General features: G+C 42.6%; 2 protein-coding genes across 35 annotated transcripts; one reads left to right on the top strand and one right to left on the bottom strand.

The window, feature by feature from the left end:
- The first annotated feature begins 101,984 nt into the window (after window positions 1-101,984).
- Window positions 101,985-559,600, top strand: UNC5C (unc-5 netrin receptor C). The gene is made up of 17 exons (XM_084855645.1): window positions 101,985-102,903; window positions 371,280-371,501; window positions 396,255-396,398; window positions 429,371-429,474; window positions 462,617-462,797; window positions 466,099-466,266; window positions 476,275-476,439; window positions 500,718-500,774; window positions 504,412-504,603; window positions 516,494-516,838; window positions 518,882-518,969; window positions 525,293-525,461; window positions 530,841-531,074; window positions 543,286-543,435; window positions 544,585-544,749; window positions 556,468-556,646; window positions 557,903-559,600. The coding sequence occupies exons 1-17, from the start codon at window positions 102,780-102,782 to the stop codon at window positions 558,066-558,068; spliced, it is 2,853 nt and encodes a 950-aa protein (XP_084711771.1). The 5' UTR covers window positions 101,985-102,779; the 3' UTR covers window positions 558,069-559,600.
- LOC146343729 (uncharacterized) lies at window positions 253,280-479,847 on the bottom strand. Of its 34 annotated transcripts, none has more exons than XR_014791993.1 (6): window positions 479,739-479,847; window positions 446,687-446,937; window positions 432,657-432,700; window positions 398,588-398,639; window positions 332,356-332,456; window positions 253,280-255,246 (listed from the first exon to the last, which is right to left on the bottom strand). XR_014791993.1 is itself a non-coding variant. In XM_084855646.1 (6 exons), the coding sequence occupies exons 2-5, from the start codon at window positions 446,789-446,791 to the stop codon at window positions 293,046-293,048; spliced, it is 411 nt and encodes a 136-aa protein (XP_084711772.1). In that variant the 5' UTR covers window positions 446,792-446,937; window positions 479,739-479,847; the 3' UTR covers window positions 287,552-288,157; window positions 293,020-293,045. The 34 variants fall into 34 exon arrangements, 2 of the variants coding, with proteins under 2 accessions (XP_084711772.1, XP_084711773.1); XR_014791985.1 differs by lacking the exons at window positions 398,588-398,639; window positions 432,657-432,700 and adding exons at window positions 373,737-373,799; window positions 374,556-374,631; XR_014791998.1 differs by lacking the exons at window positions 332,356-332,456; window positions 398,588-398,639 and adding exons at window positions 373,737-373,799; window positions 374,556-374,631 and having other exon boundaries at window positions 255,124-255,246.
- Window positions 559,601-576,716: the final 17,116 nt, after the last annotated feature.

Here is a 576,716-nt window from a genome sequence, read left to right as displayed (position 1 = left end):
GTCCCTCCCCTCACTCTTGCCAGGAGCACACAGTGGCGTACGCTCTCCCCCACTCCTGTGGCTTGCACGTCCTTCCTGGCAGTGGCGAGTAGCACCTCGTACTGGTGCTCCCGCCCACCCTGTGTGGCAGCCACACGCTTACACCCCCTCACCACTGGCCATGGTGCATGGTGGCTTATGCTCTCCCCCAACCCCTGTAGCAGCAGCAATAGCCACAGTGTGTCCTCCCGTCTGAAGCCACCATGAGATGTTTTTTGAGATTTCAGTGGCGTACATTTTCTTACACCTTGTCATAAGCATTTGGTGAGCTGGTACCACAGACCTTAGCAACTGGTTGTTATTATTCCTATCACCCGTTGACTTTATCTACTTATTTCAAAGTATTAGAAGTTTAACTGGATTGCACAATAGGCTGCCAAATTGCAATCCTAAAACCCATTACTCAGGAGTAATCTTGCTGTTTTCAATTAGGCTACACTCAAATAATAGGATTTGGGGCACAATGTACACATTTATATGAACTGGTTCGCTATGTTTATATAAGTCTGCATGCTTTGTTTATATGCTTTACATTTATAATGTGTAGTAAAAGCCATATTCTTTGGCTAATAAATATTAGCGTACACTAAGCTTCAAGATATGCAAACGTGTTTGTGATCCAATTGTCTTTATTGCCCTTCTCAGAAAATTATAAACCTACTATCAAGACTTAATACCCCATCTAATCACATTTTAATTCATTTTAATTATATATGTACTCTAAACAGGTCTCAGTTCAGTGTTTCCACTCAGGGCAGCATTACAAAGCTTGGATAATTGGTATGATAATTTTAAATTTAAAAGGCAGTAAACATTTTCTAAGAGTATAATAAACCTTAAAAAAAACTTCTCACAGAAGATACTGGACTGTGAACAACTACAACTTAAGAATTCATTGTGTAGAATTTGTTTATGAGCAGCCCAATCCTAAAGGCATTTTACTCGGACATCCTATTAATTCCAATAGAGCTTACTCTTAATAAATGTACTTAGAACTGTAGGCAAATGGCCAGATCCCGCAAAGCAGAACAGTGTGTGGAAGCAGTCTTCCATGTGCATAGCTGATGCAAATACTTCTGGATGTCCATCCCTTTCTGGAGCCACTGTTTGTGACATTGTACTAGTGTTTCGTATCGAGAGCTTAATTCAGGGTGAAAAGCTTGAATGGAATTTGCAAGGATTTTTGTCAAGCAATATCTAAATAAAACCAGTTACAGGAGTTCTCTCTCTTTTTTTCTTGGCACAATTATATCCCACTTTTCTTCCAAGGAAATCAAGACAGTGTACGTGACTTTTCCCCATTTCTGAGTGGGAGTGGGACATAGGAACATAGAATGCTGCCTTATACACAGATTCAAACCCTTGGTCCATCTAGCCCAGTATTGTTGACACTGACTGGCAGTGGCTCTCCAGGGTTTCAGGCAGGATTTTTTCCTGCCCTACCTGGAGATGCCAGGAATCGAACCTGGGACCTTCATACAAAGCCTATGTTCTACCACTGAGCTACAGCCCCTCCCTTTAAACAATAACCCTGTGTTAGGGTGGACACTGAGCCCATAGAATCCCAGAGTAGTTCTGATTCGGAGGAAGAGCAGTCGCTCCTGGGAGAGGAGCGCGCCCCTTATTCCCAGGGCCCGCAGCTGACAGAGATTCCTCCCACCCACATTCCTAGATTAGAAAGCAGTCCAGGGAGTGACCCAGCACCGATAGCAGACTGGTTGGATGCGCGGCACAGACGCAGAGAGCGGCGCCAAATGGAGAGCGCGGAAAGGAGGCGTAGCGCCCGGTTGGCGCTCAAAGAACGGTTGCGCCCAGAGGATCCAAGGGAAAAGGGGAGGGATTCTCCCTATTCAGAATATTCAGGGGTCTGCCAGTAATTGCTTTTCAATTTCAATTTTCATTGCCCCAGTGAGAATCATGGCTGAGTGAGGATTCGAACCCAAGACTCCTCAGTTATAATCCAGCTACACTATACTGTCTCTCTCCTTGTTGTTTAGAGGGGAGGAATGAAAAAAATCAGCATTTGGCCTGAAGGGAAGCATGATAACCATGTGGTCTTCATTCAGCAACAAAACAACAACCTTGGGTGTGATGGGATGTATATGACGCAGAGTTATTCATCCTTTTAGCATCATCCACCTTCTTTGAACTGCTCTAGAGCAAGCAAGATGATGCTACTATTATTGTTGTTGTTGCATTTTCTACCCTGGAAAATGTCCATTTGTACAAATATGCACAAACATTACCTTCAACTCGCGTCAAAAAAATAATATACTGTTCCTTTCTCTTTCAAGGTCTATGAAGGTGCAATTGGAAGGTATGAAAGCAACCACTTGAGAAGAATGAGAGATTTATGTTCTTGAACTTTTTATTATTAAAGTCCTATCTAGTGAGACCATAATCTTCGGGCTGCTCAATATAGTACTGAAGCAGCAACTGATTGGTGGAATTATGGGAGCATTCAGCTTGATCTGTAGAGCTTTCTTCTCTGTATGTGCCATGTCTTCTTGGGTTTCCCTGCAGACTCGAACACCATCAGCTGTAGTGCAGCAGGTATTTTATGAAGCTGTCATGATGGGCAGAACTCCAAAGCTGGATACTGAGAGACAGTGTCAACCCCTCCCCTCCTCAGTATTGTTCACTCAGTGCTTCCTGTGATCCTGCTTTATGTAGCTTGAAAATAAAAGACATGGAGTTGGTGCATGTGAATCATCAGGCTTCTGTTGTCCATTCTTTTTCTACCAAAAGCAGATCCTTTCTTATGGTAAATAAGTGAGTTGACTCCTAGAGCTTTTCTACATGAGGCTATTAATCTGCTATATCTATTCTCGGTTTTGTCACATAATTGAGACACGAGTGCTACAAGAGGAGCATTTTCTTTCCTGCTTTTCCACTACATAACCTCTAAGTGACTGTGGCATCACACAAATACACAAGAGGAAATTGCAGTTTTGCTTTAACAATTAAATGCTGCATTTTTCCTGCTCTAAAAAAACTCACTGAAAGTGCTGATTAGACACAGAAATGAAACTGGAGGGTCACAACGTCATCTAAAATAGGGCAGTGCACTGCCTTGTTATGAAGCCTAAATAACAAGGTGAAGCGGGCTGATTTGGAGCAAAATCCTCATGATACAAGGTAGGTCAGAGCAGTACCGAGGCACTCCAGGGTGAATCCCCCCCCCCCATAAAGCTCTCCCTTTGCCCTGTATATTCGGATCTCTACTTAATGCCTGAGCAGGCCAGACAGGCTGCCTCCAAACTTCTGAACGCTCACACAGACGGGCATGAGGAGGAGGAAGAGGGAGAAGGCGAGTGGACATAGGGAGGGGGGGAGGCAGGAAGACAAGCGCAGGAGGAGGAGGGAGTGTGCTTTGGCTAATAGGAACTCTCAGCCAGAACTGACGCCAGCAGTCTCCAATCAGAGAGAGTGGTGGAGGAAGGAGGTATATATACTTTGGCAAAAGGCTGCATTCAGTTATTGCACGAGCTGTGTCTTTGGAAGCGAGGGCTGGTGTGTGTAGATGAACATGTGTGTGTGTCCACATGCATTCATAGGAGTTGTTCCTTCAGTTTATTCAATTTTGATCACCATTAAGCTTTCCTCAAAATTTAAATTAAAAGGAAACAGCTTGGTTGTACTGGGAATGTTCCCTTCCCTCGCTCCTTGATCATCCATCCCCTTTGGGATGGTGTCTTTTGCAGCACCTCCTTCAGCTGCCTTCTATTTCTTTCTACCTCTGACTTGCTTGTTATTTGTACTTGATTAGATTCATCTCTCCTTTCCATATTTTTTTCAAACTAACATAGCTTTTCCTCATTTGTTGCTGCTATGCTCTCCCCTCCTCTGCCATTCCTGTTTTTGTTTATCTCGATTTTGGACTCCAGAAAAGGCTGCATTTGTTGTTTAATGTCGACCCTCACTTCTGCTTTCTCCATTCTATTTTCCTTGTTGTTTTTGTCAGTCAACTCTGTCGCTTTTAGATTCTTACAAACCCAGTCTTATTTTGATTTTTAAAAGCAAACATTGACTTCTGGGCATCTTCCTCCTCCCCCTCCCACTTTTAAAGTCATATTCAAGCATTTAGTGTTTTTCTTTCTTTCTAAATTCTTAAAGAAAGGCATATTATAGCAGCCTATGTGTGTAGTATTTGTGTCCCCACACCCATGCTGAAGTGAACTGTCTGTGTCTTCTCTGTGCTGATCCTTCCAAAACAGAAATTAAAGAAGGGTTTTTTTTAATTATTATATATTATATTAATATATTATGTTATTATTTATTATATTATTATATTGCTCTTGGCTCTTATCTTATCACCGCCACAGTCATCCTGTATTTCTTGAAGTTATCCCGCCTTCCATAAAAGAACATGAAATATAAAACAATAAATTAAAGACACCCGTTATTTGCTTAGGTAGTTCTGCTTTTCTTTAGTTCTTCTGTGTGTGTGTGTGTGTGTGCGCGCGCACTAGGTTGTTGTTCCACCAACACTATACATCCAAATTTCAAGAGAGTGTTGAAAAACCACAAGAGACATAGTATTTATATTAATTACCTTCTTATTCCAATAACACTCCACTGTGCGGCAAAGTACAATATGAGGTATCTTCAGGGAGTTGGCAGGGGCAGAGGTGGGGAGAAGTTACAGCTCCTTGCTTTGGGAGTTTTCCTGGAAAAACTCAAATTTCACTTGTACCTAGCACACAAGCCAGTGGGCCAAACTGTGTGGCCTTTGGAGGGGTGCAATGCCCTCGAGGGGGGCTGGGAGGGGCCAAGGTGTCACATGCCTGCATGGAAACAGGGAGAAGTTACTAGGGATGTCAGAGAATTCCGCCACAGATCTCGGTGAGGCCGAATGCCAGTGCATTTGGCCCCCCGAACTCCATGGCGGAACGGCCTGCCACCCCCCCACCCCCCGCAGATCCCCCCCAGGATGAGACTTACCTGGGGCGGATGTTCCAGACAGTGGCGGCTCCAGCGGCGGCAGCAGCGGCTGGTCTTCCGACTGGCTGCCACCGCCGCCACCATTTGCAATCTGTTCCCCCCCCATTCGTGATAGGCTAAGTAAAGACTTACGTAGCCTATCACGTCTGGGTTAAAAAAAGAAAAAAAAACACGTACACAAATGGCGGTGGCTATAGCCGACGCCATTTGCGTTCCTTATTTTTGGCCGTCTTAGTCTACATAAATATTTACATAGACTAAGACGGCAAAATTAAGGGGAACACAAATAGCGTCCGCTATGCTATTTGCGTTCCCCCTTATTTCACCGTCTTAGTCTACGTAAATATTTACGTAGACTAAGACTCCAAAAATAAGGAACACAAATGGCGGCGGCTGTAGCCACCGCCATTTGCGTGTGCGTGTGTGTTTTAACCCAGACGTGATAGGCTACATAAGTCTTTACGTAGCCTATCACAGCTGACTACAGGGACGCAAACGGTGGCGGCTACGGCCGCCGCCATTTGTGTCCCTGCTAGCCAGCGGCCAGTTGTCCAGCTGCTGGTGGAGCCAGCTGGCGGCTCTGCGGAACCCCCGCAGAGCGGAGCTGGCCAGCCAGGATTCTGGGGGGAGGGACTTAGCGCCTCCCCCACCAGCGGAACCCGGCAGAGCCAGGTAAGCAGGGCTCCATACACCCCTAGAAGTTACAGCTCTTTGCTTTGGGAGTTTTCCTGGAAAAACTCAAATTTCACCTGCACCTAGCATACAAGCTGATGGGCCAAACTGCCTGAGCTTGAGGGGGAGGGTGATGCCCTGGAGTGGGGCTGTGAGAGGCTAAGGTGTCATGTGCATGTGTGGAAACAGGGAGAAGTTACAGCTCTTTGCTGTGAGAGTTTCTGTGGAAAACATCAGATTTTAACTCATCTAGCACAAAAAACACTGGGCCAAACTGTGTGAAATTTGGCAAGTGGCATCCTCTCCAGGGGGGAGAAGAGGTCCCCAAATCTCATGCATGTATCATCAAAAGTAAAAAGGTTATGACCATTTATGTTTTCCCATGCAAGGCAATGGGGAAACGCCAAAAACGGGCGATCCAAATTTCCAAATCTTGCTTTGGATTTGGATCCGAGTCGGAGGGAGGGAGTCCGAATTGGTCCAAGGCAGATAGGGGTCACTTCTGAGGATCCAAAGCAGCATCCAAAGCAGATTGGGGGGGGGGGTCTGTGCACAGTCCTAAAGAACCTGTAAAGAACTGTGAGTACAGAATGACGAGCGCACAATAAATGCCTCATGTAGAAAAGCCCTTAGAGTATCTGCAGTTTTGCCTACAGCTTAAAGCAACCATCACTAACTGGGTGTTCTCCAGATGTTTTGGACTACAGCTCCTATAAGCCCCAACCAGCCTGACCAATGGTCAGGGATGATGGAAGCTGTAGTTCAAAGCATCTGGAAAGCAGCAGGGACTGTATCCAATGGTAGTCTAACTTAAGTCCCATTCATTTCAATGGGTCTGTTCTAAGTAGGACTAACACTGGATACAACCCCAATGTTAGTCCTACTTGGGGAAGGCTGTTATGGTGGGTGAATCAAGGAACCATTCACCACTAACAGGAAGAGCTGTCGTGGATGTAAAGAAAGTGGCCACCTCAAGCAAATTTGGGGGAAGGCCATAGGTCAGTGGAGGAGCACAATGCTTTGCATAGAAAATGCTTAATCCCTTCACCTCCTTACTGCAGATGGATTCTGGAAATATTCCCCTCCACACTGTTTATAATAAAAGTATCACTACATTTTTTAAGCCACCAATGTACCTGAGACTTTAAGTCAATTTGGAATTATTCTTTTCAGACATATTAACATGAACTAACCAATGTAATTGAGTGCAGACCACTCCCAACCTCCAAATTAAGGGAGAGATATCTAGAATACTTGTGAAATTGACCAAAATGAGTCAATAAGGGCACAATCCTATGCATGTTTAGACAGAGAAAAGGCCTACAACTCCCAGCATGCCCCAGCCTGGCTGGGGCAGGCTGGGACTTGTAGGCCTTTTCTCTGTCTAAACATGCATAGGATTGCAACCTAAAAGTGTTTAGATAATCTTGACACTGATTATTGAAACAGACAGGGAAAAGTCAATTCAAACCAATAGTGGCCTATTTCCCTAAATTTAGAGCTCTTTTATGTTCATATTTAAATTAGGATTATGTACAATATAGAGCCTCAAAGCCTCTAAACTTTGCTCTTGCTCATTTGAGGCAGTGACAGAATATACGTACATTTTAAGTGTAGACAGCACTTCTGTATTTAAAGGCTGACGTTAGCGATTGTATTAATTCACAACAGTTCCATAAATCTTTCTGTGATTGATAAATCAATCATACTTAATACCATTAAGCTTTCTTAATGCAAGAAATACAGAATGTTTATAAGAGGGGAGGAAAAATAGAAATGCTGGTATTGGCAAAACCACAAGCACAGCAGAGGAAGAAAGAAGAAACACCCGGAAAGTAGGTCATGTAGCACATGCTAGGATTGGTTTTCATTTTGTATGATAACGATTTGTCGAGAACATCAAATGGTTCTAGTCTGCTCAATCATCCAATCTGGGGTTACACTAGCAAAATGGAGATATGTCCAGAGTTGCAAGGAGCAGACATGACAGGCTCTATGGTCCTTTGGACAGTGGCCTGGACTTGCTGTGGCTGCATCCTTTAGCTAGGCATTCTTAACTTGAGCTAGACATGAAGCAAATAGAAGATTTTCCTCTGCTGGGTTCATATTTTACCCCAGGCCTGGCCAATCCAGAGGCTTCATAGTACCTACCAATCACAGGAGCTGATGTTGCACACTCCTAGGCCTGAAGAGGACTCTGAGGCCTGAATGCACACAGTCCATGATAGCTCACTAGGCAGTGTCCCAGCCTCAGAGCTGAGGTTGTGGGCTTGTGCTGGATATTGTGGGGGGTTGAAGTTGCTCTGTTGTCATGGTAGACCACTATCTGGAGAAGTTTGGGCTTACAGCACCAGTCCCCCCATTAAGGAAACCCATTAGTCCGCAGTCCTGCTGGGGGTGGAGTAGTCTGCTGGTAGACCCAGTAAGATAGCCACCTCCAGGTGCCTTATGATGGGTTCCTGAATGCAATGGGGGAACTTCTAGTAGCCAGAGCCAGTGATCCTGTTAAGCCTCTAGTCACACTATGGAATGGTGAGACATGACAGGCTGTTGACATGTTTGCTCTGGAACGGTCTCTCCGGTTCTCTGGTGACTCTGGGCAATGAAATGGGCTGGGAGATGGCTAGAGCATAAGTGGCATAAGACTCATTGTGAGGCTGACCAAACGTGTGTGAGAGCGCATAATTGCACCTATTACATGGCAGTAAGGGCAGCAAAGAAAGCCTACCATGCTACCTCCATTGCAACATCGAGTAGCCATCCAGCAGAGCTTTTCTGGCTGGTTCAGGGCTTGTTGTTATCTTCCCCAGCAAATCCTATGTTAAAGCCCTCGAGGGCCTGCTGTGATAATTTTGCGAGGCACTTTGAGGATAAAGTAACTTTGCATCATGCTGACTTGAATGCTGCTTGTGGTATAGTATCTGGTGAGATGTCTGATGCACCATCTGGCTCAGCTATATTGGGTCAGTTTCAGTTTTTTAAGCCTGAGAAAGTAGACAGGATGCTTGTAGCTGTCCAGCCTATGACTGGCCCTCTCGACCCTTGCCCATTTCAGTCTAGGTTCAGGCCTGGTCTGGGGACAGAACAGGCTTTGGTCACCCTGATGGATGCAAGGCAACCAAAGGAAAGAGATAGAGGGAGTGCAACTCTGTTGATCCTGCTTGATCTCTCAGCAGCTTTTGATACCATCGACCATGGTATTTTGGGGGATCATCTCCATGTTTGGGAAATGGAGGAACTGTGCTACAGTGCCCTGCTCCTACTTGCAGGGACAGTTCCAGAAAGTAGCATTGGGGAACTGTGCCTCAGCTCCCTGGCAATTATGTTTCACAATGCCACAGGGTACCATCTTGTGCGCCATGCTATTTGATATCTAAATGAAGCCACTGGGGGGGGGGGGTGTCACCAGTCTGCTGATGACACCCAGCTCTATTTCTCTGTAGCATCTGACTCAGGAGAGGATGTGCATGGTCTGAACCAGTGCCTGGATGCAGTGATGGGTTTGATGAGGGCCAACAAACCAAGCCTGAATCCTGACAAGACAGAGACTGTATGGATGGATAGATAGAGGAATTGAGGAGTTTGCTTGTTCTAGTAGGGTTGCACTCCCCCAGAAAGAACCGGTACTAGTTTGGGGGTGTTCCTGGATTCATAAGAGACTCACGTGGCTTTGGTGGCGAGGACTGCCTGTTACCAACTCAGGTTGGCATATCAGCTATGCCCTTTTCTGGACAGGGATAGTCTGACCACTGTAGTTCATGCATTAGTAACCTCACATTAAGATGACTGTAATGTGCTTTATGTGAGGCTGCTTTCGTGCTTGGTCCAGAAGCTGTAGCTGGTGCAGAATGCAGCAGCCAGGATGCTGAGTGGAGTGCCTGGCTGTGCACATATTACACGGGTGTTGAAGCAGCTGCACTGGCTACCTATTAGCTACTGCACCAAGTACAAGAACTTGCTGTTAGCATATAAAGCCCTGAACAGCTTGAGACCAAGTTGCCTGGTGGATCGCCGTCCCCAATACAGTCCTGCGTGAGCACAACCATTGGAGGAGGTCTACCAAGATCTGCAGATTGCTATCTCGCAGCAACCAGGGAGCGGGCCTTCTCCATGCCAGTGCCCACTTTATGAAATGCTCTCCTCCTGATATTGGGCAAGCACCACCTGTATCATGCTCTAGGCACCAATTAAAGACTCATTTCTTTACCCAGGCCTTCTCAGAGTGAATGTGCTGCCCCATCTGTTTGTAATTACTGTGTTGTTTTGATTAATTTCAATGTTTTTATTTAATGTTTTAGCAGTTGTTATGTGTCTTGATTGCATTTTATTGTATATTATAATGTGTTTTGTGAACTGCTTAGAGATACTTTTAAATATGTTCAGTGGTATATAAATCTATTAAATAATAATAATAACAACAACAATGCCACACATCTCTTGCCCAGAAGGCCACAAAGACTCTGAGCTGCCCCTGAGCTGGGCTGTCACCATCTGTGCAGCAGTGGGTAAGCGCTGGGCATGGAAAGGTGACCAGGTTAGGATGGATATTCAGGAGGTTGCAATGCAAGTAAGACAGGAGGTAGGAGAAAAAGGAGAGGAGCAATGAGGAGCTGTCTATTGAGGGGCAGGGCTCCGAGACTGTTTGCACGTGTCTGAAACCATTTTTGCATTTAAAATATAAAACTTTTATCTGTTTGCACTGATACATTTCATTAACCTTGGTGGCCTCTGGCAATTTCACAGTCAACCTTAATACTATTCATATAGATTTTGCATCTTAAAAATCCAGGCTGCATTGGAACTTAAGGGGGAGGAATCATTTGCTGATTTCAATAAAGTGTAGATTAAGGCCTTAATTGAAAGAATTTAAATATGGGGGAAGAGCTCACTAATGCCTCTGTCTCGGGATTTCTATCAGACATTTTCCTGCATGTCTTGCTGTCAAGCAGCTGTTGCTACAGAAATGGCATTTACCTTCTGTCATCCTGGACTAAAATTTAAGAGGAAGCCTATGGATAAAAGGCCTTCTGTTGTTGCAGTTTATCCTATCTAATTAGCCTCAGGGTCATATGTGTATCACAAAATATTGTCAGCAAGAAGAGTTACATTTATGGATCATCAGAAATAGAAATTACCAGAAACAATAACCACAATCCAAAGAACAGTGTCACCAACTCCACTTCTGTCTTTAAAAAAAAATCAAATCAACACTGTTACTAACCCTGCCTAGAACCAATCTGCATGATTTGCCAAGTACAAAGCAGAAGAGGACAGAGCTTTGCCCAGTGAGTCTACAACAGAGGAAGAGCAGGGAACTGGAGGCAGGGGAAAACAACAGAAAAGTATGAATTTTAGACATGACTCCAGCATTGAGGGGCCAAAGTGCCATCAAGTGGGCTTCCTCCTGCATCGGTGGCTCTTGGTGGACTAATCTGGTGTGGTGGACAGCAGAGGGCAGCCCCAGTGCTCTGAGCTATGCTGGTCAGCTGGGTCTAGACAACTTTTTAATCTCCCACAATGCCCCCCATTGTTGTTTGGGGGCATTATGGGAAATTAATATGGCACCTAGACCAAGCTGCTTGGTGCTGATGCTCTGAGGAGTGCCAGGCAAGAAAAAAAACCACAGGGGCCCTACGGCTGTAGTATATTGAATATATTCTTAAGGGGCATGTAATGGAACAGTCCTGTTTCTCCTCTGATACTTGCCTGGTGTGATTTACTCCAATTGGGTGTGGCGGCTCACATTTGTTCCAACTCTGTGCATTTATTTGAGTGAGTGAATGGATGGATGCATGTGCTACTCTGCCTTGTTGAACGATAGTTATGTTTCCATGTGTTGTTCCTAAGAAAAAGGAAACTGTTTATCACACTACCTTTCTCTGCTGAGCGCTGACCTGAGAGTAGAGCCTTTTGAGGCATGGAAGCCCAAGTAAGTGCTCCACCAGCAGAAGCCACAGGGCAAAGAGGAAAAATTATAAGGGTAGACCCTACCAGGGTGCTGAGCCCTGGGAAGTGGCATAGCGGGTGCTGAGGCCGCCACAGTTAGTTTATTTCAGTTATTGATGGCTATTCTGCCTTGCAGTCTTGATTTTCAAGGAGGCTATGAGGACTCAATTCTTTGATGAGCTTCTGCCAGGCTTTAAAAACCTGGCTGCTCAGACAGGCATTTGGGGTGGGTTAGGGTTTTTTAGAGCAGTGTTGTTTTGTTATTCTGTTTTGTTCAGTTGATTATGTAAATTTGTTGTATTTCGTGTTGTTATTAGTATTGTACACCGCCTAGAGTGGCCGGGTAGCTGACCAATTGTTGTTGTTTATTCGGTCAGTCGCTTCCGACTCTTCGTGACTTCATGGACCAGCCCACGCCAGAGCTTCCTGTCGGCCGTCTCCACCCCCAGCTCCCCCAAGGTCGAGTCCATCACCTCCAGAATATCATCTATCCATCTTGCCCTTGGTCGGCCCCTCTTCCTTTGGCCTTCCACTTTCCGTAGCATCAGCATCTTCTCCAGGGTATCCTGTCTTCTCATGATGTGGCCAAAGTACTTCAGTTTTGCCTTTATATCATTCCCTCAAGTGAGCAGTCTGGCTTTATTTCCTGGAGTATGGACTGGTTTGATCTTCTTGCAGTCCAAGGCACTCTCAGAATTTTCCTCCAGCACCACAGTTCAAAAACATCTATCTTCCTTTGCTCAGCCTTCCTTATGGTCCAGCTCTCGCAGCCATAGGTTACTACGGGGAATACCATTGCTTTAACTATGCAGACCTTTGTTGTCAGTGTGATGTCTCTGCTCTTCACTATTTTATCAAGATTTGTCATTGCTGTCCTCCCAAGAAGTAAACGTCTTCTGATTTCCTGGCTGCAGTCGGCGTCTGCAGTAATCTTTGCGCCTAGAAAGACAAAGTCTGTTGCTGCCTCCACGTTTTCTCCCTCTATTTGCCAGTTATCAATCAAGCTGGTTGCCATAATCTTGGGGGGGGGGGTTAGGTTTAACTGCAACCCAGCTTTTGCACTTTCTTCTTTCACCTTCGTCATGGGGTTCCTCAGCTCCTCCTCGCTTTCAGCCATCAAAGTGGTATCATCTGCATATCTGAGATTGTTAATGTTTCTTCCAGCGATTTTAACTCTGGCCCTGGCTTCATCAAGCCCAGCACGTCACATGATGTGTTCTGCGTACAGGTTGAATAGGTAGGGTGAAAGTATACAACCCTGCCGTACTCCTTTCCCAATCTTAAACCAGTCCGTTGATCCGTGGTCTGTTCTTACCGTTGCTACTTGGTCATTATACAGATTCCTCAGGAGGTAGACAAGATGACTTGGTATCCCCATACCACCAAGAATTTGCCACAATTTGTTATGATCCACACAGTCCAAGGCTTTAGAATAGTCAATAAAACAGAAATAGAAGTTTTTCTGAAACTCCCTGGCTTTCTCCATTATCCAGCAGATATTGGCAATTTGGTCTCTAGTTCCTCTGCCTTTTCTAAACCCAGCTTGTACATCTGGCAATTCTTGTTCCATGAATTGCTGAAGTCTACTTTGCAAGATCTTGAGCATTACCTTACTGGCATGTGAAATAAGTGCCACTGTTCAATAGTTTGAAAATTCTTTGGTGCTTCCCTTTTTTGGTATGGGGATATAGGTTGATTTTTTCCAAACTGTTGGCCATTCTTGTGTTTTCCAAATTTGCTGGCATATGGCATGCATCACCTTGACAGCATCATCTTGCAAGTTTTTAAACAGTTCAGCTGGGATACCATCATCTCCTGCTGCCTCATTATTAGCAATGCTTCTTAAGGCCCATTCAACCTCACTCTTCAGGATGTCTGGCTCTAGCTCACTGACCACACCATCAAATCTTTCCCCGATATTATTATCCTTCCTATACAGATCTTCCATATATTCTTGCCACCTTTTCTTGATCTCTTCTGCTTCTGTTAGGTCCTTGCCATCTTTGTTTTTCATCATACTCATTTTTGCCTGGAATTTACCTCCGCTGTTTCTAATTTTCTGGAAGAGGTCTCTTGTCCTTCCTATTCTATTATCTTCTTCCACTTCTGCGCATTGCTTGTTTAAAAATAATTCCTTATCTCTTCTGGCTAACCTCTGGAAATGTTCATTTAATTGGGCATATCTCCCCCGATCACTGTTGCCTTTTGCTTTCCTTCTTTCTTGGGCTGCTTCCAGTGTCTCAGCAGACAGCCAACTTGCCTTCTTGGTTTTCTTTGGGACGTTTTTTGTTGCCACCTCCTGAACAATGTTGCGAACTTCTGTCCATAGTTCTTCCGGGACCCTATCTAGTAAATCTAGTCCCTTAAATCTATTCTTCACCTCCACTGCATATTCATGAGGAATATTAGTGAGCTCATATCTGACTGATCTGGGGGTCTTCCCTATTCTCTTTAGTCTGATTCTAAATTGTGCAATAAGAAGTTCGTGATCTGAACTACAATCAGCTCCAGGTCTTATTTTTACCAACATAGATGTCCTCCACCTTTGGCTACAAAGGATGTAGTCAATCTGATTTCCGTGTCGACCATCTGGTGAAGTCCATGTATAAAGTCGTCTCTTAGGTTGTTGGAAGAGAGTGTTTGTTGGAAGAGAGTGTTTGACCAGATGGGCAGCTAATAAATCAAATCAAATAAATAAATAAATAAATAAATAAATAAATAGCTAGCTAGCTAGCTAGCTAGCACTGGAAGGCTCGATAGGAAAGGTAGGTTTTGAGGAGGGATTTGAAAAGAATGAGAGGAGTGGGATCACAGAGTCAGTGACCTGATTTGCATGATTTCAGCCATGGTGGCTTCAGTAACCCACCATGGTTTGCCGCACAAGCTGGATGCCCCTGGGCGCCCATTCCATAACCCAACCCATGGTCATAGGTTATTGTCTCATCCAAACCCTGCAAGAGTGGGTTGTTAGCATGGTTAACAAACCACCCACAATCCTAAAACAGCCCATGGTTTCTAGGTGGTTTGTTAACTGTGCCAACAAGCCACCCTCACCAGGTTCAGATGACACGACAACCTACAAGTGGGGATAGGGATATGGAATGGGCACTCAGCACATACCACAAACCAGGTGGCTTACTTGTGCAAACCCACCCATTCAGGGAGGCATAAAGGGAAATGAGAGAAAAGGTAGAATCATTTGAGGAATTAGAAGCCCCTCGGACAAATGAGGGTGTGATGCTGGAGGAACAAAGGCACCATATACACGTTGCATAGGAATGTCCTTTTGAAACTCGGGGGAATTTTTAAAAACACTTTACAATATGGCACTTGGGGGGAAGGGGAGAGGCTGTTATTGAAAGAGAAAAGTTTTAGAAGTCTCTCTGGGCATGTCCAAGTCATTGTAGAATAAGTCATTCTCATTCCTACTTGCATGTTATCCAGAGTGCTGCATTCCAGACTTTCTGTTTCAGGAATGAAACTTTAAACTGAGCCTAGGATGCCATTTTAGTTTCAACAGCACTACACAACAGATGTGTAAACATCTGCATGCCCAACAGCAGCTGAAGCAGTGCTGAAGGACCTGTCTGCCTGTCCCACTTACTAACATCAAACTGAAGTCTTCAGTGCAAGTTCTGAAACTTGGCTGACTCACAGATTGAGCTCTAAACCATTCCTTCAGTCTCAGTGCCCCAAAAGGTGGTTGTCCATCACAGCCACAAACACTCTTTTAATTGGAAATTAGCATGGGGAAAAACAAACTTCTCACAGTAACATCTTGAAAGGTCTTATCAAATTTCAAGAAGCCATTTGTACATCAATTCCAAATGAAACAAATCTGAGGAAGCAGAATATATTTAATAAGAACTGAGTTGTTCTTTTATGACCATCATGGAGGTATAGTTTAGGTCAGATTTATGGAACTGGTCCATTCTCTTCTAAGGTTGCAAGATGTTGCAGGCTTTTTAATCCAGGTATGTTCTCCATTACTGTTCTGGGAAAATTCACCTACTGGAATATGTTATAATGACTAGTTCATGGATATCTATGGGATGTAAGAACATGTCATTTCCTGCATGTGAAAAAGTGATCTGTGAACTTCTGAGAAAGTGGAAAGGTGTCTCTCTATGGTATAGGGTGGATGTTAAAACATCTGATGTTAAAAGGATGCTAAGAAATAGCTAAAACATCTGCTACTTTACACTGAATTTTAATGGGAATAGAGGGCGAAAATTGTAATGAGTGAGAATTACAGAACAAGAATTGCTAATTGAGGTGCAGCTCACTTTATCCAGTCTATTGGGCCATCTCTCTGCTGCTGCTTCCATCAAGTGTGTCTGCAGACACAAGTTAAGCAAAGGGAAGAGCATAGAAGGGGATTTGTTCTGGAGCTGCTTGGAGTATGTATAAACACCCTCTGGGCATGGTGAAAGCTTTCAGCTGGACATGCTTGAGGAATGATGTAGGAAGCTGGCTTTCAGCCACCCTCTGATTAGCCTATACTGCGTCTGTAGGACAGGACTCCACTGTTCTGGATTCACTGGTGTCCAGCTCGCCCTGCTGCTTGGCATGAAGTGAAATAACCCATCATGTGTTGTAGTGTAGAGCATTCAGAGGTAAGAGTAGTCTCCCACTTCATGCTGTGTGAGTAGGAGACCAACCTTCTCCCAAATTCTTTGGCATGCACAGGTAACTTGGGAGAAGGGAGAGGTCAGTGGCCTAGGATTTGGATGCAGTCAACAGCAGCAGGAGAGAGTGACTGCTTGAGCATTTCCAAATGAACTGTAATGACCCCTCCCCTCTCCCAAGTCCTCTGCATATGCTAGATGATTTGGGGAAGAGGTGGGGGCAGCAGCAACCACAAGTAATGTTAGAGGTCTACAAAATTATACATGGTGTGGAGAATGTGGATAGGGAGACATTTTTCTCCCTCTCTCAAAATACTAGAACCTGGGGGTCATTCTATGAAGCTGGCTGGTGGGAGATTCAGGACAGATAAAAGGAAGGACTTCTTCCTGGGGACTGAATCTGGCCCTCCTGAAAGTCCAATCCAGCTCCCCGGGATTCACCAGATGGCCCCGGCCCCTTTCCCCAGCCACTGAGTATCTGAGGGTTTCACATCTTTTGTGCAGTTTTTTCCCCATTCTAAAATGTTGAAATGCCTTTCCTAAGGGTTATACACTGGCAGGAAACACTTTAAGCTAAAATCTTAAAAAATCTTTAAGCTAAAATCTGGCCAGCAAAGATGATGTCTGGAAGGCTTATCAGCTTAAATGGACATCAGTGGTATAAACTGGACGTCTATCTGGCGCCTTCCAGATGTGTTGCAACCACAACTCCCATCATCCCCAGCTAGGACAATGGGAGTTGTAGTCCAAACACATCTGGGGGTGCCAGATTGAGGAAGTCTGATATAATTTATAGTGAATACTATCTCAAAATAAAAAAGCTTTCTTTGTTTAGCATTAAGTTCTGCCGTTTGTGATTAATTCAGTTAATTCCAGAGTTCAGCATAACCAATTCATGGGTGTTGCAAAGTGCATCTTATATACCCAAGAGAGAGAAATGGGGAAGAGAGAAAGGGGGGGGGGAGTCGGAAGAGAGAGAGTTGAATGGTTGTGTGTGTGAGAGAGTGGGGGTGAGTGTAATCCAGTCCACTTTGCGCTCTGGCCCCACCCACCAGCAGCATGTGACCTCTGCCATATTTCCCTAGAGGGAGCACAGTCCTTGGAGGGGAGCAGACAGTTCTCTACTCCTGCAATTTTATGATGTATGTATGTATGATCAGACTAGACCAAGAGTTATCATTGCCATTTGAAAAGAATCCACTTTAAAAAAGCCATCTTGGCAGAATATTTTTCCTGAATTAGCAGTATTTAATTATGCTTGGGAAAGGGATATATATATATATATATATACTGTACACACACACACACACACACACACACCCCTAACATGGCAGGACTGGCTGAAAATAATTGCAACAATAAAAAAAAAGACTATATTGCTAAGAGTTTCTCAAGTTTGCATTTTAACTTCTTTCTTATTTAGTACCAGTGTCAATTTCACGCCTCCCCTCTCCAGCTTCTGCAGGTTTTTTCCCCCTTCGGAGGGCCAGCTCATTTGTCTTTGTAACGCTTCCATTCACTAGCATGGAACTGCTGCCGAGCACATAGCTCTTCTGTGAACACAGCCAATTAACTTCTCCCTTTTGTGTGAGAAAAGCCCCCCCCAAAAAACCTTTCTCTGTTCCTACAGTAGGGTTAGCCAAAGTACATATTAGCTGCTATAAATAAAAATGCTTTGAAAAACGTATAAACATGTGTCATCTGTGGGCTTAAGCAATGGAAAGCTAATTCCAAGCCATTTTGTAGCATTTTTTTCCTTTGTATTGCTTCTATTGTTGCAGAAAACACACAAAATGTAGCGATGTAATCATGAATCCAGAAAGCAGCCAGAGACATGACAGGGCTAAGAAAATTCAGCGACTGCCCATTCGGTCACCACTTCTCCTTACAGAAGTCCAGACTCCTACAAGGAGTTCAGACTGTGAGGACCATGCATTGCTTTTGCCAGTGCCTGTCAATCCGAGCTGGACCACCTTGGCATCAGGTCAAGAAAGGAGGCCATTCTTCCAAGGCAAAGAAAAAGCCACCATTCCTCTAACCAATGAGTGGCTATATGTGGTTGAAAAGCATTGATTTTGCATCTTCTTCTGCTTGAATAGAATTCCCTGCTTCCCAAAGGGTCAGCTCAAAGTTATAGAAACACATTCTTGGAAAGGAAGGCCTTCTAGCAGAGCTGAAATGGACCTGAGGTCAGTGAATCCAAGCCAATGAATTTTTAGGATGGCTTTTCATATATTAACTTCCATATATTAATTTCTGTACAGAATTTTGCATCCTCAGTATTTCAGTTCCCCCCCCACACACACACACACACACACACAATGTTTAGCTCTTAGGACTAGAAAAAAACCCTTTGCTATCATTTCTGGTTATCTCTCTGGAGCCTCTACATTGAGGGTAGGATGGAGAACTCATCCAGACTTCTAGTATTCAGGAGGTGGCCTTTGATGCCCTGCCCAGGATCTCATCTTCCTATGCATAGCTATGTAGAGCAGGAATGGGCAGATGGTAGATCTCAAGATGTTTTGGACTTCAACTCCCAGAAGATTTAGCCAATCTTCAGTTTGGCTAAATGCCAGTTGTGTTTGACCTTTTTAACCGGCTTTGTTCCAGGTCCCACTAAAGCAGCACTTGGGTTCAACCATTTCCTCCAGACCTTGGAAATTTGGACTTAGAATGAGTTGTACAAATTAAGTAATTGTATACAAATCTGCTTGCTTCCTTACTTGTTAGAATTTATTGTCATAGCAAGATCTGTAATTCTTTGGGATGACATCTGTGTTAACCTGGAGCAAAATTTGAATCAGAAGCTGATTTTATTTTATTTTTAGCAAAGTGTGCACAGTCTTTTTACACTGTAATCCTTCAAAATATTTGTTGTTGTTGTTCAGTCGTTCAGTCGTGTCCGACTCTTCGTGACCCCATGGACCATAGCACGCCAGGCCTTCCTGTCCTGCGCTCTCTCCCGGAGCATGCTCAAGTTCATATTCATTGCATCCGTGATGCTATCTAGCCATCTCATCCTCTGCCGTCCCCTTCTCCTTTTGCCTTCAGTCTTTCCCAGCATCAGGGTCTTTTCCAGGGAGTTTTCTCTTCGCATTAGGTGGCCAAAATATTTGAGCTTCAGCTTCAGTATCTGTCCTTCCAATGAGCACTCAGGGTTGATTTCCTTTAGGATGGACTGTTCATTTATTCATTTATTTGAAGTAATTTATCTTGCTTTTTCACGAAAAAGTCTCCCAGACTGGCTTATGAACACTTTTCATATCCCTGCCTCCATTATCTTGTCTTCTGTCATAGTAATCTCTCATACATCCATGGAAAAGTCACAGGACAAAAATATTCCTCTTTATCCTACTCCTAATTACCAAGGCACCAAAGCAAAAATCATTTATACAGTATTTTTAAAATACTTTAAGGTCCTGAACACCATAGGTCCTTAAACATTTATATTTCCTTCACCAATGATAATATATTATAGATCTTCTTAAACTATTCCTCAAAACAGTTAGTCTGGGGAGATGATTATGGAACTAACTCCAGTGTAAGTAAATGCCTGGGCATAATTTGATTGTTTCCTTCTTTGTGATTACATATCCTGAGCCAGTCAACATATTAGAATGAAAATTACATTTCAAAATGATAGACTTTTAGTTTGGTTCTCACCTTCACTTTGTGAATTAGTAGCTGACATAGTTGGCAATTTGTTAATTAATCATAACGTTGTCTTACATCAATTTATGAATATATTTTAGCCTGATTGTAAATAAGCTGAGCTAAATGCTCTTTTAGGTCTGATTCCAGTTCCCATTTATACCCCACCTCTCTCATCTGCCTTGTTGTTGTTTTTTTGCAAGAACATTCTACTAACTTACACTATACATGCTCTCTATGGACAACTGATTCTACCAGATTAATATTAAAAATTTACATGACATCACACCAGTATGGATATGCAGACATAAAATATATATGCTTCTTGTCAACTCTGAAGGGAGAATGTATGTAAAATGTGTTATGTGTGACTTTGACATTCACAGAATTAGACACCTGATCTTTTTCCTATCAGCAATCCACAGATTTTTACAGAGGGAAGTATTATATATCACTGTTTGAAATTTTAAGATAATTTTGTAATTTTGACCTTTTTTTACATGAAGACTTTATTGTGTGGCCATCATTCCCTACTCATAATTGTTATACAGGTTCTTTAGATGACACTGTGACCCTCCAGTTTCACTTCTGTGTCTAAAGAGCACTTTTGGTGAGGTTTTTTTTTGAGCAGGGAAAATGCTGCACTATTTGTGGAAGCCAAAGAAAATGCTTTTTACACTTGTGTAATTGCACTATTCCACTATACCACAGTGCGATCTATAGGTTTTTTTCCCAATTCAATCTTTATTTACAGTCAACAGACCATTAGTGCATCATTAGTGCAGAAATAGGAGGATACAAAATCTGTGCAAATACTAATCAATACATTTAAAAGAAAAAAATGGACTTCATGTGTGGTCTAGCGAAAATAGCCAGATTTAGCCATTTCCTCAGAAATTGACCTATCGGTGCCCTGATGTAGAATAATCAAAAGGAACTCAAGAGAGCAACAAGGGAAGAAATGTGCAATAGGATATATTAGGTCTTTTCTGCCCTCTTGATAATAACCACAGTGGAATAAGACATGCAAGATGGACTGCACCTCAACATTGTTACAGGGGCAGCATCTGTTATTCTTTGGAGTTTTGTTAAATCTGCCCTCTTATCGTTTGGAGGGGAAAACATTAAACCCTGCTAAGGATTGTGACCTAGGATTAGAGCTGTGCACAAATGACCTCTCAAAATTCTCCACTCTATTTGTGGGCAGAGAAATTGGGAGGAGAATTGCACTGAATTTCTCCAGTGAGAGGAGACATTCTCAATCAGTTTCTCACAGGTAGGGCTCACTACTGGCATAGTAGTCATAGCACAGCTTCTTTCTTTTTTCCCCTAAGGGTTTTGTTTTGTTTTGTTTTGTTTTGCATGGCCACGCAAGCAGCAACAGCAGCAAGTGTGTTGGCAGCCTGGCCCCCATTTTGCGTTCTTCACAATACCTCATACATAGCATTGTTCTATGGCATGGGGTGGGAGTCAAAATCCACCAAAATATGGGAAAGAAAATTTGGGGAAATTCTGCAAAGTGGCCTTTTATTTCTGGGGGGTGGGTAAGAAAAAGAAAAATCTCAAGACTTTTCTGAGAAAAATGTCCTCTGAGAATTGTTGGTTCAGCTCTAGTTGTTATTCTTTAGGGTTCAACACTTTCCCCAGGACTTTCCAAATGTTAAATTTTTAGGGGTGATTGTGGATACATCTTATCTCTATTGCAGGTGCAGAGAGATGATTGTATGTACAGTGAAAGGCAGGACACTCCTACACACTCCTCAGTCACGGCCTAAGAAAGGAAACACAACAACCCTGAATGCAACCCATGAGAATTTCTCTGAAGTGTCTTCTCCTTTAATTTCCTTTTCAAAAGCAATTTCTTTTCTATCAAATTGAACAAGAATGTTCAAAAATAATATGGGATAAATTTTAGGCACAGCCCTACCTGGGATTGCCACTAAACCTTGCCACCTAGAGGTTATGTCGTGGAAAAGCAGGAAAGGAAACATCCTTCATGTAGTGCTCAGATCTCAATTCTGCAAGGAAAACAAAAGCAGATACAGTGGATTAATAGCCTTGTGTAAAAAAGCCCTTAGAACAAAGTAATATGCCAGTACAAAAATACAAACAGACATGATGGGCAGTATCCAATACTGCCACTGCACTCCCACTCATTTTGTTTTATTTATTTCGTGTCCAGATCAAACTTTGCTCTTCCAAAATGTAGCCACCACCACAGCTTTGTCATTAGCTTGCTGTAGATCATCAACAGTACAAGACTCCAGCAATAATTGACACACCATCATATGCGCTGGGTCTTTGAACCAGCAAGACCCACTGTTAGCACAAGGGGAGTTAGCGCTTTGTTAAAACAACAATAACCTGGAAATGAGCAGACATGCTTATTTCCAGATCAGGTCAGGTCAGCGAAGCTCCCTTCTGCAAACTCCTCTGACAGAAGAGCTTATGGGATACTGCCCATAATTCCGACTAAAGGGATGATGATGATATATGACCCTGTGTGTGTCCTTCACTCTTAATAGGGCCTGTGTGTATTTTGCACTGAAATACACATGTCCAGGGATAAAATATAGCATGAAACATAGCTGTTAGTGGTCAGCTGAACAGGGGGTTGGTTGGTTTTCTCTGAAATTGATACAGTCAGGGCCAGAAATATTGGAACAAGGATAACTGTTTTGGCAGTTGGCCTCTGTACACCACCACATTGAAGTTGAAAGGAAACACACCCAGATGGGAGCGGAGTCAGGACTTTCAGCTGTAATTCAAGGGGTGTGACAAAAGTGGGGCACTAACCATTCAGGAAGGACAGCCATGGGATACACACACCCATCGTTGGTGGCTCATAAGTAATGGAACAAACCAACATCACTTCAAACTTAAGAGTCACCTTTAATACCTGGATGAAAATCCTTTGCAGTCAATGGCTGCCTGAAGTCTGGAACCCATGAACATGACCCAATGCTGAGTTTCCTCCCTCGACATGCTTTGCCAGGCCTTGACTGCAGCTGCCTTCAGCTGCTGCTTGTTTGTGGGTCTTTCTGCCTTCAGTCTTGTCTCAGTAAGTGAGAAGCATGCTCTATTGGGTTGAGATCAGGTGACTGACTTGGCCATTGAAGAACATCCCACTTCTTTGCCTGGAGAAACTCTTGGGTAGCTTTTGCTGTATGTTTTGGGTCATCATCCATCTGCAATATGAAGCGGCATCCCATCAGTTTGGCAGCATTTGGCTGAATCTGAGCAGAAAGTATAGCCCTATACACTTCAGAATTCATCCTGCTGCTTTTATCAGAAGTCAGGTCATCAATAAGCACCAGTGACCCAGTTCCATTGGAAGCCATACATGCCCATGCCATAACACTGCCTCCTCCACCATGTTTGACAGATGATGTGGTATGCTTTGGATTCTGAGCTGTTCCTTTCCTTCTCCATACTTTTCTATTCCCATCATTCTGGTACAAGTTAATCATGGCTTCATCAGTCCAAAGAATCTCATTCCAGAACTGGGCAGGCTTTTTTAGGTGTTTGCCGACAAAGACTAATCTGGCCTTTCTGTTCTTGAGCGTTACCAGTGGTTTGCACCTTGTTGTGAGGCCTCTGTATTTACATTCATAAAGCCGTCTCTTGACTGTAGATGTTGACAATGACATACCTACCTCCGCAAGAGCGTTCTTGACCTGGCTAGATGTTGTGAAAGGGTTCCTTTTCACCATGAGCAGAATTCTGTGGTCATCCACTTTAGTTGTCTTCCATGGTCTTCCAGGCCTTTTGCTGTTGCCGAGCTTGCCAATTAATTCCTTCCTTTTCAGAATGTTCCAAACTGTTGTACTGGCCACTCCCACTGTTTTTGCTATCTCTCTGATGGGTTTATTTTGTTTCCTCAGCCTAATGATGGCCTCCTTCATGGACACTTCTTTGGACCTCATGTTGGGAGTTCCAGTGAACAGCTACCAAATGCAAATATAACACTCAGAACCACCTCCAGGCCTTTTCTCTGCTTGATTGGTCAGGAAACAGGCCACACCTGGCCATGCAGCTGCTTGTCAGCCAATCATTCCATTACTTATGAGCCACCAATGATGGGGTTGTTTGTATGCCACAGGCTGTACTTCCTGAATAGTTAGTGCCCCACTTTTGTCAAACCCCTTGAATTGCAGCTGAAAGTCCTGACTTCGCTCCCATCTGGGTGTGTTTCCTTTCGACTTCAATGTGGTGGTGTACAGAGGCAAACTGCCAAAACAGTTATCCTTCTTCCAATATTTCTGGCCCTGACTGTATATTGGTTGCACAATTTATCTTAAGTTTAGAGATTCTTGAGGAATTCAAGATCCTTATAAATTGCGATGCAAACTGACATGATCCACACCTCCTGGAGAAATGTGCACATCAGAACATTTTTATCCTTCATATTTTGCACTTTTCCAAATTTTGCTATGCAGTTCTCTGCTCATAAAACATACCAAAATGCATATTTTATGATAAAATACATCCAGAAAAATTCCATATGTTTAGATAAAATATGTTTAAAATGTATATTTTGTGAGAAAATCAAATAAAAATATAGTGAAATTATTACTGCTATAATTTACTTAAAATGTAATGTAATTAATTATTTATAAATAATTTAAATGCATATGTATACAGATTTTTGTGCAGATCTTTGTAAAGCACATATTTGTGCAGAAATGGGATAGAAAGGAAGTATAGATGAACAACCTGCAAAACAGACAGGGCCCCCAAACAGGCAGAACTGGGGGGGTGATCTTTGGCAATTCTTCCTTCTCCTGCAGCTCTGTTTGCCCTCAAAAGTCTGCTCCGGGATTGGGGGACCCTCCAGAACAGTGTGAGAGGTGGCGCTGGCTGCTGCAAGGGAAGGGGAAATCAGTGAAAATTGATTTACCCCCTTCTTCCAGCAGAGGCCTCCACAGGTTGTGTTTGTGGAACGATCAGGATCCATCCCAATATACTGACTACCAAATTCAGGGAAAGCAGATCACCACCATTCAATGCTTGTAACTGTCCCGGCTTGTTAACTGATTGTCAGTAGTGTCATGACCCCAGAGTGCCATGAACTCTGAGGCTGATGATCCGGTGGTGTCAACAGAGGAAACTCCAGGTTGGAGTACCACTGCAGAACAGCCAGAGACCCCTGCTTATTTTAATACATATTTTAACAGTATCCTCAGTCAAAATAGTAATTTACATCCATATTTTGATATTTTAAACTGCCGAGAACTACATTGCAACATTCAGAGAAGAAAAAATCTGTTGGAAAGCCAAGTTCTGATCCACACATTAGTTCAAGAGATGTGGATAAGGACATAAATTAAAGAAATTATTGTAAATGATGCATGAGTTTATATAACATAAGTTATAAATTAAACAAATTATATATTGTGTGTTTTAACTTATTTGTTTTTATGTTACGTTTTAATACAATTTTGTTTTTATCTGTATTTTACTGTTCACCACCTTTTGTACCATTTTTTGGTGGAAAGGCAGGATATAGATTTAATAAATAAGAGTTCGATCCAGATTTATGCTGGATCAATTGCACTGATGGATGCGGCCTTCGCCATCCTCTCCTTCCCAGGGCAGCCTCTCCAGCTCCCTGAAAATGCTACACAGAGAGTCAGGAGACTGCTGAATGAGATGAACTATAGTGGGGGCGGAGATGGGGGATCCCAAAAACCAGGCCAAGGGACCTTCCAAAGCATAGCCCTTCCTCTCACCGAAGGTCTCTTCTTCTTGCAGAAGGCAGGTCCTGAATCCAACCCTAAATAATATTCCTAAATTATCATATAGGAATATGTGAATATTGAATTCCTCAAGCATCCCTACTGGCAGTAAAGAAGCTGAAGATCTACCAGGTAGAGCCAGCTTCTTTTTTCTTTTAAAGAGATTCATTCAGCACCGTTCCTCACACCCCTGTCTTCATGGCTTCACTGGAAAGATGATATTGTGTGCATGTGTGTGTTTTGTAGCAGCTGAGTGTCCATTAATAATTACTCTGGCTGACACAATGAGTGATTATTGCAAAGACAAAACCAAGCTCGTAGGTGGGAATGACAAGAGTGCAGGCCCTTGCCTTGACCTGCCAATTAAGAAAGAATAATTTCCAAGTCGCAGAACACAAGGACTAACATTAGTGAACAAAATGCTGGACACATTGACAGGTAACCACCACTTTGGGTGGGTGGGGGACACTCAAAAGGAATTATGATGCAGCCGCACACCCAGGACACTTAAAAGAACCATGATTCCTCCCACCTGTCTTGAGAAGGAGTCAGCCAAAAACCACTTGAAACCAAGGCTAATTGACACTGGGAGTGTATCCAAGCAGCATCAGCAGCCTGTTCTCTCTCTCTCTCTCTCTCTCTCTCTCTCCCTCTCTCTCTCCTTTCCATTTTGACAGGACTCTTCTTTTTCCTCTTGCTTGCAAGTGTTTCACAATGGAGCAATGGAACTTCTGAAGAACAAGCATGAATGTGGTGTAAAAAAAAAAGGATGGTTCTTGTCATGGATCAGCGTGTTTAGACAGAAAAAGGTCCTACAATGCTCAGCATGCCCCAGCCACCCACGCTGTCTAAATGTGCATCAGATTGCGCCCTTAGACAGATTAACATGGGTTAAAATTCCCACTCAGCCGTAATGCTGGGTTGCCCCTGAATCGCTCACTCTCTTCCTGTCTAAGCTACCTCACTGGATTGTTCTGAGGATACAAAGGAAAGGTCACCAGGAAAGTGAGCCCCTTGCAGGAAAGGCGGGATAAAAATGATCAAATAAAAGAAATAAAAAGCAGGTGATTGATTATACGGAAAGTGTCTATATCCCTGAGTCCTACCCTTAGCCAAATTGCAGTGGTGGCTGCCTCCGGCGGCAGCTGATGGGCAATGTGTGGGAGCAGTGGCAGCAGCCCCAAGCCATCTTGCCTAAGCCCCCCACCCATGACTGCTCCCCTCTTCTGTAAGACAAGGCAGTGTGAGGCCTGCCCTGTGCCACCCTTAAAGTAGCCTCCTGCCTTCCGGCATGGTGGAGGACACTTGCCTGCCACCAGCATGGCAGTAATATGCAACTCCCAGTTCAGTTGACTTGTATTGACTTGTATTGTATTCAGGCATTATTGTCTGAAAGACGAACTCTGCATATATACTGCACTGTATCTTTCAGACCAAGGAAATTAGGAATCCCTTTGTTGTGTTTCGGATATGACAGGGACTACTGATCATTTGTACATTTCTCCCTCCAGCCTTCTTTTCCTGTCCCCCACAACACACAGAGAGGAGAGATCTTTGTTAACCTTTTGCCCGTAGCAGTCAGATATCTCCCAATATCCTGGCCACCCTAGGATCCATGATACTATCTTCTCTTTAAAGCAAATGCCCTCTTCCACTGGACGTAGTGAAAGCAGAGACATCTTTTTAAAAAACAACTACAGTGCTGCTATTTAGCTCTATGCTTGCTTCTTTGCATTTTGCTGCTTCCCTGCACCGGGGGGGGGGGGGTGGGACTCCTACTGGTTCTCTTGTAGATCACAATACAATTGATGTAATATAGATACACTATAAATACAGTGCAGTGAAACTCTTCAGGTAGATTCACAGTGCAGTGAAATTCTTCAAGCAGATTCACACTGTGTGGCAATTTCTATCTTTAAAAAGTTCAAAGATGCTAAATGTTCTGATCTGGTAGCTTTCCTTCCCTCCTCTGTATGGTCGAAGAGCACAGTCTTCAAGCCCATTAAAATGAGTGGAAGCTACTGAACAAACAGCTCCCGTTCATTAGGATAGGACATTTGCAGATCTTCCTAGTGGATTGTGCACAAAAGGATTATATGAGTGTCAGGCCCAATATACATGATCATTCTGGTTTCATCCTCTCTTATTGTAATACCAAATGTGTACAGTGTGAATTAAAGTATAAAACACCAGTTGAAGCCTCTCTCTAAGGTGAGTTTGGGGTGTTAATTTACCAGCCTGCGGAGGTAATTCCCCATCAGTGTCAAATCTGTGTTTCTGTAATATATCTGGAAAAGTGGCTTCTTGTGGGCTGGCAGGGGGCTTGGGCGAGCAGGCAAGAGAGAAGGTGGGGAGCATCAGCAGCATCATAGGCCCTTTGGCACCACTGTGCCAAAGGCCCAGCCCTGCCACCAGCCCTGGTAGTGTGCATTGTATACACACATACACACACACACTTTATTCTTACAACCATCCTGTGAAGTAGGTTGGGTTTAGAGTGAGTGACCCTTCCAAAGTTCTCTGGTGAATGTCATGATTGAGTGAAGATTTCCTCCTGTGTCTCCCTCTGGTCCTATTCCAACACTTCAGCCATTACACCGCACTGAATATTCAGCACCTGTATATTGGAACATGGAGAAATTCTCTGCATGTGTAAATAAGATATCATATATCAAACACAACATAGACATAGTCATCTTACACCATCCCAAACACAACCGTTTCACTGGCCTCAGTCCATCCTTTCAGTTTTGAACTATCAAGTGATGGGATCTCAAGTAATATACATGCATTTGTAACTGGCCTATACAAAAAGTGATGAAACAGAATGAGGCTCAGGACTCGGGTCACTGATAAAAGAGGTTCATTGGGGATGCCAATACTAAGAGCTGATCATTTTGCTGTTCTTGGCTTAGATGCAGAGTAGCTCTTCCAGAAACGGAGGGGTTCTTCCCTTTCACAGAAAGACTGGTGATCCAGTGGAGCCTTCCAGTCACAGATGGAGGAGTGAGGGCCACTTTCTGCAATTCCTCTCCCCCCTGCAGCCTCCTGTTCCAGAGCCTGCTTTGAATGGTTATGGAGGCAGCCTCCTGTTGTTGAATAAATTGTTATAGCTCTTGTTGTTCTTTCTGTATCATGAGCCTCTTTCAGCACAATTGTCTGTGGAAGGGCAGAATAGAAATTAAACTATAATCTAATCATTGTGTGTGTCCCAATGCACATTTATGTGTTTGTGTGTGCGTGCGTGTGTGTGTGTGTGTGTGTGTAAATATACGAAAGATACACTAACAGAGTAATTTCAAAATATATTTAGTGCAGAGAGAGAGAGAGAGAGATTTCAACATGTATAAAGACTGAGAAAATAAAAAGTTACATAAGGACATGGCAGAATTAGGTTATTAATAAATGTTGATTTCACCATCTACACAAAGGGATGAAAAAATCCAGTGGTGCTATGATAAATTATATGTAAAACTCATTCTTTCAGCTCTGCCAGAGTATGGAATAAATACGAAGAATTTTAAAGAATTTTTTAAAAGTGCTTTGAGGTGTGATATGAGGTGACCACCTATCCAAGGCAGGGCAGGAGAAGCATGGAGGGGATTGTTCCCTCCATGTTCCTCCTGCCCTGCATTTTTGGCTAGCCACGGGATGGCAGAGCAGGGGAAGAGGCTGCTGGATGACACATTGGATGTGTTGTACTGCCATTTCCGCCCTTCCTGCCCTGGAAGGCCCCTTAAAACACCCTGTTTCGGCCGCTCCACACTCCTCTTGCGAGTGCGGAGCACAAGGCTTCTCCACGCTGCCTGAGAGGCAGTGCAGAAGGCGGGGGGAAGGTCAGTTCTCCAGGAACTGACCTCGGAGCATGGGCTCCAAGGACACTTCCCAGAAAACAAGATATCCTATGGCTGTCTAGCTGCTGTCTAGCAGCCATAGGATTGCCCCCTCCCATTAGAAGTTTATAATAATATATCTAAGTTTTTGAATATCAGTCTTATATTATAGGAAGTCATTCTTTTGTGTGTCACTGGTTCAGGAGAGAGGGGCACCTTGAGGCCTGTGCCATTCAAAACTTTTCACCAAAGAAGAGAAGATACCAGGATTAGACACAGAAATTTTAAGGTGCAATCCCATGCCCCCCCTCCATTTGTGTGGTATGGGGTTTTAATGACCCCAGCTCAGGAGTTGTTTCCATCCCTTTTGACTCCCTCACCCACTCCAGTCAACATCCAAGTTGGCTTCTAGATTCATGGCCCTCACATATGATGTCAGCTGTGTGTGATGAAGCCCACAGCCAGACCAGACCAGCTCTCACTGTGGTAAAGCCAGAGGGCAGTGGTCGCCACACCTCAGCAGTGCTTCTCAGTGTGACATCTCCTGAAAAATCAGGATCATATAGATTCTTTTGCTTTTTAAACAGGAAAATGATTACCAAGTGTATCTACTGAATTAATATTAATGACATCCAAAGACTTGAGCATGCACAGTGAGTATTTCACCTTTTTAAAAAATCCAACAGCCCTATGCTATACTACAGCCTGCTTTTTAAAGTCCTCTGCATTTCAAACATGGATTGCTACAGGTTTGTTCACAAGAGCCCTCTTCACACGTATAGCTAATATGCGAGCCAGTGTAGTATAGTGGTTAGAGTGTTGGACTGGGATGCTGGAGACCTGGGTTCTAGCCCCCACTCTGCCATGAAGCTCACTGGGTGACTTTGGGCCAGTCACTGACTCTCAGCCTTACCCACTCACAGGGTTATTGTGAGGATAAAATGGAGACGAGGACGGCCATGTAAGCTGCCTTGGGCTCCTTGCCAGAGGAAAAGAAGGTAGGATATAAATGTAATAATACATTAAATAAATAGAGGACAGGCCATCAGTCATGACTCCATGTCCATAATCTCCCAATCCAGCCCCAGCATCTGTGCACTGAGCAGATTGTGGGAAAAGAAGGGCTAAGAGCTGTATGTAGGTTGGCTCTCTGCTCCAGTGGGATTCCTACCAGCATTGAGAGCCAATGCACACAGCCATACATGTGGTCCCTCTTCCAGTGTTCTGTTCAACAGGCAGATCTCAAGAGCAGGAGGCATGCAAACACTGGGAGCAAATGGCATGGCACTATATAGAGGAGGGACTTTAGAAGTGCTGGCTACAGGTTTCTGAAGGCCCTTGAGGAACACACCCTCAAGGGCCCCTTCCTAGGTGATTCTACCTTCTTACTACCATTGCCACCAGCTGCTACTGCTCCTCATCCTCTTTTGCATCATTGTTACCATTCGCCTGCTTGACTGGCAGAGAACTAGTGACCGCGTAGGCCATGGCCTCTACTGCTCCTCCTTCTCACCAGCACCAGAGCAGGAGGCAGGTGAACAAGCAGGTTGCCATGGTGAAGAGGAGGAGCAACTCCAGGGGGCTCTTTTCAGTGGCCCCTTGCTGGAGTGTGGGCCCTCAGCAGGTGCCCAGCCATGCCCACCCTTGACGCTAGCCGTAGCTCTTAGGAATGCCTCTTATGTGGCATGGGAGGATCTGAAACACAAGCTGAAAGCTCTCATGAGTGCCTGGAATGAGGGAGTGGTTCTGTAGATCCTGTTAAAGAATAACAAATATTTTTCTTTAAAAAAGTAAGGTGGATAAAAGAAAAATCCACTTCTCTCACTGCCAGGGAGCTGGCCAGAGAATGACAGCAGCTGAACTTTCTGAGTAATGATCATTTCAAAATTGCAGTCAAGCTCTCTTCGAAGGAATCTGTAAACAATGATGGCCTGCTATAAATGAAATGCTGACATTTCAAGAGCCTTTGCTGAATCAGAGATTTACTATGAAGTCAGTTCCATGCATACACAAAATTCCTCCTCTACTCATCATCATGTCTTACATGGGTGTCAATTAACTTCCGTTGCAAGAGTTCACAGCAGCTGAGTTTCCTCTTATCAGGTGTAATTTCTGTATTTGGGAGTCCTCAAACAACCAAGTGACCAGCAGCAGCAAACAGGCCAGCAGCAGCACCTGTACTAGCATGGGCATCCCAGCCTCCCACAGCATAAGAGCATAAGAAGACCTGCCATGCTGGATCAGACCAAGGGTCCCTCTAGTTGAGCATTCTGTTCACACAGTGGCCAACCAGCTGCCCACAGGAGTGCAACAGCACTGTCCTGCGCATGTTCTCCAGCAACTGGTGTACAGAGGGCTAGTGCCTCTGATATGGGAGGTAGCATATAGCCATCAGGACTAGCAGCCATTGATAGCCTTCTCCTCCATGAAATTGATTGTCCAATCCCCCTTTAAAGCATTCCAAATTGGTGGCCATCACTACATCTTGTGGAAGTGAATTCCATAGTTTAACTATGGGCCGTTTGAAGTAGTACTTCCTTTTATCTGTCCTGAATCTCAGTATTATGGGGGGGGGGGATGTCTCTCTTTCCACATTCTCCACACCATCCACAATTTTGTACACCTCCATGATATCTTCCCTTACTTGCCTTTTTTCCAAGCTAAACCTTTTTCCAAGCATCCTTTATTTACTCTTATTTTTTAAAAAAAAAATATGTTATAGTCAAAGGAATATAACATGGCTACAGGTACTCATTTTCTTTTTCTACTTTGAAAATAAATTCTCCTTCTCTACTACAAAATGGTGCATGCTCCCAAGTAAACTTGCTTAGCATCAGGACAGCAGAAGTAAACTCCATTTTGTGGTCATGATGGTACTATGATTTCAATGAGCTTAAGATGAAAAACTGTATGTGCTCAGAGATTTGCTTTCTTTTTATCAGGGCTGCCAAGCCATTTTTCCCCTCTAACATATGAGGGATGTAGAAGCATTTGTAAAGCACTGAGTGGAAGTGAAATGTATGGAGAAGAGAAACGTTAGTTGCGTGCTTCACAATGGAAGGAATACAACTCAGTAGTCTAAATAGGGGTGGAGGGCTGAAAAACCATTAAGTCCAGGGTCTAAAATTACCTAGCCGCACCACTGGCTGTTAGTCCCAGTAGAAAGGACAGCAATGGAAATGAACATACAGGTGGCTCAAGACATCTTGCCTCATTCATCTGGATAGAGGCACATTAGCAGAGGAATACATGGGAGTTTTTACTCTACCTACTCTGTGAATAAACAGAACTTCAATCTCACAGGCTGTCAATTAGACATGCTTCACAAGCTTTCAATTCACATAATGTTGTTTTTTAAAATATATATATATATATATATATACACCCAGGATGAGTGGAAAGAGGTTTCAAACTACAGAGATGTAAAGTGCCTCCTCTATAATGTTAGTGTGTGGGGGAGTAAACACCCTGATTTCTTTTTCTTTTCTTTTTCTATGTTTGGAAAACTTGCAGTTCCTAAGTGGCTGCAACTTCTATTGTAGTTTCCACCCAGCTTTCCACTGCCAACTCTTCCTAGTTCAACTTGAAAACTAATACGCTTATCCCACTTGGCAAGGTGCAAAAGAAGGATCTTGCCACAGCATTTTATATCTCCTGAATGCGGCATTTTAAAAGGCTCAAGGAGCCAGTGGGAACATGAAAAGGCAGCCCCCTGTTCTGAATTCATATTAATGTAATAAATAAATGGCCCAGTTTTATGAGCCACTGCACCTGGAAACGGAGTGCGAGTGTTAGGATAGCAATTGACAACTGTCGCACCAGTGGAGTATCACAACCTTAGACCCATATGAAATCATCACCACCTCAGAGGTCTAGGTGCAGAAACACCCAAGGCTGGTCAAGTTATTTTGGCACCTGAGGCATAACATCCCAGAAGCATCTCTCCCTGGCAGTGAACATACAATAATAATAATGAATGAAGATCACATTTGCTCTCCTATCATGACACCCCAAATTAGCTGTTTGTGGCACCTGTCTCACTTGCCCTGAGGCAACCCATGAGCACTGCATCAGTGCAGCAGCATGGAGTGGCACAGTAGCCCAAAAATGGCTACCATCATTTCAGTGGAGGCTGTGCGGCTCCGATTTCAGTGGGGCTGTAAATCCACTTTGGGTTTTAGTCAGAACCAGCCAGAACTCTAAAGGAGCCATCCAAGGTGCTGAACCCATTTGGTGGATAGGGTTCAGCACTTTGGATAGCTCCTTCACAGTTCTGGTTGGTTCTGACTAAACCCCAGAATGGATTCACAGCCTCACCAAAATGAGAGCCACCAGCCTCCACTGCATCATTGTCAAATGTTGTGTAGGGCTGTATGAGAAATTCAGTTCAGTTTCTTTTTTATCTGAATTTACCCAGTTCACACCTCCCAGACCTGAACACCAGCTTCAGACAAAGTCCGTATAATGCAGTACGTGGAACAAAAAAAAATGTGTTCAAAAATGCATACTTGAAAAATGCATATGAAAAATGTGTAGTTATGAAAAATGTGCAGAAACACACTTTAATCAATGGGAGAAAAATGCATACATTAAAAAATATGCACAACTGATGCATACATTTGGGGAAACTTGCACAAAATACAAGAAAGAATTCGTGCACAAAGGGGGTGGGGGGGACCAAAGCCTTCAAACTGATATGGACTCTAGGTAGAACAGGCTTTGCAGTGTACTTCACAGAACCTTAATGAGCTTGGATTTTGGTGATTCCCACATCTCTACTTTGAGCAAACAGCCATGTCATGGAGCCAGGAAAAGAGAAGACTTGGCAGGCTTAAAACTGGACAGCAACCTAATAGCATTTTGCACACCCTAGAGCAAGCTACCATGGGCAAAATGTTATATGGCCCTTCAGCCCTTTACTCTGTTCTCCTGTCATCAGGAATTCAGGCAGTGGGCATGAGAGATGAGGTCTTTTTGAGTTGCACCATCTCCGTTATGGAATGCCCTCCAAAGCAGAGCTTGCTTCCCTCTACACCATTGCTGAGGAGCAGCTGTTCTATGGGCCTCAGTATTGAAAAGGAAACCTGTACAGCAGGGGTGCACAACCTCATGCTGGGGGCCAAATCTGGCCCTCCAGGGTTCCCTGGATGGCCATGCCACCTTCCCCCAGATGGTTACCCCATACCTCTTCTCCCCAACCCCCAATCATTCTGTGGTTTCCTGGCTTTTGTGTAGTTTCTTCCCCATTCTAAAAGTTTGAAATGCCTCTCATAAAGCTTAGTTACTGACAGTAAGAGCTCTAAGCTAAAATATGCTAGTATTGGGGTATTTTTGGCCCCATTCCTTTTGACTTTGGCCCTACCCACCACTGGAATGCACCCTCTGAGACCTTCACCGAGATGGAATTTGGCCCTTGGGCTGAAAGACGTTCTACACTCCTGCCGTAAAGTGTAAAGAGCTGCATCTCAGAGACAGCTGCAACTCAGCAAAGTAGGAAACACATTCTGTAGAAAGAGAGTGGGTTGGATCTCTTCTGCTAACAGAAGAGAACCTTCCATTTGCAGAAAGAACTGAGTTCAAGTCAAAGTTCCTACTGAAAGAAAAAGTTTCCACCAATTCCCCTTTCTCCCTATAGCCTCTCACACCACCTCCCACACTGTTCCAGACCGTTCCCCTGTCCCATGCAACAGCTTTTCAGGGGGCACAGGGAGCTGGAGAAAGAAGGCAGTATAAGTGAAAATCACCTGCCCCCTCTTCCTCCAGTGGGAGCATTCTGTGAGCAGACTTCCTCTCATGGAAGTACACAGATTGCCACTCACGGAATGCCACAAATTGGAAAACTCAAGAAAGGTGGTGTGGAAGGCACCAGATTTTACTTCTTTGAAGTTGCTTAATTGAGGGAAAGCACTATGTAATTATATAGAGCATGCATTCGAAATTAAAGTGGCAAAATTACAGGAAAGCGTTATTTTAGACTATATACTTCGGATACATGCAATGAACAAAACACATTTTTACACTGATGAGATTTTAATTAGACACATTTCCCATTAGCTAAGATTAAGAGTTAGATTTCATCTCTGCATTTTTTGAAACATGATAGGGTGATGAAAAGGAATGAGTGAAAAAGGACCATTAGCACAAGAAGTTTGACTGTGTCTAGGGATATGCTAAATAACATCTGAACAAAGGGGAAAAAGAGACTCCCCCTCCCCTTTGCTGATTTCTTTCGTGCTGATAAACCCAAACAAGAGACAGAGTGAGTGTTTATGTACCAAAGAGAGGTTTCTTTTAAATATTTATAGGGTGCAAACTCCTGAGGAATTTAGAGGCGGCTTTGTGAATTCATCACGAAGTTCCATTTTATGAAAATATTTGGTTACCACATTGAAGGATTTCCTGACCTACTCAGCTTCAGAGTGACTGGAATTAATGGGGAAAAATGTCTTTTGTTGAAGCACACTGGTGATTTTCCCCCTTAGTTTATTATCAATTTAAGGTAATAATGCAGCACCTGAGCCAGCATTATTCTTGCTCTTCGTTCAGGTGTGTTACTGTAAGAGGGAATGAAAAAGACAATATTAGAGAAGACCTTCTTAGAATGAGTGGCAACTTAAAATGCAATAATAATAATAAAAAAAATCTTTCTGCAAGATATTGGGATATTTCACCCAATATCTTACAAAAGGCAGATGTAGTGAGGGTTTAATACTCTATAGATCTGTGCATTAATTAATTAGCCAGATGATTAATCAAAACTCTTTTAATTGCTTGACACATGCCTATCATCTTTCAAACTTTTTCATGCATCTGACAAAGTAAGCTGTAGGCAGGAATGGTGAGTGGAATTCACCAAGCAATGCTCTTGTGCAATCTCCATTCATTTCAATGAGACCTTAGAAAGAAGTGTATTAGCAACAGAGTATCCCTTCATGAATAAGGTCTGACATGGACAACAGCATCAAGGATATGCAAGGTTGCCAGAAGAGAAGAGAAAATTCTCAGGTCCCTGGAAAAAAAACTTATTATGCACAACACATTTCGGAAAGGACTTTTCTTCCTCAGGGGCCACTTGTCTTTCTCCAAATATTTTTCATAGAAGCTTTCCAACACTTCCTCTATTTTAAAATGTTTGGAAACCTGCTGAGGGCTCACACCTTAGCAGGGGCCCATTCAAAAGAGCCACTTGGACTTGTTCTTCCACTTCACCACTGCAACCTGCTTGTTCATCTGTCAGTCAGGCCTAGACAATGCTAGTGGAGAGAAGGAGGAGCAGTAAACGCCATTACCTACTTGCTTACTGGCTCTTTCAAGCAAGGAAGTGGCAATGATGTCAAAAAGGAGGAGGAACCAAAGCAACAGTTCATAATGGTGGTGAAAAGATAGACTCAGAGAGGGAGGGGCCTCTTGCCCAAGGGTCCTCCAAAACCTGATTATACCAATTAAGCCTTTTTAAGCAGCCCCCCCCCCCTAAAAAAAAGAAAAAAAGAATGGGAAATCTTATCAGTCCTGCCTGGCTCTGATAAGCCAAGAGAGTTGCCAAATAAGTAACAAAGCTTGACTGCTCTGTACCTTATTAAGGCAGTATCCTTGTAGAATGATTATACAATGCATTCATGCTAAGCATCAGGCAAATCCTTTAGGTAACTATTAATAGTGAAGCAGGGTTGACATTAAGGGTAGGCATGATTGGGCACCTGCCAAGGGCCCACACTCTGACAGGGGCTCACTGACAAGAGCCCCCATGGAAGTGCTCTTTCTCTTCATCATTGCAATATGCTTGTTTACTTGCCTTTTGCCCTGGTCCAGACAACGGTGGTGGTGAGAAGGAGAAGCAGTAGATGCCACTTGTTCTCGGCCTGTCAAGCAAGCAAGTGGTAACAATAGTAAGAAAGAGGATGAGGAGCAATAGCAGCTGGTGACAGAGGCAGTGAAAAGGTAGAGTCACTGAGGGAAGGGGCCCATTGAGGGTGTCTTGCCCAAGGTCCCTGAAAAACCTGGAGCCAATACTGACAGACAACAGTTAACTCTGAAAACTATAACATTGATATTAGTTCTGAAGAAAAACCAAATTCATATGTTAACATAAATAATCAAATGAAACAACATATGACCTTAGGCATTAGACTGCAAAATGACTTTCTATCAATCACTGACCCATTTCTATCAGTAGACAGTGATCTAACTTCTGCCCACCCCTGAGTTATACTACGATGCCAGAGAAAGTCTGTGAATATTCTAACCATGTGGATTGGGTCAACTGCCTTTCCAACCCAATCAGGATTTACCCTCCTGGCATGGTGATGAATGAGGAAACCCACATCATTGGTTCTACATAGCTACACAGCTGATCCAAATATTCATCATGTCAAATCCCAGATAGCATAGGACTGCACCACTGGGAAGCAGCTACCTTGCCTCTAAGTGAGAATGCGATCCTATGCATGTTTAGACAGAAGAAAAGCCCTACAACCACCAGCTACTGGCTGGGACATGCTGTAGGGCTTTTTTCTGTCTGAACATGCATAGGATTGTGCCCAGAGTGTATGAAGAGGGCTATGTATTTCTTCAAAAGGGCCACACCAACAGAAGCAAATCCTCAAGTTCCCAAACTTGATACACTCAGATGTATGAGTACTACAAGACAGTAGTAGTGCATCTGAATCAAATGTATTTCTTTTGTTTGGCTTTTATTTATTTATTTATTCAGCATTTCATTTCCCATCTGCTTAATGTCAGTCCTACCCAACATACAATTAATGTTAAAGAATCCCATTAATCCAAATACACTCAATTTAAACAAGGAAAAAGCACACACAGTTACAAGAAACCCATAAAAAATGAACATATTCAAATGCATGCCCATATAAGAACATTTTACCCATGTTTCCTACATGGTTTTATCATAGATTTGATCAAGGTTACTTGCTGCTGCAAACCTTGGTATGTTCCTTGCATCTGTTCTTAATAAATGGATGAAGTAAACATTCCCACTGACCAAAATGTTCTTAAGTCAAACTTAGACATGTATACAAGGAAGGGGAAACAAACCAGATCTTAACTGCTATAATCACATTTCATTCCCCCTCCAATCACTATACCAAATACCCTCAAAGACCCATAGAGTCTCAGTGGCTGGTTTTGAAATTGCGCCACAACACAAGAGATAAACTGGAGGGGAAGACACAGGGGGGGTGGTCTTGGAGCCCAGCAGCAGATGGCCTCCTTCTAAATAAATCGCCCTTCTGCATGTGTGAGGTTATCCCCATGAGAGTTCATATCAAACTTGTCCCACAGCAGAAGCTGTGCAGACTATTTTACACACTGGTGCTTCAGAACTGTCATGCCCCCTCTGGAGGTCTCTTCTTTGGAGGATGACCTAGGGTTCCCCATGTCAAACATTGTGGAGGAGCTTCCTGTTCTGAGGGACCTTGAGGCAGATCAGGAGGATCCTGGGCTCTTGCCCTCAGGATACATATAGACCCCTCTCTGGCTCCAGAGGCAGATGTCAAGCAGCTACCTAGCCTGCAGGAATGCAGGCGCCTAAAGATGCAGGCTGTACCAGATGCAGAAGTGCATCTTAGAAATAAGGACTCCTTGTGATTAAAGTAGACCATTCCTCACAAGTAGACCATTCCTCAGCTGGCCCTGATGGCCTGCAGCTGTGCTTCAGGTGGGGCTTTGAAGGCTGAGGCTTAAAAGCCTTCAGTTGGGCTGTGCCCTGGCTCCTGCTTTGTATATGTTTCTTCTCTGGATCTCCCTGTGCTTGGACTGCCTACTGACCTTGCCTTAGGCTCTGACCCTGGCTAAATCCCTGGAGCTCTGTCCCTGTGCCACCATAAGCAGGACAAGAATTGGAGCCATTTCCTATCATGTTTGGGTGTGTGACCTATCCCTGCAGCCACAGGATGGGATGAAGGTGTGTCCTGGCAGAGTATAACTGCCTTGGGCAGGAGATGCTGAGGGTGGAGAGGAGACATGAGGTGTAGTGTAGGACAGAGCTATGTACACTGCATGAGTCTGTCCTGCATCCCTTAAGCTAGCCTGCTACCTTTGCATACAGTGGAGGATGCTGGCCTGTTCCTAGTGTTGACATAAAAGTCAACACTGGGGGGTACTGTGAGATTTAGTCCAACACATTTGGAAGGTAAAACTTTGAGGAAGACTGCTAGGCATGGATGGAAGGCTGCTGTGCACAGAAGGGGGCAGCATCTTGTTTTTACCTGGGGCAGCAAAATGTTTTGGCCCCAGCCCTTTGTGTATGTTCCCCTTCAAACATTACAAAAAGTGCCACCAGTCAAATACATAAGTGCCCACACACATTTAGCTGGCAGGGGTGCCTGAAACTGCAGTTCTTTCTTACAGCTGTATCTCCATTTAACACAGCCTTGTATTTCAGTACTAGCCTGTTAGCCATGGATGAGAAGGAGTTGCCTGCAGGCAAGTGCATAGAATGCCATGCAGGTAAGTGAGTGAGCTGGCAGAGAAGGGACAGAGTGCTCAGTCTCCCCACTGCGCCCAGCATAGATATGCAGCTAGCTGATGCAGGACTGCAGCTAGTGCAAAATTCTGTAGAATTTGTGTGGGCTTTACAATACTTGATTTCTTATACTAGTGGTAGTTGCTGTTATTATTATATAGCATAGGTCTAACTACGTCATTTTTAATATGTAGCATGCCACTAAAATTACGCTTCTTTATTTTTCAAAGGTAAACACAGGTGCCCACTCTGGATTTAAGACTGCAGAGTGTGGGGAGGGGAGGTCTAATTCTCCTCTCCCCTATCACGACTTCCTCAAAACTCAGCCCCCCACATGACAATTAGGGATATGGAGATATTTATTTTTTGCTGCCCTAACTGCTGTTCAGGAGGGCTGAGGGTTTTTGGGGGGGGGCGGGGTCATGACTAGGGAGGGAAGGATTGAATAGCAGCCCCAATCCAGATAGCCCACACTTACTATTGAGTAATAAAAAGGCACAGATCTAGCTGCATATTAAAAAGAAAATGTAGTTAGACTCTTAATTTTCTCTATAGAAGTTGACAGGTGCCAGTTTAATGTCCCCATTTATTCTGTCCCATAGAAGTCAATGGTCTGAGAGGTGGTCTCTTTAAACTAGAAGCTAAGCATGACCAAAGGACAAGTTAGTGTTTATGTATTTCAGGGATGGGGAAAGAATGGTCCTCCAGATGTTGGACTACAACTCCCATCATCCCTCACCATTGGCTATGCTGGCTAGTGCTGATGGGCATTGCAGTCTAAGTTGCCTACCCTAGGATATATGATGGAAGCCTCCAATTGTCAGCTTCTCATAATTATGAGTACACCTCCTCCTTCCAACTGAATAATTTCTTCTCTAGCAGAAGATAGTTGTGGAACCCTAGTGACATAGCAGTGTTTGCTTCATGTCTCAGAGAATTACTGAGATAATATATGGTTTCAACATTGCTAAAACAGCCACTGTGGTGTAGTGGTTAGAGTGTTTGACTGGGACTCGGGAGATCCAATTCTAGTCCCCACTCAGCCATGAAGCTAGGGATGTCAGATAATTCCGCCACGGATCCAGGTGAGGCCGAATGCAAGTGCATTCAGGGCCCTGAAATCTGTGGTGGAACAGCCTGCCACACCCTCATGGATCCCCCCCGGGATGAGACTTACCTGGGGTGGATGTTCCGGGTGGCAGCAGCGGCTGGTCTTCCAACCGGCTGCTGCAGCTGCCATTTGCAGTCTGGAGGGGGGTTTTGTGTTTTTTTTACAGGGACGTGATAGGATACATAAAGATTTACGTAGCCTATCATGGCTGGGTTAAAAAAAAAATGCGTACGCAAATGGCGGCGGCTATGGCCGCCGCCATTTGCATTCCTTAGTTTTCGCTGTCTTAGTCTACGTAAATATTTACGTAGACTATTACGGCGAAAATAAAGGGGAACGCAAATAGCGTAGCGGGAGCTATTTGCCTCCCTTTTTGATTTGCCGTCTTAGTCTACATAAATATTTATGTAGGCTAAAACGGCAAATCAAAAAGGGAGGCAAATAGCGCCCCCTACGCTATTTGCGTTCCCCTTTATTTTTGCCTTAATAATCTACGTAAATATTTACGTAGACAAAGAAGGAGAAAAATAAGGAACGCAAATGGCGGCGGCCGTAGCCTCCGCCATTTGCGTATGCGGTTTTTGTTGTTGTTTTTACCCAGAGCCCTCCATGGCTGTAAATCCGGCTGTGGACAGCTCTGGCCTGGGCTGGGCCTGGCTGGCTGCTCCACTGAGCCACCACGGAGCACAGCCAGCCATCGAGGATTCCGGGGGGGGAGGAACGGATCACATCCCCCCCGTCGAGGATTCCGGGGGGAGGGACGGAACGCCTCCCCCGCACCATGAACATAATCCGCGGAAAGGTAAGTGACTTTCGTACATCCCTACATGAAGCTCGCTGTGTGACTTTGGGACAGTCGCTGACTCTCAGCCTAACCTACCTCACAGGGTTGTTAGAATAAGATGAAGAGGACCATGTAAGTCAACTTGGCTTACATGCAAGAGAGAAAAGCGTGGGATATAAATGCAGTAATAATAAACTGAAAACTTCTACTTCAAACACACCAGCTTACTAGGGTAGAACTTGACTGAAGCAAGTCTAGTTATATCAAAAAAAAACTTGAGCATATTTGTGTGCGTGTGATTCATCTATATTAACATTCTTATTGTGAACAGAACATTTTTACTGATGAGGTTTTAATTAGCTACATTTTGGTATGAGCACTGAAGCATCAACACCACATGCCATCAACACACTGCCACACCTGTTGACATTTACATTCCAAGAAGTGCTATAAACAAGATGAAAGCTGGGGACAAAGAAGCGAAGAGTGCAAGAAAAATGAAGGTACCAGGAAAACAAGCACACCTTGCAAGAATAACTGTTTCGAGTGCAGTCCTACACTCGGTTACTAGACAGGGCTCCAGCCTCCAATGAAATCAGAGGGACATTCTGAGTTCCCTTGTGTGGGATCAGGCTACATGTCTGCTTAAATCAGGGATGCAGACCCCCAGGTGCAGAGGCCAAATCGAGTCCCACAAGGTTTCCCAGATGGCTATGCCCCCTTCCCCCAATAGTCTGGTGGCTTCCCAGATTCTGTGCAATTTCCCCCATTCCAAATGACTGACATGCCTCCCCTAAGGCAGCAAGAACATTAAGCTAAAAAGTGCTGGCATTTTGCCCCTGCCCCATTTGCCTTGGGATCCACCCACCACTGGAATGCAACCCTTTATTCATTCATTCTATTTATATGCCACCTAACAGCTGAAGTTCTCTGGGCAGTTCACAAAAATTAAAACCACAAGGTACAACATAAAACAATATAAAACATGAAAGCTTAAAACTGTCCTGCTCTAGACTGAGCCTTGGCTCTTTGCAAGCAAATACAGGGAGCAATGCAATAGGATAGTCAATCTGGCAAGCAAATGGTCAAAGCACACAGATTTCAGTCCAAGGAGGTTTAGGCTAAGGCAGGAGTGGTCAAAATCCAGGCAGAAGTCAGAACTCAGGCAGGCAACAAGGATCAGGCAACAGCAGGGGCCGATCTACATTGCGCCTGCCATTGCAATGAATTCGGTGTCCTGTCGGGTTAAGCGCTCTCACATTAAAAAGTGATTATCCATACTCACCCATTTTCCCCGTTGCGGTGCTTCATTGAATGTGCGAGCTCAGTTCACACTCGAGTCCAGTGCTGTTTTCCTGCTCTTAAAGACAGAGGCTCTCATTGGAGGATCAGAAACTCTTCCTGTTTCTGCTGATTCCACGCCCACCACACTCACAGCTCTCGATGGCCCCATGTCATCTTCCACTGGGGGGGGGGAGTCTTCACCTGGCACCAAAAAGGGTACAACATAGGGCTGGGTGAACCTCTCTAGGGAGCTCATTCCACAGCTGGGGTGGCACAGCAGAAAAGGCCCTCTTCCTGGTAGCCACCCACATCACTTCCTTTAGCAGGGGCTCCCAGAGAAGGACCCCTGAGGATGATCTTAGGGTCCAGGCAGGTTGAGAGAGCTTGAGAGCTTTTCCAAAATGGAATTCAGCTCCTGGGATGAAAAAGGTTCAACACTCCTATTTAAAATTAGAACACAAAATATATATTTGCTTACAAATTTCAAACTTCGAGTCTCAGACTAAATCAGAGTGAGATTCCCTAAGAGGATAACAGTATAATCCTATATATGTCTACTCAGAAGTAAGCCTCATTGAGTTTAATGGGACTTACAACAAAGTGTGTTAAGAATTAAAGCCTATGGCTGCAAACCTCTACACACTTACTTGGGAGTGAGTCACATTGAACTCAGTTGGGATTACTTTTGAGAAGATATGCATAGGATTGCAATGCTAGCCTCCTAAAACCAAAATCATGGCTTTTTTAAATAATCATCTTTTTTGCACAATACTTTCTATGTGCTAGGGCCAAACCAGGTGCATGCATATTTGTCTATAAAGTGTGAGTGGAGGGGTTCACTTATTAGATACTAAGGGTGCTAGACGGCCATACAGTTTTTTGGTTTTCAGGAACCGACCTTGGAGCCGGTGCTCCGAGGTCAGTTCCCAGAAAACCTCCTCCTTACCCCCTCCCCTGCCACTTTGTAGGCAGGATGGTTCATCCCCCACTCCATGCTTGGAAGAGCAGCACGGAGCAGGGGGAAAGGGGGTGTTCCTGGGGTGGAACGGAGAGGGAAGGGGATGGCAGCGGTGCTGGTATGGTGCTTCCTATATGTTTTATCCTACGTAAATATTTACATAGGCTTTTACGGTGAAAAAAAAAGAAACGCAAATAGCGCCCACTACGCTATTTGCGGTTCCCTTTTTTTTGCCGTAATTGCCTACGTAAATATTTACGTAGGCTAGAACTGTGAAAAACAGAGAATGCAAATGGCGGCCGCTGTAGCCGCCTCCATTTGTGTACACTGGTTTGTTTGTTTTTTCTTTGGGGTTAGCCATGATAGGCTACATAAATTCTTACATAGCCTATCACGGCTGCCTGGCTGGATACAAATGGCGGCCGCTACGGCGGCCGCCATTCGTGTCCGCAGCAGCCCATCTGCGGCTGGAAATCCAGCTGCGGATGGCCCTGGCCGGCTGCTCTGTGGCCGTCGAGGATCCCATGGGGAGGACCAGATTGCCTCCCCCCCCCTCGAGGATTCCAGGGGGAGTGGACGGAGTGCCTCCCCCCTTACCATGAAAGATTCCGCGAAAAGGCAAGTGAGTTCCGTACATCCCTAGGCTTACCCCTCCATGCTCTGCTGCTTGAAGACTTTTTCCCACCTTGGCTGTAATATCAGAAGTGAGCCTCTTGGGGAAAAACATCTTAAAGCAGTGCATCACACAGACATAAGGTGGGGGGGCAAATTTTACTGCAGTCCCTCCTGCATTTCATTTAGTATTTCTGCATTTTAATGCATTATTTTATAAGCACTCAGCATTGAAAATCCTAGATTCAGTGCCATATTCTTGAGCACTATAAGAAGCTGCAATGCTGGCATAAGCTAGGTGCTCTCTCATAATGCATAAAATGGTTCTCACCAAATAGTGTAACATTTAAAAAGTGTAATCCCTCATTCTGTAGTTACTTTGAGAAATTATTGTGTGGCGAGGAGGGGGTCTGCAATTGCCACCTAGGAAAAATGATGTTGAATATTATTTTGTATACCAGTTCTCTAAACTAGGACTACTATTGAAGCAATGTAAGCTACCTGCCCCCTTCATGGATCACTGCCTTGTTGTGGTGAAGGGGCTTGCATAACTCAGTGAAGCCATAAGCTATGCTGTGCAGGGCCACCCAAGACGGTCAAGTCATGGCAGAGAGTTCTGACAAAATGTCGTCCACTGGAGAAGAAAATGGCAACCCACTCCAGTATTCTTGCCAAGAAAACCCTATGGAATGTATATCACAAGACTAAAAGATATGATGCTGGAAGATGAGCCCCTCAGGTCGGAAGGTGTCCAATATACTACTGGGGAAGAGCACAGGGAATTTCCAAGTAGCTCCAGAAAGAGTGAAGCAGCTGGGTCAAAGCCGAAAGGACACTCAGCTGTGGATGTGTCTGGTGGTGAAAAGAAAATACGATGCTGTAAAGAACAATATTGTTTAGGAACCTGGAATGTAAGATCAATGACTCAAGGTAAGCTGCAGGTGGTCAAACATGAGATGGCAGGATTGAACATCTCGGGAATCAGTGAACTAAAATGGACAAGCATGGGCGAATTTACTTCAGGTGACCATCATATCTACTACTGTGGGCAAGAACACCTTAGAAGAAATGGAGTAGCACTCATAGTCAACAAAAGGGTGGGAAAAGCAGTACTGGGGTACAATCTCAAAAATGACAGAATAATCTCAGTACGAATCCAAGGCAAACCATTCAACATGACAGTAATTCAAGTCTATGCCCCAACCACTGAGGCCCAAGAAGCTGAGGTTGATCGGTTCTATGAAGACCTACAACACCTTCTAGAACTAACACCAAAAAAAGATGTCCTCTTCATCACAGGGGATTGGAATGCTAAAGTAGGAAGTCAAGAAATCACCGGGATAACAGGCAAGCATGGCCTTGGTGTACAAAATGAAGCAGGACAAAGGCTAATAGAGTTTTGCTAAGAGAACACGCTGATCATAGCAAACACTCTTTTCCAACAGCACAAGAGGCGACTCTACACATGGACATCACCAGATGGTCAATATCGAAATCAGATTGATTATGTCCTTTGCTCCCAAAGATGGAGAAGCTCTATATAGTCAGTCAAAACAAGACCTGGAGCTGACTGTGGCTAAGATCATGAGCTGCTTCTTGCAAAATTTCAGCTTAAATTGAAGAACGTCGGGAAAATCACTAAAGCATTCAGGTATGACCTCAATCATATCCCTTATGAATATACAGTGGAGGTGAGGAATAGATTTAAGGGATTAGACCTGATAGACAGAGTGCCTGAGGAACTATGGACAGAGGTCCGTAACATTGTTCAGGAGGCAGCAACTCAATCCATCTCAGAAAAAGAAAAAGAAATGCCAGAAAGCCAAGTGGCTGTCTGATGAGGCTTTACAACTAGCTGAGAAAAGAAGGGAAGCAAAAAGCAAGGGAGAAAGGGGAAGATATACCCAACTGAATACAGAGTTCCAGAGAATAGCAAGGAGAGACAAGGAGGCCTTCTAAAATGAACAATGCAAAGAAATAGAAGAAAACAATAGAATGGGAAAGACTAGAGATCTCTTCAAGAAAATCGGAGATCTCAAGGGAACATTTTGTGCAAAGATGGGCATGATAAAGGACAAAGAAGTAGGGATGGGGGAGAATTTCTCCCCAAAACTTCGGGAGGCCGAGTGCCAACGCATTCGGCCCTCCGAAGGTTGTTCGAGGAGAAATTCTCCGCCCCCCCCCCCCCGGGATGGGACTTACCTTTCACGAATGTCCCTCCCGGCGGTGGGTCCCGGCGGCAGTTTGGCAGGTCTTCGTCAGGGGCGGGGGCAGCAGCCGGTCTTTCGACCGGCTGCCACCGCCGCCATTACAAGAAAAGTAATAGCATTGCCCTTATTTTCACCGTAGTCTACGTAAATCTTTACGTAGACTACAGGGACCAAATAAGGAATGTGAATGGCGGCTCCCTATGGGGGCCGCAATTTGCGTACGCGCTTTTTTTTTTTCAAAGACACCCGTGATAGGCTACGTGATGATTAACGTAGCCTATCACTGCTGACTTTGCAGATCTAGCCATGATTGTTGTTGTTGTTCAGTCGTTCAGTCGTGTCCGACTCTTCGTGACCCCATGGACCATAGCACGCCAGGCCTTCCTGTCCTGCGCTCTTTCCCGGAGCGTGCTCAAGTTCATATTCATTGCATCCATGATGCTATCTAGCCATCTCATCCTCTGCTGTCCCCTTCTCCTTTGGCCTTCAGTCTTTCCCAGCATCAGGGTCTTTTCCAGGGAGTTTTCTCTTCGCATTAGGTGGCCAAAATATTGGAGCTTCAGCTTCATTATCTGTCCTTCCAATGAGCACTCAGGGTTGATTTCCTTTAGGATGGACTGATTTGACCTCCTTGCAGTCCAGGGGACTCGTAAGAGTCTTCTCCAGCACCACAGTTCGAAAGCATCAATTCTTCGGCGCTCAGCCTTCCTTATAGTCCAGCTCTCACGGCCATACATTACTACTGGGAAAACCATAGCTTTGATTAGACAGACCTTTGTCGGCAAGGTGATGTCTCTGCTTCTTACTATGCTGTCTAGGTTGGCCATAGCTTTCCTCCCAAGGAGCAAGCGTCTTTTAATTTCATGGCTACAGTCACCGTCTGCGGTGATCTTGGAGCCCAAGAAAGTAAAATCTGTCACTGCTTCCATTTCTTCCCCTTCTATATGCCAGGAAGTGATGGGGCCAGATGCCATGATCTTCGTTTTTTTAATGTTGAGTTTCAAACCAGCTTTTGCACTCTCCTCTTTCACCCTCAACAAGAGGCTCTTGAGATCCTCTTCGCTTTCTGCCATTAGGGTGGTATCGTCTGCATATCGGAGGTTGTTGATAATTCTCCCAGCAATCTTAATTCCGACCTCTGATTCATCCAACCCGGCATTTCTCATGATGTACTCTGCATATAAGTTAAATAAGCAGGGTGACAATATGCAGCCTTGTCGTACTCCTTTCCCAATTTTGAACCAATCGGTTGTTCCATGTCTGGTTCTTACTGTTGCTTCTTGACCCTCGTACAGGTTTCTCAGGAGACAGGTAAGGTGGTCTGGTACTCCCATCTCTTTCAGAATTTGCCACAGTTTGTTGTGATCCACACAATCAAAGGCTTTAGTGTAGTCAATGAAGCAGAAATAGATGTTTTTCTGGAATTCTCTTGCTTTCTCCATGATGCAGCGAATGTTGGCGATTTGATCTCTAGTTCCTCTGCCTCTTCTAAACCCAGCTTGTACTTCTGGTAGTTCTCGGTTCGCATACTGCTGAAGCCTAGCTTGTAGGATTTTGAGCATCACCTTGCTGGCATGTGAAATGAGGGCAATTGTGCGGTAGTTTGAACACTCTTTGGCGTTGCCCTTCTTTGGAATTGGAATGTAAACTGACCTTTTCCAGTCTTGTGGCCACTGTTGAGTGTTCCAGATTTGTTGGCATATTGAATGCAGCACTTTAACAGCATCATCTTTTAGGATTTTAAATAGCTCGGCTGGAATACTGTCATCTCCGCTAGCTTTGTTGTTACTAATGCTTCCTAAGGCCCACTTGACTTCACTCTCTAGGATGTCCGGCTCAAGTTCAGTGACCGCACTATCATGGCTATCAGGGACATTCAGATCTTTCCTGTATAGTTCTTCTGTGTATTCTTGCCACCTCTTCTTAATCTCATCTGCTTCTGTTAGGTCCCTGCCTTCTTTGTCCTTTATCATGCCCGTCTTTGCACAAAACATTCCCTTGAGATCTCCAATTTTCTTGAAGAGATCTCTAGTCTTTCCCATTCTGTTGTTTTCCTCGATTTCTTTGCATTGTTCATTTAAGAAGGCCTTCTTGTCTCTCCTTGCTATTCTCTGGAACTCTGCATTCAGTTGGGTATATCTTCCCCTTTCTCCCTTGCTTTTCGCTTCCCTTCTTTCGTGAGCTACTTGTAAAGCCTCATCAGACAGCCACTTTGCTTTCTTGCATTTCTTTTTCTTTGGGATGGATTTCGTTGCTGCCTCCTGAACAATGTTACGGACCTCCGTCCATAGTTCCTCAGGCACTCTGTCTATCAGGTCTAATCCCTGAAATCTGTTCCTCACCTCCACTGTATATTCATCAGGGATATGATTTAGGTCATACCTGAACGGTTTAGTGGTTTTCCCGACGTTCTTCAATTTAAGCCGAAATTTTGCAAGAAGCAGCTCATGATCTGAGCCACAGTCAGCTCCAGGTCTTATTTTTACTGACTGTATGGAGCTTCTCCATCTTTGGCTGCAAAGGACATAATCAATCTGATTTCGATATTGACCATCTGGTGATGTCCATGTGTAGAGTCGCCTCTTGTGCTGTTGGAAAAGAGTGTTTGCTATGATCAGCATGTTCTCTTGGCAAAACTCTATTAGCTTTTGTCCTGCTTCATTTTGTACACCAAGGCCATGCCTGCCTGTTATCCCGGTGATTTCTTGACTTCCTACTTTAGCATTCCAATCCCCTATGATGAAGAGGACAGGGGCGTTTTTGTTTTGTTTTTCTTTTGAAGTTCGCGGCCGGGGAGACGGGGCGCTTCTCCCCGGCCTGAATTTCGGCCGGGCGAGGAGGGAAGCCTCCCCCCCTGGCCTGAACTTCGGGGGGAGCAGCGAAGCGCCTCCCCCTCACCGCCAAGCAAGCTGCGAGACCAGGTAAGTGACTTTCATGCATCCCTACAAAGAAGGCAGGGACCTATCAGAAGCAGATGAGATTAAGAAGAGGTGGCAAGAATACACAGAAGAACTATACAGGAAAGATCTGAATGTCCCTGATAGCCATGATAGTGCGGTCACTGAACTTGAGCCCGACATCCTAGAGAGTGAAGTCAAGTGGGCCTTAGGAAGCATTAGTAACAACAAAGCTAGCGGAGATGACAGTATTCCAGCTGAGCTATTAAAATCCTAAAAGATAATGCTGTTAAAGTGCTGCACTCAATATGCCAACAAATTTGGAACACTCAACAGTGGCCACAAGACTGGAAAAGGTCAGTTTACATTCCAATTCCAAAGAAGGGCAATTCCAAAGCATGTTCAAACTACCATACAATTGCGCTCATTTCACATGCCAGCAAGGTGATGCTCAAAATCCTACAAGCTAGGCTTCAGCAGGATGTGAACCAAGAACTACCAGAAGTACAAGCTAGGTTTCAAAGAGGCAGAGGAACTAGAGAGCAAATCGCCAACATTCGCTGGATCATGGAGAAAGCAAGAGAATTCCAGAAAAATGTCTATTTCTGCCTCATTGACTATGCTAAAGCCTTTGATTGTGTGGATCACAACAAATTGTGGCAAATTCTTAAAGAGATGGGAGTACCAGACCACCTTACCTGTCTCCTGAGAAACCCGTACGAGGATCAAGAAGCAACAGTAAGAACCGGACATAGAACAACCAATTGGTTCAAAATTGGGAAAGGAGTAGGACAAGGCTGCGTATTGTTGCCCTGCTTATTTAACTTATATGCAGAGTACATCATGAGAAACGCTGGGTTGGATGAATCACAGGTCGGAATTAAGATTGCCGGGAGAATTATCAACAACCTCCGATATGCAGACGATACCACCCTAATGGCAGAAAGTGAAGAGGATCTAAAGAGCCTCTTGTTGAGGGTGAAAGAGGAGAGTGCAAAAGCTGGTTTGAAACTCAACATTAAAAAAACGAAGATCATGGCACTTGGCCCCATCACTTCCTGGCATATAGAAGGGGGAGAAATGGAAGCAGTGACAGATTTTACTTTCTTGGGCTCCAAGATCACCACAGACGGTGACTGTAGCCATGAAATTAAAAGGTGCTTGCTCCTTGGGAGGAAAGCTATGGCACACCTAGACAGCATAGTAAGAAGCAGAGACATCACCTTGCCGACAAAGGTCCATATAATCAAAGCTATAGTTTTCCCAGTAGTAATGTATGGCTGTGAGAGCTGGACTATAATTTATTTATTTATTTATTTATTTATTATTAAATTTATTAATCGCCCATCTGGCTGGTCACCCAGCCACTCTGGGCAATGTACAACATACAATAAAAACAGTTTAAAACAATACAATTCTACAATAAAAACATTTTCTAAAATACCCTAACCCACCCCAAATGCCTGCCTGAACAACAACGTTTTTAATGCACGACGGAAGCTCATTAAAGAAGGAAGGTTCTTAAGGAAGGTTAAGCGCTGAAGAATTGATGCTTTCGAACTGTGGTGCTGGACAAGACTCTTATGAGTCCCCTGGACTACAAGGAGGTCAAATCATTCAATCCTAAAGGAAAACAACCCTGAGTGCTCATTGGAAGGACAGATACTGAAGCTGAAGCTCAAATATTTTGGCCACCTAATGCGAAGAAAAAAGTCACTGGAAAAGACCCTGATGCTGGGAAAGATTGAAGGCAAAAGGAGAAGGGGATGGCAGAGGATGAGATGGCTAGATAGCATCACCGATGCAATGAATATGAACTTGAGCACACTCCAGGAGAGAACGGAGGACAGGAAGGCCTGGCATGCTATGGTCCATGGGCTCACGAAGAGTCGGACAAGTCTTAATGATTGAACAACAACAACAACACTACCTGCAATCTGTGATGGCCTGAAATGTGATCTCTGGGCTTTTTTGGCCACACCATGCTTATTGTTCTTTTGATGTCCCCTTCCTTTTTTGGACCAAAGACATGAAACTTGGTGAGGGAGAATGTCTGTTTCTCCGCTTGATTGGATCAAAGCATTGCTCAGCTAGTGTGTTCCGCCGCATTCCAACTTGAGTGTCCACCTGTACATTGTGGTGCCTGTTTCGGCTATGTAGCTGTGTGTGTAGATAGATAGATAGATAGATAGATAGATAGATAGATAGATAGATAGATAGATAGATAGATGGATGGATGGATGGATGGATGGAGCTTAATGTCACCATTGCTTCATCATGTTCTCTCCCCATCCCTCTCATGCAAGGTCTTACACTGCACAGTTACACCTATACAGTAGCACTTATCCTAACTTTCTATGGCAATGAAACATCCTGGACTTTTTCCCCCTATACCAGTGCACTGGTTTTTGCTGTTCACTGGCAATGGCTTTTGCATCAGATCCTATGTACATTTTGCCCCGAACAGCACTGGAACACTTGGGCTGCGTGGTTGCTTGCACAGGTAATAAATCCATATTTCAAGCTGGCCAAGATGTCGATCTTCAAACCAAATTGTACAGGTTGCAGATTAGATGCAAGAAAGCACCTAAAGAGTTCTGGCCTGGAAGAAGACCCAGTTCTTATGTTAGAGGAGTTGTGAGTCTCCCCTAACATAATATAACATCTATTGATCCATCCCACACAGAAATACATAGATGAAATAGATAGAGCAGGACCGTGTGGGAAGAGCTATGCTAAATCTGCCCCCTTGATCTAGCCACTGACACCACCATGGAACACCATAAAATGAAGTCATAGGTAACTGGCATTAACTCTGCATCCATGATGTAAGGATCAGATACTTTCTATGTGTTTAGCAAGGGCATAAGTACCTTGGGCTAGATTTTTTTTTTCCCCAAGTCATTGTACAGTGCAATTCTATAGATGTCTACTCAGAAGTAAGTTTATTAAAATTCAGTGGGACTTACTCCCAGGTAAGTAAGTATAGCAACCTGTCTCCCATTGCCTCTATGAGAGCTGTTCATAGTGAGGACCTTTTTAAATAGAATTTGGTGATAAAAGATTTGCTGCAAGAGCAGAATTCTTTTAAATCTAATAGGCTTGGTCATTTCAGATAAACGGGAAACATCCAAGGACAGCTGAAATGAGCACTTGACTCTTCCTTTCCCTCCCATAGTTGTTTGCCTTCGTGACAAAATCTCATTTACAGCAGAGGACATTTTAGCTCAAGAAGGGAAACAGATTCCAAAGTTGAGACACTCCTAGAATGGGATGGGTTAGCTCAGAAAATAGACCAGCCACAGCCAATACACTGAATGCCATGGGAAAAAGATGGACACTGCTATTTCTGAGTTATTGGGCAATTATAAAATGACTTCCAGACATCAGCTGAGATCATCTTCCTGGGCCCATTGTAACTTTATGATTCACTTATAATGTAAAAACAAACAAACAAAATATAATACACTACACAGCCCTGTATTCTGTTTGGGGTGTCACACACACACACACACACACACACACACACAGATTGTAAAAGGTTCTCGGAAATCTCCAGGAGTACAGAAAATGTGTTAGGATGACACAGGAGCGTTGTTGAAGGAACACAGCATATGCACTTTTTAATTCAAACAAATTCAATGCTGTTGAACAAAGAGTTTTTAATTTATGTCATATGCAAAGCAGAGAATATATTGTCACTATAATCATGGTGATATGGTTGGTATGATTACCCAGAGAGATGGAATTTTCATTAATCTACAGATCAGCTTCAAGGGTTTTTTATTCTATTTTTTTCCCCAAGAGTAAAATGTCATTGCTGTTCTGTTCACTGTTTAGTGGTGCTTTAGCTTCAGCAGTGGCTTTAGTTTCATGGGGTCTTGACATGGAGAAGCTCTTTGGCCCATTATGCAATTAAAGAATACAGGAACTAGAAGATTGTCATTTCCATTCTCCTGCCCTGGGGCAGTGTGATGAACAATTCACAAGCTCAGGAGTAGGCAACCTGGTGCCATCCAGACATTTTGGACTACAGCTCCCATAATCCTGACTATTGACCATGCTGGCTGGTTCTTATGGAAGTTGTAGTCCAAAGCATCTGGAAAGCATCAGGTTGCCTACCCCCAGCTTAGATTAACCCACACAATCCATATCACTATTTCCCACAAACAGAGGATGGACATATGTCTGAGGATCAGATGTAACCAGACATTCAGAAACTGGCTTCAAATTTCCAGCCTCTGTGGCCACTTTCACATGACCAAAAAGGAGGAAATGCATCACCAAAAAAGAGGGCAAAAGAGGACACTGATTTTCATAACATTTGCATATGCAAATTTATATCTAGGTGCAAATTTAGAAATAATTACTATAATTTAAGCAGAAATACAATACATCTGAACATAGTGGGGAAGACTGTGACCAGGCAAGCTGTGTGCCTGTTCAGTCTCCTTTCCAGGTAATAACCGTGGATGGGTACCTTCCAGGCTTGTGCTGCTCTTCCTCCTTTTGGTTCTTTGACTTTAAACCAGAATTAGACTGGGAAGCTCTTCAACATTATTATTATCATCATCATCATCTAGACTCCTTTCTCAAAAAAAGTATGATGGTGTCTTAAGACAACATTAAAATATACAAAACTTTGAACAGCTAAAATAATTATCCGCTAAAACAGAGTACACCTTCAAATAGAGGACCATCCTCTTCCAACTCTCCAAAACAGAGGACTGTCCTTTGTAAAGTAGGACAGCTGGCCACCCTGTTTCACATCAGGCATTTGTCAGGATATCAAAATGGCACCTTCCCAGACACTGCTACTATGAGCCCATAAGGAACCAGATGGGTGGCAGAGCCAAACAGGAGCATGGGTAGGCCCTGCCAGGATGCTTCAGTCCCAGCAGCTGCCTGAGGAAGCTGGATGCTGCTGCTGGTAATCTCGCATTGCCACACTCTAGCAATCTCGCATTGCCACACAATAGCATGACTAATGGAAGCTGAGCTGGTGGAAGTATGTAGATGAAAGGCTGGGGCTATGCAAATAGGAATGGTCTTATTTGTCAGTGTTGCCAAGGAAAAATATAAAAAATTGCAACACTTATCCCCTAGGAACTGTGGACACCAATAGCAAGGAGCATGTTTAGCCACATATATCTACTCCAATGTTATCTGCATAGCTCCATAGCTCCTTTCACCCCAGGTTCTGTTAGTCAAAGTAGAGTGTGGCACAGAGATTATTATTATTATTATTATTATTATTATTATTATTATTTATTGCATTTCTATCCCACCTTTTTTCCTCTTGTAGGGAACCCAAAGCAGCTTACATTATCCTCCTCCTCTCCATTTTATCCTCACAACAACCCTGTGAGGTGGGTTGGGCTGAGAGTCTGTGACTGGCCCAAAGTCTCCCAGTGAGCTTCCATGGCTGAGTGGGGACTAGAACCCAGATCTCCCAGCTTCTAGTCCAACACTCTTGCCACTACACCACGCTGGCTCTTAATATGCTGAACTGATTCTAAGAGAGAGGGGAGGGGAGAGGAGGGGTTGGATTTTATTTATTCATTCATTCATTCATTTATTTATTATGTTTCTTGATTGCCTTTCAGGGCAGAAGCCCTCCCAAGGAGGCTTACAGCAATAAAAATTATCCACTAAAACAGACGATACCTTCAAATAGAAGATTGTCCTCTGCCAGCTCTCCAAAACAGATTTAAGAAGACAGTTCCTAAATTTCTGGAGGTATCTACTTCCAAGAATACACTTTTACTTTCAGCTATATAAGTAGGCCCCCTTCATGGATCACTGCCTTGTTGTGGAGAAGGGGCTTGCGTAACTCAGTGAAGCCATAAGCTATGCTGGTCCACCCAAGATGGACAGGTCATGGTGGAGAGTTCTGACAAAATGTGGTCCACTGGAGAAGGAAATGGCAACCCACTCCAGTATTCTTGCCAAGAAAATCCCATGGAATGTTTCACAAGGCTAAAAGATATGATGCCGGAAGATGAGCCCCTCAGGTCAGAAGGTGTCCAATATACTACTGGGGAAGAGCAGAGGGAATTTCCAAGTAGCTCCAGAAAGAGTGAAGCGGCTGGGCCAAAGCTGAAAGGACACTCAGAGACACTCGATGATTCATTGCATCACCGATGCAATGAATATGAACTTGAGCACACTCCAGGAGAGAGCGCAGGACAGGAAGGCCTGGCGTGCTATGATCCATGGGGTCACGAAGAGTTGGACACGACTTAACGACTGAACAACAATATAAGTGGGCATCTGCCATTCACTCGTGAGCAGAAAAATAAACCACTGCACTTCAAATCAATATTGTGGAAGGAACAAAAGTCTTCCCACTACAAACAGTGGGTGGCTCAGTAGACCCCCATGGGGAATCGCTACTGAAATATACATGTCTTTCCTTATGCCTGCCCAAATCATTCTAAAACATTCTAATTTAAAATTCTGAGGCAAAATTTCATGTTCAAACCCACATTTCAAATTCAGAAATATTTATGTTTAAATTTTGAGGGCAGAATCCAATGGGGTTCGTACTCCCCTGCTGATTCTTTTCTATCCCACCAATTCCCTTCACCCAAGCAGTGACTCCCACCAATTCTGTTGCACAAGTGGGACCCACCACTTATACAAGGGAGATTGAGGCCTTCCTAGGGTCAGTCCCCAAACTAGCCGAAACTGTTGTTTCCAGAAAAAGCCAGATCAGCGAGCCTCCCTTCTGTGAGCTCCACCAACCTGCCTCCATCCAGAAACAAGTGTTTCCACTCATTTGGGGTATCCCCAGAAGCTCTAAGTCACAGCTGCACAAGCGGTGGGGGCCACTTGCACAACAGAATTGGTGGGGCATAACGGAATTGGTGGCAATGTAGGTGCCTGTTGGATTCTGCCCAGAATGTTGAAAATGGAAAACCTGGAGAATTTCTAATGTCGGTGAATATTTGTTTCAACTCTAATATTTAACATAAGATCAATTACTTTTCTGCAAGTACCACCATGTTTGCAACACATGCTACATTTCACTTTTAAGGTGGAACTTGCCTTATTTGTACAATGGATCCATTTGCATAAATTGGGGGGTGGATTCCTTACATTTAAAATACAGCATCAACTCACTTAAGATTTAATTGTACAGACATTACCTCTTTTAAATTCAGTTAAGGTCCAACAGCTCACAACATTATTACTGTCAAAATGTTAATATCAGAGATCTGGAAATGTAATAGCACAATGCAGTAAATGTCTTTTATCGGTATTGATTTTAGAGATGAGCCTGGCTCGAAAAATCGTATGCACCTTACGTATATCTCCAGTAGCCAACCTGTCTATGAGGTATTTAAAGCAATGGAGTAGCCTTGTGGTACGATATTATTCCCAAAGGTATAGCAGTGATATAGCTATATGGATTAATCACTATCTTTCAGTGGTGTGATGTCATTGCTAGGAGCTAGACGCTCAAAAGCTGTACTTCCAGGAATGAAGAAACACCTGATAATGCCAGCACACTGACAGTCAGGCAGCCTGTGTTCCACTTCCGAGCTCTCTGCTTAGAGAGAGTTTTGTTTCAGTTTGTTTTTGCTCAAGTAAATAAATAAATGACCAAAATTTGGAAATGGAAGGACCTTGAGATTTAAAAAATTCAGATGTGGGAGATGACCAAACTGACAGATTCATGCATCCAGGCAGAGAGCTTTGAGTGCTTAGCTCCTTAAAAGTCTGGGTTTTAATACTTGTACTGTTTATTAAGAGACAGCATTGAGGGGCCATAGGATGCAATGGATCTCCTCCTCTGAAGCCAGAGACAGAGATCCAACTGTAGAGAGCTTTGGCTATTGGGTGGTATAAAAATGTAAAAAATACATACATACATACATACATACATTCCACCAGTCCTGTGCCCAAGCTCCTCCCAGCTGCTGGAGAAAGTTCCGCCTCAGCTTCTTCTCACGAGATCAAGATTCCAACATCAGGAAGGGAGGAAAGGGGAGTGTCAGAGGTGGGAGGGGAGAGGTCATGGGTCCACCAGATCCAAAGACCTCTCACCCCCTGTCCCCACCCCCAGCAGAGAGAGCAAGTTAGATGGGCTGAGTGGTAAAGAAAGATGAAAGATGTTTCATCTAAAGAAACATGCTTTTAAGGAGGATGAGATTGGAGCCATCCGTCATTTGGCCTGGACACCCATAGAATTGCTCTCTAAACTATGTTAGTGCTGAATTAGGAAAGAATGTGAAATTTAAACAATTGTGCTGCAGGAGAAAGCAAAACAGACAGATTCATCCACCCCCGCTTACAGGTCAATGTTGACTGCTATCATCAGTATCAAATATTGCTCACACTGCTTTACTGCAACCTTTTTGGTCTCCATAGAAGACTTTACTATCAATAATTAAATTTGTCCCCTGCTTGGGCTTTCATCCTTCTGTCTCCCCTCCAAGACTGACATTTTGAGGTCCCTACCTGAATACCTCAGTTCTCCCATGAATCAAGTGATAACATCCATGTGATAACCAATACAAATGAAAGATCACAGGAGCATGTGAGGGTTTTGATCACCCTGGTATCTTGGTCATAAGGACATAAGAAGAGCTCTGCAGGATTGCAGCAAAAGTGTATTTAGTACAGGATCCTTCTACCACAGTGGCCAACCAGATGCCTATGACAATTCCACAAGGAAGACATGAAGGTGACAACTCTCTCTCACTGTTCCTCCTCAGCAACTGGTGCTCAGTCATACTGCCTCTAAACCTGGAGTTAGCATGTCATGAAGAAGGATCTAGAATAGCCTTCTCCCTGAGGTAAGAATATAAGAGCTTTGCTGAATCAAACCAATGGTCTATCTAGTCCAGCATTCTGTTCACACAATGGCCAACCAGTTGCCTGTGAGAAACCCACAAGTGGGTGCTAGTAGGTGTGGAGGGAGCTTTTTATATAGGAGACCATTCATCATTCCCCTTTACGGGAGCTGGTTGATGTCAAAGGGTGTGCCCCTTTCCCAAAGCCCTGCCCTTTCCCCAAAGCCATGTCCTGCTGTTATCAGTTGTCCAGCTCTGCACAACAGAAAGGCAGCCTGCAAGCCAGAGGTTCACTTAAGATTGATTGATTGATTGATTGACTGATTGATTTACAATATTTATATACCGCTCCACATCAGAAGATTTCAGAGCAGTGAACAACAAGGTAAAAGAATAAAACACCAGATTAAAAGAGTTAAAACACCAGATTAAAAGAGTTAGCCTTACCAGTCTGCCCTCGGGCCTGGTGCTGCTGCTGCTGAATGCCAGGTCGGCCCAAAATAAGACCTCCCTCATCCATGATTTGATTGTGGATGAGGGGGCTGACCTGGCATGTATTACTGAGACCTGGGTGGGGGAACTGGGAGGGGTCACTCTCTCCCAGCTGTGCCCTCCTGGGTACTCGGTGCAGCACCAACACCGACTTGAGGGTCGGGGAGGGGGGGTTGCCATGGTCTATAGGAATTCAATCTCCCTCTCCAGGCTTCCTGCTCATTCGAGTGCAGATCTTGAGTGTTTGTACCTTGTGTTGGGTACCCAGGACAGATTAGGGATTCTGTTGGTGTACCACCCACCCCGCTGCCCATCAGACTCCCTGCCTGAGCTGACGGAGGTGGTCTCGGACTTGGTGTTGAGGACCCCTAGGATGATGGTCCTGGGGGATCTCAACTTCCATGCCGAGGCCGCTGTATCCGGGGTGGCTCAGGACTTCATGGCCGCCATGACAACCATGGGGCTGTCCCAACATGTCATCGGCCCAACGCATATAAAAGGACACACGCTTGATCTGGTTTTCTCGACTGGGCATGTGGATGGTGATCTGAAAGTGGAGGAATTAACATCTGTCCCTTTGTCGTGGTCAGATCACTTCCTGCTGAGGTTTAGACTTCTGGCGGCCTTTCCCCTCCGCAAGGGTGGGGGACCTATTAAAATGGTCCGCCCCTGGAAATTAATGGATTCCAATGGATTCCAGAGGGCTCTGGGGGATTTTCCTGCTGGTATGGCTGGTGCTCCTGTCGAAGCCCAGGTCGCTCTGTGGAATGCAGAGATGACTCGGGCGGTTGACACGATTGCGCCCAAGCGCCCTCTCCCTCTGAGCAGAGCCCAGCCAGCTCCTTGGTACACACCTGAGCTGAGGGCAATGAAGCAAGAGGGGAGATGGCTAGAACGCAGGTGGAGGAAAACTTGTGCTGAGTCTGACCAAACACAGGTAAGAGCCCACTATCGAGCCTACTCTGTGGCGGTGAGGGTGGCAAAGAGGCAGTTCTTTTCCACCAGCATTGCATCTTCTCAGTGTCGTCCAGTGGAGCTTTTCCGAGTGGTTCACGGCCTGTTACATTCTGGGCCAGGGAGAGAGACGGTGGAACCCTCGGTAGCACGCTGTGACAAGTTTGCGCGGCACTTTGAGGATAAAGTCGCTCAGATTCGTCATGAATTGGACACCACCATTAATGCAGTTCCATTGGTAGAGGCGTTCAGAGCACCGTCTGGTCCAGTTTTATTGGATGAGTTTCAGTTACTGAGGCCTGAGGATGCGGACAAGGTGCTTGGCCAAGTCCGATCGACCACTTGTGTGCTTGACCCTTGCCCTTCATGGCTTATTAAATCAAACAAGGAGGGGTTGTCCGGCTGGGTCCAGGAGGTTGTAAATTCCTCCTTGAGAGAGGGAGTGGTGCCTGCTGCTTTAAAAGAGGCAGTAATTAGACCACTCCTGAAAAAGCCTAACCTGGACCCAGAGGATGTTAACAATTATAGGCCAGTGGCCAACATCCCCTTCCTGGCAAGGTGCTTGAGCGGGTGGTTGTAGGACAGCTCCAGGCACTCTTGAATGAAACGGATTATCTAGATCCATTTCAGTCGGGCTTCAGGCCTGGTTTTGGAACGGAAACTGCCTTGGTCGTCCTGTGGGATGACCTCTGCCGGGAGAGGGACAGGGGAGTGCGACCCTGTTGATTCTCCTGGACCTCTCAGCGGCTTTCGATACCATCGACCATGGTATCCTTCTGGATAGGTTGTCTGGGTTGGGAGTTGGAGGCACTGCACTACAGTGGTTCCGCTCCTACTTGGATGGCCGATTCCAGAAGGTGGTGCTGGGGGATTATTGCTCTGTGCCATGGCAATTGTGCCATGGGGTTCCACAGGGCTCTATTCTATCCCCCATGCTGTTTAACATCTACACGAAACCGCTGGGGGAGGTTATCCGGAGGTGTGGGCTGAGGTGCCATCAATATGCGGATGACACCCAGCTCTACCTCTCTTTCTCATCAAAACCAGGTGAGGCAGTGGCTGTTCTGAACCAGTGCCTGGGCATGGTAATGGACTGGATGAGGATCCGTAAACTGAAACTCAGTCCAGACAAGACGGAGGTACTGTTAGTGGGTGGTTCGTCTGCCCGGCTAGGTGATATTCAACCTGTTCTGGAGGGGGTTGCACTCCCCCTAAAGGATCAGGTTCGTAGTTTGGGGGTGCTCTTGGATCCAGAACTGTCACTTGAGGCACAGGTGAACTCAGTGGCACGGAGCACTTTTTATCAGCTTAGGCTGGTATACCAACTACGCCCTTATCTGGACAGAGATAGCCTAGCTACAGTTATCCATGCTCTGATAACTTCTCGTCTGGATTACTGCAATACGTTATACGTGGGGCTGCCTTTGAAAACAGTCCGGAAACTTCAGCTGGTCCAAAATAGGGCAGCAAGATTGTTAACAGGGACTGGCCTGCGAGCTCATATTATGCCAGTACTTTTCCAGCTGCACTGGCTGCCAGTCCATTTCCGGGCCCGATTCAAAGTGCTGGTGTTAACATTCAAAGCCCTTAATGGCTTGGGGCCAGGTTACCTGAAGGATCGCCTCCTCCCATATGTGCCTGCCCGGACCTTAAGATCAGCAGCAGCGGCCCTTCTCCGTGAGCCCCTGCCAAAGGAAGTGAGGCGGGTGGCTACTAGGAGGAGGGTTTTTTCTGTTGTGGCACCCCGGCTCTGGAATGAGCTCCCTAGTGAGGTTCGCCTGGCACCTACATTGTATTCCTTTCGGTGCCAGGTGAAGACCTTTTTATTTTCCCAGGCATTTTAGCATTTTAGCTTTCTAAATTTTTATCTTTGCTGTTTTAAATCTGTATTTTAAACTCCTGTACTGCTGCTAGGTTTTATTGTGGTTGTATTGTTATATTGTGGTTTTAATGTTCTATATATTTTAAATTGTTTTATTGTGTGTTGTTTGGTTTTAATTTTTGTGAACCGCCCAGAGAGCTTCGGCTATTGGGCGGTATAGAAATGAAATAAATAATAATAATAATAATAATTAAAACATTAAAAAAAAGACAAATCCCAATAAGGTTGAATTTAATAAACTGTAGCTGGTCAAGCAAGGAAGGCCTCTCTAAATAACATCTTCAGGAGACGCCAGAAAGAACACAATGCTGGTGCCTGCCTGACCTCCAAAGGCAAGGAATTCCACAGGAAGGGGGCTGCCACATTGAAGGCTCTCTTCCTGGTGGACTCCAGTGAGGCCATGGGTCCATGTAGAACCACCAGGAACATGCCCTCTGATGACCTCAGTGACTGGGCAGATTTCATGCTATCCTATATCCCTGCCCTACACATTGAAATGGTAGAATGGTACAACCTAGAGCTGATCAACTTGGATGGCAGTGAACACATGGAAGAGTGGCAAGTCACCCAGTATATTATCAAGTGACTTACACACATGTTTGGATCAGTTTCAATCACACTTCATACTCAAGACACCTAAAATGGAACTTCTCCAAGATTCCTTCTCAAATGTTGCTCTCCACATCCCCCTGATTTGTAGAATTGTCATCTTCATCCAGCCTGCTCCTGAAGCCTGTATCCTATTAAAATGTTTTTGCCAAATCCTGCCACTTCTCCTTCCACATATTTCCCCAAGTCTAGTCTTCTATTCCAGGGGTCCCTAATGCAGTGCCGTTTTTCCCCATTTGCAAGTGAATGGAGTGATTCCTCCATTCACTTGTATAGGAGGAAAAAAGCCCTCCTTGCTGAGAAATGACTGGAGGAAGAGCAAAGAGCACCCCCACAGACACACCAAATACCCTTGGGGCTCCCCCCCCCATTGATTTTTGGCAGGGGGGTTGCTCCCTATTCAATCCAATGAAGAACATGTCCAGGGCACTTTTTCAAAATGCCAAATGTGTCCCTGGGCCCAAAAAGGTTGGGGACCCCTGTACTATGCTACCAAACTCTTGATCATTTTCTGAGATTTTGAGGAAACTATCAATTGATGCTATGATCACTGATCAAAGTAAACTCAAATATCCAATTACACATCTAGGTCATGCTTTCAAAATAGGTTTAAAATAGTATCTAGTGATCTGGTGGATCATATTTTTCTCATAACAATCCAGAGGTGCTCTTCTCTAAGATGGCGTGCTTTCCTGTGCTTTTACCAAAACATTGTCCAAATGTTACTATATAGTTCCTACCGATTTGCAGCCCTCAAGGTCACTACACAGACCCATATTTTCTGTCATCTCATCTAGAATTCCTTTTATATTGGCTACGTTCCAGGCCTCTCAAACATCTTGCTTGGACAGGCTCATATCTTCTTATAAACACAGCATAATGGCTCTTATCAGTAGTATGAATCTTCATGTTTACTTGGTCTTCAAACAACTGTCATTTGCCAGAAGACAGAGAGAGCAAACATGGGGTTGAACATTGGCTCTCTAGGAAACTCATCCTAACCAATGTTGAAGAAAAATATTAGACTGGATTGACCATCAGCCAGCATATAACGGAGCATAATGAAAGTTAAAATGTCAAGTTCAGCTAGTATATCTAATTTGTTCTTTAAAGGCTCAATCCTATGTATGTTTAGATCGAAAAAAGTCCTACAACTCCCAGCATTCCCCAGCCAGCATGGGTGGCTGGGGAATGTTTGGAGTTGTAGGACTTTTTTCTGTCTAAACCTGCATAGGATTGCAACCTTAGAACCTGATATCTCAAATATTTAGCTAATGATAGCATGACATGCTCATGAGACTTTTTTTTTTTTTGCTCTTCACCAATAACAAATCTCACCCTCCAGCCATAGACCTTTTTCACAAGCATCTTCATTTTTAATCATCCTCAGTTTGAAGACAGGTTACTGTGCTCCCTGAAACTGACAAGAAAAAGAGATTGAGATATCACAAAGATGAACAGTTTGAAATCATCAGCTTTTTTAATGAAAAAATAATGAGGAGAACTTCTGCAAATAGACCAGCTAGTTGAGGCTCCACCCTTCTTTCACTGGCTGACTTTGAGTGCAAAGTAGAACAGTGCGTGCCTTGCGTCACTAGTGAACATGCCCTTACTTTGCAGTGAATACATATCTTTTGTGCAATAAGAGTGCATTACTTCTTTTTTCTCCCCAGTCTCAATGAAATCATGTGGGAATATCTTGGAATTCTCATCTGCTACATTTTTTCCATAATGCATCACAAACCAAGAATGAGATATTGCTGCTTTCCTACTAATGCCTTCACTCACTTACAAAGAATATATGTGCTATGTGCACATGATATTGGCTGGCGCAGCTTTCTTTCTCTCAGTGAGAAGGTGTGGTAGTTATGATTGTATTAACAGCTCTGCATTTTACCCACCCATTGCTCATCCCTATCACTTTGCCTCAGGCACACACCATATGCCATTGGTAGCGCCAGAGGGTTTGTTTGTTTTTTGCTTTGCACTGGCACCTTGGGAAAGGATGGAGAGATTCCTTTTCTTATATGTGCCTCACAAATATTTCAGGAGCAGGAATGCATAAGAAAATAAGAATTGCTCTGCTGAATCAGAGCAAACGGCTTCCTAACACATGGTCTCCCAAGAGTGGCTAGCCAGATGTTGTCTGTGCTTAGAAATACTGGTCCTTTTAAATATGAAAGTTCCATTTAGCTACTGAGGCTAATCATAGCCTTAATGAATTTTTCTAATTCTTTCTAAAAAGTGATCAAAGCCAACGGTTATCACTCTATTCTGTGGTAAATGTATTTCTTAAGTTAACTATGCATTGTGCAAAGCATTTCCTTTTGCCTGTCTTGAACCTGCTATCAATCAGTTTCCTAGTTCTAGTATTAACTGACATGGGAGAATTGATTACTTTCTTTATATACCTCTATCATGGCCCTGCTTAGTTCCGTCTGTATTGTACTGCACTTGTAGCAGCGGTTAGCTGAGCTGTTGTGAAGACTCCCACTCTCAGACGGTCCAATAGCTCAAGGAACAAAGATGTCAGAAGGTCAATAAAGATGGAGGAGATAGGGAGGCAAGGAGACAAGGAGGGACTCCTATAGTGACCTTATAATATTATTGTCAGGAGGAGCTGGATGTTTATGTGTGTAGTGGGACTGAAAATTTGTAGGAAGTCTGGCCAAGACACAAATTAGCTAATATGGTTGAAAAACAAAAGAGTTGAGGAACCCAGGGGTGCTGGAGAAATGGAAGGGCTTCTCAAAGCAGAACCAAAGCAAAACTTCATATGAGGTGGAGAAACAAAAGGAATGCACAGTACTGGCAGAAAGGAAGTTGGCAAGCAAGGAATGATTGGTGATCTATGGTACAGGTGCTAGACTGCAGTCTAGAATGCTGTTGCATAGAAGAGGACATTTTAGTTGTGGCTTCTACCATCACTGCAGCATTTTGATCTGATAACTCTAAAGGAGCCATGAGGATCCTGAAACAGGGGGAAGTGCAGGACAAGAGCTAAACCTGACCTACCAACTGTGAACTAACCATCCAGTTCCATTGCTGCAGGCTTCTACTTTTCTCTTTTCCAAAATCAAAAGTCCCAGCCTTGTAGAGAAGATGCTTCAGGTTCGTTGATCAAAAGTGGTGGCACTTCGTTCTACTGCTCATGAAGGAGTCGCTTACTTGCACTAGAGCTAGTTCAGCTGCAAACATAAGGCTGTTATTTGTCTTCTATTTGTGGCCTTTTGCATCCTTTCTGGTGAATACAGACTTGGAGTATTCAAAGGAGAAGGTCAAAAGTATGTGATCTTCTGCTAGATACTTACATTACAGTGAATGTAGCGGAATTTTGATAGAGCTCTATTCTATAACGTACTTAGCATACTGATTCATCCAGCCCTGCCTATCAGTCTGGCTTAAAACTTTGAAACACCACAACAATGTGATCCTTTATTTATATTTTTAAACCATTTGTAATATTGAGTGTAGTCAGAATAATAAAGGATATTAGAGCTGTGAAACTTCACGACTATATTTTAATATTAGATACTACTTTCAGAGAAACTAAGAAGCCTTTTTTCAAACTACTATAAAAGCGAAGATTCTAATCTGCCTGACATCTCATCAGCATCTTAAAGGCCCTAAGAATAGTTTTATTTTTGAAAATGTGACTATCTTTATGGAGGATAATGTAGAATATTAAGCTTTTATTAACAGATTACCATCAACTAATTTATGACTGCCTATGGTATGAAATGAACTAAGAAATTCAGTGTAAGCTACTTAATAATCCTTGAACATAGATTGTCTGAGACTTCTAATAATGGGAGATGTGTGCTATCAAAACCAAAGAACCATCCATTATACAGTCATTTATTTGATATTAGATTCTCGCATGTTTCTGAAAACTGAAACAATATAAAGCAAAATATAAACCTTGAATTAAAGACATTACAGTCTAGACAGATGCTGATAACCTTCAGTTCCCTAGAGCAAGAAATGAAAGATTCAAGACTGTTATGCTTACAGCAGATACCACATTGCTCATTTCCACCAAAATTTTGCAATATTTTTCATGCGTGAATAACTTATGTATGCTGTGAAGGATGAGACCAAGCTGCACTCCTAATGCACACTTACCTGGGAGATAGCTGCATTGACTGTAGCGGTCTTTATTTCTAAGTACACATGCATAGAATCAACTTGAACATAGCCTATCATCCAATGCATGCTTCATTTCAAGCAGCTCTCACTGAACTCAGTCTCCCAAGTAAATGTGTATAGCATTGGGTGGGAAAAGGTCTACAGTTCTGTAAAATGCTAAAATTGCCTATTAAAACTATAATAAAAATGCAGCATCAATAGTACACCCTTGTCTCAACTAGGAGGATACTGTGCATAGAATCCCACTTGATCAGGAACCATGTGCACAGACTTGATGCAGGTGTGGGAAAGAGCCATAGGTCAGTGGTAAAGCACAAATTTTGTGTGCATCTTCAGTAGGTCTTGCTCAGGAGGTCATGCTGCCTGAGACTGGAAATCCCACCTCCTCCTTCCAGTCATTTTTTTTTAATTGCCCCTAGATTATATCATTTAAGTTTTCAGATGGAATGACTCAGTATAGAAATCTAGGTATTTGTGAGAAGGGTTTTATCCTAGCCATCTCTGTTACAGGCTAGGTTTCTATGCTTAAGGATTTTACTTTTTCCCTCTGGAATAGTCAAACATGTGACTCCCCCCTGCAATCTGAAGTGATACAGTCCAGAAAGAGTTTTGCCATGTGATCAGCTTAGTGGGCCAGTTTAATCCAGAAACTACCCTGTTCTCCTCTTTAGCTTATGATTATGGTATACCTGCATTATTTATTCATTTCTTTGTTTCTTTGAAGCATTTTTGCCTTACTGTTCAGGCAAAACGCTTTGCAGATTGACTTACATAAGATCAATAAAAACAAAACAGCCCTGCTCACAGGCTTACAATCTAAAAGACAGATGATAAAAGGAAAAAGGGGGATTGGGAAGGAAGAGGAAAACAAGCAAGCTCAGGGACCAATTCTAAATCAGTGGAGATTGGTGGTTCCGATTTCAGAGGGGCTATGAATCTACTCTGGGTTTCAGTCAGAACAAACCAGAACTTCGAATGAGCTATCCAAGGTGCTGGACCTATTTTGAGGGTGTGGTTCAGCACCTTGGATAGCTGTTTTAGAGTCCTGGCTGGTTCTGACAGAAACCCAGAATAGCCCCACCGAAATCGGAGACACCAGCCTCCACTGTTATGTTACCAAATTCTTATAATGACCAGCTGGTATGGAAAGTGAATGTAGGAATCTCTCAGCATAATCTATGGAGGGGCCTTGTTCTCCATCTCATCCTATGCAGCTATTGCTAGGTGAGTGTTGATGGAGGGAGGAGGCCAATGGAGCTGGCTTCTTTGCACTGAGATAAGGACACAATGCCAGCCAGCATAACCAGTACTCCCCCGCAAGTGTTGGCCCGAATGTAAAGGGATGGTGCATAGCTCAGTGGTAGAGCACACACTTTGCATGCATAAGGTCCCAGGTTCAATCCCTGGCATCTCTGGGTAGGGCTAGGAAAGACCCCTGCCTGAAACTGTGGAGAGCTGCTGTAAGTCAGTGTTGACAATACTGAGTTAGAAGGGCCAATGGCCCAATTTGGTATAAGGCATCTTCCTATGTTCCTAGCTTTTAGTGACACACCAGGATGCTTCTGTAGCATTGGTGGGATGATGCTGTGGATAGTCCCAATGTGGACCATCCTAAAAGCCCATTTAGACTGCAGTCCTATACACCAAGCTTTCCCAACCTGGTGCCCTCCAGATGTTCTGGACTTCAACTCCCAGCAGCTCCAGTTAATGGTGAGGAATGCTGGGAGTTGTAGTCCAAAACATCTCAAGGACACTGGGTTGGGGAAGGCTGCTACACACACTTACCTGGAAGTAAGCCCTATTGAATTCGATGAGACTGATCTCCCAGTAGCCTTGCATAGAATAGCAGTGTTAGAGACGTTCCGATTTATGACTATGTGCATGTATTCTCTTGCCAGAAGTCAGCTTGGTGAGGGAGACAAAGCTGGAGAGCTCTGCCTCCCTTGACAGTTTAGATTTACAACAGGGTTTAAACCACTCTTCGCACTGCTCAAGTATGAGTCCTTTTATGTTTGAATAGTACCGGTGCTGGTTCCATTAATGGACATGTTACAATAATAGCAGAAGTGAGCAGAATGGATAGGAAAAGGAACACTTCGTTGCCATGTGCATTTCTGAGAAAAGATGTGCAACAGAGACACAGGGCATCTGTACAGATGGTCCAAAGATTCTGTCAAAATCTCCCAAGAGATCTAGTGATAGGAAATGGAGCACACTGGCCTCTTCGGAAGGCTTGGATTCAAAGATCATCTATTTTAGTGAAGAAATACTCAGAATCTGGAAAGGCCTTACCAGTTAGCAACAACAGGCACAGGTTAACTTGTGCACCGTCCTGGATAACAGCTTTCCATGTGCAGAGAGATTAATGGGAAGTCAAACAAGAGAGCCCCAACATGTATTCTGGATAGAGGACTGTAACATATGCCCACTCTGAATGCTTCCATAAGAGCAAGAGAGAAATCATTTCATATTTTCATAATCTCTGCAAACTAGAAAATTCTATAGGAAGATGCAGGGTGAGATTATATATTCCAGTTTCTGCCAGTTTCAGCTGCCATACATTTTTATTTTGAACTGCTTCAACAGTGGCCATCCTAAACAAATGATTGTCAATGTTATAAATAGACATAGGATTTATATGCAAATATGTATTCTCTCTTCCTGAGTAGGCTCTTAGCACATTGATTAAAGCATAATTTATATCAATGCAGCTCTGGATATGCACATTTTATAGTACACATAAACACATTTGAAGGGTTAGTGCATAAGAATGGCATTAATGCATAAAAACGCATTAGCTTCCATTCTGAAGGAAATATATATTAATTTTTCTCAAGGATTTCCAAAAGGGAAAAAAAAACTTGGCACATCATTATATCCTTCCCATCATGTGTATGTGATTCTACTGGTTATTGAAAGGGGGGAGTAGGACAGCACATATTAACATATCAGTTTGCATCCTCTGCTATATTTGATTCATAAACATATTAATAGCATGACCTAGATTACAAAATAGATTGGGTTGTCCTTACTGATAATATCGCTTTGTTAGGGAAGAATTTTTTTAGAAAATCTTGTTATATACTAATTTGTGTACATGGGAAATGGAACTCTCATAGCTAAACATTCCACTTGAATAATATTCATGGTATCTTGGGCTATGGAGCACTGGAGCACTATGGAGGGGGCTCACTAGCATTCTCGTCCCCTCAGCATCTGCTGCCTGCGGTGGCCACCTCACTTTGCCTAATGGAAGGGCCGGCCCTGTTGCTGCTACTGCTGCTGCTGTTGTTGTTGTTGTTAATTACATTTCTGTACTGCTCCATAGCTGAAGCTCTCTGGATTAAAAACCATTACAAATACATTATACAAAGTGTAAAACTATTTACATAAAAACATATTAACAGACAGAACACACAGAGACAACATATCTCTAAAAACAATTTTAAACTATCAACCATAAGGCAAATCCAGGACCTGATTAAAAACTCATCATATCCTGTCAAATGCCTCAGTGAAGAGAAAGATCTTGACCTGGCACCAAAAAGATAACAATGCTGGCACCAGGTGAGCTTTGTTGGGGAGATCATTCCATAATTGAGGGGCCACCACCAAGAAGGCCCTCTCTTTTGCTGCCACCTTCTGAGCTTCCCTCGAAAGTAAGTGTTCAGGTAAGATACAACTGCCAGTCCAGCTGGCTTCTGTGAAATGAGGGAAGAGGCACCACCTTGTCCTTTGCCCCTGACAACAAAATGTCTCAGGACAGTCCTGGCCTATAGACTATATATGTTCAAAAAACTTTCTGTGTGATATGGAAGGGTCTTAATATTTGGGGGCATATGCTGAGAGAGAGAAAGAGAAAGAAAACACATGCCCAGTTTTCACATTTTTCTAATAATCTATGTGTGCCCAATAACATATGTGTGCACCAAATTTCAGCTTTCTAGCAAGCTCATATTGGAGTGTCTTAACCATTTTGCAGAGCACTTCACATCTCCCATATTTTCTTTCTCGCACTTTCTCACAATGGACTATGTACAGAATTTCACCCTTCTCAAATGGGAGGCTCAAATGTCTGCTTTTCACTTTTTAAAATAAATAAATAATGATATCTTTGTTTATGTATGTGTTAAACATAAGCTTCCTAGGCTATGCTGAAATATCCCAACAATTCTGATAGCCCTGTAGCTGAGTCCGTTGGTCCCATTCATCTTTATGTCTACAACTGTGTGTATGTTCATTTTAGATGTCCAAAGAGTGAAACGTTTGACTTGTAACCGACTGCCACATCAAGCAGTGGTGTACATATGTGAATCAGCCATCAACAACTTAAAAAACACGCACACAAATAGAGTTGTCAAATTATCCAAAATCTCCTTAGAGACACATTTTTCAATACAAGCAGTTTGTGCATTTAGCAGGGCATTATGGTGTGATTAGATATCATGCCATCCTTCAGTGGAAATGTCAGTCCCAGCCATATACACTGAGCTCATGTGCTCCACCTTTTACAAGTAAACAAGGTGGAGATGTGTCCATTATATAGTCCTGAAGAGGAAGAACAAGCTGTGCTATTTATATAGATCATTCAGATATAATAAAAAATTCAAGCTGGAGTTTTAGAAATAGTGATTTAGAGTAAGATAGTTAACTAGAGCAGCCTTCCCCAACCTCGGGCCCTCCAGAGATATTGTAGTCCAACACTGGCCATGCTGCGTGAGGATGATGGGAGTTGAAATCCAATCCCACTGGAGGACACCAGATTGGGGAAGGCTGAACTACAGCAAATGTGATATTCATCAAAAGTCAAAATGCTTAGCTGTTGACAGTGGAGGGTGGTGGCTCTCATGTCAACGGGGCAGTGAATCCACTCTGCATTTTAGTCAGAACCAGTCAGAACTCTAAAGAAGCTATCCAAGGTGCTGAACCCACAGGTTCAGCTCCTTGGATAATTCCTTTAGAGTTCTGACTGGTACTAACTGAAACCCAGAGTGAGTTTACCGCCCTGCTGACATGAGAGCCACCGGCCTCCACTGGCTATTGAAAATCCAAAAGCTTTGGGGTTCATCACATGGAGCTTTTATCCTGCTATTGAGATGCCTCTCTCGCCAAAGTTTGTGGGCTCTTTAGATGACACCATTACCTTCCAGGATGTCTCCCGCCATTTCCTACAGCCTATCTCATGTTTTCCCCAAACACAATAAATGTAGCATTTTTTCCAGCCCATGGAACAGGAGCGCCATGATTGCCCCTTCAAATTCTCCAATAGTGGGAGAAGCTGCTCTGTCTGCCTGCTGTGGGCATTTGTTTTCAATTGCTGGGGGCGTGCACGGTCAGGGTGATGAAGGCATTGAGGATGGGAATGGAGCATGCAGGAGCAGATTTGACTGGCACAAGGGCAAGAATCGCCCACCAATTGCAATCTTGCCTCGGCTCAAGGCTTGCTGAGGAAGGACTTTTCTCAATTCCCAGGTGTGTCTGTCATGTAAATGCTTGAGCACATTTCTCAGTTGGAGGGAGAAGAGGGTAAGATGCCTCCCTGCAATGACGGGAGATGCATCTGATCCCCCAACAAGCTCAGAATCCTCTGTTGATTCAGAGCACCCCATTAAGTTCAATGGGGCTCACTCCCACATAAGTGTGCAGAGGGTTGCAGACTTGCAGCACAATCTTACATTTTATGTCTGCTCAGAAGTAAGTCAGAGGTTTCCTGGGGGGTGCGAGGAAAGAGTACAGCAGAAGTTAAGCTACGGAAACAAGAACACACCACACCCACACTCTGCTCCTTTGCACACATGCCAGGGCGGGAAGAAGACACTCCCTCAGTTCAAACCACGTGCCTGCTGTGTAAAGGAGCCCTTCCTAATCCTGCAAAGAAACCGAAAGCAGGAAGTTCTGGAAAGGATGTGGATTTTTGCTGAATGTAGAAACACCCTTTATCACAGCACAGCTGTAGGCTTTGGATAGGGGGCCAGTGGCAAGCTAGGGCCAGATCTTGGGCCAAAGTCCAGGGCTCCATAGCTTAGGGGGACTCCAAATGACCATCCAGAGAGTGGCAGAAGTTGAGGGCATTAGGACAGCAGAAGCAAACTCCATTTTATGCCTCTGCTCGTGATGGTACTTTGATTTGAGTTTAAAATGCAAAACTGCAAATGCTCAGAGTATTTTTTTAAAATGGGGTTGGAGGTTTTGTTGTTTTCATGGTTAGAATCTAACATATGAGGAATGCAAGCTCATTTTTAAAGCATGAAATGGCAGCTGGAGGTAGGACAAGAAATGTTACTTGTGTGCTGCTTCACAACTGTAGAAATACACATGGTTATCTAAAGGGGTTTCCCATAAGACCGTTATGTCCAGGGTCTATTTGTCTGGGATTCCCCTCTCTGGTGCTACCATAGTTACCAGGGGTCACTACCATAAAGGCCCTGTTTCTAGCTGATTCTGTCCCTACTTGGTGCAAGCACAGAGCAGGAAGCAAAGCAACTACCCAGCTGGACAGCCCTAAGTTGGTGCACTGCATGGGCTCAGACAGGGAGAGTTGGTCCTCTAATCATATGCATAATGATCTGGGAGGAAACCCACTGAACACAGAGGGACTTACTTCTGCATAACCGTGCATAGGGTTGAGCTACAGTTATCCAATTCCGCACACTTTGCTTAGCAAATGGAATATTCGTAGGGGCCAAATTTTCCAATTCCCCATAAGAGTGGGCTCTCATAAACAAAACTAAAAAAAAAAAAAAAGTTGAATAAATATTATGTCTGCTTTGGTTGTGAAGCAGCTGAGATAAAACTCCAAACTCAGAGGCGACCGCCTATCCAATGCAAGGCAGGAGAAGCACAGAAGGGATCATTCCCTCCACGCTTCTCCTGCCTTGCATTTGCTGCTAGACAGTCGATTTCAGCTGTCTATCCGTGGGAAGGTGGAGCAAGGGAGGATGCTGCCGGACAACAGATGTGTCGTACCAGCATTTCCACCCTCCCTGCCCCAGAACACCCCCCAGAACACCCCATTTTGGCTGCTCCACACTCCTCTTCAGAGCATGGAGCATGGGGCTGTTCCATGCTGCCTGCAAGGCAGTGCGGAAGTGGGGGGAGGTCGGTTCTCCAGGAAAACCAGATATCCTATGGCCATCTAGCCACTGACTAGCAGCCATAGGATTGTTCCCTTAGTGTGTGTCTTTTCCCTTAAACATGGCTCCTGTGCAGTTCTGCTGCAGTGTGCCCTGTACCCCGCATTAAATCCTGGGCATGCCTCTGTGACCTGGCTGTGAGCTGGCAGTGATGTGTTCAAGGGCTGGAGCCACACCTTTCCCCTCCCCTTCCCTCTTTTCCCCCCGTTCGCAGTAGGGGCTTTTGGACACAGGCTTTCTTTCCCAGTTAGCACTACTTTGCATTGTTTCTTCCTTTCACTATATCGCAGTAGTGCTATTTTCCCATTCATAATATGCAGCCTGTATTTCCCATTCAGAATAGCGTAGTAGTGCTCTTTCAGGCATTCACAATAGTCACTTTCCCCATTCATAGAGGCAAGTAAACAAGCATATCACAAAGATAAAGCAAAAGAGCAACTCCAAGAGGCTCTTGTCAGTAGGCCCCTGTTGGGGTGTGGGCCCTCAGCAGGTGCCCAATCATGCCTACCCTTGATGTTGGCCCTGCTTCAGTATTAATATTTGCCTAAAGGATTTGCCTCATGCTTAATATGAATGGACCGCATGCCCAAGTCCACAGTTAACTTCTAATGAAAAACAATGAATCAGAAACATCATTCTATGGGCCAAGCAAATGCTGGCCAACCCCAGCCTGCCACATGCCATATGTTTCAAAATGATCTTGCCAAGCTGCTTAGCCAGGAGCTTTACTTATCAGTGAGCTTGAAGGCCAAAAGCAACAGAAAGCTCCTAGTCAAAGACAGTTCTCTGTCTATATATGTGTGTAACTCTTCTGCCATTAGATGTTTTAGGCATCACACACATGAAAGAGACCTGGGCTCATATGCAGAATATCTGAAGGGAGCCCCTTGGCTCGAGTCCACAGCCTAGTGATTCTCTGTCCAAGTTTTAGCAGCTTTGCCCATTTTTTTTAATGCATCATGTAGAGTTAGTGGCAATCATAGTAGCAAGTGGGAAGCAGGGAATGAGATAATGTTTTTTGACTAGCCTTATCTCTGTTGAAAAGCTAACCAAATCTTATGAAGGTATTTCAAATGCCCCACTACAAAAGGAAACCATGTAGTTATGTTAAGATTGCATTTACAGTTAGCTCCATTTCATTTACATCATATAGTTAGGGGAGAAGCACAAAGGTCTCCTTCTCTCTAGCGTATTGTTTGCTTTTGTATTTCGTTGCTTTAATCTTTGTCTGTAATATTAAGTGGGATTTTGCCATTTTCTTCAACATGAGCAGGACTGCACCCTTTTTAAAATTTGCTTTTTCCCTTATGTGCTATTGCGTTGTTAATTTACTTTTTCTTTCTGAGTTTTTATTTTTATTTTTCAGTGACATCTTTTACGAGGCAGGGCTTTTGCCTTGTTTCCCCTTCCCCTCTTGCTGCAAAATGCATTACGAGTTTTATGAAATTCTAGAAGACCCAGTTATGATGACTGTGTATACCAGATGCTGCTAGGCTGTTTGGAAATGGTGCAGAAGTATTGTTGCACCTCTGAAAAAGCTGCAAAACCAAGAAGAATTCCCCTTCTTCTTGAGGTGGAGCAGCAAAGGGCACTCCGTCCTAAGTCAAGATGCATACAGGCTTGCAGTCGCGGGGGTCACACTAGGTCTTCAACCCGGCACTATTTTTGCAGACGGGTCCCAGCTGGCTCCCCTCCACTTTCCCAGTGGTGGCCCAGTGAGGGAGGGAGTGACTGCGTGTGCCGGCCCGTGGGCCTTGCTTTGGCTCCCCCCCTTCTTGGCTGGAGCCTCTCGAAAGGGAGAGGGAGGCGGGGGAGTGAGGAGGGGAGGTGGAGGTGGCACTGGCTGTGTTCAGCTGAGCTCATCCTGCGACTGCGACACGCTGGGCAGAGGCAGCTGCAGCTGCATGAGTGTGCCAAGCATGGCTTCTCTGCCCAAGCGGAGATCGTGACCTCCAGAGCCAGCTTCTGAGGGAGGCAGGAGAGTTGGGGGGGGGGCTGCAGTCTAGTTGGGGAGGACCCACTTGGCAGCAGCAGCAGCAGCAGGAGAGGTAAAAGTAAGCTAGGAAGTAGAAAGGAGGCTGAATTTCTCAGACTGGTGGGTGAGATCACTTTTGGGAGGAGGATGGTGTGTTTATGTGTGGAGCGCCTGGTGTAGCCCTTTTTGTATGGGCAGTGCAGCACCACCTCAAATAATAATTAAAAAAAACTCCCTACTGTGTAGAGCTATTGGGCAGAATGAAGTGGTAGACTGAGAGAAGTTGCTAGAATTTTTTTTGCTTGGCTTCTAAGCTGTGCTTTTACATATCTATTCAGAAGTAAGCCCCAGTGAGTCAATGGGAGTTATTCCCAGGTAAGTGTGCATATGATTGCAGCTTAAATGGCATGGTTTGCTAGCTTATTTGCAGATAAGCAAATAAAATGCAGATTTTATGCTGCTTATTTTTTGTAGTGTTTTTATAGTTTTTAATGCATTTGTTTTTATGTCCTGTTTCAATTAATATTTTGTTTTTAATCTCTATTTTATTATCAGCTTATTGAGCACCTTTTTTGGCAGAAAAATGGAATATAAATTAAATAATAAATAAACAATAAATAAACAACGGAGAAGAAATATTCAGGTGTTTTCCACTTTAGCAATCTGTGAACAAGTCAATTGAAAGGGGTCAACTGAAAGGGGCTTTTTCTGTCTGAATCTCTGACCCAGCCTCCATTCCTTCTATTTAAGGTATGATCCAATGCATGCTTAGACAGAAAAAAAAGTCCAACTTTCCCTGTGGTTTGACCACAGCAACTGGCCCCCAGAGGTATACTGCCTCTGCACATGGAGGTTCAACATCGCCATCATGGCCAATAGCTGCTGATGGGACCATCATACATGAATAAAAGCTGCCAATGAGAGCTGCCATGACACCATCTTTGTGTCACGGAATTCTGTATGTAAATTGTGCCCGACTGTTCGTTGTTTGCTTTTGCAAAGCACTTGCACTCATTGTATGATAAGAATATGGTGTACGGAGGAGAGGGTGAGATTTTGTTTTTCCTGTTAACTATCCTTGGTGCAAGCAGTGCTATTGGGAGGCAGGATAGTACCCCTGATCATCAGAGGCGGGAGCCTCTGATTGCCACCAGATCCTGCGGTCCAGCAGGAGGGGAGGTCTTTCCCCATCTTGCCCTGTTTGTGAGCTTCCCGGAGGCATGCGGCTGGCACTGCTGGAGACATGGTTCTGCATTATGACTTTACACATACCAGGGATGAGAAGTAAGATGAAGACTGCAATCCTACCCACACTTACATGGGAGTAAACCTGTTGAACTCAATAGGACTTCTAAGTAAGGCTGGTGGAGTTATTTTTGCTCCTGAGGCAGAAAATTCCACTAGCACTTCTCCCATTCTCTGGTCATAAAGATACAATGGGTTGGATGCAGATTTAGGCATTTGCAACTGGGCTGGCCCAAGCAGATTTCCCTGACCCCTCTCCCAAGGCAGCCCCTAAAATACTGCACAGAAAGTTGGAGGACCCTGCTGGATGAAGTAGGGTGTAAAGGAGGGAGAGGGGGGATCTCTGAAAATCAGGTGAGGCATGTTCCATAAGCATCCATTGTTTTTAAGAATATAAAAACATAAGAAGAGCCCTGCTGGATCAGGCCAAGGGTCCATCTAGTCCAGCATTCTGTTCACACAGTGGCCAACCAGCTGTTAACCAAGAACCCGCAAGCAGGACCTGAGTGCAACAGCACCCTCCCTTTTCAGAGATCCCCTCTCCCTTTCCCCCTCTGCCACAGCCTACCCTATTCAGCAAGCTTCCCAACCCTGCATGTAACCTTTCCTAATGCCTGAAGAGGCTGCCATGGGGAGAAGGGGGAGAGGAAGTCTGCTTCATTAGCGCAGTTGTACCTACCTAAATCTGGATCTGGTTTTATTTAATAATAACCTATTAAATAAAACCAACCATTTGCTGCCCTTTTATGACACCCAGAATCAGCTGCCTGAAACAGCTGCTTGCTAACTCTGTGTCTGACAAAAGTATTTACCTGTAGCTTAAGAAAAAACAGTTAACGATAACATGTACGTATATGTTTTTGTCCTTGGGTTTCTAGTTCATGAGATGATTTTGTTTTGTTGTTTTACAATGTGAGATGACACTAGTAAAAAGAAACTGTTCCAAGTCCAAAATGATGGAAATAAGCTGCCTTCCTCCACTTCTTGTGGGGAGTCACTTGGATAGCCTTCAAAAGAGATTAAATCAGTAAACCATTCCTGTCATGTAGGTCAGGGATGGGGAATGCAAGGTCTTCCAGATGTTGTTGGACTGCAGTTCCTATCTTTCCCCATTGGCTGTCCTGGCTAGGAATGGTTGGAGTTCCAATCCAAGAACAATGGAATCGCCACACCTTCTCCACCCCTGGTGTAGGTCAACATGTAGTTAGGAGGGATATGTCCACTCTCTGCCCTGCCGTCTTCCATAGAGAATACCAGTAATAGCCCCCCTTTAAAGGGCACTGTACTAAAGACGTGTTCCTTCCACATTTCACTGTGAAGATCCTATATAAACAACAGCAGTGTATATCAGAAGCTTGCAATCCGCTAGTCAAACTCTCTGGTATAAACAAACCAAACATTGTGCATTCCCCTAAATGATTCACGGCACATTTCTCCCACAAATACAAGCTATTTGGTCAGCACTTCCTGTTATCATCCTTAGCACCAAGCAGAGCAATGATGACTTCACATCCCACTATCCATTACTCAGGCCTTGCTCATCTTCTGCCTAGTACCTATTCTCTCTCTCTCTCTCTCTCTCTCTCTCTCTCTCTCACACACACACACACACACACACACACACCACACACACACTTCAAAGGTGGAAAGTGGTTTACAGGAGGCCCTAAGGAAATACCCTCTGTCAGATTGAGTCAAATTCTGCCTGGAGCCAACTGGCCCATCTGGCCTGTGCTCTTTGTGTCATTCTAGTTGACTTTATGCATATTAATTCACTTGAGGTCCTGAAACAGCAAAAGCTCACAAAATCTTCCAGACCTGATTGAGACAGACAATCTCCAGGAAACTGGACTTTGAGTCTCAATGGCCAGGCACTCACCTAGACTTCTGAGAGCTTCTTCATATGTTATATCTTCCTTACAAGGCTGCATTTGAGTGCAGAGCGTGGAGAACTGTTTACTTGTGTGTCCCATCATATAAACCAGGGATGCACAAGCTTTTCAGCCCCAAGGTCCACATGCGATGTTGGCTCAGGGGTCAGGTGCACACATATCTCAGCAATTTGTTGTTGTTGTTCAGTCGTTCAGTCGTGTCCGACTCTTCGTGACCCCATGGACCATAGCACGCCAGCCCTTCCTTTCCTGCGCTCTCTCCCGGAGCGTGCTCAAGTTCATACTCATTGCATCCGTGATGCTATCTAGCCATCTCATCCTCTGCCGTCCCCTTCTCCTTTGGCCTTCAGTCTTTCCCAGCATCAGGGTCTTTTCCAGGGAGTTTTCTCTTCGCATTAGGTGGCCAAAATATTTCAGCTTCAGCTTCAGTATCTGTCCTTCCAATGAGCACTCAGGGTTGATTTCCTTTAGGATGGACTGATTTGACCTCCTTGCAGTCCAGGGCACTCGTAAGAGTCTTCTCCAGCACCACAGTTCGAAAGCATCAATTCTTCGCCGCTCAGCCTTCCTTATAGTCCAGCTCTCACAGCCATACATTACTACTGGGAAAACCACAGCTTTGATTAGACGGACCTTTGTCGGCAAGGTGATGTCTCTGCTTCTTACTATGCTGTCTAGGTTGGCCATAGCTTTCCTCCCAAGGAGCAAGCGTCTTTTAATTTCATGGCTACAGTCACCGTCTGCGGTGATCTTGGAGCCCAAGAAAGTAAAATCTGTCACTGCTTCCATTTCTTCCCCTTCTATATGCCAGGAAGTGATGGGGCCAGATGCCATGATCTTAGTTTTTTTAATGTTGAGTTTCAAACCAGCTTTTGCACTCTCCTCTTTCACCCTCAACAAGAGGCTCTTTAGATCCTCTTCGTTTTCTGCCATTAGGGTGGTATCGTCTGCATATCGGAGGTTGTTGATAATTCTCCCAGCAATCTTAATTACGACCTCTGATTCATCCAACCCGGCATTTCTCATGATGTACTCTGCATATAAGTTAAATAAGCAGGGTGACAATATGCAGCCTTGTCGTACTCCTTCCCCAATTTTGAACCAATCGGTTGTTCCATGTCTGGTTCTTACTGTTGCTTCTTGACCCTCATACAGGTTTCTCAGGAGACAGGTAAGGTGGTCTGGTACTCCCATCACTTTAAGAATTTGCCACAGTTTGTTGTGATCCACACAATCAAAGGCTTTAGCGTAGTCAATGAAGCAGAAATAGACGTTTTTCTGGAATTCTCTTGCTTTCTCCATGATGCAGAGAATGTTGGCGATTTGATCTCTAGTTCCTCTGCCTCTTCTAAACCCAGCTTGTACTTCCGGTAGTTCTCGGTTCGCATACTGCTGAAGCCTAGCTTGTAGGATTTTGAGCATCACCTTGCTGGCATGTGAAATGAGCGCAATTGTGCGGTAGTTTGAACACTCTTTGGCGTTGCCCTTCTTTGGAATTGGAATGTAAACTGACCTTTTCCAGTCTTGTGGCCACTGTTGAGTGTTCCAGATTTGTTGGCATATTGAATGCAGCACTTTAACAGCATCATCTTTTAGGATTTTAAATAGCTCGGCTGGTATACTGTCATCTCCGCTAGCTTTGTTGTTACTAATGCTTCCTAAGGCCCACTTGACTTCACTCTCTAGGATGTCCGGCTCAAGTTCAGTGACCGTACTATCATGGCTATCAGGGACATTCAGATCTTTCCTGTATAGTTCTTCTGTCTTTCTTTCCACCTCTTCTTAATCTCATCTGCTTCTGTTAGGTCCCTGCCTTCTTTGTCCTTTATCATGCCCGTCTTTGCACAAAACGTTCCCTTGAGATCTCCAATTTTCTTGAAGAGATCTCTAGTCTTTCCCATTCTGTTGTTTTCCTCGATTTCTTTGCATTGTTCATTTAAGAAGGCCTTCTTGTCTCTCCTTGCTATTCTGTGGAACTCTGCATTCAGTTGGATATATCTTCCCCTTTCTCCCTTGCTTTTCGTTTCCCTTCTTTCGTGAGCTACTTGTAAAGCCTCATCAGACAGCCACTTTGCTTTCTTGCATTTCTTTTTCTTTGGGATGGATTGAGTTGCTGCCTCCTGAACAATGTTACGGACCTCCGTCCATAGTTCCTCAGGCACTCTGTCTATCAGGTCTAATCCCTGAAATCTATTCCTCACCTCCACTGTATATTCATCAGGGATATGATTTAGGTCATACCTGAACGGTTTAGTGGTTTTCCCGACGTCCTTCAATTTAAGCCGAAATTTTGCAAGAAGCAGCTCATGATCTGAGCCACAGTCAGCTCCAGGTCTTGTTTTTACTGACTGTATGGAGCTTCTCCATCTTTGGCTGCAAAGGACATAATCAATCTGATTTCGATATTGACCATCTGGTGACGTCCATGTGTAGAGTCGCCTCTTGTGCTGTTGGAAAAGAGTGTTTGCTATGATCAGCATGTTCTCTTGGCAAAACTCTATTAGCTTTTGTCCTGCTTCATTTTGTACACCAAGGCCATGCCTGCCTGTTATCCCGGTGATTTCTTGACTTCCTACTTTAGCATTCCAATCCCCTATGATGAAGAGGACATCTTTTTTTGGTGTTAGTTCTAGAAGGTGTTGTAGGTCTTCATAGAACCGATCAACCTCAGCTTCTTCGGCCTCAGTGGTTGGGGCATAGACTTGAATTACTGTGATGTTGAATGGTTTGCCTTGGATTCGTACTGAGATCATTCTATCATTTTTAAGATTGTACCCCAGTACTGCTTTTCCCACCCTTTTGTTGACTATGAGTGCTACTCCATTTCTTCTAAGGGATTCTTGGCCACAATAGTAGATATGATGGTCACCTGAATTAAATTCGCCCATGCCTGTCCATTTTAGTTCGCTGATTCCCAAGATGTCGATATTCAATCTTGCCATCTCATGTTTGACCACCTCCAGCTTACCTTGATTCATTGATCTGAAATTCCAGGTTCCTAAACAATATTGTTCTTTACAGCATCGGATTTTCTTTTCACCACCAGACACATCCACAGCTGAGTGTCCTTTCGGCTTTGGCCCAGCCGCTTCACTCTTTCTGGCGCTACTTGGAAATACCCTCTGCTCTTCCCCAGTAGCATATTGGACACCTTCCGACCTGAGGGGCTCATCTTCCGGCGTCATCTCTTTTAGCCTTGTGATACGTTCCATGGGGTTTTCTTGGCAAGAATACTGGAGTGGGTTGCCATTTCCTTCTCCAGTGGACCACATTTTGTCAGAACTCTCTGCCATGACCTGTCCGTCTTGGGTGGCCCTGCACGGCATAGCTTATGGCTTCACTGAGTTACGCAAGCCCCTTCGCCACAACAAGGCAGTGATCCATGAAGGGGATCTCAGCAATACTGGTACTGATTGCTCTGTCCTGGTGGTGCTAGCAGTGGCAAGGAAAGAGCGATCTGTATGAGGATCTTTGAGGGAGGGAGTGGAGAGTACAGGCAATGGGGAAATTGGAAAGGAGGAAATTGAGGGCAGGCAGGGCACCCATGGAGGCCATGAGTTGTGGACCCCTGATGTAAACAATCATGTACACATGAAAATCACAGGTCCATTTAGCTGTGTGTACATGTGGTTGGAAAGGTACATTTTTTCTACAGCCATGTAGGAAAGAGTTACGTATGAAATCACATTGGAAATCTACAACAAGTGTCTTAGGTGACATTTAGAGATGACAGGAGACATAGTCACACACACCCTCTGTGTTTCTGACTACATGTGATTATTCTCCATGGACCATCTATTCTTTTGGGCAAGTCATTGATTATTCACACTGAGGCGATGTATGCACACTGGACACTAGGTGTAAATGCTAGTGACATAACTCTTTTGACTCCCAAAAGGGATGCAAGTTCATATTTTTATCAGTATTATGAAGCATAAAAAATAATATGACTGAGGTCCCAGGGAATAGTCTGAAGGCACTTGAGACAGCCACCTTGTTGAAGCTTAAGCAGGTCTGTGTCTGGTCAGTGCTTGGAGGGGAGACCACTTGGGAACCACATGTAGCCACCTTGAGTTCCATAATGGAAGAAAGGTGGTGTATGAATGTAATAATAATAATAAAAATAAAATAAAATGTAGAAGTGTTAAATATCCCTAAATATTGAAGAAGAAAATAATATGACTGCAACAAACGCTCTTAATATACACCTTTTGTTTGATGAACACTATTTTTAATTATTATTTCAGGGTATTCCATTAATATATAATAATTATATGTGGAATAATTTTCCATATAATACATAATAATAAATCTGGGATTGTTTAGCTTAGAAAAAGTAAAGTAAGCAGAGACATGATAGAGGTGTACAAAATTCTGCATGATGTAGAGAATGTGGCTAGGGAGACATTTCTCTCCCGCTCTCTCTCTCTCTCTCTCTCTCTCAAAATACTAGAACCCAGTGTCATCCCATGAAGCTGATTGGTGGCAGATTCAGAACAGATAAAAAAGTACTTCTTCTCAAAGTGCATAGTTAAACTATGGAATTCACTTCCACAAGATGTAGTGATGGCCACCAATTTGGATGGCTTTAAAAGGGGGCTGGAGAAATTCATGAAGGATAAGGCTATCAGTGGCTACTAGTCCTGATGGCTATATGCTGCCTCCAGTATCAGGGTCAGGGACAGTATACCAATGTACACCAGTTGCTGAGGAACATGGGTGGGAGGGTCCTATTGCAGTCATGTCCTGCTTGTGGGTTTCCCACAGGCAGCTGGTTGGCCACTGTGTGAACAGAATGCTGGACTAGATGGACCCTTGGTCTGATCCAGCACAGCTCTTATGTTCTTAAGCAAGCAGGGTTGGATGACATAATAGTTACATCTTTACCAGAATCTAGTCTTCCTTTATGTCATTATACTCATTGTTATGAGTACTCCAGCTCAAAAAGATGTCTCCCAGTAGAGATGTCTCCCAGTAGAGGTACATATTAATATTGTACACATGCTAATGTGAAGTCATCAGTCTTTGTCTTCCTGCAGATTTTTGTTTTGTTTTGCTTGTACGCCTCTTCCTTCAAGATTCTGTTGCAAGGATATCACATACTCTGACCAATCAAAGGACAAGGTATTGTACCTTGGAAAATGTGATACTTGGAAAATGTGATACAGATAGCTACTGTGTGATCATTAGAAAGAATGTGATTGTTCACGTTTCATGGGAGCTGGATATTTGACCATGCCCCCAAGTGAAAACAGAGTTGTATAGTCCTGGGATAGAAGTGTATATCTTTAATAAGTGAGCATTTTAATCAGCCTTGACTAACCCCTTATAGCCTGTTCCTGTGCACAAGAATTCAGAAGTAAAACTTGTGCCCTCAAGGGCCATTTTTCTTCCCCAATAAAGAATAATCCTTAGTAATGTGTGGATGGATCAAGTATTCATAGTTGGTAGTCACAAGATGTGAATGGCAGAATACGAAGTCTTCCCTTTTTTAGCCCTCATTCCCAGGAAAGGTGTTCTTTGGAAAGCAGTCATTTGCACTGGCTTTCTTATATGTGCAACAAGATTGAAAATTACAATCTGTTCTGCACCTGTGTTTGGAGGTGGTAATGGGCTGGATGTGGGCCAATAAATTAAGACTTAAGCTAGACAAGATAGGGATGTTCCTGATTAGGAGACAGATGGACTCTGGAATAGGAATGTTACTTGTTTTAGATGGGATTGTACTCCTCTTGAAGGATTGGGTTCATGGTTTGGGTATGCTTCTGGACTCAGCTTTGCACCTGAATCTTTAGGTGGCAGCTGTAGCCATGAGTGACTTTGCCCAGTTTAGGCTGGTGTGCCAACTGCATCCAGACAAAGGCAGACCTGCCTGTGGTGACACCTGCCTTGGTTACCTAGACTGGATTTTTCCAATGCACTCTACATGGAGCTACCTTTGAAGAATCTTCAAAACCTGCAATTGGTCCAGAATGCATCCATGAGGATGCTGGTGCTGCTCAAGTGTGGGATCATATTGCACCTGTCCAGTAAGGACACCACTGGTTACCACTTTGTTTCTGAGCACAATGCAAAGTGTTGGATGGTGATGGCCTTTAAATCCTTACATGGCCTCCTCCCATGCTAACCTTCCCATCCCTTAGCATCTCTTTGGAGAAGTCCTTCACTATGTCCTGAATATGGTGGAATGAGAGAAAGGGGCTCTGTTAATGGGGATGAGAGAAAGGACCTTCTCTGTGGTGGCACCTAAACTGTGCAACTCCCTTTCTCAGGAGGCTTGGCTAGCCCCCTCTCCTGGATAGCAAAAACCTTCCCATCTGGGGAAGTGTTTATTTCATTATCCAATACCTCTGTTTTACCTGCTGCACCTGTTTCTATTTTTATTATATATTCTGCACTAGATAGATAGATAGATAGATAGATACAGTGGTTGGTTTTAATTGTTTTTAGCTGCCCCCAAGTGGGTGCATAGCTTCAGAAATGCAAGGTATACATTTTCATAAAAATAAAATAATAATGGGGGTTTTTTTGGGGGGGGGGATGTGTAAAGCAGCTGTTAGGATATGCTTACAAAACAGCCTCCACTCCAGTGACAACAGGACTGTGTTATGAAGTTTCAAAGACAGAGAAGAATTCATAAAGCACTTTTCTCAAGTTCCCAAAGCAGTTCACATGCATCAGGTTGTATCCAATGTTATTCCTGCTTAAAGTGGACCCATTGGAATGCTTGGGACTTAAGTTAGATGAACATTGGATACCACCCCATATATCAGTGAAACTTAACAATTGTTTAAAGTATGCTATTATTATTGTCCCTCCTTGGGGGCATCTAGTGAATATGTGGCTGCAGTGACACTTGAAGTACCAGTTCAAATCTTAACTATTCCTCCACACCAGCTGTCCTTTCTTGCAGCAGGGCACCTGTTCCATACCTACCGATACCTTCAAAAACAGCTGTATGAAATGCAACAGATAAAGAGACTTTTCCATGCTGTGTAAGGCAGCACACCACGTTGGATTTCTGGTTGTAAAGGACCTCTTAAAGGCACAGGAGCCCTTCCAGGGAGGAGGGGAGGAAGGAGCAGCAGCAGCAGCAGCTCTTTACAGCCTCTGCTGCTGCTGCCCTTCGGGTAAGTCTCTTCCCACGAGCCTCGTTCCCGGCAAATGCACGGTTCTCCTGCCCCTTTCCCATTCTGGCCGCAGTCTCCCGTCCCTGCGCTCTACTGTCATCCCTTGAAGCGCACCTCGGACAGGCTCGTCATCAGCCTGCGAGGGGGCGTCCATCAACCGAACCGACCCCCCTTCCTCCGGTGGACATGGCAGAGCCATTCCTATCGCGGAAGCCAATCCAGGTTTTGCGGATATCCTGCGGAGAGCAAAGCTCCGTTGGATTGGGGATGGACAAAGTGCCTTTGCCGGGCAAAATCTCGGCTCCTGTGTTCGGCCCAGGCTGGGTTGTTGGGGAGAGTGGCGGGAGGAGACACACGCGTGCCCGGACTCCCTTCCAGTCCTCACTGTCGTTCCACACACTCCGGCCTGTGCGCGGTGGAGGCTGGTGGCTCCGATGTCAGTGGGGCGCTGAATCCACTCTGGGTTTCACTCGGCGCCAGGCAGAACTCTCAAGGGGGTATCCAAGGCGCTGAGCCCGATCCCCACAATAGGTTCTGACTCGTTGTGACTGAGACCCAGAGTGGATTCACAGCCCCACTGGCATCGGAGCCACCAGCCTCTACTGCCTGTGCACAAGCCTCCGGGCAGAGGAGCCTCGTAGGGGTCTACACGGCATAGTCCGGTCTTCCGATCGCAGAGTCCGAGGCGGCGGCGGCGTCCTCAGTGCCAGGCACGAGCTCCTATCCTCTGGATTTGTGCTTTCTCGCTGCCGGATCGTGCTGGGCGAGGAAGGGCTGAACGTTTCTGAGCAAATCCACTTCCCATGGCAGGGTTGGAAGGAGCAGGGAATTTCAAGGGCGCGATCTGCTTCTCTTACCTCCACCCGTGCGCAGTTCTAAACGAACCTGATCCACAGATTTGGGAGTTTTACTAAAACGTTAGCCGTAAAGCTCGGGAACCCAGAATTCCGCCCACCCTAAAGCGCGCTCGCTCGCTCGCTCGCTCCTCCCGCCCCTTTCATTCTCCTAGTGCTTCATGGACAAAATAGGTTGCTGATATAAATATAGGCAGATATAGATAGCAACGCATGCCCTTTGAATTAAATGAAATTGAAGGGAACCGGCCCCTCTAGGTAGAAAGGGAAAAGGCACAACTCAGGTAAAACCACGCTGCTGAACCATTTTGGAGTGCAGAACACATACGCAAGTGTTTTGTTTTGTTTTGTTTTGTTAACTACGCCCCAGCAGGCAGATTGGAGAGTCTGTTCACTATCAGGTGACCACCGAGCATTTTAATTTTCTGACATTAATCTGATGCGTATGTGTATGTATATAAGCAGCATGGAAACATCATGCATATGAGAAAGGCATGTTTTGTGATCTAATAATTTCTTGATGTTTGTTCTCCGGGACATTCTTGCCTGTAACTATTCCCTCCGTTGCTTGCACTAGGGTCCGGTTCAGTGGAGGCCATTGGCTCCAATTTTGGTGGGGCTGTAATCCCATTCTGGGTTTTAGTCAGAACCAGCCAGAACTCTAAAGGAACTATCCAAGGTGCTGAACCTAATTTGGGGTTATGGTTCAGCACCTTGGATGGCTCCTTTAGAGTTCTGGCTGGTTCTGGCTGAAACCCAGAATGAATTTACAGCCCCACCTAAATCTGAGTCCCCAGCCTCAACTGGTCCAGTTTGATTTCAAGATTGTCACATAGGTAGTAGATGCACTTATTTCCACTTGGTGCCTTTAGCAGTCACATGAGAAATAATCAATATATACATAGTAACATGAAATGGGTTTCATTCCTTTTCCTCCCAATTTAATTTCCACCTAATGTAACTCCCAGTTGGCTAAATTCTAGAAAGAGAGATTCCCTTCGGGACCTCATATTTATGAGCCTGTCATATCAAGAGCTGGAAGAAGTAAAGTGTTTTGCCTTTATAGATTAAGAGCACAATCTTTTTCATGTCTATTCAGAACTAAGCCTCACTTGAATTGGACTTGCTTTCAAGCAAGTGTGCAGGGACTTTATTCTCTAATGGAACAACCCCTCCAACTACTAGGAAACACTACCCTATTTGGCATCAATTAACCTTTTAACACCATCTAAAATAATCTCAAGCTTTGTTAATATAAAAATGTTCCAGTACAGCCTTCCCAAATGTGGTGCCCTCCAGATGTTTTGGACTTTGACCCCCATCAGCTTCAGTCAGCATGGCCAATGGTCAGGAATGCTGGGAGTTGTAGTCCAATACTACAATAACAAATACATCTGGAGGGTGCTTCTGTTTCCCACCTACCAAGGAATCTGTGTGTTTCGCCTAAGGATGGTGATGGTTCTGAGGAACGGCTGGATTCTATATTTTCAAAAATAGGTGATCAAGCATTATTTTTTTGTTTCTTCATCCCAGCAGATCTTGAGAAACTGGTGCAACCCAAAGCTATTACAACAGGTGGTAGAGTCTAATTTGAATGTTTGCAGCTGCCTCCCACTTTCCATCATAAGACTGTGACTAAAGGCAGACTCCATGGCTTGAACATTAGCCACTCCCCACACTTGCTTTGCTTATCGTCTTGCCTGATGAAGAGTTCCGGAGAATTCACAAGCTTGCATGCTATTTTGTGACCTTGGAGTTGGCCCTAGTATGGATTTTGGCATTAGCCTCTGTAGGTTGCACAACTAGAACTATAAGAGGATGTGAGAGGATGTGTGTCCCTCTGCCACTGCCATAGTGCCAAGACTAGGCACCTGAAACTTGGCATGCATAATAAGAGGACCCTCAGGGTTATTTTGTCTTTAAAATGCATTGTTGTTGTTGTGTATTCATTCAGTTGCTTCCGACTCTTCGTGACTTCATGGACCAGCCCACGCCAGAGCTTCCTGTCGGCCGTTGCCACCCCCAGCTCCCCCAAGGTCGAGTCCGTCACCTCCAGAATATCATCCATCCACCTTGCCCTTGGTCGGCCCCTCTTCCTTTTGCCTCCTACTTTCCCTAGCATCAGCATCTTCTCCAGGGTCTCCTGTCTTCTCATTATGTGGCCAAAGTACTTCAGTTTTGCCTTTAATTCCTTTAAAATGCATTAGTTGATTTTAATTAATTTAAATGTGTCTGTGTAGTTGAAACCTGCAATAACAACTTTAACCACTAGAGGCAGACTTCCCTAACCAGCTCATAGCTTTACAGTCCACACAGTTTGAAGCTGGGGGAGATTAGAAGGCCAAGAGACCTACTAGATATAGATATACGCCTGCCCCATCCCCACTGCTGTGGGACAGCTCTCCTCAGGAGAATGGAGTGGGCAGGGCACGCCCTTAAGGGGCTATGGGATGCACCTGCCAAGGGCCATACCTTGGGTTGCCAGTGGGCTTGGCTTTACTCAGATGGGGAGGGCACAATGTGTCCAGCTCTCTGACAGCTGTATAGGTTTGCTTGGAGTCTTTACTGAATCAAACTAAGGGCCAAGGGACATAATCACATGCCTGCTCCCTCCCGCCTCAGAGACATGGAGTGGGAAGACCATGACAGGGGCCATTGCTAGGGGTGCCAACAGGCATAGCTTCACTAAGACAAAGTATCCAGCACCGACAACTGCATCAATTTGCTTGCAGCCTTCAGTGTATCCATGCTATTGCCACCTGTGCAAAGCCAGGTCCGCTTGCCAGTTATAAGCAACAACACAATTTATTTTATTTTTAATTTTATAAAACATTTACTTATTTTTGAATTCTCCAATAAGAAATGTTATCTGGGTGGATTAGAGACAGCTGAAAGAATAAAATACAATTTTAAAAATTAAAAGAATCATTTAAAATGCAATTCTCTGGTTTGCAAAATGCCCGATCTCGTCTGATCTCAGAAGCTAAGCAGGGTCAGCCCTGGTTAGTACTTGGATGGGAGACTGCCTGGGAATCAGGCTTCCTGCATTGAGCAGGGGGGTGAACTTGATGGTCTTGTAGGCCCCTTCCAACCCTATGATTCTATGGGCATATCCAGTGCTCTGCTGCTGTCACAATGGGAGGTAAAAGGTAGGTGACTTTTGCCTCCCTGTCCTCCTTTTTCCTGTTTCCCCCATTTTCCCCTAGATGAGCAGCTGAGCCTGTCTAGAGAAGTTACACTGCCAAGCATGGACTGGGGCTGGGGCTGGAGGCTGGTGAGACAGTAGGAAACATTGTATCCTAGTCTCTCCTCTCTCCTCCCCACCCACTGGAAGACCCCCTTTCAGACCTCTCTGGGGTTCTCTAAATCTGCCTTTGTGACCTCAGAATGCAGCCAGCATGGTTCTTTCCATGGCAGCTGCGAGGGGTAGAGGGGAGGGGGAGCAATTGGATTTGAGATTCCACCCTCCAAGGTCGTAGCAGTGTCTACAGCCTCAGAGGGGAGACTCCAAAGAATCCTATGGTCCCTTGGACGTTCCCCCAGGACCATAGGATTGCTGTCTCCAGAAGATTTTTATTCTAAAGAATCAAAACACATCATTTCTATACTACTGCACATGGAACAAAACTATGTATTGTGATTATGATCTTCTAATGTTGGATGTCTAAGAAGTCAAAAGCAGAGAAGTGTGGTGTGCTGCAGAAAGAGACAAAGAGCAACAGGTAGAGACAGAAATATATACGGCAAACATATTTCCCAATGTATGTGGCTTAAAAGAGCCCACCTAAGGACCCAAATAGATATTACAGGGATGTATAGCTGCCATTGACCCACATCACTCTCCATGCATTTCTCTGGCAATGTCTTCTGTGTGATGTCACTGCATTCAGCCTTTCACAGTCCTCCACTTCAGCTTTCCTGCTGCCATTTGCAGGGAGCAAGGAAATGCTGAACCTCTTGGAGCAACCTGGCACCCTCCAGATGTTTTGGACTGCAACTTCCATCAGCTCCAGACAGCATAGTCAATGGACAGGGATTATGAGAGTCGTCGTCCAAAACATCTGGAGTGCACCAGGTTGACTAGCCCTATTCTATACTAACAAATGCTATCACAAATCAAAACCCACTTCACTTACATGTTTACTTCATGGGTAGGCAACTTGTGGTCCTCCAGATGTTTTAGCCTACAAGTTCCATCAGCCCTAGCCAGCATAGCTGATAGTGAGGCATGACGGGAGTTCTAAGCCAAAACATATCCCCAGTTTACATTGAAAGGTTGCAAAAAAAAATACCCCCAAAACCCACCCTTTACTATTTTTAACAGCTCTTCCTGGCTATGAACTTCAATAGGTAGCATTTTGATATAGTATTATACACACAGTTAGTTGGGAGTAAGTCTCATTAAACTCAAGCAATCTTTTTCTTTCTTTCTGATAAGACATCCATATAGGATGTGGCTGTACCAATTCTAAATCATAGCCAGAAACACACTCCCCAAAAGCCAATCTCTCCATACTTGGGTAAGTTATTACTATTTGCTTATCTTTAAGTGGCAGTGATGGAGGAAATGCAGAACAGGCTCGTCCCACCATATTTGGGGGAAAAGAAAAAAGATTTGTTCCTTTGCAAAGCCATTCTTTCCATAATTATTAATGTTTTACACATGGGAAAAAGAAAACATGGAGCATTATATTCAAAAAAGAAAAAAATGTGACAGCCATGTACCCAGTGCAGGGTGGAAACTCCCATAATGGCTAAAAAATGTCAAGGTTTCAGTGTCTTTTTATTCATATGCTTCATATTCTTCAATTGTTTAGTGGGTCATCTTCAGACTTTGTTGGAATACTTTCTCCTCCCTTCCCAGCAGAAATCAACCCATCTATTCTGGACTCATTTCTTATCCTGCAGTTTATTCAAATGTGAATGTTGTGGTAAAGAGATTTCTGTTTGGTCTCCCTTTAGCTAGAATTTCAGGACAGCTAGAATCACAAAGGGTTTTCTCCCACACATTACCTCTAAGAGATAGTAACTGTAGCAGTGGAAAGTTCTACTGGATTGACATTTATATAGGGGAGGAGCAATTTGCAAAATGCAGGTGGGGGGAACTAACCTGCTCCTCATACTTGACTTGAGGACAAGTTCTTAAGCAGCCTAGACCTAAAGAAATCATACAAATGCCACCTGCCTACTCCCAGACTACTGAGTGCCCTACCAGTTGCCCATTTATTTACTTACTTATTTCATTTCTGTACTGCCCAATAGCCAGAGCTCTCTGGGATGTTCACAAAAATTAAAAAGTACAGCACAAACAATATAAATATGAAAGCTTAAAACTGCAATATAACTGTACAACCAGAATAAAACCTAGCAGCAATACAGAGATTTAAAATACAGATTTAAAACACCAAAGCTAAAAGACTGGGAAGCTAAATACTGGGACAATAAAAAGGTCTTTACCTGGTGCCAGAAGGAGTACAACGTAGGTGCCAGGCGAACCTCTCTAGGGAGCTTATTCCACAGCAAGGGTGCCACAGCAGAAAAAGCCCTCTTCCTGTTAGCTACCTGCCTCACTTCCTATGGCAGTGACTTCCTTCTCCTATGGCATGGAGAAGGACCACTAAGGATGATCTCAGGGTCCAGGCAGGCACGTACGGGAGGAGGCGATCCTTCAGATAACCTGGACCCCAGGCGATAAGGGCTTTAAACATTAATACCAGCTCTTTGAATAGGGCCCAGAAATGGACTGGCAACCAGTGCAGCTGGAAAAGTACTGGCGTAATGTGATCTCATTGGCCAGTCCCTGTTAACAATCTTGCTGCCCTATTTTGGACGAGCTGAAGTTTCTGGACCATTTTCAAAGGCAGCCCCATGTACACATTGCAGTAATCCAGACGAGAGGTTATCAGAGCATGGATAACTGTAGCTAGGCTATCCCTGTCCAGATAAGGGTGTAGTTGGTATATCAGCCTAAACTGAGAAAAAGTGTTCTGTGCCACTGAGTTTACCTGTGCCTCAAGTGACAGTTCCGGGTCCAAGAGCACCCCCAAACTACAAACCTGATCCTTTCGGGGGAGTGCAACCCCCTCCAGAACAGGTTGAACATCACCTAGCTGGGCAGACAAACCACCCACTAACAGTACCTCCGTCTTGTCTGGATTGAGTTTCAGTTTATTGGCCCTCATCCAGTCCATTACCGTGCCCAGGCACTGATTCAGAACAGCCACTGCCTCACTTGGGTTTGATGAAAAGGAGAGGCAGAGCTGGGTATCATCCACATATTGATGGAACCTCAGCCCACACCTCTGGATAACCTCCCCCAGCAGTTTCATGTAGATGTTGAACAGCACGGGGGATAAAATAGAGCCCTGTGGAAGCCCATGGCATAATTGCCAGGGCACAGAGCAATAACCCCCAGCACCACCTTCTGGAATCAGCCATCCAAGTAGGAGCGGCACTGCCTCAAACTCCCATGCAGACAACCTATCCAGAAGGATACCATGGCTCATGGTATCAAAAGCCACTGAGAGGTCTAGGAGAATTAACAGGGTCCTCTGTCCCTCTCCCGGCATGAACACCAAATGCTCAAGTCATGGAAGGTATAACATCCTGAAACAAGGGGTGAGCTTTCTGTCATACACACAGTGTGCCTAATTTTATAGGCCACCAGAGCCCCCTCAGGCCAAAAATGCAGTCTCTCTGTCCAACATTTTGCTCCCTAGAATTGCTTATTCAGGATACATAAGGCTTTCCCTACAATATCGTCATAATAAACCTCCCCAGCCAAGTCAAGCCATGTTTAGTTAAGTTTTATTGGTTAAAACCAAATAACATCCACAGGCATAGAATTAAAAGTACTGCATGACAATGATCTGCGTAACAAGCTTTTGACAATTGTGAACAATTCTCCAGGAAACAAATATTTGAACTTCTCTTAGCTCTGCCTGTCCAGTAAACAAAAGAAGGGTAATTGACCAGTTAAGACTTTTACTGGGGTAATTCATTGTTACATTAGTTAGCCAAGAAGCGGTCCTAAGGATCAAAACCCATTATTTTTGGTCAAATCATTATGGGGCCACAATTGTGGCCCTAAGTTACAGATGAGTTGGACAAATCCACTGGAGGCTGGTAGCTCCAATTTTGGTGGCTGTAAACCCATTCTGGGTTTTAGGTAGAACCAGCCAAAACTCTAAAGGAGCTATCCAAGGTGCTAGGCCCATTTTGGGATAGGGTTCAGCACCTTCAATAGCTCTTTTAAAGTTCTGGCTGGTTCTGTCTAAAACCAATAATGGATTTACAGCCCCACTGAAATCAGAGCCATCAGCCTCTACTGGAGAAATCACATTATCCCATTATAACCAGAAATCAGTGGGCAGAAAGTTCTATAGCTTATACTAAAAAAAAAACAGCTCAACAGATTGATCTGAAACTTGTCAGTGTAGGAAAGCAGTTTGAGGATTTTCCATGGTGATTTTGAAGTAGAAAAGGTAAGAAATGTCCTCTAGCAATTTGTCAAGTATTGTTCGGTGTCCTTTCTCATAGACTTCGCTGGGGTTAAATTTTATTAGCTGATTTCTCCGTTTATACAGCATCTTTCAGGAAATCATTTGTTGTGTCAGGTCAGGGGGAAGGTCTAATACTTTCTGTGCCCTTGTAGTAAGATAACATGGTTGTAGTTTTTTTTATTTAAAATGTGACACACACACACACACACACCATTTCATCCTATGGGAGTTCATAAGTTCCTTCCATACATGCCCAGCATTATCCTGTAAGAGGGACAGCGTAGAATGTGAGTAGGTGTGGCTGCTTACCAGGAAGATGGAAAAGAAGGGAAGAAGAGTGAGCAGGTAAAGAGGGAATTATTATGTCAGTTAAGGTTTTAGTTAGTTGGGAGACAGTGAGGTTTTGTTTGGGAGAAAACAGGGGCTGCATTGTTAATTCTACTTTAATAAACAATTAAATATTAGTTATGTTGTTATTTTATTGCACTGCAGGGGCAGGCGACCAAACTGTAGGCCTTTTTTTAAAGTATAACTTAACATATTCTGAAGTCTGACTTTCCCAGAGTGTTCCCTAACACAGCCGTTCTCTAGGAGTGTATATGACGCTATATTTCTTTACTGAAACTCTAGGACTTCTGTTTGAGAGACAGAGAGTAGTGTGCCTTCCTATGAGATATGGTCTCTTAAGAACTACACATTCCAGAGTTCCTTAGCTCATTCTTGTATTTTCTCTGCACTCACAAGAAGCCATTTCTGCTGTGAAATTTACTGGCCCCCAAAGAAGAAACATCTTCTTTTTGGCCCAGAAACTGTGTGTGTAAGTAAATAAGCTATCCTTAATTTACAAGTTTATAAGCCTATCAGATATTTATGCCACTGGGATTTTGTGACTCCCCCCCCCCCGAATTCTGGATGTTTATAGAGCAGTTTTAAATTTCCTAAAATAATAATCAGCAGTTCATATTAAAATACATGCATAACAATATTTCTTTGTTGAAATAAATGTGTGGTTTTAAAAATGTATGTTAAAGTGCCTCTCTTTGAAGTTTTACCCTTCTAAATGGTGTATGAGAACCAAAATAGACATTACTTTAGAGATGTATCTAGCAGCTACAGCTCTCTCCACCACCACCACACATATTTTTATGGTAGAGTAAGTGCAGGGGGCCTGATCTGGATTGGGAACCTAGTGTTGGGGTACAGGGGTTTAACCCTCTCCCCACTATGGGCTCAATTCAGATTGTTGTCGCCATATCTGCATTTTCTATTGCAAATAGTGATCCATAAAGCAATAAGGCATAGGCCCCCTGAACTGGATCAGGCCCATACCAGGGGGGTTAAGGGATAAAGCCCCCATACCCATCCACCCCCCGGGGTCTAATCTGGTTTGGGGGCCCTATACATACTCCATAGTAAAAAATGAAAAAAAGTAATGGCCCAAATTTCTTCTTCTTCTTCTTCCTTTTTTTCTATTGACTTTCTTGTTTTCAATTTCAAGTATTGCCTGATCAGACAGGTTTAAAAATAGCCTTCTCAAAATATCAGATACAATTAACAGAACCGCTTTAAGTTTTGTTAAAGACTTTCCATGGTTGCTCAAGCTTCAAAATGTGGGGAAATTACAGCTGTTAAGAGCTATGCCCTTAACAGATGTGTTATTAGGGTAATATGCATGTGGTGTCCTGTGCTAGTTGCAGCTTCACCACTACCTTATAGCTGGATGACTGTCAGTGGCAGAGTGATGGACCCAAGACCCAAGTTCACTGAAATAAACACATGGAGTCTATGCATCTGAAGCTATCATTAAAAGCTGTAATTTCCCAGCATTTTGGAGCTTTAGTGAACATGGCCCTTAACAAAACATGTTGCACACAGAGGTTTTTTGTTATTTGAATGGTATATACAGAGCAAGTCAAGAAATTAATGCTTTGTTCTTCCTGACTCAGTAAGCACAGGCAATTGTGTGACAAGCAAGAATGCTGAGAGAATGAATACCTGAATGCATACATGAGTTAAACCCTCCCCTCCCACATTTTGAAACTGACATGTGATCTCAGTATCTGGCATGTTCCCTCTTGCCCACCTATTGTTGCCGATCACCTTAGAAACAGAGAGCTCACATTTGTGGCAATGTCTGGAATCCATTTGCAACATTTTGGGGTTTCTTGGCCTCACTTTTGATCACCCAAATCTGGTGGCTGTTTTTTCTTCCTGGTGATACAACTGGAAATTAGCCTTCTCTAGACCACTCACTCTACAGCAAGGAGAACCTCAGACCCAGAGGGCCAAATCCAGCCCTCCTGAGGTCCCAAACTGGTCCTCTGGAGTTCCCATGATGGCCATGGCCATTTCCCCTGGTCCCACCCCCTTTCCCCCAATGACTCATAGTCTGGTGGTTTCCCAGTTTTTGTCCTGTTTTTCTCCATTCTAAAAGGTTGAAATCCCTCTCCTAAGGCTGAGTCATTGGCAGTAAGAGCTTTAAGCTCAAATATGCTGGCATTTTTGGCATTTCTGGCCCTGCCCCCTTTGCTATTGGGTCTATCTCTTTAGCCTTCAGCCCCATCTACCACTGGAATGTGGCCTATGAAAGCTTGTCTGCATTGGAAAGTGTGGTGTGGAAAGTGTGGAAAGTCTTACAGCAGAGTTGCTTTATACAAAGGAAGTGTGGCAACACAGCATTTAGTATTGGAGGCAATAAATGCAGGCTAGAGCCAGTTTAAAAGAAGTTCAAATCAACTTACTTTATTAGTGCTTTTATACACATCATCAGAGAAGGCTATCAAACACTGTTTAACTACAAGTACCCCCTAAAACTGGGATTGTGAGTGTGAGTGAAGCCAAGAGATATGGTTACTTGCTTCCTGAGAGAACACATGGCACTTGCGGCAGAGGCAGAGGAAGGAGGAAGAGGAAGGGGAAGTAGAAGGAAATAGGAACTGATCAAACTACAGGACATTTTCTATCGCCCCCTAATGTCTGGAAGCATGCAGAGTTGTTCCTATTATCCAACACTCTGAAACAGAACTTGACCATCAGGCTGAAAGAGATTATGCATCCCTGGCCTACAGCCTAAAGCAACCTTCTCCAACCTGGTTCCCTCCAGATGTTTTGGACTACAACTCCTATCAGCCCCAGCCAGCATGGCCAAAGGTCAATGGTGATGGGAGTTGTGGTCCCATCTGGAGGGCACCAAGTTGAGGAAGGCTGACCTACAGGCACTCTGGCAGTGCATTTTGCAACATTCTTGGTCTCTAGCAAAGAGACCAAGTCCTCACAACTCTTGTCCAGTCCACACAATGCTTTCTCCTTGGGCCTACCCACATTGCTGGGGCCTTATGCAAATACTCTTTTTCCCTGAAGGCATCCCTGCCCCAAGCACAGCTCCCCAAAGAAAGCAAACCACCACCACCACACACACACACAGACACACATAGTACCCTATGTAAACTAGAGAATTGCTCTGCTAATTTCTTGCAGCATCAATCCAGTCATGTGACCAGCTACTGGCAGGGAGTGGTTGAGATGGGAATAGGACAGAGGCAAGGATAAAAATCATATTCTACCTTTCTGTAGGAGGGAATGGCTTTGTGAATTTTCTTGTAAAATTGAAAGGTGGGATATAAACAGTCTAAATAAAGTACAGATACAAAATCTGGGAGGAACCCGCAGGAAGAAATTTGTGCCTCCCTAGCAACCACTTATCTCCAGGTGCTTCCAGATGAGGCTCTTCTGGCACCATCGCTTCACCTCATTCATGGAATTTTACAGGGGGTCCAGATGGTAGTGTCTTCCACTCATAACCCTCCTGTGTTTTCCTACCACTTTTTCCATCCTTCATCTTAGCTTAGAAAATCTGTTAAGAAAGAAAAGATGGAATAGCTGCATGATGCCTTCTGATGGGCAATGGTAGGGGCTGTCAGTCTGGAAGCACCTGGGATCATAGAATAGTAGGGTTGGAAGGGGTCTACAAGGCCATCGAGTCCAACCCCCTGCTCATTGCAGGAATCCAACTCAGAGCATCCCTGACAGATGGCTGTCCAGCCTCGTCTTGAACACCTCCAGTGTGGGAGAGCCCACTACCTCCCTAGGTAATTGGTTCCATTGTCGTATTGCTCTAACAGTCAGGAGGTTTTTCCTGATGTTCAGCCGGAATCTGGCTTCCTGTAACTTGGGCCCATTATTCCATGTCCTGCACTCTGGGATGATCGAGAAGAGATCCTGGCCTTCCTCTCTGTGACAACCTTTCAAGTAGTTGAAGAGAGCTATCATATCTCCCCTCAGTCTTTTCTTCTCAAGGCTAAACATGCCCAGTTTTTTCAGTCTCTCTTCATAGGGCTTTGTTTCCAGTCCTCTGATCATCTTTGTTGCCCTCCTCTGAACCCTCTCCAGTTTGTCTGCATCCTTCTTCAAGTGTGGTGCCCAGAACTGGACACAGTACTCCAGGTGAGGTCTAAGCAGTGCTGAGTAGAGGGGAACTAGTACTTCCCGGGATTTGGAAGCTATGCCTCCATTAATGCACCCCAAAATAGCATTTGCCTTTTTTGCAGCCACATCACATGGTTGGCTCATGCTCAGCTTGTGATCGACAACAATTCCAAGATCCTTCTCACTTGTAGTGTTGTTGAGCCACATATCCCCCATCTTGTAACTGTGCATTTGGTTTCTTTTTCCTAGGTGCAGAACTTGGCATTTATCCCTATTAAATGTCTTTCTGTTGTTTTCTGCCCAGCTCCAGTCTATCAAGATCACTTTGAATTTTGTTTCTGTCTTTCAAAGTATTAGCTATCCCACCCAATTTTGTGTCATCTGCAAATTTGATCAGCATTCCCTACACCTCCTCCTCCAAGTCATTAATAAAAATGTTGAAGAGCACTGGGCCCAAGAATGAGCCCTGTGGTACCCAACTCGTTACCTCTCCCCAGTTTGAGAAGTTCCCATTGATAAGCACTCTTTGAGCCCAATTCTGTAGCCAACTGTGGATCCACCAGATCGTTGTTTCATCTAGCCCACTTTGAGCTAGTTTGCTCATCATGGGGCACTTTGCCGAAAGCTTTGCTGAAGTTGAGGTATATTATGTCTACAGCATTCCCACGGTCCACAAAGGAGGTTACTTGATCAAAAAATGAGATCAGATTCATCTGGCAGGATTTGTTCTTGACAAATCCATGTTGGCTTCGAGTAATCACGGCATTGTTTTCAAGGTGCTTACAGATGGATTGCTTTATCATCTGCTCCAGAATTTTCCCAGGGATTGATGTCAGACTGACTGGTCTGCAGTTCCCAGGTTCCTCCTTTTTACTCCTTTTGAAGATAGGGATGATATTAGCCCTCCTCCAGTCATCTGGTTCTTCACCCATCCTACATGATTTCTCAAAGAGAATAGACAGCGGTTCTGAGAGTTCTTCTGCCAGTTCCTTTATGACTCTAGGATGCAGTTCATCTGGCCCTGGAGATTTGAACTCATTCAAAGTAATTCGGTGTTCCTTGACCATATGCCTGTCGATCTCAAGCTGCAATCCTGTCCCTTCAGCCTGTACTTCGCCTTTGCCAGGGGGGTCATAGACCCTCTTTTGGGAGAAGACCGAGCCAAAGTAGGAATTGAGCACCTATCATTTTGCCATCCTTATTTAATAGCTGAACAACCATTTCTTTCCTCTGCCTTTTACTATGCACGTAGCTGAAGAAAGCCTTTTTGTTGCTTTTAGCATCCCTCGCTAACCTCAGCTCCTTCTCAGCTTTAGCCTTTCTGACACCATCCCTGCAATTCTGTGCCACCTGCCTGCACACTTCCTTTGTTGCTTGGCCTTCTTTCCACTTCCTATATGTGTCCTTTTTTGTTTTCAGGTCATCTGTAAGCTTTTTGTGAAGCCACATTGGCTTCTTCTGTTGTCTTCCAACTTTTCTTCTTCTTGGAATTGTTTGTAATTGTGCCTTGAGAATTTCCTTTTTTAAAAGCTGCCACCCATCTTAGACTCCTTTTCTTGTTAGACTCACTTGCCATGGGACCGTACTGATCATTGTTCTGAGTTTATTAAAATCAGCTTTCCTAAAATCCAGGGTACATGTTTGACTACACTTGGATTTTGCTTCCTTTAGAACTCAAGTATAACATGGTCACTTTCCCCCAGAGTTTCTGTAACTGCTGCTTTATCCACTAAGTCATCTCTGTTGGTTAGGATCAAGTCAAGGATAGCGGATCCTCTAGTTCCTTCCTCTACTTTCTGTAGGAGGAAGTTATCCACCACATAACTCAGGAATTTCCTGGAGGGGCCATGTTTTGCAGAATTTGTCTCCCAACAAATATCGGGGAAATTGAAGTCCCCCATTACTACTACATCATGCTTCCTTGAAACATTGGCTATTTGCTTTTCAAAAGTTTCATCCTCTTCTCCTTGATTGGGTGGCCAATAGTAGACTCCAACCACCAGGTTCCTTTTATTCTTTGCTCCATTTATTTTGATCCAGATGCTCTTGATAGGGCTACCAAGCTCATCATCCTGCATTTCTGTGCAGAGATATGTATTTTTCACATACAGTACAACCCCACCTCCCTTTCTGTTCCTCCTGTTCTTTTTGAACAAGTTATATCCTTCAATTGCTGTATTTTGGATGGGCAGGCTCTCGTCTTGAGAACCTTGGGTTTAAAACAGTTGCACAGCTAAGCTCTCAAATACACTTTTGAGAACTGTCAGGGTACAGTTTGAACCCGTTATCTTTGGGAACATGGGAGTGCTGTGATGTGCATTTCCTCCTGTCTTGGCGGCAACAAGCAACCGTTTCAGAAGCCATGATATTGGGTCCATTGCAGTTTGTGGCCCAGAGAGGGCTAGAGTGATTTCATTGTAAACATGCCTCACTGGGTGGTATGGACAGCATAGCCTTGGGTGGGTGATCACTGTCTCGCTGTGTTTTACCAGCTACTGACGCTACATACACAAGATCACAGCCTTCTGTTCCCTCATAGTTGAATCCAGCCTGGCTTTGTACTAGCACAACCCAAGTATGTTGACTCAGAAACAGTGGAGACCGGTGGCTCCGATTTCGGTGGGGCTGTGAATCCATTCTGGGTTTCAGTCAGAACCAGTGAGAACTCTAAAGGAGCTATCGAAAGTGCTGAACCTCGATTTGGGGATAGGGTTCAGCACCTTGAATAGCTCCTTTAGAGTTCTGTCTGGTTCTGACTGAAACCCAGAATGACTCTACAGCCCACCGAAATCGGAGCCCCCAGCTTCCACTGCTCAGAAATAAGTCCCCTTTACATTCAAGGGGACTTTCTTCCTAGTGAGTCTGTCGAGGATTGAGAGCACTAAAACTCCCACTTTGCCGATTGGAAATCTGCTCCGAGGGAGGGGGATCCACTCCCGTTACCCCTGTCATTCCGAATTTTCCCGGGGTCAGTCCTATTGAGGATGGCGGCCCCACAAGAGGCCCGTCCTCGCGAGCTTGAAGCGGCAAGAGCAGGGAGGAGCCAGTCCCGTCCGGGAGTCCAGCTCGGGTTTTGCAGGTGTTCCTGAGAAAGCGGAGCTCCATTGGCTACAGCGCTGTGCCTTAGCCGGGGCTTCAGTCCGCAGCTCGTGTACAACATTCGGGGGCGGGGGGGGAAGGCAGAGGGGCTCCGGCGCGCCGGTTCTCGCTCTCCCGCTTCGCCTTGACGCACGCACGCCGGCAGGCAGGCAGGCAGGCAGGCAGCGCCGCCGCGCTAAGGGGCGTGTGCCTCTGCGGGGCTGCCTCGCCTCCCAGTGGACTTCCCCCGGGCCGGGGTTCGGAAGGATGCTGCTGGAGCCGGTGGCGCTCGCCCGCCCGCCCTCCCCCGCCTCTGCCCTCTCCAGCTCCCTCAGACTTCTTGGCCAGACTATGAAATGACCATTCCTGTTCACTTCGCCGCCGCCGCCGCCGCCGCCGCCGCCGCCTGGACGCCTTTACTCTCGCTCCCGCTGCCGCCGCGCGCAATTTGGGCGAAAGGGCGCGCAGCCTGCCAGAGGAGGAGCCCCGGCTGGGTCCATCGGCCAAGCCAAGGGGGCTGAAGGAGGCCAGCCGGCGGGGGAAGCCCGCCTTTCGGAGGGCTCCTGCCGCACGCGCCGCGTCGCCCAAGTGCGCCGAACCGCTGCCCGAGGCGGGCCGGGAGCCTCCGCTCCTGAGGGGCAGCGCAGCGCAGCGCAGCGCGTCGCTCTGAGGCGACTTCTCCTTGCCGTTCGCCCCCCAGAACAGTCGCGGGGGACCGGCAGCCCGGCGACAGCGCGGGACGCGTCCGGAACGGGCCGCCGCAGCCGCCGCCGCGGAGAAGGTGGAGCTGCCGCTGCTGGACTTGGCTTCGGGGTGTCTTTGGCGTTGGGCGCCTCGCCGCCCGCGGGCTCTCGCTTGCCCGACAGCCATGGGGAAAGGGCTGGAAGCCGCCGCCGCCCGCTATGGCCTGGGGCTGGGATACTTACTGCAGATGGTCGTGCTGCCCGCCTTGGCCATCCTGAGCGCCAGCAGCCCCGGCTCGGCTGCGCAAGGTAAGGATGCCCTTCCTTTGCAGGCGGCGGCTCTGCCTCTCGCTTTCTCTCTGCGCCTTGGAGCTCTTCCGGCACCTGGGCGGACGCCTTCCCTGGCCGGCCAGGCCAGGCCAGGCTGGACCGAGTGGCCTCCCTCTCTCTGGCCGCCCATCTTCACCTACAGCCCTGCAACGGCAGGTGATCCCCCCTCTTTGCCTCCACAGGTTAATTGAAAGAAACAAGGAAAGAGTGCGTGTGAGACAGAGGGAGGGAGATTTTGTGGGGAGGAGCAGGGAACGGAGGAGAAGCATCTCTTGTGGGAAGGAAGGGAGGAAGGAGGACCGTGGCCTCGATGTGGCCGCTTCCAGCCTCTTTCTCTGCCCACGGGCAGGTCGCTCGCCTCTCGCGTGTTTACTCGGAAGTAAGCCCCCACTGCCGAGTTCAGCGGAGCTCACTTCCCCGAGCGAGGCGGGAGCCCCCCTGGAACGGCAGCCTTACACGGCATCGCGCCTGGTCCCTGCACGAAAATGCGGCGTCCGCGTGTGTTTCTTCAGGCGTTTTCTTTGCCTCCGCGCAGCTTCAGCTGTGGAGAAACTTAAAAGCGCGCACACCACCGAGGGTTTCCCCCTCTCCAGCAAAAGGGAGAGAGGAGAACACACACACACACACACTGCTCCCAATCCGTCCTGCCGTTTTAAGGGGACACACGAGGAGATCCGGGTTGTGCCCGGTGTGGGTTTCTCGGAGCCGAAAAGTGTGGCGAGCCCGACCTCGCAGCCTCCTAGTGCCCTGAGAAATGGGAACAGAGAAGGGAGCAGCCTCCGGGGCTGAAGGGACTGGGAGCCTCCAGGAGCCGAGAGGTTCAGGGGAAAGACAAAACTGGGAGGGAAGGTTGCACTACGACAGGCTCAGCATTTTAGAATTAACAGGGTCTAGCCTTGATACTGGGCATGTCGCCCCCCACCCCCCTCCGGTAGATTCCTTGAAAAAAAGGGACCATAGCCTCCTGCTTACCAGCTGGAGCGTGTTCACCTCTCCTTATGTCCCAGATGGTGCCTGTGTGTGTGTGTGTGTGTCGCTATACAGCTATTTGCACTTGATGTGTACCTGAAGTGATAATAACAGGCTGGCTTTTAAAAACACACACAACCCCATGCATTTATTTCTTCAGGTGTCCTTTCTTCCCCACTCTTAAATTTCAAATCTGTCTCCCTGACCAAGACATACACACATACACACACCCTCAACTGAACTGATCACATCCATGAACTCCTTCCATATCCGCGTTCAGCTCATTTACTCCCGACATCCTTGACTTCAGTAGACCTCCCCCATTTGTTTAGTGGCACCTTAGTATGACTGATAGGTTTATTGTGGCAGAAGCCTTTAAGGTGCCACAAGTGTGTGTGTGTGTGTGTGTTTTGTGTGATCTGCTGTAAAAGACTTAACATGCCTACCCCTCTGGAATTTCAGCAGGAAGACTTCAGGGAGAGTGAGCTGTTGGCATGTTTGAGGCAGCTCTAAACATGAGCCAAAGTGAGGCAGCCACTTCAAGAGGCACGTTTTGGCAGCCAGAAAGGGTAGCAGAGCAGGAGAGAGACAGAGCTGACCCACAGGGGCAGGGCACAATCCAGTGGGAAGCTGTCCTGTGCAAGTCCTATTGAAAAAGATGGGCTGGATAACAATGCAGAGTTCTCTTTCACAGGTCCTGTTCAGTTTGGTGGGGCTTGTGAAGGAGAACTTCTCAATGGATTTTGTATTAAATAATGGGGGAAAGCACCATTTGGATTTTCCACATCAATCACTAAAATGTCTTGGAGAGGCCTGGAACAAGTGACCTTACAGTATGCACTCCCTACTTGCTTAATGTTTGTCCCTTCCCAGATATTCATATGTGGACAGTGCAATTAAACCAAACCAAGCAAAACACTTGAGGCAAAGTATTCTCCCTCACTGAAAACCCTGGAGCCAAAGGGACTTGAGTGTTTGGTGGATCTCACTTGAAGTCAACCCATCTCCTGAGCATTTGTAGAGATACTATAGGTACAGTACCCTCAGGTGTTCCTGCATTGGTATCCCCATGAAAAATATCTCTTTGGAAAATATGTAACTTCTGAACAGTCCCTAAAGCTGCAATCTCAGTTTGTACTCAATGGGGCTTACTTTTAAAAAGATACGTATAGGATTTAGCTGTAAACTGCTTGTTGTAGTTCAAGTCATTTTGACCATAGCACTTCAAAACCAGGAGATGCAGACATTAAAATTCTGTTGTAGTGTGTGGGGAGAGCCTATTTCAGTGTGAATGACTGAGACCACCATAGGCACCATTTGTTGGTTTGCCTGCTATTTGCTGGCTTTTCTAACTTTACATAAAATGCTGGCTTGCCTGATATTTGGTTGACTGGGGGAGCTAGAAAAAAGATTTTCTGGATATCCGCTGAATGAATTCCTGTAGGAAGTTGATAATGTTCCTCTAGCACATATTGACAGTCTTTTCGCATAACATAAATAAATAAATAAATAAATAAACAAGGGTTAGTCAGGGAACAAAACAGGCTCAATAAAGACAGTCAAATGAGAAGATGATCTGATTAGTACTGGAAAGTTGGGGACAGTGGTGGGCAGAGGCACTGTGATTGGGACAATTAGTTGGACTGCTAGTGGTCCTTTGTATATTGGCCTGTCTCTGCCGGGCTGAGGTGCCTGAGAGTTGGTCCTTCTTCCTCCTTTTTGCTTTGCTCAGCATGAAGAGAGCTTTCCTGAACTGTTCTACATACGCACACACCACCACCACCACCACCACCTCTTGATGCCTACTTAAATAATAATGTCCCCACCCCAAATTGTCTCTGTAATGCTATCCATATATATCCATACACACACACACACACACACATATATATACCTCATTTTTAAAACTGAGAATAAATTTGTAACATTATTATTACAGCCTGAAGATAGTGGTAAAATAGCTCTCTCTGAATTACTTCTGTATCTGGCCACGTTTCTGTGTTCCTCTGTGAATGTTTTGCTACATTCTAATTAATCTGACTGGCACAGAGCATTGAGTCTCTATATTATATTTGCCGGTTACTACGTTATGATGCATTTGCTTTGCGAGACTATCTCAGCAACCGCCTTCTTGAACTTTCTTTGCCACACACCAGTTGGCTCAATAATAAGTAGTGGAAAGAAGTCCCGTTCATGTGTTATCTATACACTGTACACAGCAAAGATGAGCAGCTTCATTAAACTAGCTGACAAACCTGTTTTCATTGGCACCATGGGGAAAAAAGGAGGGGGGAGAGACACCAGAAATATATATTATTCCAATCACAGCTGAGAAACATTGTGTGTAGGGTGGAAGGACAGAATCAGTGCCAGCTCCAGCAGGTGGCAAGGTTGTTGGCCATTTTCCTGGGCCGCTAAATGGACCATTGTCCCAATAGGATGCAATTCTCAGTTTGCACAAAGCATCCAAGAAACTCAGAAGAAGCATGAGATAATTCTTGGTAAATAAGCCATTACTTTTTCAGGCTGAGGGCAACCATAGCTCTATTCTCCCCACCCCCCAATTTTGGATCCAGTCTTAGGGCAAACAGTGTATGTGTCTTAGAACTTTTTTTAAAGTGCTGTGTGAAAACTGCTATGGGTTTCCAATAATTCTTGTAGGTCTTTGTCAACTACCAGGAATCTGAAGGGATGAACAGAATTGCTAGTACGTATGTAGATTTTGCCTCTTGTACTGAGATGCTCTTTCTCTTATTCAGACTTATCTAATATACTGGTCATGTGAATGAGGCTGGCTTTAAATATTTTTGTATGTGAAGCGAAAAGCCAAAATCACTTCTTCACTGGATTGGACCGCTGTCTTTTAAATTAGAGAGACTGAAGATAGCAAAATGGCGCCCTCTCTGGAATGTGTGGTCTGATGCAACTGCTTCATATTATTTCAGTGGGATAGTCTGGGTAGGAGTCTTGCACCTGGAAGTGATGTAAAGCCCTGATAGTCAGTGGCACTCTCCTCCCAACAGCAAAACTATCTTGTTGTAGTCCTCCGAAGTGTTGTGCTAACCATGGATGCTGCAGAGTCATGAAATGTATGGAAGTTCTCTTATAATATCAGTTTGGATTAGTCCCCCAATCAACAAAATCTTATGCGCACAGCAGTGAGTTGCTTGCATCAGCTGTGTGAGAAGATGTTACACAATCATGTGGGATTCAGAGTTCCAAACGTTTGAGAAACTGCATTACTTTATAGTAAGGCTGTCCCTTGTTACATTCACCCTAATCAGCAAACGATGTTCCTTCCTTTGTGCTAGCAATTTACACCTGGCTTATGTGTGCTAATAGTGATATGAATGATGTTCTGTGTAAACTTTAATACCTTTTGCTTTTCACATTCAGGGATCACTGCTGCAGTTAGGATTGGCACAAGGGTTATCTGGGATGGAATCTGAGAAACAGGATTTCTAGGGTTGTAGGCAGAGGTAAACACATCAGTTAGGTTGTCTGCTGACTTGATATGGGGGAACATCTTTGCAGCATTAGGCTGATGTTAATTTGTTGTACTTTTATTCCTAACTCAATTATGCATTCTATTTCCTGTGTTCACTTTTCATAATAATATGATGATCACTAACTGCATATGGTATTCTGATCTTGATTAACACTGTACTAAATGAGAGAGGAATCAAACTCACTGTACCTACAGGAACTATAACATGCCCTGGAAATAGGGCATAATTAATGTAATAAATAAATGTATAGGTATGAGCACCATTGCATAAAAAGAAAAAAAGCCATTGGAACTCTTACCAGGTGTGGTGATGAAAATCCAAAAGGATCTCTGCAAACTGGCAGAATGGGCATCCAAATGGCAAATGCAGTTCAATGTAAGCAAGTGTAAAGTGATGCATGTTGGGGCAAAAAATCCCAACTTCAAGTATAACCTGATGGGATCTGAGCTAGCAGTGTCCAATCAAGAAAGAGATCTTGGGGTTGTGGTGGACAGCTCAAGGAAAATGTTGACTCGGTGTGTGGCCGCTGTGAAAAAGACAAGCTCCATGTTAGGCATAATTTAAAAAGGAATTGCAAAGAAAACTGCCAATATAATACTGCCTTTATACAAATCTATGGTGTGACCACATTTGGAATATTGTGTACAGTTCTGGTTACCGCATCTTTAAAATAGGTATTGTAGAGCTGGAAAAAGGGCAGAAAAGGGGAATGAAAATGATCAAGGGACTGGAGCATCTCCCCTATGAGAGAAGGCTACAACAGCTGGGATTGTTTAACTTGGAAAAAAGGAAGGTAAGGGGAGACATGATAGAGGTGTACAAAATTATGCATGGTGTGGAGAATGTGGATAGGGAGACATTTTTCTCACTCTCTCAAAATACTAGAACTTGGGGTCATCCTATGAGGCTGATTGGTGGGAGATTCAGGATGGATAAAAGAAAGTACTTCATAGCTAAACTATGGAATTCGCTGCCACAGAATGTAGTGATGGCCACCAATTTGGATGCCTTTAAGAGGGGATTAGATAAATCCCTGGAGGAAAGGCTATCAATGGCTACTAGTCCTGATGGCTATGTGCTACTTCCAGTACCAGAAGCAGTGAGCCTATGTACACCAGTTGCTGGGGAACATAGGCAGGAGGGTGCTGTTGCACTCATGTCCTGCTTGTGGGTTCCTGGTCAACAGTTGGTTGGCCACTGTGTGAACAGAATGCTGGACTAGATGGACCCTTGGTCTGATCCAGCATGGCTCTTCTTATGTTCTTATGTATTATTCATTTCTTAGCTCTCTTTTAGTCTGTCTTATAACTGACTGTTAACAGCAAGTGAAAAATATTTGAGAACAGATACCAATCTATTTTTATTTGGTAACAATATATAGTGTGATTGGCCATACGAAATAGGGGGTTTGGTTACATATAATGATTGGACATGTTTTCCCACCTCATTAATTAATGTAGGAGGTGCTGCTCCTTGCAGATGTTTACTAAATGTATGGAAGGGGGATTGCGATCATGGTGGCAGATTTTTTAATATCTGTGCTGGGACCTTTGCAGGATTTGACCCTATGGCTGGCTGGGGCATGTTGGGAGTTGTAGGATTTTTTTCTGTCTAAACATACATAGGATTGCACCATAAGCTTCTTTTTGTCTAGCTTTAAAAACCTCTTTAAAGCTGAAGGGCTGACACATCCTTGATTCCATAATGCTTTGTACTATCTCTGTGTGAATAAAATACTAGGCATGTCTGTAAGCAGAGATCCTTTCTTGAGAATTAGACAACCAGCCCCTTGAGAACACTTAAATTTCAGAACTCGTGGTTTTGCTTTTGCAGAGTCGAAACACAATTAAATATATCTTCTGAATGAAAACTTTCCAGTTTCTCCAATTTTGGTAAGTAAAGTGGTTCTTCCTTTTGCTTTAAAAACATACACACACATGTGCGCACGCGTACACATACATCCTGTGGAATGGTTTTAATTTTATTTGCTTCTAGTAACATGATTTCATAATTATCAAGCATTTTGCCCTGTTTCTTCTCTTGCTCTCTTGAAGTAGGGCATGGATGCCTTGGGCATTTCTGGAGCCCTCTCTCCTTCTCTTTCCTTCCACTACATCTTGGAAAATAAATGCACTAATTGAGTAATTGATGGATTTTTTTAGTCCTCTCCCTAGAGAGGTGTGCTGCTGAGCATAAGAATAAACCATTCAGGATAAAGCATTAGGAAGAACTACATTTATAATTAACCAGGAGGAGAATTATAATTTTTAATTGTATTACTAATCTTTATTTCAATATCTCAAACTGTGTGCATATTTGATTTTCTGCAGTTGTCACAATTTCCTATAACATTTTTTAGAGAGAAGTTGCTTGATGCAAGCTATATCTTGGGGACCTTGGAGTATTAACTTTCATAGGGCCTAGCTAATGAGTCACACAGATGAACAACAAATCAAAACCCAAATCTCCTGCTGTTTATTTTTGTAATATTTATACAATTTTATGTAATATTATAATAGTTATATTTCATAAAATCAGGGTAACTTCCAGTGATTTAAAATAATATGCATAAAGAGTAAAAGCAGCAGTACATAATAAAACAAAACCATAATGTCACATTTTTTTTAAAAAAAAGCAAAGCCTGTTAATATTCAACTGCTCTGGTGAAACTTTCTTAAGGCGTTCTTAAACTGAAATGGCTTAGGCTTCAATCCTGCACACAAAAAGCTAATACTCCAAGGTCCCTAAGATGAAGTTTGCATCTAGCAACTTCTCTCTAAGAAATGTTATGGGAAATGTGATGATGGCAGTCCTAGATAGCCAGACAGCCCAGTTTGCATGATCACAGAGGGGAAATAAGCCACGTTGGCTTATTCCACGCACACACCGTGGTGCGTACAACAGCCCATGGGTTCTGGGTGGCTTGTTATCCATGGCAACAAGCCACCCTGACTGGGTTTGCACAACATGACAACAGGCACTGCCAAGAGTAATTATGCAAGTCCTCCTGGCACATGACTGGCATCCATGGGGGGGGGGGAATAAGCCATTGTGATTTGTTTCCCCCTCTGTGACTGTGAGAACCTGGTGTGGGCATGGAAGAAGTGTCTACTCAATCAGAGGATCAGTTTTGAAAGTTTTTACGCAGTGAGTAATCTAGTAGAACAGGCAAGCTGCTTTTCAGTAGTACTTATTTTTATTGTACATTGCCTTGCGCACTCATTGAGTGGAGGAGAGATCCAAAAATATCCTAAGGAAATACTTCAGAAGAGGTTATACTAGAACCTAGAGCAGGGCCATGATGACCATAGTGGATTGGATAGGATCTCCCTAATCAGAAGTGTTTTACATGTTGTATGAGCTCTTCTGCAGTATAGTCTCAGGCCCAGATAACTGTGTGAGTGTTTAAAGTTGCACTGGAGTAAATATATGTCCTAGTGGTGGAAATAAAAGGGGTGGAAAGAAGCAGAGGATCTTGTACTGTACCCGTATTGAAGCTTTGTGTGTCTGTATAGAAAAAAATCATTGGGTTGGATCCAGATTAAGTTAGTCCTATTGAGCTCAATGGGACTTAAGATATTCATAACTAACTTCTCCCAGGGACTTAAAGTGTGATTAACTTAGTCTGGATCCAACTTACTAGAAGGTACTTGGCAATGGATGATCAGTGACTTACTACAGCAATGGACTATAGTAAAAGCTCCTCTCTTGTCTGTTTTCCTATTGTGCTGCCCTTCTAAAATGCCTGGCATCTATCACCTATCCAAGTCTGTTGCAGGGAAAAGCCCACATGCTGGACCTGTCAACCACTTTCTTTAGTGAACCAATAAAATACCAGCTGCCCAGAACTCAGATAGCTATCACAATACACCCCACATCTCAGGGTGAAATAAGCAACATACCCATATCAGCTGGGAACTTCCCTTACTTTGATATATCATCCATATAGCTAGCTTGCTAGGAACTAATTATTGAACTTTTCTGTGTTATGCCTTTCATTATGCATTCAGAAACTTTCCACTGATGTTGGGTACAGCAACCTTGCTCCTTGTGATGAAGCATTCAGGTCCCCTGGTGATACACACAGTACTGACAGATTTATTTTATGCTGAGGATGATGGTGAAAGAAAATGGAGGCCAAAGGTTATGCATATTACACAGACTTTGTTTCATCCATTTCATGTGTGTGTGCAGGCAGACTATATTGTTAAACTTTTTAAAAAAGAGAGTCTGTAATTAAATTAAAGTGATAATTCTGAAAGAGGAGAATAAAAGGAGCCGTATGTGCAGATATTTACCCTAGTGCACTATATTAGCAACAGCAGCAGTTTGAAAATGCTTGGTGTGGAAAAAGTGAAATATAATATGTGAATATGCTATCCTTCCGGGGATATGCTTTTTAATTAAGCACCTAAATGCATCCTGTTGCAAAAAGAAAAGAAAAGAGAGAGAAGAGAGAGATGGAGGTTGCAGGAAAAAAGGGCTTAATTATCTTGATGCATCAGTGAGCCAGTTCTATTTGATATGTCGGAGGTAACTATTTGTATTTGTAAAAGAAGTGCTGAGTAGGGTTTGCCTGTAAACCAGTGTGCAACTTTTTATTTTATTACTATTATTCTGAGTTCATGAGCACTTGATGGATTCAACAGCCGTAATAATTTGGGGCCAGTCTGCCACCCTTGCTTTCATCTTATTACACTGGTAGCCAGCCACATAGCATCATGAAAGCTGTCCATTGGGGCTCCTTAAAAAGTAAAATGCAAACTCAAGCAAGACAGCATGAAAACGATAGGCATTGTATAGAGTAAAATGCTGCTGCTGTATGTATATGTGTTTATGGAGCAATCCGCCTCATAAGTATGCAAAAATGTATCCACTAATGCCACAATTCAACAGTAAGAAAAAATGAAAGTTGTAGAGTACAGTCTGTTTTTTGTGCTTTTGCACACTGGTGGTCTTCATACTTTTATACTTATAACCCAAATGCATGTAACCTGTGTCCACTTCAGACATAATGTGAAACCATGATTAACTGCTATGTGAATGAGGTGCAGCAAGTCTCGGGCTCCCAGGGTCCTATTCCCATTCCTCATCTTGCAGTTAGAGCAGGAGATCATAATATCCAATTTTAAACTACATTTGTGTATGTATGTAGGAGGGGCCGCGGTGGCTTAGTGGTTAAGACGCTGAACTGCAGACCGGAAGGTCGGCAGGACAGCAGTCCGAGACCCGAGTGCCGCGTGACGGAGTGAGCTGAGCTCCCGTCTTCAGTCCCAGCTTCTGCCAACCTAGCAGCTCGAAAGCAAGAAATTGCAAGTAGATAAATAGGCACCGCTTCGGCGGGAAAGGTAACAGCATTCCGTGCACCTCGGTGTTCAGTCATGCCGGCGACATGACCACGGAAGCGTCTTCGGACAGCGCTGGCTCTTCGGCTTAGAAATGGAAATGAGCACCACACCCTAGAGTTGGACACGACTGGTTGGGGACACCTTTACCTTTTATGTATGTATGCATGTATTTATTTTATTACATTTATATCCCTCCTTTTTTTCCTCCTAAGGAACACAGGGCAGCATACACAATCCTCCTCGTCTCCATTTTATCCTCACAACAACAACAGCACTGTGAGGTAGGCTGGGCTGAGAGTCTGTGACTGGCCCAAAGTCACCCAGTGAGCTTCCATGGCTGAGTGAGGACTAGAACCCAGATCTCCTGACTCCCAATTCAACACTCTAGCCACTATACCACACTGGAAAACTACACAGTTTTCCATGATGCCCTTACTTGGAGATGTGGTTTGTTTAACTTACATTTAGTGAGAACAAGCCAGGATCAAACAATGGCTTAAGATAGTGGATTGTTTTCAGACTAATGTTTAGAAAACTGTGGGGCAGCTTCCAATACTGCTGCTCCACTTACACAATTGACAGAATACTAGCATAACTGACCTCTAGTACTACACCAAGAGCGTAAGCTGGCACACTGGCTTTTCTAGGGAAACCCACTGGCACCAGTTTATGCTATTAGCCTAGTGCTAGTGATCAGTTACACTAGTGCTACATCAGTTGTATCAGCAGAGTGGCCCATATTTTCCTGAATTCAGACATCGCTATAAGCTGTACTTAGTTTAAAACTGGAAGCAGAAGCTTTCTATCTCCTCCTCTGGCACAAGAAAATGGAAAAAGGGAGAGGAGGGCATGAACAGACCCAAGGCTCACCACGGCTCATTTGTATAGCAGGTGGTCATAGTTTGCCATTACTTCTGAACTGGACCGGTCAGTCAACAAGCATTCACATTTCTTGGCTTTCTTCCTCTCACCTACTCCACACATTATCGTATGGCAATCCAAATTTGATGTGTTCTTCTTTAGAATGTGATGGCTAACCATTACAGTGGAAAATAGTGTTAACATATTAAAACATTTCCTTAATTTTCAGAGGGGAAATGTAAATGAAAGCAAAATTAAAACTATATTCCAAATGGAAACACATCAATTACACAGTGAGCTAACTAGAAAACAAAACTAAACTTGGTGACCTATCTAGACCTGACTAGTCCAGCATTTGCATGGTGACCTAACTAGAAAACAGAAACATAGTCATGAAAATTTCAGGAGTTTTCAAGTGAATGGACCGTGTTTGGACATCAGTTAAATACAAACACATATATAACATAACTGGATTGTTCTGTATTTAGAGGGTACTTCCAGACAAGTACCCTCTATATGCAATCACTGTGCCTCATTCACAGAATTTTATGGGCAGCCCAGATGTTTTGTGAAATGGGCCACAGATTATATACATTTGGGTTATAAATGTTTTCCCCCCATTTTTTCCATCTTTTTTTCTTGCCATAAAAAAATCCATTAAGGAGGAAAAGACTAAATAGCTGCAGGTTTTTTGGTAGTGCTAGGAGCTGTCCATCTGGAAGCAACTTGAGGTTATTTTTGTACTGATTTTAGATATCTTGTATCTCATATCCTGAGCCTTAAAGATAATGTGGGTCAGAAATCAAGTTAGGGCACAATCCTATCCGGATTGTCTCCAGCCTCCAAAATCGGAGGCTGTCAGCTATCCTATGCAGGGTGGCTGGAGCATGGAGGTGATCGTCTCCTCCGTGCCCTGGCCACCCTGTATTTTTGCCTAGAGGAGCAATGTTGCCTATCTAGGCATAGCTTCAGGGAGGGGGAGGAAAGGGACCTGGAGACCCAATAGGAAGCTGCATAAAGTAGATTCTGTGGTTTCCTCCCTGCCCCTGGGGACCCCCCCCCCCCTTTCTCCCATCTCCATGCCCTGTTTCCAAGCGTGGAGACATAGCTGGTGCATAAAGAACCATGATGGCTAGGAGGGGATGGGGAGGGGAGGGGTAGGGAGCACAGTTTCTGGGAACAAAGGTTAGAGCCCTGGCTCTGACCTCAGTTCCCAGAAACTGAACAATCCTATGGCCCTCCAGACAGTGTCCAGTAGCCATAGGATTGCTCCGTTAGTAGCCTAATCTGTAAGCACATTCTCAGAAGAAAGTCCCATTGAGTTCAGTGGATCTTATTTCCAAGTTAGTGTGCTTAGTGCTGTTGTTAAGAGAGAGAGAGAGAGAGAGAGAGAGAGAGAGAGAGAGAGAGATTTAGTCAGGAATAAAATTTAATGGGGCTTTCTTACTTTGGAAGTATCCTTAGGAATGACAACTGGGAAAAGAATAAAGAGCATCTGCTTATCTTTTTATTTTTACACTTTTCTCAGTCCTATTTCTTCACTGAAAATCCAGCCAGTCAAGAATATATCTTGTTCAAGCCTCAGCTTAAGTTACCTTAAGTCGTTCAGGGCTGTAGCTGTGTTCACACACACACACACATATTTATGATGATGATGCAAACATGGGTGATGTTCCTTGTGAATAAGGTCCAAGTCAGAAGTAAAAAATTCCACTTCTGAGTAACAAATGTCTTCAAAATACTGTAAATTAGAATTTTAACCACTTTCAATACATCAGTAAATTGTTATCAATCATCAGTTTTCAAAGCAAACCTTAGTCTTGGGTGCTATACATCTTGAAAAAATCAGTTTGGTAAGTAAATTTTAGTTTATCCATACAAATGCTTTCAGAGAGAGAGAGAGAGAGAGAGAGAGGTTTTGATTTGTCAAGTATGCAGTTCTTAGCCACCCAGTGGAGATGTTCAAGTTTAGCAGGCAGCAATTTTGACATTGGAATTGATAAAACAAAAGTTGCATTGCCTGTCATTTTCATTAAATGATTTTTGCCTTTAGAGTCAATTTTCTGTGTTGAAATAGTATGAGCTTTTAAAGGCCAAGTCAGCAATCACGCATGAGGAGTAAGAGAGTCACGTGGGCCCTTTTCCCTTGTACTCTCAGTGCATTCTTGTAGTCTTGTATGGAACCATAGTTCAAAATGAACTGCTTTCAAGGACTAAACCCCCCTCCCCCTCTAATACAGTAAATGATTTATTGCAAGTGCTCCACAGAGCCCCCTGTCTCAAGTTCAGACTTCTCTTGAGCTCATTCTATCATAATATTGTTGAACAGGCAATCTTAAGGAAATGCTATTAAGCCTCTAGGCTGCAAATTCTACCCAAGCAGTGACTTAATTTGCAACATTTTGCAATTAATATCTTGAAAATGTAGGGAGAAATAAAAAAAATGTAACCATATGTAAGTAAGGAAGTGTCAAATTCATATTACACTAGATCTTTGATGACCTCTTAGTTATGCAGATGCTTCATTTCAACATGACAGTTTTAATTCCAGATGCTTATAAACAGTGTGCTTATGGGGGGGTGGGGATAATCAATATAGCTAACAATATTTGTTTTATTACACATTGCCATGTGACATTACATAAAATTAGGACATTTTAGATAACTAACACAAACAAGAACAGGAACAAAATCTTTTCTAAAGTTTGATTTGTGACAAGGCAGAGTAGATGTAGGACTGCATGGAAGCTCCAGGGAAATTTTCACTAGTTTTACCAAAACATTTCTTTAGTTCTCTTCTTGGATGTTTCACCCAAGTGGGAACCTCCAAACTGACCCCCCCAGAAAATCACTAGCGTGGCCCAAGATGTTTTGTTGTGTGACCGTAGGACAAGATCCCCCCCTTCTATGTACAGTGTCCTCCATTGCACCTGAGGGCAGCAGGGCAGTTTAGGGGATACAGTGCAGTCTTCCAGGCACACACAGCTCTGTCTTCAACAACTTGATGCCCTGAGGCAGCCATCTCACTCTACCTAATGATAGGGTCATCCCTGTATCATCAGACTATTGGAATCTTGTGAATCTCAGCATTCATTTTTAAAGTAAGTCTCTAGTCAGGCTGCAAGCTTTCTTTTTATTTTATTAATAGGTTAATCTACTAAAGATTTAATTGCAAATTAAAATCTGTCCTGTAACTCAACAGTAAAGACTGAAGGGCATACGCAACACAGATGCTCTGGATACTGCCTCGCTGTGTCAGATTTGATAAAAAAAGAAGTGTAAAAATTGCTATTGTTGTATCCAAAACTAGTATATATTCTGGGTTTCCAAGTGAAATTATTGTAGAGTTTATTCTAGCAATAACAACTGCAGTTACAGTGCAATCTTGTGCATGGCTACTCAGAAATAAGTCCCATTGAGTATGTATAGGATTGTAGCCTTAATGGTGTATCCATTTTTAAATCTTCAGCTGAGGAGATTTAAAGTTGTTCACTATTTGAAGTCAGTTTGGCTCTGGTATGTTAACTGTAGAAGGGGGTGTTCCAAAAAGCAGGTTCTCAAACAGCTGGAAAAATATCAAAGATGCCTTCTTCTTCTGGTAGCTTTGTTAGTTCAATTATAATTTATTTAAGTATTCTCAGAAAGACGTCCTTTTGAAGTTTTTGGTAGTATACAAATAAGTTTAATTAATAAAAAGCTAAATTATTAATCAACAAACAGCTTGAATTGGTTTGCAATCCTAGTTTCTAGTTCTCATGATTTCTGTGAGATATTTCAAAATGGCAGACACAACCAGGAAGCAACTATGAAGCTTACATTTATCTGAACAATATTGTCACTTGCTGACTCATTTTTCACATTTTTAAGGGAAGCTTTCAGAATATTAGGATTATAGTTTGCTCACTGTAGTTTTTTAAACACAGTGTTTATTAAAATGATACATGGATTATGTAAATAATATTCTCCTAAAATAGGCAAATTGCTGCAACTCTTAAGCACATGATATCATTTCTGATCTGTCTGTTAGTGCTGAATAGAGACCAAACTATATGTGATGTTAAATGCATTTCAGCAATTTAAGGGCATAGTTTTCTAAAAAACTATAGTTTTTGTGAACCGCCCAGAGAGCTTCGGCTATTGGGCGGTATAGAAATGAAATAAATAAAAAAATAAAAATGCAAACAGCAGCTGCTTTGTGGGCTGATAACTATTAGGACTGCAGCAGACAGCAAGGGGGAATTAAACCCTTTCTTTCCCTGCTGCACTTCTGACAAAAATCGGTCATTTGAAGCTGCTATTCTTATTGGGAGGAAATCCCCAGTGAAGCATTTAACGTCACGTCTTGTTTGGCCCTAAATAACTCATCCCTTTCTTAATACACAATCATATGCATGTTTACTCAGAAGTAAGTGCAACTGGGTTTAATGGGATTTACTCTCTGGTAAGTATGCTTAGAATTGCAGCCATATTCCCATAGTAGTGAGAAGGAGGTCCAAGGGTGGTTGCAAACCATGTAGGGGTAGATAACCTGGTGCCCTCCAGATATTCTGGACTACAACTCCCATAGTCCCTGACCATTGACCATGGTAGCTGGGACATATGGGAGTTGTAGTCAAAAGCATATGGAGGGCATTCTCTACCCTGGTGTAGGTCATATGTAATCTCATATATTGGGCTTAATGCAACAGAAATATCAGCCTTGCCAGCACACCATCATGAAATGTGTCATGGAATTGATATTTTCAGGACAGGGTCAGGGTGCAGAGTGAGCAACTTGGTCTTTAAAGTTGTGGTGTAAATCACTTTATCTGTAACACACACTGTGTTGTAGCGAAATTTAAAGGAGTAGAATTCCTATTGATTTTGTGATAGAAATCACAAAGCAAACGAATGTTCACCTCTACACTTTTTAACCACAACTAGTATGAAAACATGAAATTCCAACCTTCCTTTCTTCGAATATTTTATTCTCTTTGATGGATTTGCTGTATAAATTGGTACAAAAATGAAGCTACTTTTAAAAAATATATCAGTCTGCTTTATGAAGTCCAACTTTTTTAGTTCTCATTCATGCTGTATCTGTCGCCATAGATGTCTGGGGGAACAATGTAATTAAAGCCGAAGGACAAAGCAGTATTTCATTATTCAGAAAGAGGGGCCTGTCTAATAAAACCAATTTGCTAAAATTGTGTCTGGAACATTAGCCCAGATTCTAATCTCAGTATATAACTTATCTCTATGTTGGATCTTTTATACAATCCCTGTTATGACAAATCCCCCCTCAACATTATTCTTCAATCTTGCTTTTACCAGCACCATTCCTGCAAATTATCTCTTTTTCTTCTTATCTTTTTACCTTTCAGTCTGTAAAAGCATTTGTATTATTCACACCTCCTGCATCCAGCACCTGTGGATCTGGTGGTAGAAATGCCTTTCTTGTACTACCTGTGTAATCTGCATATTTTATATTTATTAATGGCATGTAGAAAAAAGCCAGAGGCAGAATGTATGGGAGAGAGATGTTCTATAAAGGTGCCATTTATCTGGATTTGACACTGGTCATTCAGGTTAGGTCTGTTTCATCATGCAAATCTGTGGGCCAAGTCAAATTAAAAATGCAACAGGAGCCTTATTTTCAGAATCTGATTCTATTAAAACTCCTGGCTATCATAATGCTTTACCTTTCAGATGTTGTCACGCAACTCCAGACTCATACATACAGCCATTCACATGGGTGGCCATTTAGGGTAAAATCCAGCCTATGTCTTACTTACAGTAGACCCACTGAAATGAATGGGACTTAACTCATGACTAACTTAAGGCCCATTCATTTCAATGGGTCTTCTCAAAGTAGGATGTATGCTGGATTTTACCCTTACAACGCAGCTATATAGGCAGAGCTCCACTTGAGCTCTTGATGTGGTTTTGATGTTTTCACCCTTCCAGTGCAGCTCTCCTCTATACAGAATGTGCACGTGCTCTGAATGATGTGGAGAGCTTTTTGTGCAAAAACACAGAGTTCCACCCAGATGCCTGAGCCACCCATATGGCTGCTTGAATGTAGGAAGGGGCATAATATTGTCGGGCTGCATTAGAAAATCTAATATATATCTTGCTCTTGTTTAACAAGTGTGATGCTGACGAATTCAGTAGGGTTTGCCTGGCAGCCGCTGATTACTCCTTTCAGTCGGTTTTCACAAAGCAAAGCAGTTTTATTGCTGAGAGGTTGAAAAGTTAAGCTACGTGGATTATCAGCAAATCCTGTGAGAACAGACCAAGTTTGGATTTACCTTGGTTTCTCTCCTGGGTGCAGACTGTAATAGTCTGAGAAAACTTCTTATACCTAAAGAAATGTTTGCTTCACTCTTCAGTATACTTCCAAAGGGGAACTGAATTTATTTTGGAAAAAAAGTTGATCTGTTCTTGCTGTACTCCTTGTATTTTGCATACAGTGTTTAATCTATAAGCATATTTTCCAGAAATCTTCTAACAGAACATTTATGAGAAACTTGCTAACAGGAAATGTTTCTCCCAGAAATTTACTAACATGGCTGGAATTAAATAACTGACATTCCACTCATGCAGTGGGATTTTCTCCTCCTCTCTGCAGCCTCCAGGCCCCTCAAAAATCTGCTCCTACCCTCCATACCAGATTTGAGGGTGTGCAAAGGCTGCAGAGAGGAGGGGCAATTGCCCCCTCTCAGTTCTACTGATAGAAGTAGTTTTGTTAGTGGAATGGCTTAATTGGATTCTACTATATATACATACTCTCTCTCTCTCTCTCTCTCTCTCACACACACACACACACACACACACACAGTGGCCCATTTATGGTTATTTCATTTTGCAAGAAACTGTTCTGTTTCTGAGAAGATTGGGTTTCAATATTCTTTAAATATATGCGTAAGATTAGAAAATTGGACTTAACATTGGACCCTGGACATGACTGGACACTATCCAATGGGCTCATTCCAAGCTTAGTCATGCATAGAGTAGCCCCATCAAAATCAATGGGTCTTAAACTAGACATGACTAAAGCCCCATTGATTTCAATGGATGTACTCTAAGGATGACTAAGTCTGCATCTAACCCACTGGGCCAATTTCCACGATCAAATAAGCCACCATGGCTTGGGTGGGTGGGTGGCCATTTTGAATATTCAAGCTGCAGCTTGTTGTGTCATCCAAACCCAGGCAGTGGGGTTGTATGAGGGTTAAACAACCATCACATAACCCATGATTCTTCGGTTACACGAGGGTTATTTAACCCTTGCACAACCCCCACCACCTGGATTTGGATGACATGACAAGCTGCGGCTGTAGCTTGAATATTCAGAAACCTCCTGGCACATTGTGTGGCTCAACATGGCTTTAAAAAGCCATGGTGGGCCACCATCAGGGGTGTAGTGGTGGAGGGTCTCACAGGGATGAAGACCCGGGACTTTTTTAAGAGCCAGGTCTCAGTCGAGCCCCTCCCACTCTCAGCCTACCACTGTGGGCCAGGCTCTTCCAGCCGTCTCCTCCCCTTCCCTGCTGCAGAGTGAGGGTGAAGCTTCCATAGAGTATCATATTTTGAAACCCTAAAATGTTCGTGTTTGAGTGTGTGAGTGAGCGAAAAAGATTTCAACACCCCTGCATTTTTTCTCAGACGTCCAGTTGAAATACCATTGCCTTCCTCTCAGCTGTACTGTTTTTGGATCCCAGTTGAAGGCTGTATATCTTACAAGGTTATGTAATCTTAGAAGGGGGTGTGGCTGTGAGGGGGCATAGCTGTGACTGTCATGAAGGGACCCTGCACTTCTGAATTTGCCACCTCACTACTGGCCACCATGATTGTGTGAACTGGGTCAATGCCTCTAGGAGGGGTCAGGGTTTTTTTTTTTTTTTGGTGGTTGCCATTAACTCTTCCTTTAAGATTATGTGGTTGTGGGCTGCTGTTGGCCAGGGTACAACATGGATGTATTTGCAGCAATGTTTGCTGAATAATGTGTGTAGCTACCCTTAAAGATGAAGTACCACTGTCATTTTTGTATGACATATTCATAAATAGGCATATCTGTTTTTGCTTTTTGTCTCTTTGCCCTGCAGTGCTGTTCTGAAGTTCCTTATTTTCTCAGAACAAAATGAAATAAATGCCAACATACTTCTGTGTCGTGGATACCAGATGAATGAAACCTTTAATTTTTTATTTTTTATTTAGTGTTCATTTATTTACTGTCTTCATAAGCATCACTGCAGTGTGAAGTCTCCAGTGGAGGAAAGTTTTATATTTGCATTTATAAGAAGTCACAGGATAAACTGACTTCAAATGACTGAGTGATGCACCAGAAATTCTTTATCTGGTATATCTCACAAATGAGTTTAGTCTAAGTAATTTGCCTTAATTGCAGAAGTTTCTATAGAGACAACTTTTAAACATTAGTTGGAACATGTCTTGATCTTCTCTTGGAAAGATTTAGACTACTGCTTTTCTCAGCAAAGGAACCTTATGGTGGAGATCATATAGCAACACTTTCTTGAAAGAGGTTATGTGAAGTCTGTTAGCCGTTTGCCTTTTATAAATTTGCTAAACCTCTGGCCCCAAATGCAATGTGCATTTTGACAATTTTAAGGTTGGATTAAGGTTAATGAGTTGGTTGTAGAGATAACAGCAGATTCCGGAGTCGTCCAAGTTTGTTTTGCATTCAGTGACAGTCATTAAATCAAAGGAAGGAGTTTTAAAACACACACACACGCACACTTGGAAAAAGAGAGCTTCTTATTTTCTTTTATTTTTTAAGAAGTAGAAATGGTCTATTCCTGCTAATAGCCACCGACTGAATATAAGCCCATTGACATTAAAAGTCCATTAGCTAAGCCCAGTTTAAACAGCAGCTGATGCTGTCAGCTAAATGTATGTTAGAATTTTTCATGTAATGCACAAATGGGACATCTGTTATTTTTCTAAAACAATGTACATTATAGGACATCAAATATCATCTCATAGAAGTAGATATATATAAAAGGAAAATACCTGTAATAAGACCAAACTAATTAGGAGCAGAGGAAAGTATAGATGGAACAGCAAAGATCTTCAAGTTGAAACCAAAGTAAATCGAAATTATGTGGAATAACTTAACTTTCCTAAACACTTTCCCAAAACATATAAAGCATTGTCATACATTATGCTTTGCATCGTAACTTGTGATTTGAGTTAAGGGGTGGAGTGAGTATGAATGCTTTAAGAACTGTGGCTGTTCATGTAGTAAGGATTATTTATTTATACAATTTCATCCATGTGCTGTCAAATCCATTGATTTGACAGCACAAGCTCTAAGAGCTGTGCAAGTCTAAAGTGTTACAGTGGGAAGGCACATAGGAAGAGATGGGTAATACTAGGGATCAATGTAAGCAAATTTAATTACACATATTTAGATTTAAATATGGTTGGGGAATAAGATTGGGGGCAGGTTGTAGCAAGGCCTCTGTGGAAAAGATGGATTTTGAATTAATCCATTGATGTTCTGGGAAAAGATTTTTCTTAGTTTTATTTAAAATAGTTATATCCTACCTTTCCTTTAAAAAGCTAAAATTGGCTTAACAACAATATTTAAAACAAATTAAACTCCAAATGCCAGAGTTCCTGGGATTAGGGGCAGGCTGATGTCATTTAAAATAACAGTAGAGTTTATGACAGGTAAGGGTAGGAGATTGAGGAGTGAAAATCGTAGTCAGAGATGTGCTAGAAAATAAAGGCAGAATGATGGGGTATGGCAGGCCATGGAGAGCTTTAAAGGTAAAGAGGAGTTGTGTTGGCTAGGAAACATGTTTCCTACCACTTTATTCCTTGACTTAATAATGCAGATGCAGGCTTGACCTGTAGTCTCAGCCTGCGACTTGACTCACTGCATTGTTTGGATGCAACACTAAGCTATGGTTTAGCTTCACATGAATTAGCCTCAGGCTCATCAGCTCCCCCCCACCCCCCACCCCCGGTGTGGCTGCTTGGAGGAGATTGGAAGCTTTCCCTTCCATTTTAAACTAACTGCACTTTATCATTATATCCAAACCCAGACAAACTGTGGATAATCCTAACTATGGTTTAGGGAAACAAGCACACTTCAAACCATGGTTTATGAAGTGGGCTTGTTTCCCTAAACCATATTTAAGATTAACCAGTTTTCAGTTTGGATGTAACTGGTTTTGAGAATGGAAGCAAAAGCTTTCAGTCTCCTCCTCACAGCCAGGCAGAAGCAGCCCTGTAGCCAGCCTTCCTTGTTAGGTGAGGCAATCACATTTCTAGGTGGGGCATTTGGGGGGGGGGGCACATAGTGCCAGCCAGTCCACCCCAGCCCCACTCACTGGTGGAGAGTGTGCTTAGTGTATGAATGAAGTTTAATCTGTTGAATTGTCTCATCCTTTTTTTGAGAAAGATCCCCAGTAATACCAGACTTTGCCTATAGTTACAGTCCTCTTTACACCTGTGGTCTGTCCCTGTTTTCTGAGTCCTGTTCATAAATTGCTCCTGTTAAAACAAGCTGTCATTCTTTAAATGGAGGCTGTCATGTCACAAATTAAAAGGACAATTTCTAAAAAAATCTGGTGGGGGAAGCACAGCTGTGTGTGTGTGTGTGGGGGGAGGTTGCACCCATTTGTCCCACCCTGGTTATGGGGCTGAGTGGAAGTCTAGGGGAGATGCTAAACCATAGTTCAGCATTACATCTGACCCAGGCTAATCTCTTGAGTTATCTGCATGTATCTTAATTATTGTCTGAATTGTGTTGATCCGGAAGCTTGATATAAAGTGTGGATGTTATTGCTTGGTGACAAAGCACGTGTAAGCACATGCAATAGTTACCTTAGTTGAACTGAGAGCACTCCAACTTGGATGCACATAGGCTCTTCACCAGATGTGTGCATACTCCGCTTCTTGACCCACGTGACTCTGCTTGCAAATTTAGCCCACATGCCAGAATTTTGTTTTATTTCAAGATTCCCATTATTCCCATTAGCAGTGCCACTTGTTGCATCAGTGGGAAAATTGCTTGCACAAGGGTAAACACATTGCAATTTAAAGCACAACATTTTTAGATGGTTCTTAAATGGGGGCATGTTTATAGATGCACACTACCAAAAAAAAAAAAGTACAGCCATTAGTGAGAATCAGAAATTCTTCATACCCCATGCTGTGCACACGTGGGCCTGTGTTAAAGCCAGTTTAAATTGCAGCAGTCTTCATGCACTGAAATATCCAGGCCTGCTGAAACAGATGTTCATAGAGAAATATATTTTTAAACGTTTGTCACGTAATTGAAATGCAGAAAATGAAAATCATAAATGACAGTGCAGTGAAATGTATTCTTTACAAAGTGCTCCTATTCATCTTGAAAACTAGACAGTGAACTACAAGCTCTTAACCCAGAGATCAGAGGCTTCTAAAGTACAAACAGCTTAATGCCCAAATGCTATTGGCTTCCAACCCCATTTTGATAAGTTGTTATTTTAAAGTGTCTTGTGAAAATAATTATTGTGCTGTTACTGTAATGCCATTGTGGAGACAGTGGTTTGTTTGGTAAGCTAATGTATGAGCTGGGATTGGAGTACAGCAATAATTAATCACTTTACTGTCACACTCGTAACTGCTATGAAGTATTAATATGACCTCCTTCTTCCACCCCTTCTATTATTAGCCCATTAGCGAAACCCTGTGCAAGTATCAACAAGTGTAAAGCTTTCCTAAGTATATGGTATTATCTTGACAAGAGACCATCCCTATGTAGTTGTTTGTGATTATTAAAATTCTTAACTTGGCTCTTTGCAGACAAAGGCAGATACTACCACCACCCCATCTCGATTTGGTATGACCTCATTCTTTCCAAAGTTTTCCAGAGAATTCTTGGGAAGAGCCTGGGCATACTAAGGGTGCATGCACCCTGAAAAATTAGATTTCCTTGGAAAGTTTATATTGTGAACTTCCTGTTGGTAAAGCTTTGGGGCCCAATGAAGGCCTGAGAAACAGCCAGTGTTAGCTTCAGGTTTTGGGGGGCATTATGTCAAGACACCCTCAATGGACACCCTCTTTCAGTGAATCTACCTTCTCACCATCATTGCCACTAACTGCTATTGCTCATCATCCTCTTTCTCATCATTGCTACCACTTGTTTGGTTGAGAGGCAGAGAGTCAGGCTGTGGCATCTACTGTGTCAGGGTGGACACTGAGCTCATAGAATCCCAGAGTAGTTCTGATGCTGAGGAAGAGCATTCGCTCCTTCGGGAGAGGAGCGCGCTCCTTTTTTCCCAGGACCAACAGCTGACGGAGCTTCCTCCCACCCACATTCCTAGTTTAGAAAGCAGTCCAGGGAGTGACTCAGCACAGATAGCAGACTGGGGGGGATGCGCGGCGCAGACGCAGAGAGCGGCGCCAAATGGTTCGCGCTCAAAGAACGGTTGCGCCCAGAGGATCCAAGGGAAAAGGGGAGGGATTCTCCCTATTCCTTATATTCAGGGGTCTGCTAGTAATTGCCTTTCAAACGGGGACCAACTGTTCCAACTTAGGGCATAGGGATGCTGCTGCTCAGATCTAGTTGCTACCTGTAGAGTTATTAAGTTGTAAATGAAGAATAAAGCTTTGAAAAGAATCCCTTTGTCTGTGTCTGGACTTGGCTACTGGATTAGACTGAGAGAGCCCTCCAAGGAGCCCTTGACATACTGCTCCTCCTTCTCTATACCACTGTCATCTGGGCCAGAGTGAGAGGCAGGTGCACAAGCAGGTTGTAATGGTGAAGAGCAGGAGCAAGTCCAGGGGGCTCCTGTCAGTGTGTTCCTGCTGAGGTGTGGGCCCTCAGTTGGTGTCCTTAATAATGGCCCTGGGAACATCCCTCATCCTAGCTGCATTTCCATTCCTTCACTCTTCCTGCAAGTTACATTTTTGGAAAGCGATCAATGGGGGCAGCTCAGAACAGCCAATCTTATTTATGAGCCTATCCAAAATTCAGAGAGATTTTGGCTCAGACTGAAAAACTCTCTTTCTGGCTCCCCACTCCCATTCATTCAAATCTCAGCAACTTTGTTTGTTCATTCTTATGCAAGCCCAATAACTGGTTAATATTCTCTGCATATTCAAAATGGCAGCCACACGTGGCCCACATGTGCCACAGCCTCACCATGGGTTAAATAACTCACGGTGGGCTGTTGTGTCATTCAAACAGGCTCATAGATTGTGGTACAGGAAGGGAGCAAGACATGAATTAGGGCCTCGCTTTAGGGTGCAGAGATACCAAAGTCCAAAATTCATTTATATATTTTCTGTAGGAGAACGTTGGACATTTACTCCCATCACATAAGTTCATAATAAATTTTGTGTATATCTTTTCAGCCTGTATATAAGCCTTTTCTTGATTATACGTAGCACTTACTATAGTATGCTTTTTCCTTGATAGTTCCAAACCAAAATGCACCTTGTGTATTCACAAGTACGTCTGATTTATTTCAGTGGAATTTGATCATGAGTGATTGTTTTCAGAGCATTTCAGGTCTATATATATACCTTCTTACTGATTCATAACGTATGCTTTGTGAGAGTGATCTTGATTTATTTGTGGAAAGATTGCAGTTCAATATTAAAAGTGGAATTCTATTACACTGCTTATTTCCAAAAGCTATAAGTAACACCGTAAGCATGGTTGTTTCCAAGTAAAATCTGATAATATTTCTTAATAAGTAATATAGGCCCTGATCCAGAGAAGTGCTGGCTGTGCAGAAGCTGGAGTATACATTGCAGCATCCATGGATGAACAGTGCAAAATCTTGTGGCCTTGGGGGAAAACCTCAGAGGTAAGACATGGGGTTACATATGCACTAGTCTGTTAGTCAATGTAGTGTCCACATACCATCCCTATACTGCACCATATTTTTGCACACCTGGCACAATAGGTCTGGATATGGAAACCTGACTCTGCAGGAAGACCACCTTCACTGGATGACTGTAATATTTACATTTCACTGTCTTTGGTAACTCACAGTAAACTTTACTGATGTCAGTACCATGTTTTATTACAAGTCTGTCATCTTATATCTGGGATGAGGAATTGGACTGGAACAATTCCCATTATCCCTCGCCATTGGCTATGCTGGCTAGGGCTAATGGGAGTTGCAGTCCAACCTCTAGAAGGCCAGATGTTCCCTACCACTTTCTTATATACATGAAATAATGTTCTCATTGGTACCTGTATCTGGAGCAAGAAGATTTTTCTACAATGAAAGTGTCTACTTGTTTTCTATATTTCATAAGATTTTTTTTTCATTTCAAAATATAAACCATATCTGGGATTTTCCAATGATAAACCTGAAAGTGTTGCTTCATATTGTGTCTTAGAGTGCAATCCTGTGCATATTTAGACCAAAAAAAAAAAAGTCCTGGCTGGTGCATGCTGGGAATTGTAGGACTTTGTCCTGTCTAAACATGCATAGGATTGCACTCTTACGGTATTTAGAAGATTATTTATTCTTGGATGAAAGAGAAATTAGTCAAGATTTCACTAGGGTGGTGGTTCTTTCCTTTTACATGCATTCAAATAAAAGGTGAAGTGAGTTACTGGGCTGTTTATCCAAAGATAATTGGAAGTGTACCTAAGCCTGTGGAAAATAATTCTACCTAAGATAACAATGCTTTAACTCATCTTGCCCTGTTCAAGAGCTACTGTATATCTGATGATCTAGTGAGAGAAAAGTGATTATAGAGGGGGACATAAGGGTCTCTTTCTCTGGGTATGTTTTACCTCAGACTAGCGGACTGTATAAACAAACCCATGGTTGGTGCTGCCAGTCATCACCCAGCTCTCTGGTGATATACAGACATCAAATGATACCTTATCAAATGATATCTTAACACCATGAACTTTCAATCAAAAATTGGAAGGATCTAGGTAGCGTCAGTCCATGTGGTGAGGGAGGGTAACTTTACCACATGTCTTCCCCTGCTCACAAATATGCGAAAGTAGTGAATAGGTCTCTAGCAGAATCTAATACAGATAAGTGAGAACTTCCTGCTCAGATTTTGAGGTGGCATGGGGGGGGGAGTTGCTTTCAAAGTATCCCCTTTTTCCCCAACAATTTCATGGTAATGCTTCTCCTGCTGGTCGATGGTGGGCGGTCCTGTGGGAAGCTACCATTATTATTACCCCCAAAGCCATGTGAATGACATTGAGGTTTGCCTGACATGACAGCCCATGTGGGTAAATAAAGCCATGGTGGGCTGTTGTGTCATGTGAATCAGGCCACTACGTTATCAGTGTCATTTCCAGGAGACTCAAGAGAAACAAGAATGGCAGCTGACAGCCTCCTGGAAGAGCACCATTGGTTCTGGTAAGGCATGTATGTTGGGCCCCATGTTTGCTCCACTTCTGAAAATTACCTCAAATGGCCACCCAGTTTTTGCTGCCTGAAAATGGGGCAGTGAAACTGGGATGGAGAAGGTTTGGGCCAGCAGTAAAGGCTACAGATAGGGTTGTATGCACACCACAATAAGTTACCACTTGATAAAGAAATGATCATCTGTGTTCACTCAATGACTGGAGATGATGTAGCAAGGGTTTGTAGCTAAGGATCCTCTGTCACCAATGCTGTAGTGCAACCAGCATTTGTAGGATGTAGCACTGTCACTTTTTTATTAACAGGGATGCTAATGTCACCACCTATCGTCTCCAGAATTCCCTGTTTCCTCTGAGTTTAGCTGCAATCCCCACAGTAGCTGGGTGGAAATGGATTTTTTCAGCAATAACATATATGGTGAGCTGTCCCCAGTGTAAGCAAAGTATTTCGGGGTGGCTTGGTCTTGAATGGGCAATTAGCTTTACAAAAGAGCTGCTCTTGGGGGCGCTGAAAACTGCTAGGACTGGTTTGTTGATATGGAACAAGAGAGGTGCATTCAAGAGAATTTTTGGACTTGCCTTGGGCGTGTGGTTCTTAGAACTCTCATGTTGAGCACCTGCAATTCAAAATTTAACACTACACTGCTGTCTGTCACTGCAAACAAGCAAATTCAAGTTGTTGATTTGAGTTAGGATGATAACCTCCAGTTAACAACTTCTGAAATAATGGCTATCAACTTCAGTATACAAGCAGGGTAGCAATTGCTTCTGTGGCTAAGATACTTGTATCATAATAGAAATGATGATCTAATGGAATTAAATAATTAGTATGTAGATGTTCACTCGGTGCAATTGACCTGAAGCTTTTTTTTTTTTTTCTGCACCAACTGAACTGTGTTTTAATTTGGGGCGAGGGTGGGGGGGTCGTCACAGAAGATTTATGTCATACATTATTAGACCTTAGAAATATAACCATTACTGTGGGAATGCAGTTTCAAAGAAAAGCAAAACCAAGAAGCAAACGCAGCAGCAAGTTGCATTAGACAGAAATTCTAGTATTAACAAGGAGACTTTTGAGTGCCACTGAACACTCATGAAAATAATCCTACTGTATCTTTGCAAGATCTCATCCCACTTAAAATAAAAGACATGCACCCAGAACAGCAATTACGGGGCAATATACCTTTAATGGCAAGTACAGTGGGGTTTTAAAAATACTTTAAAGGGAGCTCAGTTTGCAAAGTTTTTCTCTGAAAGCTTTTCGTAAACCACTGCTAGGTCTGTACCATAACTCAAACAGCATTTCGAACAATTTAGAATAAAGCATATAAAGCTTTGTTACCTCTTACTAGACTAGAAGTATTTCTTATGGAGCTGGCACTTTGTGATCAAAACTGCTTTTCCACCCACATCTCCTGCGTCACTGTTGCTGGCTGTAGAAAGAGTCACATTTGATAATTTTGTAAATTTGCCCAGTTTTCCTTCCTAATACATTTTAGGGTGAAAATTAAAAACACAAACAAACTGCATTAGTTTTTCAACCTAATCTTAAACACACTTCCAAGTAAGTATGTTCCACAGGTTTTAGTGGAGTATTGCTTCCCATTACTATATTTAGGATTGCAGCTTGATATCACAATCCCAAGGGAGCAATCCTATGTCCCCTAGACAGCATATGGGGGACATAGGATTTTTCAGTTTCCTGGCTACAAGCTTGAAGACAGAGCTCCAAGCCTGGAGCCCGGAAACTGCTTTCCCCACCCCTCTCCCTCCCCCTCATAGCCGGCACAGAGAGATCTGCACCAGCTGCCTCTCCATGCTCGGTAAACAGAATGCAGAGATGGGGATAAGGGGGCATACCTGGGGCCAGGAAGGGGAGGAGACAGGGGCAGTAGTCCTACGATCTTTCCTGTGGCCACAATCTTTCCTATGGCCACATTATTATTATTTATTGCATTTATACCCCGCCTTTTTTTCCTCTTGCAAGGAACCCAAGGTGGCTTACATTATCCTCCTCCTCTCCATTTTATCCTCACAACAACAACCCTGTGAGGTGGGTTGGGCTGAGAGTGTGTGACTGGCCCAAAGTCACCCAGTGAGGTTTCATGGCCGAGTGGGGACTAGAACCCAGATCTCCCAGCTCCTAGTCCAACACTCTTGCCGCTATACCACACTGGTTCCCCAGTTCTCAAGGCAACCAAGTAAATTTTCCAGTGCTGATCTGTGGCACAGCATGGGAAGGCCAAAATGGTTGTGATTATGACTGAACAGCCACATAACAAATTAATTTGAAAGTAAAAGGGAGAGGAGGTCAGAGAGATAGCACAATAGGCAAACGTCGTGTCCCTTGAAGTTTTGATGAAAAGCTGGGTGCCATTTTACATCCAGTTCTAATGGATGTTTACTCAAAACAAAGTCTGCCAAATTAAATGCATAGGATTGCAGCCTTAATCAGGACCAATCTAAAAGAGATGCCAGGCATGTAAAATAAATTTACCCATTGCCCTTAAATTGGATGGCTTATTCCTATTCATGCAGAGTTAGCATGCCAAGAATCCATAGACATAGTATACTTGGCATTGACATGTTAGAGAGCTTCGGCTATTGGGCGGTATAGAAATAAATAAATAAATAAATAAATAAATAAATAAATAAATAAATAAATAAATAAATAAATATAATACTGTATGCACATAGCAGATTGTGGCTTATTATCCTGACTTGTTAACTGATATTACTCTAGAGTTCTCTGGATTGTACATAAAGGGGAACCCTAGTTTAATACAAATGAGAAACTGCTCTGAAACATCACACAAGGGCAAAAGGTGAGGGACGAAGGAAGAGTGCTCAGCACTGACACTTGTTTCTCATTTATGAAGGCTTGAACAGTTGTCTGAACAGGGCTACATTTTATAACTGTTTTCTGTATAATTTACTGAAATAGAGAAACAAGAATCCTTTCTAAATAAAAATTGCCATACCTTTCCAGGAATTATTTTTTGCATATCTCTAAATCAAACAAAATGGGACCCCCCCCAAAAAAAGAAGGCCAGCAAGAGGAAAAAGAACACAATGGTGTAAACAACAACAAAAAAATGTTATTAATCCAATGTGCTATAAACAAGAATCTTTTGTAAATAAAAATTGCTTTACTTCTTCAGGAATAATTCATAGAATCATAGAATAGTAGGGTTGGTAGGGGCCTATAAGACCATTGAGTACAACCCCAAGTCTTTGCATATTTTTAGTGTACTCTGTTTCCATACATTTCTTAGTTTGTAAATTGAGAATAATCATATATAATTTTGATAAAAATTTCTTTATTGTGTACACTAACTTCTCAAAAATATATTTTCTCTAAACTATGGTTTTGCTTCTGTTTCATTAAAAAAAGATTTAATTTCAATATATTGAAAAATAGGGGTCTTATATTGATATATTCTATTACTTGTTTGTGTTATAATATAGATTAATCTTTTATTTTATTTTTATACTTACAAAAAATATTTCTAGATTCAAATTATATGGTAAACACAACATTATTTTGCTCAGTTTAGGGCACAATCCTATGGCCACTAGACAGCGGCTAGACGGCCATAGGATTTTTTGGTTTTCAGGAACTGACCTTGGAGCCAGTGTGCTGTCCAGCCTTTGCGCCGTCTGCTGCCCCCTGCTCCAAGCCACTCTGGCTAGACAGCCAAAATCAGCCATCTAGCCACAAATGCAGGGTGGCCAGAGCACAGAGGAGAAGATCCCTTCTTGCTCCACCCGCCCTGCATTGGATAGTCGGTCGCCTCTGAGTTCGGAGGCATCCAACTATCCCCATAGGACTGTGCCCTTACCTACTGCCTAGGCCATATAATCTCCAAAGACTGGATAGGAACATACCCTGACAAAGCAGAAGCCATCTGATCTTGTCCAACACCACACTCAAGTTCTGCAGTATGGAGTTTTGTTAGCCTAGCTTTCATACCATACAAGATTTATTGCGAACTTCATTGCGATTGTCCAGCCATTACACACAAATACCTCGTTTGCATTTCACAGTGGCAATTCCTAGGTTGTTTAACCCAGGAATTGCAGGCATGAGCAGGGTGTGCAAGTCGTTTCTGCTTTTAATTAACAACCCAGGAATTGTTAAAAATGATGGACAATTGTTGAGTTAACTCTGGATTGTTTAATCTATAAACAACCCAGAGTTTCTGGGTTTGCAGGAACATTCTTGGGTTGTCAGCTGAAAGCGGAAACAACGAACACATGACTCATGTGCTCTGCTGATTCCTGCAATAACCCAGGAATTGATGCCATGGTGGGTGAACTGGGTCATTGTCAGCAAAGGGACAAATGTTCCAGAGGGACACAGCTTATCAAGAAGCATTTCTGCAGCTAAACACAGGCTCGTGTTTGCAATGATTCTGGCTTATCCAGACCCCCAGCTATCATTTATCTTACTTGAATGGGCACAGTATTGATTTATAAATTCCTTACAAAAGATTTAATTTGAATATATTGAAAATCAGGAGGTCTTCCATTCATAATTTCTGCTGCTTGTTTGTATGATAATATAGAAGCATCTTTTACTTCTATTTCTACTTCTATCTTTTACACTATTTTGGTACTTATCAAGAAAATTCTGTTTCTAAGTGCAAATTATATGGTAAAACACATAGTTCTTTTGATTCAGCTTAGCAACTGTGTAGAATGGTTTGGAAGGAATGAACCTATTTACTGGATTTGGTTTAAGGCATTTTGAATCTCCGCTATAGGAAGTATTAACTTTAGGGAAATAGTATACTGTATATTTAATAGTTCCACATGAGTCAGGGAAGCTATTTTTAAAAGATCAGCACAAAATGTTAGATTATACTATTTTGGGCAAAGAGAGAATAAAGGAAGATTATTTCAACTGCTCCTTTTGGTTAAGACCGCAGTAAACACAAAGCTGGATAATTACCACAGGGGCTTGTGTGCAGTGGTTTCTTTACTGGTAGTTGTTATCAAGTGATGGAATCTTTCTTGTCTTGACATAAAACAGAGGAAGTGGTTAGGAGACAGGCCTGTAATTATCAGCAGCAGGTGCCCATAATTGAATGCCAGAAAGAGGTTTTAAGAGACAAATATTGCTTTAGGAAAAACTTCAAGACTGTTAAAGAAAACCAGAAGACAGCAAAGTGAAAACAGTGTAGGGAGGGCAGAAGGGAAAAAGGAGAGGGGGACAGAATGGTTTGTGGGAAGAAGTCATCAAATATATTTAGGCAGGCTTTGGGGATAACAAGAATGTGCAAAGCTTATTTAAGTTCTAGCATCTTTAATCATTATTCACTAGGAACTATTTATCTCCTTGAAATAACTATATTTTAAATATGTATTATTGTTATTAATAATAATAATAATATTAATACAACATAATATTGAAATGGTACATTTAAGATAATTCAAAATAACAAAAAGCACTCACTGGGCTGCAGCTTTAGCAAAAATCTAGGAAATGAGAGAGATTTAATCCCAAAAAAAAGCGTGGTTGTAGCCTTAGCAATAGTCTCAACAATGCAAAAGATTTCATCTAAAGTCGGGGGGGGGGATTGAAAAAATAAACATTTTGTATGTGCTGTTAGTAAGCCTTATACTAAATTACCAATGCTTTTTGTAAGCCTTATACTAAATTCAAAGTTTAGTATAAGGCTTACCAAAAGCATTATTTAAGATGGGTGGGCAACTTGTGGCCCTCCAGATGTTTCAGCCTACAACTCCAATGATTCCTCACCATTGGTTATGCTGGCTTGGGCTGATTGGACTTGTAGGCCAAAATATTGGGATGGCTACAAGTTGCCTACCTTTGATTTAAAGCAAAGAGCAAAAGGATAATGTGCCACTTGAAATAGGTACTGCTGGCACATTAATAAACAAAGAACTGCAAATGTTCAACTAGTTAATTCCTGGGAAGTTCATATCGATTCCCTCTGAAATAAAAAAAGTGTATATTATTCAGTATGCCATATCGTATCTAGTTTTATTTGTGTTTTACCAAGCTGAATGTAGCCTGCCAAACATGTATTGCATGATCCACCATAGTCTTGATACAGATACTCTTCATTTTGCAGAGGTTTATTGAACCCCCATGTAGTTGGTGAGCTGCATAACACTGAGTCACTCCTTCCAGGATATACAATGTAGCTTCCTAGCAGGGCTGATCCACAGCAGCTCTTCTGTTTTTCTAGTTATTTAGGGCGCAATCCTATGGCTGCTAGTCAGTGGCTAGATGGCCATAGGACAGGTCGGTTCCCGGGAACCGACCTCAGAGCCTGTGCTCTGATGTCTGTTCCCTGAGAACTGACCTCCACCCCCTCCCATGCTGCCTTGTAGGCAGCATGGATCGGCCTCATGCTCGTAAGAGGAGTGCAGAGCGGTGAAAATGGCATTCTTAGGGGCAGGGCAGGCGGAAGTGCCATTCTAACGCTTCCTATGCATCGTCTGTGGTCCACTGCCCCCTCCTCCAATTTCCCGCAGCTAGACAGCTGAAATTGGCTGCCTAGCTGCAAATGCAGGGCGGCTGAATCATGGAGGGGACAATCCCTTCTGCGCTGCTCCTGCCCTGCATTAGATAGGCGGTCGCCTCCAAGTTCAGAGGCGGCTGCCTATCCTGATAGGATTGCACCCTTAGGCTTATAGAATCTCAATTAGATACTAAATTGTGGCTCTTGCTGAGACCTACACATTTCTATTCATCTTGCAGGATAGGAACATAAGAAGAGCCATGCTGGATCAGTCCAAAGGTCCATCTAGTTCAGCATTCTGTTCACACAGTGGCCAACCAGCTGCCCACAGGAAACCCATAAGCAGGACATGGGTGCAAAAATACTCTCCCACCCATGTTCCCCAGCAACTGTCATCCAGAGGCATACTACCTCTGATACTGGAGATAGCACATAGACATAAGGACTAGTAGCCATTGATAGCCTTCTCCAGGAATTTGTCCAGTCCCCCTTGAAAGCCATCCATATTGGTGGTCATCATTACATCTTAGATAGTGAAATCCATAGTTTAACTATGCGCTGTGTGAAGAATTTGTTTTATCTGTCTTGAAGCTCCCACCAATCAGCTTCATGGGATGACCCCAGGTTCTAGTATTATGAGAGAGGGATCATAATCTATAATTGAAGTGTGTTGATACTCTTTCAGCCCAAGGGTCAATTTCATTTCATTTCGTTTATTATATTTCTATACCACCCCACAGCCAAAGCTCTCTGGGCAGTTCAGAAAAATTAAAAACCATTAAAATACAATATATAGAATATAAAAACCATTCACACAAGGACATAAAACAGACATCACATACAACAACAACATATATTTAAAATAATTTAAAACAGTCAGCCAGAGACAATCCAGGACCTGATCAAAAAACTTATTTATGCTGCCAAATGCCTGAGAGAAGAAGGTGCTTTTAACCTGGCACTATTTACGGCTGCATTTACCTTAAACTAAGACCTTTACGGCTGCAAATGTCATCCGGGACACCATTTGAGTCCGCAGTCAGTCCCTTTCAGCCAGTGATACAGCATGGCAGCCGTATCGCTGGCAATCTGGAGTTGGAGGATCTGGCTGAAGAGGATTCCGCAGGGAGGCGGAGGTAAGTGTACCATTCCGCCATGGCCTCCGGAGGGGCGGGCGGATTCTTTAGAATCCGGCCTCACTAGAGTCCGTGGCAGAATTCTCCATCATCCCTACATATGCAGAAAAAGAAAATATAAGGATGCATTTGGTTATTTGACTTCTATAGGAGTACGTTAGTTTTATGAACTTTGACACTCCTCACAGAAGGTGGGAGTAGGCCATTCTAAACCTATGGACCCATTGATGTGCTTAGCCGTGATTTTTTTCTCTCTATCCTTCACTTTCTTGCTTTAGCAATTCTATATATTGATCTCTATGAAGACAACAGAGAAGCCAGTCATTTGATGCATCTTACCTGATTTAAAAAAAATATCCACAGTGGTATGGTTACTGAAAATCTTGAACTTAAAAAAAAGAAAACAAATGAAAGGTTTATTCTGGATTCGTAACCAAATGATATGATCTTTCTCAAATCTGTTAATCAAATTTACATGCTTAAAATAAACTATAGTCACCATTAATTGTCATAATACCATATGCTTTTATGCAATCACTCTGATAGACTTTTCTCCCTTTAAACTGTCTGTGATTCCTTTCCTACCCCAATTATTTTATCAAATGGAATCTTAACGCTGCAATGGGTTCTAGAAATACAATAGCTGGGTACATAAAACTACAATGAATCTTAACTTCTGTAGGTATGTGTATATGTGTTCTACTCATGTGAATTTAGTCAAAGTTTCATATCTACCTCTACAGTCATGAGGACTAGAAACCTTTTAAAGAAATGAGGTTGCAGTTCCCACAGTTCTGGCACTTCTTATGAATCACATAGGACCATGTCACAGGCTACATATTGTTTATCCCTGTCTTAAAGTTTTATTGCTCCAAAACCAAGTCTAGACATTACTGCATATTTTATTAACAGAATTAACATTTGCCTAAAGTATACAGGTTGATTCTTTTTCTTCTTAAATAAAGAAAAGCATGTTTTAGTGCTTGTTTAGAATTTTAGTAATGGTCACCTTTGTACTCTTCTGTTTACAGAATGATGTCAGTATGCAGGTCTGCAATACATTGCAAACTTTTTTTTTCACTTCCTCATTTTTTATCTAAGAAAAAAAATTGTCTGGATCTCCTTGGGTGGGAGATGTCAGTGAATCCTGTTGAAGAAACCTTCTAGGCTACTTAATTTACCTGCAAAATAAAACTCTTTTGTAAGGCTGAAATAAATCAAATGATGACAAGTTCAAGCATTTGACTGCACTCTTAAGTCCCTAAGATTGCAATTCTACATACACTTACCTGGGAGTAAAACTCTTTGAACTCTGTGAGACTAACTACTGAGTAGACATGGATAGGATCACATTGCAACTTTTTGAAATTTAGAGGGCCACTTTTGAGAGGAACCTTAATAGGTTGTTGAGATTTTATTGTATCTTTGACAAATATCAAAGATACACCTATCTTTGTATAGGTTTATTTCACTGAAGAGGAAAGGGATTTTGATGGTTGCTAATACTTAGCAGTAAGGATTAACCCTTGGCTTCCACTTTAGCTGAGCTACTGAAATCACTTTCTTTATTGACCGAAGCAGCGTTTTTCCCCCCTCTTGAAGGTTAATGCCCAGAAGACTGTGGTAAGATTAACAAACCAGCATTTCAATGTCACAGATTTTGAAGAGTAAGCAAAATACATACAGTTTGTCTGTAAGGTGTTTTGATGCACATTTACAGTGAACCAGTTTAACCCTCCAGTTCCTTTCACAAAAGAAAGGCTCTCATAAATCTAAGCCTTGCAAGCTGATAAATTTTGCATAATGTGTCTACATTCTTTTCTCAGCGCAGGAAGTTTAGTAGACAGAATGCATATGCACATTTGTGCAATATGGACATTCTGATCCCAAGTGCATTACATATGTGTAATGACTTCCCATTGATTTCAGCAGAATTTGTATCCAAGTAATCAGGCTTACATTAGCAACCAGTGTCTGTATATTACAACAACTGTTGTTGCCGTTGACTGATATAAATGACTGAGGAGTAATTGACACTGTCATACTTCTCACTTCTGCTCACAAATTCTTCTTTCAGACTTGAAGCTGGGTAATTTCTTTTTAAGGTACTTCCTTGCAAGCTGTATGGAATACCCCAGGATGTCTGCAATGAGGGCACCTGAAATAGTTGCTTAGCATTCCATGTAAGATATTTGAAGTTACTATTCATGGTTGTCATTCTGAACGATCACATCTTTAAACAGGTAAGAATGGAGGGGAATTTGGAAAAGAATTTCTCCTCCCAGTTCAGAAAAAGGGAGCTTCGTATGATCTGAGCCATAATCTATTTGTTTGTTCATTCATTTGTTACATTTATGTCTTGCCTTTTCCTCATAGGAGTCCAAGGTGGCATATACAATGCTTCTCCTCCATTCCACTTTATCCTCACAGCAACACTGTGAAGTAGGGTAGGCTGAGAATCAGTGACTAGCCCAAAGTCACTCACTGAGCCTGTTCAGATGTGCAGGGGGGGAGGGTGGTTAGGGTAAGTATGAAGGGGGGTAACAAAACAACAACGTGCACACCCGTCCCATGACTGGGAACCATGCAGCACCGCATGGTTCTGCTAACCACCCCCCTTCGTAGTTACCTGGCAATCTTCCTGGTGTGGTTACCAAGCATCCCATCATTGTCCATGGCATGAATGGGCTCCCAGCAACTGCTCTGGCATCCGAAATGGCCGCATGACCATAGAGAAAGTCTGTGGTGGCTACAGTGCTGCCCACAGTGGTGGATGCTTACCTGGCAAACTCTATGGTCATGGCCTGGAAGTCCTCTGGAGCCTGTTTTAACCACCCAGGAGCTCACCAGATGGCATGGTAAGCCACCTCAGTGCCCCTTAACCCTTTTGCAGGGGAGTGGTTAGTGGGGTGGCTTACTAACCATGGGAAATGTGGTTTCCTCACACACACGCACAACCACACACACACAACATGCAAAGCCATCGTGATTAGCAGAAATTCCCTAATCATCATGGCTTTGTGTTAGATTTGAACAGGACCAGTGAGTTTCATGGCTGAGTGGGAACTAAGTAGGAACTCCCTACTAGAACAGTCTCATTCTAACACTCTAATCATACACCAAATTTCAGCCAGGTTCATAAATACATTTGGGCTATTCTGAGTGGTACCTTCCTCGAAATGCCTTCCATGAGCAGCGATTGGAGAAGGGCATAAAGGAAAGAGCTGCTCCTTGCCCCTTCATTTAGCCTGAAAGCATTACCATCAGGATGTTTCCAGTGCAAAAAACCCTATGAGCTGTGTTTTATACGGATTTCTGTGCTGTTAGCACCTGGAAGTCCTGGTAAACTACAAATTCCAGGGATCTTTTACCCTGGGAACTTCTTGTTGATAAGGCTTTCATGAAGGTCTGAGGACCAGCCATCCCCTTTGTGCCCCCTATTTACTGCTAACGGGAAGTAAATTTTAGGGGAAAGTGGGCTCCCAAGGGGTGGGAGGGGAAAACTGGCTGCAGGAAAGGCTAGGGACAGTGAAGGGTGGGCAAGGAAGCATTGGAATACAGTATGTTAGGTCCTTCTGAGACTTCAGTGAGCTCTTGGAAAAAGCTTGCTTTCAAAGCAATAACCAGTAAAACTTTCAAGATAATACTAGTTGATGTATGGGCCCATTGTTTATGACCTACAAAAGATTGCTGTAGGAGTGATGGATTTAAATTAAAGAAAATTCTAGCGCCTGTGGTTGTAGAGAAATAATTGAAAATGTGATGACATGTAAATTGACTTGGGCATACATGCATACATCTTCAAGTATGATTACCATCAAGGTCAGTATAGCTTTTCGATCATGCCAATTAGACCTGTTTCTTCATATACCTTCTCCCTACATCTTTTTTTTAACTGAAGTACAGACTTGTTCACCATTGTACCCATCCAAACAGAACTGTGTACACTTTTCATGCAGAGCTTTGGCGTATACTGTGTATGCTAGCAACCTTAATGAGTTTCTGTGACGACCATCCTGCAAACTATCATATGGGAATGAGACGGACCTGGCCCCATTTTACAGGGGCTTCTGCAGCTTTCTACTAGTGATACTGGATTCCTCCATGCTCAAAATCACTCTCCATGATTTTTCATGAGTTTCAGTGTTTAGATCTATAAACTCTGAATGGTGTTAGCTTTTAATGACTAGTTCTCTTAAAAGATAATGACCACTACTTTCCAGCTATAGGGAATTGTCTTTTTAGCTCTTATGGCAGACATCTGTGGAACAAAAGGGTGTGGGTCCTAGACAACTGTTGGTAATTGTATGTTGTTGCCTCAAGATTATAGCTTTGCTACAACATATTTCTGCTGCGTTCTGGTCTGTTCTTCCATTGTTAGTGCTGAAAACATAGCAGTGCTGTTCAGTTTAGGTTTCCTAAGCTACTCCTTCCACTCTGCCATCCCTGTTTAGTCTTGAGCCTTTAGGTTAGGGCAGGCTACAAATCAAGTGGGTAAAATTTTTCTAGAGTGCTAGGAGACTGACTCTGGGACTTCTATGTGCTGATATCTGTGTAATTCTGCAGGACCTGCAAATTGCACGGGGGGGGGGGGAGGCTGATAAAGCGGGCTGCTTGAAGCCTGCAGGGTAGAAGTCATTCATCCCCTATAAAAGTCAGTGTTTGAATAGAGAACCTGAAGTCACGTTTATAATATTGCTGATCTTTTCAGTGACCTGAATGTGAAGAAGTTAAGCATGATAGCCGAGTTGCTTTCATTCAGTGAGGTACTGGAAAATGCTGGATCAGGCAGTCAATTGAATAGTAATAAGATATTAAAACACATTTGCAGAGGCATGTTTCCCAGAGTAAAAAGAGAAAAGGGAATGCCATCACCCCATTTTGATATTGCACACAATGCATGAATGACATACATTCACTAGATGAACATGTGAAAAGTGCTGTTCTCCTGCAACATACTTAGCTCATTTATATTAGTGTTATGGAAAATGTGCGCAGACACTATCCATGTGAGCTGTGCTTTTAGAAGATCCATGTATATATATTGCTGTTTGAATAATGGTGGCAGTTACAGTAAATGTACTTCCTGTGAGAACATTTACTATGCCCAAAGCATTGCTTCAGGATATAAGTTTTACCAAAATGACTAAGGCTTAGCTCCATGGAGTTTTTTTAGCAAGTGTGTGTGTTAAATGTTTTTCTTAATAGCTGTGCATAAACTGGTGGAAAGAGAAAGAATTAATAAAATTCTGTGTCCACCGAGCATCTCTCTCTCTCTCCCTCACTCTCTGTTCAGCTATTCTTTTAAAAGCCGAATTCCTGCAGAGATGTGAGAGAGCTGCCAGAGCTTGTGCCATAAAACAGCGGAGGAACTGACAAAAACACAGATCGAATTTATGTTGTGGGGTGTCATACAAGATAGTACAGGCAAATTTGAAATCCTCAGAAGTATGTTTTCTGCATGACAGTGATACAGGCAAATCAAGAACTTGGAGAGCCAGTGTGGTATAGTGGCTACAGTGTTGGACTGGGAGTCAGGAGATCTGGGTTTTAGTCCCCACTCGGCCATGGAAGCTCACTGTGTGACTTTGGGCCAGTCACAGACTCTGAGCCCAACCCACCTCATAGGGTTGTTTTCGTGAGGATAAAACGGAGGAGGAGGAGGGTTATGTATGCCACCTTGGGTTCCTTAAGGAGGAAAAAAGGAGGGATATAAATGTAACAAATAAATAATAAATAAAATGATTTCCCTAGTCCAAGCAAGGATTTGCCAAAGAAGCAAAACTGCCTGAAGTTTGGAAACAGGGTGCAGACCAAGTTGTACTGTGTGTGTGTGTGTGTGTGTGTGTGTGTCTGTATGCATGTGGGTGGGTGGGTGGAGGGCACTGAACTTAACTCTCAGTTTTTAAAATAAATTGACTTAGAACCAATTTCAGGAGAACAAAATGTCAGAATACTGTTAACTAAATATCCAAAGTGTGACATACCATCCCATGAGTCCCTTTCTCCTGATTTCTTGCTTTTCTCTCCCACCCTTCCTCCAAGGATTGATAATTGTATACTCACAGCATCCCTGTGAAGTAGGTTAGACTGAGAGAGATTGACCCCCAAATATGTCCATCCAATCAGCTCTATGGCTAAGGGGAGATTTGAATCTAAGAGTCCCACACCTGAACCCAGCAGTCTGTTTCCTGCATTACATTAACTTTCCACTCAAGAGTTCAATGAACAGAACTCTGGAAAGAGATTTGGCATTAAACAACAGTATGGAGATAAGATCATTTAAAAAAAAGCTTTAAGAACTACTATTACATGTATTTATTTATTATATTAATATGTAGCCCTTTCTCCAAGGAATTTAAGGTGAATTAAGTCCCCCCTCCATTTTATCCTTGCACAACCCTGTAACATAAATCAGGTTGAGGAAGAGTGCTAGACCAACTTTTACCCACTATGTTATGTGGTTGCATGGGGTTTCAAACTTGTGTTTCTCTGGTCCTAGTCTGACACAGTGGCCCTATGGGCAAGTGTGTTTTTCCTAACTGAACCACTCCTTTCTTTAGACACTTGATGAAAGAGCCCTCATTCCAGGCATTGGAAGTGCAGAGACCTGAAGTTGAAAACTGTTGTGTGTTGAAATCTTGCTCCTTAATTCCATTTGTTTGTGGATGTACTATAGGTACTCAGAAGTTAATGTAAAACATTTCTTGCATGTTCAGGAATACACTGTTTGCTACTATTTCCATACTTCCTGGGCTGAACCCTAGCATTGTGAATGTTGAATGTTGAAATGTCCATCATTCAGTAGTTATTGCTCCACTGAGGACTTGTTACATATTACTCTTTCAGATATAGTACTACAAAGACATGTAATGAGCTACTTACTTGGTCACTTGAAGCAAGTAAGAATTGATTCAAGATGCTGGGAAACCTCTGTGAACTACAAGAGAGTTGTTGCTTCTCTTTTTTTCTGGCTGGCGATGTGTTACTAATCAGTAACATAACACAGTGTGACAGGATTATTCTTTTCTTTGTGGGCTGGACATTTTTATGAACTTTATTTGTCATACAGGCACTGACCAAACCCAGACCTGCTAAATTTTAGCAAGTTTGCTGCCATTAGATAATGTCCTGGAACCTTTTTAATGGTAAGTGGAAGAAAGGAGGAGCAAAGGATGCTGACATCATATTCCAAGAGCTAAACTGCACACTATGTTAAATACATGGTGTGCAGCTGATCCTCACCATTTTGTTTACCGTAGCGTAAGCATGCAGGGGCCCAATCTGGATTGGAACCACCATGTGTGGGTTGGGGAGTTTTAAAGCCAGATTCCGGCTGAACATCAGGAGAAACCTCCTGACTGTTAGAACAACATGACAGTGGAACCAATTACCTAGGGAGGTAGTGGGCTCTCCCACACTGGAGGCGTTCAAGATGAAGCTGGACAGCCATCTGTCAGGGATGCTCTGACTTGGATTCCTGCATGGAGCAGGAGGTTGGACTCAATGGTCTTATAGGCCCCTTCCAACCCTACTATTCTATGATTCACCCAGCCACTTTCCCCCCAAATCCTGCTCCTGCTGCACACACACACACACCGTGAAGTCTAAAAAAACAAATGAACTCAATTGGCTGTGTGTGTGTGTGTGTGTGTGTGTGTGTGAATTTGGGGTGGGGGTGGGGCAGGGAAGTTTTTTTATTATTATTATTATTATTATTAAATTTATTAATCGCCCATCTGGCTGGTCACCCAGCCACTCTGGGCGATGTGCAGCATACAATAAAAGAGTTTAAAACAATAAAATTCTACAATAAAAAAAATTTCTAAAATACCCTAACCCACCCCAAATGCCTGCCTGAACAACCACGTTTTTAATGCATGACGGAAGCTCATTAAGGAGGGGGCATGACGGAGTTCCCTAGGGAGGGAGTTCCACAGAGTGGGGGCCACCACAGAAAAGGCCCTCTCCCTCGTCCCCACCAGTCTAGCTGTCCTGGCTGATGGGACAGAGAGAAGGCCATCCGAGGCTGATCTTGTTAAGCGGCCTGTCTGGTGCTGCTGTTTTAACCTCCCCTGCCTGCATGTGTTTTAACCTCCCCTGCCTGCATGTGGGGGTCTCGATCTGGATTGGGGCCCTGTGCACTTACACTAAGGTAAACAAAGTTATGAGGAACAGCTGTACAATGTGTATTTAATATAGTGTGTAGTTTAGTCCAGAGATGCATAATGAAGGCAAGGATGGTACTTCATACAACACATTTTGTGGTACCATGGAAGAGCAGCAAACTGTCCAAGAGTTAGTTTATTATTAAATGTTCAGGATTATCAGTCTGGGTGAAGGGAAGAAGCCAAATTGAGATGCAAAATTCAGGAGGTGTGAGGTGGTACATTCCTCGGATAGGAGTAGCAAGCTGTTCATGAGTAACTGCAAGGTTTTATTCTGACTGTACTTTATATTGTAGCTTTAAGTTTTCATATTTTATACTGTTTTCTATTGTACTTTGTGGATTTAATTTTTGTGAACCACCCAGAAAGCTTTGGCTTTGGGGCGGTATAGAAATGAAATGAAATAAAAATAAAATAAAAACACTAGTACCTGATGAAGATTTTGTTGCTAAAAATTCTTGACTACCCATACCATAACATTGGCTGAATAGGTATTAATTAGATACAACCACTGGAGCTATGTTTGCTCTGGAATACAAAGGCTTTTGTTAAACCCAAACTTTATTTCACATTCACTCAGGCTTAAGACATGCCTTTTAGATTAATCAATTATTGGTAATTATTTTCATTTCTTAGTACATAATATATAGTTTATTTTTTATTGCATTTATATCCCGCCTTTTTTCCTCTTGCAAGAAACCTAAGGCGGCTTACGTTGCATTATCCTCCTCCTCTCCATTTTATCCTCACAACAACCACCCTGTGAAGTAGGTTGGGCTCAGAGTCTGTGACTGGCTCAAAGTCACCCAGTGAGCTTCCATGGCCGAGTAGAGACTAGAACTTGGATCTCCTGGCTCCCAGTGCAACACTCTCACCACTACACCACACTGGCTCTTTCTTCCATCCAATTTAGTGCAGGAAAGGGGTGGGGGGAGGCAGCCTTCTATGTAGTGCACATGGCACCAGGCCCTTCAAAAGCATCAGCCTCTCATTGCATTTGTTTGTTGCTGTAAACTGGCAGAGCATTATGGGTAAGGGTTTGAACTGTTAGCAGGCAACTGTTCAGTTCAAAGCTCACGTCAGCCACTAACTCACTGGATGGGTGAGCCATTGCCACTGTGTCTCAGGATGCCCCCCCCCCCGCACACATACTCTGCAACATTACTAAAGTGATAATGCTGGCCAACAGGCTTGCTGTAATGTAGGAGTGGGCAACCTGTGCCCCTCCAGATGGTTTTGGCCTACAACTGCTTATTCGCTACCAGGCCAGGCTTAAGGTATAAGTAGTAGTGTACAAAGCCCTAAACAACTTGGGACCAGGATACCTGAGAGAGTGCCTTCTTCTTTACCAACCTGCACAGTTGCTGAGATCATCAGAGGGCATGTTCCTCATGGTTCCACATGGTCCTGTGGCCTGGCTGGAGTCCACCAGGAAAAGAGCCTTCAGTGTGGTGGCCCCCTTCCTGTGGAAGCCCTTGCCTTTGGAGGTCTGGCAGGAACCAATGTTGTGTTGCTTTCGGTGCCTCCTGAAGACATTATTATTTTGAGAGGCCTTCCTTGAGTGACCAGCCATGGTTTATTAAGTTCAGGATCTGTTTCTTTTAAAATGTTTTAATTGTTTTAATATGGTGTTTTGTTCTTTTATCTTGCTGTTCACCACTCTGAAATCTTTGATGTAGAGCAGTATCCAAATACTGTAGATAAATAAATAAATAAAACTCCCATTATCCCTCACTATTGGCTATGCTGGCTAGGGCAGATGGGAGTTGTAGGCCAAAACATCTGGAAGGCCACAAATTGCCCACCACTGCTGTAATGAGACAGTGGATACAAAGTGCTCCAAGAGTTCAGAATAAAGTGACATGTGAATCTGAAGTATTATTTTTATCATCATCCCCCATCTGCTGATTAAACTTTGTAGCCCCGATTATTTACTGTTATTGACACATATAACTGGTCTTCACAGTCATTTTAAGAGGTAGGTAGCTTTTATTCCCCTGTAAGAACTGAGGCCAAACATAACCTGTTTGTTGTTGAACTGCTGTGGAGCCAAAAGCAGACCCAGGCTGTGTTTGCACTGTAATGCTAAACTTGGTGCCCTTCAGGTGTGCTGGACCACAACTTCCACAATCCTCAATCAGCATGGCCAATGGCTGAGGACTGTGGGAGCTGCAGACTGACACACCTGGATGGCACCAGGTTGGGGAAAGCTGCGGTAAATATTTTATAGTCAGGGGGTTGCTGATCAGGCCTGCACATGCTTACAGACACTCATTTTATTATTTTCACTTTGAGCACATTTCTTGGACAAGAGTTAGGTTCAAAATACATTTGGGCCACATGTTTTGAGATAGGAGAGTATCTCTTCATGGCATCCTTATGCAATTAAAAAGAACTGTAATGAAAATTAGCTTGTACAGGTTCATTGAGCTACCATTCATGTTGTCTCATAGTGACGTTAAGGATATTGGGCTTTATTTTTTTTACGAATAAACTCTGTACTCTTATGAGCATATTTATTTTCCCTCAGAAGGTTTTGTAGTACAAGATGTATTAGGAGAGAGCATGTCCAGCTTATGTCTCAAAACACCCCTTCAGTGACATTTTAGGCCAAAGTGAAATGAGATTAAGCAGCTTCCATCCTCAAAATCTGTCATGATGTGAGCCTCTCTGGTATTTTATCAGTGCTTGAATAGGGAGTGCAGGGTTAACTTGGATAACACATTCATATCTCTGTTGATTTTTCCGCTTTTAAATAAATCAGCTATCGGTGTATAGATAATGGCCCCTGAGAATGGCACTAAATGCTGTTGCTAACTTCTTCCAGATGTTGTATAGTCTTGAATCCAGCTAACAACAAAAGTTCTTTTATTTTTTAGTTGTAAGTGAGTGAAACAATGCTACACTTGAAAATTGACAGCCTAAGTAGTTATTTGTTGGTTGAATCCAGTTTATGACAAAATTAGAACTAGATCACCAGCCTTGTTTTTTGTTTGTTTGTTTGTTTTTAAACCTTTTTTAGTGCTTGCTTTGACTTCTGTTTTAGAATTTTCTGTTTCTCTGTAGAATGTACCTGTTGACCCTGATTCTGCCAGCAAGATCGTATTATGCCAATACTTTTCCAGTTGCACCGGCTGCCAGTCCATGTCCAGGCCTGATTCAAAGTGCTGATATTAACATTAAAAGCCCTAAATGGCTTGGTGCCAGGTTATCTGAAGGATTGTCTCCTCCCATATGTACCTGCCCAGACCCTAAGTTCATCTTCAGGGGTCCTTCTCCAGGAGCCCCTACCAAAGGAAGTGAAGTGGGTGGCTACCAGGAAGAGGGCCTTTTCTGCTCTGGCATCCTGGCTGTGGAATGCGCTCCCTAGAGAGGGTTACCTGGCACCCACGTTGTACTCCTTTCGGTGTCAGGTGAAGACCTTTTATTTTCCCAGCATTTTAGTGTTCTAGTCTTTTAGCTCTGCTGTTTTAAATCTTTATTTTAAATCTCTGCATTACTTCTAGGTTTTATTCTGGTTGTACTTTTATATTGTACTTTTAAGCTTTTCTATTTTATATTGTTTTACAGTGTAACTTGAGGTTTTAATTTTTGTGAACCACCCAGAGAGCTTCGGCTATGGGATGGTATAGAAATGTAATAAATAAATAAACAAACAAACAAGCAGTTACATGCAACTGGTGTGTAACAACTGGTGGTTCTGGATGGGAATTCCCACCCAAATCCGAAGTTGAAACCACCAGTTGTGGGGCCCATGGGGCCCAGATGAGCATCCCATGTGCATAGAGATATGCTTCCGCATCAGCTACATGTGTGAAAGGCTTCTTCCATATGCAGCTCTATCTTGCTGAATCAAGGTAATCGACTTAGGTAAAAACAAGTCAAGTGTTTAATAAATATGTGCTTACAGGCATGTTTGAATGGGGGAATGCTAAGGAGAAATGATCAGTTTGAAAACAGGCATTTATCACTGAGAATATGAGAGTATCAAGTAATCATTTTGATTTGTCATTGTCTCATTTAAGAGAGAAGGATATGTATTCATTGTCTGTCTGTGTGTGAATATCTCAGGGAATTGCATTTGGTGAACTTTTGCAGTTGCCATATGGACAGTCTTCATTTTCTAACAAGGTCCTCACCTTTTAAGTGAGAAAATGTCCTACCCCCTGTTTGGATAGAGAGTACACTCTCTAAGAAGAATTCACTAGCAATTTTTTTTCTGTTTATAAAGGGGTATGTGGAATGAGAGTTGAAGTCTTGCCTACTCATCATTCCCCAGTATGCTTTCTTACATGTTCACTTGTCCCTAATGCAACGTCTGTAGTAGTAAGGTTCGAAACAGATCCATATCTAGCAGCTATCTCTTTTTTCATTTTTTCTCTAGAGTAGGTACAGGAGGCCTGATATGGACTGGGACCCTAGTATGGGGGTAGGCGGGCTTTTAAGCTCCAGACTGTAGGACTTGTACCTATTCTAAAGAGAAAAAAATGTAGCTGATAAGTATGGATGTAAAGTAATGTCTGTTTTGGTCCAAAGTAGGCCTGCAGTAGTAGTAAGAACCTATGTTTTTGGTGAGTAGGTGCATGGAAGGAATCATTTCTGAAAAACCCCAACAGACAATTGAAACCTGCAGCTCTTATTGCACGTACAAAGAATCCTGTTGCATATGCTTACAAAACATTGACAATTGCCAACAGAACTATGCTCAAATAGAAAAAGAAATGTTGTCTGTGGTGTTATTCTTCTGTATTCTACAGAAGAAAAGTTACTTTGGAAATGGACCACAAAGCATTGGATGCAGTTTTCATAAAAATGCATAATGCTTCAAGAATCCTAAATGGCTATATAGACAAGGAAAGGAAAGGAAAGATTCCTCCTGTGCAAGCACCGAGTCATTACTGACTCCTAGAGGGACGCCGCTTTCTCTGGCATTTTCATGGCAGACTATAGCGGGGTGGTTTGCCATTGCCTTCCCCAGTCGTGACTACCTTCCCCCCAGCAAGCTGGGTACTCATTTAGACAAGACAAAGTAGTAACTGTTGGTGTTTTCTCCAGGAATTACATGAAAGCAGGAGAAGGAATAAGTTCTGAGAAAGTTGATGTTAGTATTACGTCTTATTTGCAAATTTCAGAAACAAAATTAAAGGAATCTCCTTTCCTTTAAAGCTACTGCAAATGGTGGTTTGAAATTATTTTGTAGGGAAGGTCAGCTAAAATGAAAACTCCTGAAGACGTCTAAGCTTATCTGAACTATAGAGAGAAATTAAATGTATGTGATGGAATCTTTTTTCTATAAAAAAAATGTGGGGAGCAAAAGAAAAGTCAGAATCCTCAGACCACAAGACCAAAAAAAAAGAAATACTGAAAACCACAGAAGGCTCATCCAGGAAATGAGCTATGTAAAAAAAGGGCTTGCGAAAATATTTGTTGGCCAGGCATGTGTACTCAAATTGAAGAGTTGATATTGTCCTGTACCAGATGTCAACCCTTCACAACCACCACCACCCCTGCCTTCATGAAATGCCAAATGGCCTCAGAAGAAACTGCAGATAGAGTCACTGGAATCTAAAAAGAAAGATGTAAGTATGTTTTCTCGATGACCGCTCAAGAAAATCAGTAATGAAACACTGCATATCTGTATTTGCAAGGCATTGTATACCAGAGAAGAAATTGTTATTGCCAACTATTAAGTTTTGAGGATGTTTTGGATTCTGAAATGCCTGTACTACATCAAGGGGCAGAATGATGAGAAAACCTGTTAGCTATAGAGAGTAATCTTTTCTTAAAATGGGATATTTAATGATAGTATAGACCACAGTGTTATGTGAATAGATACATGGAGACGAATAGGTTCTGGTGAAAAACAGCAGAGAATTGAATTCAGGGCAGCAGCCATTTTGAAATCCTTAGTTATTAATGTTGCATAGTATGAAGTCAATATTTTGTTCCACAATTCAGTCTCCTGTTGCATCATCTTATAATGTATTATAAGTACCAAACTATATCATCTAGCAGTGTGAATTAAAACTTCTGCATGGCTGTCTTCCACAGCAACCCTTCATTTTGTAAGCAAAAAGCCACCCCTTCCAACCAGTTGAAGTTACACCCGAACCCTATCTTCTAATGGGATGCAGTGGTCATATGTTTCCAGTTAAGCCCACACCTGATTATCCTTCATATTTACCTAATTTGGGGCCCAAGGAATACCATTTTGTTGGAGGCTTAGGCACAGACATCATCTGAGATGTCATAACAAGTAGTACTTATATAGATATTTTCCTAGGTGAACAATGAATTCAGTTCATAAGTATTTCAGTAATTTCTTAAAGATGTGTTAGAGCACTTTCTCTATAACAACATCATTCAGAAAACATTAGCAATCCTCATGATAACCAGTGCCAAAATGGCTCACCTGGAAGATAGGACTGTACATTAAGAATGCTGCAATGTTTCCATATTGCAAGGACTATGTATTAGGTAGGATCCTGAAAACTATGCGGTAATCTTTTAAATACTCTCTCCCTGCTATAGGTTTCAAGAGCTGCTTGGTTTATTATTTCTTGTAACTTATTTTTGTTACTTTTCAGAGTGTTTCTGTCATTGGTTTATGCAGACACTGACTCTGTGTCAGAGTACATGACATGAAAAATCTTCTCTTGCATTACTATCAAAATCCATTAGTCACAGTTCATTTTAGATTTCATGCACACTCCAGGAGAGAGCGGAGGACAAGAAGGCCTGTCGTGCCATGGTCCATGGGGTCACGAAGAATCGGACACAACTTAACGACTGAACAACAACAACAAGACATACAGTATCTAAAATAATGTCTATTTCTAGAATTGTTTTGGCCTACATCAGTTACTGATGCAGAATATAAGAACATAAGGAAAAGTCCCGCTGGATCAAACCCAAAGGTCTGCCTTGTCCAGTAATCTGTTTCCCACAGTGGTCAACCAGATACTACTTTGGAAGCCCACAAGCAGGACATGAGAACAATAGCCCTCTCTTGTTGCTCTTTCCCAGATATTCTTTTGAAATACCTCATATAGCTATTCCAAGAAAGTAACAAAACATACAGGAAAATGACAATGGCCCAGTGATGTGGAATAATTATTGTGGTTTCCCTCTTTTCTGGCTTTTAGTTGTCCTTGTTTTGCTTGTTGGTTTTCTTTCTTTTGGGGACAGACGCATGGCAAGAGTCACTAACTTACTGCATCACTCTGGGCACCATCGATCAAAGAATAGTGGCAGGTTGAATTCATCCTTATTCAAGCTGCTAGTGCATGTCTTGCTGGAGGGGATGCAGTGCATACTGCTACCAAAATAATGAAAAGCAGATATTGTTCAGTGTACGTTCAAGAGTACAATAAAGCAGGCTAGCCAAGGATAGTGCAGGAGAGCAAAAGAGCTCAGAAAATCTGAGAACACTGGATAGGCTGAGATTAGTAAAGCAGAGTTGATCATGACTAGAAGCTAATTTTGACAACATTTCTAAAACATAAGCTTTATATTATTGAATTATTAAAACAGTAAAAACAAATTGCAAAGTATACCCTAAATTGCTTGTTCAGAATGGGAAAGGAGCCAGAATGTTCCTCTTTTGAGCAAACAGGCTCATCCTTGTGCTTATCTTGCACAATGTCCCTTCCCTCACAAGAAGGAAATCCCTCTTGAATCCCTCTTGAGGAGGGACCATAGCTAAATAGTCAAGCAAATGCTTTGCATGTAGAAGGTCCCAGGTTCAATCCCTGGTGTTATCAAGTAGTAGATGTCTACTCTTTGCTGAGTAGATGTGACCAACCTTTGCTAAGACTCTGGAGAGGTACTGCTTGTCAGTGTAGATGATACTGAGCTGGTGTCAGAAGCGCCCTAGCTGCCTCTTGCAGTCCCCTCCAATAGCCAACTCAGGACACAGATGACGAGAATTCTTTCCGAGGCTTTATTCCTTTATGACTCTTTCAGATACTAATCACTAGCGACTAAGCAAGGAACAGCACTGAGGAAAGATAGCAGAGTAGCCAAAGCGCCAGGTAAGGCAGTTGGTTCCTGTCCACGGGAAGACTCTGAACTTATGGGCTATGGAGAGATCCTCCCTCTTTCCCTTGGGTCCTCGGGACGTGACCGTTGTTTGAGCACCAAATGAGCGGTACGCCTCCTGTCGGCACCCTCCATCTGTCTTCGCTCCCTGTGTCTGCGCCGAGCGTCCAGCAAGCCCCCCTCCAGTGCTCTCTCACTGTCAGGGTCACTATCTATCCCAGGAATGCTGGCAGGAGGAACCTCTGCCAGCTGCTGTGCTTGTGAGAGATGAGCGAGCTCCTCTCCCACGGATTGCTGTTCCTCCTCAGAATCAGAACTACTCTGGGGCTCTATGGGCTTGGTTTCCACCCTGACAGCTGGATGGATAGCCTGACCTGGTATAAGGCACTTGTCTGAGTCAAAATCCCACAGCAGTGAGTAATCGCTGTTGCAACTCTTTGGAAATGGAAAAGGACATATCCATCAAACCTTAGTCAATACAGCCCATCCATGCTGTGAATACTCATAGGCAGTTTACACAATATGTAAAATCAAGTGGTAAAGTCTTTCCCAGACATTCAGACTGCAGGAATTTAGAATACTTTCACATGAAACAAGCTTCTGGTGTGTAGAAAACTTGCATATTTGGGGAAAGGGTTCAGTGTAGCTTTCTTCCTACATGCAAGGTGCTCACCCTCCCCCATTTATTTATTTATTTACAATATTTGTATACCACTCCATATCTAAAACAGATTTTGGATTGGTGGACATAAAACGTAAAATAGTAAAAGAATAAAAATACTAAAACGCAATATTATATAAATATAAATATTGTATATAAATACATATATAAATATTGTAAATAAAATATAAATAAATATTATAATCATGCTTTTTAAAAACAGAATGCCAATAGGAGCCAAGGCTGGTCAGTTACAGAATGCCTCCTGGAACAGTGCTTTTTTCAGGAGGTTCCGAAAGCAACATGGTGTGGATGCCTGCCTGACCTCCATGGTCAGGGAGTTCCAAAGAAAGGGGGCCACCACACTGAAGGCTCTTTTCCTGGTGGACTCCAATCAGGTCATAGATCCATGTGGAACCACCAGGAGCATCCTTCAATGATCTCAGTGACTGCGCAGGTTGGTAAGGGAGAAGGTGCTCTCTCAGATATCCTGGTCCCAAGGGCTTGTTTAGGGCATTGTACACTAGTACTAAATCCTTAAACCTGGCCTGGTAGCGAATAGGCAGCCAGTTCAGTTCCCTCAGCAAAGGAGTTACATGCTGAAAAAGGGCAGCTCCTGACAATAGCCAAGCTGCTGCATTCTGCACTATCTCCAGCTTTCGGAGCAGCCTCAAGAGCAGCCCCACATACAGCACATTGCAGTAATCCAGTCTTGAGGTTACTAGCACCTGTACCACTGTGGCCAAGCTATTCCTGTCTAGGAGAGGCTGTAGTCGGTGAACCAGCTGAAGCTGGTAAAAGGTACAGGAGGATTCAAATGAACTATCCTTTGTACTTGTAAGCTGAAATGGTACAAGCCAGGGAATAATTTAATGCTTCATTTGGCTCATTGCAGAAATTGGTGCTGGTTGCTGTGGCTATAAGCTAATGTGCAAGGCAGGTGCAAGGCCTTCATCACTCACTTGCCTGAAGACTAGTGCAGAGCAAAAGCCATTTGACTGCAATTCTCCCCTTTATTCACAATCCTTGGGTTCCCACCAGGCTTCTGGTGAAGGCAGTGGCTGTTGCTTACATGCCATTATGAAGACTAGTTATTGCTTTACAAGGGCTATGAAACTGCCAGATGAGAAGCGCAGCTAAAGCGCAAACATTATTTTGGTTAATAAAATAGCCATGCAATTTGCTATTAAAACAGCAATATCACAAACTTTGAATGTTGTACTAGTTTCTGTGAAACAATGTTCATTATTAAGAACTTTGTAAGGCTTTGCTTCTCTGCCTTCTTATTTATAAGAAAATGAAGTTAAGTGTATGTAATGAGACAGCACAGAGGGAGCAGGAGATGTTAGTGCTACATCTCCAGCTAATTCAATATGATAGTAATGTGCATGGCTTCTACAGCCATTACAGTTGTATAACACAATGAGTGACAAACACTATTTAGCATACCGAATGGGGGCAGCGTCTCTGGCTTTAATCTAACTAATGCCCCCACTGCAAGATATAAATAGATTAAGTGAGGAAATCCAATATTTCCTCCATTCTCCCACTAGAGCGACACACATTAGCTGTTTCTTGCCATCTAATTGTATTACATGGCAGGGATGCGATAAAGGTTTGATGGCAGTAACAGTCATCTGTCACTTCCCTTTAGATGCATACTGCTCAATATGATTAACCTGCTTTGCGCTCCGGCAACGCATTCCTTCTGCATCTATCGTAGTTGCTAATATACCAGTAAAGTTCTGTTGAGAAGCGTTTTTGTTTTTCTTAATTAGGGGCTTTTCCTTTCCTTTTTTAAATCAAACCAAAAAAACCACACCCATACATACTCTGCCGTTTCAAGGGGGTAGACTCGTGTTATCATTTTTTTATTGCAATTATGTCCCACCTTTTTTCCTCTTGCAAGAAACCCAAGGTGGCTAACGTGGCCCTCCTCATCCCCATGTTATTATCGCAACAGCCCTGTGAGGTAGGTTAGGCTGAGTCAGTTACGTGGATCTCCTGAGTCCTAGTCCAGCGTTCTGACCACTACACCACACTTGCTTAGCACAACACAACCCATGACAATGGAGGCCTGGTGCTGTCAGCCTGCCGCTGCCTTCTTTCAGACCATGGTTTGCTAATTAGGAACTACTTGAGGAGTGTGTACTGCCTATTCCACACCTCCCTCTCTGGAGCAATTTTCTCCTCCCTTTCTTGTGTTAACCAGGATAGGGTGGCTCAGAAAGGTGGACATTTGGACCCATTTCAAGTTGGGCCAGCCCCACCCCTCCCAAACTCTAGGCAAAAAAATTGCTTTTGTACTAGAAGCTGCAAGCTCTCTTCACCACCCTCTTTACCTTTACTTAGCTGGTATGGGGAGGCAGTTGTGAAGCTTTCAAGACTGAGGTCTAGATACTGCCAAGAAGTATACCCAGCAGCATTCTTTGGAGCCAGGAAGAACAGTAAATATGGTACTTGTGCTTTCTGGTGTCAGATGCTGTCACACATACTTACATCCAGGCCTTGGGTTGCTCTGAGCCCTCTCCTGGGGATGTTAAGTGTAGAAAAGGCAGGAGAACATACGGAATTTATGTCTTCTGCTAACTCTGCAGAGATCGGAGGCAGGGGCAGCATGTGTGTTTTCACTCTCTCTTCCATTCTGTCAGTGAATGCATTTTGAAGATGTGAACAAGGCATTTGAGTCGTTCAGTAAGAACGACTTATGGAACCCAGGAACATAGGAAGAAGTTCTAAGTCAGGGTGGACAAGCTTGGGAGGTCCGGGGGGCATTTTTGACCCCATGGGCCACACCACACACACACACACACACGCCAAAAAGGGGGAAATAATAAAAATAGCATCCAGAGCTGCTACGAAGCTCCAAAAGGTCAAAATTAAGTGATCTAGGGGCAGACTCCTATGCATGTTTAGACAGAAAAAAGTCCTGCATGGTTGGCTGGGGGATGCTGGGAGTTGTAGGACTTTTTTCTGTCTAAACAAGCATAGGATTGTGAGCTAAGTGATCATGGGAACAAGCCCAAAGAGTCCTACACTTAAGAAGAATTAAATCAACATACCATCCAAATAGTTTTACACAGGAAGCCAATCCAGATAATAAACAAGTTTTCAGCTATAATAAATATGAAATATATTAAAAACACACATACACACACATACATAGTAGCCTCAAGGCAACAGCCTCTGTAGCCCATGAACAACCCCTTGAGGCTTGTTATCTTCCAGAGGGACCTATTTTGAGATTTAAAAATAGAGATTTCATTTCACTTCCATACATTTCACTTTGCTGCACGTTATGCTTAGCGGTGGAGGAAGGTGGGGAGCAAGTTCAAGCTGGCCCAAGGTGTTAGTGCTCACTCAGTGGTTTTTTATAATACTTTACTGACCCAATGACTTCTATCAGTTCTAACAAAGACAAAATGAAAATGCAACCCCAGCAATCTAGCTTGTTCGATGGTGGGGAACAAGGCGGGAAGGTGTGTTATTATTATTATTAATAATTATCAACATATTACACCGTGTTCCAGAGTACAGCAAGGTGAGCAGAAGTACTGCAGTCTTGTGACTTCCCTGAGATTTAACTTCTCATGTTCAGAACGGTTGGGAAACCTTTTTACATGAAAAGAGGCAATTCATTTACGGATGTGTATGTGTTTCCCCACCCCCTTCCAATTTGCTAGCAAGGTAGCTACAGCTATGACATTATTATAGTCTTCTGCTAATTTGACAAGGTCAGATCATGTGGCACTGTCTGCATTGCAAACAATTACCAAAGGTTGTTGAGGCAGCTTCTGTGCTATGAATCACTAAATCATTAACTTCTTTGTCACTGAAAAAGTGTCCTAGCTACTAGCCTGTCTCAATCAATATCCCCAGACACAGAGTATCTGTGTCCTTTTTCTTTAATCTCCCAAGGGGATGACTCAACCACTGCACCACTTCCAAATCACTCAGCTAATGGGCACAGGAGTGGGGACCCTGATTGTCTCTGACACCAACACAACCACTTTTCTTCTTTGCATATCAATGCTATACATCTCTGTCGCAGAGGAAGCAAATTGAGTTATGAAAATGCTAAGTCTGCTTTTGAGACTACATTATATTGAATTTGGGGCCTGCAGACTTGATTCTGTTTAACATTCCTGAGAATTTTAATATCCTCCTGAAAGCGGCTATTTGTCATTCATCATTGAGGCTGTCTAAATTAACTCCAGTACAGGGTCACGTGATACATTTTTTTAGAGGACATACACCACCTCTCCTTCCTTCCAACTCAGCTTTTTATCCACCCCCAGATAAGCATTCTCAAGTATGCTCAGTCCCGAATAAATTCATTTAAAGCAGCAGGGGAAAGAAATTAAAAGAAGAGGGAGATGGAAATTGATAACGGATCCTACAAATGTATACGGTACAGTGATAGCATAGGATCTGATTGCCAAAATTCTGTTCCTTGCATGCATAAATGAGGAAGCAAAAGAATGTGGCACTGCACTGTACAGTGTTAGATTGCAGTAACAACACCCTCTAGTGGCACTCGATAATGATTAAAATATGATGAGCTTCAGAACTCTTATCCAAGCTGTATAGTTACTTTCTTTTACATAGAATGGATTATTTGTGAATTATGTGATTTTACATCAACCATATATGGTTTAGCATTTTAAATATTTCAGAATGTTTTACTTTTAAATATAACTTTGATAATGTTAAATTTCTTCCTTGTGTACAGTTTTAAAGTCTTTTAAGCTTACTAAAATCCTGTTGTATACTGCTGATTTATTATTTACAACCTTCTAATTTAATTATATAAGAAAAGAAGGATTTAAGTTATAGGCTCAGGTTACTGGAAATGCTTAATCTTTGGGAGCAAGTCTTTTGTGGATACTTTCCTTATACTATCAAAACTGTTACATTTTCAAAGAAGAGATTTATAGTTGGTGCAGATTTTGTTATATATTTTGCAAGTATCAAGTACTCTGCAAATGTCAAACAAATCAGCCTGGAACATTAAAATGTAGTCACAAACAGGAAAAATAAACCCCCCAGTGTTTGTCTCTGAGATGAAGTGCTTTATGGTTCCAGTAACATATTCAAATAATCAGTATTACAAAGTAGTGGCTTGCTTGTGAATTCATTTGTACATAGCCCTATACTGTTTTTGAAATGGAAGTTCTGACTTGGTTGAACTGAGATGAGCACATGTACTTTCATATGCATTCATCTGGGAAATTGTAATCTGACAAATTAGGGAATTTCAGCTAATGCCTTTGAAAAGAATCTTCAGATGCATCAGCACAGGAATTCTGGCCTATATATGTTTGGCATGTGGTCCTGGGAATGAGAATCTTCCTACATCATGTTCCATGCAAAACAGAATCCTATTTGGAAGTGAAGTGGATGAATCCACTGATCGCAAAGAGTTGTACCATGTTGTTTACTTAGGCACAATGAATTGATTATGCAATTTCTCCTTAAACATAACCAGCCTCGAATTCCCTCCTCTTTCCTTGGATTAGTAGAAACCCTGCTGCATGTCTGATTGATGTTGTGAGATTTAGGGTGGAATCCTATGGCCAGTAGACAGTGTCTAGGCCAGAGCTTTCCAAACTGTGTGTCGCAACACATTAGTGTGTCGGCAGCAGTGTGTAGGTGTGTCACGCGAAATGCAGAAAATTGTGTGGAAGGGCACCGCAGAGCTCCCTTACTCGCGTTTGCTTCCCTTGGCTCCTTCCCTGGAACTTCCTAAAGCAGCTAACATTAAAGCAGCTAAGGCTTAGCTGCTTTAACATTAGCTGCTTTAGGATCATGTGGCGTCTTGATGTAGGATGCACGTGATTGGCAGTGTTGGAGCAGTACAGCGAGGTAGAGGCGCAGGGCGAAGAGAGGGGAGGGGAGGCGCGGCCTTGGGAGCAGAGCTTGGCTGACGCCGGTGTGGAGAAGTGGCAGCGGCCACCAGCCCTGTGAGATTTCGAGCACGCCCTTCGCGGACTTCTGCACCGCACTGCTGTGCGGCCAGGCCAGAGTAGCACGCAGGTGGAAATGCCACCTGGGACTACACCAAGCGGGCCGTCCGCCATCTTGGCCAGTCGGAACGGAGCTCAGTGGAGGCCAGAAACCTCAGAATCAGTGTGCTCCTAATCACCTGGGCGAGCAGGCTGTCACCCAGTCAACCCACCTGCTGCTGGCTGAAGGGAGGCCACCCTCCCAAACCCAATGTGGCAGACAGCAAGCCACCCACCACGTGGCACTTATAATTTGATTTCTGCCATTTATTTTTATTTTGACTCTGCTGTAATTGTGGATTAATCACCCACCGGCAGTGTACCACCAGAGAGTGCTGGAACCGGACTCTGGACATAGGCATTGCAAATATTTACAGCAATATAGCCTTGTAGTGAGACATACATATTTACACCATTTTTGTTGGACTTTTGCTTCTCAACTTCATGTGTTTTTGCAGCTGGGCTCCTACCTGGGCCTCTGTGTCCTAATATGTATTGTAAATACTTTAGTTAATTTTGTTTATTTTTCACATTTTCTTGCACATATTTACATACTGTTACTCATAAATGACAACAATGTATGTTATTATCTTACAAATCATATATTTTAAAAAATATAAATGAAAGGTTTTCATGAGATATGTTCTATCCCCATACATTTTGTTATTACAATTTATGTATGTGTCCGTATCTCTTATAACGGGTTAGTTTAACCTCCGGTTTGCTAGCAAAACTGAATTACCGTGTCACGAAATGATGCATGTCTAAAAAGTGTGTCACCAACATGAAAAGTTTGGAAAGCTCTGGTCTAAGTCAGCCATAGGATTTTTCATTTTCTGAGAACCGAGCTTGGAGACAGCACTCCAAGGTCATTTCCCAGAAAACCAACTCCCTGCCCCCTCCCCTGCCACGTCATAGGCAGTGCAGTTCGTCCCCAGCTCAGCACTCATAAGAGCAGTGCAGAGCGGCCAAAAAGGGGGCATTCCTGGGGGGATGGGCGGAGACAGCGGAAGCACTGGTACAACACTTCCTATGCTCCATCTGCTGCCCCCCACCCTGAGGTGACCTGGCTAGACAGCCAAAATCGCTGTCTAGCTGCAAATACAGGGCAACTGGAGCACAGAGGAGAAGATCCCCTCTGCACTCCACCTGTCCTACATTGGATAGTCAGTCGCCTCCGAGTTTGGAGGTTGCCGACTATCCCCATAGGATTGCACCCTTTCTGTATTTTATTAGTTGTACCCTGCTTTGGAATTATTTTATAATGAAAAGCAGGTAATACATTTCATAGATAGATAGATAGATAGATAGATAGATAGATAGATACTGATGACAGTGTGATGCCTGAGACAGTAGTCAGTACACAACACATTCCCTGTATCCAACAGTGGAGTCATAACAGACTTTTGTTCATTCTAGATTTTTAAAAATCTTGTACTCTGTCTCTTTACACATAATTACAGGCACTCACCCTATAGGCACACAGGCACTCACCCTATGTTTAAACAACAGAATTAGAAGGTTTGTTGAAGGAAGTTCAGCGATATAAGCACTTTTTAGTAGTTATGAGGAATGGCTGTATTGGTCCCAAGAAAGACAAATATATCCAAAATGGTTCATATGATGGCTCTTATTGGATTATGGGGAAACCTGGACTTCACTACAAGCTTATAGGAAATTTGTCATTGAAAAAATGAGTAATGACTGATCAGCTTCTCTGAAAGACAGCTAATCTTCCACTACTGATCTTCACTGCCAATCTGTAGATAAAGTAGAATATTGGGTGTGTCCTGGGTCATGCTCTCAGGGCACATGAACATAGTGCCCTGAGAAGCATTATGTTCCTATACATAGTTACCTGGGAGTAAGTTTTCTTGAACTTAGTGGGGCTTCTGAGTAGACATACATTGGATTGTGCTGTAGGTAGGACATGCCCCAAACCTTCTGCAATACACAGGGACTCCATGATAGACACTCAAGAGTTCCTTGATTGATCAAGTGATAAAATACAGTGTTCCTGAAGACAGAACATTTGGAAAAGGCTGGATTAAAAAATGGACCAAAAAGTGAGTCAACCTTCTGCTTGAAAAGGCTGAACTCCAACCAATCTACCCAACCAACCAAACACAGAGCAACTGTACTATAGAAAGATGTCTGCAGAGCAAATGGCTTGAATAAGCAGGCCAAGGCACACACTTTAAAGCAGGTATGGGCAACTTGTGGCCCTCCAGATGTTTTGGCCTACAAGTTGCCTTTTTCTGCTTTAAAAGAAGGCGTGAACTCTCAGTCTCCATTTTGAGCTTTGGGGGGAAATGTCTCCATCTACTCCATAGCACCTCCTGCCATCAAGAATGTGCAATACAGTGTATTGGAGGGGGGCAACCTTTTGTGGTCCGGGGGCCAGATTGCACCCCCAGAGCAAGCATGGCAGGCCAGATGTCCATCCTTCCTGTGACTGTATCAGTGCTGTGGTGCACCTTTTTTCTTTGCAGAGAGAGCCACAGAGGTCTGTGCATTTCTCTGCATGGAAAGCAACTCATCTGGCACTTGCAGGAGCTGGCTGAGTGCTTCCTTCGCATCTCACTCACATCCCAACCGGGGTGCAAATTGGGTGGGAAGGGGCTCAGTTGGCACTTGCAGGTGCCACCTCCTGTGCCGGCTGAATCCAGTGGCTTCTTCCCAACTTGCTAGCAACCCAGTTGGGGTGGGAAGAAGGACTCTGACTTGGCCAGGACTTGCAGGAGCCAGGTCTTGCAAGCTCCAGCCAAGTGGTGCAGGGAATGCCCAACATATCTCTGATCAGAGCTCAACCTTCCATGGGCTGGAGGTTGCCCTCCTCTGTTGAATCATGCAGTAAAACCAGTACAGATGTACTGCCATGCAGAAGCATATTTTAGTGACCTCATGAGATAAGTAACATTTTAAGTGTTCTCAAGAGTGTGTAGGATTGTGATGTCAAATGGATGGGCCAATTAGATTTACTTAAGGGACTGTGAAGGAGGTGAACAAGCAGTGACAGTCTAAGGTGTTTCAGCAGGAGGATCATGATGATATCCTTACCTGCCCTCCCCTAACCTATCCAAGTACTTTGGCCACATAATGAGAAGACAGGATACCCTGGAGAAGATGCTGATGCTAGGGAAAATGGAAGGCAAAAGGAAGAGGGGCCGACCAAGGGCAAGATGGATGGATGATATTCTGGAGGTGACAGACTCGACCTTGGGGGAGCTGGGGGTGGCGATGGCTGACAGGAAGCTCTGGCGTGGGCTGGTCCATGAAGTCACAAAAAGTCAGAAGCGACTGACCCAATAAACAACAACAAAACAAATGACAAGGGTCATACATAGCCACTGTTGTAAAGGGATGGGTCTGTATCTTCTGATACAGACATAATGGCAGTGAAAGTCGAATGCCCTCTATTACATAGCAGGTAAGTTTGTTGTTTATTCGGTCAGTCACTTCCGACTCTTCGTGACTGGAAATTTCCAGCACGGCTGGAAATCTGGCTGTGGACGGCTCTGGCCTGGCTGGGCCTGGCCGGCTGCTCCGCAGAGCTGCCGCGGAGCACAGCCTGCCACGGAGGATTCCAGGGGGGAGGAACAGAGCACCTCCCCCCCGACGAGGATTCCGAGGGGAGGGATGGAACGCCTCCCCCCCACCATCAACATAATCCGTGAAAGGTAAGTGACTTTCGTACATCCCTATTTGGGACGTTTTTTGTTGCCGCCTCCTGAACAATGTTGCGAACTTCTGTCCATAGTTCTTCCGGGACCCTATCTACTAAATCTAGTCCCTTAAATCTATTCTTCACCTCCACTGCATATTCATGAGGAATATTAGTGAGCTCATATCTAACTGATCTGTGGGTCTTCCCTATTCTCTTTAGTCTGATTCTAAATTGTGCAATAAGAAGTTCATGATCTGAACTACAATCAGCTCCAGGTCTTGTTTTTACCAACTGCATAGATGTCCGCCACCTTTGGCTACAAAGGATGTAGTCAGTCTGATTTCGGTGTCGACCGTCTGGTGACGTCCATGTATAAAGTCGTTTCTTAGGTTGTTGGAAGAGAGTGTTTGTTATGCACAGTGAGTTGTCTTGGCAAAATTCTATCAGCCTATGTCCTGTTTCATTTTCTTCTAGACCATGCTTGCCTGTAATTCCAGGTGTCGTTTGACTACCCACCTTAGCATTCCAGTCTCCTGTAATGAAAATAACATCTTTTTTTGGCGTACTATCCAGTAGGTGCTGCAGATCCTCATAGAACTGATCTACTTCTGCTTCTTCAGCATCTGTGGTTGGGGCGTATATTTGGATCACTGTGATGTTAAATGGCTTACCCTGAATTCGAATTGAGATCATTCTGTCATTGTTTGGATTGTATCCAAGCACTGGTTTAGCCACTTTATTATTAATTATGAGGGCTACTCCATTTCTTCTGTGGTCCTCTTGTCCACAGTAGTAGATCTGGTGGTCATTTGATGTGAAGTGTCCCATTCCAGTCCATTTCAGTTCACTGACACCCAAAATGTCTATATTTAATCTTGACATCTCCCCAATAACCACATCCAATTTGCCCTGGCTCATAGATGTAACATTCCAGGTTCCTATGGTGTGCTGATCTTTAGAACATTGGATTCGTCGTTCACCACCAGCACCATCGGCTGCTAGCCATCCTTTTGGCTTTGAGCTAGCTGCGTCATCACATCTGGGGCTAGTTGAACTTATCCTCTGTTCCTCCCCAGTAGCATTTTGACCATCTTCCGACCTGGGAGTCCCATCTTCCAATGGTATACCGACATATCTCTGGTTGTACTGATCCATTTAGTTTTCATGGCAAGAATACTGGGGTGGTTTGCCATTTCCTTCCCCAGGGATCGTATTTAGTCTGACCTCTCTGCCATGACCTTCCCATCTTGGGTGTCCCTTCATGGTTTAGCTCATGACATCATTGAGGTGCTCAAGCTCCAGCACCACGACAAGGTAACGATCTCCTTTGCTGGAGAGCAGGTAAGTACTGAAATCTAAAAAGTGTTCCCAGAGTCTTACAGCAGCAGTGTTCAGTCACTGATCTATCATTACCTATTCATAGGAAGCTGCAGGAGTCCTCTGTGTATTCTTTCCTTTCTTTAATGTGCCTCTGAAGTACTTAGAAGTTTGTTTGCAGCTGCCCTGTCCTTGCTCTTTTCCATTTTTGCCCACACATTTGTAAAATTATACTTTAGTGGTCACTGGAGTTTGAAATCAATGGAAGCTGTTCTCACATTATCACTTTGCTGCTACTTAAAGACTGCTCACTCTCCCTCTCTTTTTAAAAAGTCAATCCTGGGCTTAATGAAATTAAAGTTTCATCAAGGCAGTCTTTTCACTGGTTGGTTTTATATAATCATCACTCACTTAAGGTGACTTAGACAGTTGGACAAAATGTAATTAGTGTAACTAACTATTGATCAGTGCAAGATAAACAAGAATTTCATTGCATATACAAAAACTGGCTAAAGACTTTTGATTGTTGAACTGCACAAAAATAATAAGTATCTTAAGTGTGCTTACATAAAATATGTTGTTGATAATTGCAGTGAAATGTGGGGATGGTTTAGGGCTCCCCCCCTTTGGAGTAAATTGTAGATTACATTGTATAATGTAACAGATAGGTTTAAAAATCTATTTCTCATTTCATAACTCTTGGTCAACAATATTTATCATTAACAGTACAGAAACATCCCATCATACAGCAGCTCACAAAGTACTTATGATCCAAATGAAATTGTGATAAAGCTCTGAAAAAGGGAAGGAGAGAGAAGAAATGTGGTTGGAGTTGTTGTTTGTGTATTTTTTACTGCCAGGTCTGCTTATAATATGCTAAGGAAATCTAATAGAAACTAGAGATACAACATGTTAACAAGATACCTTTTGAATAGACAGCATTTGTAATGTTGTGGCCTGGTTTGGGCATCTTGTACTATTAGTTTCTTTTTATAGTTCACATCCCAAAACATGGGAAATGGTTTGGAGGAAAGGACCAATGAGTAAAATGAAGAATTCCTTTCATTTGTGTCTTTTTGTCAGTTAAGAGTATTTCTGCTTCATCTACTGCAGCTATATAAACAACAGGAAAACTTTTTAGAGGTCAGTGCCCAAGATTTGGAAAGAGGATACTGGCCTGTAGAGACCTTTGGATTTTAGCATAATTTGGAACAATATGGAGGAGCAGTACAAGGATATGGTCCTGCTTACATTTTCAAACTGTGGGGTGTTCCAACTTGAGTGGGGTGCGGAGCTCTAGAATGGAGGAGATCCTAAGGTGTAGAGAAAGGTGTTCAGCCTCCCTGCAAAGGTCTGGTGTTGCAGCTCCAATTATTAAGTGAGATAGCCCTGCCATGAAACATTGGAGAAATGTGGATATTTAGGGGCAAGAAGGAACCTGTAGCATCTTCCTTTTAGGCAGCCGATGCTTGCCATTACAGCCATGACCACTTCTGTGTTTTAGAGAGATTCTCTGACCTAGCTGGATGAAGTATTGCCTTGGTGTATAGGAATCTCCATATGCTCTCCTGTAGAACAAATAGTTGGTGCTGGTTTTTGAAGGCCAAGAAGTAGAGTATATTTACGATAGGGGTAAATATCAAGAAAGTGTGCATTAGACACACCACATGCATTCAAAGCACTGCAATAAAGATACGTTTTTATGAATTACTTTCATATTGTTCTTTCTTGGGAAGAGCCTTTGGGCAGTGTGGTATATGAATGTACACCAACATTTCAAATAAATGAATATTTACTAATCTTATTTTGAAGAAGTTTTGTGGTTGTTGCTCTCTTCTATGATAAAAAAAGAAAAAAATACAAGAATGCCAAGATTATAAAAACTCCAATTCACCTCCCAGAAATACATATAAGGAGTTTTTTATAATCTTGGCATGTTCTACTAAACAGCTTTCTATCTGTTCATTTTACTTCCCTGAAATATTATGAGAGAGGGAAAAAATGTGTGTGATGCACAGCATATAATTAGGAAGTAAATTCCTAAACTGTTGTTCTAACTGTGCAGTCGGCACAGCTTTTGAGTCTGAATTGGGATCTTTGATGACCAGAGCAGGCAACTACAATGTGTTCTTTGAAAAGCCTTGCTACATCAGAGTTTAGTTGCTGAAATGTTTCCACTATTTATTTTTCTAGGATCTTTTCCATGGCTGCTTGCTCATAAAAACGAGGCTGTGGAAGGAAATTGGGCTTTTCGTTTTAATTTTTGGCTGGCTCCATTGACCTGCACAATGGGCTATATTGCACATTTAGAGTTTCAAGTTATTCATGTGCAACTGCTTAATTGATAAATGACCTAATAGTTTTTAAAAAAAAAAATCAAATTCTGGCCATGGAGGCTACTCTGCTCAAGAAATAGGGATCCCATACCCACCCTCACATGCATTGGGCTAGAAAACAAGAGGGATGGATTTATACCTCTTCTTGCTACAATGTAACCTTGATACTTACTCTATCAGCAGGAATAACTTTTCATGGAGAATAAAATGACATGTTGTTTCTTAAAGTAAATATAATGAGAAAGAAATTAAGCTAAGCTTAGTTTCTAAGTGCAAAACAAAAACTTTTGGTTTTTGTGAATGCCCAGAGAGATTCAGCTATTGGGTGGTATAGAAATGTAATAAATAAATAAACAAACAAACAAATAAATATGGTTAATGTTTGTGTAAATAACGGTATTATTTGCCTTCTAAATTTTCTGTTTGAACTACAGAAACACAGAGAGAAAGTGCATCAAATGAAACGTATAATAACACATGTTCATCTTATTAAATATGCATGCATGTATGTATTACAGTAAATTTTTTGTGAATGTTGATTTCACATAACATCTGAATGACTGACAAACTATCTCTCTCTTTCTGCACTTTTTGGAAATGGTCAAGGTAATGCTTACATATAGGACACGTACAGAAGTATATAGGAAACAGCAGATACTGTGCACTGAAGGCACATCTACCATGTTCTTGACACAGTATTCATTACCTTCTGGGACTGGGGACAGAGAAACAGGTTCTGCAGATTTTTTAAGGAGAACTGGCTGTGCAGAGTACTGATTGGCTGAAGGTTACAATTCCTCCTTGGTGCAGGTTTTTAACATTTCCCCCCCTAACAAATTGTACTTTTAAAAGCAATTATAACAGTGAGGTGCCAAATGAACAGTTCAAAGCATGCACATTTATTTGATGCTTCAAAAGTACAATCCATTTTTAAAAGATTATAAACTACTCAGAGGAACAGGGAAAGAGAGAGAGAGCACACAGAAGAGTGCATGGCTCCCAGCCAATCAGCAGTCTGCACAACTGGCTCCATTGCAAAACCCACAGAACTAGTAAAAATTGGAAGAAGTCAACCTTTCTCTGCTGGGAGAAAACACTGCAGTAGCTTCTTTTGGAAGTAAGTCTGTACACATCCTTAGTGACTGTTGCTATTTACTGTTGAATTTCTGGATTTTAAGATGATATTAAAAACTGCCTGAGGTTTTCAACACTCACAAAATTTCAGACGTCCAGGCTGCAATCCTATACCTACTTACTTGGGAGTAAGCCCCATTGAACTCAGTGGGACCTCTTTCTGAGCAGACATGTGTAAGGTTGCACTGTCCCTGTAATGTATGTATAATTTTGAAATGCAGTGATGAATTACATTAGTTTTTATTAAAGATTACCCCGATTTAGTGAAAAGGGCATTTTGACTTAAATATGGAGTGAGAGGCCATGCTTTCGTTGCTGCTCTGAAGGCTGCTTTCAGAGGTGGTGTTTGCCTTGTGGCGAAACATGGGAAATCAGTCTCTGAATGACCATTGACATTAGAAGTTCATTCACCATAGTTGTTCAGGCAGATGTCCCATTAGTCTGATGGTAATATCTTGAAGGTTTGTCACTCAGGATATTTTGGGAAGAGGAATCAAAATGAGGACAGGACCAGATATGCATAATGTTGATATCTACTATATGGTTAAAAGAGAGATTTGGGCCCAGTCAGTATGATGTACCATACTTACAGCAAGCAAAGTAAGGCAATATGTCTTCTCCCTGACCTTGCCTATTCTTTCTGTGGGTAATAATAGTACAGGAACTGGGAGAGAAATCCTGACTCTTCCTTGCAACTTAACACCCACTTGGGGCGGGCTCTCTCCAAGTTCCTTTCTCAACAAGAAAGTGATTTTGTTCAGTTCCCCATCACCACCACTATCCCATTGAGTTGGGAAATAGTAAAAATAAAATTACCACCGAGTTTGGCAGGAGAAAACACTGTTTTAGTTTTACATAGTATAAGAAATCAAAACGCTGACTACGCCCTCTACCTAGATTATTTGGTGTTGTGACACCAGCAGACATATAAATAAGAGGCAAGATTATCAGAAATGAGTAACTCATTCATGGCCTTCACATCATAACAATATCAGAAGTGACAATCCAATCTTTTAAGATGTATCCAATAGTGCAGACAGGTGCAATACGTATTTTGAAGGTCAGGTATTGACTGCTATGTACTCCTCATAGTGGCCTTCTGCATCAAACATCGATCAGTAGAGGGACAATAATCTCTGAAGCAGAAAGGATGTGATGCTAACAAAATTGCGTAGTACAGTTTCTTTTTCCTTGGCTTATAAACAGTAATTGAGGTCTATACAAATACATGGTATATTTATTAATTACTTTTCTAATCAAATCATTGAAAACAATGCAAGTTTTGAAAAGTTTTGATTCTCTCAGCTTTGATCTAGGCACATGATGAGCAATTTGCAAGACTACAAAATGACTATGGCAACTCATCCCCTATCCACGAGTACTTTAATTTTAGATAGAGATGCTGACAAAATGTTTAAATAGCAGATTTTTAATACAAATTATGTTCTTTTTAAACAAAATTGGAAGTTGGGTACTCTAAAGCTAAAATCAATTCATAATTAATAAGAAGAGGCATTTTGTGGTGATTACGTTACACATTTGCACCTGAACAGTTGGCATTCATTAAACCAGCAGGGAGGGCTGATAGTTGCTTTTGCTGCATGATCGGAATGTGATTATTTTTACTCCTTGTTTGGTCTTGATGAGAAACTGTCCTTTCTTCCTCATAGCTACATAACTCACTGTTGGTGTTGCAGGGCTTCCCAATGCTCAAATCACTGCCATTTGCTCCATTAGTTCCTGTTTCTACCAGGAGCTCACACTCTCACTTACTGGCATCAGCTCTACTTCCACACTGGGAGGAGGAGCGGGGTGGGGAGTGAAAGATGTTCACCACTGGAATAGGCCCCTGCTCTAGGGCAGAGGCACCCACCACCTGGCTGACAAGGCTTCCACCAGAGTTTTATGCCTTCTCATTCTAGCAGCCATCAGGGGTCACAGCCTTCGGACCCTTGGTGTACCATGAACAATATCAGCCTTCTTCAAGGTGGTGCCCTCCAGATGTTTTGGACTTCAACTGCCATCAGTCCTAGCCAGCATGGCCAATGTTCAGGAACGCTGGGAGTTATAGTTAGGGATGGCGGAGAATTTCGCCAGGAATCTTCAGGAGGCCGAGTGCCGACGCATTTGGCCCCCCGAAAGTGTTGGGGAAATTCTCCGCCGGTCCCCCGCCCCCCCCCCCGGGATAGGACTTACCTTCGGTGAATGTCCCTCTCGGCAGCGGGTCCCAGCGGTGGTTCGGCGGCGGTTCGGCGGGGGCGGCGGCCGGTCTCCCGACCGGCTGCCGCCGCCGCCATTACAAAATAAAAAAGGAAAGTAAAAAAAACACACACACACCCGTGATAGGCTACGTGACGATTTACGTAGCCTATCACGGCTAGATTTCCAAAGTCAGCCGTGATAGGCTACGTAAATTGTCACGTAGCCTATCACGGGTGACTTTGGGGGAAAAAAAGCGTGTATGCAAATGGCGGCGCCTCATGGGCGCCGCCATTTGCGTTCCTTATTTGGACAGGGGTAGTCTTCGTAAAGATTTACGTAGACTATGGCGAAAATAAGGGAACGCTATTTGCGTTGCCCTTATTTTCGCCGTAGTCTACATAAATCTTTACGTAGACTAGACGTGCCAAAATAAGGAATGCAAATAGGCGTACGTGCTTTTTTTTTTTCCAAAGTCACCCATGATAGGCTGACATCACGGGTGTGTGTTTTTGTTTTGTTTTTTACTTTTTTTCGCGGCCAGGGAGACAGGGCGCTCCTCCCCGGCCTGAATTTCGCCGGCGAGGGATGGGGCGCTTCCCCCCCCCCAGCCTGAATTTCAGCCGGGAGAGGCGGGGCGCCTCCCCCCCTCGCCTGAACTTCGGGGGGAGAACCAAAGCGCCTCCCCCCCACCGCGAAGCAAGCTGCGGGACAAGGTAAGGCCCTTTCGTCCATCCCTAGTTATAGTCCAAAACATCTGGAGGGCACCAGGTTAGAGAAAGATGCTCTAGTTCTTTGTGCATCATGAGCGTGATTTTTGAGGGCTCCAGGTTTTTGAGAGCCTGGGGCAAGGAACCCTCAATGGTCCCCCTCTCTCAATGAGTCTACCTTCTCACCACCGTTGTCACCAGCTGCTGTTGCACCTCCTCTTTCTTATCATTGCTACTGCTTTCTTGCTCAAGAGGCAGAGAGCCACTGAGCAAGTGGACAGTGGCATCTGCTGCTCCCTTTTCTCACCACCGTCTCGGCTAGAGTGAGAAGCAGGTGAACAAGCAGTGAAGAGGAGGAGGAACTACAAAGGGCCCTTGTCAGTCAGCTCCTGCTGGAGTGTGGGCCCTCATCAGATGCCCGATCATGCCAATCTTTGACTCTGGCCCTGATCATGAGTGAACAGGCACGAACAAGTCACTCAGCTGCTTATGTGATACACTGCTGACCACTGGCCTCTGCCTTACACTTCCCAAGCAGGATAGTAAGATCATGCATGTGCCAAAATGTTACAATCCACCTTTTTTGTAAAGAGCTCGAATCATATTTTTTTTCAATTGCTTGTTTATGGAGGAAGTTCGTTTAGTAGCCCAAATACAATTTTACATTCTGGCATCTTGGGGACAGGACTGGGACAAGGAAGAGAGCTGCAGACAAGTGGCACTGACTGCTGATACTGCAGAACTAGAAGCATTTTTTTCCCTCCAATGAGAAATCATACACCAAATATGTGCCTGCAGGTCACTGTTTGCAACCAGGGAAAGGGTAATGTATGGAAGGAAAGTTTAGTGGTATTTATCTCTCCAAATGGCCATCTTTTGCTGAGTTGTTTGAAGGAGAAGGAAGAAAACGCTTTCATTCCATGCCCCCAAGAGCCATTAGTAGTCTAGCTCTATAAATGTTGTCCAGATTGTGACATGGTTTTGTTTTTCACTTTGTATGCTATTTACTGCAATTGACCTTCAGCTAACTGTAGAACAAAGCAGACTGGAAAATAATTAGCACTATGCTGTTCGTGTACTAATTTCTACACCTTCATCTTTCCCTTTGCCACCACTCCCTTTTTTGCTCTCTTCATTTCCCCTTTTCCACTCCCTACCCCATAAATGCCTCAAAACAGTACTTGTAAGATTTGCACAGCTATTAAATAAAATTTTTAAAGGAAAAATTCAACTTGCGTAGATTCCACATAACAATTTTCTTATCTGAGTTGCCTGCAAGGGCTTTGGCTTTACGCATATGGAAGGTTTTTGTCCCTGTTTTTCATCTGTCTAGTTTATATTTGATAGCGCTGCTTCAAGAAGAAGAACTGGACCATTATACTATAATCACTGGCTTGAGAGGAGGTTTCTCAATCTATTTGCTAGCTCTTGCTGTTGACCTTTAAGTATTAAAAAGTTCAGTGTGTTGAAAGATGACCTGTATATAAACCCAAAGCCCCAATGATGCTTAAAATTCATCCCAGTTCTTTTTGGAATGTTGCTGTTATGAAGTGAACTCTATAAAGAAGCACTTAAATGAACAATATGTGTGCATGTGTCGTTTTCCCCCTAAAGGTAAAGTTAAAGCTGACATATTAGCAGCCAGCACACAAAGCAAAAGCAGAAACTAATCTACTAAATTCCAAAGACTGGGGAAATGGAGGAATGGCAGGTTTAGCACAGAGTGATTTATAAACTTTTTTATAGTGAACACCAGCGTATTTGACCAGTTGTCGTGAGATGTGACATCATTTTCTAGGATTGAAGTGGAAGCGTGAAAGAATCACTGAAGAAGAGGGTCCTTCTGGAAACAGTAGCAGTATCTGACTCCTAGGGATTAGTACCCAATGTAGCAAGACTGTATTTTTACGAGGGACCTAGAATATGAAGGTAGACATTAGCAAAATAATATATTACTGGGACAGAATAGTGTTGCCAGCAACATGTTTTTCATAGACAAACAGGTACTTGGTCATTCAGTTGGGATATTAGCAGCTCCAGCATATGAATTGGTGAAGACAGTTGTCTATTGTAATTTTGTTAATTTTTTAGAAAAAATATTTTTACACAATTTGGTTGGTATTAAAGGACAACATAGACCTGAAGAGCTGGAACATGTGCTTTCCTGCATGATAACATTTGCATAGTTTGTCCTTCATTATTGCTTAATACATTATTTATTTATTTATTATTATTATTATTATTATTGATGTTGTTACATTTATATATCATTTAAGTATTACCAGTAACTACCTTCAGATCTTTCTTATTTATTTAATTTATTAATTGCCCATCTGGCTGGTCACCCAGCCACTCTGGGCGATATACAACAAAAGAACAATTCAAAACAATAAAATAATACATTAAAAACATATTTCTAAAAATACCCTAACCCACCCCAAATGCCTGCCTGAACAACCGTGTTTTTAATGCATAGCAGAAGCACATTAAAGAGGTCTAATTTTATATTCTTGAAGGTCTAACTTTAGATTCTTGAATTATCCTGGTAATATGAGTCAAGACTTTACTTCACATGCAGCTTCCACATGAACTGTTGGGAACCTTTGGTTGCTTTCGAGAATATCTGCAAGGCAACAGCACCCAGAACTGAACTTATCTGGCCTGTACTTAACTTCTCTGGCTGTTGATTTTTTTCTGGGCATAACTTAGAGTCCCCTTCATGGATCGCTGCCTTGTTGTGGTGAAGGGGCTTGCGTAACTCAGTGAAGCCATAAGCTATGCCGTGCAGGGCCACCCAAGACGGACAGGTCATGGCAGAGAGTTCAAATGTGGTCCACTGGAGAAGGAAATGGCAACCCACTCCAGTATTCTTGCCAAGAAAACCCCATGGAACGTATATCACAAGGCTAAAAGAGATTACGCCGGAAGATGAGCCCCTCAGGTCGGAAGGTGTCCAATATACTACTGGGGAAGAGCAGAGGGAATTTCCAAGTAGCACCAGAAAGAGCGAAGCGGCTGGGCCAAAGCCGAAAGGACACTCAGCTGTGGATGTGTCTGGTGGTGAAAAGAAAATCAAATGCTGTAAAGAACAATATTGTTTAGGAACTTGGAATGTCAGATCAATAAATCAAGGTAAGCTGGAGGTGGTCAAACGGCAGAGGATGAGATGGCTAGATAGCATCACTGATGCAATGAATATGAACTTGAGCATGCTCCGGGAGACAGTGCAGGACAGGAAGGCCTGGCGTGCTATGGTCCATGGGGTCACGAAGAGTCGGACACGACTGAACGACTGAACAAAAAAAAAATAACTTAGAGTGCTGTTTTCAGACTTCAAAGACCTAAATGGCCTATGACCCGGCTATTTGAAGGACTGCCTATTTCTGTATGAGTCTACACAATTCATGAGATCATCATTAGAAGCTTTACTGCTTGCCCTTGCTAAGTGTGTGCTATGAGGGATAGGGCCTTTTTGATGGCAGCACCTCTGCTGCGGAACTCTGTCCTCTCATCATTTCACCTGATAATAATTTTTCCCTTTAGGCACCAGGTAAAGCAATACAATTTTCCAGGGCTTTTGCTAGTTTTTAAATCGGCTTGTAGTGTCACTCATGATTTGAGGGCTTTTCAATGGCACTTGAGGAGTCTGAGACATGCTCTTGTTTTTGTTTGCTTTGTTGCTGTTTGTTTGATACTTATTTTTAAATGTGCATTATAACCTGAAATTAAAATAGCTGATTGAATTGTGAGTAAATTATTTTAAATAAATACATGTAATCTATGGAGAAGTTTTATAATGTGTGAAGTTGAGATTTGAGACCAAATCTCTTATGTTACCACATTGAACTATAAACACTGGCTTATTCCCTGAAGGGCTCGATCCTTCTACTTGGACGTGCTATTCAGCGCAGTTAAACCTCCTTGCTCTAAACTCTCTTACCCCGTCATTTAAGCAGCAGCATTTGGCTCTTCTCTTCCCCCACTCCCATACTCTGCAAATAGTTCAAAGTGTCATTGTTATGCTATGTAGACTGCATTTCTGTTTGTTAGAAGTTTTTAGTCCTTCCCAGAACAATTTGGATGAAAGGAGCCCTTCTAAACGGTTCTGTTCCTTATCTGCTGGTGTGAAAAAGCAAAGTAAAAGTTTTTCCCTTTGGAGAAACACAATCAACAAGGGGATTGCTAAATGAACATGGAGAGGTAGCAATGATGCTCCCAAGAGCAATTCCTAAAGGACACAAAGTGACGATATTTATCTAAGGCTTATAGAGGTGTATAGAGGATATACAGAAACACTTCTGCTTGATAGATGGACAGGCAGAGAGATCAATCTATTCTGCTTTCCAGTACAGTCATTGTCCTTGCAACAGGGCAGTTTTATTTTGAAGGACTATCAAAACTGAGCATGCCTTGTTCATATCAAACACCTTGCTTACTCAAGAAGCCAGGATTTTAATAGTACAGCTTCCTCTCCACCATGAACAGAATTACCACCAGCCAATTTATCCTCTGGTAACATAGGGGCCTCTCTTTACTGTTCCGTCATGAGACAAGGAAGTATACAGACAACAGCAGGCTTAAGCCTCCATAGTTCTACAAAAAAACAGAGTCAGAAAGAGGGTGTGGCTTTAAACAACCTAGAATTCCTTATTCAGCTTGATAGGTACTATCTTTAAATCTTGAATGAGTGAACAAGCCCTAACATAGAACAAGCCCTAACATAGATAATGTGATGAGGAACACTGGGTTTTCAAAATACAACTGAATGATACACGCACCTTTTGCTGAAAGTCTTGATTTATTCAGGCAGTTTACCAAATATAATGCTGCCTGCTCTGTGACAAAAGGATGCAAACATAGACAAGGAGGCAACATTGTTGACCATAAATCTAGATGGTGTGGGTTGAATTGTTGGATGTGCCATATAGTGCTTCAGCGAATGACAGTCCCTGCCCCCACCACTATTAGAGTTTTTGAGGTACCACACTGAGGTTGTAATCCTATACACACTTACCTGGGAATAAGTCCCAATAAACTCAATGGGACTTATTCTGAGTGGATAGCATGGGTGGGTGGCAGAAATGAAGTGTTCTGAATCGAGTAGCAGAATAATAAATTTGTGAGGCTGGAATATATCTAAAAGTCATGTACCTGCATAGTAGAACTACTGACTGTTTATAACAATGGTATAAATATAATAACAGGAAAAACATCTTGACTGTCTGAAGTTAATCTCTTCTCACCATCCTTGGCTTTTCAAACTGTACTTATCATTAGATCACGATTATTTTTTTATTTTTTCCATTAAAAAGGCTTTTAATTTGTTTATCCTATTTGTTTTAACACAGAGACTGAATAAGTTATATAGCATGTTTTCTGACCCTGGAGTAAATTAGTTCTGCCTGATTTCTCTCCTTTGCTCTTAGGCTGCAATCCTATACCTAGTTTCCTGGGAGTAAGCTCTGTCAGTTGGACTTATTTCTGAGCAGACATGCATATGATTGCACTGTTTATTTCTTAATTGCTAGAAAATATGTCTCTTCCTGGATTGTTTGCCTCCTTTAAACTCCTGCAACTGCCAACAGATTTCTACTGCTATATCTGTTCTGCCTTAAAGAAAATCCAGCTCAGGTATTGTGAAATTCGTTTCTCTGATGAATGATAAACTTTGCTTCTTTAGCTGTCTCCCCTTAAAACGCACAAACAAAAACGTTTTGCTGTGTGCCACAATGGCTCCAAGCCAGAAATGGTGTATATATGAATAGCTGAGCAAACCTGAAGCCCGTCTTCTAGATAAAGTCTAGCCTATTCTCTGCTTTTGCTGATGAACCTATAATCATATTTGCCTTTTGTCCTGCTGCCACACTAGGCCAGTGCCTTCAGAGACAGTTTTTCCCCCTCTGACATAAAATACAACATTTCTGTATGCAACCGTTTTCTGCCATTAAGGAATACTCCTCTTCATCTATAGCCATTTTTAGACACTCAAACCCACACCCCCTCTATTTCATTGTGGAGACTGGAGCCTGCTGTTGTTTACATACTTCCTTGCCCCATGATGAAACAGAAATAAGAGGCCCAGATCCAACCAGAGTTGCTAAATATGTTTCTGCTAATTCCAACTCTGATTTACCCTGTCTAGGGCTTGTTATCTCAAGCTAGTTGATTATGTTAGAAGGTTCTCACAGTAAGTACAGTTAGGGAGCAGGAGAAAGCAATGTGGCAGTGATGCCTTTAAGGCAAGGAATGTCTTTATTGAAGGATGCCTGGAGATAGGTTTGAATAAGGTGTGACTTGATAACCTTTTGCATATCTGAATTCAGTAAGATTTCTGCCAACAAAGCCTTTGTTGCCTAATAATCAATACTTATTTGTATAGAGCCGTATTAGGAGGATGTGCATACCAGCAGCATACACACTTTTTATCTTGCCATGTTTTGGATCAGGCCTGCATTATTAAATGTATCAAGCAAACACCACAGTGATGCTTGGCCCAGATATGTCAGCAGCAATGCAACACGCATAATACAACTTCTTTTCTTTTCAGAGTGCTCTGCTAATGTGGAGCTTGATCCTCAGTGCATTAAATATGTGAAGGGAACCCACTGATTTTAGTCTGCCTGTTCAGATCAGGGTTTGGTCTATCTAAAAATGAATCCTCATCACTGTCATGTTGAGACAGGAAATTTCAATCCGACTGACTTTACATGGGGAAAATCACACATTGGTTGTGAGCCTTTGGGATGATTCTGATGTAACATTTTTCCTTGCAAAAATATATGTGAAAGTATACAAGTAATAAATGTTTCTCTTGGATGCAGAATCTACTGAAGTTCTGCCCTCTGACATAATCTGTATTCCTTTGCATACATTCCTTCATGGAAGTAAATGTTATATTAGACCTGAGGTGTGAGACTGGAGGATTACCTTAACAATTGTTACTTAGCAATCTTGGTTCTATAAACCATGGTTTATTGGAATAAGAATGCATGTTGTGCCCATGTGCTCCATCCTTACACTATTCGGAGCTTTTTTAGTTTGCAAAAAAGGTGAGTAAGGGAGAATATGATGGAGGTTTGGAAAACTATGTGTGATGTGGAGGAAGTGGAGAGAGAGGTTTCTCTTCCTCTCTCACAATACTAGAACTAGGGATGGCGGAGAATTTCTCCACGAATCTCCGGGAGGCCAAATGCCAACGCATTCGGCCCCCCGAAATTGGTGGTGAAATTCTCCGCCACCCCCCCGGGATGGGACTTACCTCCTTCGAATGTCCCTCTCGGCGGCGGGTCCTGGCGGCGTTTCGGCAGCGTTTCAGCGGGGGCAGCAGCCGGTCGGAAGACATTACAAAGTAAAGTTTAAAAAAAAAAGTGATAGGCCACGTAACGATTTACATACCCTATCACGGCTAGATTTTCAAAGTCAGCCGTGATAGGCTACGTAAATCTTTACGTAGCCTATCACGGGTGTCTTTGGGGGAAAAAAAAAAGCGCGTACGCAAATGGCGGTGCCCACGGGCGCCGCCATTTGCGTTCCTTATTTGGGCAGGGGTAGTCTACGTAAAGATTTACGTAGACTACGGTGAAAATAAGGGCAATGCTATTTGCCCATGGGCGCCGCCATTTGCGTACGCGCTTTTTTTTTTTTTCCAAAGTCATCCGTGATAGGCTACATAAAGATTTACGTAGCCTATCATGGCTGACTTTGAAAATCTAGCCGTGATAGGCTACATTAATCGTTACGTAGCCTATCACGTGTTTGTTTGCTTTTTTTTACTTTACTTTTTTTATTTCGCGGCCGGGGAGACGGGTCGCTCCCCCCCGGCCTGAATTTCAGCAGTGAGGGATGGGGCACCTCCCCCCCGGCCTGAATTTCGGCCGGGAGGGGCGGGGTGCCTCCCCCCCCGCCAAGAACTTCGGGGGGAGAACCGAAGCACCTCCCCCCCACCGCGAAGCAAGCTGCGGGACCAGGTAAGGGACTTTCATCCATCCTTAACTAGAACTGAGGATCATCCAATGAAGCTGAATGGTGTGGGGAAGTACATTTTTACCTAGTGCATATTTAAACTATGGAATTTGCTTTTTCAAAATGTGGTGACAGCCAGCAGCTGAGATATCTTTAAAGAGGGATTGACAAATTCATGGAGGATAGGGCTACCAATGGCTACTAGGCATGATATCTATATATCACCTCCAGGATCAGAGGCAGCATGCCTCTGAGTTTTAGTGGATGAGGAATAACAGTGGGAGAGGCCCTCATGTCCTGCTTGTGGGCTTCCCGTAGACCTGTGGTTGGCCATTGTGGGAAACAAGATGCTAGCCTTTGGTCTAATCTAGTAGGACTCTTCTTGTGTTCTCTTCCACTTTCCTTTTCCCTTTCTCTCATGCATCTTAATGCAATATTCTGGAGTTTGTTTCTTGTATGAACCAGGAAACCGTGCTTTAAACTCTGGCTACAAACCAGGTTTAGAAACCATTGTTTTTATCCTGGCTTGCAAGCAAGGATAGCTATGTCTGCATTGGGCCAGTATGATATTATGGATTGAATGTTGGAATGTGGAAAAACAGGATCTGGGTTCAAATCCCTGAATATATATGACCCATGAAATATATAAGATAGTCTTAGGGAAGTCACAATTTCTCATCCTTCCCCATGACACATAGTGTTTCTGAAGATAAAATGGGATACAATCTTGAGCTCCTTTCAGGAAGGGTAGGTTGCAAAAATGATAGATAAATAAATTATCTTTTTATGTGTTTTACTTGACTTTAAAGAGGGAACAGAGCTAGATGGATTGCATGCATCCGGTCCTAAAACCATAGAATAACAGGCTTTGGTGATACAGTTTTGTCAGTACAGGTCTGGATGCTTCTGTGAAGTTGTCAGTTGTATAACAGACATTTCTATCAGCAGCAGTAGGCCTTCTGAGAATATGTTACAAAATAATAAGAATAATGACAAAGAAGAGGTAAGAGGATATTCATCACTCCAAGAGCCTTTTCAGAAGCAATGTCAGTCTTGTAATTCAAGACAGCTTCAAAGCTGGATACCTGAAAGAAGAATTATAAGCAGAAGAGTGCAGACAGTGTGTTTGGTGTTCTTTGGTCTCTGTCTGGTTAGCTTTCTTCCTATCACTCAAATGGGTTGTATCCAACTGTGTCTGCCCACTAGTGGAATAGACACTGATGGCAGAACATATTTCCCTTCCCACCTGCAGCCCCCATGTAACTTCTAAATCTGCTGCAGAGGGTTGGGAACCTTTGGGAGCAAACTTGGAAGGGGCAAGTGGGGGTGCAGGGGTGGAGGAGAGGAAGGCGATGTCCCATCGCAGTGTTGAATGGAACTTTATATGTCTATAATGCATACAAAGTAACATGCATTTAGCCAAGGCAAAGGGGTTGATTTTTGATCATGGGGATTTAAAAATCACCAAGAAGAACTAATCCAATGCTGTATTTAAAATAATGATTTCCATTTGTAGTTCAGATACTTACTAAAGGTCACACTATCTGTTTGATATAACCACTATAACAACTTATTTTATAACTAGAGTCAGGGCCCACCCAAGATATTTTGCTCCTTAAGGCAGAATGGCAAATGGTGCCACCCACCCACCCTAGTCAAGGTGCATAGTACTCCAAGCTAGCAGAATTATGTTGGTACATGTGGCAGAAAATGTCATAAGCACCTCTCCCCCTCCATGGCAGTAGAAATACACTAACAACTAGGGAAATTGCTGCTCTTCTCTGCCACCCAAAATTTGCTGCCTGAGGCAACTGCTTCACTGTGCCTTATGGTAGGGCCAGCCCTGACTAGGGTTCTTTATACTCTATTTTGATCCATCACAGTGTGGGTTCAGCCCTGTTTGGGAACAGAAATGGTGGTTCACTCTGGTGGATTCCTGGGGAATGGAGTGGGTGAGTGACCCTGTTAGTTCTCCTGGATCTGTGGTTTCAATATCACTGGCCATGGTATCTTTCTGGATTATCTGCCTGGGTTTGGTTTGCGGGAGGCATGGTGTTACAATGGATCTGATCCTACCTGGTCAGTCTAAGAAGGTGGTGCTGCGGTACTTCTTCCCTGCCCTGTAGCCTTTGGGGTACTGCAAGTTTCCATCCTGTCTCCCATGCTATTTAACATCTACATGAAACCACTGGGAAAAGTCATCTAGAGGTTTGGGCTGCAGTGTCCTCAGTATGCAGCTGTCATGCAACTGTTTCCCACCAACTTCATCCCAAGGTGGTGGTGAAACTCCTGAATAAGTACATGGAGGCAGTTTTGGGAGTAGGAATTCGGAGCTTAATCCAGACAAGAGGGAAGTACTTTGGGTGGGGAAATTCACTGATTAGATAGAGGAATTCAACTGGTATTGGAAGGCATTGCACACACCCCTGAAGACACATGTCTGTAGCTTGATGTCCTTTGGACTTGTTGCTCTCTGTGGAAGCACAGGCAGTAGCAGTAGCCAGGAGGGCCTTTTATCAATTTTGATCAGTATGTCAGCTGTGACCCTATCTAGGGAATGTGGACCTTGCCTTGGTTATACATGCCATAGCTACATCCAGACTGGACCGATGTAATGTGCTCTATGTTGGGGCTGCCTTTGAAGGTGACTTGGAAACTTCAGTTCATACAGAATGCATCTGTTCAAGTGCTCATTGCGGCGAGACGGTCAGATCATATTACACAAATCCTGTACCAGCTATATTAGTTGCTAATCTATTTCCAAGCAAAATTCAAAGTGTCATTTTTGACATATAAATGTTTGCATCCACTGTAGGTTATATGAAGCAGGGACATGCCTATGTTTTAACATCATTTTCAGAGGCCCTGTTCCTTGGCCCACCTCAAAGATTGGTAAAGTTGCCAGGCACTAGAGTTAGGGCCTTCTCAGTGGTGGCTCCCTATCCTATGGAATTCCCTCCCAAGGGATATAGGGCAGGCCCCATTTGTGGCTGCTTTTAAGAGGGTTTTTAAAACTCATCTGTTCTCCCTGTCTTTTAATTGAAAATTCTTATGACATTTGCTGCTGATAGATATTTTGAAATTATATTTTAATGTAACTGGTTTTATTAAAAATAGTTATATTTAATATTACTATTAATGTGTTCATTGTATTGTTTATTCTGTAAGCCAGTTTGAGAAGATTATTTTCTCGAAAGTTGGCTAAGAAATGAATTCAGTGATGGTTAAACAACAATGCTGCCTAAGATTAGTCACCACTTAAACTATAGCTGTATAAACGAAAGGGCATGGAGCAATACTATGCAAAGCTATTTATTTGAAGACAGAGTGCCTACCACTGTTCAGAAGCACAGGCATATCACTTGTTTGCTAGATCAGTGTCTTTCAGTGACACAGGCTTTAAATGTCCATGTTCGTTTGTCTGTTTGAGTCCTAAACCAATCTCTATATTAGCAAACTGGGTATACCCAGGAGCCTAAATGGCAGGGAAGAAACCCACTTCATGTTAAGAATATTTGAATGACCACCTGGCAAACCCTCCCCAAAATAGCAAAGACCATGATTACACATAGGTGCTGTCTTCAGGTTGCCAGGGAACACAGGCAGTAGAGAACAGCATGCAGCTGTGAGGCCACAGCTGGCTGGAGCTGAGAGTTATACAGGCTGAAGGGCCATTTGCTGCCCTCCAGCCTAAGGGGGAATGTGAGTTGAACTTTAAGGACACACACACTGTGGCATGTCCAAGTCCAATTCTCCCCCCTCCTTTCGCCTACGGAATTTTCACAGATCCCAGCTTCTGTTAAGCATTTGAGAACTATTTGCGTAGCTCAGATAGGTGGGCATAAAACAGAGTACAAGAATACTCTGGTGGGATTGGTGGATGGTCCTAGTGATACATAGGATGGCATCTTCTAGAGCCAGGATCTTGTTCCCAAAATCCAGATTTTTGTCTGCATTGGAGTGGTGTATGTAAGAATGTACCTAGAAATTGTTAGAAACACATACCCTTAATATAAAAATTGTGGATCTAATAAAAAACAAGCAGGCTATGTTCCTTCAGGGAAGGATTAAGATCAAACAACTGTTGTGTCCTAGTATTGTGTTTTGATGTACAGAAATAGCTTGTAAATAAGCAGCTTCCCATCTGGATAAACAACAACAGCCTTAATTTGATTAAACAGAGCTATTCCATGTTTTTCCTCAAGCTATTACTTTGCTAGGAGTATGCTACTAATTCACAAGCAGCAACAACAAAACCCCCTCAGTGAAAGGACTTGATCATATCAAGCTATTTTAGCTACAGCAGTGCAAATAGTATCTTCCATTGCTTTAACTAAAATAGTATCTAATTCTGGAAAGCAAGGCAGAAAATCAAGCTCTACCGTCTATCAGGGAAAATCTATGGAGTAGCATGAAGCCAGCAAGCAATAGTAAAAATGCAAAGGGTATTAACCTGTGCAATAGATATAGCTTTAAGCTAAGGCAAACTTCTAACTGACAAGTTTTGAATGAATTACTAATGTTTGCCTTGTAGTATTAAAACAGTAGTATAAGTACTTGTATTACCACTGGACATTGCTTATATGACTTGGCATGCAAACCCGGCCACTGAGGGTTATTTGAGGGTTAAGCAACCCCATCACCCTCATTGGTTCAGTTCACATGACACAGCAACTCCATTCAGGGTTGCATATTCAAATGTCACCCAGCACGCACCATGGCTCATTGTGGGTGAAATAACCATGGTAAGCCAGTCAACATAAATGCACTGTGTATGGCCACAACAGTGAAACAGGTGAAGAGTTTTAATTATCTAGAAGTCCTACTTAATAGGCACCTTTCTTGGAAATATCTCAAAGCTGCTCTTAGATTCATAACTTCTAAAACTGTCCATGTAGTTCCATTTTTCACATGGTAAGGGCAGTTATCTGGTGGCAACTGAAATCTTTATAGGCCAAGGTCAGTGCCCACATTTCATATGAAGCTTAATTGTAGGTTGTCTGTGATCAGAACTCCTTGGAAGTGATACAAAATAAGTTTTTTAAAACTGTTTTGTGTCTCCCTTAGGGCATGCCATCTGCAACGGTATAAGCCAAAGTCGGGCTTCCTTCTGTTAAGGCTCAAATAAATAAGGTGTTACTCATGTACTATTTAAAGCTAAACCAGTTGCCTGACACAGGTTTCATCCAAAATGTTTGCTTGAACAGTTAATTGAAATAAGCTTAGGGCACTTATTGGGACTGTAGGTGAGTTGTAAGAAGGTGGGTTGTAAGAATCCTATCGGGAACTCAAAGGCAGCTGACTATCCAATACAGGGCAGGTGGAGCACAGAGGACATCCCCAGCTAGACATTTACAAGCATGGAGACAGGGAAGAGCTGTGCTGCCTACGAGGCAGTGGAGGAGGGGGAGGGGGTGCGGTTTCTGGGAACCAAACAATCCTATGGCTGTCTAGACACTGTGTAGCATCCATAGGATTGCTCTCTTCATTGAAATAAGTGGTATGAAAATTTGTTTTCATATTTTGCATATTCAAAATGGTGCCTGGCCCACACTGTGGCTCAGCATGGGTTAAACAGCCCCTGATAAGCCCGCCCTGTTGTGCAAACCAGGTCATTGTCAATTACAATAAGAGGAGAGACTTTCTTTCTTTCGAGAGAATGAGAGAGAGAGAGAGAGAGAGAGAGACTCTGAGCTTCTAGATGTGATATTGGGGGGGAAATATGATAGTCTCATCAAATCTACTATTTATTCCATGGGTACCTGTAGATTTTCTCCAATAGGGTCAAATAGCAGCTTAGGAGTATTTAAATTGGGGTTGTTGAGAGGCTCAGTTGGATTCGGGGTCCCCGTGACTGCTTTTACATTTTTTAAAAATATGTTAAATACAGCCACAGATCTCCCAATGTCGTTTTTGGTTTGACCCATAACCATGCCTGTGTAGGAGATAGTAGAGCTATATAATCAGTGTACAGTAATGACAGCACTTAAAAATAGCAGATGATGGGCAGGGGGGAACCTTAATTTTTCATCTGCTGAACTGTATTATTGACATAAAAATTGAATAGAGAGGGTGACAAGAAATACCCATAGAACATCAAATTTCATTTGACTGATCCCAACACTGACTTTTGGACCCAGTTCAGATGTCATGGGCCTCAGATTTGTAGTGGTATTTACATTTTTAACCCAAACAAGAAGTATTATCAATATTTGTGTAAAACAGTTTGGCCCATAACAGGCCAATGTCCAGCAGTTATTGTTTCCCAGAAGGGAACTGTTTAGCTAAAGTGTCATCATTTGGAGAATTTGCTCATATTATTGATATTTGTAAATAACTGATATATCTAAATTGCCAAAATCGGAGACCACTAGGTGAATAAAATCTGAAAAGCTGTTGGTGGCAGCATATCCTTCCCCAAAAGCTCACTAATTCCTCAGTCAACTCATGGATATCATTCTCTTTTACTGGAAGGCAAAGTGAAATACAGAAATATCAGAAGTGGCTCCTCAGGATAATGACATTGACAATTGTTAATGATATCTAAAAAAAAATATTGTTCCTATTATTTCAGTAACGTTTGGGCTTTTATGGAAAATTTAATCTCCCACATCCATATGCTACCTTTTTTCCCCAGAATTTGGTTTTGATCTTATTTATGAATGCCAAGCCTGTATCAGGCCAAAACTGATGGTAACATTCAACTTCTCCCTCATTAGAGAGCGTTTTTGTCCCTTTTGTAAATGTTGCATTTTCAGGATATGAATGATGCTTGAAAGCTTCTGTGGTGTTAAAGGCTCTCATAGATCTGATCAATTTAGCTACCTGACATTCTTCATCAAACCGAAGGTAAAAATGTACTAGTATTTTATTTATTTATTTATTTATTTATTTATTTATTTCTATACCGCCCAATAGCCGAAGCTCTCTGGGCGGTTCACAAAAATTAAAACCAAACAACACACAATAAAACAATTTAAAATATATAGAACATTAAAACCACAATATAACAATACAACCACAATAAAATCTAGCAGCAGTGCAAGAGTTTAAAATACAGATTTAAAACAGCAAAGATAAAAATTTAGAAAGCTAAAATGCTAAAATGCCTGGGAAAATAAAAAGGTCTTCACCTGGCGCCGAAAGGATGTAGGCACCATCAATGTAGGCACCAGGCGAACAATGTACAATGTAGGCACAATGTAGGCACAATACAGGTACAATGTAGGCACCAGGCGAACCTCACTAGGGAGCTCATTCCAGAGCCGGGGTGCCACAGCAGAAAAAGCCCTCCTCCTAGTAGCCACCTGCCTCACTTCCTTTGGCAGGGGCTCACGGAGAAGGGCCGCTGATGATGATCTTAAGGTCCGGGCAGGCACATATGGGAGGAGGCGATCCTTCAGGTAACCTGGCCCCAAGCCGTTAAGGGCTTTGAATGTTAACACCAGCACTTTGAATCGGGCCCGGAAATGGACTGGCAGCCAGTGCAGCTGGAAAAGTACTGGCATAATATGAGCTCGCAGGCCAGTCCCTGTTAACAATCTTGCTGCCCTATTTTGGACCAGCTGAAGTTTCCGGACCGTTTTCAAAGGCAGCCCCATGTATAATGCATTGCAGTAATCCGGACGAGAAGTTATCAGAGCATGGATAACTGTAGCTAGGCTATCTCTGTCCAGATAAGGGCGTAGTTGGTATACCAGCCTAAGCTGATAAAAAGTGCTCCGTGCCACTGAGTTCACCTGTGCCTCAAGTGACAGTTCTGGATCCAAGAGCACCCCCAAACTACGAACCTGATCCTTTAGGGGGAGTGCAACCCCCTCCAGAACAGGTTGAATATCACCTAGCCGGGCAGACGAACCACCCACTAACAGTACCTCCGTCTTGTCTGGATTGAGTTTCAGTTTATTAGCCCTCATCCAGTCCATTACCGTGCCCAGGCACTGATTCAGAACAGAACAGATTTTAAGAAGCAAACATTTCCTGAGGCAGCAAATACAGAGCTGTTTAAATTTCCTGTTTTGTCCTGCAAGTTCTTATCCAATTTAACACATTTTGATCCTCTGATGACAGAATTAGCTGCTTCTGATGTCACTTGATTAGCCAGTGGCAATTCTAGAATTTCTGTTGTCAGTGGTTGGTCGTTGTCAAGCCAATCTTGCAGTCCTGGTTACCTGTATAAGGTAGGGCAGGGTTTACTATTGAGGCTGATGTAATTATCATAGAAGTAATTATTTGAGTGAAACTGGTAAAGTATAAGTATACTAAGTACTCTTTCGTGTTTTGCATTTTATGTTTAACCTTGTAATGTCGATACTGTGCATTATGTTCCTTTATATTAAATGTGGTGGTAGTGTGCGTGTTAAATTTGTCAAGATAATGTGAGGGTGAAAATAGCATTTCCCAGTAGACTTTTTTATTGTACATGGCAGAATGTGAATGTGTTCCTCACCAGATTGCATTATCCATCTGTTACACAAGAAAGCTTAGTGCTTCCTGGGCTTCTTTGAGTTATTTACTTTAATATTCTTCCTTTTATAGAAAAGATTATCTCACAAACTGGATTCTCCATACTAGATAGAATGTATGGTTTAATCCTGTTGTTGGTGTATAATCTGAATTCTATTCCTCTCCCCCGCCCCCTTTAAAAATGTAATATCACTTCTCCTGAAACAGGTATATAAACATATATAGGATTTTATTTCTAATGTTTGTGATACTGCCTTGAGCACAGTTTCTTTCCTTGCTGCACTTTTATTGAGAAATAGGCCATGTGAGAATCTCTGGATGATCTAAGCTCATCTATCTGGGGATTCTCCCTACTTCTTTGTAGTCTGGACCATTTAAATGATCATATATTATTCTCCTTTGGGGAAGGGTAGAGGCAGCTTGATGATCACCCTTTCCTTGACTTAAATGGATTTGGATCAAGCCTATTAATTAGAAGCGGATGTAGGTGGTCTCTTCACTAGAGGTGGTCTTACTGCTTTGTGGCCTGTAGAACATGAAGCACCTGCATTTTCAGGATTCCTGATAATGTGAAGAGGCCTTCAGTTGAACATACATAGCTCAGACATGAGAAGAGCATACATGAACACACTCCCTCCTCTATATACATTCAGTGATAGTGTGAAAACAGCTACAATCTGAATTCATCTTGCAAGGCAGGTGGAAAGTCCTTGGTTTTCCTTCTTGAACATACTGAATTGGTTTGAGCTCATTTGTAATATTAAGAAAGTGTGTGTGTCTGTAAAATATATGGATTTATGTGTGTGGATTTATGTATGGATATACATACATTAATCATGTGCCTTTGGGATGTCTGGGTTACAGTTTCAGAGAGGTAGATAAACAAAAATAATACGTAAATGTCTAATATGATTCTATCGTACAGTCCCAGAAAATGCTTTCTCTTTGTCTACATAACTTTATAGCCCCACTGTTTTGGAAAAGAGGACCAAATCTCTAGGGCAGGGGTGGACAACCTGTGGCTTGTCTAGAGCTGGCCCAAGAAATGTTGCTGCCTGAAGCAAAGGACAAGATGAGGCACCTCCCATTCCATGTACAAAAGCTGACTGGACTGGACCTTTCTTCAACAGCTGACAATGGGACAGCATCCTCCATCACACCTGAAGGCAGCAGAGCATCCTAGGGGATGTAGGGCATACCGCATGGCCCACAACTGTCTCCTGAAATACCTTGCTGCTGCCGCCTCCCAACATCTGCTGCCTGAAGTGACTGCCTCACTTTGCCTAATGGTAGGGCCGGCCCTGGGCTGGTCTAACCTCAAAAGCCCTCTGCTAGTAATCAGTTCAGAAGTCTAGCAAGAACAACCTGTTCCTCTCCTGGCAGCCCACAGTGGAAGGGGGAACAGATGGGGTGGCAGAGAAATAGAAAAAAAGGAGTAGCCCTATCAATGTTTGACTCTGGCCATACCCACCTCTGCCATGCTGCCCCGAGAGATTACAGTCTCAACAGGAAAAAAAAAGGTTCCCTAACCCTGCTGTAGAGCATAATTTGCAATGTGTGCTGGAACCACTGGTGTGCTGTTAAAGAACCACTACAATTTAAATAATAATGGGGACAATCCTATGGCTGCTAGACAGCCATAGGATTGGTTGGTTTCTGGGATTCGAACTCAGAGCCCATGCTCCGGAGTCAGTTCCCAGAGAACTGCCTCTCCATCCCCACCCCCAGCACCTTGTAAGAGGCACAGTTTGCCCCAGGCTCCATGCTAGTAAGAGCAGCGCAGAGCAGGTAAAAAGGGGCATTCCCAGGGGTGGGGAGCGCAGAAATGCCAGTACGACGCTTCCTATGCATCGTCTGGCCTCCCCACCCCCCACTCTGCTCCAAGGTCCTGCAGCTAGACAGCCAGCATTGGCCATCTAGCCACAAGCGCAGGTCAGCTGGACCACAGAGGAGAAGATCCCCTCTACTCTCTGCCCACCTTGCATTGGATAGGCCGTTGCCTCCAAGTTTGGAGGTGGACACCTCTCCACATAGGATTGTGCCCTAAGGGTGCAATCCTATACATGTTTAGACAGAAAAAGTCTCACAATTCTCAGCATTCCCCAGCCAAAATCACTGGCTAGGACATGCTGGGAGTTGAAGGATTTTTTTCTGTCTAAATATGCATAGGCTTGCACCCTAAAACAGCCTTTCCCAACTTGGCACCCTCCAGAAGTGGCACTGGCCATGCTGGCTGGGAATTATGGGAGTTTCAGTCCAACACATCTGGAGGGCCTCAGGTTGGGGAGGGAAGAATTAAAAGATCCTATGTGCTCAAAGTACTCACCTATGGATGAGTCTGCTTGATGCTTCTCTTCATTACATGCTGGAGGCATTCAAGATGAAGCTACACAGCCATCTGTCAGGAATGCTCTGACTTGGATTCCTGCATTGAGCAGGGGGGGTGGACTCGATGGTCTTATAGGCCCCTTCCAATCCTACAATTCTATGATTCTATGATTCACTGATCTGGACTCAGCTTCTTACAGCCCACCTCCAGTGGATTCTGCCCTGTCTCTGCACATGTATTTGGATCCTTGAGTCACCCATAAGGCAGCAGAATTATCTGTCCCAGCAAGAATTTGTACAGAAATACTGGCAGTAGTTTCCTCTGCGGATGGCTGGTTTTCACTTTGACACTCGCTGTAAAAGTAAGTGTAAGTGACTCATGCCTCTAAATTAATTTGGGGGAGGGGAAAATGTGATTCAGCTATTTGAAGATTGGAAATTTCTCCTCTAGAACTTCTAGTCTTGTCTTGTTTTTTTCTCTGTGTCTTTTTCTATTAATTTGTCTCTGCTCAGTCACTGATGGAAAAGCAACCAAATACCTTCGATCCATAGCAAATCACTTAGTGAATTAAGAATAAAATACTTGTGGGAGTGTGTGTTTAAATCTTCTTTCTAAGCTAAAAAGGATTTAGATATCCACTGATTGACCAACAAACCCTTCTTTCCTGCCTTCTCTTTCTCTTTCTCTCCTCTCCTCCCCTTGCCTTTCCTTTCCCCTCCCCCCAAAATCTACTTCTTGGCCAGATCAATGTCAGTAGTTAAATGGATCAGTTATTTGAAAGCTGTCTGTTGACCTTTCCGCTGTGATTGATTGCATGAGAGTGCACAGAAGTGAGGATTCCAGGCAAGGAAAGGAGTCACTGCTGCCTACTTTCTTTTGCCACTCCCAATAGGCTGCTACGGTTTCCCACAGAGGAATAAACTGCCTGCACAGATGTGGGGCCGGAGAGTGCTCTCAAGTAACCATAATGAAGCCGACAGCCGCATCTAGCCTTCCTCAGTGGCCTGGAGGAATTATTTATGAAGAAGAGTCCAGAGCTGAGTGGTTTACTGGCCTTCAACACACTTCCTGGCCTGAGGTTTGGAATCAGAAAGTCACAGGAGCCTTGTGTGACAGCTGCCCCAGGGTGTTGGCCTGCACATTACCAAAATAGAAGACCAAGTGACAGCAGGCAGAACCACGGAGATGTTTTTTTGTCTCTGTTCCCCCTCACTTGGGGTAGCAATTTGTTTTCAATTTACCATTCCCTCTTTTGTGGCACTATTAAAGCACAGAAATAATAACCCACCACAAAACAAAGTGTGTGGAATCTCATCCTTCAAGAGCCCTGTTCCCTGTTGTGTTTTCTTTGTGAAAGTAATTTTGACAGGGACTTTAATTTGATTTAAATCTCCTGTAACTAGTTCTTTGGAAGAAAGGGATTTTGACCTTTTCGGAACCTGTTTTATTTAGTTCTTGGTGATTTTGTTTTAGTATTATGAATAAGAAGTACCCCTGAAATATACAGTTCGATAATGCAGTGAGCACCATCCTCTTTGCACATAGCCAGAGAATACAAATTGCCTTGAGCGGGCAGAAAACATGAAGCAAGTTGTGCATGATTATTTTGTTTTTCATCTTTTAAAAGTCTCTTCAGTTGACTCTGCAATTCACTGCATGATCACAATTTTCGATCACTTACTTAATAAACATGTAACAACACTAGAGTATTCCCGGGCACGTTGTGATAATGTTCCTGTGCTGAATCCATATTTTACAATCCAGCAATATAAAACAAGTAATGAAAAAGTTCATAGAGTTGTTGCTTGATTTCAGATTATCAGAGAAGAACATAGTTCAGGTGTTTATAGATAGTTGACAAAACTAGCGAGGAACTATAGACTAGCGCAGGGGTGGGCAACTTGTGGCCCTCCAGATATTTTGGCGTACAACTCCCATCAACCCTAGACAGCATAGCCAATGGTGAGGGATGATGGGAGTTGTAAGCCAAAACATCTGGAGGGCCACAAGCTGCCCACCCCTGGAGTAGTGGGACTAATATGGTACTATAACTGTTTGGTTATATTATGGACAGATGCATAAAGCTAAATAGAATAAATAGACAATGTGGTGGTTAAGGCTAATGGTCATGGTGCATATATACAGTCAGGGCCGGAAATATTGGAACAAGGATAACTGTTTTGGCAGTTGGCCTCTGTATACCACTGCATTGAAGTTGAAAGGGAACACACCCCGATGGGAGCGAAGTCAGGACTTTGAGTTGTAATTCAAGGGGTTTGACAAAAGTGGGGCACTAACCATTCAGGAAGTACAGCCAATGGCAAACACACACACCCATCATTGGTGGCTCATAAGCAATGGAACGAATGGCTGACAAGCAGCTGCATGGCCAGGTGTGGCCTGTTTCCTGGGTACCGCATGACCAATCAAGCATATAAAAAGCCTGGAGGTGGTTCTGAGTATTATATTTGCATTTGGTAGCTGTTCACTGGAACTCCCAACATGAGGTCCAAAGAGGGGTCCATGCGAATGAAGGAGGCCATCATTAGGCTGAGGAAACAAAATAAACCCATCAGAGAGATAGCAAAAACATTGGGAGTGGCCAATACAACAGTTTGGAACATCCTGAAAAAGAAGGAATTAACTGGCAAGCTCAGCAACAACAAAAGGCCTAGAAGACCACAGAAGACAACTAAATTGGATGACCACAGAATTCTGTTCATGGTGAAGAGGAACCCTTTCACAACATCTAGCCAGGTCAAAAACGCTCTTGCGGAGGTAGGTATGTCATTGTCAACATCTACAGTCAAGAGACGGCTTTATGAATGTAAATACAGAGGCTTCACAACAAGGTGCAAACCACTGGTAACGCTTGAGAACAGACAGGCCAGATTAGCCTTTGCCAGCAAACACCTAAAGAAGCCTGCCCAGTTCTGGAATAAGATTCTTTGGACTGATGAAACCAAGATGAACTTGTACCAGAATGATGGGAATAGAAAAGTATGGAGAAGGAAAGGAACAGCTTGTGATCCAAAGCACGCCACGTCATCTGTCAAACATGGTGGAGGCAGTGTTATGGCATGGCCATATATGGCTGCCAATGGAACTGGGTCACTGGTGTTTATTGATGACCTGACTGCTGATAAAAGCAGCAGGATGAATTCTGAAGTGTATAGGGCTATACATTCTGCTCAGATTCAGCCTTATGCTGCCAAACTGATAGGACGCCGCTTCATATTGCAGATGGATAATGAGCCAAAACATACAGCAAAAGCTACCCAAGAGTTTCTCAAGGCAAAGAAGTGGGATGTTCTTCAATGGCCAAATCAGTCACCTGCTCTCAACCCAATAGAGCATGCTTCTCACTTACTGAAGACAAGACTGAAGGCAGAAAGACCCACAAACAAGCAGCAGCTGAAGGCAGCTGCAGTCAAGGCCTGGCAAACCATGTCGAGGGAGGAAACTCAGCATTTGGTCATGTCCATGGGTTCCAGACTTCAGGCAGTCATTGACTGCAAAGGATTTTCATCCAAGTATTAAAGGTGACCATTAAGTTTGAAATGATGTTGGTTTGTTCCATTACTTATGAGCCACCAACAATGGGTGTGTGTGTATGCCACTGGCTGTCCTTCCTGAATGGTTAGTGCCCCACTTTTGTCACACCCCTTGAATTACAGCTGAAAGTCCTGACTTCGCTCCCATTTGGGTGTGTTTCCTTTCAACTTTAACGTGGTGGTGTACAGAGGCCAACTGCCAAAACAGTTATCCTTGTTCCAATATTTCTAGCCCTGACTGTATTACCTCCAGTATCAGAGGCACTATGCTGCGGTATACCAGCTGCTGGGAAGTACCAGTGGGAGGGCGCTGTTGCACTCATGTTCTACTTGTGGCCTTCCCACAGGTAGTTGGTTGGTCACTGTGTGAACAGAATGCTGGATTAGATAGTTCTTAGACCATTAAATGTATGCCATCATATGGTCCCACAACTGGAAATCATTGGATGAACCAATTCTCTAGGGAGGTAGTGGGCTCTCCCACACTGGAGGGATTCAAGATGAGGCCGGACAGCCATCTGTCAGGAATGCTCTGACTTAGATTCCTGCATTGAGCAGGGTGTTGGACTTGATGGTCTTATAGGCCCTTCTAACCCTACTATTCTATGATTCTATGAAAAGGAGCGATTTGTGTAGGAATGTGTGTGTTTTTTAAATATTTTACTATATGGTTGCAGTCTTAAACTAGAAATAAAGCTCTATTGAACTCAGTAGGACTTATTTCTGTGTAAACATGCATAGGAATGTGCTATAAGAGTATTAAATATCTTTCATTAAATATAGGCTGGGTTCCAGTGACATAGTGACTAAATACAGACCGTGTTCCAAAGAATACACAAGTTCCATTCATCTAACATGCACATGATGAACCACTTTTAAACTTAAGGGCACAATCCTATGCATGTTTAGACAGAAAAAATGCCTGTAACTCCCAGCATGCCCCAGGCAGTCATGCTGGTTGGGGCATGCTGGGAGTTGTAGGACTTTTTCTGTTTAAACAAGCGTAGGATTGTGCCCTAAGGTGACTTTCAAAAGTAGTTCCTGGACAGAGAAAGCCTGGCCTCAGTTATCCATCCTCTGCTAAGGTTAGACTACTGTTATGTGTTTTATGTAAGGCTGTCTTTGAAGGCAAAGTTACTGCCTAACTGGTAGCTAGATTACAAACTGGGACTGAGCATTATGATAATCCTGCAATTGCTGCTTTGCTGGTTGCACTGGCTTCCAGTCCATTTTTATGCCCAATTAAAAGTGCTGGTTGAATGTTAAAACTTAGGGCTTAGAGACAGAGTATTTACTTACTTACTTACAATATTTATATACTGCTCCTCATCAGAAGATTTTGGAGCAGTGAACAACATGATAAAAGAATAAAACAATGGTTAAAACATTTTTTAAACTTCAAAGACTGCCTGTTCTTATATGTGCCTATCTGTACATTAAGATCCCTTGTAGAGGGATGCCGGATGCCCTTCCTCTCTGAGGTGAGGTGGTTGGCTACAAGGGAGATGGCCTTTTCAGTGGTGGCGCCTCAGTTGTGCAATACCCTTCCTGGAGAGGTTTGCCTGGTACTTACTTTGTTGTCCTTTCAGCACCAGGCAAAGACCTTTCTGTGTTTTCAGACCTAAAGGGTCTTAAAAGACATAATTTTAGTTCTGCTAGTTGTTTTTAGTTGGATTATAAGACCTTGCTGCTTTTTAGTTCTTGTGTTTTTATAACTGTTGGATCTGTTTTCTGTGTATTTTAATAGCTCGCTTATTTCTTTTTTAATATAAGCCACCCTGGTCATTTTTATTTAAAGATGACATAAAAATATCTTAAATGAGAAATAAATGTTCATTACCCCAGATTATTTCTGTTTAACATATATCCTGATTCCATGGAAGATTGTCTTCAGAAAAATGGGATCATATCATTAATAACTGCAGCTAGAACAGCTTGAACAATCTAAAAGTAATCTTTTACCACCCTTTTACCACGCTTGGTATGAAATAATTGTTTATGGCCACTATAAGTCTGCAGTCCTGCACACTTTCCTGGAAGTAAGTCTCACTGAACACAGTGGGACTTACTTCTGAATAACCATGGATAGGATTGCAGTGTTGTAATTTCTTCAGTTTTCTGCTGATTGTATTGATACATTATATCTGCTCTGTTTTTATTGTTAATATGTATTTTACTTTATATTTTGGTTGTATTGGTGTTAGCTGCCTTGAGCATCATTTGGTGGAAAGGCAGGATACAAATGTAATATATAAATAAACAATCATGGGAATAATTGATAGTGGAAAAATGGCACATGCACATCAATTGAGAATTGTAGCAGGACAGGAAAGGAAAAACCAGTGGAGTTTAACAAAAGTGGGTTCCTTTTGAAAACATAAATTTTGGGAAGATATAGTTCAACAAAGACCACATAAATGTTTGTTTTAAATTATTAAATGGGTGTCTTTGAGCAATGCCTTTTAAAATATGGTTTTAAGATGTTTTATTTAGTAGTTGTAGCTAAGGACTATTAATGTTATTTGATATTTGATTAGGTTATGGGTTTTTCTGTGTTTCTCTTTTTGTGATCTTGTATTACAGTAAAAAGCTGAGATTCTCAGGGCATTGCTTAGGGATGCAGCCATAAGCATTTAAAAGAACACTTTGTTTTGAATCATTAATGAAAAGTCCAAAGCAATAATGTATTATTTTGTAATTTTCATTAAAGATTCAAAATAAAAGTTGGTTGTTGTTTTTAATGTCCACAGTTGCATCCATCTGCAAAGTCCTGCAAAACATGGTTCTCTGTCTCCTACCTTTAAGATCAAGTTTCTAGCTCATAGCTTTGAAGAAACTTGTGAGTAATTTTGGACAGGATTTTTTAAAACCTCAGAAATTTGATTTTTTTCACTGCATTTTCAGAAGGCTTAATGCTTTCTGTATAGCCCCCAACTCACTCCACAGCTCCTTTGTGAGTAGAGGAACTAATACAGAGACCTAACTTGCATACAACACTAACCCCATGGTATACTTAACCCATGGTTAACCCAGGATTTGTTTCCCTACCCAGGGTTTGTCTGGCAGATGATCAAACTGCAGTTTGTTTTCTCAATCCCTGAGGTTTCTCTCCTTTGCCTACTCCTTCCCTGTATCCCAAATCCTTTGTGCACTGTAGTACTGGTGTGTAGAGCAGGTGGTGTGCTTTTTTTTTTACCGCTCTTGTCCAATGCCTCTGTAGCCTGGAGAAACAACCCATGAACAACCCACGGTTCTGGATTCACATGTAATGACAACCCATGGTTTAAACAACTCAGAGTTCACAACCAAACCACAAACCATAGGTTCCTTTTCTGGCTTGTTCATGTTTAACAAACCATGGTCTGTTAGCGTGGCTGGGTTCACACAACTAAACAACCCAGAATTCAACAACTCATACCGTGGATTAGCATTATGTATGACCCCAGCCAAAATCTAAATTGTGAAATGGCTTTTGATTTCACTGAAACTTGTGAAGATAGTATAAACCCATAGTAATCACTTGTCCCTATTAACAAACATTGAAAAGAAGAAACAGAGTTTGGGTCCTTTGTTTCTTCCATTTAAAACTGGTAGTACAGAGTACAGGTTTGATTTTTAGAAAACTGCATCTCCAAAACCATTTTATACTTTTAACACAGTAGAAAGTGGCAAAATGACAAAGTTGAAAGGGAATAGCTAAAACGACACCATCTGTTCTGGTCCCATTGACTCAGTGGCACTTACTACCAAATGAAGAAGAGTTGAACGTGTAATGTTTTACATATGTTAGTGGCATAACTGTCCCCCCCTCAAAAAACCATCACACCATAAATCTCCAGAATATACCACAGGAAGATTCAATGCAAGAAGTAATATTGGGATTCAAAAGCATGTTCCTTTCTATACAATAGGAAAAGTCAAGACATTCTAAGTCTTAATGGGTGTTAGTACAAGTTGGGCATTTTGAAAAATAACTGATTACTACTTTGGGTTGCTGAAGGGTAGATAAAGGAAACATCTTTAATCAACTGGTTGCTGTTGGCCTGTTACAGCAGTAAGAACCTGTCCAGCTCCTTCCATTGGTTTGGATTCAAAGGTTCTTTTCTGTGAATGAAAGAAGCTTTGGTTCATATAAGAAATGTTAGCTTCCCTTGGCTTCTTATTTATTTGTTTGTGTTCTTAGGGTCAGGTGCTGGGTGATGTGGCTACAGCCACCATCTTCATTTCCCCAAAATGCCTCTGGGCCTTTAGTTGGGGCTAAGAAGCATTCTGGAGAAATAAAGATGATGGCAGCTGCAGCTGCTTCATCCAGCACTTACTTTCAGGGTGCCAGGCTCCCTGTCCTTGCTGCTGCCCACCACTCCACTCCTGGTAAGCTTACTGGGAGGGCTCATCAAGGTGGCGTTTGCTTAGGGCCCCATTAAACCTGGCATCAGCCCTGGGCTCTAACTTTAAAAGAAGCAACTTTTTAAAGCTACCCCTGTGAGGAAAGGTTACATTTGATCTTTGTAGTTTAGAAAAAAGAAAAGGGGAAAACTGACAGCGATTCATAAAATTATGCATTGTGTGAAGAAAATGGATAGAGAGAAAGTTTTCTCCCTTACAATACTAGACCTTAGGGTCATCCAATGGTGAGAGATTCAGGGCAGACAAAGGCAAGTATTTCTGCACTCACATGTAGTTAAAACTATGGAATTTGATGTGATAAGATGTAGCAGCAGCCACCAATTTGGATGACTTTTTATTTATTTGATTTATATCCTGCTCTTCCTTGCTAGGGTGGCTAATAAACCATATAAAACAGCACAACATATAAACGCCATTAAAATCATAACTTTGAAATTACAAATACATGATAAAATACAATAAAAACATCACTTAAACACCAGATACCAAATAAAACACTTGTCTATATCCCCAAAACCTTTAGAAATATATACGTCTTAAGCTGGCGCCTGAACGACAACAGCGTTAGAGATAGGCAAATCTCTACTGGAAGGGATCTGGAATGCCCCCACTGCAAAGACTGTGCCATATGTCAATGCCCTACAGACCACATTCCTCAAAGGTACCACAAGCAGAGGCTCCCCAACTGATGCTAAATTGGCCGGTGCTGGGGAAGGCAGTCCTTCAAGGTCTTTGAAAAGGGGATTAGACAGATTCATGGACAAAAAGGATAGCAATGCATTTTCTGGGAGATCGGCCTTCAGGATTGCATTAGAGTGAGGCATATGGTGGGCAGTGGTGGCAGCAGCACCTGCTGCTTTGGACAGCTGCAATGCTGCTTTCCTGCTGCAGTATTTGCCACAGCAGGAGAGTGGCCAGCGGGGCTCTCCGGAGCATCCTCCCACCCTATGCCTCACCTTGAGAACATTAGGCAATGGCATCATCTGGACTCCCAGCAGTGGGCAGGATCTGCCACCCTTTCTGATCTGCCACCTGATTCAGAGGGATTCACCCCGCCTCATGGGAGGGCTGGCCCTGATGCTGCATGCTGATGCTTCATCTGACACCATTACAACATTAATGGATTCTATCCATCTGCCCATCTCTCTTAATATTAGCCCTGTTCAGACATTAGCCTGAATGTGTGAGTGCTTAAAGTGGATAGAAGGATGGATCTGGGCATGCTGGCCCCACCCCTATGTCCCCAGGTGCACTGACGCCATTTCCCTCAATTCAGGCCTTGCCATGTTGAATTGGCAAGGTCTGAAAGGGAGCTGTTATCAAAGTTCCCAATCATGGGAAGGTCTAAACGGAGGCACCGCAACCGGTGTGCTTGGAGATATAAGCGGCTGTGCCAGCTTGCAAGGTCGCGACTCTCTATACATCTTAAGTCCTCATGCATTTGCCTGAAAAGTGATATCATTACACTCAGCAGCTTTCATTGCGCTTAACAAGGCTAACGGAAGCAACAAAAAATGTTTCTGCCCTGAGATGTTTATAATCTAGACAAGATGGGAAGGTATCTCGAAGAGAAGCCGCAGTACAAAGAGAAAGCCATTATTTCCATGATTCTTAAACAGGATTTCACTGCACTTAAACACTGTCCTATTGATATCTAGCTGTGTTCTGCTGCGCCTCTCTGAAAGAGATATCTGGTTGTAGCTACATGCATTATTAGCTCTTGGATTGAGACTGTTTTGTTCATTTTTATAGGTGATCGTGAATGCCACTCTTTGCTTATCTGAGTAAATGGTGCTGGTAAATGGTGTTTCAGAGATATTTGTCTACTTTGTATAGTAGACTAATTTGTCCAATAAAATCTCCAAGAAAAAACACTGCTGAGTTAATGAAAAAAAAAGCCAAAGAGCTCATTATCTCATCCATTTCCAAAGCTATCTTTGTTTAATGGTAAGGGATCAATTAATGATGTACACTGGTAGATTAAAATTTGATTGGATAGGGATTTGGGAAAACTGAACCAGTGGCCAAATGATTTCTGTTAATTTCCCTTGCTATAGAATAACTGGAAAAAAACAACTTTCTCTGCTTCAGCCCTTGCCCCAGCCTCTGGGCATACTGGGCCAGTTTGCACAACGTGACAGCCCACCATGAGTTAAGATTTTAGAGTAACTTGAGTGACTATTCCTCAGCCCCATGGCAATTGAGCTATGGAGTTCCATAGACAACATCTTGTTCCCAACATTGTTCAATATCTATATGAAGCTGCTGGGAATTGTCATTAGGGGATTTGGAGCAAGGTGCCATCAGTATTCTGATGACACACAACTCTTATCTTTTATTTATTTATTTATTTATTTATTGCATTTATACCCCGCCTTTCTCCCTCTCGCAAGGAACTCAAGGCGGCTTACATTATCCTCCTCCTCACCATTGTATCCTCACAACAACAACCCTGTGAGGTAGGTTGGGCTGAGAGTCTGTGACTGGCCCAAAGTCACCCAGTGAGCTTCCATGGCCAAGTGGAGACTAGAACCCGGATCTCCCAGCTCCCAGTCCGTCACTCACCACTACACTACACTTCCTGAATCAGGTGAGGCTGTGCAAGTGCTGGATGAAAGCCAATAAACTGAAGCTGAATCCTGCCGAAATGGAAGCCCTGTGTGTGAGTGGTTCCTGAGTCTAGGCATATTGCCTGTTCTGGGAAGGGTTTCACTCTCTTTGAAAGATTAGGTTCATAGTCTGTGGCTACTCCTAGATCCGTCACTGTTGCTGGAGGCCCAAGTGGCCATGACAACTTAGAGTGCCTTTTACCATCTTCCACTGGTATTCCAGCTATGGCCTGTCCTGGACAAGGGACAGCTTGGCCACAGTGGTACAGGTGTTAGTAACCTAAAGACTGGATTACTGCAATGTGCTCTTTGTGGTACTGCCCTTAAGGCTGGTTCAGAAGCTGCAGCTACTGCAGAATGCAGCAGCTCACCTGTTATCAGGAGCTTATCATAGAAAGTATCATAGAATCATAGGAAGGGGCGTACAAGATCATCAAGTCCAACCCCCTGCTCAATGCAGGAAGCCTGATTCCCAGGCAGTCTCCCATACAAGTACTAAGCAGGGCTGACCTTGCTTAGCTTCCGAGATCGGGCGCATCCAGCCCTTTGCTTCTCCTTTTCAGCTTCTAACTCCTTTGCTGAGGGAACTGCACTGGCTACCTATTTACTACTGGGCTAGTTTTAAGGTTTTGTTATTAGTATATAAAGTATGCAAGTCTAAACAACTTGGGACCAGGATACTTGAGGGAGAACCTTCTCCCTCATCAACCTTCATGGTCACTGAGGTCATCAGATGAGACAATCCATGGTTCGGCATGGCCTTATGGCCTGGTTGGAATCCACCTGGAGTAGAGCCATCAGTGTGGTGGCTCCCTCTCTGTGGAAGTCCCTGCCTCTGGATGTCAGGCAGGCACCAGGTTGTTTTGTTTCCAGCACCTGCTGAAGACATTTTTATCTCAACAAGCCTTCTGTGATTGACCAGCCACTGTTTCTATTGGTACTCTGTTTTTATAATAACTATTAATATTGTGTTTTATTCCTTTTATATGTTACTGTTCACTGCTCTGGAATCTTAGATGAGGATTAGTATATAAATTTTGAATAATAATAATAATTTAACCCATAGCGAGGCTGTTGTGCAAGTGGTATATGTGCAGCTGCCATTTTGCACATCCAGCCCCCATTCGGGGGTTGTCGTGTCATGAGAACCCGGTGAGCATGGGCTATGGAAGGGTTAAGTAACCCTAGAACAGACAATGGGTAATGCAGGGGTTGTTTAACCCTTGCCCACCGAGTATGTATGATACAACAACCCCTGAGTTGGGATTGGATATGCAAAGTGGCGCCTGTGGGCACTGTGGCTCATCCTGGGTTAAATAACCCACAACAGGTTCCACCGTTTCATGAAAACCAGGTCTCTGTCTGTGTACTCTGCAAATACAGGTTGAATTACATAATATGTAATAAACAATTGGTGATCTAACTGGACTAAAAGCATTCCAAAATAGATTTTTGTATTCTTTATGAATTGGCTGATGGACACAAAAGAAAAAATAAGTCAGTTCCAGAATTCAATTAGGGAATGTTATAGTCAATGCAATTATCAAGGGAGGTTTGCATTTAATGAGGACTGGCTCTGACTTCTGTCACAGAAAGTTGGGTGGGAGACAAAATACCTCAGACATTAGGCTGCCGTTATGCTGTTTAGGCAATTAATGCAAGGTAATTTGATATGATAATGCAGGCTAAATAAAAAAGGCTAAATACTAACAAAAATGGCCATTAGCAGTTCCACTCACACTACTGTGAAGCTGTTGGATTATGCGTGATTAACGGAAACATCTGTAAAATGCAATACATTTTATACATGGTCAACAGGACACTTCTGCCGCTATATTCTATTCTTCCCACTCGTAGGATTGCTCTTCCCTCCTTTTCTTGTTAAAGCAACTTAAAATAATCCTATAGCTGAAGGAGAGGCATGTGCAAGTGAAGAAAAGAAATATGAGAGCAGCACTTTTGTTACAGGACTGATAGCTAATCAGGGATCACGTTACCAGGATGACATCACAACACTTTGGGCTCATGCAGCAGCGTTGTGTTTATACTCAGTATATGTAGTCATCCAGACCAAATGCTTTTCTGTAAGATGTGTGTAACCTTGAAGGTATTATCTATACTAGTGCTCTTGTTGATAGTCAGGCAGCTTCAGGTTTGTAGTATAATTTGCTTCTGTCCCATCTTGTGAACTGCTGTGTCTCATAGTGCCTCATGATATCTGCCATAAGGGTCTCCACATACAAGGTCAACTCGCCCTCTTGTCCTAGCCGATGTTATATCTTAACGCCCCCTCCCGGCACCAGCCCAACAGCATCTGCTGGTAATGCCATGTTAGAACTTCCCAGGCAATTGGTTAGTAGACTGATGCCACCACTATGCTATCCTGCTATTTTGAGCTATATAAGATTATGTCTATTGCTCAAAGGGAAACGATTCAGGATAACGGGCAGCCTTCTTGTGCAATCCCTGCAGAATATGTATGTTGGGCATACCTGATTCAAGGCAGTGTGTGTGTGTGTGTGTGCATGTGTGTCTTATCAGAGTGGCCTTCACTCCATAGTTATGCAATGTAGTGCAGCATTATGGCATTGTGGGAAGAAGAAAATGCTGGGCAATTATTTTTGTCTATTTTCACCATGAGAAAATAATCGAAACATTGTACTTAGATATGTATCTGTTCAGCACTGTGCTGTCCTTTCTTTAATGAAAAGGGAAACTGGGGCAAAGGGGAGGGAATTAATGTTTTAATTTAGTTTCTTTCACACTGTCTAGGTGCCATAGCTGCTTTAGAACATTTGAAGATAAATGCAGGTCACAGACTCCTGGATAAAGTTTCCTAGTGAATGTTGAGTACATAATTTATGTTTTATCATATTGAAATGTGGCTCCTGCCGTGAGTTATTTCTTTGCAAATGCCAAATCAAATGTTTAAAAGAAAACTGAAGATGAAATGTAAATGAAGGTAGAAGACAATATATGTCATTAGTCTGCAGATTGTTTATGAGTATCAGAGCTGACCTGCAGGTCTAAATGACATTGATTTGCATACTTTAAGTTGGAGATAATGGATTAATGACTTGCAAAGCTCTCTGCAGCTAAAACAAAGAGGTGTCTGGGAACCTTGTTGCAACAGGGATTCCTAAAATATGAGCATGTCTGATTATGCTCCTGATTATGTACTTACTTTTGCTTCCTGGGGCAAATTAATAATAGCATCCTGTATTTACTTCCTACCTCTGGTATTATAATTAGAGATGTATCTGTTCTCCCATTTCGATTTTCAAATCAAAATTGTGATTTCCTGCCAAAAGCAGTTTTTGTGAATATTCAACTTTTAAAATTCGATGTAGTGCCATTCTTTCCCCTAGATATTTCTGTTTCAGTGTCATTTTTACTCCCTAAATGCTGTTTTTTAAATCCTTCCTGGATTAGTCACATGGGTGATCCCATCCAGTTACAGATCATGTAGTAATACAATGACATGACACTACATACCCTATGGTATTTGGCTATGTAATAATAACACAGAGGGCAGATGAAGTTGACTGTGAGTGAGAACAGCGCTTCATGGTTTTGTCACATAGGTGATTCAGGGGCTCACACAGTGAACATGATGACATCACATTATGTTATGATATCATGTGATAGGAAGTAAAATATAACCTGGGCAAGAGAGGTAAATGTAAATAAATAATGAGGATTTTGCAAAGAATGTAATAACGTTGGGAAAAGATTGGGGGGGAGGGTTTGACACTGCTGAAAATGTTCCCCAAAAATTGTGAGAAATTTTGGCCTAGGCATATATAGAACCTTGTGTTTTCTATTGTGTTGACAAGTAATTCCCACCTCACCAACATCTTGCATTGCCTCATGACCCCCCAACTCCACACAACTCTCCTACCCCTGCTGTCCCCTTCTTTTTCATGAAACTCAGGAGTATATAAACCAGTTGTATACCAGTTGCTGGGGAACATGGATGGGAGGGTGCTGTTGCATTTGTGTCCTAGTTGTGGGTTCTCTGTCAACAGCTGGTTGGCCACTGTGTGAACAGAATGCTGGACTAGATGGACCCCTTGGTCTGATCCAGCAGGGCTCTTCTTATGTTCTTATAAATGTCTTAAATAAATAAATGATAATGTGATTGTTTTGGTTTTATAACTTGCAATTGGTATTGCTTATTGTAAGCCACCCTCAGAGAGGACACTCTAAAAGTCAGGGTATTAATTCTGTTAGATGATGGTGATGGTGAAAAATAAAATTCAGGAGCCCTGGAAAACCGAATTTCCCAGGGGTCCTGGCTCCTGGACTGCTGGTATGGTAGCATTATTGAGTATAATGGAAGTTCTTGCACCAGCTCTCATTGTTGTGAGGTCCCAACATTACTGCTTCCAGTTATATAAAATGTAGGGGAAAGAAAGGAAATAGTATGTGTGAGGGGGTGAGCTTGAGGAGGTTGGGGAGCTTGTGTGAGGGTTTGGATCGATGCACTTGAGCCCTGTTTAGTGCACAGAAATGTCATTAGGAGCACGATAGGGCTTAAACTTTGGAAACAGTCTGAAAATAATACAGTGCTCTTATTATTTATAATGTTTGTGTAGCTCAGCTGAGTATGAGTGGGCAAGGGGCATTCAAGGGAAGGGAGCAGCAGCAGCTGTAGTGGCAGGGAGGTTTGGTGCCAGGGAGTTGAGACATAGGGCTGGTTTGCAAGATCACCAAGGGTTAAACAAGCCATCATGGCTTGTTTAATCCTTGGCACATGCTGATGCATGTGGGGCACAATTCGCCTAATTACCCACCCAGGCATGGCTTGTCATCCAGACCTGGGAGGCATGGCATGTTGAGGGGGAAACAACCCTCAAATAACCCAACAACAGCCCATGGGTTATTTGAGGGTTGTTTCCCCTCCAACAAGCCATGCCACCTGGACTCAGATGACACAACAAGCTCTGCCTGGGTGGGTAATTAGGCAAATGGTGCCCCGCGCATGCTGAATATTAAACGACCCACAGTGGCTTGTTTAACCCTTGGTGCTTGTGAGGACCAGGTTATTCTGGGCCCAAACATGGGAAGGCATTTGGGCTCCCTTTGTAATGGGCTTGGCAGTTTGTTTACGACCCCACACATGCATACACATAAACACTTCTAAAGTTTATTACAATAACACTTCATGATGACAATAGCAAAGTTGCTTTATTTCAGTGTAATGTTCTTCCTTGGACATTCCTGATTCTATGAACAGAAAAACCAAAAGCTGGCAAACTCAAGCTAACAGATAAATGGGTTGTTCAGTGGTTTCAGGTTGCATCTAATTGGAGGGGCATTATATGATTTCTTTGGTTTGTGCTTAGCACAAAACTTACTCTACATTTACTACATTACCATTTATTGATTTTTTTAGAAATCTTTTATTGGTGAACAGGAGATGGGTTCTGAGCTGAATGTGTACTGGTCTTAGTAGAACTATTTCAGTATTGTCAGCTACGGTGTAGATCTGTCCAATGACACAGCCCCATACATCAATTCTGACTGTGCCTTTGTTCCGTGGGGTCTTTAGTATATTAATGGGGGCAGAATTTGGCTCAGACTGTGAAATGCATCAGTGGCTTATAAAAATCACTGCATGTTTCTTGCTTCCTATTAAGTAAGACATGCCAAAACTGCAAACCTTTTGAGACGTGAAATATGACTCAAAGGTCACTGCTTAGAACACAGATAATATGGTGCATAAGAGAACACTAATCTCTTGGTACTGTGATGAATATGTTGACAAGCATTCAACTTTTAATAATTAATCACAAAAAAACAAAGCTGTGTTAATAATTTAAGGTCTACTAATGTAGGGTGCTATGGCTATTTGAATACCGTGCTTTCTGTTGAGCTTTGCCTGTGTTAATTTTAACCCAAAGAACTCCGCACACCATCTCTTTTAGTGATAGGGACTTCTCATTCTACCACTGAAACAGGCTAGCCCAGCTCTGATAGTTGTAGCATCTCAAGCAGTGGGATCAGGGGTAATAAATTTAAAAAGCACAAAGGGTGGTTGGCACGTACCAACAATTGTAGAAGACACTTGTACACACCATTCTGTTTTATTTAATTGCTTGGCAAAACATTTTTGTTTTTTTTTCTTAATTTGTAACAGCCATACATGTGTAATGTTTTCTTTGTGGTTAAGATTCCTGTTTGGCTTCCCTCTTGCCAGCTTACCCATTTTACATTAAATGAATGGATACAGTCACTTCTGTCTCTGTCTTAATCTTAGTGTGTTTCCTGATACTTATGATAGGAAATTCCTTGAATACTGGAACTACCAAAGCACCTATTTAGTGGTCCAACCTCTTTGGCCCATTAAGTAAGGGTGATGGCTATTTTTGCAATTGCACACTGCTCCTACATAAACAGAGGTTGACATTTTCTAAAGGGTCCCATTCTGTTCGCTGTGTTGAAGTTGGAGTCAGCAACTGGAAGGAGAAAATACCTCTCATGTTGCATGTCTGGTTACAGAAATCGGATAATTTAGCATAATTTTTTCCAAAGTTAGCTGCTTAAATACCTGATTTTGTTCTATGTTTGGCTGCCTTTTTTTGAAGTCTGCTATTCTCAAATCGCACACAGGGAAATAGCACACTCTGCTTTTAAAGCAGACAAGTACAGGAAGTGCATGATGCATCCTATAAGCAACATCTCAGTTTATTTTAGTGTGTGTTGGTCCCATTGAACGGGAAAAAACAAGAATAAAAAGCCAAACATAACAGTATGCTCTAAGGGAAAAAGATGGTTTCAAGACAAACTCTAAGCAGTGTAATCCTAATGTTTCAGATTTCAGTGTATATGTGTGTATGTTCGTGAGAATCTACAGGAATCATATTAAATCAGCCTCGTCCCCGCCCCCTGTGTCAGTCCTATCAGTTGCTGCTGATAGGACTGATTTTCCGCAACAATAATTGTAAAATCGAACAAAAACTGATATTCTCTCTCCCCACCCCCTCACCCCCCAGTCAGGTTGCTACTGATGTTCACAAGCTTAGGGCCAAAATAGACATTACTTTAAATTTTTATGTAGCAGCTATGTCCTTTTTTGTTCTTCTAGAATATCTGCAGGAGAATTGATCCAGATATTTAAAGCCCCCACACTAGGGTCTCAATCTGGATGTTTCTATGTAGCCCGCAATATGCTGAAATTGTACAAGAAAGCCTGCTATTCATAAAGGAGGGTAAAACCTAATTCCTTTTGCGAGTGGCAGATATGTCACAGAAGGGTGTTAGTTATATTCTGTTGGTGCCTCTGAATTGACTGAATGAAAGCTTTACACTGAAGTTAAAGAGCACGCGAAATGGAGCACTTACCTGCTGCTGTCTGCGCTGACTTGTGAATGGTGGCTGCAGCGCGGCCGCCATTCACTTCCTCATCATAGCTGTGATAGGCTACGTAAATAATTACGTAGCCTATCACGGCTAACGCAGGGACGCCATTTGCATCCCTGCGGAGGCATGATAAGCTACGTAAGTATTTACGTAGCCTATCATGGCAAGCTAAAAATAAACACACAGCATACGCAAATGGCGGCGGCTATGGTGGCCGCCATTTGTGGTCCCTTTTTTTCGGGGGGAGGTGCGGAGCGCCTCCTCCCCACCGCGAATCACCCGTCGAAAAGGTAAGTGACTTTCGTACATCCCTAGTTAAAGCTCTTATTGTCAGAAATTAAGCCTTAGGAGCAGCATTTCAACCTTTTAGAATGTGGAGAAAACTGCGAAAAGCCAGGAAGCGACCAAATGATTGGTGGTTGGGGAAAGGGTGTGTGTTTCATTACCATAAAACTCATGCAAGTTTTAGATTAGAGTAAAGGCCTTTATTCTGTTCTATGTATGCTCATCCAGTCTGTCCTGGGCAAGTTGCAGTAAGTGAGAGGTCCTCCCACAGACTTCCTGTTCCTGCATTTCTTGTTCCCTTAACTAGATCCTGGGTCTCTCCACTTAGTTCCGTTGCTCATGATACATCTTTCCTCTCTTTTCTAGGGATGTATGAAACTCACTTACCTTTTCGCAGATTGATTCGTGGGGGGGGGAGGCGCTCCGTCCCTCCCACCGGAATCCTCGACGGGGGGGGGAGGCGATCTGGTCATCCCCCCCAGAATCCTGCCCGGCCGGCTCCGCTCCGCAGCAGCTCTGCGGAGCAGCCAGCCAGGGCCGTCCGCAGCCGGATTTCCGGCCACGGACAGGCTGGTGCGGACACAAATGGCGGCCGCCGTGGCGGCTGCCTTTTGTGTCCAGCCAGGCTGCCTATTTACGTAGATATTTACGTAATTACATAAATATTTACGTAGGCTAGAACAGCAAAAAATAAAGGAACGCAAATAGCGCCCAGTACGCTATTTCCATTCCCCTATTTTTCACCGTAATAGCCTACGTAAATATTTACGTAGGCTAGAACGGCGAAAAATAGGGAATGCAAATGGTGGCCGCTGTAGCCGTCACCATTTGCGTACACTGGGGGTTTTGGGGGGGTAGCTGTGATAGGCTACATAAATACTTATGTAGCCTATCATAGCTGCAAGGATGGCAATGGTGGCCGCAGCAGCCCGGCCATGGCCGGCCAGGAGACCAGCCGCCGGAGCTGCCACCACCGCCGGAGCTGCCACCACCGCCGGAGCCGCTGCTGCCACCGCCGAATCCGCCGCATCTGCCCCAGGTAAGTGCCGTCCTGGGGGGGATTCCGCGGGGGGGGGGGCAGGAGGCCATTCCACCACAGATTCCAGGGGGCTGGATTCTAATTCCATCCTCACTGGAATCCGTGGCAAAATTCTCTGCCATCCCTACTCTTTTCTGTCTATCTCTTTTTAAATAATAAACTCCAAATATTTACAGTCGTTAATACCTTACAACCCCCTCCCACCAAAGGTTAAATGTTGCTAGCATGTGACCTTGAAGGAGTCACATCTTTACCATGGACTCACTTAGTTACCTAATCCTTGAGGTATGCTGGTTTCTTTAAAAGATAGCCTCATCTGGACATCTTTAATTCTTGTCCGTTGTCACTGGTTTTTGGATCAGACTCTGGGATCTTTCCCAATCCTTGGGGTTTAGTCTCTGAGAGAGTATCACATTCTGGCAGTTACTGCAACGTATCATGCTGTAACTCTTCTTTCTGCTTGTAAAAGCACGGATGTCTGCGATTCCAACGTAGTACACTGCCTTCTGGAGTAATCACTTCATCGTGGGAGCCAGTGCTTTTACCACAACTCTAGGTGTCCATGTTTTTCTGTGTCTTTCCACAGACTGTATCCATACTGGACAATCTGGGTCCCTGGCTCAACAATTGTAGTACACCACTTGTCTCCTCTGATTGCAAGACATCTCTTCTCTGCGATTTCCTACTCGTGCCGGAACCAGCAGATCTCTGTGCATTGGTAGCAGAGTTTTGGTTCTGCATCCCATCTGAGGTTGTGCTGGGCTTCTCTGACATTCCTGTGGTGGGGTATTTTGATGAGCCGGGAGAGGAAAATAGGACTCCAATTCTGAGGTGACAGCTCTGTGCAGCAGCTTCTTTGACGTTTTAATTACTGACACTACTTTTCCATTGCTTTGTGGATATGCTGGGGAAGAGATAAACTGGTCAAATTCCCAAGGGTGGGGCCAGGGGAAGGGAGATTGGCCATCTGGGGCACCCTGTAGGGCTGGATTGGGACCCCAGGAAGGCTAGATTTGGCCACCGGGCCTGATTTCCCACACCACTGCTTTAAAAGCATGATAGCTTTGTTATACCGATGCTTTAGAAAACTCAGAGTGGCTTACATAGATTTTCAGTAGTATCCCATCCAGGCACTGATTACCAACCTGGCTTCAACAGTGCTACAACACTGGTCCAGACTAGTCCTAACCATTACGCTGGCTAATAGTTTGAAATTCTGGAGCAATGATGTGATGCAATTATTAGCCTATAGTGCTCCATCTTATTTGCTAAGGTTACCTTCACAGGGAGCCATGGGCTTCCATTGGCAGTCCAGTAGTGCCCCACATTTATCTACCTAACCTTATAGCTGATTGGCTAAAGTCTCCAGGATGGAACTATCAATTTATGCTAAAAGGGCTTGCTAGATTTCAAGTATATATTTATAATATTTTGGAAGTTGGCTTTGATTAGTAAATTCAAACTATTTATGCCTGGATCGTACTTGTGATTTTTAATAGAAATATATGTCAACAGTTGGAAACTCTACAGCAGATCTTGTTCTTTATGATCCATGCCATCTGGTAACTTTAACTATGCTTTGTATCATGGCTTCCCAAAGTCTGTGTTATATAGATTTCTTAGGGTTCTGCTTTAACCAGACGTTTGTTCACGCTACTGAATATAGAGCAATTGATCAAGAAATCCATTCAACCCACAGAAGGCAACAAATAAACAATAATCTGTTCCTGATCTCTTAAGAGCCCAGAAACAAATTACCCATATTTCCTAACCCACAAAACTTCTCACAGTAGCAATAGCATAGCATAACTATACAAAGAGAAAACAAATGAAATAATGATTGCTCACAGCGTTTCCCTACATATATAGGTGCAACATACCAAGAACCAATTTGTCCAAGTCCCACTTTATTGAGCAGGATCTCTGCAACAGCATATCTATACGCGCTAGGGCTTGCACAGGAGATGTTACTAATGATTTGTAGCTTGTAAGTGGTTATGCTGCAGAGAGTTGCATATAGCAATGTGTTTTGCAGCCATTGCTAAAATCCTGACTTTTCAAATATGTGCAGAGCATGTTTATTGGGACAGGAAGGCCTGGCGTACTATGGTCCATGGGGTCACGAAGAGTCGGACACGACTGAACGACTGAACAACCACAACAACAACAAGAAATATGACTGATCTGAATGAAATTAAATCATTGTTACCAGGGGTTTGGACTCAATGGTCTTAGAGGCCCTTTCCAACCCTACTATTCTGCGATCTGGTCAGATTCTGAATAAAAGTTACCAGTATCCCATTTCCAACCCCATTTCACTGCAAATCTATAAATAGTTTTGGTTTTTCTCCTGGGTATGCAACTATAGGCCAGTACCTAGATAAGAGTAAGGATTGGCAAATCAGTCCTATTCCTAGTCCATGGCATTTTCACATGTGTTCACCCATAAGTCACTTTAACCCACTTCCGAATTAATCTGTAATTTAAAAAAAAAAATATCCAAGTGAAAATGTGTATCTAAATGTGTACTTAAATGCATATTTCTAAATGTATTTTCTTCCAAAATACACATTTCTGAATGTATTTTGATATATCATTTGAACTCAAATGATATATCTTTTGAGAACCACACTGGAACTTTGGGGAAGTGTGGAGGCTGCTGGATGACTATATGCCAATTTGCACATTAGGAGGTATGAATTAGGTTAGTTCATCTCAAAATACACAGACATCAGATTCTTCAACTTCTTTATCTAAGAGCTGATATTTTTTACTTCCCTGACTTTTGCCTGGACCTCTAGAAGATAGCTGGCTGGGAATGCTGGGAGTTGTAGTCCAACACATCAGGAGGTCATCAAGTTGGACAACTCTGGGCTAGACACGATGGTCCTGGTAGCAGTTTGGATCAGCATATTGACCTGGGAAAATAGAGGCTGCTGTAAGCCACAGCTTCCTCTTGTGATGGAAGCGTGTGCTACTTTATCATCCATGGGAGCCAGGCCAGGCCTTGGACTAAATTAAATCCAACTTTAATACCAACTCTGGTGGCAGGACACCTGTGGAAGCTTACGTATCTGTAGAACTTTTATAACACAGACAGTCTCCAGCACTATACCACCAAGGTCCATTTGGCTCACTTACAGTCAAATGGAGGTGTTTCGTCAGCCCAAGATCACACATGAGCTTACTAAACATATAAGAAATTGCCTTAAAATGAATCTTATAACATAACGGAATCATTCACTATTCCTATGTCCTGAGTTCTTTTTAAAGAAGGTGGTGTGGATCAATACTGAACTGCATATACATTCAATACATAAGCTTCACCACTGTATTAAGATTTCACCACGCTAAATGGGGTCAGATGGGAGGGATTTGCTCTTGTTGATATTTAGTTTTTATGTGTATATGGAGTGCTTTGAAAGTTTATTTCTATGCCTTGTGTTTTAAGGTGCTATAACTGGCTCTGAGTCTTAGGAATAGGATGCAATTAAAAAAAAATTCAGAATGCTACCTATCCTACTTGCTACTATGCAGCAAAAATAAAGCTTACATATATTTTATGGGCAATATAGGGACAGGAATAAAAATCAACCCAAGTGTATTCAAGATTTATTATAAAAGGGGTAGCTATTATGTTTTGATTTCTGGCCAGCAGAAGGCCTTTATGCCTCAACTCTCTCCCTAATAAATAACATTACAAGTGTGTTCAAAACAGACCAGCATTAGGTATATAAACAGTAAGTCTCATCTAGTAACTTTTCTAGTTGTTGAAACTGCCCCTTGCATTTCAGCGTTATCACATTTTTCACCATTAAACCCTGTGTTTGGATTCTACTTTTAAAAACAGTAAGGGTGCAATTCTATGCATGTACAGACAAAGAAAAGGCTAAATAAATGTGTTTATGCAAATTCCTGGAAGTAAAGGCTATCAGTGGCTACTAGTCTTCATGGCTATATGCTACCTCCAGTGCCAGAGGCAGTGAGCCTATGTACACCAGTTGCTTGGGCAGATGGGTGGGAGGGTGCCATCCCACAAGCGTTCATGCCCTGCTTGTGGGTTTCCCGTGGGCAGCTGGTTGGCCACTGTGTAAACTGAATGCTGGACTAGATGGACCCTTGGTCTGATCCAGCACAGTTCTTATGTTCTTATGTTCTTATTACTTTTAATGAAATAGATATCTGTGGAGAAATGAGGAATTACTGCATAATTTCTGAAATAATGGACTTTTGAAAGCTACTATGTTCCATTCTTTACCTATGATGGCTATACATATTTTATACACATTTATCCTACACAGAAGCCCGTATCAAATATTCAGATTAATGTTTATGGTGGGGGAAAGGATTAGAGCAGTAGGATTCACCCTAACCTACATTTGTTCATTAGAATGTCTGTAGAGAGACACCCCCATGTGCAGCTCTTTTCATATTCTGGGGATCCTTGAAAACATGGTGCTTTCAAGGTGAGGATGCAAACCTATGTCAAATACCTACAGAACTAACTTCTTGGGTAGTTATGTTATTCTATTTTTATTTTTTTATTCATTTTTTTTGCTTTGTATTTCACTTCCCTATTAACTAAGAAAGATATAGTTGGACCAAACCTGCTCATCTCTGGAAATCAATGACAAACCACTAAAGCATTAAAGGAAATAGGAATGTATCCAACAAAGTTCCTTAGGTTTTGTATGCCAGAAGGAGACATGTTTGTATATTGAAATCTTTGATAACCGTGTGCTTTTGAGTCTTGCCACTAAACTCTAACCATACTGTCCTTCTAGCAATGTGCAGGTAGTACGAACTCTTCTTAGCTCCAAAGATCGATAGATATCAAAGGCAAACATAGGTGTTCCTTGTGTGAAGCTGCATTTCCCCATACTCACTCCCTTCAAATTCAGGAGCCTGCTGTAGCTCATCTCTACACATTGATGCACCACCGGAGAACTATATCTTGTAGCATAAATGTGATACTACATATGGTACATTAAGCATTTGATGGGCTTAGGAGATGTACTGATACTTATATGTTAAACAGCCTGCTACACTTTAAGTCCTCATGAGTCCTTGTAATACATAAACACTATGATTTGAATAATAATGTGGATTAGTATTCTTTTTAAAATGGGATAGAATAGATGTTTAACAAACTGCATTAATATGCAAATTACATTTATATATAAAATCTCACATTGAGATAAATATGTTAACAGAATATTGTGTGCAATATATATAGTACACAGCTTTTTCAAAGAGATTTTAAACATTAATAAAAATCATGAAATTAATCATGAAAATTCTTTCTTCAGAGGTACTCTAATGTGGGTTAGTGGCCGACAGTTAATGAATTTCTACTTCTTTCTGTGGGAGTTGTCATCAGAGGCACTTCACTAATAAGACAGTGTGCTGAATTTAAATTGCAGTATAAATTCTACACCATAAAATGCTTGTACTGGTAAGAAGGGAGATAGAATTACAAATGACAGATATTCCAAAAAGCATCTATTTTAAGACTGCTGCAGTCTGAAATGTTGTGTCAACCCAGGAAAATGGTTTAAGGTGGATTGATCTTGTTTAGCTGCTGACATATCACTTCCTCCCATCATCTGCTGGCATTGAACACCTTATGCAAAGAGGCCCATTGGAAGAGCAAGTCAAACAAGCTGCACTCTTTTTTGGATTTTTTTTTCCAAATAGATTCCTTAATTTTCTTGTATTGTATATAAAGGCAGGAAATGTTACCGTACAGAATTAGAATACTTCAACATGTAGTTTGAAGTATAGTGCCCTCGGTGGCATGCTGTGGCGAGTTTGCACGGCATTTTGAAGATAAAGTTGCTCAGATTCGTCATGGATTGGACACCACGATTAATGCAATTCCATTGGTAGAAGCGTTCAGAGCACCGTCTGGTCCAGTTTTATTGGATGAGTTTCAGTTACTGAGGCCCGAGGATGCGGACAAGGTGCTTGGCCAAGTCCGATCGACCGTTTGTGTGCTTGACCCTTGCCCTTCATGGCTTATTAAATCAAACAAGGAGGGGATGTCTGGCTGGGTCCAGGTGGTTGTAAATTCCTCCTTGAGAGAGGGAGTGGTGCCTGCCACTTTAAAAGAGGCAGTAATTAGACCACTCCTGAAAAAGCCTAACCTGGACCCAGAGGATGTTAATAATTATAGGGCCAACATCCCCTTCCTGGGCAAGGTGCTTGAGCGGGTGGTTGTAGGACAGCTCCAGGCACTGTTGAATGAAACGGATTATCTAGATCCATTTCAATCGGGCTTCAGGCCTGGTTTTGGAATGGAAACTGCCTTGGTCGCCCTGTGGGATGACCTCTGCCGGGAGAGGGACAGGGCGAGTGCGACCCCGTTGATTCTTCTGGCCCTCTCAGCGGCTTTCGATACCATCGACCATGGTATCCTTCTGGATAGGTTGTCTGGGTTGGGAGTTGGAGGCACTGCACTACAGTGGTTCCGCTTCTACTTGGATGGCCGATTCCAGAAGGTGGTGCTGGGGGATTATTGCTCTGTGCCATGGCAATTGTGCCATGGGTTCCACAGGGCTCTATTTTATCCCCTATGCTGTTTAACATCTACATGAAACCGCTGGGGGAGGTTATCCAGAGGTTTGGGCTGAGGTGCCATCAATATGCAGATGACACCCAGCTCTACTTCTCTTTCTCCTCAAACCCAGGTGAGGCAGTGGCTGTTCTGAATCAGTGCCTGGTTCAGTCCAGGTAATGGACTGGATGAGGGCCAATAAACTGAAACTCAATCCAGACAAGACGGAGGTACTGTTAGTGAGTGGTTCGTCTGCCCGGCTAGGTGATAGTCAACCTGTTCTGGGGGGGGGGGTTGCACTCCCCCTAAAGGATCACGTTCATAGTTTGGGGGTGCTCTTGGATCCAGAACTGTCACTTGAGGCACAGGTGAACTCAGTGGCACGGAGCACTTTTTATCAGCTTAGGCTGGTATACCAACTACACCCTTATCTGGGCAGAGATAGCCTAGCTACAGTTATCCATGCTCTGATAACTTCTCGTCTGGATTACTGCAATGCGTTATACGCAGGGCTGCCTTTGAAAACGATCCGGAAACTTCAGCTGGTCCAAAATAGGGCAGCAAGATTGTTAACAAGGACTGGCCTGTGAGCTCATATTACACCTGTACTTTTCCAGCTGCACTGTCTGCCAGTCCATTTCTGGGCCTGATTCAAAGTGCTGGTATTAACATTTAAAGCCCTTAACGGCTTGGGGCCAGGTTATCTGAAAGATTGCCTCCTCCCATATGTGCCTGCCCGGACCTTAAGATCATCGTCAGCGGCCCTTCTCCGTGAGCCCCTGCCAAAGGAAGTGAGGCGGGTGGCTACTAGGAGGAGGGCTTTTTCTGCTGTGGCACCCCGGCTCTGGAATGAGCTCCCTGGTGAGGTTCACCTGGCACCTACATTGTATTCCTTTCGGCACCAGGTGAAGACCTTTTTATTTTCCCAGGCATTTTAGCATTTTTGCTTTCTAAACATTTAGCTTTGCTGTTTTAAATTTGTATTTTAAACTCCTGCACTGCTGCTAGGTTTTATTGTGGTTGTATTGTTATATTGTGGTTTTAACGTTCTATATATTTTAAATTGTTTTATTGTGTGCTGTTTGGTTTTAATTTTTGTGAACCGCCCAGAGAGCTTCGGCTATTGGGCAGTATAGAAATGAAATGAATAAATAAAATAATAAATAGTTTATCATCTGCAACAGTGAATTTGCCATTGGGGACAAATGCTGAACTGCTTTCCTGGGGCTGTTTTCCTGCTTAATACTTAACTTAAAGAAGAGGCAATGCTCTGACCCAGCATGAAAAAGTTTCAGCCAATATCACCACCTTAACTCTCCACTACCTCATATAGTACTTTTGAGAAAGATGCTTTATCACCAGAGCCCAGAAGTAGGGAACCTGTTTCAGCCCAAGAGCTGAAAATAATTCTGGAAAAGCTCTGATGGGGTGGCATTCCAGTTGTGGGTTGGGCTGAAGGCAAAGGGAGAAGGCAAAAGGGTGGGGCCAAAAATACAAAATATACTAGCACATTTTAGCTTCAAGCTCTCACTGCCAGTGACTAAGCCTTGGGAGAGGCATTTCAACCTCTTAGAGTCAGAAGAAACTGCACCAAAAATGGGAAACCACTCTTGGGAGCAGAAGAAGGGGGTGGGGTAATCCGGGGAAACCCAGGGGGCCAGATTTGGCCCCCAGGCCTGAGGTTAACCAGCTCTGCTATAGCTTGACCTTGTGGCTTTGACTGCTGATGGTTCCATACAGATGATGAAAATTCTATAGCATAACTATCAATCTGCAATAAGGAAGAAGAGGCAACATAATTTAACATATAGTGAGTAGAATGTGCAAGTCAAGGTTGGTGTCATGTCTTTCCCAGATTTTCTTACTGCTCAGCTCATATATATATATATATATATATATATATTGCTTGGGTATGGAGATATGTGAGAGTGTCAGTTTCTTTCCTTATGGGAAAATCCTTTTGTTACATAGTATAACATGACACTTAAAGGCATGCACAGATAATTCCTGGCCCATGGACTACAGTCTTCGTGCCGCTGCCATGCTGCTCTGTGGTGCTTGTTATCGGAGAAATGGCAAAGAGCTGCATGAGTGTCACTCACTTGTCTATGGGTAAACTGTTTAGGAGGATAGAAGGGACATGTTTTCTTGAACGGAAGGCAGTTGCTGGCCAAATGTGGCCAGCAAGCTGTACATTCCGTATCTGTGGTAAACCATCTCCATCAAGGGATAAGGCCCTAATATTGAACGTCGCTCTACAAAAAAGTAAATAGAGTGTGAAGAGGCTATCCTCCAAGCAGTTTCCTATATTGGTAGCTAACTACACAGGTGGAATTGTATGAACATGTGTGCAAGTAAGTACAATGTGAAAGGGAAAAGTTTACTGGCACACCAAGACAACAATACCACACAAACCAATATGTCAGCCCACAATCCCAGGCACCATTACATGAACTGGAGTTTCTTGTCACTGGAGAGTTTTTTGTGGAGCACTAGTCCCTCAGTCCAGATCTTGTTGGCTCACCTTTCTATTCATTTTTTTGTTTCAACTTCTAACAAGTGTAATCCTACTTTGAAATATTTTATCTACAGTATTTCACGGCAAATGTACCTCACAAATATAGAAGGTGATAGATTTTTAGAACGGAAAAGACTGAGGGTGTGAGGCTTGGAATTCCTGAGATAACACGCTAAGAATAAGTGGTGCAAACTTGAAAAAAAGAAGATGCAATTAATTAATTTGCTGATGTAGGTAAGACCCTGTATGAAATTAGTAAATTAAGGGAAACCCTACATTTAGCTCCTTAATTGCTGGACTAAAAAAGGCTATAAGCAAAACAAGAAATGAAAAAATATTTTCTGGAAACTGTCATAACTGTATCCCTCAAATGCTGAGCCATACATACTTTGCAGAATAATGTTGCCATAGTCACCATTGTATTATCAGTATCCCAAAAAGAGAGCCTTTTAGAATTTGGATTGGCTACAATATCTATAGAGCAGCTGTCTTTTGAGGCGTATTATAAATCAGTCAGAAACTCCTGTTGTGCTAAATGAACTGAAGTCCAAAAAGACAAAGAGAAACAACCTGGAAAGGCAAAGGCAAAGGCAAAGACACTTAGAGGGAGTTGTTGATTTGATTTTGATAGCCACTGAACAAAATAGGCTGACAAAAACATTAAATGTCCCTTTAGGGGCTGCTCAACAGGAGGTCAAAGGACACACAAGAGAGGAAAGGGTCTGCGTGAGTTATTTTCTGGCTGAAAGACTGTAAGACTGATGACTTATTATGCCTGAATGCAGCCAGAATTACTTGCCACTGATTGTCCTAGCATACCAGAGCAGAGACCTGGACATTGAATCCCAGTAGGAAGTCATGAAAGAAAGGCAGCAAAAGACTGTTGTTTGCACTAGGACAGCAACAGTTGGCATGTGGGAACAGTTACTGCACCCCACTGGTGTGCCAGCAGATTCCTTTGTGGCCCTATGAAAATGGACTACTCTTGTCTGAGGCATGGGAAGGGAGCTCTACAGCTGCTCTGTGGTGCATGTTATCAGAGAAATGGCAAAGGGCTGAGTGAGTGTCACTCACACAAAGTCTATTGAGCAGATGCTTAGCACAACAATGTCTCTTTACCATGGCTGCAGTTTTATGATGAGGTCTGCTGGCTCTTGGCATGAAGTGGTAAGGCAGTACTTGTTCTGTTGTTGTAGTAGTAGTAGTTACTTGTTTGTGATGCTTTTCATCCACAATGAAAATAAAAGATGGCAAAAGTATGAGTTTTGTGTCACATTAAAATGGCCTTAGGAAAGAATAACTGTTCTGATGTAGGGAGTTGGAGATCTGTGCTTGATTGCATGTGCCTTTTGATAGCATTTTGTTCTATTTAGATTTAACTAGAAAGTACTTTCGAGACTGTCTCTGTGTGTCCTGTTAATGGTGTGTAGTTCCCATGGACTAGTGAGTTCTTTTAGGCATTGAAAGTAGATTCCCAGTATGATAGGGTCTAATTACAAATGAAGAAAGATGGGGAAGCTTACGTTTTCTTTCGAACTTTTGCTTTCATTGATGGAGGAGACTGACGACAAAGGCATATGTGGAAGTGATGGGATCAGCTTCACTATGATGTGGTGTTCAGGCACAGACAAGACAGACTCCTTGGTCCAGAGAACTCTGAAGGCATATGATGCTGGAGATAAGCAAGTCTGGTTCTGAGCACTACTTTAATGATAGTCTACTGGGAAGCTGCTCTGAGGTATATTGGTGGGATAGGAAGGTACAAGAAAGTAGACTAATTATTTGGAGGAGACAGTCAATTTTGGAAAGTATGAGGAATGCTGACTTAAATACTAGCATCGTGTTGGCTATAAGATGGCAACCAAAACCCGTCCAACGGTCTCATCAGATTAATTCAACAGTCTCATCAAGATTAATTTAATCTCATCAGATTAAGAGAACCAAAGTGAGACATTAGGTGAGATGAAACATAAACTGACCTCATATTCCAGTACGTAAACTCACAGCAAAATAGTGATGAGGGCTTTGCTTTAGATAAACGGCTGGTATTTCTTCAAATAAGTGGTCAAAATTGAAGGACACCCAGAAAACATATACCATGTCTTGATTAATTCTATCTTTTAAAAAGCACACGTCCATTTCCAAGTGAGTCTGTTCCTGTTCATTCCCTTTCCCCCCTCCCTCTTCCTGCAGCACAAACAGCTTCCACCATATGCACTGAATTGTTGGCTCTCAAAACTTATTTCCATAGTTTGCATCAGGACAGGACTAATGAGGCATGAAATCATCCTGGCCATGAGACATTCTCTAAGCAAAGTCTCCTCCAAAGCAAGCAAGCACTCTGGGCCCAATGGAGCAGTGAAAGCTTCAAGGCACACAGGGAGGGCCTTGGAAAACTAGGCTATTGAAGGTTGCCAGTGATATTTCTACTTTTATCCACATGTGTGCATATATAGTATGTTTTGGTTGTGTGTTTTATAATCCCAGTTTACTCACAGTAGTTGAGGTATGCTTGATGGAACACCAGAAGACAGCAAGTCTTTCTGGATAGGGCAATGAAGTAAAGTAATGTTTTGAGTAGAGTTAAAAAGAATTATTTGGAATGGCAGAAAATGTATGTCAGATGAGATGGGATATTCGGTGAATTGGAAATGCACATATTTGTAATGAAGTTGTGGCTTGCATTGGTAACTTCATTTATGTTTGCAAGTGTGCTAATGATTAAGGCACGCTTGTGCTTGGTGTTTGGTGGAAGGCTGACAATTTAATGGCAGGCAAAAGATTTTAAACTTGTTCTGTGCTGCTGTCTCTTTGTTTGCTATGTTTTTAATGTTGACTACTGTAAGCTACATGGAGTAAAGATGGGGTGCAAATAACATATCTGATGTAAAATGGCCATTTATTTTAACGAGCCAGTTTTTAATGAACATTTTATAATTTCCCATCTATTACTAGTATTTCACTAATGGATGTAAAGTCTGTGGTATTATTTAAGAGCTAGCTGGTTGGTGTTGGTCCCACTATGTTGTTCTATTGTGCTGAGGGCTGCTATTGGGGCTAGTTTGTACAGGCATTAATCTTAAAACCTGTGTCTATTTTACTGTCAAGAAGGCCATCACAAATTTCTTAAATGACAATTGCATGGATCTTGTGAGATGGAACTTAAGATACATGTCTGTAAAACACAGCACCTGAAACTGCTGTAAGAAATTACTTGGACTTGTTCAGAGTCTTATGGGAATTCTATGGCAAACTGAGGAATTGAGCCTGGGATTTTCAAATCCCAGTACTTCACCTTTGTATAAGATCATTCCTCCTGAAGAAACAGAACAACCTTTACTTGTCATCCAGATACTGCAGCAATAGTTTTCCACACACACACCACAGTGTTGTTAAAACTACGATATTTAAGGCCTGTCATGTCATGGACGTTCTTACAGGAATGCAAGTTATAGAGCATTCATATACACCATAGACTACTGACTGGAAAAACTGACTAACCAACATCTCAGGATGGGAATAATTATGGTAGCATTTGGGATAAAACCTACAGGGAAGCTCTGTAGAGGTCTCCTGTGGAAAAATTATAAGGAACACCAGAAAATCAGATGCAGTAAGAGGGAACTTAAAGGAACATGAGTTGCTGAAATATTCAACTAAATAAGTTGGCAAATTGGCATGTTACTAGAAACTCAGTCACCTAGATCAGTATCTACCTGAAACCTGATGCTGGATGTTGGTTTCCATAGATACATGCATATGTATTTTAGGGCGCAATTCTGTGTGAGTTTAGACAGAAAAGAAGTCATACAACTCCCAGCATGCCCCAGCCAGTATGGCTGACTGAAGAATGCTAAGAGTTGTAGGACTTTTTCTGTCTAAACATGCATAGGATTGCACGTTTAATCTTTGTATTTTTTTTCCTTGTACATCTCCTCAAGCACTTGCTGTTCACACAGTACGCTAACCCACAGTCAGTGGTTGAGTGTGGGTTGTTGTTGAACCATGGGTTGAGTGTTGAACAGTGAGTTAGTGTGTTGTCTGAACCCAGGACATTTTCCAAAGGCTGGCTTGTTAACCACCCTGAACAATCCCACAACAAACCATGGGTTCTCAAGGTGGCTTGTTTGAGGAAAAATAAGCCACTCTGCATGGTTAACAAGGCATCTGCGGAAAATGTCCTGAGTTCAGGCAACACACTATCCCATGGTTCAACAAAAAAAACCATGGTTCAATAATAACCCACACTCAGCCACTGACTGTGGGTTAGCATGTTGTGCAAACCCAGTCATTAAGTTGAGCAGTGATCCAAAATATTCTAAGTAAATAAATAAATGCAAGCCACATGCTTGGGAACTTGTCTGGGAATGCTAAGATGCAGTGCAGGTAAGGTCATTGTTTAAATCTACGATGATTTCCATGGGTGCGCAGTGCTATAAGCAAAGTTTTAAAGCAGTCTCTATTGTTGTACTTTGGAGTCTGGACACCTTAAGGCTATGATTAAAAAATAAGTAAATAGGCCAGAGGTGATTTAAACCAATTAAAGGTGCAATCTTATGCATATTTAAATAGCAAAAAGTTCTACAACTCCCAGTATTCCCCAGCTGGTCATTCTGGCTGGAGAATTCTGGGAGTTGTAGGACTTTTTCTGTTTAAACATGCATAGGATTGTGCTCTAAATCGCATTGGCATAAGCCTACATATTCTGGTTCAAATTATTGCAGATTGATTGCTGAAATACAAACATTAATAAAACTCAGATGGTTAAAGGGAAATCTGTTCAGATTAATTGATCTTTGGGTTAATTAGTGAGGAATTAACAACAGAATTTGCAGCAGCTGCTGACAGTGATGTATGATACTGGTTTAGGATAACATCCTTCTTCCACAGAAAAATATCTCCAGTGGGGGAAAAATTGCAATGTGTTGCAAAATTCATATGATGTTTTTTATAGGAAAGGTTCATAAACATCAGCAGGTAAGAATCCATTCTTCTGCTAGCAAATGTTTCTTGCAAATTTCATGTGGATTTTGTATAGTGACATTACATTTTTCATGAATATTACTCCTCAGGCATGCTTTCACAGATGAAACAACATTATAAATTATGTGTTTCGAATGCTAGGTCATCTTAATACTAGTCAAATGACATTGTTGGGATAGATGGAAGAAGTTGTAGTCCTTCAGAATGAAAGGTGCATGTAAGAACACCTATTAGTCCTGTGACTCATGATAATACAGATAGAAGTGGAAAGGGTATGAGAGCAGTTGTTGACCTTGTTCTGTGGAATGCAACAAATTTACCAGTTTACTTCTGTGTATAGTATGGGTGATCAATCAGGCCACAAGCTGCTGGAAGGCACCGTGAAGAAACTTCTGCTGGGTGCACTGAAGCTGTGGCAATATAAGCTATTAAGATTCCAGCAGAGGCTTGGAAGAATGTGCTCTATTACCTAGAAAAAATCACAACAGGTGACCCATGCAATGAATGAGGCCAGCCTAAAGGGACCAACTAGCACAGTTTGGTTAGAGGAACTGGAAATGGACTCTGTGTGACTTTCTGTATCTCTGTGGAAAGTTCTAAATTCCACAGAATAGGAGAAGAAATGTAATAGGTAGCACAGTGGTTCTCCTCAAAGGATTTAGCAGACTGATTCCAGCATGGACAACCATAAAGTTATCAGTAAGGATGGGAGAGAATTTTATTCCAGTTAATTCTTTATAAGAATTCACCAAAATTCACAAATTTCTTCATATTTAGGATGGAAAGAATTTGAGATGAAAAAATTTGAATGTGGAAAAAACTGAACCTGACGAATTCATCCAGCCAGGCCCAAAGCTTTTAGTGCTTAGCTCTTAAAAGTCTGGGTTTAAATCCCTGACTGGGTTCGGACGATCAGTGGAGGAAAAGAAGCCACTGTGGCTTCTTTTCCCTGCCCCTGCCTGCTGCTTGCACACCCGTCTTTTCCCTAATTACCCTCACTGCAGCACAGGTTGCCATGTCATCTGAACCCAGTGAGCTGTGCAATGGGGCTGGTAACCCCTACAACAAGCTACGGGTTGTGGGCTGATTTGGAAGATACCCCCACCGTGGACCTCGCCAGGTTTGAACAACACGACAACCTGCTCCGTGGCGAAGGTAATGAGGGAAATGACAGAGGTGCAAACGGCACACGCAGGTCAGGGAGAAGAAGCCACTGTGGCTTCTATTCCCCGCTGATCATCCAAACCCGCCCCCTGTGTATTCAGCCATGTTCGTGGTGTTGAATTAGAGTTGAACCTCATTTTCCTGACAGACTCCTCATCTTTAAAAGCTACATGGCAAGCAGCTACAACATGGTCCTCTCCATGCTAGGAATAGCTTGTACTGCTTAGATTTGGCTGGTACTGATGGGTGAGGATTTTGTTTCAATTCATTTTTGTAAGAATTTACCAGAATTCTCAATTGTTTTCATATTCAAACTGAAAAGAAACTGAGAAATCCATCCCTAAAGAAAAAAAAAAAATCCATGCCTGATAATAACTAATTTGACAGCCCTAATCTGATATGTAAGCTCAGATGTATTTGTAACTATAGCTAGTCCCTGTATAACGTATCCTCATGTTGTGACCACAAATGGAAAAGTTCAAAAGTATGCCATAGAGGATGAGGAGGTGTGCAAGAAGTTATGCCCACAGAAAGGGATCAGAAGTTCAAATGCCATTCTGTAAGGGAAAGAGCCACCCAAGGAGCTAAGAAGGTTTATTATTGATTGATTGATTTACGTTTCGATACCACCCAACAGCCAAAGCTCTCCAGATGGTTCACAACAATTAAAATCATAAAATACAACATGCTAAAATGCAGTATAACAGTTTAAAAGTTTAAAACTACAGTATAAAATAAAAACCAAAACCTAGCAGCAGTGCAAAGATTTAAAATACAGCAACAGATTTAAAACAACAGTAACTGAAAGACTAAAATGCCTGGGAAAATATGAAGGTCTTCTCCTGGTGCCAAAAAGAGTGCAATGTAGGCACCAGGTGAGCCTCTCCAGAAAGCTCATTCCACAACCGGGGCGCCACAACAGAAAAGTCCCTCTTCTTAGTAGCTATCCACCTCACTTTTGGGGGGGGGCTCCCAGAGAAGGACCACTGAAGATGATCTTATGGTCCAGGGAGGCATATTTTTATTTGTTATTACGTTTATATTCCACCTTTCTTCCTCTTCTAAGGAACCCAAGGCAGTTTACATGGTCCTTCTCCTCTCCATTTTATCCTAGCAACAAACCTGCAAGGTAGGTTAGGCTGAGAGTCAGTAACTGGCTCAAAGTCACCCAGTGAGCTTCATGGCCAAGTGAGGAAATAACTCAGATCTCCCTAGGGATGTCAGAGAATTTCTCCACGAATCTCGGGGAGGCCGAATGTCAGTGCATTCGGCCCCCCGAAATTGGTGGAGAAACGGTCTGCCCCCCCCAGGATGGGACTTACCTTGTTCGAATGTCCCTGGCAGCGGCGGCTCCGGCGGCGGTTCGGCAGCGGCGGCGGCAGCTGGTCTTCCAACCGGCTGCCACCGCCGCCATTTCCAAGTAAAAAAACAAAACAAACAAACAAACATGATAGGCTACGTAAAGATTTACGTAGCCTATCACGGCTAGATTTTTAAAAAACACCATGATAGGGTATGTAAATGTTTACGTAGCCTATCACGGCTGACTTTGGGGGGGGGGGAAGTGCATAGGCAAATGGCGGCGCCCATGGGCGCTGCCATTTGCGTTAGCGCTTTTTTTTTAAGTCAGCTGTGATAGGCTACATAAACATTTACGTAGCCTATCACGGCTGACTGCAGGGACGCAAACGGCGGCGGCTACGGCCGCCGCCATTTGCATCCCGGCAGGAGAGGAGGTTTCGCGGCCAGAGGGACAGGGCGCCTCCCCCCGGCCAGAATTTCGGGGGGAGGGACAGAGCGCCTCCCCCCCACCACAAATCAAGCTTCGGGATCAGGTAAGTGACTTTCATACATCCCTAGATCTCCCACGTCCCAGTCCAACACTCTAACAACAACACCACACTGGCTCTCAGTATGGCTGTATATATGGGAGGAGACTGTTTATTTGAGTAGTTAAATACCACTGACATGCCCACCAATGGTGGACACATATATTAGGTTCACTTGAAGCAAGCATGAATCATAGCATATATGAGGAATCTCGGAAGTCCACAAACAGGATATGAAGGCAATAACTCTCTCCTACTGTTGTTCCCTAGCAACTGGTCTTCAGTAGCGTAGTGCCTCTGAACTTATAGTATGTATATAGGTATCACAAACAGTAGCCATTGACAGACATAACTGTTTTGATATTGTCTAATGCCTAGATAGCATCACCGATGCAATGAATATGAACTTGAGCACACTCCGGGAGAGAGCGGAGGACAGGAAGGCCTGGCTTGCTATGGTCCATGGGGTCACGAAGAGTTGGACACGACTTAATGACTGAACAACAACAACAACAAAATGCCCTTTTAAAGCTACATAAGCTAGTGGCTATCACCATGCCATGTGGCAGAAATTTCACCTAAGATCTTTAAAGATTTTGCACTTAAGACTTTAGATGTGAATGAGGCAAACTCTTGGATCATACAAGTCAGACAGAATGGCATGCAAATCCAAGGATGGCTGCCAAGTGTAGAGTCAATGGGCATCTTAAATTTGCTGCCATGTAATTCTGTGGAACATAGACTTATGTGGACATTTTATTTATTTATCTATTAAATTTATTAATCGCCCATCTGACTGGTCACCCAGCCACTCTGGGCGATGTACAACCCACCATAAACAATTTAAAACAATAAAATTTTACCATAAATTTTTTTTAAAAAAAATACCCTAACCCACCCCAAATGCCTGCCTGAACAACCACGTTTTTAATGCACGACGGAAGCTCATTAAAGAGGGGGCATGACGGAGTTCCCTAGGGAGGGAGTTCCACAGAGTGGGGGCCACCACAGAGAAGGCCCTCTCCCTCGTCCCCACCAGTCTAGCTGTCCTGGCTGATGGGACAGAGAGAAGGCCATCCGAGGCTGATCTTGTTAAGCGGCCTGTCTGGTGTTGCTGGAGGCGCTCCTTAAGATAGGCTGGGCTGGAACCATATAGGGTTTTAAAGGTCAAAACCAACACCTTGAATTTGGCCCGGAAAACAACTGGTAACCAGTGCAACTCCTTCAGCACTGGAGTGATGTGATCTCGCCGGCGGCTGCCTTTAATCAGGCGAGCCGCCGCGTTCTGTACCAGCTGCAGTTTCCGAACCGTCTTCAAGGGTAACCCCACGTAGAGCTCATTACAGTAGTCTAAACGAGAGGAGACCAGGGCATGTACTACCGATGGGAGCAGATGGTCGGGAAGGTAGGGGCGCAGCCGCCGTATCAGATGGAGTTGATACAGCGCTGTCCGGCTCACAGCTGACACCTGAGCCTCCATGGACAGCTGGGAGTCCAAAATGACCCCCAGGCTGCGGACCTGGTCTTTCAAGGGTAGCTGTACCCCATTCAACACCAGGTCAACATCCCCCAGCCTCCTCTTGTCTCCCACCAAAAGTACCTTGGTCTTGTCAGGGTTGAGCTTCAGCTTATTACTCCCCATCCAGCCACTCACCGTCTCCAGACATTTGGACAGGGATTCTACGGCCAACCTTGGTGAAGATTTGAATGAGAGGTAGAGCTGAGTGTCATATACCAAGTCAGGTCATAGGCCTATCTAGTTCAATATTGTCTACATTGACTGGCAGCAACTCTCCAGTGTTTCAGGCAGGAGACTTTTCCAAATAACGAGTATTGAACCTGGGACCTTTTTCATCCAAAGCCTGTTTTGTGCAATTGAGCCGCAGCTTGGAGCCAGGTATCTGAAGGCTCCTGTCTCTGTTTTTCACTTCCAACTAGTGAGGCACACTTGGTGGTGATATGATACAGGGCTTTTTCCCCAGCTGTGGAATTCTCTCCAAAGGGAAATTCAGCTGGCCCAGTCTTGGACTGGCAAGCAGCCAAGACATTTTGATTCCCCTGAGCTTTTAGTGGTTTTTAAATGTTTGTCAATCCTTCTCTTTTGATGTTGTTTTTTTAAAGTGATTGTTTTAAAGATTTTTATTGGTTTCACTTTTTATTGCATTAAAATGTATGCTTAGGCTTGTAAGCTGCCTTTCAGGTCCTCAGGAGGACTGGAAAGCAATATATAAATTTTTTAAAAAATAAAAAAGGTTTCTCAGTTACCAAAGCACACAAAGGTGTTGTGCCAGCTGTAAAGGTACATTTGACAGGTCTGTCCAGTGTTAGGTACTAATTTAATACACATAAGCAATGTGTACTTATTGAGAAAGAAGGTACTATTCATATTAGACATTGGAGTGTACATGCAATTTCAACATGGAGTGATTTTTGCTGCACCTCCACATTACTAGGCACTTGAAAGTTTTATAACACTAGAGCAAGCCAAATATCCTTATAAATTAGATTAATGAGAGAGATTGCTGCTTGTAATTGAGCCCCTGTGCTTCACATTGCACTGTGTGCAGATGTGCCAGTTAATAAGCCATAACAGTGTTTCTGTTCATGGAAAATGAATCTGAAACGATTGTCAGATTATCTATTTGGCATGCCTGATTGGTATCTGGAATGGCACTCTGCTAATGTGCTATTACTCAGTGTCATTAACCTAGAGAAGTGATTGAAAGATGAATTCATATTTGCATTGTCCTACTCAAAAGAGGTGGTGCTTTAGTATTCATGCAGTTCCTGTGAAGTGATGTGGCATGGGGTAAAATGTCCAAATTGTACTTGTCTCATTCTTTAAGATCCCCTTAAATACACACACACACACACACACACACACACACACACGGCAGGTTAGCAAGATCATGGAGGGAAAATAAGCCACTGTGGCTTATTTTTCCTCCCCATGTGTATCGGTTGAGCCCCCTAATTAGCATAATTATCTGCTTTGGGTGTGGGTTGTCGTGATGTCTGAACCTGGAGAGGGTGGGTGGCTGGGGTGGTTTACAAACCATGCTGAAGCACATAGCTCGTTCTAGGATTTCAGGGTAATTTGTAAAAATTGGTAGAAAATGGAGTCATACCAATGTTTGGGATGGAAATATGAGCAAATCAGAGTGCCAATGTGTTGCTTTAGAGGACGTGTGACACAATGTCCGAAAGGATGGAAGTATTAACAAATTATTCCAAAGGAACTGCAGGCTTGTACATGTTGATTTTAAATTAGAGGTGCCACAGTAACAAATTGGTCTTTGGAATCCTGGTGACAAGCTAGTCTGTGTTGGGTCAGCATGTGGAACACCATATGATAAACCAGGAGGAGGGGTATGTTCTGCATTAGGGCTCTTGCCCCCCACCAGCAGGAGTATTACTCTTTAGATGAGGGGAAGAAAATAGATCATACCTGGCACTGGTGCTTTATTTTCAAGGTTTAATTAGGGAGGGTTGTATATTGCCAGACAATCACAGAGGCAATTTGAGTACTCTGATGGGACATGTCCGTTCCATAATTGCTCCTTTGTCACTGTCCCGGTTGACTTGAGAAATAGAAGATTGTCTTTGGCCATCAACATAGTTGTTCCCAGACATCCTTTCCCACTGCTTCATTGGCTCATATCTACATGGTTTAATGAAGAATCAGAGGCAGCTCCTTCATAGCACTGAACACAGCAAGTAGCTGCAAAATAGATAATTTGTAAATGCCTATGTTAGGGCATGAACTTGAGCACACTCTGGGAGAGAGTGGAGGACAGGAAGGCCTGGTGTGCTATGGTCCATGGGGTCACGAAGAGTTGGACATGACTTAACGACTGAACAACAACAACAACGTTAGGGCAGTGACCGCTGCAAAGAAATGGTTATTCCAAGCTACCATATTTTTCCAGAGTTTTATCTGGTAGAGATAGTAAAAATAGCCTCATAAACTCTAGAAGTAACAACTCAAAAATAGAGTTGTCAGTAGATCTCTCCTAGGAAATTTGTAACTTCCTTTGCAGAGAAAACCAGTAGAATTTGGTTCAGCTTGGGAATTGCAGCTTGGAACGTAGTCAGGAGTTTGATATTTTGGAAACTCAAGTCTTGTCCTGTTTAATTGGATCTATCACTCTCTCTTGCTGATGCTGTGGATGTGTTTGCAGGAATATGTGTGAACATTGCTAAGGCTGACCTGTGTCCATCATGGCTGGTGAAAAGCATTCAGGATAACCAGGGTCATTTATTAGCTGGGTATGTGAATGTCTCATTTAGAGAGAGTAGAGTATAGGGATAGGCTTACATTTGACTTTGAAAAAAAAATGCCCTGGAAGTAGACATTCTGGCTGTTTGCTATCCTGCCTCTAGTCACAGGTGTATTTTGATAACATCATCTTCTTTAGTCCCTGTTAATCAGATTTTTGGCCTGCACATGGCGTGGAAGCTATACTTGTGGCCATGATCAACAACGTTCACTTAAAGTTCATCAGAACAGTACATTGTACCTCATCGATACTTTTACTTGAAAGGTTGTCACAGAGAGGAAGGCCAGGATCTCTTCTCGATCATCCCAGAGTGCAGGACACAGAATAATGGGCTCAAGTTGCAGGAAGCCAGATTCTGGCTGAACATCAGGAAAAACTTCCTGACTGTTAAAGCAATACAACAACGGAACCAACTACCTAGGGAGGTGGTGGGCTCTCCCACACTGGAGGCATTCAAGATGAAGCTGGACAGCCATCTGTCAGGGATGCTCTGACTTGGATTCTTGCGCTGAGCAGGGTTCGACTCAGTGGTCTTATAGGCCCCTTCCAACCCTACTATTCTATGATTCTATGAACTATTCTGCAGGTTTTGATACTGTTATCATGACTTGCTGGTGCTACAAGTGCCCCAGGACCTAGCTGGTATTTAGGGATTGCTCTTGTGTGGTCCCCAGATGGTTTTTAATTTTTATTGATTAAAATATTTCTACCAAACCTTTCCACAACTTAATTCAGCTTGGTTAATAAAAAACCGAACAAGGTTCCATTCTGTTTTTTCTTTCAATATCCTTTGGTGTGGCTCAAATAATTTACTCTTGGTGCTTGTCCGGTATCTGGCTGTGGTTGGGGACTGTGGAATATGTTTCCTGGATAATTCCAAAGCCTGTAGGTAAAACTAAATGTTGTAGGGATGTATGGATTGTGTAAAATCTGTTCTGTGTTTTGCAGATTGTCAGGCACCTTTCGTTCCATCATCTGCCCATCTGTTTGTTTGTTTGTTTGTTTCCAAATTTGCACAAATTTTCACTTTCAGGCTTTAACCTATGGGAGAAATGCACATTTTTCACCAGGTTTTTTTTGTGTGTGTTTTATTGCGATGAAATTTGCGCAAAATTTAGGAGAGTTAGAACAACAGTCTGCAAGTCTGCATAATCTACCAGGCAGGAGAAAAGCTGGTCCGCTGCACAATCCACAGGTTGGATTCATGGAGATCCAAACGCATTTCATTCTGTTGCAGATTTCTCCAGCATCCCTACTTTAAAGACATAGATAGCAGCTACATTTTCTTTTGTCCTTACTCAAAATTAAGGACAGGGGACTTAACCCAGATCAGTACCCTAGCATGGGGGTAGGGCTCTTTAATCCTTTCCTTCCACTGCAGTCACATTCATTTTAATGTATCCTGTTTTGGCAATGAAAATTGCAGGCATGGCCCCCATGATCAAGATTGAGACCGCAGCAGGGGACAAAGGGTTAAAGTCCCCTACCGAATGCTAGGGTGCTGATCCAAATTGAATCCCATGTGCTTATTTTGGAGTAAGGAAAAAAAGACATTGTTACTAGCTACATCTTCAAAGTAATGTGTTCAAAGTTTGACCCAGAGTGCATATATATTCTGGAATCAGGGATGGGTGGATTTCTCCCATCCTATTCCTTTGCACTGCATTTCTGTCTTGTGTTTTTGCTGTGCTGTGTTCTGTTCTGCCTTCCAAAAAAGTTCCCTTTTTTGTTCTGTATTTCATCAGTGCACCCAAGTGCTTGTGCCCATTGTAACCAGGGGAGGGGTAGAACAATGTAAACAAGAAGAAAGGACAGGAGGCTGTAGCAAACTGCACAAGCCCAGCAGTCTGTACAACATTCAGAAATCAAAACCAGGAGAATAGCAATTGCAAACTCATCACTGTCACTTTGCAAACAGGACTAGGTAATGTGTACAAACAAAATCCAAGGAGAAATTTGTTTGGGAACAATTTTATTATCATTTCTATCCAGATGCAGTTTAAGACTTTTAAACAAATTCTGATTGTGGTTTGATAGACAATATAAAGCTTATAGGCCATATGCAGCCAACTATGGCTTTAGCCTACCCTGCACAGCCATTTGATATCAGTCTGTGGTAAATCATCCATGAGCTGCTTATTTTGCAAGAAAGGAGGGAAAGCCTTTGTAACCCAGATATAGCTCTGAGTCCTTGTTCTCCCTACCCCAGACAATCAAGAGTTTGATATTTTGGAGGGTTAGCCCTCACCTATTTAATGGGATTGGTCACTATTGCTTCTTAAACTGAACAATTAAGGGTGCAATCCTATGCATATTTAGACAGGAAAAAGTCCTACAACTCCCAGCATTCCTCAGCCAACACACCTGGCTGGGGAATGCTGGGAGTTTTGGACTTTTTTTTTTTGTCTAAACAGGCATAGGATTGCTTCCTATGAAGTTTAGAACAACCTTGTATTTAAGCACTAGCCTAGTAGTCAGGAGCAGCCAGGAAACGCATGCAGGTGCGTGCAAGGAATTCCATCCAGACAAATGACTGGGCTGCTGTATCCCCAGCATAGGAACCAAGCAGGCTCCTAGAGGAGGGAAGCCCCCTTCTCTACACCTAGAACAGAAGCGCAGGTCTCCATCCCACCTCTGTCAGCCCCTAACAGCCTATTTAAATTTTTTTTGTAGGCTAGTAACTTTTGTAGGCCTACTTACAGAGCCGGTTTAACATTTGGAGCTTTCATGGTATGAATGCCACCCTGTTCTATTTTATTTTGCTTGATGTGGCCCATTGTATTTCAGAAAGTGTTATTTCCTTTTCCATTTCATTGGGGTATTGGACATCTGCATCACCGATGCAATGAATATGAACTTGAGCATGCTCCGGAAGACAGCGCAGGACAGGAAGGCCTGGCGTGCTATGGTCCATGGGGTCATGAAGAGTCGGACACGACTGAAGAACTGAACAACAACAATTGGACATCTTCCTTTCTTGACAGGAACTGCTTTTTTGTTCAGATCTGCTTACATTCTTAACAACAACAACAACAACAACAATTCATAAAGGCAACCTATAGAATCCCAGGAACAGTGAAACAGCAGATAAAATATGGTGCTTGGGGTTTTTATAAAGAAATGCTCAGTGTATAACCATTATGTATTCCAAAGCATAAGATGAAAAATCCTTTACTGGTGAACTTCAGCATCTTTGACAATCCTTTAGTCAAATGATTTGGCAAAACACCACTCCGTGGGAGCTTCTCACTCTCTCTCGGAAAATACAGCTACAGTTTACTTCACGGTTTGAAAGATCAGCTCCAGGGAGAGGAGCTGGGATTGATCCTTTCGTCTGCATGAGAAACCACCCATCACTCTGTCTCCTGAGTGCTCTTGGGCTTTGTAATTGTTCAGTTTTAATTTTTTATTGTTTTTGTTAGCTTAACCTGCAGCTGACCCATACAGATTTCATTTGGAGCTGCGCCACTTAGTAGTAATGCATTTTCTGACACCCTGCAGAAACTGTGCTGCCATTTTTGTGGCTTCTGCCGTGTGTTTGGTTGTTGTTGTTTTTAAAAAACCTAGTACATCCCTGTGTGAAGAGCCTGGTTCTTTTCCATTATTTAATACCCCATTACATTTGAACTTCAGAACTTTTCAAGTCTGCTTCATTGCCCTGAATTTGATAGCTGGTTGGTTAACCCAGAGGACAGGGATAGGAAAGAAAACATACTGGAGAATAAGAGCAATGCACAAAAAATGCATATGGACATAAGAAACACATAACACACCAGGCCCACTGCATCAACTTCACTTTACTCCTCTTCCCATACCCCTGAATGCCCCCTGCTCTTCCTTCTACCCAGCCTATGGTCAAACTACTCTTGTTTGTCCTTTTTATCCTGCTCCCAGAGTGTCTTGTGATTCCCATGTAGAAAACTAGGGCGTTGGCTGCAGCACTTCTCCCTGGTGTGTACCTGTTTATGTGGTGGACCCTTGGGGGCTGCATTCCAGTGGTGGGTGGGGCCAAAGGCAAAAGGGGTGAGACCAAAAGACCAGCGTCTTTTAGCTTAAAGCTCTTAACTGCCAGCAACTAAGCCTTAGGAGAGGCATTTCAGTCTTTTAGACTGAGGAAAAAACTCCACAGAAGCTGGGAAACCATTAAATGACCAGTGGCTGGGGGAAAGGGAGCATGGCCAGATTGGGACCCTATGCAGGAAGGATTTGTCCCCAAGCTTGAGGTTCTGAACCCCTGTAGTAGAATATTAAAAGTAACTGATTTCCCCTATCTGCAGTATTAAGCGGTACAGTCCAGGAAGAGCTTTACTATATGTCTTTGCTGAATCTACACTTTGATTCATACACATGATTAAAGGTACATCCACATTCTTATTCCAGCACTTTTGATCTGTGCAGTCTAGATATACAAGGTGGTTCAACCAGTGATGTGGGGTGGAAAATTTTTCCAGTCTTTAACTTTTCCGCAGAAAATCTTCCGTTTCATTAGTAAAAATGAATGGATGCCAGTTGCTAATACAATATTAGGCAAGCTTGGCACTTTCAAGTTGTAATTAACACTTTTCAGGTGATTATCCCTTGCATACATATATGTCACTGAAATACATATATATCTCAGAGTGAAATGAAACTAATAAGTAGTGACCACGAAACTGAAGGTGCTCCAACAACCTTAGTGTAAGAGAGTTGAACTCTTGTTGAAATAGATGAGCAATTGTAATGCACAGTTCTTTGGGTGCTAAAATTCATTAGTGTGTCAACAGTTTTCATTACCTTTTTTTTAAAATTAAACAATGTAAGAGAAGTACATGCTATTGTCTTTACATTTTGCAAGCATTCCAATAACAAAGTCCACATAATATAACATCTAAATCACATTAATTGTGCTTTAATTTTTCCCCTCAAATATTTCAGGTCAAATACTTGTGGTGTTCTGGGTTTTTTTTTTAATGTGGGGTACTTTTTTAAAGCTTTGTTGTTTACTAAATAGAAATCAAATAAACATGCGAAATTAGATCTCTTTTGGGCAGGGGTTAAATTGTAAAGGGGTTAAACAGGGATGCTCTGACTTGGATTCCTGCATTGAGCAGGGGGTTGGACTCGATGGCCTTGTAGGCCCCTTCCAACCCTACTATTCTATGATTCTGTGTATCCCTCCAGATGTTTTGTCATATGGCTCCCATCAACTCTAAGCCAACATAGGCAATGGTGAGGGAGGATGGGAGTTGTACGCCAAAACATCTGGAGGGCTACAAGTTGCCCAACCCTGCTCTAGGGCATCAGAACATTTTCCTGTGCAAACTGAATTTTTTCCTATGCAAATGAGCCTATACATATTAACCTAATTTGCATAGGAACTTTTCCCAATACAAACTGAAAAATTTCCTATGCATATTAACCTAATTTGCACTGGAAAATTTTCCAGAAAACCCACATCACTGGGTTCAAGCCTTGCTAGTCCTCTTTCCAGCCAGCCCACACAGCTGCCTTTTCCACAGTGTCCTGGGTGAGAGGTACTTGTTTTGCCCCACAACTCTTCCCATGTTCCATTGAATGCTATAGTAATGAATTAGAATAGAAAAAAAACCCTCTTATTTGTGTATTTGCGCATTGAGCTTGGGGAACTCTCAATCACGGTCTCTTCCCTAGAGCTGATCTTTCAAACCATGAAGTAATAGGAGAATATCAATAATAGCACACTTTACTGGATACTGGAAGGACTACTGGAATAAAACTCTTTGTGTGCTTAGAAAAGCACTATATAAATACTAAACATTGTGTGAGGTGAAGTAGGCCCCGCCAAAATCCGTGCAGTATATTTCAGTATAGTCCTTTTAGGGTCAGGATGCCAGTGTTCTAACCAAAACACTGCCTGTGCATCAGGCACCCAAATTACCTTTCCAGCATCTGGTCCATATTAATTAACCCTTTCTGTCCAACCTTGGGAATTGGTGGAGAAAGAGAAAAACTAGCATTGATACCACTGACAGCATCAGTGATGCAGTCACAGAGATAGAGAGAAGGGGGGGGGCAGACTAATCCCCTTGAGCATTTTGGTGGTTACATTTACAAGTTATTGTTTCTGTTTGATAGGGCTAAATAGCTCACTGATCACACCTGCTCTGCTACCCCATATTGTTTCCTGTGGGTTAACTGACAGGGGCAGTTTTCATGCTGTCATATAGCTACATTCTGTCCATTTTTCATTGACATTTTAATCAGGGAGATCATAGCCCTGTTAAAAAGGGGAAAGAAACCTCCTCATCATTTAATTCCCCTACAGTCACTTATCTTCCATTTAAGGAATAAGCTCTGACCTTGAAAATAGGGCAATCAAAACTGGGAATATCTGTTAACCTACCTAAAGAACTAGGAGATATAATTCGGAGATGCAAAAGCATGAAGGACTCCTCTTTGGTTTTAAAGTTCTCCATTTCTTGAAGAAAACAGGGCCAATTTTTCATGATGTTATATTTTAGACTTTCATACTAAGACAGTCTGAATAGTCATACCAGGGGTAGGCAACACATGGCTCAGAGGTCACATTGCACACACACACACAGCTATTTTGTGCCCCTAACATCCCCCCAAATGCTGCCGCTGTTGATTGCCACTGAATTTGTGTGATGCAATGGCAGCAGTGGCAAAAAAAGATGTATTTCCCCTTTAAAATAAGGTGTGCGGTGATCATGTGCCTTATTTTAATGACAAATCATGCTCTTCTGGGTCTTCTCCAAAGCGAAATGGTAGATAACTGCTTATTATTTGCACATATTAATACCTTAAAATTTACACACAATATGCATTTGTTCTATTATATAATGCTGAGGAATACACATTCTATAGTAGGTTATGTCCTGGGGAAATATTCAAGCAAGCTACTCTTCTCTGTGCATTCTTTTTTCCTTATATACATTTTTATTGTGTTTCCCCTTGTGCATTCTGAGGTAGTTCAGTTTTGTGAGACTTGCCCTTCTACATCAGGGGTAGGCAACCTGGTACCTTTTAGTCAGTTTGTACTAGAACTCGCAGCAGCCCTAGCCAGCATGGCCAATGGTTGGGAATTATGGGAATTGTAGCCCAAAACATGTGCTCAGTGCCAGATAGCTTACCGCTGTTTAACATAAGGGAGTACCTAACGTTTATGTGAACCCAGCCTGAATTTCCTATTCCATATTTGGCTTTCTCTGTTTTATGATATGAAGGGTAAAGACACCAGACTTTTATTTCTTGAAGAAAAGCCATGATCTTATAAAGTATATCCAGTCTGTGGCAGCTATTTTAGGTTCTTTGGAAGCAAAAAGATGCCCCCTCACAAGATTCAAAGATGCCCAGATTCTTCCTTAATTTTCTATGCAATATTTAAACTTGCTATGACCTTTTCATAAACTCTTCCTTTACTTGCTCCTTTTTGTTTTTAGCTTCATTCTCTACTGAAAAAGAGACAGAATGAGAAATGGGGAAAATGCAACAGAAAGTCTATGGCTGATATTTCAGAATGAAACAGAACAAAATTTCCGTTTGACCCTGCTACCACAGCTGCTAAAATATTAACAGCATTAAATGCAGGTGAATCAGAAATGTGTGTGAGGGCCAAAGATTCCTCCAGGCTGTTTTCTTCTAGCTTGCTTGTTCCCTCCTCCTCCAATTGCCAGGAAAGTGGAATCTCATCTACCTCTCTCGCCCAAATGAAGAGTGACAGGGGTGACGAGGATCGTGGGTATTGCCACAGCATTTCTTTGATAGCAGAAGCTGTCTGTCTGATAAGATTTAGCAGGCAATATGGGTTTTTCAGGAAATACAAAGCTACCTTTGAAAAGTACAGAGGAACTCCAGGGAGAAATGTTTATGCAGTCTCTGGCTGGTACATTCATTCCTCTAGATCTCTCTTATTTTTGTAAAATATCTATAATTAATGCTCTCATTCATTCTTATAGATGTCCGTAAAAACAAGAAAGGCTCCTCCTGTGCAAGCACCGGGTCATTACTGACCCCTAGAGGGACGCCGCTTGTGCTGGCATTTTTGTGGCAGACTATAGCGGGGTGGTTTGCCATTGCCTTCCCCAGTCGTGACTACCTTTCCCCCCAGCAAGCTGGGTACTCATTTTATCGACCTCGGAAGGATGGAAGGCTGAGTCGACCTGAGCCGGCTACCTGGGACCCAGCTTCCGCTGGGAAGTACCACTAAGGGAATGTTTCTTAGTGATCCTGGTAGTTATAAAGATATCTGAGAAAAAAGAGCAGCTCTTTCTTAACTGGTTGTGAAGATGTCATTGATGAACCAAAGAAACATAATGGCCTCAAATTGCCTTCTGTTATAGGTCTACTCACTTTCTGCTAAGCTTCCATTCATGCAGCAGCAAAGGACATGTGGATATTGCAGCCTTGTAAAGAAGCTCCCAAATGTTACTGGGCTGCAGCTATTTGTACTACCCTGCTGAGGACTGGCAGAGGAGTGATGGAGAGCTGCATTTCTATACTAAGCTTGGTGGAAGGGGCTTCCCATCTGAGGCAGCCCGTTTGATTTCTATGTTTGGTGCAGAGGAGGGATGAAGCACTACATGCCTGCTCTGTCATCCTGTTTATTAGCCTGTATGGAATTATTGACTACCTTTGTCTTCCAGGCTAGTGCTTAAATAAAAGGCTGGGATATTGAGATATTGAATTCAAAAGAACATGCATTTGGTGTACTCGTTTTTGCAGAGGGCATCTCTACGCTAGCCTAAAATCCTGCATTTAAAACGGGGCTTTTTGGTTCCGTTTTAAATGCAGGATCACAGCTGACTCCTTTTACATGTGCTTCCTTTCCCCCCCTCCTTCTCCCCATATCTGAGTCTTCCATTATCTTTCATTGATCTCGCTCCTCTTCTTGCCATTTTAACTCTTTTCATGGAGGAAACTGAAGCTGAACACAAGGGGGTAATTTGACAGCTCATTATCTGTGATCTATTTAAAAATGGAACAAAGGGCATTTAGTGCAGGAGACGCCCTGGAGGGTCACGGCAGTGTCACAGCATCATGTAAAGAACCCACAAACTTCTGTGAAGGAGCAAGCTGAATTGCAGGATAAAAGCTCCATGTGAAGGAGCCCAGAGAATTTATGTGTTTTGGGGGGAGGGTTGTTTTTTCCTGTTTTTAAAGCTAAACCTAGTTCCTTGAGCCTAGTTTTTTACATAAGATGAAAAAAGTTAACCCAAAGTCTTTAGGCCTTTTTTGCTTTTTTACCTACTCCAGATGTGCTTCCCAGTATCTTTCGACTTTACTCCTTTATTATAGTGATTACCTAAGTGCCTGGCAAATATTAGGAAAGGCTGAAATTAGCTTAGAAAAAAGCTGGCTGATTAGGGGAGGGCCATGATACAGTGCTCCTGGCACTACCAATCAAGTAGCTATTGTGCAGCAATTCCATCTTTTTTTTTTCCTTTAATAGATTTTCTTCTATTAAAGAAAAAAAGAAGACAGAAGGAGTGGTGGGAAAACACAGGAGGGTTACGAATGGAAGATGTAATCTGACACACACACACCCTCCATAAAATTCCATGAATGAGATAGGGTAATTGCACAATAAAGCCTCATCTAGAAGCATCCCAGGTCTGGTGAAAAGGCTGGATTGTATTTGTATCCCAGAGGGGAATGTGTGCATCCCAGAGAGGAAGCTGTTGTAAATTGGCTGGCATTGTTGGTCATGAGTTCAGATGGAACGTCAAAATGAACAAAACTATTCTTCACTATCTGCACACACTATCTACATACCCTGTGAACAAATTTAATGTCTGAGTAACTGCTTCGTCTCCCAGTGCCCTTGAAAAAAATAACTTGCATCATTACAAATTCATAGAAATTATTATTTTTTTTGCAAGAAGGCTGTCACATTCAGAATTAGTAGTGCTTGTTGAAATGCAGCAGCAGTAATCCAACCTAGTGAACTTTTAAAATTGTAATTCTTCAAGGAACTAATTGCACCCACCTGAAAAACCTGGATCAAGTATAGCAATTTGACTTGCTAAAATTATATCTTGCAGCGTATGAACCATGGAACATATTTATCATTCGAACTTTGACAGTCATTACATTTCAGTACTGCACGTTAATGGAGAGGTGGACTTGAAGAGAGAAAAGTAAACTGTACTGCTTTGCTTCTCAGTATAGTAACTGTCAGACTTTTCTATAAGGCTGCTTACAAGTAGCATAAGTGGAGAATACATTAAACTTTATGTATGCAGTGCAGGAACAGCCCCTCTGCCACTGGACGATATTATAATAAAACAGGCCTCACCCCCGCTGAGAAAAGTTTCTGATCATGTGCCTTGCATCTTCCCATAGTTGAGCTGGCTGCCTCTACTAAAAGGAAACTACTGAAAAAGAGTCACTGTTATATTCCTGCCAAACAGCTGATCAAAGAGATTGTGGATTAATTTGACAAAGGTACATGCACACACAGTTAGACGGGGCCCCTATATCATTAAGCCAGGTGGTAACCGGAGGTGTGTGTTACAGTAGTTTGCCAACTCTAGCTGGTATCAATGCTAACCAAGTATGTAGTACATGGCCTGCTTCAACACAAATCCAGAGTTTGCCACATTATGCCCTGACAAATCTTTGAAAAATGAGTTGTACAAGAATATGGGGAGTTGCAATCATTTTTTTGAACTAATCCTAAAAAGGCTGGTCTGAAACTTGGAAATCCAATAGATTTCCAAACCCTGGGTACTAATTTGTTGTGCTTGTGCACTCGCAGGAGCAACCGCTTGTGCAGTAGGGCTTTTGCACTGCTAAAAGTAACACTGAAATTAGCAGAAATGCTCCTTTCCAGACTGGGACAGGTCAGTGGAGCTTTCAGAAAAGAGCTTCGCTGACCTGTCCTGATCTGGAAATGATTGTTTCTGGGGTAATTTTTAATGGTGCGAAAACCCCATTGCATGAGCAGCCACTCTTGCAAGTACAATAGAACTAGTGAAAGTGGAGTGGCCCTGTTGGATAATTCCCCCTAAGTCTAACTCCCCCGTAAGTCTAACTCCCCCCAAAAATCCATGTACAAATAGGCATTGTGAGCAAACTCTGATCCAATGGAGGCACTGAAAAGAACAATATTTTATTTATTTACTTATTTACGTATTACATTTCTGTACTGCCCATTAGCCAAAGGTATCTCATTTTTTATATTTGGGGGCAGAACAATGAAACAGCAAAACAGATTCTTACAGAGCATGCTTTATCTTGCCTGAGAAAATTGTTGGAAATGGTATTCTGCAGTGAGGCGGGGTCAAAGGTAGACAAGTCATTTTCAGGGAGCACATATCCCCTTAGTGACCTGATCAGATAGCAGATGGAAGAGCATGAAAGATGAATGCTTCAGGCTTCAACAACTCACATGCTTCTATATTGCTTTCCATAAGTAGCACAGTGATGCACAAGTTCTGTGGGCAAGCCTAGGCAGAGGGCCAGAGAACTGATTTTCTGTTTGTGTAAGCAATCACTTAGAAGAAATACAAAAAGCATTTTAATTTTTAAATTGTTGTTTTTCCTTTCCCATTACATGGTAACGGATGCCTGACAGCTTTGATTAATAGTTTTGCAGGGGGTGCTTTTTTGTCTTGTTATAAAGGTTTAATTTGCAAGCATTATATCACCAGAATGAAATGGAACAGGTAACAAAAGTACAACAAGGGAGGGAGATGGTTTTTACAGAAGCAATTTGAAAATACTGCTTCAGGGTAAACATTTTAGCCTGTCCCCAAATTGAACACACAAATGAAAGGAAGTAACATTGTGGCATGTATGTTTCCAATATATTTATTTCATCATTTCAGCAATGCCACACATCCTGCACCTTAAGATAATAGCACTTGTGTTGTGTTATACTATTTCATTTAGTGCTGCTATTTTTTGTCTTCACATACTTGGTGAAACAGCAGTGTTAAGTAGCAAGTTGAGAATATTCCCTGTCCCACTGTAATGTTATCTTTCCTGATTTGTGAAGAACTTGCATTTGAGATACCTGTGGAAGAGAGAACAAATCCAAAACGATGGAGAGATGTTATCTCTCCCACTCCACCCCCCCCCTCTCTCACACACACACACTTTTCCCTGAAGAACAGTGTGAAATTTCTAGTCCTCAGCTTTAACACATAAAATATTAACAGCCAATTTTCAGCTGCACCTCTGTCACTTCCATTATCATTCTACACGTCCAGGGTGATAATGGACCTGGTAAATTGAAGCCTTGTTTCCATTCCAGACCCACTAGGGTTTTCACCTGGGGGACAGTTCTGCTCTAGGAGTGGTAGCCCCAGCTAAACGTTAATGGCATCAGAGAACAGCAGCAGACATGACAGAAGGCATATTGTACTGGGGAATAAAACCAAATGGCCTACACAATTCCTTCCTTTGAATTTGACTTCAGATGTCACAGGTTCTTAGGATCCAATTTTGTGTAAAGAGACAGCAAAGGGATTAGATACCTGTTGAGTGTTCCTCAATAATTTGTGGAGTGGGAGATCCCCACTCTGTTTTAACTCTGAGGAAAACCATTTATGGGGGAGAAAAAATATTTCATTTCAGAATCAATAAAGAAATAAGCCTTTCCCTCTTAAAATGCATTCACATGTAATCTTCAAGATCCAGGAACTATGGCTGACTGCATAGAAAATAACCCAAATCGTTTTCCTTTGGCCGCACCCTACCTGAATTTGCCTTGTGGTTCAGTTTCCTTCATGGCAGTAAACGTTACTGAGAGCAATGATTTTTTAATTAGGATGTGACAGCAGAATGGACCACTGTGCAGGCGCTGAGAGAGCTGGAGCTGGCACTCAGCATGTCAGCTGAGTTCAAGGGCAGAACTCAAAGTCAGCCACATGAAAAGCTAGTTAGACAGAGATATATTCATTCACACTTCAGGGAATTCCATAGGTTTCCAGCTTTGCTTGAGGAATTGGCAAAGAAAGTGGCAAAATGTTGTTATTCTGTGCCTTTCCACCCTGTTACTTCGTGTCTTACAGGGAAAATGAAGCAAAAGCACACACAAAAATTACCTCATCTTAATTTAGGCTTACAGTTTGCCATATGTACCCCTATGAAGGACTGAGTTTCCTGTTCCTTTAAAGTACGTACTGGGAAATAAGTTGAATTTACTTAAATGGGAGTTACTTCCAAGTTATGTATTTTAAAATCACAGTCTCATCCAAACAGTATGGCTTTTTTTTACAGACCCAGTTCAGTCCCTTTTTACATGTGCAAGAGATTATACATATACAATGGGGCTTTATATTATTTTTCTAAATAGTAGTTCCACAGCAGGAGAGCTTTGGAGAACAGGTTCCAATTGTGTGTGCACTTTGGTGTCTGGGACAAGAAAACAAAACCCACACTTCTGCATGCAAATTCTCCCTCTCCCTGCTTTTCTGGGTCAGGGCTAGAGTATTTTACTGTATATTATGCACTGATAGGACTAAATAAATGTTCATCAGAAGTAGTAGCAGCAGTACTAATGAAGCAGTGATTCCAAAGTCATAATAAAAAGTGAACAGAGATGTGAACTTTTGTGCAGCTTGATAGGGTAATTCTGCTGGTTTCCACGAATGCTATATCCTGTTTTCTACATGCATTATAAATTATGTTTAGATCATACCTAACCATTTAATATTTTCTATGCTGGAATGGGGTGGGGGATGAATACTTGATTAAATTAACAGTGGGGGCATAATTAAACCTGTGGATCCAATTTAAACTGAATAAATCCATTAAGGGAGGATGGGTCATGCTCATGGACTGTAACATCTCTGACTACCAAAAAGTAGAAGAGACATAACAGGTTTGGTGGTAGCTTTAGATGGACCTCCTTTAGTTAGCTGTCAGAGTAAAGCAAGCTAGAAAGACCTGGAATTGGCAGTGATTGCCACAGTTTTTCCAAGAGCTGATAGAATACCATTGCAGTGTTTCTGCTGGCCCTGTGCAGATCAGAGATCTGTACATATGTGCAGATATGAATGGGATCACAGAAAAGATGTGATAATTCGAAGGGCTGCAGCTTGGACAAAAACACATAGGCTCTATCCAGCTAACAATTACCCAATTTAAAGTCACATTAGTTTAGATAGGAAGTCTATTAACAGCCACTAGTCATGATGGTTATATATTACTTCCAGTATCAAATAGATTATGCCTCTATATGCTAGTTGCTGGGGAACATGAGTTGGAGGCTACTACCACGTTTTTGTCCTGCTTGTGGGCATCCCTTGGGCATCTGGTGGAAAACAGAATGCTGTACTAGATTTGGTATGATCCAGCATGGTTCTTTGTATGTTCTGATGTTACATGTGAGGTTTAATTTCTGCACAGCAAACCAAGAGGAAACCATGGAAGCCATGATAGCATAATTTTTGCCAGATAATATCCATAATGTTTGCCACAAGTCAATAGCATACCTTTAACCAGATTGGGTGTTTTCATTCTGTTGTGCCATGGGGACTAAAAACAAACCTGGGCTGTAACCCTGTACATTCTGTATACTAATTGCAAACTCATTCTGTCCATATGGATCCTTATGATGCCAAAATAGCACTGCCTATGCACTAGAGAGCTTTATCAGTCATCTTGGGAAAACGCTACAGTTTCCAGAATTATCCTCCCCAAACCCTTTAAAAAAGCAATTGAGGGGGAAAGCCTCTTCTAAAATAAGTGAGGACAGAGAATGCTCAGTAGCCACAGCATGGTGGCCTTTGATAGGAAAAATATAGAACCTGGGGGAGTGGGAATGGAAATAATAGTTATAGAAAAATACATGGCTATTTGGCTAGAATCCTGAACAGGAGCACTCCAAACTACATTTTGTCAGTGGAGGCTGGTTGCTCCTATTTCAATGGAGTGGTGAATCCACTCTGGGTTTCAGTCAGAAGCAGTCAAAACTCTAAAGGATCTGTCTAGGGTGCTGAACTCATTTTGAGGATAGAGCTCAGCACTTTGGATAGCTCCTTTAGAGTTCTGACTGGTTCTGAATGATACCCAGAGCTGATTCACTCCCCCACTGAAATAGGAGCCACCAGCCTTCACTGCATTTTGTTGAAGGTCCCACTTGCAGTTATGTTTCTGAGGATCATTGGTTTTAATCGGACTGGTGTGAAGGTAACAGTGTGCATGCTTGCAGCCTTAGCATGAAAAGGATACAAATGGGCTATGATATCTTCTCTGGGTGGTAAGATTTCAGGAAAGTTGTGTTGGTACCTAACATTGGGGGTTGGACTTGGTGGCCTTGTAGGCCTCTTCCAACCCTACTATTCTATGACACTATTCTATGATTAGGATGTATCCAGTGTTATTCTAATGCAAGTCCCATTCATTACAATTGACAAGTAGGACTAATATTGGCTACAACCCACTGTACCTGAGTTGATAAATTTTGCTAGGTCCCTAGAAGCACCATTCTTAACCCTTATGACCCTGGAAAAGAACAGTGTGCCAGAAGACTTATAGCATGTCCACTAAACAAATCCCCTTCATGTGTTCAGACCTGTGATTCTTGATCTAATGTTATTGACTCAAGGATGGTGATTGGTGACAAGGACTGTGGTTCTCCTTCTCCATCTCCCAGCTTAACGGAACATTTCAGTGGCTTGCACATGCAGAATACATTTTGTAAAATAAGTGCTGTATATGCTGATTTGCTTAATTGAATAATTTATTTGAGATATCTAACTTGTGGGGTTTCAGTGCAGAGGGGGTTACCCTTTCCTTGTTTAGCATGTATTGTATCTTGCCCTGCTTTATCTTGACAAATGATGGAGGAGATGCTGATATCAGGGTTAGCTGTATATCAGTAATGGACTCGGCCAGTCCCATAGGGTTGTTTTGTGCACCACCCTAATATCTTTTGATGATGGCCTTGTAGGCCCCTTCCAACCCTACTATATTCTATGATTCTATGAAGGGCAGTTTTAAAATCTTTTAATGGGTGTAATTAATACATAGCTCTTCCTAACTTGTCCATTCTTTTTCAGTATCCATAGTTCCAGTTTTCTGAAGTACCCTTATTTTTGTAGTTGGCTGTAGGGGTGTGAGAAGGTCACTTTTCGAAGGGGGTGATTTGCGGTGACGGGGAGGCGCTCCGCACCTCCCCCTGAAATCCTAACCCGGCCGGCTCTGCTCTGCGGCAACTCCACAGAGCCACCAGCTGGGTGCATTCGCAGGCGTACGGAGCCTGTGGACGCAAATGGCGGCGGCTAAGGTGGCCGCCATTTGCTTCCCTGCAGAGGCCGTGATAGGCTACATAAATATTTACGTAGCCTAGTAAGTATTTACTTAGCCTATCACGGCAAAAATGGGGAAGTGAATGGTGACTGCAGATGCGGCCGCCATTCGCAAAGCAGCGCGAACGGCACCAGGTAAGTGTTCCATTTTGCTTGCCTTTCGCAGGGTGGTGGGGCGGGGGGCTTCGTTCCACCATGGATTTTGGGAGGCTGAATGCACTGGCATTCAACCTCACTGAGATCCATGGCAGAATTCTCTGACATCCCTAGTTGGCTGCAACTCCAGTTAGATCATGGTGCTAGAAATTCCAGTTGAAAGACAAACCTGTGTGCTCCTTCTCTACAGTGTAGAATCTAAACAATGAGTTTCAGTTTCAGTGCCCAAGATGCAATATTGCCACCTGGTGGTTTTTAACATATTCTAGATGGCTAATTAACCATGTTTGGAAGTCATATGCTAAAAGTTCTAATAAAAGTAAGAGTCAAGATTTCTCACCTCTAAAATGGTAGTCCTATTGCAAGATTCTATAAGGAGTTTGCATCACACTAGATTTATGTCTTGCATTTTGCATATATGTTAGATAAAAGAAATATATTTTGCTTTATTGTACTACTTAAAGTTAGCAAATATAACTGAAATAATGTCACAAACAAGACTACCAGATGGCAAATTACTTTGTCTAACACGGCTTATTTAGTTGTCATACCAAGACTACTTTGTGGATGTTCCATTTATATCTCAATGTGCAGAATTCCAGCTGTTCTGTGGATTGCATGACTCTTTCTGATTATCATGTCATACTTTACAGCTTTGACTAAGATGGGAAATGTTTAGGAAACTGGAGACTTGGTTTCCCTTTGACAGAACCGTACAACACAAATTAGTTCTTCATAGGCCTATGTTTCTGTATTCAGCTATTCCTAAAAAGGAGCAAAACAGATGACCTCAAAAGGAAAATAACAACAGAAATTCTGCACAGTTCACTTCAGAAATAAAATGCCTTAGGTGGGCTTTCAAATTGCAAGAAAGGGAATGTATTATTTTAAAAAATGGGTTGTAAATTAGTTTTTCTCCTGTAAAATGGGATTAAGATGAAAAGTATAATGGCTCCATCATAGTTTAGAAACTAGGGTTTTCCCTTTATGATTGGGACACTTTTTCAGGTGTATTTTATGCCTCTAGCTGTCAGGTTCCTTCAAGTGATTTCAAAGGCAGATGAATTTCAATAAGATGTATATTGAAAGTATATTGATACTGGTACCAGAACATAGGACCCACTGTGAGATTAGGAAGCCATTTCCCAGAAATCTTAGGCATATTTGATAAGATACTGTGATATTATCGGAGACTTCGCTCAAATCAGTGACCACCAGAAATGCGTAAGTGATCCCAGAAACACTCATATTATATATATAGCTCAAACCTTTGTATATATAGTTGAAAAGGTAAGTGTCCCTGAGTTCATTGGGGCTCACCACTATGTAAGTGTGCAGAGAATTGTAGCTGTAATCTGTCATCAAATCTATCACCAAAATCACATGAAGGGTTTTTTTTAAAAAAGACAAGAAAAAAAAGACAATGCATTTCAGCAATTTAAGAAGAAGATTAATATTTAGAAGGTAAGGCAAACAACCTTGAGACACTTAGCAGTTGTTAACTGTCGGTTGTTTAACTTATGTTTAACCTATAGTGTCTGGGTTCAGACTTCACATAACACCCTCCAATAGGCCCAATCAGAAGCTGAATATGCAAAATGGCTGCGGAACACACCTGGCATGCACATTGGCAAATTGTAGGCTAATTAACCATTTGTGTCTGTAACGTGCAAACAGGCCCTCGGTGAAGTTGTCTTTCTGAAAGCTTGGAGAAGTGACAGTGAAGTAAATTGAGCTCTTTAGTATGGTGCTGTTAGGATTCCTGTATGTCATGTAACTGCAGTCTGCTTTATAAATAGTCCAATGTTGAGGTCATGGAACTTGTCTAGGCTGATTGAGACATGTGTGAAGTAGGTTTCCTTCACCCTGCCATGGCCCTTTTTGCCTGTACAAGATTCATAACTGGGAGAGCAGATCTTCCAATTTCCTTGACAGTATGCCATTTTGAGAAATGATTTAACCTTCCTGCATAAAGAAGCTTTTCCTTGTAAATATTCAGTATTCTTCTTTTTCCTTTTGATGACAGAATCTCTGTGCTCATTCGCCCATTTCTCCTCCTCCTCCTCCTCCTCCTCCTCCTCCTCCTCCTCCTCATGTACATCTTAAGTGTGGCTTGATTATTTATCTATAATAGTGTACAGTTCCTGATGAAGAACATGCTGGCTAACAGCCTGTTTACTGAGAGGGTGTGAAGGATGGAAATGGGACTTGGCTTGACATGAGAACATTTAGCTCTGACTGATGTGCATCATGTAGAGTTATTTGTCTTGTTTTGTGGGAAATGCATAATGGAACCTTACTTATTTGTAGTGCTTTAGGGGTGATGGTGTATTATTGAATAGTTTTCCATTGGGGGGAGAGGGAATGTTAAAAGAAAAATGTTGGTAGCTTCAGTAGAGTAGCTCAGTCTGACACACTTCATGTAAGCCACTGTTTCTTCAAATAATTAAACCAGGATTCACTCAGGTAAGGAAAGATTAAGAGCTACTCCGAAAAATTCTTACACTGACATGCAAATGCATATTAATCATCATGCATGTGGATTTCTCAGTGACTGGGTTCACACGATCACTGCAGCCTACCATGGCTTATTTAGGCCATGGTGGGTTGTGGTGGTATCAGCAACCAATTTGAATATTCGACCCCCAAGGGGCTTGCTATGGTTTGTTGTGTCATCCGAACCTGGGCAGTAGGGATTGTTTGAGGGTTAAACAACCTTCAAACAATGCTACAACAGACCAGGGATTATTTGAGGGTCATTTAACACTCAAACAATCCATGCCACCCAGGTTCGGAGAATGCAACAGGCCATGGCAACACCCTGCTGGGGAATGAATATTCAAAATAGCTGCTGGCCACTAACGATGGCTTAGTTCATGTGATCGTGTGAACCGTCCCACTGTATGAATACATCTGGCTTCTCAATGGGTTTGCACACAATAAAAAAGCTACATGTGAAATTTATTTGACTTAAGACATTTCTACTCCACCTCTCCAGTCATTCAAGGTGACTTGCAAAAGTTAAACACATAATCATTTGCTACACAAATTTGAAACTGCTAACTAGAACAACTGCATCCTAGAAACCAAGTTAAAATACAAACAATACCACAAATATGCAGGCTTAATTCAGGCATAGTTTATGAAGTAAACATATGTAAGTTTAATCAGAGTTTGGTGTGGTATTTGAACTGGTGAACCATGGTCTGATTTGGCTGGCAAATTAGAATTGGTTGTTTTAGGTGGATTTGAAGGTACAGTTTACACCAACTTTGATTTGGTGTGTTGTCTGAATTGACACACCATACTTACAGAGATTCAGGCTTAGCACCAGCACCTGACATAAAAGTGCAAATGCTTGGGCTCATTTTGCCTGGCAGGGCCCACTGGAGCTGGCAACTACCTGACCATCACCCCATCAGGATCCACTAAGCATTGCTGTTGCCATTGAGGTTCATGAATGCCAGTCAACACCTTCCCCTGGACATGCTTACCCAGTGAGCAGTTGGATGGTGGGTGCATGCTACTTTAGTTTCCCCAAACTGCAATGTCTGATGGGCCAGATCAGCACCAGTGCAGGCATTGGTAGCATACAGACCTTGTGCCATAGACACAAAACTACTGATCAGACAGAATTCTGCGTTCTAAGCGATAGCTCAAACTATGATTCCAAACTATGGTTTACACAAACCATTGTTTGGTGTGATATCTGAACTGGGCCACAGCAGCAGCCAGACTGAGTATTATACACTAAAAGCTTATTTAACACAAACAAATCATGCTGAGCCCAATCTTTAACATAGATCCATAACCTCAGGTCTACTGCTCCTTTCCCCATGGTGGTCTTATGGTATCTTACACCAAAGAGCAGATCAATAAACTTCCAGCTGAGATGTATTACCAAAAATAGTTACCCTCTTTACAAAATTTAAAACGCAATAGGACAACTACATCTATCCTGCAGTTCTCCCTATTTTGGGTGTTGTTAGTTGTTCCAGATAAATCACTGTCCTTATTTTTCTCCTTTTTTTTTCCCTTTGGGGGATGTCCTGTTAAAAGTTTGCAAGTTTGTGTGAGCTATTTGTCATGCATATGAACATGAAGGCACCATACAGTGCACAGCTGGGCATTTCACATCATGCAGACATTGAGGTATATGATAGCATGTTCTCAGTCAAGCGTGTTCATCTAAAATATATTTAACCCAAAGAACAAACTCCGATGTGCTACCATAGAGTAAATAATGGGTTATTATAACGTAAATAACTTCTCCCTACAACAGAGAAAATCAGCTTTCTCCAATCTGGGACCACAAATTTCCATCACCCCAACGCAGCATGAACAGTGACTGTGCTGGCTGGGGATGATGGGACTTATAGTCCAGACACACTGGAAGGCACCACTTTGGGAATGCTGAAGTGGAGTTTTTGGTAATTAGTTTGTTTGTTTGCTGCATTTTAATACCACCCAGTAGCCAAAGCTTTCTGGGTAGTGTAATGCAAGTGAATGGAGGAGACAGGGATGTATGAGAAACTCATTTCAGTTCCTTTATGACCAGAATTCAACCAGTTTGCACCTCCCAAAACCAAACACTATCTACAAAGTCCATATATTTGTGACTCTGTGGTGTGATTCTCAGAACAGAAAAAAGCATTCAGAAAATGCGTACCTTTGCAAAATGCACCCAAACTCACTTTAATCAATGGGAGAAAATGCATACATTTCAGAAATGCAAACAACCGATGTGTACATTTTGAAAGATGTGCATGACAAGATGAATGAATTTTCATGCAAAAGCGGGGGCGCAGGGGAAAGAGCTTGCAGACACAAAGCAGAATAAGCTTCCAGGTACAATTTTGAGAACCTCGACGAGTTCAGGGTGTGCTGAATCACACAAGCCTTGGGGAGAGTTATCTATGGTATGAGAACAAGGATGCTAGATTCACGTCCTTATTCTTAGCTGTTAAATGAATGAATTTGTAGTTCAAGAGTTAACCCTGCAGAGAATTCTTGAAGGTGCAGCAAGGCAGTTTTAATCTGTATTAAATTGATATTTGAGTCAGGGGGTGGGATCCCCAAGAATGATTAAGAGATCTTTTGTCATTCTCCATAGCAAATGTCCATAATATTTGTGTGTGTCTTTTCTTAAACAATAGAGAACAGAGCAAGGCCCGGCTGAAAAGACAGATCTGACTTTTCTGGTAGTGCTGACAGAGGAACTGCTGAGTTGTTGTCTGGTAAAGGCAGGAGCAGGGGGCAATACTTTTTCTTCCCCTACAACAAAGCTGCTTTGTTTTCGTTTCCAGTAACTGAATGAAATCTGCACAGATTATTAATGGAGCCAGGAGCGCAAGTGAGCTAGCATTTACCCACAGCTCTGCCATTATCTTAAACACTCAAATAAACTAAGGCTAAATTGCAGAATTAATCAGACTAAAGTCCTAGGCCCTGATAAGGATCCTGCCACTCCATTTTTATTTATTTTGAGCTCAGAAAACAGTTTAGTGGCATTATTCAGGATATGCCAATTGTTTCCAATGCGGTATCCTTAGGCCTTCCTTTAGATCTTATCATCACGACTGAGTTAGTGTGACAGAACAGCATTCCAGTGATTATATCCACCTTTATCAACATCTTTGTTAAATGAAGTGGGACAGGAAAGCTAATTATACCTCTCCTGTAGACGATGGTTTCATATTGCCTGGTCCACTGATTTACAAAAGAAATCTGTACTGTCTGCTATGTCAGCACTCAGTATATGGTGTTTTAAACAGCCATGTTAGTTCCTTGTTGCAAAATTCAGTGTGGCTTTTGCCTTTTGAGCAGGTTTTGATCTTTTTAAGACACTACAGTCTTGAAGATGGTGGGAACTGATTGGTGAAGAATCTACACATTATTATCCCGTGTCCCTTGAGTGTTGGTGCTTCTGGCTCTGAATGATTGAAATATAAAGTAGATACAGTGAAATATGTTTATCAGAGCAGGGTTTTGTCAGTGCTATAAATTTCAAGACTAAGAATGGAGAATTTCATTCAGTTTGCATTTTAATATGAACCAACCTAATTTGCACTTCCTGTACTAAAACAATAACAGGAACACAATTACCTTTCTGTTTTCGCACTCCTCCAAATTTTGTGATGCAGTTTTGTGATCGAAAAATGTGTACAAAAATGTGCATGTTAGGGGAAAATGTGTACAAAATGTGTACGTTGGGGAAAACTACAAAAATGTGCGTGTTAGGGGAAATGTGTACAAAAATGTGTGCATTAGGGGAAATGCGTACAAGTTTTGTGCTGCTTTTTTTTAGCCCATTAGACTTGGGGGGAAATTGCAAACTTTGCAGGGCCTGGCTCAGCGGTAGAGCACATACTTCACATGCGAGAAGGTCTCAGGTTCAATCTCTGATATCTCCAGCAAAATTCCTGCCTGAAACCTTGGACAGCAGCTGCCAGGCAATGTAGACAACACTGGCCTAGATAGACCAATGGTTTGACTTGGTAAAAGGCAGCTTTCTATGTTCCTATGTTGTGCTTGTAAAAATGTGAATCGTATAGAAAGTGAATCAGAGATATTCGTCCGTCACTACTTGAGACGAACATATGGGCTATTATTTTCAGTCGTAGTTGCTAAGTACTTCATTAATTATGTCTATCTCTTTTCTAAGCAGAAGTTTAATAATCTTTTTTTTTTTTTTACTTTTCTCTTATTTATTACATTTATATCCCATCTTTCTTTTATGGAGCTCAAGGTGCCAGTGTTCCGTCCAGACAGTGACCAGACCAGACCTACTGAATTTCAGCACAGCTGCTATATCGCAGGGGTAGGCAACTTGTGTCCCTCTAGATGTTTCTGCCTACAACTCCTATCAGCCCTAGCCAGCATAGCTAAATAATGAGGGATTGAGGGATTTATAGGCCAAAACGCCTGGAAGGCTACAAATTGCCTGCCCCCGCTGTATCGTGTACCTTCAACCCATGCTCTGGGATACCTTCTCTCAATACTTCTCATGTCTGTTTCATTTTTACATTCTATATAGAATGACTGTACAGAGCTGTACAACTTCGCTCCTGCCCTCAGTCCATCTATTTGGTATGGATGCAGAAATTGTGTGCATAGAGCCCCAGCGCCAAAGTCTGCCTTCCCCATTCAGTGGAAAGTGCCTAGAATCATAAGTTTGGAAGGGGCCATTTAGGTTATCATGTCCAACCCATTGCTCAGTGCAGGAATCCAGTTTAAAGCATCCCTGACAGATAGCTGACTAGTCTCTGCTTGAATACCTCCAGTGACAGAGAGCCCACCACCTCCCTAGACAGTTGGTTCCATTGTCTGGCTGCTCTGTCCATTAGGAAGTGTTACTTGATGTTCAACCGAAATCTGCCTTCCTGTAACTTAAGCCTGTTATTTTGTGTCCTACAGTTTTGGATGACAGAGAACAGGTTGCAGTCCTCTTCAGCGTCACAGCCCTTTAGGTACTTGAAAAGTGCTATTATATTCTCCGTCAGTCTTCTCAAGGCTTAACATACTCAGTTTGTTCAATCTATCCTCATAGGACTTAGTTTCTGGTCCCCTTTGTTGCCCTTCTCTGAGCTCATTGCAATTTATCTGAATCCTTCTTAAAGCGTGTTGCCTAGAACTGGACACAGTGTTTGAGGCGAGATCTGACCGGTGCAGAGTAGAGTGTAACTATTACTTTCAGTGATTTTGAAACTATACTTCTATTGAAGTATAGCCTTTCTTTGTATGCACAGATATATTCTTACCTTTCAGCTAAATTGGTTGGTCAACATGCCCAAGAATGCTATGTGTGCATCAGAACACAAGAGTAGTGGACTGGTATGAAATTTTATGGTGTACAGCTTCCATAATGCGACTGTACTTATTTTTCATTCACTTCCTATTAATCACTACTATCCTGCTTCCCTTGCAGTGTATTGACTGCCATACATTGAGGTGAAGTGAGCTGTTTGCAGCAGTTCCAAGATACATTTTTTGAGTGGTGTAAGCCTTGCACTTATCAAAAAAACGATTCCCCACTCTGAAGATCGCAGTAGTAGAATCACAATATCCTTTTGCAAGTCTTCAATCTGCTTTAAATTTAACCATCTTTTAGACAGATTAGAAACACTGGCATATTACTATTCATCCTCATGGGCTGAATTGACACCAATTGCCCAAGAACAGTCACCTGTGACAGAAAGTGGTGGTATGCCAAGTACAGTTCTAAAGCAGTAAAGGAAGTAGAGAGGGGTGGGACATGGTATGATTTTAAAAAGATGGGGTCAAGCATATAGTAGATTACTGTAATTCCAGTGAGTATGTGGCTTCTTATAGTTCATGGTAAGCAGCTAACATCATGACATTCAGCATAGTAAGACTGACCTCCTACATTTCCATGTGCCAGTTCTTGCACTAGTAACATCAGAACACACTGTGAACATCCATGTACAAATGTCATCAGTATTTGAGCACCAATAATTTAGGATGTTACGCAAATGTTTCTAGTTCACTCTTCATATCTTTTCTGAGACCATTAAGAAGCAACATGGCTACAATATAGATCCACCAGTCATTCTTTAATGTTCAGTTGTTTTTAAACTCACATTCACATCTAGGTTGATAATGAGCTGTATCTACCAGTCTCTGGCATGAGGCTATGCAGAATATCTCAGTTACATAACCCTGGAAGAAAAAGAAAGAAGTTAATAATGGAAATGCTGACAGACATTTCAGCTGCCTTAAGTACGCTGACAGGCTTAATTGAAAGTAATGATCTCATGCCTTCATGGAAACTTTTCAAAATGCAACTGCTGCTTTATATAAAAGAAAATACCAGTGAGCAAAAAGATCTCATTTGGTTTTTAGTACACTTTGAATGCATGATGCCATCCATCTGCCTGTGAAAATTTAGGGGCGTTCGTTCTCTTTTAATTTCATACAGTGTTCCATTTGACTCCAGGTGGAGGTTCTGTATGAGGAATTAGACATAAATAGAGCTCCTAACAAGTTTTTAAACAAGTTAAAAAAATATTTAGTTGCATGTGCAATAACTTGTATGTAGCATGGTTTTCTATTTTTTTTCTACAAACTCTAACCTCCCCAATACAATGCTAATGGGGTTTTGTGTCTCTTTTGCTGGATGCTGGGTTTATTGAAATTATTATTTAGTCAGTGGAAGATCATAATCTGTCTTGTACATTTGGCATCAGTGGTTCATAAAATTAATACTTTTAGGGCGCAATCCTATGCATGTTTAGACAGAAAAAAGTCCTACAGTTGCCAGCGTTCCTGAGCTACCATGGCTGGCTGGGGAATGCTGGGAGTTGTAGGATTTTTTTTTCCTGTCTAAACATGCATAGGATTGCACCCTTACAGTACCTTTTTGCCCTTTTCTTTTCTGAATCCTCCTTCCTTGATGTTATAGGTACTGGCTAATTACTGAATAATGGCTATAAGACAAAATGAAAATGTTCCTACACTAATTAGAAGAGAACAATATGTATGGAGGGGAGGGAATAAACAAACCTTCACAGTGAGTGGAGGGAGGTCAGGGGTACTAGGGACTTCTCTTTGCAGGATCCTTTCTATGAATCAGGATTAATTTCCTCTAATAATTTCATTATAAAGTTGTTTTGTCCTGCAGTATAGACTCAAATTACTAAAGCAGCATTTAGTTGTTGTTGTTGTTGTTGTTGTTGTCATTGTCGGTGTCATCATCACTGTTTTGGTCTGTTTTAACTGATCCTTCCTGCAGGGAGCTCAGGGTGGCATACATGTCTTTCCCTTCCAATGTTATCCTTTGAACCCTGTGAGGTAGGTTAGGCTGAGAGTTAGTGCCTAGTCTATGCTCATCAAGTGAGCTTCATGGCTGAGCAGGCATTTGAACATGGGTCTCTTTAGTCTTAGCCTAACACTCTAAGGGTGCAATCCTATTGTTTCCACCCTCGATGATTAAGCCTCTGAACTCAGAGGCTTATGATCATCCAGTGCAGAGTGGAAGGCACAGGGAGGCAATCTTTGCCTCGCTAGTGTCCTGCTCAGCACTTTCATTAGCTGGGCTATTTTTTCATTAGCTGGGGCATTTCAGAAGGGGACGGAAGGAGGCTGAAAAGGCCACAGGATAGCTCGTCTCCTCCCCTCCCCATCCACTGAAACACTTCCTTTCCTCATCCTCCGAGGTCGAGTTCCTGACCTCAGAGAGCACCTGGCATGGTTCTTTCCCGGCCAGCTGCGAGGAGTAGTGGAGTTGGAGCACTGTCTCTGATCTTGGATCTGGGAATCTGAAATATTCTGTGGCCCCTCAGAAGCTGTCTAAGGGTGATAGGATTGCACCCTAGTTTAGCCTTTCCTAACCTGGTGCCCTCCAGGTGTGCTGGACTGCACCTCCCATCATTCCCAGCTGACTAACCATTACACCACATTTGTTTCTAACCATCAAGGTTCATTATTTTAAAAAAATACTTTGCAATTCTTCTTTAAATAGCTTACAGTAGTTCACAATCTTGGAATTGTTGTCGATCACAAGCTGAATATGAGCCATTGTGATGTGGCTGCAAAAAAGGCAAATGCCATTTTGGGCTGCATTAATAGAAGCATAGCTTCCAAATCCCGGGAAGTACTAGTTCCCCTCTACTCAGCACTGGTTAGTCCTTATCTGGAGTACTGTGTCCAGTTCTGGGCACCACACTTGAAGAAGGATGCAGACAAACTGGAGAGGGTTCAGAGGGGGGAAACAAAGATGATCTGGGGACTGGAAACAAAGCCCTATGAAGAGAGACTGAAAGAACTGGGCATGTTTAGCCTTGAGAAGAGAAGACTGAGGGGAGATATGATAGCACTCTTCAAGTACTTGAAAGGTTGTCACAGAGAGGAAGGCCAGGATCTCTTCTCAGTCATCCCAGAGTGCAGGACACGGAATAATGAGCTCAAGTTACAGGAAGCCGGATTCCGGCTGAACATCAGGAAAAACGTCCTGACTGTTAAAGCAATACGACAATGGAACCAATTACCTAGGGGGCTCTCCCACACTGGAGGCATTCAAGACAAGGCTGGACAACCATCTGTCAGGGATGCTCTGACTTGGATTCCTGCATTGAGCAGGGGGTTAGACTCAATGGCCTTGTAGGTCCCTTCCAACCCTACTATTCTATGATTCTATGACAATGAGAGCTGCTGTAGCATACTGGCCATGAAACTGGAAATCCCAGTATCAAGTGTCACCTTTGCCATATAGCCTTAGACAGGCCACTTTCCCTCAGTCTCAGCCACATATCTGCGATATGGGGATAATAACCACACTGACCAGCACTACAGGTTTGTTGTAAGGATTGCAACAAGAGAATATGTGTAAAGTGCTTTAGGCACAATAAAGCAATATATAAATTAGTGCTGTGCCAAAAATTTTGATTCTTCCATTTTTGGCATTTCGTGGGGGATGGGGTCGAAATGAAACCTCTGGTGAAAGAGGCTGGGAGAAGTGAGAAGCTCAAATAACTTTCTCCTTGGGGAGGACAGGATTTCACCTTACCTTTTTAAGTGTAGGTGGTGGCTGAGAGGTCTTCTTTCTTTCTGTCTGTCTGTTTGTTTGTTTAACACATCCTGCACTTGCAGGAGCCCAGGATTCTTCTCCAGCCCAGCAGCTCTTTCTGAACTCCCAGGAGACCATGTGACCTCTCCCTCTCCAATAGGTGTTCAGGAAAGGCTCCAGGTCTGCATAAGCTCCTTAGCAAAGCAGGATTTTAGGGGACTGGGGATTTTAGAGCTTTAGAAAAATTCTGCTCTTCCTTGCAGCAACACAGAGCAAGCAAGATAAGTATTTTTCTAAAGCTCCAAAAGACCCATTTGTTCTTTGCAAAGAAGCTTCTGCATCCCGAGAGTTTTTCCTGAATGCCTATTGGAGAGGGAGAGGTCATGTGGTCTCATGGGAGTTCAAGAAGTGCTGCCGGGCTGGAGAAACCTGTCTGTAAAGAGTCTCATGCTGGGAGTGTTTTTCAAGTTAAAAAAAAAAAAGATCCTCCAGCCACCTCCAAAACTTTAAAAGGTATGTAGAAACCCTGTCCTCCTCCCCAAGGAGAAAATTCTTTGAAATTCTCCCCCTCCTTGTGAAAGAAGCAGAAAAAACAATGCCTCTTTTGCAGGGAGAGAAAAAAATCCCTAAAATAGGGGGCAGGATTTGGCACAGCACAGATATAAATGCTACTAAACTACATACTTCTGTGAAATGTAATGAACTCTAAAATACTGGGGGACAAAGTTTAAAAGATAAAAGAGTGATGTCACAATGACAGTTCACATAACCTTTCCATCACAAGTCTAAGCAAGTGAAAGGAAATATAGCACCCTCTGTAGTGGTACTAATCTAGAACTTGTCTTTTCTCTACGAGTGGTACTCTCAGTAGAGTAAACAGGAGGGGCCCCAATACACATTACCATCTGAAGCCCTACATACACGCGCATGCACACATACACACACACACACACACAACCATTATCTAATCTAATTGTAATGCTTATGGGGAGGAAACACCTGCTAAATATGCCATCTTGGAGTATAAATCTTTATTTCATATGAATTATACTGATTTTTCCACTGAAAACTTCAATATTTTGTGATCAGGAAGGAATTTTCCCTGATATCAGGCTGGCTTGAGAAGGCAGTCCCACCCCTCTTTGTAGCATATGGATGAGCTTGTTTGATTTTCCCATATAAGGGAAGTGTTTGGAGGTTTAAGGTTATTCAATATTCATGGAAGATAAATGTATCAATGGAGGCTAGTCATGATGGCTATATGCTGCCTCCAGTAACAGTATGCCTCTGAATACCAGTCACTGAGGAACAATAGTGGGAGAGGGCTATTACCCTGATGTCCTGATTTTGACTTCCCAGGGGCCTTTGGCTGACCACTGTAGGAAACAGGATGTTTGACTAGACAGGTCTTTGGTCTGCTACAACAGCACTCTTCTCATGAGAAGATTAGATCTTATTGAGAAGATGACCTTGTGGTACATTAGCTCTGCATTTCTATGAACTCAGTTTAATCCATTACATGAATCAATAGCCTGGAAGATAAGCAGTTCTCTGCAGTTCTCCGCTAGCTGAATGTTTTTCAAATGTTCTTCCTTTTAAGGAACACATTCCATGGTTGCCTGTGTGCCATGGCATCCCTTTCGTGTGCAGAGGCTTCTGACAAGTCCACACTTCTGCGGATAAAACTCTGTTCATGTGACAATGTAGTCAGGCCCAGGGGACCTCACTGTTTCTATACATGAAATGGGATTCTTACCAAGAACATACCACTACATCTGTACATGGCTAGGGAAGATTAATTTCTATCCCGCCCACCCTTCCATCAAGCAGCTCAGGGTAGCATACAAGGCACCTCAGTGTGGCATGCAAGGTAGAGCTGTAAGCTACCTTTCATTCTCAAAGAGAACCCAACCCTTGAGAAGTCTTAAGAAATGCTTCAGTGTTTCTTGTTGTTGTTCAGTCATTCAGTCATGTCCGACTCTTCATGACCCCATTCACCATAGCACGCCAGGCCTTCCTGTCCTGCGCACTCTCCCGGAGCGTGCTCAAGTTCATATTCATTGCATCGGTGATGCTATCTAGCCATCTCATCCTCTGCCGTCCCCTTTTCCTTTTGCCTTCAGTCTTTCCCAGCATCAGGGTCTTTTCCAGAGAGTTTTCTCTTCGCATTAGGTGGCCAAAATTTTGGCAGCTTCAGCTTATGTATCTGTCCTTCCAATGAGCACTCAGGGTTGATTTCCTTTAGGATTGACTGATCTGACCTCCTTGCAGTTCAGGGGACTCGTAAGAGTCTTCTCCAGCACCACGGTTCGAAAGCATCAATTCTTTGGCGCTCAGCCTTCCTTATAGTCCAGCTCTCACAGCCATACATTACTACTGGGAAAACCATGGCTTTGATTAGACGGACCTTTGTCGGAAGGTGATGTCTCTGCTTCTTACTATGCTGTCTAGGTTTGCCATAGCTTTCCTCCCAAGGAGCAAGCGTCTTTTAATTTCATGGCTACAGTCACCGTCTGCAGTGATCTTGGAGCCCAAGAAAGTAAAATCTGTCACTGCTTCCATTTCAGTGTTTCTTGGGGAAACTCAAAAGATTTCTCAGAACACAGTTTGAATAACAGCTGCTTTAGGTGCCCAGCGTCTGAAACTAAAATCTGTATTTCCTTATAAACACTTTGCTGACTCAACAAGAAATAACTGTGGGGAAAAGTAGGCTTCTTCTCACATAGCGGATGAAGATGTAATGCCCATCTGGATGCTTGAGTGCATCAGGAAACCAATCCGGATGCCACTAAACTGCCTTACAGTGTCTTTTGATGTGGGTGGAATGAAGATCCACATCTGGGGCCACTAGTTGCATGTGACTGGAGCTGGATAACTGCCGCAATGTTTATGTAGATCAGAAAGGTTGGAACTGCTGCTGTTGCTACTATGGCTACTACGTCTTATTCTTATTATTGAATTCTCTGTTTTTCTGGAGGAGGGAAGGGGTCAAAGATCAATGCAGCTTTCATAATAAGAATCTTGTTATTATTGGTCTTTTGAGCCACTGGAAATGCCAAATTACATACAAAGATTCCTCTCTTCCTCCTCCCCCCTTTGTCTAGTACTTAATCAAAGAGTCAGAGTTTGAGTATGTAATATTGAATAGGCTTGTTTAATAAAATACAATTAATCCATTGTAGTAGTTGGCATGATTCATAATGCAAGTTTCACAATTATAGGTACATTGTTTATTAATATTAGTAGAAATAAGTAGTGATAAGTGAAGATCTACAATGTGATCTCAATTGAACTTGTGGTAACAAGCTAGAAAATGGAATATCACTTGAATATTCCATTTGAATATTCCATATGAATATCAATTATTTGTTTGGATCTACTGTTTCTATCTACTGTAGACCTGCCCTGTTAGTACTGAATTCTCAAAGAATTTCAAGAAAAGAAAAACAGAGCAAACAGCTAAGAAAGATTAGAGATGGGACTTCCGGTCGGAGCCAATGTCACCCTTGCAGCTTTCCGCAGGGTCTCTGCGGGACGCTATCTCAAACAGCTTTTTAAAAGGTTGAAAAACCTTTTTATCTGTCCCCTGGAATTAAAAGGGGAGGCGGGAGCAGCTGTGGATGAAGTTTCGGAAGAACAGCTCTCTCAGCGTGGTAGCAGGGGGGCTGTACTCTGGGGCTAGTCTGTCAGAGCTTAATTATCGCTCAAAGCTGTTTGAACCTCCTAATTAATTAGGAGGAACTAGGGCTGACATGCTCCATTGTAGTTTTTGGATTAAGAAATGCCAACAACATCTGAGGAATGGATTAAGAAATATCAATAATATTTGAGGACCTGCAAGATTTGTTTGAAGAGAAGGATGATTACACTAAAGCGAAAAAAGGGATCTCTGCCCCCCACACACACACCTCCCTTGGCAAAGGCTTCGAGAAGTGGAGATACAGAGGAGTTACTTGCTTTGATAAAAACTTTGTCCTTGCAATTTGCGGAACAGGCTAGGAGGCTGGATACCATCCAAAATTCCATCACTGACCTGCAAGGGACTGTGGATTTAATTAATACTTCTTGGCAAAAAATGGAGGCAAAGGTTAATGAGTTGCAAGATTAGCTGGTAGGGAATGAAACTACGTCACAAGCTTTTTTCAACAATTTTTCTGTCAGAATTTCTCAACTGGAGGCATTAAGTGCGTAGGGCAAATGTACGTATTATTGGTATTAAATATTTAACTACTGATGTAAATCTGTCTACTTTTGTAGATAAGTTCTTGCATGAGATACTCCCTGTGCCATCTGATTATTCATTTGATATTGAGCAGGTATTCCGTGTGTCAAATGCCAAAGGGACTAGTTATATGATTATAGTTCAATTTGCAAGAATCTCCACAAAAAATTATATCCTGCGCTTGGCAAGAGAGGCTGGAAACCTTTTTTAGAAACAAGATAAAGTTATGCTATTTCCGGATTACATCAAAGACACTGTTGATAAAAGAAGGCAATTTACCAAGGTGAAAAATATGGCAAAACAAATGAACTTAAAATATCACTTAAAATATCCTGCTACATTTTGCATTTTTTCTGAAGGTCAGATGAAGAAGTTTCTAAATCATGAAATGGCGGAGGTGTGGCTAAATGGAAAATCGCGTGCCATTTCTTTTCCAGCACCATGAACTGGAATCTACAAACGTGTTTTGCTAACTGCCTATGTTTAGTATGGAAGATACAGGCTAGGCCAGGTTTTGTTTTTTTTTTTCTCTCTTATTTTTCTCTCTTTTTCTCTTTTCTTTAAATCCTTCATGATAAACTGTACAACGTATACACTCATTTATATATCTAGTACAAAATATATTAGTGATTGTTGTGAAGTTGATTTTAAGCTTTATTATATAACATAAAATTTATTAGTGATTTGTTATTATTATTATGTATCCTTTTAAATCTCCTTTTTAAATTATTACTACCATTCTTACTGGTTAGCAAGATCTTTGGCTGGTTAAATTGTTAAGCTTTATTACTATATGTTAGCTGAAGGGCAATATATGGTTACTGGAAATGAATTGTAGACCTGCTTCCTTGCTATAAGACTGATGATATGATATTGAAATGTTAGGTTGATTATCTATGTTGTACTGAATTGCAATATTGCCAATGTTATAGGTATAATTTTTAAGCAGAATGGGATTTGAAGTTTCTGTGTAAGGGAGTTTAAATTTAATTTCTTTAAATAATTCTTTATATATATTTTTCATGGGTTTTTTTCTTCCTTCTCCTTCTTCTGTTTTCTCTTTCTTTTCCATTATTGCTGTGTCCTCTTAAGAATACTGTATTGTTGGGAAATTGTAGTTATTGATTAGGTTGTTGGTATTGTTTATTTCATTTATAAAGTTAAAAAATAGAATTAAAAGTGTTTTTTTAAAAAAAAAGATTAGAGATGGTGTATCATAAATTCATTGATCCTGTAAAGAAACCTCATTTGTGCATTGTAATATGTAAAAATCTTTCCTTATTACTCTTTACTATTGTAACCTAGGAAATATATTTTAAATTTCAAATAGCCTTTAATGGGCATCACTTTGAAGTAGGCCTCCTTACTAAAAACGTTAGAGCTGCTGGTGAAGTTCTCTAGGCTCAGAGGCTGGAAATGAACCCTTAGGCCTCAGTGATGGTTGCTTCAAAGGAGAGGCAGGCATTAGAAGGCCCCGTATTATATTCTAGCATGGATTAAAATCCAAGATGGAGAGGACCTCTCGACTTAATCACTGTCCCTATCCTGCCCCAAAATGGCCTATGTGGGGCAAACAGCAATGCATCTCTGAAGACTCTTGGGATAAAATGGTCTTCAGCAGTGGGTTTCACTTGCACCACACCAGCTGTTTTCAGTGAATCGCCCATGGAAATCAATGAAGACATTGTTATCCATTAGTTTGAATAGGGAAATTGAAACTGATTGAAGCACAGGAAACTAATGTTGGGGGGCAAATGTGTTTGTTCCGTAGCAGTAGCCCCCCCCCCCCCGTATGCTGCCTTTCAAAACAGCCTCCATGCAAACCAATGAAGATGCTCATTTGAACAGGTGATCCTTTGCAAAGCTGAACCCAGGGAATAGTTAGTAAAATGGAATTGGATTGTAAATTAACTGAGCTATTTCCTAGTTTTTGTAAAAATAAATAAATAGCTCAGGTTATTTCCAACCCAATATGATCAACAGGAAGCTTGCCCATCTCTACTGTAAATAAATTCTTTTTATCTGCAGAATCATACAAGTCCATTTTCATCAATGTATACTATTGGTTTTATATGCCTATTCCATTACATCACCACTATCACATTTCTCTATAATGTGAGGCTGTTCTGTTAAAGTAGTTAGCAGAATTACAGCAGAATCCTATACCCGTTTGCTCAGAAGCAAGTCCTTATGTGTTTAATGGGGCTTACTCCCAGGTAAGTGTGCAAAGGATTGCAGCCACAGTGTTCTGGAATCTGATTTTACAGATTTACCCCATCTCAAAAGCTAGGCTTTCTATTCCCTGGCAAGAGGAAGGAATGATAATGGAATGAATAGCTCCTCTTTCACTCCTTAAAATTTAGCTGAATGTGTAGGTAGGGGAAGACTGTTTTCTGCTCACTGTTTCTAGCCCTGACTTCCAGATGTTCATCAGGGGGTCTGAACAAAGCCCTACATACATAAAGCTGAACACACACTCTGGTCCTTGATTCCAGTTATTGTTTAGTGTCCTGCTCTTGACAAAGTGGCAGCCCTGCTAGTAGCAAGTCTGAACATTGGGAACAGGATTTGAAAAGCCATTTCTGACAGCAATCTGTTTCCATCCTGCATGTTCCATTCTTTAATTTCCCCAGCTTCTACCTCCCTCCTTCAGACCTGGCATCTCAACAGGAAAAAAACAAATTCTTCACGTTTGTTTTTTTTTCCAAATCATGGGCACAATCCACTGGCAAGTTCTCCTTCTCAAGCCTCTCCGACAAGGGTTGCACAAGAGAACTTGCCTGATGTATCGTGCTTTTTTTGTAGGATGCTCAGAAGAGGGGGTGGGGGAATATCCACTGCTGTGTCTGGGGGTTGTTACTTTTCATCAAGATGGCTGAAGCCAGCTGCAGTGACTACGATGCCAGTTTTAATAATTAAAAGCTTTATTCCCTGACACAATGTTTTTATATGCAGAAATGTTGGGATTTCTGTACTGCTGGCTAAAACTGTTGCATCTTTGTTTGAACTGCAACAGAGAAACTAATCGTTCATTCCTCTGGCAATGAAGTGGAATGTGACTCTGGCAGGTGGAAATAAGTAACAAATTTCACTAAAGGACATGGCAAATGTTGGGGACAAGCAAATGGGTCTTTGCTGGCTGAGACCTGTCTTTCTATAGTTCTGGGCAAGTAGGCAAATCTGTGTGATCTGCTATGACAGTTTGGCAGAATGTAGCCCAGAGACCAAAGTAACAGGGGTTCCTTGGGGTCCCAGTGCAAAGCCCCTACACAGATAGTTATTCTGGGTTAAAAAAAAAAAAGATTATACAATATTGCTCATAAGGAAAATAAGAAGGTTCTTCGAGTGGAAACGCCACCTGAGGGAAGCCAGCAGAAAGGACCTGCTTTCTCTGTGGTGTGTGTCACTGGAGCCTAAAAGTAGTGAGTGGGATTAGTTTTGACATCTTATTACAATGAGTTCTTCTGGTGCAACCCTTTGTGTGCAGGGAGTTGCTTTGCATGACATGCTGATGAAGTGAAAAAAGGGGGAAACACTAAAGAGACGTTTAATTGACTCCTGCACCGTCACTGTGAATTTGAGCGTGTTCCAACAGAAATGTGCAGCAGTGGTAACCAACCACTGTGAGGTCTGCTATTCCAAGTGTTAGATGGCAGAAAGGAAGTTTAAAATAGGGCATAGTCCAGCAGCATTTCTAATTTCATAGTGCGTACACTTCTGGTGTTGTGGGCAAGATGCCAAATGCAATGCCTCCTACATGAAACAAGACATGAGATGTGTAATGTTAAACAAAAATATGTCTGTGTTTGTAGAGTGTTAACAAGGAAAAATGCACAGCACAGTTTTAAATAAACATATCAATAAAATGTTTAAAAAGCAGGCACCTCTTCTTACACATACCAGATTTTAACAAGCCCAGAAGTCTAGTAGATTTCATCTTCTGTGTATAGCTATGCTGAATAAATCAGTGAAACTTTAAGACTGGTCAAGGTGGACCCCTAAAATGATTCTTAAAGGAACACTACAAATTTCTAGGGTCCACCTCAGGAAACTTAACTGCTAAAACTGAGAAATCTCTCCCTTGTTCACAGTGGTGAAGTGGGTATGAACACAGGTGCTGAGCTAGAGTAACTTTTAGGAGCCATTGCAATTTCTTAACTGTTTTTAATCCATTTTTTAATGAAAGTCTCCTACTTCCTAGTTTTTCTTCTTTAGTTGTTTGTGCAATGTTAATATTCCTGGTTCTCTCACAAAAGTCCTAATTTGCTTGAGTACTATGTTTTTTCTAAACACAGTCCCTTGTTTATGAAAGAATATGTCTCAAGCTGGCACAGGCAGTTGCAGTCCCAATCCAGAGGAAATCTGCAATCATGTAGCAGCAGGAGCAATTACAAGTAGGATGAGAGGCTATTATTCAATGAATTTCAGCTGTGTTGCTGTTATTCTACAAGCTAGTGCAGTACCCCAAACATCCTGCAACAGATTTATGTATCTTACCCCAACATTTTAAGGAGACCTATGTGTGATATATCCCTCAAGCTATACCATTTTTAAGACTAACCAAGAGAGCCTTGTTATTAATACCATTAGACACATTTTCCCCTGTAAAGATTAGTAGACTGAAATTCTCAATTGCTGCCCCACAGTTGAGCTATTCTATTCTTCACCCCCAAGTTTATTCATAGCCCAAGCATCAACATCTTTCAGAAGTGGGGGGCAGCAAGCTTTAGGTGGCTGGGGTTAAACTGACTGAGGTGGTAGTACTGAGCATTGGTTACAAATTTTGTTTTTAATCTACTTATTTTATGTACAATTAGATGGATGGATGATGTGTGTATCCATTCCAATTCCTGCATTGAGCAGGGGGTTGGACTCGATGGTCTTATAGGTCCCTTCCAACCTACTATTCTATGATTCTATGATTCCTCTTTTACATTTTTTTTTTATCCCCAGCTTTGAATTAACATAAATATTACAGCTGCATCAGTATATGTGTTGACTTTGCTGCCCAAAAGATAATTCATATACATGGAGAACATTAAGGACACAATTTAACCAAAGCTAGGTCTCATTTATTTCAATGGGAGAAGAATAATGCTTGTGTGAATGGGACTTAAATTTGCTTAAATTTGGCTGGATTTTTCACTAACCAAGCTGAACAGAGGGATGTTTTTCTAAGCTCTGGAAGTGATAAGGTGGTTGGGAGAATACGATGGAAACATTTGGTGATTGTTGCCAAACAGCTGTTATCCTCATGACCAACTGGATTTAATTTATTCTTTGGTTGCCTCCTTGAGCTGGAGTAAATCATGGACAAGGGAGTCATTTCCACTTAAGACAGGTATTGGGCAGGAAAAGCCTTTCAGTACTCATGTTTCTGATAAAGTCCAGACAGTACATACAAACAGACTTAAACAATAATGCTCAGTTTACTGTTAAGCAATTGCTAACGTTTCTGCACATTTTAAAGCCCTAATAATAGCAATGCAAATGTGAGGAAATATGCCAGAGAGGTGCCTTAATAAGGGGCCTACTGAGATTATTTTAAGTAATCTCATTATACTGCTCTCATTAATATGGAACCTAATGAACTAAAGGGAGTTGACTTAAGGTACAAAATTTCCTTTCACCACCCCCAGTAGAAAAAGATTGCTTGGGGGCCCCTTGTCGGATGCCATGACTTAGATCACCCTTCACACAGGAGAGAAAGCTTCCAAATGTCTTACATGAAACCACTACAAGAGGCAGAAAGTGGAGCCCATGAAAGAAAGGAACTGTTGTGGAAAGACTGAGAGCAAAGGATCAGGGTGGTACAGAAAGTGAATAGCAAATAACAGACTTCTAGTGGATGTCCTGCATACAAGGCAGTAAACTATAGGTGCTTTGTCAGTGAACAGTACTGATGGCTTTTACCCACTTGACCTTTACTCTGAATGGGTGGGCTTAAAGAGATCACAAAAGCATTTTCAGAAAGGCACTCAGCTCAGATTCATTGGTATCCAAAGCCCTGTTATGAGACCTGGATGGTGAAGATGTTCTGGCTTTTTCAAAATGGTCTTTGCTTCTTGCTTGCCATTAGAATACCTTTGGAATATATATTTCAAGAAGTACGCATAATACAATGGCCACACCTGGGTGGAACTATAAGGAGATATCTGCATACCAATAATCAATGGGTTTGTTTGTTTGTTTACCATGTTTATATGGCTGGCCATCAACATAGGTTCCTTGGGCAGCTTACAGAACTGAGAATAAAATAAATACAATATTTTTTTTAAAAAAGTAGCCTAAAATTATTTTTTTAGCAGTGGAAGAATAACACCAGACCTCTTTTAAGAGGCATGTTAAATTAACAGCTGCTGCATTAAAAGGTCTTAATCTGGCACCAGAAAGATAATAAAGGAGGTATCAGGTGAGCCTGTCTGGGGAGCCTACTCCACACCCCAGATGTCACCGCCATGGAGCATAGCCTCTGAAAAGGGAAGAAGTTAATATTTCAGGTAATCTGGACTCAAGTTTTAAGGATTTGAAAGTTAAAACTTTAAATTGAGCCCAGAAACAGATTGGGAGCCAGTGCACGTGATAAAGGACTGGAGTAATATGAGCAAAACTAGAGAGTACAAATGGAAACCCTTGTAAAATGTAGGATTTGTGTGCATGTGAATGCTTCCATTTATATGTTTTATTATATTTATTTTTATAATAAATATATTTATTATATAATTCCATTTTTCCATTTCTCTCACACACTTCTCAGTTAACTTACACATATGCATACACACACACACACACACACACATCTATACAATTTTTTTTATTTATTTATTTGATTTGTACCCTACCTTTCTACCAAGAAAAATGGTACTCGGGGCAAGTGTGCCATTTACATAACACTCCATACACAGAAAACACATGCATAAAATCGCAGATGATCTACACTTCAGTAGTACTGCATACATCCTTCTCTTCTGTACACCCTTCTCACCAGCACCATACAGACCCATGTGCCACTAGGCATTAGGTCGCTGACCATTCTTTAAATTCTACAGCAGTGGGAGCATTCATGAACATTCATAACATTCTACCTCAGCAGCAGAGCCAACGGCTAGGAAGTGTTCATTTCACTGCTTTGAAATAGGCATGCTCTCAGCCAGAAAGCATCTACAACTTATATTTACTTTGGTTTTCTTCCCTTCATTTGTCATAGCCATCTGATTTGGGGGGAGTAAGCAAATCTACTGTGTTTTCTGCAAAACTACATGTTGAACATTTCATTCATCTCTTTAGAGCCATAGTAATGACCTAAACATTTATCCAAAGCTAGAGCTGACTTCAAAAATAAGAATGCAATTTAACAAAATAAAAGCATGAGAAAACTTATTGAATGCTTAATTTTCTCGGGAAGGACAGGCTTTCATCCCAAGAGCAAGCCCACAGACAGCACATGTAAAATGGATGTGGGGTAGAGCCTGGCACAACCTGTCTTCCCAACAATATCTTGGGTGCTGAATTTGGGCCCTGTCCAGGGCACAGAAACTAGACTGAGGGCACTGGCAAGAGATCGTTTTGGATGTACTGTAAGAATCCTTGGTGGAACACAAGGAGGAAATAACTTTGAGGTATGTAGCATCCTAATGGTCTAAAAATCATCACCTTGAATTACATTGGAAAAGGTTACAGTAATGTATTTTTTAAAATAAAAAATATAGAGTTTATCAAGCAGCATTCTTTAAAGAACAATGCTGTACTAAGTTGCCAGACCACCAATTTGAAAGAGGACAAAATGAGGTGGAAAGAATTAGTGAGGGTTGTGAAAAGAACAGGGTCAAGAAGTAGGTTAAAAAGAAAAGAGCTGGGAAAAATAAGCAAGAAAAGCTTTGGCCTAATTGAAATTACAATTGCTTTCATTTTGGGAAAATGTTTTCCTAACAGATTGCTGCAGCCTTCTGCCTCAAGGTTTTTCTGATTAAATTAATGATGGTAGTGTTAAGCTCCATTAAATGTTGCCATTTCCAGAGGGAAATATTTCTACAATCCATTCCCTTTCCCCCTCTTTCCCCCAAATCTCAGGTACAGTGATGGAATCCTTAATTGGGGCCAGAGCAGGCCAAGAGGATGAACATCTTTTTATTACTATGCAAATGTAGGCAATCAAGGGGATTAATATTTCATGTGTGTCAATCTTAATGCACCATGTTTCGGTTACAAGCTCCTTGGCACTCGGCTGGCAGGGCATTTGAGAAGGTTGTTGTTCTAAGCAGAGGTCCTGAACTTCTGTTTTATGTTGATAACTATCACAGCTCTGGTCAGTTGTGTGATGTGGGCTGTTGTTGAAGTTGTACTACATTTAGGGAAAATATTGGATATACTTGATGGTGTTACTAATTCCTATTTATGGTCTCCATAGGAAAATCCATGCAGTGCACAGATCTTCCTATCAGTACATATTCTACATCTGTCCCTAGCTACCATGGACAGTCCCTACTTTCTGATCACTGTCCCTATTTTGTCCCTGGTTGTGCCTTTTGGGGATGCCTTTAACATTAGCAACTCACAGTAACAAAAAAGTTAAGTTATCATTCTAGGGTGGGGTGGACACATCTTGTCTCCAGTGCAGCATGCCTATAAATGCATGCACATGAACATTAAGGCACTATGCAGTACAGAGCCTGCTATTTCAAATACTGCAGCTGCTGAGGTTATATTTTGAAGAGTTGGTATCCTAGTTTGGACACTTATATCTACCTTTAACCAGCATAACAAACACCCCTTGCCTTATAAGTGAGTGAAGGGCAGGCTATGACAAATGCAGGAGGCAAAGAAGAGTGTTCAACCACGTGTAATAGTGTGTATGAGATGGAGAAGGTAAAATGATGATTCCTGGTTTGAGAATTGGCCAAGCACTCAAAGTCCTGGATCTGGATGCATGAATCTGTCAGTTTTGGTTTCTCCCACACTCATTTTTTTTTTAAAAAAATCTCAAATTCTTTTTTGTCCTGAATATGGAGAACTTTGCAGACTTTGGTCAATTCTTATCAAAACTGGACTGAAACAAAATTCTCACCCATCCCTAGTGGCAGTTGTGAAAAAGACAAATTCTGTATTAGGGATCATTAGGAAAGTGATCAAAAAATAAAACTGCCAATATCATAAAGCTATTTTGCAGCCAGTGTTGCAATACTGCATACAGCTCTGGCTGCCACATCTCAAAAAGGGATATTATAGAGCTGCAAAAAGTGCAAATAAGAGCAATCACAATGATCAATGGGCTGGAGCAACTCGACCACAAGGAAAGGTTAGATTGCTTGTGGCTTTTTAGTTTAGGAAAAAAGGCAAGTAAAGTGGGGCATAGTAGAGTTTTATAAAACTCTTCATGGTATGGAAAAGGGAATGGAGAGATGTTTTTCTCCCTCTCTTTCATAATATTAGAACCTGGGTTCATCCAGTGAAGATGAATAGTGGAAGATTCAAGATAAGCAAAATGAAATACTTGTTCAAGCCATGCATAAACTAAGGAATTTGCTGCCATAACATGTGCTGAATGCCACCAACTCACATAGCTTTAAAACATCTTTAGACAAATTCATGGGAATTCATAGAAAAGGCTACTAATGGCTACTAGTGATATTATCTATATACTACCTGCAGGATCGGAAGCAGCATGGCTCTGAACCCCAGTTGCTGGAGAACAATAGTGGGAGAAGGCTATTGCCCTCATGTCCTGCTTGTGAGCTTCCCATGGACATTTGGTTGGCCAGCGTGGGTACAGGATGCTGGACTAGATAGGTGTTTGATCTGATCCAGCAGAACTCTTCTTACATTCTTAAGATGATGAATGTGTATGTTCGGATCTGAGGAATATGTATTTATTAATGCCATATGAACAGTTTGTTCATTTCAGCTGTTTAGTAGATAGGTACTCTCCTAAGCCTGGAACCCTGACTGGTGCCTGTCACCTGCTCCTAAATCTCACCCTGAGTAGGGCAATTCAGTGATTAATTTTTAAAACAAGAGGAAAAGAGGCTGTCTTCTCCAATCCCCTATTCCATCTACATGAGAGGGCATTTGGGAAGGGGTTGGTGGTTCATGGATCAGGAACCATACGCTGAAGATGTGTGGATGAATTTTCTTTTTATTCTTATTATTGTATATGTTTAAAGGCTAACCTCTGTCATTAAAACCTGATTCTGGGGCTGACACCTGGTAAGCGGGCATTTTTTTATCAAGACAAGAAGATGGATGTGTAAAGGAACTCTATATAATAACTCTGGAAAACTCTGGAAATACTTCCTGTTGCTTCCTGACTGGCAGTCACCTGAGCCAAGCTATATCCTTTTTTTCTTTTTCTTTTCCTTTTTCTTTTCGCAATGTGTTTGTAGGATGGAAACTGCTCTGCACACATAGTAATTTACACTTATTTACAGTGGTTTAGTCTGCAGCACCACAAAGCACGTTATCCATTTACAGAGTCAAGTAGGTGCTTTATATATATTGGGGAAATAGGGAGCCTGGGACTCTCTTTGAATTGAGGTACTCTGTCTGCACAAGGCATATGAAGATGCAGATTGCCTCAGGGTGTGCCCAGAGCCGCATGTTGAATAGCATTCTTTACACCTGCTTTTAGGAGCACCAGTATGCAGTCACTCAGCACCTGCTGCCAGCTTGATACAAATTAGGGAGAAAAGAAGCTATAGTAGCACCGTATAATGCACATCTCTTTCCATATACCCTTAATAACAGGGAGACTTAGAATGCTTTCTTGGCTGTTCTCACAGCTACCTAGTGATACTTGTGGTAGGGTGCTTTCTGTGGTTTCTTCCCCTGTAAAATTTGACTGCAAGAAGAAAAGCTATTCAGATAAAAATGAACTGGATTTCACAGATACTTCGTTGATTTGTAATAGTATATATTTTGTAGCAAGTTGAGTAGTAAGCCAGGTGGTAAATGATGGTGGATGATAAACGTAGATAGATCTTTTTTGTATAAGGGATGTATTCGGTCTGATTGTTGCAAAGGTCATGGCAAATAGATGTAATCTTTCAAAAGGTCAACAGAAAGCAGAAGTATTCTCCCAAATATGCAGAATGGTTAATTTTTTTTTACTGATTTTAAGTAATTATCTAGTTATAGAACATGGAATCAGTATTCTCTTACCCTGAGCTTTCCATCTGTAGAATGGGAATAAAAGATAACTACCTCTTACCAGCTTTGCACGCTTCTAGGGGAATGTGTGCAAATGCAGGACATGCAAGTGAGCCACATTTCCTTTATTTGTGGGTGTTGATGACATGTAAAGTATAACTTCAGCATTTCATTGCAAGAAGCATGCCTTCTACATACATTGGGAGCATGCACATCTTGGGAGGGAGATAAGCATAAGTATGTTCTTGCTTTGGGCCTTAATGTTATGCATAAAAGTATGAAACATTATTTGCTCTATATCATTAATACCAATGCAAATGCTAGACTGTATCCTAAGAGCAGGGATGTACAGATTTTGTTTAATCTGTTCTGCCTCTGTTTTGCAGATTTGCAGATCTTTTGTTCCATCCATTGATGGAATCAAATTTTTTTTTATAGCTATACAAAAATTTTGTTCCATCTGCACAAATGCACATTAGCGCTAATGTGCATGAATGCTAATGCACACTTGCATTAATGTGCATTAACATTAATGCACATTTGCACTAATGCACAGTAATCCTAATGCACTTATCTGCTAATGCACATTAGTGTGAGTGCAAATCCCCTCCGCCAAAGTTAAAAAGCAGTCCATAAGTCTGGGGAATCCTCATGACTTGAAAAAAAAGCTGTTCTGCTGTGGAATCTGCAGGTCAGATTCATAGAAATCCAAACACATTTGAATCTATTGTGGATTTCTCTGACATCTCTACCTAAGATATATATACTGTGCCAGGAAAGGTACCTCAAGGAAGAAATACAAAGTAGCATAAGACTTTTGAGATACAGTTTCTGTTTTGGACCACTCCTTTCCTCTCTCCAATGGTCATACTGGGCATTGGTCTGGCATTCATACTGGCAGCAATCCGCACAGGGAAGTCAACATGCTTGTTGCTCAAAAATGCTCCTTCGGAAAGTGTGATGAAAACTGTAAATGGTAGAACGAAAATTACTCGGAACCTTTAAAATTATTTTTAAAACATTGAATTGTATATGAAATAATTATTAAGGGTGACAATTACTCTTAAGTGTTTGAGTCTTCAAGATGAGGCTGGACAGCCACCTGTCAGGGATGCTTTGACTTGGATTCCTGCATTGAGCAGGGGGTTGGACTCGATGGTCTGACAGGCCCCTTCCAACCCTACTATTCTATGATTCTATGAGTCTTAAATGCCTGCTACATTTTTAAATACATTGACAGGAACTAAAATATTCCAATTTGGGTTATTTGTTTATTTTTAAAAAGAAGCTGTTGTTTTCATGACTTCTTCACCTTTGAGTAGCATGTACAGTTATGACACTTGCTTAAAATAATAGCAGTTGACAACCTTGTAGGAGTAATGACAAAAACTGGAACTAGGCCTAAGCAATTAGAGCCTGTCAGTAATTGGGACTGAATAATCAATCTAGGCACCAAGAGAAAGCACACAGTTAGCAACAGTCTTCCATTGACAACGAGATGGATGGTCTTAATTGTGAGGCCTTTTCCTCTGTACTGTCTATGGTTTCCTGACAGTCTAATCTATGAACAATTTATGTCTCAGAATTAAAGATGATATATCAAAATCAATATCTAATGATTTTTTCTGTTTCTTTTTCTACCTCTCTCACTCCAAAATAGGCAGTATCCCTGAACATGTTGGTGTTTTGTTTTGTTTTTACTTTCTCCTTAACCTTTGGAGAGAAAAATTCAGGGATATAGAACCTGAATGAACTCTACAGAATGATCTACACAGAATCAGCGAAGTCATTTGGCAGATGTCTGGAAATCTATGAATTCAGATTGCAGGTACAGGTGGGAGAGCATTTTTGAATGCTCTCCCACCTTAAAAAAAAATAAAATAAAACCATGCACCCCGAAAACATAGCATATCATGTCTACATGCAAAGCATTCTAAAATGCATCACTGTACCTTCAGTATGAAATGGTATAGCTCAAGAATGACACTAACAGGTATATTTTCAGAACAGTGCATGCTACAGGTGCCAGGTTCAATGGGTATAGTTTACAATAAGGCATATTGTTATGCTTTTAAAGGTTGACTTCACTCTATCTTTTGACTCACCATGAACAAATTACATTCTGAACATCTGAAGGAAATGAGAAAAGAATGGATTGGATCTAGATTAGACTAGATTAGTAGACTAACATAAAGCCCATTTGATTTCACTGGATTTACTCTAAGTGTGATGAAATCTGGATCTAACCCATTATCATTATCTCTGTATTTTTTTCCTCTGATCCATCGATTGGCTATGAATGAATTAACTACTGCAGAAACTTTCAATCGGCATACATTGGAAAGAAGTTCTGTAAGACTGTTGGGGTAAATGCTATCTAAAGCAGACTTTTTGTTGCTTTGCTGCAACATATTGGTTGCCAAAAGGAAGGGCAAGACCTTCCATGATGACAGGAAAAGGAAGTTAGGGGCTGTGGGCCTCTTTTTTTGTATTGTGGGGAAGTTTTGATATCAGAACCCTAAACAAAGTTTAATAGAGAGGTACTACATTTAGAACAAGTTTGAACACTGCTAATTAAACTAGCTTTCTGCTTTTCCACTTTGCCATTCCTCCATTAATAGCAAAGAATCCTGCACATCTGTCATCGAGCCCTAGCACTTTGAAAAGGATTTGGGAGCAAGTTCTAGGGTGCACACTCAGGACATGTGGGGCACTGTCTAGGACTGGGGCTACAATGACCTGCGCTTGAACACACGGCCCAAGTCATCCCTGTGGCTGTGCAGTTCAGAGGAATTTGGTGGTGATGGACAAGCTGTCTTTCAGGAAAGCTTGTCAACCATTTCTCATCTCCTCATTTGATGAGTCCCTGGTAAACTTCCAAGGCACCCCAGCAACACAGCTTGAAAACCACAGGACTAGCTGAATATCTCTAAAAACACTGTAGAAAAGAAGCTTGGTATTGACAAGAAAACTACAGTTTCCATAATGGTCTGACAACAGATAAATGGCTGTCATTTCCAACAGCATCTTTTGGCACCAAGCTCTGAGAATGAACATTTCCATTACTAAAAATGGTGCTTAGTTCTATAGTTGTAGCTAGAGACTGCAGCTGTGGTGGAGTTGGGGGAGGAGGATATGGAGCCGAAGGAAGAAAGTCCACTTTGTTGGGAGTTTATAAATGCTAGACAACCACATGAAAGTAAATCTATTTGGGCCTAGAAGCATATACAACCTAAGCATTCTGCTCAGTCACTAGATATGTCAGTCTTTAAGTCTGAGTGCTTTTAAAATGCCTGCCACTCTTGGCTTCAGTTTGACTTTAGACATCACAACTGAACATTTTAAGAGAGGACAGAAAGGGAAGCTAAAAATAAACAAACCTGGCAGAGCCTCTCTGACTTGAAGGTCTCTGCCCTTTCAACACTTTGCAGGTTTGAGATATAGTCACTTTCCAGTAAAAGCAAAAAAAAAAATTAATAGTCTAAAACCTAAAGTAACTGACCAATCCAAAGACTCCAGATCAGGAAAGTGGTAGGGCTTACTGGCTCCTACATTAAATTACAGCCACTCTTTTCTCTAAGAATTGAAACTAGAGCAGGTGTGTGAATGATCAGGATGAGGTTGACAGCCTTTGCCCTTGGAAAAGATGGACTTAGTGCTATGTTGAACCATCATGACTATTTCATTACATTTAACTTAAATTTTAATTAACATTTGTCACATCTACCATACTATTTGTTTCTTGTTATAATTTTCTTGTTGTTACAATAGCCCTATTCATGCATTATAAAAAGTGGTGAAATTCACCATGTGAGCAGGAATGGGGCCACACTGAGTAGTGGGGCCACACTGAGACTGCTGGACAGACCACCAATTAATTCGTTCCACGATGGCCATTAAGATTGTCCCTCAACATAGGCTCCAAGGAAGAAAACCAAGGCGTAAAATGAACACCCAAGCCCTTCAAGACCCTATTAAGCGAGCCTGCTTTCAAACAACCCTTCAACATCTACCTATGGAAACCCCTGAAAATGTCGAGGAACACTGGAATAAACTGAAGACTTCCATTATCGCAGCCTGTGAACAAACTATCGGATACCAAACTAAGAAACATCAGGACTGGTTTGATGAGACTGATAGGGAGATTGAACATATACATATTATTGATAAGAAAAGGAAAGCTTTCCAAATATGGCAAAAAGACATCCACTGTGCCGCTAAGAAAAAAATCTATGCCAGTGCAAAGGCCGAGTTCCAAAGAAGAACTAGAGAACTTAAGAACACCTGGTGGATAAAGAAAGCACAAGAAATCCAGCATTTTGCAGATGCCCATGATGCATGGGGCTTTTTTAATGCCACAAAGGCCATCTACGGACCAACAAACCATGGTACAAACCCTTACGCTCAATAGATAGTGCTGAACTTCTAAAGGACAAAGAGTCAATTGCACTGCGCTGGAAAGAGCATTACCACAACCTCCTTAACCGTATCTCTATTGTGGCTGATAAGGTTTTCTCACAAACCCCACAAAAACAAACCAGATATGAGCTTGCAGTATTCCCTAGTTTGGAGGAAGTCAGTAAAGCCATTAACCAAATGAAAAATAATAAAGCTAGTGGACCTGATGGGATCCCTGTTGAAGTCTTTAAAGAAGGTTGGCCTGAAGCTACACAACAGCTTCACAAGCTCATTGAAAAAATCTGGATGAGGGAGGAGATCCCAGCAGACTTCAGGGATGCCATAATTATCACTCTCTTTAAAAAGGGTGATAGAACAGATTGTGGAAACTATCGAGGCATCTCTCAGACATCAAAATCCTGGCAAGGATCCTCGCAAACCGCCTTCTACCTAGGGATGTACAAAACACCTACTTGGTTCTGCGCTGGGGCATCCGTAATGGGGGGGAGGCGCTCCGTCCCTCCCCCCGGAATCCTCCCCAGCCGGCTCCACTCAATGGCAGGTCTGCGGAGCCGCCAGCCAGGGCCAGCCGCAGCCAGAGTTCCGGCCGCAGCTGGGCTGCTGCGGCCGCAAATGGCAGCCATCGTAGCAGCCGCCATTTGCGTCCTTCCAGGCTGCCGTGGTAGGCTACGTAAGTATTTATGTAGCCTATCACAGCAAACAGCAGGGACGTAAATGGCGGCCGCTACGCCGTTTGCGCCCCTGCTGTTTGCCGTGATAGGCTACGTAAGTATTTACGTAGCCTATCACGGTAAAGGCAGCTATGCAAACGGCGGCCGCTGCACCATTTGCGTGGCTACCTTTACCATGATAAGCTATATAAATACTTACATAGTCTATCACGCCAAAGAGCAGGGGCGCAAAAGGCATAGTGGCCACCATTACGCCCCTGCTCTTTGCCGTGATAGGCTACATAAATACGTAGCCTATCACAGCAGCCTGGAAGGACGCAAATGGCAGCCACTACAATGGCCGCCATTTGCGGCTGCAGCAGCTGGCCAAGAGACCAGCCGCCACCACCAGAGCCGCTGCCAGAGCCGCCGCCAGAGCTTCCGCCACCTCTGCATCCGCCCCAGGTAAGCTTCGTCCCGGGGGGATACCGTGGGGTGGCGGGGGTGGGAGGCCGTTCCGCCACAGGTTTCAGGGGCCGAATGCCAGTGCATTTGGCCTCACTGAAATCTGTGGCAGAATTCTCCGCCATCCCTACTTCTACCTATCTCAGAAGACATCCTCTCTGAATCTCAAAATGGCTTCCACCCTTCCAGGGGGACAGTGGATATGTTCTTCACCACACGACAGCTCCAAGAAAAATGCAGGGAGCAAAACCAACCCCTGTACATGGTGTTTATTGATCTGACTAAGGCTTTCGACACTGTAAATCGTACTGCTCTCTGGATCAAACTTCTGAAAACCAGATGCGCTAATAAATTTGTGAACATCGTGCAGCTCCTCCATGATGACATGATGGCAACAATCTTGGATAACAATGGCTCTCAAATTGATCCACTCAAAAGTGGGATCAGGCGTTAAACAGGGATGCGTCATTGCTCCAACCTTATTCGCTATCTTCATCGCTATGATTCTACACCTTGTTGAAGGGAAACTTCCCACTGGTGTAGAAATCATATATCGAACAGATGGAAAACATTTTAATCTCATTAGGCTGAAAGCAAAAAGTAAGGTAATTACATCCTCTGTCATAGAATTTCAATATGCTGATAATAACGTAATCTGCGCACATTCAGAGGAAAATCCCCAAACTATCCTAAACATCTTCGCAGAAGCATATGAAAAGCTCGGCCTCTCGCTTAACATCAAAAAACCCAAAGCGCTTTACCAGCAAGCACAAACCAATCCCTCTGTAGCACCATCAATCCAGCTTAACGGTGTGATGCTGGAAAATGTCGATCACTTATCTTATCTTGGCAGCCATCTCTCCACAAAAGCTGACATCAACGCTGAAATTCAGCATCGCCTGAGCTCTGCGACTGTAGCATTCTCCTGAATGAAGCATAAAGTGTTCGAGGATTGGGACATTCGCAGGGAGACCAAAATGCTTGTTTACAAAGCCATTGTACTACCAGCCTTACTGTACGCCTGTGAAACATGGACCATCTATAAACGCCACTCCCAACTTCTCAAAAAATTCCACCAATGCTGCCTCTGAAAAATTCTGCAAATTACTTGGGAAGACAGATGGACTAATGTGGGAGTACTGGAAGAAGCAAAGACCACCAGCATTGAAACAATGATTCTCCAACATCAACTTCGCTCCATCGGCCATGTTGTTCGAATGCCTAATTATCATCTTCCAAACCAATTACTCTATTCCCAACTTATGCATGGAAAACGGAATATTGGTGGACAGCAAAAGAAATTTAAAGATGTTCTTAAAGCTAATCTAAAAAAAATGTAACATAAGCATTGAGAACTGGGAAGCTTTAACTCATGAGCGTTCCAACTGGAGGTCAGCCTATATTAAAGGCGCTATGGACTATGAAGAAGCACAAGTACAGAGTGAAAGGGAGAAACGAGCTCAGTGGAAAGCACGTCAAACAACCCCTCACTGTGACCGCCTTCCACCTGGAACCCTTGTCCACACTGTGGGAGGCTGTGTAGATCCAGAATCGGCCTTTACAGCCACCTGCAGACCCACTACTAGAGATTAATGTGTTGATTGACCTATCTTCATTGAATCTGTCTAATCCTTTTAAAGGGTTATCTATATAGACTCTATCTTTGGAAGACAATCTTACTCGGTCATGAGTGATCACCATGACGATGATGATGACTAGTTGTTTCTTGTTATAATTTTCTTGTTGTTACAATAGCCCTATTCATGCATTATAAAAAGTGATGAAATTCACCATGCGTGCAGGAATGGGGCCACACTGAGTAGCCCCACCCCCAACTTTACATCATATTGTGGCCCCACCCGTAGGCATCCACACATACACCACTAATGCCTGCAGCTGGGAGGCCTTCACGTGTATAGCTCTACATGTATAGGATTCCAAGCTATTCGGAAACCCAGTTGTGTAGGGTTCTGAATCATGGAACCCTACTGTATGTATGAAGGCCTCCCCACTGCAGCCATCCACTGCAGGAATTATGGGTGGGGTCATGGTGTGAAGTAATGTCAGAGGCAAGACTACTCAGTGCAGCCCCATTCCTGGTTGCATGGTAAGTTTCACCACTTTTTATAACACATGAATAAGACTAATGCTACTTCCTGATTTTGTGTTGTGTTGTTGTCTCATGCTGACCTGGAATATTGGATTTTCTTTGCTCAAAATACTTGGCATGTTTATACCAAGCATGAACCTACAACTGTATCTCAAACCCTAGTCTCCTAGGTATTAACCACTTTGCTCAGTTTCTGGAAAGTTTCTTCATCAGCTCAGGAAAACATTCAGTGATTGTGAGATGTAAATGCCAGCCACAGCACATCCTGGCTAACAATGTGCATTAATAATTTTGGACTCACAGAAAAACATAGAATAGTATAGTAGAGTTGGAAGGGGCCTACAAGACCGTCAAGTCCAACTCCCAATGTGTGATAGGACATAGGGGTGTAGGTGAAAGGTTCTGGAAATGGCTCATCTATGCTTTGGCCAGCTCAAAGCCACATATACCAGTGAGTATAAAAAGAGAAAACTACTTTCAGTGGGATTTACCTGTTTCAAACCCACCACATTGCACAAGTGAGTATCCATATATCTTTAGGATCAAGGTACAGAGAGACAAAAAAAAGGCGGGCGGGGGGGAATTGGGTATGCATGCAAGAGCAATAGACTCCTAATGGGTTATTAACTGAAGATTTGTTATGGAACATCTACTCTACCTGAGATCCTATATGACTTGTACATTTCCATAGCCTGTTGTCTCCAGAAAGCCATATATGGTCATGGTCCTGTAACTGATATTATAGGCCACCAGAATGTTTTCTTAAACACCTTCTATTTAGGAATGCAAGAGCATCCCTGTATTAGCCCCAAAAGGGACCCAGTCCTTTTCTTGCACTCTAACCAAGCATGCATGAATAAAGGATTGATGTTCTGTGTGCACTCCAGGCAAGTATGCGTAAAACATTCACAGGCACTTGAGCACCCACTTCCCCAGCTTTTCCCAAGGGCTCACCCAACCTACCTGGGACAAAAGAAGAAAGACATGACCAGAAATGAATATGAATAGTGTTGCTTTCCCAGCAAGGACACTGGGCTGTGTAGTACTAATGCGTTGCTCCATGGCAAAGGAAGCTCCACCGAGGAGCTGGAACTGCCTGTACTGCCTCTGCAGCCACCACTTTCCCTTCTTAAGCCCAGGGTAAATTATGAGTACCCTTGGTTGGGTGTAGGGGGAAAGAGGTAGGAGAAAGGGAGGTGGAGGAAGTGGAAAGCGCTTAAGCTCTGACTCAAGCAGAGCCCTGCTCATAGCCCTTTCAACCCAACCGCCTTACTAGTAATTGAACAGGGAAGCTTTCTTTTAGCAGATGCCTTTCTGTTGCAGTAGCATATTGGATGCTTTGTTGGGATGTTATATAAAGATACTCTTTAAGCCATTACATCCTACTGCAATAAGGGCTCTAGGGCAGTGTTTGAGAGTACCAACAGTGAAGCAAAGCACTGAATCTGTGATGCAGATCACAAGCAGGAAGGCATAGACTCAATAAGAGCCCCATGATGTAATGGAGTGAGTGTAGAGTAAATCTATAGTATATTTTTGCCATTCCTCCATCCCACCCCATTGTAGTTGCCTAGCTTGTCAAAATGGCTGGATAATGTAATATTATGCTTTACCCTTTTTCTTTTGTTTAAGGTAAGTATATATGATCCTTCAGCCATTCTTTATTACCTTTGCAGCTCTCATCTGAATCATTCCCAGTTTGTTGATATCCTTCTTTAAAAGGATGAGACAAGTGACCTTTTATTCATTTCTTTAAGTGCTTTCTTCCTTTAAGTTTCCTCCTTTTCTTATGTCTGTGTTCTGCCTGGTTCATCATCTTAATTCATTTATTGTAGGAGAAATCTCTGAAGCTCTTAATACATATATGGGGATTGGGAAAATTAGATTTTGATATTGTCTGATTTACACGTGCACACAGAGCTAGTCCTATGTTCTTGTCAGAAATAGTCTGTTCAATGCTAAGGGAAAAAATAAGTCTTTCTCTCTGAAGGTATTAAGCAAAGAAGTAAGTTACTCCGCTGTGAAAAATTAGGCAAAGTCACATTGCCTCCATTTTCCTGCTGTCTTTTGATAATAACTAGATTATGTCAACTTTAGTGAAGGAGCAGAGATCCATCTGAAACTAGAGAGTCCTTCCCATCAGCTGTCCCCATTGCCTCAAATGCAGTAATTCTATTACTCCTGACCTCTGGTGCATTGACTTTTGAGCTACTCAGAGGGATTATCCACTTTCATCTGTGCTACTGAACTCCAGGCAGAAACAACTTGTGTACAAAACAATATCTTCAGGTGGGAGAGGGAAAATCAGTGATGTTTTTAAATGAACTGCAAAGATTCCATGTAAAGTGATGCACAACAAGTTTATTTATTTATTTATTTATTTATAGTATTTTTATCCCACTCCTCAGCCAAAAAGGCTCTCAGAGTGGCTTACATATAATCCACAGTAAAATGAGACAGTCCCTGCCTGTAGAGTACGGTCTAAAAAGACACAACGTACAAGGGAAGAAGAAAACAATTAAGGGCACAGTCCTATGGGGATGGCCATAAGCCTCCAAACTCAGAGGCCTATGACCATCCAATGCAGAGTGGGAGGAGCAGTGGAGGCAGTCTTCACCTCCGCACTCCTCCTACTCTGCATTTCAGCTAGACAGACTTTGTCATCCGTCTAGCTGAAGCATCAGGGAAGGAAAGAGGCTGGGGAGGCTAGAAGATTCCTCATAAGCCGGCCTCCCCAGTCCCCTCCCCACACACAGAAACACCCCCTTTACCTTCCCTCCAAGGTCGCTTTTGCAACATTGGAGAGGCAGCTGACATGGTTCTCTCTGTGCTGGCTGCAAGGGGGAGAGGGTGGGGAGCTCAGACTCTTGAGCCCAAGGTTGGAGTGCTGACTTTGAACTTGAATCCAGGAATATGAACTATCCTATGTCCATCCAGATCCTGTTTAGGGCTATAGGATTGCTCTCTTAATCTTTCAGCCAGGCTGGTAGAATGGCCTTACTTCTAATGCTCATCCCCTTCAGTATAGTCCATTAGAATGGCTGCTAGTGGTGCGAGTTGGAGGAGGAGGAGTCTTCATGGAGGTGGTCTTCAGTAGGGCTCATAGAATGTCCCTGCTTCACTGTCTCATGTCCCTGGTTCCCTCAGTTCAGCCCCAACTTCACATATACAGTGATGGTATCTGAACAGGCTATGACTATCCAGGCAAGAGATCTTGGGGTCTTGGTGGATAGTCCAATGAAAATGTCAATTCAGTATTCAGCAGCAGTGAAAAAGGCAAATTCCATGCTAGACATTATTAGGAAGGGGATTAAAAATAAATTAAAAACAAAACTTACAGCCCATTATTACAGCCTTTATCCTACATACTAAAAATGAACATTCTTATTACAAGAAGGCACCATCTGTGCACAAGAGGGATGTATCAGCAGGCTTTGGGGAACAAGGTTTGCAGAGGTACAATGAAAAAAATTAGGAACTCCCCCAAGTGTGTCTTGGGGAGGGCAAAACACAGTGAGAAATGAGCATGATCAGTGGCCAGAGAATGTTGGCTGTCTGTTTTCAGTAGCTTAGTAGCTACTTAGTAGCTGTCTGGTTTCAGTAGCTTAGCTCTCCTGGACTTCAGTTCAGTTTCCTCCAAGCTGGCCCAACACGATCTGCATCGCATCAGGCCAGCTCATGGATTTTCCATGTTTTTTCCCCTCATCGATAGAAAGTTGAGCGAATTCCATAATTTGTGCAACTTCCACTTGTAAATTGCATAATTTGTGCAAATTGCAGCTGCAGTTTACACAAATTATGCAAATTCCAGCTGTAATTTGTGCAACTTTCTATTGATGAGGCACGAAAAGAAAAACCCTACAAAAAGTTCCTGGATTTTGGAAAAAGTTCGCAGGTTGGCTCACAAATGCAAGCCAAGCCAAGCTGGCAGTGGGGATCTGTCAGGCCCCCCAAAGGGCCAGATTTTCAATGGATGGACATCCTTAGTTGGAGGGGGGATGGAATGGAGTTTTCTTTTTTTTAAAAAAAGTATTCACCCCATCTCTCTGTCTCTCTCTTATATCTCAGAGCAGAGGAAAAGATGCAGAAAAAGCAACCAAAACGATCAAGGGTTTTCAGCACCTTTGAGGAATAACTAAAGCATTTGGAGCTAAGAAAGAACATGATTTATTTAAAACAATTAGTTTTGTGGAAAAAGTAAATAAAAGGAAAAAAACACATTATCCTAGTTTTCATATGATCCTAGATGTCAAGGTCAACCAGGGAAAGTTATTGGCAGTGTATTCAGGACAGACAAAAGAAAGTACCTCCCCGCAAAATGCATAGTTTAATATATGGAATTCAATCACCCAAAATGTAGTGATGGCTGCTGTTCTATGTGTCTTTAAAAGGGGATTAGACAAATTCAAGGAGGATAGGTCTATCAATGGCTATTAGCATTGACTGCTAAATGGAATCACCATATTCAGAGGAAATATATCTCTGCATACCAGTTGCTCTCATACCTTATTTATGGCTGACCAGTGTCAGAAACAGGATGTTGGATTACAGCAGGGGTGGGCAACTTGTGGCCCTCCAGATGTTTTGGCCTACAACTCCCATCAGCCCTACCCAACATAGCCAGTGAAGAGGAATCGTGGGAGTTGTAGGCCAAAATATGTGGAGGACCACAAGTTGCCCACCCCTAGAATAAATGGACCTTTGGTCTGACCCATCAGGGCTCTCCCTACATTCTTAAAACTTGGAAGCATAACTTTAGCAGTGGAGGGGAAGAGCCTGATATGTCATTTGGAAGATTTCCCCATTCATTCCAGAAATAGCTGCACCTCTGTCTAGTGGTGTACCACATATGAAACAAGAAGCACTGTCACACTTCAGAAAACATGCAGAGATGGCCCTAGTTGTGTGCTCCAATACATGCTTGGAGATGTGCCAGTGGAATACCAGCTTACCAGGGATTGCCACATAAAATCTACCATCCACCACTGTTTATAGTGGCTATGACAGATCACTGCACTCAGGAAGAAGAAAATAAAAAGGCCGCCTTAAAAAAGAAAAAAGATCTCTACACCTTTGGGAGTAGACTTAACCCAGTTATTTATTTATTTTTATTATTAACACTAAAAGCTTTACTTCTACTCCTTAATAGACGGCTGTGTTTGATGAAGCTTTCTGTGCCCCACAAAACGGTCAGGTGTCGGAGATATATGGGCAGCTGGTGTTTGTTTAGTAAATGATGTTCCTGTTATTGTACTATAAGACAGGCCTCAGTAGACTATAAATACACTCTGTTTCCATGCATTATGCCATGGTCCAAAGGCATATTTCAGACTGCGGACGTTTACTTTCTAATTGGTTTCCATTTCATTAAGGTGCCCCACACAACTAAAATCCATATCACAGAGTTGGCTGCAAGGTGAGAAGATTACCTCATTCAAGCCTGAAAGGAGAATTATGAACTGATGATAAAATAGAGATAAATATAGAGAGAGAGATTGTTGTTAAAATTCTTCATCCATTTGCAAATAATTTCTTCTGCTGTTTGAAAGCTATGAATGCCATCCTAGTGCTAATCAGAAAACCATAAAATTGGAGATTCTAAGTAAGCCTTGCATGCATAAAGTCCTAGCTTCAATCCACAGCATCTCCAGGCAGGGCTAAGAAAGAAGACTGCCTGAAACCCCGGAGAGCTGCTGCCAATCAGCATTGACAATACTGGGCTAGATGGGCCAATGGTCTGACTCGGTAGAAGGCAGCTTCCTGTGTTCCTAACACTGATTTTTTAAAAGATTTATTTATTTATTTATTTATTTATTATATTTCTATACCACCCTATGGCCAAAGCCCTTTGGACAGTTCACAATAATTAAAGTAGGTCTGCCTCAAGCCATTTGAGGCTCAAACCTATGCATGTTTAGATGTAGGATTTTCTTCCGATTGAAACATGCATAGGATTTTTCCCTTAGTTGGTTTTGCTAAGACAGAACTGCAGTGCATAAAAAGAATTATAAGTCTGCTACCAAACAGAAATACAGTTGTCTATTGCCAGTGGAAGAAATGCCACTACATCTAGTCATCTAAAGGATAACCTAATAACACTTTAACCCCCAGCTGTATGAACCTACAGCTGCATGAACTGTTTCAAATGTCCATATCACAGAACATCTCTAACCTGCATTAACAATCACAGAGCGCAACTCTGAAGAATTTATGAAGAACTTATATCTGTGAAGGCTGAAACAAAGGCATATTAGAATTTCTCTTCTGAGGAATAGGTGTGTGTGTGTGTGTGTGTTTTCAAATGTTAGCATCATGATAAAAATGTATCCTAAGGACTACTGTAATCTGCTCTGAATTCTCCAGTCTCAACAGCCTTTATCACTTGTTTGCTTAGTGTTTTCCTTTGTTGTTTTAGCTTCAAGTTTGCACTTAGAAAAATGCAATGTTCATACCTTTCAGATTTGCAGCTCATGGATGGAAGATGCTTGCTCACCTCTTTCTGAGTTTGTTTTTATGTTCATCAACTGATGTTCCAAGCAAAAAGCTTTAAAGGAACCAAATAATTGGCATCTTCAGGGAATGGACTGTTCATTTTCCAGAGAATATGAAACGAATCTTGCTAAGCTGTAAATACAGGAGGATCTGGCAAAGTGTTTCTGAATATAGAAGCAAAAAGACACAGCACAAAATGGAGGGAAGGGGAAAGAGAAGAGATAAGGTGGGGGATACAGTGTCATGAAAATGACATTTCCCGAGCTCATCCTAAAAACACAAATCTCTTTTAACAGCATTTGGAATAGATACCATGAAAGGAAACACGATTAATTTTATCTTCATGCTGCTGTACAATCCATTACATTATTTTGGCTGCTAAAATGTCTTTAGTACATCATGTAGCACGGAAAGCCTTCCTCCTCCTCCACCTCCTCCTTTTAAAGAAAGACAAGAAATCACATTCAATCTTAATCAGTGGATTGATCTGTCTCTGTGAATAATACAAAACCTCAGCTGAAGAAAAGGACTGATAATAACCAAGGTTGATAAAATTCTGGAAGACTCTGAAAATGGAAAAAAAACAAGACACAGATTGACATATAAACACAGGTGTAAAATACAATGTAGAGATAAGTGTGGTTAGGCAGGCAGTATGATCCCCTTCATGGATCACTGCCTTGTTGTGGCGAAGGGGCTTATGTAACTCAGTGAAGCCATAAGCTATGCCGTGCAGGGCCACCCAAGATGGACAGGTCATGGCAGAGAGTTCTGACAAAATGTCCACTGGAGAAGGAAATGGCAACCCACTCCAGTATTCTTGCCAAGAACACCCCATGGAACATATCACAAGGCTAAAAGAGATGACACTGGAAGATGAGCCCTTCAGGTGGGAAGGTGTCCAATATACTACTGGGGAAGAGCAGAGGGTATTTCCAAGTAGCGCCAGAAAGAGTGAAGCAGCTGGGCCAAAGCCAAAAGGACACTCAGCTGTGGATGTGTCTGGTGGTGAAAAGAAAATCCGATGCTGTAAAGAACAATATTGTTTAGGAACCTGGAATGTCAGATCAATGAATCAAGGTAAGCTGGAGGTGGTCAAACATGAGATGGCAAGATTGAACATCGACATCTTGGGAATCAGCAAACTCAAATGGACAGGCATGGGCAAATTTAATTCAAGTGACCATTATATCTACTACTGTGGGCACGAATCCCTTGGAAGAAATGAAGTAGCACTCATAGTCAATAAAAGGATGGGAAAAGCAGTACTGGGGTACAATCTCGAAAATGATAGAATGATCTCAGTATGAATCCAAGGCAAACCATTCAACATCACAGTAATTCAAGTCTATTCCCCAACCACTGAGGCCGAAGAAGCTGAGGTTGATCGGTTCTATGAAGACCTACAACACCTTCTAGAAGACCTACAACTAACACCAAAAAAAGATGTCCTCTTCATCATAGGGGATTGGAATGCTAAAGTAGGAAGTCAAGAAATCACCGGGATAACAGGCAAGCATGGCCTTGGTGTACAGAATGAATCAGGACAAAGGCTAATAGAGTTTTGCCAAGAGAACACGCTGATTATAGCAAACACTCTTTTCCAACAGCACAAGAGGCAACTCTACACATGGACATCACCAGATGGTCAATATCGAAATCAGATTGATTATGTCCTTTGCAGCCAAAGATGGAGAAGTTCTATACAGTCAGTAAAAACAAGACCTGGAGCTGACTGTGGCTCAGATCATGAGCTTCTTGTTGCAAAATTTCAGCTTAAATTGAAGAACGTAGGGAAAACCACTAAACCATTCCTACAAGCTAGGCTTCAGCAGTATGTGAACCGAGAACTACCGGAAGTACAAGCTGGGTTTCGAAGAGGCAGAGGAACTAGAGAGCAAATCACCAACACTTGCTGGATCATGGAGAAAGCAAGAGAATTCCAGAAAAACGTCTATTTCTGCTTCATTGGATATGCTAAAGCCTTTGATTGTGTGGATCGCAACAAACTCTGGCAAATTCTTAAAGAGATGGGAGTACCACCATCTTACCTTACCTGTCTTACCTGAGAAACCTTACCTGTCTCCTGAGAAACCTGTATGAGGGCCAAGAAGCAACAGTAAGAACCAGACATGGAACAACCGTTTGGTTCAAAATTGGGAAAGGAGTACGACAAGGCTGCATATTGTCGTCCTGCTTATTTAACTTATATGCAGAGTACATCATGAGAAACGTCGGGTTGGATGAATCACAGGTCGGAATTGAGATTGCCGGGAGAATTATCAACAACCTCAGATATGCAGACGATACCACCCTAATGGCAGAAAGTGAAGAGGACCTAAAGAGCCTCTTGTTGAGGGTGAAAGTGGAGAGTGAAAAGCTGGTTTGAAACTCAACATTAAAAAAACGAAGATCATGGCATCTGGCCCCATCACTTCCTGGCATATAGACGGGGAAGAAATGGAAGCAGTGACAGATTTTATTTTCTTGGGCTCCAAGATCACCGCCGACAGTGACTGTAGCCATGAAATTAAAAGACGTTTGCTCCTTGGGTGGAAAGCTATGGCAAACCGAGACAGCATAGTAAGAAGACATCAGAGACATCACCTTGCCGACAAAGATTCATATAATCAAAGCTATGGTTTTCCCAGTAGCAACGTATGGCTGTGAGAGCTGGACTATAAGGAAGGCTGAGCGCTGAAGAATTGATGCCTTCGAACTGTGGTGCTGGAGAAGACTCTTACGAGTCCCCTGGACTGCAAGGAGGTCAAATCAGTCCATCCTAAAGGAAATCAACCCTGACTGCTCATTGGAAGGACAGATACTGAAGCTGAAGCTCAAATATTTTGACCACCTAATGCAAAGAGAAAAGTCAATGGAAAAGACCCTGATGCTAGGAAAGATTGAAGGCAAAAGGAGAAGGGGACGGCAGAGGATGAGATGGCTAGATAGCATCACCGATGCAATGAATATGAACCCTAGCACACTGCGGGAGAGAGCGGAGGACAGGAGGGCCTGGCGTGCTATGGTTCATGGGGTCACAAGGAGTCGGACACGACTTAACGACCGAACAACAACAAAAATGACCTAAATCATATTCCTTATGAATATACAGTGGAGGTGATAAATAGATTTAATGGATTAGACCTGATAGAAAGAGTGCCTGAGGAACTATGGATGGAGGTCCGTAACATTGTTCAGGAGGCAGCAACTCAATCCATCCCAAAGAAAAAGAAATGCAAGACAGCAAAGAGGCTGTCTGATGAGGCTTTACAAGTAACTGAGGAAAGAAGGGAAGCAAAAAGCAAGGGAGAAAGGAAAAGGAGAATCCAACGGAATGCAGAGTTCCAGAGAATAGCAAGGAGAGACAAGAAGGCCTTCTTAAATGAACAATGCAAAGAAATAGAGGGAAAGAATAGAATGGGAAAGACTAGAGATCTTTTCAAGAAAATCGGAGATCTCAAGGGAACGTTTTGTGCAAGGATGGGCATGATAAAGGACAAAGAAGGCAGGGACCTAACAAGCAGATGAGATTAAGAAGAGGTGGAAAGAATACATAGAAGAACTATACAGGAAAGATCCTAATGTTCCTGATAGCCATTATAGTGCGGTCATTGAACTTGAGCCAGACATCTTAGAGAGTGAAGTCAAGTGGGCCTTAGGAAGCATTACTAACAGCAAAGCTAGCAGAGATGACAGTATTCCAGCTGAGCTATTTAAAATTCTAAAAGATGATGCTGTTAAAGTGCTGCACTCAATATGCCAACAAATTTGGAACACTCAACAGTGGCCACAAGACTGGAAAAGGTCAGTTTACATTCCAGTTCCAAAGAAGGGCAATGCCAAAGAGTGTTCGAACTACCGTACAATTGCGTTCATTTCACATGCCAGCAAGGTGATGCTCAAAATCCTACAAGCTAGGCTTCAGCAGTATGTGAACCGAGAACTACCGGAAGTACAAGCTGGGTTTCGAAGAGGCAGAGGAACTAGAGATCAAATCGCCAACACTTGCTGGATTATGGAGAAAGCAAGAGAATTCCAGAAAAATGTCTATTTCTGCTTCATTGGCTATGCTAAAGCCTTTGATTGTGTGGATCGCAACAAACTCTGGCAAATTCTTAAAGAGATGGGAGTACCACCATCTTACCTTACCTGTCTTACCTGAGAAACCTTACCTGTCTCCTGAGAAACCTGTATGAGGGTCAAGAAGCAACAGTAAGAACCAGACATGGAACAACCGATTGGTTCAAAATTGGGAAAGGAGTACGACAAGGCTGCTTATTGTCGCTCTGCTTATTTAACTTATATGCAGAGTACATCATGAGAAATGCCGGGTTGGATGAATCACAGGTCGGAATTAAGATTGCCAGAAGAATTATCAACAACCTCAGATACGCAGACGATACCACTCTAATGGCAGAAAGTGAAGAGGATCTAAAGAGCCTCTTGTTGAGAGTACAAAAGCTGGTTTGAAACTCAACATTAAAAAAAACTAAGTTCAAGGCATCTGGCCCTATCACTTCCTGGCAAATAGAAGGGGAAGAAATGGAAGCAGTGACAGATTTTATTTTCTTGGGCACCAAGATCACTGCAGACGGTGACTGTAGCCATGAAATTAAAAGACGCTTGCTCCTTGGGAGGAAAGCTGTGGCAAACCTAGACAGCATAGTAAGAAGCAGAGACATCACCTTGCCGACAAAGGTTCATATAATCAAAGCTGTGGTTTTCCCAGTAGTAATGTATGGCTGTGAGAGCTGGACTGTAAGGAAGGCTGAGCGCCGAAGAATTGATGCTTTTGAACTGTGGTGCTGGAGAAGGCTCTTACAAGTCCCCTGGACTGCAAGGTGGTCAAATCAGTCCATCCTAAAGGAAATCAACCCTGACTGCTCATTGGAAGGACAGATACTGAAGCTGAAGCTCAAATATTTTGGCCACCTAATGCGAAGAGAAAAGTCACTGGAAAAGACCCTGATGCTGGGAAAGACTGAAGGCAAAAGGAGAAGGGGATGGCAGAGGATGAAATGGCTAGATAGCATCACCGATGCAATGAACATGAACTTGACCACACTCCAGGAGAGAGTGGAGGACAGGAAGGCCTGGCGTGCTATGGTCCATGGGGTCACAAAGAGTCGGACATGACTTAACGACTGAACAACAACAACATGATCTGGTTATCAGTAGAGCCCGTAGGCATGTGAATTGACCTTAGAATTCACAACTTGGTTTAAGCTATTTGGTTGAGCAAAGTAAGGCTTTTGATTTATATAGATGCCAATACATTTCTCTGCATTCCACACATAGATATCTTGGTTCTTATTGCCATAATAACGTTGCCAAGCGTAATACTTAGTTTTCTGCATAGGAAAAAGTGAAGACATGCAAGTTGGACACCAAACCAGTTGGAAACAGAATGATGGGCCAGATGTACCTTGGTGTGATTGAGCAAAGCACTTCTTACATTCCTAGCTGTGGTTCCCTTTCAACCGCAGACATATATTTCAGTGATTTGAAGAAGCCTTGTATGTCCAGGAGCTGTGTGTGAGCATCAGATACAGTGAGAATCAGAATGAGCATCACTCTGAACTGGTGGTTATGTTCACATGGAATTCCCAGAAAGCACTGAGCTGACCCCAGTTCACTGTTATGGTGTGTATATTTCCATGTAAATGGACCACCAGCACAACAGGAATCCGGAGTTCCTGAAATAAGCACAGAAATGAGTGGAAACACTCATTTTCATTTCCATAATAGGGCAGGTCAGCATTACCACTCATTTCCAGTTATTTCAGGAACTGCTAGTTCTTGTTGCACTAGTGGTCCATTCTCCTAGAGCAACAGAACTAGCAGAGGTGCAGTGGCAGTAAAGGATACTGCCCAGAAAATCCAAAGATTATCTATTCCATGTTTATTATTATATTTATAATAACATATATGGGGCAGACCCCATTGAGAAGTTTGTTTGTTTTATTTGTATCCCACCTTCCCACCAAGAAAAATGGCGCTCAAGGCAGCTTGGAATCATAAATAAAACAGTGCTGTGCTGAATCCTGCCCCCTATTTTGGGGAACTTTTTCTCTCCCTGCAAAAGAGGCATTGTTTTTTCTGCCTCTTTCGCCGGGAGGGAGAGAATTTTGTAAAAATTTCTCTTTGGGTAGGGGGACAAGGTTTCCACATAGTTTTTTTAAAGTGCAGGCAATTCTTGAGGTGTCTTATTTCTATTTAAAAACAAAAACACAAAACATCCCCTTACACTTTCAGGAGCCTGGGACTCTTCTCTAGCTGGGAGTTCTTCCTGAATACCTTCTGGAGAAGGAGAGGTCACATAGTCTTCTGGGAGTTCAGAAAGAGCTGCCAGGCTGGAGAAGAGTCCTGGGCTCCTGCAAGTACAGGGGGTGTTTTTTAAAAGAAAGAAAGAAAGAAAGAAAGAAAGAAAGAAAGAAAACCCCTCAAGAATTGCCTACACTTAAAAAGGTATGTTGAAACCCTGTCCCGCTCCCCAAGGAGAAAATTCTCCAAAATTCTCACCTCTCCCAGCCTCTTTCACCAGAGTTTTCATTCTCCTCCCCCCCCCCCAATGGGGAGAATTTCAATTCTTCCATTTTTGGCACAGCACTAAAATAAAACTTTATTAAAACAATAATAAAACAAAGGCATTAAAGCACAACAGTACAGAATAAAAACAGCATCCATCCTGGCAGACCTTCTTCCATGCCAAAGTTCCAACAGTGCCTTTGTGTGGGTGGCCAGGTCCGCTGGTCTCAGTGCACATGTGGCCATCTCCGCTGGCCCTGGCACATGCGTCGCTCCTACTGCTGGTGGCCGCAATGTAGTGCTTCCAGGGGCAAGCTCTGAAACAAGCAGGAACACTCCTTTCTGGAAGGGACAGGTCATGCCCCTTCCAGAAACGAGCATTTCCATTCCTTTTGGGGCTTGCCCTGGAAGTGCTACATCATCACAGGTGCCAGTAGTAGGGGCCCGGCCACCCTCACAAGGGCACCATTGGATCCTGCCCCAAAGGCTTGCTTGAATAAAAAGGTCTTTGCCTTTCTGTGCATGTGGTCCATTCCTCTGTATTTAGCACCAAAAAGTGGTGAACGACACGCAAATCAATACATTGATCCATAAAGGGAAGTGCCTTGGCCAGTCTACCATTGGCTGGTCCTATTTGGCATCCCTTATACTGTGGGCACAGCATACCAGTATTTCTTCATGAGACAGTGCTTTTGTGAGTCTCGCCACCTTTTGTGAGATCCTCTCTTATTGCATCTTCTAACCTCTCATGTGAAGTAAATTGCATGAAACTAAGACATTCTCACCATTGGAAGGTAGGCTGTTCTACCTTTTAATCTCTCTGCCCTTTTGTGGCTGACCCAGTTTTTGTACAGTTCATAGTTTCTCTTAAAATAATAAAAGAGGTCATAAATCTCATATCTCTAATAAAGACTTTTAAAGCAGAAAAATATGATAATATTCCCTATACTCTAAGTTAGATCTGAGATATAGTAATCTTCCCTGTCACTGGTCCTCTATACTTGGCTCCCAGGGGATCACAATATTTGGTTTCTCTGAAATTTTCAATAAAGGATGGGCAAATAACCTATTTTCTGTACTCCTCCCTTCCAAGCCTTTAACTTCAGCTACGGTGTCTTGCAGAGACAATTAAACTGAACTATTTGCCTGAGTCTAGGTGGACATTGTTATTATAGCATTTGTCCCTTTCCTGACAAACTGTGTTATTTCTGTGCCCTTAGACCAGTAGGACAGTCCAGAGGGAGCCAGCCAGCTAGGCAACCCTGATCTTGCATTCTTTAATCCTGAGTCAGATGACAGCTGATTTAGTGAGGTACTTTGATTTCATATATTAATTAAAGAGGGGACAGGAGAAAAAGGAAGGGATTCTTTTGAATATTGGTCTACCCTCTGAGCCGGCAGCTGTCATCTGTTTAATGTTTGGTGTGTATCTGATGTCCTCACACACATTCAATAAGTGATTTCCTTCTGTGCCTCAGGCTTGACCTTCTTATAGCAAAAGGTTATGGAGCTGTATTTCTACCCCTCCTCTTCTTCTGCCATTATTTTTCCCATGTATCTTGTTTTCTTTTGCTTCTGTAGTGTTGCTTTAACATGAGCATTATACGCAACTAATGCATTCTGTTTTGCGGGAGTATTCTTTCCTCCTCACTTCCCTACCTAATTTTATTTTGCTTGAAAATTACAGGGGTGTCAGGATTGGACCCAAGCTCCCTGGTTTCGTTTTTGACTCTGATTCAGATTCGGAGGCAGAGCTAGAAGAAGCCCAGCCAAGACAGGGAGTGAAGGAGGAAATTCTCCAAGACTATCCAGGAATCAGGGATGAATCTTCCCAGGGGCTTATTGAACATGAGGCCCAGGTTGATAGACCATTATCCCTGCTCCCCATGGGAACTTAGCTTCTGTCAGAGGGGGAGGGAGCACCAGAACTGACAAATGCCAGAGTTCAGCACAGGGTTAAGCGGGCGGATTTGCGAGGAGGTGGGAGGTGATCCGCCAGATTGGCTGCCCATCAGGGTCCTCCCTGAAGGAGATGCCTGGTAAAAGCCTGGGCACAGTGGGAAACTGTCCATTTTTGTTGACAGGCAACTGCCTTTCTTTGTTTAGCTAATTAGGCCTAATGCTACAGGTGTGAAGAGGTGTTATTAACTGAATAAAGTTTTTGTGGATTGCACAGCGAGTCTCTATTGCCTCCTTGGTACTCAGTGGGAGGGCTTAGCAATCCCTGACAGCAGGATGGAGGGAGGAAAACATATTCCTGCAAATCAAAATGTGTAAACAGATTGCACATAAGTAGGGTAAAAAAGGGTAAAGCTACTTATATTTTTACACTACTAGCTGATGTGTTATGATAGTTTCACAGTACTAGCTGTCAGTCACTGGATCCTCAGGAATTTGAAAAACAGTAGAGCTATGTAGAGACAGGATATGCAACTGCCAACCACAGAGTTGACAGGTCAAACACATATTTCTTATTGCCCCACTTCACCCCTTATGATTTTTTAAAATTATTTTTATTCGTTGATTTTTATCCTGCTTTTTTTTTTTTTTTACCAAACTACACAAGAGCTTTTCTCCTGATGGGAGCAGCACCATTTAAATGCTAAGAGAACGGATTAGAGGAAAACTTCTGTTGGGTGTATCCACAGAATATCGCACCCACAGTAACATTGACTGGGCTAGGTTATGGTTAAGCTGGAAAGGGAGAGAGAGGAAATTTAGGAAATTGTGTGTTGATGTTCAGCAACTATGCAAATATCCTCTCATACTTCCTGTTAACCTGCAAACAATACCATACGAGATCCCACCCCTCCTGTCCCAATTTTTCATCCCTTTCTATTTTGTCCAAGTTAGGGCTGCTTCTTCCTAGAGTGATGTCATGAAGGTGATAGTGTTCAGAACTACTTTAGCTAATCAGATTTCTCTATATGATTATGTTAAAGACAGCAAGCAAAGCTTATGTAGCCTATTCCCAAATTGAAGTAGTCATCATAAAGGGAGTCATTTTCAATGCCGATGGAAATGTTTGTGAAAGTTCATCACCTTTGCTCCAGCAGTAAATCATCAATAATCATGCATGAAGGGAGGAGCAAATCTATTTGAAGGCTTCCAGTTACAGAATGTGAAACTGGAGGGCCACAAGCACTGTATTTGCCTGGTTCTTTCTCCCAACACAGTTTCTTGTGTGAGAGTCTACCAAATTTTGCTTTAGATTACATTGACCTACATTACTTCACTAGAAAAGCAGGCCATCACATTACTAGTGTAAAAAAGCAACTCCACAGTCTGTGTCTCCTTTCTCTTTTAAAAACTAAAAAATACCTGTTTAATTTAGGCTGCTTGAGATATTCTTCATCATTTCATGTGTACTGTAACTATAAGCCCTTTTTCTGTTTGTCTTATTTTCCCAGGTACATGATGTACTTTCTAACAGAAATCTCTTCACACATTTCTCATTATCAAGTCTCTGAATTTACGTGCCACCGTTCTGTAGTGTTAAATAAGCAGATGTATCTTTCTCTTTAATACTTTTTTCTTACTCAGCGGTTCAGTCTGGCATCAAAACAACAACAGCAGCAGCACCACACGGCTGTTGATTATTGTCTGTAAGCTTGGTAAATATAAATGCACTTTTCTGGAACTGACTCTGACTTCCCCCAGTTTATGAACTATAGAGTAAATACAGTTAATACTAATACTTGCATTTGAGCTCAGGGTGCAGAACCTCAGGCCTGGGGGTCAAATCCTGTCAGGAATGAATTTGAGCATGTGGAGATGTCTAGCAGACCAGGTTCAGAAACAGAATGGGAACAGCAAGAACAGAGGGAGGCACCTTCCCTAGTGAGCCCAGATACAGCAAGACTTTCTTCCCAAAACCTTGACATACAGATGGCCCAGGCTGAACAGCTCCCCCATTCTTCCACCATGAGAACCCAGGTTTCAGAGGAGAAGGTGGGTGAGGGGTGTGACTTGAGGGATGCTAGGGGTCTGTCGCAGAGTGAAGCGGGAAAAGTTAAGGGCAAGACTCAGACGTTCTGCCAGGTTGGCCATTTGTGGCAGCTAATGTAGAAGGGAGCCACCCTAAGGGAGGGGCATCCCTGTGAAGCTAGTCTGGCTGAGAAGTTCATGCCCAGACTGCTGGAAACTTCTCTAACTTCCACTTCATATCCTCTATTGATATTCATAAATTCATAGATTAGGTGGTTCTGTGCAGTTTGAGAGTTTCCTAAAATCTGCATTTGTACAGAAGCTAGTCATTTACTAATAAAGTAGTGCTGGCCTGCAGCTTTGTTTCCTGGAGTGTGTTGATTGCAAAGGGAGAGGAAGAAGGAAGGTGACAAATCCAGCCCTTGGAGGGGGGTTGTTCCCCAGATGGCCCTTTTCCCTGGCCCCACTCACTTTCTCATGACCACCGATCATTTGGTGGACCCTCTGCTTTTGTGCAGTATTTTCCCCATTCTAGAAGTTTGAAATGTCTCTCCTAAGACTAAATTACTGGCTTTAAGTTAAAATATGCTGGTATTTTGGGATTTTGTCCCCACCCACTTTCCCCTTGGTCCCACCCATGTTGCCTTCAGCTCTGCCCATCACTGGAATGCAGCCCCCAAGCCCGTCTCAAAAATTGAATTTGGTCCTCAGGCTGAAAGAGGTGCACCTCTGATTTAAGTGCAAAAATTTGTGCAGCTAAGACGTATCAAAGTGACCTGATTTTTTAAAAGAATGTTGTTTAGAGTTTATGTTGTTTAACTTCAATACATTGAAGAGAATGTTTTTTAACTTCAATACATTGAAAAGAATGTTTAACTTCAATACATTGAAGTTGTACAGAAATGATGTTTTTCAGACTACAGACCTAATATGGGTGTTTTTTTTGCCTGGACACATAGGCCTCTGAGAAAGGAGCAGTCAGGAAGTGTGTGTTTGGTGTGTGTTTGTTCTCTTTCACTTAGATCATGCATAGAAGAGCATAAAAGAAGCAATGAAGCACAAAATCATAACCATCCTAGGAGCATGACCATAACTATACTCCTAGCCTCTAATTAAGGGCGCAATCCTATTGAGATAGACGGTCGCCTCCGATTTCCTCTGAAGTCAGAGGCGATTGCCTATCCAATGCAGGGCAGCTGAAGCACAGAGGAGAGGATTCCTTCTATGCTCTGGCTGCCCTGCAGTTTGCCTTAGACACCCAATTTTAGTCATTTAAGTGCAGTTTTCAGGGAGGGGGTGGGAATGGGGCTGGAGACCACATAGGAAGCTGTCTAAAACAGCTTCTGCAGTCTCCTCCCCTCTCCGCCCCCGGGAACACCCCCTTTTCACCCTGTCCGTGCTCTGCATTACGAGCATGGACAGGCATGGAGGGGTGGCTGCTGCGGTTGTCTCTACCCCAGCTACGAGGGTGAGGGGGAAGGGGCAGGGAGCACGGTTTCCCAGCTACGAGCTCATAGCGCTGTCTACGATCTCAGAGCTGGGAAACCAAAAAATCCTATCTCCTCCAAATGCTATCTAGGGTACATAGGATTGCTCTCTAAGGCTTCTTTAAGCACAATCGGTACAAAACTTTGCTCCATCTTGTGTGAGTTCTTTATTGTACAATGCTGAGCTGAAACACATTTTTGGTTAAATGACCAAGCACAAGGTAAGTTGTTTCCCCATTAGAGGCTTTTCTAGGGGCATTTCTACATGAGGCATTTATCGTACAGTTGTCACTCCCTGCTGATGGTTGTTCATGGGCTCCTTAGACAATGTTGTGACCCTCCAGTTTAACTTCTGTGTCTAAAGAGCATTTTCTGCGAGTTCTTTTAGAGCAGGGAAAATGCGGTATTTAATTGTAAAACCAAAAGAAACTGCTTTTTCACTTGTGTATTTGCGCTATTCCACTGTGCCACAGTGCCACATAGAGGTTATGTAGTGAAAAAGCAGGAAAGGAAACACTCTTTATGTAGTGCTCGGATCTCAATTCTGTGATGAAACTGAAAGTAAATACAGCAAATGAATAGCCTTGTGTAGAAAAGCTCTATTTCAGCTCTCCTAACTTCCTGATCAATATTACACTGACATCCTTCAGTTCTCATAATGGTTGAAGTTCATATTTCTCAGCAACTTATTTTTATGATTCTGGATAGTGTGATCATATTTAGGATCTCCTTTATCTTTCTACTATTTTTGACCTGTGGCTAGCAGAAACATTTACCTGCAAAGATTTATTTATTTATTTACTTACTTACTTACTTACTTATTTCTATACTGCCCAATAGCCGAAGCTCTCTGGGCGGTTCACAAAAATTAAAACCAAACAACACACAATAAAACCATTTAAAATATATAGAACATTAAAACCACAATATAACAATACAACCACAATAAAACCTAGCAGCAGTGCAGGAGTTTAAAATACAGATTTAAAACAGCAAAGTTAAAAATTTAGAAAGCTAAAATGCTAAAATGCCTGGGAAAATAAAAAGGTCTTCACCTGGCGCCGAAAGGAATACAATGTAGGTGCCAGGCGAACCTCACTAGGGAGCTCATTCCAGAGCCGGGGTGCCACAGCAGAAAAAGCCCTCCTCCTAGTAGCCACCCGCCTCACTTTGGCAGGGGCTCACGGAGAAGGGCCACTGATGATGATCTTAAGGTCCGGGCAGGCACATATGGGAGGAGACGATCCTTCAGGTAACCTGGCCCCAAGCCGTTAAGGGCTTTGAATGTTAAGATAAAGATCACAACTGAGTTAGGAGTTCTGTGGCTGGGAGGGATTCACTCTTTTCTTTAAAAATGGCAGGTAGATATCTTTAACAATGACTACAGTGCTACCAGCTATCAAGTATGCCAAAGGTTTGCTTTAAAGTGTGAATTAAATATTTTGTTAGTAACTTAGCTTCTTCTGTCTCTAACTTTTCAGAACATTCAGAAAAACAGCATCTGGTACTGGAATATAATTTGTAGACTTATTCTGATACGTCTGTTGCTCCCTTTCCTGGGAGTAGCGAAGAATTCACAGGCTTTCTTGTTGTTTTTCCTCCCCGCCCCCGCCCCCGCCCCCGCCCCCAGGTAGGTTTGCTCCCTGAAGAAGAAGAAAAACAGCATCTCATTGTGTTTCTTCAGAAAGATGTTTGTTTATACATTGCAAGCTAAGGAGGGATAGATGGAAAACAGGCCTATGCATGTGGAAATGCAGGTCAAATCAAGCTTATTAACCCAGTTCTTTTTTCTCCCTTCCCAGGTGTATCTGCTACACAAATTGCTTAAGATTCCTAACCCACTTATTTGGAAGTCAATTAAATCCAATGGGCTTCAAGTAAAGTTGTTTAGCATCAAAGCCAGGCCTGACATCAGTGGTCAGCATGGTTGGGTGTCTGCCAACCAGAGCCCTCCAGACGTGCAACTAGGCCATGAATTTGCAGCAGAGAAGTGGCACTGGTGCATTCTGATTACCTGGGCAGGCAGACGGCAGTGGCTGAAGGGAGAATTTGTGCAGGAGGCTAGCTGAGGCATCTTGCCCACATCCTTCTCCCTCTAATGATGCAAGAATCTTTTTATGGAGCCCCTGCTGGGCTAGACTCTCAGCTCTTAGAGGAGGAATCTTGGGCTGCAACTGTCCTCTTGGATCTCTCAAGCAGGAAGGAAAGGAAGGTCAGATGGAGGAATGCAGACTTTTACTCCAATCCAAGAGTGCCGCAGAGACCTGGGAGGAACAGCAGCACCCCCATGGCCACTGGGTATGGCCTGAGAGCTGTTCCAAATCCACACTGAGCAGCTATGCTGGGCCACTGAGAAAAAATAATCTGTGGGAGAAGCAGAACAAAACTGGGATGGGAAAATAGAGAAGAGACTTCACTCCCTGCTTTTAACCCATTGGTAGGTTTTTTCTTGGCTACACAATATGAATCTCTGTAATATCTGCGTGGCCACATAAATCACCCAGTGCTTCTTGCATGTGCTGGTAACTCCCTGCCATTCTTAACCACCTCACACAAGAAAACCTGTGTCAGGCTTGGAGGTCTTGTGGCAATTAGTATCACAAGACCAGCAGTTTAAAGCTAAGCAGGGTCTCTGGAGTGTGAGCGATGCACTGGATGTGCATCGTCTTCACACTTCTTTTCTCATTGCAACTTCACACAGTGTAATTAATGTTTGGAACTCACTGACATGAGATGTGGTGGTGACTATTAGCTTAGATGGGTTTAAAACAGAAACAATTTCATGAAGTGCTGATCTACGAGTGAATGCTAGTCATGTTCCAGGTTCAGAATTAGCATGTCACTGAATCTCAGCTGCTGAAGGGCAACAATTGAGAGCCATTTTTCTCGGTAGAAAGGTGGCATACAAATCAAATAAATAAAATGTTTGTGTTGTTTGAACTACTTCTATACCACTTGATATCCTAAGATGTCTAAGCTGTTTATATAAAAATGCATAACATATAATATAAAAAACAATATAAAACAGTATAAAATAATAAATACATAGCAAATGTTGCATGAACAGTAAAATGGAGCAGTGCAATTACACGTCAGTGCTTGAGTAAATAGATAGTTCTTCAAGAGGCATCTAAAGCTCTCCACACAGTTTCTGCCTCTCAGAGGACATGTGGGAGAGCATTCCAGAGGGTGAGTGCCACTACTGTGATAGTTCACTTATGTGTCATTGCCAGACAAAATGCTGATGGTTGTGGAATGACCAATAAAGCCTCCTCAGAAGATCTCAGGGGTCCAATTAGTGTATATGGGTGAAGATGGTCAGCTAGGTATCCTGGTTCAGTTCTTTTAATACAGGTGCAATATGTGTATAGCTAGGTGTTCCACTGAGCATCCTAGCTGCTTCATTCTGCACTAGCTGCAGCTTCTGGACCAGGTACAAGTAAAGCCCCACATTAAAATAGTCTAATTATACGGTTCCCAGTGCATGGATCGCTGTGGCTAGGCTGTTCCTGACAAGGGGATAAGGATATTGCCCTTATGTCCTGCTTGTGGGCTTCCCAGCGGCATCTGGTTAGCCACTGTGGGAAACAAGATGCTTTATCAGATAGTCTTGTATTGATATGTTCTCTCTTAGTACTTTCACTGGTAGTTGAATGGGGAATGTGCCCTTTGGCTATTGTCCAATAATTTATTGTTACTGGTGAGTTGCTGTGCTTCACATCATAGCTATGCTTGTTAGGACCTGTCATGAGGACCTGTCACGTGTGCTGCTTTGTGTTTTGTTTGGGTCGAAATTTCAGCGTGGCAAATCCTAAAGGAATACCAATAAGTCATTTCTATGCTTTGTACAACGGAAATAAATATAAAAGCAAGCATTTTATGAACTGGACTTTGTGCAACAGATCCTATTTCATATGATTCAGAGAACTTTTCATATTAGCACAATGCTCTTAAAAGTGCATTTTATAAGCTACAGTTTTTCTTCAGCTATGATTTCTTTTAATTAGGTATAAACCAACTCTCCATCAAAACTGCTGCACACCTTTTTCTGGTCCCTCATCCCCACTTAGAGAACACTTTGGCAGAAAGAGGACAGGCTGCTGAAATAGATGCTACCAATTAGATAGAAAAAAAATCATTCCACTTAGGAAGTGTTGGCTAAACTTTATCTCATTAAAGCAAAGTCCAGACGCTTTGTTTACATGCAGTTTGAAATCAATGCTGTAAAAACTTGCAGAAGCACATAATTTGTAACATGCACAAAAAGTACAAAAGAGTACAGCTTCCCTTTTTAAATTGATAAGGGCAATGGTAATTTTTCCTCCAGATGCAACCTCTGAAATATCAACCAATGGTGTAGCAGATCATAGAGTTCAATAGCTGCATTCACATGAAATGGCAAGCCAGGATTCCCATGAACATAGCCTATTCACTTGGCTCCTCCCACTAGCACAAGCAGCTAAGCAAACTAATTGCAAACAATTAGTTTGCTTAGCATGTCATTTGAATCCAGGATCATGCATTCATAAGGCAAGAAAATAACAACCCTAGTTTGTGATCCTGTCTTTTAAAGGGAACAATGTGCCAGGTTCTTGGTTCAGGCAACATGCTAAACTGGGGTAGACAATCTGGTGCCCTCCAGATGTTGTTGGACTCTCACTGGCCATGCTGACTGGGACTGGTAGGAATTGGAGACCAAACTGCAGGTCAACAGATTGCATATTCCTGTGTTTCTGGTTTGTTTAGCCAGACATGGTAACAAACAGGTTGTGTGCACCAGCATGCTGCTCATTCATGGTAAGCCAGGATACTCTAGAATCCTGGTTTATCATTCCATGCAAAGGAAGCCAATAAAGAAGGCGTACTGCAGGACTTCAGGAACTGTTGAACTCGTATTCACGGTGAACCAATATTACAAGACAGTCTATACCCACAGGGTTCAATTTTGATGCTACAGTCTCCTATTTAGTGTTGGGATTGCAGTTCCTGGCATCTTGTCCAGTTGTTTCCAGTCTCATAATGCTGAGATGTGGGACATAATACACAGCAAGGAAAGACATTTTCCTCACACAAGGTGCTGGAAAAAAGCTTCCTGTGATTAGCCATGAAGTTGGAGAAAGAGGGAGAAACAGTTTGATTCTAGACACAGAAGACTGTGTCTCCATTTATAGAAGTTTAGGAGTACAGATTCTTTTCTTGCCTTATAGAACTGAGCTTGCAGGTAATAGAGAGAAGCACTGTATATAGGGAAAAGAAGAAAAAACTACATTTAGACAATTCATGTTGGGAAATTGCAGCCCAAGGGCATAATAAAAAGACCAATTGTATGAAGTCCAAATAGGCCTTAGCCACATTAAATTATGAAGTGTGAGAAGGACACAATCAATTATAGCAAACACTGCACTTAAATGTAAATGAGAGCTAGGGATAATGTTTTGGATAATAATCTCTGTAATAGTACAATAAAATGATCTGTATACCTTGCACAGAAGAGCTTATTTAAAATAAAATGGCTTCTGTTCCCTCAAGACAAGAACTACAGATTTGAAGTGCAGTTCTAATGTCTGCAATTATTTCCTGGACATACTGACAAAGTTTAATTCCATGATTTTCTTAGGCGCTCTTGGTGAATGCAGTACAAAATTGAATGAGCACTACTAATGTTGAGTTTGCATGGTCATCTTTGACAGGGAGATCTCATCATGAGGCGAGAAATCCCTGTAATTCTTCTGTATGTGTTTGTTAATTCTTATAAAAGTGCTTTCACCTGGTGAAATACATATAATGTATTTCACCTGGTGAAATACATACCCGCTCTTAAAGAAGCCCTCCTTGGATCCTCAAGTTTTGAACAACTTTCACCCAGTCTCAAATCTGCCATTTTTGGGCAAGGTGATTGAGCGGGTGGTGGCGGTGCAGTTGAAGGCACACTTGGAAGAAACTGATTATCTAGACCCATTTCAGTCAGGCTTCAGGCCTGGGCATGGGACAGAAATGGCCTTGGTCGCCTTGGTAGATGATATGAGGAGGGCTCTGGATAGGGGTGAATGCTCCTTCCTTGTTCTCCTCGACCTCTCAGCGGCTTTCGATACCGTTAACCACGGTATCCTCCTGGACCGCCTGGAGGGGTTGGGCATTGGGGACACCGTATTGTGGTGGTTCCGGTCCTTCCTCTCCGGCAGGTACCAGAGGGTAGCACTGGGAGAGGAGGTTTCGGACCCGTAGCCACTTACTTGTGGGGTGCCACAGGGTTCCATCCTCTCCCCGATGCTATTTAACATCTATGTGAAGCCACTGGGGGCTATCATCAGGAGGTTTGGGATGCAGTGTCATCAATATGCGGATGACACGCAGCTCTACCTCTCGTTTAAATCTTCACCAAGGTTGGCCGTAGAATCCCTGTCCAAATGTCTGGAGACGGTGAGTGGCTGGATGGGGAGGAATAGGCTAAAGCTGAACCCTGACAAGACCGAGGTACTTTTGGTGGGAGACAAGCGGAGGCTGGGGGATGTTGACCTGGTGTTGAATGGGGTACGGCTACCCTTGACAGACCAGGTCCGCAGCCTGGGGGTCATTTTGGACTCCCAGCTGTCCATGGAGGCTCAGGTGTCAGCTGTGAGCCGGACAGCGCTGTATCAACTCCATCTGATACGGCGGCTGCGCCCCTTCCTTCCTGACTATCTGCTCCCATCGGTAGTACATGCCCTGGTCTCCTCTCATTTAGACTACTGTAATGCGCTGTACGTGGGGTTACCCTTGAAGACGGTTCGGAAACTGCAGCTGGTACAGAACGCGGCGGCTCACCTGATTAAAGGCAGCCGCCGGCAAGATCACATCACTCCAGTGCTGAAGGAGTTGCACTGGTTACCAGTTGTTTTCCGGGCCAAATTCAAGGTGTTGGTTTTGACCTTTAAAACCCTATATGGTTCCGGCCCAGCCTATCTTAAGGAGCGCCTCCAGCAGCACCAGACAGGCCGCTTAACAAGATCAGCCTCGGATGGCCTTCTCTCTGTCCCATCAGCCAGGACAGCTAGACTGGTGGGGACAAGGGAGAGGGCCTTTTCTGTGGTGGCCCCCACTCTGTGGAACTCCCTCCCTAGGGAACTCCTTCATGCCCCCTCTTTAATGAGCTTCCGTCGTGCATTAAAAACGTGGCTGTTCAGGCAGGCATTTGGGGTGGGTTAGGGTATTTTAGAAAATGTTTTTATTGTAGAATTTTATTGTTTTAAACTGTTTTTATTGTATGTTGTACATCACCCAGAGTGGCTGGGTGACCAGCCAGATGGGCAATTAATAAATTTAATAATAAAATAAAATAAATAAATATACATCAGCAGGAGAGGGGAAAATATTTCCCTTTCTAAATACTGAACAGACCCTTCAAGACATGGGCTTTTCTTGTGTTGCATTTTGTTTTGTATGGTGGCGATCTGTTTTTAGCTTCCATCCACCACACTCTCAGTTTACTTCCTGCATCTGATAAGTCTATGAAAGCTCATGCCGCAATAACCCAAATTAGTTCCAAGATACCACCCATGTATTGTTCTCTTTTGCTGAGGCAGGTGAATACAGCTGCACTTCTGGAATTTGAATGTAGTGTTTTTTCCATCAGTTGAGTTGGCCATCCCATCTTGGCAGTTCAACTCAGCAAACAAGAGATTAAGGCAGAATGTAGAAGCTAGCTGTCACCCTGTGAATCTTCATAATGGTAGTGTCAAGAAAGCAGTACATCTTTATTATACCAGCAGGCTGTGGGTTTTGTTTTTTTCTAGAGATAGGGTTAATTAGCTTTGTTAGGACAGTGGGAAAGGAACAACTTAAACTGCAGCAGATGTTACATTAGAAAGGCTGTGATGGAAAGCTGTTTCTGAGCTTGAGTTAAGCTTTTTCTGACCACCAGCTTGAAGATGAAGAGGGTTATTTTCCTGGTTTCTTTTTTAAATAATAGTGTTTTGAATAGAGCTTGCAGGGGTGTGTGTGTATGTATGTATGTGTATACATATAAAACAGAAAATAGATTTTTGCTAGTGTTCTGTAATTTTTGTCTTAAAGATCACCTGGGAAAAAGAGAGAGAAGTGTGTTTTTTTAATGGCATTTATAAATTACATTATCACAAGATAAATAAGTCGCTTAAGCACAGCTAGTAATCTGCCAGCCTCTTAATGTACAAAAAAGCTGAAAGCCATTAAGGGAATTAATGCTATGCAGGTAGTCAGGAGTACTTTCTATTAAGTGAGGAACCATGCAAAACAAATGACCTCTTTAACCAAGGACAAGCTTTATGAATTGAAAGCTGAAGTACTAATATGTACAGGGACCCTAAATACAAAATAGAGAATCAGAATGGCGTAGTTGAAGAAACTGTAATGGTTCAAGCTGAACTGAAAATGTAGATTCAATTATTAGTGTTTTATTGAAAAAGCCTAATACATTGGAGTACATAGATATCAGTTATCTTGCTTTATCCTGGCTTTAGGTCAAACCTATACCACTGTGCACTTTAAATTTAATATCAGCATTTAATGGTACAACCTATATTTGCTGTTCTGAACCTTTATGAGTAACTTGCTACCTTTGCCTTCTCCCAACAGTATCTCAGAATGGCAATGCATGCTATCTGTTTGAATACTCAACCATGTATTGGTATAGGGCAGACTTAGAACAGCCTTTTGTTGTTGATTAAGAACTGTTGTTGTAGAAGGAAATTCAATTAACAAGTCATTTATCAAGTTAATCTTCCCAGAGTGATGTGACTGCTCATTCTTTTTTCCCAGATCTTACTGCATTCTCACTGCTTTTTGCATGCCAAAAAAAAGAAAAAAGAATATTTCTATACACTATAGCTAATTCAAATTTTGGCCTGCGGGAAACTAGATGGGCATCAACATTGTCAGTATGGCTTAGATGCAAACAATATTGTCTTTTAACCCAACTCCTGAGTTTAGTAACAATCTGCTCCCCAAAAGTGGTCTTCCCTGTGTCTCCCCAAATTCAGTTGGTGATGGTTGGTTGAAAGGTCTTTACCAAGGTTCACAAGTGACTTTTAAATACGAGGCCATGAGAGAAGCAACTAGTCCACTTTTCTATGGTTCTCCAATGTAAGCACACAAGATCAGCACTGAGACAGACCAAAACCTCTAGTTGCTGAATAAGTTCTATACGTTTCTCTCTGGTCTTACATTTGAACATGGGGACTCCCGACGCATGGGGAAACATGTTCTTTAGGGTGGTCACCTACCCATCGCCAAAACAAAGGACAAAGGAGGACACAGATTTGCATCAAAAGTATATATGCTAATTTATATGCCTGACTGCAAATTTAGAAATGATTGCTGTAATTTAAATAGAAACACAATACATCATACCATAGTGGGGATGATTGATCAGGTAACCTATGTGCTTGGTCAGCCAGCTCTCCAGGTGGTAACTGTTGGTGGGCAGCCTTAATAAGCCTCTGCTCTCCCTTCTTATGGCTTTTTATCTTTAAACTGGACTTAAACAACACAGCCCTTGGGTCAAGACAGCCCTGTCTTCAAACAGAGGACAATCCTCTGTAAAGAGGACACATGGCCACCCTATAATCCGCCCTTGTTTGTTAGACTTTCCTATCTTTGTATTCCTGAATTGATTATACTTTGTTTATTATTTAAAGCATTTTTGTTCTGCTTTTTAGCTATTAAGTTTCCCAGAGCAACTTTCAAATGATCATTTAAAAACAAGAGAGGCCCTGCTCACAGGCTTACAATCTTAATGACATGAAACAAAAGGGAAAAAGTGAAAGTGCTCTTCACCAAGGACTTCAGAATGGCTTGGATATGGTTCCACAGAGGTCTCCTATCCAAGCACCAGACCTTCAGTATCTGAACTGTGTCATATATGTTTGGGGCCACTCTCAACTCTTATGTCTAGATTAGAACCTATTTGTATGCTCATGCACTATAACTCTGGCCATGAGATTCTACCCTATTATTTCAGCATCATTCTGCAGTTTCTAGCTTCAAGTGCTATCCGTCGTGTTTGATTTTCATTAACCCTTAATAATTAAGGTTTCAGTATGCATTTGGACCCAGAAACAGCAAATCATAGAATTTCTATATATAGCGGGCAGCACAGATGCATTCCATAGGCTTCAAATGACTTTTTCTATGTTTACAATATAGTACAGAGGAAGTCACTGGGTCAGCATGACAGGTACTTTCTTCAAATCAAATAATCAGTATGTCAAGCTTTCTACTTGGCCATGTCAAAGCACGGGGGGTTCAGAGTGTGTCTGGTGCAAGTTGGGGGTAGGGAAGCAGCAGGTTCAATCTGAATGTTTGCCCTCTGAATTAATTCTAGTTGACCTACTTGAGCAATGATTGAAGAATTTTTTATTTGGTTTGCCCCGATCTATCCCCTGGTGAGCCTGTGCTTGTTATTTTTTAATGAAACCATTTTCACAGCCTGTTGTTTTAGGTGCTGAGAATGCAGGAGGGGTGAGGTTATTTCCTTTTTGTTGAGATATATATTTATTCTTTTAGAGTTGCCAGTGCCAGTTAGTTGCAGGACCATGAGGTTATTTCTTTGTGTGTGGGTGTGTACACACACACACACACACACACACATTATATATTCTTTTAGGCTTGCCAGTGCAAACGAGTTGCTTCTAACCCAGTACCTCAGAGCAGACTCACCTTACTTTCTGTCAAAACAGCAGGATTATTTTCACAAGCAGACAGAAATAGAGAGGGGGGTGGGAAATCAATGGTAAAAGACTCTTTCCCATCTAGGAATCATAATTACATATTTATGTTCTTTGCCATGCAAAAAAGTTTATTTAAGGATCTGCTTGTTTTTAGCAGTAAACTTTGCAGGTTCAGCTTGTTCCATACTTAGGTACAGTAAGTTCTTCATACAGCTTCTAAATGCTGAAGTAAGTGTGAAAAATGGAGTAGAAAATGAGTAATGTTTTAGCCCTGTTTTCTGTACGTAAGGATAATGAAATGGCTCTATGGGAAGGAGAATCGTGATGGATCTTGCCTTATGATCTGACTGTTGCATGTCCTAGTTCAGAAATTACTTCCAATATGCTGTGAACATGTGGCGAAAATGGCTTGGGGAGGGATGGGCTAGGTGTGCAAGCCCAAAATCAAGTCCCAGTATTACAGCATGTACAGGTTCTTGGTCATAAATTGTACCCCTAAGGTAGCTTTCTTCAATTTGGTGCCCTCCAGAATGTTGAATTACAACCCCCATTATCCCCTGCCAGCAAGGCCATTGGCTATGGGAAAGGCTACCCTAAGGAAAGGTTGAACTTAGGAATGCTAAACATCTTGCCTTCTGTCATAATTTCAGCAATGTTTCTTTTTCTTCTTCCATGTTTTCCATCAGACAACTCTTACCACTTTTCAGATATTACACTGAAGATGTGGAGGTGAAGTGGACTTCAGGTGGCCATCCCTACTGCTGAACACCATGCAAATGCCACATGTCAAGCTGAAAGCATGTAGGTCAAGGGTGAGGTTGGCACTTGCAATCCCTTCCTCTCCAAACATTCAATGTGATATCTGCAGAACAGTTCTATTAGCATCTCCAAAACTGAGTTATTAGCACTGATGGGAATCTCCATTTGTCCGTCCATAGTAATAAATAAATATATGACATTTGTGAACCACCCAGAGAGCTTCAGCTATACGGAGGTATAGAAATGTAATAAATAAATAAGGGCGCAATCCTATGGCTGCTAGTCAGCGGCTAGATGGCCATAGGATATGTCGGTTTCCGGGAACCGACCTTGGAGCCTGTGAGGCAGTGCGGAATGGCCCTGCACTCCGCGCTTGGAAAAGGAGTGCGGAGCAGTGAAAATGGGGTGTTCCTGGGGATGTTCTGAGGCAGGGAAGGCGGAAATGCTGGTACAACACATCCAACATGTCATCCAGCATGTCATCCCCTGATCCGCCTTCCTGCAGCTAGACAGCTGTCTAGCCACAAATGCAGGGCAGCTGAAGCATGGAGGGGACGATCCCCTCCATGCTTCTCCTGTCCTGCATAGGATAGGTGGTCACCTCTGAGTTTGGAGGCAGCCACCGATCCAGGTAGGATTGCTCCCTAAATGAATAAATTCTGGGGTCTGTTCTTACTAGCAAGAAAGATCTCCGCTTGCTCAAACAAGGTAATTTTAAAAAATGTAAGTGGAAGGCTTGAAAGTTGTGGAGTGGAGTTGCACCTAAATGTGAGGTGCTGGTTAAGAAAGTTTTTTAAAAAATTCAAGGATAACTTCATTTTCCCCCAAGAAATGTAAATGTATGCACAATCTATTAGGGTCAAAAGGCAAATATGAATCAGCCATTTACTTTTGTCTGTGATTCAAATGCTAGAATCGAGATGTAGTCTATATAAATAAGCAGGGAAGGAGGTTTCTGCATAATATAATACATTTGTTCCATGATATCACTATTATCCCCTGGAATAAAAGGACAAATAGTTTATTTAATGCATATTTAAAGATGAAAGAAGTCAATGAAGACACACTGCAGTATTCCTGTTTCTGTGTAACAAGCCAGCAATAGATTTCATAATGGGAGACCATTATCATAACTTTAATCTTGTTTAAATTCACAATTCTGCCTGCAAGCCTCCAGGCCTAGAGGAAAGAACTTCAGTAAGTTATCTTAAGGAAGCAGATTGTGTGAGAATCACTTCTTGTAGCCTATAAAATCCTTTTGTAATTTATATAACAGCTGTCCATAATAAAACAAAATAAAGCTCCTCTTTGTATCCTGAAACTGAAATAAACAAGTGCTACAGGGGAGAAAGATATATCCACACAACACATTTCCACAATCAAAAATGTACAGGTTCCAATTACTGGCTTTTCTGTATTCTGAAATGCAGGGGGAAATCCATTTTGGGAAGTACTTTCAGATCACATGATTGCCAATAGAAATCAGATCAGAGGTAAGCCACCCAAACCAATTATCCAAAGAGAACTCACTAGAGCAGCTGAGCAATAATGCATTGGTCAGGGAGGAAATGCTGTCTTTAAAAAGCAGGTTTTGTTAGGATAGTTCATTCAAGCTTCTAATTTTCTGTTGTTCTCCCTGTAATTTATACCAGTAAGTCCAAGGACATTTTGAAGGCTAATGAGAGAGAGGTGATGGTTGAACAATTCAAAGTAATAACAGACATTCCGTTAGTACCTATGATCATCACAGTAAGAGGTTTTATTATCAGAATTCATACAGGGGCATTTATCCTATGCAGCAATCCTCATAAACTTTTTGTCTGTATTACTAACTGAAATGTCTTGTATAAAAGGCAAGCTTAGGAATCCCTACAATTTGAGCACTGTAATATGTATGGCAAAGCCCTTTTCAGAGGTTTGGTTTGCATAGAACGAAAGTCTGTGGGGTGTGTAGCCCACTCTGCTAGTGATCTACTCACATTTGTTTCCATCTCTGAAGTGTGTTTTGTGGGTATAGATAAGAACACAGGATGCTGCCTTATACTGAATTAAAGCCTTGGTCCATCTAGCCCAGTATTGCCAAAACTGACTGGCAGCAGCTCTCCAGCTCTTCAGGCAGGCTACTTTTGTAGCCCTACCTGGAGAAGCCAGGGATTGAATCTAGGACCTTCTGAACGCAAACCATGTGTTCTCCCACTGAGCTACAGCCCCTCCCCTATGTACTCTATGCACATAGGCTTCCACACAATCAGGTTTCCTGCACAATTGGAATTCCTGATTGTGTAGAAGCCAACACACATAGAGTTATACATGTCTAGTCTTCCCCTTTGCAGATATGGCCATCACGTAGACATTGGGTTATAGGAATGGCATAGCACCTAAAACTGGGGGTGCTGTGCATTGCCATATTTGTAGAGGAATGTCTGCATAGGGCTAATGGCTCAGGCCTTTGTGGGTGGTCTGACAATTGCTAACAGTGTGGAACAATTGGCTGATTTTCCAAGGTAAGGTTAGCAACAACAGACAGGGTGGGTGATATCTTGTTAAACTGCAAAGAAATAAGGTGTTGTATATATTCTTACCAGTTTTCTTTGAATATTCATGGGGGTCAATCCAAAGTCATGCTAGCAGAAGATTTTCTCCTTCTCTCCTCCCCCTTGCAGCCCTCCGTGCCACCTGTAAATCAGCTCCAAAAGTTTTTCCAGCTCTCTGTAGCAAATTTTGAAGGGGGGGGGATGTGGTGGGGTAGGGTGAATTCCCCCATCCTGGTTCCAATGATGGATGCAGTTCTGTCAGCAGAATGATGCCGTTCGCTATAACTTATAGAATGTATAAGGCAGGCAATTCTAATAAATACTGCTACTATTCAATTTAGGACTGTACAACTTCCTTCAAAACAGGGCTTCTGAAAATGCAGGTTTTCCAGCTGCTTGGAGAGAGTCCTATGCATGTGTGCTTGTACCCAATTTTGTTCTTCAAATGAATGTGTGGAACTTGGTAGCAGGACCAGCACATGCATTCTGATCCCTCTCCCATGCATTCAGAAAATACCTGACAGGCACCTAAGGGTGCAATCCTATGAATGTTTAGACAGAAGAAAGTCCTACAACTCCCAGCATTCCCAGCCAGCATAGCAGACTGGGGGATGCTGGAGGTTGTAGGACTTTCTTCTGTCTAAACATGCATAGGATTGTGCCCTAAGTCTCTTGACTGATCTTTCTAGCACTTCACTCTCTTGCCTACAATAGCATACAAACTCTCCTGATGTTATACTGTAGAGTTTCTTCAGAGCCTCCTCTTTGATTAACCTTTTCTTGCCTTAGTTCCATGTCTACTTCACTTCCCCCCTCAAGTTGTGTTTTCCACCTACCCTTCCTTTAGGTTAATCCACTGCCTATTCTGTACACTTCTTTAAGCCTCTGCCTCTGGTGTATGTATGTAGCTTCACTACATTCCAGCCCTCTTCCCTGTCCTCAGTCTCCCCCACAAAGCTTCCCCTTGTCCATAAGGCCTGTATGAAGTTTGAATGCCAGAAAAAACTGACAACTTTTCCTTCCCTCTGAGAATCTGCTTGACTAACTGTTTAGTTGTTGTTGTTGTTGTTGTTGTTGTTCAGTCGTGTCCGACTCTTCATGACCCCATGGGCCATAGCACGCCAGGTCTTCCTGTCCTCCGCTCTCTCCGGGAGCGTGCTCAAGTTCATATTCATTGCATTGGTGATGCTATCTAGCCATCTCATCCTCTGCCATCCCCTTCTCCTTTTGCCTTCAGTCTTTCCCAGCATCAGGGTCTTTTCCAGAGAGTTTTCTCTTCGCATTAGGTGGCCAAAATATTTGAGCTTCAGCTTCAGTATCTGTCCTTCCAATGAGCAGTTAGGGTTGATTTCCTTTAGGATGCACTGATTTGAGCTCCTTGCAGTCCAGGGGACTCGTAAGAGTCTTCTCCAGCACCACAGTTTGAAAGCATCAATTCTTCGGCGCTCAGCCTTCCTTATAGTCCAGCTCTCACAGCCATACATTACTACTGGGAAAACCATAGCTTTGATTAGACGGACCTTTGTCGGCAAGGTGATGTCTCTGATGTCTTCTTACTATGCTGTCTAGGTTTGCATAGGGATGTCGGAGAATTTCTCCACGAATCTCCAGGAGGCCGAATGCCAACGCATTCAGCCCCCCGAAATTGGTGGAGAAACAGTCCGCCCCACCCCCGGAATGGGATTTACCTTTGTCGAATGTCCCTGGTGCTGGCGGCTCCCGCTGCCGCCATTTCCAAGGTGAAAAACAACAACGACAACAAACGTGATAGGCTACGTAAAGATTTACGTAGCCTATCATGGCTAGATTTTCAAAAAACACCATGATAGGCTATGTAAATCCTTACGTAGCCTATCACGGCTGACTTTGGGGGGGGGGAAGCGTGTACACAAATGGCGGCGTCCATGGGCGCAGCCATTTGCGTTCCTTATTTGGGCACGTGTAGTCTACGTAAACATTTACTTAGACTACAGTGAAAATAAGGGCAATGCAAATAGCGTAAAGATTTACGTAGCCTATCACGGCTGACTGCAGGGACGCAAACGGCGGCGGCCATAGCCACCACCGTTTGCGTCCCGGCAGGAGACGAGGTTCACGGCTGGAGGGACGGGGCGCCTCCCCCCCGGCCAGAATTTCGGCTGGAGGGACGGGGCGCCTCCCCCCCGGCCAGAATTTCGGGGGAGGAATGGAGCACCTCCCCCCCACTGCGAAGCAAGCTGCAGGATCAGGTAAGGGACTTTCGTCCATCCCTAGTTTGCCATAGCTTTCCTCCTAAGGAGCAAGAGTCTTTTAATTTCATGGCTACAGTCACCATCTGCGATGATTGGGCACCGTCTTGGAGCCCAACAAAATAAAATCTGTCACAGCTTCCATTTCTTCCCCTTCTATATGCCAGGAAGTGATGGGGCCAGATGCCATGATCTTCATTTTTTTAATGTTGAGTTTCAAACCAGCTTTTGCACTCTCCTCTTTCACCCTCAAGAAGAGCCTCTTTAGATCCTCTTCGCTTTCTGCCATTAGGGTGGTATCGTCTGCATATCGGAGGTTGTTGATAATTCTCCCAGCAATCTTAATTCCGACCTCTGATTCATCCAACCCGGCGTTTCTCATGATGTACTCTGCATATAAGTTAAATAAGCAGGGTGACAATATGCAGCCTTGTCGTACTCCTTTCCCAATTTTGAACCAATCAGTTGTTCCATGTCTGGTTCTTACTGTTGCTTCTTGACCCTCGTACAGGTTTCTCAGGAGACAGGTAAGGTGGTCTGGTACCCCCATCACTTAAAGAATTTGCCACAGTTTGTTATGATCCACACAATCAAAGGCTTTAGCGTAGTCAATGAAGCAGAAATAGATGTTTTTCTGGAATTCTCTTGCTTTCTCCATGATGCAGCGAATGTTGGCGATTTGATCTCTAGTTCCTCTGCATCTTGGAAACCCAGCTTGTACTTCCAGTAGTTCTCGGTTCACATACTGCTGAAGCCTAGCTTGTAGGATTTTGAGCATCACCTTGCTGGCATGTGAAATGAGCGCAATTGTGCAGTAGTTTGAACACTCTTTGGCATTGCCCTTCTTTGGAATTGGAATGTAAACTGACCTTTTCCAGTCTTGTGGCCACTGTTGAGTGTTCCAAATTTGTTGGCATATTGAGTGCAGCACTTTAACAGCATCATCTTTTAAGATTTTAAATAGCTCAGCTGGAATACTGTCATCTCCGCTAGCTTTGTTGTTAGTAATGCTTCCTAAGGCCCACTTGACTTCACTCTCTACGATGTCAGGCTCAAGTTCAGTGACCGCGCTATCATGGCTATCAGGGACATTCAGATCTTTCCTGTATAGTTCTTCTGTGTATTCTTTCCACCTCTTCTTAATCTCATCTGCTTCTGTGAGGTCCCTGCCTTCTTTGTCCTTTATCATGCCCGTCTTTGCACAAAACATTCCCTTGACATCTCCGATTTTCTTGAAGAGATCTCTAGTCTTTCCCATTCTGTTGTTTTCCTCGACTTCTTTGCATTGTTCATTTAAGAAGGCCTTCTTGTCTCTCCTTGCTATTCTCTGGAACTCTGCATTCAGTTGGAGATATCTTCCCCTTTCTCCCTTGCTTTTCGCTTCCCTTCTTTCGTCAACTACTTGTAAAGCCTCATCAGACAGCCACTTGGCTTTCTTGCATTTCTTTTTCTTTGGGATGGATTGAGTTGCTGCCTCCTGAACAATGTTACGGACCTCCATCCATAGTTCCTCAGGCACTCTGTCTATCAGGTCTAATCCCTTAAACCTATTCCTCACCTCCACTGTATATTCATAAGGGATATGATTTAGGTCATACCTGAATGGTTTAGTGGTTTTCCCTACGTTCTTCAATTTCAGCCGAAATTTTGCAAGAAGCAGCTCATGATCTGAGCCATAGCAGCTCCACGTCTTGTTTTTACTGACTGTATAGAGCTTCTCCATCTTTGGCTGCAAAGGACATAATCCATCTGATTTCGATATTGACCATCTGGTGATGTCCATGTGTAGAGTCACCTCTTGTGCTGTTGGAAAAGAGTGTTTGCTATGATCAGCGTGTTCTCTTGTCAAAACTCTATTAGCTTTTGTCCTGCTTCATTTTTTACACCAAGGCCATGCCTGCCTGTTATCCCAGTGATTTCTTGTCTTCCTACTTTAGCATTCCAATCCCCTATGATGAAGAGGACATCTTTTTTTGGTGTTAGTTCTAGAAGGTGTTGGAGGTCTTCATAGAACCGATCAACCTCAGCTTCTTCGGCATCAGTGGTTGGGGCATAGACTTGAATTACTGTGGTGTTGAATGGTTTGCCTTGGATTCGTACTGAGATCATTCTATCATTTTTGAGATTGTACCCCAGTACTGCTTTTCCCACCCTTTTTTTGACTGCTACTCTATTTCTTCTAAGGGATTCTTGCCCACAGTAGTAGATATGATGGTCACCTGAATTAAATTTGCCCATGCCTGTCCATTTTAGTTCGCTGATTTCCAAGATGTCGATGTTCAGTCTTGCCATCTCATGTTTGACCACCTCCAGCTTACCTTGATTCATTGATCTTACATTCCAGGTTCCTAAACAATATTGTTCTTTACAGCATCGGATTTTCTTTTCACCACCAGACACATCCACAGCTGAGTGTCCTTTCGGCTTTGGCCCAGCTGCTTCACTCTTTCTGGCGCTACTTGGAAATACCCTCTGCTCTTCCCCAGTAGTATATTGGACACCTTCCCACCTGAGGGGCTTATCTTCCGGCGTCATATCTTTTAGCCTTGTGATACGTTCCATGGGGTTTTTTTGGCAAGAATACTGGAGTGGGTTGCCATTTCCTTCTCCAGTGGACCACATTTTGTCAGAACTCTCTGCCATGCCCTGTCCGTCTTGGGTGGCCCTGCACGGCATAGCTTATGGCTTCACTGAGTTACGCAAGCCCCGTCGCCACAACAAGGCCTCTTTGCAATTGAACATTCTGTTGCCATCACACCTGATCAGCCAGTCAGTGACAGAATCTTCCCTGCCACAGGTGCAATACAACACACACACACGCAAGAACCATGTACATGGCTCTTAGATATTTGTAGGACGAGCAGGATACATTATCAACAGCAATTCCAACATTTATTCTTAAAGTGGATAAAGGCTTCATGCATTGTCTCTTAACTGTCTTTTACACATTTTCCTGTGTTAAGGCTTTGGTATGGCAGGGAAACAAGTTCAGAAAAACTAAACAAAGGGGTTATTATATATGAGGACACAGTACCTTTCAAGCATTTTTCTCTACCATAGTAACTTCAGTTTTTCACATGGGAGCTATTTCACAAAAATGTCTCCTCCTGTGAAAACCGGATCATAAAGTTTCACTATGTGAAAATGCTAGGACTTCAAAAAATTATGTGTGAATATTGTCCCTGAAACTGTGATGAGGATGAGAGGGAAAAGCAGAACATCACCAACATCTGGCATGATGATGATGATCTGGGAGGGGGCTGGGCAGAGAAATCCAGTGCAAGTGTCACAGTAAAGATGGAGATGTCAGCACTGGGCGGTATTGGTGAAAGATCAGTGCCAGAGACATAGAACCTATGCCTGTACAGAACAATCCACTATTTAGGGCTTCTCTTACTCTAATATAGCACTCACTGCTTTACTGCTTCATGTGCCGTACTAAGCCATGTGTTGTGGGGTGCCATCAGTTTTAACAGTCTGTTCTCTCAAAAGTGATCACTCAAGCATAGCCCCCTGTTGAAGTGTGCAGGTGTAATAGCATTCTACTGGAAAATGATACGCTGTTTGTGAGGCCTCAGGAATTTGCTTGTGGTGATTTTAGTGGCTTTTCCTAGGGCTGGTAATGGAGTGCTAAGAGAAAGTAAAGCTGTTCTTCTGCTGCACGGCCTATAAACTGGAGCTATTAGAGTATGGAAAAGTCTGCTGGACAAGCACCAGACCTGTCTTGTATTTCTTTGTACACTATAAAGGGGGGGGGGAGAGAATCACTCCAAGATCATGAACCAGAAGCAGATGGCATTACATTTCCTTGCTGCTTATTAGTTTTAAAATGTGTCATCTTCTGCTTTGATACAGCTGGAATTTGTCAAGTTTAAAATATATTGTTTCCCAGCTGCAAAATGTTATCTGATCTCTGACTTCAACTTCTGTAGATAGGAAGTGAACAAAATGCCTCCTGTAGGTAGATCATGACTTTGGACTACAATGATGTTGGACTACAAGCCAATCTAATAATGGACAAGGCAAACAAGAAAGGGGACAAACCCCTTCCACATTTGGTCAAATGTACTGGAAGTTTAGGAGTTATTCATTTGTTAGATATAATATAACCTTTGTGTTTTCTCATACCTCTCCCAGACTGATAGCACTGGAGGAAGATGGGAGGTCATCTAATGCACCTGCCTGCTTTCATATAGAACCCCCAAAATAAATGCCAATACATGTTATTAACCTATAGGATCCAGAATATGGTGTGCCATAATGGGAGAAATAGGCATGAACAAGGTACACTGCTGAGATGTGTCAGTTTAATATTTGTGCAAAGACAGATTCTCACATTTATTTTTAGTGTGGTAAAAAGTCTAAAAATGTTAAGCATTTCTTCTCAATGCATCCGACGTTGTGAAGAATGTTAATTTTAATCTGTCTGCATTATCAACATCAGGGATAAATCTACCCTTATAGTGCATTGAATTGACCACCTCAGAAATTAATATGGACATCAGGTCAGTGAGCCAGAGTGTAGCCAATTTTGCCCTACCAAATGCAAAGTTCACATTTCTACTACTGGGCATGTTAAGAAGAGTTCCTGGATGTATTTTTACCGTTTAATAGTCTTCTAAAATAGGAAGGAGAGAAAATGAGGCTTTTTTCTGGAAGCCCAGTCTTCTAAGGAAAAAGCATTTTCCTTACATAATAATACAGATGATATTATTTCCCTTATTCAGTTAGCTGCTTACCAGGATTACCATTGCACAGCAGTATAAGGAACCACATTATATATTTTGGGATTTTGAGTCCATAGAAGAGTTTTTAATAGTATTTAATTATGCCCCAAAGTTGTTGTTGTTCAGTCATTTAGTCGTGTCCAGCTCTTCGTGACCCCATGGACCATAGCATGCCAGGCCTTCCTGTCCTGCGCTCTCTCCCGGAGCGTGCTCAAGTCCATATTCATTGCATCAGTGATGCTATCTAGCCATCTCATCCTCTGCCGTCACCTTCTCCTTTTGCCTTCAGTCTTTCCCAGCATCAGGGTATTTTCCAGAGAGTTTTCTCTTCACATTAGGTGGCCAAAATATTTGAGCTTCAGCTTCAGTATCTGTCCTTCCAATGAGCACTCAGGATTGATTTCCTTTAGGATGCCCCAAAGTACAAATGTATAAATCAGGGGTGTTGAACCTCTTTCAGCTTGAGGGCTGAATTCAGTTTCAGAGAAGCTGTCAGGAGTCGCATTTCAGTGGTGGGCAAAAGGGGTGGGCCAAAATACCAAACATACCAACATATTTTAGATTAAAGCTCTTACTGCTAGTAAATATGCCTTAGGAGGGGCATTTTGATCTTTTAGAAATTTTTTAGAAATTTAGGAAAAACCTGCACAAAAGCCAAGAAATCATAAACTGTTGGGGGAAAGGAGGTGGGAATGGGGAAGAGGCTGTGGCCATTTGGGGAAGGCTGAATTGGGACCCCAAGTGGCCCAGATTTGGCCCATAGGCCTGAGGTTTAACACCCTTGGTTTAAAATAATGTTTTAAACATGTAATAATGTGGTAGATTTGTCATAACCCACATGAAGGCATTCTGCTAGAGCCTGTAAGGGGCAAGGACATATCCTCCAACATTTCACAACTGAAGAAAAAGTCCTAGTCTTGTGCATAAACCCCTACTCTTGTACTCAGGATCACTGCCCCCCACCCCCAAGCCCTGGGTATATATTTTAACAAGCCAGAATCCTGTTTCCACAGTCAGATAGAACAAGAGGATAATAAGAACTCTCTCAATGCATGTGTTAAAAGCTCAAACTAAGTCCTCTTTTTAAGAAACAGTGTAGAAACCACAAATACAGTGTATCTGTTGCTGACCTGGCTGTGAACCTTAAAATGCATGTGAAGTACATAGGATTGTTGTCATGCCTCTTTAAAAGAAAAGAAAAGAAAAGAAAAGAAAAGAAAAGAAAAAAGAAAAGGTAGCAGTAGTTTCAGAATTCAGTTCTGGGATTTTCTTTCTCTTGTGAATACTGGGTGGGTAGGATTTTACATGAATTCACGTTACCCTTTCATTTTGAGGATGCTTTGGTTTGGATTAGCAACCAGATCATCTAACTGAATATTATAGATCTTGGGACCATCCAAGGTAAGTGGTTGGCTTCCATTAAAAATACATGAACAACTGCAGGCAGTGATTACAATACAGTTAAGCAGATAAACAGAACAGTGTAACCAAGCTACACATTTGTACCAGCATGAACAACAGTTTATATTCAATGGGTAAGCCATCACATTCATACTGAAAACAACTCATTGTGGTTGACCTATTTTCAAATAAACAGAATGAGAACTGTACATGGAATTATTTAATAGAATGTTGAAAGCAACAGACAAAATAGCATTTGTAATGGGGTGGGTCACGATAAAACAGCAAAGAATTAAAGTCATGTATTGAGTTGCATCATGTTAATGTGGATGTGTGTGTGTGTGTGTGTTTACATAAAAAAGAGTTCCTTGCTAAAAAAAAAAAAATGTTATATTAAACTCAAGAAATTTTGATGGATTACTTTAGAAATCCTGGAGCATTTTGTTACACAATGCGCAGACAGACAGACAGACTAACAACAGAGCATTCAAAAATATATTTTAAGTTAAATGTGGATGGATGGATGGATGGATGGATAGATAGATAGATAGATAGATAGATAGATGCTGCTATTTGACAGTGGGTTACAAAATCAGCATAAGAAAACAATAGAAAAATAACACAAACTGAAAACTACAGCATAGCATTAAGCATTGATTCACTGTGAGCCAAGTAGGCATAAAGACAGTTAAAGTTTATTTCTAATAAACCTACTCAAGAGTGGCAGGATGGGGAGGGGAATGCAGTGTAATTAGGCTGTATCCAATACTGCTGCTTAGCCTCCACTGGTTCTATTGTGCTCACAGGACCCACCACTTGCACAATAGGGAATTTACAGTTCTAAAAGTAACCCCAGAAACAAGCAGAAATGCTCATTTCTGGAAAGAGACTGGCCAGCAGAGCTCCCTTCTGCAAGCCTTGCTGATCTGCACTCTTCTGGAAATGTGCACTTCATTTTGGATTGCTTCAGGAACTGCTAGGTTACCATTGTGCTAGTGGTAGGTCCTGCTGGCGCAGGGGAGCATTCCTTATTCAAGAATTTCTTATACTTGAAACACACAAACAGCTAGCATATCATCTTGGACCGTAGCTCATTAAGGGCACAATCCTGTGCATCTTTAGACAGAAAAAATGTCCTACAATTCCCAGCATTCCCCAGCCAACCATGGCTGGTTGGGGAATGCTGGGAGTTGTAGGACTTTTTTCTGTCTAAACATACATAGGATTGCGCCCTAGGGCAGAGGTGTTTCACATGACATTGAGTTTCACACCGAGCCTTAGCCCAGTGGTAGAACATGTGCTTTGCATACAGAAAGTCCCAAATTCAATCCCAGCACTTTCAGTTAACTGATCAAGTAGAAGGGGATGGGAAGAACCTCTGCTGGAGACCTGGGGAGCCACCACCAGTCAAGGTAGACAATACTAGGATAGATGTACCCAGCTTCATAATGGTTTTGTTTATTCAGGTAAAATGACAAAGAGGTTCTGAATAATAAACCATAATTAACCAGGAAGTAGAAGTTGTGGTGGTGGTAGGAAGTATAAAAGAAATTGTAGGAGGAAAGTATCTTTGGCATGGGACTGAAGAACAAGTACTCATAGATTGAAGGGCATTGCAGAAAGTTTTACAGTCTTGTGTAGTGATTATTAGCCCCCTTGTCATTAAAGCAAAGACTCTTACAAAACACATCATGTAAATCATAGTGGAATTGTGATGATGGTTTCATATATTATGTTCTGTACAAAATATGCTGTTATCGCATCAATTATGAAAGGTGTTTTAAATTGCCACATGCATATTTTCAAATTGTTCCAAGGCCCCAATATCTTCTTGGTCTGGGCTTCTTTGTATTTTAAAAGGGAAATGTACACAGATGACATTGTTTATGTATGCATTTAGTATCAGCACCACAAAATGTAGCATTAAAAGCTACCCTGAGTTGAACTTTGTCATGCTGCCACTCAGATAGTCAGGTGGCTTATCATCATTACTATCACTAGATGAATAATAATGGTAACTTTGACCTCATCACAATAATAACCAAACCTAGATTCCATGCTGGCCACATATTTGGCCTACCAGAAGGCAGAAGCTTATGGGAAAGTTGGTGTCTCCTGCTGACCACAGTCCAAATTACCATGATCATAATTTAGATCGATGGTTTAATTTCAAATAAAGGTTTGCTTTGTTGTGCTCCTATTATCATACCCTGCTGACAACATGGCAATTGGAAATTTTTGGCGAATCGATGGCAGGAGCATCACAAGAATGTTCATATGTCTCCAGTAAATTAATCAGCTTCTGATACCTGGAAAAACTCACTGGAAAACATGGCCCATAAGACGGATGGCACAAGGCTACAGTAAATTGTTTCTTAGCAGGAAATCTGCAGTAGTGGTGTAATTTGGACAATGGAGCATTTGACAGCTAACCTATCAAGAACAGTGCACCCTGGGGAAGCAGCTCACTTTCAGTTTTACATTCAGTCAAGCATTGATGAAGTAGGGGCTAAATAGGAGAATCATTTTCCATTCAGACAACAGAGTGACTCTTCATCCCATGGCCAAAAGGTCTGTGGTCAAATAGAGGTCCTCATCAACTTTTGTACCTTTGGCACCTTCGCCAAAGGAAAGTCCATTTTATGGCCAAGAGGTTACTGAAAATGACTGAAAGTTTGCAGTCGTACAAAAGACAAAACTGTGCAGGTTTTCTGGGGCTTCTCAAGAAAGCTTTTGCTTGTAATTAAAAGCTTAGGGAAAGAGCAAGGAGAAAAAGATTTACAAACTCAGTCAGGGATTGATTCATCCAGCTGTTTGAATATCCAAATAGTTTAAAGGGTGACCTGCAAGCATACTAAACAGTCTTATGCCTCTACTGTCAGCTGGTTAATCTGCATTTGTCAAGGGTTTTGAAATAACAAATGAAACTGGGTTTAAGGAATGAGTGATTGGGATTATCTAGGTATTAATATAACTATGTCTTTAACCTAGAACACCATGATCCATATCCAGCTCCATCCTGAGTATAAATGGAGAATATGAGGAATTGAAACATGTTTTTGCTTCAGGATGGCAGGTTGTGAACAGTTCAGATTTAAACAGTTATATCCTGTCAGTTTAAATAAATAAATGAAGTATAACATCTTTGTGTGCATTATGAAATTGTGTAATTCTGTACATCATGTGTACAGAATTCTTCTTGTACTGTTCTCCATGCAGAAACTCTAAAATGCTGCTGCTTAATAAATAGTTTCTGACTAGGAGAAATTCCTGCCCCCCCCCAATGTCTGGAACAGAGCTGCAGATGTGGAGCCCCTAGGAGTGTAAGTGTAGCTATCAACCATTTGTCTTTCCCATGTTTATCTGAAGCATTTTCTTTTCCCAGTTCCCATATGTCCAAAGACCAACAACTTAGCTTCTCAACTTTACATGCAATAAAAATCACGTGCAGTCATTTTGTCCTCAAACTGTTCTCACTCTGTCATACATCGAGTATCTTCTTGTACCGTGATAGATTTTGCAATTACACCACTGTAAATCAGCCTGATATCAGTCCTTTTATATACATAACATTCACAATTTTTAGAAAACTATTAGAATGACAAATTAGTTTTGTTCCGAACTGACATGCCTATTTATGAGAAAATAATGATTTAAATGATAGTTCTTGAAACACAATTTGTAGTATACTTGGTAATCAATTTTTCAAGACTGATACATGGAAGTGTATGAATTGTATAAATCAGCGTTCCCCAAACTGGTACCCTCCAGATGTGTGGGAATGCAACTCCCAGAATCCCCAGCTATCCTGGCTGGAGGATTCTGGGAGTTATAGTCCAATACATATGGAAAGCACCAGGTTGGGAAAGGTTGTCATCAGTATTGGGATTAGTGTTTATCTACTATAAAACTGTAGTTAATGCAAAATACGTCACCACGGCTACTAGGGATATTTGAGCAATTAAACCTTTGTGACTACCTGTGTGAACTAAGATGATCCACATCTCCTGGACTAACGTGCAGATCAGAACATAACTATACTCTCAATTAGGGTTTTTTTCTGTTTTCTGTTGGATTTTTAACTGCTTGCTATTATTTATTTTTTGAATGTTTACTGCATTTTTATAAAAATAAACAAAAGGTAGCCATGTTGGTCCATGACAAGACCCACCACCCAGATCTACAGTACCTGTGTGCAATTAGGTCTAACCAAAATTCCACAAAATCATAACAGCTTTCAAATTCCCCAGAACTTCATCAGGCAAAAAAAGTAAGGGATGAGGAAGAAACAAAGTCTGAAAAACTGGCCATGTGTCATGGCCATGAGGTCTGCAGTATAGATAGACCCAGTCTCAAAATGAAGATTTGCACTCTGAGTGAATTGGCCAAGAGCTAGGTATTGCAATTTTATGTGTATGTTTGTAATTTGGTTATGCTGATGAGAAGCTAATGTGGAGGCTGAGTTTCCTATTGCTTGAATGCCTTTTTAAGGCATCAACAGGAAATACTCCAATTACTTAAAAGTATTTTAAAGTCTGAAACAATAATAAATCACATTAATTAGAACTGCTTCACTTCTAGAACAGCTGCATGAAAGTGCCAACAGTACAGTTATAATGTACACTGAGCAGATTGCAGACCTTGTGGCCAAGCACAGAAATGATTAGTCTTTGATGGAGTCTGGACTGGAAGAAGCCAGTCTGGCAATGGTCTAGAGCAGCAAGAGTAGGAGACTGACAAACAGAAACTCAGTAGCTACTCAGAAGGTCACGAACTGGAACTGGGAAGCAAGGCAAACCAGAGGCAGATTCTTCAGTACCTGGGACAGTTCCAAGGAAAGCTTTTCTGGCTTCTGACAAGTACTGGGCGTTGACCCCTTGTATCAGCCATCCCCAACCTGGTGCCCTCCAGGAGTTTTGGATTACAATTCCCAGCTTTCTTTCCATTGATCATGCTGGCTGGGGCTAGGGGATTAGAAATTCAGAACATCTGGAGGGCACCAGGATGGGGAAAGCTTCCTTACATAGTCCCTAGGCCTGAATAGCCTTTCCACGCTCTGCTGCCTTACTAGGGAAGGGAGAACCTTCAAAGGTCAGCTCTCCAGTCTGGAGCCTGGCAATCTATTCTCTCCATTATGTGCTACTGGGCTGTGGTAAGTAGACTTGGTGGAACATGAGGCCCTTGGGGACAAGGACGCTGGAACCTTGGTAGGGTCCTTCTCAGGGGCTGGAGCAACTGAGCATCCAAGTGTAGTGAGTTTGTGCGCAATAAGGTGGACTTCACAGCATTTCTATATGCTGTTGGTAACTACCTAGATACCTGTGAGGAGGTTTAGCCTAGCCAGCAGTTTTATAGTTAATTTGAAAGGCCTCTCATACAGGCTGGTAATTTACAGGTTCACCTTGAAGTTGTTTTGGCCAGCTGTATTAGATCACCCTGAGACCAGATAAGTTTCACTTCCCATGGGAAAGAGAGCACCCCTTCTCTTGAATAGGCAGGGGTAACCTGCCAGCTCCTGAATTAAGGTGAGAGAGACTTATAAAATCCAGCCTGCTGGCTTTGGCCTTACTCTAAGGGAGAATATGCACGCTACCAGCCTGGAGAAATTTGTGGCCCTAGGAGTGACTTTTCATCTATCTTGGGGACCCAGATAGACACTCAGCTGTGACAGCTTCATTGGCTGATGAGAGGTGTGAGCTTTTTTTGTACTTTTATTCTGCATCCATTTTCTATCAATAAATTGCCATCTTTTTGCAAAAGTGGCTTTGTATAATCTCGGTAGTCCAAAAGCATCTAATTTGACTGAGACCTGACAGAATCAGGACCCCAGATCAATACACCAAGTAACGTGGGTCTTTAGATCAGGGATCTAGTCTTTGGAATGTTCCCAGTTGCTGTACTTGGGCTCAGTGTCAGGGTACAGATTCAACTTCACCTCCTCAGTGAGTTATGCTACTGGCCATAACAACTCAGTGAGCCCCTTCTATCTGATAGCTGATGGGAAATGCTGGGAGTTGTAGGACTTTCTTCTGCCTAAACATGCATAGAATTGTGTCCTTAGTATCCTAGTTGATACTGGTAGTCTGTGTCATGACAGTAAACACATGCAGCAGATGAGGTTGTAAAACTATTCCTGCACTGGATCATTTCAGACTGCACGTGGGGAAATGCTTATGGTCAGGGCCACACTAGAACACTTCTCCCTGACAGTTACATGTGTAGGATGTCTTTTTATATGGAGGAGCATTCAACAGTGTGGATGAGCAAAGGGCTGGATGCACCTGATCTTGCCTGATCTCGTAAGCTAAGCAGGGTCAGCCCTGGTTAGTACTTGGATGGGAGACTGCCTGGGAATCAGGCTTCCTACATTGAGCAGGGGGTTGGATGCAATGGTCTTGTAGGCCCCTTCCAACCCTATGAGCTTATAAGTCTATGAGATCTGAAAGTGAAGCCCTGCTTCAGCTTGGCCTCCCCAAGAAGCAGGGCCTTTTCTGTTATGGCCTTGGTGCTTCAGAATGCCCTCTAAAGGTGCGTATGGCCCTCTTCCTGCTGTCTTTTCAAAGGCAGGCCCAGATCTTGCTTTTCTAAGTAGACTTTACATTGACTGGTTGGTTAATTTTGCTTCTGCTGCATTTGGCTCTATTTTTATTATTTTTATTGGTCTTTTAAATATTCTCTTTTTGTACACCACTTTTTTTTTAAAGCAAATAAGAAAATTTTAAAATTAATGAATAATTCCCTTTTCTCCACATCCGCCATCTAAATCGATACAGTCCAGGAACAGTTTTATCCACATCATCTGCTGATCCTGTGGACTTGTAGAGGTTGTATTTTGTCTCTCTCACTCTACCTTCTACTAATCCCCCTCAAAACTGTTAAGGAACTGCTCATTGTTACTTGTATATTCCTTAGTAGGATTACAGTCACTCTGAAGTGCTTATTTGCTATTGAGTTACTTTCACTTGACATCATTCAAGAAATGAAACCTTGCTTTCCAGAAGGAAAGCTTGAAGGTGATTAAAGTCTGAGTGAATTCAGGAAGAAAATAATGGTAAGCATGAGTCATGGCTATACTGATAATGTAATACTTGGCTTACCAAATGTCTGCCAGGAATTGCTGAAGAAATCTCAATCTCTCTCTATCTCGCTCTCTCTCTCTGCTTGCACATGCATGAAGAGATTCTGGAAGGTAAGCAGTCCTAATCAAGTCAGTCAAGACTTCTGGCAATAATGCCATGACTGAGACAGTAAATGTTCTGTTGCAACCTCCAAGAGAAAAGGTCATTGATTTGAAGAAAAATCGCCATATACTTCCAGATGTATTTGTATTTTTCAAACGATGTGAAGCTCAGATATGGACAGGTTTATCTAAACCATAGCTGCATGCTATTTACTGTATGTCATAACCTTATCTTCTTAGCAGATTTTCCAATACTGCACACTGTGCATCTGTGACTGAGAGAAAATCAATGCTTATGGATTTAGCTGTGTAATCCTATCAGTTGTCCTGCAAGATATGATTTGAAATGTTAAGTTTGTTAAGGTTTAAATGAACTTGAAGATCCAGGGTCTCCAGAGGAGATTTTAGTTTCTTAGCAAGTGATCTGTTTGCTTCTTTCCCTTGTTCTTTCTTCTCAACATCCAATTGCACCTGGTGGTTCCCAAACTATTTCAGGTTACCCTTTTAAAATGCAAAGTGCCCATAGCTGAGAGTGAGTCAGGTTAACAGGGGTTCTGAAAGCATATGGAAATACAATTAAACCACTCTGAGTGCCTTTATTAGGAGTAGAGGGAGGGCTGTACTGACGTTGAATGAGAAATTAGTTACTGAATTGAAGTGTAATTACTCTAGGTAAGCTGCAAAATTTCTGTATTGTTACCTTTTTCATTTTTTGATGTTCTGAAGTATTCTACTGAATGTGTCTTGTTAAATGGTGTGAAGTGTCTTCACGGGTGAACAAAAGCTTTTTATACAGGTATGATTAGTTCTGTAAAATTGGATGAGTTGGGTACCATCCCTGCAGAAAGTTACCCTGAACAAGCCTCCTTGAAATGAAGAATGCAAGAGCATAGTAATATGACCATTTCTTCATGCAAGGCATGGATTCCTCTATGCTTAAAGTTATGCATAAGTACAACCTCACAGCATTAGAGCAGCAACCTGTATATAGCAAGGGCTGTGAGTCAGTCACAACATGCACTCTCATTTTACTAAATCACTAACACATATCAAATAGTGTAGGTTTATGCCAAAGTAACAGCTGTATCCAAAACTGTGCTGACATGGCAGTTAGTGATGGCCTGTGAGAAAATAAATTGGGTATTTTGAGTAGGCACTTAAAATGCTCAGAACACTTGATTTTTTTTTTCAAGCATTCAAAGGGCCCAGTTCCCTCCACCACCTGCTACACTGACTTTCCCCACTAAGGAACAACAAAAATCACCTTTGGGAAGGAATCACTGTAGGAAGTGGCAGTGTGCTCCCTCAAAGACCCACTGGGTTTCTCTTCCTTCCCAGAAGTAAAGCTGCTGGCAGGATCTTTTCCCACCAGTGATCACAGGGGTTGTCCAACATTGAGGGAGACCTTTTCTACACCGCCCTCCTTTTCCAAGTTGATTTTCCCCCTTGGAGTAGTGGAACATAGTAGCCAATAGGGGGTGGGCTGGTAGGAACTGAGCAGAATTGAGGCATGTTCTTCTTAAGAACTTAAGAGCCACGTGGGATCAGATCAAGAGCCATCTAGTCTAACATTCTGTTCACACAGTGGCCAAATAGCTGTCTGTGAGAAGCCCACGAGCAGGCTATGAGTGCACCAGCAGCCTCCTGCTTGTGTTCCCCAGCAACTGGTATACAGAGGCATTCTGCCTCCAATACTGGAGGGAACAAATAGCCATGATGACTAGTAGCCACTGACAGCCATATCCTCTATGAATTTGTCCAATCCCCTTTTAAAGCCATCCAAGTTGGTGGCCATCACTACATCTTGTGGTAGTGAATTCCATAGGTGAATTGGTACTTCCTTTTATCTGTCTTTTGTCTGTCCTGAATCTCCCACCAATCAGCTTCATGGAATGACCCCAGGTTCTAGTATTATAAGAAAGAGAGAGGAAAAACATCTCCCTATCCACTTTTCCACACCGTACATGATTTTGTACACCTCTATCATGTCTCCCCTTATTCACCTTTTCTGAATGAAACAGTCCCAGACATTGTAACCTTTCCTCATAGGGGGTTGCTCCAGCCCCTTGATCATTTTAGGGTCTATTCCAACTCTACAATGCCCTTTTTTAGGTGACCGTACACAGCATTTTCAAGCATGGTAGCACCATAGATTTGTATAAGAACAGTATAATATTGTATAAAGGCACTTGCACATGTTGAACTGTGCCCACCTTGATTCTGCTCACTGCCCAAGCAACAGTGTCTACATAGTTCAGCAGCCCACTTTGTGAATGTTCATCCTATCCCTAGTGGCAATAGCTGTGCCTTAGCATAAACACTTTATCATAACCAGGCTGTGTAAAGAACATATTGTTAAAGCCATCCTTCCTGTAGACTTTCTTCAAGAAATGAATATAAACTTCGTACCTCTTTGGAAACTCAGCATTTGTAACTAGCCTGAGTACTTATTGGAATTGCTTTGGCACAGAGCCAGCTGTGTTTGTATAAGTAAGGAAGTGAAGAACTCTGTTTGGGGCTCTTTCAAAATATTACCTGACATTGGCCTGAGGCCATTAATAGCAATATCTAATTATTCATTCATGTTCCAATCTCTGAAATCTAACCTAACATTGAGATGTAGGCTGCCTAGCTGAAATTAATGTTCTCTGCTTTAATGGATTAAGTTTAAGAACAGGGTCAGGCATTCTAACATAGTCTCTATAAAATATACACTTGCCATAGTGCCTGAGAATAAATATTCAAAATATTCAAGCCAGTAACAAAGCTAGCTCCCAACAGGATATGTTCCTTAACTTATTTTTAAATCTTTAATTATATTGGGGGGTATTCAGTGAATACAGGCAGAGTTTGTTCTAACCTCCTCTTTCCCTTGCCATTTTATGTCATCTAGGCTTCTCCAAAATGACAGCAACTCAAGGACAGAGAATCCTAGGGCACATTGACAAGCTAGAAGTGCACATTTAAAATGTCCTGTGATAGTGGCAATGCTAAAAACAGGCCAAGTGCAGAAAGAAATTACAGTCTGTTCCATTAAACCTGCTGCATAAGTGAACCTAGAGTTGTACACCTATCTATAAGGAACTATAGAATAGGAGATCATAGGGTTGGAAGGGGCCTACAAGACCATCGAGTCCAACCCCCTGCTCAATGCAGGAAGCCTGATTCCCAGGTGGTCTCCCAGCCAAGTACTAACCAGGGCTAACCCTGCTTAGCTTCTGAGATGAGGTGCATCCAGCCAATAGAGATGAATATACATAAATAGTGACTGCAGGCTATACCAGCTGCAATCCTATAACACTTACCTGGCATAAATTCCATTGAACTTTATGGGGTTACTTCTGAGCAGATATGTTAGGAAATCTGTAGGATTTTCCATATTGTCTTCTGCCAAGGAGCCCCCAAACTGCACAACAAAATATAAATGAGAAATTCCTTAAATAGTCAGAATTTCCAGGGGCAGCGATCTGGGTTTGGTTTCCTTCGGCTGAAACAGCATTACAGTCTATGACATTTTTATAATATATGCTAAGAGCATACATTGGAGGCAAACAGCAGGTATTCCTATAAGGCAACAGGTCTTCTATTCCTACCTCCAGTCACCAAAGGAGGTCCTGAGCCCCTGAGGTAACTTCAGCCATCAGCAGCTCACACTGTTTTCCCCCCAAAACTATTGTTTCTTAATTCACACACATAGACATGCCTGCCCCCCTCTCCTTAGCTAGCTGTTAATTGGCTATCTGCCTAACAAAATAAATGGTCAGACATCAGCCTGCAACACCGTAATTCATGGGCCCAAGAGATAAAAGTAGAGTTGCCACCATTTTCTTACAAGATACCTGTGCATGAAAGTAAACTGATGAATCTTTCCCCATCTCTTCTTCTCAAAACTGGGGGAAATTGCTCCTGTTGAATTTTTGCTTGCCTTGCCATTGTTAATGCTATAGAAGTCTACTGGGGAGGGAAAGGTATCAGTCCAAGATTAAACAAACTTTCTGAGTGTCATAAATTCTTGTGCAACCATCAGTAATGAACCTGGCGCATTTGTCTTTTGCAAGAAACTTGTTTAGAATGTGTGTACACATATATACACACATTTTTCTTGAATCATGATATGGTGTGTCATAGTAGTTATATTTATATATATATATTATGCGTACAGGGAAAAGGATACATTGTAATTTAAAGAGAGTCGTGTGGTTAAGACCAGCAGTATCATGTCTCTGGCATGGCACAATGCTTGAATCTATGCTTCGTTAGAGGGACTTTTAGTGGATCCCACTTTTAGTAATATAGATCTGCAGTAGCAGCCTACTTCTGGGATGTGATGCTGTGGCATTCACACTTGATGAACCCTAGAGTGGTGTTAAATTAGTGCTGGAAGTTGTAGTGGTACTTTGTTGCTGCTTTTCTAGGATGCTTGAAAGGGACAGTACAGACTATACAGAAGGAGAATAGAACTATTTCTTTTCCCCCTTGGGCAAAATAGCACGTAATGCAGCTTTCTTTTTCCTCCCTTAGAGTGAAGGAATATTGGAAAGTAGCTTTCTTCTTCTTCTCAGGATGGGGTGAAGCAAAGAGGAACAGCAGCAGTGTTTGAATTTCTACTGCAAGGGAAAATTGCAGTATATGAACTACAAAAATAAAGTATTTTATTACTGAACTGAATGAGGAAGTAAATTTCTTCTATTTTTAAAAAGGGTGGATGTGAATACAAGAGGCAATGTGCGTGTGTGTGTGTGTATTTATTTCCCAGATTTTCCCCAGCTGGGTAGCTTTTATACGCGTAACTGACAAGAGCAGTGGTGGGAGAGATAAGTGTGTTTGATACAACTAAGTGTCTCAGAGCATTTATATAACACTACCATCCAGCTCCCAGGTGTGATGGCAATTGCAAGAAAATTACTAATACGGTGATTTATTTTTTGTTCCCCAGAAAGAGTGTGCAGATTGCTCAACAGAAAGCCTGACTTTGAAAATCATTATCAGAGTGGGCAGATGCTAGCATATATGTACAAATACAGCCTGTAGGCTGAGCTTTGATGTAAAACCTTTTCACAAAGAACAATCCCCAGGATGACCTTCAGCCTCAGCTCACCAATTTAAGCATAAGCCAAATATCTAGTGGACAAATCTGCAGCCATCACACAGCAATAGTCCCTCCTTTCCTACTCTCATTCACCTTCCCCTCCCTCCCACCAGCCTTCCAGGACAAAATGGCTGCTTGTGGTGGTGGAGGCGTTGCTGTTGAGCACTGCTTCACTAAAACCGCCAGTACTTTTGGGTTTTTTTAAAAAGAACAACATAGCTATACGCAGTTACTTCATCAGTGTAAATACCAAACTTTGCTTTAATTAAGATGAGATATGAACATGGTATATACACGCAGCAGAAGCAAACAGAGTACGAAGTCTCTGAACTACAGTTAACAACTTCAGAACAAGCCAGGATAGTAAACTAACTTCAAACTGTGGTTTAATATCCTGGCTTGTCCTGAAGCTGTTAACCATAGTTTCCCACAAGACAAATAGGACGATAGTTAAAGGAAGACTTCCTGGTTGTTTGCTCCCACTGAGAAGGGAGGAGAAAATGCTCAGTGTCCAACGCAGCCCAAAGGCTTATTCATGTCTTAAGCTGATACATTAGTATCTGAATGTGGTCATAGTGTCATCCTGTAACATGGACTTGCAAACTGATGGAAGTTTCTAATGTGGACTGCTGGTAAGGCACACCACTTAGGAAGAATAAGAGCAATTTGCATCTTTCTTTGGGGATGTTCACACAACACGCTAACCCACACTCGGTGGTTGAGTGTGGGTTGTTTTGAACTGTGGTTTTGTTGTTGTTGAACCATCGGTTAGCATGTTGTCTGAACATAGCATGTTTTCCACAGAGTGGGTTATCATGTTGTCTGAACACAGTCAGGGTGGCTTTTTAACCATGTAGTGTGGTTTGTGAACCACCCTGAACCACCCAACAACAAACCATGGGTTCTCAAGGTGGCTTATTCAAGAAAATAAGCCACACTGCATGGCTAACAAGCCACCCTGGTTGCATTCAGACAACATGATAACCCACAGTTCAACAAACAACCCACGGTTCAAAACAACCCACACTCAACCACCGAGTGTGAGTATGTTGTGTGAACAGCCCCTCTATCTCTATCACATAGTCGCGTGGTGATAAAATACTGTTTATATAACAAGGCACGATTAAATTGTATGGGTGGGTTCCCAAGATCAAGCCCATGGTTTGGGGCCAATGTGATTTTAATATAACAGTGTGTGCAGCCTGTGAAGGATAAGGAAGTGATGAATCACAGCTAGTCACTGTTTTCTGGTTGTAAGAAATCATTTCTGCATTTACAGCTGAATAAACTGAAGACGGCCATGCTAGGTGAGGCCAGATAAGACTAAATTCTTTTACCACCCAGGATCTAAATCGTGATATCATCTAGATTTAACAACTTTGCCACCATACCTGAGGATAAAACAGTAAATACCATATGTCCCAAGAGACTTATGAAGGACATCCTGCCTTCAGTAAAATCCTATCTCTTGGCCAGGTTCAAGGTAGGGGAAATTTAAAATTCTGAGCAGGAAAGATTTTGCCAAGCCAATGAACAAAGGGAATTGATATGTTATGTTAATCTATCATGATGAATGAATGTGTTAATCTACAATCCTATGAAGCTTTATGTCCACTTGGGGGGAAAACTGCACATGCTGTTGGAGATGTCTCTGAGGTTTCAAAGCAGCTGCACACAGCTGAACAGGCAAGCCAATTTTGAAATGGAAAGTGGCTTGCCTGTTAAGTCATGCAAGTGGTTTCAGGTTCAAAGACACCTCTTGGCTATTTGTGCATTTTTTCCTTCCACTGTGCTTTGTAGAATCGCAGCCTTGATCTTGCATATAATGCTCAAACTGCAATAATATGCAAGGAAATTGAGTGGCTTGCACAAGATAAAGCCCCATGCATTTCAGGGGTGACATTTCAACAAATAACAGCTTGAATTCCAATCTTCTAGCAGTAATATATCATTTTGTCATCTCAACAAGTTTCTGAGGTAGTCTAGGCTGAAAGATAGTGCATTACCAGGGCCACCCAGAAAGCTTCATGGCTGATGTGGTTCCCACATCTAGGCTCAACATTTTCACCACTCAACTATTCTAGCTAAACATAAGGCAGCCTTCCCCAACATGGTGCCCCCCCCCCCGGATGTCCTGGACCATTATTCCCAGAAGCCCCCCAGCCAGCACAGCTGATTCCATTGAACTTAAATGAGGAATAATACCACTAACTTTAGTAGAGGAACATTTTCACCTGTAATCTTGTCTGGAAAGAAAGACAGATTTATTCATTATTTATTATTTATTATTTAAATTTATATACTGCTTTCCACAAAGGTATCAAAGTGGTTAATATAAATACAACAAGAGAAAAACAACAATAAATATAACAATATAAACAGTACAATACAAATTAATCAGGAATAAAACCCCACACAGTGCTACAAACCAGAGCTGGCTGGGTCACACTTCAGGGAAAGCTTCTGTAAAGAGATGAGTTTTAAGAAGGTGTCTGAATATAAAAACTCTGGGGGCCTGACTAATGTCAATTGGTAAAGCATTCCAGAGCATGGGTGTTGCAATACTAAATGCTCTACTGCAAGTGGCACCCTCAGAAGTGTTCCCTCAGATGATCAGGCAGAGACAGAAAGGCTCCCTAAGGTAACCTAGTCCCAAGTTGTTTAGGGCTGTATATGTTAACAAAAGCACCTTGAATTTGGCCTGGTAGCTTATTGGCAGCAAGTGCAGTTCTGTTAGCAAGGGTGTAGCTTGTGGTTGGGAGGAAGCCCCAGTTAGCAGCCTTACCAGTGCATTCTGTACTAGCCACAACTTCTGGACCAAGCCCAATGGTAGACCCACAAAGTGTGCATTATAATAATCCAGTCTTGAGGTTACCAGTGCCTGTATCACTGTGACTAAGCTAACACGGTCCAGGAATGGCTGTACTTGGCATACCAGCCAAAACTGGTAAAGCGTACTCCTAGCCATTGAAGCCACCTGCACCTCAAGTAATCCAAGAGTATTCCCAAACTGTGCACCTGTTTCTTGATGGGGAGTGTAACCCGTTCCAAAACAAGCAATTGACCTATTTCTCAGAGCTGTTACCCACCCACCCACAGTGCTTCCATCTTGCCAGGATTCAAGCTCAGTTTTTTGGCCCTCATCCAGCCCACCATGGCTTCCAAGCACCGGTGCATGGCCACACCTGTTTCAGATGTTATGGAAAAATAGAGCTGGGTGTTAATTGCATACTGATGGCAGCTCATTCCAAATCCCCAGATGACCGCTCCCAGCGGCTTCATATAGATGTTGAATAGTACTGGGGATAAAACAGTGCCCTGCACAAGTGCTGGGAGGCCAAAGTGCATACCCCAAACAGCGCTGTCTGAGACCAACCCTATAGGTAAGAATGGAACCACTGAAGTACAGCGCCCCTGATACCCATCCCATGAAGCTGATCTTAAAGGATATCATGGTTGATGTTATCAAAAGCCACAGAGAGATCGAGTAAGGGGAGCAAGGTTGCAGTTCCTCACTATCCCTCTCTTGATAAAGGTAATCCAATAGAGCAACCAAGGCTGATTTGGTCCCAGAACCAGGCCTGAGCCCAGACTGGAAAGAGTGTATATAATCGGTTTATCCAAGAATGCCTGCAGTTGCCCCACTACAACCCTCTCAGTCTCCATATATAAAATAACATGTTCATGACTGGCCAATAGTTGTCACAAACCCTGGACCCAGCCAGCCAGCCAGCCAAGCCATGCCAGCCAGCCTTAATTAGATATGAGGGACAAAGATCGAGAGGACACGTGCAAGCACCATATCCATGTCATCAGGACATGTTAACTGAAGTTGATCCCACAAAGCATGGCTGCTTGGGGCATTGGACACCTCACTTGGATCTGTCATAACAGTAGTATCGAAATTGCTTTGAAGCCAGATGACTTTATCCTCAAAGTGTGATGAAAAAGCATCACAGTGGGCCTCTGAGAGTTCTAAAGGAGATGCCTCGGGGGTTAACAACCTTTGAACTACTCTGATGAGCTCTGCTGGGCAGCTACTCAAGGATGTGATGGAGGATGTGAATTATCATGCCATGTGGTAGGCACGATAATGTGCTATAAGCAGTGTTCAATTGGCTTTGGAGCAAGACGTCTGCCACCTGGGCTCTAGTCGTTATCTGTCCTGCTTCATTTTCCATAACTTTGCAGAGTACCTGGGGGCAATGGATTCTCCAGCACTGGAGAGGACACTTGGGAACGATCATATTAATGGCCTTTCACATCTCACCATTCTACAGAGAAACAAGAGCCTTGACAGAATCTCCAGCTGCATCCGCTAGAAAATCCCCCAGAGCATTCAGGAATCTATCAGGTTCCATAAGTCTCTGAGGACAGACCACCCTAATGGGTCCCTCACTCCTGTAGGGGGAAATTGCTGTCGTAAGACCATACTTTATCAGGAAGTGATATGTCCATGACAATGGGATCACTCTTACTCCCTCCCCTATGACCAGACCACCAATCATATCAACCGGAGCAAAGTCTAAATTGAAGGTGTGTCCTGCTGTATGCATTGGGCCAGTGACAACTTGAGACAGCCCCATGGTTGTCATGAAGGCTATGAAGACCTGGGGCAGACCAGAGGCAGCCTCCACATGGAAATTGAAGTCTCCAAAACTACCATCCTTGGCTCTTCCAATGCCACATCCAAGATCACATCAGCCAGATCAATCAGGGAGGCCACTGCGCAGCAGGGTGGGAAGTACACCAGCAGCATCTCCAATCTGTCTCTCTGACCCAACACTAGGTGCAAGCCCTCCAGTCCAGTTCTTGAACAGAATGATTTCCTGATGACAGAGATGAACATCTGATGGACCACCACAATACCCCCCCCCGACCCCCTGGTGTGCCTTGATGCTGTACCAAATACCCAGGAAGATACAGCTGGGTGAGATCAGGCCCATCCATCTCAACCAGCCAGGCCTCAGTGATACATGCAAGGTCGGCTGCCTCAGCAACAGCACCACCAGACCAGAGAGTTCCTCAGAGGATGAGCATCCAGGAATACCTGGGTTGTAGATGGAACTGGAGCAGGGAACAGAAGTTAAACATCTGTAACCCCATTTCTTGAGTTGGCATGTCTCACCCCTTTGACCATGTCCTGCTGCCCATGATCATTGAGATAGGTGCATCAGAAAGAAAGAAAGAAAGAAAGAAAGAAAGAAAGAAAGAAAGAAAGAAAGATCGCATAAGGTTGAAAACCACTTTCTGTTCTCAGCTTAGTAAGAGTTGATACAATATAAGCAATATTCCAGGTGAGGGGACGGGTTCATAATAGGAATAGTGTTTATTATTTAGCCTAATGTATGCCTCCAAAACATGCAAACCAAACGAGAAAGTGAGTTGACATTAATTTGTCTGACTTGCAAATAGAGGTGCAATTCCTTCTTCTGTTCCTGTTTACCTCACTGGAATGACTTGCAAGGACACTCCCTGGAGAAGAATTAGTAGCATAAGATGCATTTTTATAAAAGCAGCTGTTCTCCTAAATATATTAAGCAATTTACTTTAGGTAATGTAGCCTATAAAATTTTAATTTTGGATTAAATAAACCATATCCTTCAACATGGCTCTTGCACCTTGACATTCAAAAGATGATATATGGGTGCATTTAGAGAATTTCTTCTCCAGGATGCTCCAATGGAGCAGGGTCAATAGTTGCCTAATGAAAGCAGTCAATAGCAATTTCTCTTAGTGAGCTCAAAGAAATTAGCATTAAACAACAGGTGTTGGTGGGTAGAGTCTGATATGATTATGTGTTCAGATTGTGATAGGAAATAACTCTAGCAGGGTTTGCACTAAGTAATTAATAAGAATTGTTTGGTCAAACTAGTGCTGCTTGAGTTGTGTGGGCTGGGGAAAGGTGCAACTTGGCATGCAGCCTGAAAACATTTTTAAATGTGAGTGAGTGCACAAATGTGAGTGAGTGGATTAAGCTGGGATTGATCAGGAAAGAGGAGACATCCATATTTCATTTGGCTTTGTCCAGCTGCGCCATACCTCCTCTTTATTCAGCCCTTCTTATTTATTTATTTTAGAAAAAATGTATCTTGCCTTTCTTTCCAAAGTTACCTAAGGCAGCAAACAATTTACATACAAACATTCCATAGCATTAACACTACAAATTAAAAAAAAACACCCAACCACATAAGAACTGATAAGAACAGACAGAATGCCAGGAAAATACCAAAACAGCTCAGCCAGCCTCCTTGGTATTGTTTTTTCTAGGTCATCCAGGTGTGCTATCTTGTAGGGACATAAGGGGACTTGTTAAGGTGAAAGATCAGTGAGGAAACCTTCTGCTTCTATTTGGTCCCTGCAACAGCTTCTACCCAAGAACTGCTCTTTACAGATCTTAAATCATATTTGGAATTGTGTGAACTGAGGAAGAAGGGAATGAGAGTGCCTTTGTATGGCCCACTGTCATTATGGCAATAGGAATGTGGCAAGATTGTTGTTTCAAGTGCTTGGAACTTGGACAAAAAAATAATGAGGAAGCTTGGAAAATCTGCCTCCCATTACATAACGCATTCACACAATTCTCAAGGCTAAACTAGAACCATAATGCTGATACATTGTAGGTCAGGAATGTTACTATTTATTGCAAAATTGGAGGAAATGAGTACAATGTTTATTATTTGGATGGCTTTAAAAGGGGATTAGGCAGATTCATGACAGACAGGGCTATCAGTGGCTGTCCTGATTGCTGTGTGCTATCTCCAGTATCAGAGGCAGCATGCCCCTGTCTATCAATTGCTGGGGAACATGAGCAGGAGGGTGCTGTTCCACTCATACTTTACCTGTGAGCTTCCCAAGGGCAACTGGTTCGCTACTGTGTGAACACAATGCTGGACTAGATGGTCTTTGATCTGATTCAGCACGGCTCTTCTGACGTTCTTGTAATTTTTATATATTTAAAGTATTTTTAACCCACCCCTTATCCTGAGACACCAGGGTGGTAAACAGAAAAACATAAGAATCAAAATATGGCACTAAGATAGGATAAAAATATATAACAACATTCCAGTAAAAACAGATTGGAGCAGGCTAAGCTCAAACCAACATCACGCTTTAAAATGTTTGAGCAAAGAAGTTTTAACCTGGTGCTGAAATTATAGCAACATTGGCACTAGTAGAACTTTAGTAGGGAGGGCATTCTAAAGATGGGGTGTCATCACAGAGAAAGCCCTCTTCCCGTTTCCTACCCAATGACTTTCCCCTGGCAAAAGCACCCAGAGAAGAACCCCTCCCAAGGTTTTAAGACATGGGCAGGTCAGTTTAGGGATTCAGGTCCCAAGAACACACACACACACTCACACACTCTTATATTTCAAGTAGGGATGTGTACATAAGTTCAGGCAAGGTAAGGTTTGGATCAGCTTTCGTTGGTTTATTTAGTTCTTCCAAACTCCTTCACTTGCTCTCAAAACTGTTTGAAGATTTCAACTTGTCCATTGCCTCCTACACCCTTGTACCTCCATTTACTGCTACCCTTAGACATTTCTGTCCACAGATATATATGCATATTACATTCAAAATGGTGGGTAGCAACAAGAGCAGGTGTAAGTACAGCAGGCAGACATAAAGTGCCACAGTGTCTGTGCACACATTTACTTTAAATATCTTCTTTAGAAATTTAAATCATGTGAAAAGAGAAATTTGCTGTTTTCATATTTGAAGAATGCAATACCTATAGAAACCTTTACATAAAACAGGGCATATTCCATATCCTGCCATGTGTACAGAGCCATGAACATGGGAGATCTTCATAGAGGTGAATAGGGCTCTTCCTTCCCTCCCTCCCTCATTTATTTATTACATTTATATCCCACCTTTTTTCATCCTTAAGGAACCCAAGATGGCATACATAATATTCATCCTTTCCTTTTTATCCTTTCCCCCTATGAGTCATGAAAAGCTCTCATATTCAAGATTATGGCCAGGTGTGTTGTGTATCAGACATAGCAACATAGGAAACTGCCTTATACTGAGGCAGACCATTGGAACATCTAGCTGAGTATTGACTCAGCTAGATGTAATGTCTGGAAGTTGGCTCTCCAGCATTTCCAGCAGGGGTTTTTCCAGCCCTACCGGAACATACCAGGGATTGAACCTGGGACCTTCTGCATCCAATGCAGGGGCTCTATCACTGAGCTATGTCCCCTCCCCACAACATGTACAAGCATGGAGGGAAAGGGTTCTATAGACTCATTCCCTCCCATGTGTACAGACCTGTGCTCACAAGAGTTAATGGATCAACATGGCCATAATTTATGAAATAAAAAATAATCAGCATAAATATATACAACCATGGGCATAGTATAATCTTTAAAAACACCACATATACTAGGCATTCTTAGTCATGTAAGATCCACAAATATAGCATTCAATAAATGTACATTTATTGTACATTTGTATTGTACATATTGTATGCATTCAGTGTATTGTGCCAACTATCAACCACCTAAAACTATAGAATCCAATGCATGTGCATTCATAAGTCTATTATCCAGCTGCAAAATGCCCAGTTCCATTTTAACTGTATTCATTGTTTGATTTTTACAATTGAAGTTCCATGCATGGGAAGACCCATTGCCAGCAATGGATCATGTCTGCTCCACATGAAGCAAAGCCTAATTGTTGAGCAATGACTTCAGCTGCTATGCAGCAGTAGCTTCCAAATGAATGACTAACTGCTCAGTCAGTGGTAGCTGGTGCTAATGAGGTGCTAATGATCCAGTTTCCAAGGAGCTCAGCAAACTACAGGTCACTTTCTGTGTAGTCTTAGTAAAGATGTTTATTGGTGCTCTGAGATGAGAGTTTTAATCTTTCTTGGACGCTGTTTTACATGGAACTGAACAGAGAAATTAATATTGCAACTGCTTCCGGGGGCGCATTTTAGGTGATTTAGTTCAGACTATATTGCGACAAAGTGAAAGTGTTGCTCCTGTTCAATTTTATATGTGCCAGAGGAACACTGGGGGGAGGGGGGGAATAAAGTCATTTCACTGGCATTAGGCATATGGGCTTGACATCCATGTGGACTCAGTAACTGATTGATATTTTGTTGCAGAAATGCAGGCATTAGCACCCGCTAAAGAAAATGTATTCTACCATGTTAATTAACCAGGAAAATAAATATGCTCTGGTTCAAAAATCATAATCATGAAAGCGAGATTAACACAATTGCTCCACATTTACATCCAGATTGACCTAATGGGATATCCTCAGTTTATAATTTCTTGCTTCCCTGATCATGTCTAGAAAGGGGTGGTTAACATTTGCTTAAGCAATCTGTATTAAGTCTGTATTCTTGATGATAGGCTCATTCATTGACCTTTTTGTTATATGGCAACTCACTGATGACTTCACTGGATGATAGTTTTGGATATGGAACAGATTTTGTTGATCTGCTAATTACTGAATGTGTGAGTGACTCCTATGGAAAGCAGTGTTACATCTCTATGGCCCATTCACACACTTGAGTTGCACTCCTCATGTAATTAACATACATATGTGAACTAGGCACAACCATATGCCTGAAGCTCATTCAACAGGGCATTTGTGACACGTGACATGATTTCATTGTAAAGGGTTGGCCTGACTTTTCCAGCTCCAGTACCGTAATCTACAGAACAAGGCAATTCTGTATGAACAGCTGTTGCTGACTGTGATGGTCAAGAAGCAGAACTGTTTCTCCATCCTACCACTAGTTTTTAGTACCCACCATGAATAGTGTTTATAGCAGAAGGTAGGTCAAGTGAATTGTGCGTATGGAATTGCTTCAGAAACAAGTCTGTTAATAAAAGCAAGGCACTGGGTGGCAGTAAACAATCAGATTCCTCCGACATCCCTACTTCACACACATGTGTTCAGTTACCCCCTGTTTAGTCATGAACAGGGGATATAGAGCACTGTGAAGCGAGAATAACAGATTAGTGGACTGACGAGAGTCTTAAACAAAATTCTTCCAGATAGTGTTCAAAAGGTAAAATACCTCTACAACCAAAATGCCACATTTTATAGCAGAATAATTTGTGGTTGGATCAATTTTCACACTTAACATACACTTGTTTGGGGAATTTAACATTTGCAGTGCATTATTTAAACACAAAGTGCCACTCCATATTCATGACTTTCTTAATTAAACATTATGTTCCATGGCTTTGGGGTTCAGCGGAGCAGTTGCCTTGCAAGCCTTCTCCGCTTGAGCAATGAAGAACAGCCTGCTGAACATGACAAGATTTCATCTCTTTATGGCTGGGGACAGTAATGCATGAGCTGTAGGTGAAGACATTAATCTCCTTAGCTCTCCAGAAATGAACTGTCATGTACAGCAACTTGTTCTTCACACTGCTCCTGCATATTTCCTAGCATCCCCACCCTACCAGGTTTTCATTGACATATATATCAAATACCAGGATCCTTCAGATATCAAATAGATAAGGTCAAAACTTTTTTTCAATTGGACCAGCTTCTAATGGTAGAAGAGTATAAGAAATACCTTGATCTTTCCACTTGGAGCTGGCTTACAGAATCAGGGGATACTCAAGGTCATTTCAGAGCATGCTGATTTAGAAATGAACCTGGACACACCAGCTATTTGCATAGTGTCTTTTGGTATTTTGTGCCTGGTTGCATGTGCCACAAGATCAAATAAGCAAAGATGTTTTTAAAGGTATCTGCCTACCGCAAGTTGATTTTGTAGTTTATATTACAACGTTCCCTTGAAAAACACAGGGCAAATGTACATTACAGCCTCTTTTAGTTCAAGATTTTTAGTTTGAAAAAAACTAAGACTAGTTGTTCATATCTGGACTACCAGGTCCCATGCAGATCCTGAAGAGTAGCGCATGTGTTCAAGTAATAATAGTAACTCTGGAGCCACTCAGATGTTCATCTCCCTTATACTTCTGATTGTGCAAGCTTTACATTCACATCCAACTTGTAAATCTTTTCTGCATAAGTTACCCATTGGACATTACATCAGCAGCATATCTGCATGCATAAACATCAGCTGGATTCTCATCACTTGACTCCTCATTATTCGATTAAGCACTTCTTAATGTGCAAACTGACCTAGGGTGCAATACTATTTTAGACAGAAAAAAGTCCTACAGTTCCCAGCATTCTCCAGTCAGCAGCATAGCATTCACTTCTGGCTGTGGTGTTTGATCTCTGATGCACACATTCACACATGCAATTCATCACTTATTGGTGCAGACTTCAGGGGAACATCATGCATGAACCAGCCATTAGGTTGGGTATCCTGAACAGCATGTCCCATTCAACACTTCATAGACCATTAAATGTCCACTGTGCACCAGAGTAGTTTGTACATTAGCAGCCACCCATTTCCTTCAAGTCCATCCATGGCCTAAAACACCAGGAATATAGAGATTATGTGCTATAGACCAAAGTGTCCTTGCAGATCATCAGTACTGTATTATTCTCTTCTGCACCAAACAACCAGCCCAGGTCATTAACTGTTGTTGGTAGTTAATACAGTGTTGTCATATTTTGCCTTCTTGCTCAGTAGTTTAATTTTTTTTATCACACTGTCAAAAGCCAGTAATGTATTGGCAAAAAAGGACAGTATAAAGAACACAGGGTGCTGAGAGAGAGAGAGAGAGAGAGAGAGAGAGAGAGAGAGAGAGAGTCAGTACAGCAATAGAATGCATATAGCATATATCAAACTTCCCCAACCTGGCACCCTCCCAATGTATTGGACTTCATCTCCCATAATTCCCAGCCAGCATGGGAATTGCTGGAGTACACCAGGTTGGAGAAGGCTGGCATACATTGTAGCACAGGCTTAGGCAACCTTTTGGGACTTTGGGCACATTTAGCAATTTGAGAAACTGTCCTGGGCACCACCACAAAATGGCTGCTATAGGAGGCATGGCAAAGGACAAGTAAGCTGCCCCAAAGACTGAGTAGAAGGTAACGTTGGGGTGTGAGGTCCAACACACTAAACCACTCCTTTGCTAGCTGCTGGTAAGAAAATGTGTTAATAAAAAAATGGTAGGGCACTTTGGTGAGTGCCAAGAAAGGTGACCAAGGGTACATAGGTGCCCACAGGCACCACAATGCTACCCCTGTTGTAGCATATAGTATCTCAGAATGTATGTTGTATTTGTATTCATTTCATTTATTATATTTCTATACCACCCAATAGCCAAAGCTCCCTCAGTGGTTTACAAAGACCTTTTAAAAAAATACAATATTGTGCATAATATAGAAACAGTTTAGCTACAAACATATAAACATAAAGCAGACACACATACATGCATATATATCCAAACAATATCTCATGACTTGATTAAAAGCCTTTCATATACTGCCAAATGCCTGGGAGCAGAGAAAGTCTTGACCTGGTGCGGAAAAGGTATCAATGTTGGCACCAGGCAGACCTTTCTGGGGAGTTTATTCCACAATTGGGGGGCTGCCACTGAGAAAGCCTTCTCCCTTATTGCCACCCGCTGAGGCACCTGGAGGAGGGCCTCAGACGATGAGTGTAACATCTTGGCAAGCAAGTATAGCTCTCAAACTGATCTAGCTAATCAAGATTTCAACCCTGGTCCAAAGGGCATGCATGGGAAGGATCTGCACTTGACACTGGAATCATTCCTATGGAACATACTACCATAGTTTTTCACACACATGCTTCTTCCACAACACAAGGTTTCAAAAAACAGTCAAACTAACAAGAGATTAAAAGTAGTCTGTGAATGTCATTGAGCAAGCTGTTTCAGGGAAGTTGCCCAGAGAGAAAGGGAGGTTCCATACATTTATCGGCCTTCCCACAAAAAATTCTGCCAATATTGCACATGCATAGCCATCTTATGTTTCCATTTCTTTGGACCCTTGGGATCACAGCTTTTAAAGAACATAGAAAGCTACTTTACACCAGGTTGGACTGTTTGTCTGTCTGACCCAGTATTGTCTACTGTCACAGCAAGTAAGTCTCAGAGTCTTAGACAGAAAGGGGTTTTCCCCATCATATCCTGGAGATGCCAGGGATTGAACCTGAGACATTCTATATGCAAAGTATGTGCTCCACTACTGAGCTTAATGTTGGAAAAGGTGATGCTTAGTCTTGTAACCAAATTGCTGACTGACTGGACTTGTTAAAAGAGTAGAATAGGAGCCTGACCAAAACACTTCGAACAGTATCTAATACTGATGCTTAGGGATGGGTGAACTCTCCTGCGCCCACCCCATGCACTGCTCGCTGGACTGCTGCCGCTTGCCTGACCCTGGTAGGCATACAGGACAAGCCGCTGGACAGTCCATGAGCCACCATTTTGCATAAAATCACTGGTAAGCCTTTTACAGAAATCACAATTTTGTGCAAAATGGCAGCCATAAATAGCACAATTTACACAAAATTGCAGGCGTAAATGATGCTTGCAATTTTGCATAAATCACACTATTTACGGCTGCCATTTTGTGCAAAATGGCGATTTCCATAAAAGGCTTAACTGCAATTTTGTGCAAAATGGTGGCCTGTGGACAAGTAGGACGTTGCGAACTTGCCCGACTTAGAATGTGCCGAGTCGAGCAAGCTCGGGTCCACAAGCTGGTGTCCGGGGGACCAAGCTGGCAAAAACTCACTGGGCTTGAGCCTCAAACCACATTCCTCTGACATCCCTACTGACATCCCTACTGCTCCTCCTCAATCTGTTGCACAAGCAGGGCCCACTGTTTTTGCAATAGAAAGCTAGCAGTTTAGGAAGCAACCTTGCTTGTTTCCAAGTTGGGACAGGTCAGTGGAACTTCTTTCTGCAAGCTCCCCTGACTTGCCCCTTTCCAGAAATGAGCGTTTCCACCCTTTTCTGGTTTTTAACCGCTAGCTCCCCATTGCACTAGTGGTAGATCCCACTGGCATGCAGGCAGACTTGGATACTGCCCTTCCACTTTTTCCTAAGTTTGGGACACTGGAGTGCAGCTGTACACAACACAACCCATGTTAATAGCAAAATTCATACCGACTAATATTCAATTATGTACTGATTTACGTATGCTATGATGTTGCCAGTAATGAAACTAAATTTATGAAAGTGTGTATGAAAGTAAATCAGATCAAGAAAAATGAGCTTTTGTATTTAAAACCTTCTCTTTCAGTGACTTAAAATTAATCTTGTATGTGTTCCTCTCAAACCATCTCTACCTAAAGATCCATGCAGCCATGCAGTGTGACCTATTATCATATACTTGCTGAAACCTGATAAAATGTTGCTTTGCTCTGTTAGTTGCAAATTAGAAATCTGCAGAATGAGCCTGGCTAAGCTGACCTTATATTTACGCTGCTCAGAGCAGTGGTCCAACTGTCTAATCAAAAGCCTGCCTGGTGGTGACTACTGATTGGACATTGTGACTGGACTCTGATCTCAGACCTACGTAGACTAAAATTAGGTCATGCTATTCACTGACATTTTATGCTATGTTCAGGATTGGTATCATGCTGTCATGTCTTCACATTAGTTTTCCTGAAGTGTGACCCAGCCAGCTAGGGTTTGTAGCGCACAGTAGAGTGTGTGGTTTTACTGCTGATTAACATTTGTTTTATTGTATTATTTTATTGCTATACTTCATTGTTTTGATGATATATTTTATGTTCACTGCTTTGATACCTCTATAGAAAGCAGTATATAAATTTGCTAAATAAATAAAATTGTTGTTCAGTCGTTCAGTCGTGTCCGACTCTTCGTGACCCCATGGACCATAGCACGCCAGGCCTTCCTGTCCTGCGCACTCTCCCGGAGTGTGCTCAGGTTCATATTCATTGCATCGGTATTGCTATCTAGCCATCTCATCCTCTGCCGTCCCCTTCTCCTTTTGCCTTCAGTCTTTCCCAGCATCAGGGTCTTTTCCAGAGAGTTTTCTCTTCGCATTAGGTGGCCAAAATATTTGAGCTTCAGCTTCAGTATCTGTCCTTCCAAGGAGCACTCAGGGTTGATTTCCTTTAGGATGGACTGATTTGACCTCCTTGCAGTCCAGGGGACTCGTAAGAGTCTTCTCCAGCACCACAGTTCAAAAGCATCAATTCTTCGGCGCTCAGCCTTCCTTATAGTCCAGCTCTCACAGCCATACATTACTACTGGGAAAACCATAGCTTTGATTAGACGGACCTTTGTTGGCAAGGTGATGTCTCTGCTTCTTACTATGCTGTCTAGGTTTGCCATAGCTTTCCTCCCAAGGAGCAAGCACCTTTTAATTTCATGGCTACAGTCACCGTCTGCAGTGATCTTGGAGCCCAAGAAAGTAAAATCTGTCACTGCTTCCAATTCTTCCCCTTCTATATGCCAGGAAGTGATAGGGCCAGATGCCATGATTTTTTTTTAATGTTGAGTTTCAAACCAGCTTTTGCACTCTCCTCTTTCACCCTCAACAAGAGGCTCTTGAGATCCTCTTCGCTTTCTGCCATTAGGGTGGTATCGTCTGCATATCGGAGGTTGTTGATAATTCTCCCAGCAATCTTAATTCCAACCTCTGATTCATCCAACCCGGCATTTCTCATGATGTACTCTGCATATAAGTTAAATAAGCAGGGTGACAATATGCAGCCTTGTCGTACTCCTTTCCCAATTTTGAACCACTCGGTTGTTCCATGTCCGGTTCTTACTGTTGCTTCTTGACCCTCGTACAGGTTTCTCAGGAGACAGGTAAGGTGGTCTGGTACTCCCATCACTTTAAGAATTTGCCACAGTTTGTTGTGATCCACACAATCAAAGGCTTTAGCGTAGTCAATGAAGCAGAAATAGACGTTTTTCTGGAATTCTCTTGCTTTCTCCATGATGCAGCGAATATTGGCGATTTGATCTCTAGTTCCTCTGCCTCTTCGAAACCCAGCTTGTACTTCCGGTAGTTCTCAGTTCGCATACTGCTGAAGCCTAGCTTGTAGGATTTTGAGCATCACCTTGCTGGCATGTGAAATGAGCACAATTGTGCGGTAGTTTGAACACTCTTTGGCATTGCCCTTCTTTGGAATTGGAATGTAAACTGACCTTTTCCAGTCTTGTGGCCACTGTTGAGTGTTCCAAATTTGTTGGCATATTGAATGCAGCACTTTAACAGCATCATCTTTTAGGATTTTAAATAGCTCAGCTGGAATACTGTCATCTCCGCTAGCTTTGTTGTTACTAATGCTTCCTAAGGCCCACTTGACTTCACTCTCTAGGATGTCCAGCTCAAGTTCAGTGACCGCACTATCATGGCTATCAAGGACATTAAGATCTTTCCTGTATAGTTCTTCTGTGTATTCTTTCCACCTCTTCTTAATCTCATCTGCTTCTGTGAGGTCCCTGCCTTCTTTGTCCTTTATCATGCCTGTCTTTGCACAAAACGTTCCCTTGATATCTCCAATTTTCTTGAAGAGATCTCTAGTCTTTCCCATTCTGTTGTTTTCCTCGATTTCCTTGCATTGTTCATTTAAGAAGGCCTTCTTGTCTCTCCTTGCTATTCTCTAGAACTCTGCATTCAGTTGGATATATCTTCCCCTTTCTCCCTTGCTTTTTGCTTCCCTTCTTTCCTCAGCTACTTGTAAAGCCTCATCAGACAGCCACTTGGCTTTCTTGCATTTCTTTTTCTTTGGGATGGATTGAGTTGCTGCGTCCTGAACAATGTTACAGACCTCCGTCCATAGTTCCTCAGGCACTCTGTCTATCAGGTCTAATCCCTGAAATCTATTCCTCACCTCCACTGTATATTCATAAGGGATATGATTTAGGTCATACCTGAATGGTTTAGTGGTTTTCCCTACGTTCTTCAATTTCAGCCGAAATTTTGCAAGAAGCAGCTCATGATCTGAGCCACAGTCAGCTCCAGGTCTTGTTTTTACTGACTGTATGGAGCTTCTCCATCTTTGGCTGCAAAGGACATAATCAATCTGATTTCGATATTGACCATCTGGTGATGTCCGTGTGTAGAGTCGTCCCTTGTACTGTTGGAAAAGAGTGTTTGCTATGATCAGCGTGTTCTCTTGGCAAAACTCTATTAGCTTTTGTCCTGCTTCATTTTGTACACCAAGGCCATGCCTGCCTGTTATCCTGGTGATTTCTTGACTTCCTACTTTAGCATTCCAGTCCCCTATGATGAAGAGGACATCTTTTTTTGGTGTTAGTTCTAGAAGGTGTTGGAGGTCTTCATAGAACCGATCAACCTCAGCTTCTTCGGCATCAGTGGTTGGGGCATAGACTTGAATTACTGTGATGTTGAATGGTTTGCCTTGGATTCGTACTGAGATCATTCTATCATTTTTGAGATTGTACCCCAGTACTGCTTTTCCCACCCTTTTGTTGACTATGAGTGCTACTCCATTTCTTCTAAGGGATTCTTGCCCACAATAGTAGATATGATGGTCACCTGAATTAAATTCGCCCATTCCTGTCCATTTTAGTTCGCTGATTCCCAAGATGTCGATGTTCAATCTTGCCATCTCATGTTTGACCTCCTCCAGCTTACCTTGATTCATTGATCTAACATTCCAGGTTCCTAAACAATATTGTTCTTTACAGCATCGGATTTTCTTTTCACCACCAGACGCATCCACAGCTGAGTGTCCTTTCGGCTTTGGCCCAGCCGCTTCACTCTTTCTGGCGCTACTTGGAAATTCCTTCTTCTCTTCCCCAGTAGTATATTGGGCACCTTCCGACCTGAGGGGCTCATCTTCCGGCGTCATATCTTTTAGCCTTGTGATACGTTCCATGGGGTTTTCTTGGCAAGAATAATGGAGTGGGTTGCCATTTCCTTCTCCAGTGGACCACATTTTGTCAGAACTCTCTGCCATGACAGGGTCTTGGGTGGCCCTGCACAGCATAGCTTATGGCTCACTGAGTTACGCAAGCCCCTTCGCCACAACAAGGCAGTGATCCATGAAAATAAAAAAATAAATAAATTTTAAAAAAATAAAATAAAAAAAATAAAATTACTCTTCTCAATATTTTCATCAGAAAAGCCCCATGCAGGTAATTAATATCTGGGTGCAGCAAATTTATAGAGGAGGACTAAAATGCCCACTGGCCCTGCCTCAGAACCTCTGTGTGTACAAGTTGTATATGCATAGGTTCACACACATTTTTGCGTAGTATTATGCAGGCAGAGCCAATGCACCTGTAGCATATATGCATGGATGCTCTGCCTCCATGATGAGGTCAGCCACAGGAGTAGTAGGCACAATCTCAGTCCTTCATCTGCTGATTTAAAACAGATTTTAGTCATCTCAACCAGGGTTACTAACCAAGCAGAAAGGAGCAATGATGACAAAATGGTAAGAGACAAATGTCAGATTTGAAGGATACATTTGTTTTAGACAAAAGGAGGAAAAGAGAATGGCCATGCTAAACTAAGTTTCATCATTATGTGAATGAGCCTCTTGCTCACATATATCCCCCCTCACATCTTCTGTCATGCATGGCCACATGGAGATTAGAAACGTTTGCTTCCAATTTCAGCTAAAATCAGTTACTTATTAGTTATGTCCAAAGCCAAACAAACTGTGGGTAGTCTTAACTATGGTTGAGGAAAACTTGTCAACTTCGGACCATGATATATGAAGCTGTGTCATCTCAATAAACAATAGGCCAGATTAAAATGACGGTGTGCTCCAAAATGTTAGGACCGTGTTTTCAAATCAATGGGCTGTAATTATAAGTGTGTAACGGTGGGCTCTGTGGACCACCAGCATGAAAAGCAACTGCAAAATGTTTCTCTGTCAACAGAGATTGTAACAGCTTTGTAAACTATGGCTCAACAAACCAAATGGTGAAGAAAAAATACAGAATCAGAAACATGCCTACATTTAAGTCAGCTGTTTTCTTTTATAAGACCTGGATCATGCTTTTTAGAATTTCAAGATTTTCTCCTTTCCCCAATGGAGATATATGTTCAGAAATATGTGTAGTAGTCCTGGAAGCATAGTGCACATTCATTTTGCAAATCTGCTAGCGCTTGAACAGCTTAAATTACAGTGTTACCCCAAAATGAGTAAACATATTTGGGCACTTAGGGCCAGACTACATGATCAACAGAATCATGTGGTGCAGCTCTTGCTGGATTGTACCACTTCATGTTTAAGGTGGGCAGCTGCATGTTTGAATGTTCTCTAAGTAAAAGTGTCCTGCACACAGAAAGCTAGCAAAGTCAGGAAGAAGGATTCTAGCCTAGCTTTCTTTCTGTCATGCTAGTTTTCTGACTGTAGGCACTGAGGTTTTGTTTGTTTTTTATGTACTGAAAGATAAAGTCCTAAAGATCCATTAGCCATGCAGTGTGACCTTTACCATATACTTGCTGAAACCTGATATAATGTTGCTTTGCTCTGTTAGGTGCAAATTAGAAATCTGCTGAATGAGCCTGGCTAAGCTGACCTTATATTTGTGCTGGTTGAAATGTGGGCAGACAACAGGTGAAAGCTAATTCCTTATGTTTTGGTTCTGGTTTTGTTGTAACTGGCTGGAGGGATGGACTATAGTTTGAGCCAGAATTTTTCTGGTATGTTTTCCTAATGTATGTAAAGAGCATGATTTAATAAATGTATATGATTTTCTGAATCCTTCCCTTTAGCAAGAATATGCAATACTCCTGCCCACAAGTTCTTTTTGGAATTTGATGTTGGATAGCTTTGATGTTGGCCACATAGGGGATAAAGTATCAAACTGTCTAAGAACTTGGGTTGAACTTTGGTGTGCAGGAGGGGAGTACAAGATTGGGGAGGCAAATTTCTGGAGTTCCTTTTCTGACTTTGACATCTTCCTTTAAATTAAATCACTTGGTTGACAGGGGGAATGGAACTGGAGAATAGCAAATCAGCAAGATTTTGCAAAGGGGAGTTGATAGAATTAGTTACTACAGGGGGTAAAACATAGCAATTTGTAACCAGATACTGCCAAACATTAACAGCACTTTTGTGAACTTTTAGCTTTGTGGCTGTAGATTGCCTCTATAAGTCATATGAGCCAGATGGAATTGTTCTGCCCCACTGTGAGCCTTGAAATTAATCCATTGCTGTTTAAAGCTCTGGGGAAAACCATGAGGTATTTATATCAATGCTGTAGTTGTATTCCTGAATGTTTTGGTGAATCTGTTGGTGGCTAAGAAGGGAGGAGAACTGTGGAGAGTGAAGTGTATGCCCTCTTGTATATAAACATACAGGCTGAAAGAGCTGCATTGTATGTGTAGCTCCTAAAATCAGCTCTCCAGGAAGAACAGTCACTCCCAAAATGTCTTGAAGCACTAGCATCTTTGAACCGTTTGCACTTTTATTATTCTTTCCATAACAAAATAGATTAGATTTTATATAGATTTTTTTAAAAATCCATTTATTAATGTTTTGGACCTCTGGTGCAGCATGTATATGTGTCTGTTCATTCCATCAGCCTCTATAGATTTAAAGATTATCTACTCATGTAGCAGCAACATATAATGTGGCTTTTCCTGGCCTAAGAGTGGCCACTTACACATTGCCTCCCAAAAGGCAAATTAATCACCCCAAAAGAGGACAAACCAAAGCAAGATTTCTAAACAATTTGAATATGCTAATTTATATATCTATAGATGCAAATTTTAAAACAACTGCTATATATTAAATAGAAATACAGTACATCTCACCATAGTGGGGAAGACCATGACCATGTTATCTTTGGGTGCCTGCTCAGTCTGCTGCCCAAGGGGTACCTGTTGATGGGTATCTTCAATAAAGTAGTATACATCGCCAACCTACCTGAATGTACCTCTTCAAGTAGAAGGTAGGGGAGACATTCTAGCATGAATTCCAGGTCAAAAGTTCCCTTTATGTAAATTAGCACATGAAAAACAAAGCTAGCTGAGAATCCTCATTTCTTCCAAGTGCAGGAAGGTATTTTGTTTTCATTTTCTTTTGTGGAGGACCATTCAAACATGAAATTCACCATACTTCAAATTTCTCTTTGGTATAGTTTAGTCCTTGGCCAACCTGCAACCCAGTCTGAACCACACTAAGGGCACAATCCTAACTGGATAGGTGGCCACCTCCGACCTCGGAGGGGACAGGCTATCCAAAGCAAGGCATGAGAGGCACTGGGGGATCTTTCCATCCGCGCCTCTCCTAACTTGCTATTTTTCGCTAGAGAGTGTCAGGAGCGCCCTAGCGGCCTTTTTCTGTAGACTCCAATAGCCAACTCAAGACACAGACGAAAGGATTCTTTTCAAGGCTTTAATCCTTTTACAACTTAATGACTCTTTCAGGTGCTAATCACCAGCGACTAAGCAAGGAACAGCAGAGTAGCTTATGCTCTGAGTAGGGAGTTGATCCCCGTTTGAAGGAGAGTCACTTGAAGACCCTGAACTTATGGGCTAGGGAGAGATCCTCCCTCATTCCCTTGGGTCCACGGGAGGTGGCCGTTGCTTGCGTGCCAAACGGGCGCTACGCCTCCTTTCCGCGCCCTCCATCGCTCATCACTCCCTGCATCTGTGTCGAGCGCCTAGCAAGCCCCGTTCCTGCACTTTCTCACTGCTAGGATCACTATCTATCTCAGGAATGCCGGCAGGAGGAATCTCTGCCAGCTGCTTTGCCTGTGAGGGATGAGCTGGCTTCTCTCCCACAGATTGCTGATCCTCCTCAGAATCAGAACTGCTCTGGGGTTCTATCAGCTCAGTTTCCACCCTGACAGACAGCTGTTTTCGGCTGTCCAGCAGCGGAGGGGGGACGACGACTGGGAGAGGAAGCTGCCGTATGACAGATCGGATATGTCGTATGTGCAGCTCTGCTCTCCCCATCCCGGAACGGCCCCAGCCCCACCCCTTTTCAGTCATTCAGCGCTCCTCTTGCGAGCGCAGAGGACGGGACGTCTCCGTGCTGCCTCTGAGGCAGCGTGGACTAGAGGGGCAGTCGGTTTTCCAGGAACTGACCTTGGAGCACGGGCTCCGAGGTTGGTTCCCAGAAATGAGCGTGTCCTATGGCCTGCTAGACAGAGTCTAGTGGCCACAGGATTGCTCTCTAAGACCGTAAGCACACATTACTTTAGAAATGTAGCTAACAGCTACATCTTTTTTCTATTTTACTCAAGAGTAAGTGCACTGGTTCTGATCTGAATTGGGATCCTAGTGTGATGGGTAGGGAGGATTTAAACCTTAACTATGGTCGTCCCTGCTGTGGTCCCAATCTCCATGCTTGCAAATTAGTGCTTAGGCCCTAGGTTTCTAGGAGCACAGCACAATCTTTTGCATGTTTACACAATAAGTTTAATGGGGCTTACTTCTAGGTAAATGTTATGGGATTACAGCCTAATCCTCTCCAGTTTCAGTGGAATGTCTTTAAGACTGTAGAATCAAATCATGTAAACATTTGATGCAACTGCAGCATTGCTTAAATTTGGTATTAATGCTGGGTACTATGATACATTATACCACATTTCTAACCTGAGGCCTTCTTTTGAGTTGTTTTAACTAACATCTTGTTGCTTGAGGATCAGTATACTTAATTCAATATCAAGATAGCTATGCTGTGATTATGTTTAAAGAGTAGGGGGTTTCTTGCCAACCTACTCTATAGAATGTCAGTAATGGACCTCTAATGCAATTGGGACTTATGGAGAGATAAATCAGTCACAAAGAGAATGATTTATGATTCTTGGCAGTAGGTGAATTAGATAACTGGTGTTGGGCAAATAATGCATACCATTAGGGTCAGGGAATAAAGTAATGGTGTACCATTTAAAAGTAATGTTTGATCATAAGTAAGATGCATTTATAGTATGAGTAAGCCATTTTAACAAAGGGAGAATATTTTATGTTTGCAATTTTGAACAGACAACCTTCTCTATTTTCTACTTTAGGATTATGTTTGTATATTGTGGGGAAATTCAGGAAAAGTATTTGGCTCTGTCTTTAAAAATAGGGAAAACAGAAGGAACAGAAACATAAATGCTCCAATCTGATAATATCTGAGTGTTTCTTGCTAGCCTCTCCAGAGAGAAGTAATTCTTAATAAAAATAATCAGGTGCTTTGAATAATTTGAATTCAAAGCACCTGATTATTTTTATTTAAATATATGTGAGATGGAATAGGCTATGCTAGGAGATGGCTGCTTGCTAGAGAATGCCCAGTGAGCTTCTTGGCTTTAAAAGGATTGAACTAATATACCTCATGGACAAACCCAGGACTGTAGGGTCTGGCATCTCCAGGTAGGGTTGGAAAAATTCCTGCCTGAAACTCTGGAGAGCTGCTGCCAGTCATTGTTGATGATACTGGGCTAGATGGACCACTGGCCTAACTCAGTATAAGGCAGCTATGTCCTATGTTTCTGGTCACTGCCTTGTTTTGGACCCATCATCAGTAACACTGAAAAAGCGGTATATCCAGCTGAAGTGTATTTATTAGGACAGAAAGTATTACTAAGTTTAAAAAAGGTTCCTATGTGGTCCAATTGTGTTCCATTGAGCATGCCGATTAACATGCTCATTATTAATATTTTGGAAAATGTATCTTGTCCGAACAAAGATTAGGTTTGCTTGTTTGTGAAAAAGCAAAACTATCCTTATAATGAGCAAATTTTAAACTTGCATTTATCAAATTAAAAAAAAATCTTGCATTCATCTGTTACTAGATATTAGGTTTATTAAAGAACGATTAACCTCGTTGCTGGCTGTAAAGGGATATGAAAAGAATAATCGTCCAGTTTTATTTAAAATGTGTGCTTGAGAACATTCCTAGGAAGCCTGCTTCTAGCATTTTTTCTGGAATGCATTTTGAGTGCTGTGATGCATTTTATATATATAACAAAAATGTTCCTCTGATCAAAAGTTACTTTTTCAACATCTCTCCCTCTTCCCATCCCCTTGTTCTACATGCTACCATCCACTTTCATCTTCATGTAAATATGGCAAACTTCTACCTAAGTGACAAAGTGTGCCTTAAGGGGACTGAGGAATGAATAGGTTTAACAAAAACTATTTTAGCCTAAGCCTTGTCCATCTATAATTAGTTATCAAGGTTAAAGGAGGGTCAACAGCCTGGAGCTGTTTCACAGACTAATGTGTCAAAGAAAAATGATGCCTTACACTGAGAAGGAAATGCTGCTGCTTAGAAGTGCAATAATTCTATGACCCCATGTCAACTATTAGGGGTACTAATAGCCGTTGTGGGCAAAAATGTTTCTTGTGTTGCAGGTGGTTCAGAAGCTCACACTGCTTAGAAGACAGGCTTTTAAAAAAAGTCAAATGGAATAATGCATTTAAGCTTTACGAGCAAATCGAAAAGATGAGATCTTATCTTCTGACCCTGCATTTCTCTGCCAAGTCCTCTCCTCTCCTCTCCTCTCCAAATCCAATATTCAGTTATTCAAGGAAAGCAAACACCATATATTAATGATACTGAACTGCTCATAATCTGCCATTACAACCACATCTACTTTGACTAGTGTCAGTTTCCTAATTAGATAAAGTGCCTGGAGCTCACACTTGAAGTGCTTATGAGCTAAAGACTATGTGTTTTTGTTGTATTAGAAAAGCTATAGAGATAAAGTTTCCCACTCAATCTGTGACCCACTTTTCCTTTTTTTAAAAAAGAGCATAAATATTTTATTGGTTTTGAACAAATGAAAAGAAAAGGTGACAGCACAAAGGAATAGCCATGCAAAGCCTTGTAATAATTAGAAGAACGTTTCCATAGCACTTTTTTCTCTAGCATAAATGGATGTGGTGAGTTACTTTTCAAAGGAGGGTTCTTCTTATAATCCCAACCAAACCAACTGAATATGGGGAGCCTCTAGCTCTAGAGAAGTTTTGATTTGTCATAGTTCTACATCAGCCTGGAAAATAAGACTACAAAAGTTACTAGTCCACAACAGAGACTAGTAACTAACTTATTAGTCCACAACAGAGCTTCTGCCCTGAAAGGTGGCCTAGAAATATTATAAATAAATGAACAAATAAATAATAGGAGGGCTTTTTCTGCTGTGGCACCCCGGCTGTGGAAAGAGCTCTCAAGTGAGGTTCGCCTGGCACCTACATTGTATTCCTGCTGGCACCAGCCAGATGAAGACCTTTTTATTTTCCCAGCCATTTTAGCATTTTAGCTTTCTAGACTTTTAGCTTTGCTGTTTTATATCTGTATTTTAAATTCCTGCACTGCTGCTTGGTTTTATTGTGGTTGTATTGTTATATTGTAGTTTTAATGTTCTATATATTTTAAATTGTTTTATTGTGTGCCGTTTGGTTTTAATTTTTGTGAACCGCCCAAAGAGCTTCGGCTGTTGGGCAGTAAATAGATAGATAGATAGATAGGCTGGCCAAATATGCCCATTTTTTAACTGGGATACCTGACTGGGGTGGTGTAAGGAAGTGGTTCAATATGTCTCACTCCAGTGAGAAAAAGAAGAACTGTTACTGACTACCATGTAAAAAAGTAGTTGTGTGATTTAGCCCTCATCAGCTTCATACAGTGACACTATTGTTGTTGTTCAGTCGTTAAGTTGTGTCCGACTCTTCGTGATCCCATGGACCATAGCACACCAGGCCTTCCTGTCCTCCACTCTCTCCCGGAAGGATTCAGTAATGGGTTAACATAGCTAATCTAGAACAAAGCTTCAGAGATGATAGAGATGCAAGGGGTAAAGCCAGCACAAGCGTCTTGCACTACCTCTTTATATGTACATTTCTCTACCAAACATTGAAGGCATCTTTGGTTGAGTAGCAAGAGTAAACAGCAGCACCTGCTGTTAATTTCAAACAAAACATGCGTGCGTGCACACACACACACACAGACACTGGGGGAGTTTGTGTATATAGTCATATACAAAAAGGGGATGTGTCTCAGTGTAAAGCACCTGTGTTGCATGTGCAAGTTCCCAGGTTTAATCCCCGGTATCTCCAGTTAGGGCTGGAAATATTCCTGACTGAGACCCAGGAGAAATGCTGCCAGTCCATGCTGACAGTACTGGGTTAGATCGGCCAGTGGTATTCCTATATTCCTTCCTATATTCCTATATTCCTATATTCCTTCCTATATTCCTATGATACATTCTTTTACGACAGTGTGCAGGGCAGTACAGTCAAATGTGGATGGTGCTTACTGGGTGACCTTGGGCCAGTCATGAAATCTCTGCCTAACGTACACTGCAGCATTATTCTGCTGATAAGATGGAAGTGGGGGCAATATACAGTAATGCTCACTGAGCTGCTTCTAGGAGGTTGGTAGAAAAATTAAAGGAAGACTGACCGTAGCATTATGTGGGAGATGATTTCCTATGGCAGAGTTTAAGACCTGTTATATACCCCTGCCTATCTCTGTTGTCAGGATGCAAGAAAAAAAAAAAAGATTGCAGATTAAACAAAAAAAGTACTAGTGAGTAATTTTCCTTTTGGAAAGAAGACACGCTAAAAGCAAAACATTATCTCCTGCCTAATAAAGTTGTCTGTCCAAAGTAGCACCTGCTGTTAATTTCACACAAAACAGGATTTGTTCTTCCAGAAAACCCTTTAATCATAACATTTAAAAACTAAGCACAAATCCCAAACATGCAGTTAACTCCAGCTGCCTTTGTAGTAATGCGTTGTGAAAGATTTCACTGAACGATAGGGATCCAAATGCGAACAGAATTATCTTGGCAGCTATTTATTTTAAATTGCTCTTCAACCATTTCGAACCATGAACTCAAATTTCATTTGAGAAGAAGTTGCTTTAGATCTCAGGCAAAGAGATAATAGTCATATATATTATGATATAAGCAATAATAATTTCATCCCTGAGATGTAGAAACAAAAACAGCTGTGATGGTCTGAGAATTAACTCTTGATCAGTAGCTGTAAGTCTGGCAAGCTAGGAATTAATTTATTGGTGTATAGAAAACAGTATTTTCTGGTAAGCAGAGCTTGTGTACACCAGTCAGTAAAAAGTGATATGTAGAAAGAAGACTTCTTTTCTCCATTGGTAATGTACTTAATGTGTATAGTACAACAATATAAGCTTCTGATTTCTGACAAGACTTGAAAAAAGAGTGTTCTGATTCATGAAAAAGAAGGCTGCAATTCAGGTTTCTTAGTCAGAGGCTTAATTTTGTTCCATTGAGATCAATGGAGCTTTCAAGTGCTTAACTTTGGTGGGATTATGCTCTAATTGTTAGTTAAAATACATCCTGATTAAGCATGATACATACACACAAATAATTTGAGTCCTGATCATTTGACTTGCTGCAGCAGTTGAGAGTGTATTGGACATCTCCAGTATTTGCACCCAGTGAAACTCTGGCCTCTTTCTTTTAATACGCACTAGCATGATGCTGAAGTGCAGAGGTAAAAGAGCACTTCTGAACTCAAACACGCCATCAAAATATTACAGAAATCTGAACTAAATTTACAGATGCAAATACAGATGCAAATTATTAACAAAGTTTGCTTTGTTAATAATGATGATGATGATAATAATAATGATAATAATTGAATTGCAAGACTGAAACCAGTTTGGCTGTTAATCAGATCTCTTGTCCTGGTGGGCATACAGCAGAAAACATCAGTTTGGTTTGCATTTTATTACATGAAAATAAATAAGAATGTGACATTCTCCAGAAAGGAAGTTGATATCGTGGAGTGACAGTGCTCAGACGGGTCTTATGTTCATTTTGGGAAAACGCTTCTGAATGCTTCTGTTATTTGTGTTTGATATAGAGGGAAAAGCAACGTTGGGCTCTGACTTTGCCTTTGAAAAGTCTATTTCTGCTGGGCACCAGTAGATGGAGGTGCAGTTGCTTAGTGGTGCTCTCCTTCCTTGCAAGGACAGGCGAGGAGGTGACAGAAGGCAGGGGCCTTTTCTGTAAAGGCCGACTCGACATAAACGGTGGCCATAAAGAGGCACATTTACACCAAATCAGAGGTGTGAATGCCTGTAATTGGGCATAAATGGACTTCTTTGTTGTTGTTGTTGTTCAGTCGTTCAGTCGTGTCCGACTCTTCGTGACCCCATGGACCATAGCACGCCAGGCCTTCCTGTCCTGCGCTCTCTCCCGGAGCGTGCTCAAGTTCATATTCATTGCATCGGTGATGCTATCTAGCCATCTCATCCTCTGCCGTCCCCTTCTCCTTTTGCCTTCAGTCTTTCCCAGCATCAGGGTCTTTTCCAGGGAGTTTTCTCTTCGCATTAGGTGGCCAAAATATTTGAGCTTCAGCTTCATTATCTGTCCTTCCAATGAGCACTCAGGGTTGATTTCCTTTACGGTCGCCATTTACATAAAGTTGGTCTTTATGAAAAATGCCGAGCTGCCATTTTGCACACAGTTGCAGCTCGGAGGAGGAGCGGGGCCTGCCGCGCTTGCCCGACTCTGCGTGGACCAAATCGGGCAAGTGTGGTGGTCCGTGGACTCCAGTCCCAGGGCCAAGCAGTAATCTGCCAAGCTTGAGCCCCCTACCGGAATCCACCACCATCCCTATTTAAACTAATATTATGTTAAAACAATTTTAAGGTACTCAAATATAACATAAAACCCAAGCAGTTTGGTGATATTATTTGTAGCAGACTGAAGACCTGGGTCTCATAGAAATAAGGATCGGAACATAAGAACATAAGAAGAGCTGTACTGGATCAGACCATCTAGTCCAGCATTTTGTTCACACAGTGACCAACCAGCAAGCAGGACACAAGTGCAACAGCACCCTCCCGCCCATGTTCCCCAGCAACAGGTGTACATAAGCATACTGCCTCTAATACAAGAGGTAGCACACAGCCATCAGAATACAGAATAGGTTCAGAAAATGTAGAACTTCATGTTCAGGTTCTAGTCCTGCCTACAGCAACAACTAGACTCTTGGTTCTACCTTCCAGGACCCCCTTTGTCCTCCTCAGTCTAGTACAAGTCCTGCCTGGCATGGACTTGTGTGTGAATAACCCAGGGAATTCTGAAATACTGGCTTGGATCAAGGAATAGATATGGTACAAACATTACAGTATTCTTAACATTTTTATCTTTGAATACAGGCTGAGGATGCATTCTGGAGATGGTCTAAGGTATTTTGGTGCCTAAGGCAAAACATCCCAATGGTCCCTCCAATAGTGGTAAAAATATAACAATAAACAAAATGATGATTTGCTGCTCCTTAATGGGATCCTAAAATCCACTTCCCCAGTAGCCCACCTCACCATGCTGCGTTCATGTGAACATAAGCCAACAGTGTTTATGTAAAGGGTCCTACAGGAGGACTTTTATTGCCTTACTTCTGTATGTTCATACATGTTTTATAAAGCAGGAATATGTTAAACAGTGGTTAACCCCAGGAAAATTATGGTCAATGAAGTCATGGGTGGGTATCCCAGAATTCTCCTTGGATATGCTTCCTAGAGTGGAAGTGGCCATACTGTGTGGCAAGTCGGAGCTGAGGTGATTTCTGTTTTTCTTTTGTCCCACATTCCTATCTTGCTTGTCAAGTTACGCTAACCCACATTCAGTGGTTGAGTGTGGGTTGTTTTGAACCATTGGTTGTTTGTTGAACTGTGGGTTAGCGTGTTGTCTGAATGCAGCGCAGGGTAAGTTATTATGTTACCTGAATGCAGCACAGTTTCCACAGGGTGGCTTGTTAACCATGCCATATGGCTTGTTAACCACCTTGAACAATCCAAGAACAAACCATGGGTTGTCAAGGTGGCTTGTTCAAGAAAAATAAGCCACATTGCATGGTAAACAAGCCATCCTGTTAAAACTGTGCTGCATTCAGACAACAAGCTAACCCACGGTTCAACAAACAACCCATGGTTCTAAATAACCCACATTCAATCACTGAGTGTGGCTTAGCAGAATCCCCTTGATTTTATAGGCAGTCTCCCCAAGCAGGCCTACTATCATTTTCATCAGCATATAAGTCTTTAGCCCTATTCACTTGTTCTTTCTTCATGTGATTGCAGTCCTGTGAGGGGGAGAGCAGTGGTGCAATCATTGGCCCCATCCCCATCTTTGTGTTCCCTGCCAATCCCTCCCCCCACACACACACACACACTGTTCACATGCTGGGCTGAAGGTCTGAAGCAGGAAATCCACCCTGCACATCTAGACTCGCTACATTAGAACCCTGTGAGATCAGCAGAGCTTACTCACATAGATCATGCTCCTCCGTTGCATGGAGGCCAGAAGGCAGGGCTGGCAGGCAGTGCAGGAATGGGGACATCAAGATGTTAGGATCTTAAATAGCTCCAATGGAATACTGTCATCTCCGCTAGCTTTGTTGTTACTAATGCTTCCTAAGGCCCACTTGACTTCACTCTCTAGGATGTCCAGCTCAAGTTCAGTGACCGCACTATCATGGCTATCAGGGACATTCAGATCTTTCCTGTATAGTTCTTCTGACTTTCTTTCCACCTCTTCTTAATCTCATCTGCTTCTGTTAGGTCCCTGCCTTCTTTGTCCTTTATCATGCCCATTTTTGATTCATTCAAAAATTCATTCATTCATTCTTCTCCATCTTTAGCTGCAAAGTACATAATCAATCTGATTTCGATATTGACCATCTGGTGATGTCCATGTGTAGAGTCGCCTCTTGTGCTGTGTTTGAATGTTTGCTATGATCAGTGTTTGCTGAAAAGAGCTTTTGCTAAGATCAGCGTGTTCTCTTGGCAAAACTCTATTAGTCTTTGTCCTGCTTCATTTTGTACACCAAGGCCATGCTTGCCTGTTATCCCGGTGATTTCTTGACTTCTACTTTAGCATTCCAATCCCCTATGATGAAGAGGATATCTTTTTTTTGGTGTTAATTCTAGAAGGTGTTGTAGGTCTTCATAGAACCAATCAACCTCAGCTTCTTCAGCATCAATGGTTGGGGCATAGACTTGAATTACTGTGATGTTGAATGGTTTGCCTTGGATTCGTACTGAGATCATTCTATCGTTTTTGAGATTGTACCCCAGTACTGCTTTTCCCACCCTTTTGTTGACTATGAGTGCTACTCCATTTCTTCTAAGGGATCTTGCCCACAGTAGTAGATATGATGGTCACCTGAATTAAATTCGCCCATGCTTGTCCATTTTAGTTCGCTGATTCCCAAGATGTCGATGTTCAATCTTGCCATCTTATGTTTGACCACCTCCAGCTTACCTTGATTCATTGGTCTTACATTCCAGGTTCCTAAACAATATTGTTCTTTACAGCATCGGATTTTCTTTTCACCACCAGACACATCCACAGCTGAGTGTCCTTTCAGCTTTGGCCTAGCCGCTTCACTCTTTCTGGCCCTACTTGGAAATTCCCTCTGCTCTTCCCCAGTAGTATATTGGACACCTTCCGACCTGAGGGTCTCATCTTCCAGCGTCATATCTTTAGCCTTGTGATACGTTCCATGGGGTTTTCTTGACAAGAATACTGGGGTGGGTTGCTATTTCCTTCTCCAGTGAACCACATTTTATCAGAACTCTCCACCATGACCTGTCCGTCTTGGGTGGCCCTGCATGGCATAGCTTATGGCTTCACTGAGTTACGCAAGCCCCTTCGCCACAACAAGGCAGTGATACATGAAGGGGTTGTCAAATATACACAAATATTATTAGAGAGCAGGTGAGTTGTAGTAGATAGAGCTATAGATCTTAACAAAGGAGATATGAGTTTAAATTGCCCAGTGAGCAATTAAAATCTCTGATGCTTCTTGCTTATGTTTGCCTTTGAATTATGCTTGGCTATTTTTTTTAAAGAAGCCTCAATAATTTCACAGCATCACTGCTACCGGAATATTGGATAGAACAAATTTTCTAGCTGTCCCTTGCCAGTGGGCAAAGTGAACCAGGGTTTGCAGTAAATCACAGTAGAGCATATGTCTGAAAAAAACTGAAGTTGTTTAAAAGGATCAGAGCCAAATTTATCATGAATCTAAAAAACGGGAACTTTGGGCACTAGAGAGAAACTTTACTGTACTACTTGGATAGCACGATGATGAACATTATCTTCAGTAAATGTTTTGGGAGCTGTCAATGAAATGAATGTTTGTTTTTCTAGTCACCAGGAATTAGCAAGGCAGTACTTGTTTAATTATAAAACATATGTATGCTTTGTTAGCTTCCATCTGTCTCTTTGCTGATTTGCAATTAAATGACCAGAAGAAAAAAAAACCCTGTGGCTATTCAGGGGAAATGACTCATGTCTAATGGATACACTTTATACTGTGCTTTTGTGCAAGTGTGTATTAGGGATGTATGGATTTTGTAAAATGCGTCCCATCTGCATTTCATGGATTGTGCCTTTTGTTCTGTTGTCCAATCATTAGAGGAACTGGATTTTTTTTCCAATTTCCCACATTTGTGCAAATTTGCACTTGTGAAAATGCGCAAATCCCCCCCAATGCCCCCAAATCCTCCCCAAAATGTATAAATCCCTCCAAAATGCTTAATACTATTTCTATTTTTATTTTTTTGTAAATTCATAGATTTTTATCCACCCTGGTTACAGATAAACCCCTTGGCAAATAGGCCTGAGACCTAAATTACCACCAGTTTCTCATGAAGCAAGCTGTTGAGGTAAATGTGGAGCTTTGTATTGAGGAGAAAACCTGAGATATTTTAAGGGAAGCAAAAAGACTTTCTCAGGAATGTTCCTGCCTCACTCCAGCTTATTCCAATTCTTGGCTGCACTTGCCTCAATAGTGTTGCAACTCACATTTGTGTACAAGAGAATTCATTTAAAAAAATGGACTTGGGTTGCTTAAACAGTTAAATACTCTACTTTTAAATGACTGTGGAAAGGTTTATATTCTTATCATTTAGTTTGAGAGGCTCTGGAGGTCCATGAAACCTCAAACCCTCTCAGTTCACCCATATCCAATAAAGACATGGTGTAACTCTAGCTATGAAGATAGATATCGTGGTTGCAATCTATCCAATCCCTTTCATCCATCACTGTTTGTTCTTTATCTGTCTTTCTACAAAAGCTGTGGCTGGAGGAAAAAGTGTCTCATATCCTCTGTAATTCTGGACATAGGAAAATATAGGTATATCTACAGTAAAGAAAGGTAGTTGTCTGACATTTAATCTTCATGAAGACTGACATGAAGAGGAGAGCTAACCTTCTGCAGTATTTTTAGTTTGATATTCCATGGCACTTTATTGATCATCACCGGCGTCCGTCACTGCGTATAACGATAACTGCTTCAGAGGCAGAAAAGAAGAGATTGAATAAGGCCTTCAAGACTGTCAGCTTCTTACTGATAGATCTGTCAATAGTTACCGCTCCCTCATCCTTTTACCACTGTGAGAACTGTTTGTCTTGGGCATCTTGAATGCTCTTGCATATTGACGAGAGAGTTTAAAGTCAATGGAAAGAGCTTTCTCCAGTGAAATGCTATGATTTTCCCCTTTAGAAAGCAGAATGATCATCTTGTATTAAAAAAAAAAACATTCTAGTGAAGGAGAAGGATGAGGCTGTCTGGAAACTAGTTCATTTTCAACAGTTTAGCTAGTTGCTCTATAGAATACTCTTTCAGTGAAAGAAATTAACAAATCAATGAAAAAAAGCTAAGGTCTGTTATTAGATAATAGAATAGGAGGATTCTTGTTAATTTACGTTGGTAGTTTTATGGTTCACTGAAATAGGTCTGTGATGTCAGGTCGCTTTCCATGGTTGCAATCCTGCACACAGTGGTATACATAGTATTCTCAATGCAACCAAAGGAACTTATGAACACAGAAATGAATCTGGATTACAGCCATAATAGGCGGTGGTAATTGTGAAGGGAAACAGATGTCCATCCATTTGTATATTTATCACCCTTAGTCTGCCTGCACTTATAACTCCATCCTATTTTGCTCTTTTATCTATCCACACTGAAGGCAGACTAGCTGGCAAGTAAAAATGGGATCTTTCTCAAAATTTAGAAAAGATTTCTCAGGAATATTAATAGTGTTGCACAAATTATGCTTAAATTCATTCCCTCTAGGAGGGGTATGCCAGTATCCCCTTAGAGACACACAGAACTCTGAAATTCAGTCCAACGCAGTTTTATTTGGCAGGAGACAAAAAGTGCTGTTCGGGTGGATTCTCGTGGCTAACGCCACAAAGGAGAACCACACCCTAGATGTTTTTGGTACAGCTTATATACATTCAGTATAATGACCTCATTAGCTATACGGGGTGGGCCACATAATATTCATGAACTTCATTAAGCATGCGTAGTCGACATGTCTCTACGGCTGACCTGTCCTTGCAAGCTGGGCAGGAAGCGATCTAGCTGGAACTGGTTCTAACCAGCTGCAGGAGTGGCAGCTACTCGAGGGGGGGGGGTTCCTCTGGCTGTACCTGATATGAAACAGACCGTTGCTGTTGGTGTCAACAAGGCAGTTGATAAGACTATCTTCCTCTGGGACTTTCCACTGTAGGAGGCTGCCTCAGATGGCTGCCAATACTTTAAGATGGTGCCTCTTTGGTTCTATCAATGGTATTTTGTTTTCACTCTGGTTCCAGCTGAAGTTAAATTAATATTAATATTTATTTATTACAGTTATATCTCACCTTTTTTCCTCCTTAAGGAACTCAAGACAGTGTACATAATCCTCCTTCTCTCCATTTTATCCTCACAACAACAACCCTGTGAGGTAGACTGAGCTGAGAGTCTGTGACTGGCCCAAAGTCACCCAGTGAGCTTCCATGGCTGAGTGGGGACTAGAACCCGGATCTCCCAACTGCCACTCCAACACTCTCGCCACTATACCACGCTGTTTCTCATATTGCTGGTATCATTGCTCCCAGTGAATCAGTTTGGATTCCAAAAGGAAGCTTTCCTCCAAACTCTCCGAACTGGGTTTTATGGGTGCAGTCCTAGCTTACCTGCAAAGAGTTGTGTGTAAAGGAACCAGTACAGCTGGCCTCTCCCTACTGGCTTTCCACCATGTAGCCAATGAATTAATGCCAAATAACCTTCTCTGCTTCCCCAACAAGCATGAACAAGGTGGTTCTCTCCAGGGCCTCCACATACACTTCTACTTCTGCTTTTTCTGGGAGCATTCTATGTGCTAGAGCCCTGAAGAATCATGAGCTTGTGGATATCTGTTTGGCTAGGGTGGCCTCTTAGGCATCACCAGAAAAGAAGACATACATCACCAAAAATGAGAACAAAAAAGGACACAGATTTGCATAACATTTGCTTATGGTAATTTATATGTAGAGATGGAAATTTAGAAATTGCTATAATAGAAATAGAAATGCAATAAATCTGACCATAGTGGGGATGAATTTGACCTGTGGCCTTTGTGTCTCTGATAGAGCAGGAGTGGGCAAGTACGGGATGTCTGTCAGGCATTCCCCCCACCCAAACACTCCCCCCCCAAAGTGGGCCATCCTGGGACTTTTTTTTTTTTTTTTAATAAATAGCTAGTTTTCTGCCAAAATTTGGTAGCAAATTGTTCCATAGTGTTCAGTAGCACTAAAATGGACACATTCCGCTTGCAAACAACAAGCATTTAGCACTGCAGGGGCCTCGTGTGGCGCAGAGTGGTAGGCGGGTAATGCAACCGAAACTCTCCCCCACGACCTGAGTTCGATCCCAGTGGAAGCTGGTTTTCAGGTAGCCAGCTCAGGTCGACTCAGCCCTCCATCCTTCTGAGGTCAGTAAAATGAGTACCCAGCTTTCTGGGGGAAAGGTAGATAGGACTGGGGAAGGCAATGGCAAACCACCCCACTATACAGTCTGCCAGGAAAACGCCAAGGAAAACAAAACAGCGTCCCTCTAGGGGTCAGTAATGACTCAGTGCTTGCACAAGAGGAACCTTTCCTTTCCTTTTCCTTTAGCACTACATGACCACTACACATATATTTTTATCATTTTGGGGAGCAGTGGGGGAGTTACCCACCCTGAAATACAGGATACCGTCAAATAGATGACTGTCACCTGACCACTGTTCAAATAAAAATTATCCTTTGTAAAGAAGAACACAGGGCCACCCTATGTAGGAGTGTTGTGGAAGAAGCTGCCTTAGAATTAATGGTCTGACTGTAATGTTGCATGCTCTGATACACAAGAGGAGCCTAATGGAGAAGTTCTACTAACCTCTATAGGGCAACTCTGCACATGCGGACACTACAGGATTGCAACCGATGTGTACAATGACTGGACCTGTAGGGAAGTACAGAATGCTACTAATACTAATACTAAGTACAGAATACTAATACTGCTCTGTTTGAACCAGTGCTGTCAGCTATAGGAGGGAATTAAGAAGTTTGTTTTGTTATAGTGTGCTTTTTATCAACAATACCTTCAATTTTTCTATGCATATATACACAGTCTGCAAAAGCAACATCATCTATGAATGTTGCTATTTGTGGACGCTTGGATGCAAAATTTGGGTCAAATTTGAGCCGAATTTGTTAATCAATACACAGATACCAAGGTTGTATACAATGGCTACTATGATGGCTGTATGTCAGGTCCAGTATCAGAGACAGTATGCCTCTCAATACCAGTTCCTGGGGAACATAAGCAGGAGGGTGTTATTGCATCCATGCCCTGCTTGTGTCCTTCACATTGGAGCATCTGGTTGGCCACTGTGGGAACCGAATGTTGGACTAGATTGGTCTGTCCTAACAGGGGTCTTGCATTCTTAATGCCATCTAGATTCTGGTTTAAGATTAAATAATATTTTTAATATTTTTATAAGCCCGTTTCCTCACACTGAAAATAAAATGTGTGTTTGGATCAATGTTAAAAGTTTAATATATTCTTACAAAACCATTGTTATCTTTATTTGTATTATTAAAATACTGAGAAATCAATGCTGATAGCCAGAAAGAGGCTTTACATATAACATGTCCAGAGAAACCTATGAAGGTTAACTAAAACAAGTCTAAGTAAACATTGACTCCAATATTATAACAGTTAGTTAATAAAGCCTGGTCTTGGAAAAACTTAATCTACCTGCCTGAATGGGCTATTGCAATTTTGTATATGGTAATGATTATCTGCCATTATGAAACCAGGCAAATGTTCTTAAAATCTACCAAACCTTACAAAATAGTTATCTTTTAAGAATATATATAATATCCATGTTGGTATTGCTATCTTTATGACATTTATTTTTCCCCGTAATGCAACTTTAAAAAGCTAGCTTTCTAAATAGATTCAATGTTATGTTTAACAGTTTATTAACATTTGCCTTCTATTTCTTTCCTGCAGATGATGATTTTTTTCATGAGCTCCCAGAAACCTTTCCTTCTGATCCTCCAGAGCCTCTTCCACACTTCCTTATTGAGCCCGAAGAAGCCTACATTGTAAAGAACAAGCCTGTGAACCTTTACTGTAAAGCCAGCCCTGCTACCCAGATCTACTTTAAATGCAACAGTGAATGGGTTCACCAAAAGGACCATGTGGTAGATGAAAGAGTTGATGAAACATCTGGTGAGTTGTTATTGTTTTGAGGAAATGTACTAATGGCTATGTTGGAAAGATTATTTAAAAGTTCTTTGCATTATAGCGTCCCTGCTTACCCTACTGCTAGAAGAGAAAAGTCTATAACTTGATGAGTCACACAGACATTTTTCATGTGACAAGGGTAATGAAAGAAACATGATTTCAGATGATTTTGGGTCAATAATCAGTTGTTCAATTGCTTCAACATACATCCAGATCATTACTCTGTTCTGGCGCTCCCCCCCCCCCCCGTATATAAATGTAATGTTCCATGATTTGGACACCAGCTGAGAGCAACATCATTGTCCCTTTCCAAACAGAAATAGTTCTCACCTTCATTAGTTTGTTGTTGCTCCCTTCCAGACATTGGCATGGGAAATATGGCTAATGGAATCAATCAATATAAAAATCACACGTAGCATCCTGGTTTTAATGAGGAAGTTCATGAAAACGAAGCTTTATTGTTATGAGAAGTAGGTTCAAAGGCCTGCAACTCAGACTCTCCTGAGCTGTGCTTGATCTTAAATTGGAAATGAGGATAGCCAGCAGGTAATATATTGAAATCTATGAGACTTGATTGATGTCATGATGCACAGGAAATATTGGCACTGAGGACTAAGGTGCAACAAAAGTCAGACACAGAATGCTGGCCATTTTATAGCAAGGTCTCTATTGTCTTGTCTGACCTAATTATACAAAGATATGCAGGCATCATATGTAAAACCGATACATATTCCCCGTATGTAAAACACTGATTTTTATCAGGCTGCTTACATGTTCTTTTTTGTACACATGGAACACAAGGTTGTGATTGTGCAGAAGCCCACCCCTCCATGGTTCTGACCTTTCTTCATTGGTCCAATGTGTGCACGGTGGGCTATGCATATTGGTTCCAGTCACTCAATCCATGCATGCCATTTTTCTGCATATAATTGGAGAGCTCACTGTCACCTGTTCAGCCAACACATATGGAGATCAGGCACACAGAAGGAAGAGATTGGTCCCAGTGATTAGGAACATAAGAAGAGCCCTGCTGGATCAGACCAAGGGTCCATCCAGTCCAGCATTCTGTTCACACAGGGGCCAACCAGCTGCCTGTGGGAAACCAACAAGTGGGACATGAGGCTCTGGAATTCCTTTCCCAGGGAGGCAAGAGTGGTACCCTCCTTGGTATATTTCTTCAGGAAGGCAAAAACTTTTTTGTTCCAGCAGGCTTTGGAGATAGATAGTCTGGACCTGTGAGAATATGATGGATTGGTACTATTGTTTATATTGATGTTGTTTTTTTAATGTTGATATTTTATATATTTTTAATATTATTGATGATTTAATTATATTTTTAACTTTTGTATATTTCTATTTATATGTTTTAACTGTATAAGGTTTAATGTTGTAAAGCCGCCTTGAATCCCAGGATTGGGGAAGAGGCGGGATATAATAACAACAACAACAACAATTGCAATAGCACCCTTCTGCTCACGTTCTCCAGCAACTGGTGTACACAGGCATACCACCTCTGATACTGGAGTAAATACCCATTATGATTAGTAGCCACTGATAGCCTTATCCTCCATGAAGTGGTCTAATCCCCTTTTAAGGCCACCCATATTGTGGTCTTCACACATACACCCACACACTGAGCACTATACAGGGTTTGGTCCAAGTGTACATTTCATGACTGAATGCACAGACAGACAGACATTAAGATGCATGTGCATTGATGATGACAAATACATGTTATGTTGTAACAACGGCCAGGCTCTGGGCTCCCATTGACTTCATTGGCCACATTTAATATTATGAAAAAAATCTAATACGCTCAGAAAATAGCCCATGGGCCATAAACATATTTGTATCAATGATACAATTCTTCTTGTTTTGAAAGATTAGTAATCAATACACTGAGTCACATACAAGATAAAGAAGTGGGGCTTAGTGCTATCTGACAGTGATGAAATATAACTAGCTACCAAGCAAGGAGATTTCTTTCACATGGGAATTGCACCACTACTTGGTCTAATTACTCAGAAAAAATAATTCCAGCAGATGCCTTGGAAGTCTCATGCGAATTAGGTTTTATTTTTTTCAGCTTATTTATTTGCACAGAGTCCTAAAGCATACACTTTTAACAGTGCAGTGGGACACACAATTTGAAAATAAGAAAATGGTGAGGTGTTCCACTGGGACAACTTCTAAAGGTGAATAGGTGGAAAAATTCAGTACCTTTGTTGTTAGAAGTATCACTTCTGTTAATCAAAGAAGGTGCGTAAGAAGACATTTCCACAACTGTAATAGAAAATTCCCTCATTCATTCAAAGAGAGAGAGAGAGAGAAATAAACAGATATTAATTCTTCATTGCCTTTTTGATGTTAGGTCAAAGTGATCCTTTCCCAGAGGAACGAGGCTTTTTAACTTGTCCTTGCTTCTACTCTTGCATAAATTTTAATTCTGTTAATTAATATTTAAAATATGGTGTGCTTTAATATGATGTATCATTTTGGATTGTTTTCATCTATATTGCTACCACCTTGGAGACTTTTAGATGAAAAGTGGCTTACAAACATTTTTATTTTATTTCAGATAATTTCTATACTGCTTTTCATTAAAAAAAAAAAAAACCAAAGTGCTTTACAGGATAAAATCCTGATAAAATACAATAAAACCAATCACTGAAACAATAAAACAGAGATAAAACAATAAAATCTCATTAAAATATCCAGGGGCAGCTGGCAATGCTAACGGTCAGGGAAACGCCTGGGCAAACAAATGTGTCTTCAGCTGTCAGCCAAAAGAGTCCACACTAGGGGGCTGCCTGATCTCAATGGGGACATCATTCCACATGGTAGGCACCATAATAGAGAAGGCCGTGCTCCACACCATGGCCAAACAAACCCCAGTAGGCCGAAGCAAGTCCTCCCCCTTGGAACGTAGAGACCAGGCTGGTCTATACGGGAGAAGGCAGCCTCTCAGATAATAAACATTAATATAGTGATAATAACATTAAATGTAATAAACATATATATGCATGCTTACACACATACCATTCCTGCATTCCATCCTCGAGACCAAGAAACAGAAGATGAGCCAAGTGATGGCCTGGGTGATCAAAACTGATTTCTACGACAAAATGAAAAGGCTGCTATTGGGATATAGATGGGAAGGAGATGATGTCCAGATTCACTACAGCCTTCAGTGTCTTATTTAAGCCATGGTGGGTCGCAATGTGTGTGGGATGCAATTTTGAATATTCAACACTGGGTGGGGGGTGCCATGGTCAGTCGTGTCATCTGAACCCGGGCAGCAGGGTTGTTTGAGGAGTAAACAACCCTTAAATAACCCAACAAACCATGGGTTATTTGAGGGTTGTTGAACCTTTGAACAGTCCCTGCCACCCAGGTTCAGATGACACAACAAGCCGCAGCCAGGACTTGAATAGGAAACTTGGTACCCATGGGTGCTGTGGCTTGTGGCTTAAATAAGTCACAGTGGGCTGCAATGATCACATGAACCAGGTCAAAACCTGCCACTTGTCTTAGATGTCAGCTAGCAATGTGCACAAGGCTATTTCCCTACCCACCCCCACAAATAGATTCTCTAAGTTGTTTGCTGTCATGACCAGCCACACTGTGAAGATCTGAAAAAGTGTACCAAGCTAAGCTTTGAGCCTGTAGTGCACTATTCAGCAAATCCTTCACCCTGTTCCTTGGCTTTAAAAAATTGCCTGAGTTTTGACATGTGCAGAGTGACCATTTAAAATTCCCTTAGCTTTTAAGGATTTATTCCTCATACATTTATCTATGAAACAGGGTGGAAAAGCATAGTTCTGTAAATGTCTAGTTACAGAACATTTACTATGCAGCCCTTCAGGAGAATTATTTTCATTATCAAGGACCTACCATCTATGTAGCTTACAGCCACAGGATCATAGAAGCTGTCTGTGCAGGGCAGGCCCTACCATTCAGAAAATTAAATTGAGGCAACTGCCTCAAATGGCAGATGCCAGGGGTTGGCGAGCAGAGACGAGGTGGTGGAGGCCAGATCTGTATATGCCACAGGGCCTGCCCTATATCCCCTAAGCTAGCCTGCTAGCTTTTGCAGTGGAAGCTGTCCCATTGCCAGTGTTGTTTCAACTACCAGCCTGGTTGGTTTCTGAAAACAGAATGAGAGTCACCATCTTGTACTCCTGACAGAGAATAAAGGTTATTTCTGAACAACTATTTTCTTCCGGGGGAAGAATTAAAAGCAGAGAACAGAGAGAGAACTGTCAGTCTTCAGCCAAATAACACAGTCAATTGGCATGCCTAACTGGATATCTACATGGATTGATATTGGGTTATGTGGTTTATTGAAGTGTTCAAACCTTTAAATGTACTTTTTATTTTATTTTCCTTAAACAATTCAGCACATCGGCATGCAAATAACAATATTAATGATTCCCAGTTATTAATTAATGTAAAAACCCCTCCCTTCTATCTAAATCCAAGTAGTTTCACCCATCTAATATAACTCAGCAGCATAGCATTGTGCATTACAGTCTTTTTGGCTGTGCCACATTAGAAAGCCAGGCAATAAATCATGGTTACACAGCATTTAAGGATGCTTGTGGATGCTGTTTTATTTATTTTTCTCGATGATGCTTAAATTCTTAATAAAATTCTTGTAAGCAGCCATCTAGCCTCAGATTAGTTGTTAACCAGTGAAGGAAGATTAAGTTCACATTTCTTCCTCCTGTAGCTACAGCTGTGCTGGCATTCAAGTCACAAGATGCAAAGCTCATCTTAAGTTGTTTCTGAAATGCCATGTTAGAACCAGATTTTCTTCTAAGCCCTCAGATAGTAAGCAATGACAAAAACCAGACAAGCAAGTAGTAAAATACACGCATAGAGCGGTAATGTCTGTCCATGCATTCTGTCCTAAAATGCAGGTGTTAGTCAGAGATTACAGGGGTGAAGGACCAGGAATGTGAAATAAAGGCATAATGTTGAACATACTTGGCACAGCAACTTATCTGGGATTTTAAAAGGTAAAGATATAAGAAGGGGGTAAGGGAGAGAAAGCCTTTAAGGACTGTGAAGGATAACATGTTCATGAACTCAGACGTACTGGAAGGGCCAAGCCAGATAAAATTGGAGCAGTAGCTAGTGTATCTTTGTGTGTGTGAGAGAGAATATATTTTTCACATTGATAAATACAGCAGTCAAGCATATATTTTATTCCAGCTATAACAGAAGATGCAGAAAGTAAGGAGTGATTAGGGGTTAGTTATCCCAATTCCCATTGAGAGTAACTAGAAACATAGGTCCTTGGAGGCTCAATTATTTTAACAGAGTCTTATATCAACTTGCTGATTATGCATGGAAAGTTATTATCAATATAAGTTTTGTAAAGTAAAATATTTAAAATAGATAGCTAAAGTGTTCCTGAGTATATTAATGCAGACTAGAGTGCTTTCCATGAGAATCGTCAACAATCAATGTAAAATTATGGGATTTTTAGTATTATTTATTACATTTCTATACTGCCCAGTAGCCAAAGTTCTCTGGGCAGTTCACTAAAGAAGTGCTGCCTGGAGTCAGTGAATGCATGCATCTTCCAGACTATTGACCTCCAGGGTTAAAACACCTTGCTACAAGAAGGGCAACTGGAGGGTTTCACAAGTTTTCAAATAATCTTGCAACTTGCTGTTGTCGCTACATTTATAAAGCAGCTAAAGTTTTGAAGTACGGTGCTGATACTGAAAGATAAGACAGTGTACACCCACAGGCTCTCAATACAAACACAAGTAACAATTCACAATACAAAAGTAAAAGGAATAGGGGGAGAAGAGGAATGCTAGCACTGGCGCAGCAGCTCCTTGTCTGGCCCATGGATAGGGCCATGTAGGTCTTTTCCTGGGAGGCTGGAAGTGTAGCCTCCCAGTGGGCCTCGATCTCCTGATCAGTGGAAGTGGCCAGAGTGTGCCTCCTGCCAGCTCTGCATCCCCAGGGCTACCAGGAGTTGGAGCCAGGGAGGGGGAAGCGACCTCACTGCAACTTCTCTTTCTCTGGTGATAGATGGTGCTAGAATGGTTCTCCCCTGGTCATGAGTGTATTTCTGGGAGGCAGCCAGTGCAGCCGCCTAGAGACCCATGGTTTCCTGTCCAGTTGGCAGCATGCTTTCCTTCTACCCAGCTTTAGCCTGTCCCACATTTCTCTCTAACATTAATGAAATTAAGTTCACAGCTCATCTCACCCATAGTTCTTTCTTGGTTTTCCAATAGGATTTAGAGCAGGCAGCTCTCAGTTCAGCTGCTCCTGCAACTTTGATTATGACTTAAGAAGCCAAAATGGAGGCATAGTTTCTATTATGTATTTTGCAAATTCATCAAAAAACAAAAGCTGACAAATTCTCTTTCCGGCCTGTTCATTTTCCATTGGCATTTTGAATATACTTCATTTCAAAGTTTTCTTCTTCCTTTTTTCCCATTTCAGTGGTGTATATTTTGTGCCAGCTGCTTTTGTTCTGCCTATCTGCTACTCTGGTTGCTTAAATGAGACTTCATCCTCTCAGATTTGCATAGTAGATATTCTTGTACCACTTCAGGCTGCATTCTTCTATGGCGGCAGTGCTGGCCCAAGACATTTTGCTGTCTGAAGCTGAGCCCAAATGTCACACCTCCCTGCTAAGGGCACTTAAAAAAAAATCTTGCTGCACCATTCAGACATCAGTTCCTGCCTTTGTAGTGCCACCTCAAGCAAGTTACTTCACTGTCTCATGGTGCTGCTTGCAACAGGCCAGCTGTCTTTGGTAGTCACTTTTTAGTTTCTAATAAAGCCTTGAGAAACAAGATGAAATTCTAGTCAGTTGCCCTGCACAGTAGAACAAAGCCCCCAAAACAAAGATCTGACATCACTCAAGAATTTCAGTATACTTTGTCTTTCCAGTTACTATTCAGGATCCAATCTCAGACTTGAGTGACTCGATGCCAAGACTATAAAACAGGAGTGGGCACGTTCTGGCCTTCCAAATGTTTTGGCCTACTACTCCCATCAGCCCTAGTTAGCATAGGCAATGGTGAGGTATGATGGGAATTATAGGCCAAAACATCTGGAGGGCCACAAGTTGCCCACCCCTGCTGTGAAATGATCATGACTTGCAGGCATACACAGGAATAACAGAACAGTGATGTGGTACAACCATTCTGGTAGTCAGCTGATTCCATGGCTCGTTCAAATACTGAACACCAATTTTCCAAAAAGTATACCTGCAATTCCTAGACAAGCAAATAGATCATCAGTTTTTGCGTTCTGCAGTTATGTATGGCTAAAGACTGTGAACGTGTTGGAGAGATGGCCAGACCAAGCCACATGGCCAAACTAAACTGTCAGGTCTTAAACACATATGCTGAATGTACAAAGTAGTCTGCGAGGAATAGAGCTGTGTAGAGTGTAAGGGTGATAAGAGACTCTTCAGTTATAAGATAATCAGATAAGTGCATCAGTGTGTACATTCTATGTTTTAAGTCAGCCAAGGTTAAACACATCACTGTCAGGGCCATAACAAATGTAAATTTCTTGGTCAAAAACGTTAAACGCATCTGCTAGCTTAGCAGAGGAGAGACTTAATAGGAGAGGTGCTGCCTATGCAGTAATGCCAACTGCTGGACAGAGATGTTCAAAAACACTGTATACATGGCTCAGAATAGATCTCCCATTTGTCTTGTCTATGGATAGCTGTATTTCACAACGGTGCTATCATTCTCCAGTAACATCATAGCCATAAAATATGGAATGCGGCTTTTCCTGCTCAATATAAAATATGTCCATGCAATTTTTTCCTTTATCATATTTGACATTTAGATTGCTGTCATCTTAAGTGTCTCTCAAGCTTCTCCTCTGATTTCTTCTCATCTTTCCTGCTGGCTACTGTAGTACCTAGAGGCTCATAAGCACCATCATTAAAGGCATGGCTTTACAACGAAAAAAAAAACAAAACCTAAATAAACTAAAAAACAACAATACCTAAGCACTCTTTGGAGGAAAAATAAGCACCAGACAGCAAGAACCTTGTGGTCATATTTAAAAGAAGAGAATGCTTCCAGTTTTACATTGAAAAACACCTTAAATGGAACAGTTGCACACACTAAAGCTTTTAAAGCTTCAGAACAGAACAGACATTAGGGGCTTGTTACAGTCAATCCAAGATGTCAGCTATTTTGAATGTTTGCCATTTTCACTATTTTCTAAAGAAATGTCTGCAGAGACACTTCCTGAGCTCCCAGTTTGGTGCTTCAAAACCAGAAACAGGGGAGTAGTTATCACTCCCCAGTTAGGGATGCTGCTGCAATCCCACTGCATCATAATTCCTAGGACACACTATCCAATGGTCCTAGTATAATACTGCTTTTTGTATGCACCACAGTTGTGACTGCACAGCTACATATAAGCTCAAAATTAGGCTCCAGCATTCCCTTTATACTACAGACGATGCTGACACTCTACTCTGCTTGTGCATGATGCCAGCAATGCTGGAAGACAAGTACTCCAGAGATGATGACTTCAAGAAGGAATTCAGAGAACCTCAACGAGCTTGAACATCACATCCCTAGTGGTGCATTGCACAATTCTGAATTCACATATGATGCTGGCAATGCCAGTAAATTTCATCAGTAAAAGGCAATGCCAGTATCATATGTGAGTTCAGAATTGTGCAGCACACCACTAGGGATGTGATGTTCAAGCTCGTTGAGGTTCTCTGAATTCCTTCTTGAAGCTCGGTTTTCCTCATTCGCATTCCCGAACACGAGCACCTTTTTTTCCCCGATCAGGAAAATGTGCATTTTCGATTTGGAAAAATGTGCATTTTAAAAAGTATGCACACAAAATGCACGCCCCCCCCCCCAGTGCGGTAGAGAGTAAAAATGCAAGATTTGGTGGGGAAATGCTCGTTTTCAGAAGTGTGCACTTTCAAACATGAGCACAAGTTCAGGTAATTGCAAAATTTCCTGAGCTTGGCGCTCCTGCTCACATTTGGAGCTGCAAATGCGAGCAAGACAATTTCAGCTACACTGGGCTGAGAATGTGTATTCCTAACAAGGGCAACATCTCGTCCAGCCTTCAGGTTCCTTTTCTTCTGTCCAAACTCTGCAGACCAACTGAAGTCTGTTCTTAATTACCCTGGCGGTGTGAGAGCCATTCCCTCCTCTGCTGAGAAGCCCCAGGCTATGTGAGACGTGACTGCTCCTCATGCCAGCATTGCCTCTCCTGGACACTGGCGCAATGCTGTTACAGGTAGGAAGAACAGCGTATGCTCCTCCCATTCAGCCTGGAGCATCTTATGTTATTCCAGAAACATGGGAAGGAGCCATGCTGAAGCAGGTTCCCCACTGCCAGTGTATCATAAGGAGGAGTCCCAAGAGAAGCAAGCCTACCCCCTGGGTGCTGGGTACTGATGCTGAAATACCGACATCTCCCCTGCCCCCAGTACAGATGCCTGTATCTCACCCCACAGCTGTACACAAGCTGGTGAGTACCAAGTAAATAATTTCGCTCTAATTCAATTACTCAGAGGCTGGCAAAAAGTTTAGTATTGGCCACCCAGTAAATGTTGCCCTTCATCAGTAAAAGAGATACAAATTTTAGAAAAATAAGCAACGAAGAATCTTATTTCACCTTAGAGAATCTGTAAGACCCTTTGTTGTTTTTGCTGTAATAGACTAACACCGCAACTTTCTGGAAATTTCAGAAAATTTGCCCAGCCTTTTTTAGACCACTGCAAAGATTTGTCTTCAGAAAGGAGATAAATCCCAGTCCAGTATGCCCTTACCCTTATTTTCCTTTTCTTTTTTAAGGGGAGAGACAGTTTAAAGTACTCAGAGCTATCTGTACACCTTCATGCAAAAGGCAACCCTAAACTAAGATTTGGCCAGCTGCAAAACTGCTCAGCCACCACAAGGCTAGCTGTGGGTATAACAGGCACAGAAGTAACAGAGTTGTCACAGTGATAAATGAGGAACAAGGCTGAATAACTCACTCAAGACTTTTTCACTGACCCACCATCACTACAATCTGCAAGCAGGATTGAAAGTGTCTTATTCCCATTGAGTTCAATATAGATTTTCCTATAAGTAACCAACACTGTTATTGATGCTTCCTAAGATGAAGCTGGGTTTTCTGCCACCCCAATGAAGTCAATAAGGATTTCATGAGACATGCAGACATAGGAGTAACCTTTTATTCCATACATCCAGGTAGACATTTTCAGAAGATACGAAACTTCAACACTACCTTTTCACATCCTGTTCTGTTGACAACACATATATTCCCTTTTAAGAGATGTTGCACCTTGGTAGTCATGAACTGGATGAAGTACTTCTGGACTCTCAGAGGCCTGAATGTGCTTTAAAATGTTGGAGCAGACATTAAACTCCCAGAGCCACTGCGTGTCTGGAGAAAGTCACTTTAACTTGACAATGCCCTGAAACAGAGAGCTGGGGAGGTAAGAAACCTTTGAGATTGGCTCAAAGCCGTTGCTTTTCTTTCTTTTCTTTCTTTTTTAAATGTCAGGATGAAGTTAGCTGTGAAATATGATCCCTAACTGACAACAGAAGAGGAGAGAAGTAGTGATTTTCGACATCAACCCTTGTCCTCCTGTTCTGCACAGAATGAACTAAGAAAAAGCAAGAACAAGCATTCAACAAAGCTCCCTAGTGACCCCTTGTGTCACTTTGCTGATTGTACTTATTCCTGTAATGTCTCTGTCATTCACTAACTGTGACACAGTACCAAGATCATCGGAATAAGGGCATTTTCCATCAAAGCAGCATCTCCAAACCTATATAGTATAGATGAAAGTTTGTTTGTTTTTAAAAAAAAGATTGGGAAAAAACTTTTATTTTCAAAATCATATTCATTTTAATTTATTTGGCTTTTGGTTGCACTAGCAAGGTGCAATCATATTGTGCAACATTTTCTTAAGGTCCCAAATGGCTGAATAGGGTTGCTGTTGTTTCCCATCATTCTGATTTTCTCAGCCTCTTCTAGCAAGTACTAAACGACCATTATGGCTCCTCTCTGCACACTGAGATTCATCTGCCAGCTCTAAACTGCCCCAAAGTGCTTCTGTTTTGCATGAGCACCTAGCTGGGGACAGGGGAAGTATTACAACAGTGCTGAAGGGCCAGATTATTAGGAAACATCATGGAAATCCACTGAACCAGGAATGTGAGAGTGCATAGATTTTCTTTGTGAAAACAAATTTTTCCAAGCTGCTTTTTCCCACTGCTTTCGGTCTGTCTTTCATTCTCTGTCATTTGCATATGCTTTTTATTCATAAAGGAACAGATGAATCCACCATGGGCTTTCTGTCAAGTGCAAGAATGCCTAGCACCAGCGCTATTTGCCACATTTCTCTGCCTGGACCTTCCTCCACATCCTCCTTTTCACTTGTACCAGTCTTTCAAAGAATTGCTAAGGGATTCCCAAATGTGACAGTAAAGAGCCACAGAATGTCAGAAAGCAGTGAGCAGCCCAGACAACTTGTCACAAATGTATTTATGCTCATAAACCAGAGCCTGTATCTGTTTTAGGAATTATTTTAACCCCAGTGTAACTAGACAGCCATGGTGGCTAAGACTGCAGTCCTGTACACAGTCGCTTGCTAGGAAGAAAGCCATATTGAAAATGGTTGGTCTTCCATCCAAGTAAATATACATATAATTGCATTGTAAGTAGGGATGCTCTCGCTTCCCCCTTCCTGTTTTCTTCCTGAAATTCCACATACAACCCACCCCCCAGGGGGGTTAAAACAAAAACAAAAAAAAATCACCATTGTAATTAATTTTTTTAACCCCATGGGAATTTTGGGACAAAAGCAGGAGGGGTGAAGTTTAAATACCTCCTCCTGAATTGCCATGTTCCTGATCCAAATTGGGGCCATATGTGCTTATGTTCAAGTAAGCAAGCTAATCATGCATACCTCTGCTATGTGAGATTAGCAGAACGTTTCATTTCGCCCTGGTTCACACACTTCAGAGTTATTCATTTCCAGAGAATGTCTTCCAGATCCCACTTGATAGGGTGGTGTGCATGAGGCAGATGCCTATATAGAATCATCAGCCTCCAGTTGAGATGCAGACAGCATTTGTTTTTTCTCTGAGCAGCATTTCTCTTCCTACAGCTGGAGCCTATTTCGGTCCAGCCTATTTATTAATTTTTGAGTAACAAGCACTGCAGAATATGTGCTTTGAAGTATTTTAACAGAAACGCTTTATGCTTGTTTGAGGTCCTTATTCTGGAAGCCAGTAATCATGTTCCCCACCACCACCCATCCCCAGGGTAGGACTATAGTCAGCCTGTCTGTTCCCCCCCTTAAGTTATGTTCAGGTCCTCCCATGACTGAGTAGCTTTAGAAAAGTATGCCGACCATTCTGACCACTTAATCCTGCTGCCCCCATTGCAGCGGACAGGAAAGCCACAGTGCCTGCAAGGCTCTTGATACCCCGCCTGACCAGGCATCCTCACCTGAATGTGCAGACAGCATTTGTATATGGGAGTTGCCTGGCTACATACAAGAAGTGTCACTATAAGGCTGTTGTGGGAGCAGTGGGGAGAACGGAGCAACTGGAGAGGGAGGAGTGGAAGGGAAAAATGGGACTGCGTGGGGATGAGAGTCAGGCCAAGGTCACATGTGGCCTACACAGGCACACACCTAAAACATGGACATGGAGGGAACACGTACAGAAGACCAAACTAAATGTCCTTCTAATCATGCATAGCAGAGCTATGCACAATTCGTTTATTTACTTCAGAGTAAGCACGCTTGGTCTCCAGTTTGGATCAGGACCATGGCACCTTGGGAGAAGGGGGTACGCTTTCCCCCCCACCTGTTTTTATCCCACACACCCCACACAGGGGGCTTAAAAAAAGAGAGAGAAAGCTTCCATTTGAATGGCCCAGAGAAAAAGAAAGCACCCCCACATAAAAGAGAGAGAAAAAAACACCAACCCACAGATAACCCCCCCTCCATTGAACCCCTACCCAGCCAAACCAGCTTGACACAGTCAAGAAAAACAGAGAACTGCCATTTGCCAATGCCGTCATGGCACAAAAACTTGGATTTGAGGCACAGCTCCTTATGAATCTTCAAGATTTTTACAACTGATCCCCACACAAATCCACCAGCAAATGATACGTCAGCTCTGTGTCAACAGATGTGTTCTGTGATTTGATGGTTTTGTTGGCATGATTTGTAAACAGTATGAAAATCGCTGAGGATCCATGCCATCCAACAACATAATTGTAATGTAGTTTCCTGTGCTTCTGAGTCTTTAGTACAGGTGTCTGGGGACCCTAGGAAGTTATTCCCAGAGCTCCTTGAATATGGGATGGTGTGAGCATCCCAGCCGCAGTGAGCCCTGGAACAAGACTTTCCAGCACACCTGATATTTATATTAAGGGCTCAGATTACTAAATTTCCCAGGGTGCTTGGCACTTGGGATAGTGGTGTTCAAGATATTATGGAAAGAGGCGCTAAAAGTACAATCTCAGCCAAAGAACCTTTGTGGGATATACCACACAATTTATAATGTGAAGTTGGATATTTTAATATTTTGAACCTGGTAAATATAAACTATGGTAACATCACCGTTCAACGCTTAAGCCACCTGCGCATGAAAATGTTGCCATACTCTCTGTTTGAATCTCTGACTTTACACATGGAGAGCATACTTATAACTCTTTTGTTTTTATTTTATTAAGCATGTATGCACTTTAGGCTATGATCTTCACCAGTCTGATAAAAGAAGAAAAGTTGTGGGGAAAATTGCAATTTTTTTTCAGATGAATCCCAAAGACAATTTTGACCTACTGTGCCCATTTAAAAGGTGACAGAACTCATGTTTCATGGCATTAGATTGTCGCTGCTTTTATATTGTACTTCTGGAAATAGTGCTAGGCAGAATCGGCATGGGATGGCTTCTTGCATGAAGGCATCCCAGGGAAAAGTGTGCTCAATACAGTTCCCACACTCCCCAAGAAGTCGTCCTCTGAACAAGGTCACTGAAGAATAAGGAAAAGTTCCTTCCTCGCTTTTATCACAATCTTTAAAAAGTAGGCAAAGCTTTAAAAAGAAAGTTAATAAAAAGAAATAAAGTATAATTTAAAATGCAGCCAAATGTTACACTAGCTCTATATTTCACATTTAAAAACTGAATTATGAAGGGATTTTGCTCTGAGGGGAGAAGCACAATAATTTGGAGTGGGGGATTAGGGAAGAAGAGGAACAGGGAGGTGAAAGATGGTTGTGAACGCTGGGGAGAGCTAACGCAGCAGCAAGTGTCAAGCCAGAACAACGTTTTGAGTAGTTTAAAAAAAAACATTTTTAAAACTCACTTTTTTTTGTAATCCAGGTTTTTTTAATCATTTGCATCCAGGGTCTGCCTTCTGCAAGAGTAAAGGACCTTCTGCATGAGAAAGGCTCTGTTTGTGGCAGATCCCTCTACCCAATCTTTGGGGATCCCCCCTTCCCCCACACCACAGCTCACCCAGTTAGCAAGGTCCCCTGACTCTGGGTAGCATTTCCAAGAGCCTGGAGGGTACAGATGTCAGAGGAATTGGTTGGGAGGGGGGAGTCCACTGTGTTTTGGGCAGCTCAGCCCCCTGGACTCCAGCTCACTTGTCCATGAACTGGCCTGACTTGACCTGCATAGAGTTGGGCCAGTTTGTGGACTTCGGCCACTGCTGTCACCATTGCACTTGAGAGAGTTGTGCAGAGCAGCTAGGGGGCAGTAGCGATGGTGGCAATGGCAGGGAGAAAAGGAGCCGTGGCACTGTCCTTCCTGCCACCACCAGTCATTGTGCATGAGTGTCTCCTTCTCCATGCCAGGGCCCCAGAGATACTGTTGCAATTGCCCGCCAGCAGTGGCTGTGCACAACTTGTCTCTCCTTCTCCCTGCTGAGGCCCGGTGGGGAGAAGGAGAGACAAGTTGAGCACAGCTGCTGCCATGGTTGGGAGTCTGGGAGTTCTGGCATTGAGCCCCAAGAGGGCCGGATTTCCCCACACCAGACATCCCTATCAAAGGGGCTATTGAGGGAAGGAAGGAGTGGGGAAGTCCACTTCCATCAACACAGTTGATCCAGCATAAATGTGAATCCAACCGTTATATACACAGTGGGCTTGTTCACACATCACAACAAGCTATCATGGGTTAATTCACCTGTGGGGCTCCATGAGTGCATATGCAAGCCATGGTGGGGGCGTGTCATGGCTTGTCGTGTCATGTGAACCTGGTGAGGGTATGTTGTTGGTGTGGTTAACAAACCACCCACAACCCTAAAACAGGCCATGGGTTGTGGGTGGTTTGTTAGCCATGCCAACAACCCACCTCTTGCCAGGTTCACATGACACGACAAGCTACGATGCACCCCCACTGTGGTTGCATATACAAAATGGTGGCCAGCACATGGCACAGAGCCCCCACGGGTGAATTAACCTACGGTGGCTTACTGTGTTGTATGAACCAGGTCAGTGAGTCAATAAATAGCATGAATATTATCCACCAAGCCTCCACACGTGTTTGCTACCAATATCAGATATGTTTATGCAAATGCCTCAGTTGTAACCCATAGTGGGCCACTTCATGCAATTCATTTATTAATTTATTTTGTTTTATTTTTGAAATGTATAAACCACCTTTCAGCCACAGGATCCCAGGGTGGTGTACGCAATATATTAAAAAATCCAATATAAAAACCACACAATTACACATTAAAAAGAAATAAATAACAATTCTTCAACCAATGCAATTGCTTTGACAAGCAGAGCTTAACTTCAGCAATAGAATACTATTTTGTGCTTTCAAGTTATTGTGCTAGAGCACTCTTTAGATGTTTCCTGAACACATGAAAGGGGAAACAAGACAATTATGCCTGCCTGCTCGTGTCTACTGGTCCAACCCTTTCCCTTCCATGCATTTGGTCTGAAAGAGTCTATGAAACTGTCCTTGAATTGGCAAGCTCCCTGATCACACAGGCAGAGCTTATGTAAGAACAGTTTTGTATATACATAGCCTTCAGACATGACGTTGAAGACATGTAGGAGGTGGGCCCAGGGGGCCTTAACAGACTCATCCCCTCTCCTTGCACTCCATGTGTTCAAAAAGCATCTGAATGGTGCTTATATGGACTCTGAGGCCAGATCTACAGATTGTGTCATATCAATACATGGTGACACTATATCCCTCTTGCGCATTTATACCTCGTAGCACACACAGTGACATCTGGGTCTTCTCTGCTGTGGCACCTTGGTTGTGGAATGCCCTTGGAGGCCTGATTGGTGCAGACATTGATTTTATTCCAGGGCCAAGTAAAAACATGGCTTTTTACCAAAGCCTTTGAGGGCTAAATGCATTCCCTAAAGTAGCACACTGTTTTAACTGTTTTATTGTTTTAGATTTTAATTGGTATTAGCTTGTTTAATGGTTTAATATGTTTTAGGTGTTTAAATTATTTATTGTTTTATACTGTTTAGATTTATTTTATCTGTACACCACTCTGAGATCTTAATGATATAGGGCAGGATAGAAATGTTTTAAATAAATAAATAAACAAATAAGTTGTGGTGTTTTGGATAATACAGAATAAAAAATGGGAAATAATGCTAGAAAAGCAGTATATGGAATATGTAATGGGCCTCAACAGTTATCAGGGCACTTCAATACCAATAAAAAGCTCTAGTGTCGATCCAGCCTAAGACTGCTTTAATTATGGTCATGGTATGCCATGATAAAAATGGTCATTTAAATGAGCAGGTTTGTGCTGCCTTTTTCTTTCTCCTTGTGGTCTTCAGTGGTCACTAGAAGTGGAACTGAGAGTGAATTAGGGGATTCCTCCCTAAATTCTAGGATTTTTGAGGCAAGGCTTGAAGAGATTTCAGAGGACTAGCAACATTTCTCTCGGAGGTTTCACACACACTGGCTGACTGTTCTATGACCACTCATCTTGGCTTCCTACTGTGGAAACACATCCAAGGAATACTTAGAGGTGCTAGGTGCATATAAACTCTCACTAGGACTGCACCTTTCCCATTTTTTAAATATGTCATTAACAAGGCTGAGTGGAAAAACAACAACACTGCCTCCATGGACATTTTTAACAGCATGCTTCACTGTGCTTGCTAAGATCAGCTCTTGGTACCCCAAATTATGCTATTCATCAGGTTGCACTTCCTGAACTTGTGGGAGGACTAAAGGGGAACACTATAAATTATCTGTTAAAAATATCTGCTTATCTCATCCCATTTTTCCTGCTAGTGAGGTTGAATTTGAGCCAGTACCCAAGGTCTTGCTTTCATTTCCAGGTACATATTTATTCACATATTCACCTATATCAGCCTGCGTACACATTAAGATCAGCAAGAGAGGACCTTCTCATTTGCCCACCCATGAGGACAGTTAGGTGTGCGACTACACGAGAGAGGGCCTTTTCCACAGTGGCCCCTCTGGAGTAAGTTGCCATTAGGGGTCCGTCAGACCCCATCAGTGCAGGCATTTAGGAAGGCCCTGAAAACCTACTACTTTGGTCTGGCCTTCCCCTGATTATTTTTTATCGGACTGGGTTGCAGCTGTAGTTGTATGTGTTATACTTTATTTTTATGCTATTTGTTATTTTTTAGGATGTCTGCTGGTGTTGCTATTTTTACTATTTTTATTACCGTATCAGTTTTTATTATATGTGTTTTATTATTGTGCTGGTTTTACTACCATATCGGTTTTTATTATGTGAGTTTTATTGTTGTATGTCGCCTTGGGAGTGCTCCTGCCCTGAAAGGCAGCCAAACAAATAAATACTTATAATATTTCTAGCTCATCTCCATCATTGATCTCAAGGCAAAATACCTAGCCAGAGATCCAAGGCAGTCAATCTTCCATCCTGGGGGGGAAAGGGGCAACACCAAAAACTAAAGCAAAGAGAGGCAAAGCCTCAAAATGGTATTGAAAAAAAGTATCTTTATCAAATAATAATAGTCCTTGTGCAGTATCCAATATTGTCATTCCTCAAATTCGAATAGCACTAGCGGAACTCTTGCCTAAACTTTCAGCTGTGCAAGCCTTTGCACGACCACACTTGTGCAAATGCAATTTTAGTTGGATTCTCTTCTTACACATAGTTTGGAACCTAGTCTTCCCTAGCACAACGCTGTTTGTGCTAGCAGAATGGTACAGTTGGATACTGCCCTTTGTAAACCAATAAAGGCCCAGTGTGTTTCAGTAGATGACAACCTTGTTCATGGGAATAAGATTAAGATTCTCTTGTCAAGGCAGCGTATCGGTCTTCCTTCTGAAAACTAACTAAGCTTAAACCATCTTAGCTTCAGCCAGGCCATCTTCAAGCCAGTTGTGAAAAGACATCAGGCTGGTGGGATCTACTTTGTTTTTTCCTAAAACCTTGAGGTTCATCAACTAGAGCCAGACACAAAATAGTTTTGTGGAGGCAGGTGGAGATATGCTAAGAATTAGGGAACAGGGTGCCTCTGAGCACATACTCAGCCCAGGGATTTATGATCAGTACCAGAACCAAGCTCACAAGTCCTTTCACACAAAAATTCACTCCTGGTTTTCCCCCAAGTGTTCTTTTTCAGCAACCTACTTTATGGGGAGAAAGCTTTTTAGTTACTGTTGTTAATAAATTGGAAGTCAGAAACCTTTGCCAATCTGTTGCAAATCACTAGTGGTGTAGTGGAACCAGGACTTGGAAGTAGCACCAGCACTTTTTCATTAGCAGGGGCACTGATGTCATCTGCCACCCTCCTCGGAATTCCCTGTGAGCCTAGCTGTGGTCCTCACAGTAGCTGGCCAAAAGTGAATTTTCCCAGCAACAACATATTGTTTCTTGTAATGTACAGTATTTGGGATTGGCTTAATCTTCAATGGGCAATTAAGACCCATTAGCTTTGCAAAAGACCTGCCTAGCAGATGAAAACTCCTAGAACTGGTTTGTTGTTGTGGATCAACATGGCTACCTGCAATGTTGGACTCCCTGGGAGTGTTGTTGTTATGTGGGTTATTGTGTTGTCTGAACCCAACTGCGATAATAAACCATGGTTTGTTAACCATGAACAACCCACAGTTCACAACCCAACAACAAACTATGGGTTCTCGTCATGGGTTGTTTATGGTTAATAACCATGGTTTGTCAGCACAACTGAATTCAGGCAACACAATAACCCATGTTTCAAGAACAACCCACAGTTGAATGACAACCCAGACTCAACTCGTACTTAACCTTTAAGTGTGGATTATCATGTTATGTGAACCTAATCACTGAGCCAGATCGTTGATCCATCGAGATCAGTATTTCAACACGGATTCACAAGCTGCTCTCCAGGGTTTCAGACAAGAGTCTTTCCCAGCCCTATATGAAGGCTAGGGCTGAGAGCCTTTGGCATGTACTTAGCCTCGGCCTTTTGCTAAGGCAGGAAAGTTCTGTTTTCTGTTTTCTACATTTAAAATGTAGAGATTTACTGTATGAGATCAGTGAGTGAGTTCCTCTGTCCCAGGACGTTGTGGCTTTATTGCTGCTCACCATGGAAAACAGCAGAAGCAGTGCCACAAATGAGGGCACAAGGCATTTCATTACCACTCTTTAATTACTGGGTTTTTATCCAGTGTGTTTGCAGCACTTATTGAACATTCTGGGTCTTTGCAAACTCATGCAATTATTCCCCTACAATTAAGTTTGTTATGACATAACTTTAAATGGAAAGCACATGCTTCTGAGCCTTGGTGTTTGAATTTATGCAAATATATTAATGTATGCAAATTTGCAATTTCCTGGATTTTTCTCAGAGGTTACTGGCAGTTATTCAGTTGTGGATTTTGTGTGTATAACTGGATGAGTGATGCCAATTCTCATCTGCCAGAAACTAGATGAAACAATTAACTCATTGTTTTACTTCTTTTTTTCATCTTAGTGATCTCCTGGTGTGCAAGGACTGCTCAGTTTCATAACCCCTTCCTAACAGACCCATTTAATTGTTTATGCTATAGTCACTCAGCAGGTACAACTAGTGAGCTGGCCAAAGGTATCAGTGTTCCCAAGAAATAGACATATGCTTGGAAACGTGGGGGAGGACAGTAGGAAACTACCTTCCCTGGTACTCCCTAAATGTCAACTGTGGTTTTATCATAAAGCGGAGGTGTACCTTGGCAACTGATCCAATCAACTAGATTTAGTCCTGATTTCAGCCTGTCAACCAGTTTTCTAATGAGGAAACACAGAATTTATAAACTGGATCTAATTGTCAAATGCAAACAACTAAACTGTTGGGGAAATAATATGAAGGCTATTTCATGTAGGGCCAGGGCCTACGTGAACACTTCAGACATCCTCCTTCAACCTAAACTTTCTTATGCTTGTGGTTCTCTCGATCCACAGAGGTCATAAGCCTAGTCAGAATGGAGATTTATTCCAAAAAGGGGACATGGAGAGGCAGTGGGACAGCCAGGAAAAGACTGTTGGGCATAGGTCCAGGAACCCAGGGTGTGGAAGGATCCCAAATGATCCCCTGAACTGGCAGTGACAGCTACTTCCCTCTCCCCACCCCTCCTCCTTGCCTGTCCCAGCTCCACTAGCAAAAACAAGTGCTGTGGCAGCCAGCTGGGCAAGCCAGAAGGCCCCATGGCACGCCATTTTAAGAGTAAACTTTTTTAAAGGTATGTTTTGAGTAGTAGCAATTTGAACCAATCAGATACAGCCTTTGAGGGACACAGCCAGTGAGGGCACAAGAGTGACATAAAGTTCACCCTTCACTGCTCCTGTGCCCTCATTGGCCATGTTCCCCCCAAAGGCAGTGTCTGATTGGTTCAGATCATTACTCATAACTTAAGTAAAAGAAAATCTTTTCTTTTAAAATAGTGTACCAGGGAGGAGAAGGAGCTGTGGCTGCCACCACTGCCACTACTTTTTTTTAAAAAAAGGAGGAAAGGAGGGCTGTGTGGCAATGGAAGAAGTGGCAGCAGGGCTGTTGGTGATGCCCCCACCCCCAGGAAAGCAGCATGCCCAGGGTCCCCTCAAAGCGAGCTGCATCCCTAGGAGAGAGCATGCTCTGCTCCTGGTCTTTTAACTGTAGTTAAGAGTATATCTGAAGTGATCCTTAGTCCCCACTACTATTGAGAATAAAACTGCCAATGTCATACTGCCCCTATACAAATCTATGGTGCAACCACAGCTGGAATACCGTGTCCAGTTCTGGTCACCACACCTAAAAAAAGATATTGTAGAGCTGGAAAAGGTGCAGAAAAGGGCAACTAAAATGATCAAGGGGCCGAAGCATCTCCCCTATGAGAGAAGGTCACAACAGCTCGGATTGTTTAGCTTGGAAAAAAGGAGGGTAAGGGGAGACATGATAGAGGTGTACACAATTATGCATGGTGTGGAGGAAGTGGATAGGGAGACATTTTTCTCCCTCTCTCATAAGTCTAGTATGTGGGGTCATCCTATGAAGCTGATTGCTGGTAGATTCAGGACAGATGAAAGGAAGTATTTCTTCACACAGCACATAGTTAAACTGTGGCATTTGCTACCACAGGAAGTAGTGATGGCTACCAGTTGGGATGGCTTTAAAAGGCGGTTAGACAAATTCCTGGAGGAAAAATCTGTCAATGGCTACTAGTCTTGATGGCTATGTGTATTTGGTATCCAGTACCAGAGGCAGTGAACCTATGTACACCAGTTGCTGGGGAACATGGGTAGGAGGGTACTGTTGTACTCATGCCCTGCTTGTGGGTCCCTAGTCGACCGCTGGTTGGCCACTGTGTGAACAGAATGCTGGACTAGATGGACCCTTTGTCTGATCCAGCATGGCTCTTCTTATGCTCTTATGTTCTTATGTTCTTACTAAGGCATGAATGCACTTTTGTTTGCTTCTACATCAAGTAATAGTAAACATTCAGATACTGCACAAGTATTCTCTTCCTAAAGTTAGCATTTATGTGAGACATTTATACAGCAGCACCAGATGATCACAAAGAAAAATTATAGGCATTCCGTATGGTCTACAATATCACATCATATACCCACATAATAAATTCTTTGCCATCACAAAAGCTTTAACAAATATAATTTCTTCCAACACACCTAGGAAGTGTTGTCCTATTAGGGATTTCAACTGTATTAGCAAAGGCTGATAAGATTTGGTTTAGCTGATTTGATGCAAGACTGAAAAAATAGCCCTTTTCCAGTTGTTGAAGCTGCACAGCTACCTTAGTCATCTGACCTGACAAGAAGTTTATTTTAGTTCCTAAACTAATATTTCTGAAGCAAAATACTGCTGTAAGGGTAGCGAACACATCATGATTATAAGCCAAGCCTATGATCTAAGCCAGGAGTGGGCAACTTGTGGCCCTCCAAGATGTTTTGGCATGCAACACCCATCATCCCTTACCATTGACTATGCTGGCTAAGGCTGATGGGAGTTGTAGGTGAAAAAATCTGAAAAGCTACAAGTTGCCTATGTGTGATCTAAGCAGAGAGTACTGAAACTATTGTCATTCATCTCACTGAATTGAAGCATAACTGTGTCAGCTTTCAAAGGCTACATTTCCAAAGCTAGTTCTGTGAAAACAGGTAAAAAGCTATAACCTGGGAAAAAATGCAGTTCAAAATAAACCAGATTCCAAAATACCCAGCACAATAAGCTGATCTCCCCACACCATAAATAGGAGGGATAGTATCCCTGGGACCCCTTCTTGGAATCAAAATAGCTCTTCAAAGGAAAGAAAGGCATAGATATTTGTTTTTGCAGCTTTTTCAAATATGTATGCGTTTTTTCTGTGTTCAGTCCTTTGAACCTCGACAGCTATACTTGGAGTATTTTAATTTCAAGGTGAAATGCTATTATGTGTTTTGCCCAAAGTAGTTCATAATTCGATGGGCAAAATGTCAAGGATAATGGTTCTGGTTTTGGTTTTAAATATCATACCACAGAACCCATTGCAGAAATAGTATATCTCATCAAGGCTTCCCATCCTACCAGATATTACTGTTGTGTTTATATGCTTCATTTCCTCTGTTGTTATAATGTTGAGGTTTTTGGTTGTTCTTTTAATTGGATTGGCATGCATTTATTAAAAAAAAAAAAGTGGCAGTATACAACTGTATAAAATGATAATTAATTACTGATGTCCTCAGTGGAACCTTTGTGATAATGGAGGCAAAAGTAAAGGGCCTTCTTGGTTTCACTTCCAGGACACAAATATGCAATTAGGGACATTTGTTATCAACTTGACCTTGCAATGCATGAAGCAGGAAGACTACAAATAGCTGTGTAGAGAGAGCTCCAGTTTTTTCTCAGTAGAAAAACTCTGGGCTGGGCTGCTGCAATCTCACTAGAAGTGTGAACAGGGCTATATAACCATTCAATTAGATGAAGGTCAACCTGTGTATTGAGATCCAGGTATTTTTATTTTCATTTCCTAGCAATCTTATATAGAAAAGGAAACTTGGTTTGTGGAATAGTATTTAGTAGTGCTGAGTTTTAGAAATGGCATTTTTATAATTAATGTGAGCCCCCACACAACACCTGTATTGACCCCTTGTTAAAAGGAACATGGGAGCTGTGAAAGAATAGAAATGTCCTCCATTTTTGTATTTAGCTTGATTTTAGGATATTTGGGGGTTAAGTGTGTGTTTGTGTGTGCTAGTCAGTTTCAGCCAAAAGGTTAAGGGTTGTATCCAGTGTTAGTCTAAATGAAGTTCCCTTCATTTCAGTAAGTTACTCAGAGTAGGCCTAACATTGGATGAACCCCAATAGTTTAGAGATCAAAAGTTTAGATAGAATGTAAAGGTCAGGAAGTTGTGCTCAGAGGAGCAGGAGATAATAAATTCAATAAGAAGGTCAGTGGAAGAGATAAAGTTTCAGCTAAGGAATCAGAAACTTAGTTTTCAGAAATGAACAAGGAACTACCCTCCAGACTGGTTAGCATTGGGAAGAGAAAAAATAATTTTAGAAGATATAAGCCAAAGGCAGATAGAAACAGAGAAGCAAGAGAGGGGATGATGGACAGAAAAGGAAGGATAGGAGGCCAGAATCCTAAAGGAAATAAAGAGTCAGAGCTGCTAGAACTGGGGAATTGATTGAGAGGGCTGACAGACTGGATATGGGACCTGGATAAAATAGGGACACAGTCTAGCTTTATCCCTGGTTGTTTTATTACCCCAATGCTTATGGGGGGGGGCACACATGTGCATTCATTCAGGTTTTAGAACTTTTTCCCTATTGATATTTTTCTTCAGTAAAGCAGGTCTGACTGTTAGAGCAATACAGCAAGGGAACCAGTTACCTAAGGAGGTGGTGGGCTCTCCCACACTGGAGGCCTTCAAGATAAAGCTGGACAGCTGTCTGTCAGGGATGCTCTGACTTAGATTCCTGCATTGAGCAGGGGGTTGGACTTCATGGTCTCATATGCCCCTTCCAACCCCACTATTCTATGATTCTATGAGGTCCAAGGGACCTCAGCAGGTGCACTTTCTCTGCTTATTTGGAATGTCTGAAGCAGCTCTGAGTCTGAAAGCTAATCAGTTCTTATGACTCAAAACTTGAAAGAAGTACATATGTTTCAAAGGCAAACTCAATATGTACCCTTCTCATGTAACCTTTGCCCTGACTGCATCAATGAGTTACATGTCTATTGCTGTTACAATTCAAACAGTATCTTTTCTCTAACTTCTAATATACACATGGGGGTATCTATTCTGTTTTGATAGGACTGATTGTTCGAGAAGTAAGCATTGAGATTTCACGTCAGCAAGTTGAAGAACTCTTTGGACCTGAAGATTACTGGTGTCAGTGTGTTGCCTGGAGCTCAGCAGGCACTACCAAGAGCAGGAAGGCCTATGTTCGTATTGCATGTAAGTATTTCCTTTCTTGTATCTGCATGACTCTATCTTGTTTGGATGGTGGAACTCTGCATCACACTACCTAAGTCAAAAAGTATGATCATTGTTTTTTTCTGGAAGCTATGAGCTGGAATCTGACTCAGAAATACTACACTACAGTATCAGTACTTTCCTTTGAGCCAGGGCTTACATTTGTGTGAGATGCTTAATCAAGTCTTGTGTCACAAATGATGATATTATGGAAACATTACAGGGATATTACTTCAGCATTGTAGAGATACGTACTGGTAACTATTAAGCCATTGTCTCATGCTTAGGTTGTTCTTAAACTTTTGACTTCCTGAAGATGAGAATGAATGAAGGAAGATGGATTGTTCCATACTTTTTTTTACTTATACCTTTTATTTAAAGCATTTTACCCTGTTCACCAGCTCATAAGGCTTCCTCCGTCTTGTGCATTTCTTCAGAAGCTGTCCAGTATTATCAAAGAAAGAAAGAAATGAACTATCAGGACTTTTGCTATAGAATCCAACAATTTATGGATTCTGAAGTGCTAGAAGCCATTGTTCTACTACTTTTATAAGAGGGATATTGCTGTTGCAGCAGTATTTATTATAATTATAATGCCATCAAACATAGAAGGTAATTCAAATAATGATGATGATGATGGTTATGATGGATGTCCTTGCCAACAAGAAGCTTAGAATATAATGTTTTTATTGTCTGGGAAGGATAACAAGGGCAAGTGCAGTTACATGTACTTAGACTTCATTTCAGTTGGGGATGAAGATTTGGGGGACAAACCCAAAGCCATCACAGAAAAGGTGGATTTTGAAGAGTAATCTGAACAAAAATCCCCACTGGTCAATATTAGTCATTTAAATGTCAACATAATTATTTGCCAAATATAGGATGTGTACTGCCTCAGGCCCTGAGTTCTGTCAATGCTTTGTGATGTAGCTTGGATTGCAAGGTTCTGCAATGGGTCAGCTCTTTAGCAGGGGTCAGGTTAGGTCATGTTACTCAGGGAAGCAAGATAAGAAGAGATCAGCACCATGGCAAACTCTGAGTGGGGCTGGAGGTCCAACAGGATTGTCTGTATGTTGCTCCAGCAAGGAGCAGATCAAGACTGAGCCTTAAGCAGGAGGTTGACCACATTTAGACTGATTGGCTATGCCTCTACACTGACTGAGGCTTTGTCTCTTAAAGGGGTTTGGCCTGTTTTAGCAGCTTGAAGCTGCAATGATGTAGGAGTGGCAGTGGCATGAGAGTGACCTCAGGAAACCTCCTCTGATAACAGAGGATCCAAACCCTGGGATCTTTCTGGGGAACTAGGTCTTGGGAGGTGGAACCTCATGATGCCTATCTGTGATTGAATCCTTTTCCAGAACTGTTGACTCTAGGTCCCCTCTGAGTCCTAGAGGACAAGGGGTCAAGATCCTCTGAGGATGAGGGTTTGGGGTTCTGGTCTATGACAGGGTGCTATATAGTGATCCAAATGTCACTACAGCCAATATTACTTTTCAAATACTAATTCACCTGTTAGTATTTATTTACTTTGCTGAATGCACCTTACAAAAAACCATGGAACTTGTCTGATTTTTAAAGTCCATTGTGAATATCTTTTTCGGCATTGCAGATGAAATTAAAATTACACAAATCAAAACCAAGTATTTATTTCCCTTGATAGATACTTGAACTTAAGAGTTGCACCATGCGGATCTGTTATTCTGTCAGATCTGAAGTGCACTGCAAGTAATGGCCTTTAATCCAAAGAAATTATCTGCAGTCAAACAAACAGTTATTTTATCCAAATAAATCTTCTGACAGGATGAATGCAGTCCCATGGTGGTAGATTAGATCTGTGTAACCATTTCATTGCATTGCTTTTACTAGTCGGAATAGAGAATGAGTGTGGCCTATTTTGCCTTAATCAGAGAAGAAAATAAGATTGCAAAAAAACCCCATCTTTACTCTATTGACACTCATATTAATATTAAATTCTTTCTTCTCCTGTCACATCTATACTTCTCCCTTTCCCCTGACACAACTCAAGATGAAAAGTTCCTAGAAACACAGATATCCAGCTTATTATACAAATATTTAATTTTCATTAATTTTCAAAGAGGAGACTGTGTTTCTAATGCAGTATTTGCACTGGAGATTCTCATTCCACTGTCAAGTGGATGAAATGAGTTTACCTTGACTTACAGTGGAAGCCAGCCACATCACTCAGAGTCAGGTTTTCTTTGCCTTTGGGAAAACGAAACAAACAGCTTTTGGTGAATGCTCACAAGAAGCTGGCTATCTGTCTGGCATTTAGCCTGACATTTTAGTGAAAGAGAATTTCTCTTCTAGTAAAATGAATGAATTCCTCAGAAAAACCTTTTATTGGGATGTACAATTTTTCCATGAAGTACTGTAGAAGCTATTCGAAAAATTCATAAAAAGAGACCTTAAAACACAGAGAGGCTTTTAAATTGAAATTAGGGCTGGTTCCAGTGTCCATCTATTACATTCTGACAATAATCTCTGATTCTATTGACTCATATTTAGACTATTTTTCATTTGTGGTGGTAGTTTTTTGTTAGCATGGATGGCAGGAATGATTGCTGGGGAGGGGACAGTTTGAGTAATTTCTAGGGCTGCACAAATTGAGAGTTGGGCCCATAATGGAGCATTCAGGATTTGTGAAGGGGCTTGAGTTGAAGAATCCAGACCAAGCTCTGTACTGTTGTGAATTTTTTAACAATTATATCTGTAGCTTTAATTGTTATAAATTGAAGGTAGTAGTTCTTACCGATAAAGCCCTAAATAGTTTAGAGCCAAGTTATCTGAAAGGCCTCCTCCTCCCATATGAACCTGCTTGTAGCTTATGATCTTCTTCAGAGGACTTTCTGTCTGTCCCACCACTGAGAAATGCTAGGTTGGTGGGAATACAGGCTAGGGCCTCTTCTGTGCCAGCACCCCAATTGTGAAACTTTCTCCCTAGTATGTCAAACTAGCTCCATCTTTGTTTCTGTGGTTGGTTGTAACATTTGTGTTCTGCACGGCCTTTGAATGATTTAAATGTAATTGACTTCATTCTTTATTTTTAAAGATGGTTAAAGATGGTTATCTCCCATTTTTAATTTGTTTATATGATATTGTTTTGAAATTTTTAAATTGTATGTTGCCAAGACAACTCATAATTTTATAAATTAAAAAAAAAAACATTTTAAGGGGGATAGATATGGAATGAGTATATATCCTTTCAGGAATTATAATTCATAGATGGATGGATGGATGGATGGATGGACGGACGGACGGACAGACAGACAGATAGATCAACAGACAGAAGATATATTGCTACATTATCCTGATGGTATGCTGTGTTGAGCAGAGGAAGCAAAGGATATGGCTCAGCATTAAGCTTCTACACTGGTGCAAAGAAGATAGCTCATTCTTTCAGTACAGGGAGATGGACCCCATTGCAAAGCCCCTACAAATTCAGCAGTGTGATGTACACATACCTTTTTATTATGATCAGTGGCTACTAGTCATGATGGCTAAATATTACCTCCAGTACATCAATACCCTTCAGCAAGGAGATCGTTACCTTGTCATGGTGCTGGAGCTTGAGCACCTCAATGATGCCATGAGCTAAACCGTGAAGGGACACCCAAGACGGGAAGGTCATGGCAGAGAGGTCAGACTAAATACAATCCCTGGGGAAGGTAACGGCAACCCACCCCAGTATTCTTGCCGTGATAACTAAATGGATCAGTACAACCAGAGGCATGTCGGTAAACCATCGGAAGATGGGACTCCCAGGTCAGAAGATGGTCAAAATGCTACTGGGGAGGAACAGAGGATAAGTTCAATTAGCCCCAGATGTGATGACGCAGCTAGCTCAAAGCCGAAAGGATGGCTAGTGGCCAACAGTGCTGGTGGTGAATGACGAATCCGATGTTCTAAAGATCAACACACCATAGGAACCTGGAATGTAAGATCTATGAGCCAGGGCAAATTGGATGTGGTTATTGGGGAGATGTCAAGATTAAATATAGACATTTTGGGTGTCAGTGAACTGAAATGGACTGGAATGGGCCACTTCATATCAGCTGACCACCAGATCTACTACTGTGGACAAGAGGACCACAGAAAAAATGGAGTAGCCTTCATAATGAATAATAAAGTGGCTAAAGCAGTGCTTGGTACAATCCAAAAAACAATAGAATGATCTCAGTTCGAATTCAGGGTAAGCCATTTAACATCACAGTGATCCAAATATACGCCCCAACCACAGATGCTGAAGAAGCAGAAGTAGATCAGTTCTATGAGGATCTGCAGCACCTACTGGATAATACGCCAAAAAGATATGTTATTTTCATTACAGGAGACTGGAATGCTAAGGTGGGTAGTCAGATGACACCTGGAATTACAGGCAAGCATGGTCTGGGAGAACAAAATGAAGCGGGTCATAGGCTGATAGAATTTTGCCAAGACAACTCACTGTGCATAACAAACACTCTCTTTCAACAACCTAAAAGACAACTTTACACACGGACTTCACCAGACAGTCGACACCGAAATCAGATTGACTACATCCTTTGTAGCCAAAGGTGGCGGACATCTATACAGTCAGTAAAAACAAGACCTGGAGGTGACTGTAGTCCAGATCACAAACTTCTTATTGCCCAATGTAGAATCAGACTAAAGAGAATAGGGAAGACCCACAGATCAGTTAGATATGAGCTCACTAATATTCCTGATGAATATGCAGTGGAGGTGAAGAATAGATTTAAGGGACTAGATTTACTAGATAGGGTCCCGGAAGAACTATGGACAGAAGTTCACGACATTGTTCAGGAGGCAGCAACAAAAAACATCCCAAAGAAAAAGAAAACCAAGAAGGCAAGATTTCTGTCTGCTGAGACGCTGGAAGTAGCCCGAGAAAGAAGGAAAGCAAAAAGCAACAGTGATCGGGGGAGATATGCCCAATTAAATGCAAAATTCCAGAGGTTAGCCAGAAGAGATAAGGAATTATTTTTAAACAAGCAATGCACGGAAGTGGAAGAAGATAACAGAATAGGAAGGACAAGAGACCTCTTCCAGAAAATTAGAAACATCGGAGGTAAATTCCAGGTGAAAATGGGTATGATGAAAAACAAAGATGGCAAGGACCTAACAGAAGCAGAAGAGAGCAAGAAAAGGTGGCAAGAATATACGGAAGATCTGTATAGGAAGGATAATAATATTGGGGATAGATTTGACGGTGTGGTCAGTGAGCTAGAGCCAGACATCCTGAAGAGTGAGGTTGAATGGGCCTTAAGAAGCATTGCTAATAACAAGGCAGCAGGAGACGACGGTATCCCAGCTGAACTGTTTAAAACTTGCAAGATGATGCTGTCAAGGTGATGCATGCCATATGTCAGCAAATTTGGAAAACACAAGAATGGCCACAAGATTGGAAAAAATCAACTTATATCCCCATACCAAAAAAGGGAAACACTAAAGAATGTTCAAACTATCAAACAGTGGCACTTGTTTCACATTCCAGTAAGGTAATGCTCAAGATCTTGCAAGGTAGACTCCAGCAATTCATGGAATGAGAATTGCCAGATGTACAAGCTGGGTTTAGAAAAGGCAGAGGAACTAGAGACCAAATTGCCAATATCCGCTGGATAATGGAGAAAGCCAGGGAGTTTCAGAAAAACATCTATTTCTGTTCTATTGACTGTTCTAAAGCCTTTGACTGTGTGAATCATAACAAATTGTGGCAAGTTCTTGGTGGTATGGGGATACCAAGTCATCTTACCTGCCTCCTGAGGAATCTGTATAATGACCAAGTAGCAACGGTAAGAACAGACCACGGAACAACGGACTGGTTCAAGATTGGGAAAGGAGTACGGCAGGGTTGTATACTCTCACCCAACCTGTACGCAGAACACATCATGCGACGTACTGGGCTTGATGAATCCAAGGCTGGAGTTAAAATCGCTGGAAGAAACATTAACAGTCTCAGATATGCAGATGATACCACTTTGATGGCTGAAACAAGGAGGAGCTGAGGAACCTCATGATGAAAGTGAAAGAAGATTGCAGTTAAACCTAAAAAACCCCAAGATTATGGCAACCAGCTTGATTGATAACTGGCAAATAGAGGGAGAAAACATGGAGGCAGTGACAGACTTTGTCTTTCTAGGCGCAAAGATTACTGCAGACGCTGACTGCAGCCAGGAAATCAGAAGACGTTTACTTCTTGGGAGGGGAGCAATGACAAATCTTGACAAAATAGTTAAGAGCAGAGACATCACACTGACAACAAAGGTCCGCATAGTTAAAGCAATGGTATTCCCCGTAGTAACCTATGGCTGGGAGAGCTGGACCATAAAGAAGGCTGAGCGAAGGAAGATAGATGCTTTTGAACTGTGGTGCTGGAGGAAAATTCTGAGAGTGCCTTGGACTGCAAGAAGATCAAATCAGTCCATACTCCAGGAAATAAAGCCAGACTGCCCACTTGAGGGAATGATATTAAAGGCAAAACTGAAGTACTTTGGCCACATCATGAGAAGACAGGATACCCTGGAGAAGATGCTGATGCTAGGGAAAGTGGAAGGCAAAAGGAAGAGGGGCTGACCAAGGGCAACATGGATGGATGATATTCTGGAGGTGACAGACTCGACCTTGGGGGAGTTGGGGATGGCGACGGGTGACAGGAAGCTCTGGCGTGGGCTGGTCCACGAAGAGTTGGAAGCGACTGAACGAATAAACAACAACAACATCAATACCAGTTTCTGGGAAACATGACCACGAAGGTGCTATTGCACTCATGCCTTGCTTGTGGACTTCCCATATGCAGCAAGTTGGCCACTGTGAAAACGGAAGGCTGGACTGGATTGGAATTTGGTCTGATCTGATACAGCACATTTCTTCTTATGTTGATCTGGGGATAATTAGAAAGGGAAGATCATGCCTTGTTTTCTAGTACCCACTTTAACAGCCCTGAGCTCCTAGCCCTGGCTAATTCTTGAATCAGCAAGGCAGTTACACTAGTTAGCTTAAGCTTTCTTAAGCTAGTTGCGAAAGAGAAAAGTAAAGACAGCACTTCTTCACAGTGCATAATTAACCTATGGAATTTGCTGCTAACAGGATTTGGAGATGGCTGCTGGCTGTGATGGCTTTAAAAGAGATGAGACAAATTAATGGAAGATGGGTCTGTCAGTGGCTATTGGACATGTTAGCTTGATGTATCCTCCAGGGTCAGAGAGAAGATACATCTCTGAATATGGCTTTTTGCAGAGAAAGCAGCACAGGAGAGCTATTGCCACCATGCCCTACTTGTGGGCTTCCCAGAAACATCTGGATAGCTTCAGCTATTGGGCAGTATAGAAATGTAATATATAAATTGTCAAAAACAGAATGTTGACTAGATCTATCTTTGGTCTGATCCAGCAGGGCTTTTCTAATGTTCCTAGGAGTTTTCATAAAACAGAGGATCTGCACACTTTATCTTTTATGAATCAGCTTATTGACCAATACAGCAATCCTACGCTTGTCTACTCCAATTGAATTGAATCCGGTGAGGCTTACTCCCAGGTTAGTGTGTATAGGATTGAAGCCTGAAGGATTTTGCACAGTCTACAAGAGCAAATACTTAAATGGCAACTGAGCTTTCACATCTTTCAGAAAACAGTAACATAAGTATTTAACAAGTAGATCTGAGACCTGGCATTTTATTGGGATTATGCTTCTGGGAACAAACAAGCCTTTAGCAATCTTTGGAGATCTTCCTGACAGATAAATGCTGAACTTTGACTATCCATTCCAAGTGCTAGCAATGAGTTCAAGAGAGCCTGAGAAATGTTTCAGAAGTTATTTTAGATGACAAAAATAAACCACATTAAAGGTGCAATCCTATCCATGTATAGACAGAAAAAAAGTCTTACAACTCCCAGCATTCCCCAGCCAGCATGCTGAGAGAATGCTGAGAGTTGTAGGACTTTTTTCTGTCGAAACATGCATAAGATAGCACCCTAAATTGTGAAGTAGATTTTGGTGCTTTGCCAAGGAACCCATGACAGATTGCCGCCATGTTATATTTAGACCTTTAATTGAAGTTATCGTGGTCTAATGTAATAGGGCAGTGTTGTTAAGTCTATGTGCGTGTAATTACTTTTCTTGCAATGAGATATATAGATGGCAGCTCCCCCTCTCCAAGCTGAATTTCTTTGAATGTTTCTCATAAGTATGATTTATTGTTTCCATCTATCCAGGCATGCAGTGGTTCACTTTCTCATTAGTTAATTGCAGCTGACAGCAGCACACCACGGCATCACGTTGCCTGGTCAGCAGGCAGTTGTAAGTGATGTGGGAACATCATCGTGAACCTTTCCTAGTAAATTTCTGTAGTCCAAGGTTTATAATTCATTTTTTAAAAAAACTAAACTTAATGTGTAAAATTGTAATTCAGATTGAAGTGAGGGATCTTTCAAGCTACCCTTTAAAGGGAGAAAGGGTGAAGAAACTATGAAATGCAAAACTGATGGCACCATGATAGCTTCAGCTAGACTATGCCCTGCTAATTGAGAAGCACTTTTGAGTTTTTGATATTAAAAAGTATGTTTCAGGCTTCTTCTTTTTTCAGGTGAATAACTGCACTTAGTTATTTTGGGTAATTACTCAGTGCCAAATCTTCCAGCGTATGTTGTCAGAATAATTATTGCTGTATGATCAAACCCTTGGCCTGAAATGAAATGTAGAAGAAGTTAGGTTACTAAATATTTTTGCTTGCATTTTACTGCAATTGTACATAATTGTGCACCTTTGAACCAATACACAAACTGTAAGTCAGTTGCTTGCGAAATTCGCACTTCTTTGAATTTTGTGATAGACTTCTCCAATTAAAAAATATGTGGATTAGGGAGAAATGCATATACAATGCATACATCAGTGAAAATGTATCACTGGCGGAGCGCTAGGGGCAGGCCATGCCAGGTAAGGGGAACAAGGGAGAGATGTGTAATATCTGTCCCCTGCTCCGGGCCTGTCCAGAGCCAAAGGATGGCTGGGGGAGGCGTGACCCCATCTTCTGGCCTTCGTTTGCTGCTCTGCAATGCCAGGTCTGTTACCCAGAAAACCTCCCTCATCCATGACATGATTCTGGATGAGGGTGCAGACCTGGCATGTATTACGGAGACCTGGCTGGCCAAGGCTGCTGCTCCAACCCTTGCAGCCATGTGTCCAGCTGGATTTTCGTATGCACAGCAGCCGAGGGCTGGGGAAAGGGAAGGGGGAGTGGCTGTTATCTACCGAGAGTCCTTGGTCTTCACCAGGCCCCCTCTCCGGGAGACCAAGGTTGCTGAGTGCATGTACTGGAGGTTGGGCCCGAAGGGCAGTCTGGGGATTCTGCTCATGTACCGTCCACCCCGCTGCACGACTGACTCCCTGGCTGAGGTGCTGGAGGTGGTCTCTGATGTGCGTGTACAATCCCCTAACTTATTGGTGTTGGGGGACTTCAACGTACATTCGGAGGCCATCCTCACAGGAGCACCTCGGGACTTCATGGAGACCATGGCCTCCTGGGAGCTGCACCATATTCTAACTGGGCCCACCCATGTAGCCGGTCATGCACTAGACCTTGTGTTTGTTTCTGGAGAAGCGGGGAGTGATCTGGAAGTCGGGGGTATATCCACTACCCCCTTGTCATGGTCAGATCACTATCTGGTGACGTTGGACTTCTCAGTTCCACAACCCCTCCGCAGGGGTGGAGGACCCATTAAAATGGTCTGCCCCAGGCATCTTATGGATCCAAATGGATTCCTGAATGCGCTTGGGGATTCTCTGGGGCACGCCAACGGCCAGTCGGTCGAGACCCTGGTGGGTGGCTGGAATGCCGCAATCACTGGGGCATTAGATCAGGTGGCTCCGAAACGCCCTCTCCCCCTGAACAGGGCTCGGACTGCACCATGGTTCAATCTGCGGTTAGGAGCTCTGAAACAGGAGGTGAGACGGCTAGAGCGCCGGTGGCGGAAGTCTCGCTCCAAAGACGATCAGACACGGGCTAGAGCTGTATCTTCAGGCTATCACGTGGCAGTGAAGGCAGCAAAAAAGGAATATTTTGCTGCCTCCATTGCGTCTGCAGAGTGCTGTCCCAGGAGGCTGTTCCAAGTGGTCCGGAGCCTGGTCGGTCCTGTGGCTCCAGAACCACTGGAGCATTCTAAGGCCTCCTGTGAGGCCTTGGCAAGGCACTTTGCAGATAAAATTGATCAGATTAGGTGTGTTACTCTGCATGCTGTGGATACAGTTAGTGAGCAAGAGGCGGCCTGTGGCAAACCGGTTTTGTGGGATCGGTTCCAGCTTCTTCCTCCTGATGAAGTGGACAAGGTGCTTTCATCTGTAAGGCCGACCACCTGCTTACTTGATCCTTGCCCATCGTGGCTCATTATGGGCTGCAGAGAGAGACTGAGTGAGGGGATCAGGGCGGTGGTGAACGCCTCCCTTGAGGAGGGAGTGATGCCATCAGCCCTCAAGGAGGCAGTGATAAGACCGCTCTTAAAGAAGCCCTCCTTGGATCCTCAAGTTCTGAACAACTTTTGCCCAGTCTCAAATCTGCCATTTTGGGGCAAGGTGATTGAGTGGGTGGTGGCGGTGCAGTTGAAGGCACACTTGGAAGAAACTGATTATCTAGACCCATTTCAGTCGGGCTTCAGGCTTGGGCATGGGACAGAAATGGCCTTGGTCGCCTTGGTAGATGATATGAGGAGGGCTCTGGATAGGGGTGAATGCTCCTTCCTTGTTCTCCTCGACCTCTCAGTGGCTTTTGATACCGTTGACCACGGTATCCTCCTGGACCGCCTGGAGGGGTTGGGCATTGGAGACACCGTATTGCGGTGGTTCCGTTCCTTCCTCTCCGGCAGGTACCAGAGGGTAGCACTGGGAGAGGAGGTTTCGGACCCGTGGCCACTCACTTGTGGGGTGCCACAGGGTTCCATCCTCTCCCCGATGCTATTTAATATCTATGTGAAGCCGCTGGGGGCTATCATCAGGAGGTTTGGGGTGCAGTGTCATCAATATGCGGATGACACGCAGCTCTACCTCTCATTCAAATCTTCACCAATGTTGGCCGTAGAATCCCTGTCCAAATGTCTGGAGACAGTGAGTGGCTGGATGGGGAGGAATAGGCTAAAGCTGAACCCTGACAAGACTGAGGTACTTTTGGTGGGAGGCAAGAGGAGGCTAGGGGATGTTGACCTGGTGTTGAATGGGGTACGGCTACCCTTGAAAGACCAGGTCCGCAGCCTGGGGGTCATTTTGGAGTCCATGGAGGCTCAGGTGTCAGCTGTGAGCTGGACAGCGCTGTATCAACTCCATCTGATACGGCGGCTGTGCCCCTTCCTTCCCGACCATCTGTTCCCATCAGTAGTACATGCCCTGGTCTCCTCTCGTTTAGACTACTGTAATGCGCTCTACGTGGGGTTACCCTTGAAGACGGTTCGGAAGCTGCAGCTGGTACAGAACGCGGCGGCTCGCCTGATTAAAGGCAGCCGCCAGCGAGATCACATCACTCCAGTGCTGAAGGAGTTGCACTGGTTACCAGTTGTTTTCCGGGCCAAATTCAAGGTGTTGGTTTTGACCTTTAAAACCCTATATGGTTCCGGCCCAGCCTATCTTAAGGAGCGCCTCCAGCAGCACCAGACAGGCCGCTTAACAAGATCAGCCTCGGATGGCCTTCTCTCTGTCCCATCAGCCAGGACAGCTAGACTGGTGGGGACGAGGGAGAGGGCCTTTTCTGTAGTGGCCCCCACTCTGTGGAACTCCCTCCCTAGGGAACTCCGTCATGCCCCCTCTTTAATGAGTTTTCGTCGTGCATTAAAAACGTGGCTGTTCAGGCAGGCATTTGGGGTGGGTTAGGGTATTTTAGAAAATGTTTTTATTGTAGAATTTTATTGTTTTATTGTATGTTGTACATCGCCCAGAGTGGCTGGGTGACCAGCTAGATGGGCGATTAATAAATAAAATAATAAATAAATAAAAAAAATAACTTTATATTAGAAAAATTGCTTGCAAAAATGTGTGCATTGGGCAAAATTACATACAAATAGTCTAATGAATTTCCATACATACTTGTTTTAAAAAATCTCAAACTTTGGGACAAAGAGAGTGGAAAAATAAGAAATGGAAAGACTTAAAAAAAATAATTTTCTTACTGTGTGGTTTTTGGTTTTAATTTTTGTGAACTGCCCAGAGAGCTTCAGCTACTGGGCTGTGTGTGTGTGTGTGTGTGTGTGTGTGTGTATAATATATTTGACAGATTTGTTCATCCCTAATTACAATATGCAGATCTGACCACACAAGTCACTCTCATAACTTAAATTACAACAAGGGCAGACTATGCTGCAGTTGCAGATAATGTAAATTACAGAGTGCACTTTGTATCTACTATTATTGAGCTACATCCAAATGAGGGTAGGAACCTGGTTCACACAGTGCATAATTTTATAGGAATCTGCCTAAAACGAAGCAGTGGAAACTGGTGGCTCCAATGCCAGTGGGGTGGTGAATCTGCTGTGTGTTTCAATCAGCACCAATTTAGAATTCTGACTGGTTCTGTCTGAAACTCAGAGCAGATTCACCACCCCACTGACATCAGAGCCACCAGCCTCCATTGATACCAAGACAGACCATTAGTCCAATCAGCTCAGTGTTGTTTACACTACACTGACTGGCAGCAGCTCTCCAGGTTACCAGGCAGGAAGCTTTCGCAGCCCTCCCTGGAGTTGCTGGAGATTGAACCTGGGACATTTTTCATCCAGATCGTGTGCTCTACCACTGAGCTACAGCACTTCCCTACCATGATCCATCCTTTTCATGGTTTGGCGACTTGGCTTTTTCACTGGCCACATAGTCCTCTTCACATGGATCAGAACCATGTAAGTTGGAATTCTTCTCAATCTTCACTTCATGGTGGCAACAGGCAAGAAGAGAAGTTCACTAAGCCACATGTGCTGCAGCTGCTGCTTGCAGGACAACACAAGTTTGCTAAGAACCCAGGAGTATCCCAGAGAATGGTCTGAAGGAACAAGCTGAAGCAAAGCAGGTCTGGCACTATAGCCTGCCTAGATGGTAGACCATCTGGGAAACATATGGAAGCTGCTCTGAGGTCTGCATGGAATGAGGCAAATAATGAGGCAATAGCATGTTAAAAAGAGAAAAGTCAAGAGTACCTTGGTATATTCATGTATGTCTTATCATAGGGTCAAAGATTCTCTGGGCTGTGGCATAAATGTCATGAGCCACAGAAATACAGATAATATTTTGAGGAGCAGAAAAAGGAAAGCAGCATACAAATAATGGGAGGGGGGGTTGCACAAGTTCCCCTGTAAGGAAGAAAGTCTTTGTCTTATGCTTGTTAAGACCACTCACATGACCTGCAGTCTATTTGCTCCAGAGTAACCCTACCAAAAAATAAGTGGAACTTCTTGTATGCCAACTGTAGACTGCAGTCAATATACTGTGGCAGAAGAAAGATGTGGGAGAAAAAGCACAATCCCCTTGTTCTTAATCTCACGACTAGATATTTTTCATTTTTAATAAGTACATTAAAATGAAGACTATTATATTTGGTGGGAGGAGAGAGAAGCGTAAAGTGCTCAGCTTGCAGTAGTTACTTGCCTTAATGGCCATTTCCGGCGATTTCCATACAAATCGCACTGTGCCACCATGACATAATTAGTGCTTTGCAGCTCAGGCAGAGGAAAGATCCACTTTTCTTTTCATTCTGACCAGAGTTACTGTTTACTGAGGTTCTGTAATTATTGTAACCTCTGGAGGGGTCTTTCTGAAAGTCCATTTAAAAAAATTCTTTTAAAAAATGCCTTCAACATCCCTGTTCTCGAAGCATATAATAAAATTAAGAAAAATGTAATCTGAAAGCATGAAGAACATGCATCCCTGGAAAGCAGTTTGTATTTATTTTAATAATTGCAGGTTTAGGTATATGTCTGATGGTATATAACAATGTGGTCAGTAAGAGAGTAGAATTTATCTTTTTTAAAAGATCAGTGGGGAAAAATACTGAGGGCCTCGAGTATTCTCCAGGGTACTACTATCCATACATTTGGAACAAAGAAAGCTATTTTGGAGGAGAGGGTTAAAACGCCATTATATGTTGCTGGCAGTTTGACAGCAGCAAAATCAACCTTGAATTCTCTGTCCTTTGAGAAAATGTGTCACTAGGTGCTGTAGAGATAACTCAGGCTAATATCTCCTGTTTACCATTGGAGCAAGGTGGGAAGTCTGTGTCCTGCAGGCCAGATGTGGCCCTTGATCTATTTCATGTAGAGTGGCAGATGGAGGGAGGGTGATGGGGTGGCACAGAGACAACAATGTATATAATCCTGCAATGCTGCAGACTCTGTCCAATTTTGGCTGTGGCGCCATCCGGCATGAGTTCTGGCTCCGCTCACCATGAGGTGAGGCCTCCAATTGGCTTTCCCCATGGTTCAACAGTCCTTCATAGGAAAAAAAGTTCCCCACTTTTTAGATGATCTTGCTTCTGCTTCCTGCTACAAATGTACTATGATTTACATCGGGGGTAGGAAATGTGTGGCCCTCCAGATTTTGTTAGACTGCAACTCCCATGTGCTCTAGCCAGCATAGCCCGTGGTGAGGGGTGATGGAAGTTGCAGTCCAAGAACATTTGGAGGTGGCACGTTCCCCATCCTTGATTTAGGTGCTGTGGCCTAATATTAAAAGGAATCAGCTGGCTGCAGTTCCATTCATCTAAATACCATTGTCTGTTAAGCCCTTGGCAACACCCCCCCTCCAGTCCCCGTGACCTCCTGTAACAAAGCCAAAAAATATGTAAGTGAAAGTATGCATATTCTTTCCCTGCTTACCCTGAGTCTGTTTCTTTCCCCTTCCTCTGTTGTCTCCCTGTGTCGAATTTTAGTCTACAGTGAATGTTGCTTTAAATAAAATAAAATAAAATAAAATAAAGGAGAGTAAGAATGGCCTTCATAGAAGTGTACAATAAAATGCATTAATTAATGCTTGGACAGGGCTAAAATCTTCGCCTCAAGGTAAAGCCAGGGCTAAAATGTAATGGTCAGTAGAATAGCTACTCCCACAGATGCAGATTATCCATAGTCATGTAGCATGTGGATCCAGTGGCCCCTGCTCAAGCTAACATTTGCAGGGCGCGGGGGAGGATGCAGTTGTACCATGTGTGAAACTTCCAGGTATATGGGGCAGCAAAAAAGAACAGGAAGAATCACAGTTACTGAATAGCTTTACTGGGCTGCTGAAAACATAAGTAGCAACAGCAACATTACACAGTTGTCTGATATTTGTATATTGCATAGTCATAAATAAGAATGTATTTATTACTCAGATTTATATACTGCTTTCTTCAGAGTTGTCAAAGCAGTGAACATAAAATGTAATGCCATCAAAACAGCACTAAAATGCATTTATGTGCCGGCATTTAAGCACAAGCACTTAATTGCTGGGGACAAAAGGTCCTTGGCTTTTGTGGTTCAGTGCCCAGCCCTCTCCCCATCATACTAGCCCATGACACCTTCCTTACTGAATTAAACAGCTCCTGCTTTACAGTTCCTCATGCATTCCTTCCATCTTGGCTTGCTCTTGTTCAAGACCTTATTTCCCTCACACCCACCCCTGCCCCATACAAACAAAAAGATTGTACAAGAACTCATAAGTGAACCGTATGGGTTCTGAAAATGAGCCGTATGATTTTAGAAGTCTGTCAAATAATTAGCCATTTTGGAATATCTGGAAAATAAATAAATATATATTTGTGCAGCATCTTGAAATCAAATCAAGGGTAACTCAATAAATGCCTTTTAAAGGAAGAAAGCAATATCACTTAATGATTTGTTCTTACTGGACTTAATTTAAAAGCATCTTTTCAAGCAGAATTATCTAAAAAAACTCCCTTTTCCAGAATTTTGTTTTAATAAAAGGAAGTTTAAGGAGTAGCTCATATTCATACATCATATACTCTACAGATAAGATGAATGTGGCAATGAAAAGTCAGGAGGTTTTTCTTATTGATTAGCCCTTTTCTATAGGGCTAATGAAAATGGCATTTATACCACACACACACACAAAAGCACTTAAAAGCCAAAAACATAATTACATGCTCATTATTGACACTCAGCGTTCTGTTGACCTTTTTCTTCTGGAGTCCAGTGCTCATACATTATTTTTCTGAAGTTCATTTTCACACCCTTGTCTTGATAACCCTGACAGTGTTGTGAAGAGAAAGCTTGATGGGCACAAAAAGATTTATATTGTTATCTTGCAGCATTTTAAAGGAATAAGGCACAAAGTCAATGAGATAAAATTATTGTGATGGATAAAATCCATTATATCTCCTGAACTCTCAACTTTCTGAAGTTATAAGAAAAGGCCAATAACATACGTGTGTGTGTGTGTGTGTGTGTATGTGTGTATAAACACACACACTAATCCTGTGATGGTGTAATAAAGGGATCCCTCAGCCACCAGCCACTGCTGGTTGCAGTGTAAACAGGCTAAGAGCTTCTGGAAACAAGTGTAAGAAGGAATCAATGATATCCTTAAAGGAAATTATCTTTTGATCCCAAGGTCTTTTTACTAAAATGAGGGTTAAGGGTGAGGATAAAGAAAGACTTTTTTTTTTTCATGATTGTAGCAATGAGAATAGAATATGCAAAGCATTGGAAATCAAATTAGACACTGACACTTAGAGCTAAAGCACACCTTACTTTAAAGATGTAGCTAGTAGTTGCATACTTTTCCTTTTCTACTCTAGGGTAAGCTCAGGGGGACTGATCTGGATCATGATCCTAGTGTCTGTTTATGTGTATGGGGGGGGGCTTTAATCCTTCCTCCCCAGCTGTGGTCCCACTCTGGATCATGGGGCGCACGCCCACCATTTATATTGCCAAAATCAAATGGATCACTATTTGGAACTCTATATTTCAGTTGCACTTTACTGCTGAATATCAAATGCTGGTATTTAGTCAAACATTTAGTCAGGTGGGCAAGTTGTGCAGGGAAATGTCTGCTGCTGAGGCTCCAGTCACGCCCACCATCTTCATTTCCCCAGAAGTACATCCTTCTGTTTGCCCTTTCTTTTCTTTTTTGTGGTTGCCTCCAGTTGTGGTGTAAGCTGTGCAATGATGTCTAGTATAGGAAGTGTTGAGCTAAAAAACAAAACACAGTTCTGGAATATTTGTCTTCAAATTAGGGCTGTCACTGTAAGATCTATATGTGTTCATTGCAATAGCGTACTTATACCTTTCCCTAAGCTGGATACTAGCAACTTAATGTTTCAACTAGGGATGGGTGAATCAGTCTGTTTCCAGTCTGTGTCACTTTCCTTCCTGTTCCCAAATTTATCTGCAAAACAAAATTAATCACACAAAAAATTACATTTAAATGTGCATTTTTGAATGTATTTTCTCTCAGGCTACACATTTCCAAACATATTCTTTCAAAATAAGTATTTCTAAATTAAGTTTATTATTTGTTTGTTTGTTTGTTTGTTTATTACATTTCTACACCCTCCAATAACCGAAGCTCTCTGGGTGGTTCACAACAATTAAAAACATAAAATACAGCACGCTAAAAGTTTATATCAAATTATGCATTTTAGACACAATTTTATACATTTTTGAGCCAACAGTTCTGTCATAATGTTCCAAGAAATGCAAAATTTGATAGATAGCTACATTCTGATCTTCACATTATTCCGGGAGGTGCAGACCCGGTCAGTTTGTATCCAAATCCTCAAAAGATCAATCCCTCAAGGTTCTGTGGTTTCACTCGTTTCTACTTTTTGTGATGGCTGGGAGATCTGAGACAGTGGTAAAAGATGGACTGCGGGGTGGGGGAATACTCAAAATCTATCCATTCAAAGTCAGGAATGCCCCTCCCCCAGTTGAAGTTAGTTCTTTATTTAGTCTTCTATTAGAATGAAGAGGCAAAATAATTTGACAGGTAGTGGCAGCAATTACCAGAATATCTTTTCTCTGTTTCTAAACTCTGTTCTGAGCAAGGATTTGTGGTAAGCCTATGGAACTGGGGAAGTAGTCACAGGTGATAGGTACCAGACAGATGAGTCCTGTTTTCTCATGAAAGCTTTGCTGAGTGGATTTTCTTTCTTTTTACAAATCACAAACTGAAGAAATTATTTTAGAACTTGGGTATTAGATGACCTTTTCAAGATCGCTGCAGTAGACCAGAGTCATTCAGGCATGGAGCATGTCTAGGCTTCTTCAAATAGCTTGTATTTCTTTGAAATGCTTCTTAGACAGAGTTTGGAATTTTAAAAATTTCAGGACTTATGGCTTTGCTTTGATTTCACAGTGAAATCAAGGATGACCAAAGCATGGCTCATAGGTTACCCCTGTAGTTCATACAGGGTTTCAACTACAACTAGAATTGGAGGGGTGAGGGGAGAAACAGAGAATCAGATGCCACCCTGCATGTATTTGTGTGCTTATCATTGAAAGACACCTTGCTTCCTTCTTGGCTCCAGTTGTTGTCCCTCCTGGCAACAAGAATGGGAGCTTTGGAAAAAGCAAAGTTATTGATACCTTTCTATGATCAGTTTTGGATTCTGATACATTTCTCTTTCAGTCTTATTACTTCTCTAAGATCAAAGTCAGGTGGTCTGTGCTTCCAGGATTGTAGTCAAAATAAAACCACTGCAAAACAAGAGGAAAGTATTGTGAAAACCTCAAGGTTGTTAGAAGTACAAAAAGTCTTTAAAAAACACACCTCCAAAACAGCCCAATGTTCAATAACCATTGAAAGTAGATTGCCAGTTGAAAGAGAAAAACAGAATTTAGGGAGGAGAGTACAATGCTCTGCTTGGAGGAAACAGCTGGCTGGAACCTTGAACAGGAAAACTTCTTTTAGGAGGAGGCAACATTTTTCTGCAGGACCCATTTGTAACTTTCCTCTGTCTTTTTTTTCATTTGAGGTGTTTGTTGTTGCTTTTGTATACTTTTCATCTTCTTAGTTGTTCTATAAATATTTGGAAGACTAGAGTCTTCTTTCACCATGACATTCACCATGGCATCTCTGTCCAGTGGTGATATTTTGCTCCTGCTGATATTTGCATACAACAAAATTTAGTTCCCAACAGTTGTTGTTCAGTCGTTAAGTCGTGTCCGACCCTTCGTGACTCCATGGACAATATCACACCAGGCCTTCCTGTCCTCCGCTCTCTCCTGGAGTGTGCTCAAGTTCATATTCATTGCATCGGTGATGCTATCTAGCCATCTCATCCTCTGCCGTCCCCTTCTCCTTTTGCCTTCAATCTTTGCCAGCATCAGTGACTTTTCCAGAGAGTTTTCTCTTCGCATTTGGTGGCCAGAATATTTGAGCTTCAGCTTCAGTATCTGTCCTTCCAATGAGCAGTCAGGGTTGATTTCCTTTAGGATTGACTGATTTGACCTCCTTGCAGTCCAGGGGACTTGTAAGAGTCTTCTCCAGCACCACAGTTCGAAAGCATCAATTCTTCGGCGCTCAGCCTTCCTTATAGTCCAGCTCTCACAGCCATACGTTACTACTGGGAAAACCATAGCTTTGATTACATGGACCTTTGTCGGCAAGGTGATGTCTCTGCTTCTTACTATGCTGTCTAGGTTTGCTATAGCTTTCCTCCCAAGGAGCAAGCGTCTTTTAATTTCATGGCTACAGTCACCGTCTGCAATGATCTTGGAGCCCAAGAAAATAAAATCTGTCACTGCTTCCATTTCTTCCCCTTCCATATGCCAGGAAGTGATGGGGCCAGATGCCATGATCTTCATTTTTTTAATGTTGAGTTTCAAACCAGCTTTTGCACTCTCCTCTTCCACCCTCAACAAGAGGCTCTTTAGATCCTCTTCGCTTTCTGCCATTAGGGTGGTATCATCTGTGTATCTGAGGTTGCTGATAATTCCCCCGGCAATCTTAATTCCGACATGTGATTCATCCAACCCGGCGTTTCTCATGATGTACTCTGGAATTCTCTTGTTTTCTCCATGATCCAGCGATTGTTGGCGATTTGATCTCTAGTTCCTCTGCCTCTTCGGAACCCAGCTTATACTTCCAGTAGTTCTCGGTTCACATGCTGCTGAAGTCTAGCTTGTAGGATTTTGAGCATAACCTTGCTAGCATGTGAAATGAGCACAATTGTACGGTAGTTTGAACGCTCTTTCGCATTTCCCTTCTTTGGAATTGCAATGTAACCTGACATTTTCCAGTCTTGTGGCCACTGTTGAGTGTTCCAAATTTGTGGGCATATTGAATGCAGCACTTTAACAGCATCATCTTTTAGGGTTTTAAATAGCTCAGCTGGAATACTGTCATCTCCACTAGCTTTGTTGTTAGTAATGCTTCCTAAGGCCCACTTGACTTCACTCTCTAGGATGTCTGGCTCAAGTTCAGTGACCACACTATCATGGCTGTCAGGGACATTCAGATCTTTCCTGTATAGTTCTTCTGTGTATTCTTTCCACCTCTTCTTAATCTCATCTGCTTCTGTGAGGTCCCTGCCTTCTTTGTCCTTTATCATGCCCGTCTTTGCACAAAACATTCCCTTGAGATCTCCAATTTTCTTGAAAAGATCTCTAGTCTTTCCCATTCTATTGTTTTCCTCGATTTCTTTGCATTGCTCATTTAAGAAGGCCTTCTTGTGTCTCCTTGCTATTCTCTGGAACTCTGCATTCAGTTGGATATATCTTCCCCTTTCTCCTTTGCTTTTCGCTTCCATTCTTTCCTCAGCTACTTGTAAAGCCTCATCAGACAGCCACTTTTCTTTCTGGCATTTCTTTTTCTTTGGGATGGATTGAGTTGCTGCCTCCTGAACAATGTTACGGACCTCCGTCTGTAGTTCCTCAGGCACTCTGTCTATCAGGTCTAATCCCTGAAATCTATTCCTCACCTCCACTGTATATTCATAAGGGATATGATTTAGGTCATACCTGAATGGTTTAGTGGTTTTCCCTTCGTTCTTCAATTTAAGCCGAAATTTTGCAAGAAGCAGCTCATGATCTGAGCCACAGTCAGCTCCAGGTCTTGTTTTGACTGACTGTATAGAGCTTCTCCATCTTTGGCTGCAAAGGACATAATCGATCTGATTTCGATATTGACCATGTGGTGATATCCATTTATAGAGTCGCCTCTTGTGCTGTTGGAAAAGAGTGTTTGCTATGATCAGTGTGTTGTCTTGACAGAACTCTATTAGCCTTTGTCCTGCTTCATTTTGTACACCAAGGCCATGCTTGCCTGTTATCCCGGTGATTTCGGTGATTTCCCGGTGTACACCAGTACTGCTTTTCCCACCCTTTTATTGACTATGAGTGCTATTCCATTTCTTCTAAGGGATTCTTGCCCACAGTAGTAGATATGATGGTCACCTGAATTAAATTCGCCCATGCTTGTCCTTTATAGTTCGCTGATTCCCAAGATGTTGATGTTCAATCTTGCCATCTCATGTTTGACCACCTCCAGCTTACCTTGATTCATTGATCTGACATTCCAGGTTCCTAGACAATACTGTTCTTTGCAGCACTGGATTTTCTTTTCACCACCAGACACATCCACAGCTGAGTGTCCTTTCGGCTTTGGCCCAGCTGCTTCACTCTTTCTGGCGCTACTTGGAAATACCTTCTGCTCTTCCCCAGTAGTATATTGGACACCTTCTGACCTGAGGGGCTCATCTTCCGGCGTCATCTCTTTTAGCCTTGTGATATGTTCCATGGGGTTTTCTTGGCAAGAATACTGGAGTGGGTTGCCATTTCCTTCTCCAGTGGACCGCATTTTGTCAGAACTCTCCGCCATGCCCTGTCCGTCTTGGGTGGCCCTGCACAGCATAGCTTATGGCTTCACTGAGTTACGCAAGCCCCTTCGCCACAACAAGGCAGTGATCCATGAAGGGGTCCCAACAGTAACTAAGTTTAAATACATGTCAGTGCATTTTCCCGCATTCATCTCTCCCCTGCTTTGTTTCCCTCCATTCCCATTGCCTCTTTTAAGGTGCAATCCTATGGATGTTTAGACAGAAAAGAAGTCCTGCAACTCCCAGCATTCCCCAGCTAGCCTTGCTGGCTAGGGAATGCTGGGAGTTGTAGGACTGTCTAAGCATGCATAGGATTACACCCTTAGACTCCCATGAACCCGTATAAGATGCCACTGTCAAAGATGGCACTATATAAAAGTAATAAATAAATAATAGGCCTCACCTCTTTGGACTTAACTCACTCTCTGTTACCACGAAGATGTCAAAATCTGCACTGAGTGTCATGGCTTTAACTTAAGCACAGCAAATGTTTAATGCTAAAAACAGTTCTACAGGTGCTTCTGGGAAATTTCTGATCATTTGGGAGCCATTTCATGCACCGTATGACTCATAAAGGTTACTAATATCTTTGTATGTTATTACATTTTTATTTCATTGAATATTCATCTTTACCCCTTCCCACCCTCATATGTACCTCAAACCCTCTTTTTTTGTCTTGTTTTGTTGTCTTTTTATGTTTATTGGACTGACAGTACAATATTATACTTGTCTACTCAGAAGTAAGTTCAATGGGACTTACTCCCAGAAAAGTGAGTATATTGTAAGATTAGAACCTGAATGTGCACATCAGTTTGGCAGAGTATGATGTCTTGGAAGGGATGGAAGGGCCTTGAAGTGTATTATTCATAAAATGCACTAGCTCTCGCAGAGAAAAACCATTAAAAGAGGCTTCAATGTATGTTCTCGTTGCTTGTGTAAATCCAGTGATATCTCCTTCTACCACCATCCCCCCCTCCTCCGATTATAGAGTATTTGACTGAAATATGACTATGCATATTTCTATTTAGTAAGAAATCTGGATTATTAACTAGAATAGCAACAAGCAGAGGTGATTGTCAATATCTCAAGAGTAATCATTGCCTGGGACTTCCAGTCAGGACCAATGTCTCTCTGGTAGCTTCCCACGGGGCTCTGGGGGCGCTTTCTCAAACAGCTTTTTAAAAGGTTGAAAAATCTTTTCATCTCCCCCTTGGAATGGAAAGGGGGGCAAGGCAACAGTTCTGGACAATATCTTGGAGAAAAGTAACTCCCACACGATAGTGGAGGGGCCGGATTCCAGGATTATCTCCCCAGAGCTTTACCAACGCAAAAAGCTGTACTGAGACTCCTATTTTATAGGAGAAAACAGGGCTGACGTGTTCCCTATAATATATGCTTTAAGAAATATCAACAACCTTTGAGGGATGATTTAAGAAATGTTAACAATATTTGAGAACATCTGAGGACCTGTAAGATCTGTGCGAAAGAAATATGTCTGCGCCGAGGAGAAGAAAGGAGCTGGCATTCACTCCCCCGCATCCTCTGTGTCCAAAATGTCAAAGACAGAAGATATAGGGGAATTATTTACACTGATAAAGATTTTATCTTCGCAATTTACGGAGCAGGTCAAGAGGCTGGATTTAATCCAAAATTCCATCAGCACCCTGCAAGGAGCTGTAGATTTAATTAATGCGTCATGGCAACAAATGGAGATGAAAATTAATGAGTTTGAAGACCATGTGGCTGGAAATGAAACTACGACTCAAATCTATTTTAAAAACACCTCTGATAGAATTTCTCAACTGGAGGCTTTCACAAAGAGATCCAGTGTACGTATTTTGGGGATTAAAAATTTGCCTAATGATGTAAAATTGCTTGTTTTTGTGAATAAACTTTTGCATGAGATACTCCCTATTCCATCTGATTATTTACTTGATACTGAGCAGGCATTTCGTGTGCCAAATGCTAAACAGACTGATTACACCATCATAGCTCAATTTGCAAAAGTCTCCACAAACAATTATATCCTGCACTTGGCAAGAGAAGCTCGAAGTCTTTCCTGGAGACAAGATAAAGTTATGTTATTTCCTGACTACATCAAAGAAGTGGCAGATAAAAGAAGGCAATTTATCAAAGCAAAATGCTTGGCAAAACAAATGAACTTACAATACTACTTAAAATATCCTGCTACTCTTTGCATTGTGTCTGAAGGTCAGATTAAGAAGTTTCAAAATCATGAAATGGCGGAGGCTTGGCTGAGCGTAAAAATGCATGAGAATCTTCTTACAACCCCATGAACTGGAATTTTTAAACAAGCTTTGTTAATTGTTTCTATTTAGCCTATATGATCCAGGCTAACTCAGAAGAGAAATGATTATATATATATATATATTTGTTTATTTTCTTTCATTTCTTGTTTTTTCTTGCTTTTATTTTGAAATAGATAATATATCAAGTATAAAATATATTACTGAATGTTGAAGGTTTATATTAAGTTTTATTATTACATAATATTATATGTATATGTATGTGTGTGTGTGTGTGTATATATATATATATATAATTTTATTATTATTATTACTAATAATATTAGGTTTTTGGGAATGAATTCTAGACCTCTTTCTTTGAAATAAGATTGATGATATGATATGGAAATGTGAAGTTGTTTATTAAATTGTAAGATTGTTAAGATTATAGATATAGTCTTTAAAACAGAATGACATTGGTAACCGGGGGGTGTTGGAGCTTAAACTCAATTCTTTAGGGGAGAAGGAGGGGGGGAGCGAGGGGAAAATATTTTCCTCCTCCCTTTTCCCTTTATTTTTTTTCTCTTTCTTTTTTCTTCTCTTTTTGTTATTGTAGTGTCCTTATCAGAATATTGTATTGCTGGGAAATTGAAGCATTGATAAGGTTGTTAGTAATTTTGGTACTGTTTATTTCATTCGTATAAAATAAATAAAAATACATATATATTTAAAAAAAAGAGTTATCATTGCCTAAAAGATTGGGCCATGGGCATCCCCCATAAATTAAGATTTAAAAAAAAATATTTTACACTGTCTGGGCATCTTGATTTGCATTATGAGCATGCATATATGGGTCTCAATACATTCCCTTTTTAGAGTAAAAGATTCTTAGGGTCTTTAAAGTTATTTTCTTGTGAAAAATTGTACTTAAATACCATTAGTTTACTTTAAATCAAAGTTTTATTCAAAGAAAAATGCATATAAAAACCCTTCTTGTTTTCTGTGGCTCCCGCTATGTTTGTTTTAGGGAGAAAGCCTTAGCTAGAATTACCGAGAAGAGCACATGAGTGAAATAAGGAGTCTTTAAGGTCTACCAAGGGCAGAAATCCATCTTTTTCTGACAGTAATGCACCATTGTTCAGTATGTTCCTGGTTTACATTTAATTCCTAGCTGACAAGTGTCCGCTTTTCATGCCTATTCATTAGTCACCCTTGCATTAGCAGTGCTTGAAGGCATCTCACCTGCCTCTTATTGCATTTCGCAGCACATGATAAAAGATATCCTCTAAGTTTTCCCACAACCCACTTCCATCACAGCAAAGTCCGGCAAAAGTACAAGAGGAGATTAAGTGGCAATTTTCCACAAAGGGAATTCCTTTTGGACTATGAATTTAAAGAGGAAGTGGTGTGGGGAATTAAAGTGTGTGTAAAAATGGCACAGAAATGCAATACATTTTGGAAAATAAAATATTGAACCCAGCTGGTGCTTTAGATTTAAGAACAATGCAAGGAGGTAGAGAACCTCCGAAGGAGGAGAGTCCATTACTGAGTAAGACACTACCTGTTTTTATTTCCAAAGCCTCAAAGTTGATCCCTGGTATTTTCCCCAATGAAATAACCATTAAGGGCTATGGGATGTGCCCTGGCTACTGATAAGCCTTGGGGGCTTACAGGTATCCTATGCAGAGTGTGGGTGCCTCATGTCTCTTGCTCTGCATTTTAGCTAGACAGGTGATTTCGCCCATCTAGTGGAGGCTTTGGGGTGGGGGAGGGAAGGAGGCTGGGGACAGCTGGGGATATCTCGTATTCCCACATTCCCAGACTCCTCCCCTTCCCACTCCTGGGAACACCCCCTTTCCCTTCCTACAAACTTGTGTTTGTGGGCTCATAACAGCAGCTAGCACGAATCTCTCTGTCCTGGCTGTGAGGGGGAAGGGCACATGGTTTCCTGGCTCAGAGTTCAGAACCCTGTCTCTGAGCTCAGATCGAGGAGACCGAAATATCCAATGACCCCCAGATGCTCTCTAGGGGACATAGGATTGCTCCCTAATAGAGCTAAACTGGCACCCTCCCAAAATGTTGGGGCTTCCTGTAATTCTGGGCTAAACTGTCCTGAGCTAGAAAGACTATAAGGTAGCTCCCTCTACCTTTACATATTTCCATAGAGTAGCTTTCTCCAACCTGGTCCTCTCCAGTTGTATTGGACTACAGCTCCCATAATCTCCTTGCCATGCATGCTGGGGATGATGAGTGTGGTACTAGCAGGTACTGTGTTGGGGAAGGTTGCTACATAGTATAGAAATCATCATGACTAACACTCTAATGATTTATTTATTTTTTAATCTATTTGAAATGAGGCCCTTCTATAAGTTAACTTTTAAAGGTGTCCCCAACCAGTCGTGTCCGACTCTAGGGTGTGGTGCTCATCTCCATTTCTAAGCCGAAGAGCCAGCGCTGTCCGAAGGTCATGTGGCCAGCATGACTGAACACCGAGGTGCACGGAACGCTGTTACCTTTCCCACCAAAGCGGTACCTATTTATCTACTTGCAATTTCTTGCTTTCGAACTGCTAGGTTGGCAGGAGCTGGGACTGAAGACGGGAGCTCACTCCGTCACGCAGCGCTCGGGTCTCGAACTGCTGTCCTGCCGACCTTCCGGTCTGCAATTCAACGTCTTAACCACTAAGCCACCGCAGCCCTAAGTTAACTTTTACACTGATTCAAATGCACCGTTTTCAGTAAATTATGTGCCCAGATGTCACTGAAAATACTTTCATGAGAATGATGGAAGAGCACTTGATAACTTCTCTGTGAAGAGCATATGTTGGTAAGGTATGAGTGAATTGAACATCGACTAGAGTTCCTTTAAAAACAAGTCATGACATAACTTTATTTATTTGAGTTGCTTTTGAAAGAGAGTAAAACCTCACTGTTGTTTGGGGGATTTCAGGCACAGAGAATGGTTTTTACAGAAACTCACTGTGAGATTGCCACCTGCAGCTTGGCAGTCTTAGAAGTATAGCTACTTTTACCATATCACTTCTTTGGGGGCTCTTGTGCCTGCTTTTTGCAGCTGTAAAGGTACATCCAATGCCAAAAGGGGCATTACTTTTCCCATTCAGCCATAATCTGAACGTAACAAGCAAGATTTTCTTGGATCTATAAACAGCACAGGAAGTTAACAGGTCTGAAGATTTACAGCAGGAGAGTGAGAAGGGCTCCCAAGAAATTTATAACTAAATAGCTAAATAAATAAAAATTTTGTGAAATAGTCCACAGACCTGAGGAGAGAGAATTTTATCATTTGTCACTCATTAGAACTTTTTAAACAATTCTTTAGATGCACATGTAGACATCATGCAGCAATAATGCTTCCTTTTGAGTGCTTGGAAAATACAGCAGATTGGCAACAGAACTGCAACCTTTAGGGAAGACATGAGCTCAACACATAAAACACATATAGGCATTTGTTGTAAATAAAGCAATTATGTTCACTGTGTCTCTGATGTACCTTTGCTTCCCTTCTCTTTTGTATTTCTAAAATGAATGCATCGGCTGGTGATTTTCTTTGTGTTAATATAGTTGCTGTCTGGTAAACGGACTCTGTAGCTAACTAGTGTCTGTCTAGTTTAGAAACATATTAATGGAATAGAGCTCTCTAAGTACACAAAAGGAAGTAACCAACGTATAAGAGCTCCGCTGCCTTGTAAACACACAATTATGTCCTGTTTTTAAAAAGGGTATTATTTACTTGATAGTTTCTAATGGCTGCTTTAAGGACATTACAGTCTATTATGTCAGGGGCTGTAGTTAAGGGTATTTTCTGTTTGTAGATCATTGACCCAGTGGAATGCAATGGTGCCTTTTCAAGTGTTACAGCATATCGGATCACTGTGATGGAAGTAAAGAGAGTTTGGAATCATTAAATACTTCTGAAGTACTGGCGGGAAAAGGGCTTTATCTGTGCCCATCTGCGATACCATCCCCCCCCCCCGCCCATTATAATGAACAGGATTTAGATTGTTGAGAAGCAACAAAAACAAATTATCACCATTACAAGTTAATGAAGCTGCCAGCAGAATTGTGCTTTCATAAACAAAATGTGTTATGAGCAGAAAGGATCCTGATTTAAAAGGTTGGTGTATTAACATCAGGTCTAAATTAATACTTCAGTAGGTATATGGGGGGAAATAAAACCAAACTCCAGGGAACACGCTTGGATTATTATCTGCCCTAGTGGACTACTGTTCCTTTCACTGCAGTAGTCTTGAAAGTGTGTGGTTTATTCTCTCTACAGTATTTGTGGCTGTAACTGCATGCTGTTACAACTATCACTGTATTTTTCTTCTTCCCATCCCATGTTGATATGGAAACTTACTGTAATAATTGTTGCGTATATAACAATGCATATTACATGGACACAATGCAGGACCAGTGACCAAGACATATTTTGCTGCTTGAGGCAAAGGACATGATCATTGTCCCCCATTCCATCCACAGAAGGCAACAAGAATGGAAGTTAAATCTTACTTCAATACTGGGGATGGAACAACATCCTCTACCTATACCTGAGGGCAGCAGGCTAACTTAGAGGGCACAGGGTAAGCCACCTATGCTTGATCATCCAAAACCTTAATGCTCATTCACTGTTCTGCCTGGTACCTTCTTGCTGACTGCTCTTGTTTGTTACTGTAATGCAGCAGCACAAGCACCAGAATATGTCATGTAAGCAGAACAATGCATGAGCATGCATGATGCCTGCTGGAGCACTTGGCCTAGGAAGCCGAAGTCCTATTTAAGGCTCAGTCTGAGGCTGCCAGTTGTTGGAATGACAGGCAAACTGAATATGTCTGGTTCCCAGCCCAGTCCTACTTGGAGTTCTTTGTGGTGGTATCGATCCCTTGCTTGCCTCAACTGGTATATGACCTTTTGTCCTGGAATTTTAGGCAATAGCTGATTTTGCCTTTTTGGACTTACTGAGAAGGCTATTGATAAATTGCTAACTCACCTTTCTTAAAACAATATAGGATGTCTTATTATGAAATGCAAATGCAAACTGTTTAATGATAAATAATTAAGATTTTAAAAATGTAACTGGTAAAAATTCATAATTATATTAAAGAGAAGTCACACAAAGATTCATGCAGGTTTACAATGAATTCTGGGCAACAGTTGTCAAGATGACCTGGATGGTATACAAAGAGAAATGCGGAGTTAAAGCCCCATCACTTGGGGTAATGGGTTATTTAAATAATGATACTATATTATTCCAGGTCAAAAGTGTACTTAAAGTGTTCACTTATAAATTAATAAGCAAAAATATTGTGTAAGGTATACACATCAAAAAGCTTAAAAAACAGATTCTTTAAAAATTATACACTTAAGTTTAATTAGCAATTTATGAATAAGGAGTTATCTTCTCAAAGATATGATTCAGAATGGATCTTGTCTAGCCTGAAAGGTGTACCTTGTAACTGTAAGCCTTTTCTGTATGTTTTCATTATTTTAGGAACGTTTAGTAACAAAGGGATAATTAAGACTGTGAGCCCTAATTTATGGGACAGTATTCATTGTGAGGGAATTTCTACACAAAAAGGTATAAGTATGTGCTAATTCTAGAATGGGACAGTGTTTTATGAGAAGCTGACCAGGCTTTTGTTCCTGTCAGCTAAATAACCTATTCAAAATTGAATGAGAAACTTGGTACTTAGAATAAGATCTCTCCTTTTTAAGCTGTTAGAACTAAAAGTCTAAGGACCAAAAATGTTTAGGAAATTATATTTCCTCTTAAGCTATTAAGATCTAAGAATATTTACCAAAGATCTGTTTAACAACAAAAATGTATTTATTTTATTTTATGCAAGTTCTATTTTGATATGATCTTACAGGTATATTCTAATAAAAATGAAAACTGGATCCAGATATATTTTTTCTTTACTAATTCTTGTTAGTACAAAACAAAAATGGTGTCCACCTAAAACAATTTTTGGTATATACTTTGAAGCTCTACGTAGTTAACTGGCAGCCAAAAGCTTCCTAAATACTGGAACTGTAGTTTGAAAACACTTAGCACAGGCCAAATCCTTAAAACTTGGCTTTGTCTGACCTTGGTTCTGGAACCTTCCCTGTGCTGTCCATCCTGGAACTTGACCTTTGCTATGCTCTGAACCTTTGGTTGTTGATCATCTCCCTGGGAACCTGGGCACTGCAGTAGCCTCAACTGGACTCACACCTCATACTCAGCAGAAACCATGACCTGGGATGGTACATTCTGCCTGTTCATTCAAAAGCCTTTCCCAGTGGCACTGTCTGTAAAATGCTGAGAAACAGTGACTAGGCAAGAAAGCCAGTCTGCCCAAGCCAGGAACAAACAAGGATTACTGCCGCCAGATCAGGAAGATGAAAATGGCTGGAGTTGGGGGTGGGGTATGCTTGGGAGGATGTAAATTGTGGAGAGGCTGTACAACCACTCCCCCACCTCCCCAGCATCTGCCAACTGAGGCAGCCAGCTCACACTTCCTAATGGTTGGGCCAGCCCTGAGACAATGGGGCTTCTTGTACTTGTCTTTGCATACAAGCCGCATCCCACTGAACACAGCAGAAAGCAACAATTAAGTGTAATGGTTCCACTTTCCAGTTATTGTGATTAAAATCTTCCAGGATTTAGCACAGTGGAGTCAAATTCTTTTTGTGTAAATCTGAAAATCAATTTAACACAAAATGAGAGGGGGGAGGTATTGGTCATGCTTAGGTAAGCAAAGTGAGCAGGAAAGTGACCATGAAATTCAAGTAGTAATATTACCTCTAGCAGTTGTAAGGGATTGGTTCTATTAGGGTATTGGTGATAGTAGCGGTACTAGTAGTAACTAAGGCGGGGCAGGGATCCTTCAATCTGCCTTGGAGGTTGCTTCAGGGTTTCTAAGGTGGTTCCAATTCACTTTGGGCTGATTTGAGAAGGAGGCCAACCCTGCAACACGTGAGCCTACAGCTCCTTACCTGGGCCTTCGGGACACATGTCGGCAGCCATCTTCTTGTTCCAGGGAGTCACCATTTTTAAAATGGTGAGCCCCTACATTTCTAGAAATAGATCCTGTGCCATTTGCACTGGATCTATTTCTGGACATAGAGGGAGTCACCATTTCCGGATCGCTCTGAAGTGCACTGAAGTGCTTCGGAGTGACCCGACACAATTCGTGCTGCTTCGTGCCCCCTCCACCTTGCCTTGGAAGTGGCATGAAGCAGCACACTTTGGCTTGGAGTTTGGGCTTTGGGCCAAAGCGGTGCACAGTCCTAGTAGTAATAGAATAAGGAGAAGAAGCTGTACCTCAGAAAGACTTTGTAGACTCTTATCCCTCACACTCTACTAGATTAGACTCTTGAACTTGATACTTACCTTGCAATCGATATTTTTCTAATTTTATTTCCCCTATAAAACAATATTTTATAAGACCTTAAACAGATTCTGCACTGCTTCACGGTTCCTGTAGTTTGCCATTCAGCTCAGCTGTCATATGTAATCTAATTACTATGAGTCCTTAGGTCGTCTATTTGCTAATAATGATGTCTACCGATCAACTTCATTCATGAATTATGGATTCATGCCAACAAACAGGATGGCATTGTGCCATCTTAGCAAATGATCCAGGAAGCATTATCGGTGACTTCTTAACTGGCTAAGAAATTATTTCTAATTACATTCCCAAAACAAATCAGAGAGACAAGCATTCAAATCTTCAATTGCCTTGCAAAATAAGGAATGGTATTTGTCATAAGCAAGTTCTCTGCATGTTTCATGTTTATCTATATCTATAAAAAAAAGCTATTTCCCAAGATTCTGTCACATTCAGTGACCAACAAAGAGAACCCAGGATGAGGCTATGCAAATACAAACAGTCTCAGTTTTAAATAACAGGTGAAGTTACACAGCAGGTTTAGCCCTCATTCTGATGTGATCACTCAGTTCTCCCTCCTGTAATTTTCTTTCATACACATAATACATAACTGTCTTTCATTCCCATGGAGCAAAGTAAAGTGCTTGTACATAGCAGTGAGGGCAAAACCTGATTCCACCACTGACACGGGATAATCCAGCCCTCACTGACCAGAATATCAAAGCAGGATGTAACAGTGACCTTTTATGCTTTAGGAATCATTGCAGCATACAAGCCCTGGGTTGTGTAACCCAGTTAGTCTAACATACGTCCCATTCATTGCAATGGGCCTATTCTAATTAAGACTGACATTGGATACAACCCTTTCTCTCTGCAAATGCACTACATCTATCATAATGCTAGGCATTTTGCTAATACAATACTTAGGGATGGACAAATCACTTTCACCTGTATTTAATCATAAGTCTGATCTAATTTCTGCATCAGTCTACAAAAACAATTTTAAATTGTGCAAAATTTTTAAATATTTGTATATGCAACTTTACCTTATACATGAGTTTTTTACTCTGCTTTCCCTAATATATGCATTTCAGTTATATATGCTTGTTTCTCTGCAACTTCCCCTGATATACTCATTTAACAGAATTTTTGAACTGCAAACAACATTGCGGACACGTAACCCACTGGTAGATTTTTCTTTCAGAATTCTGAGTGGGAATATTCCTGCACATACTCAGTAAAGGAGTGGCCACCATTTTAGGCAGTTACTAAAATTGCAGTGTGGCAGAAGCTTGCTTTTTCCTCTCTGTAAGACCTTGAACCCTTGAGACAGGTTAGTAGGGATGTTTCCTTTTGACACAGTTATCCTCTGGATTGCAGTCTGAAGGATATATCTGTTCTGATCCATATATTAGACTTGGAAGTGTTAACTAGGTCAGTTTGGTTAAAAATGAGGACCAAATTAAATTCTTCCCCAACCCTAATTGCAATAAAAACTACAGTAAAATACTTCTGGTCTTTCTAGATCTGCGGAAGACTTTTGAGCAGGAACCCCTTGGGAAGGAAGTATCTTTGGAACAGGAAGTCCTACTCCAGTGTCGCCCACCGGAAGGAATCCCAGTGGCTGAGGTGAGTGACAACAGCTTTTTTTAAGGCAGGGACTAGGAGGTGCGGGGAACTGACACAGTTATCCTTACTGAGGCCTAATCTGTGGCTAATGGTGCAGTGAATTAGGCAATGGCATGATAAATGGGAGGTAATGGAGATCTAACTGCCTGCTGCTGGTAGAGTAGATTGATTGGGAACTGATTAATGACTTCAGAGTCAATTAGAATGCCCCACTAGGCAGAGCTACAGGCAGTTTAGTTTCATTCTTTTGCTCCCTTTGCAAGAAATGAGAACACAGCAAAATTCTATCCGTTATCTCCAAGACAAACACTGGGTAGAATTTATGAATGCAGCACTGTTCTGTCCCACGCGGACATCCCCACCCTTTCCAACATGCTATCATTGAGACAACGAGCTTTCCTATACATTATTAAAACATTTTTTAATGCTGCATTTTGTTTTACTGTCATGCTTGTGCATATGGTGAGTCATTTAGGCTGCATAGCTATAAGGAAGCACATGCTGTGATCTGATAAGAAGCAGGAACAAAGGAAGAATATAATCCATCTTTTAATGTTCCATGTCTGGTTTACTTAATAGCAATTAAAAACACATGGGAGGGTATTCTGTTATCTGTCTTGTGGAAGTGACCCTGCCGAGAAGAGGGAAAAAAAAAATAGATGTTGAGAGTGGGGAATCCATCTGTGAAGAAGAGACTACCCCACCCCCTGAGCGTGTTGTTGTTGTTGCTTATAGCGATGCCCACAGTCTTTTAAAAATTGAAATTAGAAGGCCCTGTTCTTTCTAGTTGTTGATAGAAAAATATTGGAATATGCTTATTTTACATTAAGTAAACCATGGTTTCCTTATATAGTTCATAATACAGTGGTGAACAACCCACTTCCTTTAGTCTTGAGTTCCATTGAGTCATCAATCATTTGGTGGAATGCCCCATCAAATATATCTTCATACAACCCTGAAAGCACATTTCCACACTGAAACATCTTATGAACATATTGAGAGCATCACACAGCATCTCATTATAATTGTCACAATTCAGTCAACCCACTAGATGTGCTGTGATATCTTGTTCCAAAGAAAGACAGTTGTATTGCATATGTACTAAACGCACAGCACCAAGATCAAGGTATCCAGCCCAGCCTGGGCTTGGGAGGCATAGTATTGTGGTGGTTCTGGTCCTTCCAAAAGGGCAGTTGCAGAAGGTGTTGCTGGGGGATTTCTGTTTTCCCCATGGCCTTTGGCCACAGGTTTGATCAGGTCCCCCATACTTTTAAACATCTACATGAAATAGCTAGGAGGAGTCATCTGGTGGTTTGGTCTGCCGTGACAGCAATATGCTGATGACACATAATACTACCTGTGTTTTCCACCTGAGAATGTCAAGGAGGCTGTAGAACTCTTGAATAAGTGTCTGGGCTGGTTTTGAGATCACTGATGGTGAACAAGCTGAAGCTTAATCCAGACAAGATGGAAGTGCCATGGGTAAGGAAACCAGTTGATCTGGGTAGAGAGGTGCAACTAGTTCTGGATGGGGTTGCACTTTCTCAAAGGACCGAGTCTGCAGTTTGGGGTTTCTTCTGGATGGGGCACTGTCTGTGAAAGAATAGGTGGCAGCTGTGGTCAGGAGTGCCTTTTACCACCTTAGGCTGGTGCACGAGCTGCAACCATACCTAGAGAAAGTGGATCTAGCCTTAGTCATGCATGCGCTAGTTAAATCCAGACTAGACAACTGTAATGTGCTCTATGTGGGGCTGCCTTTGAAGAGACTACCCAGAAACTTCAACTGATGCAGAATGTGGCCACATGGGTGCTTGTTGGGGCCAGGAGTTCAGAACACATTGTACCGATTCTGACCCAGTTGCACTGGTTAGCATTGCATTTCCATGTCCAATTCAAAATACTGATTTTGGCCTTTAAAGCCCTAAATGGTTTGGGGTCAGGTTATTTGAAGGACCTTCTGTGCCCATATGAACCTGGCCGTGCTTTAAGATCAGTGTCAGGGGCCCAACTTGTACTGCCTTTAAGATCAGCTGGTGGGCAGTAGGGATAAACCTTCACCATAGTAGCCCCTACTTTATGAAACTCCGTCCCAAGAAATGCGCTCTCAGTTACAGCATTTAAAAAGGCTTTGAAAACCCACCTGTTTCAAATGGCTTTTAATTTATTTATAGTTATTTGATTATGCTGCTGTTTTGTTGATATTTTATTGCTGTGGCTCTGAGTGTTTTTATATTAGTTGAATTATATTTTAATTATTTGTGGGGTTTTGTATTTTTTAATTTTAAGGTTTTATTATGTGAAATTGTATGATCTCATAACACCTCCCAACAGGTTTGTAATTGTGAAAATACTGAATTATAACCAGTGGCGTTTTAAGCGATTGACTTTGGGAGGATTGCTCCCACATACAATTGTCAGGCAAGCTATTATTACAAATTCAGTACACATCGGCAACTCACACACACAGTGAGAAGATATATAGGTCGAGAGTACATATCAGTCATGGAATTATTCCATGATAAAGAGTTTGCAGGAAGGTGAAAGATACTTTTGCTGATCAGTAGAAAACGTGATGGTTAACAATGCTTAATTCCCCCTACTTCAGAATGCTCCTCTCACTTTCTTTTTCTGACAAATGTGAAAATCTTGCCAGGTTGCATAAAGACAAGTTAGAATGCCATTATATAGTAACAAGGTGGTTGTCATTCACTTTGATGGCTGATTTCTCAGGAAGCTCTACATGTTATCTTAACCTCCCTGTGAAACAAGAGGTTGGAGCTCATCATTTCAGCAAAACTGTCTGGAAAGAATGGGAGAAAAATAATGTGTGATTAATTTTATTTTTCCCCATATTTTCTTCCTCTGCAGTCTTACTTCTTTCTTGTGGGGTGGGATGGAATTAATAATGTAGTGCAATGCTGGGTTGGCTTTGAGGAAGCCAGTTTACGGATAGCCATGATATTAATCAGTTGCTATTCTCAAAAAGAATTTATCAGCTTCTTTGCCTCTGAACATCTTACCAACCAGCTGTTGCACAATGACAGGGGTATTTGCAACAGGGCACATCATATCGCAGATGCTTGATAGTACTTGCAGACTTCATTGCCTTTGCTAGGAGCTGCGATTACTCATGACTGGCAGATTGTCTGTGTGCAGTATTATGCAGATAACATAGATCGTACCTTCTAGTGTCTTGATAGGTAGTTCTACACAAAAAGCAGAAAGCCTGATGATATGCCACAGAGAGAGAGAGAGAGAAAGAGAGAGAGAGATGGACAAACAACATGATTAATAGAAAGCTCTCACTTTTGTCATGCACAACCTGCCAAGAAGCACTAGCATGTTTTTAGGGGATTGGGGGGCAGGGGGATTGATTTAAAAATACTTTAAAAGGTTATAAGAGAAACAAACATACTACAAATCCAGAAAACCAACATTGTTATCAAATGCTATATACTTCTAACCAAAGTATTTGAAAGAATTGGATATACAGGCAGCAAGGCACATTTTGATTTAACAATGCTCTTAACTATTGGCAATCTTTATCACCATATGTTTTCTCTTGACCTAATCATATTCTAATATAATATATAAGGTTGCTATTTTTCATGCAACGAGATTCCTGTTTGGGTTTTCCCAACCCACTCATGGTTTTTAAAAAATTAACGTATCCATTGACATCGTTTGTCAGATCTTCATAACAGCTCAGTGATTGAGAGTAACCTATATATTTTTTCCTAATAGGTCAAGAGGATTTGTGCAGTTATCAACAAAGTACCAACCTGTTCTTTTTAATACATGTGATCTTGTATAGCCTAAAATAATTAGACGCAAACTAACTTACTGGTATATCATAACAACTTCATTATAATAATAGTAATATCTGACCTTTAATATTATGTCACCTGTATTAATATCCAACCTGTATAATAATTCTCCAGTATGAAGTATTTAGTTGCACTTGTACATTATGTGTATGAAATTTAATCTAATATGATTACATCTTCAGCAAGTACTAGCCATATTTCATACATCTAAACAAAAAAAAAAATCTGGGGTTAGATCCAGATTCATGCTGGTTCTACTGCATTGATGGAAGTGAACTTCCCCACCCCTTCCTTTCCACATTAGTCACTCCAACCCCTTGAAAATGCTATTCAGAGAGGCAGGAGACCCTCCTGAATGGGGTGAGCAGTGGTGTTGGGGGAGCCCAAAAATTTGGCTAGAGAGACCTTCCATAAGCGCTTCCCTTCCTCTTGCAGAAAATCTCTTGAAGTCAGATCCTGGATCCCACCCCTGGACCATAGTACCATTGATATAGTGGCCTCTTTTTGAGCTATCATCTGGTGAATAGATCTCTTTATGTACATACATACATACATGCCATTTGTGAATGTGAACTTGTTAAATGTAAGTCCTTCTTCCTCTTCTCTTCTAATCTTCAGCTTGTTCTCCCATCAAGTTTTGAAATACAGACAAAATACTCTTTATACATAACAGGGGGTGTAATTTAGTTGAAGATTTCCCTAAGCAAAGCTGAAACATACTAGAAGGGAAGTCTAGCACCTCCGTCACAAGGAGTGGGTACCTTGTAGGTTGGATTATATTGAAGAGTAAAGTAGGAGCAGGAAGGTAGGGGAGGCAAGTCTATAAAATGAGTGCATATGACAGGGGTGGGCAACCTTCTTTTCCCTTACAGGACATCTGGTGGGGACTGCATGTCAGCAGTGGGTAGGGCTGAAGCCAGCAGTGCACAGAACCACAGCCAGAAGTGCAACCCCTTTTATTTTCTCTCTCTTCCCCTGCCACACCCTTTTCTTTCTCTCTTTTGCTCCCTCCCTCCCACCCTCTCTCTCTCTCTCTCTCTCTCTCTCTCTCTCTGCCTCTCTGTGCCAAGTCCATTCTCTCTATGCCTCTCCCTACCACCCCCTTTTCTTTTTTTCTGTCTTTCTGTCTGTTTCCTTCTGTCTCTCTTTTCTTCCTTCTTTATATCTCTCTTTCTCCTCTCTCCCTGCCACCCCCGTTTTATCTGTCTCCCTTGCTATACCAGGGAAAGGAGAAATTGCTCTTGCCAAAGATTTGACGTCATACAGAAAGCTTTTGAAATTAGGCTGAAGGCTGCATGAAATTAGGCTGAGGGCTGCAAGTTGTCCACCCCTGGCTTATGGGGACAGATGTTTGGGAACTCCTGCATTTTGGTATAGTGTATCTCAAGAACAGGGAACTTTTTGCAGGAACTACACAACACCAGTATTTTAAAATCTTCTTTATTTTTCTGACCTAATTTTCCCTCCTGAAAAGTATTTTCCTTAAGTTAAAATGTTTTGGATCATGCAATACATTTCCACACCTCTTATTAGACTTTACCCCTAGCTTGAAAACAGTAACTTGCCTGGTCACCCAAAGCAACCAGTAATTATGACTAGGTGACAAAACCAGAAGGCTTTGCAAAAGGTTCCTTTCTTGTGTTAGCCCACAAATAACTGGCATATTTGAAGAAAGCAGGCTAGTGCATTTTGGGGAGTAGGCTAATAACCTGTGATCCACTCGTTTGCAAGGCTGATTTACTTTTCCTTGTTAGAATATATCACACATAAACAATTTTAGCGGCACTTAATGTGAGCCAGGGTTCATCCCAAAAATATATGGTCATGTATTAATTATTATTGTTTAAAACATTTCTTGGCTGCCTTTCAGGGCAGAAGCCCTCTCAAGGTGGCTTACAGCAATAAAATACATAAAATCAATTAAAATATTAAAAGTGATACAAACATAAGCACAATAAAATAGCAATAAAAGGAACAATAAAAGCCAACAATAAAACCAGCAACAACAACGTCATTAACAGCAACAACAGCAGACATATCAAGAGAAGGCCACAGTGAAATAATACGTTTTCAAGACCTTCTTAAAATCCTGCAGTGGCAGAGCATGGCGGACCTCTGATGGCAACTTGTTCAAAAGGTGTGGGGCCACTTCAAAGAAGACCCTCTCGTGTGGTCACCCACCTAACTGCTCTCACAGGTTGGCAAGTGAGAAAGACCTCTCTTTCTGACCTTAAAGTAAGGGTAGGCTGATATGGGTGAAGGCGGTCCTTCAAGTAACTTGGTCCCAAACCGTTTAAGGCTTTAAAGGTCAAAACCAGTACTTTAAATTGGGCTGGTAACCAGTGCATAATAAGGGCAATGTCTTTGAGCATGTACATACTGTACATTTTTGTCACCCCTTAGTAATTGAAGCCAAGCTCCTAGTCCCCAAATCTGGGTCTAGGTGGGGAAAGCTTGCATGTTGGGGAGCATTCCTTGTGCACAAGTCTCAGCCATTCTAGAATGCAGCACTGACTGAACTCTAGAAACTAGATGATCCATGAGCTGGCCTGTCTGCCATTCTTCCATACATGCAAGATACTAATTCACTTCGTCAAGCAGAAAAGATTGATGACTGCAAGCTAATTGGCTGTGATAGCTATTTGAACTGCCATCAGGACAGACAACAGTTTACACTTGGCAGGTACAAGAGTCATCTACACAGTAGCTATTCTGAAGAGCTGAAGAGTTCAATGGCTTCTTCCCCCCACCCTTCCACCCCACTGCCTCCATTGCCTTCTTGCTACTTTTTTTTTAAGTCAGGAGGGAGGGAGATCAAACCCCCAGACTGGAGATTAGTCTAATAGAGCTTCTGCGTAGACTCCTAGCACTATTAAAAGAACAAAGGACCAAACACAAATGAGTATGAATACCTTAATATGGTATTTTATTGCTGCCACTAGCTGTAACTGGAAAGACAAAGTCTTGAAGAAAAAAATGAAGTGATGAAAGATAACTTGGTCGGTTGAAGGATTACATGATTATTTTAATTTGGAGATGAATGTGCTCTTTGTGCAAGACTTCACCTATTCGTTTTAAAGACCTTTACTGTAATATAGTTAATGGGGGTAAGAAGCAACTATTGGAAGTCAGACAGCTAGCTGTGGCCCCTGACTTCCAAGTCAAGCTGGATAATGTAAACAACATAGTTGGGCACTTTTATCAGTGCTCCTCTGTTAAGAAGAACAGCAAACCGTAACCCAACATATTTAAGTGTGTATTTGCTCTCAAAATACATACATAAAAGCACATTTCATATCAACTGCGTTGCAACACTTGGAAAAGTGAAAAATCTGTTGAATAGCTAAGTTCCAGTCTGCACATCAGTCCAAAAGGTGTGGATGAGGTTATTTTATATAAGAATTTCCAAACACTGAATTCTTCAGACATCCCTAGATTTCAGCATGAAACACTCCAGACTGGTTAATGGTAGTCACCCACTACAGATAAATGACAGGACAGAGCCTATCATTCAGAAGACTCATGTAGGGTGGCCATTCTACAGAGGACTGGCCTCTGTTTTGAAGGTGTCCTCTATTTGAAAGGCTGTCCGGTCCATGTCCTGGTTAAAGATAAAGAACCATCAGAGGGAAGAGCTGGGCCTTGAAACTGGCCACCAACAATTAGCACCCGGACAGCAGACTGAGCAAGGCACAAAGGTCACCTGGTCACAGTCTTCCACACTGTGGTGAGATGTACTGCATTTCTATTTAAATTATAATAAATATTTCTGAATTTGCATCCACGTGTATAAATTGTTGCATATGCAAATTTCAGGCAGATCAGTGCTTTCTTTTCTGTTCTGTTTTGGTGATACATTTCCTCTTTCTGGTGATTAATAAGTGGCCCTAGAAGACTGAGATGTACAGCAGTGAAAGGCTGCTCATGCCCTTTCCCTCTTCAGAAGGACTGCACAATTTTGATCCACCAAGTTAAATGGAGCCCACCAACCAAGTATGGCAGCTCTCCATGGACTTGAGGAACTTTTGCTGCCTGGTTGGTATGAAGCATTGGAAGGATGCTATACATGGCCCATGGCTGTGCTCAGGCTCATCTTCATGAGTCACAAGTTAATCAGCCCTATTCAACAGGACAAAGAAAGAAAAAAAGTGTAAGGGGTTTAAAGCAGGGATGTACAGATTCCCCACCATCTGTTCCGGTGGGGAATCCATGGGGGGGGATCCGTTCCTCCTCTCGCCCCAGAATCCTCCGGAGTGTCTCCGCTCCACGAGGGTTCCGCAAAGCCGCACCAGCTATAGGGCCACTTACCTTGCTGGCCAAAGCCATTTGCCTCCTCCATGCCGATCGCCATTTCTTTAAAAAAAAAAAAAAAGGCGATTGGCAGGATGTGCCCATAGACTTATACGCAAAATAGAGCCATGGATCTTGCGTATAAGCCTATGGACACGTAGACTTATATGCAAGATTCATGGCTCTATTTGCGTATAAGTCTATGGGCACATCCCGCCGATCACCTTTTTTAAAAAAAAGAAATGGCGATCGGCTCAGAGGAGGCGAATGGCTCCGGTGGAAGAAGCAGCCGAGTGCCGTTCTGCCTCCAATCCTCCTGGAGCGGAGATAAGTGGCGCCGATGCGCTGCAGATTCCTGAGGCCGGATTCTTTGGAATCCGGCCTCATCTGAATCTGCCGTGGGTTTCTGTAACATCCCTAGTTTAAAGCAGCAGCACTCTGCTTGTGTTTCAGCTTTGCTAGGAGAAAGTGTTTGACTGGGTTGGAGTTACAGGCCTTGGAAGAGATGACCAAATCCAAATGAATGCGTGTGTGTTACAACACATGGCCCAGAAGGCCTGGAGTCAAAGCCAGAATAATTATTCTGAGTAGCTTGGAGCCAGGAAAGGCAATGGATGATTTGCTCAGCCAGTGGCAAAATCCAGTCGGCACCTCCTCCACCAGCATTCATACAGCTGTGATCCAGCAGGTGATAGACAGAAGGGGCAGTGCTGCAGCAGGAAATTGAGTAGTGAAATAGCAAAAGGGATATGAAACTTGCAATAATTCTGGCTTTTCCTAGGGCTGGTGCAGACATAACACTGCTGGTTCCTTAACCATGGTTAATAATTTGGCTCATAGAACCATATTCTTCCTTCACTCACTCATTGGTCCACTCAGCAATGGCAACCCTTTAACACAAACTCCTGCCACTTGTAGCAGTCCACTAGTATGCAGAGGCCTGCATTTTCAAGTTTCTTATCTCTGAATTCCAAGAGCTCTTAATTTTACATGAAACCTACAGTTTGTCAGGCTACTATGGGAAAGACTGATCTCCACTAGTTGGCTTGGTTCTTATTTATTTCATACCAATCTTTCTAAATTGCTGGGCACTTGGACCTCATTATTTTTCAAAACCAAACTGGTATTAGATGATGTTTATTTCTTCTAAAGGAAGATCAGCAAGCCCAGTAGTGATTTTTTAAAAAATAATAAATAAAAGTACAGTTGTTCCAGATGTCTCACTGGATTTATTTGTGTATGTATTTGCAGGTTAGCATTTGGAAACACTTCTGGGTGAGCTTTTAAGGATGCAATCCTATGCATGTTTAGACAGAAAAAAGTATGGCTGGCTGGGGCAATCTGGGAGTTGTAGGCCTTTTTCTGTCTAAACATGAATAGGATTGCACCTTAAATGTACCATAAATCATGTTAAGTATGTGCAAGCGTAGGAGGTGAGGCTTGGTGTAACAACATTGCATCAGAACTGGGTCTACTACATCTCCATCCTTTTTACCTAGTAAAAAGGCATTCTGGCATTTCTTGAAAGCTGGGGGGGGGGAATCCTGGGGCACATACTGGGATCCTCCCAGCATAGTACAGCAGAGTTATTAGCAATTAATCCCTTTTCTCCTTGCTTCTGCTCTTTTCAAAGATGCCCCAGTCTCCTTGGGAGTGAGAGATGGTCTCAGTAAGGCAGCCTCATCAAATTAACTCCTTGCAATAAGGTTATAGATCAAAACATCAATGAGATCTAAGATTAGTTATTATTCCATAAGCAGCTAAATGAAGTTTTGCATTGGAATGTGTGATTCACTGCACCTTCAACAAGGGAATAAATGCATTGCTAATTATAAAGGGGCCATTTCTCCGTAAGAGTTTAATTGGAGAGCATCAACTGTAAAACGTGGTGACCCAATTGGGCTTAGAAACTGCTGTTGTACCTGTTTAGATCACATTAGATGTGGTGGGGGTGGTGAGATTAAGGTGTAGTCACTGTTTGCCAAGCTGAGATGAGCATGGCACAAATTCTGCTCACTTGGCATTGTCTGTGCAAAAAGCTCAGAGGAGGCTGGGACTTATCCAAATACACAGCATCAGGTGGCTGCTGTGTCTAATTGATTGTTAATATAACTGCTGTTTGCTTTGTTTGATGAGAGTGGCTCCTGTTTTCGCTGCCGTTATTCCTTAATTGGAACTCCTGTGTGTATGCATTCCATGCAGGCGCTTTTGTCGTCCTGGCAGTGTTTTGTATTCTGTTCAGAACCGAAAGGTTTTTATGCAGAGAATGGAGAACTGTAGTGGGGAGATGGCTATGAATACTAATTGGCTGGGAAATGACATTGTCACTAGCAGCGCTGAGTGACACGTATGGGGGACTTATGTTCTGGAAGTCATCAGTAGTGCGGAGAACAGATGGGGTTATGTCGAAAGTTTATGTGTATTTTCATAGTTGCAAAGGAGAAGTGTAGCAAAGGGAAGCTTTGCCATAAAGATGGGCTGCACTGAGTGCATAGGCAAAATGTCAGCTTCCACTTTTCCTCCCTGCATTCAGCTGGCTTTTGCCCCACCTTTCTTTTTCTTGGTATCTTCCCCCTGTAACCCTGCCCCCTTTTCTTTGACCCCTGTCATCAGTCCTATTCACTCAGATACTATATCTGCTGTACTACCCTTGCTTCTTCCTCCTTTCCCTAGTCCAGGGGTGTCGAGCCTCAGGCCGGTGGGCCAAATCTGGTCCTCCATGTTTCCCCAGATGGCCACTCCTCCTTCCACTGGCCCCACCCTCTTTCTCCTGACTGCCAATCATAGTTTCCCAGGTTTTGCACATCTCCCCCCCCCCCTTTATAAGGTTGAAATGCCTCTCCTAAGCCTAAGTTACTTGTAGCAAGAGCTTTAAGCTAAAATGTGCTGGCATTTTTTTTAGTATTTTGGCCCTGTTCCTCTTTCCCTTTCACCACACCCACCCCTGGAAGGCAGCCCTTGAAAGCTTCTCTGAACTTGAATTTGATCCTCATATTAAAAGAGGTACAGTACCCCTGTCCTAGACTTTTAGGAGGTTTTGAGCCATCTGATCTTCTTGGCCCTTGCTTCCTTTACACATTTCTTGGGGCTTCTGCTATATCCTCCCTTCCAGTCCTTGCCTACATTTGCTGCATTCGTGGATAAGGGTCAACCCAATGTTCTCTTCCCTGTTCTCTTGGAACCTGTTTGTGTCAGGTTCTCTGCTTCCTCCATTCCAGCTTCCCTTGATTCCTCTTGCCTCTGTCCCTTCCTGATGTCCCCCTTTCCCTCAGGACCCAGCTCCATCGATCTAGGGATGTACGGGAATTTTGTTTCAGTTTGCAATTCACTAAAAAATGCTATGTTGGAAGCCTCTGAATGTGAACAGAAGCACATTCACCAAAAATGTTTGAAAATTCCCAAACTTGTGTTTGTGTTTGCAAAATTTAAAAATGTGCATTTTTGTTAAATGCTCAAGTTAAAGTGTACATTTTTAAACTGCATGCTTCTAAAAGTGTGTACTTCTAAAAATTTGAATTTCACACTTTAGTCAATGGGGGAACTATGCACTTTAAAAATGCACACGTTAAGAAATGCACAATTTTTAAAATGCACACTTAAAATTTTCTGCATTTTCATGCCATAGTCAATGGAGGAAGTGTGCACTTTTGAAAAGTGCACTTCTCCCATTCAAAATGCACACCTTTCCCATTTGAACAAACTGAAAAAACAGGTCGCAAATGAGAATCGCTGAATGAGCTTTAAAGTGAAGTTCAGAGAATTTTGGCAAGCTCAAGCATCCCTGGTTCTCTCATTCCTTCCTTGATCACCTCTACATTCCCACTGTTTTCTTCCTGTAAGAGATGTTCATGTGTTAAGTTCCTTTAATGACTTACTTTCTATACCAGTTTTTGTTCTGCTTTTTTATCTTGCTCATGGCTTTTTTTTAGTATATTTCTTTTATTTATTATTATATTGTATTAATTTTCTTGTTAGCTGCCTTGAGGTCATTTGTTTCTTAAAGTTAAGACTGTGTATGCTGAAGTGCTGTAGCTGTTTGCCAGGATGGATGCGAAGCTCAGGTTTGTGTGAACAGAAGACAAAATAAAACCCAGTTACCACTTCCCATTGTGGGTGTAGTTCGATATGTTATACTGGCAACAAGGATAAAGTGGATGCAGCAGTCTCCCCTGATTCTTCACATGGTGAAAGTAGGAGTGTGGCTGGAAAATGGCTATCTATGGAATTATAAAGGAGTTCTATGCTGATCAGGAGGACTTGGGACCAAGCTACATATTACACTTAATGCATAGTATGCAGCGTCCCCTTTTGTTTTTCTTAAGCAATTAAATACACAGAGGGACATTTGAGGGGGAGGTCACAGCCTATGGGGAAGGGAGGTTTATCCTTTCTCTCACCAGCTCCCCCCTTACCCCACCCTACATGACTAAGGGTGCAATCCTATTGATTACACCCTTGCTGATTGGAAGCCCCTGAACTTGGAAGCTTCCAATCATCCTATGCAGGGTGTGAGGAGCAGTGGAGGTGATCTTCAACTCCCTGTCCTCCTGCCCTTGCATTTTTCGCTAGATGGGCTTTTTTGCCCGTCTAGTTGGGATGCTTTGGAGGAGGAGGAAAAGAGGCTGGAGAAGCCTCAGGATAGCTTGTCTCCTGGCCTTTCCAGCCTCATCCCCCTTCCCACCCACCGAAATGCCCCTTTCCCCCCTCTTTGAGGTCACTTTTCTGACCTCGGAGAGCAGCCGGCACGGTTTTTCTGCACCAGCTGCGAAGGGCGGGGGAGAGGGTCATGTCTCCAACTCCCTCTTCTGAGGTTGTAGTGCTGTCTCTGACCTTGGAAGGGGGATACCGAACAATTTTATGGCCCCTCAGGTGATTAGTGACTGCAGGATTGCTCCCTAAGGGAGGTTTTATTTTTTTTATTATATTTATATCCCGCCTTTTTTCCTCTCGCAAGGAACCCAAGGCAGCTTACATTATCCTCCTCCTCTCCATTTTAGCCTCACAACAACAACCTTGTGAGGTAGGTTGGACTGAGAGTCTGTGACTGGCCCAAAGTCACCCAGTGAGCTTCCATGGCCAAGTGGGGACTAGAACCTGGAACTCCTGGTTCCCAGTCCAACACTCTCACCACTACACCACACTGGCTTTCTTTGGCACCAATGGGAATATTTTAACTAACAGTGCTAGCTGTGCCAGATCCCTCTAGCTTTACAGGGAGGCACAGCTGGGGAGGAAAGGGATAAACTATACCCCACATGCAATGTGACCCCCTCCCCCAAGTTACCCCAACCCCTTATTTAAACTTGGGAGGCAAAGCTGCACACTATTCATTAAGCGTACTGTATAGATTGGCCCCAGACTGGAGTATGCAGAGAAATTTAGTACTACATTGGTTATTATATTATTATATTATATTATTTATTTACAATATTTATATACCGCTCCATATTTGGAACAGATTTTGGAGCAGTGAATACAAAAGATAAAACAGTAAGAGCATAAAAAGATTAAAACACCACATTAAAATTACACTTTTTAAAAAATACATTGCAATGGTATTCCCCATAGTAACCTATGGCTGCGAGAGCTGGACCATAAGGAAGGCTGAGCGAAGGAAGATAGATGTTTTTGAACTGTGGTGCTGGAGGAAAATTCTGAGAGTGCCTTGGACTGCAAGAAGATCAAACCAGTCCATACTCCAGGAAATAAAGCCAGACTGCTCACTTGAGGGAATGATATTAAAGGCAAAACTGAAGTACTTTGCCCACATAATGAGAAGACAGGATACCCTGGAGAAGATGCTGATGCTAGGGAAAGTGGAAGGCCAAAGGAAGAGGAGCCGACCAAGGGCAAGATGGATGGATGAAATTCTGGAGGTGACGGACTCGACCTTGGGGGAGCTGGGGGTGGCGACGGCCGACAGGAAGCTCTGGTGTGGGCTGGTCCATGAAGTCACGAAGAGTTGGAAGCGACTGACACAACAACAACAATAGAAACCTTAACTGGTCAATTAGGGAATGCCTCCTGGAAGAGTGCTGTTTTCAGGAGGCGCCAAAAACAACCCAATGTTGGTGCCTGCCTGACCTCCAGGGGCAGGGAATTCCAAAGAAAGGGGGCCAAAGCACTGAAGGCCCTTCTCCTGGGTGGACTCCAATCGGGCCATAGGTCCATGTGGAACCACCAGGAGCAAGCCCTCCAATGATCTCAGTGACTAGGCAGGTTGGTAAGGGAGAAGGTGCTCTCTCAGGTATCCTGGTCCCAAGTTGTTTAGGGCTTTGTACTAGAGTATTAAAACCTTAAATCTGTCCCAGTAGCGAACAGGCAGCCGGTGCAGTTCCTTCAGCAAAGGAGTTACATGCTGGAAAGGGGCAGCTCCTGACAACAGCCAAGCTGCTGTGTTTTGTACTAGCTCCAGCTTCAGGAGCAGCCTTAAGGGCAGCTCCACATAGAGGTCATTGCAGTAATCCAGTCTTGAGGTTACTTGCACCTGTACCACTGTGGCTAAGCTATCCATGTCCAGGAGAGGCCGTAGCTGGCGAACCAGCTGAAGCTGGTAAAAGGCACCCTGAGCCACCATGGCCACTTGGGCTTCCAGTGACAGTGATGTATCTAGGAGTACCCCCAAATTACAGACCTGATCTTTCAGAGGGAGTGCAGCCCCCATCCAGAACAGGCAATGAGCCTATCTCCAGGACTCAGGAACCACTGAACCAAAGGGCTTCCGTCTTGCCAGGATTCAGTTTCAGTTTATTGGCCCTCATCCAGCCCATTACTGAGTTCAGGCACTGGTCCAGTATTTGCACACCTTCTCCGGATTCAGATGTCACAGGAAAATAGAGCTGTGTATCATCAGCATACTGATGGCACTTGGCTCAAAATTCCCTAATGACAGTTCCCAGCGGCTTCATATAGATGTTAAATAACATTGGGGACAAGATGGTATCCTGTGGAACCCCATAACTCAATTGCCAAGGGGCCAAGGAATAGTCACCCAATGTTACTCTCTGAAATCGGCCTTGCAGGTAGGACCAGAAGCACCTTAACACAGTGCCTCCAATACCCATCCCACGGAGTCGATCCAGGAGGATACCATGGTCAGTGGTATCAAAAGCTGATGAGAGATTGAGCTGAGTTAACAGGGTTGCACTACCCCTGTCCCTCTCTCAATAAAGACCATCCATCAAGGTGACCAAGGCTGATTCAGTCCTGTAACCAGGACAAAACCCAGATTGAAATGGGTCTAGATAATCAGTATCCTCCAAGAATGCCTGCAGTTGTTCCGCCACTACCCCCTCCAGAATCTTCCCTAGAAAAGGGGTATTTGCAACTGGGTGGTAGTTGTCTAATACCATTGGGTCCAGAGTGGGCTTCTTCAGGGGTGGTCGCACTACTGCCTCCCCAAGGACAGCAAGGACCACCTCTTCCTGAAGGGAATCATTCACCACACCCTGAACCCACCCAGTCATACCCCCTTGGCTAGCTGTTATCAGCCATGAGGGGCAAGGATCGAGAGGGCACATGGTCGGTCGCATTGCTGCAAGCACCTTGTCCACGTCATCAGGCCGCAACAACTGAAACTGATCCCACAAAAGTGGGCAGATGGTGGTGTCAGACACCTTGACTGGAACTGCTGTAACAACAGCACCAAGTTCGCTATGGAGAGAAGTGATGTTGTTCTCAAAGTACAATGCAAAAAGGTCACAGCAAGTCCTTGAGGGGACCAGAGCCCCATTCACTGAGGAGGGTGTTAACAGCCCCTGGACCACCCAAAAGAGCTTCTCTGGACAGCTAGTTGAGGATGCAATGGAGGCAGCGAGGTAAGCCTTCTTTGCTGCCCACACCGTCACACAGTAGGCATGATTATGTGCTCTAGAGCATGCTCAATCATCTTCATTTCGAGACTTGTGCCATTTGTGCTCTAGCCGATGTCCAGCCTGTTTCATTGCCCATAGCTCCCCAGTATACCAGGGAGCAGTTCCACAGCACCAGAGAGGGCACTCAGGTGCCATCGAGTCAATGGCCCTCCACATCTCACTGTTCTACAGTGAGGCTAGGGCCTCGGCTGGATCAACAGCTTTCTCCACTGGGAAATCCCCAAGAGCATTCAGAAATCCATCAGATTCCATCAGTCTCCTGGGGCGGACCATCCAAATGGGTCCCCCACCCCTGCAGGAGGGAAGTAACTCCATGAGTTCAAATCTCACCAGGAAATGATCTGACAATGACAATGGGGTTACTTGGACACACACACCCCTCGATTTTCAGATTAATTATCTCACAGCTTGGAGCAAAAACCAAGTCAAGGGTATGCCCTGCTTCATGTGTTGGGCTGATGACAAACTAAGACAGCCCCGGGGTTGTCATGGATGCCATGAAGTCCTGAACTGGAGCTCCAGAGACAACCTCAGCATGGAAGTTGAAGTCACCCAGAACAATAGAGCTTCCCACACACTCTCAACACCCACTCACAACTCAAACATACCCACAACCATTCAAAACTCACGTACTCCATTCATCCAATCACCCACAGCCAACTTAGCACAGTCACAGATAATAGTGGAAATAACCAGCCACTCATCACATGAAGGACATCAGTCTTGTCAACCCACCAGCAAACTATTTCTCAGTCATACAGAGCTACTTCGATAGGCTCATGCACACTCTATCTCTCACCTGGAGTGTTACAGTCACTTCTCCCCCTTGTCTCTCACCCAGAGGGAGACCAGCTTCTAGCCACCACAGGCTCTCACCTTGGGCAGAGGAACCATTTGTGACACACAAACTCCCTAAACCCTGTCTCTCACCCAGGGTGGGCAACTGCTGAAAGTAGCTACTATTATAGGAGGCCCCTGGTCTCACCCAAGGAACCTGCTCCCACGCACAACAGATATTACATTGCACAAGTAGACAGAGAGGTAACAAGCAACCAAAATAGAAGGTGGGGCGCCCCACTCTGCCATGGGGGCACGCCTCGTTTGGTGTCTCCCCCTTTAGTGTTGCCCCTGTCGGGGCAGCCTGCTACCTCACAGCGGGGCTGCCTTTATCTCTCTGAGAGGCCTGGGGATGTCCAAGGGCTGAGAGAGAGAGCATCCTACCTCGGTGAGAAGGCTTCTCAGTAGGTGTTTCCACTCAGTATCAGCAAAGATTACGGGAGGAGGGGATGAGCAGTTCAGTTGCAAGCAAGTTGTTAAAGCAGCCATGTTCTTTAAAGCAGCAGCCTGCAGTCCTCTCCCCCCAGTTCCAACTCTTCTCACCAGTCACAAGCAGAGTGGCCAGTGCAGTGTCCTTCCCAGCCTAGCAGCGGGATTGCCTTGATCTCTTTCAGAGGGCTGGGGGTGTCCAATGGCTGAGAGAGAGAGAGAGAGCAATATTGATGATGATAGCAACAGGCATGTCTGGAATAGAAGCCTCAAATGATGTGCTGAGGGATAGGCTGGCTTTCTTTGACCCCTGCTTCTCTTCAGCTCCTTCCTAGGTTATTTTCTTTTTACCTTGGTTCTCCTGCCCCATCTCCTTCTCCCTCTCCCTTCTTCTCACACACACTTACGCACACATGCACAAGGGCTGTGCATGCTGACTTGCTGTTAAGTTAGTATACTGGCGTTCTCTATATATGTGCAGATTTTGCAAAATTGTAAGTTGAAGCTACAGTACAGCATGCACGTAACCTCCATACCACAGAGAGCATTTGGCCATTGCAATTTGTACAAACTATTCAAAGAGAAGGCAGATTTACTTTCCGTCTGATTGGGGTGATGGAGGACAGAAAAAGATAGAGTGACAAAAAGAGGGAAGGATGGCACTAGAAGGACCTTCGGTACTTGAAAATAGCCACCGTTAGGACAAGACATTCAGGTGTCTATGCATACAATCTGAGCTTCCTCTGAGTCTCATGGTGAAATCCCATTGGAGTATATTCTGCCACAGAATTGCCAGGTTATCCTAAACCTTCCTTAAATATCTGTACAACTGTTAGGGCAGTTGTGGAGAAATTAGTGCAAAATTTGCACTAGGAAAACTGACTTCCAGTGCACAAATACTATTTGGGTCTGTGTTCTGATTTAAATAGTTTTTGAGACAACATTCCTAAACTAAACCTAGGAAGCATTTAAAATTATCTTGGCCTTTTGGCAGGGAGATGGGGAGTTGATTCAGAAGAATACCATGTTCATGAAGAAACATGCCCCCACCTGTGGATTGTGCTAATAGTTGTTCTGTAGGCTATAATCCAACAGTGGCATTTAAATAAAAGCTATCACTGACTAAGGGAGCAATCCTATGGCCGCTAGGCAGTGTCTAGACAGCCATAGGAAATGTGGTTTTCTGGGTACTGACCTCGGAGCCTGTGCTCCAAGGTCAGTTCCCGGAGAACCGACCTTCCCCCCTTTCTGCACTGCCTCATAGGCAGCGCGGAACAGCCCTGCGCTCCCGGCTTGGAAGAGGAGCCCAGAGTGGCCGAAATGGGGCATTCTGGGGGTGTTCCGGGGTGGGAAAGGCAGAAATGCTGGTATGACGCATCCGAAATTGGCTGTCTAGCCACAAATGCAGGGCAGGAGAAGCGCGGACAGGGCAGGAGAATGATCCCCTCCGTGCTTCTCCTGCCCTGCTTTGGATAGGTGGTCACCTCTGAGTTCGGAGGTGGCCGCCTATCCCCATAGGATTGCGCCCTAAAGAAACCTTGGCCAATTAATCATATGAGTTTAAATCAATTCGCTAACTCTGTTGTTTTTGTTTGTTTGTTTTTAAAGCAAAATATACTTCCTATGTTTTTATGTGATGCACACATGGGTTGCAGCAGGCATTCATAGAAAAGGCATTATCTCTTACTGGAAGGTAAGGATAATGCTTGTTCTAAGATAGTATTTCAGTTCATGGTTTTTATAAGTACTTGCATTTTTTTGAAAAAATAAAATTAAAATATATGCCACCTAATCATTTAGAGTGCCTTTTCAGTTGATTAATCTAGCCAATGAATTGGCCAGAGATTGGAGTCCTAATTCAAATCACTTTTAAAAAAAGAACTAATTTGTTTTGTGCATCCTCATTTGTATATGCAATGCATTATTTTAATATTAAACTGTTGCTCAAAAGCAGTCTAAAGAAATAGAGACCTGATTAGGGCTATGAGAAAGAGTCCTTATGACAATTGCAAGTTTTTCTCCCTTGCTGATGGCTGTTGGTCTCACATTTCATGTTGGGTGACATGTGGCAGGTTCCCTCTGTTAATTAGAACAAATGTGCCAATTATGTTAATATATCTCCCGATGCCAATCAGTGAATAATTAGAGACAACACATCTGTCTCCCACCAGGGAGTAGGATTTTTTAAAAAGCAGGAAGTACAAGGTACAGAGTGCTCTAAATTACTGCCACATTGGATTGCACATTTCTTCACTATGAATGCACAGTGTCATGATGGGTTTGCAAATGCTTTAGCAACACAGTATATATAGAGAGTGGCATGGAAGTGCATGCAATCAAATTTTCCTTTTAGGGTGACTTACTGGAAGAATTACAATGCTAGAGTCCAGGTGCTCTGTTATAGTAAGAATGCCGTAACAGTAACAGAGCACACTAATATTTATGGTGCTTGTGTGGCTGGGTTCTGTTATAAAGTTGGCATCACAGCTACCTCTTTATGGGTAATGGAATGCTTCCAGCAAACATGGAACCCGATCTACTATTTCTTCCCATGCTGTCTCCATGTTGTATGAAAGTGGGAAGAGGGAACATTTGGCCCTGATTATCTAGACAGTGAGTTTGTCTTCTTCTGCAGCTGTACTACCCTTTGTGGAGTAATGTTTTCAAATTCTCTGTCTTCCATTTAGGGCCATGTTTACCATGGGCTAGACCTATCATAAAGAACAATAGATTAAAAAGATAAAGATTCTACCCCTGTGAAACCAACTTCAGATTTCTGTAGCATATTATATATTATGTAATTCTTACAGCAGCCCTAAAAAGCAGACGGCCATCATTATACCCATAAATATATAAGGGCTGAGGATGAGAGAGTACTTGTTTGCCTAAGGCCACTCTGAGTCTTTGTGGCTGAGATGAGATTTGAAGCAGGGAGATCAAACTATGGTTTGTCGTTACATCAAATTGCCACAAACTGACTAACCATAATTTGTGAACAGCTACCAAACCAGGTGTATTGGATTTGGTTTCAGAAGAATGGTGGGCAGTCAGGTGTGAATTTACCCACAGTCATATGCACTGTTTAATGGCATAAGTATTCTGATTCGCTAGAGCAGTTGAGGGAGAGGAGAGATGAGGGAGGGGGATGAGGGGAAGGGGAGAGGAGGAGGAGGAGGAGGAGGAGGAAGAGGAAGGAATGAGCTTTGGCAAATGGCAACTCTAGTTGCCAAAGTGGGGCTGAATGTAACCCAGAAGTCTCCAATCAGTGACAGTGGTGGAGGAGGAGGCGGAATACTGTATTTACTGGAGAAATCCTACGTTTGTTTCATTGTGAGAGAGAGAGAGCTGTTAGGTGGTGGTCACTGGAGAGAGCTGTTAGAAAGAATTGGTTAGTTAGTTGGCTAGATCTGTGGGGTGTGTGTGTGTGTGTGTGTGTGTGTTGTATTCAGATTTGTTCATCTCATTCTTTCCCACCCAGCCCTTTTCAATTCAACTATTCCCTTTCTTTTCTAGACGATGTACTTAAAAACCAAAACAAACCAGTGCTTTAGTAGTTTAGTTTCCTCCTTTCCTTGTCTTGTTCTTTGGCTCTCCCCGCCCCCCGCCCTTCCAAATTATTCAACCATTCTTATTAGTTTTCTCTTTGTTTCTTTCTAGATTCTGTATTTAAAAAATAAGAAAACAATTAAAAGTAGTCTAGTTTCCTTACCTTGCTTTGTTCTTTGGGTCCATCCCCCCCGCCCACCATCGTCAATTTAACTCTTTCTTCATAGTATTCTGGCTAGATCTTTTAATATAGTAATTTCCTTTCTTTGTTCTTGGCTCTCACCCCCCACCCTTCTCGATTCCTGTATTCCTTCCTTTCCCATTTTTGAACTCTATATCTTTTCCTAAAAATAAATAAAAGCCTTTCCTTTGCTTGTACGTAGTTCTGTATTTGCTTTTTTTTTTGCTCTTGTGTGTGTGTCTGTGTGTCTGTGTGCTTGTGTTGTAGTCAAGCAAAGCACTACACACGTGCACATTTCAAACTACAGTGGGCAAAGCACTGCACACACATAAGATCTATTATTTAAATAATATTACACTGTGTGACAAAACAAGCCCAATGTGAGGCATCTTCGGGGTCTTGGCTGGGGTAGAGGTGGGCAAGGCGCTGCTGGGAGCCAAGCTGGCTCTTTCCCAGTTCGGATAGTGCGCCCTGGTGTAGCAGGACAGCAGAGTGTGGAGGCAGGTTGCAGTGCCTAGAGGTCACTGTTCGAGGAAGCTGGTGTAGGCAGCAGCAGTAGCACTCTTTCCAAAGGAGCAGCACTGGGGCTGCCCATTGCCCAGATTTTTCATGCACTTCTGTGCAACCAGTGAAAAGTTAAAGAGAGTTTGTGTGGAAAACATAGCACAGCCTGCCTGCCAGCCTGCTTTTCCAGGTAATGTGTATTCCATTCAGCCAAAGAGAGCCAGAGGTGAAGCTGACTAGGAAAGGGGAGAGCGGTTATTTGCACTTCAAAGAAACCTACAGCAGAGACTAGGGATAGTGACCTCCTCCTAATCACCAGTTAAACACCTAACTTGTATGATTATCCCTATGACCTTTGGTTTGAGCTTCTGAGAACAGCATATTTTATCGCTGCCTAGCACAAAAACTACTGAGCCAAACTGTCTGAAATTTGGCAGGTGGAATCCCCTCCATGGGGGCTGACAGGTCCCCAAAGCTCATGTATTAATCATGATAACTGAAAAAGTTATGGCCATTTCTGTTTTCCAATGCAAGTCAATGGGAAACATCAAATCTGAATGATTTGGATATTCGAATCTCTCTTTGGATCTGAAGGAAAGTGGATTGGGCCTGAATCAGTCTGAAGCAAAGCAGGGCTGCTTTGGAAGGTCCGAAGCAGCATCCGAAGCAAAGTGGGGGGTTGTGCACAGCCCTACAAATTGGCCTGGTACTTGTTCTCATCTGAGAGGGGAGAGGTGTACCACCTGCTCAGATAACCAGCCCTGTTGGACAGCGTCCATCACTCCCCTGGGAACCAGAGTGACTGAACTGAGAGTTAAGGCCGTGTAAGCTTTCTTTACTCTTATTCTATCTGCATCCATTTACCACCAATAAACTCTATCATTCTTCCACACAAGTGAACTTGAGTCATATTGGTATCCTTGAATCTGTTTAGTGTGTAGGTCCTGGCTGGACCAGGCCCAAGTTTCAGATACCAGGACCTGAAACCACAGTTTGTGGCTACTTTGCAACCTAATGTGATTCACACACAACAATAAGCTGGAATTCTAAAGAACACAGAATTCTGGTTTGTTTCTCCCCTGCAAGCCAAAGTCCTAACCCATGGTTTGTTGTTGGGTTAGGACTCTGGCCTGTCAGGGGAGAGCCAAGTCAGGTTCTGGGTTTCCACATCATAGTAAACAAACCACAGACAGAAAACACAGACCATGTTTTTTTTATCTGCTACCACTTGCATAAAAATGTGCAGTGGAAGTGATCAGTACACACTGCTCATAAATGATAAGCCAGGATTCCCATGGAACCTTGGCTTATCGTTATGTGTGAACTCACCCATAGCATAGCAAACTGTTGTTTGGCTAGAGTATTGGACACAGTAAAGCCTACCTAACTGTTACATTTCCCATGCTGAAAGTGGCCACATGTAAGGTAAGCTCTGTCGGTTGAGAATTCTAAAGCTCCCCCAGAGATAACCAGAGTAGGCAGGAGGGCACTGTAGAGAAACACTTAAGCTGACCCTCTTTCTCTATGGTTATTGTATCTCTCATTTAGTGACTAACAGTCCATAAGTAAGGACAAGGACAATTCTCCACTGCAGGAGAGTTACGTTAAGTACAGACCCTGCCAGCACTTCCAGAAGGGAAGAGACCTGGACTCATGTCACATTCGTACCAATGGGAGTTTTTCTCACGATACAAATAGCAGCTGTGGCGCAGAGAAGGGAGGTCTAAACTGGTAAAGTTTAGGCAAAGGGTTCAAGCCCCATTCCCCCCATGTTGTTGTTGTTGTTCAGTCATTAAGTCATGTCCAACTCTTCGTGACCCCATGGACCATAGCACGCCAGGCCTTCCTGTCCTCCGCTCTTTCCTGAAGTGTGCTCAAGTTCATATTCATTGCATTGGTGATGGTGTCTAGCCATCTCATCCTCTGCCATCCCCTTCTCCTTTTGCCTTCAATTTTTCCCAGCATCAGGGTCTTTTCCAGTGACTTTTCTCTTCGCATTTGGTGGCCAAAATATTTGAGCTTCAACTTCAGTATCTGTCCTTCCAATGAGTACTCAGGGTTGATTTCCTTTAGGATGGATTGATTTGACCTCCTTGCAGTCCAGGGGACTCATAAGAGTCTTCTCCAGCACCACAGTTCAAAAGCATCGATTCTTCAGCGCTCAGCCTTCCTTATAGTCCAGCTCTCACAGCCATACGTTACTACTGGGAAAACCATAGCTTTGATTATACGGACCTTTGTTGGCAAGGTGATGTCTCTGCTTCTGACTATGCTGTCTAGGTTTGCCATAGCTTTCCTCCCAAGGAGCAAGCATCTTTTAATTTCATGGCTACAGTCACCATCTGTTGTGATCTTGGAGCCCAAGAAAATAAAATCTGTCACTGCTTCCAATTCTTTCCCTTCTATATGCCAGGAAGTGATGGGGCCAGATGCCATGATCTTCGTTTTTTTAATGTTGAGTTTCAAACCCGCTTTTGCACTCTCCTCTTCCACCCTCAACAAGAGGCTCTTTAGATCCTCTTCGCTTTCTGCCATTAGGGTGGTATCGTCTCCGTATCTGAGGTTGTTGATAATTCTCCCGGCAATCTTAATTCCGATCTGTGATTCATCCAACCCGGCGTTTCTCATGATGTGCTCTGCATATTAATTAAATAAGCAGGGCGACAATATACAGCCTTGTCGTACTCCTTTCCCAATTTTGAACCAATCGGTTGTTCCATGTCTGGTTCTTACTGTTGCTTCTTGACCCTCATACAGGTTTCTCAGGAGACAGGTAAGGTGGTCTGGTACTCCCATTTCTTTAAGAATTTGCCACAATTTGTTGTGATCCACACAATCAAAGGCTTTAGCCTAGTCAATGAAGCAGAAATAGACGTTTTTCTGGAATTCTCTTGCTTTCTCCATGATCCAGCGAATGTCGGCGATTTGATCTCTAGTTCCTCTGCCTCTTCGAAACCCTGCTTGTACTTCCAGTAGTTCTCGGTTCACATGCTGCTGAAGCCTAGCTTGTAGGATTTTGAGCATCACCTTGCTGGCATGTGAAATGACTGCAATTGTACTGTAGTTTGAACACTCTTTGGCATTGCCCTTGTTTGGAATTGGAATGTAACCTGACCTTTTCCAGTCTTGTGGCCACTGCGGAGAGTTCCAAATTTGTTGGCATATTGAGTGCAGCACTTTAACAGCATCATCTTTTAGGATTTTTAAATAGCTCAGCTGGAATACTGTCATCTCTGCTAGCTTTGTTGTTACTAATGCTTCCTAAGGCCCACTTGACTTCACTGTCTAGGATGTTGGGCTCAAGTTCAGTGACTGCACTATCATGGCTATCAGGGACATTAGGATCTTTCCTGTATAGTTCTTCTGTGTATTCTTTCCACCTCTTCTTAAGCTCATCTGCTTCTGTTAGGTCCCTGCCTTTTTTGTCCTTTATCATGCCCATCTTTGCACAAAACGTTCCCTTGAGATCTCCAATTTTCTTGAAAAGATCTCTAGTTTTTCTCATTCTGTTGTTTTCCTCGATTTCTTTGCATTGTTCATTTAAGAAGGCCTACTTGTGTCTCCTTGCTATTCTCTAGAACTCTGCATTCAGTTGGATATATCTTCCCCTTTCTCCTTTGCTTTTTGCTTCCGTTCTTTCCTCAGCTACTTGTAAAGCCTCATCAGACAGCCACTTTTCTTTCTTGCATTTTTTTTCTTTGGGATGGATTGAGTTGCTGCCTCCTGAACAGTGTTACGGACCTCCGTCCGTAGTTCCTCAGGCACTCTGTCTATCAGCTCTAATCCCTTAACTCTATTCCTCACCTCCACTTTATATTCATAAGGGATATGATTTAGGTCATACCTGAATGGTTTAGTGGTTTTCCTTACATTCTTCAATTTCAGCCGAAATTTTGCAAGAAGCAGCTCATGATCTGAGCCACAGTCAGCTCCACGTCTTGTTTTTACTGACTGTATAGAGCTTCTCCATCTTTGGCTGCAAAGTACGTAATCAATCTGATTTCGATATTGACCATCTGATGATGACCATGTGTAGAGTCGCCTCTGGTGCTGTTGGAAAAGCGTGTTTGCTATGATCAGCGTGTTCTCTTGGCAAAACTCTATTAGCCTTTGTCCTGCTTCATTTTGTACACCAAGGCCATGCTTGCCTGTTATCGCGGTTATTTCTTGACTTCGAAAAGCGTGTTTGCTATGATCAGCGTGTTCTCTTGGCAAAACTCTATTAGCCTTTGTCCTGCTTCATTTTGTACACCGAGGCCATGCTTGCATGTTATTTATTTATTTTATTTTATTTATTTCATTTCTATACCGCCCAACAGCCTTATCCCGGTTATTTCTTCGCTTCCTACTTTAGCATTCCAATCCCCTATGGTGAAGAAGACATCTTTTTTTGGTATTAGTTCTAGAAGGTGTTGTAGGTCTTCATAGAACCGATCAACCTCAGCTTCTTCGGCCTCAGTGGTTGGCGCATAGATTTGAATTACTGTGATGTTGAATGGTTTGCCTTGGATTCATACTGAGATCATTCTATCGTTTTTAAGATTGTACCCCAGTACTGCTTTTCCCACCCTTTTGTTGACTATGGAGTGCTACTCCATTTCTTCTAAGGGATTCTTGCCCACAGTAGTAGATATAGTTTTCACCTGAATTAAATTCACCCATGCCTGTCCATTTTAGTTCGCTGATTCCCAAGATGTCGACGTTCAATCTTGCCATCTCATGTTTGACCACCTCCAGCTTACCTTGATTCATTGATCTGACATTCCAGGTTCCTAAACAATATTGTTCTTTACAGCATCGGACTTCCTTTCACCACCAGATACATCCACAGCTGAGTGTCCTTTCGGCTTTGGCCCAGCCGCTTCACTCTTTCTGGCGCTACTTGGAAATACCCTCTGCTTTTCCCCAGTAGTATATTGGACACCTTCCAACCTGAAGGGCTCATCTTCCGGCGTCATATCTTTTAGCCTTGTGATACGTTCCATGGGGTTTTCTTGGCAAGAATACTGGAGTGGGTTGCCATTTCCTTTTCCAGTGGACCACATTATGTCAGAACTCTCCACCATGACCTGTCCGTCTTGGGTGGCCCTGCACGGCATAGCTTATGGCTTCACTGAATTACGCAAGCCCCTTCGCCACAAGAAGGCAGTGATCCATGAAGGGGATTCCCCCCATGCCATGGTCCAAATCCAGATCACACACACACACACACACACCTCCCTACAGCTACTATTTAGTTTTTAAAAATTAAATGCTAAGTCTGGTCAAGCACGACGTTTACTGACTGGCCTTGGACCAGTGACTTATGTTATGACATACTAGCCTAAGCTGCCTAGCAGGTGTTGAGAGAAGAAAATGGCATATTGAGACAATATATGCCTCTCTGAGGAGGAAGAGGAGGATCCAAATACATTAGTAATAAATAAATACATTGCATGACCTTCTGAATATTTTCGCCTTCCAGAACTGGGGGATATGAATTTGACCACAACAAGGAAGCATAAAGCACAGGAATATCATATTGTAGGAGCTCTAAATTATTGACATAATATGTAGAAATTTAGATGAAGCCGTGTTTTTACTGCAAATAGCTCTTCATACTTCTGAGGTAATTGCGATGTGCATTTCCTATCTGGAGCAATTGTTTTTCGCCTTTTAGTACTATTACCAGTGACATAACTGACTCATTTTTAAAACAGCCTGCAGATCCAGTGGTTTTGGTCAAAGCCCCAAGGAGCTTAAAATGCAATATCCTGTCTCTTGTGATAAATTATACACATAAAACATTGGCAAATGGTTTGAATTTTCATTCTCTGAAATTGTATGCAGTGTTGGGGAAGAAATTATTAACAGAGCTCTGAAAAAGAAGATATGGCAAGGCTTTGAATTTAAGAAAAGAAGGAAAGCCCAAGTGCTCCATATGAGAGGTTTGGTTTTCTCTCCTGTATCTTTTAGGTAAACAAGATATTTTAGAGAGATTCTTTTAATTGTCTTCCTTTACATAAGTCTGTGCCTCATATCCTAGCTCCATGTTATTTTTGTGTTATGGTTTTATACAATTGCCCCTTAAGTTATATAGGTTTTCTACTTACCTTTTGCAGTGTTTCTGTGTCCTTACCCTTACAACTTGCAGGATTTTATTTTACTTTACGTTTCCCATTTCTTGAACTCTAGCCAGCTAAAACTCAGGGAGCTATTAATGTTTCACCCCTTGATGTTGGTATTAAATTTTCTTGTTCACTGCACTATCCAGTCTCCCTGGTGAGATGTTCAAATTGTTTGGGAGAAATGGAATGTTTGTTACCACATTAAATTATACTAATTTTAAGTCTATAGTTTGTTCAGGGCATCAGTAATCCAGACTAAATCCTTCCTCATGATCAACTTCTAGTATGTTGTCTATATTAATGTGTTTTGTTTAGACTTTGTGTTTCAGAATCTGCTTCTCTATATTTTGTGTCAATGCCATAGAGGACATTGTTCACTTTGAAAGGCACTGTGATTTTATTAGCAGTGTTTCTGCAGCAACTGAAGTATACAAAGTATTGCACTGTCCTTATAATTTGTTGTTATATCATATTTGTGAATTAAGCCAAGTATCATGCCTATTTAACAAATCAGAATCAGTTTCACTAAGTTGAGCAAGATGCTCCCAAGAAATTGGGAGAAATTGTTCATAGTATTGCAGGCTAAGAGTAACAGAGTAAGCTTGACAGGTGCACATGGAAAGTGGTGGGAAAAATAAATGTGTGCAGCAGTGGAAGAAGGAACAAGAACCTATACATTTGCCTACAATCCCAGCAACAGGGAGAGGATCAGTGTGAGGTATATAGGTGCACCCCAAAATACTTCCATATAGACGCATTCTTTGGAAAAGTGCACACTGTGTCTAACATGTTATTGATTGATCTCCTTAACTTGTGAGGGTTGGTTCATGCATACATATTCATTGCTCAGGGACCACACATGTCAAAAAGGCCATCAGAGATCAATGTGTCAAAAAGGCCACCGTATGCGAACTTTTGTTATAACCTCAAGTCCAATGGTTTCCAGTAGAGGCAGTTCACACACACAGTTGCAAGGCATCAAGTGATGAGATTGCAAGTGATTTGCATGCATATGTATATCAGGCCTAACGGATTAAGGGGTTTGCATGTTTGAGACAAAATATCATTTTACATGATAAAAAGTAACAGCCAGATAAAATGTGCACATTCTCCAAGACAGCAAATCACTACTTTTGTGGGACATGACTGGTTTTACTAAGGAAAATTACTTGTGAAATGAATTGAGATTTGTTAGCCAAAAGGGGAGAAGCCCAACTGGCTGGATGAACAACTGATCATAGTCACTTCTGTGACTAAAATAAGATGGAGCAAAGTTTGTTGGCTTTCATACTCTTTGGGCAGATGTTCAAATGGTTTAGAGTACAGCGGATCTTTGTCAGGACAAACCAAGTCTTTCTGACTAGTGAGAACTCTCTGTATTCCATTGGGTTGGCCAGGGGCAAAGAATATTTTTGTTTTTTCTTCATTTGATTAAAGTGCTGGACACAAATTCCAATGATCCAGTGACATGAAGGGACTGCTTTGATCCATCCTGGGCCTCTGCAGCATGCTCAGTTCAAAAGCAAATAAGCCACTGAATGTTCAGCCAAGTTATGTTAGACTAGCGTACCTCAGGCAGCTCTGGGAGAATGGGGTGCTTCTTTAGAGTAGAAATGAATGCATTTTGTGTAGCTAGAGAGCACATATTTAGATTCTTAACTGTTTCCCTCAGCTTTTCTAAAAACGTTATAAAATAATTGTATAAAATATAGGATTGTAAATTCCCCATAAATGTGATTGTGGATAATACAGATAGAACCTATAGAAGACTCTGTGCACACATACTTTCACTTGTTAAATGTTTTACAAGTATACAAACAAATGTAACGGGTGAATGAGGCAAACATTTCTTTGCAAAAACACGTTTGTAAACCTGTGGCATCGTGAGCACACTCCTCATAGAGTCACGGTGTATCATTTATATCATTTATTACTTTATATAGCACGTTCTATGTACATGGCACCTTGCAGATATGAAAGTTCCAACTCTAAGTGGCTTACAATCTAAAAATAAATAAATTATTGGCATAATTCTGTATTTTAGATTTTAATTCTGTATTTTGATTCTTTCTTTTTTCCTTTTTATTGTTCACCACTCAGGGATTTTATGTAGAGTGGTATATAAATCTTGTAAATAAATACAAATAATACATAAAATAGACACAGAGAAAAAAGAGGAAGGCGGGAAATGGAGGCATGAGCAGGCAGAGGAAGAATATGACATTAGTTCAATTATATGTATTTGGCTTAGTTAGACTATGGTATGGGGTATATGTGTATAGATTTCAGTCAGGGCAAGTAGGTTTGGGGAACAAGGAAGAAAAAGATCCTGTACTGTAAATGTTATCTGCATAAGGATGCTGAAATTCCAGAGAGAACATGAAAGGAATCTGGGAGAGGAGAAAAACAATTGGCAGAATCCAATGGGGCATTTATGGCCCCTCTGATTTCTTTCTGCCTTGCTGATTCCCTTCCACAAGTGGTAGGTCCCACCAATTCCGTTGTGCAAGTGGGACCCACCACATATGCAAAGGAGATCTAGGGGAAGCCCCAAAACCGGTAGAAATGCTCGTTTCTGGAATGAGGCAGGTCAAAAGAGCTCCCTTATCTGAGTTCCACTGACCTGCCTCCTTCCAGAAACGAGGACTTCTGCTCATTTCAGGTTGCCCCGGAAGTGCTAAATTGCTGTTGCACAAGTAGTGGAAGCTGTTCACACAACAGAATTGACGGGGCAAAAGAAAATTGGTGGGGCCTGCAGCCCAAAGGAAGGAAAGGAGATCTGGAGACTAAGGATGGGTGGTATCATCATGTTTGAAACAGGTGCCCCAGGCAGCATCAGGAGATCAAACATTCAGGACACACACAGAGTCTTCAGAAGCCTTGGGCAGTTGCTGAAGTTCTCAAGACTAGAGGGCAAAAATGTTGTAACTTTCTCTACTTTTATTTATATTTTTAATTGTTTGTTGTTAGCCTCTCTGAGGGTATTGCTGAAGAGCAGAACAGAAATTCACTAAATAAACAAATGATTTATTTATAAATGCTTTATTACTCATTAGGTTTGGCTTAGGGTTGCCGCTGCAACATGTGTGATCTCAATACCCCTTACAGTCTTGCTACTGATACTTGTTAAAAATGGATTCCTACTGTTACCTTTTTGAGTGCTCTGAGATAGGGATGGATGAATCAGTATATTTCTGGTCCATTTCAGTTTTGTATGTAATCTGTCATAAGACTGTTCCATCCAATTTCTGCTTCAGTTTGCAATTTTTTTAAAGCATGAAAGTTGACATCTATTTTTGTATACAAGTTTCCCTAATGTACACATTTTATATGCAACTTCCCCTCATATATGCATTTCTGTACACAGCAGGGGGACGTGGTGGTGCAGCGGCTTAATGACGCTGGAGTTTGCCGGCCAGAAATGGTCGACACTCCAATGGTTTGAGCCCAGCTCCGCGTGACGGAAGTGAGCTCCCGTCATTTCATCCCTAGCTCCTGCCCACGTAGCAGTTCGAAAGCATACCATCTGCGAGTAGATAAATAGGTACCCCCATTTCGGTGGGGGGAAATGCTGGCAGCACTATATGCAGGGAGCAGGAACCGGCGCTGGATCTGCCCGGATGAGCCGACTTCCCTAAAAATGCTACTGGCCAGCTGATGCAAAGCTAGCTTGCCTTCTTGTGGTTCATCAGTGCAATAAAGACTAGCAACTTCCGGTTCCAGATCATCTACTGTGTAAAAAACATTGTAGACGCCCTGGCAATGTGTGCCATATGCTAAATAAATAAATACATAAATAAAATGTACACAGCATCCTCATTTTTGTATGCAATCTTCAAGCCAAGAACAGCATTGCATAGTTGAAAAAGTGTGCAGTGCAAAAGATAACTCCATCTTCTGTCTTTCATCTGCTGCTCTGCAATGCCAGCTCTGTTACCCAGAAAACATCTGTCATCCATGACATGATTTGGGATGAGGGTGCAGACCTGACATGCATTACAGAGACCTGGCTGTCTGAGGCCGCTGCTCCAACTCTTGCGGCCATGTGTCCAGCCGGATTTTCGTATGCACAGCAGCCGACGGCAGGGGATCGGGGAGGGGGAGTGGCTGTTATCTACAGGGAGTCCTTGGTCTTCACCAGATCCCTTCTCCAGGAGACCAAGGTTGCTGAGTGCATGTACTGGAGGTTGGGCCCGAAGGACAGTCTGGGGATTCTGCCCATGTACCGCCCACCCTGCTGCATGCCTGATTCTCTGGCCGAGGTGCTTGAGGTGGTCTCTGATGTGCTTGTACAGTCCCCTAACTTATTGGTGTTGGGGGACTTCAATGTACATTCAGAGGCCATCCTCTGATGAGGGGCTATCATCAGGAGGTTTGGGGTGCGGTGTCATCAATATACGGACATGCAGCTCTACCTCTCATTCAAATCTTCACCAAGGTTGGCCATAAAATCCCTGTCCAAATGTCTAGAGACGGTGAGTGGCTGGATGGGGAGGAATAAGCTGAAGCTGAACCCTGACAAGACCGAGGTACTTTTGGTGGGAGACAAGAGGAGGTTGGGGGATGCTGCCCTGGTGTTGAATGGGGTACGGCTACCCTTGAAAGACCAGGTCCACAGCCTGGGGGTCATTTTAGACTCCCAGCTGACTATGGAGGCTCAGGTGTAAGCCATAAGCTGGACAGCGCTGTACCAACTCCATCTGATACGGCGGCTGCGCCCCTACCTTCCTGACCATCTGCTCCCATCGGTAGTACATGCCCTGGTCTCCTCTCATCTAGTCTACTGTAATGCGCTCTACGTGGGGTTATCCTTGAAGACGGTTCAGAAGCTGCAGCTGGTAGAGAACGCAGCAGCTTGCCTGATTAAAGGCAGCCGCTGGCGTGATCACATCACTCCGGTGCTGAAAGAGTTCCACTGGTTACCAGTTATTTTCCAGGCCAAATTCAAGGTCTTGGTTTTGACCTTTAAAACCCTATATGGTTCTAGCCCAGCCTATCTTAAGGAGCGCCTCCAGCAACACCACACAGGCCGCTTAACAAGATTAGCCTCGGATGGCCTTCTCTCTGTCCCATCAGCCAGGACAGCTAGGCTGGTGAGGACAAGGGAAAGGGCCTTCTCTGTGGTGGCCCCCACTCTGTGGAACTCCCTCCCTAGGGAACTCTGCCATGCCCCCTCTTTAATGAGCTTCCGCCGTGCATTAAAAATGTGGTTGTTCAGGTAGGCATTTGGGGTGGGTTAGGGTATTTTTAGAAATATGATGTTTTAAAGTAGAATATTATTGCTTTAAAACTGTTTGTATTGCTGTACATCGCCCAGAGTGGCCAGATGACCAGCCAGATGGGTGATTAAGAAAATCAATCAATCAATGAATCAATCAATAAAATAAAATAAAATAAAAAATAACTGGGCTCCAATGTGCATATTAGTCTAGGTTCATTTAAAATATGGACCAAACCAAATTTTCCTCCATCCCTCTTCTGATGAAAAAACAAAATGCCTCTGCTATTTCTGTGAGGGCTGCTGACCTTCTCTGTCAATTTTAATAGGTGGAGTGGCTGAAAAATGAAGAGGTGATTGATCCTGTTGAAGACCGAAATTTTTACATCACTATTGACCACAACCTGATTATAAAGCAGGCACGTCTCTCCGACACAGCCAATTACACTTGTGTTGCCAAAAACATTGTGGCAAAGCGGAAGAGCACGACAGCTGCTGTCATTGTCTATGGTAAGGGAGATGGTTCTGCATCATGCTGATGAAACTGCAACCTGAAATGTCTACTAAATATAGTATACAGAGTTGTCCCATCCTGCCTATTTGGGTTTAAGAAAATAGAGTATGCATACAGTCATGTAGCTGTCAGCTAAAATGTATGTCCCTCATGTAGACCTTCTTAATCAAAGAAGGGCAAAGCTGCATTTCTGTGTGTGTGTGTGTGTGTGTGTGTGTGTGTGTTCATTGTTTAGGGATTTATATCCCACCTTTTCTGCATTAAAACACTAAAACAGTATATAAAAAATGAATAACAATCAGCAGATTCAGTACTGGATCCAGATTATTTAGGGCCCTTGGGTAAAAGACACCCTCAAAAGCCCCCTCCTCCTTCTCTCCACCAGTGTCACTAACTACTGTTGCTCCTTATCTTTCTCACCACTGACAGGCAGAGAACTAGTGAGCAACTAGGCAGTGGCATCTACTGCTCCTCCTTCTCACCATCGCCATTGTTTGAGCCAGGGCAAGAGGCAGATGAACAAGCAGGTTGAAAGGTGAAGAGGAGGAGCAACTCCGGGGGGCTCTTGTCATTAGCCCCTACTGGGGTGTGGGCCCTTGGCAGGTGCCCAACCATGCCTACCGTGGATGCTGGTTCTGACCAGTTTAAAACAATGCTAACAATAAAAACAGTGAAACCATTGAGCCATTAGAACAATCATCCGGTTCAAAGGGGAGCAGTTATCATGGAAAGAAGTCAAGTGCCATTAAAATGCTGAGAGAACAAGACAGACTTTGCCTGATGACTACAAACAATAAGAAAGGCTCCATGCAAATTTCTTAGAGCGAGTTCCACCAGTGGCAGCTGGTGACTCCAGATCCGGAGGGATAGTGATTCTGTTCTGGGTTTTAGTTACAACCAGCCAAAACTCTAAAGGTGCTGCCCAAGGTGCTGAAACCTTTTGGAAGATAAGGTTCAGATGTTGGATAGCACTTTTAGAGCTTTTGGCTGGTTGTAACTAAAACCCAGAATGGAATCAATTCCCCTCCGGAACTGGAGTCACCAGCCACTACTGAGCTCCACAATTTGGGTGCCACCACTAAGAAGGCTATATCTCGAGTAGCCACCTGCCTAACCTCAGAAGGCATCCAAAGAATGAAGATCTTACGTGATGGGCTATATCAATTAAAAGATCAAATGAACCAAAATGGTTTATAGCCTGGCCAGCAATTAGTTTCCTTGGAGCACCGCTATTTGGAAGGGTGTAAATAACAAGGTTCCTGACCCTCCACACACACCTCCAAAGTGATTGTACAACTGGCAAGTCCCAGCTATCATTCCCTCAACACATACCCCTTGTGCCTTTGGGCTAGCAGATGAGAGCAGCTGACACTCCAGTTTTTCAACTTTGTCAACAGATTAAAGAATGCAACTGCTTCACCATGATATTAGAGCCAGTCTGTATGTTACATCAGACACAAAGCTGTTTTAAAAAGTACATGGATCCTCTAAATCATGAAGTGTCTCTCCAGAACACATATTTCTGTCAATGGCTGGCACGAACATGGAGATTTTCCATATAATTCAAGGGATCCAGTTACTACACATCTCTGTGTATTTTGTCTCCTGTGTGGAGCTGCTGTGCCACACAGAAATGTTTCCTGGTGGGTTGCATGTGGCTGGAACAATGTGTAAACTGTCTTCTATTGTCTGCTAAAGTAAGAAAATTATTGTGAGGATAAGACCTTGCTCTAATGATACAATAGCTGATCCTTGTAGGTTTTATGAAAATGTTCAATTATAAGACAGATGAGGCTTGAACCTCCATTTCATGGCTAGGGCAGCAGTTGCCTTAGTGAAGTCACAATGAGGGCTTTTAATTCCACTTTCTATGGGAAATTGGTTGAATAGAGATTATTAGCAGTATTTGTGACACAAAGGAAGCACAACAGACCAGCACTGCAGAGTTCAGATGCAAAGCACAAGGCATGCATGAGCATAAGCAAATTTCAACACACACACTCAATCTAATTTTCCTTTTTAAACACAAAGAGCTTGACTTGGTAGGTGGGACTTCATTGCTGAAATAATGTTAGGAATGGGGAATCTGAGTTGGAAACCAGATCAAGCTCCCTAACACCATTGTGTATGTGTTTGTGCCATTGTGCCAAGGATAGTCCGTGAATGAAGGAAAACGGAGACATTCAGTTCAGCCTAGGCATATGGAACGCTGCAAAGAAGAAAAGGAGGAAAGGCAACAAGGAGGAGAGCAAATCTCTAAGGAGCACTAAATTATCATTTATTCTGCCAAATGCGTTTCAATTAAAATCTTGTTTGGGTTGGTCGTGAACTTTGGACCAGTGCATGAAGAGAACAGAATGTTGTTAGATTTTCTTTTAATTGAAACCCATGTGAGAGCAACCTGACATTATGCCTGTTGAGAAACCCTATGGTTCCCTAGCAGTTGGGAGTGGAACATAATATTAGCTACTAAGGAAAGAGGAAAGGAGAGATAAATAACCCTTAAAGAAAGGAAGCCAGCAGGCCCTTTCCAATGTATGGGATTGCATTCAATTCCCACTTTGCCTACAGGCAGGGCAACGTTCAGAATTCTCAGCAGGCTGTTGTCACATAGAGACTACAACATATAGACTTGCTCCTAGTAACTGTATGACCCATCCAAGGAGTCTGCAAGTCTGTTTATCTCTTGGAAGGAAGCTTGACACTCCAGAGAAGTGTGGACAGGGTTGCCTTTTAGTGGCATGCCAAAAACTGTGTCTTTAAAATAGAGGAGGAGGCTGAGAAGGAGGAAGAAAAAAGAATCTGGACAAGTAAAATTTTCTGAATAAAGGCATACTATGATACGGAAGTTTTGTAATTATAGTCACCATATCTGCTAGGAGATAAATTATTCATTTGTACTTTTTATCCATTTCATTAGAATTCATAAATTATATGCCAGTGTTGTATATATCAGCTGAGAAGGAAATAAGCACCCTGTTGAGAGAATCAGTTAGATAGCCAACCTAAGTTTGGCAGTCTGTCGGAAACCAAGGGGGAAATTGCATGGCTTGAAGGAGGGAAGACCCTCGGTGAAGTACTAGTCTATGTGTAGAGATAACTATAGTGATTAAGCTTCAGCAGTCTAAATGTTTGGACGTGTGAAATTGGTTTACTGAAGAGGCCAGCAGGAACATGTAAGAGACTGCCCAATGCAATGCAAGAACCAGCAAAAGCATTAGGATATCTTTAAAATCTCAGTACTCAATGAATTGTCTACTCTGCTTCTAAACCATCTGTATCTCCTTCACTTCTCAGTCAATGGAGGATGGTCAACCTGGACTGAGTGGTCAGTGTGCAACAGCCGTTGTGGAAAAGGCTCTCAGAAGCGTACAAGGACCTGTACCAATCCTACCCCGCTCAATGGGGGTGCCTTCTGTGAAGGCCAGAGTTTACAGAAAATAGCTTGTACCACATTGTGTCCAGGTATGTCATATTACTATGATGAACTATTTGCATATATTTGGTGTCCTTGTTCTTCTAGCATCAAGGGTTGGGGTGTGGGTTTTTTTTAGATAACTTGTTTTCTTGGTTTTTATTTAGTGAGTAAATGCCCTGTTCTGTTATATGTTATGTGTTACATAAACACACAGAATGGTGTGCAAACAGCAGTAGGTTAATTCATATTATTGCAGAAAGTTTGCCAGTTGTCTCAATCCTTTATAATTCTGACAATGTATGTAACATTTTAAAGCTCAAAATCTTTAAGACCTAAACCCTAGATCTGTTGAAATCTCTCGAAATAAACTGGAATTAAAGTATTTAAAATGGTTCTGAGCCAAAACATGTTAGTAAGCTCAGTTAATGGGCAAAACATGCTTTGTTCAGTAAAGCTGAAAACATTATTTGAAGTGCTTGGATGACGGCTTTTCAATTTTACCTGTCAACAAAAACAAGAGCATCCATAAGAGAGAGAAAAAAATGTTTCCTTTATAGTTACATTTTAAAAATCCTTAACCACCTTGGTCAAAGGATTTGGCTGCTATCCTGCTCACAGGAGATTGGCAAGCTCTTCCTTACTCCCTTGGACTGATTTGGAAATGATCTAAGAAAAAATCAGCAAGACCTTGGATACATTTTTGAGCCAATCCAAGGCTCCTTATCCCCCAAACATTGTCCCCAACAGTCACAATGAGCAGTAGAGACATCTAGGGAGATGGAAGGAGGGAGGTCTATCTTCCCCCACACACACCGCCATTTTTTTCAGGAGTGATCTAATTACTGCTTTAAAAAAAAAAATAAAAGACATTGATACTGCTCCTGTTTTCAAGAAGGAATTTTTAATCTCCAGGACCTAGTCAGACATCCCCTCCTTATTAAATATAATAAGGTGTGCTGGCCTTGGTACTTCTGGTCTTCTCAAGCACTATGTCAGGGTTGGATCGGAGCCCATAGAGCCCTAAAGCAGTTCTGATTCTGAGGAAGAGATAGAAACTGTGGGAGAGGAACCCACGCGCTGTCCAGAGGCACTACCGGAGGGAGAGCCCCTCCTTGCTCACATTCCTGAGAGTGGTAGTGACCCTGGTAGGCAGGGGGAGGGACAACCGGAGCTTCAGGACACTAGGTGCCGGCGCAGGGACAAGCAGGAGATGGAGGGCGCCAAGAGGAGGCGCTCAGTCCACTTGGCGTGACGTCAGCAGCTCCACCCCAATGCCCCATGGGAAAAGAGTAGACTTTTGCCTCCTAGCCCTTAAGTTCAGAGGCCTTTTCCCTCCAAAACAGAGACCAACTGATTCCTTAAGGCTAGAAACCCCAGATAGGCAGCTCTCTTAAGTTTCCCTCATTAGGCTCAGGTAATTAGCATCTGTAAGCGTCATTAGGTTGAATGGAAATTAAGCCTTGGAAAAGAGCCCCATCATCTGCATGTTGATTCTGGCTACTTGAGGATTTCAGAAGGCAGCAAGGGTGCTCCCGACACACTACTGCTATTGCAGTATCCCTTGGAAGGCTACAAATCTGAAGGTCCACTATTATTTTATTTATTTATTTACAACGTTTCTATACAGAAAGTTCTCTGGGCAGCTTACAAATAAAAGCTAAACTATGAATTATAAAAATAAAACATAAACATAAAATCTAAAGCAGTTAAAATAGCATCAGAATTAAACCAACAACAGAAAACAATCATGCAAAGAATTTTAAAAGCAATAAAACTAAAAACACAATGTAGGTGTCAGGGTGGAAACTGAGCCCATAGAACCCCAGAGCAGTTCTGATTCTGAGGAGGAACAGCAATCCGTGGGAGAGGAGCCAGCTCATCCCTCACAGGCACAGCAGCTGGCAGAGACTCCTCCTGTCGGCATTCCTGAGATAGATAGTGATCCTAGCAGTGAGAAAGTGCGGGAATGGGGCTTGCTAGATGCTTGATGCAGACGCAGGGAGCGACAAGTGATGGAGGGCGCAGAAAGGAGGCGTAGCGCCCGTTTGGCGCGCAAGCAACAGTCGCGTCCCATGGACCCAAGGGAAAGAGGGAGGAACTCTCTCTAGCCCTTAAGTTCAGGGTCTGCAAGTGATTCTCCTTCAAACGGGGACCAGCTGCCTAGCCTGGAACATAGGCTACTCTGCTGTTCCTTGCTTAGTTGCTGGTGATTAGCATCTGAAAGAGTCATTAAGTTTTAAAAGGATTAAAGCCTTGAAAAGAATCCTTTTGTCTGTGTCTTGAGTTGGCTATTCGAGTAGACTGAAAGAGGCCACTAGGGCGCTCCTGACAGTAGGTTCCAGGGCTGAAAAACACACAGTATAGATGCCAAGTGAGCCTCTCTGGAGAGAGCATCCCACAACTGAGGCACCACCACTGAAAAGGCCCTTTCCCCTGTGGCCACCTGCCTCACCTCATTTGGTGGTGACAGCTGGGGAAGGGTCTCAGAAGATGTATGGGCAGGCAGGCAATCATTCAAGTAACCTAGCCCCAAACCGTTTAGGGTTTTAAAGGTTAATACCAACACTCTGAATTGGTCCCAGAAATGGACTACAGCAAGTACAGATGACAAAACATTGGTGTAATACAACGACCATTTAAGAAGGAGAGTAATCACTGCAATACAGTACTTCCAACCCCCAGTGCAGACAGTCTATCTGTAGGGAGTTCTATGTTCAGTTGGACTCTACACAAGTCTTCCTTTACCTGCATTCAAGTCATATCCCATCTTTCCCTCAGCTCAGGCAACAGAAAGTCTAAACCTCAATAGGAAGTGATCTGACTATGACAAGAGGAGAGATTTTAAATCTCCTACTCACAAAGATCCCCTTCCTGGGTAAGATGGGGATGCTCCAGGCTCTCTTGGATGAAACTGAGTTTTTAGATCCATTTCGGTTGGGTTTCAGGCCTGGTTTTGGAAAGGAAACTGCTGTGGCCACCCTGCGAGCAGTTCTTGATAGCACTGACTATGAACAGGGGATATTTGTTACCGTTTATAGCTACAACACCCCTTCATGGATCACTGCCTTGTTGTGGTGAAGGGGCTTGCGTAACTCAGTGAAGCCATAAGCTATGCCGTGCAGGGCCACCCAAGACGGACAGGGCATGGCAGAGAGTTCTGACAAAATGTGGTCCACTGGAGAAGGAAATGGCAACCCACTCCAGTATTCTTGCCAAGAAAACCCCATGGAATGTATCACAAGGCTAAAAGATATGACGCCGGAAGATGAGCCCCTCAGGTCGGAAGGTGTCCAATATACTACTGGGGAAGAGCAGAGGGTATTTCCAAGTAGCACCAGAAAGAGTGAAGCGGCTGGGCCAAAGCCGAAAGGACACTCAGCTGTGGATGTGTCTGGTGGTGAAAAGAAAATCCGATGCTGTAAAGAACAATATTGTCTAGGAACCTGGAATGTCAGATCAATGAATCAAGGTAAGCTGGAGGTGGGCAAACATGAGATGGCAAGACTGAACATTGACATCTTGGGAATCAGCGAACTCAAATGGACAGGCATAGGCGAATTTAATTCAGGTGACCATCATATCTACAACTGTGGGCAAGAATCCCTGAGAAGAAATGGAGTAGCACTCATAGTCAACAAAAGGGTGGGAAAAGCAGTACTGGGGTACAATCTCAAAAACGATAGAATGATCTCAGTACGAATCCAAGGCAAACCATTCAACATCACAGTAATTCAAGTCTATGCCCCAACCACTGAGGCCGAAGAAGCTGAGGTTGATAGGTTCTATGAAGACCTACAACAACTTTTAGAACTAACACCAAAAAAAGGTGTCCTCTTTATCATAGGGGACTGGAATGCTAAAGTAGGAAGTCAAGAAATCACCGGGATAACAGGCAAGCATGGCCTTGGTGTACAAAATGAAGCAGGACAAAGGCTAATAGAGTTTTGCCAAGAGAAAACGCTGATCATAGCAAACACGCTTTTCCAACAGCACCAGAGGCGACTCTATAAATGGATATCACCACATGGTCAATATCGAAATCAGATGGATTATGTCCTTTGCAGCCAAAGATGGAGAAGGTCTATACAGTCATTAAAAACAAGACCTGGAGCTGACTGTGGCTCAGATCATGAGCTGCTTGTTGCAAAATTTCAGCTTAAATTGAAGAACGTAGGGAAAACCACTAAACCATTCAGGTATAACCTCAATCATATCCCTGATGAATATACAATGGAGGTGAGGAATAGATTTCAGGGATTAGACCTGATAGACAGAGTGCCTGAGGAACTATGGACGGAGGTCCGTAACATTGTTCAGGAGGCAGCAACTCAATCCATCCCAAAGTAAAAGAAATGCAAGAAAGAAAAGTGGCTGTCTGATGAGGCTTTACAAGTAGCTGACGAAAGAAGAAAAGCGAAAAGCAAGGGAGAAAGGGGAAGATATATCCAACTGAATGCAGAGTTCTAGAGAATAGCAAGGAGAGACAAGTAGGCCTTCTTAAATGAACAATGCAAAGAAATCGAGGAAAACAACAGAATGGGAAAGACTAGAGATCTTTTCAAGAAAATTGGAGATCTCAAGGGAACGTTTTGTGCAAAGACGGGCATGATAAAGGACAAAGAAGGCAGGGACCTAACAGAAGCAGATGAGATTAAGAAGAGGTGGAAAGAATACACAGAAGAACTATACAGGAAAGATCTTAATGTCCCTGATAGCCATGATAGTGCGGTCACTGAACTTGAGCCGGACATCCTCGAGAGTTAAGTCAAGTGGGCCTTAGGAAGCATTAGTAACAACAAAGCTAGCGGAGATGACAGTCTTCCAGCTGAGCTATTTAAAATCCTAAAAGATGATGCTGTTAAAGTGCTGCACTCAATATGCCAACAAATTTGGAACACTCAACAGTGGCCGCAAGACTGGAAAAGGTCAGTTTACATTCCAATTCCAAAGAAGGGCAATGCCAAAGAGTGTTCAAACTACCGCACAATTGCGCTCATTTCACAAGCCAGCAAGGTGATGCTCAAAATCCTACAAGCTAGGCTTCAGCAGTATGTGAACCGAGAACTACCGGAAGTACAAGCTGGGTTTCGAAGAGGCAGAGGAACTAGAGATCAAATCGCCAACATTTGCCGGATCGTGGAGAAAGCAAGAGAATTCCAGAAAAATGTCTATTTCTGCTTCATTGTCTACGCTAAAGCCTTTGATGGTGTGGATCACAACAAACTCTGGCAAATTCTTAAAGTGATGGGAGTACCAGACCACCTTACCTGTCTCCTGAGAAACCTGTACGAGGGTCAAGAAGCAACAGTAAGAACCAGACATGGAACAACCGATTTGTTCAAAATTGGGAAAGGAGTACGACAAGGCTGCATATTGTCGCCCTGCTTATTTAACTTATATGCAGAATACATCATGAGAAACGCCGGGTTGGATGAATCACAGGTCGGAATTAAGATTGCCGGGAGAATTATCAACAACCTCTGATATGCAGACGATACCACCCTAATGGCAGAAAGCGAAGAGGATCTCAAGAGCCTCTTGTTGAGGGTGAAAGAGGAGAGTGCAAAAGCTGGTTTGAAACTCAACATTAAAAAAACGAAGATCATGGCATCTGGCCCCATCACTTTCTGGCATATAGAAGGGGAAGAAATGGAAGCTGTGACAGATTTTACTTTCTTGGGCTCCAAGATCACCGCAGACGGTGACTGTAGCCATGAAATTAAAAGACGCTTGCTCCTTGGGAGGAAAGCTGTGGCAAACCTAGACAGCATAGTAAGAAGCAGAGACATCACCTTGCTGACAAAGGTCTGTCTAATCAAAGCTATGGTTTTCCCAGTAATAATGTATGGCTGTGAGAGCTGGACTATAAGGAAGGCTGAGCGCCGAAGAATTGATGCCTTCGAACTGTGGTGCTGGAGAAGACTCTTACGAGTCCCCTGGACTGCAAGGAGGTCAAATCAGTCAATCCTAAAGGAAGTCAACCCTGAGTGCTCATTGGAAGGACAGATACTGAAGCTGAAGCTCAAATACTTGGGCCACCTAATGCGAAGAGAAAACTCTCTGGAAAAGACCCTGATGCTGGCAAAGACTGAAGGCAAAAGGAGAAGGGGATGGCAGAGGAAGAGATGGCTAGATAGCATCACCGATGCAATGAATATGAACTTGATAGGGATGGCGGAGAATTTCTCCCCGAAACTTTGGGGGGCCGAGTGCCAACGTGTTCGGCCCCCCAAACACGTTTCGGGGAGAAATTCTCCGCACCCGCACCCCGCACCCCCCCCCCGGGACGGGACTTACCTTTGGTGAATGTCCCTCCCGGCGGCGGGTCCGGCCGGCGGTTCGTCGGGTCTTCGTCCGGGGCGGGAGCGGCAGCCGGTCTTTTGACCGGCTGCCACTGCCGCCATTCCAATAAAAGAAAAAAAAAACGCCCCCGTGATAGGCTACATGACGATTAACGTAGCCTATCATGGCTGACTTTGCAAATCTAGCCATGATAGGCTACGTTAATCGTCACGTAGCCTATCACGGGGGTGTGGTTTTTTTTTTACTTTTAATTTCACGGCCGGGCGAGGCAAGGCGCGTCCTCCCCGGCCTGAATTTCGGCCGGGTGAGGCAGGAAGCCTCCCCCCCGGCCTGAATTTTGGCCGGGCGAGGCGGGAAGCCTCCCCCCCCGGCCTGAACTTTGCGGGGGGAGCAGCGAAGCGCCTCCCCCCCACCGCGAAAAGCTGCGAGACCAGGTGAGTGACTTTCGTGCACCCCTAGAACTTGAGCACGCTCCGGGAGAGAGCGCAGGACAGGAAGTCCTGGCGTGTTATCGTCCATGGGGTCACGAAGAGTCGGACACGACTGAACGACTGAACAACAACATAGCTACAACAACTGTTGTAATTGTTTATATCTTTTGGATCAAGGTTTTTTCAGGAGTGATCTAATTACTGCTTTAAAAAAAGAAAAGACATTGATACTGCTCCTGTTTCAAGAAGGAATTTTTAATCTCCTGGACCTAGTCAGGCATCCCCTCCTTATTAGATAGAATAAGCCAGGATGAGTAAAGATATGCTGAACTTGACCAAGCACATTGCCAACATCCTCAGGTCTCAGCAGCTGAATCTCATCTGATAAAATTGAACCAAACAGTGTTCTGGATGCGTCCACTAATAGAACTGCATTAAATGTGGAGTTGGTATGTGAGGGACTTCATCTTTGAAGCGTCTCGTAACTTGTCACATCATGTGACCAAGGGTTCCATCCTCTCTCTCTGCGCCAGATTGTAACGATATCTAAACAACCAGAGGCTAATCTACCAGCATCTAATCAACCACTGGACAATACTGAAAAGATGCAATAGTGGTGGAAAATAATTCTTTCTTTGTCACCAACATCACTACAGAATAGGATCAATAGTCAGTTCTAACTGTGGTCAGTTGGACTCTGCACAAGTCTTTCTCCACCTGCATTCATGACATCTCCCGTCTTTTCCTCAGCTCAGAGAGATCTAAGGAGCTGCACAGACTCTGCTCAAAGGCAGAGGGCACTTGGGCATCATTGTGTCAACTACCCAAGTCATCTCAATATTCCACAGATTGAGCAAGTCTTCAACAGGAGAACCAGCCATGCCAGTAGGAAAATCATCCCAGAGCCCTTTGGATTCTACTGGAATCCATTAACCTCCAGGGGTGGAATCTTTTAGAGGGCAAAGGTTGCCAAAAGTCTACACCTCAATAGGAAGTGATCTGACCATGACAAGGTTACAGATGTTGAATCCCCACTTTCACAGCACTACTGTCTGCCCTGGTCAAGAAAATATTTCTTGGCCACCTTTCAGGGCAGAATCCCTTCCAAGAGAGTGCCCTGCTACATGTGTTGTGTCGATGACTTGTTGTGGCTGTAACATCCTGAGGTGCCTGAGATTCAGCAGCTTTGGCATGGAAGTTGAGATTCCCTAGCACAATTATCCCCAGGATCCTTCACATCAAATCTAAGACTGTCAGCTCAGGCAGGGGGACTGATGGTCAGCAGAGCCAAATCCCTCATCTGTCCTGGGTACCCAACAGAAATTGCAAACACTCAAGACTGTAACTTGAGTGAATAGAAAACCTGGAGAGGAATATAGAATTCCTATGGACTCCAGAAACTTCCCCACTCCATAGTCAGTGTTGGTGCTAAACCAAGTAGGACACAGCTCAGAGAGACTTAACTCCTCCCACCTCCCCTACCCAGGTTTTCATAACACATTCCAGGTCAGCCCTCTCATCCATTGTTAAATCAGTCCAAAATGAATCCTCCGTCATCCACGATTAAATCCATGATTACCGCATGCATAAGGAAGATTTTATTTTGGACTAATCTGGCATTCAATAGCAGCACTACCAGACCTGAGGGCATGCTGTTAAGGTAGTCAGGAACCGGATAGTTGGGGAAAGAATGAGAAGAGGCAACAGGTATAAGGTGTCTAATCACCCTTTTCAACTGGCCTGTTAACCTCCCCATGCCATATCTCCCCTTACCCATGACCACACTAATAAAGGTATTTACCACCATGATTTTTTGTTATTATTATTTTTTAGTAGTGTGCTGTTATGCAGTGCTCTTAGGGGTCATAACTCCTCTCTCTCTCTCCATGTGTCACTGGTGTTTATGGTTTTGCTGGCACTGGCCAAGTACATTAAGAGAAGTTGGGTATTTGGCAGGCAAAGCAGCTGGTGGGGCTGGTGTTTTAGGGAGAGTTGGTGGAGAGGGAAGTCAGGAATTCTTCTCTGGCTCAGGTTTCAGAAGAGGAATTCAGAATTTGTACAATTCATCTCTCCTTTAAAAAGGAGTTTTTCAAGCCTGCAGAGTTCTTCTCTGTCTGTGGTTTGGCAGAACTTTGCTGGAAACTCTAGTTCTCATTTCACTTATAAAGAGCAAGGTGCAGAGTTACCCCATTGAAGTCTAGTACAGTCTTCTCCTTCCCCTCCATACCGCTTCTGTGCTGACCATATTGCATCACAGCCAGAGCATTCACTTCCTCCACCCTCCCATGCCTAATCATGAAGCATTCAGTGACATGGTTCTTCTGGCCCCATACATGTTGTGCTAGTCTTGCTTCTGCCAAGGGTAACCTCTGGGAGGGGCAACTGTGGAGGAAGCAGGTCACTGAATGCTTTAAGATGAGGCCTAAGAGAATATGGGAACAGGATGATATCGTGGACATGCCGCTGACCAAGAATGGAGTGGAGGAAAGACAATATTAGACTGCAGTAGACTTGGTTCTCACCCTGTTCTCTGTAGACAGAGAAGGATTGGAAAGGTTTTTGAAACTGTGTATCTAGGCCAGTGAGCTCTGCACCATCAGTGGATCCTGCCTATTTCCCATACATGGAGCATTTCCCCATGTATGGGGAAATCACACACACAGAACTCACAGAAGCAAATATGAAAGTTGTCACTTCTGTATCAGTGCTCTTGTTCACTGAAGCTGCTCAACCAAAACTTGTGCTTTGATGATGACTTAATTAATCATTATGGTGGATAATGTTTGGATTATTAAGTCTAACCTGTTAAACTAGTGGCACAAATTCTAATGAAGGTGTTGCTGCAGTGACTGCAGCAGTACCAGAATGTGAGATCCAGGAGGTCCCTGGATTGGGGTGTTAGCAGTCTATTAGAAAGGATTTCCTCTGAACATAAACTGCTGCTGTCTGTGTGGAGTCTGAATCTTATTATCAGGGGACAGCAATGTCAAAAATTCCTTCTAAGACTTCATTGCAGCATTGCACTCTAACAATCGAGGGTGTTCCTTAAACCAGGCAAATGCTCAGGAACAGACTAAAACGGAAATCTGTCCTTTTAGTTTGGGAATATTTTCTTTTGGCTGAGTTAGAGTTACTTGCATATGTATGGTCTATATTTTTAAAGAAACAGAGTATTGGATTTCTCAAATGTTCTGCCCCCTTTCATGCACAGGAAACTCACATTTATTTTTAAAGACTTTTTCTCTTTAATTGCATCTCTCTCTTCCCCCCTCCCTGCTCCCCACCCCTTTACCATTTTGTTTTTACATTTTCTTATGACAGTGGATGGGAGGTGGACAGCATGGAGTAAATGGTCTACATGTGGGACAGAGTGTACCCACTGGCGCAGGAGGGAATGCACGGCACCAGCACCAAAGAACGGCGGCAAAGACTGTGAGGGTCTTGTCTTGCAGTCCAAGAACTGCACAGATGGGCTGTGTATGCAGAGTAAGTGGAAGTACATTAATGTTCCTACATTGACATTGTGCTTTTCTGGGATAGGTGTGGGAGGGAAATAGCCATGGAAAAAAAGATTAAAACTTCAACATTCTCAAGCAATGAAAAAAGGTCTCCTACAAGCATGTACTGGAGCAGATCCAAAGGGAATTCCACCCTTCTACAGTGGAGCAGGAAAAACAACAACCATACATTTAAAAGATTTGGCACAACTTGGCAGAAACAACTCCTGTTCTGTGCTCCGCTAAACCATTTGGGGCATGTTTAGACTGCAGCTTCCTGGGCATTCGAGGCAATGTTCCCTTCAAAAGACATACAAAATTGCATGGGGTTTTGCACAGCAAGTCCTTTATTTTGAATTTGGTCTAGAAGGGGATTAGCATGAGAACTGGAAAGTTTCTGTGGGCCTTCTGGAATTGGAACCTGAAAAAAAACCTCTGCCTGGAAGTGCCTTCAGGCATTGGCTGACATAGGAGTAGGGATGGACAGATCAATTTATTTCCAGTCTGTGTCACTTTTCCGTGTGTTCATTTGTAAGTCCATTCTGCCCCATTTCCACATTAATCTACAAATTTGTTTTTTAAATATCTGCATGAAATATTTAGATACGCACTTTTGAACGTATTTTCTCACAAAACACATTTCTGACTGTCCAGTACTGTTCATATCTACTAAGAAGTAAGTCCCATTTATTTCAGTAGGGTTTCTTCCCAAGCAAGTGGGTACAGGATTGCAGCCTGTTTTTGTATACAACTCTTGGTACATTTTTGAGATAAGAACTACTTTGCAAAGTTCATAGTAGTGTGAAATCTGAACAAAAACTGTGTTCTGATCCGTATGTTAGTCCAGGAGGTGTAGACCAGCTTATATTGGAATTTGCAAAGAACAAAATTGATCAACCATCCTGCTAGAGAGGTGCCAAGCTTCATTGGATAAGGGCTAGTTTTCTGCTTAAATATATAATTCTATGGAACGGAACTGGTCCTACATATGGATTTTTTTAGGAAATGTGATCATAGTGCTATATTCTTTCTGGTTCCTGCTCACACTTACTTGTTTGCTGAAAAATCAGTCCTACACCCACTTTCCTGGGAGTAAGGTACACTGAACTCTATGGGAATTACTTCAAAGTTGATACGTACAGGATTGCACTGTTAGGTTGCAATCCTAAACACACCTACTAGGGAGTAAACTACATTGAACACAGTGGGATTTGCTTCCAAGTAAAAATCCATAGAATGGTATTTATAGACCTGGTTCATACAACATGACAGTCCACTGCCCATGGGTGCCATTTTTGCATGGCGACACATGAACGCCTGGCTTGCCATCTTCAGAGACCAGGTTGTGGCACATGCCGACACGTGCCAGGCGGCTTTTGAATATTCAAGTATTATGAACCCATGGACTTTTTTAGGGCTGTGGGTGGCTTGTTAACCACACTGATAACCCACCCTCACTGGGTTCGGACAACATGAAAAGCTGCAGTGACAGCTTGATTATTCAAAATGGCCATCCGCCCACACCACAGCCAACCATGGTTTAGCCACAGCGGGCTGTTTGATTGTGAAAACTGACCCAGAGACTTGAGGTGATATAACAGAATGATAATTGCCCCTGAGTAAACATATAATATTATTTGTCCTGCTATAGTTTATGATCAAACAGATTGTGAAGGCTTTTGAAGCACTGCAAAAACTAATAAATTTGAAATGATGGCTTTCCCCCTTCCCTTCCATTTTGGTTCATGTTACCCCAAAGATAACCAAAATGTATATCATATAATACTCATCTCAAGATGTTCTTCAGTTGTTGGAAGCCATCTTATAAAGTATCCTGCCTTTCATTAGGCACTATTGTCACTAGGGAAGGAGAGAAGCAAAATGCTTACATCTTTAGAAAGGGCCAAATTGTTGTAATACCGGGAGTGGGGGGGGGGGAGAAGTATATTCCAAAGTTAACTGTTTGACAGTATATCTTGAAGGTAAAAAAGCTAATTCATGGATAACTCCACTATAAATTAGCAGGAAAAGATGTATCCATATCAAGCAGATTATATTTTATATTACCAGATTATATTTAGACAGGTGTGTCACCCATGTATAGATGAAGAAGCAGAGCCATTTAAGTAGAAATTTGGAGGGAGGAATTATGCTACTAAAAAAATAAGAGCCCTGAAGGTATGCCATTATTATGTAGACAGTATGTTGCTTTTTATTTGCAATAATGACTGCTGAGTTTAAAGCCTTTGCCCTCTTCAGGAGAGTGGGTGATGCTAATATGAATGTTTCTCTAATATATAGATAGCTATATAAACACTCTTCCACCAAAGAAATGGTGATGAAAAAATATACAGTTTCGTGTTGACCTTCTTAGCTTCTGTTTAATAGCGTCTTTATACTTGAGGGGTGAATATACTTATAAAATATATCATGGTCTGTGATCCAATACTTTGGTTTCCCTTAGGATCATTATGTGATCCATTCCTGCTGAAAAGATTGATTTCCCACCCTTTTGGGCTATAGGCATCTTATACTGCCCTTTCTCATTCTCTCTCTCTCTCTCTCTTTCAGTGTGTGTAAATCTATTCCAATTACTTCTGACTTTACTCCTGTTTTACAAAATGAAGTTGCAAGTCAAGATGGCCTAGGAATGGGACACAGGATCTTTTTAGTCACAGAATACATTGCCTCTCAGAGCCAAGTTAAACATTACCTTTAATACATAGCATGCTGTTCTTTTTTCCCACATAAGAAAAAACCTACATTGAAGTGAATAGAGACTTCGACACTGCCATCCAAATTGCTGGCATGGGGAATCAATCTGGACTGTGATCACAGCAGGGGGCAAAGGGTTAAAGCCTCATACCCCACCACACTAAGGTCCGGATCCAGATTGGATCCTCTGTGCTTACTTTTGATTAGGAAAAATAACTGCTGTAGCTGAATACCATGTATTAAAGGTAACATGTCATGCTGTTCTCAGCGTGTATTATTAGATCGTAGTCAATGCTGAGCTGAAGGTAGGACTCAATATAAAGGTCCTGAAAATATTCTCACTGTGAAAAGCAGCACCTGTTTAGTTGATAGTTGTCATGTAATTGCTAATGGCAAAAATCCTCTGTTAGAATAGAAGATGGCAGTGCTAATTAGAATTTGCATGAGCAGACCTAGGAATTCCAGATTTGCTGGCAAAGAGCAAAAACAGCCAAAAAAGCCAGATAACTTGTACTTGACAGTTTGATGAAACTTTCGCATTTACCTCACTTTTTGCATAAGCAAATGGAATACCTGGTGCTGCTGCTCAGTTCCTCTTGCTGTAGCACCTACGCGAGCCAAGTCTTTCTCCTTCATCCCTGCAGAAGACAATCCTGCTCTTGGCTTTCATCTTGGCTACTGTGCTAATCCAAACTCATTCTTGCACTATATACCTAATCATTAACCAGTTGTTGATTTGGAGGAAGGAGCAGTGACCCTTTTCTCCTGGACTTTGTTTGAGCTAAGGACGCAGTCCTATTGATTGTGCCCTTGCTGCTTGGGAACCTCCAAACTCACAGGCTTCCGAGTTTCCTATGCCCTGCTGGGCTGAAGCCAGAAGGCCAGGAGGAGTGGCAGAGTCAATCTTCACCTCTCCATCCTCTTTGGCAATTTTCACTAGATGGGCTTTGCAGCTTTTCAGCCCCTCTAGCAAGGACGCCTTGGAGGGGGAGGGAAGGCGCCTGGAGGAAGCTCAGGATATCTCATATCCTGGCCTCTTTGGTCTCCTCCCCATCCACCAGGATGTCCCCTTTCCTCTTCCTCTGAAGTTGCTTTTCCAACCTTGGAGGGCAGCTGGTGCAGTTCTTTCTGCACTGGCTGTGATGAGACTCGGGAGGGAGTTGGATCTCCAACTCCCCCTTCCAAGGTTGGAGTGCTGTCTCCAAACTCAGAAGGGTTTTTCCAAGCAATCCTACACTCTCCCAGGGACCATAGGATTGCTCTTTAACTCTGTTAACCAGGGTACTCTGTTAACTTAGCTACTCAAACCACACATTTTGCTCAGGCTCCAGTTGGACTCAGACTCTTGTGGCTTTTGGTATTTATTAGCATGCCCATTTAGATGGGTGATGATCACCAAAGAGTCTAATGCCTACTGGGAAAAAATGTTCATGTTACTTGCCAAATGTGGCTGATTCCTGAGGAGGGAGAGAAGGACAATAACATCCAAATGGATCTGTTTTATCAGTGTGTTTTCAACTGTACACATATGAAGTCTGGATTTGAACAACAGCAACCAAAAGATAAAATTGAGTCATTCATGATAAACAAGTATTCCAAGTTATTAGGGAAAGGACCATAGCTGTAGAGGTTAAACATATGCTTTGCATGCAGTAGGGTCTAGGTTGAAGTAACTGGGTATTCTTGTAGAGTAGAAATCACAGTAAATGGAAGATGATAATCTGAGCCAGTTTGAATGAATCAGTGAAACAATAAGCAGTCTCTCCTCTCACACACACAGCTGATGAAAGGTAGCTGTATAAATACAGACATCCTAGAAAATATTGCTTTGCATTTACAAGCCTTTCTCTTCCAGTCCATTATTCACTACAGTAACATCACTCAAGCAAATCAATAAGCTCTTTCATACACCTAGCCCTACTCCTGTGTAAAGTAGCAGTCTGAACTGGTATTGATTTCTTCGGGGATAAAAACTGTGGCGCCTTCTCTGCTTCTTCACACACCCTCCATCCCTAGTAATTACAGTATTTTTCACCCAGCGCTTACTGCTAACTGTGGTATTTCTGGTGCAACTCGACTGTCACATTTATTCAGACTAATGATCTTGCCAGTACACATACTCTCTCATTCTGTAGTTAGTATTTTCCCCCTAACGTGAAAGGATGAATAGTCATTAAGCCAGCTTCCTTTCAGAGAGAGAGGGCAGGAGGAGGGAGGGAGGCTGAATTGAAAAAGAAAACTAGCTATAGTGAAAATTTAGAACTGCCACTATTAGAGAAGGCCTCCCAAGTACACAGCATCTTCATGCTTGATTCTGTACAATAATTTAATAAGTATTATAATGGCTTTAATTGGCCCTCTGCAACAGTCTGTGTTGTAAAGCACATTAAAATCTGGCCAGCTGCCATCCATAAAAGTTCATTTATTTACCCCTACATGTGCCATATTTTCTATTTTTATGTGTGTTCAGCATTACAGTTTAGTAAAACCAGTCTAATAAGGGTGTGCTGAAGGAGATAACCTTAAAGTTCATGATAACCCAGTCTAGAGTCTGAACCAACAAGGTTATTTAGCACTGTGGTAGCACTGTGGAAGGAAGTATGGACCTGATCCTTAGACGATGATAGATGGCAGCAGAGCAAACTGAGATGCCAGATACTCTGTCTCCCCATACCCCATTCCCCCATCTCAAATTACCATATTGCAAGACTCCTTCTTTTCTCTCTCACTTCATTTCCCATGCGTTTGATATGTTGAACATAAAGAACAACTACTTCTGTTTTACAAGTCCTTTTCTATTTACAATATAAATTAATTGTAGAATCATGCTTTTAATATTTTAAACTTCTCACATTTCCAGTATAAAGGTGCTCTTCTGACATAGCATGTGGTACTCATATAATGCAAGCACATACAGGTGTTCAATTGGATTTCATTATCCATATAACTTTTTTCAGGATAGATCTCTGAGTAAGATAACGAGATTCCTGTCAGATCCTGTTGTTACATTTATATGAACCAATTCTGATATAGTGTTTTCGCAGGGTGATGTCAGCAAATGATTTCTCGCACATGCCGACAGTATGCGGGCTCTAGCCTTGCTGTTATTTATTCATTTGTTAATTTTGTATCCTGCCTTTTCCATCAAGTAGCGCTCAAGGCAGCTAATAGTAATAATACAAATACAGTAAAATATAAGAAAATACAAAAAATAGCAATAGAAGATAAAGTCCAAACCACAAAAAGAAGACAGGTAAAACATCAATAAACAACCAGATAAAACCAATTAGAACATATTTACAAGTCAGCTTATGGGCCAAAGTCCTGTCTAACTAAAAGCCTTCACCTGCTGGTGCAAGGTCATCAGCTATGGAGCTAGTCTCCAGTCCCTTGGCAAAGAGTTAAAGTTAGGCCAATAATGTAGGACCCAAATATATCCTATGTTATTAATTGCATTGTACACATTGGTGGTGGACTACAGCTAGACTGAGATATCATGGGTGCTCATGCACTGCTTCAGATAACAGTGTCATTTTCTGGCCATGTGTTTTGGGCAGATTGCTTTTCTTTGGCCCATTAGGTTCCAACATGATTTATCATCGACATTTGGGATGGAACAATTGGGATGGAAGATGTAGGTGTTATCAACAGCAGCACAAAGCACAGAAAAAACAGTAGGGTTGCCATATTGCCCAGTTGGCTGATTTTACCAGTATTCTAGCCATGGTATCCAGTGACCATTTACTTCATTAGCTAGCCTGGATTTCCAAATTTCATTTTTAAAAAAGCAGGCTTCTAGCCATTGTAGAACCAAAGACACAAGGCAAAGTGTAAAAACAGTATTCTGTCCAGTCATTTTGTGATAACAAGACTGCACCCACATTTGTTTTTAGCCAATGAGTGAAGTCACAGCTATGACTGCTATTTAGGGGGCCATGGAGATTTTAAAAATGTAGAATAATATACCCATTGCCTGCAGAATGCACTTCCTGGTTCAGTCTGATGGGGGTCGGGGGTCTACCCTGGTGGAGACATTGTTGTTGTCCAGTCATTCAGTCGTGTCCGACTCTTCGTGACCCCATGGACCATAGCACGCCAGGCCTTCCTGTCCTCCGCTCTCTCCCGGAGTGTGCTCGGTTTCATATTCATTGCATTGGTGATGCTATCTAGCCATCTCATCCTCTGCTATCCCCTTCTCCTTTTGCCTTCAGTCTTTCCCAGCATCAGGGTCTTTTCCAGTAAGTTTTCTCTTCGTGGAGACATTAGTGCTGCCCATATAAAACAATTGAGAAATCCAGAAGTGTAGCTGTAATTGGGAAGTAGTATACCTACTCCAAAACAAAAGGTAGTAGCAAAGACTGGAGTTCATGCGCATTCTAACTCAGATCTTATTTCATGCAAACAAACAAACAAAATTTTCAGGTAAACATTTTTTTCCTTCCGATGAAATCCAACATTATTATACCCATGTTACATTGGCAGCCTTACCCAACCAGTTCTACAGGAAAAGTGTATGTAAAGTTTAATAACTTGATTAAAAAAATGTTATCAGAGTCAGAGGTAAAAATGCCACCTAGAAGACTGATAAAAGAAAGAAAGCACCAAACTATGTATAAAGACAAATATTGTAAGGAATTTCCATGCTTAAGAAAAAGGAAAGACCAGATTATAAAGGGGAGTGCAGCCTTTGCAAGTGAGTTGAGGGTTACTTTATTCAACTAAAGCCCTGTTCAGGCATTTGCCTGAATGTGTGAGGGTTTAAGGGGGTAGAGAGACAGGGCTAGGCACGCTGGCCCCGCCCCTTCAGTTCAGACCTCGCCATGTTGAATTGGCAAAGTCTGAAAGGGAGTTCTGCTTGTGTTTGCTTGAATAAGGCAGGGTCCGTGATTGCACAGAAAAATCTACTTGCATTCAAGGGAATGCGAGTAGAACTCCCTTTCAGACCTTGCCAGTTCAACACAGCAAGGTCTGAACTGAAAGGGGCAGGGCCTTAGCAGTTCAATCTATAAATAGTTAATTACCCAGAAAGAAGGCCCACTGCATTCAGTGGGGTTTTCTTCCAGGAAAGTGTGTATAGGACTGCAGCCTTAGACTTCTTATAATATATAATAGCACAATCCTAGGCATGTCTGCGCACAAGTAAGCCCTATTCAGTTCAATGGAACTTACTTCCAGGTAAGTCCATATAGGATTGCAGTCTAATTGTCTAATTGTCTTAAGTTTTGTTCAGCCTTTGAAGGTTCAAATATATATCACATGCAAAAAAAAAAAACTAATAAAACCCAACTTTCTGTTCCCTATCTGTAATGCAGTGTTGAAAGGGGTGATTTGGGGTGGGAAATCAGCAGGATAGTGTGTAAACCTTTCCCAACCCAGACCTGATTTGAATAATTCACAAATGATTTGCACAATTATGCAGATTGGGCTGTACATTGTTGGGGACAAGAACATAGCAACTCTACAGCTCTAGTAACATGTAAACATGGCTTAAGACAGACATTTTCCCTTGGTGTGATATTGCTGTGCGGTTGTTGTTCAGTCGTTAAGTCATGTCCGACTCTTCGTGACCCCATAGACCATAGCACGCCAGGCCTTCCTGTCCTCCTTCCTGTCCTCCGCTGTCTCCCGGAGTGTGCTGAAGTTCATATTCATTGCATCGGTGATGCTATCTAGCCATCTCTTCCTCTGCCGTTCCCCTCTCCTTTTGCCTTCAATCTTTCCCAGCATCAGGGTCTTTTCCAGTGAGTTTTCTCTTCGCATTAGGTGGCCAAAATATTTGAGCTTCAGCTTCAGTATCTGTCCTTCCAATGAGCAGTCAGAGTTGATTTCCTTTAGGGTGGACTGATTTGACCTCCTTGCAGTCCAGGGGACTTCGTAAGAGTCTTGTCCAGCACCACAGTTTGAAAGCATCAATTCTTCGGCGCTCAGCCTTCCTTATAGTCCAGCTCTCACAGCCATACATTACTACTGGGAAAACCATAGCTTTGATTATATGAGCCTTTATCGGCAAGGTGATGTCTCTGCTTCTTACTATGCTGTCTAGGTTTGCCATAGCTTTCCTCCCAAGGAACAAGCGTCTTTTAATTTCATGGCTACAGTCACTGTCTGCGGTGATCTTGGAGCCCAAGAAAGTAAAATCTGTCACTGCTTCCATTTCTTCCCCTTCTATATGCCAGGAAGTGATGGGGCCAGAAGCCATGATCTTCGTTTTTTTAATGTTGAGTTTCAAACCAGCTTTTGCACTCTCCACTTTCACCCTCAACAAGAGGCTCTTTAGATCCTCTTTGCTTTCTGCCATTAGGGTGGTATCATCTGCGTATCTGAGGTTGTTGATAATTCTCCCGGCAATCTTAATTCTGACCTGTGATTCATCCATCCTGGTGTTTATCATGATGTACTCTGCATATGAGTTAAATAAGCGGGGCGACAATATGCAGCCTTGTCGTACTCCTTTCCCAATTTTGAACCAATCAGTTGTTCCATGTCTGGTTCTTTCTGTTGCTTCCTGACCCTCGTACAGGTTTCTCAGGAGACAGGTAAGGTGGTCTGGTACTCCCATCTCTTTAAGAATTTGCCAGAGTTTGTTGTGATCCACACAATCAAAGGCTTGAGCGTAGTCAATGAAGCAGAAATAGACGTTTTTCTGGAATTCTCTTGCTTTCTCCATGATCCAGCGAATGTTGGTGATTTGATCTCTAGTTCCTCTGCCTCTTAAACCCAGCTTGTACTTCCGGTAGTTCTCAGTTCACATCCTGCTGAAGCCTAGCTTGTAGGATTTTGAGCATCACCTTGCTGGCATGTGAAATGAGTGCAATTGTACGGTAGTTTGAACACTCTTTGGCATTGCCCTTCTTTGGAATTGGAATGTAAACTAACCTTTTCCGGTCTTGTGGCCACTGTTGAGTGTTCCAAATTTGTTGGCATATTGAGTGCAGCACTTCAGCAGCAGCATCTTTTAGGATTTTAAATAGCTCAGCTGGAATACTGTTATCTCCGCTAGCTTTGTTGTTAGTAATGCTTCCTAAGGCCCACTTGACTTCACTCTCTAGTATGTCCGGCTCAAGTTCAGTGACCACACTATCATGGCTATCAGGGATATTCAGATCTTTCCTGTATAGTTCTTCTATGTATTCTTTCCACCTCTTCTTAATCTCATCTGCTTCTGTTAGGTCCCTGCCTTCTTTGTCCTTTATCATGCCTGTCTTTGCACAAAACGTTCCTTGATATCCCCTGTTTTCTTGAAGAGATCTCCATCTTTCCCATTCTGTTGTTTTGCTCTATTTCTTTGCACTGTTCATTTAAGAAGGCTTTCTTGCCTCTCCTTGCTATTCTCTGGAACTCTGCATTCAGTTGGATATATCTTCCCCTTTCTCCCTTGCTTTTCGCTTCTCTTCTTTCGTCAGCTACTTGTAAAGCCTCATCAGACAGCCACTTTTCTTTCTTGCATTTCTTTTTCTTTGGGATGGATTGAGTTGCTGCCTCCTGAACAATGTTACGGACCTCCGTCCATAGTTCCTCAGGCACTCTGTCTATCAGGTCTAATCCCTGAAATCTATTCCTCACCTCCACTGTATATTCATAAGGGATATGATTGAGGTCATACCTGAATGGTTTAGTGGTTTTCCCTATGTTCTTCAATTTCAGCCGAAATTTTGCAAGAAGCAGCTCATGATCTGAGCCACAGTCAGCTCCAGGTCTTGTTTTTACTGACTGTACAGAGCTTCTCCATCTTTGGCTGCAAAGGACATAATCGATCTGATTTCGATATTGACCATCTGGTGATGTCCATGTGTAGAGTCGCCTCTGGTGCTGTTGGAAAAGAGTGTTTGCTATGATCAGCGTGTTCTCTTGGCAAAACTCTATTAGCCTTTGTCCTGATTCATTCTGTACACCAAGGCCATGCTTGCCTGTTATCCTGGTGATTTCTTGACTTCCTACTTTAGCATTCCAATCCCCTAAGATGAAGAGGACATCTTTTTTTGGTGTTAGTTCTAGACGGTGTTGTAGGTCTTCATAGAACCGATCAACCTCAGCTTCTTCGGCCTCAGTGGTTGGAGCATAGACTTGAATTACTGTGATGTTGAATGGTTTGCCTTGGATTCGTACTGAGATCATTCTATCATTTTTGAGATTGTACCCCAGTACTGCTTTTCCCACCCTTTTGTTGACTATGAGTGCTACTCCATTTCTTCTGAGGGATTCTTGCCCACAGTAGTAGATATAAAGGTCACCTGAATTAAATTCGCCCATGCTTGCCCATTTTAGTTCGGTGATTCCCAAGATGTCGATGTTCAATCTTGCCATCTCATGTTTGACCACCTCCAGCTTATCTTGATTCACTGATCTTACATTCCAGGTTCCTAAACAATATTGTTCTTTACAGCATCGGATTTTCTTTTCACCACCAGACACATCCACAGCTGAGTGTCATTTTGACTTTGGCCCAGCCGCTTTACTCTTTCTGGCGCTACTTGGAAATTCCCTCTGCTCTTCCCCAGTAGTATATTGGACACCTTCCGACCTGAGGGGCTCATCTTCCGGCATCATATCTTTTAGCCTTGTGATACTTTCCATGGGGTTTTCTTGGCAAGAATACTGGAGTTGGTTGCCATTTCCTTTATGCTTCTCTTTATGCTTATTTTAAAAACTCATGGAAGCTATAATGGTAAATTATGATAAGGTGAGAGGAACCTATCAAGCCTTGGAGCAGATTAGCTTTCAGTAAGCAAGAAAGAGTGGTTGGGGGTTGGGGGGGGGGTGATTGACTGACTGACTGATTGATTGAAAAAAGCAAAATAATGGGGGAAAACAACGCTCTTGAAAGGTCATCACTATCCAGTCTTCTGACTGTGCACAAAGGGATTAGCCTTTTTATTAAAATGAAGTGGAATAAGACACTCTAAATATGTATGCCTGTCTGCATAATACCATTTCCAACCATCCAGATGTAAAGCACATGTACGCAGGGGCTTTTTGCACCCTTCATTTGGCACTCCTACACTAAACAGAAAACATTAATGCAACTGAAGATATGTAGTAATCGATTTCTGTACTAGTATAACTTTTTCCTCTTGTGTGGACTTCAGTACTGGCCTGGGTCCACAATTCACTCCATTCTCTTTTCAGTGTGGATATATGTGGAATTGTTTTGGATTGAGCAATGGCTTATACATAGGAAGTTGCCTTATTCTGAATCAGACCATTGGGCTATCTGATTCAGTATTTTCTGTACTGATTGGCAGCAACTCTCCAGTGTTTTACACAGGAGTATTACCCAGCCCTACCTGGAGGTGCCAGGGCTTGAACCTGGCCTTTTTCTGCATGCAAAGCTTGTGCACTATCATTGAGCTGCTCCATGTGGCCTAGAGCTTGTCTCTAGGACTGGGTCTTTTAGCTGAGTTTAATATTTACAGGGTTGCCATCTTTGACCAGTCTTTCTAGATATCAATGTGCCATGTTTCACAAAGAAGTGGGGCAGTTTATGGACAGGTCTTAACAGGTTATGGAGACAATTGAAAACTTCACACAGCTAGTGGTGCGGTCGCTACCAAGAACCCAAAGCATTAGGACCCTCTCTCCATATAAGCTCTGCTTGCATGAAATGTTGTGTGCGGGTTGGGCCAATTTTTAACCATGCCAGGGACCTGTATGCCAAAATAAGAGATTTCCCAGGTTTAGTTAATATTCACCCAAACCACTGGGATGCCACATCACAATGGAAGATCATCATACTGTTCAGGTTTCTAAAGATAACTAGAGATGAGTGATTGGCCTGAAAAGGGATCGAGGTCTTGAGAGGCTTTGAACATTTGAGTGAACACTCAAAAAGGCCCCTCTGTGCACCTCTTGTTTCTTCCATGTAATGGTGGTAAATTATTTCATGGGCTGTCACATAGATGATGGAGCAAATACGTTTTCTGCTTCTCCAGAGGGCAAAAACTGTACCAATGGGTTCAAATTAAAAGGAAAAGGATTCAACTGAACATTAGGAAGAACTTCTTGATGGTATAAGCTGTTCAACAATGGAACAGGCTGCCTCAGAAGGTGATTAAATCCCCTTCACTGGAGGTTTTAAAGCAAAAGCTAGATAGCCACTTATCAGGGATACACCTATCAATAATAGATTTCCTTCATCAGCAGGGGATTAGGCTAAATGAATTTGAGGTCCCTTCCAACTCTATGATTCCACTGCCCCCACCCCAAGGGCTCAAAAATGTGGGCCAGGCTGATGTGCCCACCTCAGTTCTTCTCACAAGAATTTGAACTGGCAAATGCAGTGGAGGCTGGTGGCTCTGATATCCGTGGAGCGGTGAATCCACTCCAGGTTTCAATCAGAACCAGTTAGAACTCTAAAGAAGTGAAGCACCTTGGGTAGCTCCTTTAGAATTCTGACTTAAACCCAGGGCGGATTCACCACCCCACCAGAGCCACCAGCCACTGGGCAAATGCCAGCAGAATAACACATAAAGCTGGCCTAGGTGAGCATTTCTAAAGGATATCATAGTATGTTCTGCCATAAAGGTGCTTGACTCAGATGTCCCTGCCAATTCTCTGCAACTGATTCTAAAAGATATAAAAAATGTTGTTTGCTATTTCTCTGAACATGCATGAGAATAGCAATTTGGCCATAGGTAAAATCAGTAGTTCTGCTACTGTGAGTAAGACAAAGTATGGAAAGATCCACACAGAGTCTACTGACGGAAGCAGGCAAGTTTCTGTGTGCTTTAGGACTTGATTTATTGAAATTTGACTACACTAAATAAAAGATTGCCTAGCTCAGGCTCTGGTCCCCGAGATAGACTCTTAAAATGAACAGCAGTTACCCTGCATGCCACATAAATCTAACAGAAACTTAATAATAGCATGTTAATAAAAGAACCACCAGGAGTTACCTTGAAAGCATTCTCCACTTTGTCTTCCTGCAGCTGATAGAGAAAAAGGAGACTTTAACACATAAGTAAAGTCCCAGCGAAAACTCCTTTCCTTGCACACCACTCTTTGTGCTTACCTCTTGACAACCAGCTTCATAATTTAAGTGCCACAGCTCTTTCATGTCTCCATTATGTAATTTTCTTTTGGAGTCACATTCCAGTTTTCAGATACAGAAAAAAAATAAGTTTTAGGCTGCAATCCTTTACCAACTTACCTCTGCGTAAGTCCTCTTGAGTTTACTTCTGAGCAGACATGTTTAGCACTGCCCTGCTAGGGAATGAAAGAATACACCTTTTTAATGGAAGGCTACGGTGCAGTGTTACATTGTATACAACCAGCTATGAGACCTGAAGCCACAGTCAAGGGAACTGGGACACTCTGAAGGGCAGGTGAGCTGTTTCTTACCATCTTCCAGGCCCTCGCACAGCATTGTTGCCTGCTGTGTGCTGGACTGTTGCTCCTGCTATCTGGGAAAAGCTGGCATAGCCAGCAAGAGGAGGAAACCTCTTGCTTGACTCTGGGGAAAGGCGTTTATTTGCCAGGCCACAAATGAGGCACTGATAGCACTGTGGGTCGCTGTTTCCAGTTGGTTCAATGACACTCATATCTCGTACTAGGTCTTGGGTGACACCACTTACGATTAAATTCAGGGTCGCCTCCCCTCTGGTTGGTTCCATGACCAACTTTCCTAGGGCACAGTTGTTTAGGGCATCGAGAAATTTAACCTCTTTGTCGTGACTGGAACATATATTTATCCAGTCAGTGTGGGAGTAATTGAAGTCACCCATGATTACAACAGTTCCTCGTTTGGAGGCCTCCCTGATTAAGTTTTCTATCTCAAGATCACCCTGAGCATTGTAAATTAGTTTTGGAGCCCTGTATTGTCATCCCTGTGCTTCTGTGGAGAAGTCTGCCCCTTTTAAGTTTTCTAGTCTGCTTTGACATACGGAGCAACGCCTCCTCCAATACACCCTTCCTATAGAATTTATATCCAGAGATGATCATATCCCACTGGTTCTCTCCATTCCACCAGGTTTCCATAATGCCCACTATGTTTAGGTTCTCCTTTTAAACCAGGCATTCCAACTCTCCCAATTCGGCTTCAAGGCTTCTAACATTAGCATAGAAGCACACATACGCAGTGTCCCTCCCCAGATGTCTTTGGCATGTGCATCTTCTTCTATTGCACTTAAGCCTCTTTGACTGGCTATCATGTTTCACCATGTGCTCATGGCCTTTCCTCTCCATCTCCATTTGGGCAATCAGAAACATTTTCATCTTCATCCCATAGGGATGATTCAACCCGAACTGGATGCTTCCCAGCTCCTGTCAGCTTTCCCCCAGAATTCAGTTTAAAAGCTGCACTGCCACCTTTTTTATGCTTTGTGTCAGCGGTCTGGTTCCATTTTGGTTCAGGTGGAGCCTGGCTCTCTTCTACAGGCATGGGCATGGCTTGTCCCAAAATGTTCCCCAGTGCTTAACAAATCTGTAACCCTCCTCCATACACCACTATCTCATCCACACATTGAATCTCCTCAGCTTTGCCTGTCTAGCTGGCCTTGTGTGTGGAACAGGTAGCATTTCAAAGAAAGCCACCTTGGTGGCCCTGGATTTCACCTCCCTACCTAGCAACCTAAATTTGGCTTACAGGACCTCACAACTACATTTCCCCATGTCGTGGTCCATGTTAGTACAAATGACAACTGACTCCACCTCAGCACTATCTACAAATCTATCTAAACAGTACATGATATCTGCAACCTTCACACCAGGCAGGTACTTTACCATGAGGTCTACACACCCATCACAAACCCAGCTGTGTCTAATGAGCAAATCTCACACCACCACAAGCCTCTGCACGCACGCACGCGCGCGCGCACACACACACACAGACACATCCTCAGTGCAAGAGTATATTTGTTCATCTTCCAAGGAATGGGTCCCTTCTAAGGGATTTCCTTCTTTCTCGGAATGACACCTTCCTCCCCCAAGACCCCCATTCTCTATGACAGCAGAGGAGCTTTCAACCAGGGATTGGGACACTGCTATTAGGTTCTCAAAGGTCGCATCCATCAATCTCTCTGTTTCTTTTAGCTTCTCCAGGTTGGTAACCTTGGCTTCAAGGAAACGAACTTGTTCCCTGAGAGCCAGGAGCTCATTACACTGAGCACACGCCCACAGCTTCTGTCCAACTGGCAGATGTTCATACATGTGGCACTCAGTACAATACACTGGATAGCACCTACACCCCTGCTAGCTTTCTATCTTCATAACTATTTTTTGTTTGTTTGTTTGTTTGTTTTTGCTATTATTGAGTTTGTTTACCTGAAGAACTAAGTTATTTACTTGGAGAAGGTGAGGAATTTATTTTTACATATATATATATATATATATATATAGTTGCGTACTCTGAGAAGGCAGGGAAGAGTTGACTGCCCTGACCTCCTCATCCTGTTGCTAAACTCACACAGGTGCTTAACTTGCTTGTGTGCTGATGCTTCACCACTGCCTATAACATGGGTGCCTTCTTACCTGTCTTTCTGAAATCTGGCATGTCTGTTAATGCCTCAAATTGTCATGCTAACTGGATGGAAGGTACCAAAGTTATAGGCAGCAGGGTATCCCATTAAAATCAATGGGAAAGGAAAAATAATGGGAATGATGAAATGGATGAAATTTGTTATGGAAGAAATGCTATTGTAGAATCAAAAATGAAGGTTTTAAGAATAACCAAATATTTTTTCCTTGAACAATGTTTACTAGCCTGATGGAGATTGGGAGAGGAGGAACAGAGAGCCCATCTCTGTCTAGCAAACAGCACGCTGTATTTCTGTGCGGGGGGGGGTCTTCCCTCCTCCGGCAGCCCCACCTCTGGCAGCTCTCCTATGCTGTGATTCAGAAAAGGGAAAGAACACTCTGTTTCTGCTCTGCCAACCTGCTCACTTGCCTACATGGAATTCCTTATTGCCTGCATGGAATTCCTTATTGCCCATGGCTATCAGGCTAGTGTTTAAATACAAGGCTGTTGAATACCCTTAGTTTTCACTGTGAGTTTTTTCAGTACCCCCCAGAAACTGGTAGTTTCCACTATACTCTGATCTTTCCCGTGAGATTTTGCTGCTTGGACCTAATTTTCCTTTGATTGAGGGCCAAACTAGGGATGTTTATTGCATTTAATTGATTGGGGGGGGGGGTCCTGGTGTTTTATTGTTGATTGTATTTAGCTGTTTGGATTTTTTGTATCTTTTAATCCCTATTGTTAAGACAGCTTGAGTCTTTCTTGAGAATGGCATCTAATAAATTCAATAACTGTTTTTAACATGCAGGTGTTTAAAAATGCAAATAGTATTGTCTGGGCGTGGGCAGAATGATAGTGATCGGAAATACATCTTTCCTGGAGAGAAAATGTAACCTTTTTGACTGCAGCAGGGAAGGAAAGGGTTAAATTCCCCTTCCATGATGGCTTTGATCCTGATAATATTCTTATGTTGTTATAATGATCACATACACACCTCTGATGCTATTTGTATTTTTAAAAACTTGTTAAATGCAAAGATGCATTTAACTTTCTAGTGAGTTGGGCTCACTAGGAAGATGACAGTTCCCACCAGTTCCCTTTTGGTCATGAGACTTCATTACAAGAACATGGTCTTCTGTTAGGCAAGCTTTTCACCACAAAACTACAATTTCTGTCTGTGAGCTCCCAGTGCTACAAAGTTTAAAGCTGAAATAGAGCCAAAAATGATTTTTTAAAAAATCATTGTCAGTATTGGAAAAACGTAAATGGTAATTGAAGTTTCAACAAAGCCTTAAGTCTAACTGTGTCCTAGTTTTTCTTCCCTAAACCTGGAATGATTAATTCCCATCACTCTGAATAATTTGAGATTATTTAAATGCAAGGGTGTATCCAAGTGTTGAACTAAAGGCACTGTAACTATTCCAGCAGTAAACACACAAGGAATTAGCAACAAATACCACTAGAACCTTTGAAAATATTTTTTTTCCTTCATCAAAAGCCACTTGAGGCATCTTAAATTACTTTTTTCTCAAAGCAAGTTACTGACTGTGACACCAGCTGCTCAAGGCACAGATCAGCAGTGCCAGCAACTATTGCGGAGTCAAATTTAACAGCACCTTTTTCTACATTTATCCTAGTAAAGAAATGTGGTAGTGATAGTTGGAAGTCTTTCAGGTACTTGCCATGCAGCAGCGCTGATACCGTGAGCAAAATAGATCAAGGAGGGGGGAGAACAAATCCCACTGCTCTCACTTTGAAGCTGAGAGAAAAGTCATTTTTCATTATTACAGGTACTAATCTCAGCAGATTTGCCTCATTATCAGAAGAAAATGTCCTTTCTTACTATCTGAAAGATCAGATAGGCAAGCATGAAAAAAACCAACCTTCTAAAGAGATGGCCAGGCTCACATCTTGTGAAAAAGCAGTCCTCAATTACCAATTGTTTGTCATCCCTAAATATTTTCCTGGTCACTGCCAATCCTATTAAAATCCTGAATTTTCTGAAGTCTTTTCAGAAAGATGCTAAAAGTTTTTGATTTAAAGTAAATCCCTGTACTCAAAAGTGTTTCTTTAGAAACAGTGGTGAGAGGTGTGTCTTTATAAGCATTTTTTCAGAACAGCTGAACAATACCGAAAGTTTGGGTATTGTTCCCCCCTCCCCCCAATCACACCATGCTGCAAAGCCATGGCTTACACATACTGGGAGCAGCTGCTGCTGCAGCGTCAGCCCACCATTACCATAAATCTGCCATCCGAGTTGATTCAGATGTGTACTCTCATCTGAATCATCTGAATTCAGTAATTCATCACTGAATTAGTTGACGCTGGCTGGCTCGTAGTCAAATGTGTGAACTGACTTTATTGGAAACTGACGGGCACAGTCCTTTCATATGAGGGATCCACATAGAGCAGATGTGCGGTCCACGAGCCACATGCGATCTGCAGATACACCAGCTGTAGCCTGTGGGTGCCCTCCTGCTCCTACTGAAATATGCTGGCCACTACCAAAATGACACTGTTCCAGCCACGCAGCCTGTAGCTCAGTTGTTTGACAGGCTGGGGGAGGACAGTTGTGATGGGAGAGGCTGGAATACAGGCATTACTTCTCCCACATGCCATCCTTTCCATTGCAGTCACAATGTTCCATTTCTATCCCTTCCTCCCCTCGCTTGGCCCACATTTCTTGACATAGTGGAGGCAGGGCTAGATGGTGATATAGTAGACTCACACAGGACTCTCATGCCCCGTAATGACTTGGGGCTCTTGGTGTCCATTCACATACTCTGAAGGTGGCAGGTAATAAAGCTTAAACCCAGTAGGGATCCCTCTGCACAAGGGCACTGGGCCTATGGTGAACTGGATTGATCTCAAGCCGGTGTTGTGTTTGACATATGATAAATCTGCAATGGCTCAATCATAGATGCAAGTCATCACTTGACTAGTGAACATGAATGTGTGAATACACCATCTGATCTGACCAATGTGGTTCTTTCCAGACGTTGCCTTCCCATGTGGTTCTTCCATTCCTACAGTATGAGAGTGGTAGGGAAGAAGCCATGAGGAAGCAACTTTCACACCACTATTAGTAATGTGAATCAGGAATCTGAAAATGTGTTATAGACAGCACATGCCTTATCGTTAAGATGAGGCCAAATACAGTAACAATGAGAAGTGTTTGCAAAAGACAAACCCAGTCATTAACAGAGTCTGTTGAGAGTTTAGGGCACATATGGTCAACCCATGGCCAGTTGTGCGGTTTGCAGAGCCCAGCATGCCGTGCCCACTTTTCCCCACTACCCAGCTGCAGCTGTCGGCAGGGAATAGCTGTTTTCGTTTCCCTACTGCAAGTAGCAGTGCTAAAATCATGACCTGGATCAAGATAGCTGAGATCAGGGGAGAAAGAGGCTTTAACCTCCCAATTTGGGGTGCATACATTATAGATTAGTCACACTGTTCTTGGACAGTGCTAGTGGCAGTCTCTGCCCAGATTGTTTTAGTTTGAGCTATGCTAGTCTGCTCTCCCTGTTTGGGGTACATTATGCTCATTGTTGGGCAACTTTTCCTCACTTACTGCAAGAATATTTAAACACTCCTATCTCCCCTTTGTGATTTCTATGATGAACCAATTTTAGTCAACAACTGTACCTAGTACATGCTTGTATGGTTGGGACTCCTTTGAGGTGTGTAATCATTTGTATAATTTCACCAGAAAGCATTGTCGACGTAATTCAGGTGATCACCTGAAACATCTTTCAAAGCAAAGGTAGACAGGATACGTAGCCATTACTGGAGGTTCTGCTTTTTTTTAGCAGAACCAGCAAGGCAAACCTGAGTGCCAGTAGACCTCAAAATGGAGGCAGCTGCTTTCCAAAGCCAATATGCCAACATACTGGTTTAGCTCTTCTACTGAGAGATGTTCTGCCTGTTTTTGCCCCCAACAGCTTGGTACTCCAGAGCAAGCACATGCATTTAGCCAAGCTCCAGAAATAGTAAATATTTACTATATTTATAGCTCTGAAAGAAAGGCGAGAGGAGGCTGATAGCCTCTTGAGGAGGGATGGGACAAGGCAATCCAAATATGTCCTGACAATGACATAGTAAATTAAATGGGGAAACCAAAAAGGAGGGGTAAGAAAAATACACACTTGGAGGCATTTCATTCTGATAGTCTCAGAGCATGCATAGAATTTTCTGAACACTGTCAGCTGAAAGCTGCTTTCACTGAGGTACATGACTATGCAATTTCAGAGAGTGAGGCACAGTTTTCCAAAGCCAGTGGTGTATATATTGCAGCTGTGGATGCACACTCTCCAACATCTTGTTCCCTTTTGGAAGACAAAGCAGTTATGCATTCTCTTGAAGCTGACCAGTGTTAATGTTGAAGCCTATGCACATTGGTTTTCCATACATGGAACTATGTAGGCCTTAACAATGTGGAAGCAGGGGCTGTGGACCTAGGGGAAGTAGTTGGGGTGCTGACTCTGTATACCAATCCAAAGTTACTTAAAAAGCCCTTAACAGCTACTGCATAGAACATAAAAAGAGCCATGCTGGATCAAACCAAGGACCATCTAGTCCAGCATTCTGTTCACACAGTGGCCAATGAGCTGTCCACCAGGAACCCACAAGCAGGCATGAGTGCAACAGCACCCTCCCACCCATGTTCCCCAGCAGCTGGTGTACATAGGCTCACTGCCTCTAGTACTGGAGGTAGCACATAGCCATCAAGACTAGTAGCCATTGATAGCCTTTTTCCTCCAGGAATTTGTCCAACTCCTTTTCAAGCCATTCAAATTGGTGGCCATCACTACATCCTTTGGTAGCGAATTCCATAGTTTAACTATGTGCTGTGTGAAGAAGCGCTTCTTTTTATCTGTCCTGACTCTCCCACCAATCAGCCTCATAGGATGACCCCAGATTCTAGTATTTTGAGAGATGGAGAAAAATGTCTCCCTATCCACATTCTCCACACCATGCATAATTTTGTAGACCACTATCATGTCTCCCCTTACCCTCCTTTGGGGGTGCTGTCTCTATGTACCAGTCTAGTCTACATTAGGTGAAAAAGCCTTTTGCAGGCACTGTGTAACTAGGGGAATTAGTTGGGTGCTCTTTTATACAAAAATTTCTTTAAAGTCTTATCAAGAAGGTATGTCACAAGGGTATGCATTGGGCATTCACAGTGGTAGGTCTTGGGGGTGTCATCAGACTCAGCACTGATCCCTTAAAGCAGGGGTGTTGGACCTCTTTCATCCCAAGGGCCAAATTCCATTTCAGAGAAGCTCTCGGGGGCTGCATTCCAGTGGCAAGCGGGGCTGAAGTCCAAAGGGGGTAGCCCTGGTGTCAGTTCTTGCCAGCTGACCGCAGCTGGTGGTGATAACTCACTGGCTGATTACATGGTCATAAACCTGTCAAAAGCTGAGAGGGGGAAAAGGAGGCTGAAGTGGGAAACTTTACCACTCATTCAAATCCGAGGTGATGTGGCAAAGAGAAGTCCGTTTCCCAGTCCAAAGTCCAACACACAAGGGAATGTGAGCAAGGCTCAGGGTCAAGGCTGACAGGATCCGGCGTGTGTAAATGATGTTGTTCTCCAGCAGCCTTGCCCCTACCTGCTTCCTACTTTTAATGGCAGCGTCCTGAAACAGCTGCTGGCAATCAGGCCTCTGGGAGCTTCTTTGTCTTTAACACGCAGCAGCTCGCCTCCATTGTTCTTTTACATGAAGCTGCCTTCGCTCTGCTGGGTTCAGTGGAACTTCACCCTCTGAGTCCTCTGGGGAAGCTGTAGTCAGGCAAAGAGCATCCACAGGAGATGAGAGGGCTCAGGCTCCTTCTGCGCTAGTCCCTTCCCCCAGTTCTGAAGTCTGCCATTCCCCTTCATCCTCGGAGGAGTCTGGGGGAGGCATGACACTGGGAGGCAAGATGGGTGAGGTCAAAATACCAAAAATGCTAACATGCTTTAACTTAAAGCTCTTCTTACCTTAGGAGAGGCCATTCAACCTTTTGCCATGGAGAAAAGACTCACAAAAGCTGGGTAACAACCATACAATTGGTGGTTGGGGGAAAGGGGGCAAGGCCAAGGAAAGGGGGCCTGGCCATCTGGGGAACCTTGGAGGGGCAGATGAGGGCCTCTGGCAGCCTGGATTTCCTGTGCCTGAGGTTCTGCATCCCTGCCTTAGACTCCACCCAAGATTCCACCCATGTTAGGCGTCAGGAGTAGACGCATACACATTTTGTCCAAAAACAAGCTGCCCCAGCAGAATGCCTTGGGTCCCACCAAGATACTCTTTAGAGGATACACCCCTGAGGAGAGGTCTGCAATGGAAATGCATTTCTTTACAGGGCAACCAAACACCGCTTGTAGGTTCCTTTCAAACAACCTCGCCATCTCACCCCAAGGGCCACACACCTTCAGAAGCCTCGTGAAATAATTGCTAGCTCCATAAAGGGCTTCTCCACACAGAGCTTTTATGCTGCTATTGAGATTGGTTACTCACGGATGTTTGCGGGACCTTTAGATGACACTGTTAACCTCCAGGGCATTCTTTGCACTAAATGACCTTTATTCAGTTTTTAAATAGATCGGAGATAATGAGGTATCAAATTACTCCACTTGTGTTCTTCTTGAGTTCACTCCATGAAAAAGGAAAAGCCACAAGAAGTGGAGCTAGACCACAGTGCCATTTGGCAGCTGTATAATGAAACATATCAAAGACTCAGATAAGCGGGGGAGGAAGCACGTGTAAAGGGAGCCCATCATGATCCTGCATTTAAAATGGAAGCAGAAAGCCCCATCTTAAATGTGGGATTTTAGGCTGGTGTAGAGATGCTCAAAGTCTGAAATGACAGGAATCCTTAATTCTTACAGATTAGGTCTTCCACAAACACGACTGCTTTCCATTTAGTATTACTTTATTTCATTGTTTCTTGATTTCTTTATTTCAAGTTGTGTTGTTGAGAGAGATATGCCTGGAAATAGTACCAGCATCCCCCTCTGTATCTGACAATCGTCAGACATTTCACCTCCTGAGTGACCAATACTACAGTGTTTTCTGCCCAAAAACGGTTTATTCAAATGTAAGTGGGCCAACTTAATTCCAGCTGGTGCCCTGATCCTGAGGATGCTTACTTGGAAGTAACTCCAACTGATCTCAGTGGGAACTTGGTTCCAGGTGAGCATGTCTCTGTTGGCACAAAGCAAAGAAAAATAATGTTCTCTATCATAGGAGTTGCAGGGCAGATTGCCTAGAAAACGAAAAAGCGCTAAAGCATTGCATTATCACTGGAAATCAGGAAGAAAGTCACTTTTCATGCTGTTTGTCTCTAGAAGGAAAAAAAATTGAATTGTATTATGATTTTGTCAATATTACACAAAACCTTCAAAATCTCAAATAAATTACTTTATGATCTCAAGGCTCCTATTGATTTTCTAACGATCTCAAATGGAACACATTCCATTTCCAACTCCCTGGCAAATTGCTTGCTCCCTGGATAATTCCTATTGGATTTCTATTAAAAGGAAGGTTAAAGCCATTCCCCGGGAATCTAGGGGAAAAGGGGAGCGGGGGAATGTGGCTTTTGCATGGGCTGAGCTCTGGGTAAATGGGTATTTAACCCCTGACCAAGGATGACAAGCCTCTTTCAGTTCTATTAGGCCAACAGCAAGCTACTATAATTAAATAAAAAAAAACTGTTTAGAGCCCTTCTGAATATGTCCTGGGAATTAAAGCATATGGCAAGGATTGGGGGAAGAAGACTTTCCATATGCTAATGACCCTTGATGTCTGAAATAAATTAGATCCATTAGAGTTTATGCTCAATAAAAGAAAGATTTTAAGCACTCCAAAGTTAGTGACTCGAGACCGATTTTTGGCTCTGAAATTCAATCTGCCTACTTATTAATTCTTAGTGAGACTCCTGAGCAGACAGGAGATGCAAAATTATAATAGTGTGCTGAATCAGAATTTTAAAGTACCATGGGTTTCCTTTCCTTTTCCTTTTTTATTTTTAAATTAAACCATTCTTCATGTGTGCTTTTTTAAAAAAAATAAAAAGCTCCCTTCATTAATTTGATTTTGTTCCCATCTTTTTTTTTTCTTTTAAAGGTTTCATTTACCCTATTTCAACTGAACAGAGAACACAGAATGAATATGGATTTTCTTGTAAGTGTTGTTTGATATTATGTTCTTGGATACTAATTTCCTGATCCAAGATTTACTTTCAGCCTAGATGTATGTGCATCTGAAAAGGGAGGTTCTAAATCCATAGAAAGTTGTATTTTGCTTGCTTTAAAGAGGTTCACTGGCTGCTATATTAGCAAAACCAGTGTAGGTAATGGGATGGGAGTCAAGAGAGCCAGAAAAGCATGTGGAAGCAAGAAATGTAGAGGAAAAATGTATTCAGATCCCAGCAAAAGAAGGAAACTGGAAAGCACAAAATGATTGCAAACATTTGATTTTGATTAAGGAAGAGAAAATAGCAAGATGGAATGGCTCCCTGGCTGGTTTTGCTTCTACTCTTGTCTGAGAAGGCTGACAAATGGAATAAAATAAATAGCAGCATTTTCAAAATGGAACCTTTTAAGTTCCATTAGCACAGAGTAGATTGAGCTTGATCATTCCCTCTTGGACATCTCTCAGTTTTCACCTGTGCGACAGGGAGTCAGCAGGGGACTTAAAGAAAGCGGAGAACAAAATATTAAAAATATGTTCTTTAATGTTCTCTGTACATAAAAATAATGAAAAGTGGCATACTAAAATATATATTGATCTATTTACATCTAATAATTTCAGTCTGGTTAAAAATAATAATGATAGGCATTCTTTTCCCTACACCAAAAGTCTGCATTACATTTCTATCACGTACTCAAGCCTTTTGGAAAGATATCTGAAGGGGGAAGGAAGCAAAGAGTGGCATGAAGTATTACACTGGGATTAGTGAAGATGTGTTACAAGCAGATAGCGGAAAGTTTCACAAGCTAGTCTGGTTCCCACAGGAGAACTACAGAAAATCCTGGCTTGCTTTTAGGGATTTTGTAGTACTTTATACTGAATTCTGAGAATGAATGTAGCTAAGTGAGTAAACTGGGGAATATCAAGTTCAAAGCTCACCTTAGTCATGAACTTGCTATCTCTCCACTTCAGCCCCACTCCATCTGTGATATGGAGATAACAGTACTTGCCTACCTTACAGAGTTGTTGCAAGGCTTAACGTGAAGCATTTTGAGCATTCAGAATGAGCTGTATAGATGGTCGGTTTGTTCATTTGTTTAATGAATTTCTACTCTGCCCTTTGGTAAAGAAACCAAACCAAAGTCTTAGGGAGCCTTACAGTCTAATTAAAACAATTACAACAGCAAACAACATGAGAAAACCACAATTACAAAACTAAAACAGCAGAACAACAAAACAGCATCAAATAACACATATGCCACACAAAAAACCCTCATCATGGAAGCAAATTGGGGAAAATAGAGGGATTGTGAGAGATTGTAAAGAGGTGGAGACCTGGCTGGGCTCACTCCTGAAGTTGTTCCACCTGAAGATGATTACAGAATTCCAGAAATGGATGGGGGCAGGACACCAGGACTGAGTGGTGAGTCCAAGCTGCAAAAGCTGCTATATTAACAGTGTGGGAGAGATTGACAGGAGAGAGGCAGGGAAGTGTAAGTAACAGCTGGAAGTCCAACTGGTGGAGACTGATAAGGATCAAGCTATGCTTTGTTTTTCTGGTGGGGTTACAGGGCTAGGAGAGAGATTTATTGAACTGAGGAGGAGGTATTGTGAAAGCTTTGACCTCTATGATGAGCTAGTCCTCCCTTGCCCGAGGTTGAGGCTGGGAGATATTTAGCTTTCTCAAGGATTGCAGAGATGCCAAATTGGCTCTGAGGGGTCTTATCAGGCAGTTTGTCACAAGAGGTCTTTGCCTGGTGCTGAAAAGACATTAAAGTAGGGAGGATATTCCAAAGCTGGGGCATGTTCTCCAAAAAAGGCCCTCTCATTGGTCGCCGGTGCGGGTTTCTGGGGAAGAGCCTTCAACAGCGATCTTAATGCACGGGCAAGTAGATGTAAGAAAAGGCAGTCCATCTGGTGGTGTTCTGCTGTGTGAATATAGTCCATGTTTCATCCTCCATCCTAGGATTTAAGTCCAGGAAGCTATTCAAGGCGTGTTGACATTTCACTTTGTTCTGCTGTTGTTGTTCTTGTTGTTTTTGTTCTTAAATGTAGTCTTAGACAGGGGTTGACTGGGTTGTCCCCGTCAGCCCACATTCGAAGCTGCAGCAGCGTGGTTTATTTTATCCTTTCCTATTTCCTTGGGCAGCTGCTATAAGCCCTCTGCTCCTGACAGATGGCAGCCTTTTTCCAGCCTAATTGCAGCATGGGAGGTGATTGGGGTGAGATGATTGGGTGGGGGTACCATCCTCCCAAAATTGTGCCCTTGTGCTGTAATTACGCTTGAAAAAAGCTTCCTATAGGTGTCAGTGGGTTTAGAAGAAGGATACTATGCTGTTTAGCAACAATGTACCCACTGAATATACTCAGTCTAGAGAATTCCCATGAAGTTCATATGCAGATGAGGTTTCCTTTTCATTTTACTGGAGAAGGTGGTTCTGTGCAAGTGCATATCTCAGCATGCAGTGCTATTCCATTCATTGCAGACAATGAGACCCTGTACCAGCATGCAGAAGAATTTTGTTTCCACAAGCCATCACAGTGAATATCTAGATGGAAACTTTGGGAATTGTCAATACATAGTAATATGCTCTTAAGTCCCTTTCATATTGTGGAACTTTTGTCCCTTGTAGATTTTTCCTTACGAATTATACACATTCAGTATCAAATTCAAGAGAAGCACATCATTTTCCATAGTTTGTTAAGTTTAAGGTTGTTTTTAAAAGTAAAGCATTCAGTGTAGGAGAAAGTGTAAACAAGAGGGTCTGTTTTATGATCAAATGTCCTGCTAAATTAGCATTGTTCATTTCACCATGAACAGCTGTAATGAATACCACTTTTGATTAAATTTGTTTTGTTCATCTGGTTATAAACAATAGATTATTCTGCCTATTTACAAGAAAGATAGGTACATAGATAAAGCAGTGAGAGACATTTTTATGCTGTAGTCATCTTAGGAAGACTATGGTCTTAAAAGGCAGCTAAGAAATTGATTAAATAAATAAGGGTGCAATCCTATTGGGATGCCCATCAGCCTCCAAATCTGGAGGCTGACAGGCATCCTATCCAGAGTAGGAGGAGCACGGAGGCAATCTTCACCTCTGTGCTCCTCCTACTCTGCATTTTTGCTAGATGAGAATTTTCACCTGTCTAGCTGGGGCTCTGCAGAGCAGGAGGGAAAGAGGCTGGGGAGGCTGGAGGATTTGTTGTAAGGTGACCTCCTCTCCCCACGCACAGAACAGTCACCTTTCCCTCCACTCTGTGGTCGTGTTTGCAAGCTCAGAGAGGCAGCCAGCTGCAAGGGAAAGGTGGCAGGGAGCTCAGACTCCTCGGTCTGAAGTCAGAGCACTGCTTCTGCCCTCAGATCCAGGAATCCAAAACTATCCTATGGCCCCCTAGATGCTGTCTAGGGGCCATAGCATTGCTCTCCCAGTTAAATTAAAATAAATACAATATTTTTTCCTAGTGAGAGGCCCAATTGTAGAGCTTTTGTACTTGATTTTAAATTAACCAATAAAACAAGTAGTACGCATGTGTAGGAGATGATAGCAATGTATACTACTGAAAGTTCCTGAGATCCTAATGTTTTATGCTTTTGTACCCCTAACCCAACCCCCTTTTTTTCCAGCTGCTCCTGATTCAGACGATGTAGCTCTCTACGTTGGAATTGTGATAGCCGTGATTGTGTGCCTGGCTATTTCAGTGATTGTCGCATTGTTCATCTACCGGAAGAACCACCGGGACTTTGAGTCAGATATTATCGACTCCTCTGCTCTAAATGGTGGATTTCAGCCTGTTAATATCAAAGCTGCAAGGCAAGGTTAGTTTCCACTCAGCATTTGCCAAATTCAGGTATATGCCATAAACATAGTTCCCAGGATCATATGAATCATATTTGCTGAAAGGGGCCTAGCACTCTATAAGGAAGAAATAATACATATTCATTTTTTCCCCTGGAGACAAGCAGTAAAACCCAGGGAGTGACATTTGAGAGTAACGGGCAAGCACCGGATTAAAAGGCTGAAGAAAGAGATATGGAAAAAATCTGTGTTTGTGCTGACTGATGTTAATTTACCCTCTTCTCATTCATTCTTTCCTATTCCTTTTTCAAATCCAGTAGTTTCTGTGGCCAAGCTAGATTCCGTGTTCTGTATAGGGTTTGGAGACAAAAATCATTTGGAGGGCAAAATCCAGCATCCCAACTTCCTTTCCTCCTTTTCTGCTTTGGCTTACAGCTTTACCATGGCTTTTACTGGGTTGTCTCTAACATCCCTTTGTAATGGCCTCAGTTTAATTTCCAAAGAGCCATATCACCTGTGATTGACCAGCAGTTGAAGGGTTTTCTGAGAGGGGAAGAATCCATCTTCAATACCATTCCCTTTAATCCTTACTATGCTGCAATATGGCTTAGATGCCACTGCAGAAGAAAAGATAGAAGACAGAAGAGGATACCTCAAGGAGCACAGAGGGTGGTTTATTGGTCTGATATGTTTGGAATCTATTGACTTTTTCTCAGGAGCAAATCTCTTAGTCCTTTTGATGATAACCAAAACTATTTTCCACACAATCTCCTAGTTCTGACATCATGTAGGTTTGCTCATCTTTTTAAAACTAAGGGCACAATCCTATCAAGGTAGGCTGCTGCCTCCGAACGCAGAGGCGACTGCCTATCCAAAGCAGGGCAGGAGAAGCACGGATGGGATCATTCCCTCTGCACTTCTCCTGCCCTGCATTTTCGGCTAGACAGCTGATTGCGTCTATGTAGCCGCGGGAGGACGGAGTGGGGAAGGAGGCTGCTGTATGGCACATAGGATGTGCCATACCGGCATTTTTGCCCTCCACACCCTGGAATGCCCCCGCACTCCTCTTGCAAGCATGGGCTGTTCCACACTGCCTCGGAGGTGGCACGGAAATGCAGGGAGGTCAGTTCTCTGGGAACCAACCTCAGAGCACAGGCTCCGAGGCCGGTTCCCAGATAACACGATATCCTATGGCTGTCAGGCCACTATCTAGAGGCCATAGGATTGCTCCCTCCATCAGTTGTTTCTGAAGAAGAGTTAATAGACTCAAAACACATTTAGCCCGTAATCTTCCCTCTATGCACCTTTGAATCTCCTCTCATTACTCTTAGATGCTGGTATGACACTTATCCTTCACAGTAATACCCTTATGGTAGTATACCACCTGCAAAGAGTGATCTGTGCACCAATACTGAGGCCTATAGAACTCATTAAACTGTATATTGCGAACTGCCCTGGAAAATGTGTAAAAGGTGGTAAACAAATACCTTGAATAAAATATACAACTCCCAGCCTCAGAAATCCAGTTCACAGCAGTGGGAAAGGGATTCATACTTCCTAGGTTAAGAGTAAACATTCAGTACTTTTACAGTGCCAGTTGTGCTTAAACAGGGGGGTTCATCACACGGAGCTTTTATCCTGCTATTGAGATGGCTCTCTCATGGAAGTTTGCGGGCTCTTTAGATGATGCCATTACCCTCCAGGGTGTCTCCTGTCATTTTCCCCAGCCTATCCCATGTTTTCCCCAAATGCAATAAATGTGGTATATTTCCAGCCCACGGAACAGGAGCAGCACGACCTCCCTGTGAAATTCTCCAATAGCGGGAGAAACCGCTCTGTCTGCCTGCTATGAGCATTTGTTTTCAGTTGCTGGGGGCGGGGCACGGTCAGGATGAGGAAGGCATTGAGGATGGGAGCGGGGCATGCAGGAACAGATTTGACAGGTGCGAGGGCAAGAATCGCCTGTTGATTGCAACTCCTGCCTCCACTCAAGGCTTGCTGAGGGAGGACTTTCCTCGAGTCCAAGGTGTCTGTCATGTAAATGCTTGAGCACATTTCTCAACTGGAGGGAGAAGAGGGTAAAATTCCTCCCTGCAATGAAGGGAGACACATTTCATCCCCTACCCCAACAAGCTCAGAAGCAACATCCTCTGTTGTTTCAGCGCACCCTATTAAGTTCAACAGGGCTTACTCCCAAGTAAGTGCGCCGAGGGCTGCAGACTTATGGCACAATTTTATATTTTATATCTACTCAGAAGGAAGTTGGAGGTTTCCTGGGGGCTGCGAGAAAAGAGTACAGCAGAAGTTAAGCTATGGAAACAAGAACCCCCACCTGGTTCCTTTGCACACATGCCAGGGAGGGAAGAAGACACTCCCTCAGTTCAAACCATGTGTCTGCCATGTAAAGGAGCCCTTCCTAATCCCACAAAGAAGCCGAAAGCAGGAAGCTCCAGAAAGGATGTGGATTTTTGCGGGGGGGTTGCTTAATGTAGAAACACCCAGGTTCTCTCTCTACTTGAGATCAGAATGTGAGATGCAATGGAGAGATCAGGGTTGCTATGGTGCAAGCTGCCTTGCAAAAGAAGCTTATTACAGGAAATCAAGACTTATTTCACCACTTGATTACTGATTGACTTGCACTCTTTAAATCTCCATTGTTTCAGTTGGAAATAAGTATGTTCTTAAACCTTTCCCTTTGAAATTAAGGGGACTTAAACATGCTTAACTGTGGCCCATTTAATACCATCAGAAGAATCAACTAGTAAATTTTTTCCTGAACTGCACTACTTCAGGCTGCAGTAGGCCTGATGCACCAGGGGGCAAAGTCAAGCAGCTGCCAAGACCAAGGCCACCACGTCTGTACCACTGCCCTCTCTTCCCACCTGGCTGCTGCAATGCAGCTTCCAGCTTCTCAGTTCACAATGCCACTGCTGCCTCCTCTCCCTCCCTGCTGTGCACCAGTTCACCAGAAGTGGACTTTGAATAGGATAGGATGGAGGGGAAGGCAGAGGAGAGAGAGTAGCTGGGCCACTCTTCACCCATAGCAGCGGGAGGCATGGACATGGGTGAGCGGGGGGCAGGGGCATTGTACAATGATTGTCTATACAACCCTGGAGCCTTTCATGTTTGAATGCTTTCCTATAATTAAAAACTCCTTGAAGTAGAAAAACAGATAATCAGAGAGAAGGCTAGAATAAAGGTTATTCCATGACATGTTAGCTTTCTATAAGCTGGGCAGGGGGCATTTCCACCAGAGGGAGCAACAGGAAATTTATCCCTTCCCCTGCAGCTTGCAGTATGTACAGCCTGGTGCGGGGAGAGGTAACACTTAATTCTACCAATAGTATAAACTGATCCTTAGGCTGGATCATGCTTGGAGGTTGAATCAGAGCCTTATTTGTGGCTCTCATGGTTCAGAAAATGAAGGCATGGAAACCAAGAACTATAAGATGGAAAGCACTTGTTATGGCTGTAGTTTTATTTTTAAAAAATAATCTTTTGGAAATTAAAGTTAAACCCAGTTGGAAGTAAACATAGCCAAAGTTTTGTCCAATGCAGAAGATTAGCAGAGCTGCAGTTTGCTTGCCAAAGAGTCATTTAAATCAGCGCTGCATCACTCAAGAATATGCCATAGGCAACAATTCAGCCCTGACTAGGGATGATAAAAGTATATGATTTCATAGTTCTTTGCAATTGTTTTCTTTTTCTGTTCCCTTTGATCATACAGATTGATGTTTTGCATTCAGCGTTTTGCTTTTGGATTGGGCGCCAATTGTTATGATTAATTGTTAATTATTGTCCTCTGTTCAGCATGTTTGTAGCCAAATCCTGAGTTATTGCCCCCATAATTATTGGAAGGACAGATACTGAAGCTGAAGCGCAAATATTTTGGCCACCTAATGCGAAGAGAAAACTCCCTGGAAAAGACCCTGATGCTGGGAAAGATTGAAGGCAAAAGGAGAAGGGGATGGCAGAGGATGAGATGGCTAGATAGCATCACCGATGCAATGAATATGAACTTGAGCACACTCTGGGAAAGAGTGGAGGACAGGAAGGCCTGGCGTGCTATGGTCTGTGGGGTCACGAAACGTCGGTCACGACTTAACAACTGAACAACAACAAATTATTATTTTTAAAAAACGTGCTTGTGCATCAGACCCAGTGCCAGTGGTCAGCAAGGTTGGGCAGCTGCTGACCACTCACCAGAAAAACTTGTCCAGTCTGTAGGGTGAGGTGAGACACTGATGATGGCAGCTGTAGGGTTGGGGAGCCTGGTAGCAGCAGTGGTAGGATGGAGGGCCTGTGAGGGCAGCAGCACCACCGAGGACACACATTGCCACACCATGCCAGAGTGTCCACTGAAGTCTACCAGCCCTGTAGTATACTATTTATGCAGTGCACAGATATCACAGGGCATAGTCTGAAGGCACATGAGGCAGCCACCTTGCTGAAACTAAGCAGGTCTGCGTCTGGTCAGTGCTTGGAGGGGAGACTACCTGGGAACTACATAGCCACCTTGAGTTCCACAATGGAAGAAAGGTGGGATATGAATGAATGAATGAATGAATGAATGAATGAAATAAGACACAATACCACAGTAGCAGACACACTGCAAGTTTTGGCTAAAATTACTGCCAAGTGGGTGAAAAGAACTTGGATTCATAAACATGATTATAAATACTTTACCTTATATTTATTTATGATTTACCTTATATTTCTGCAAATGTAGCCAAGGCAATATAGAACAATTCAAATAAAAATAATAACACATAATAAAAGTAATAAAACATATTAAAACATTAAATCCACTATCAAAGTTGGCCATACTGAAAAACAATGTGCTTGGCAAAGGCTAAAAATGTTTGAGTATTTTGGCATGAATTTTGGGTTCAGTTTTGGAGTCATGCTGTTGATATTCGTGAGGGGATAGTCCGTTTTCAATCATCCAAGCCCAAATTCTGCCGCCAGACCTGTAATTCATGGGACTCCTCCAACACTGCATTTTTGTGGCTTTGCTGACTGTATATCAAGATATTATTGCTTTTCAAAACCTTAGTGATGTGATACATATTTTCAGTGTTATTGTCCTTCACTGGTGTCTTGTCAAATACCTTTTATAGGTTTTGTTATCTTTTAAAACATTTTTCAACTCGCCTGGAAGAGAGAAATTCTTGTTGTTGTTGTTGGAAATGGAATGTCTCACCCTTTATCATTTAATATTTCCGAATTGTCTTCAGTAGTGTGTTTCTTAGAGCAGAAGTGGGCAATCTGTGGCCTTCCAGATATCACTGGACTCCAATTCCCATCAGCCCCAGCCAGCATGACCAGTGCTCAGCGATGATGGGAGTTGCAGCTGATGCAAAAAAGGAGATAAGGATCTGCACACAGCTGGTAGCCACCATACTTCCCCACACATCAGAGTGTTCACATCTTCTTATCTCCTAGATCAGTGGTCTCCAAAGTGGGGTGCATACACCCCAGGGGGTACACAAGATGATCCATTGGGGTGGACGAGCTGCCTGATAGTTGAGCAGCCTCCTGCTGCCCCAATGAGCTGCCATTGTGTGCAGTGATGGCGGCGGTGGCAGAGGCAGCAGGATGGGACGGGAGCCGCGAGGGAAGCTCCATGGCATTTCTCTCTCGACTCCAGTCCTCTCTCGCCTCTGTCGCAGCCACTGGGAACAACTGTGCCAGTCTCCACCAGGCACGGCAGAGGAAGGCGCAGTCGCTTGCTCGGCCATGGCTCCAGAGCAGCTCCTATCCTGCCAAAGGAGAGCAAATTTGCCTCAAACTTGCTGACCTTTTCTGTGATGACAAGTGGCTGTCAGAAGTATGCTTACCTAGGAGTTACTTCTGAAAAAATAAACACCCCTAATCTGTCCCTTCAAGGTAAAGCTGATGTTTTAACAATGAGTGAGAAAGTAACTGCTTTTCGAAAGAAACTCGTACAATGGAGAAGACATTTTGAAAATGGATTGTTGGAAACGTTTCCATCGATATGTGATTTTGTTGCCTAAAACAGTGTGTTTCACCGTAAAAACTCTCATATCTGCACGCTTTAAAAACTCAGAAACAGAATTTTCTAACCTGTTTAAAAATCTTCCAAATGAGTTCCAGTGGGTTTCGAACCCATTAGTTGAAAATATAAAATGCAACACCTTCCGATTAGTTTGCAAGAACAACTGATTGACATCAGGGAAGATGGAAGTTTACTAGCTGAATTTCAACAGAAACTTTTGCATAATTGCTGATTTAGTAAATGCAGCCAACAATGCGCTTCTTCCATTTGGATCTACGTATCTTTGTGAGGTGTCTTTTTCAGCTATGGCAGCCACTAAGTATCAAAATAAACTGAACTTGGAACCAGACCTTTGAATCGCTGTACTGTAACAAAGTGTTAAACCAAGATTTTCAAAAATAATGAAGCATCTTCAATCACATTGCTCTCACTAAAAATATTATTAATAATAATTTTTGTTGTTGTTCAGTCGTGTCCGACCCTTCGTGACCCCATGGACCATAGCACGCCAGGCCTTCCTGTCCTGCGCTCTCTCCCGGAGTGTGCTCAAGTCCATATTCATTGCATCGGTGATGCTATCTAGCCATCTCATCCTCTGCCATCCCCTTCTCCTTTTGCCTTCAATCTTTCCCAGCATCAGGGTCTTTTCCAGGGAGTTTTCTCTTCGCATTAGGTGACCATAGTATTTGAGCTTCAGTATCTGTCCTTCCAAGGAGCACTCAGGGTTGATTTCCTTTAGGATTGACTGATTTGACCTCCTTGCAGTCCAAGGGACTCGTAAGAGTCTTCTCCAGCACCACAGTTTGAAAGCATCGATTCTTCGGCGCTCAGCATTCCTTATAGTCCAGCTCTCACAGCCATACGTTGCTACTGGGGAAAACCAGTATTTCATTATACGTTTGATTATACGAATCTTTGTTGGCAAGGTGATGTCTCTGCTTCTTATTATGCTGTCTAGGTTTGCCATAGCTTTCCTCCCAAGGAACAAGCGTCTTTTAATTTCATGGCTACAGTCACCGTCTGCGGTGATCTTGGAGCCCAAGAAAATAAAATCTGTCACTGCTTCCATTTCTTCCCCTTCTATATGCCAGGAAGTGATGGGGCCAGATGCCATGATCTTAGTTTTTTTAATGTTGAGTTTCAAACCAGCTTTTGCACTCTCCACTTTCACCTTCAACAAGAGGCTCTTTAGATCCGCTTCGCTTTCTGCCATTAGGGTGGTATCGTCTGCATATCAGAGGTTGTTGATAATTCTCCCAGCAATCTCAATTCCGACCTGTGATTCATCCAACCCGGCGTTTCTCATGATATACTCTGCATATAAATTAAATAAGCAGGGTGACGATATACAGCCTTGTCGTACTCCTTTCCCAATTTTGAACCAATCGGTTGTTCCATGTCTGGTTCTTACTGTTGCTTCTTGACCCTCGTACAGGTTTCTCAGGAGACAGTTAAGGTGATCTGGTACTCCCATTTCTTTAAGAATTTGCCACATTTTGTTGTGATCCACACAATCAAAGGTTTTAGCATAGGCAATGAAGGAGAAATAGACATTTTCTGGAATTCTGTTGCTTTCTCCATGATCCAGCGAATGTTGGCGATTTGATCTCTAGTTTCTCTGCCTCTTCGAAACCCCGCTTGTACTTCCCGTAGTTCTTGGTTCGCATACTGCTGAAGCCTAGCTTGTAGGATTTTGAGCATCACCTTGCTGGCATGTGAAATGAGTGCAATTGTACGGTAGTTTGAACACTCTTTGGCATTGCCCTTCTTTGGAATTGGGATGTAAACTGACCTTTTCCACTCTTGTGGCCATTGTTGAGTGTTCCAAATGTGTTGGCATATTGAGTGCAGCACTTTAACAGCATCATCTTTTAGGATCTTAAATAGCTCAGCTGGAATACTGTCATCTCCACTAGCTTTGTTGTTAGTAATGCTTCCTAAGGCCCACTTGACTTCACTCTCTAGTATGTCCGGCTCAAGTTCAGTGACTGCACTATCATGTCTATCAGGGACATTAAGATCTTTCCTGTATAGTTCTTCTGTGTATTCTTCCCACCTCTTCTTAAGCTCATCTGCTTCTGTTAGGTCCCTGCCTTCTTTGTCCTTTATCATGCCCGTATTTGCATAAAACGTTCCCTTGATACCTCTGATTTTCCTGAAGAGATCTCTAGTCTTTCCCATTCTATTGTTTTCTTTGATTTCTTTGCATTGTTCATTTAAGAAGGCCTTCTTGTGTCTCCTTGCTATTCTCTGGAAATGTGCATTCAGTTGGATATATCTTCCCCTTTCTCCCTTGCTTTTTGTTTCCCTTCTTTCCTCAGCTACTTGTAAAGCCTCATCAGACAGCCACTTTGCTTTCTTGTATTTCTTTTTCTTTGGGATGGATTTCGTTGCTGCCTCCTGAACAATGTTACGGGCCTCCATCCATAGTTCCTCAGGCACTCTGTCTATCAGGTCTAATCCCTTAAATCTATTCCTCACCTGCACTGTATATTCATCAGGGATATGATTTAGGTCATACCTGAATGGTTTAGTGGTTTTCCCTACGTTCTTCAGTTTAAGCCTTGCTGAAATTTTCTTGTTGAAATTTTGCAACAAGAAGCTCATGATCTGAGCCAGTCAGTTCCAGGTCTTTTACTGACTGTATAGAGCTTCTCCATTTTTGGCTGCAAAGGACATAATCAATCCAATTTCGATATTGACCATCTTGTGATGTCGATGTGTAGAGTTGCCTCTTGTGCTGTTGGAAAAGAGTGTTTGCTATGATCAGCGTGTTCTCTTGGCAAAACTCTATTAGCCTTTGTCCTGCTTCATTTTGTACACCAAGGCCATGCTTGCCTGTTATCCCGGTGATTTCTCGACTTCCTCCTTTAGCATTCCAATCCCCTATGATGAAGAGGACATCTTTTTCTGGTGTTAGTTCTAGAAGGTGTTGTAGGTCTTCATAGAACCAATCAACCTCAGCTTCTTCGGCCTCAGTGGTTGGGGCATAGACTTGAATTACTGTGATGTTGAATGGTTTGCCTTGGATTCGTACTGAGATCATTCTATCATTTTTGAGATTGTACCCCAGTACTGCTTTTCCCACCCTTTTGTTGACTATGAGTGCTACTCCATTTCTTCTAAGGGATTCTTGCCCACAGTAGTAGATATGATGGTCACCTGAATTAAATTCACCCATGATTGTCCATTTTAGTTTGCTGATTCCCAAGATGTCGATGTTCAGTCTTGCCATCTCATGTTTGACCACCTCCAGCTTACCTTGATTGATTGATCTGACATTTCAGGTTCCTAAACGATATTGTTCTTTACAGCATCGGACTTTCTTTTCACCACCAGACACATCCACAGCTGAGTGTCCTTTCGGCTTTGGCCCAGCCGCTTCACTCTTTCTGGCGCTACTTGGAAATTCCCTCTGCTCTTCCCCAGTAGTATATTGGACACCTTCCGACCTGAGGGGCTCATCTTCCGGCGTCATATCTTTTAGCCTTGTGATACGTTCCATGGGGTTTTCTTGGCAAGAATACTGGAGTGGGTTGCCATTTCCTTCTCTAGTGGACCACATTTTGTCAGAACTCTCCACCATGACCTGTCCGTCTTGAGTGGCCCTGCACGGCATAGCTTATGGCTTCACTGAGTTAAGCAAGCCCCTTCACCACAACAAGGCAGTGACCCATGAAAGGCAAAAAGGTTTTTTATACTGTTAATAAATACATTATTTTTAAAATATTGTTAATTTCATCTGTATTTTAACCTTTTTCAATTTCTATCTTTGTTATGCTTTATAACGTGCATAATATATTAGTACAGTAGTACATGTATATCATAAATAAATAGATATGCATATATTAGGGTGGTGCTCAATTTTTTTTTACTGAGAGGGGTGCACATTCAAAGAAGTTTGGAGACCATTTTCCTAGATAAGTAGAGTGGTTCTCTTTTTCCCCCAAGCAGATACTCATCTTGACCTTCAGCAGTCAATTGGGAACACAGGAAGCTGCATAGACTGACCTGGTTTGCACAATCATTTATTTACACCACTGTGATTTACCACATGTGTCAGGCATCCATGGGCACCCGTTCTGTAATGAAAGCCCGTCTCGTAGGTTGTCATGTCATCTGAACCAGGCGAGGGTGTGTTATTGACATGGTTAACAAACTACCCAGGTTCTGGGTGGTTTGTTAACCACATCAACAACCTCCCTTCACCTGGCTCAGATGTCACAACAACCTATGAGTTGGGTTATGGAACAGGGGTTGGGTTATGGAACAGAGGCTTATAGGCACCTGGCATGTGCCACAAACCATTTAAGCCACTGTGACAGAAAATGATTATGTGAATGCGTTCATTGAGTTGTTGTTGTTGTTGTTAATAATAATAATAATAACAACAGCAGCAGCAGCAGCAGCATTTCTATACCACCCCATAGCCAAAGCTCCCTGTGTGGTTTACAAACATTACAATACAATATACAAAGTTTAAAAGCCGTTTACATAAAAGCATATGGACAATATATACAAACAACAGATAACTAAAAACAACTTTGAACTAAAAACAGTTTAACAAAAAAATCCAATAATAAAAACAACACAGCTTAAACTCTGTATACATGAGTCACAAGGAGCAAGAATTCTAAAAAGGGAAGGCTTGCTGGAATGATAAAGTCTTTAATTCCTGCTTAAAGACCTTCAAAGAGGTCAGCAGGCGCATTTCAACTGGCAGGTGATTCCACAACTGATGGGCAGCAAAAGAGAAGGTTCTCTTGCGTGTGGCTGCCAATTAGACCAATGGCCCTTCTAGCTCAGCATTGTCGACACTGACTGGTCACTAGCTCTCCAAGGTTTCAGGCAGGATTCTTTCCTACCCCTTCCTGGAGATGTTGGGGATCGAACCGGGGATCTTCTGCATGCAAAGCGTGTGCTCTACCACTGAGCTACAGTAGGGATGGCAGAGAATTCCGCCACGGATCTCGGTGAGGCTGAATGCCAGTGCATTCGGCCCCCCGAACTCCATGTTGGAATGGCCTGCCCCCCCCGCCCCCCCGCGGATCCCCCCCCAGGACGAGACTTACCTGGGGCGGATCTACCAGGCGGTGGCGGCTCCGGCGGCGGTTCAGCGGTGGCGGCGGCCGGTCTTCCAACTGGCTGCCGCCGCCGCCATTTCCAGTGTTAAAAAAAAAAAGACGTGATAGGCTACATAAATCTTTACGTAGCCTATCACTTCTGACTTTAAAAAAAATGCACATATGCAAATGGCAGCAGCTACAGCCGCCATTTGCGTTCCTTATTTTGGCCCGTCTTATTCTACGTAAATATTTACATAGACTAAGATGGCGAAAATAAGGGGGAACGCAAATAGCGTCCACTACGCTATTTGCGTTCCCCTTATTTTCGCCGTCTTAGTCTACTTAAATATTTACGTAGACTAAGACGGGCCAAAATAAGGAACGCAAATGGCGGCGGCTGTAGCCGCCGCCATTTGCTTACGCGCGTTTTTGTTTTTGTTTTAAGTCAGATGTGATAGGCTACGTAAAGATTTACGTAGCCTATCACGGCTGACTACAGGGACTCAAACGGCGGCAGCTATGGCTGCCGCCATTTGCATCCCTGTTAGCCAGCGGCCGGATGTCCGGCTGCTGGCGGAGCCAGCCGGTGGCTCTGCGGAATTTCCACAGAGCGGAGCTGGCTGGCCAGGATTCCGGGGGGAGGGACGGAGCGCCTCCCCCCCCAGCGGAACCCGGCGGAGACAGGTAAGGGCAATTTCGTACATCCCTAAGCTACAGTCCCTATACAAGCTATATTTTCTCTTTATCCCAAACTATGTTTCAAATGGTAAAGGATATTCTTTATGCATAATAACTTTCACATTACATCTTTTTCTTTGAACCCAGATCTCCTAGCTGTGCCTCCGGACCTCACGTCTGCTGCAGCCATGTATAGGGGCCCCGTCTATGCCTTGCATGATGTGTCTGATAAAATCCCAATGACCAACTCTCCAATTCTTGATCCACTGCCCAACTTGAAGATCAAGGTGTACAACAATTCCGGTTCAGTCACTCCACAGGATGATTTGTCCGACTTTTCATCCAAACTCTCCCCGCAGATCACTCAATCCTTGCTGGATAATGAAGCGTTAAACATTAAAAACCAGAGTCTTGCGCGGCAAACAGACCCATCATGCACCGCTTTTGGCACTTTCAACTCTCTTGGAGGTCATCTGATTGTACCTAATTCAGGTAAATGTCTACAAGTAGTAGTTGTTTTTAAAAAAGCACACACAGGACTTTATTGGTGTTACTGAAAATGTGGCTTAAAGTAAAGTCCTCTATTTTTCTCCTCCGCAAAGAAAAGAATTTAGGTCACTCTTGAAAATCTATATCTTCTATGTTTAGACCAAAGAGTGGCTTTTCTCCCATTCGGGTTTACTCAGCTATTACACATATTCTTTCCCCAAAGCCCTGGCCTTCTTTAGCAGAAAATTGCAAAGCTCTGAGTCATTGCCTTCAGAAGCATTAGACCTCCCAACTTCCTTGTGTGAAGTGGGATTCAGAACCCTTGACCTTTTCTTTCATGTAGCACAAAAAAGAAGCTCAGGCAGAAAGCATTACTGTTGCCACTTGACATAAAAAGGACAAATTAATTGGAAAACAAATCAGTTGCTCCAAGTTTCAGTTGGGTTCAGGTAGCCGGGGGAGGGGGAGCAGGGAGGGAGAAAGGCAGATATTTAGAATGCCAGGGATTGTTTTTCCTGGCATAGATTCCAGTGCAAAGTATTGCTCTTTCTACAGTTAACCCCTCAAAATGGTTTGTTCATGTGTTTTTAAAATCATATGCAATTTTGGAAGGGTTCAAATAGGGAAGAATTAAAGAAATACTGATATTTTAAAGATTATAATGGTCCTTTTTTAGAAGTTCTAATGAATGTACATTGGAGGGGGTGTATCCTAGAGCAGGACTGGGGATGGGGAGCTTGCAACCCTCCAGATGCTGTTTGGACTGCAACTCCCATCAGCCCAAGTCAATATAGCCAATGATGAGTGGTGCTGGGACTTGTAGTCCAACAACATTTGGAGGACCCCACATTCCCTATGCCTGGTATAAAGAGAGCCCTCTGCTCATACAACTGTATGTGTGTGGACTCTCAAGACATGCTCACCAACATAGATCAAGAGGTGTTCAGCTGTCATGTCACCTCCCTCACCCACAGGTATCCATTGTAGCCACTTAGAGCATCAGAAAAGGGACATTGCTTATTGCAGCCTTCCCCAACCCACTCTGGCTGGGGATGATGGGACTTGTAGTCCAACACACTTGGAGGGCGCAAGGTTTGGGCAGGCTAGCCTACTGACATTTTGACTGGATCCTAAGGATGCAATCTTATGCATGTTTAGACAGAAAAAAAGTCCTACAGTTAAAATGCTAGGAGTTGTAGGACTTGGTCTAAACATGCATAGGACTGCACCCTTAATGACGTTTAACAGAAGGAAAGTTGCCTATCCTCTCCTCTCCCCTGCAGCTCCCTGTGTCCCCTGAAAAGCCTCTCTGGAGGATCAGGACCAGGGCAGGGGGCTCTAGATCCAGGTGAGGGGCTTTTAACTGTGTTTTTAATTTTGCACCTTTTAAATCCGCAGTTTTGATATTATTACATGTTGAGAATTTACCTTTATCCCCTTACGGTTGTGTTTTTAAAGTTGTGATCTGTGACATATTCCAAGCCCCTGGCCATACAAAGGACAGCAAATACCCCCACTCTCTACTCAACAATTTAATAGTCCAAAAGAAGCTAAATGTTGAAAGATGACCAGATAAACTGATGTCCTCAGGGGTGGAAAAGACTCCCGTTGTTTCATGGGACAATGTTCTGCTGGCTTTTAAAAAAGTTTAATTAAATAAGAATTGCCAAGGGAGATGATCCCATTACTACTGTTTGGAATAATAAATGCAATTGTTAGTTCCCCCCCTCATTTTTACAATGTAAGCAGCAGAGCAGCCATCTGCTAGTTCCTTAAATAAAACAAAAGGGAAGGGAAAAGAACACCCTCTTTTCCAATTCCTACAATACAGAAGAGAAGCATAGAAGGCAGCAGCAAGTCATAAACTTCCAGGTATAAGTGTCAGGATGGCTGTAAAACACGCTTCTTTGGTTTGGGTGGAATTTTGGCATGCAGAGCTGCTGCTTCTCAGCCTTCTTGCTGAAAAGGTCAACCTGCCTTTCTTTTTCTCTTTTTTTATCTGCTTCTCTCTTTCTCTCTCTTGTTGTTGCTCTTATTGTTCTGCAGGAGTAAGTTTGCTGATTCCTGCAGGGGCCATTCCCCAGGGGAGAGTCTATGAAATGTATGTGACAGTTCACCGAAAGGAGAACATGAGGTAAAAAGAGGCTTACAGTGCAGTTGCTTTAGCGCTAATTACAGGGAGGAGGCAAAGTGTGTTAATGCAACATTCTGATCAGCATTTATATATATTGACTCAAGGATGTAAAGCTGCTGAGGCCACGTAATGGTTTGCAAGCGGATCCAGAAGGGGAGCTGAAGAGGAAAAAAATCTAACCAGGGATCTCTCCCATGTGGTGTTTAAGTTTGGGATAAGGGCCCTAAATCTTGCAGCTGGCCACCTTTCAGCTTTTGTTTGCTTAGCAGTTGCTTAACTGATGTATGTAACTGATGTAAAAATAAGTGTGTGTGTTGGGGGGGGGCAGTAACAGCCACGAAGGTACAACATAGCAGGGCTCATGGTCGGGATGGTATGTATTTTATGCAATGACCCCACCTTTCAAACTCTGTGCTCAAGAGATTTATATTCTGCATGTCACTCAGTGGGTATAAGGTCTGAAAACACTTCACAACTTCATGAGAGCCAGTGTGGTATAGTGGTTAGAGTGCTGGACTGGAACTTAGGAGACCTGGGTTCTAATCCTCACTCAGCCATGAATCTTATTGGGTATCTTTGGGCCAGTCACTGACTATCAGCCTAACCTATCTCACAGGATTGTTGTGAGGACAAAAGGAGAGAAGGAGGATCATGTATGCCACTTCAGGTTTCTTGGAGGAAAAGTGGGATATACATGTAACAAATAAATAAAATAATTCACCACTAGCTGAAGATATTCTCTTGGCTGGGCTTTGCACCCCAATCCTGGTGACCAGAATTCAGTTCTTGGTCACTATGGCAACCATATTTGTGGACTCCTGGATGTCTCTCATTTTCCTCATGGGAAGAAACGCAATGTTGAGTTGCGGGGTGGGGAGGAAAATGGTCTGAAGAGAAACTGAAGTGGCCTCTGTGGTGCTCAGCTCACAATTACCATCTCCTACAGCTGCTTTTCTTTCTTTTTAAAATGATAAATACATACATACATAGCTAGCTAGCTAGCCAGCCCTTCCAGGGAAAATTGCATGTAGCTTTACATAATGTGTAGTTTGGCTGAAATACTTAAGGACCAATCTGCAGAACTGTGTGTGTTTAAATATCAAACTGCCCTAGTAATACAAGACAAGAAGTGGGAGCAATTTTGACAGCAGAAGGGACACAGAGATGAGTGCAGATCTCCACCCATGGCTTACCTCTCTGCAGCATCTGTCCAAGTGCTTTTTTCCTCAACTGGACTACCTTAGCTAGGAGAAAAACACTTGGGCAGAGGGGTTGTAAGAAAAGGTTGAGGGCAGGAGGAGGTTTCTCTAGTCCTCATCCATGCTTCCCTTTTGTTTTTTAACATCTGAGGCCTCGGTTTCATCGAGTCTGTTTCGAACTGCTGCTTTCGTATCTAGTTTGGTCTTTATGATAAAGGGGGAAAATATGTCCCAACAGATGATGCCCAGCAGGCTAGGTGATATCCTTCTGCTACAATAAATTATATTACCTCTACTGTTGTATTGAACCTCATGAATCTAACGTCAGCATATTGGCACTGCAAGTGAGCCCGGTTTCACTGGATTACGGTATAATTTAGTATTTGTCAAACAACAGTCAATGGGTATAAAAGCCTAGCACTTGGTAGACCCGTGCCTAAAATCCTGAGTTGAGGATGGTTGATCACAGTTGTACATTTCCCCAAAAGGAAAGCAGTAGAAGTAATCTCTAGCACAGTTATCAGTGGTGATGATTTGAGTACTAAATTGGGAAGAGGATTTTACAACGGAAATGTTATAGTGGGAAACAGGAGCCAAACTAAACAGTGCAATCCTACAAATGACTCCTTGACATAAGTCCCATTGTGGGCCAAAGCAAATATTACTTTAAAACCATATCTAGCAATGGCTTTTTAAATTTTTTACTTTAGAGTAGATGCAGGGGGCCTGATCCAGACTGGGAGCTTACAGTGGGGGGTAGGGGGCTTTAAAGATTCAGATTGGGAACTCTGTGCCTACTCCAGAGTAAAAATTAACTAAAGACATAGCTGCTGGACATAAATTTAATGTAACATCTGTTTTAGCTCTGAGGTAAACATGCATAGAATTATGCTGTGCATGTCAGCGGCAGGAGCAAATGGAGCCCTCTTTGAACAAAGCTAACGCACTGCAAACCTGCAGTCCCTTGAGCCTCACTTCAGAATATGACGGGACAACTGTTAATAGCTCAGACTAAAAGTAGAAATGTCCTATTTCTACTCAGAGCCATACACATCAGCTCCATGTTTTCCCACTTCCATGGTCTGAAACCTTTCTCGTCTCCTCTCATTGCCCTAGATTCATTCTCTTGGCTTTCTCAGCCCTTTGAATTTGACAGTGTTCACTCTGTTATCTAATAAGGACACTCTTTCTGCTGGATGAAAGTTGTGGGTGTCAAAAGCACTCTGAGGTCTCTCATTTGCTTCGTTCCTATTGGAAAGCCTGAGGGTTTCAGGGAAAGTGTTACTTTTAGCTTTCCACATGAGAATATTAAGGTACATATGAAATGCTAGTGTCGCTCCTAGTCACGTGATCTTGTCTCACTATTTTCCAAAAGATGTATTAGTAGCACAGACAGTTCTGTAAATTGAGCATGACTTAAGGACGCTCAGCTATCCCACTGTAATTATAGCCATTGTTCTGAAGAAGTATCTGAAATATGGGTATTGCTTTTATTTTAATACTTTCCAGCAAATTTACATTAACAAATCTTACTGTAATTATAATGCTTATGGATAATAACAGGCATACACATGTAAACACTGTCAGCTATAATATATGTCAATCACAATCCATATAAGATAAACTACATGATTAACATCAGTTGAAGTATATGCTTTGTTATTCCAATTTTTAATTTTAATACCAACAATTTTCATTTTAATAAATACATCTTTGTCTTCCGTCTTTAGTTCTTACATAATGGCCTAGCTCATAATGGGCCAACTGTTGTCGAGTTATTTGAGGGTTGTTTTCCCCTTCCACAAGCCATACCATCCAGGTTCAGATGACATAACAAGCCATGCCTGGACGGGTGATTAGGTAAATGGTGCCCGGCATGCACCACGGCTTAAATAAGCCACCATATTCATCCAGTGGAGGCTAGTGGCTCTGATGTCAGTGGGGTGGTAAATCTGCTCCGGGTTTCAGTCACAACCAGTCAAAACTCTGAAGGAGCTATCCAAGGTGCTTCACAAGGTGCTTTGCACCTTGGATAGCTCCTTTAGAGTTCTGACTGAAATGTGGAACAGATTCACTGCCCCACTGACATCAGACCCACCAGTTTCCACTGTGTTTACTTTTACCAAAATTAAAAGAGAGGGAAATAAAAATGGTGAATCTGGCATGGGGCAGTTCGCAGTAGAAGAAGGTAGTACAGACAAAAGTTTGATGGAGGATGCCCAAGACAATATTGTTCCTAATTTGTAAGAGACAGGACATTTTAATAAAATCAAACCACAGCAGGAAGACAACAGAGTTTTAAATTTGCAAAATCCTCACTTAACATGTCTGGAAGGGTTACCATCTGTTCTTGTGAGGTATTTCATCTTCCTTCTCTCACTCTATATTCTTCTGCCTTTTTTTCTTTAAGCATAGCTATTAAAACTGTACATCAGTTGAAAAGAAAGATTTCATTTCTGCAACCCAAACAGTAGGCACAATGACAGAGAGGACATAATTGCTTTAATGTAAACTGTGCTACACTCATCATTGTATATACTACAAGCTCAAAGTGATTAGCTAGTGTGGCTTCCCCCTAAGGAACATTGTAGTTTAGTGAGAAGACTAGATAGAAGATCAAAGGGAATTCTCTGAAATTTTATATGAACTACAGTTCCCAGGGTTCTGTGGGAGAAGTCATGACAATTAAACTACTTTAAACCACTTTGCTGTTTCAGATGATCTCTTAGTATAGTGATGCCCTTTTGGATGAGTAAGCAATTAAAAGCATTCATTGTAGACTTTTGGGTTGTGGGTGGACAGCTGTAGCTCACAGTCCCTTACCATGATCTTTGCCTGGAGGTGAGTGTCTTCCTTGGTTTTAGTAGATTTCACACACACACATACACACACACACCACTGAGGAGCCACAAGGAGGCCCTTTCTTCTATTTAGCCATTTCCACTGGTTTAGGCATCCTTGAATGCACCTCTAAGAAGTGAATATATTTCTGTTGTTCATGGAAGGGGCTTTCTGTTGTTCATGGAAGGGGCTTCTTAAAATGTCTCCTTCATTTTCCAAATATTGGGAGCCGTTATCAGTGGAAAAAAGCCATAAAGAATTGTAGAGGCATAAAATGGAAATGTATACAATTGTTGCAATATACTTCTAATACAGTGAAAATCTACTTTTCACATTTCCTTATATTGATGCTGCAGTTTTAACATAAGCACAGGATTTTTAGCCTGCAGGCAATGCTAGCCTAATTTTAGCGAAGATGTTTTAAGAAGGATTTTTCCCCACAGGAACTTTATTTTTTTCTCCAGCATTATACTAATCTTAAATCCCCTATTTCAACAGAATCAGATACCAGCAGGGCTGCAATATGCACCTGTCTCATTGTATTTTTACTGTGCTCATGGTCTACTAATGGACAACAATGTTCCAGAGGGGGAAAAATAAAAATAAAAAACCTTCCCATAATCCCTAGATTATAGATGATCTTTCCATTGAGTAGTTTTCCCCCTCCCCATCTTTTGGCTGTAAATTTATGCCCAAACATTTATGAAAATCACAGTGTGAAAATTGTAGTGTATCATGCACTATTACAGCTGGAAATACACATTCAGTTCATGGACCTGTATGTAGTACATACAAAAACTCTGCAAAATGTATGAATATAATATAATCTGGGCCATTCTACTCTGAAATATTGCCATATTGCTGCCCTCTCTGTCTCTGATGCACACACATGCACACACACTTCTCACACTCAAGGTTTTGTAAACACACACTATTTGCATATGTCTTTCACATACCTCTTTTACACACATAGCATTCACACGCAAGCCCTGTTCAGTCCCAACCTCGCTGTGTTAAACAGAGAACTATGAAGGGTCGCTCTACTTGCGTTTGCTTGAACGCAAGTAGAACTCTCCATGCAGCCAGAGACTCTGAGAAAGCAGGGTGCCCAATAGTGCATAAGAGTTCTACTCTCATTCAACTGAGCATGAGTAGAGACCTTTCTGCTCAACATGGCAAGGCTGGTGAGAGGGGATGTAGGGAGCAGGGTCAGAGGGTGCAGCTCTATCCCTTTAACCACTTAAAGCCCTCATGCATTCAGGTGACTGTCTGAACAGGGTCAAAGTCTAACAGCTGAACAACATTTTGATCGTGCTGGTTACTTCACTTCCTTCTCTACTGAACCTTTTCCCACCAACAGTTCACATCCCCTCTGTTCTTAGCCCTTGTGTGCAATTTTTTTAAAAAAAATCTGAACAGTCAGAATATTCACAAACATTCATAACACTACATCTTAGCCAGTAGCTAGGGAGATAACTGTCAGCTTGGCTTTACTTTTCCCCCCACAAGTGCAATAGGTAATGGCTCACAGAAAATCCAAATATCAAAAACGGACTTGCAATGGATCCTTTGTTCTTATAAACCGAGCAGGAACATCTAAAGCCTGGGGAATGGACATGTATCCCTGGAGCCTTCATAAGTTGCCACAAATCTTACATGCGTTATGTGTTAATTTTTTGCCAGCCACCTTGGATGCCTGTTGTCCAGCTAAAAGACAGGATATCATCATCGTCATTCATGGCAAAATGTAAATATTAAATAATGCCCGGAATAGGACTGTAATAGCTATAATCTGTCTTTCCCAATATTCCGTAATATACGCAACCAACTTACACCACCCATCATCAGCATGGGTTAATGATGTGTCAGAACAGAAACGGGAGACAGGACTAGCTTGGCTGTGTAGTTAGCACCATGCTTTGTTCCTGCATTTCTTTACTCTGTGGCACTATTGCCTCCTTAGGAGACTTGAGTAAAAACCACATCAAGGCATTTGATGTGTGGAAGTGCTGATTCGTATGTACATTAAAGTGGCACTAGCTCACAGTTGGACTTTTTCTACACTTACCAGAAAGATTGACTAGGCTACCATTGTTCCTTATCGTTGTGCACGGGTTTGGATATTAAATAATGCCAAATCTAGCTTTGACCACATTTCAGTGATAAATGACAATTGATTTTTAAAGAAAACGATCAGCAGCCTCCTGCGGCTTCTGTATAATACCCCTTGCTATCACCTGACAAATTTTAATTTCTCCCCCCCCACTCCCATAATCCTGTCAGGCCTCCTGTAGAAGACAGTCAAACCCTTTTGACACCTGTGGTAAGCTGTGGGCCTCCAGGGGCGCTGCTGACTCGGCCTGTGATTCTAACAATGCACCATTGTGCAGAACCGAACACTGAGGACTGGAAGATCCAGCTGAAGACCCAAACAACCCAGGGACAATGGGAGGTAAGACTGAAGGCTTTCATCATAGCTTGCCTAGTAGGGTAGCCGTAGAGATACCTTTTCAGGACAAGTGTATATGTTGTTACCATTTTTGGTCAATTATCCAGCTATTTGAAATAATGTAGGTAGAATATTATGCTCAGGATGGAAGCCTCTTCAGGCCCTTGGGGAAAGGTTCAATCGTAACTCACACCAAATAACAAAAGAATGAATTCACACCAAGCATGCCATTGATTGATTCGATTTGATTTGTACCCTGCCTTTCTACCAGGAAATATGGCACTCAAGACAGCTTGCAGTGATGAATAAAACTTAAAACAATAATAAAAGAAATGCACTAAAACACAAAACACAATAACAATAAAAATGACCTTAGATAAGTGAATATTTGTATATTTGATACATAATACATAAAACCTAACAATGCAAATGGATTTCAACTCAATAAGCCTACTTAAAAATGCTCTAAAAAGTATATCAGAAGTTACTAGAGATTGGCAGTGCGACCTGTAGACCTGGTTCACACATAACGATAACCCATTGGTTTAAAAACCAATGGGCTGTTGTGCATGAGTAGGAGAGCAGCAGCGCGTCCACCTGTTCCGCTTTTACTCCACAACCCACAATCTGCTCCTTCTAGGCTCTTTCTGAGTGTGATGTCTGAACTCAGACCACTGAGTTGTTTACCTTCTAAACAACCCAGCGGTCTGAGTTTAAATATCACACTCAGCAACCTACAGACGGGATGATTGTGAGTTGCTGAGTAAAAGTGGAAGAGGCAGGTGCGCTGCAGTCAGCATGCCCACTCTCTCCCACTTGCGCATTGGTTTTTAAACAGATGGGTTGTCATTGCATGCAAATAGCCCTATAGAGAAGGACAATAGGATACATATTTAAGCTCTCTCCTGAGCATGGAAACACGTGAGGTTGACTGTTGATGAACTTATCTTCTGGTATAGAAAGCCAAGCTGTGAATGGGACTGGAAGAACTACTATATATAAGGAGATTATTCTGACGAGTGGAGATCTGTTGTTTCCATTTTATGACATGAATAGCTTTAGAAATAAGCAAACTGGAACACTTGTTTTTTGTTGATGATGGTGGCTAAGCTTTCTCAGTTTGCTTTATAATAGTAATATGTTGCTTTAGGCCAAAGATCTACTGTTCTACTGAGAATTCTGTACCTTTATTTCAGGTAGTCCATGTTTGACTCTTTTTCCTTTTTTCCCATTTTGGGGGCATACCCTTGGTGATTTTGTACTCATTTACTAGTAGGATCTCATCATATTTGCTTTCAGATTTGGCTCAGGCAGAATGTAGGTGTGAAAAAAGAGGGAAATCACAAGTTTTATTGAAATTCAGTTGAAGAATCTGGTTTTCTCTCTTGGCAAAATGTACTAGAAATAATAGTTTAGATTATGGCAGTTGTTACATTAACAGTGGTAACAGAATACAGCCCTACACACATCACCTTTGAAATCATCTCCAGGTTTTGGCATTTCATTGCTAGTTCTGGTTGGTATAGACTGCACAATTTGCAACATGGAATTATTACATTAATGACACCTTAATGACACTAAGCAATAGGTTCATGTAATAAGCTTATGCCATTAGTCACAAATCTGAAGTAGGATATTTCCATCTGTATATTTGGATATTTCCATCTGTAGATTGTTTCTTCTTGCAGGTGTATGAAAAAGGTGTATTATATTTCACTAACGAGAGGAGTTCTGTATCACATCTGCTTGCCACTCGTCCATTCTTTTTCTTTTGCAAATCTTACTGACTGCAGTGGCTATCTCAATTAGTTTGACAGAAAGGACACCTGTAACACCACTAGCAGAATTGCCACTTTTGTACTGATCTACACATAGCACCAGTTTGCCTCCAGACTAGTAACAACCTGTTGATAAAGTAATATCTGGCCTCTAATTTCTCTTTCGGGGGTGATAAACATTCCTTTGTGTGCCCCTTCTTTCTGAAGTATGGTGGGTAGTCATATGATGTAGTTCCTTTTTGGTGGTGACACCTTAGTCCAGGGAGATTTGCTTGGCACTCTCTCTACTGACTTTCAGGCAGCAGGTGAAAAACCATTTTTAAAAATTATTTCAGAAAGCTGTAAATTGAATAAGGCTAGGTCTTTAGCTGGAGTCTTTGTCTTTTATTTCATATTTACTTTTATTCTGTCTGTTGTGTCATTGTTTATTGCTTGTTTTATTTCATATTCATATTTTATTGTAAAATGATCAGAACACCTTGCTTTCAATCAGTACAGAAATTTAATAAAATCAATAAAATAAAATAAAATAAGATCTCAAGCTGTGTCTACAGGTCTCTGTGCTAGGAAAGCCTTCTGGCTTGAGATTTGGGGTGCTTCCAGAAGAGGCTTTTATCATGCCATCACCCTGCCTCAGTCATGGAATTTTATGGGGGATCCAGATGTTGTTGTCTTCCACTCGTAACCCTGTGTTTTCCCATCACTTCTTCCATCTTTTTCCTTGATATAAAAAAAATCTGTTAAGGAGGGAAAGATGAAATAGCTGCACAATATCTTCTGAGTTGTATTTAATATCATACTGCCCTTATACAGATGTGATCACACTTAGAATACTGTTCTGGTCAGTGCACCTAAAAAAGATACTATAGAGCTGGAAAAAGGGCAAAAAAAAGGCAACTAAAGTGATCAAGGCACTGGAGCAACTCCCCTATGAGGGAAGGTTACAACAACTGAGATAGTTTAGCCTGGAAAAATGTGAGTACAGGGAGACATGATAGAGATGTACAAAATTATGCATGGTGTGGAGAATGTGGATAGGGAGACATTTTTTCTCCCTTTCGCATAATACTGGAACCCAGGGTCATCCCATGAAGCGTATTCGTGGGAGATTCAGTATTTCTTCACACAGCTCTTATTCAAACTGTGGAATCCACTACCACAAGACATAATGATGGCCACCAATTTGGATGCCTTTAAAAGGAGGTTGGACAAATTCCTGGAGAAGGCTATCAATGGCTACTAGTCCTGATGGCTATATGCCACCTCTAGTGTCAGAGCAGTATACCTGTGTATACCAATTGCAGGGGAACATGGGCGGGACGGTGCTGTTGCACTCATGTCCTGCTTGTGGGTTTCCCGTGGAGATCTGGTTGTCCACTGTGTGAACAGAATCCTAGACCAGATGGACCCTTGGTCTGATCCAGCATGGCTCTTCTTATGTTCATATGTTCTTAGTATTGCTAGGAGGCCTCTGGGCAGCATACAATGCTGCTACTATGCTAGCAGGAATGTCTGCTAGCATAACAGAAAGCTTGTGCTAGCTAGTGGAACCAGAAAGCAGCCAACACTGCAGCTTCTGGAATGGGACAAATCAGCAGAGCTCGAAACTTGTCCCATTCCAGAAGTGGTTGTTTCAGTTAGTTTCCTGGATTGTACTAGCAAAGGCTAGTTTCCCATTGTGCTAGCAGATGTTCCTGCTAATGCAGGGATGAGCAGCTTGTGGTCTTCCAGATGTTTTGGCCTACATTCCCATGATCTCTCACCATTGGCTATGCTAGGTAGGTCTGATGGAAGTTGTAGGCCAAACCATCTGGAGGGCCACAAGTTGCCCACCCCTGTACTAGCACAGCTTGTGCTAGCTGATGGATTGCCAGCACTGGATACTCTCATCTGGATGCATGTCTGAAAGACCTGCTGCCACTATGAGTAGCCAGCCAGCACTAGTCTAGATGGGCCAGTACTCTGTTTCAGTATAAGGCAGCTTTATATGTTCATATGCTCATGACCATGCAGATGTTAAACTGGTTTCTGGCATTATGCATGTACTGTGCAAATGTCTACCAAATGTCTAGTTCTTGCACAGTAAGCCTCATCTTCTGTATGCTCATGCTCTTTCCTGCTCTCCCACTCTCTTTGGAACAGATCTTCGATGTCTCTGTTTCCCTTCATTGAACAGATGTTTGCATTGCTGGAGGCAAGTCAGGCTTATGAGTGCTAGTACAAATATTTCATGGCTTGGCCAGCAGGGGTTGGTGGAATCAGCACTGCATATAACACCTTTCTTCCTACCCCCTACGAAGGATGGTGTCACCTTTGCAAATGTGCAACTTCACCCTGCCCTCAACTAAGAATCTTGACTCTGTTCCCAAGCTAGCAATTCACTGAATCCAGCAATTCATTTATATCATCAGCATTGCCAGCTTCCATATTTAGATGGAGGCAGCAGCAAATAAAGTCATCAGAGCTTTGTGTTTCAAAGATGACATTTACAATAAGGAACTGTACATTGCTCAGTTTTCGCTTATTGTGTTATCAAACATGCAAGACACCTTTTGTATCCATGCAGTGTCGCACAGAAAAAATAGCAGTTAGTAACAGTTTGTTACTATGCATATGAAATTAGGCTCATGATGCCACAAGGCATTGGATTTATATTTGATTCACCACCTAAAGAATACAGGGATTCTATAGCTAAACCCTACACCTCTCACATCTAGGTGCCATATTCTGTGATACATATGGAAGCAGCCATACAGAAACACCTCTTTTTTGTGATCCAGTACTTCTGGTTTGCATATGGAGCCATGAGCAGGGTAATGGTGCATGTGCAAATATCAATTTCCTCCACAGAAGTTAAATGCTGATTCCACCAACCAACCCCTCCTGGCCAAGCCATGAAACATTTGTGCTGGCATTCATAAGAATGACTTGCCTCCAAATCTATAAGTGTGGATTTGGGAGATGCAGCTGATCCTCACTTACATTCTTCCTTATAAATTTGTGAACAGAGTAGTGAGATTGCAAGATGCTTTAATGGAAAGATATTCTTGCACTTTTCCTTTTAAGCTTTCTCTGAGGTGCCAATAGGCAGTATCCAACTGTGCCATTCCATTAGCGCAAATGATGTTGTGCTAGCAGAAACTAGGTTCTGAACTATGCGCAAGAGAAGACTCCAGCTAAAGTTATGGCTCCACAAGCACAATTGTGCAAGAGGTTGTGCGTTATGCTTGTGCAACACATTGCACATAAGTCTTGTGCAATCCATTGTGCAACCTGTTCTGAAACTGCTTGCACAATGGAAAGATTTAGCAGAGCTCTGCTAGCAGTATTTGAGATGATACTACCCATGATATATGATTGAACTGGGTTTTCTTTTTTTTATTTATGCTTTTAAAATCAGCATCAAAAGCAAAGGTCCTGAAAGATATAGTCCTGGCTTATCTGAACACTAGTCCTTTAATCTCAGCTTGGTTCCCTTGCACAACACCCTACTTTTTGAAATCCCACCAATGCATCTTAATTGGGCAGGCAGTGCTTGGGTCCCAGGGGTGGCCTGGATGGATCCTGTCATTGGTCAGGCCATTGTTAAATTTCCCCCTTCTAGGATGTGGTAGCAGTTGGAGAAGAAAACTTCACCACCCCATGCTACATCCAATTGGATCCAGAGGCCTGCCATGTCCTGACAGAAACTCTCAGCACCTATGCCTTGGTTGGACAATCTGTCACCAAAGCGGCAGCAAAGCGTCTCAAGCTGGCCATCTTTGGACCACTGATCTGTTCATCCTTGGAATACAACATCCGTGTCTACTGTCTGGATGACACCCAAGATGCCCTTAAGGTAATGAAACTAATTTCTGTTCTTCTTTTTGTGTGTGTAATTTCAGTCTTGTAATTACCATATATTAGCCTCTTGATTACAAATATTATGCACTTTTTTGGACTTTGTGTTTGATTGGTAGGATGCTTGAAAAGACACTGTTTTATAATAAAGGGTGGAGAGAAATTGGAGCTAAAAACCCATGCCGCCTTTTCCATAATTATTTCACTTGTACAGTAGGCTGACTCTTCTCCAAGCCTGCTTGCTTGCTTTCGTTCGTTTACCTGTGTCGTAATCTGGATTCTGAGATTTTCGCATTATTAAAAGGCCATAAGGTGCAAAAGAACTTCATTGGTGGTTCATGTATTTTTAATGCTAAGTGCCAGCTCCCCAGAGATGCAAAACATATAAATGCCTCTTTGTAAATAGTTGATAATGATAAAAAGAAGCTCCGGGGTTGTTAATCAAGCGCCTGCTGCTATATTGCTTTGTTAGATGACTTTGTCTGCAGTTTTTGTGCTGAGAATTTGCAATGGAAATGAAGTGAGGCTGTTGCTTTCTGTATCTCTGTATGTGATCCTGTAACACATATTTGAATACACACATAGCTCACACCATAAGTACCATCATCATACACTGTATAAGGTTATGATGTGGTGACACTCACATTACTACTAACAATATATGTAATATTTATTGTAATAGTCTTATAAATATAGATCCAATAAGGAAAACCATATACACACATGATCAAATGCAAGACAGGTTTGCTGCATTCACAAGTACAGCTCCTTCTCTAGTTGCATCTATAGTTCAGTGAAGCTTAGATTCCCATCATTAAGTGTTTGGCTATATTGCCAATATTTGAGGGTCAACCTAAACTTTCTGTCTAGCATGCATGTTAGAGCTGTGGAGGTGGTAGTTTGCTAAAAAAAAATGAGTCCGGGAAAAGGTTTAATTCCCCCTCCCAGAGCACCATGGTCCTAATCATACATGCTAGACAGAAGTCCGGTTCACATGTAATGAGAAGCCATCATGGGTGAATTTCCCTGCAGGACTTCCTGTTGCAGCGATGGCTGCGTTTTCAATACTCAAGCCACATGGGGGCATGCCATAGCATCTTGTTACATGGGAACCTAGCAAGGGTGGGTTGTTGGGGTAGCTGACAAGCCACACAGAACCCATGGGCTGTTTTAGGGTTGCAGGTGGTGTTAACCACCCCAACAATCCACACTCGCCGGGTTTGCACGTAATTACAACTTATGTCGCAACCCTGCCATGGCTCGAATATTCAAAATGGCCACCATCGCCGCAGCGAGAAGCCCCATGGGGAAATTCACCCATGGTGGCTTCTCGTTACATGCGAACCAGTTCAGAATGTTTAGTTTGGCTCTGACTGTCACGGCTTGCAGGTTGCCTATAGAATGGATTACTTTTAAGAGTTTTGTATAACAACAGTCGAAAATACATGTCCATAAACACTGCCTGCTGCCTAGAAAATGTTTGTGTTTCTTAGTGCATTGTTAGCAAATTCCATTGTTAGCAAATGTATTCTTAGTGCATTGTTGTCATTCTGAAAGCTGTTTGGCACAGGGCCTTCCAGAACATCGTAGCATATTATCTCTGTTACAGGTGTAGGGGGACTGATTTCTTTTTTATTCAAAACATGGGAAAGAAATGTTTGATAGAATAGAATGAAGACAGATGATATAATTCTTTAAATACAGATAAAGGTGATATTAAAGAGGCATTGGGCAGTGTCCAGTGCCGCCATAGCACTAGTATAAACCAACACTAGCAGAACATCGTCAGCACTTGATAGGACTTGCTAGGCAAAGGGAGAAAGTGACACTTTGCCACCAAAATATGATGGCAAACTACCACTTTTTCCCTTTTCTTAGCAAGCACTAATGACATGGCACTACCATTGGTTTATGTTAATGCTGTGACTGCCCTGGATATTGCCCACTGTTATCTTTGGTGTGCGTACACTCATCCCTATGTCACCTCAGGTCAAACCAGTTTTGCAGGGCTTTGTAGTGCTTCAAAAAACTGCAAGAAGTATTTGAGTGGAGGCAACAGTGGAAGAACAAAACAAATTAGCTTTGGGCAAAGCTGTCTGTGTCATACGATCTTCAACTCTGTCTCCAGCCACAGAGTACAAGCCGACAAAGCTTTTCTGCTCTGCATGGCGCTTATTGGGGGCGATGTCTGACAGCTTCTGCTAGAAAATTACTGCGTTTTATTCATCAGAGTATTATTACTTGCATCCCAAACTCATTAAAAGGGGATTAAGTTCTATGCGGTGTCAAGGTCTGAGTCTCCCAAAGATAAATTATCTTTTCCTATCTGCCTGTCTTAGTCTCCATAGTTTGTGGGTGTCTTCTCATATTCTCCATAATTTGCATACACAAACAAACATCTTCTGAGAGTTAGTTAGAGAGGCATCTAACCTGCTGACTTATTCAGGAGTCTATGAGGCTGTTCCCAGAGTCTTGGATTTCACAGGTCCATCAGGAAGAAAAATGTTTTCATTAGGAATTCAGATATTTCCTCATGTAGTCATACTCTACATAAAGATATTGCATAAAGACACACACACACACACACACATCTATCTGTCTATCTATCTATCTATCTATCTATCTATCTATCTATCTATCTATCTTTTGGTTCACTTTATTGATGTGTGGATGAGTAATCCAAAGCTTACTTTTATTTCCTTACTCTGGGCATGCACACCATGTAGCCCACGGGGCCATATGTAGCATGCCGGCAACATGCTGCGGTCCACCAGGTGTTTGATAAGAAGGACCAAAAATTGATGGTGCCACCAGTACTGATTTTGTTTCTATTTTCTGGACTGCCATATGGCCTAACAACAACCAGCAGAGGATTAGCACAGCTGTTGTGTGGCTTTTGGGCCTCTCTGATGTATTGAACCAGCACACAGAACATTTTAAAAAAACCCTCCATCTGGAAGTGCCCTCAAACTGATAACCCCTGCCTCTGAAGATGCTGAAGCAGAATAAAATTTGCCTGACAAAAAGTTTAGCCTTGTGTTGAGGAATCCCAGCAGAAATGAATGGAGGAGACAGATAGTTGCAAGTATGTCTTGGTCAAATACATGTTTGACCAAGAGTCTGTCCAGGGAGATAATTCCACAGCTTTGGTGTGCTGTTAGATCCAACCCTTACTTTGGACACTCAAATAGCACAGGCCTTTCAACAGCTTAGATGGTGCGTCACCTGCAACCCTTCCACAACAGAGACACTGTGGGTCACAGTTATTCAAGCTCCAATAACATAATTTGATTAATACAGTGCAGGAGTGAACAACTTGTGACCTCCAGTTGTTTTGACCGATAACTCTCATTTGCCCTAGCCAGCATAGCCAACGGTGAAGGATGATGAGAGTTGTAGGCCAAAACATCTGGAGGGCCACAGGTTCCTCAGCCCTGAGATAATGAAACTTCAGCTGGTTCAGAACACAGCAGACAGATCAGAAAAATGGTAGCCAGACTATTAACTTCCCAGTGTTAGTTTGAACATATTTCAATAGTACACTGATTTAGACTGACTATCAGTTTGTTTCTGGGCACAAAGCAAAGTGCTGATTTTGAGTTATAAATCCCTAAATAACTTAGTACCCAGAGTACTTCTCCCATGTCCAGTCTTCTACTACAGAGCTTTTCTACAGGTGTTCCCACGGTTAAAGGGTCAGGCAGGTGGCAACAGGAGAGAAGACCCTTTTCAGTAATGGCACCCTTTCTTGGAAATACCCCCCCAGCCCTGACATATTTATGAGATATTTTCATTGCTGAGGTGCCAGGCTAGATTCTTTTCTATTCCAAGACCTTTAATTGTTCTGCTAGTTGTATTGGTTGCTTTATTGATGACTGATGTTTATATCTGTGTTTGTTTAATTTTTGCATTGGTTTAGCTTAATTTTTATTGTTTTGATTATTGGTTTGTATTGTTTTAATTCTGATTTAGTATTATAATTTTTGCTCCTTATAAGCTGCTTTGGTTATTTTTGTGGGGAAGGAGGGAACCAACAGAGAAGTACTATAGCAGTCCTATGTTCACTGCCTTGGAGGTAAGCCCTTTTAAATGTAGAAGGCGTTGTTTGTTACAGCAAGTTGCTTAGCCATAGGGTTGTTTCCTCTGCCACTGCCAGAGCCTGCAATCAAGGTACTGCACTGGTTTTAGAAATAACTAGTTATGTGCTGAAGATTTCTCCCACATTTTGTTTGACCATTCTCATTCAATTTGATGGAAAAGAAATTGTTTTTGAAAAGAAATGCAATGGTGAAAAAAAATTCAGGTTGTGTTTGGGTTGCTTGTGCTTACCTTACGTAAGAGGGTGGCCAAGGAGTGTGTGCAAGTCTCCTATCTTTCATTGTACAATCATCTCTCTGGCAGCCTGTAGCCCCCTCACCTTCCCACACTACAATTAAGACCAGAAGAAGATATCATGCGGTTATAACTCCCATTGGATTTTTTCAGATCAGGAAACACAGGCAACCTGGGAGACTGCAGAGCAATGGAGAGATGTGTAATGCAAAGAAAACACACACACACAATACCCTTCACTATCTCACAGTGGTTAGATGGACTCAAAAATATCACAAAAATAAGTTTTAAAGCACCCTGAGAATGAGGCTGAACAATGGAAACCTCTTCTGTCGAGGAAGAAAACTTTCAGGAAAATGGAGATCAGATTTTTACATAGTGCTAGTTCCACCTCTTCCCTGGAGCTGGATACAACACTGCCCCTATCACACCTGCAATATGGTGGATGCAAAGTGGAGGCCATCCTGCAGTACAGTTGCATATGTTACTCCTGGAACATGGAGCCCCAACATGCAGCTTCATGCTGTGGTGATAAATCTCATCACAAAAATAATGAAACCAAGGTGGCTACTTAACAGAGCCAACAACAGGGAGGCAACAAAAGTAGCCAAACACAAGAGATACCAGATCACACAGGTGCCATTTTATTTTGTGCCAGCTTGTCCAGTGTTTCAGGCAATGCCTTCTTCCTCAGGATTTGGGGGCGGGGGCTACTTTACAGAGCACAGTCCTCTATTTGAAGGCCTGTCCAGTCCAGGTCCAGTTTAAAGATATAAGAAGAAAAACAGGGGCCTTGAAGTTGCCCATCAACAGTTAGCACCTGGACAGTAGACTGATCAGGAACACAGGTCACCTGGTCACAGTCTTCCCTAGGGATGTCAGAGAAATCCACAATGGAACCGAAGGAGTTCAAATTTTGATGAATCTGACTGGCGGATTCCTCAGTGGACCATCTTTCCCCCTATCCAGTGGATTTCACTGACTCGCGGGCCGTTTTCTAACTTTCCTGATTTTGTGCAAATTTATTTGTAACAATACAAAGTTGAAAAGATTTTAAAAATGAAAAGATAGCTAGCAGTATGGGTGCCAGGCAAACCTCCCCTGGGGAGAGCATTCCAGAGCTGGTACCACAATTCACTGAACCCATGCAGGAAGTCTACATGAAATTTGAAACTAAATTACCCTTCAGTATAACTAATTTTGCCACTGAGCTCTTGCATCTTTGCTTAGATAATCATAAGCCTGTGCAGATGATCATTCTGTATGCAATTGGTGATTACCATTGGAAGGCTCCGCCACCTTCATATGCACAACCTCCACACATTGGTTGAACATGTGCATACTGGATGTTATGCATAGGCGCCAACTAAGAATTAATTGTGGTCTACCTGCATAGGCCACTGTGCACATGTCCAAACATACATGGAGAACAAAAGCCCAAAGGGGCCGTGCATTAAAAGGCAATCTGCATAGGACTACAGTGGCATAAGAAAAGAACCTTACTACTTTCCTTGCATTGTCTTAACATAGTTTAGACTGCTGAATATTCCTTTATTCCTTTATTTATTTATTTATTTATTTCTATACCGCCCAATAGCCGAAGCTCTCTGGGTGGTTCACAAAAATTAAAACCAAACAACACACAATAAAACAATTTAAAATATATAGAACATTAAAACCACAATATAACAATACAACCACAATAAAACCTATCAGCAGTGCAGGAGTTTAAAATACAGATTTAAAACAGCAAAGATAAAAATTTAGAAAGCTAAAATGCCTGGGAAAATAAAAAGGTCTTCACCTGGCGCCGAAAGGAGTACAATGTAGGCGCCTGGCGAACCTCACTAGGGAGCTCATTCCAGAGCCGGGGTGCCACAACAGAAAAAGCCCTCCCCCTAGTAGCCACCGCAGGGGCTCACGGAGAAGGGCCGCTGATGATGATCTTAAGGTCCGGGCAGGCACATATGGGAGGAGGCGATCCTTCAGGTAACCTGGCCCCAAGCCGTTAAGGGCTTTGAATGTTAACACCAGCACTTTGAATCGGGCCCGGAAATGGACCGGCAGCCAGTGCAGCTGGAGAAGTACTGGCGCAATATGAGCTCGCAGGCCAGTCCCTGTTAACAATCTTGCTGCCCTATTTTGGACCAGCTGAAGTTTCCGGACCGTTTTCAAAGGCAGCCCCACGTATAACGCATTGCAGTAATCCAGACGAGAAGTTATCAGAGCATGGATAACTGTAGCTAGGCTATCTCTGTCCAGATAAGGGCGTAGTTGGTATACCAGCCTAAGCTGATAAATAGTGCTCCATGCCACTGAGTTCACCTGTGCCTCAAGTGACAGTTCTGGATCCAAGAGCACCCCCAAACTACGAACCTGATCCTTTAGGGGGAGTGCAACCCCCTCCAGAACAGGTTGAATATCACCTAGCCGGGCAGACGAACCACCCACTAACAGTACCTCCGTCTTTTTTGGATTGAGTTTCAGTTTATTAGCCCTCATCCAGTCCATTACCGTGCCCAGGCACTGGTTCAGAACAGCCACTGCCTCACCTGGTTTTGATGAGAAAGAGAGGTAGAGCTGGGTGTCATCCGCATATTGATGGCACCTCAGCCCACACCTCCGGATAACCTCCCCCAGCGGTTTCATGTAGATGTTAAACAGCATGGGGGATAAAATAGAGCCCTGTGGAACCCCATGGCACAATTGCCATGGCACAGAGCAATAATCCCCCAGCACCACCTTCTGGAATCAGCCATCCAAGTAGGAACGAAACCACTGTAGTGCAGTGCCTCCAACTCCCAACCCAGACAACCTATCCAGAAGGATACCATGGTCGATGGTATCGAAAGCCGCTGAGAGGTCCAGGAGAATCAACAGGGTCGCACTCCCCCTGTCCCTCTCCTGGCAGAGGTCATCCCACAGGGCGACCAAGGCAGTTTCTGTTCCAAAACCAGGCCTGAAGCCCGATTGAAATGGATCTAGATAATCCGTTTCATTCAAGAGTGCCTGGAGCTGTCCTACAACCACCCGCTCAAGCACCTTGCCCAGGAAGGGGATGTTGGCCACTGGCCTATAATTGTTAACATCCTCTGGGTCCAGGTTAGGCTTTTTCAGGAGTGGTCTAATTACTGCCTCTTTTAAAGCAGCAGGCACCACTCCCTCTCTCAAGGAGGAATTTACAACCTCCTGGACCCAGCCGGACAACCCCTCCTTGTTTGATTTAATAAGCCATGAAGGGCAAGGGTCAAGCACACAAGTGGTCGATCGGACTTGGCCAAGCACCTTGTCTGCATCCTCAGGCCTCAGTAACTGAAACTCATCCAATAAAACTTTAGTATTCCAATATTTCACTATTTAAGTAATGTCATCTCTCTGGCCTCAGGAAGGTCTGGCATGCTATGGTCCATGGAGTCACGAAGAGTCGGACACGACTTAATGACTGAACAACAACAATCATTAGTTCACCTACTACTACCTCTTAACCTCATTCCCACCCCCATCTTCAATATAGAAGTAATGGGAATCCATGCTAAAGCACAGTTGTTACAGTGGAGGCTGGTGACCCTGATTTCAGTAGAGCTGTGAATCCTTTCTGGATTTCAGTCAGAACCAGCCACAACTCTAAAGAAGCTATCTAATTGTGCTGAAACTATTTGGGGGATGGGATTCAGCACCTTGGATAGCTCCTTTAGAGTTCTGGCTGGTTCTGACTGAAACCCAGAATGGATTCACAGCTAGGGATGCTGGAGAAATTCGAGATGAACTAAAATGAGCTTGGATTTCTAAGAATCTGCTGCGGAGCAACCCCCTCAGGCTGCACAGAGTCCGTGGGCTTTCAGATTTTTTTTTACTTTCCCAAAATTTACACATATTTATTCATAGGAAAATAAGCAAGTTTCTGCTGGGGAAAAGTTGAATGGAATGGGGGATAATATGCTAAATGTTACGTACTAAGGTAAATTCTGTAAATTCTCATGAAACGTCTTACCTAATTGGTTGCGTATTTTTCCAGAAAAAAAATATTCACATCCGCCTGTGAGCAGACGACAGAACAAAAGGCACCTGACAATCTGCGAAACACAGACGGAGCAGATTTTACACAGTCCATACATCCCTATTCACAGCCTCACCGAAAGCAGAGCCACCAGCCACCACTGGGTTTTTAGGATTAGTTTTGATTGTCTAAGGCACTATACCAATGATAAGTAATTGTAATGTATGAGCAAGTTCATAAATATGCATGTATAAGTAATATTTGTTAATACGTACCAGTACAGTTTGTGTAGGCCTTATATCGGTGAACTGATGTAAGGAGATGTAACGAATTTTCCTTTAGACAACCCAGGGAGATAATTTGGGCATAATGAACACTGATAGTAATCAAATAATTACTATTGATTTGCTTTCTAGACATCTTCATGAAGTAATTAAGGTCTACTTGGAAAAAGCTGGAACTGATTCATTGGTAGAACCTGAATTCGTAAAGCTTTCTAATTACATTCTTTTTCTTCTAAAAGTGTGAAAGCAAACACCACTTTGGCTTTAGGTCCTGTCAGGTGTCAGGTTGGGGGGGGGGGGGAAATCAGCTTCTTCACTTACATTAAATAAACAATGCACACGACCAATACAGTGCTCTTGCATACCACTGCTGAAACAAAACCACATCGAGCTCTGGATTTCAAAATCCACATCGAGCTCTGGTTTTTGTTTCTTTGTGTGTTTGCATACACCTATAATGAGAAAAATAAACTGTGAATGTGTCACTCTTTGTATGGGTCAAAGCCACTTTTGAATAATCTCTTGGAACACTAACTATTGTTAGGACACTAACTAGCAGGCTCTAGGGCCTCGTTTCAAAAGCCCTCTATGAGTGATCAGACCTTTAGCAAATATGATCTGCCTCTTCTCTGGCAGCCCACTGGCTGAGGAGGACAGGGGTGAGAAGAGAGAAAGAGAGAGAAAGAGAGAGAGAGAGAGAGAGAAGGGGTAGGCCCACCCACCCACAGCTGTCTTTGGACCTGCCCACTACCAAAGTGTTGGGGAACATTGTTCAGCCTGAGAGCAGAATTCAGTTTTGGAGAACCTCTTTGGGGGCACATTCCAGTGGTGGGTGCAAAGGTAAAGGGGGGGGGGGGACAAATATACAAAAAACGTACCAGCACATTGTAACTCTTACTCCCTTAGGAGCAGTGTTTCATTCAGCCTTTTTGAATGGGGAGAAAACTCCACGAAATCTGGAAGCCAAACCAATGATCAGTGGTGGGGGAGGGGGAAGGTTAGGCCAGGGAAAGGGGGTATGGCCATATGGGAAACCTCAGAGGGCCGGATTGGAACCGGAGAGGGCCAGATTCGACCCTGGGGGCTGAGGTTCCTCACCCCTGCACTACCACCATGTGGCTCCAAACAGATTATTCCCGAGGGAATGCGGCCCTCTGCAGAACACAGGTTACCCTCTTCTGTCCTACAGAGACTAATAGGTTCTCAAGCATAACAGTTAAAGTAGTAAGTTAAATTCTGTGAAACCACTACTTTTTGCAAAACTACATTAAAAACATTTTGGGACATGGGGCAGAATTTTTCTGCAATATCAGATGAACCCAACGAAAGGAAAAAGTTAGGCAAATGCAGGCTGATTTTGAGTTTTTGTTGTTGTACACCTTTCAGTGCATGATTTCCCCATTGCCTAAAGTGTGAAAATGTATGTTAAAAAAAAAGGACACTTTTGAAGTGTGCATCTTTCTAAAGTATGCTATTTTTGAATCAGTATCCCAAGTTTGGGATTGCGTGAGCTTTGCCTGAAAAATGCACTCCCTTTGACATTCAGTGGTGTGAATGGGGCAAATTTTAGTTAAAAACAAATCAACGTGAAATTCATATACATCCCTAGCTATGAGAGCTCTGGCTTCAGTTGATGGAAGGAGAGAGGGAATCTCCTTTCAAACAAACATTGATTTAGAAGCTGAACTGTTGTAGAACATGCTAAGTGACCAGAAGTAAAACAACAACAACAACCAAACCTATCACTATAGGAAGAAAGCCTAGAAACAGCAAAGGTGTTTAATGAAAAGGTGTTCAGCCGGGAGGCGGTGTGTGTGTATGGAGGCAGCACTATCAAAGTGCTGATTAACTGGTAGACTTTGTGGTATGTATGATTAGTGTGTGCATGTGTGCCTGTGTGTATATTGGGGGGATGTGTGACAGCATGAAGGAGGGAAGTATTGCTAAGAAATAACACACACACAGTACTTGCAAATTTATTGAGGTTGTTCCATGTACACAAAAATTGTTTGTGTAACCATGCATCTGTGCATCACTTGTTTTATTTATTTTTGTTTATTTGTTTGTTTTCAATATTTATGTACTGCTCAATAATGAAAGTTCTGTCAGCCATATACCAGTGAAAAAGATACAAACATAAACTACAAAAATGCTATATGAAAATAAAATTTAAAACAGAATAAAACAGTAACAGAATAAAACCAGCAGCAGAGAATAACATCTCTAAAAAGCACTAAAATAATCTAACGTAGAAAACCATAGGAAAATAAATAGTTTTTTTACCTGGATCGCAAAAACCTTAACCTAGGTGTCAGAATAGCCTCTTTGGGGAGGGTGTTGCCAACACTGAAAGGGCCCTGCTGGACCTCATTTCTTTATATTATTGGTGTAGAACCCCAGGCCCAGGGGCCAAATCTGGCTCTCCTGGGGTCCCAGTCCAGCCCTGTGGTTTCCCCATATGGCAAAACCTTTCTATGGCTCTACCTTCTTTCCCTCACCCACCAATCATTTGGTGGTTCCACTGCTTCTGTGCAGTATTTTCCCCATTCTAAAAGGTTGAGATGCCTCTCCTAAGGCTTAGTTACTGGCTGTGAGAGCTGTAAGCTACAATAGGCTGGTCCTTTTTTGTATTTTTTGCTCCATCCGATTTGCCTTCATCCTTTGCCCACTGGCCCCAAGAACTTCTCCTAAGTGGAATTTGGTCATCAGGCTAAAAGATGTTCAATACAATCAAAGGTCAAAACAATCTTCCGAAAGCAATTTCTGTTGCACTAAACATATCAGTGTTTCTCTCCTGCATAGACTGACTTACCAATCCATTTCAAATGAAGGCATCAACTGATGAAGTGGCCTGAGAGTTTGTGACAACTTCATGAGTTGAAATCTCTTGAAGGCAAAGAAGAAGGTTCTCTTGAAGACCCCTCAGGCGGAACAGTACCCAGAATGACATATTGTCAGTGTATGAGTGTGCTTGGGTGTTGACCTTGACTCTCTCAAGCAATTAAGCAAACCACATAATGGCAAATCTGCCTATCATGTAATATTGCTTGTACAATGGAATCATGATTATAGCCCTTATAGTGTTGAAACAAATTCTAATTGTGTCCTTGCTCTGGAATATGGCTGTACAACAGATGTCCTTCCAGTAATGTCTGTCTAGTGGTAGTCATTCCTTCCTGTTGTTTTTCAGGGATTTATTTAATAGCAGGCATCTTATTCATGGCTCAGTTAAGAGTGAATTACTAGTTTTATATTGAGTGCTACTGTAATGTACCAGCACTCGCACCAGTGGACTTGGACTATTGAGAGCTGTGTTCAAATCCCCTTTCACCTATGAAGCCTATTGGGTTACTTCTAAGCTGAGCCTATGTAACAGGGTTGTTCAAAGGTAAAATAGGATAGCGTTCATTTATGCCAACCTGCATTCCATGGAAAAATGGCAAGATGCAAGGTGATGATGGTGGTGATGGTGATAGGTTTTTAGCTGATTTGGATTTAGAATTGAACATAAATCCAAATATTTTGGCCTTAACTGGGTTGCAGATTAAGGGGTTGGCTTTAAATCCTATGCATTTTGTCTTTCTTCCAACACACAGGAGGTGCTACAGTTGGAGAGGCAAATGGGTGGACAGCTCCTGGAAGAACCAAAGGCTTTGCATTTTAAGGGTAGTACTCATAACCTCCGCTTATCCATTCATGATATCACCCATTCCCTCTGGAAGAGCAAACTGCTGGCTAAATACCAGGTAAGTATCAGCTAGAGTTAGAAATACCCCTCAACATGCTATGGAAGGATGCAGTGGAAAGGCCTAGAACATATGCTTTGCATGCAGAAGGTTCTAAGTTAGATCCCCAGCATCTCCAGGTGAGGCTGGAAAAATTCCTGCCCCAACCCCTGGAGGGCTGCTGCCAGTCAGTGACCTGATTCGGACGATATGACAGCCTACCATGGGTTAATTAACTCTCAGGGCGCTGTGACATGTACCGTCTACCATTATGAATATGCAAGCCCCAGCCAGGGGTTGCCGTGGCTTGTCATGACATCCAAACCCAGGCAGCTGGGGTTATTTGAGGATTAAACAAACTTCAATTGTCTGTTGGGATTATGTGAGGGTTATTTAACCTTCAAATAACCCGCACTGCCTGGGTTTGGGCAACACAACAAGCCACGGCAACTCCTGGCTGGGGCTTGCATATTCATAATAGCAGCTGGCACGCACCGCACCCCTTCTCAGGTAAATTAACCCATGATAGGTTGTCGAATCTTATGGCCCAGTGTCAACAATACTGGGCTAGATGGACCAATAATTTGAATCAGCATGAGGCAGCTTCCTATGCTTATAGTCAGCGTCACATATACTTGACCAATGATGTTTTGAAGCCAAACTTGCAGCACGCTAGGAACGAGCATGCTGAAGTTCCCAGTGCTTTTACTTTGAAATGAGCTTTCATTTTCTCTTTTCTTTTCCATTCCTTTTCCTTCTCTTCTCTTCTCTTTTCTATATGTTCATTGTCTATTTGTGTTTGTACCCTGGCTTATTTCATCTTGGTTCATGCTGAGAATGTGGAAGAACATCTTTCTGTAACATGAACAATAAAAAAAACTTTTTACCAATGTACCAAAAGGTACACTGGGAACAATTCAAGGAATACTGTACACACATAATAAATCTGTGTTAGTGGCCATCACCATTTCTTGTGTTAGGGAGTTTCTTAAGTGAATTCTGCATTGTGCAAAAAAATATTAATTGTTGTTTGTCCTGAACCTACTGCCAGTCAACAGTATCGTAGTTAATAGTCATATTCATCTAGTCTTTGGGGTATTATATCTGACCTACTTGAAATGTTTGGAATCAGAGTACTTATTTTTATTATCACTATCACTTTTTCTACAGGAAATTCCCTTTTACCATATCTGGAGTGGGTGTCAAAGAAATCTACATTGTACCTTCACCCTGGAAAGATTCAGCCTGAGCATACTGGAACTGGTGTGCAAACTCTGCATACGACAGGTTGAAGGAGAGGGGCAAATATTCCAACTCAACTGTTCAGTATCGGAGGTAAGGAGACACAGATCTCTTTACGCTGGTGACTGAGGGAGAAAATGATGCTGTCTCCCCTATTACTGGGCAGCCTTATATGCACAATATTTTATTAATTTATTTATTTCATTTTTATACTGCCCAATAGCTGAAGCTCTCTGGCCAGTTCACAAAAATTAAAACCACAAAGCGCAGCATAAAATATTTCATGAATACAATAGCCATTAACTCTTGTTCATTTCCTAAAAATAAGGCATGGAGATCATTATAACAAGCTCATATGAGAAAAACATTAGCATTCCAAGGGACATGGAGGAAGTCTCTTTTTACATCCTTTTACTAGCAATCCTGAAAACTGCTTCTGACATTTTGTTTTTTGTTTTTAAAGACTCAGGTATATTCTTAGTGGTTACATGCATGTCTGAAGACACAAGAAATAATAGGGAAGATGGCTATGTACCATATATGCTGATGTGGCTTCCTAGTTCTTGAAGGTTCTGTCCCAGCATGTTGCAGTTCATGAAAAGCAACCCAAAGGCAGCATAATTCTGCATCAAGACTAACATTCTGCATCATGTTACAACTTTGCATAGAAAATGCTTATACAGAGTGACCACTTGAGAAAATAAGAATCCCATTGATTCACCCAAGTTGAGAGGTGTTGTTCAATTATTCTGGATGGTATTACTCTTCCCATAAAGGAACAGGTATACAGCTTAGTGATGCTGTGAGATCTGATCCTGTCTTTGCCCAATTGGCATCGGTGGCATGAAGCATCTTCCGCCAGCTGCAGCTGGTTCACCAGCTGCAACCCCTCCTGGATATGCTCTGATAACTTCCAGATTAAATCTCTGCAATGTGTTGTATGTGAGGCTACCCATAAACTGATGTTGACTGGAACCAGATGGGCAGAACAGTTCTTAAGCAGTCTCACTTGCTACCCATCTGTTTCCAAGCACAATTCATAGAGCTGTGTCCTAATGTTTTAAAGTCCTTTACATAAATACATAGGACAAAACACTCCCACATAAACCCGCTCTAGTATTGTGATGAGGGATGTATAAGAATTTAGTTTTTGCTCTCAAAGCATGCAAGCATGCCCCATTCAAAGCAATGAGTGCAAGCATGTGTCTACTGAAAATATTAACCAGTTGTCAAACATGTGCTCACATTTGTCTTGTTCCCGATTCCCTGTTTGATTTGGGCAACTTTCCTAATTTGCGCAAATTTTCTCAGTAGATTTCTCATCTGTCAGGCTGCTTCCTTAGCCTTGTCTCTCTTTCCCACATCCTGCTGTGTGCACAGTCACCATTCCCTTCCAGAGTTTCACCACCCTTTTTGACTTACACACAACTTCAATCAAAGGTCCCACTGACATTAATAAAGAATGATCCTGGTGTCACAGTACCATAGCAACCAGCCAGCAGTTTTCATTCTGTGAGCCATATCTCTGAGCCGCATGGCTCCACCCCTGCTGGCTTTGGATGATGTTTTCACTTTCCAAGCCCAGCATATCTGTGAAGTTCAATAACCGCACAACTCTAGTGACAACTGAAGAAACAGCATTTGGGGGTTCAGCAGGAAGGATCAGCTATTCCTCTGATAAACACCTTCTGTTTGGTGCATACAAATGCCAGCAGGTAAAGAGGAAAGTAGATCAGACAGAGTAAAAAGGCTACAAATGAGAAATTATTCCTCAAAGTGGGAAGGAGCAGCATAAAGACTTCGTGTGAGTTGCACAGTGGCGAATAATGATTTGTTTCATGATTCTGCTACAATATGAGCCCCCAACAAGAGTGGATGGGAGAAATGCTGATAAGCTTTCTTTAGTAGCAGCTGACATCATAGATGAGTAAGACCGTGTACAATAGCTGGCTGGGAGGGGACTGGTAAGCGGAAAAGGGGTTTTTCTCAAAATCAAAGCATAAAATAACAAAAAAAATACCCAAACATATTATTAAAACATTTGTCAAATAATACAACTTCAAAATCCATTAAAGGCAGTGACAGAATAACTAAAATCAACTCCAATGCTGTAAAAAGCCGAGAAAAAAGAGATTCACATCTGGAGGAGGAGAGTCTAATCACTGACAAAGTTGGAATCACTGATTGCCCAAAGACCCCGATAGATTTGTTTTGCACTACAGTTCCCATCAGCCCCAGCCAGCATGGCCAATCGTGGCTGGGACTGGGTCCAAAACATCTGGAGGGTGCTGGATTGCCTAACCGCGGGCATAGATCATCCTGAAATGTGCTGTGGACTCAAAATTTTGTTTTGCTCATTTATGTTGCACATGAAAATCTCCCCATATATATTCCAATCCACCCCTAATTGCACATACTTATGTGCAACTAGTTGTGGATAAGAATAGACAGGCATAGACATATGTGTATTCAAAGCAGGGTTGAGCAAACAATCCCCCTCCCCTTTTTTGTAGATGTTCAGTTCACAAAAGTGTGGGGAAATAAGCAGCTTCTTCAGGGGTGTGGAGCTGAATTTCCAGGTTGGGTAGGAAACAAACCTTTCCAGTGATCTTGTTGGCTTCTTGCTTCTACTAGCCACAATTCCGCCCCCCCCCCAAAAAAAATGTCCCTTGGAATGATATTATGTCCTAATGTATCATCATGCTCCAGAAAAAAATGGCAAACACAATAAGCAAGGAGCAGAGGGAGTGCTGTTGAGTTTTGCCTTCTGCCTCGAAATTCTCCCCCCACCCCAGAAAACACAAAAGACGGAAGTCAATTTCACTTTCTCTTTGCCAACAATAGTCTACCAACCTGGGGCCAAACTTTAGAGCTGTTGAAAGTTCAGCCCAGAACTATTCAAACATGCATCCCGTTGAGATCCATGCAGTGGTGACAGACATCCACAAACAGATATGCAGGCCAGAGTTCATTCAGTCTATTTTTCTATCGCTGTATCTTGCTTATGCAAGAATTTGCACATCCAGATGCTGCTCTTTCCTTTAAATTTTAATCTGACAAAAAGTAAATTGGATAGAAGTGATAATTAAGGATAGTGATCTGGACAATATCCACATGAGAAATCAAACTTCATAAGATCACCACGGCTTGTTTTGGTTTACATTGTCAGGTAATTATGAAATGTTGTTGTTGTTATTTAAATTTATGTGTTCCTTCCCACCTCAAAAAGCTGTCTCAAAGCAACTTACACACTATATAGAAATCCATGATTAATATAACAGGAAGAAAAAGGGGGGAAACCAAAATCAATATAAACTATAATCAGCACAATAATTCTAATAAAAATGAATACCATAAAAAATAATCTAAAAACAATACAATATGAAAAGCGTTCATCCACAAAGACACAACATCTCCCCCTCCCATCCCTTCTCACAGCCTAGAATGAACATCACAAAAGCACTCCACAACAATTGGGCCATAACTAATGTCCAAATCCCTTGGGAAATAAGTACATCTTTCCCTGGCACCAAAAATATGACAGTGTCAGCACCAGACAAGATTTCCTGGAGGGAACATTCCATAAACATAGAGGTATCTCAAGCACCACCCTCTGGAAACCACCATCCAGGTAGGAGCAGAACCACTGCAAAGCAGTGATCCCTACTCCCAACTCGGACAGCTGCTCCAGAAGGAAACCATGACTGATGGTAATTGAACACTGCCAAGAGATCAAAGAATATCAACAGGGACATGCTCCCCCTTTCCCTCTCCAGACATGGCTCATCATATAAGTCAACTAAGGCAGTCTCAGTACCAAAACTGGGCCTGAACCCTGACTGAAATGAATCCAGAAAATCAGTTTCATCCAAGAGTGCCTGGATCTGGTCAGTGCCCGCCCACTCAAGGACCTTGCCTAGGAAAGGCCTAAAATTGTTCAGATCTTCCAGATCCAGGGAGGTCTTCTTAAGGAGTGGTCTTACTGCTGTCTCTTTCAGGCACCTCAGAACCACTTCCTCTCAAAAGGAGGCATTTATCACCTCCCTGGCCCAACCAGCTGTCCCTTCCTGCTAGATTTCACCAGCCATGAAGGGCAAGGATCCAACGTGAAAATGGTCGCACATATCCATCCAAGCATCTTGTATAGGAGGCAATGATAAAAACGTTAGCGGTTTTTCACATTGAGGTTATCTAGTAATAACCCAGAGCCAATATACAAAGAAACATATGGTACAGTCCACTTGGGACTGTATCATTCAGAATGGCATAACTGAAACTCCCCCATGTCAAACATAACCTGCCCATGGAAAGGAATTGTGTCTTGTCATCGTTCTGCCTCTGATATGCTAAGTTCATATTCCCAGGGAATGTATCACATGGGGGACATAAAACATGTAAGTTCACTTCCATTTTGCAGTGCTATAGTCCCAGGAGCAACTGTTTCAGAATGCAGCATGTGCCTTTCCTCGATATGTAGATTGACCATACTGTAACCATTGTTCCCATAGAAGAAGGTATAGAGATAGTGAAAAGATATTAAAGTGGACCAGAGTTAAAAGTGCAGTAAATCTGAGTCACACAGCTTGTAAAAAAAAAAAAAACCCTGAAAACTCAGAGTTACATGGTTAGACTTGTACGTTTCTCGCCATGACCGCTGTTTTTCAGATGTTAGTTAATGCAGACAATGCTAATTACATTATCAGTGGGGAAATTTATGTTTCAAAAAGCAATAACTGATTTTCACACAAATGTGGTCATTATAAAATTGTTTGATGAATTATTGAGACTGTCCTTGTCTCAAGGACAGCATCCAAGCATCAAGCCCTGCCACCTACATCCAAAGTTAATATAGTAAGCATCATTATTACTTTGTCTGAGGGACCATTCAGTATTTTATCAGCTCAAAACAGCCATAGTCTGAGGGGTTTGAATCACAGTAATGGAGATTTTCTGGGTCACTTTTGAAGGGCCAAGAGATGACAGCTGAAAGGTACTTAAGTTACTTAATTCAGAGTTGTGCACCATTACAGATAACAGCTGCTTGGTTATTGGGTTTAAAGTTATATATTCAACAAGGGACACCATAACATTAAAGACAGATGGTAAAACAAGTATCATAAACAATTATTACAATAAGTACTGCAATGAAGTAATCTCTAATTTAACCTAGCTAAGGAGCAGAAGAGTGGCTATTATGTTTAGTGAAACTCTAGTATATAACAAACTTTGTCTGCTTATACATCATAATGGGATCTGGTAGCAGAGAAAGGAGGAAAAAAACACATTTTCTTTTCTGTGCTCTGATCCTGTCCATTAGAAAGGAATATGGAGAGGGGATAACAGAGCTGTTGTGTATTTGCTGCTGATTACACCAAGGGTGTGTAAAACCTGTCCCTTTTTATTTCTGTAGAGTTTTCTGCTTTGCTTCCTCACGAATGATGTCTGTCACACACCCATGCACTCCAGCCTTGCCTCATCTCACAAACCATTTGGGCTTTTAAAATGTTCCATTGAAAGTTAGGCACCAACGTTCTCCTGAGCCGACCTCAGAAATGGACTTCGGGGATTTGGAATAGCCAGCTTCAAAGGAGAAGTGAGCTATACAAGTCTCCAAATTTTTTTCTGGTTTTGATTATAATCTTAGCCAGAGAAGAATTCCAGGGGCCACCAAAATACCCTCCATCATTTCCTTGATTTACCTGTCCAGTACTGTTGGATAGGCAAAAGGGGAGGGATGAAGGCATGCTGCTATGCATTGCCTTAAGAAGAAAGATATGGTGGCCCCTGTGATTTGTAGTCTTCCCAGGGGCTACTGCAATGACTCTTGTATACTGCAGAGATCCATGTTGCGATGAATGGCAGCCATACACTGATATGGAAGGGGCGTACCCTTGGGCACATAATTGCGGGGAGGGGACCTGATGCCTCCCTTTACTAGTGACTCTTAGCTATTAAAAAGTCATTCCTGCTCTTCTCTGGATTCCAGGGGCGTTGCTAGGCCTGGAGTCATGGGGCCCTTGCCCCAAATTTATTTCCCAGGGCCCCAGATCTATTCTGGGATATCCATTGGGATATCCCTGGGTATCCATTGGTGCCAATGGAAGTTTTCTTTTTCTCAGTTTAATTGCCATGCAGGGGATGACTTTCAAGGGGGATTGAAGCTGGGGTGTAAAGGGTTAACTGCTGCAACACCCACACACACAGGCACACAAAATATTTCCCTGCATGGCAATTAAGCTTAGAGGGAGGGGGTGGGACCTTTCCCCATCGGTTTGGAATGATCCGAGGCAGGGTGCAAATTAAACTGAGAAGGATTTATTTTATTTGATATGATTTAGATGGGAAATTAATTGGCTGGCTTTGCCTCCTGTGAAAATTAAATAAAGCTTAGTAATTATTTTATGTGGATTTGTGTCATATGGGGCTGGGCCCTGGATCTTTTGAGTGCCTAGCAACGTCCCTGTTGGATTCTGTTGTTTGGACACACTGAAATGTGGTCGATTGTAAGGAGACGGGGAAGAATATTTGGCAACCGGCTGATCGTACATTTTGGAACCCTGACATAGGAAACAGGTCTCTGGGTTTGGTTCAGGCTGTGCATTCCACTGCCTTCTTCTAGCCCAGCAAACTGGCCAGTCCGAGCAAACGAGAGGGGTTAGCAGTGAAAGAGATGGAGAAATGAGCATCACCTGATGGAAGGAACTGGGTATGTTAAGCCTTGACAAGAGAAGTCTGAAGAGGGATGAGATAGCACTTTTCAGGTACCTAAAGGGTTGTCACACAGAAGAGAACCACAACCTGTTCTCTTGTCATTCAAGACTGAAATAACAGGTTTAAGTTACAAGAAGGCAGATTTCAGTTGAACATTAGGAAAACAAGTAGGGGTGGGATTCAAGCAGACACTGGTCAGCCATCTGCCAGGGGTGCTTTACTGGATTCCTGCACTGAGCAGAGGGTTGGACTCAATGGCTTAAATGGCCCTCTCCAACTCTAGATTTTAAAATCTCCCCATCTAGGAAGTCTTTTTCTCACTCCCATTAGAACCAAGGATTGGGGCGGGGAGGAATAGTATCATGCCAAAAATTTCTCCCACATTCTTTTTGTCCATTCTCATTCATTTTGGTAGAAGAGAAATTGCTTCCGAAAATAAATGGTGAAGACGTTTTGTAGAAATTCTCATGAGTTGGGCTTGGGTTTCTTGGGCTTACCTTACTTAGGAGGTGGCTGAGGAGTGAGCACAAGTGTCCTGTTTTTCAATACTCCAGCAGCCTGTAGCCTCCACAGCTTCCTACACTTCAGTTGAAGCCCAGTTTAAGGCACCATGCGGTAATTCCTCCCATAGGGCTTTTTGAGATCAAGATGTGCAGGCAGCTTGGGAGGCTAGCTGTGATCAGGTAAGCTCAAAAATACCACAACAGTATAAAACATCCTGAATGAGGAAGCCTCTTTCGGGGGGCGGGGGAGGAACAGGACATTGGAGGACAGATTTTGGCAGAGCACTAACTCCACCTCATCCCTGGAGTTGCGTTGCAGTGGATGGAAACTGGGGGTCCAGCCTGTCAAGACAGCTGACGCTGTTGCAGCACAAGCATCCCCCAAACCGTTACCAAAAAAGAAGGAAGTTGTACCACAAGCCCTGCCAATGTGGAGCGCTACCAGGGAGAAATTGTTGAGAATTCCTCCTCCCTCTGGAGAAGTTGGGTGAAAGTGTCCCCCAACTTTCTCTGCCCACAAGTAAGGTGAACACTGTAAGTTCAAAAGCTACCCTCTGTTGCTCATCTGTAGTGGGTGTCCTTTGGCCCCCATTTTCTTATTTCCTCCACATGCAGTGTTTTTCCCACCCACATAGGAACAAATGCTTCCATTAATTCCTATGGGAGCGGGGGGCAAACTCAGCAGGTGAAACATAGGAATGGGGACCGAAAGCGTGTTATCCATGAAGGGTTGGCCTTTGTCTCCACCATCTGATTTTGCCCCCATGCCTCCTAAATACACCCTATGCAGTACGGCAGAGCAAACCACATTCCATAGGTCCAGTTTTAAGAGGGTTGTGGGGGCTTTGTCAGGAGAAGCCCCCATAATACCAGGCTGGCAAAAGCTTTGATGCTGTGCGAAGCATTTGTCAACCAGTGAAGCTGGTAAATTCAGTCTAAGTGGGAGAAGAATTTAGGGACTTTAAAAGCTCACCTCTCCTTTGAAGTAGGCTTTTATAAACTCTTATCTGAGCCTGGCTTGAGAGAATGCACAATTCTAGTGTGTAAAATGTAACATGTGGAACAGGGTGAGTCCAGATGAGGCTTTTATTCTGCAGTTACCCTGCCTCATTCATTGAATTTTGTTTGGGGGGTGGGTGGGCCAGATGATGTCAGGTGCGTCCAGATGGAGAGCTCCTAGAACTACCAATCAGAAGACATTGTCCAGCTATTCTGTCTTCTTTTCCTTAATAGATGTTCTGCAGTAAGAGAAAAGACTGAAAGTGCAGTGGGAAAATGTAGGAGAGTTAAGAATGGAAGACAACATCATGTAGACACCCATCATTATTCACTTGTAATACTCCCATGTTTTCCCACTGCTTCTTCCACTCCTTTTCTTATCATGGAAAATTCATTAAGAAAGAAAAGACTGAATAGCTGCACAATGCCTTTTGATTGTTAGTGCTTACTACCATCCATATTTGTATTAATATAAACTTGGCATGCTACATTTTGCTATTATGCTGAGATCTGGTTACGTCCTGGGACCTTGGCAAGTGTTTAAATGGCTTTATTTGTGCTAATGCATTGTGGACCACTAGCTAGACCATAGATATCTAGCAGCTAGTTGAAATGGAAAGAAACTGACATTTAAAACGGATCTCTTTTGTTTTAGTAGCTCACAGACATTTGCTTTGCTTTTCCAGTCAGCTCATGTGATGGCCAAATTAATTTCTTTTCTGCTGCTGCAGATGTAAGATCCTGAAGTGACTTTTTATTGTTCTCATCTACGTTAAATGTCACACAGAGTTTTTCTTGTATATGCATATTTGTGTGTGTGTGTGTGTGTGTGTGTGTGTGTGCACGTGTGTGTGTGTAGGCTTTAATACAGTTTTGAACAATATAGTTCTGTCTCTGACATACCTGCAGTGAATCTTTTCTTCCAAGGAGATAGGCACTCTGAATGCAGTGGAGAAATGGTGCTGATCTCAGGGGGAGGGCAGAAAAGGCAGAGGTCAGAGCGTTAGTTCTGCTACTGAGTTGTTTTGTTATCTCGGACATGTGTTTTGACCTCAATTTCTCCATCTGCAAATCAGGGCAATTATGCTTTGTAAACTGATTTGGAATGCTACAGATGAGGCACGCTGCAGGTGAGGATAACCTCAATGTTATCGGGCTGCCCAATGACGTGGATCTGTTATTATTTGCTTATCATTTTGTCAATATTGTTTACCCGATAGATTTGAAGTGTCTGTTCTGTTGTGACATTTCTTCTTGCAGAAAGACGGTTTCTTTTTTAACAACTTCCTTCAAAACTTATCTTTCTCTTTGGGGATTTCCATGGGTGACAGCCACCTGCACAGCTTTTGCTGATTTTAAGTGAAGATGGGCAGCATCTGGGAATGCAAAATATTTAGGGCAGCATCCAGCGGTGTCATTTTGCAAACTCAGATACTGCTAGCGGAGCTCTGCTGACTCTTTTGCTCAAGTAGTTGCACATCACACTTGTGCAAGCATAGTGCGCAACCAGTTGTGCAAGCATAATGAACAACCAATTGCACAACTGTGCTTGTGCAAATGAAACTTCAGTTGGATTCTCTGTTGTGCATAGTTTAGAACCTAGTTTCTGATAGCGCCACGTCATTTGTGTTAACAGAAGTCTATTAGTCCTTATCATATCTGAGAGAGGCTTTTCCCACCAAAACTCTTCAGTATTTTTCACATGATGGTAACCAAACATACAGATATCTATCTGTCTGTCTGTCTGTCTGTCTGTCTGTCTCCACTGGCTGTGGGTGATGAGAATTGTAGTCCACCACATCTGGAGGACACCAGGTTAGGGAAGGCTGAAGAAGAGTAAGCATCATATGGGGAACAAATGTTCAGTGGTAGAGCACATTTTATATGCAGAAGATCGAGACTAAATCCTTATGGAACAATTTTTCCTCCCCTCCTGTTAGAGAGTGCTTGCTACCCTATGTCCCTCACTGTCCTCTTAGATCAGCAGGAAATGCTGTGCAGCCCATCGTCTGTGAAGGCAATGTTGGCAAGGTTGCAGGGTATGGCATTCTCAGTAGTGGCACCCACTTTCTAGGGTTAAGCTGAAATATCCCTCTAATTCACAGCTCATTAAGTCACCCATTAAGTGACCATTGAATGACTCAACTGAGGTGTCCATACCATGTTCCCCACTGTCAACCCCCACACCCCCTTGAACTGCGTTGTGATGGTTCGGGAGAGGGAATGCTTAATGTTGCAGCAGCTACAGCTGTGAAGGCAGCTGCTGTTGCTTTCCCCCCCTACCAACACCTCAAAAGCCTGCTGTGGTGGGTAGAGGCGAGTTCTATCTGTTTCTCCCCCCCGCCACTGCCTTTCCCTTTCTCACTCTGTTTTTCTCTAGTGAAGCTAGTGATGTGACTGTCAGGGCACAAAGGAGACATGGCAGACAGAGCTTTGCTCTGTATGCTGCAGCCCACAACACACTTTTAACTTGTGGGGTGGGCAGGAAAAAGAGTGCTGCCTTCAGTCTCTGCCACAGTATAAACACGCTTAATCATCATGAAATAATTTGGGGTGAAACCTATGCCCTGTTTCTGGAGAAGGGGCAAAATCCCCACCTCCACCCCGTTTGCCCAAAACAACTGTTTTGGCTGAGTCTTGTTTCAGCCCTACTTTGTACACAGTTCCTTCACAGTAGGAACTGTGTTATTTTCATTTTAGTTGTTGGTGAAAAGTTTTTTTTTTCTTAAAAGCATTTCCCTCTTGGTGACAGTATTGTGCAATTTTGTTTAAAATGGTTGCTGCTTTGTTAGGTTGGCTCAGGTTTTAATATTTTATTTTATTTTTATTGTTCTTTTATGCTGTTTCATTGCCTTGTATGTCACTTTTAGTGCTAGTTTGGCAGAGAAAGTTTGGCCTTCAATAAAGTGTCTGAAATAACGATAATATAATCCCTAGCACAGCATTCACCAACCAAGCATCCTTCAGATGTGTTGGGCTGCAACGCCCAGCATCCCCCAGTCAGCCTTCCCAGCTGGGGAAGGCTGTCCTAGCATCTCTGGAAAGGGATCTCTTATATTTCCATGGCTAGGAAAGAATTGCATCCAAGGCTTTGGAGTGCTGCTGGCAGTTACAGCAGACACTAGCCAGCTAAATGAATGGCCTGGCTCAGGATAAAGATCACCACGTTACATTCATTCATTCATTCATTTATTACATTTTATATCCCACCTTTTTTCCTCTTGCGAGGAACCCAAGGCGGCTTACATGATACTCCTCCTCTCCTTTTTATCTGCACAACAATCCCGTGAGGTAGGTTAGGCTGAGAGTCAGCGACTGGCCCAAAGTCACCCAGTGACCTTCATGGCCAAGTGGGGACTAGAACATGGATCTCCCGACTCCCAGTCCAACATTCTAAACCCTACCCTGCGCTGTCTTTCAACTTTTCTAGTAAAAAGTATCCGAAGTGGCTTAATAAGATTAGATTATTCCTATGTATGTTCTTCCATAATATCCAGTGTTAACACTCTCCAGGAGACTACTTTTCAGAGATTGCCCCTCTATGAATAATCTTTTTTCCTCTGCTAATATCTTTGCCATATCTTTTTCTGAAATGCAGGAACCTACTGGCATTGAATATCCACTCATGGATCCAGCAAGCACCATCACTACCATAATAGGACCCTGTGCATTTAGTATCCCCCTCCCAATCCGACAGAAGCTTTGCAGTAGCCTAGATGCTCCTCAGACAAGAGGCCATGACTGGAGGATGCTGGCCCATAAACTAAAACTGGACAGGTGAGTAAGTGCATTGCCCCTACAAGCTACACAGTGTGGGAGTTAGGAAGAAACATGGATGTATGTGCTTGCAGTGCATGGCACAGTCCTTCTGGAATTTCTGGTATACAATTCCCCATTGAAATTTGCTCTTGCACAGGCCCATTCATCTCAAAGAAACTCATGCAAGAAGTTGAGGATGGGAATAAAACTCACTGGGATTGGTGGGAGGCTAGCAAGTTTACCTTTCTTTGGATTAAGCCCTTTGCCCTTTAATGCATGTAACAGAAGATCACTTTATCATTCTTGGTGGCTTCTAGCAACTTAGATCATACTATTGTGCTGACAGTCAGGGAGCTTAAAGAGTAGGAAAAGGGGTGTTTTTTTTCCCCATTCCTTCGATGCATGCTTACTAGTGGAGTGATCGCTTGCAGGAGTGGAGTTACAGCTCATGCAAGTGGAGCAAAATGTAGTGCTTGACCACTGCTGCTAAGCAATAGCTGAATGGGAGAAGGACCCCATATCGTTACTAGCAAGGTATTGTGGGGAGGCACCAGAAGCAGTACGTGTGCTGGGGGACGTTGTCTGTCCAGCAGCTGAGTGCCTACACTATTCAGTCCCAGCTGTCCCCTGCTTCTGCCTCCCACTGACACCCACTAGTAAGTGGCCAAATACTACAGCCAGTCATCCCTCCACCCTGCACAATTGCACAAGCAACATTGTAGACCAGAGGTGCTGGATCTTAGGCCCAGTGGTCAACTCCAGCCTGCCTGGGATCCCACCAGTGGAGGCTGGTGGCTCCAATGTCAGTGGGGCAGTGAATCCGCTCCAAGTTTCAGTCAGAGCCAGTCAGGACTCTAAAGGAGCCCTCCAAGATGATATCAGAGTCACCAGCCTCCACTGGATCCCACTTCAGCTCTCCAGGGTCCCCCAGGTGGCCATGCCTCCTTTCTCACATTACCAGGTGGTGTCTGCTTCCCCTGCCCCCTTGACTATAAATCGTCTGGTGGTTTCCTGGCTTCTGCATGTTTTTTTCTAAAAGGTTGGAATGCCTCTCCCAAGGCTTCATTACAGGCAGTAAGTGTTTGAAACTAAAATATGCTGGGATTTTGGGTAGGTTTGACCTCACCACACCCCGAGAACTTCTCCAAAATTGCATTGAGCCCCTGGGCTGAGAGAGATAGATTGAACATGCCTGTCACAGACCATCTATGTTGCTGGGGTGGGATTAGGTGAATGACAACCATTTGTAACCAATAGCCATTGTCCCATTGCAGGTACCTCAATTACTTTGCTACAAAATCAAGCCCCACTGGTGTGATCTTAGACCTTTGGGAAGCCCAGAATTTCCCTGATGGGAACCTGAGCATGCTGGCCACAGTCCTCGAAGAGATGGGAAGGCACGAGACAGTCGTTTCATTGGCAGCAGAAGGAAAGTACTGAGGCAACCTCAGAATAAGGAAGGAATGTTAACCATGTCAGCTGTGACTTACTCAAACCGAACACCCAGACACGTTTCATAACCAGAGGCATTCCAGAGGGAAAAAGACACAAAATCCTGACTTTTCACATGCATTCTCCTTGTACATTATCACAGGATTTGAAAGAAATCATGCAAAGTTGTTACCTTGATAATATAGTTCAAATCTAACATTCCTCTCAGCTTGGCTGTACACTGCTTGGTACAGGATTTTACAGTTTCCTAGGAAACGCTTTTTATTGCTATCCAGATATATGGATAAACTTTCTTAACAATCCCAGTTTCTATGAATGTTGTTTACATCAAATCCTGGGCAGCGGGATGGAAATGACTGTCCATGGCTCTTTTTTATATATTTTTCTTCTTCTTCTTTAGTTGAAAGCCATTCTAGGCCAAGCCGTGGACAAAGCAGGGTTGGGGCTATTGTCATATAAATCTGTTCCCAACATCCATTTCAGACCCGTTTCATGGTTCCAAATCTGTCCATCAGATGTCTTAAAATAATCCTCCCACCACCAAACTGTTTTCTAGATTGAGTTGTTAAGCCAGAGTTTTAAACTCATGTATCTGGCAAGGAGATAATGTGGATTAAAGCAGGGTCCTTTCCCTACCTTCCCCAGGGATGCCTGTGTCCTTTGGCGGCTTAACTGCAGTGCTTTTGTTTTCCAGCTCATAACATACCTTGCCTCCATCATCAAAGTGTGTGTGTGTGTGTGTGTGTGTGTGAGAGAGAGAGAGAGAGAGAGAGAGAGATGCAATTTGGTGTGGTTTGGAAAGAAAAAAAAAAGAACCCTACCAAAAAAAGGAAAGAATTTGCTTGTATGATTATTTACTGAATAGTATTTAGTGCAAGGAATATTATATCTCTTAGTAGTAGTAGTATTTCTGTTTACCAAATTTATCCACAGCATTAATCATTTGAGCAATGACAGCACTCACCCTGAAACCTGTTTCTGGCTGCCAAGGGTCTTCTAATCCTTTCTAATGGGAGGTTTCTCCCTCTTTCTGATCCCCTTAAAACCAATTCTGGGGCTCCCCTTAAAACCCATTCTAATGAACTATTGAATGGGTTGCTATTAAGCAACAAACCTTTATCATGATAAGCTTACCTTTATGGATGGGGAATAACGCATTCATGTCAATAAGACAGCTCAGTCTGTGTTGATCATTTCACACAAACAAGATGTTTCACATGGAAAAAAAACACACACTACAAGTCCCTTATTCATTTAGGGATGTTTTCTAGTATATTGATGTTGACTTCCCTTTCTGTTTGCTGTAAGCCATCAAAGCTTCTTGCAAATCAATCAGGCCTGGAGTTGCCATCCCTCAGTGACAGCTAACAGCCTGATCTTATGCAATACTTTGATAGTATTGGCCGCATACTGCTGTTCTTTTAGAGAAGGGGTCCCTCCAGCTATTGGCCTTGATCAAAAATGCTTATGTATTAAAAAGCCCTTGGCCTAATTTCAAAAGTGCTCTGCATGAAGGAGACAGAAACAGAAAAAAGGGGGTGGCAGAAAGAGAAAAAGAAAAAGGATGACCCAGCCACTTTTGGCTCTGGCAACGCCCACTATTGCTTTCTGTCCTGCCTACCACCAACCTGCGCCCCCCCCCCCATGGATTACTTGTGAGGGAATGCCGCCCTCAGCAGAAAAGGGTTGCCCACTTCCGCTGTACTTGTGCCTCAAAATCGGTTGTCTTATAAACCCATTTCAATCACCCTGTGCACATTTGTGTTTTATGCCTCTCTCAGCTGTTTTGAAGCATTAGGCCATCTAACATTGGTGGCCTGTTGACAAATGAAATTGGTGACCAGTTGTGGCTCATGTGCAATTTTATTTTCTTGGTACTTAGCAAGGTCATCTTGGTAAAACTCCTCCTCCTCCAAACATCCCAATTTGGCTTTTCCCTGCTTTCCCTGCCTCTCCCCATGTTCAAAAAGCTCTCTCACCATCCCCACTTGCCTGACACGTCTATCCAGTGTGTGTGTGTGCGTGTGTGTGTATGTGTGTATTCATCTTCACTTTGCATTCTTCAGCAGGATTTTATTTCTTTGAAGGTTCTCAAGTCTGCATTTCTAAAGGTAGCTGTGAAAATGCCATTGGGTAACACAGAAGGCAAATTTTGTCTGACCTTTTCCCCATTTTGACATTTCAACAGAGTTTTATTTTCCACCCAGTGGCTGTGTTTTTATTAAACACAGAGCAGCGTTCATAAAACATTCTGTGTTCAGAAAGTAGTTGGCCTTCAGCCTTTGAACAGTCAAAAGCAAGGGATAGACTTTGACTGGGCTCATGGTGGGTATAAGATGTTTTTTCAAAATGTGGTCAGGGTTTGGTCCGAAATGCTCTAATTGGGCTTTGCACGTGACTCTGGATCCAGCCCTGCTGCCTAAGACCAAGTTATCCTTTGTATTCAGCAACAGCCTCTGTTTAGCTCTTCGTAAATCAGATGCAGCAGCCACTGGAATCAGATGGCCATTCTCACTGCTTTCCCTTTCATGCTTCTGTAAATTCCATTTTGCATTTAATCAGTCCAAGAGTCCTGAAGAACATTTTCGCTGGTAAGTGACCTCCAGAGGTTCTAGCCAGCCCAGCCCTTTCACTGACCCCATAGTAACCAGATACATCCTGATCATGACCAAAGCACTCCCACTGTGGTTTCCCAAGGAAAACATTACTGGGGGGAAACTTTGGGGCAGCAGCCTTGTCTTAAGTTGGGTCATAAATTGAGCCAATGCTGTGTAGAAATATACTGAACTTCTTTCTCTCCTTCCTTCCACATCTACTCCCATTCTGATGGTTTTTTAAAAAAATATTTGTTAATGACTATCCTTTGATAGCCTTTAAAAAACAAACTGCTGTCAGTTTTTATCCACTTCTAATCCTCATAATAGAACAGAAAATATGAAGTTGTAATAACACTTAAATAATAAAGTGAACACTGCACTCAGCACAGTTCCCAGTTCTTTCACATAATCCCCACTTATACCCATTCTCGTAGCAGTAGCAGAGAGACTCTGCTATCCCAGTATCACTAACCCACTTCCCTTCAAAGATTCAGTACTCTCAAATAAAGAAAGAAAAACATTTGCAAGAACAATGTACAATCTTTAAGTACTGTTCCTAATAGATTCCAATTATTCTCACTGAGTTTAAAATTATAGTGAAATATGTGTATAGTTTTCATGTACAGACAGATCTCTCTCTCTCCCTCTTTGTTGTCTTTCCAATACCGAAACCTGCCTTTCAGTTTCAAGGAGAAAATGCTACTTACATTTTAAAGTCATTGAGATGTTTTGGGCAAGAGGCTATTTGTGGTCATCTCTACTATGACGACTTTAAAAAGTGTTATGGTGGTAGCTTTTCATACCATCTTTGTCAGACTATTGTTTCAGAATTTCTAGAGATACTAGTTGTTGTTGTTTTGAAAAAGCCCTGAAAAGGGCATGTATCATTTAGGGGAAGGCCCATAGCTCAGTGGTAGGACACATAAGTTGTGTGCAAAGGGTTCCAGGTTCAATCAGCCTTTCTAGGTAGGTCTGGGAAAGACCCCTGTCTGAAATTCTGGGGAGCTGCTGCCAGTCGATGTTGACAGTACTGAAATAGATGGACAAGTGGTCTGGCTCAGTATAAGGCAGCTTCCTGCATTCTGTAAAAACTGTAATCATTATTTTCTGTTTCACAACTTCAGCATTTGGGCAATAAAACTTTGGCTGAAATTTTGAGCTGGGGAGGTGGGGGGGAATAATAAGAAATCCCCTTTTAAAATGTAGAACATTTCCCAGTTTTCCTGGATCTAGTTTATAGGTTGCTCTTTGACTGCGGGGGGAGGTTTTCCACTCATGGCACAGTCTGTTCATTGGTGCAGTACACTGACAGATCTCTGATACCTTTTGCATCCTCTAGATCTTTAAAACCTGCCTTCCTGATTGTAGGGTTGTCAGCACCTGTGTGAACTCCTGACTCACACATGTATAGTTCTGGTGAGTAGAGAACTCCTGTGAGTGATGACCCAAATGGAGACTTCAAACCCAGCCAATTGTTATTAGAGAGATGCCTGGTAAACAAGGAGCTCAGTCTGTTCAGTGAAAGAAAAAAACTGACTCCCTTCCCTGGCATTCATGGTCACAACACATAGGGCTCAATTCTATAGCTGCTAGACAGCGGCTAGACAGCCATAGGATTTGTCAGTTTTCGGGAACTGATTTCAGAGCCCATCCTCCAAGGTCAGCTCCCAGAAAACTGCCTCCCTGCCACCTCGTAAGAGGCATGGATCATCCCAGGCTCTGCACACATAAGAGCAGCGCGAAGCTGGAGAAAGGGGGGCATTCCTGGGGGCGAGGAGGGATGGGGATGGCGGAAGCATCGTTATGATGCTTCTTATGTGCGAGCCGGCTGCCCTGCCCCCCCCGCTCTAAAGCGCTGCAGCTAGACAGCCAAAATTGGCAGTCTAGCCACTAATGCAGGGCGGCCAGAGCATGGAGGAGAAGATCCCCTCCACACTCAGCCCACCCTGTATTAGATAGGTGGTTGCCTCTGAGTTTGGAGGCAGCCACCTATCCCCATAGGGCTGCTCTCATAATCAGTTTAATTCAGAGTAGTCATATATATATATATATATATATATATATATATATATATATACACACACACACACACACACACTCCCTACAACAAGCAGCATGTCATGATCATTTCAAATCCCAGATGTTCCTTCCCTTCATAGAGTATGAAAGAGTTGACCGTACTTCTCTATGGTATCCGTCTTGTTAACATTTTCATCTGGCAAATCTAACCTTTCTGGAGGAAAAAAGGAAAGAACACAGACATTTAGTTAAAATTAGCCGTGTGCCACTTTGGTGGCACTTCGTACTTTGTAGGTATGTGAAGTGAGCTGGTAGTTCCATTCTACATTTCAGTTGCCCTCACTTGAACACTCTTTGTTATGTTAACTTATGCTTCTCCTGGGGGAGGGGGATTTTAGGTTGTGCCATTTCATTGTGTGAGGGGGAGAGGAGTGTCCTCTTTCTCTATTACTTTTCCGGGAGGGTGGGTGATGGCCAGAAAATTGTGATCCCAGATCCACTCTTCTATATATAACAAAGGGAAAGGGTGTTAGTTGTTGGGCTGTGAGTGTATAATATATAATGTGGACTATTTCACATTTGTGTCCTTATGGAAACCAGTCTCCATATAGTCAAATGCATGTAAACGTGACAGGAAACTAGACATTTTCCAGAGGGGTAGCTGTGTTAAGGGTTTAAGGTGCCACAAGACTCTCAGTTGTTTTTGCAGCCACTGACTAATACATTTATTAAGGCGTAAGCTTTCATGGACTACAGCTAACCTCATGAAATGCAAATGGGCCTGCATCTGGTGAAGTCGGCTGTAGTCCATGCAAGCTTATGCCATAATAAATCTATATGGCGCCACAAGACTCTTTGTTATCTTTAGTCATATGTATGTTGGAAAGCAATGTGTAAAATGGCTCCCCAACCTATATATTTGCTATGAAGTTAATACTAGAGTCGAATTCACAGATGAAGATGTATATGGTTGATTTGTTTGCTTTTTAATACACAGTGATTAACTCCATGTCTTAAAGGAAGCAGCCCTGAAGAAGTAAGCTTTGGGAGGCAGGAAGAATGAAAGTGCATGTACAGGTTCCAGAATACAGCTGTGATTTTGAATGCTTGAGCCCACCGCCATCTAGTGGCACTGTACACAATCTGAATACATTTTTTAAAATGTAGCAAAAAACATTTTAAATGTAATTTCTTATCCTTCTCGTCTTTTCTTTCTTTTCAAAAATATCTATACTGAAAGCTAGTACAGTGTAGGGGCTAAGATCTTGGCAAATTGCATTTATCAGGAGTTTAATATACTTTGTCAGCAGAGGAATAACCCCAGAGATCAGGCACACTTGAAAACAACCACCACTACCTACGCTTTTACAATACCTGCAGTCCTAAAAGGTATTGCTAGCTTTCCCCATTACCCTCTTATTATTTTGCAGATGTGTCTATTGTACACAGGTCTTCATGATGACATGTCAATTGTTAGTAATATAAGTAAAATATATAAGTATATCTACATACATATACATCTATATAGAAGTAACTAGAGATATTAAGAAACATTTAATTTTTGATTGAGTGTTAAAGTCCCATAATAAGGGAGCATCTTTTTAATTTTTGTTGCCATTTTCTTGTAGCATTTTCTTGACAAAGCAACTTTCAGTTTATTCAGATTAGGTCCATTTAAAATACATATTGTTGGGTCACATTTCGAATGAACAAGGCTTAGCTCATTAATAGGGTGCTAAAATCCCATAGGTTTTCTGGAGACTCTGGTAGTAGGTTTTCCTTTCTTGATGGAGTGGTAGCAAGTGAATTTGGACTCACTGAATTGAGACTTAGGTTCAAACAATGACTGAAAGATCATCATATACTTTTGTTTTCATTGCTTGACACCCGGAGAAACCATGTGATCCATTCACCCTGACCAGTGAGAGAGGATCTCACATACAGACACATGGGATAGTATCCAACGTTGTCCCAGTACGAGCATTAAACCAACACTTGCACAATGACAAACCAGTTATTTGCCACTAACATTTGGTGGTGCAGTGGCAAAAAAGGGGTGTGGTTTTTCTTTAAAACAAGGTCTGCTTGTTTACTGCCATGTCACTGAATTTCAGCAGCAAATCACTGCTTTTCCCGTTGCACTACTTAGGTTGTGCAAGCGTTGGTTTAGGCTAGTACACAGTCATTAGAACTAGTGCTGGGACAACATGGGATACAACCCATGGAGTGACCGAGGCCAAATACTGACAGCATCAATCATTTCTGTAGTGAGGAACTTCACAGACACCAATGCAATTGATGCATCGCTGCTGTACCTGGACCTCTCTAGATTGGGACAACATCTTTCCCCTTCCCTCTCCATTTCTTGTGCTCACAAACCAGTGCTTTTGTAACCCCACGAGGCTTTTTATCTTGCTAATAAATGTAATTACCTTTTCCTTGTTTTCTTTTTAAAATATCCGTATTGAAAGTGGATGTGGAAGAGGGACAAAAGGACTGATCTGCGGACCAGGAAGATCCTGTTTTGAATCTTGCCACTTACTAGGAAGTCTTAGGATACCCACTAGCTGTCAGCCTCCATTTCCTCCATCTGCATTATGAGGTTAACAATGGTGGCCCAGCTTACTCGTAGGATTGCTGAGATTATGTACAAATAGTGAGTTGAACAGTTGAAAGCCCTGTAAAATGCTGACTGTCATTATTATTCTGTTAGTTACAAGGATGACCTTACATCTAATGAGTAAGCAATACATGTAAAAGGCATGCAAATTTTGTAGAAAACAATACTGCTGGCTCTTTTATTCCTACATTCAGGATATATATTTTTTTAAAAACTAGATTAAGATTTCAGAGGTTTTTTTAGGGTCTGTATCTCCCTCTCACTCTACGGCTTGGCCAGCATCTCTGAATCCTTACCGCTCAACCTTATTTGGTTCCATATTGCCTTTTAAGACGTCCACAGTGATTTTTTAATATATGGCAGGGCCAGCCCTACCATTATGTAGAGTGAGGCAGCCGCCCCAGGCGGCAGATACTGGGGTGTGTGGGAGAGTGGCAGCAACCCCATGGCCTTTCCTCTTGAGCCCCTCCTGAGCCATTCCCTTGAGTCCCCTGGTCATTCCCATTCTCCTGCGCTGGTGCCCTGACATGGGCAATGCTTGTTTGCTGCTGGCCTGGGCAGGCCGTCTGCTTTCTCTAGCCACTTTTTCCCAGTGTGTCACAGTCGTTGTTGGTGACAGCTTCGGCCTGAATGAGCAGGCACATACACATACAGCCTGGGACACACACACCCACAGGCATCCCACAGGCATTGCTCTGAACACATGGTGCCTATTCCATTGCACCATTCCTTTGAGCGAGCCTGGACTGGGGCAGTGATGAAGCAGTGATGTGTCATTCCCTGTGGCCTATCCTGAGTTCCCTAAGCCAGTCTGCTGCCTTCAGGTGTGGCGGGGAACACAGGCCCATTGCAACTGTTGCAGTAAGTCTGGTTGTCATCTGTATATGGAACAGCAGAGGTAGGGGGCATCATCTTGTCTTTCCATGCAGGCAGCAAAATTTTTGGAGAGCCCTGAAACAAAGGGCAATGCTAATTTTCTTTAAAGTGTGACCTCCACCTGCATTCAGACATGAAAAGTACCCTCTGCCTGCTTGTGCCTGCAGTGCACAGTGTCTCTGTGATGCTGAGGTGGCATCAGTGTTGGCGATGTGGTGGTGTATCGCTTGATATATTCTATCCTTAGCAGGTATTTGCTTGTGCAGAAAAACGTAGGACCAGTTGGTGCTCATTAACACCAGATCGTTGTGCATCTGGTTGATGAGTATTCTTCCTCCTCTGTGACCTTCAGCCATTTACCCAAGGTGGCTGCTTGAAATGTAAATCTTCACATATCATATTTTCATGTGATTCTGCAAGGGACAACTGCGTGTGAAAAGAGCCTTCCATGTGCATAACCGATATACATGCAGATGTCTGACTGCATGTCCACTATTACACCACAATGCCATTTTGGACCCCATTAAACTAGTAGGGGGGCATCTTTTGAGGTGTGACTCCCCACTTGGAGTCACCAGTTGTTACGGCTGACTATCACTCATGACTAAGGGTGCAATCCTATGCATGTTTAGACAGAAAAATGTTCTACAACTCCCAGCATGCCCTAGCCAAGCATGGTGGCTAAACATGCATAGGATTGTATCCTAAAGCTCACTTGGGACCATTATTTGCAAACTGATAGTTCAGATTACTGTGTGTGAAGAAATTCAGAATTTACACACGCACCCCACCTTGTGCAGAAAGGCTTTATAAGACAGCTAGAGATGGGCCTTTAACTTCAACCTCTTCTGAACAATGTACAATAGGTTATGACATGAAAAAAAGTTCAGCAATTTATGTACACCTCGTTGGTATTATGGTTTACTTCTTTATATGTGGTCTCTGCAAAAGAAACAAGATAGCCCAAATGTGTACCACTGGAGAAAGCAATTTAACATTTTCTCTATCGTGGAAACTTGTATTGTGGCTTTCGCATTGATCACAGCTCAGAGATACATTAATTTCTTCCCTCCCCCCCTTTTCATTTCCTACAGGCCACGTTGATTGTTGCCTTGTCAGATAAGGACACTACAGAGCTGGCATCCTTATCCTAATGATTTCGATTTTCTTTCTGGGGTCATGAAGCTTTGGTGGTTCCACCCGAGGCTGTTGGGATGGGGTGGGGGAATCTCCTTTTGCTAGGGAAACCCCCCCCCCCAAGATTATTGCATTGTTAAGCTGAGCTTGTGTGGTCGCCACATGGCTATTTCCACAAACTGAGTGTAATATAAACCCAGGAGATTAGGGGAGGGGAAAAATAACCCATCAAGTAAACAAGATAATACAGAGCAAAGCTGCACTGTATCTGTATTATTTTCATTCTCCCTCCCTGGCCTTTGCAAATCATCCTTTCCCAAAATAAATCCCAAACCACACATCAACCTCTAACCCCTCTTTCTGTGAGAGGGCAGTGAACATAATCACTGCTAAGAAATATGATTCTCCTGGGACAGATCTTACAGCATCTATGTATTTGACTTCCTTTACTGAGAGATGCTCTGTCCATCTATCACTGAACAGTGACAGCATGGAGGCCAGACACTTGATACTGGCTTAAGCACAGGCAAAAGGCAACCCTGGCTGAGTGGGGAGTGGAGAGAACGGATGTTTCACCTGCACTTGGGAGGAGAATCTTGTTTCTCAACTTCTTGCATCTCGCAGCTGAAGTCTTACTTAGAGCTTGTGCTGGGAGTGGGCTTGGGTCTTGGTTTTTTGTTTTGCTGACCATTTAGGGGAAAGTGTTCGGTTTGATTTTGATCTCACTTATTGCTGTATCTTCTATGCAATTCCTTTTTCTAAAGAATTACTAATTGAGCAAAGCGCTAGCCATTGCATTCTTTGTATTGCTGTACAGTGGAGGTGTAGTTTACTAGTTCAGAGTGTGCCTCTGTCCCCTTCTCCCCTTTTTCTTCTGCCCTCTGTTTGTAAATGCCTGCATTTATGCTGTCAGCCTGACATGTACAAAGTGTAAGAAAGAATTTTTAAACAGGTTATAAATTATATTTATAAGCAAGTGAAAAAAAAAATCTCATGTGTGTCCTTTTATTTAGTTACAGAGAAACATCTTCAGTGTCTCTTGTCTGCAGGAAAGGAGCTTTTCTCTCTCTTCTCTCACACACCACAAGGAAATCTCTGCACATACAAATCTATGCCTCATTTCCAAGCCTGGGAGTAACTGCAGAGACCAACAATTATGAGTGAGGCAAAACTTTGCAAGTTTCAAGGGGAATTCAGCTGCCAGGAAGGTTTGCACTAGGATACAAGCCAGGTTTGGATCAAGTCTTTGGATGGGTCCTTCAAATGTTGAACGGAAAAGAGAAAGCACTAAGAGCTCATCTACATGGGCCATTTACTCTGGCGTTGCTGCGATTCGGGGTCCTTCAGGACATACGATGTAGTCGACACGTTGCAGCCACACTGTGGTTTTCATCCTGAAAATGCGGATTTCCACACTGGCATTTTCTTCCCAATCTTCTGTTTGCTGCGGGGTTCTGCGGTTGCCAAGCTCTCTTCCCTGGACTTTGCATTTTGTGGTGGCCATGTGATAGGCATGCTAGTGATTGCATTGTCACTGTGTGACACCCCTTCCCTATCGTAGTCACCCCCTCCTCCTCGTTCCTTCGCAGCTGCGCAGTTACAGTGGAACCAAGGTTGAAAGTGGTGCCATGTAGACGGCCCCAAGATCCAAAATCCACTCTCCTAGTTCCATGAACCCAGGAGGGCTCTGGAATTGTGTTTTTCAAGCAGCATCCCATTCCAGTGCCACAGGGCAAATTATAGGGTTTGCGAAGTGGCCTAAGAATCTGCTGTTCAAAGAGGAAAACATTAAATCCTACCGTTAGCACACAAGCCTTAAGCATGCCTAAAGTAGGTCTTTGGATCCCAGCAGTAGCAGTGGATTGAATCGCTGCACTTTCTCTTCAGCCCCTTGAAGTGTGTGGCAGGGAAGTCACAGTCCTGCAGCTGAGTTCATTGCAAACACTTCTCGTTGGCTAAACAGAAGGGAAGGGGAGAAAGCAAGTGCTAGGCTGGCACAAAAGCCTGGAGGAAGGAGGCATGGCTATAGGCAGAGAGAGGGAGGGAGGGAAGGAAGGAAGGAAGAAAGAGAAAGAAAGAGAGAAAGAAAGAAAGAAAGAAAGAAAGAAAGAAAGAAAGAAAGAAAGAAAGAAAGAAAGGCATTTCATGCATTTTAGTGCAGGAAGCCATTGGACCTTTCAGCCATGGATTAACTAGCGCTAAGGAAAACCTTCAGCCCAAAGATGGTTCCCAAGTAAAGGCATAAATGGTGTCAAAAGCCAACAAAGAGTTGTTGTTTTGATTTTGTTTAAGTAAATAAAACCCCAAGCACTTCATTTATATGCATTCAGGGTCCCCCATATGCTGAATAGGAAATATAAGGGCTAAAATCCGAAGAACCAGAGACCCAAAATTTTAAACCCAAAACAACAGCCAAGGTAAATAAATCTTAGAGAAACAGAGCCTGGAGTGCCTCTTCCTGGGAAACGTTTGCAGAAATGAAAACCCCACTTTTGAAACAGCCTGAGGTCCTTGGAGAAACTCTTGAGTGGCACAACCATTCCGGCTTTTAAAGGCACATCCAGTATTTTTTTGGTCAATGTTAGTGGTTACACAAATAATAAAACAGGCCAAAAGTACACTTTTCTGCAAAAATTCCTACTTTTATAGTCTTTTTGCCACCTTCTCCTTGCCTCAGAACTTGTTTATTACTCAGAACATACAAATATCTGATAAAGTTGGCACAAAAGATGACCAACTGAGAAATAAAGGACTGGATAGGCAAAGCTTTAAGCATCCCATATTTGCTTCCTCTGTTTAGATGTGCTGTTAATATTTCTGTTTTTATAAAACTTTTAGCCCTCAACCCTGTGCTCAGTTACACATGAATAGATCCAATTTACATCCGTGGGATCCAGCACATAAATGAAAAAGTCACTTCCTGCAGAAAAGTCTTGAGTTTTGTGTGAACTTCTTTCAACACCCCCCACCTGCCTCCCACTCATGCACCCTACCCTGCCTCTTGATCCCACTAGTCAATTAGGCATTGGGTTATACAGTCATGTCAGCTCTCTGGAGTCTCAAACAACACAGATCCCTTTGTGCTCCTTACTAGAAATGTTTTTGCAACTTGAAAGACATCTGATTATTTTGTACACTCAAATGTGTTGCCTTCTTCTATTTAAATGAAAGGAGCATAAATCAGAGTTGAAAGTAATTGTTTTGCCATGCTGTTCCCTGGTTGGTTTGCTCATTATAGTATTACCAATCATCCATCTTTCATTTGGGCCTCACTTAAATTCAGTGAAACACTGGAACATGAGTGGCAAAGCAGATACAATGGAAGCGCATCCTATGTATTAGAATGGAGGTTGCTGTTAAATTCCTATATATGGGGGGAGGGAAGAGAGATTAAAATGCATGGGAGAGTGTGTCGGGAATGCTGAAATGTCTGCCCGTCCATGCCTTTCTCCCTGGAACAACTACTTCCTAGATGTGTTATATCCCTGAAACCAGCTGTTGTTGGTTTGATTTTGCTGTTTGCTTTTCTCTTTTTCCCACCATGGGTTTCTTCTGATCTTGAATCCTGCTGGGAGAAAAATAGCTGGGGAGAAGTTGTTTCCGGGAGAAAAGCATGGGCATCAGAGGCTTTCTGCACTCTCTCCTGCCCACCCATGCTGCCCTTTAAATTGCCCCTGTGGAATACAGGCAACAACAACTCTATCTATCTATCTATCTATCTATCTATCTATCTATCTATCTAAAACATTTGTATCCAGCCCTATATCTTTAAGATTTCAGGGCAGCATACAGATAAAATCAATTTAAACAGTATAAAACAATAAAAAAATTAAACAGTTAAAAGCATATCAAACCATTAAATAAGCTAATACCAATTAGAAAATCTAAAACAACAGAACAGTCAAAACAGTGTGCAATTTTAGGGATTATTATTATTATTATTATTATTTCTATACTACCCCATAGCCGAAGCTCTCTGAGTGGTTTACAAAAGTTAAAACATTAAATTAGCCCCCAAAGGCTTTGATGAAAACCCATGTTTTAACTTGGCACCAAAATGAAACCAATGTCTGAACCAGTCAGGCCTCCAAAGGTGGGCATTCCACAACTGGGGTGCCACAACAGAGAAGGCCCTCTCCCACGTCTCACCATAGTGTATGTCTGGCACTGGTGGGGTGCAGGGGAAGGCCCCTCCAACAGATCTCGGGCACATATTATTAATAATAGCTCATTATTATTATTATTATTATTATTATTATTATTATTTATAACCTGCGTATATACAAAATACTCTAGGTGGTGTACAAAGTTAAAAACAATTTAACAAGAAACCCAACAATAAAAATAATACAGCATAAAAACAGTATATAACAATCAAAGAGGAATGAGTTATAAAAAGGGAAGGCCTGCTGGAATAATAGTGTCTTTAATTTCCTCTTTAAAGCAATCAAAGAGGTCAGCAGATGCATTTTAACTGGCAGGTCATTCCATAACTGAGGGGCAGCAAAGGAAAAGGTACTCTTGCATAGGGCTGCTAATCTCACATTAGACAGTCACAGCAAATAACCCTCAGAGGACCTTAAGTGGCAGACTGGGACTTAGGGGAGAAGGCGCTCCCTAAGTTAGCTTGGACCTAGACCATGTAAGGCCTTAAAAGTAGGAATCCGCACTTTGTATTTTGCCTGGAAACAAATTGGCAGGCAGTGTCAAGATTTAAAACCGGTGTAAAATGGTCTCTGCGGGGTGTCCCAGAGACCGACCTGGCTGCCATATTTTGAAGTTGAAGTTTCCAAACTAGATACACAAGCAGCCCCAAGTACAGTGTGTCACAGAAATCAAACCTAGGAGTTACCAGCACGCGCACCACTATTATCTGGTCCACATGTTCCAGAAATGGGTGTAGCTGGCCTATCAGCTGGAATTGATAGGAGGTGCTTCGAACTGTTGCCGCCACCTGGGGTGCCAGGAGCAGGATCAGCTCAAGAAGCACCCCCAAGCTACGCACTTGCTCCTTCAGGGGGAGTGCAGCCCCATCCAGAACTGGTTGCCATACCTCAACACCTGAATTAGGACCCTTCACGATGACCACTTCTGTCTTGCCTGGATTCAACTTCAGCTTGTTCTCCCTCATCCAGCCCATTACCAACTTCAGCCAGTCATTCAGAGGAGTCACCCCTTCCTTGGATAAAGATGTTAAGGAGAAATAGATTTTGGTGTCCTCAGTACACCCGGCCCAAAATCTCCTGATTATCTCTTCCAACGGTTTCATGTAGATATTAAATGGCATCAGGGATAGGATGGAGCCATGAGGGACTCCACATGATGACAGCTCCTTTTCTGAGAAGCAACCATCCCCAAGCAACACCATCCTGAGGAAGGAGCAGAACCGCTGCAAAGCAGTGCCTCCAATCCCCAACTCCCTCAAGCGATCCAGAAGGATACCATGGTCGATCGTACTGAATGCCGCTGAGAGGTCCCAAAGAACCAATAGGAACGCACTCTCCCTATCAGTTCCCAGGCAATCATCCACCAGGGCGACTAGGGCAGTCCCATGTCTGTATCCCGCTCTGAAGCCAGTTTGAAATGAAATCTAACTGGAATTGTGTCTAGTCCATCACAACCTGTGACCAGCCAAGTCAATGGGGCTCACCAGGTTCTCAACAAGCCCCCATACTTACAGTCCAAGGAAGGCAACAAACACAAGATCTGCCATTAGGATTCTGGAAAGCCATGATTTGATCTAAGAATCTCCACAACAAAATCTATTGCTTATTTCACCACTGAGCCCTTGAATGTGAGAAGTGGTTATAATAATAAAAAACATTCTTTTAATCCACACAGTGTGTGGTGCCCTCATCACTCAGTAACCAACAGTCCCCACAAATGGGATGGGGAAAGAGGAAGAGCTTCAAGGTCAGATGGTGTGATTCTATACAGCAATGCATCTTTTCTTTTGTAGAGCAAAAAACGTGGGTCAGGATGGGAACTGGCTCAACAATGGGATTACAGGTAAGGGCACAGTTAGTACACATACAGACAGGGCCAGAAATATTGGAACAAGGTTAACTGTTTTGGCAGTTGGCCTCTGTACACCACCGCATCAATGTTGAAAGGAAACACACCCAGATGGGAGCAAAGTCAGGACTTTCAGCTGTAATTCAAGGGGTGTGACAAAAGTGGGGCACGAACCATTCAGGAAGTACAGCCAGTGGCACACACACACACCCGTCATTGGTGGCTCAGAAGTAATGGAACAAACCAACATAATTTCAAACTTAAGGATTGCCTTTAATACCTGGATGAAAATCCTTTGCAGTCAATGACTGCCTGAAGTCTGGAACCCATGGACATGACCAAATGCCGAGTTTCCTCCCTCGACGTGATTTGCCAGGCCTTTACTGTAGCTGCCTTCAGCTGCTGCTTTTTTATGGGTCTTTCTGCCTTCAGTCTTGTCTTCAGTAAGTGAGAAGCATGCTCTATTGGGTTGAGATCAGGTGACTGACTTGGCCATTGAAGAACATCCCATTTCTTTTCCTGGAGAAACTCTTGGGTAGCTTTTGTTGTCTGTTTTGGGTCATTATCCATCTGCAATATGAAGCGGCGTCCTATCAGTTTGGCAGCATTCGGCTGAATCTGAGCAGAAAGTATAGCCCTATACACTTCAGAATTCATCCTGCTGCTTTGATCAGCAGTCAGGTCATCAATAAACACCTGTGACCGGGTTCTATTGGCGGCCATACATGCCCATGCCATAACACTGCCTCCACCATGTTTGACAGATGATGTGGTATGCTTTGGATCATGAGCTATTCCTTCTCCATACTTTTCCCATCATTCTGGTACAAGTTAATCTTGGCTTCATCAGTCCAAAGAATCTTATTCCAGAACTGGGCAGGCCTTTTTAGGTGTTTGCTGGCAAAGGCTAATCTGGCCTTTTGGTTCTTGAGCGTTACCAGTGGTTTGCACCTTGTTGTGAAGCCTCTGTATTTACATTCATAAAACCGTCTCTTGACTGTAGATGTTGACAATGACATGCCTACCTCCTCAAGAGCGTTCTTGACCTGGCTAGATGTTGTGAAAGGGTTCCTCTTCACCATGAGCAGAATTCTGCGGTCACCCACTTCAGTTGTCTTCCATGGTCTTCCAGGCCTTTTGCTGTTGCTGAGCTTGCCAGTTAATTCTTTCTTTTTCAGGATGTTCCAAACTGTTGTGTTGGCCACTCCCACTGTTTTTGCGATCTCTCTGCTGGGTTTGTTTCCTCAGCCTAATGATGGCCTCCTTCACTCACATGGACACCTCTTTGGACCTCATGTTGGGAGTTCCAGTGAACAGCTACCAAATGCAAATGTAACACTCAGAACCACCTCCAGGCCTTTTCTCTGCTTGATTGGTCATGGGGTACCCAGGAAACAGGCCACACCTGGCCATGCAGCTGCTTGTCAGCCATTCGTCCCATTACTTATGAGCCACCAACGATGGGGGGGGGGTGGCTGTATGGCACTGGCTGTATTTCCGGAATGATTAGTGCCCCACTTTTGTCAAACCCCTTGAATTACAGCTGAAAGTCCTGACTTCGCTCCCATCTGGGTGTGTTTCCTTTCAACTTCAATGTGGTGGTTTACGGAGGCCAACTGCCAAAAGTTATCCTTGTTCCAATATTTCTGGCCCTGACTGTACATGCATAGATTTGCATTGGATAACACATGACATTACTTTACAATATGGTTTTCAAAGTTGCGTCAAGCCCAGAAATATACTACTGTTCCTAGCCCTCCAAAAAGCTGTAATGGCAAAAACATTTGGTTTACGTCATGGGGGAAATGGAATCTCTAGTGTTGTTGTTCAGTCGTTCAGTCGTGTCCGACTCTTCGTGACCCCATGCACCATAGCACGCCAGGCCTTCCTGTCCTGCGCTCTCTCCCGGAGCGTGCTTTAGTAGGGGACAGTTAATGAACGATTGCCTACCTTAAAAAAAAAGCCACATTTTTCATGAGGTGCTATCTGGGGAAGAGGGGGGAGCAGAACCCCTCAGATGATTTGTTTACCTACACACACACACACACATATACACACACACACTGGATCCTTGTGGTTACTTGAAAGAAAGGCAACATTCACATATTCAGAGCGCTTTTCTCTATGTAATAATGAGCAGTGCTCCTTTGGCTGATTTCCTTCTGTCACTGACAGAACAGGGATAAGGAAGAGAACTTTGGAAATAGAAGGTAGCTGATCATAGAATCCCTTCCAAGCCATGAATGGTTAGCTCTCCCCCATACTTTAATTGGCCTTACTCCTAAGTAAGCATGACTAGGATGGCAGCTTTACTTGCTTACAATGCAGGCCTAAGAATGTTTACTCAGAAGTAAATCCCATGGTGTTGAATTGAGTCTATTCCTGTTAAGTGCATAGGATTATAGCCTAAGAGACTGCACAATAACACAGAGGCATAAAACATCAATCCTTGGAACTCAGTATTTTTACAGCAGTACTAAATATATATTTATATTTTATTTATTATTAAATTTATTAATCGCCCATCTGGCTGGTCACCCAGCCACTCTGGGCGATGTACAGCGCATAATAAAACAGTTTAAAACAATAAAATTCTACAATAAAAACGTTTTCTAAAATACCCTAACTCACCCCAAATGCCTGCCTGAACAACCACGTTTTTAATGCACGACGGAAGCTCATTAAAGAGGGGGCATGGCGGAGTTCCATAGGGAGGGAGTTCCACAGAGTGGGGGCCACCACAGAAAAGGCCCTCTCCCTCGTCTCCACCAGTCTAGCTGTCCTGGCTAATGGGACAGAGAGCAGGCCATCCGAGGCTGATCTTGTTAAGCGGCCTGTCTGGTGTTGCTGGAGGCGCTCCTTAAGATAAAAGCCCTGCTGGAGTCTTGGGTAAACCCCATATAGGCTTTCACCACTATCGTTCATAATAGATATAGTACAATAAGCAATTCTCTGCTATAGCAAGAGGGGGAACTTTACTTGAAACTCTACTTGAGGGAACTACTAAATGCATCATACACATTGAGGAATATGTGAAATATTCTGTCCCTGTTCAGGCGTTAACTCGTGCAATGGTTAATGCAAATACAAAGGGGAGAGAGGAGGGTGCATGCTCAGCCCCACCGCTGAGGTTGCACAACCGCTCCCAGCCCCTCACATGCTGAGGTATACCGTCTGCAGCAGGGAGCCTTTTCTGCCTCTCTAGGCTCCCTGTTAAGTTTAGAGCCCTGATCTTGGCTCAGTTTGAGTCAAAGCAAAGGGAGGGGAACAAAGAGGTCTTGTATACAAAAGGTGACAATGCCCTGCAATGTTTTCTAGTAAAATATGCCCAGCATCATCTTCAGGAGCTGGACGACTACTTCACAAACGGTT

Source organism: Heloderma suspectum, chromosome 5 (genome assembly GCF_057233095.1).
Source record: "Heloderma suspectum isolate Gila_16-S chromosome 5, 16-S_ref, whole genome shotgun sequence".
In the NCBI taxonomy this organism is placed as follows: Eukaryota; Metazoa; Chordata; class Lepidosauria; order Squamata; family Helodermatidae; genus Heloderma; species Heloderma suspectum.
This window is presented reverse-complemented; position numbering and strand designations above follow the sequence as displayed.

Coding starts and splice junctions, on each gene's coding strand:
- UNC5C (XM_084855645.1), top strand. CDS start 102,780: ATGGGGAAAGGGCTGGAAGCCGCCGCCGCCCGCTATGGCCTGGGGCTG. Junction 371,502..396,254: donor AAGAGTTGATGAAACATCTG/GTGAGTTGTTAT, acceptor CTGTTTTGATAG/GACTGATTGTTCGAGAAGTA. Junction 556,647..557,902: donor CATAAACTAAAACTGGACAG/GTGAGTAAGTGC, acceptor GTCCCATTGCAG/GTACCTCAATTACTTTGCTA.
- LOC146343729 (XM_084855646.1), bottom strand. CDS start 446,791: ATGGCTGCTTTAACAACTTGCTTGCAACTGAACTGCTCATCCCCTCCT. Junction 332,457..446,686: donor TGAGAAGCCTTCTCACCGAG/GTAGGATGCTCT, acceptor TTTGTTGTGCAG/TTTGGGGGCTCCTTGGCAGA. Junction 293,124..293,841: donor AGTCCCAGGCTCCTGAAAGT/GTAAGGGGATGT, acceptor GCTCACACACAG/CTCCTGGACATACAAGGCTT.